This window comes from Choristoneura fumiferana, chromosome 4 (genome assembly GCF_025370935.1).
Source record: "Choristoneura fumiferana chromosome 4, NRCan_CFum_1, whole genome shotgun sequence".
Classification (NCBI taxonomy): Eukaryota; Metazoa; Arthropoda; class Insecta; order Lepidoptera; family Tortricidae; genus Choristoneura; species Choristoneura fumiferana.
In genome coordinates, this window is record NC_133475.1 from 9,273,162 (window position 1) to 9,756,535 (window position 483,374).

A 483,374-nucleotide genomic window follows, 5' to 3' on the forward strand; every position below is an offset into this window, starting at 1 on the left:
GACTTCGTCCATCCTCGTCTATTGTCCATCGTCCATCCTCGTCTATCGTCCATCCTCATCCATCGTTCTTCGTCTATCGTCTATCATCCATCCTTGTCCATCGGCCATCGTCCGTTGTCCATCGTCCATTGTCCATTCTAGTCCATCGTCCATGTTCAGAGCCCCACCCAACTCAGGTATAGGTAAATAGCATGGAAAGGTGGATACTTTATATATAGGAAACCAACTGGATAGTATTAGAAGAGCTTATTCTAAAAAAAAACATCAGATTAATGTAAAGCTGTATCCTAAATTATAGTTTGATCATCAAAATTCGATCACCAAAATAATATATCTGTCACATAATAAATAGATCAGTTCCTTAATTCGATGCTTCTACCTATTCTACCAAGGCAGGACTGGTTAGCTACGACGACGAGCGAAGCGAGGAGGAGTGTTAGGTAGAACTGTGACCCTCAGTGCGCGAGCCGAGCGAGCGAAGCGAGCGTGTCGCGCGCGGCAGCGGCCGGCGAAGTGCTAGAATCGAACATTTTTTTGCTAATACTTGTTGTATAATGAGTACAAATGTTTTAATAGGTACTTGAGTCTTGGATGTTTGTATGTATTTAAGTGTTTACGTATGTATGTCTAACCGTTGTTTAGCACCCATAGAACAAAATTTGCGCTTAGTTTGGGGCTGGGTCAATTGGTGTAATTGTGTCGCAGGGAAATGATAAAAAACAGGGATTTGACCAAATATCTCAGGGATATGATCAAGTCCCGGGAGATGATAAAAAAAACATCGCGTTACAACACGGAATTCAGTGATTTGATCAAGTCTCCGAGCCGTTTTAGGGCAATGATAGAATTATGGCAATGGCCGATGGATTTCATCATTTCTCTTAGCGATTTGATCAAATCCCTGAGCTGTGTTCTGTGTCGAGCACTCGGACGTTTACCTTAATAGGTAAAATTTCGGACGTTTAGCTTAAAAGGCAATATGTTTTGGCTGTTGATTATTTGAATATTTTGATTATTAAGTATTGTGTACGTGTATAACATGTACATGTTACCAAACTGATTACCAAATAAACATTTTGTATCTTTGTATGCTTATTGTTCGATTCTTGCCAAATAAGGGTAGATGATATTTTTTCCCACTAATTTGAGGGTACTTCCCACTGGAATGGCGATGCTATCTTACGCTGAAGAGGCTTCCGAGCGGACGTTCCGTTTATATGTAGACGACTTTTTGTCGGTCTTCTAACCTCTAAAGACAGTTGTGCTGTGTTTGTGTTGAGCTCGTAGTTCCTAAACCTTCAACAAAGTGCAAATCCCGAGGAGCCCTACGCCGTGTCAATCGCGAAGGAGACCCATTTGCTGGACTGGTGCTGGAACCTGAAGGTCAGTGGGAATTTTCATACGCTCGAATTTGGCAAGGGTTTGTACTACGTCACAAGGAAATTCACAGTTACTTTGATCTATTATTTTTTTATTTTAGCTTGCTTTTGCAACAGTTTTGTGGTCCTTCGAACCAAAGGTTTACTTATTTAAATACATTTCTAGCAACGTACTTAACGTTAAAAACTTGTCGTACAAGTTAAGTTAAAAATAAATACCGTTAAATTAATTTGCACAAGGTTATTTATTTATTATACTTCGTGTAGGTAGAATCTAAAATGCCTGCTAAGAAAGATCCAGAAAGATTAGCAACGTTAATTACACGCAAAGAAAGAATATTTCAACGTTTACAAAATATATTCGATTTGATTGGCTCTGTTTCCGATTCCGATACGAAAGAAATATTTTTATTACGCGCTTCTGAGGCTGAAGAGTTGAGAAACGCATTTGAAAAACATATATTTATGATTTTTGAGATCGAGTCTCAAGATGATCCCGAAACTAGTCTTAACAACAGTGCATTAAATTCATTTGACGAAATGTATTTTCGTATTAAATTATTGTCAGCGAAATTACAACCTAACGTCCATGAAGTTAAGGATCAATTAGCTTCGGTCGGCTCGGGCATACAGCCCCGCTTACCTAAGTTAGAATTGTTTACATTTGATGGGAACATCGAGGAATTTACAACATTTTATGAGACTTTTTGTTCGTTAGTGCACGATAAACCTCATATTTCAAAAATTGATAAATTTCATTATTTAATATCATGCACTAAGGGCTCAGTGTTAAATATAGTAAAAAGCCTTCCAATTACGGCTAGCAACTATGACCTAGTTTGGAAAAGCCTACTGGATAAATATCAAGATAACAGAATGTTGGTTGGTAGGTACTTGGACAAGATGTTAAATTTTACGCCGCTTACTAAGGAGTCTTCGACCCACTTAAATTCATTTATTGAAACATTTGAACATTCTTTTCGAGCGATTGAATCATTAAATATCCCGGACTTAAGCAGCTATGTTTTATGTCACATTGCACTAAGGGCCATCGACCCAATAAGTAGGAAAACGTTTGAACAAAGGCTCGATCAAACATCGATTCCGTCGTTTTCACAATTAATGATTTTCGTTCATAATCAAATAAAAGTGCTAGACCATTCAGCGTCGTTTTCTAATAATCAAAATTTGCAACAAAATAAAAAAGTGACAAATCATATCGAAAGTAAAAGCAATAAATACGAAAAGGCGAACTTTAAGAGTTTTACATCTCAAACAACTCGTAATAAGTTATCGTGTTTACATTGTGGTGACAATCACATGCTGTTTCGGTGTGATCAATTTCGTAAATTGAGCACTCAGCAGCGTCTCAACCGTGTTGAGACACTCAAACTATGCAAAAATTGTTTGAAACCTAATCATACGGATAGTCAATGCTCTAGTGCTTTTAAATGTTTTATCTGTCAGCTTCGTCATCACACATTGTTGCACGTAGATTCGTCCGTAAATTCGTCCGGCTCCGCGACACACATGCCAGCGCCACCTGCGCCTGCGCGTACTCCGCATGTCGAGCTTAACCACCATGCGTCCTCGGCAAGTAGCTGCACATACACGGTAGTGCTAGGAACAGCAGTAGTACATGTCACCGATGCTATAGGCAGTCAGCAACCGTGTCGCATTTTGATCGATTCCGGGGCGCAATCTAATTTTATTTCTGTAGATTGTTTGCAACGGTTAGGGTTGTCAACACGTAAATGTCCATATAATATTTATGGTTTAGCGGGTGAAAATGTAAAAACTTTCGGAATGACATCTTGCATTGTTTCACCGAGACATAATGAAAGCCCAAAGTTTTTTATTGACGCAATTATTTTACCAAAAATTACCTCTGATTTGCCTACTGCACACATTCCGGTAAATATCGTAGAAAATTATGACAATTTATTTTTAGCTGATCCAACATTTTACCAACGTTCTCCGATAGATATCATTTTATCTGGTGACATCTTTCCGCACATATACACTGGGAATAAGATATTTTTTAATTCTAACATGCCTACCGCTTTGAACAGCGTGTTCGGTTACGTCATAACCGGCCGACTGGCCGTGCCGGCGTCCAGTGATGGCGATGTTGTAGCGTCTACGACATCCCTAATGTCGTACACTTGCGATGAGAATATTCTCAATGAAACTCTTAAAACGTTTTGGGAGATAGAATCTTTGCCGTGCGAGATTCCTTTAGATCCGTTAGATCAATTAGCGGAAAAAATATATGAAAAAAATCATTACCGCGACGACACCGGTCGTTACGTGTCTCCGATTTTAATGAACCCTGAGCATGAGCCCCTGGGCGAGTCGCGCGCCGCCGCCGCGCGCCGCCTGCTGCAAGTGGAGCGCCGCCTGGCGCGCGCGCCGGCCCTGCGCGACCAGTACGCGCGCTTCATGCGGGAATACGAAGCGCTGGGACACATGGAGCTGTACGAAGGCGCTGAAGCGTCTCGTTACTTCGTGCCGCACCACTGCGTCTTGCGCCCTTCTAGTACTAGCACCCCCTTGCGAGTGGTCTTTGACGGCTCATCAAAAACTAGTACTAACGTATCATTAAACGATATTCTCCTGACAGGTAGAAAACTACATCAGGATATATTTAAAATTATTAGTAAGTTTCGCTTATACGACGTGTGCTTTTCTGCCGACGTATCAAAAATGTATCGGGCGGTACTTATACGACCCGAAGAGCGAATCTATCAGCATATTCTCTGGCGTGACTCACCATCTGAGCCCATGCGCACTTATGAACTAAAAACGAATACATACGGTTTGCGCAGCGCACCGTACGTTGCGGTGCGCACGATGCACCAGCTAGCGCGAGACGAGCAAGAGCGCTTCCCGGATGCTTGTCAAGTTCTCTTGCAAGGATTTTATGTAGATGATCTATTGTGGTCCTGCCAGTCAGAATTAGAAGCTTGTAAGCTACAAGATGAATTAATGACTCTTCTTGGAAGCGGCGGTTTTGATCTGAAGAAATGGGCGAGTAACTGTCCTAACCTGCTAACTCGTATGCAGTCAGATCAAGTTACTGCAATTAATTTTCAAGACGATACGTTATCGTGTTCAGTGAAAGTTCTAGGCTTAATCTGGTTACCGTCTTGCGATAGTTTTTCATTTAACTATAATTTAACGGATGATTATTTTACCAAGCGCTCGGTACTAAAGCTTCTGGCAAGCATATTTGACCCAGTCGGTTTTATATCACCATGCACATTTGTCGCAAAATGTATAATGCAAGATTTGTGGAAATTAAATCTCGACTGGGATGAATCGCTACCTGTCGAGTTGCATAACAAGTGGAGTAGGTTTATTACTGATTTGCCGGCGCTGTCTAAATTGCGAATTGAGCGTCACGTTTTAATTCCAAATTTTAAAACTGCCCAGTTAGTAGCATATTGCGATGCGTCAAGTCTTGGATACGCAAGTTGTGTTTATTTACGCAGTGTGGATAGCAAAGGCAACGTTAAAGTAAGATTATTGGCTAGTAAATCTAAAGTTGCACCAATAAAGCCTATTTCGATTCCCCGCTTGGAATTAATGTCTGCCGTGTTGCTGTCAAAACTTGTTAAATTTGTCGTACAAAATATTAACGATTTTGAATTATCTATTATCGCCCTTAGTGATTCAACCGTAGTACTGTCATGGCTTCAGACTCCGCCGCATAAATTAAAATTATTCGTGTCTAATCGGGTGAGTCAAATCACCGAAGTTGTCCCGCCTAGCTGCTGGCACCACGTGAGCAGCGAACACAACGCTGCCGACGTGTGCTCGCGAGGCGCGCTGCCCGCGCAGCTGGTCGACAAGTGCACGGAGTGGCTGCACGGCCCAGCGTGGCTGACTGACAGTCCTAACAATTGGCCTACTAATATTTTTTACGTTAAAACCACTGACGTTATTCCAGAAATGAAATCGAATACCGATACATTCTCTTTTAACTCATGTGATAAAGGCTTTAATAATGACCTTGAGGAAACATTTAACAAAATTTCATCGTTTATAAAATTACAACGCGTCATGGCATGGTGTTTTAGATTTCTAAATAATTGTAAATTAAAATTCCCGGAGAAGTATTTTGGCCCCTTAAAAACATTAGAGTTAAAGAAAAGTCATGATACTATCATTCGCGTCATCCAATCCAATCATTTTTCAGTGGAAATAAAATTATTGGAAAATAATAATTACGTACCTACTATGCGTAAATTAGCACCGTTCATTGATGCTCTTGGTTGCCTCAGGGTGGGGGGTCGGATCGCACACGCGAACCTCCCCTTTGATGCTAAGCATCCCATCCTGTTACCGAAAAAATGTCACGTGACTAAAACAATTATCAAGCATTATCACGAATTTTATATGCACACCGGCCCGCGCACGTTGCAAGGGATATTGTGCAAAAAATATTGGATCGTCGGAGCTCGATGCCTAATTAGATCGGTACTTTCGAAGTGCCTTAAATGCTTCAAGTGCCGACCGTTGAACCTTCAACCCGGCATGGGCACTTTGCCCGCATCTCGCGTGAACCCGGATAAGGTCTTCAACCACGTTGGTTGTGACATTGGCGGCCCATTCTACGTCAAGGAAAGCTCTCGTCGTAATGCAAAACAGTATAAGGCTTATCTAATTATATTCGTTTGTTTTTCTACAAAACTCGTTCACTGCGAAATTTTAACCGAATTGTCATGCGATGCGTTTTTAGCCTCATTTGATCGTTTTGTGTCTCGGCGTGGTTTATGCAGCTGTTTATATTCGGATTGCGGAAAAAACTTCATAGCCGCGGCTAAACATTTGAAGGACGTTCATGCCTTTTTAAAATCAAGAATCAGTCACGAGACTATAACTGATCAGTTGTCGCTTCGGAAAGTCGAGTGGCGGTTCAACCCGCCAAGCGCTCCCTCAATGGGAGGATTGTGGGAGGCCGGGATTAAATCCGCGAAATATCACTTGTATCGTGCTGTAGGTGATCGCGCTCTCACGTACGAGGAAATTACTACGGTTTTCGCAAAGATTGAGGCCGTTATGAACTCGCGGCCTCTTTGTACCCTCTCAGACGATCCTACTGAATTCGACATACTGACACCCGGTCACTTTGTTGTCGGACAAAGCTTACTGGCCGTTCCAGAATATAACTTCGAAGATGTTTCTCTGAATAGATTGTCACGTTGGCAATCCATCCAGAAGATTACGCAATCATTTTGGAGACGTTGGTCTGATGACTACCTGCACACTCTGCAACAGAGAGTAAAATGGTTTTCGTCACCAACAAATATTAAGGTCGGTGATCTAGTGCTTATCAAGTCGGAGCTGACTCGATCCTTAAATTGGCCACGTGGCCGAGTCGAGGCAGTTCATCCCGGTCGTGACAACGTTGTGCGTGTGGTTACCGTGCGAACTCAATCTGGAGTGTATAAGAGGCCAGTTAATAAACTATGCCCTTTGCCTTATGCAAATTAATTTATCAACTAGATAGGTTAGTTAGTTGTAGAACTAGATTAGGATACTCTTTCAATAGAAATAGGTAAATACTATTGATGGTACGTTGCCTAAATGTAGTAAACTTTGTTTTTTTTTTATTTTCTTTACCACAACTATTTTAGTGGAAATCATCACGTTGATTTCGGTGGGGGTATGTTCGATTCTTGCCAAATAAGGGTAGATGATATTTTTTCCCACTAATTTGAGGGTACTTCCCACTGGAATGGCGATGCTATCTTACGCTGAAGAGGCTTCCGAGCGGACGTTCCGTTTATATGTAGACGACTTTTTGTCGGTCTTCTAACCTCTAAAGACAGTTGTGCTGTGTTTGTGTTGAGCTCGTAGTTCCTAAACCTTCAACAAAGTGCAAATCCCGAGGAGCCCTACGCCGTGTCAATCGCGAAGGAGACCCATTTGCTGGATTGGTGCTGGAACCTGAAGGTCAGTGGGAATTTTCATACGCTCGAATTTGGCAAGGGTTTGTACTACGTCACAAGGAAATTCACAGTTACTTTGATCTATTATTTTTTTATTTTAGCTTGCTTTTGCAACACTTATTATTTCATGTGAATGTGAAATTATTATTTCATGTCACGTGATAGTTCATTCATAGGATATTTGATACTCTGTACTACGATATTTATATCATTCGATGTCACTTTTGTAGATAAATATATTTTCGATATATTGGACGTAGGTTATACCTATAGCTAACCATTCGACAATATAAACTTTCGTCATTTTAATTTTCGATATTTTGAACATCGAAATTTTACCCGTAGGTATTTTAACTTTCGATATTCAAATATGTAACCCTACGAAGACCTCAGTATTTGATATTAATTTCAGCTCGATACCTACCTCCACGCGTTCCTGAGAAAAAGGGTCTTGGCCTTGTCTTGGCAGACGGACTGTACAGTATTCCGCTAAGAGTAGGTCGGTAGAATATAAAAAACACCCAACCAACATAATATTAATATAACCTTGTCGTGGCGCGTCGTCGTTTCTGTGATTAAATATTCGCGACCCGAAAGTTATCGAACCAAAGTTATTAACATCTGACTTATCGCAACCTTAGGGAAATTAATTCAAAATCGAATAACTTAGGGACTTGAATATGGTTCCGTTGCTTATGAATAATAATACGTCTTACTCACACTGCCTTCTGGATGTAGCTGACGACGACTAGGGGCGGTTCATTGCAAATGCTAAGTAATCATGTTTAAACTGCAGTAGAGATTAAATTACGAGGGTAGGTACTAATTACTTTGTAAGTAGGTTGTTAAAACACTTATTGACCTTTTACAAACCTCATAGTCATAAAGCTATTAGACGACATTGTGAAAGTTGCGGAGTTGGAACCGGTGGATGCAATTTTTTTTTCTATTTCTTTTGTTTTTGTTGCCATGGACAAATGTTTCTTTCTCTCTGTCGTAAAGTAGCATTGGAGCTTTCTGTTATAGGTACTTTTGAGAGCACCTAGACATGTCCGAAGTTATGTTCGCGACTTTATTTAATGTGAGCCATGTAAATAAATTTAACCTACACAGCTTAAAACAGGAATCGATCAATCAGGTAAACTATTAACGGCACTCTAAACATAGAAAGTAGAGTTAAAATATGGTTACATGGAAACACGAAGGTAACCTACAAAGTCATTCCTCATTAGCTATGTCTGTCAGTTAAAACTAGCGCTTCTAACTTTTTGGAACTTTCTAGACGTACCGACCGTAGGGTCGAGTTGGTGTTAAATTACATTCGGCTATTTGTGTTTCTACTTAAATGTTATTTGTATCCTAAATGCTGATAGTCTGCTGAAGATGTTTCGGTCCAGTCTGTCCAAAATATTTAAACACAGGCACTCAGTAGGTAGGTATTAAGTAGATTTATAACACGTAAATCCATTTCAATAATTATCTATTTTAATAGTGGGAAGATAAGTCGCAAAGTACTAATAAAGGAAATTGCGACGGGTATATCTCTAGCAGGAGCGATGGCATTAGGAAACTTAGAAAAGACGATTCTTGAAGCATCTTATTTTACATTAAATTTGATCACACGCCGGCTCGGCCAGCTACCTACCGGTGTATCGACATCTATGTATAGACTGCATGTTCCTTACATCAAAACGGCGCACAAAATTTGTTCACAGCGCGGATTTGTGAACCTTTCACTATAGTTTGTTGACGTCCGTGACCGGGGTTGTGTCAAAGTATTATTGATGATTGGTGCGCCGCGCGTTTTGTTCCAAAGAGCCAGTCTAGTGCCGTAAGATACATAGATGTCAATGAACCATCAGCCAAATATGTGGTCTACCACCCTAAAGTTAATAATCGGTTGCATGTCACAAAACAATAATGCCAATTAATAGACGTGTTTGTGACCTTGAAAGTTCGACTTTAGCGACATAGACATTTGATAGAAACTTATTTAAAAAATTATGGTATCTATAACATTCGAATAAACCCCTTTTTTAATATTTTGAAATTTAAGCTAATGAAGGCATTATTCTTAAAGTTAACATTGATGAGTGATGACATTCATTGTGTACAGTCTGACACAACTAAGCGAGCATAAATATCTGATACGACTCTATTTCTAGGAAGGACCTGTAGGACGTGTCAGATATTTTTGAACGCTCCGCTGTGACAGATATTTATGCATGTGTCTGCAAAAATCTGGAAAATGTTAGATCGATTATACGCATTTACTCTGATTTCAAATTGAACAACTTTTCTTGACATTTAAATGGTGGTTTCACATTTTTTTTATATAAGAGGCGAAACGAGAATGCGGTTCACCTGATGGGAAGCAATCACCGCCGCCCATGGACACCTGCCAACACGAGGGGTATCACAGGTGCGTTGCCGGCCCTCTGAGAGACTGATAATTTTGCCCTCCCCAAATTACGCAGGAGAGCCTGAACGAGAACGGTCAGGGCGGATTCTCCTCACAGAACTTGGCAGTACCCCCTTGGGGTATAGTAGATCTATTAAATGTCGCTGTCATACTAAAAAAGGGAGGGAGGCTTCCGGCGCTCACAATCATCGGACGAAACACAGCAGCAGCTAGTGCAGCCGTTTCACACCGATATTCTGGGTGAGGGTGGCATTACACCGGGCAAGCCGGCCTTATTCATGCTGCAAAGCAGTCTGGCTCTACCACTCAATTAATAGTGTGTCACCCATTTGGCACCACCCAGAGGTCACGTGTAGGGTCTCGAGGGTAAACCTATGGACGCGGGTGAGTTTAAAAATTGGCTTGCCTGAACAGGTAGCAATGACAGTTTACAATATAGGTAATCATAATCGCGGTCTGCATCCCGTTACAAACAGGTATGTAAGTTTGCAATGTAATACCTTTCAGAGGTTAGGTAGTCAAAAACTTGATTATTATCGAAAAAAGGGTGATATTCTTTAACTCGGTCGAATTCATGTTTATTATGTGCGTTGCATAACACCCACTGTTAAACATAACATTATTTTTTATGAGGTTGTCGAGCGGCGGCCAAGATGTGTTGGCAGCTATCTGCTGTATTTTTTTCAAACTGTACAACTTTGTCAAAATCTGTAGAAGAAATTACTTTTCCTATATAAGTATTGTCAAGTAAGACAAGTGGACAAAAAGTACTTTAGTATTTGAGATAGTAGGTTATTGAGTGGCTGGTTTTACATTATATATACCTACATAATTCTGTAGTTGCATCTTAAATATTGTGTAGATCACAGATAGACTAAAAGTGAAAACTGTATTTTCCGGGATAAAAAGTAGCCTATGTCACACTCTCTGGCCCATAAACTATCTCTATGCCAATAATCACGTCGATCCGTCGCTGCGTTTCGACGTGAAAGACTGACAAACATACAAACACACACATTTTCGCATTTATAATTTAAGTATGGATATACATACGTCGTACATACCTACGTCAAAATTAATAGGTCGTAAGTCTGTCTCATAAAAATAATGCATTTGGCGCACTTCCTTGCTGCAATCGCTCATACTTCATATGTCTGGGCACGCCTTTACTAGGCGGCAGACGCCCAGGCGGTCTTTGAAGGAAATGGCCTGGCATACATCGTAGATGTTATGTTTATTGCTAGTGGTTGGAATTATTTTCTTGCGGTTCGCCTAAAGGTATCAATAGTTATTTACGTATAGCCATTCTTCTGTATCATCTGCGAAGATACAGGAAAGTTATCGATCATTTTTAATTAGACTTATTGTATAATCTTTGTTAATAAAATTGATCCCTCTCGTTCTGAGAGGAGGCCTGTGCCCAGCAGTGGGACGTATATAGGCAGGCTGGGATGGATAATCTTTGTTAATTGATAATTGTTATCTATCTATATATCTACCTATCTAATACCTTTAAACGAGCAATTCTTGTATGTGTATATATATATAAAATTTGGTATGCGGTGGTTTTCAGGATGGCAAATCGATCTAGCTTGGTCTTATCTCTGGGAAAACGCTTATTATATAGTTTTAGCCCGAGCAAAGCTCGGTCGCCCAGGTACTTTATAAATATATAGGCTGTAATTTATTGAGTCAGGCGTTACTTTGAGGAGGTCTATAAATATCAATGAACTTAACCAATTAAGTACTTGGCTCAGTGCTCACCCGCAAAGCAAAGTAATTTCTCGATGAGCAAAGTAATCGTTTTTAGTTCATTTATACAGGTTAAATTGAAATTCTTTCGGAATATTTTAGGAGGCTTATTTCACTGAACGCCCCGGTATCGGGTTCTTCATCTAAACTTTTGATTCTAAGTGTAGTCATTCCTTTGACGCAGTTGGCTTTGACATCGATCAAGGTATACACATGGAAACATTTTTTAATCAAAAACGTTTTACAAAGAGTGTCCGTCCAGCCACACTACCTAATCAGCAGTTGAAATATTCCGGAAGAATTCGAATTTTTAGGTATGCAAATTGCAACATATTTTTTCTAAAATATGTTTAATTACCAGTTATAAACTTACAACTCTGTTTGAAGCTGTCTTTTTTTCTTTGATTCCCTCATTCTACTTTTGCTCCGCTAATAGAAATATGAAATAGTTCTCCAAAACAGTACAGCTCAGGTAAATACTATCGAATTAAAAATTCGTGCAATTGACTGTATAATAGGTATTTATCAGAGTCTCAAAACAGCGAAACAGATACAGCATCAGTCGAGAGATAAACTTTCGATGTCGAGAAGGGTCAGTGACTGGTCTAAATACAAGCTTCGTGTGTAGAATACCTAATTTTTCGGATAAAATAATCCGATCACGAAAGCAACAGACACTTTCCGAAAACAATTGCCAACGCTCTAAAAGCTTTTTCGCAACAAAACCGAATTCGGGTAAACTTCACGCGTTTCAAAAAGATACAGCTAAAGTGATAGCAGTTTATTAAAAAAAATCGCAAGCCCTCTGGTTCTATGTCCTACCATACTTACTCAAATCGAGGTCTACCCCACTGGGTTTAAAGTCTGTTTTTGTGTATGCTAAGAAGTTCCCGTAGAACCTTGTAATTTTGTGTTTCAGTGTTTCAGGAGCGGCGCTTGCGCGGAAGAGCGCTGCGTTTGAGAATGGCGGGCCGATTCAGTCGAGGTTTTGGACGGAGCAATAACAGTTCGGGGCTGGACGTAACTGCCTGACGCACGCCGCGAGAACTTTGAAAAGCGCGACCATTTTCGCGAAAAAAATATATTAAGTATGAGGAACTTTTAGGGATTGGTCGTGTCGTTTACTTGAGATCTTAGTCTAGATGTTTTTAGTCTCGGAAGTTACGGGCACATTTGATTGAAACTTAAATGTAACTTTGTTTGGACTCGGCAATTGCTCATGGGGAACATGAAGATTGTTTTTATGTTGTGCGTTTTTTCTGCTGCAGATTATAATAATAAGTAGTATTATTTATAGTGACTGCAAGCTGAAGAAAATGCACGGAATTCTTATTTTTGCTGCGATACTTGGCGGCATCAGTGCTAAAGGTAATGTATTCGTTTAATTTTAAAATTAAAGTACTTATATAAATAGATAATTAAGAATTTGGCCTGTAGAAGATGTGTGGAAAACTACTTTAAAAAAATGTTTAATTAACATTTGACCCAGGAAATATGGAGTGGTTAAGTGTTAAACGTTTATTAAGAGATACATGTACGTGTGTGTATCCTCCTGATAGCATTAAACTTAAATAAGTTTAATTACACTATGTTCTAAATTAAGTTGTGCTTTGTGTTTTTAAATCCCTTTTTTATTGGGCCCAGTCAAAAAGTTACGATTGGAACAGGCACCAATTAAATATTTTAGCGAGGTTGCATACTATTTCGATAATTTATTAATGTCAATATAGTTTTCTTCTAAAAACGTCAAAGCGCTACAATTATGAGTGTAGAGTTAGAAATGAAGTAGAATTACTGAGTTAGCAAAACAGACGAATATCTTTTAAAATAATGAAGGTATTCAAAAATAAATGCAATCAACTAACTTAAAATGAAAAAATATTTTTTGGATATAATTTAATACAATTTGCACTAAAGATATTTTGGTAGCTAAATTTATTGAACAAAATTAGAAAGAGATAAACGGGACAATTTATGTAGGTACAGTCGAGCAAACTGCATTATATAGCAGATTGGAACCTTTAATAACCAATTTCACTAGGATTTCCTTGACAAAAATATGAGGTGTCATTGGTACATGATTCAGTTTGTTTGACAGTAAGTTAGAACATTGTATTGCTACGAAATGCCGTAGCGCCATAGTGCTACGTAATATTAAAGCTTTCGTAGCATTTCTATAAATAACTGCAATCTCTATTCAGCTCTCCGCTCGGAGCGGCTATTCATAAAGTAATTAATTTTCTCTCGCTTAATCACAATTTTATTAATGTTTGAAAAGCGCTTTTTTTATTCGACTGGATGGAAAACGAGTAAGTGGGTCTCCTGATGGTAAGAGATCATCACCGCCCATAAACATCTGCAACACCAGGGGTATTGCAGATGCGTTGCCAACCTAGAGGCCTAAGATGGGATACCTCAAGTGCCAGTAATTTCACCGGCTGTCTTACTCTCCACGCCGAAACACAACAGTGCAAGCACAGCTGCTTCACGGCAGGATTAGCGAGCAAGATGGTGGTAGCAATCCGGGCGGACCTTGCACAAGGTCCTACCACCAGCAAAAACATTACTTACATTCAATACGAAGTAATTAATTTCGGAAGGTGTTTAAAATATTAATTATTGAACTATAATTAATGTCAGAACAAAGCCATGGTAATAGGAGAATAAAATCATTAGGCGATTTATTGTAAAATGTAAGTTTTAGCCGAAATAACAAAACCGGTCCATTATTTTTTCATGCTCTCCGGCATACAATCAAGCCAGTAATTAACTAGCAATTTGCAGCACTTTCTACAGAAGTAGGAGCGTTTGCTCACTTTTTACTTTGGAGGTCAATGTCTTCGAATAGGTTGAGGCAGTTGTCTCACCGCCAGCGAGGAAACGATTGACTATCGACTATTTTCTCGCTCAAGAAACGAACAAAAGATATAAGATCCTGTGTGAGTAAAAGAGACACATATATTAATAGTTGATCGATGGCTGTTCACACTGTCGGCGAGAACTCGCTCTGACATCTTTTGTCGCAGCGACAAGAGCTATAAAACTCGCTGAGCTATGGATACTTGCTTAGCGATGTCAGCTTGGCGGCCGCCCCGCACGAGCGAGTCGAGTGGAGCGAGTAATCGCCCGTCGCACTCGAACACTCGCTTACAGCCAGCGACAAAACTACACTCGCTTCTCGCTGCTCATCCACTCGTTTCTAGTTACTCGCTCTACTCGCTTCTCGCTCATCGTCGGCGGTGGGACAAGTGCCTGAGTTTGGGCAGCAAAAAAAACACGTGTCCGTTATTTTCGACTACTCTCTACTCTAACATATATAAAAATAAAACAAATGGGAGCCGGACAGTTGGGTACCTTTCCTTGTTAGTAAAAATTTTATGTATAAATAATCTTAAGTACGAGTAAATATGCCAACTATTTCTTAACATCGGCGCCGGTCTTGGTTAAAAATAAATATGTGCCTACATCATGACTAGGTAAATGCTGTATATGTACACAGGCACCGACCTCAAAAGAATAGTTGCCACACGTTTACTTAAGATTTTTTAAGATAAATATTTTATTTCTACCTAGTTAAAGTTTTGAAGGCGTCTATATACACTAGACATATTTGTTGCGGGATGTAGGCAGTGAGTACTTTGTATTCTAATGCCTATAGTCAGTGATACTGCAATACCGCGTAACGTAACTAGCATTTTCCATAAGGTCTAATTTTCATTGTCAGAACAGTACAATGTTAGTACTGTTAGTACAGTGAAAATTATACCTTATGGAAAAAGCTAGTTACGCGGTATTGCAGTATCATCGACGCTTTTGTAACTTTAAACTCGACCCGTTTCGTAGAAAATAAAATAGTCTCGACGAACAGACGCACAACTATAAGTGGTCCTTCTACGAGTACAAAGCGTTCTTTTTCTTTCTTTCAGATACGAATGTTATTTTAATTTCTACGTGTATAAGATGGATTAGACAGTCTACGGTCATGGCCAACATTTGTACAAATGTCGGGCAAAGAAAATGTTGGAGCGATTTATAGTGCTGACTATGCACGATCAGCTGGGTCGACACTCTGGGGACGCAACATTAAGCTTAGTTCGCACGTTTGTATGCTCCGAGCCAGGTAATGTTTTTACCGCTCAGTTGATTGATTGTCGATTGACATTTGTTCCATGAAATGGATACGCTCTCTTTCATTTTTTCTCGCGCGCACGATTGGAATTTCTATTTATTCTGCTCAAACGGTTTTTCGTCCCTTATGTAGGTATGTATGTATGTATGTAAACTCTTTATTGTACAAAATAAGTAAACAAACACAATTGACAAACAATGAGATATATGTACAAAGGCGAACTTATCCCTTTAAGGGATCTCTGCCAGTCAACCTTTGAGTGAGTGGTGTATACCTTCCGCCGCCTAACTTTGCCTAAAAGTTCATTGCCCTAGTACCACAAAAACTTAAAGGTATAATTCCAATAATTGAATAGGCACTATACCGTTAAGCGATTCGAACACAATCCGGGAGAAACGTAAAGACGTCGCATAAAAAATGTATCTCAAAAATGCGTCAAAACTGAGTAGTAAGTAATGAACTTTTAGGCAGATTTATATGGCGCGTGGTATAGGTAGATAGGTACTCGGATTTGATCGATGTGTAATTTTGTAGATCATCCGCTACCTCTAATGTTAAAATTCTCGTGTCACAATGTTTGTGATCAAACTCCTCTTAAACGGCTTGACCGATTTTTAAGTTTTTTTTGTGTATATTCGGTAGGTCTAAGAATAAGATTAAGAATAGGATTTTTCGTACTTCTACGCGGACGGAGCTGTGAGCAACAGCTAGTAATAGATAAATATTAATACTTGATTCAATTTCCACTCGAAGAATTTCAATATCATTGTATCTCGCATTTAAATTAATCGTACTTGGAAATAACTCTTGTTCAAAATTATGTTGATTTCTTTACGTGTTCACTCAGTAAAGTACTTACTCACATTTCACGGAAGTAATAATCACTTCAGTATCTTTATTAAAGTATCAAGAAAGCGAGTCGCTATTTTTAATTAGTGAGAAAATGAGCACTCGCCGACTTGCAATTGCAATCGACGAGTGAATGAATTGAGTTTCTTGCTGTAGTTATGATTATGACACTACTTGCACGTGACGCCAGACGCAATTTCTGTCTCTGTCCAATCTTAAATATCAAACCTTTATTTAACTCTAGTCAAAATGCCATAAACGGGACTTATCACGCTATTTTGACACAAGTAATATTTACCTCGACTGTAACGTTGTTGAAACGTCGAGGTTAATATTACTTGTGTAAAAATAGCGTGATAAGTCCCGTTTATGGTATTTTGACTATGAGTGAGAATCACGAAAGTATAAAACGTTACTTTATTTAACTCTGTTTTATGTAGAGCTTTAATTTTGCTTTCACCTCAGCACCTCAAACAGGCAGGTTTTGCTATGAGAATCCAACTCCGTGAGACAAAGTAACTTTTTAATTATTATTTTTAAATTCTAGACAGTGCTGGGTCTACTCACTGAATTACTAATATTTAAACTTCACTATGATCTGGCATTTTCACTTCAACACGAAAAAAAAACACGAGAGATAGGATCAAATGTGTTGATTACAATCTTAATTTAAATTTATAGTAAATATTAAAAATATATTTACAATAAATTACATGAAAAAAAAATGTTTCCAAAATGTCATAATTGTCCCGCTCTTTTAATAAAGTATGCAACCTCGTTGCACGAAAGCCGCTGCTCTTTTTAGTAGCGTTCCGTACCTACCTCTTGGAGTTGGAATAAATATTAAATTAATCGGGACAGATGGCGTGCTCTCGTTTCGGAGGCCAAGACCCTCTTTTGGTCCCTGAGCCAAATTAGTTAGTTAAATTAATATCTATCAAATAAACCACTTCATGTCATTTCATATAACTCCTAATAAAATCATATTTCAAAAGGTTTAATAACGTTTACTAACTATACGTTTATTGTTCAACCTTTTTAATGACCCATAAAGATGAGCTTTTGTGGTATTTAAATATATGACATATTTTACAAGTTAGTAGTTTTAAGTTCGTAGTTAGTAGTTCAAATTACAATGCATGTTATGAGTACGAGATTTGTACCTACTGGACACTTTTTCGTTCCGAATTCAAAACCTCTCTACTTGCCGGACACTTTTGATCATTGTCTGGCATTCTTAACTTTTTGTTGACTTTTTAAAGATGTAATGGCGACTTTACGTATCATTTTTGAGTAAAGGTTTTAAATTTGATTATTATATTTGTTTCTCTTCTTGTTTCTTTTCTTTTAAAAAAAGCCGCGGTGGCCTAGTGGTTTGACCTATCGCCTCTCAAGCAGAGGGTCGTAGGTTCAAACCCCGGCTCGCACCTATGAGTTTTTCGAAATTCATGTGCGGAATTACACGAGCTTTGCGGTGAAGGAAAACATCGTGAGGAAACCTGCACAAACCTGCAAAGCAATTCAATGGTGCGTGTGAAGTTCACAATCCGCACTGGGCCCGCGTGGGAACTATGGCCCAAGCCCTCTTGTTCTGAGAGGAGGCCTGTGTAGTGGGACGTATATAGGCTGGGATGATGATGATGATTTGTTTCTCGGTAATCGAATTATTTATATATTTTTTATATTGTTTGTTTTGTAAATGGGTAAGTAGTATATGTGATTTTATTCTAACCTATGTTCTCGCTGCTGAGGTGAAAAGTTGTATGTGTCACACGAGACCAAAGTTTTTTTGCATCTCGTGTGTTTGAATCACTCGCTGCTCTCAGGATTCTAACCTTGAATCACTCGCTACGCTCGTGATTCAATTATAGAATCCGTCGCTTGCTCGTGGTTCAAATTCTACACTCGCACCAAAAAACGACTTTGCTCTCTTGTTGCACCAATCCGAAAAAAAATCCGTTTCCGTGAAATTTTCCGTTTGATTTAATAAAATGTTTAAGTAAGTAATGTCAAAGTTCCTTTTTAACTGAGAGAATTAAAAGTCTGCCTTAATATATTTTTGCCGTTAGTACAAAGTCTTTCCTATAAATTCACTTAATTACTTCGTCCAGAGTGACATAAAACCTCGTAGCTGAAAACTAGTTCATTTCTCATCTTAAATAGGTAGCCAATAGAAAAATATTGTTTCCAGCGCGAGGCGAATAAGTTCAGTAAGATAACAATAAAACAAAAGCTGTAGAATTTATAAACGTAGCATTTGGTTCTCTTTTTGTTGACATCGAGCTTCAATGCCGGCACAAACAAAGAGTTTTTTTCTTTCCACTATGTCTCATGAATTTTATGAGTACGAAATAAAAGAAAGGTGGTCGGTACTTGTAATTTAAGGCGCGCTTATAGAAGAATTTTCGGTATTTGAGGGGGTGAAGCAGACGACGCGGCGGAGGCGAATGCGGGGCGTCGAGCGCAACGCACCGCGCGTCTGTCACGCAGCCCGTTGACGGCCTTATTCTGTTCGTATCCGTATTCTGGTTAATGTGAGTTCCGGATTTTTCGTTAAAATTATAATTACACAATTTTCGGTTTAATTAAGAAATTCTTCGTTTAATGTAAATAGTCTTGGTAATAAAGAAATAATTTATGCCTCTTCATGCCCACAGTTTAATTTGTAATGTAGGTAATGGATAGACATTAAGACTGAATAGGTAGACAGACGAAATGAAAATACATAGGTAAATCAATACAAATTTAAAAAAAACAATTTTATTTTAATCTGAAAATCTCGATTACAAGCTAGGCAAATCTATACATATAATAAAACAGTAAAGAAAAAGTTGTCTGTTCACTTTTAACAAATCAAATCAAATCGTTTATTCAGTAAATAGGCCGCAATGGGCGCAATTTTTTAAACTACCAGCGCTTTCGGAAAGACCATCATTGCCAGGAAAAATGCGCAGCAAGAAACTTGGCAGAGAGTCACTTTTTCAAAATGTAATACTTTAAAACTACAGTATACAACCCTTACCCAAACCATACAGTCAAAAAAATGAATGTAGGAACCAGTTCTTAGTACTCATAACACAAGCTTTGCTAAGCTTACTTTGGGACTAGGTCAATAGGTGTGAAATTTCCCATAATATTTATTTTATTTTATTTATTTTATGTTCTAAGAAACATGTGCGAGCTGTAGCCAAAAATAAAAAATATGTCTTAGCGCACAGAACAACTTTGACAGATATAAAGATTATGAGTATGCGTAAAGTAGTTATTGCATCAATACAAAAATACAAGTCAGAACACCAGAAACCAGAAGCAATAAGAGGTTGCATGAAAAAACATGTTTTGCAACTCACACGTAGCTGTTTTCCACGACTTGGCCTCACTAATTCGCGGAGGAGCAAGACAGATATTCCATTTTTTTTTTTTTTTTTCAATAAGAGGTTTTAGAAACGCAGTTAAAAACTCCGAAGTTCAGAACTACATCAGAACTGCGTAAGAACTGCACTCCGATTGCCTAAAATGGCAGTCCTCTGACAGTCGGGTGCAGTGCTGATGCAGTTGCACTAACTGCGCAATAACTCCCATTTTGCAGCCGGATTCCAGTTGGAGTGCATGTTTTTGTCAATAATTTACTAGTGCAACCAAATGCGACCATCTTATTTTATTAAAATAATTTATGTTAAATAACTTGGCTGAATGCAAGATATTAACCTTTGCCTGCAATTAAATGAAAAATTGAAACTGTTGTGTCACTATCAGAAATGTCAGTGAATCTGACAAAGGGATCAAGCAAGGCTACTACGAAACTTGAAACTCGAAGTTCGTGTCGTGCGGTCCCTCTGACACTTATACTATTTAATACGAGAGCGAGAGGGACGGTACGATACGAACTTCGAGTTTCGTAGTAGCCGCAAGGTTCGCCGCATGTTCGCCGTGAGTAGTATAGGTTATACAACGTGCCTACAATTTGTACCTATGGCAGTCGCGGTAGAATCTGGACGAAGCCGTCCGCATCCGTGAGCGCCAACCAGCTTGCGGTCGTAGTACGAATGTGAAATCCGCTCAGCAGGGCTACTACGAAACTCGAAGTTCGTGGGTTGCGGTCCCTCTGATACTTATACTATTTACAGTGGCGTAGCTACCAAGGGGCTAGGCGGCGCAGTGCCCCGGGGCCCTCAAGCTCAGGGGGCCCTCGAAATTCTGCTTTATAGCTGATGATAAAGTTGCTTAGAAAGTATTTGTATATATAATGATTTTACTTCAAAAAACCTTACCAGTTTTGATAGCAGTGGGCCCCATTTTTTTATTTGCCCCAGGGCCCTAGGTTACTTAGCTACGCCACTGACTATTTAGTACGAGAGCGAGAGGGGACCGCACGGCACGAACTTTGAGTTTGGAGTTTCGTAGTAGCCCTGCTGACTCGGCCCGACTCCGGCCGGTCGATTAGTGTGTGGTAGGTACTTACCGTTTAGGTACTCTAATGCTTCTCATATGTGCTCTGAGTTCACTTATGCGTTTCCTCTTTCGCTTAACTTTTTTAATACTGCGATTACCCATATTATTTGCTCTCAAAAGTAGTACTAGCGCGTTAGAAAAATGTGCACAGGTCCGTCGTCGACTACGTACACGCGTGTACTGGCGACTGGGAAATACTTGGCTGCCGCCGCGCGCTAGAACCGTTTTATTTTGCCAAAGACGAAATAAATTGGTATGATTGATGTACTCAACCTATCGAAAATCTATGAAGCATAAATCTAAATCTGCTAAAAAACTATTTAATAAAGCAAATTTTGTGTTGATATTCATAATATTTTTCATAATATTTGGTTTAACGTGTAAATGAAGGCTCTTTTTCAAAAAAATAATCTATCGAGGTTTTTGTCAGCAATCGTGTTTTTGATGAAGTCAAAAACTAGCTAATAGACTGAAAATACACATATAAAAAAATTGCAGTTGTAAGTATTGTGTAAGTATATTTTAAATATTTTCTAAAATTGTAATTTTCACTACGTACAGCGCCTTGCTTCGGGTAAATAAGAATAAGCAATAAGTGGAAAAACATTACTTCACTCATTCTCATTCCTTTGCGTATCAAACGTCTTTATATTTTAATGTTTGTGTTAATGGAGAAAGAAAGGGATTTAATGTCTTAAACTTTCGTGATTTTCACTCATAGTCAAAATACGACGCACAGGACTTATCACGCTAATACACACGAGTAATATTTACCTCGACGTTTCGGCAACATTACAGTGGCCGTGGTCACGAGTAGACTGAAGTGTGTGGGGTGTCAAGTCTGGTGTGATGGGGTGACAAATAAAAATGACCAAGTGCGGGTAGTTCGTGATACGAGTGCCGGTACTATTTGTGATCAAGTGCGGGTAGTTCGAAGGACTCGCGCTGCTAGGCAGACTTAACACCCCACACTTCAGTCTACTCGTCCCCTCCCCTCTAAAATCTAAACCGGTGGGTGGAAAAATTTGAAAAAATCAGGATGGTAGTAAGTATATCAAACTTTCAAGGAAAACTATAACGGCTAAGTTTGCTTGAGAATTATTAGTAGTTCAAGAGGAAATAGCAGCCTAAGGTATAAAATATACCTAAACTTTGAAGATTCCGTATAAAATACTTAAATATCCTTAGAAAAATATTACTTAATTTTTTCGTAATGGCTACGGAACCCTATTTTGGGCGTGTCCGATACGCTCTTGGCCGGTTTTATTTTATTTGAAAGTAGGTTTTCTAGCGATGGTTCTTAGACATGTTTCATCAAAATCGGCTCAGCCGTTTTTGAGATATTGAACTCTGTTTAAGACTTATAAGAGTTATTATGATTTATTGAATACTAGAAGAACAGTTATAATAATATTTTTTACAAGAGTGTTGTTAACCTTCCAACTTGCATCAGTGCTCCCTGATGTAGGTAGTAAGTACTACGAAAAGAATGATGGAATAAAATAAACAGAATGGTGATGGTGGAATAAAATTAACTTAAACCAGATTGGAGTTCCGTAGTAAACACATTCGTAAAATTCCTTTTATTAAATACGGATAGATAGAGCGATCAGACAGAGATATTTGAAATTACTTCCGTTTAAATGCTATTCGAATCTTAGTTACAAAATTACGACTTGAATTCAGCACGATTTTACAGTTTCGATTTGTAATGCCCAGATGTGATTTCAGAATCGCAACCTCTGGTCTGCACGCAACGGTCACAAGTGAATACTTTGCTACAAAAAATAATTCTTTTATACACTTAAAATAGGATACTTTGAATTTTCACATCACTAATAATATAAGGTACCTATCTAATGACAAAAGGACTATACTAAAATTGTAAAATGAGAATTTCAGCCTACCTAACCTAACCTAACCTAACCGTATCACCATCCGTCAGCTTCGCACTTCAAATTCAAATCAATTTATTTCTTCAACATACTCGTAGGTACAATTAGGCGATAAACAAACAAAAGAGCAAACTATTTTACTTTGAAAAAGAAAAAAATAAAATAAAAGAAAAAGTATGTGTTCAATATTTTCAAATAATCCAATTGATGAACTATTGTTTTTGGAGGAAACTACTCAATTCACTAGCTTGGTGACGCATATCTGCTTGTAAACTCCATTTCAATAGAATTTGACAATCCTGTAGACGCTTCCAAGTACCGTACCCTAATATGAACACCGAGTTGCCTAGGACTTGGTCATGTGACTATTAATCTTTTATGATTCCTTTTAGATTACAATCACATCAACAGGGACATACCTACATAACTAAGTGTGCTCTCGTTAGGGTTTCTAAAATGTCTAGAAAATAGAAAAAAGATTATATGCTACGCTGCTTTATTGTGGGTACGAATAAAAACATTTCAGTGGGACGATCTAGATCAGTAGTTCCCAAACTTATTTATCTCGTGGACCACTTTCAAAATTTTACTGGTTTCGGTGGACCCCCTGCTGCTACATTTCTACCACATTCTTAAAGTCGCCAAAAAATAAAAATTGTGTCGCTTCTGAGTTCTGTCCAGTGGCTTGCCCTATTAAAATATTATCTGCTTAGTTAGGTACTTAAAACAATGTAGGTAGGCCCTTATAAAAACTATGCTTACATTTTGGCTCTTTACTATCAAAAACAGATAAATTTTCGTGGACCCCCCATTAGCATCTTATGGACCCCCATTTTTTGTTCACGCCTACGTAGACCCCCAGCAAGTCTCCCGTGTACCCCTGGGGGTCCACCTGGACCACTTTGGGAATCACTGATCTAGATGAATATTGATTGTCTAATACTGAGGTTGCAGCGGCCTGGACGCTTGTTTTTTGGATTTGCAAACTGGGATTTCGGTTAGATTTCGGACGGCTAGGACGTGCCTTTGTATCGTAATTAATTGAATAGTGGAAATGCGATTCAGTGCCTTTAGGTGAATTTCAAGCATGATTTAAATATGTATTAACTAGCTTTTACCCGCGGCTTCGCACGCGTAAACTATTCGGTGTGGTAGCTGCAATTGAAATTTTCGGGATTTTACAAAATTCCCCTGGAAATTTCCAATATTTATATCGTGGTCTTCATTGAGGTTGTGTTGTGAATTCAAGACTCTAAACCCAGTGCTGTAGTTTCAAAATTTTTCCCTATCCAAATTCAAATGCAAAATTCAAATTCAAATCATTTATTCAGTAAATAGGCCGCAATGGGTACTTTTACATCTCATTTTTTAAACTACCAGCGCTTTCGGAAAGACCATCATTGCCAAGAAGAATGCCCCGCAAGAAACTTGGCAGAAAGTAATTTTTTCAAAATAAAATAATTACAAATAAAATACTTAAAAAACAGTATACAATTAAAGAAAAAAATACAAAATAATAATAATAATAATACGGGGATGTATGGGGTCCCTTAGTTACAAAACTATCCCGTGGGAATATCGGGATAAAAGTAGCGTACTTATGTGTTATTACAGACATACGGCTACCTACATCCAAATTTCATGCCTCTAAGCCTAGCGGTTGTTATTTCGACATTTTATTCCTAGGTATCCCGTGGTAATATCGGGTCAAAAAGTCATCTATGTGTTTTTCTAGACATCCAGCTTCCTACATACCAAATTTCATGACTCTAAGCTCAGCGGTTAATATTTCAAGATTTTATCCCTATCCCGATGGAATATCGGGGTAAAAAATAGATTATTTGTTATTCCAGAGGTCCAGCTACCAACATACCAAAATTCATGGCTCTAAACCCAGTGGTTGTTATTTAGAGATTTTATCCCTAGGTATCCCGTAGGAATATCGAGTCAAAAAGTCCCTTACATGTTATTCCAGACGTCTAGTTACCTACATACCAAATTTCATGACTCTAAGCCCAGCGGTTATTATTTCAAGATTTTATCCCTATCCCGGGGGAATATCGGGATAAAAAGTAGCTTATGTGTTATTCCAGAGGTCCAGCTACCTACGTACTAAATTTCATGGCTCTAAGCCCTGCGGTTGTTTTTTCAAGATTTTATCCCTAGGTATGGTAGGTTGAAGGTTTTGTGTTGAGAACATCATCATCATCATCATCCCAGCCTATCCTAGTCCTGCTGGGCACTGTTGGGCACAGGCGTCCTCTCAGAATTAGAGGGCTTGGACCGTAGTTCCCACGCGGGCCCGATGCGGGATGGGAACTTCACACATACCATTGAATACCTTTGCAGGGTTGTGCAGGTTTCCTCACGAACAACTGTCCAAAATTTCAAGACTAAACCCAGCGTTTGAAATTTCAACATTTTATCCCGTGGGAATATCGGGATAGAAAGTAGACTACTTATGTGTTATTCCAGAAGTCCAGCTACCTACTTACCAGATTTCATGACTATAAACCCAGCGGTTGTTATTTCGTTGTTTCCAGATTTTATCCCTATCCCGTGGGAATATCGGAATAAAAAGTAGGCTATGTTTTATTCCATAATTTCCAGCTATCTACATACCAGATTTCAGGGCTCTAAGCCCAGCGGTTATTAGTTCAAGATTTTATCCCTATCCCGTAAAAAAAAACCCCCGACTTAAAAACGCCAGCAAAAATAAAAATAAAAACGCCCGAAAAAAACGCTGCTTGAAAAGACAATTAAAAAGTAAAAAATAATTATGCGCTACCTAGCTGTTGCCCGCGACTTCACCTGCGAAGAATTCGTTTATCTCTATCCCGCGGGGACTATGAACATGAAACTAAATATGTGTATTTTTTAAATTATTAACCTTAGCGGTCCCCCGACACCGACAACGCTTAGATAAAAAAATATTACTAGATACTTTATACTAAATTAACTTAGGCTAATTTTGCGGGCAATCAGCATAGTCCCCGCGGGATAGAGATAAACGAATTCTTCGCAGGTGAAGTCGCGGGCAACAGCTAGGTAGCGCATAATTATTTTTTACTTTTTAATTGTCTTTTCAAGCAGCGTTTTTTTCGGGCGTTTTTATTTTTATTTTTGCTGGCGTTTTTAAGTCGGGGGTTTTTTAAATTTAAAATTTAAGTTTTTATTTCATGTTTTTTAAACTTTGATATAAGTATAATATCTTTTTAAACTGTACTAGTGTGTTGGTTATCCTGGCTGCAGCATCAGCTCATCTTGTTGCCACCATTGCATTGTATGTAGAATCAAATACTGATCAAAAGGAATCAAACACGACATATCTGCTATTATTCTTTCAAGAGTATACTGGTGTGCTGGATATCCTGGCTGTAACATCAGCTCGTCGTATTGCCACCACTGCATTGTATGTAGAATCAATTACTGATCAAAACAAATCCAAACACGACATATCTGCTATTATTTTTTCAAGAGTATACTGGTGTGCTGGATATCCTGGCTGTAGCATCAGCTCGTCGTGTTGCCACTACTGCATTGTATGTAGAATCAATTACTGATCAAAACGAATCCAAACACGACATATCTGCTATTATTTTTTCAAGAGTATACTGGTGTGCTGAATATCCTGGCTGCAGCATCAGCTCGTCGTCGTGTTGCCACCACTGCATTGTATGTAGAATCATTTACTGATCAAAATGAATCCAAACACGACATATCTGCTATTATTTTTTCAAGAGTATACTGGTGTGCTGCATATCCTGGCTGTAGCATCAGCTCGTCGTGTTGCCACCACTGCATTGTATGTAGAATCAATTACTGATCAAAACGAATCCAAACACGACATATCTGCTATTATTTTTTCAAGAGTATACTGGTGTGCTGAATATCCTGGCTGCAGCATCAGCTCGTCGTGTTGCCACCACTGCATTGTGTGTAGAATCAATTACTGATCAAAACGAATCCAAACACGACATATCTGCTATTATTTTTTCAAGAGTATACTGGTGTGCTGGATATCCTGGCTGCAGCATCAGCTCGTCGTGTTGCCACCACTGCATTTCATGTAGAATCAATTACTGATCAAAACGAATCCAAACACGACATATCTGCTATTATTTTTTCAAGAGTATACTGGTGTGCTGGATATCCTGGCTGTAGCATCAGCTCGTCGTGTTGCCACTACTGCATTGTATGTAGAATCAATTACTGATCAAAACGAATCCAAACACGACATATCTGCTATTATTTTTTCAAGAGTATACTGGTGTGCTGAATATCCTGGCTGCAGCATCAGCTCGTCGTGTTGCCACCACTGCATTGTATGTAGAATCAATTACTGATCAAAATGAATCCAAACACGACATATCTGCTATTATTTTTTCAAGAGTATACTGGTGTGCTGGATATCCTGGCTGTAGCATCAGCTCGTCGTGTTGCCACCACTGCATTGTATGTAGAATCAATTACTGATCAAGACGAATCCAAACACGACATATCTGCTATTATTTTTTCAAGAGTATACTGGTGTGCTGGATATCCTGGCTGTAGCATCAGCTCGTCGTGTTGCCACTACTGCATTGTATGTAGAATCAATTACTGATCAAAACGAATCCAAACACGACATATCTGCTATTATTTTTTCAAGAGTATACTGGTGTGCTGGATATCCTGGCTGCAGCATCAGCTCGTCGTGTTGCCACCACTGCATTGCATGTAGAATCAATTACTGATCAAAACGAATCCAAACACGACATATCTGCTATTATTTTTTCAAGAGTATACTGGTGTGCTGGATATCCTGGCTGTAGCATCAGCTCGTCGTGTTGCCACCACTGAATTGTATGTAGAATCAATTACTGATCAAAACGAATCCAAACACGACATATGTGCTATTATTTTTTATAGAGTGTACTATTGTGCTGGATATCCTGGCTGCAGCATCAGCTCATCCTGTTGCCACCATTGAATTGTTTGTAGAATCAAATACTGATCAAAACGAACCCAAACACGATATATCTGCTATAGTTTTATTAAGAGTGTACCTACTAGTGTTCTGGATATCCTGGCTGCAGCATCAGGCCGAGATTCCATAATCTTGCGTAGCTATATAGCATACATGGGTGCTTCAAATTATAGGTCCCAAATATGTTTGAAAGTAAAGTAAATATCCATTATGCGTCTAAGGTCCTACCGCAGCGAACAAAAGATCTGATGATCTTGAAACGGCTGAACCGATTTTGATAAATCATGTCTAAGATCCATCGCTAGAAAACCAGCTTTCAAATAAAAAAAACCGCATTCAAATCGGTCCACCCGTTTAAGAGCTACGGTGCCACAGACAGACACACAGACACACAGACACACAGACATACAGACACACAGACACACAGACACACATAGCGGTCAAAATTATAACACCCCTCTTTTTCGTCGGGGGTTAAAAAGTAGCATATGTGTTATTTCAAACGTCCAGCTACCTACTTATCAAATTTCATGACTCTAAGCCCAGCGGTTGATATTTCGAGATTTTATCCCTATCCCGTGGGAATATCGGGATAAAAAGTAGCCTATGTTTTATTCCAGATGTTCAGCTATCACCATACCAAATTTCATCCAAATCCGTCCAGCCGTTTCAGCGTGAAAGAGTAACAAACATACTCACTCACTCACTCACTCACTCACAAACTTTCGCATTTATAATATTAGTAGGATTAATATAAATTATTAACTTTGGACTACAATAATTATCAAATCAGACGAATAGATTGATTGCCTGTTTTTTCCATGTTGGATACGAAAATGCAGGCTTAGGCTGCGTTTTAACCAGAGGTGAACGAGGATGTGTTGCGACTGCGAGGTATTTGTTTTAATAAACCAATAGAAAGGGTTCATTTACCTCGCCTCGCTCCGCTCAGCTGCTTCCACCAGAGCGGTGCTGTGCGAGGAGAGGTTAATGAAGCATTTTTATCTAGCTAATGGATACCACCTCGCAAATTTCGCATATCTCTGGTGGAAACTCAGCATTAAGCCTAGTATATTAGTAAATACACTCTAGTAACAAGCTATATGGAAAAGGAAATGTGTTGAGGGAGTCAAGTTACCGAATTCAATACATTTCAGGAAACATTTCGAAAGGGTATGAGGGATGAGTCGTTCTCGAGTGGTTCGACCGCTAGTCATTAAAGTAATTATCGAGAAGATGACGGTTCATTTTAAACAAGCTTTCGAGTACCGCTTCTGTCTATAGGATGAGGACATAGCTTTGCCTGTGACCTCGTTATACGTATGATTTTCAGATATTAGGTAGGTACATATATTGAATAGCCACTAGAATAGAATTTGTGATTATTAATAAATTTTGCCAAACATTTAGATAAAAAATACAGAGGATTTCTTTACTATTATATACAGGAAAACCTACAAGAAGTCTCAAATCTTAAAATAACACTTTAATTAGATCTTTCGATGCTGTGTGCACTTGCGGGATCGTCGATACGCAAGTCCTCCTCATACTTGGCAGGGTTTTTTTTATTAATTCTATTTTATTACCAGCCACGACTGCTGAAAATAGATATCTAGACCTCGCTCATGTCATGATGTTATTCGTGCTGTTATTAGCCTCTTTTTAAATGGTAGAAACTTTGGAAAGGTAGCACAGACAGACGTTTTCAAAAAGAAATCAGTAACTCTACTCCATTTTTCCCATTTCACACAATAACCCGTCAACTCTAGTTAGCTTTTTCGTTTTAAAATTGAAACGGCTCGGCTAGTCGCCTTTATGCTATACAATACTTGTCACTCGCCATCCAGCTGTTTGTTTAACCGCAAGTTAAAATTTTATAATATTTATGATATTCTTTTTCATCGTAATTTCCCTCGGGGCCAGACCGTCACCGTTCAGCGACACTTTTCGGTCGCCCCGTTTTGTGTGACCTTTTAATTCTTATGAACTTTTTTTAGTTTATTTTGTACTCAGTCAGTTACTCGTGATTGCGATTAACTTTGCCCTTCAGAAAAAGGAAGTTTGAATGAAATTTAAAGCGGTTAGTAACATAGTGCGGGCGCAAAATGTACAAATGGCAATGGATGCGTAAAGAATTTAAAAATAACGGTTTAAACTTATAATTGTAAGCCCGTAAAGAGCGGCTTGACAGTATTGAAATCGTTTTTACAATTTTTAGTTTTTAAAAATCATGCCACACTTAAATGCATCTAACCTTACAGTCAGGGAGTTAAAAATCTGCACTCATAAGTGCACTATATGTATTCACGTCATTAAGTAGTTGAAACATTTAGGCCAAAACTGATAGTTGAAATGTTCGTCTTAAATTTCCACACGCCCGTAGCCGAAAAGCCGGTTAGGATAACCATTAATATAATATCTAACCGTTGAAAATCGATCGAACCAGACAAATTGAAACTCAGATAATTTATTCCCCAAATAGGCTGCAGATGGGCCTTAACACTTTAGATTGATTACCTCGGGATATCTTGGAAATCATATGAAGAAAAACGTATTAATAGCTGACGGGAATATATCGTTTGGAAACTAGAACTTGGCAATAAGCTAAATATTACTTTTTTGATGTAAATGGTTATTTATTTCAAGCTAGTTTAGTTAGTGGCTAGGCTGGCTAGCGCGGCTACGAGGAAAGGAAGGGATGGATTGGATAAGTCAAACTGATGATGTCAATATTTTCTTGTGATATTTGTAAGATGCTTTCCTTTTTTTTCTGGTTGTAGGTACGTACTATAGCGATATTTTGATTCTTTGAATAGTTATTGTTACACAAACATTCTATCTTACTAATCTTATTGTTATTATAATATACTAGTACTAGCCGTTGCCTTTCGACTTCCTTTGCGACGAATTTGTGTATCGCGCGCCCTTGGGAACATCTAATTTTTTCGGGATAAAAGGTATCCTATTATTTAATATTCTGGTCTTCTAATTAGACGTATGCAAAATTTTAAGGCAATCGGTTCATTAGTTAAGACGTGAATGCGGAACAAACAAACAAACTCACTGTCTCGTTTAAAATTTATGAATATACATTTCCCATCTGGTTTCCACTCTTTACTGTCGTCGGTACTCTGCCGTGACAGCTGTGGTTACCCTATAGTGTTAAGACCTATGGTCACTCAATCAGAGGGTCGTGGGGTCGAACCCACGGACTCAACTTTGACTTTTCGTTTTTTTTTTGCTAAATTACATATAAGGTTTTTTTCATTTCTGGCACTGCCATGCAAATATATAAAACACACACTCTAATAAAAGCAATACCTTCTCCGTTCCATCGCGGGTAAAAGTCAACTGTTTCATTTTCTTGGTGATAATCAAGTGATATTAAACATATATGATTGTTCCACAGACGGACCGAAGTTCGTGGACTCTGGCAGCAACGTGACTGTCGTCGTTGGCCGGGACACCACACTCACGTGCAAAGTCGACAACTTAAACGATTACAAGGTAAAGTTACGTTAAAATCTGGCGGCACAAAGTTGTACTCCAGGGACTACGAGTAAGTTTTGTATGGACGACAAAAAATTACAATCTTTTATTACTTTACGTACAGTCAAGGGCAAAGATATCGACACGGCCAAAGTTACAAAAATATGTATACACGACTTGATGCTCTTAACATTAAGGCCGTGTATACATATTTTTGCAACTTTGGCCGTGTCGATATCTTTTCCCTTGACTGTACATAGGTAATGATTGACATAGTGAATGCGTTAAGGTACCAAAGTGATTAGGTACTTTCGATTTGACGCTGACCACTCCTAGTCTTTATAACTTAACCTTATACTCGGTAGCTCCAACTGTTATCTAATGTCCCGGAACAAATGTACTCCAACCTACCGTAGTCATTTCATTACACGGAGCTGAGTTGACGTAATTTGCGAATTACCTACACGTAGAGACAGTGGCTTGTATTACACGACCATTAGTGAGACGTATAGTTGCTATAACTCATTTCCTACCATAATGTGTTTCCATTCACAGCTTCTAACGTGCGCTTTCACTACGAGTAGCGGAGAAAATACCAGTAGGCTTTGCCATACTGGTTATACAATCTTAATCAAAATAATGACGACAGACACTGGATAAGTAGAGAACTTGGCTACGAAACTTGAGGTTCTAAGATTCGATCCCCGGTCAGGACAGATATATGTACCTATGAATAAAAAATATAAATACTACAAAAATATGACAAGGACACTTTCTCGAGTTTTGAAAACGCATCGATGTTCAAAGTGCATAAAATCGAAAATGAAATGAAAATCAAAGTGTTACGAACGTTCAAAGGCTTGTGACTTAAATCTTGAATCAAAATTATAAAAGTACAGTTATTAATAAAATAATAAGGGGACACCTTGAATCAGATTGACTAATCTAACCCCATCATCTGCTGCTGCTTGTGTCGTTGAAACTCAAAGAGACCTTTTATCGTGAATTGAAGACTTCATTTATGGCTTAATTTTACCTACTTCAAAGCATGGCCTTATTAGATTGAACTGTAAACAATTTGGACTCTTTTTCGCGGAAGAAACCTCTAGATGAATCCCGCTATTTATTTTACATTTACTACGAAATATAGATCAAACACATACTGTTAGCCTAATTTACCTTTCTTTCTTTGCTGTGTTTGCATTGTAGTATTATATTTATTTAATTTGCTACTCGTCTCATCATATCAACATTAGTTTTAATATGTAGGTTTGCTTTTACATAACTCATTTATTTTACCTATCATAGCATGTAGGCATCTAAAACACCTACCTAGTACGGGTTCTGATCGCTTGTTTACCTACGTCATCGAGTAGGTACCACATCGGTAAACAAGTCTTCCTTAGTTCCATTGGCAGGGTTGATAGGTATAGCGACCAGGGAAGTGTTTTGGATCAAAATAACTCGTGTGCCATAGAGTACCCAAACGGGAATGGTACCAGCAGTTGATCACTAGTCAATACATAGAGTTAAAAAATAATGAAGACTAGTTTTCGGCTAGCGCAGAGAGCTAATTGTTCCTTCTTTAAAACAACATAGCGACTTTCAATGTGTTAACTATGATTGCACATAACCATTAAGTACTCGGTGGCCTGCTGTCGTACCTTCACTTGTGCAACCAGAACTCTGGTTTCCCTTCAAACAGCCTCTCGTAAATATTAAGGTAAAGCGTCGGCACCACATTTGTGTCCTTCGGAAGAGCAATTATGAAGGCAAAGTTACACTATTTGGGGCAGCAGGCTCAAATGTCCTCGACAACAGAGTTTTAATTTGCTAGAGAGATTTTAATATACTCCAAATTGTGGATCGGAGCACCGCCCGCTGGTTTGTTTGTTTCTCGCTGAACAAAGCATTTTATTATTTAACTAAATGTCTTACTGGTATATATCATCAATATTATCATACAGATACATACATAAAAATTACACACTGCTTTATTCATTAGTGCTTAATTAACTTTTGCATTTAAAAGACATGTACCTATGTCATATTAACCTTTCAGTCGTAAGAAGTTATATTGTAGGTAGCTAATTGAAGTTTTCATGACCCGTTTCATCATCCTCTTATAAGTTCCAAGTGTTATGTGTGACAAATGTCTGTGATGCAGTCTTTTTGTATTTTTTCGAATAAACAGGGATAGCCTTATTTTCCCTTTAAAACATGAATACAATTTTAGCCCGTATTCCACTAAAAACGATAAATTTGGCAAGATATTGATAACATTGTCGCCGCGGTGACCTTCGCAGTAGTCCCGTATTCTACAAATTATGAATCGTTCCACCCGTAAAACATGAAACGGTTCATCCAAATGGAAGCAATTTGCACCGAACAAGTCACAGCCCTTTGTTGGCTGAATAATTGAATCGAATCGCGCCCATCCTGTCCTAATTGTGATACGTGAACTTCAAAGCTAATCGCTCAATGCTATTGATATCACGCATCGAAAATGGCCCCCGAAATTGGCTGTAATTAAGCGTTAGAAGCTCGAATGGAACCACCATCACGGAACTGTCTTCGAACTTTAGGAGCGGGTAGCATCAGCGAATAGGTCAAATTCTCGTACTTATCCCTTTACATTAAACCGATACCCTGCCTAATAACAGAAGGCTAATGCATGCTTGCTATGCTTAATCCTTTGTGGGTAGAAATTTCCACTGACTTAATGATCTAATGAATGGAGCATAATTGATAAGAACAGACCGCAAATTAAAACTTTTGAAAGAGCACTTCGTATAAAAAGTTTAAGCTCTTTCAGTGCTTTCCCGTCTGCCCTAACCAAATACGAAAATTTCATGTCTATTCAGATTTAATTTCGAATGTTTAACTCCCGCTTTATTATTAAAATGGTTCGCCAATAGGGTGAAGTTGCTAACCGGAATAATGGTAGGTACTTATTGTCCGACAAATGAAATAACGTTCCCCAAGGCACGATTTACGGTGGCAATATAGAGAAAGCTATGATTATTACAAAATTACACGTTAAAACAGTTATAATTGCAATATGCTCTTGGATTGGACTATCTTTCGAGTTTCCTTGGAAGTTTCAACAACTTTGAATCGTTAAGAAGATCGGAAGCATAACTGTCCACTTACGTTGATGCATTTGTTGATAAACATGTTGCAGAAGCAAGTTATACTTAGGACTAGTGATGTGCAAGGCCGCTAAAGATGTAGGTATCACCACGGATACGAATACGGATTATACCTAGGTACTATAGTGTCTAGATCCGTAGATACGGATACAAAAATATTCAACAATGTCAAATATTCTGTACGACTCATCCCAGCCCACATACGTCCCACTGCTGCTGCATTGAATTGCTTCGTAGGTTTGTGAGGAAACTCGCGATGTTTTACTTCACCGTAAAGCTCGTACTTAGTAAATTTCAAATGTAGGTAGGACTCATTACATACATTACAAGTAAATTACTTATATTATAAACTAGTATAACGAAATGATCTTCAGTACACCGCTTTATGCCTTTGTGAATGTGTAATATATAGTTTGTATTTAGGCACTTAATTTAGATGTAAGTACTAAGTTTATAAAAACTTTTTTTTATTTACCTACATTTTTTTACTCTTAGCGAATTTATGGTAAGTTTTATATCGTTTCTAAAACTTGAAACCGTACGCATATCAAAGAGTGATAATCTACTTTCGATATCCACTTTAAATTCACAATTCAATACTTCGGAACAAGTAAAGTGCTTAGAAGAATATGAAAATGTTCATACATTCTTGACAAGTAGCGGTATTGTTTCTACTACATTGTGCATTAATACACGTTTATGTTCTCGGACAGAATAATGTCGTACGCTATGAGTTCCATTTCAGTACTTAAATAAAACGAACACAAAACGCACATGGTACATACATAAGTAACAATAGATTGCTACCTACTCTTCTTCTTTGTCAGTGCGTCTACGCCCACCGTTGGGCATACGCCTCGCTAATCTCTCTCCATCCGATATAGTATTTAATGCAACAGTTGTATAACAGGGTTCAAAAGCGGTGAGTGGCGTGAGTTACGATGTGAGCTTTTGCGTACATCGTAAGAAAAAGACGCCACGAGATTTTTTTGACTTACTTATACAAACGTTGCATACAATAGGTGTACTTTTCTAAATTAGAGAAATAGTAAACATTAAACGTTTTCATACTTTAGTAAAAAGTATGGCAAACGCAAAGAGACAACAATAATAAACAAATGAGATATATGAAAATGTCATAGTTAAATTTTGTTTTTGATTAACGTATACTTGCCTGTGACGATGTTAAAAATACGACGCGTTACTTATGTTGGCAGGCTATGGATTATGTTCGGAAAGTTTTTATTCTGTATAAAAACCATATAAAATATGTAAGTGGCTGCACCTCAGTCTGTCCGAACGTACGAATTAAGAAAAAAAAGTAAGTGTTTGCAGTATTGTTTTAGCAACATTACGATACAGTGCTGTTATGGGTTTCAGCGTAAAAAATATATTTTTTGTGTTTTTTTTAAACTGTGGATTGAGCAAATTTATTCAAACCTTTTGTAAATTATTAAGTATACTTTGAACAGTATTCTGTAATTTTTTCATGCGGAAATATTAAAAAACAAGCCTGTGACAGAGCTTGCCCCAGAACGTCTTAGAAAAATAACAATTTGCGGTGTTCACTATATCTCGGTCGGAAATTATCAGAAATCAAAAACTATAAAAATTTATTCAAAGTATCATCCTCCCCCTAACGTTATATGATTATTTTTTTTCATGTCGTGATGACGTCTTTGACTCCCAAAATACGACGTCAATGCGACGAGATTGCGGCGTGTAGAGCTAAGGGTCCGAAATAGTCAGTAGGTTTATGGCATCTGTACTTCACGTATCACATCTAGACTGAGTATAGATAGTCACAGTCGATTGGATTGATTGGATAAATTCATTTTTTTGAGGTTGGGGCCCAGCCATCTTTATTAGTTAACAATTTACTTCCCAAAACACAAGATGTATTATTATCATCACATCACGTCAGCCGTAGGACGTCCACTGTTGGACATAGACCTACCCCATAGACCTCCAGTTGCTTCGATTGGAAGCGGCCGGCATCCACCGCAATCCCACGGCTTTAACCATCCAGGTTTGTGGACATCCTACGCTGTGCTTGCCGATCTGCGGTCTCCATTCGAGAACTTTTCGGCCCCAACGGCCATATGTTCTCCGTGGTCTTTTCATATATCCTTAGCTTTCCTTCCAGGTGGCATGGCTCCGCGTTGACACCCAAACAATCCTCACCATCGGTCCCCACGTGATAACAAAGAACCATCGCGTGGGTGTGGCGCGTGGGGACGCCCAGGTGTGGGCTCTGACGCTGCGGGACGTGCGACCGGCTGATGGCGGAGACTACATGTGCCAGATCAATACAGAGCCCATGATCACGCAGACGCATCATCTTCAGGTTGTCGGTCAGCACTAAACGATGCTAATTGATTTAGTTTGTAAACTATAATACCCAAAATAAAATAGGGGTCATGTGAACATCATTGGTATAACGAAAATACACATACATACATACATTCACGCCTTTATCCCTAAAAGGGGTAGGCAGAGCACGTGAAACTTGTGTTCCAGTACCACTTTTAGCATAAATGTGGGTATAAAAGATGGACAAAATGTGATATCGCAGTGACAGGTTGCTAGCCCATCGCCCACAACACACTTCAAACCTGTTCCCTTAGTCGACTCTTACGACACCCACAGGAAGAAAGGGGGTGGTGCTATTCTTACCCGGCACCACACGGGAATACCAATAAATATAGTTCTTTATAATTATAATTATAACGTCCCTTGTCTTAAAATGGTATTATTAATAATACAACTTAACGCAATACAAATACTTCTCATTCAATCAAATGTATTCAGATAAAAAAGCGTATTTGTCTTCGATTTCATTTTACTGTTGTAACTCAAATGACCCTTATTTTCTTTTGAGAAACTATTATTTCAGTACGTTGAAACTTGAGGCCGGTCCAGTCCCAGTAAGATTGCCAAGTCATGTATTAACTCAAATTTGCGTCAACGCCAACGGCACAAAACAGACTAGCTCTATTGTTAGAGGGCAGCTAGCACTATTGACACTTTTATAAGTTAATACCTACCTTATAAGAAATTGCAACATCACATTTATCCACATAGTGCTAAAGCAAATAAAAAATATTTCAATATTTCATTTCTAAAAGTTGCCTAACCCCTTGTACATGGTGTCCCGTGGATATTTTCACATTTCAAACATTTTTTAGTTTATAAATACAAAAAAATCCTAAATTATTGTTATTAAGTATAATGCCAGCTTTTTTTCTTGCCCGAGCTTGATAATATCTTAAACAATTTATATAATACTGCTCTAGTGACTTGAAGAAATTGTCTTTATTCATTTGTTTTGTTAAATATTCTCTTAAAGTTAGTGGATATCTCTACAGTGTGTTACCGGCAGCCAAGCCTTTTTTAAGTAATTAATAAACTAAACTTAGATGAATGATTGGTCTCGCGCGCTCGCTCGACTAGATACCGCCGGCGTACTTGTCAAATGCGGCAACAAATAGTACGCCGAATTCGGCGTACCCGAGCCCGAGGCGAGTCAGTCGCCTTGCAAACTGTGCGTAAGGTACATGTACCGAATTTTTGTTAAATTTTGGTCATAAGCCGAAGTAAAATGCCAGTTTTCGCAGTGAAACTGTTTAAAAATAATACTACAAGAAATAAGAAGGACACTGGGATCACATACCATCAGGAAATATCGTATAATTTCGAAATTACAAAATAAAATAACATGAACCCTAAACGCCATTCTGTGTTGTCGCGTACACAAGAATCAAATTCCCCGTAGTTGAGATTTTAATAAATTGAATTTTATTTTTATCATCATTAAATGATGATAAATTTTAATAACTTATTTTATTTAAGTATCCGGGTGAATATTCGGGCGTTTGTACCGCCGTCATTGTTCTCAACACTTTTTTTTATCAGATTTCTTAAGCAAAAAGGTACAACAAACATCAACATCCGACACATATTGATGAATACATGTTGACACATGTTACCATTTATTGTACCTATTTCTTGAAATCTGATAAAAAAGTGTTGAGAACAATGACGGCGGTACAAACGCCCGAATATTCACCCATCTAACGTAATTATTAAATATACATAACCTAGTTCTATATTATTTGATGTTTATCTTTGTGATATATACACTGAAAGTGTATAAATTGTTACCCGACACTATTTAATTAAGGGGTGAATGTGTCTTAAAATTAAAAATGTTTTTCGTCTTCCCATTCAAAAAGCCCAATCAGCTGATTTACTTAGGTATTACGGGAAAAGAAAAAAAAATTGTTAACTTTTTACCCGACTGCCCGAAGGAGGGTTATGTTTTTCAAGCGTATGTATGTAAGTATGTATGTATGCATGTATGTATGTATATTTTGTAAACAATTTTTTTTAAGTCTTAATTAACCTGTACATTATATTACGTTTAACTATAGGTGCAACGTGTTATCGTAAGTACGCAAAACTTCTTAGTTGGTAACTCAGTCCATGAATTTTTAGTCATCCCAGCCTATATACGTCCCACTGCTGGGCACAGGCCTCCTCTCAGAACAATGTAATTCCGCACATGAATTTCGAAAAACTCAGAGGTGCGAGCCGGGGTTCGAACCCATGACCCTCTGCTTGAGAGGCGATAGGTCAAACCACTAGGCCACCACGGCTAATTTTTAGTAATAATTTGTAAATATTGAATGTGAAATGAAAAATGAAAATGAAAAGTTTTTATTGATTAGAAACAGTGTAACTTAAAATACAGTGTCAGCGGGCTCCAAAAGTTGGTATTCCAAACATGTCCTTAAATATATATATTTTTTAATTAAAAGTGAGGCCTGATCATTGATATACCTACATCATACCTACCATTTTTTTTAAAGAAGAAACCTACGCCTAACCTAGACACAAACATATGAATACATTCACTCTTAATTACTTCTTAATTTCTAAGTATTTCCCAAGATACATTTTGTAACCAGTAACTTAATAGACTACAGAATAATTTATTTTCCCAATAATTCGGGTAACAGTGGATCAGCTGGCAACACAATTCGTCACGCACACTAGCATCCTTGCAAATTGTCTTACACCGTTCTTACGCACACTACAATATTGAGTTGCCGCATTCACGAACCTTTTGTTTTAGGTAGCGCGGTATCTAGTCGAGCGAGCGCGCGAGACCAATCATTCATCTAAGAAACTAAAATTCGGACTATTAACTTTCTAACAAAAATATAATTGCCAGCAATGTGCAGCAAAGTAAATTGACAAGTAATGTAAATGACAGCCGACGGATAGGTACTTGGATTATCTTGTCAATTTACTTTGCAGTACATTGCTGGCAATTATAATTTTGTTAGAAAGTTAATAGTCCGAATTTTAGTTTATTAATTAAAGTAATGTCATGATTAAGTTACAGAAATACGTTACTTTAACGTCCCTAAGCCTGGCTTCCGGTAACACACTGTATACAACGCACAACTATGGGACATTATTTATCCCGATATATATTTTTTGTTTTGCATGGAAAGAAAGAAAGAAGAAAGAAAGAAAATAATTTATTTAGCAGTAACACATTAAACAGGTTAGAAAAAATAATAATAAGAAGTGTTGCCGCTATAAAACGGCTCAAAAAAGGGTCAAGGGCTTACCCAGTAGACAAAAATAGGGTTTATACCTCTACCGCTAAATGTATGAGTGATTCCAGCCCCGGAGAATTCAGTTCAATTATTCTTGATACTGTTTTTCTTCGGATCCGCAGTAATTACTCCGTCAGTTGTTACACGAGTCCTGCGCGAGCCCACGACACGCTTTCATTCCCATAGATTGGATACCGTTACGCCGCGTTTCCGATAACCACTGAATTAATTGAAACCGGTATATTGTTGAGATTGTACGGGACTAATTCGCGTTTCGGCTGGTTATTTACTTCATATTGTGCCCGCTATTTGGTATTTTCGATCGGATTGTTAATTGAGCGCTGTTGTTTCTACCGATTAGAATTAAACGGACAGTGGTTTAAGGGTAGATGATTCGACGGTTGATTTGCTCTGATGTTGTTCTCAGCCAAAACATTTAACAAAGCATGACAACCTTCAACCTTCATCATATCATCAATTCGTAGGACGTCCACTGCCGTAGGACATCCATTGTTCGACATAGGCCTCCCCCATGCATAGGCGTCCCACACACATAATCTTCAACCTTGCTGAATAAATTTTCTACTACTTACAGGATTAATTGGGCCAATCAACTTTTTTACCCACACTAATCTGTCCGCGACATTTTTCAAACAATTGCAGATTTTTGTAAGTAAACATGTTTTTTCTGTAATTTAATATATTATGTCTTAGATTATATAGTACTGATGGTGTACATGAATACATGCCATCCTTTGTAAGTCCAACCTATTAAACCGTGAAATATCTTGTTGCAAGTACAATTTTTTGGTAACGCCAAAGTGTGGGTAAAATAGTTGATTGGCCCAATTAAAGCTGTAGGTTATTTTCAAGTACTCAGTTGTATTTATTTCAAGTTCAGCATAATTTGAAGCCACTTATAAATGGTATTCTTAATAGATGTGATTTCTTATATAATTTGTTTTTTGATAGCAGTACGTTTGCGCAATGTAATTTAAAACTTTATAAGAACGAATTTGAGTCCGACTCTTCTGGCTGCATAACCGCATGCACTTAGTGTGCTACTAACCCGCAACTACACCCAGGGTACGGTAGTATTATTAGTTATTCTGTGCCCAGGGTGAATATTCGAACACTTTGACCGCTCGGTTAAACGTTATTACTATTCCACATTTATTAGCACAATGGAAGGACAAGTCGCAAGAATTTTGATCTCGTTAAATTTGGCATCGATGCCTATTGTCTTTCTTTTTCTTCTTGCAGTGCCTCTTCAATCTTTTTATTGTCTTTTGTTTTCATTAAAATTTTACCCTGAGCATGAAAAATCTTTTTTATTATAATTAAATATATAAATAAATTATCTTTTCCCTGGACGATAACTGGACGGCGATGTTAGTAACTTGAAAAAGCCGCCCGTTTTTACAAACTTAATCTTCGTTTTCGTATTAAATAGTACCACCGGACATCGTGGACTCTGGCAGCAGCGGTGAAGTGATGGTGCGTGAAGGGGAGAATGTGTCCATACATTGCGCTGCTTTGGGCACGCCGCCACCCACCATTACATGGAGGAGGGAGGACTCGGGCGTCATGAAGATTGGCGCTGAGAGTGGTGAGTGAATATCATTATTTCATTTATTACTTTCTTTATTACTTATATTTTACTATTTTAAATTACGTTCCAATTCAAAAACTAGACAGGCACAGTGCACTTACTCCATAAAATATAAGTGCAATCCTGTTTTTTAACTCATTTCTTAATTCAAACTTCATTAAACTATTTCGAAACTGAGGTTGAAATTCCGTTTACTCAAGTTGCTCTTATATGAAACCTCTATTGCACCCTGTCAAATGCACCCCAGTGCACGTTTCATGAGACTGCACTTCACATGCTGGATTTTCATAAGTACACGTACTTATATATTTTAGTAAGTTCGAGACAAGTTCGTTTTGCATTTGCATAGGAAACCGTCTTACGTAATTGTAATGTTATTAGAATAAGGAAGTTCTATCGTTTGCCGCTCTCCTTTGCGCATATAGGATAATATAGTTTCCAATAAAAAAATCCCCAAAGTCAAAGGACAATAAAGGCCACTTCGATTTCGTCGGTAAAATTAAATAGATTACGTTTGAGTTTTTATTTGCGTTTATATTTAATTGAAAAAAAGATATTTGTAGGAATAGTGTTTTTGTATTAATAAAACCATTGTTCAAAAAAGGAATGATATAAAGGATTATATTTATAACAATATTATATTATTTTTAATTTCTATTGCTTTTCATGTTAGTACTAAGTATATGTATTTTTAAGTATTGTATGTAAATGTATATATCATTAATAATTTATTTTTAATCGACTTCAAAAAAGGAGGAGGTTATCAATTCGGTTGTATTTTTTTTGATATTAATGATTTTTGTTTGTGTGTTCTTGTTTTTTGTTTCTGTGTCCGCCACCTACGATTTTGACATAATCTTAAGATCTATGTACCCAAATACCCTGTTTAGCGTCATGTACGAGTATGCCTTGTATTTGTTCTATGTTTGTTTTTATTGCGTTAACTAAATGAATTTTCTTTCTTTCTTTCTTTTCTTTCTTTAAAATGGTTGTCTGGAAGAGATCGCTTTTAAGCGATAAGACCGCCTATTGTCTACCCTGAATGTATGTGCAATATATGGATTTTTCGTACTGATTTGTGGTGTGCAATAAAGAATATTTTGTATTGTATTGTATATTTATTATTAATACACGTTTTACAAATGAAACTCACGTGGCGCCTCTTTTCCTATAGGTAGTATAGGTAGTGCCACCAGAGTTGAGGTTACGGATACAAAAACATGTCATTTAATGACAGCGGGATTTTGCTATTCACTCATTCATTTAATTCATTCTCCTTCACATGAACTCTCGTGGCACTACCTGTATATAAATAGGTATAGTTTTAAAACTTTGGCAGGGTATATAGGTGTCTAAGTGTTTATATTATAAGTTTTTTGTACTGATTTATGGTGTGAGAGAGAGAGAGAGAGAGACATTTATTTACACATATTCGATACACAGAAAAAACACGTTAGGATGAAATAATAATTAAAAAAAAACATCGAATAGTATAAATTGGGACCCAATCAGCATAATGTTGCGGCAAGCCACAATGCTGTTTTTCAGTGGGACCCATAGTAGTGTGTGCAATAAAGAATATTTGTATTGTATTGTATAATCTACGAGTAAAAAAGTGCTTTTTTCTGTCGAATCGAAGCGTCACATTGCCAATATTGCCATCGTTTATTTGCTAAAACCATCTAGTTTTTGAAACTAAAACCTTGGTATTCTGTATTCCATCAAGTTTGTTCAAAATCCATTCAGACCGTAAATTGATGCAACATAAGTTACTTAAAACTGTGATCGAATTCAAAGTGATTTTTTTCACGTGATACAAATTTTGTGTTGCTAGATCAATCAATCAATGGTACCTATAGTATGGTATGCTAGACAATGTTAAAATTATATCGACTCGTTTATTTAAATTAATCCAGCAATCAGTTTGATTTCCAGGCTACCACAAAACCTTATTCCGTACGATCCTTTAAGATAAACATTTATCAATTTGCTGTTAATATATGCATAGATTGAAAATTACATTTAATCCGTATGAAAAATAGCAAATTAACACTGGACATGTTTTTGAAAAGTTGCAGAACAAAAATAGCTCAGTTATGCGAGTGGAATCAAACCTTGCATTTAAAGCCCCATGGTCTGAGGCACCCTGTAGATAAATAACAAGAAAATTTTGGTCATTATAAGGTGTCATATTGCCTACCAGGTATCAAATTGACTAGCTGTACGGTCAAGTGTAAGAATATGAACTTATTCAAAGTTTCGAAAATAAGTCACAGACTCTTATTCCGACGCAATAAGGTAACATATTTTTGAGTGGTTCGCATAGATACTTATTTTTGCACTTGGCTGTACATGGTTTGGCCAGGTAGGTAAGCAAGGGTATGTTACAGTGAACAAGTGGAGCGGAGTCTGGTTGAACCTGAGCTCCGTTGTCAGAGACATGAGCGGCGCTCTGCTCTGTATTGCGAGCAACGGAGTGCCGCCCTCTGTCAGCAAGCGGATACCGCTGCGGGTGTTATGTAAGTAACCAGGAGAGCTACTACGAAATTCGAAAATTGAAGTTCGTATCGTTCTGTTACTAAATTTGTTTGATGTTTTAAAATTAAGCCGGAATATTTCAGCTGGTGGTTAGGTTAGTTTGACTAGGTTTGACTAAACACCCCGTTCCCACGCGGACCCAGTGCGGATTTAGAACTTGACATGTGTGCCATTGAATTACTTCAAAGATAAGTGCAGGTTTCCTCACGATTTTTTCCTTCATCGTAAAGATCGTGGTAAATTTCACGAGTAATTTCGCACATGAATTTTGGAAAAGTCAGACATGGGAGCTCGGGTTTGAAACCACGATCCTCTGCTTGAGAGGCCAATGGGCATAAGCCACTGGACGACTTTGCTGTAGGTACTTGTGTACCTTCACAAAACAACAATGTCCATATTTTAAGCTAGAAGTTGTTGAATTGTAATCACTTCTAAGAAATAAATACAAGACTTTGTAATTCGTCTCTTATTCAAAATAATCTATTTAAACTTTCCGGGAAGCGGTTCTGCGGACTTTGTAACAATAAAACTTCTATTGTGTCTTGTCCTGTGTCCCGGAAAGTGTTAAACAATTTGAGTGCCTCAAAAGATTTACTTTTGTAGAAGGCAGGACATTTTATTATAAAGTTATTAAGAAATAACTCGGTTGTTTCACTAGGATTTTAAAACCATTTTATTTCAGCACAAATTTTGTAATGACCATTAAAACTTTGACGTTACACCTTTTGGTACAAGAGGGAGCTACAGTTCTTTATTAAATGCACCACGAAATACAAAATGCAGAAGAAAAAATAACAAAATTTCATCGTCAGTTTCTTGAAAGTGTCAACATTTTCAGCAAATAATGAAACTTTGAAACTTGTGGCGAATCGACTGACGTCTCGTTACTCAAATTCGCTCGGCTAACGCGGGAACAAATGGCACTATTAAAATCAAATCTTTGGTACAGCTGCTGGAAACCTAGAATGTATTTTATAACGAGATCTCTTACTTTCGAAGGTAAACCTTCGGTGGCGATGACTCAGAAAATGATCGGTGGCTATTTAGGGCAGTCTGTAACTTTGGTGTGCAGAATTGAAGCTTACCCGACGCCGGGCGTCCACTGGACGCATATTAACGTTAATAGAATACAGAACGGTAAGTAATTATAAATACGAGTATGTTTACAGTTAGTATACATTTGTTTTATTAAAGATTAATAAGTAAACACTCACCATTTTAGGTGTGATTTCGTGAACTTGGTGTTTCAGTTATCTTCTACTTACTTTTTCGGATACGATTCATGTAGAGCTTCCATAAACGGATAATATAAGTTCGTCGTTTTACATACAACTCAGTAACTGTCTAACGTGTTTTTTGATCTGTTAGTCTGTGCAGTTAGGGCTTTAAATAAATTTACAAATCGTACACGTGGATTTTGACCAAAGCTCTTTTAGTGGATGGATTGGTACGTTGTTCTCATGACTTTGCATGCAGTCTTTAAAACTTGTTCAAAATTTGTAAGACACAAAAAGACAAACACGCTCTAAAACTTCCGCACTGGTAATATTTAATACCAGTAAATCCGAGTTTAGACTTCTAAGAAAAATCGTGCACGTTGCATTACATGCGAGGCCGTAAAGCCAACGAGTTTGTAGTGGTCAATCGAGCGCCGCAATGAATTGCAACTTGCACGATTTTTCTTCCACGTCTAAACTCGGCTTTACTGATATTAAATATTACCAGTGCGGAAGTTTTTATGCGTGTTTGTCTTTTTGTGTCTAACAAATTTTGATGAAGTTTTCCACACAGATAATTTTCAGCACATAGTTTTTTATCCAAAAAATTTGCATTGCAAATAATTTCGTGCGACATGTGCATCAATAACGAGTCCAAAATTATTGTTTTATACGTTTTTGTCGTATTTTACAAATATCTTTTCATCGTTCTCAGGCACGAAGTACCAGGCTATCATAAAATCGAATGGTTACAAGCATACTGCTGCGCTTAAGATCAACGACGTGTCGAGAGATGACATCGGCGCGTACCAGTGCCATGCGGAAAACGTGCTTGGCTCTGCACAGGACGACATTACCTTGTACAGTAAGCAAAAATAACCGTATCTATAAAAGAGTAAAGTGACCGATTGACAGACAATGTCATCATGCCATGTTTTTTTTTTATCTATTGTTTAGCACTCTTAGTAAAAGCTTTATATTGTACGAGGCTAATTGAATTGGTGTAGCTTGTGCCAAGACATTTATTTTATTTGTGATAGCTAATATGTTTTAAAGTCATATTCGGTGACATTCTTATTAAAATAACGAACATAATAAAACTTACACATAACTAATAATTTAATACATTTTTCACTTCTCATGCCCACAAACTTCGTAGTGTTTCTGCTGAATATTGCTGAATTTACTCGCATTTACAGTGTATATAGAACGGTTTATAAAATAACGAATTTTATGCCCTTTTTGTACTTTCTACTATAGATGTGGTTAATTTTAATAATACCAAAAACAAATTGGATATGCAGATGCTCCTTTGTTTTAATGAAAATGGCGGAGCTCAAATATCGGCAAACATTAAATATTAATTCGCACTAAATAACTAATGAGGCAAATTTTGATCAAAGCCTTACGTACCTACTATTTGCTCGCTCGAATTGCTTTCACGCGCATATTGCCGTCATTAGATAAATAATGAAACTATTGGTATGTAAATAATGCTTGATAAAGTACCTACTTAACGTTTGTGCTGAAACTAGCCCCAAATGACACATACATCCTTCTTGTTAATATATACTATTGTTGTGTCTTGTGTTGTGAATAAATTTATTTTCTTTCATTCTTTCTTTCTTTTCAATATGCTCACAGCAAAGTGATCTCTTTTATAATCATTTCTAATTAGGTACTTAGTATAAAACTTTTGAAACAATTTTATTCTATGTTTAAAAACTTGCTACAAAAAGGAACTTGTAGGTACTCACAAAATCAAACAAAATAAATGTTTCGCAGCTATTTATGTGATAGATAATCTAGCACTTTTTTATTGGCCATTAAACATACAAGAAGTCACTTTCGTCACAAACTTTTTGTTCTTAGATAGTTCCATAAAAGCAGACTTAAAAAATAACTTTTTGCGAAAATACGTTATCCAGGATAAACAAGAGCGCTACTTAATGAATTTTACCAAATTAGCCGTCCAGCTTGTAGTCTAATACGGCAATCAATTGCGGCTGAACTAATTATTCGCTCGCTTTCCTCCTAATTAATGTATAAATTCGTCTTGTTCAAATTTTACGGTTCATTGAGATCTGTAATGTTATAAAGCATCTGAGAAAAGTTAAACAACGCTCCTCTAATGATATTTGACTGTCGGAGGTTGATTACCGCTCTGGATTAATAAATGGTTTTGTTAGCGTAGTAATGAGGCGTATAAATAGAATAGCGCGATACCGGATTGGCTTTTATCCGTGTTTGTGCTCCGAGTAGCAATCAGTTACTATTTTACTCCCGCGGTTTTGATGCCCCCGAAAAATTAAACTATTGCCTGGGTTACTGTCTTGTCGGAATCGGAACAGGGTAATGAAAAAACACAGACGCGTCTCTTGTAAAAAAATATTTTAAGTAGCTCTGAAACCATATAAATAAATAAAAAATATTTAGTTGCTTTAAAACAAATATGTACTTAATTGATGCAAAATCTATGAAAGAATCGTATTTTGCCAGCTCATAAAAGCAAAAACGCATTTTGAAATGTTGTCGATGATGCTGGATAATGAATATATTTTGTTTATTTCATAGACTTTTGATATTTCTTTAAAAAATATTAGCTTTTATTTGATAACCGTAGTGTTTTTTTTCTGGGACGCCATACTGAAATGATTATAATATACCTACCCTATATCACTCCAACTACTGTCTAATCGTTTGAATTATAATAAAATCACAAACCTCTATCGTTAGCAGCAACTTACAGCGATCGGTTATTATTTTTATTGTTCTAGCGCTCGCCACAACTACCATAACGACCACCTTGGTGACAACGACTAAGGCAACGACTGTCGTTACAGAACGTACGTCCTCCACACAACCATGTGAGTTTCTAAATAAAATGTTGACATTAGGTATTTTATACAAATGCTGTTAAAGTACATAATTGTTATTGACGGGATACAATCTAGAATACCAATCTTTGCCAAAGTACGATGTAAAACGATAGAAATTGTATGAGAAAGGAATTTAATTTTACGTATGAAATTGTAGCCGGTACAAGTGTTTTACGTCAAAAATGTGACATTTATGAAGAGAGTAACGTCCTCGTTTCATTTCTACCCTCTTGTGCTTCTCTTGTGTCATATTTTACACCGCAATAATTCAAAAATAAGAAGACAAAACACATAAAAATAGAGGCCATAGAGTTTATAATTACACCAGAGACAAAAGCATTAGGTAATGCCATCCCACCCCACTATTATTATAAGTGCTTAATTTTTTTTAAGTCTGTTTCTTTGTTACCCTTAACACGTCTAAATCGCCAACTCAATTTAGATGAAATCCTGTATACAGGTAGACTGAGTCCCGAGGAGGGAATTAGGATAGTTTTTATCCCTGAAAATTGCATAGTTCCCACGGGACAGCGATAAAATAATTCTACGCGGACGGAGTCACGGGCAACTTTTAATTCGAGCAGAGTGGTAGAAAGTTAAAATGCTCAACTAGTGGAAAAAATATTTAAGTTCTGTAACAATAACAACGCACAACTTTATATCACTTTCGAATGGCATTTTCGAAACCAAAAACGAATAGCTAAGGTACCAGAAAAAAGGTTTATAATAATAATAATCTTTATATATGTATTATATTTATCTTCAATAGATATGGAGCTCGAAACGACTCCTGATGAATACGAGAAGATTGTTCCCAACGAAGACACTTACGTGGTGGTGCTGAGTCAACATCAAATGCAGAATTTGGGTAAGCTTTTGTAACAAAACATAAGCGAAAAAAGATGGTAACTATTTGTAGCTAGAGACTAGTCTTGACAAGCAAACCTATCTTTTTAAAATGCTGAAAATTTTGACTATTAGGGTGACTATTAGGTACGTTATGCTATTGCCACGTGCAACTACGGTATAATGGGGGCAAAAGGGAGAAATGGGGGTGGTTGACGGAAACACGCACCAACTTGTGATCGTGCCGGTCCGCAGGAACACTGCTAAATGGTCTCATTTGTCACCATAAAACGTTGCAAGATCATTACAATTTATTAAGATTTCAAAACAAAAATAAATGCTGGCAATTTTTTATCCAATTTAGTTCGAAAACAAAATGGCTTCGTTCATGTACGCTGAACTCTGGCAACATGATTGACTGTTGTTTTTTTTTCAGAATTATCGCCAAGTTTGTGACCTGAGAAGAATTCAGACCACTGGTCTTTGTGGTCTGCCGCACCTAAGCTGTCGCCTTCTTTGGACATTCTATATATTGCTGTAATAACAATTGCCTGCTGAAAACAACGAATCAGATTCAGTGTTATACATATAAGCAAATTCTTTCACATTGTATATAGTTAGCAAGGAGCTTAATATAGAGTGTAGATTTATTTCATTATCTATCAAATAACTTATTTAGTTTTGGTCTTGTACTTATATTTAAAGTGAAAGACTACATTTTGTTTCCTGAGAGGTAATTTACATATTCAGCATGGTTTTAAGTGTAATTATTTAATTTTGATTGTACTAAATTCTTTAAAATAGGGTTAGATATTTTTAATAATGGGGAATGGATGAAAAATTTAGAAACGCTTGAAACTTTTTATATCAATAGGAATGACCTTTATAATTCACAGAAAAATATCAGATTTTTAAGTAGCATCAATAAATTAAAAAAAATGAAAGAGTTTTCTTTACCGCCAACTTACGACAGTCCGGTCGGTTACGGTTGTTCCACAGTCCAGAATAAAAACCAGTAAAAAAGAATGTACACGCCAATAGAAACTGACATGAGCTTCTATGGGTGTGTAGATGAAAAACAGGGTCGGTATTTCCATGTCGGTATTATCCGAGCCGGTAAAGAGTGTCACCTGTCAAGACGATGTAGTCAAATACACATAAATTCTTTTTTAATGTGTTTTTTATTCTGGACTATGGAACAACCCGTAACCGACCGGACTGTCGTAATTTGGCGGTAAAGAAAACTCTTTAATTTTTTTAAATTATTTGATGCTACTTAAAAATCTGTTTTTTTTCTGTTAATTAGAAAGGTTATTCCTAACGATAAAAAAAGTTTCCAGCGTTTCTAAAATTTTTCATCCATTCCCCATTTAGCTGTATTTCTGGGTTATGGCATTTTACTATACATTTATACATAAAAGCTTTTTTTCGTTAAATAAATAACATCAATATTACATAATTATATTTTAGTTCAAACGGTGCGAAGTGTAATTAAGGATATTTAAGGAAAGGAATATGGAAACTCTTCTAAAGTGATTGTATACGAACTGTTGAAAAAATGTATTGTGGCTGGTTTTGACAAGCAATGTTTTAAGTCATATTTATTTTAAATACAAGTAATAAAATATATTAGCTAGGTAGTTTCAATTATGAATTTTCTTAGAATTTATACGGTATCTGCCTTAGGCATTTTTCAGGCACAAATTACAACTAAAAGTAATTTTGTTACAATTTGGCAAGTTCGCAAAATTAACTATTATTTTCTGATTTACAAAACTGAATAAGTTACGCTGAAATCTTTTTTACAGGTTTTTTACGTTGTAATTTATGAAGCTAACAAAAGTTTCTTTGAAATAAATATTTCTAATTTGATTCATCAAAGTCATTGTCATTACTAGCTCTACTTTCTGAAGGTCTTTTGATTCGCAACCGAAACTTCTCGGAACCATCGTCAAAGGAAGCATTTGAGCCGAAATGTTATATTGTTAACATGTATTATAAGGACCTAAATAAATAGACTTACGTAAGTAATACTGTTATTGATCTGAAGCCCTCCATTTGAACTTATTGCTTGCTCAGTATACCGCCCTGCAGGGTTACTTTGGCCTGTCTTTGTGTCCTTATCATATATTCGAACTTATAAGTGTGTAAGACAATAACGCTGTTACATTTAAGGCTGAGCAAGTAAAGAATCTATCCTGAAGCCCTGATGGTTCATTCAATTTCATTTCCAGCCATCATTCTTTCAATTTCATTTCCAGCCATCATTCTTGTACGTCGGCGGTTTTTGTCAGTCCGTGTGAAGTTTAACATGAAGCGTGACGTCAAATGATTATTAAGACTTTGTTTTGATGAATAATTAATTCATTAATTTAAAACGGTATATTGTTAATTGCACATCAAATAAATAATTGCCTATCAATTTATTCTCATCATTTATATACCTTTGTACATCAATTAAATTATTTCAATACAAATAAACTAAATGTTTAGCAAAATTAGTACTGCAGATAATTCGAAAATATACATCAACACAAACTATACAAAAATACTACAATCACATCAAAAATACTGACTGCACATCAAAAATACTGACTCGGCAGCAAATTAACAAGAGCGTGCGTAGATGATACTCATTCTCATAGCAAAATAACTTTTACTGTCAATTTGGCACTGGAAAATTAGGTACGACGACGAGCAGAGCGAGAAGGAGCGTTAGGTACAATTGTGACCACAACGCGCAATCCGAGCGAGCAAAGCGAGCGCGCCGCGGCAGCGGCCGGCGAAGCGCCATAACCTTATTTATTTAGGAAATAATTTGGCCCCTACTAATGCTGGCTATGTAAAAAGTATATACATGCTGAAAATAAATTGATAGGTAATTATATATTTGATGTGCAAATATAGAAGCTATATTTAAAAAAAAAAGTTACAAGATATGATGTGCGTTAGTCATTATTAGCTGTGCAATAATAAAAATGCTTTGCTTTAAGACAAATAGCGGTACGCCACGAATATAATTTGCAGTTTATTACGTAATATTTTGAGTGGAGTATTTTGCTGTGTAATTTTGATGTGAATTCGGATTTTTTTTACTACCCAATTAAAACAGTCTTATGAAATACCTACCTATTCATAATTAATATGATTGGGTACTTTATTGAAAATGAAATCATGATTTTGACGTCAATTTAACAAACGCGGATACAGAAGTGTAGGTAATGGCCAATGGCACGAGAGTTGGAGTGAATGATTACACACAGCTACAAAAATAACTGATTGCACAAAAGGAGAGTGAATGAAATGAATGAGTAAATGTAAAAATCCCACTGTCATTACACGACATTTTGCAATTGTGTATGTAAAATCCCGAAATTCTTGTCTTGTAAATTTTTATCAGGACTTAATTATTTATTATAGGGCGGCTATTTCCTGGCAAATTACATTACCGGGGCTTAAAATGTCCGTCGTTGTTTCTTGATTATACAGTCATGTTAATAAAAGAAATACAACGCATTTTACCAAGTTATAATCTTTCCCTCACTATGTCCCAAGTCCCAGATTGAGTTACTTATTTTTTCTTAATGAATCATTATTAAGTATAATAAACATATTATACAAGTAGCTCTCACTACTCTTAGCGTATTTTGTAATGTTCTAATTTTGTAATTTAAGACATCCTTCTGGCACTCGCGATACAGACCCAGAGTCTAGTGCGAAGGCCGTAGAAAAGTCAAATGTATTGTTTTTTTATTCAACTGTGTTATTTTGTAATTTTTTGTGGACAATGTAAATTTATTACTAAATAAAATTATTCTTATTCTTATTCTTATAAGTTTGACCAATGCATAGTAAATACAGTGAATCTGCAAATGTATCATTATTTTGGAGTATAAAACTAAAAACTAATCCAAAAAATTATCATTTTCACGTGTCCCAAGAAAATAAGGCATTCCCTCACACTTCGATTGACAGTCAATTTATGAACACAGTGTCAATTAAAATTAGTTTGTTTTGGAGATCATTACGTAATTAAAATTAAGTATCATGAATACAACAAAATAAAAAGCTAAGGAGTCCTAGTTTAACTTTATTTTTATAATTTTATCATGACAAATTCCGTGATTTTCTGATAACTACCCACCTATCTCCTACGTGCTGGCTTTCTCTTTGTTGTTTAAGATCAAAACGGACTACATAAAACGAAAATATACTCCGTTAGTAATAAGTATCGCCATAGATACGTGGGAGTTAAAGAAACGTAGATACACGGGACTCTATCAAGATATGAATTTCTTAATATCCGGTGATGTTTCAAATATGTTACGCTTCATGGTGTCTGCTTCTTTTGTTGCTCGTCTCAGTTACTTTAATAAAGTTGTGTTGATCACGTGTTACTTGTTTGAAATGAAATATTGATAAGACTATGTAGCAGTGGGTTGGACTGGACATCTTTGTTAGGCAACCCGGAGAGTGAGAGTGTGTAACCTAACCCTTTTTTTAACCCGCGACGCAAAAAGAGGGGTGTTATAAGTTTGACCGCTATGTGTGTCTGTGTGTCTGTCTGTCTGTCTGTGGCACCGTAGCTCTTAAACGGATGAGCCGATTTGAATGCGTTTTTTTATTTATTTGAAAGCAGGTTTTCTAGCGATGGTTTGTAGACATGTTTCATCAAAATCGGTTCAGCCGTGAGGTATATAACTTTAAAGTGACAAAGTCGGGGGTTTTCCAGATTTTTGTTGTTACCTGTGGAAAATGCGCGTTGTGCATGCCCTGTGTTTGAGGCAACAGGGAGTCTTTGGAGCTCTCCCGCCCACAGCCTACCCAATAAAAACCACACGAGTGCCTTCTTGGCCATTGTGGGACGCCACCAGTAGCGGCGTTAGGGTAGGGCGCGGTGGGGCGACCGCCCAGGGCGCCGTACTTAAAGGGGCGCCTGAAGCCTATACCTTCTAGAAAATTCCCAAAAGTAGGGGGCGCCGTGGAAATCTCGCCCAGGGCGCTGGAAGTGCTAAAACCAACACAGGACGCCACGGGAGCATTAAGTGACACCGCGACGCCCACTGGCCGCCCCGGGATGGGTCCTCTCACTGCACCCCAAGATGATGGTTGAGTGCTGTGCCCTGGATGGTATGGGGCGCTTCTCAGAGACGGTACAATATCCACTCCAATGTTTCGATATAGGACAATCTACCTGCCCGACGCAGGTGTCCAAAAAACATTTTCATTCAATACTGATGCGAAATAAATACCCTTACAAAGCCCCTCCCATGCAAATTACATGAAATCGTTAGATTCGTTGGCAAGATCTCCAAAATAAATATATATGTATACAAGACTTGCTTGCTATAGGGGTATTTAATTCGTAACGTAAGCCGGTTACAATTTAAGACTTATTTTAATGCCTAGGGTCCAGGATCAATTTACATAACTAACCTATTACGTTTTATCGTAAAAAGTAAGGTTCTAATTTCGTAATAAAGTGCCAGTCAATATTATGAGCAATTTTTTATTTAAATTTACCAACTATAACTATTTGCTTGTATTTTATTATAACTACTTATGCAGAATAAGAAAAAAAAATCTTTCCAATGGACATAAAGTAAACGAATTGGAACTTATGAAAGTGTTTCCTTTAAATTACTTAGTTAAAACTTAGCCAGGTGCCGTGCAACGAGCACGAAAAATTACAAAATTACTTGAGCGAAAATGGCGTACTTGTGACCCATTTTAACTTTTACTACAGTTTACCGGAAACGGAGAAGGTCCTAATTCTATTTAGTTCAGGAGTTACGTTATGCGGAACCCGACATTGGCCCACTATTACCATATTTATAGAGTTCCGTAGAACCGAAACAATAAATTGCAGAAAGGGTGAATTAAATCAACCCGAGTCATTTGTGGCGAATGGCGGCTGGTTAATATACCGAATTAAGGCGCGTGATTAAAACAAACCTAGAACATTTTAGCGGCCAGCAAGTTTTTTTAACTATTAAACGCTCTAAATAGCATCAAGCATTGTCAAATAACCTAACTATTGTTTTTTTAATTACCATTGTATCATAAGCAAAATTACTAGGGGAATTTCGTCACATTATTGAAAATACTCGAGAGAATGTCAGACCCCGCAATATTACTGTTATGTAGTAGCTGGTATGAACATTTTATTTAAAGAATAAGCATGTATGTGAGCAAGTAACTGGGAAAGAGATACACTGTTTAACAACTCTGTGTCCGTATCGTACTTGCCCCTTATTCACAAAAAGTTTCAGACCTGCTATAAGAAAATATACTTTTTTGTCTGACCAAATGTCAAAAAGGACAAACGAATTAGGGTCATTACTAGAACGTTTTAACGGCCTCATTTACCTGCTCACATTTTTTTAAGAATGGTCTGTAGAATTTGATGACATTATCGATTATTCTTTAGACATCCTATTTAACCTAATTACATACAAGTATAATTGACTGATTGGTTGATTAGACATTCAATACCCACTGAAATGTAGTCTGTTTGAAACTACTCCATGGATTTTCTCCCAGCTTTAACACTGAATAGATTCATGAAGGAAGAGAAACACTCCCGAGTAACATGTAAATCTATACACCACTTCAAAGCTGAGCGGCCTCAAGGCTACTTAAATCAAACAATCACTTCAGAAAACGGTTTTCGCAGAAGAAAGATAGTATGGATTTCAACTTATTTCAGATATTTTTCTGTGACCTGCAGATAATTGCCGAGCCGACGATATGGGGTATATGACTGTATATAAAGTAGTAAGTGATTGACAGCAATCGTTGTCGCATATACAAAAAACTGTGGCTTGGATTGACGCTGTAAAATTCTTACTACGGATATAAGATTGTATGAAGATGATGGCGGCGTTGACAGTAGGTAACTTTTTCACTGCTCCATTTCGGCTTGATACCTCCTCGCGTTCTTGAGAAAACGGATCTTGACAGACGGACGGACAGACAGACGTTCCATTTTTGCCAACTGAGATACGAATCCCTAAAAATGGCACGGTCACCAAAAGGTTTACCATCCCTGGGCTAGCCGGTCAAAGACATCTGAACTCGCACTTACGCCATTGTACAGTCTTGTTCAGGTGTTTATGTGCACTAAGATAGCTCCGATGTTTACGATAGCAACTGTACATATTTTTGAAGAGTACTGCATTTTTGTACACTCAACCGTACAACTAAAATTATGTTATAATAACGTTTTCTTAATGGACCAAGAGCCCGCGACGGCGACGGCATCCTTCGGTATTGTATAAAGCTGAAACTTTTTTATACATGTTGCTAAAACAGGTATAAACGATCCCACATGTACATCGTATAGTTTGAGTAGTGGTGACTTTGGCAGGTAACAGGGATTTAGTTCCCCGTTAGACTCAGGCGGTTATTGTAAAGATTTGCTGTCCATAACTAGTCACATGAAGCTGATTTAATTGATAAGGGACTCGTCATTTTAGCTTAGACAAGCTCTAGAGATGCACAAAATTTCACTGCGCGGCAACCTTAGGTAAGTACGTAATTTTCACATTGCAACTAGCAATAGTCTGAATACTGCAAATAGCTTGACCTAGCATGTTAAAGAAGATTAGGTCTCTTTAAAGCAGACTTACTGTATTGTTGTCGCCGTACGATGCAGATATGGCGGCAAACCTCTAAAGGCCCAAAACGCGTTCCGCAGGATATTGAAATCGGCTAGTGCGGTCTAAACAACGCAATATCAGAGTATATTCCCGCTTAAATGAATTTCCCGCCCGGAATATCCTACTTCTGGGTACATATTTGGCGATGCTTAAGCCCGGAATATACTTTTTTGAGTGAAAGCTTGGGATGAAACGGTCTTTATTGGATTTTAAGAACGCAAAGAATACTCGTACAGCCCGCCTTGTTTCAACAAAGCGTTCATTCGTTATTAAAAGGGAGCATTCAGTAATTTCTGTACGGACAATCGTCGGGATTATTAATAATGATTGATCAATGACGATGGTAATTTTCAATTTAAACTTTACTTACCTATTCATTTTGGAACAAGTATTGCATTTTCACGCACTCTGAAGACCAATACAAAGAGTTACAAAAATAAACAAAAAATTAAAACTAAAAAGATATGGTCAACCATGGTAGGCTGTCAAGTCAGCCAACCTGATTTGGCATAGACACTTGTGCGCAAAACAGAATTTGTCAAATCACGTGTCGAAATCTCCGTAGTTACGAGTAATCCCCGTAGCACGCGTGGCCTCTACGCCGTAGAGGTAAACAGTGCTACGTTTTGTACCCCTTAATTTGCTTCTTAGAAAAGGAATAATAAAATAAACTACTTGTTTTACTTATTCCTTGTATATTTTGATTACTAGTTAGTAGATCAATCGTAATTTGACTAATGGATATTATGTCTTTAATGTCTGTGTACGACAGGTTGAATTTGAAGAAATACTCGTAGCGAAGTAAAATTTTAAGTGCTACACCAAGCCATAAACGTGGCTGCTTGAGAATAAGTGATGGATTAAGAGAATAAATGGTTATCAGTTACTTTTATATATATATACGATTACGACGAACGAACGATAAAGCACTTTAAATTTTAAGGGTATACCGTTTGAGTATTTGCACAAGTTCTATTGAGGTCACCGGGTCTCATCCAATTTCGCCTACTTTGTTATGAATGTATGTTTATGAAGGTCATCAACATAATGGGATCCCGGGTACCTTAACACGACTACACGAGACGGGTGGGGATCAAGCAAAAGCTTCGTTTGTTATATACATATTTTAAAAAAGGTAAACTACTAGAGCTATAAAGGGAGACATATACCCACAGTAAATAAATAAAAACATATATCATGGGACAATTGACACCAATTGACCTAGTCCCAAACTAAGCAAAGCTTGTAAAGGGTACTAAGCAACGGATAAACATACTTTTAAAGATAAATACATTATTGTATACATATTAAACACCCAAGACCCGAGAACAAACATTCATTATTATTCACACAGATATCTGGCCCGGCCGGGGATTGAACCCGGAACCTCAAGCTTCATAGTCAGCTTCTCTAACCACTTGGCTATCCGGTCGTCAAATAAAAAAGAGTTTTGTAAATTCCCGGATAAATTATTATGCGTCCAATGCATATACGTGATTAGTCAAAAAATCTCTCTTCCGCGTACGAATATACTTTTGGAAATGCACGTGATTTTATATTAAGGTCAAATATTGAAAATTGTATTTCTCTCACTTCTAGTGATTCGATTGAGTTGAAATTTAGTACAGTGACCCTGTTTCATCATCCATTGATTAAATTTATTTGACGGATAAATGTGATGCCGTCTCTGTTTGTTTTGTACGAATAGACGGAGACAGCATCACATTTATCCGTTAACTAAAACTAATCAATGGGTGGTGAATCAGCCTCTTAGAGTGGTTTGTATGACAATTGAAGCACACAAAAAATTCTTACATGTTTTTTACGAAACTTATTGTTTAAATTTGAGACCACTCTGGCTGCGCCTGTAAAAACTGTACCCTGTTCCTTTACAATCACTTTAAAATTTATAAACTCAAAAAGTTTCGTTTCCATAGATTCGATTATAACTTTAATGTAAACTGACTTTATTACCCACTTAAAGTTATAAAACGTATACGCGGTATGGGTAACAAGAAATTTGAAAGGCGCTTTCAGGAAAGGAAATGAAAATGAAAGTAGGGTACGAAAATTCGGGTGTTTCTATTTATACTTTGATCATGCCTTAGAGCCCCATTCTCCTCCTGGTTATTTGAAATTACGCTCCCAGAAAACCTATGTTGAAAAGCTGGAATTATTGTTTGCTGCTACAACTGTTCTCGGGAAAGTACTGTGATGCGATCTTCGAAGTACGGGAAAATATGAGTAGGTAAGTACATCTTGTTTAATGGCTATTTGCATTTTATATAACAAAGCGAAACATTTAGGTAGGTACGCGTACCTAATTCTACTAGTTACTATATCCTCGTAACGCACACGATATTTTTATAGCACAGGTAAAATAAGACTAAATAAGGCAGTTTGGCGGCAAAACATGTACAGCAATAAAACTTTGTTTTTAACTTTTATCTTGGCACTTGAAATTAACGAATTAATGTTTATAAACGGTTTTTAAAGAAAATAAAAGTCTATAACGAATAATTATTGGAGTAGACACATTAACTTATATATTGAGAAGTGTTCTATAAGACAACATTTTTAATTTTCATTCAATTTTTATGGAATAATCGAGAAAAACTAACAAAAATGCAACGTTGCCAACTCAGCAGGTATAAACGCTCTTAATAGCAATGACAAAGACTTATTTGGATACTATCGCGATAGGTTTAAAGACATTTATTTCCTCTTAAGAATTAACAATTCACATACAGAGAAAATACAAGATTTGTAATTGAATTTGATAGTGCGTAGGCTTAAATATATGGTATCATGCCAATAATCATGCAATAACATTAAAATAAAACATTGATTAACAAACAAGCTTCACACAATAATTCACAAAGGTGGGTAGATCTGCATCGTTCAAGTGCCGTATATAATATTTATAGGCGGTATGAATCAATTCACAGCATGTAATAATTATAATTATTATCGACGATAAATTGTACAATGGATAACTACTACGGGACAAGTCATTTACACATGTTACGATAATTAGTGAAAAATGGGTAGATTTATGTGTAGGTCTGTACGGCAAAGCTAATGCGCTCAGCTAACAATATTTTATTTTATGGTTGCGGTGCAAGGTGCATAAGTTGGAGCGGTTAGCGAAAATTACAACTATTACTACTTATACTTTGTTGTTATACTTTTACTGTTAATTTTAAAATTTATGACGGTGGAAGCATTCTACACTTCCACTGAACGTAGATATAGCTTAGATATAAGTAGGTAGTTAGTGTTTAGTATTGTAACTAAGCTTAACTATTGTAACCGAGCTTATAAAAATTTGGGCTTTGTGTTTCGTGTCTGCCGAGATTTCAGTGACATCAAGTGCGTCAAGACAGTATACTACGCCTATGTAAGAAGTTTACTGGAGTACGCCAGCTTCGTCTGGTCTCCTCATTTCACGAAGTACAAGGACCAAATCGAAAAAATACAGCGGCGTTTTTTGCGTCATTTGAATTACCGTACTAGAATAATTGATGCGTCCTACGAGTTGTCGTGCACACGGCACTCTATGTTAAGTCTCGAGAATCGGCGTATGCTGTTAGATATCTCTGTGCTGCACGATATTCTATCCGGGCGTACAGATAGCCCTACACTGCTCTCTGAAATAAAGTTTTTCACACCCACTTACCGAACTCGCCACACGCATCGCTTCCTGTTCAGTGTTCCCCTGGTTCACACGAGGTACGCCCAGAATGCACCTCTTATCCGTGTCCTTGGAGACTACAATAAACGTTTCCACAATATTGACCTCTTTGACTGTAGCAAGGCAACACTAAAAAATCGTATTCGAAAATTCCTAACGGAAAAATAGTAAGATTTTGTTATTATAAATACATAAATCGACTTTGGTTGGAGTACCTATAACAGACCGCACTCACACGCACACACACACACACACACACACACACACACACACACACACACACACACACACACACACACACATATATACACACACACACATCATACTAGAGATCATAGTCTTGTGGACTCACTAACAATACTTGTTGCTATTGCTGTTGATGCCCCAAATAAATAAAATAAAAATAAAAAATAAGGGACCCCATACATCCCTGTATTTTTATTATATTATTTTTTGTATTTTTTTTTCTTTAATTGTATAATATAGTTTTTAAATAGGTATTTTATTTGTAATTATATTATTATGAAAAAATGACTTTCTGCCAAGTTTCTTGCGGCGCATTCTTCTTGGCAATGATGGTCTTTCCGAAAGCGCTGGTAGTTTAAAAAATGACGTGTATAAGTGCCCATTGCGGCCTATTTGCTGTGCCTCATTGATTATTGAGTTTATTGTGTGCCCAAAATAAAACAAGACCGTGTCGTCAGCGTAAAGAGTGATGTTCCCTTTTAGTCCCAGATCTTGTATGTTATTTATAAAAACTAAAAATAATAAAGGTCCAAGAATATAGATCCTTGAGGGACGCCACACTTGATAAGTTTGGGTTCGCTTTGTTGCTCATTGATTCTGACAACTTGATATCTATTTTCAAGGTATGATTGAAACATTTGATATGTTGTACCCGTGACACCCCACCAGCCGTCTGAAGTTTCGATAGTAAGAGTTTGTGTCATACCATTTTCTTTCATTTGCCAAATGACACAAGATTACTGCAGGTAGAGTTGTCTCTATTGTGAATGCGATTAAAATGCGAAGTACGCGGCCTTGCCTAGATTTGCTATGTATTAATTATGTACCTAACGATATATCATTCGCAAGAACTACTTTTCAAATTATTTACGCTTTATCTTTTTATAAGGCATCTAATATTCATACGTAACACACATCTGCCATAGTGTGACAAATCTTTATATGAACGCGAAGATGATAAGGGTTGAACTGAATTATAAATGAGGTCTCACTTTTGAAAGGACCTTATTTCCATTCCTATATCATTTTTAATTTAGAATTCCTACGATAAACCAGGCGTGGGCGCCGCACTAGGTGGACCCACGGTAATTCTTACATGCCTATATAATAAAACAACTTAAATTGGTTTTAAATTATGCTGTCCTAAATAAAGCACAGGCGTTTTTAAAGATTTGGCGATCGGGTCAATTAGCTTTGCCAGGTCGCAAAGCTTGTTCCGATTTTCAGGCTTTTAAAACTCTTTGCAGCTTTTTTTTGGCGTACCGCTAGCTCTATCAATAAATACTTAAATACCGAAATCTCACTTGAGGCCAAACATGCTCCTGGGTAGCAGACCTAAGTATTTAATATAAATTTCAGCTCAATACCTCCACGCGTTCTTGTGAGAAAACGGGTCTTGACAGACGGCCAGACAAATAGACAGACGGTTAGACAAACGGACAGCAAAGGGGTTCTCTAAGGGTTCCGTTTTTGCCCACTTAGGTACGAAGCCCTAAAAACAAGCAAACGAAACTTCATTTCTTAGTAGTTCATATAAAAGATGAAGCAAAGCTTGCAGGTCGTGCCAATGACCAGAATATTAACAACACAAGTGTAGGTTTGCTTGCTATGTAACCGGAGAGTGCAGCAGGGCTACTACGAAACTCGAAGATCGAAGTTCGTATCGTACCGTCCCGCTGACGCTTATATTATTTAATACGAGAGTGAGAGGGACGGTAATTTTCCAATGTCGTAGTGTAGCCCTGGTGAGCTGACGCAACTATTATCATTAGCTCAAATAAGTATTTAGCTAATACGTAAACAAAGAAATGGTGGTAAGAAAAGATTCTCACAAACTCTGAACTTTTCAAAACACGAATAGCTGGATCTTTTTTTAAGTCTAAGTTTTATTTAACTTAATATAGTAGCATTTATTATTTGCCAAATAAGAAGTTACACAAAACAATAACGTTGAATAAAAAAAGTAGAAATTAAATAACTGAAATATGTTAATAAATAAAATAAATAAGCCTCTATTGCTGTTTACGTTTAACTTATTTATTTGACAATAATTAGTGGAAGTTGAAAAAGAGGCAAGAAAATAATTAAGTTATACTACGTAATACTAACTCTTCTTCTCGGCATTCGGTCTATGCTCCCCTCTTAACAGCTTGTCTTTCGACGAAGGCCTCCTCTAAGGCTTTCCAATTTCTTCAATCCTTTGGCTATTCTGGGCCAGCTATATTATTAAAATCGTCTTCCCATCTCAATCAATTAGGCACATTGATATGCCAATGATGAATAATGACTATATTGAGATATGGATAGAGATTCTTTTACAAATTTTATATATTATTAACATCTAAAGTTTTTTTTACCATTTCCTATTGCAGTGACACTAGGATAAATACTGAAATAATTAATGAAGATAACAAACTTCATTTCCTGTTATTTTTTTCATGTATAAACTTAAACTAAGTACCTAATCCAAAAAGTGGTTCTCTTTGATTTTATTACTTAGAGGAATTAAAAAAATAATGTAAACAAGTAACTTGCGTTTAATTTTTTTTCTGCCACCCCGGGGGGGAAGGGACTTTCGGGGGAGGTGTAGTATGGCAATTGGCCACTTTCAGTGTTTAGCAGTACCTAACACAATAGTTTACTGCTACATAAACGCATATTGCTTGTATCAGCGACAATCGTAATGTATATATTCTAAGGTTTACTTAATAAAATGGTTCTTGTTCTCTTTACGCACAACTACAGCTATCGTCTTATTGACCACCTCCCACATCCCCTTTATATTACAAAGTGATACATAAACTATACTTACGCATTTCTGACAGAAATTATTGACGCCATACGGTCGCGAATTACGAGACAGAATGTTATGAATATACTTAAATTGCTCTACCTGCTTAAGCGTGTCTCCAGCGAGTTTAATGTTAATCTGCGGATTGGCAAGTCAATATACGTAAATGGAAGTCGTAAATGTTTGCTCTATATTTTTGCTGCTACTTACCGTAGACGGTACGTTATAGTAAACACGTCTAGCTCATGATACGTCTATGTAAAAATTGTTACACTCCCGTTTGGAAACATACCAAAACAAAACTGTCACACAAATATAAAAATATTAACACAGCTAAACATTTCACCATGACCAATGTGGTGATTGTTAATAGTTTTGTTTTTTACTAGAACGGAAATCGCGCGTGCTTCAGCTGTAAGTGTCTTGTGGTCAATTGCAATGGATTCCTATTCATGCATGTCACTGTCTACACGTGTGTAAGGCACATTTGCTCACTGTAACAAGAGCCTAAGTTTCGTTTTCAATGGCATCAAATTGTGATCTACTACTGTTAACATAAGTCTTGAATTTGAAAATCAGTAGTGAATTCGGTGTTTGCTGCATCGAGATTAAACTGATGACAATATCTCGGAGACAGTCACGATAACATCAACCACCTTACGAATAGTAAATGGTTAACAACAAATTTACGGTACAGTATGTATGAACAGTCACCAACCAGATATCATTATCGGATAGTACAAAGCGAAGATACACTGCACTGGGATAAAAAGCAGTTAAATATCAAGACATCTGATACACTCAAATGACTACATAAATAGAGTTACGTTAGATTAGATACTTCTGAGTCGTTGGGCCCACTGTAGCGTATGAAAAGTGTATGTTGCAACTCGCAAAGTTTGGAGTGCAGAGGGACGGGGTGAATGCGATACTGTCCCTCAATAGCGTGCGTACTACAGTCGAGAGAGGTATGATGTCTGTAGCGGATTGGCTTCAAAGAAACCTGCTCTCATTGAACACAGAGAAAACAAAATATCTGTGCTTCCACAAAACTGCGGCGTCTGCTCCCCTTACTTTGGATGCGATAAAAAATCATAATTGTTCTGGGGCACTATCTTTATGTAACTGCGAGAAAATTAAGAGAAGTTCATCAATAAAATACCTAGGGGTGGTATTGGACGAAAAACTAACATTTATTGATCACATTATAGTCACTGCAAATCGAATAAGGAAATTAGTGTATATATTTAAAAAACTGCGGGATGTAATGACTAAAGAACTACTGAAAATGACATATTTCACCCTCGCACAGTCTGTTATATCATACTGCATCTCGGTGTGGGGAGGGGCTGCTAGCACACATATGATACTCCTTGATAGAGCACAACGGTCCCTTCGGAAGGTTATTCATTCAAGACAACGTAGATACCCAACTCAAACCTTGTATAAAAAAGTCAAGTTCTAAGTGTTCTAAAACTGTATATTCTAAGGTGTATCACTATCTAATTACAAGAAAGTACTACAAAAACGTACATTTAGTTATTCACTGCCAAAAGTTAGGTCATACTTTGCAAAAAGATTCGGTTTATACAGGAAATTATTCATACATAAGAAAGTAAATTCCACTTGCAATATTAAATATTGCTCACTACGAGAACTGAAAATTAAAAATCACAATTAAATTATATTGACACAGAAAAAATACTATCTAAGCAATGAACACTACACTACTCCCGCTCGTAGGGGGAAATTCATAAATACACACACACACACACACACACACACACACACACACACACACTAAATTCGCACTGTTACTTCCTACCGCCAAACTTAATTTCCAGTTTTGTGGTTTGTTTTTTGTTTGTTTATATACTTGTCTTTTTGTCTAAATTTTTGAGCAGTATACAACACCGTAGTTGATAAATATGTTTTCTGTAATTAGCTTAGTTTTATACTGTATAAATAAAATATTTTAATTTTGATTTTTGATTTTTTGAATGCTACAGAATTAAGGGGTATAAATTTTGAAGGAAGCTTTATAAGGATAAACTCGGTGAAATCACTCAATAAGTACTAGGTACTCTAGCGCCATTCTAGAGGGATCTGGTACTGTTATTTATTGCTTTTGTAACTTTTCCACGTAAGAGATTGTCATCCTTCCCACAATCCATACATATAGCAAAGTTTAGCTAGCTTGTCAAGAGAACTAACTAAGTACAACCTAACCAACTATCAAGGACTTGGTGATAATAAAGCTTCTGCCACATTATAACGCCACAATGTTGCGACAAAAGTCACTTAAATAATTTTAAAACTTTCTTCGCATTTTACCCAGGAACATGAGAAAACCAATCTTGAATAGATTGATATTTATAACGGGAAGGGCCGTTTCGCGAAATTAATTGTTATTAGTTTACTTAGCATAAGTAGAACCTAAACAGCGACGTGCTCTAACTATGAGTTACGAGAACGTTCAAATAAACGAGAATATACCTACCTTATACCCACAGGATAATTAACCTACGATGCAGGAAAATGGCAAAGGTCTTTTATAGAATACTTATTTACGAAGACTTCCAGAATATAGGATTATTTGTGTATTTTTAAACTAAGTAAGTAAAAAAACTTTTTTTTTTATATAAACAATGTTTACAATGCGGTAACACTGTTACTGTACAGTTAGGAAACTACTCTCGATGGTTTAGGCCAATCTTTCATACACTTGAATACACTTAGTATATAGGATTTACTGAACATATAATCTTTTTATTAGTCATTTTGGTGATTATTGTTACAAAGGAGTAGGCAACAGTAGGTATCCATACCTTATATTACTTTTCGGTCCTAAGTATAGGATATATTATAAAATGTAAGTACAGATATTGTCCATCAATACACCAGGTGTGGCCTGTAATACGAGCAAAAAATTAAAACATAGATCCTCCTCGTCGATTAATTTATTATACCTACAAAAGTGATAACTGGATGATAGTGATAACTGATAATGCAAATACTCGGTCAATCACCAATAAAACTTGTTACAAGTAATATTTAATATCATTGCGCACGGCCGGCAACTCATAACGTAGGCTTCAAGAATGCAGTTGAAATAATATATCATCCACGAGCACAGTTCTACCAGGTGCATTAGCATTATTCAAAAGTTTTGCGAGGAAATGCGATCGTTTGCAGCCGCCGGGGCCGTTTGAGTGCATTTTAACGATTCATCGAGTTGTCAAATATATTTTTTAGGGTTCCGGAGTCAAAATGGCAAAAACGGAACCCTTATAGTTTCGCCATGTCTGTCTGTCTGTCCGTCCGTGGCTTTGCTCAGGGACTATCAATGCTAGAAAGCTGTAATTTTGCACGGATATATATGTAAACTATGCCGACAAAATGGTACAATAAAACTTTAAAAAAAACTATTTTTAGGGTACCTCTCATAGACGTAAAGTGGGGGTGATTTTGTTTTTCTCATCCAACCCTATAGTGTGGGGTATCGTTGAATAGGTTTTTTAAAACCAAGGGGTTGCTAAGACCATTTTTCGATTCAGTGATTTGTTTGCGAAATATTCAACTTTAAAGTGCAAATTTTCATTAAAATCGAGCGTCTCCTCCCTCTAAAATCTAGACCGGTGGGTGAAAAAATTTGAAAAAATTCAGGATGGTAGTAAGTATATCAAACTTTCAAGGAAAACTATAACGGCTAAGTTTGCTTGACAATTATGTGTAGTTTAAGGTACAAAATATACCTAAACTTGGAAGATTCCGTATAAAATACGAAATCCTTAGAAAAATATTACTTAATTTTTTCGTAATGGCTACGGAACCCTATTTCGGGCGTGTCCGACACGCTCTTGGTCGGTTTTTATCGTTGAAAATATGTGCTCCGAGCATGTACCTAATAAATATTAAAAATGTCTCAAATTTAACATGTTTTATTTTGTGCACAAACTAGGCATGGAATACTGCGCGAAGTGATTTTTTTTTATTACGTGGATTAATAATGGATTGCTCGAAAATGGTGGCAGCGTTAATTATTAATCACTTAGGAACTTCGATACCTTCAAGCCTTGTAGTTTGTTCAATAACCTTTAAGCTTTGTAGTTTGTTCACTTAGAGGGGCTTAGGCTGTTTATGTAAACAAGATATCTCTTGTGGTGGCGGAGTAGTAAGGTTAGTTCCTTGATATATGGACCACCGCAAAGTAACTAGTAAGTACTCAATCAATCAATTATTTAATTCTTGTTTGTTTTTTGGAATAATTTTAAATAATAGATGCGATATTGACACTTATTAGAAGCTTAACATTTGTAGACATATTACAAATTTAGTTGCTATATGTATCATAATCGTCATGCTGATTCATTAAAAAGTAGCTTGGATTACACAATAATACGGTCGCTTGAAAAGTATTTTATCTACTCACATATCGTAAAATTCGAATTATAAAATTCAAAACGAGTTTATATTTACATACTTTTTAAATAGAATACCGAAATATATAAAAAAACACATTACAACACTTTTCTTCTAACAAAATAATTTTATAATACAATTTTTTTCACCATTACGATACAGGGCAAATCCAAAAAGTTTATATCACCAAGTTTTGATTCCAATTTTCACTTATCTGTGGCAGCGCCCGCTTTAGCGCATGCGCGCACATGCGCAGTGATGTACTGGGTACCATTCCATTCATACGTGTCGTTTTGTTGTACGAATTTTCGTGGAAAAGTTTTGTTCTTGCTTAAAAATGTCTGATATCAGGGAATGCAAAGAAAATTTTACTCCGCCCGATATTTTAGATGCAGCGAAGGAAATGACTCATAATTTATTACCAGCAAAGTGAAGGTCCTAGTTCTGGTTGCAATGCAGGTCATTCTCAATGGTTCTTGAACGCATGATAGAGGATTTAATATATGGATGTAGATAAAATATTGTATGAAACTGTACGTATTAAGGCCTTAAAACACTCATGTGACCCTTTTTATGAAACTCGGCTACGCCTCGTTTCATGAAACCACACTCGTGTTTTAAGGACCTCTATTACGATACAGTTGCATAAATAGCTATAAGTATTAGGCGCTTAAAATAAGTCGCTGATTTATTAATTTAGTAAACAAATTATTTAATTTGAAAGCAGAAATGACAGTTTAAGGAAGAACCCAAAATAAAACAAGTGACAAATAGACCTTCTAATATAGTCTTTAATTTTAATATGAAAACTTTATTCAAAGTTCTGCTAGAATGTATGAGATCAGTCAAAAATGCCGCATTCTGGTTGTCCCTCAACACTTCGGCATCGTCCGGGCAGTAGAGCAATATGTTGCTAACTGTACACGCTCGTTCGCAGCACTCGGTGGCGACTTGCCTGCGCACGCGATGCCATCGCTTCAGCCGCTCGCGCTTCATGTGTATGTGTAGCGCCCCGGGTACTAGCTTATCTGTAAAAAAATATACATAGAGTGCCGTGTCTGGAGGGCTACTACAAAATTCGAAAATCGAAGTTCGTATCGTACCGTCCCTCTCACTATCGGTTTAAATAATATAAGCGTAAGCGGAATGGCAAGATGCGAAGGCCTGGTTACCTATAGAGTAGGATGGATCTATCTCTTCCCATAAGTGTCGTGAAAGGCGAATAAGTGACCTATTATGAGAGTGGGCAGCAGTGCTTTTTATTGCCAACTACAATCTCCTGATTCCAGCGACGTGGAAGGTAATAAGAAACCAACGCACTATTTCCTCATGAAAGTCGTCATGATAAAGGTTCACCATGGTGCACTCATCCTCATCTGACACCACGTCCTCTCTGTTAAGTTCAATTATAAAATCGTCGTTAATCATTCGTCTTAGTTTATAAAACACAAAATTGAAAAGCATTTATTTGGTTGAAATAGAATAATAGTTTATTTGACATACCTACTGTGCAATTTTCTTAGAAATCGTCAACTTTATAAGATTGTTAACCTAACCCCCATCGGCCACGTACGTAACCGGAGTTTCGTAACCAGATGCGGAAGAAAACTTTTTCGGTCTTGTTCGAAATCGGTTGCGAACAAAAACTGTTTTGTTCTTATACGAAACCAGGCTAACCAGCTCCGCTTCGCTCCCGCCTTAGCCTTCGGATCCTAACCTATCCGAGTCGCTTCTGCTCCGAACCGTCTTTTCGCTCGCTTCGCTCGCATAAATCAAATCGCAATTCTTACCAAACGTAATCTTTGTGATTAAAATTTACCTAATTCAAAGGCTTGTTTGACGTATGGGATTTATTAGTATATAATACTCTATGGATTTGATGGATGGCATGATATTTTGGCATGTGATATTTTTTGAAACAATGAATTATTGAAATTAATATTAGGAAACAAAGATTCTGTCATTTGATTAATATGGTAAACAATGAGTAGTGAAAATGAATTTATAAGAAACAATATTATGACGGCTGAATATTATAGCACATGAAATTCGGGCAAATGAAATTCGGGCAAGTAAAGGTATACCGTACATAGTCTAGCAACTTTTTTTTTGTATTCGTATTTTGTGTTTCAATTACCTATGTAGATAATAGAAGAATTAGGAGTTTAGTGGTAGCACCCGAGGTTCTGGAATCCATGGAGTCACTACCTATTTGCTAAAATAATTTTCTGCAGCTAAGGTACATAATGATATGTTTGAGGCATTTATATTATTTATGGATAAGTCAATCCATTCCGCAAAATCATTTGTTCGAAATTGTGACGAGAACACCATATTTATTCAAATTTGTTAATCCTTTAAAGTCATCAGCACCAATATCTGACACAACAAAGCGTGCATAGATATCTGATGACTCACAACGGACAAGCGTGATACTGACGCACCTGACACAACAAAGCGATCTGATACGACTCTATTTCTAGGCCGGTAGGACGTGTCGGACATTTTTTCATGCTCCGCTGTGGCAGATACTTAATGCAGGGGACTGAAAAAAAAACAGCACCAATATTTGACACAACAAAGCGTGCATAAATATCTGATACGACTCTACTTCTAGGGCCGGTAGGACGTGTCGGACATTTTTTCATGCTCCGCTGTGGCAGATATTTAATGCAGGTGACTGTACAATGTTGTTGATCTTATACTCTTTGGGTAATTTGTTGTACAATTCGACTCTATATGGCAACTGCATAGTTCTAACTAAAAGCACGGCGGGCCACCAAACGTTCAAACCCTAGAATCATGAATATGCCTAGAATACCTACGAGTAAAATTTAATCGGCTTTCGCGGTCACGGAGCGATCATCTAAACCAGCGGTTCTTAACCTTTTAGTTAGCAGGGACCATTTTACAGGATTTCTGTCTTGCCATGGACCACCAACTGTTTGAAGGTAATATATGGTAAAAGTAAAATTGTAAATGAATGAACGGTGGCGACCGTTACTTGACTGTCGCGTCATTTTGCCAATTCGTTATTGATGGCTTCGCGGACCACTTCGAGTTATCCAGGGACCACCGGTTAAGAACCGGTTTAGATTCTAAACTGATAAAGATGTATGATATTATAAAGAGTCGCTTTTATTTCAATTTATGCATTTCCACGGGGACTTTTGCGGGGATAACCTTGGGTTTCCCATACACAGCGAACTATAAAGCATTAATATGGAATCACAGCAGAACTATATCTGCGAAACGTTTAATGAGCTCTATACCACTAATATAATAAATGCAAAAGTTTGTAAGTCTGTTCGTTTATTTTTTTGTTTATCTGTTTGTTTGTTTGTTACTTCATCACGCATAAACCGCTTAACAGATATAGATGAAATTTGGTATAGACATACTTTGCATCCCGGGGAAGGACATAAGATAGTTTTTATCCCAGAAAAATCCACATTTCCCACGGGATAGTAAAAACCGAATGCTATGCGGACGAAGTCGCGGGTAACGGCTAGTACAATATAAAGCTATTTACAGTATAATAATTAACCACTGGCTGCTTCAGATGTAAACAACGTGTACACGCCCCTACTTCCAAACAGTTCATAACGTAAGTAGTTCAAATATGAGTATCCGGAACCAATATGCAACGACTGGAAAAATAAACCGATACCGTAATACGAGAAGATAGTTTATATTTTGAACACAATACCAATCCAACGTTCAGCGTTAAAAAAAGAATACGGAGAGCTCTCCATTCTTTAGTTTGCACTTTTCGACCTTTTTCTGTCCGCAAAGTTTTGCCGATTGTGCACGACCCCTGAAATATAGACCAGGCAGTCAGCTAAACGCAAACCCATACGTTATCTTCAATTCTGCTGTATTTGTATAGGATTAAAGCTGACACGTTGCGTTAACTCTAAAGCAAACTCCTAAGTTTGAGTTAACGTTAGGTTATAGGTACTTCTGTACAAAATTATAGCTACTTAGAGACCCAAGTAAGTGTAGCTTGTACAGTTTATTTTGGGCTTAGTGCTCAAACTGCAACGACTCGGATGAATTTAAATAACTAATATTTTAACTTTTTTGGGTTGCGGAGCCAAAATGGCAAAAACGGAACCCTTATAGTTTCGCCATGTCTGTCTGTCTGTCTGTCCGTCCGCGACTTTCCTCAGGGACTATCAATGCTAGAAAGCTGTAATTTTGCACGAATATATATGTAAGCTATGCCAATAAAATAGTATAATTAACAACACAAAAAAAAAATTACAGTGAAAATTCAGGTTGGTAGTAAATATATTAAACTATACGGGCTAAGTTTGCTTAAGAATTATTAGTAGTTTAAAAGTAAATAGCAGCCAAAGGTATAAAATATACCTAAACTTGGAAGATTCCGTATAAAATACGAAATCCTTAGAAAAGTATCACTACTACGGGCTACGGAACCCTATTTTGGGCGTGTCCGACACGCTCTTGACCGGTTTTTAACTTAAATCGTCGCTTAGATTTTTATTATTAATAAAATATCATTTACAATCATACTACGGTATTAATTTGTGAATGGACTTTGTCCACTATATTGTCTTTTTGTAACAGTCTATAAAAATATTTCACCATTCCTCCCTCTATATACCTATCGCAATACTTAATTATGCTACGAAAATTATGACAGTTTCATTAACTTCAACATCAAAATAATTCATTGTTAATTATTCGTTAATGAATCTCTTAGGGACGTAGTTAATATAAAATATAAATCATAGTGATAGGCTGATAGGTAGGTAATTATTTTTTTTCGCAGAAACACGTTCATAGTAGCCGGTGTCCCACTTTGTTATTTGTAAGCACTTGTAATTCTGACGTAAAGAAAGAACTAAATAACTAGCTCAATCACTATTTAAAATGGATCTTACTAAATACTTCGTTGATCGGTACGAGATCCCTTTAGATAGTGGATAGATTCTCGCTTTTGTACATGTATCTTAAATATTATCTTAACGATTGCGTTGGTTTTTGCCCGCGACTTTCTCGCGTAATTTTTGGGTTCTACAGACAGACGTTGTTGTAGGCAGTGCAAATTTTCGAATTCAAAAACCAACCTTATGAAATCATATAAAATTTTGAAGCCCCGTTTCACCCCATCAAGGGTGGAATTTTAGAAAACGTTAAAATACGTGTTTCTTTATCTCCAATTGTTATCTTTAAAACAAAGGATTGAATTTAGGAAAATCCTTTCATACTCCTACTCCTTGTTTACGTCTTAAAATCAACACGTCTGTGAAAAAAACAGCTCTCTAGATTAAATGGTTTAGGCTGGGCATTGATGAGTGAGTGAATCAGATCTTCTCTTTTTAGGATTCTGGAGCCAAAATGGCAAAAACGGAACCCTAATAGTTTCGCCGTGTCTGTCTGTCTGTCCGTCCGTCCGCGGCTTTGCTCAGGGACTATCAATGCTAGAAAGATGTAATTTTGCACGGATATATACATATGTACCTAAACTACTTATGCCGACAAAATGGTACAAAAAACTAAAAAAAAGGGTGATTTCTTTTTTCATCCACACTACACTATACACTATAGTGTGGGGTATCATTGGATAGGTCTTTTATCATTAGGGGTTTGCTATGACGATTTTTCGATTCATTGATTTTTTTGCGAATTATTCAACTTTAAAGTGCAAATTTTCATTAAAATTGAGCGCCCCCCCCCCCTCTAAAATCTAAACCGGTGGGTGGAAAAATTTGAAAAAAAAAATCAGGACGGTAGTAAGTATCTCAAACTTTCAAGGAAAACTATAACGACTAAGTTTGCTTGAGAATTATTAGTAGTTTTACTCTTTAATAGCAGCCTAAGGTATAAAATACATATATCTAAACTTGAAAGATTCCGTATAAAATGCGAAATCCTTAGAAAAATATTACTTATTTTTTTCGTAATGGCTACGGAACCCTATTTTGGGCGTGTCCGACACGCTCTTGCCCGTTTTTATTAATATAAATATATAGAAAAAGGGTTTACTTATATTATTGCATGTAGATCTTCGTAAGTTAAAACGACGTTATCGTCACTCCTCCAGTTTACAGTTACATATGTAACTGATAATGATGATTTCAAGGTGACGCTATGGTAATACTCCGTCAGACCAACTAACACTACTGCCCCAGTTTGGTCAACTATAATGTACTAGTTATCCACATAAATGTTGTTAATATAAAATCAGACACGACTAATCTAAAGCCGAGTTTAGACTTGCAAGAAAAATCGCGCAAGTTGCATTACATTGCGAGGCCGTAAAGCCAAGGAGTTTGTAGGGGTCAATCGAGCGCCGCAATTTAATGGAGCTTGCACGATTTTTCTTGCAAGCCTAAACTCGGCTAAAGAGTTATTGAAATTACTAGAAAAAAAATCTTACCAATTATAACAGAAGTATCTCTCTTCACAACTTTGTGCACGTTATCGCAAAATTCTTGTATAACTTTCGACAAATTTGAACTGCATCTAAGTAATTTATCAGACAGTCTGAAAACATGTTTTTCTTCTTGCCCTAGCACTAATAAGTTGTTCAGTAAAATTATGATATAAAACTGAAACAAAAAAATTTTTTTTAATAAATTTCGCACGAAAAAAAATTACCAAAAATTATGGGTTTAGACTTAAGTTTCGACGCAGCAAATCACGATTAGAATAAATTCACGTGTACAAATGCAACTCAAATAATTTATTGATGTTATAAACTATTACTTGTTGCACCATACAAAACGAATCAATTACTTTAAAATTTGTCAACATACATAGCACAATAAATTCATTTTAGCTAATATCCCGCACACTTCTCTGCGCGGGCGTCTCTTCCCACAAACAACTGGTCAATGGACCTATCAACACCACGGGGGCTAAAAATAAGTTCCCGAAGGTCCAGAGTACGGAAATACTTAAAACTTGTTTACAAAATACTTTAAAGTGATAACAGACCCTTAAACAGCTTGTGATTTATCGATATTGTTTTAGGGCACTCGTCTGTTTATAGAATTGTAGATACTAGACAACTATAGACCCTAGATAGCAACTTAATAACCTAGAACTAAATCTATCTGCGACCACAGTCAAGCTATTTTAAATAATAATGTTTTCTTAACCTAAATATATTTCTGTAAAATATTGTTATTTTGTAAGTAATAATAATTGAAAAGGATAACTAATAATGTTAAGGTGAACCTCTGTACATGATGTGACACCTAAGTCGCAAAAATAAAAAGTTGGCTGTCTTATCAAATAAAATTTTCGAATGCTGAAACATAATATTTGTATGATTTACGTTGATTTAATCTTCTACACTGTCGCTTTCTAGGGCTTATAGTAAAATATACGCTCTAAGTGGTTATGATCCTCAGCCGTATGAAGAAAAAGTAAACAATCATGGAGTTGAGTAAAATTCAAATCTAAAAGTTGGATGGAACCAACTGGATTTACTGGAGGCACAGAATGACTGCACTGTTACGCGGTATGGATGGACTCATGGACATAGTGCAAGGAAAGTTAAGTAGACCTGAGAATCCAAGGGAAAGTGGTGGCAATGGAGATACTTCTGCTGAAGCGGCATTGGCTACTTATAACAAAAACTTAGGAGAGTACCTCCAGTTAGAAAGTACTGCACTACTGTTAATTACAAACAATATTACCGATGAAGCACTAGATAAGGCAATACGGTTCACAAATCCAAGAGATGTATGGGATGAACTACATAGGTTGTACGACGGTGTGTACGAAGACCGTCTGTACAATGCATGTAAGGAATTGTTTCAATTCAAGATGGACATCAATGATGACATGGCAACTCACATCTCAAAAGCGAAAATTTATGGAATAAACTGAATCAGGAGCTGATAAAAGCGGACAAAGGAAAAGAACTACCTGGGTTATTTTTGATCTACAAGATTTTGGATACAATGCCAGAAGAATATTTTTCTTTTAAGTCAAGTTGGGTAATGATGTCAAAGAAGGATAGAACTGTGGACAACTTGACCAGTCAGTTGTGTGCTCACTTCAAAAGAAGATGGATGCGTGTCAAGATCCTCTGGTGAAGCACTAACAGTTAACAGCACCAAGAAAGCAGTTAAGAAGAGAACCAAAGCTTTTAAATGTCATTGCTGTGGTGAAGTCGTACACTTCAAGAAGGATTGTCCTAAGAATAAGGAACGTAGTCAAAAACCTAGTATGACTAACATGATGGCTGTGCTAGTGAATGTTTCAGACTGCAATACAGATGGGGACGAGTGGTACGTCGATAACGGGGCCACACACCACGTCACGATGAGAAGCGACTTTTATCAAAGTTTTGAACGTTTCCTGGAACCACATACCGTAACTACTGCAGATGGAAAGGCAATTGAAGCATTAGGAAAGGGTTCGATTCTGATGAAGACAAAGAAAGGAACATTCTTGATGAATGATGTGTGGCACGTACCAAAGGTCACAAAGAATCTTTTTTCGGTGCTTTCAGCACAAGATATAAACTCGGAAAGTTTGTTTGAGTCACGAAGTACTACTTGTTCGTTCAGTATCAATGGAAAACTATGCGTGACCGGAAGACAGCAGAGTGTTGCGATATCAACAACAGAAGCTGAGATAGTCGCAGTAAGCGAAGCAGCAAGGGAAAGCATTTGGCTAACTCGGGAACACCCAAATACTCCGAAATATTTTACTCCGAATTTGCTAATTTTCGATTTTCAAAACTACGATTTTCACAATCCCTAAGACATATAATTCCGATTACTCAAAAACACGAAATTTATTTTTCCGAAATATCGATTTTTTTTATATCCGATTTTAAAACTCCGAAGAATGAAAAGCACGGAATGTTATTGGCCTGACCGAAGTACAGTATTCCGATTATCAATTTTCCGAAATGACATCGCTAATTCGGAAATATGACAGTCGGCAAAATAAACTTCGTGGTTTTATTAATCGGAATCTTGATTTCGAATCACGAATTAATATCAATCAATTTAGATAAATTGACCTGCATACTTAGGTAGGTTAGATTAGGTTAGAATTGCGACAAGGCGCAAAGCGCCACAACTGCGCGGAATAGGGCGGAGCTCCGTCAACCTTGTGTCACATTGTGTGTGTGTGTGTGTGTGTGTGTGTGTGTGTGTTCATAGAATAACAGTAGACACCTGGGCGACCGAAGTTCCTTTTGTTGTTACATCATGTTTTTTATATTCATACATTTAATAAATAACCTTTAAAAATAAGACGTAAACTGGATAAATATATAAATAAAATAAAAACTGAAAAAAAGTCACATCTAACCTAGTTATAAACACTAGACCTGTCTGCAAATACAGCATTTTACTAAATTAAAAAAAACTATCGAAATTGCCGGTCTTATTGCTCGTGAAATCATAATCGATCGCGTTACGACCTCGCAATAATAATTATATACCTAATATGACGTAATGCATGCAGCGTGTGAGATTTCTCTTGCAGTTTTAAACAAACTACATCTACGATGGTTATCCGTAAAAAAACTGTTGTCTAAAGTACCCAACTCTTCCCTCCCAACTAAAATTAAATGATTACCATGTCTAGCCGCTCATATCTCTGCGACCACGCGTCGTGCACATAGCAACAATCTAAGGTCAAGTGGCAGGAAACCGTCGACCCAATACTACTATATAGTACTATAGTTATTGTGAAGGGTCGTCCGCGGTTGACCCGTGATTTGTCAATTGTTATTCTGACACATATAAACAACATCAGGATGTTTATTATTAGAAAACACGGGTCGGTGCAAGCAGTGCACGATGTGATAAGAATTTTTGAGATAAAACGTGTACGTGTACTCGTACAAAGATGTTTAATGTAGGCTTACTATGTTTGTAAGTTCTTACATACAATGTGCTGTGAATCAGTCCATTCAAAAAATATTTGGACTCTTTCTGCCTTTGCGATTTCAACTAGATAGACTATTTCGACACTTTTTTTTTACTTAAATTATAATCTCCTCTTTCCTGTCTCTTATCATGGGTTTTGATTGACTAACTATGTAGTTATCTAATTTCAACTTCTTAGCTAAGAAAAATAATATCTCCCGTGCCTACACGGTGAGGGCGACTACACTCTTTATCAGGCACTTAATTATGTGTACCTACACTAATTAATTGTGCAATAATATATTTCTTATCGTCAATAAACAATTTTTGAATTTGTATTTGTACTCGAGATAAAAAATTCGGGTCACCCAACAAAATCATTATATTTCGAAAACGAATTCACCTAGCCCTATGAAATAAATTGGACCTTGTGGACAATTTAATAATCCATATTTTAAGCATTAAAACTTATCTATTGGTTGACATGAAGTAATGGCATATAAAAAAGATAATAGTATTATCTTTTCCTTTTGAGGTACAAAAGCCTTAAAAATATTAACATACTAAGTTTCTATAAACTAAAACCTTTTACCTCGCTACTCTGCTATTTCTGCTGTGGTTGCAAAATACCGTCAGCATCAAAAGTAGCTGGTTACTTTTGTACTTTGTCGTTTTACAGCCACGTACTTAGCGCCATACAAGATTGACAAATGTATTAATGTGACAGAGTAAAAAAGTAACCACCTACTTTTGATGCTGACCGTACTAAGGTAAAAGGTGTAGTTCAATGATATGAATGAATGTCCGTAAATAATAAATAAATAAATAATAAATTCATTTATTTCAGGCAACTTGGCCCATACAACCTTACAGACTAACGTACATATTTATAATAAAAAATAAAAAAGTGACGCCTGCATCAATCATAGTATACTTTTTACTAAGCCAATGTATACCTGAGGTGGGTAGCCACCCGAGCTTTAGCGAGGGTGTCTATTTATCCGAGGGTCTATATTGTTTTTTAGTCTCGAGGTGAAAACTCTATTTTTCACTTCGATTGTGAGAAAAATAGTCATTAATCGTTTATGATTTACGCTCTACAACAATTTGAAAGTTTTCACGGTAAGTATTTTTTCCAACCAGGCACAGATATAACAAAATCGCATCGGCGAAATGGTCCATACACAAACTAGAATAAATAGAATGGCGCCACCTTCTTTCTATACGGAAAAAACATAGAACTAAGACCACGTAGACTAAGAACGTAACATTTTCGTCATGAAAATGGACCACACACAATCTTATTTTATGCCACAAACTAAGCAAGGACCTACTGGCTGTTTGAGTTTATCTAAGTCACTCGAAGTAAATTAAAAAAATAATTACTTTTACTCCCTAGGGACTAAAGTACTCACTTTACTCCCGTCTCCTAAGGCTATATTGACCTACTTTTAGAGCATGAGAAGTGAAAAATATATTCAGTTGCCATGCCATGCCATGAGTAAGTGGGACTTGCCCCGGGGTAAAATGGATTGGACGTAAATAACTTGTTGTTGATAGTGACAAAATTAAATAACCAGTACGCTACTCAATAATACTGTCACAAAAGTGCTAATGGTAAATTATGTCAGACATTCACAACTATGAACGCCCTTCGGGTTGCCAATAAAAGAATCTTTCAAATAGAGGTCGTATGCTGCAGAGCGAACACTTCAAATAAGGTCGTTGTAATTCACACTCGTTCTCCACCATGTTAATTATGACGAGACGCGAACGCTTTGCTGCTTCCTGATTGGTTCAAATTAGTCCGTACCGTACCAAGCCAGTCAATACTATTACGAGTATCTTGTGTGTGATTCATTAAAATTATCCTAGTTATTTAATTACACAGACAATTAATTCGGACCATGTTTATTTTATTTCTGTGTTACTATTAGCATTTATTATCAAATAAGTTAAGTTATTGGAAAACGGTCTTATCCAATACGAGTACTTCATCATCATCATCATCATCTTCAGCCTATAGCAGTCCACTGCTGGACATAGGCCTCCCCCAAAGAGCGCCATTGCGCGCTGTCCTCGGCTAGACGCAACCAGCTTCTACCAGCAGCCTTTCGCAGAGCGTCACTCCACCTGGCCGGAGGGCGCCCTACACTACGTTTGCCAAGACGCCGTCTCCACTCAAGAACTCGAGAAATTAGTTTTTTGTGGAAGTTAGTTTTAAAATTTTCGTAAGTGATTTTGGCAATTTCCTAGTAAAGAACTTCTTAAAAATTATAACAAAAATTTGAACCGACTACAAAAAACCATGAAAATAATTTTCTACCCGTCTGAAGTCGGTGCCTCAGCACGAGCCAGCAGGAGTGGACCTATACTCGTGTACCTCACCTACGCAATAATTGGGCTTCAATCATCTGCTAGCTCGTGCTGAGACACCGACTTCAGCCTGGTAGAAAATTATTTTCATGGTTTTTTTTGTACTCGGATCAATTTTTTGCTATAAATGATTTTTTCGAGCTCTTTAGTGTAAATAACCTAAGATACAATAGTTTAATGTCAGACTGCTCTGCTTGTCACCTATTACGAAAGATAGCTTTTCCGATTCAGAGACGTTCATTATTGTGGAGCATAAATTGCTTAGCAATTGGTTAAAGTAGTTTGAAATTTAACCCGTGAAATACTTGTTATTGAGTAGTAACTCCCATGGTCAACTGTGGTCTTCAGCATCAGTTCCACTCCACTTCACCAAATGATGATTTTCAAGAGCAAATGCCTCATGCTTACTACTAAATATATCCAATTTACCATAGGTGACTGTCGCTACAACGAAGAGTTCCCTCAATTTCCTTAAGATCCAATCATCAGATGCTGATTTGGTGTTTATGGGACCTAATTGAAGGCATTCCTATACGGACGTAAAAAAAAACAAATCGGTTCAGCAGGGCGAAATACGAAAATACGAAAATCGAAGTTCGTGTCGTTCGGTCCCTCTGGCACTTATACTATTTAATGCGAGAGTGAGAGGGACGGTACGATACAAACTTCGCTTTTCGAACATCGGAGTAGACCCGCTGAGTCATTGGTAATGACGGAGTTTTGAGGTAAAGGTAACAAACATAAAAAATGCATATAATATAAATATAAAATAATCATAAAATGGATGATTTAGTGTATTTTCTGTACGCACTAGTTCATAATCATAACACATACACAGGTATTGTTAGATATAAGTATTTCAGGTGATCGTACACAGGGCATAATGAATTGTTATTAGCAGTCTCGAGTTCTCATTTCGCAGCACTAGCCTGATTAATGCGACGTCACCAGTCAAGGCGTCGGGGACGATTAACTTGACGAAGTCGTGACTAAACCTAGATAGGATGGCGCAAGTTAGAATACCATCTATATGTATGTAGACCTCACTCGTTCTAGCCCCGCATGGTTAAGGGCATAAAACTAATACAGAATATTTTAGAACGGTACGCATCTACTCTCATATAGGTAGAGTCATTCACGATGACGCGTGCCGTAGTTCCTATTACAATGTCATTAATGGCTAATTTTGTCAAAATCACGCGTCTTCGTGGATGGCACTAGGTATATGTACATGACAAATGAATGAATACATTATGAATTGCGACAAATATAAAGAGTCGATATGGATCAAAATTCAAGTTATTTGAAAATGTTATAAAACAAAAGTATCTGTTATAAATGTGAGTAAAATCAATCAGAGGCACCTTGTATAAAAACAGTTGTCCACCGCAATAAACAAAAGATTGTTTTGTTTAATCAGAGTGGCCCAATTAGCTTCTATAATGGGTCCATATTGTAATTGTTAAATCAATATGTATCGGATATGGCAGTGTTATCGCTGTCTCATGGTACAAGGACCAAATTTCCTTGGTACGGGGCCTTTAAGAAATAAGACACTTGACACCTGCTTAATTTAAACATTTATCAATTTGCTGTTAATTTAGCATTGTATTGACAGTTAAAAAAAATCGTTGGTATGAAAAAAAAATATTGAAAAAGATTCCAAAAAACCAATCTTAATATAATATAAGCATGTACTGTAAGTTGCAAAACAAAATTACCTCAGCTACGCGAGTAGTATCGAACCTCGCATTTCAAGCCCCATGGTCAGAGGTCCTAGAAATATATTGGACGATGTTCAAAGAGTACACCAAAGGGGTTATTTCAAATCCAATGAGAAACCTTCATTCAGTAAAACTAACCCAACATCCTCATGAAATATTCAGGATTAATTTTGAGACACCTTGTACCTAACGTTTTTATATTACGCAATAGGAAAAGTAAACTACGACTATAGAATCAAAGTGTCACGACTATGGAGTCATGTGTATTTTATTTTTTAAGCATGTCGTCGGTGTATACCTAAATAGAAGGGTGTACTGCTGTTTCGGCAAAATATTTTTCTGCAAAGTTCACTTCCCAAAAAACCTATTGCAGTAGTTTGATTTCCCAAATGAATCATTAGCATATTTACATTTTGCATTTTATTCATTTGGTCAAATTATCATTTAATTTGTCAAATTTTATTACGACAAAAGTTTATTAAGCAAACGTTTTATTTTGGCTAATATTGTATTCCAAAAAAAGTTTGTTCAAAATGACATTTCGCACAAACCAACTACAGAAACCGACTGCTACCAGAAAAGTAGGTTAGGTTAGGTTAGAACTGCGTCTTCCACAGAAAGGAACTGCTATCAGAAAATTAGATGAGGTTAGACTGCGTCCCCCACAGATACGAAGTGTTACCAGAAAAGTAGGTTAGGTTAGATTAGGTTAAAACTGCGTCCCCCGCAAAAACGAACTGCTATCAGAAAAGTAGGTTAGGTTAGGTTAGAACTGCGCCCCCACAAAAACGAACTGATCCCAGAAAAGTAAGTTATTATGTCATGCGATATTTTGGGAAGAGTACGTTATGCCAAACGATATATTTTACTAAATTATACTTGGTAATATGAAAAATGACTAAGTAATTATTATTTGTGAAACAATAATTTGCCAAAAAAAAAAATATTAACTGTAAAATTGCCATAAGTTTTTTGGCAAATGATTTTTTGCCAAATGATAAGTTGAGTAAAATATTTTGGGATGTGATACTTTGGGAAAAGTTTTTTGCCCATACATTAGTAATCCAAATAGAAGATCCGTGTTATTTTCGCCATTGCGAAACTGCGGACTATAGATGGACTGGACAAACATTGGACTCAGATCCAAACACTTAGACTCCGGTTAGATCACATTGATGCTTAAATTAATTAAATGCTCTAACTACTTTCTAAACTACAACGTTTGCAACTGGGTTTAGGAAGAGTAATTAACTATATTTACTTCAGAGAAGGGTCGCGAAGTAAGAGCAACTCGAAAATAAGCTAAAACATGAAAAATCTCGGGATAAATTTTAATCAGCCTCCTTAGTTCTAATTCTTAAACTCATCGTCAAAATATCGGCACTACGATTACTAAAATCCATAACCAAAAATTAATGGGCTTGCTAAATCAGCTCGCACTTTTGACAAAAGCGATATAAATTTCTAGCAATTACTTTCTGGTAATTATTAGTTTAAGGGACAAAGCATATTTATGCCACTAAAACACTCATTTGAAAGCTTAATCTGTTCGGCTTAAAAGTTTTATTAGTTTGGTACACCTAAATCCTAAAACGATTAGATACATTAACGGATTAGATAATTCTAGATTCCTCTTACTTAACGGGTCGGTTGTTATCAGAATTTTCCTTTACGCTAACATGATACATATTATCTAACATTAATAATATCGCTGGACTTTGTGAAAAACGTATTTTATTAAACCTTGCTCAAAAATTTTAATTCAAAACTTTCATCAGAGTTCAAAAGCTGGATAAACGAAACCGTCATCAACTTTTTCCAGGCATGACGATTATGACAAAAGGACTAATAATGTTGGAACATTACCTTATTCTACGTGCAATATTTTTACGCAGCCATTTCTCTTACTTTTTGATTATAATTATATGAGTACCTATTAGATGTAAAGTTAAGTCGTCAGACGTACAGGGCTTGATTTCATCATCATCATTAGCCGGAAGACGTCCACTGCTGAACAAAGGCCTCTCCCTTAGAACGCCACAATGAATGACAACTCGCCACTTGCATCCACCGGTTTCCCGCAACTCTCACGATTCCGTCAGTCCACCTGGTGGGAGGCCTGCCAACGCTTCGTCTTCCGGTTCGTGGTCGCCACACGAGGACTTTTCTCCCCCAACGGTTATCTGTTCTTCGAGCGATGTGGCCCGCCCATTGCCACTTCAACTTGCATATTTTTCCAGCTATGTCGGTGACTTTAGTTCTTGGACGAATTTCCAACGGATTCTATCGCGTAAAGGAACCTTGATCACAGAATATATAATAGTACTAACGTACAGAATGGCCACGCTCCGCCCCGCACCGGTTCGAGTTACCCCACCCCTCAAGCGCAGATTGTAGGATAGGAAAACCGCAGGAAAGCAGTCGGGTGCTCGACGCGATGTATGTCGGCCGCACGGCACTAAGTTCGGGAGCAATAATTTTGCAAAATCGTGACGGTACCCTACCTACTTCCTTTTTCTAAATAAATGTGATTTCTGAAATTAACGCGATTAATACATGAAATAACTACCCACCGAATAATTATTTTAAGTTTGTGGACCTATATCTATTGTAATTGAAAATAATAATGCTTAAAATACGAAGACAGACACATTTTAAGTAGGTTTAAATAAATTGAGGATATTCTGGCAGAACCGGATAAGTGCGCAATATTTATGTTTTTTATAAGTACGGTTTTGTTAGATAAATAAAGCAGAAAACATTGAGTATGCCTATGTATGTTACTTAAAAAAATTGCACTTATTCTATTTTGCCAGAATACCCTCGAAATAGGTAAGATTAACGATTACATTTATTTGCACATATCTAAGCCATACCTACATATGAGTACCTTTAAATGTCATTGGTAGCACTTATAGTATTATACGGTTTTGCAATAGTCAGCCCTGTGCAGCTTACGCACACATTGACGCGTGTACAGACGTCGTCGTGCGTATATAGATTCAAGAACGCGTATTTTGTATGGCGTGGCCGCCCTGTGCCTTGATTTACCCACAGGCTAATAAGGCTAGAGCCTAGGGCGCAAGGACCAAGAGGGCGGCTGGCTCGAAGCTGAGCTGAGACCACTTAAAACTTAATTTGAGTGAGAAAAAGAGAGGTCATGATATTAGTGAGGAATTATTGTTGCTGAGGAGGAGGGGGACATATTCACAGTTAGTCTAGGGCGCTTAGAAGCCTAAATCAGGCACTGCAGACGTAGATGTAAAAATAAAATCAATAATTAGGTGCAATGATTGTAGAAGTAGGTTACTAGAGTCTTATCTTATGGCGCTTGTTTATCGCTTTTATAATAAACAACAAATTGAAGGCGTTGCTAGCTCATAACTTAATAAATGTGCGAGGAAATCTCTGTGTGAGCAACAAACATAATAACGCAAACAATAGTTCAACTTGCTCATCGATTCCAACCCACACTGTATTAATGCTTACATCCTCAAGTTTCGTATATAATTTAAATACGTACGTGAGAGTAATAACAACGTTGAAACTTAACGTATTACACCTACACAATAGGTTATGGGATTCTAAGACGCAAGATAATAATAGGTGTGAATTGTCCTTGTTATGTAGATTGAAATTAAAATTCATCCCACATACTCACGTCATACATTTGCATATTTAAATAAGACATCTAAAGCTTATAAGCACAATATCAAGCCTCGGTTAATGCAGAACTTTATCGTCTCCGAGATAATATCCCGCAGTATCACCCTTAGCACATGTTCACATATAATATACCTACCAAAGAAAACTTGAAACTGTACCTTCTCTAACGACTTCAAATACCACATTGTTGTATTAAATGAAAGTTATTCCGGATAATATGTCTTATAAATCGAGTTTAACCCGACATTTTTCGGGCTAATTCGTAGCCCTTCCTCTAGGAGCAACTCGACTCGTCAGGTGCTGCAACACGCGCACTGCGCCCGAAACATGTCGAGCTAAACTCGATTTAAGACGTCAATTATCCTGAATAACTTTCATTTAATATGGGTGAGTCTCACGGTAGTTGTAAACCTAATTATTGTTCTTAATTTGGGAAAAAATAAGAAACAAGAAACGTTAATTGTTTATAACCGTGTACAATTGTATTAATATTTGTGCCTCGAGAAGTTTCAACAGTTTGCCTATTTCGGGCGTGCAATTCATTATTAATGTATTAGTTTACTACGTTAAGGTCATATCGGAAAAAATATTATTATAAATACTAGCTGTTGCTCGCGACTCCGTCCGCGAGAAGTATGAAAAATAGTTTTCACTTCTCATGCTCTTAAAATGTTACTTTAGTCTCTGCATATCGGGACTAAAGCTCCTTTTTATTCTCTAGGGATTAAAGCATTTTTTTTAAATACTTAGGAAACCGCTAAACACGGTGTTTGTTAATGGAGGATTTTTAGGCGTGGAAATAACCCCAAAATGACAACTGTGCAAAAATATTTAAAAAACACGATTTAATTTCGTGAAACACAATTAATGATTACGAATATGAATCTATTCAATTATATTAAGGATTAATTCATTTTATTATGCATAGTCCAATTAGTTTAAAATTTTTACATGATTGTGTTTGAATCTCTTACAGCTAACAATAAAATAAAATACATCAAATATATCCAAAACCACCCAAAACTATACTCTATCTATACATTTCACCAAATATTTCGGCAATACTGTAAAAACACCCTCTCAATAAAAATTGTTTTAACTTATCTTTAAAAATATTATATGGCACGATACCCTATAGCTCAACAGGAAGTTTATTAAACAACCTAACAGTCTGGTTCCTAGTACATTGTTTCCCTATTTGAGACCTCGGGCGAAACTTGATTATCATATTTTCTGGTGCGCGTTAGTAGGTACACGAATTTCTTGTTCTTCATATGTTAAAATAGTTTTTCATTTTTGAAACAGTTGGCTAAATATGCAAGCTTCACTTCATAAACAATAAAAGAAAAGAAAAACCACGCAACATTTTTTTTGCTATAAGAATTTTGAACGGATGGCCTGTCTATTAGTCGAGCCTACGTTTTTAAAAAGTAATATTGTAATTTTGAACAAAACATTGTTTTTTGTCGCATTCAAAGTGAAAGGTAGAGTGTTTAACACGAGACCAAACAACCATAATGCCACTCAAACAATAGCTAAGCATCTCGTGTCGTCATGGCTTGTTTTAGTCCCTTGTTGAACAATCTACTATCATGTCCTATTCTCAGAACAACCGAATACATATACCTACACAAAAAAAAAACATAAAAATCGATCCTTCCGTTTCGGAGGAGTTTGGTCACTAGCATTGTGACACGAGCATTTTATATATTAGAAGATACTTTAGCAAACTTACCTACAGCTTAAAATGTGAGATGAATTTGGACTAAATAAGTAGCACGATGATTGTTTCCAAACAAGTACCTACTTCAGGGAAGGTAATTCCAAAACATTAAAGTAAAACGATAATCGTAAAACCCACAGCACCACAGACTTTCGCACAGATACATGCCTAAATCAATAAAAATTCTAGATCCAAGATTATACAAACTCGTAGTCGTGATCGTGTCCCTCGCATAACTTGAAATGAGCGAAATCCCTGTAATATGGGTTTCAGGTAGGCCCACTTTTATGAAAGGCTCAAGGCTTTTTGACCTCCAATATGATTATTGGAAGCTGATTATCTACGTGTTCTCTCGAAGTCGCCTGAAAAAAATAGCAACCTTTTTCTTACAAAATATTCTTTAAAACAATTGCCTTTATAGATACAGTGTTAAGTGGTTTTTGATGAGATCTCTTAATGACTTACATAGCGTAACGAAGATTGGCTTTTCCGTCTAGAAAAAATATGCGGATCCTAACAATGACCTCTAAGAAAACAGTATGTGAAAGCGCTCGGACTAATATTTAGACAGTCGGGGTTTACGGGCTGCGGAGACCTTTAGAAAAATATTATTACAGAGGCCCGAAGCAAAATCCCTAGCAACCTTCCCGCCAGAACTTACCAAACTTGACCGCGTAAAGATTTCCTCATCTCATTTATATTACGAGCGATAAAGAAATAAGTAAAAACGGTCTGAATATTTTGTCCAAATTAGCAGTAAGTAGCCGTATTAGTTTTTGTATCTATACGAGTAGATCCCCAAGGTAACGGCAATAATTTGTTCAAAACACGTACAGGGATAACGAACATCATAGCTAGGAACCTCTTGTAGGTATTACTCGTAACAATCTCTTCATCACTTTCCATTGCCAGTCACGTTTTGCTTCAAATGAGAGAAAATCTAATCTTTTTTTCTGCCTTTCTGAAGTGATTGGGGGCGAAGTATAAATTCTGTCGGACGCAACGTTTGACTGCGGAGCGCGGGTGGCGGATTAGAACTGATTTTCATAATCACGCTGTGCATTGCTCCTTTATCCAACATCGACTAAATGATATCTAAGCTGAGAAAAAGCCATATTTTTAACCCTCTCTAACGCATAACGCGTAATTCGAAAGAATGAGATAAAGCATCCGGTTTCCAATCCGCTTTTAATGACATAAAAAGTGTCGAATACAGGCTCTGTATGAGCTTATCTATTCTTTTTTTGATCCAGATTGAAATGATCTGATTGAAGTAGAAGTGCTTTAATGAGGGATCTTCCAAAATGGCAATTCATCTCTAAACTTTCGAACGTTTGATTATTATGTAAGTAGTACCTAGTACCTGGGTAAAAGGATTTTCACTAAAGCAAATTCGGTCTACATTAGATATAATCTGAGACAAATGATTTTTATTACATGGCTAGTAGATTTTATCTGATCATTCCAGAATTTTACTAGAAATTATACAAAGGGGCTGTTTCACCATTCATTGATTAGCGTTAACCGACGGTTAAATGTGATACCGTCTTCGTCTATTCTAACAAAACAAATAGAGACGGCATCACACCTAACCGCCAGTTAACACTAATCAATGGATGGTGAAACAGCCCCTTAGTCTACATGTTACACACCTATTTATCTTTAAACGCATTTTACCGAGATAATTGACGAACCATTTTCTATATACTATAGGGTTACCAGGTGGTAAGAAATCTCCGCCACCGATGAATTTGTAGTTCATCGGAGTGGTGAATGTTGTAATTGTTAAGTATTGCTATTATTCTCGATCTCGAGTCATATTTGTCTATCTGGATCAGGCGTTTTCAATCTTTTTTTGGTTTTAACGGCACACGGCACACCAGTAAAAAAATAGCCAAGTGCAAGTCAGACTGGCGCATAGAGGGTTCCGTAGAGTATAGGTACCAATAATAATACATAAGAACGGAGGCTTATTAAATATTATTAATAGTCTAGTTGACACCTTTAGGTACGAAACCCCATATAGCTTTAAAATAGCCAAGTATTTATGATTTCAATGCAGCATACACTTGGCGGCAATCGCGGCACACTTGATAATATACGCGGCACAGCGGTTAAAAACGTCTGATCTGGATGATGTAAGCCTGGAAAACTGCATTGTCTTGTCTTCGAGTTGAATTCCCAGGCGTGCGTTGGGATTTGGAATCCGGAACTAATGGGAGCGATCGCGCCGCCGAGGATATTGGCAAAGTTTACCGCCCAAATAGTTGCGGATACAATTTCCGATTTGTCGCTAACAAAACTCGCTTTATTTACTCACCGAATCTTGGTGCTTGTTGGTTTTGGAGTCTATCGCTCAGTGGTTTGAATTGTTGAATCGGGTCGTGTACGTTATAGTTAATTAAAAATAGATTTGTGTACCTATTGCCTATATCTGTTTTTTGAATGTTGTGCTACCCGGCGGAATTTTCTGTTCTTGGGTCGGTTGCCGTATGCTTAAATCTGGTGCAAACGTAGGCAAACGTAGTGTAGAACGCCCTCCGGTCAGGTGGAGTGATGATCTTTAAAATTAATAAAATAAAATAAATTTAACTTACTTAAGTAGTATAGAAACCCTCAGCGCAATATTTCCATGACTCCACATAGCAACTGTGTCACATGAAATTAAAGGCTTAGTGTTAAAGTTACGGCAGAAATCAAGGCATGCGCAGCTGCGAGCTAAGTTGCACGTGGATTTGCATTAATTTTGGCAAACATGCAACAAACAAGGCACACCTGGGCTTATAATTATTACTGGCCAAGTGTTGGTGCGGTCTCGCTTATTTGAGTTTGTGAGGATGATTTTTAGGGTTCCGTACGCAAAGGATACCAACAGGAAAATACGTATTAATACCAAAATCACAAAACGAATCTGCTCTTTTCTTAAAGGGTCAACGCATCCATAATTCTAATTTAAAAGTCAATTTCAAAATATTATATATTTTTGTTTTTTTTTATACTGTATAGGCTTGCGCTTGGCCACAATCACGCCTGATGGAAAGCGAGGATGAGGCCTACGATGGAGCACGCTTGCCTAGTAAATGTTTGGATTTGAAAGCGGCCAAATTGTAGTGTTCAGGTAACACAGTCGCAGGCAGGGAATTCCACTCTTTTGCTGTGCGGTGTGGGTGATCTTTATACAGTTTAGACAATAACAAGCCCTTATGAATGGCAGAAGAATCTACCACTGGTTTGGAAAAAAGTGGGAGGACTTTGTTCAGCGGTGGACGTCTTCCGACTGGCGATGATGATGAACACGACCATGATACCGCAGAGAATGTCTAACTAATAAAACGAATTGTTCTAAAGCGGTCATTACTTAATTAGGGCTATCGCGTATGAATTCGCCGCTAGAGGCGCTAGTGCAGCGTGAGGTCTCCGACATGTCAAATCTCATAGTTTTTGGGGGAGCTACGCGGGTTTATTTATAATTAGAGTATTTTTTGTGAATATTTTACATTTCCTGAAATTAATTATGGCAATTATGCGTTAGGGGGCAATGAATGTCTGTGTTTGAGACAGTTTTGTCTTTCGGAAACTTTTGTCCTCCCTTTTTTCCGAACAAAACGGGACAACGCTACACTGTGGTTGCTCGATATTTTATGGTACGGTTTTAAGGTGTATTAAATATGATTTTATTCTAAACTTTGTTTTCACGCCCGTAATAACAGACTTTGAAAGCCACAATTAAAACCTAACGCAAAAGTGGCGCCATCTAGAAAGACAAAAAACGATAGCCCTCATTCAATCCATCTGGTTGATATTGGGTTCATGCAAACTAAAATTAAGTAAAATAGAAAATTACAAAGTAAATATTGTTTACTCCTAAGCTCCTTAAATTTTCTTCCGGAGTTATTTAATCCGCATTAGAATGAATATTAATGGGATTAAAGATAAGTTCCAGATAGCACCTGGATACTGCTGGATAATTTAAATAACCAATTTTGCCTCGGTATTCTGAATGATCGTTCAGTCAGAGGCCATTATTTTCTACCCTCGTCTTGTGCCGTGTGATAGAAGGAAATGGTAAAAAGGATTGTGATTCCAAGTGTGTTTGACAATAGGGAATCAGAACGCCACAATAGTAGAGCTACTTTACATCGTTGTTGATTAGATGTTATTTTAACCCTTTTCAAAACTAATAATATTTTTAACAAATTCAATTGATTGACCATATTGTATATTTAGTAAGGTCAAATATTTGTGTACATTTATGTGGTTGCTATATGCACTATTCCTGGAAAATGGTTATAAGAATGCAAGAAGCTCTCTTAGATACCTAAGTGCTCAAATTTAGAATCTCCAAAATGTATAATATTACTTAATTATTTGAAAAATGAGGCCCACGAAATATTGTCAATGAATAAAAATTTAAAAATATGTACTTTCAAACCAAATTTTTAGTGCTCAAATTGAAATGAGTGGGTAATCTCAACTTATCGATATACTGCCTCCTCTCAGAATGAGAGCGCTTAGGCTAGTTCCGACGCGGGCCCGATGCGGATTGGGAACTTCACACATACTAGACTATTGAATTGCTTCGCAGGTATGTGCAGGTTTTCTGAAGACTCAAATATCTTATACATATTACGGAGCTGTTTCACCACCTATTGTTTAATTTTAATTGACGGATAAATGTGATCCCGTCTCCGTCTATTCGAACAAAACAAAGAGAGACGGCATCACATTTATCCGTCACATAAATTTAATCAATGGATGGTGAAACAGGAGGTGCGTCTTGTACTATACCTACTTGAAGAAATCCTTTACCTTAAAGCTCATGGTAAATAAATAAATAATAAATAAATAAATATCATGGGACACTTCACACCAATTGACCTAGTCCCAAACTAAGCAAAGCTTGTACTATGGATACTATGCAACGGATATTGAACATCCAAGACCCGAGAACAAAGATTCGTATTATTCATACAAATATCTGCCCCGGCCGGGAATCGAACCCAGAACCTCAAGCTTCGTAGTCAGGTAAATTTAAATCAATTAAATATGATTTAAAATAAAATTCAATAAGTTCTAAAAAACTAAAAGAAACTCAGAGCAATCTACGATACTCTGCTCAAAAAGCCATAGGCTACCACGTTTTTTAGGTAATAACAAGATTGACAAGAAAATTACAATGTATTATTTCTTTAATCGTTAATTATAAAACGTGAGGACATTCATCGATAGAAAATAAATGGTAGCTACTTACTATTGACATTTGCCGTAAGGTAGGTACATAGAAGTCGATGCTACATACAGGCGTGATAAGTTGATAACATAATTATGATTGTATTCTCGAGTTGTTTAAGTAGATTTTTTTTTTGTAAAAACTATCTAAATAAGACCATCTTCACAAAGAGAAACAAAGGCTACTTAAAGTTTGTGCATGTTTATTATTATTGCATGCTTAGCATGAGTTCTTTGTATTAGTCAATGCATTAAGTTGAATTTATGTAACTTAGTACAATTCACGCTTCATATAAATTACTCATTTGTATCAAGCCATTTTCTACTTCTAACATAATTATATTATATCCATTACTTTAATCAAATATTACGATTCATTCTTCGCAAAAGAAAATTATATCATTTAACTTATTAGATGTCTACCCCAAATGAATACAAATGAGTTCTCTAATAGAATTTGTCGAAACTTTTGTTGGCTGCGTTAAGGTGGCCTTTAGGAAAAAATAAATTGTTGACGCGAATACGGTATTTGAAAACTCCTGAATTTACCATATCATTAGGTAAGAATTATGATATACCAATATGATAGTTAGAATATTTTACTCGTATATTGCAAATGTAATAGGTACGGTGGTTGTGATTTGCATGAGCATTTGCTGATTTGTGCAGGGGTGATTCCGATCCTCGTCCCCAGAAACAATCAGTCTGTAGCTACTACTATGTACGTAAGATTGATTTCATTTCGACGTTATGAGAGGAAAACTGCAGGTTCTAAATTCAAATTAAATTGACAGAATAGACACAATACCTACTTCTGTACTTCATTTCATTTAACATTAACATTTTAACGGATAACTCGCGCTTTCAATATTTTAATGTTGGAAGTGAAAAGTAGTCTAATTTTAAAATATAGAAGTTAACACAGTTTCAAGTAACATCTTTGTTTTAGTGTGTTATCACAAATGTTTTTCTTAGCAGCATTCCGACGCCAGCTTTTCATATTTGGAGGCTTTTTCATCAAACGTTTTTACACTTAACTGTACTAAGAACCATTAATCCCTACGGCTCACTGTACAAAAGTACTTTACATTATCTCCCAACAATGGCTTGGAAAGAGCACGGCACGCCTTCCCGACATGTTCATTACAATATTTAACCGTAGAACCGTTTTCATTCGCGGGCGCCGCTGCCGTTTATTTCCAAAACAATTATAATCCAATCATAACGTGAGAAGCTCCGACTCGCAAATGGAAATGTCAACGTAATTCCAACAAACGACCGCCGAAGCACCACTGTATCTGGATTGCTGGAGCCGGGAATCTCGGAACTACGAGTAACACTGACAGTGACAGTAATGCGAAATTCGACGGGCGAGTGCCATCCACTCGGACTAATGCTAACGCTCGACGCTTTCAACTGTCGTTTTCCTCGGCTCATTTATTTTTAACGAATAAGCAATCCTATTATGGAGATATCAGTAACTGAAGCCATCCAAGTTAGACAACCGCAACCTTCGTCACGATCGCACGCTTGCCGCTGACGCAGACGTCACTGAATATGCCTTAATCTTTAAATTTCACGACGATTTCATTTATTTTTGGGATATGAATATATTTTTAGGAAGTACATAGCCATACTAATATTATAAATGCGAAAGTGTGTGTGTTTGTATGTTTGTCCAACTTTCACGTCGAAATGGAGCGACGGATCGACGTGATTTTTGGCATAGGGATAGTTTATGGGCCAGAGAATGACATAGGCTACTTTTTACCCCGGAAAAATGCACATAACCGAACTCCACGCGGGCGAAGCCGCGGGCAAAAGCTAGTGATATTTATATGTACCACATAAATATAAGGTTTGTTGCCCCTCGACCTTATAATTAATTCGTAGCCCTCGGACTGTGCGTATATAAAATTTCTTTAGGTCAGCTTGCTTAATTGAGACAGGGAATTTTTCGTGTTGCAAATCATTTTCTCATTGGAAGCAACAGATTTCAGAAACATATTGTTTTGCTCTTGTTACGAATAAATATCTGTATAAAAAAAAAATTCAAATAATGAATACTTGTTTATATATTATATAACACTAAGGGGAAAACTATACACTAGGTAAAGGGCTTTACCGATTATCGAATAATGGTCGACGAAAACTTAGTAAATATTAAAATACTTGCCACATAGGTACACTAGCGCGTAGCCCGACACAATAAGACAATATTTCTTGTAACTATAAATAACATAATATTACTACTACAACCAGATCTGAAAAGAAAAATTGCTTTAAAATGGACTCAAAGTATTTTTGGGAAAGTACCTACATTAAATATTATAACTCGTTCAGCCATTTGACGTGATCCAAATTAAAACAGAGGCATTACTAAAATTAGTTCTTTGAATTCCGCAACAGCATTTCAATTTTAATTTACGCTTTCGGAAACATCCCACATCCATTTTCCAAGAAAATCAGAAATAACTCGAACAATCGTTAAACTAATGGTATTATTAGTCCAAAAGGCAATCGCTTTAAAAAAAACATAACGACTTTGACTTCTGAATTCAAAACGAGTTTTCAAAGTTGTAGCTTCGCCGAAAGTTACGCATACTTAGAAGTGTCAGGAAAATAATGATGAGCGGGAACAAATTAAAAATAATGATCTTGTCGAGGACCTATTCATTACTGCTTCTCTCGAGCGCGACTGTTTTAGAAATTTTGAGAACTGGGTGGATATTTTGGCACTTGTGATGCTTCCGGTGTGTTTTTTTTTAAAGGTACCTAGTACTTGAAGGATACTCGTGTATCGTGTACTCGAGTAGGTAGCTACTTTTAATCCGTTTTGTTCAGCGGTATGTCTGAGTTTACAGGTGTCATAAATTTAACATTAGCTACTTACGCATTTAACTTAACTCGTAAACTTTTCAGTACGTTTGTATAAATTTAAGATTTAACATTCTATCAGAAATGGGTACCCTTACAAGAAAACTTCATGCGTACCTTATTCTTAAATTCTTAATATTTATTTAATTTCCCATTCGTTGCGTCAGAAAATGCCTTTCAAATAAAACTTGTGCAAATGCATGTCAAAAATAAAGTTAAAATAATAAGGAAGAGTAACCGAAACGAATAAGTATAAAGATAATTCCAGTAATAAACAAAGTACATGAGTCTTATCTGTCTTATAGGTACTTAACGCTATGCAATTCACAAACAACGTATCTCATGTAATAAATAAAAATTAGCAATGACAATGATGATAAGCTGTGATTTTCAATGATAAGTAGGTACGTAACACTTGTCATTGTGGCTTCTTTAAAAATAAGATAGCTAATATATTATGTATTTATGTAAACTATTTATTGTACAAAATAAAATAAACAAAATAATATTGACAAACTTCGAGATACTTGTACAAAGGCGGACTTATCCCTATAAGGGACCTCTACCAGTCAACCTTTGAGTGATATATTATTTGCACTAGACTATTCCATTACATAAAGTATCTTTTCAAAAGATCTAACAACTTTGTCCGTGACTACTATGCACACTGAGGAAGTTATTTTTTATTACTTACTAAATTCTTGTAAAAAAGTCCTTTTTACGCATATCTAATCTACCTACTTTCTTTACACAAATAAATGTGGATTTTGATAATCATGAAATTTATGTCATCTAATCTAATAAGACAAATAAGATTACTGACTATAATAAGGATCTACGATAGCGATAGGTCAGAAATTGGTGACTTTAAACTAAAAGACTAAAAAAATATTCTTGCCTTAGAAAGTCATGTGTATAAAAGTTATACTCAGATACTCATAAGAAACAAAGTATTTATTTTCAATTTCAATGCTTTTGCGAACTTTTCAACAAAGACAAACTTCTTGAAGTCTTCGTAAGTGTCCCATGATATTTATTTATCAGATAAAAGACAGCCTGTAAGATTTTTTTTGCAACTCTACGCCGTCATTGGTTTCATATGTCTGTCTGACCCTATGAGTAGTTACGTACGTTTTAGTAATAGAAAATTTAAAATCCGTTTAGTACTTCCACAGACTACTAAGAAAACTTGGAGCAAAAATAGCACTTAGCGACAAAGGTTTCACAAAATTGATAGAAAATTAGCGCTGTTAATGCCATAGCTCGGCTTGGTCTGGTAGGAGCCAGGTTCGATTCCTGGAGCCCAGCTTTATTATTCTGATTTTTACAATGTTTTCTGGATGCCTGCACCTAGATTTTAAAATAAACCTAAAACAAACAAGGTTTACATTTTTATTGCATGTACAAGTAGATATAAGTAGATATAAGAACTGTATTGTTTATGTTGGGTTTATAAAAAAAAATCAGTAATAAAGAAAGTTTCAGACATTCTCGAAACGTTTTCTAAGTGTATTTCTAAGTGTGGTTGTAAGTAACGCCCATCGATTTCAGATAAAACTGAAAATATCCGTTATATAAATAAGTATGTAATTAGGTACGTAATAAATTATTCCATCGATGCTCTCGAATATGGCACCATGATTTATGAGGATCACTTAAACACCAAGGTTACAAATCTATGATGTCCATTAATAGCACCTCACTAATGAGTGACGCCAAACCGATAAAACCTGCCTATCGCGACTCGGCACATCTCTGATAACGTATCACCTCACCGCCTAATGCACACCATATTGTTTTACATACGTAACGCACGCGCGACTAACGCTCACTACGCGGCTTATTTATTCCCACTAGCAATATGGTGAAATAAAGTGAGTGAGACAAGCAAAATGAATTTGATTAGTACATGGGCGACTTTCTTTTGTTTATGTTTATTTGTCCTCGTGTGCACCGACTCCAAGGAAAGCGAAGGTAAATTAGATAATAAATATGGATTACGTTATTTTGCATATTTTTGCGACACAGCGACGTAACATGAATACAACGTGAATCCGTCATTGTGATTGGTCGGTCGGGTAACGGCGTCAATATCGGCCAATTGAGTGACAGTCGAGTAACCTCGTTACATTGTCATGTCTGCATTCACTAATACTCTGAATATCTGGAGTTAAATGCAGAACTGTGCGATTGAACGAATATTAAGCTTGGATTTGCTGACAACTTCTGAGTGTTGCCATAAAAAACGTTACAACATTTTTGTTATTTTCATCCTTTTTAGGATTTCAAACCCAAAGAGTAACAAACGGAACCGTATTAATACTACACTGTTCGTCAATCTATGTATCCATCGGTCTCTTACAGGGCTGCATCCCATTTACGATAATAGAAAGACAGCTGAAGTTCACAAACAATGTCTATATCTTTTCCTATTGCAACTACAACAAGTAATAAAAAAAATAAGGCAGCTCCCGCCAACAAACCAGTAATGATGAAATGGCCGCTCCCTGCTCGCATTTGCCTGCGGGTTTTACGTATTCTACTTGTTTTTGAGCGTACCTCAGTCATTTTGTATAAATAACACCTGTGCATGAACTCCATTTAGATAAAAGAAAGAGGTGACAGTAACAGATTTTAGCAAATAAATGTGTTGATTTTAGTACTTAAGTAAACATGATATTGCTTACTTGACAAATGAGTCACTTGTTTATTTGCAAAAACATTCAAAAGAATTAGAATCTCCTTTTTGCCAGTCTGTTAAAATACTCAATTCGATATTCAGAAGCAAACTCGCAACTCTAAAATTGACAGCCAGTGAAGTGGTCAGCAAAAGCATTCCTACTGACCCTTAATTTGGCAATTTTCACCACAATGAACATGATTCAAGACTATGTTTTTGTATTTTTCTTTAATGTAGGTTTTTTTGCACTATAAGGTAACGTAAAATTAATTTTGTCAAATAGTAGGTAGTTGTATGAATTTTGAAGAAGATAATATGTATTAATATCAGATGTATTCAAAATTAAAAAGCCGATTTTATTATTTTGTTTCATAGTCCAGCTTCCTTGATCAGTGTGACTTGTTACGTCGCATTCATGTGGTTATAATGTAAAAAAGTTAATCGTTATCAACTGATATAAAGTTATTTATATCTTGACTCCAGATTTATCTCAACAAAAGTCAATGTCAATGATTTCACTTTGTGATTATTTATTTCAGCTTGTTCACAGTTTTTCAATCGTAATACTCAACTCATTGTCATACTAATGATTAAACGCTAATCACAAATTACCATAATGATATTACTTACAATGCGTCATTTGCAAAGATTTACACGTAGGTATAGTTAGAAGTTCAAACACGTGCATTGCATACCTTAGAGTGAAACATTTTCACTGCAAAAGTCATGTTTACATACAACAGCCAAAGAAATTATCGTAAAATTGAAGGTGAAAATTTTCCATTCTTGCTCGCGATTCAGTTATCTCGAATGTACAATCATGCACCTGCATTAATATTTGCCTCAGCGGAGGGTGCAAAAGAATCTGACAGGTCTTACCTGACCTAGAAATAGTGTCATTAACAGAAATTTATGCACGCTTTTTAGGGTTTCGGAGCCAAAATGGCAAAAACGGAACCCTTATAGTTTCGCCATGTCTGTCTGTCTGTCCGTCCGTCCGCGGCTTTGTTCAGGGACTATCAATGCTAGAAAGTTGTTGTTTTGCACGAATATGTATGTAAACTATGCCGACAAAATGGTACAATAAAAAATTAAAAAAAAATTTTTTTTTTGTGTTCCTCCCATAGACGTGAAGTGGGGGTGATTTTTTTTCTCATCCAACCTTGTAGTGTGGGGTATCGTTGGATAGGTCTTTTAAAATCATTAACGGGTTGCTAAACGATTTTTCGATTCAGTAATTTGTTTGCAAAATATTCAACTTTAAAGTGTATTTTTTTATTAAAATCGAGCGCGATTATTTTTCCGTAATGGCTACGGAACCCTATTTTGGGCGTGTCCGACACGCTCTTGGCCGGTTTTTTATTTGTGTCAGAATTAGTGCTTGTGACTACCATCAGCCAAACACGTGGTCTACCAGTACCACCCCAAAGTAGATTATCGTTTGTCATAAAACAATAATGTCAATAAGACGTGCCTGAAAACTTGAAATCGAAAGTTCTATTTTAGCGTCATTATTCATTTGATAATCACTTATTTCGATAACCGTATATTTTCAGGAGGGTGCATGACATAATAACAAAAATATACAAAAAAAGCTAACTGAAACATAAACTTATTTCTCATATAGTTTAGAATTTATTATAAACAATACCGTAGTGTTCAATAACAGATCAACATTTTTTTTCTAGAAAAATGCACAGCCATCAATTGCATTGGCAGAGAATATGAATGCATAGGCGATAGATGCTACTGCGCAATTGGGTACGTGCCCAACCCACCACAGACCGCCTGCATAAGATGCCCAGGTAAGTAAAGACAATTATCTACATGCAGTTTAGTGTCTACATGTAATACTGACTTAGTTTTACAACATTTTGTTAAATAGTATGGGAAGAAACTCAACAAGGCATATTTTCTTCTAAACAGCCCTGCAATGTTCTTAAATTACATACGACATCTGTGAAGACTACATTATGTTTGCGACATAAATGTCAATCACCTGATTATATTTTCTATTTTTCACCGTATGGGTCAAACTTTGGAATCTAATTTGACCCACTTCCAGTCGTTGGACTTGAAATTTGGCATAGTTATGTAAATCTGGTCCAATAATCTATTTAGTGATATTCCAGCGGCCTAGCCACGGTCGTCTCCGTGAGAGGGTACTCCTCAATGGTCAATGGCATCTGGCAGGCTTTTTGACGTGACTTTAGGTCATAAGTTACTGTGAAGTAGAGCTTTGATTACTATTTTTAGGTTTAATGTGATTTAGAAATATAATATTGTACTAGCTTTTGCCGGCCACTTCGCCCGCGTGGAATTCGGTTATCACGTGCTGTTCCCTCGGGAAGTCACTCTCTGGCCCATAAATTATCTCTATGCCAAACATCACCTCGATTCGTCGCTCCGCTTCTACGTGAAAGACGGACAAACTTTCAAACATACAAATATACAAACACACACACTTTCGCATTTATAATTTTAGTATGGAAGTATCGATTATGGATATGAATGAATATTTTTTTCAACATTAAAAAAAGTTACGAGTATTTAGTAGGTAGATATTATTGCATGTCCTTCGATTTTTAAATCATGACGAACCCCTTGACCAGACCCAAGTCCAGTGGGTCCTCTGAATTGTTCCCATCATCAAGATCTGTACAAATTAATACTTTTTCGCATTCTTAGCGACAAGTGAGAAAGTAAAACACGCTTGCCCTTACTGGTGTTCAAAAGTTGCTACACTTGTTTATTGCTTATTGGACACCAACGCGTATATAATAGCCCACCTTTGTCATCATCATCATCACATCCTATATACTTACAGCTCACTGCAGGGCACAGGCCTCCTCTAAGAAGGAGAAGGCTTGGGAACGTAGATCCACCTTAGAGCTCCTACATTACGTCTAAGCAAGCCTGCTTTTAAATACAAATAGGAATTTAAATAATGGGCACTAAATTAATAAATTTAAATATTAAAAGGCACTGTTACCCCACCTCAGCGATAACATGAGCAATTAATCAGAAAGCTAGATTGAGCGTCAGTAAACAATTGATACCTAAATCGTTTTTGATTGCGGATATGAAATAGGTAACGTAATTAAATTGTTATCAATGTGGTTTATAAGAGTGCAGATAAAACAAACTGTCATATACTTATACATAAAAAAAACTAGTCAAGTGCCAGTCGCACCGAGGGTTCCGCACAGATTAACATAAAAATTGTCACCGAGGTTTCGATTCAAATGGTTTTCAGTAGATTTTATTCTTTGTTTGTGTCAACTTGGAAATATAATTTTATAACTGTAACAGGAGCCCTAACTAAAGTATTTATTTATTTATTTTAGGAAAACAAACAGCTTGAAATAATACAAAGTATAAAACACATAAAAATATTACATGACTATTACATGATTATTTCATGACTTCACCTTGATTCTTCTACCAGTTCCTGAGAAAACCGCTTAAATAGACTTACAACGACAACGACGGACAACGACGTCATCCTATAAAGCAGAAATAGCTCCCAGTGACTTCTGCGTTATAATCGAAAAAGGTCACCGCTCACAGCGCGTATCTACCGTTTTCGCCCAATTTTAGCCCCCGACGCAAAAAGAGGGGTGTTATAAGTTTGAATGCTATGTGTGTCTGTATGTCTGTGTATCTGTGTGTCTGTCTGTCTGTGGCACCGTAGCTCTTAAACGGGTGGACCGATTTGAATGCAATTTTTTTATTTGTAATCACGTTTTATAGCGATGTTTCATCCAAATCGGTTCAGCCATTTTGAGATATTGAGCTTTGAAGAGACAAAGTCGGGGTTTTTCCAACTTTTTGTTGGTTAGGTTATAAATTAAATATATAAAATAAAAATGGAATAGGCATCTAATTTACAGATCAAAGTATCATTACACTTAAAAATTGAAATAAAATTTATTTTAAATCGTTTTGTTTTCTTTTTGAAGTACGGAACTTTAAAAATGTGAAACATATGGAACATAAGTATGAGTCTTAAATTTATCTACTGCAAATAAGTAGCACTATTTGATTTGTTTTAGCAGTCTAAGCTCTTCAATAACATTATTTGTATGTGAATGACGACATCTCTTGACAAAGGATCTATTGTATCAAAATAATAACTAAACTATAATGTTTTCAAATTAAAATTATCATCGAATAGCGCACTGTTTATCAGTTTTAAATATACCAGAAATGCTCAAATATTACACGTAAAATTTAACAATTCTTTTTAATATCTTATATTTCTACTAGCTTCCGTACAAACTAGCTGAGGTCATATCTTATTTTAATGAATAAATTTATGTCCGACTAAATCGCACCCATATATCGTCATAATGGTTGTTACATGCAAACTCGTAATAAAGTAATAAGCGTAGGTATCGATGAATCGTTGCAGCCGTGTCCTCATCGAAAATTAAATTCCGATATTAAAGTGCTATATCTTCCAAAAGGGGCCACATTATAACGTGCCCTGTCCTTTACCTTCTGGATATTACTATTACTTGATAAAGAGTAATAGAACGTGTTGATTGGGTAGGGTATTTCTATTCTATTTATTTACAAAGCCATAGCATACTCAATATTAAGTAAGAATATTTACCTACATAATGTTAATGCAGACGTTTGAAAGTCAGAGACCTGGTGACTTGACACGCAGGGCCCTCCAGCAGAGGACAGAGTCTTTGTCTGGTGATTTTAATGGGACCGTTATTTGTAATAAGTACCTACTTAATGGTGGAGAATAACAATAAACGATTATATATATATTATTATAAACGATTAATACGAACGCCACAGTATAATAACGGCGCAATGCAGTGCAAGATTTGCCCATAAGCAAATTAAGCTTAGGCTATCACGCCTTGGGGGGCACCATAAACAGAATCAAAAATTTAACACCCGTAAAAGTCGCAAGTCACGTTTCAATAAAAAATACTTTAGTAAAAAATACTTTGATTTTTATTGTAGGTACCTTTATGTAATAAACTCCCCATATCTGTAACGTCTTTCATGAATATTCTAAGGTACAGTCAAGCCTATATATATATAGCCTATATATATAGCCTACGGCCTTATTGCGTCGGAATAAGAGTCAGCTGTGTTACTTATTTTTGAAACTTTAAATGTTCATATTTTACACTCGACTGTACATAATGATCTATCTATTTCGTTGTAATAAATACGTTATTTTTTTTAAAGATCGATACTGAAGGTTACTTATGGACGAGGGGGGGGGTACAGGCGTGGATTGATTACGGCATCAAATAATCTTAATCCGGCACTTGCGCAATGACGGATTTACGATTTAATTCGGGACATACCAATATTAATTTTATAATCAACAGTTTACGATATTAGAACATTACATTTCTAAGAAGGAACTCTGTTCAGGATTTTGGCCACTTTCCAGAGAAACAGACCTTGTACAGACACTAAGCAGTCAGACGACTAAAGCAAAGAAGAAGAATTAACGAGCGAAAATAATCCCTACAAATTCGTATAAAAAATTACTCGCTATTTTTGCTCGTGAGTGTATTTCCAAAAAGGCACATATGTAACGTAAAGGAATTACATATTAGCAGGTGTGAAGTCACCCGTATCCCTTCACTTGCCCGAATTTCACTTGCCATACCAACTTATGCCATAAGATATATGGAACCATGCTGTTTTCAGGATTTTTTAAATGTTATCTTATAGAATGCACAGTAGGTTAGGTTAGGGTAGTTTAATATCAACTCTGAAGAAAATACTATTTCAGAAATAATTATATATTACTTTATTAATTTTGTTTCAGGGCTAGGTGAAAAATGTATGGGGCCGTGCTGTAACCAATATGGCAATGGGTCGCTCCAGTGCTGGCAAGGCACCTGCCAGGCTTGCTACGATTCTCGCGGGAGCTGGGTCTGCCGGTAAGACAATAAGACTTTTTCACTTCTGATACTCGTAAAGATCTTATTTATCCTGGATGTAGGCGACATAGAACGAATTTTTATGCTCTAGTACAGCGATCGGCAACCTTTTGGCAAGTAAGGGCTACATACTGACTGACACAATGAAGAAAATTCATGCCGCACCAGTTATAACTTTTTACCGAACAACGACTAAACTGATAGTGTCTTTTCCAACCTCGACATTGGCGGAATCATCGATAGTATCGATGGAGCTATACTTGCAAGAATTGAATTTAATAACTTTCAATAAAAAACTTGAGTATTAAGGCTTTTATTCACAAAACCGTCGCAGGCTGCCGACCGCTGCTCTAGTTCAATAAGTAAATAAATACTTAAATAAAACTAGATAATTATAACAAGTTAATACTTAAGATAATAGCAGTGCACGGAAAGAAAAGGTCGTAAATGAACATTTATTTTCATTGATGCTGTTTAATTTCTTCACAATCGAAGTGAAAAGCAAAGTGTAGTGTAGGACCTTGTGTAAGGTCCGCCCGTGTTTCTACCGCCATCTTGCTGGCTAATCCTGCCGTGAAGCGGCAGTGCTTGCACTGTTGTGTTTCGGCGTGGAGAGTAAGACAGCCGGTGAAATTACTGGCACTTGAGGTATCCCATCTTAGGCCTCTAGGTTGGCAACGCATCTGCAATACCCCTGGTGTTGCAGATGTTTATGAGCAGTGGTGATCTCTAACCACCAGGAGACCCACTTGCTCGTTTGCCATCCAGTCGAATAATAAAAAAGTGTACGGCCCTAGAAATAGAGTCGTATCAGATATTTATGCACGCTTGTTGTGTCAGATATTGATGCTGGTGACTGTACCACGATAGAACCTTTGTGCTACTAATGTCATGTGGACATCCCATACATCTGCCAAAGAAATCGTGGTGAAATAGATTATGGAAAGGTCCGCTCTGGTACGCGGTTCAGTTTCCTTGACTGTTAGGTAGGTAGGTACATAATAGTACAACATTTACCGAAACCTAACTACTGCTCTTTGTTTCAGCGATTCGCTGGATCAGATTTTGCTGATATCCATAACGCAGGTCGTCATGGCAACGGCACTAGTACTTGGCATTATAGCCACGTTCGTGCTGCTCTACAAACTGTGTGCTGCGACCAACTTAAGGTGAATTTTATCATATTTATAGGAAAAACTGTCCATAAATATTGTTAGATTATAATTATACTCTTTATTAATCGGAACCGGGGCCTTTATTGCATAAAATTGAGTATTTGATACCATTAGCCAAAGTCAAGACATAGCTCTAAAAATAACAATAAAATTTTACCCCGGACAACTAGATCAATTTCCAGTTCACAGTAAAAAATTTTTTTAGATCCAGTATCATTGAAATAAATAAATTAGTTAGATATACTTTTTGCCCACTATAGTGACGTCACATTTCAGTATTATCATGCAAAATCTATGAGTGAATTGCGTTTTGGCTTTAGTGGCAAGGATAAATTAAAAATTGAATTTACTCGATCAATTACAACTTAATCATTGTACGCAATTGAAAGCTTTACCAACCTCAGTGCAGTGGCGTAGCTAAGGAAGGCGGCGGGGGCGGCCCGCCCCCGCCGCCTAAAACTGTGGCAGATTGCAAAACCACCACTAATAAATACGGTAGTATAATTTTGTAACAATAATGAGTTCCTACCTACTTAATATTTAGGGGCCTACTTGCATAGTAAGTTTTTTTTTATTCGAGTTTTGGGGTGACACCTACAATATCCGCCCCGGGTGCCACCCATGCTAGCTACGCCACTGCCTCAGTGAGCTCCTTAACTACCTAAACTACTCGTAATTTTATATAATTACTTAATGGCTTTACTTGTGTTACATTTCCAGGCCAATGGGCTCCAGCAACAGGAGTCGACTGTCTGTCGGAAGTTTACAAGTATATGTGGATGAAAGACTAAGAGATGCCCCTCCAAGGTACGATTAACATTAACATTTTACCCTAAATTTTTGCGTAAAAACATTCATATTTTCATCGCCGTTTCTTGGCCTATACACCGTGTCTACTTTCGACTAGTCTCTACCGAAATACCAATTAGAGTCCCTTTTCAGAATTGTGAAATATTTGATTGAATTAATATAAAAAACATATAAGTATATTTTACTATTTTATTATGTATCTACTATCTACCTATATACAAGCTGTTCCAAAGTATTAAATCATAAATCAGTAATTTCTGCATTAATACTGTGACATTTGGCTTTTTCCATAGGTTAGAAATACCTACTCTAATCAACACGTTCTATTCATCTTTGACCTGAGGGTAGAGACACGTTGTATACGTCCCATTGCTGGGCACAGGCCTCCAGAATCCCCTCGGAATCTCACGCGGGCTCATTCGATTGGGAGTTTCACTCCATTAAACGGCTTTGGAAATTTTAAAACTATTGCACAAGACACATTGTGTTCCTCACAACGTGGCTATGATCATGAGTAATTCTACTCAAACCCGTAAAGACCCGTTTTACCAATAATTAATGAGCACCTACCTATAGGTAGTCATTCACGATGACGCGTGCCGTGCTCCTTATTACAATGTCATTAATGTCTAATTTTGACAAAATCACGCGTTTTCGTTGATGGCACTAGGTATAGTAGGTATACCAAACTTCTAACTATTGTTACGAGTAGGTAGGGGTATTGTTAGGGATTGTTGGGTAGACTCCAAAAAAACAATCATAATTTGATTCCTTAGTAGCGACATCTCTTGTCTGGGTGAGCGATTAGTTCCGAAAGAGTGTGACGTCTCTCGAAAAAAACATAGATGTCGCTAGTGCTGCTTCTTAAGTGCATAGTAGAAATAAGCAACCTGGATAATCATGTATGCATAGGAAAAATTCGTGTCTATATTCCTGTCCAGCAGTGGTGTAGGGCAGCACACAGCACGGATTGCTGAGGACCTGGGTTCGATTCCCAGTGCTGGTCTCTTTTTCTGGTTTTTCTGTGCATCCATGTCTCGGTTTGTTTTTTTCGATATGGTTTCACGGAATACCCGTAAAAGTAACAAATTTGGAGTTGAAATAAAAAATACAAAATACTCCAAAAAACCAATCATAATTAGATTGCTTCGTAGCGACATCTCTTGTCTGGGTGAGCGGTTAGTTCCGAAAGAGTGTGACGTCTCTCGACAAAACATAGATGTCGCTAGTGCTGCTGCTTAAGTAGCATAGTAGAAATAAGCAACCTGAGATATGTATGCATAGGAAAAATTCGTGTCTAGATTCCTGTCCAGCAGTGGTGTAGGGGTTATAGGACGCAGCACGGATTGCTGAGGACCAGGGTTCGATTCCCAGTGCTGGTCTCTTTTTCTGGTTTTTCTGTGCATCCATGTCTCGGTTTGTATTTTTGTTAGGTAGGGCTTTAGTCATTGCTCCAAAAAGTAAAGCAATTTGCTAATTGCTTCTTAGGTTGTTGGAACCTTTTTAAAATCCACCCACAGCTTTTAAATAATTACTGATCCAAAAGGTAAGTTCCAAGGTTCCAGTAAAATTTATGATTTTTTTCTGGGTGCAAGAATTCTGTTTTTATTTCTCTCTTTTTTGGCTTTCCATTACTTATTGTCGGTAAGCCATGACAGCCCACATACATACATACATAAAATCACGTCCCACGTCCAAAAAAATGATGTCTGCGAAAAATCAGTTTATAACTATGCCGCCGGCACTACGAAATATTTCGGGATAAAACTTCCTTTGTCCTTTCCAATGTTTCAAACCACCTTCCATATCAAATTTCATCTGAATCGATTCACCGGTTTAAGTGTGAAAAGGTAACAGACAGACAGACAGACAAAGTAACTTACGCATTTATAACATTAAGTACGGATTTAACGGTGAAGAAAAACAGCGTGAGCAAAATGCACACACTTGCGAAGAAATTTAATGATCGAAGTCAAAGTCAAAGTAGTGTTACGGCGGTGGGTTAGGTAGTAAACTTTGATCGTGTTTTTCGACCCCTTGGAGGCGTTTTCAGCAGGCTGAAATACTGTTTCAAGTCGTTTCAGAGGATGCTCTATCACATATTAGTTTATCAAAATTTTACCCAAGTTGCAGTCGTTTTCAGGCACCTGAAACATGTTTTCAGTCCGTTTCAGGCCACCCTTCTCTCACTCTCAGGGTTGCCTAACGAAAATATTTATTTGGTACTAGTACTGGGATTTGGGTTTTAAAACCCAGCCCGACAAGGAGCCAAATGGCTCCGTCATTGAGTACCTACGTATTTCCGCGTTTCCTTATTTCCGTGACCACTGTCCAATACCTATTTCATGGTTTTTTCTTTAACATTCTAGGTACTCACGAACAGCACCAGCCGGAGCTTCAGTTTTTCCGGCTGTAGCATTTTTGAACGCAGGTTTTGTAAGTGCATCCAAAATAATACTCGCACCTCTAAAACAACAATGACATTATAGAATTTTTTTCCAAAAATTACTTAAAAGAGAACCGTCAAAAGTCGATCAGGTGGTCATGCAGGTGGTAGGACCTTGTGCAAGGTTCGCCCGGATTGCTACCACCATCTTACTCGCTTATCCTGCCAAGAAGCAGCAGTGCTTGCATTGTTGTGTTTCGGCGTGGAGAGTAAGACAGCCGGTAAAATTACTGGCACTTGAGGTATCCCATCTTAGGCCGCTAGGTTGGCAACGCGTCTGCAATACCCTTGGTATACCCTTGGTATTGCAGATGTTTATGGGCGGTGGTGATCTCTTACCATCAGGAGATCCACTTGCTCGTTTGCCATCCAGTCGAATAAAAAAAAATCGAAATGGTGAAAATTTGCATTTAAATACGTCAGTGTTGTACTAGAGGTGCGCTATAGGTATGTATAAAAACTAATCTTAAACTTTTCATTTCAATCAGGGACAGGGGAATCCAAGTCAGAGTCAAAATAAAAATATTTTATTCAATTTAGGATTAATTTAGGCTATAACAATACATTTATGATCGTAAAAAAACTACCACCGGTTTATAAAAACCTCTGTTGAGTAGAATCCGGCAGGAAACTTAACGAGGTATTTACATAATTTTATTCGTTCATTTCCGTCATTCTAGCATTCTTATGTGTGTTAAGTCAAGTTTAAGGCCTAAAACTGATCACAAAAACTTTGTTTCTGATAATGTAACTTTTTTCCTTTCAGATACACGATAGCAGTGTACCTCCTCCAGCATACACGCCAGAAAGGAAAGAAGATGAGACGCCAAACACTCAGTTGCATATATGAAGCAAATGTGATAGCTTAATTACCTACTACTTAAGTAAAACTACAATAAAAATAAAATACCGTCCAAAATTTTACGAGAATTGCTATCGCATACCCGAGCCTCTACATTATACAACAGAATCAAATCGTCATAAGTAATAAACGATGCTAAGGAAGGGCCTAAGGACTAGCTGACGCGGTTTGCGCGAAGCGGGTGGACGCCCATTCAGGGGGGGGACAGTCGCCTATACCGTACTAATTCATGTCGATAGCGCCGCCATCTCCTTTATCTAACCTAAAATAAAACAGATTGTTGTCGTTTGTTTCAGATAGATGTCACTGAAAGCTTGAGATCACAAAATTTTATTTATTAAAAAATATTTTGTCGTTGATAATTACCGCAAAAATGAACTTTATTTTCGAAATTGACAATCGTATTGTAATTTCTAATATAAAAGTCACATAATTGTATCCGCTCAGTCGTTACAAATATTTTTTGTGTAGCAACCCTCTATGTCAGGCCAGGCGTCTATTCGCGCTCAACAAGGAACAAGATGGCTACGTTACAATAGAAACTCAAGTGCTCAGACCACATAAAAAGTAAAGACAGTGCTGCAAACGGAAAATTGAGGCTGGTTTAAACTTAAGAAGACTGAATTCAAGCGGTCTCACTTCTCTTTGCAGCCCTGTTTTTAGTTTTTATGTGGTTTGAGCTGGGAAGCAAATCCAGTAAAGTAAAAGAATACCTGTGACTATTAATAGCTATACGTATGGATGGATATATACATCAATGGTACTAGTTAGGAAATGCAGACGGCGCTTCAAAACGGTCTGCATGAATGAGACGAGAGAGGGCTCTCTTTTCCCCGTATATTATACTACTCTTTGCGCCCATTGAAAAATAAATAGTATGAGCAGCGCTAACTGCACGCACGCGACGCGCGCTGCGGATACGCATAAAATCCTTTATCCGCATCCGCAGTCGTAGGCCCGCTCCGTGCACCCCCGCGAGCTAGCGTACAACTTTAATGGTGCTTAATTGTTTATGGCGACCTTTAAAAAAAACTCTTGCTCTCCTTACTTATTGGCAGTACCGGTGCTCCCAATAAGTAGAGCAAGAGCTGCGGTCGCTCTAGGCGGCAGATGGCAAGGGACACCAGTTTCCAGTGCAAAATAAAAATAGCATGATGATATGATGGTGCCTTTTGAGAGGGTGAATCGGTTCAGGAAGACCAGGGATTCCCAAAGTGGTCGATATCGACCCTCTGGGGTGCGAATCGGTTTCTCAGGGGTTGACATAAACAAAGACTGATTTTGTGAGTTTTTGAATTGGCAAGTACCTACGAGTATTTTGTTTCAATTTATAGGAAAAAGCTAGAAATAGGATTTTTAAAGTGATTTAGCGATGGAAGTCTGAGGAACAATTCATTTTGGAAAAGAGTTCTTTTGCCCAAAATAGATTGGGAATCCCTGGTGTAGATAATCCCGCTCTACCTTTACCAAGGGCAAGAGCCGGCGCTGCTTGTTGGAAGAGATTGCTGTCTGCGTCTGCCGCATGGAAATTCGAAAGAGATCACTGTGTAACTCCGGTAACATCGCTTGCAGCAACAGTAGCGCTATTACCAAATTCGAAAATCGAAGTTCATATGGCACCGTCCCTCTGACTCTCGTATGAAACAATATGAACGTCACCGGGACGGTACGATACAAACTTCGATTATCGAATTTCGTAGTACCTAACTAGTCCCATATACAAACGTTGTACGAGTATACGTATAAACGTAGTATCATTAGAACCACCAGTTAAATTTACATATTTTTGTAGACGACTTAGACAAGACAACTTTGACTATGCGCCGCTCCATCCAACAAAGCTACTTATACGTGCCAGTTCCTCAAAGCATGGCAGTACTTAACAGTAACTTACTAAACTGCACGCATGCCATTTACTGGTATTACTTAAATGTCAAAAGCTTTAACTATTTTATGGCAGCTACTTTATACTGTTCCTTGTGGAATCTATTTTAGAAATATTAAAATAGAAGTGTAAAGAATAAAAAAATCTTTTTAAAATGTGACCCGTCCTTTCTGTGTGTAAATATGTGTCCGCAAACCTTATCTATCGTTTTGTAATTGCTACAAAAGATGAAACTTTACAAACTAACAATAAAATAGATTACTTAAAAAAAAACTACCATATCTTATTAGCAGAAGAATGTACCCAGATGTGGGACGTAGAGTAAGTACGACAGTGTACCTATGTAAAAGAGAGAAGAGGAAATAATTTCAACCGCCTCATTTTCCTGGTCTTATTTTTTACGAATTGGCTGTAGATTTTGATGTCGTTTTTGATTATTTGCTAGAGTAAATGAGATACTATTATGTCGGGTAAATGAGCATATCAAGGCTAAAACAAACAAAGCTGTAAGTCTGCCATTGCCCAACACATTTTTGAATCTGGGACTAATCACTGGATGGAGCTCCACAAACCTCGAGTGTTATCTACAGAACGCCATTACATACCACGACTAATTTAGGGAAGCTATCGAAATTACGAAATACTGTTAAATATATAGGTATATTATACCTACTCAGCGGCACAAAATTTGGTCCACACTGCATACAAAGTTATCTATTCCTGCATACATTAGAGGGCCATATTTTTTGCCGCTAAGTATAGTTAAACCCAATCATGTTCGTGATTATACGGAAAAAGTGAGTGAAATTGTGTGTATTTTTCCGTGACTTTTAAATGAGTTCGACTTCCAGTAGTAGTGGGTAACTTGTTAGGAAGAGGGTAGATCGGTTACGTCCGATTTATTTTTCCGACTGACAATTATACCAGCATACCCTCAATTCTCCAGTCGTCTCGTGACGATCATGGCGCATGCAACTGTGCCGAAATATCGAACTTCGGTAAAATCAAGGTAATTCATGACATATCTACCAAATCGGAATGTCGGTTCGGTTACTATTACGTGAACGTTCCAACTGGCTGATATGTATTTATAGCAACTATCTTTTACGTGACAAATATAGTCTGCCTTAAATATTAATAGTCTTTAAAGTTTTAAAATCTTTAAATGATGAAGATTATTTCTTAGTCGAATGTCGAGCTCGATGTCTGCCAAGTCCGAATGTCTATTACTCTGTTACTACTACTATTAATTATTTTATTACGCTGGCAGCATTTTACACGGGCTCATTCAACGCGGTGAATATTCAAGAGATGGCACCACTACTACCTGACAGCTGACATTGACAGCGAACTCGTTTGGTTGCAGGGGGGGGACAGTCGCCTATACCGTACTAATTCATTTCGATAGCGCCGCCATCTCCTTTACCTAACCTAAAATAAAACAGATTGTTGTCGTTTGTTTCAGATAGATGTCACTGAAAGCTTGAGATCACAAAATTTTATTTATTAAAAAATATTTTGTCGTTGAGAATTACCGCAAAAATGAACTTTATTTTCGAAATTGACAATCGTATTGTAATTGCTAATATAAAAGTCACATAATTGTATCCGCTCAGTCGTTACAAATATTTTTTGTGTAGCAACCCTCTATGTCAGGCCAGGCGTCTATTCGCGCTCAACAAGGAACAAGATGGCTACGTTACAATCGAAACTCAAGTGCTCAGACCACATAAAAAGTAAAGACAGTGCTGCAAACGGAAAATTGAGGCTGGTTTAAACTTAAGAAGACTGAATTCAAGCGGTCTCACTTCTCTTTGCAGCCCTGTTTTTAGTTTTTATGTGGTTTGAGCTGGGAAGCAAATCCAGTAAAGTAAAAGAATACCTGTGACTATTAATAGCTATACGTATGGATGGATATATACATCAATGGTACTAGTTACGAAATGCAGACGGCGCTTCAAAACCGTCTGCATGAATGAGACGAGAGAGGGCTCTCTTTTCCCCGTATATTATACTACTCTTTGTTTGGTTGGTGGTTTTGGTACATAGGTGATTTTGATTTTTCTTCAACTGCATTGCATTTGCATTTGGCTTTGCATTTCATTTCAGCATAGCTATTATAAGCAAAAGCAAAATTATTCTGGATTGTACAGAATCAATGAAATTGACAATCTTCTATTAATATAGTTACTGTGATTAGTAACAGTTGTTTTGAAACAAATTTTTCACACCACAATGGCTGATGAAGAAATAAACGGAGATACAGACGATATTCAACACGACAAGGATAAGACTCAGAAAAAGACTGCAAAACATGACAGTGGAGTTGCAGATTTGGAAAAAGTCACAGATTACGCGGAAGAAAAAGAAATATCTTCACAAGACATATCTGGTGTAAGTCTAAAGATTATAAGAATTTTATTTTGAGGTTATGTCACTACATAGTGAAATCATGAGCGTTTCAGTTTTATGCCTTCCTTGTAGGTACTAAGTCTTAAATCTCACTTCCTTGATTTCGGCACTATTAGTACAAAATTATTTTATTCATGTTTTATTAGAGGACAACAATGCTGACAAAATTGACAGGATTGCTGATACCGCATTCAGAGAGATGACACCTGTGGGAGGTCTCTGTCATAGTAATGAAGATAAATATTCATGATTTACATTAAGTATTACTTTACTGAATATCTAATCTGTGAACTTAAATCATGAGCTTGCTACTTCACCACCAAATGCATGCCAGTTTACAGTTTTAGTTCATAAAATAAATCAATGAAGTACCAATGTACCTTGATCTTTAATTTACCAAGTTTCCCTCTTAACTCATCCCCTGTCTAATTGTTGAGTCATTTTCTTATAGACCCTATGTTAGAAGGTAAACAAAACTAGTAACATAAATTGGCAAATCATGAACAATGCACAACACGCTCCATAGATTGTGTTTGAGTTGATGAACTGATTAATTGATTAATTTTTCCCAAAAAGTGCTTTGACTTATCTATTCCTTTCTGTTATGTTCCAGGCACTCTCACTTATTGGCGACAGAAGAAACAAGGAAGCTGCTGAACGTCTTGAAAAAGAAAAAGAACTACAAAAAGTGTCAGTTAAAAAAGATGACATAGAATTAATTGTAAGTATTGATACTTAGGGCCTGCTTCACCACTCATTGATAAATTGCTATCATTTTATGTGAATATGTAGGAAGGTAGGTTCAGCATAAGTAATTTAGAAAGAAAGAAAGAAATACATTTTTACACAATACAACAATAGACAACACTACACAAGACACAAAAATATTATTAAGTACAATCAATAGTATAGATAGGTAGTAAGACAGTATGTGTCATTGTGGTTGTAAATTGGACACTAGCTCAGCATAATGCTGAGATGTTAAGAATGACCCAGCGCTGATTTTGAGCCAGCACTGTTGGTGATCCTCTGACTGCTATAAATATATATTACACACTATTAACTATATAAAAACTACATGAATAGATTATTTGTAAACTACGAAACATAATGTAAAACCATAACTGGTATAAAAATACTGGTAGATATTAAAGGGGTACATACTGGTATTTTTACCGGCATCTGGAAGGGCTTTAACCTACTACCAATAATACCAGTAGATGGTCCTTGCCAGTTCTAAAGGCTTTTGATGCTCTGGTTGTACATGGTATACTTCGTTTTTTTTAGCATTAGAAAGAAGGTAAGCGATCTTGACATGCCTTTTTATTGAAAAACACAATATAACAATAAGCAAGGACATATGATGATATGATGCTTTTGGTATCATAAGTAACAATTACTGTTTTCTTAAAAACGTTTTTTAATAAAAAGACTCATCAAGATTGTTTACCCTTTTTCGAATGCTAAAAAAACGAAGTATAGATAATGGAGAAAAATGTAAACATTGCAGTTCATTGGTATGGCCCTCCACAAAGTAACAGCTAATTTAGTTAATAAATTTAATTCAAATTTAGGAAAGAATGGCATCTACATCTACCTTATTACTTTAAAACAGCCTTGGGACGAATATCCAATACAAAAAAGTTATTTATCTGATTTTCTTTGTTACAGGTAAAAGAAATGGAAATTTCCCGAACACTGGCTGAGAGAACTTTGCGGGAGCACCGTGGTGATGTGGTTGCAGCGCTAACAACACTCACCAACTAACGCAGACAACACTGGCTAATGTATCAAAATACCAAAACAGTCATTTACAATGTTCAATAGTTACTATTGAAAGAAAATAGACTTTTCTATCTTGCTGTTTGTTTTTCTATTTCATTGCACTATAGTTATTGCTCAGTAAGTGTTGGTATTATTTTTCTTGTTTTTCTGTGCATCTATATTTCAGTTTGTATATTCAATCTAGGTTTTACGGGATGACTGTAAAAGTAAAAATTTGGAATTGAAATAAAAAATACAAAAAGATTCCAAAAAACCAATCTTAAAAAATATGAGCCAGTTTCATCACTCATTGATAAATTTAATGTGAAAGATAAATGTGATGCCACATCTCTTTATTTATTTTTTGATCTAGTATTTTAACGAGGCTTTATTACACCAAATGTCAGCCTCATGGGGAGTCTTACTTATATACACCACACTACAGATATGACTTTCTCCCTTGCACTGAAATCTCTTTATTTAACAAACCAAACAATAGATGGCAATTTTGAACATGAAACTACCGTGAGACTCACTCATATTAAATGATATTATAACGGATAAATCACGTCTTAAACCGAGTTTAGCTCGACATGTTTCGAGCACGCGACTCGGCGGCTGCCGCAACACGCACACACGTGTGCGAGTCGCGTGCTCCTGAGAGGAAGGGCTACGAAATAGCCCGAAACATGTCCAGCTAAACTCGGTTTAAGACGTGAGTTATACGTTATAATATCATTTAATACAATAGTTGGCACCACAGATATCTGACACCTTACTAAAAAAACTACTTAAAGTACTTTAAAGTACTTTTTTATTTGATCTGAGTCTGACACACAGAGTACCTTTTTTATATACTGAGGTATGACACATCAAAGTAATCAATGAGTAGTGAAACTAGAAAAAAAAATAAAGAGTGGGTATGGGACAAAATAAGGTTGAGAACATGTGCTTCAGACCATAAAACTTACTTAGGTACCATAAAATTACTGAATTTCTGGCAATAACTTTGATTGAACATGAACACGCAAGATATAGAGCATCTTTTGACTAAGATACGCCCATTTATCCCCAAGCAATGCTGACCATTCAGTAAAAATTAATAAATAATCTGAAAAACAAAGCGAAACTTTCCACGCATGACTAAAATATGGAACCAGCTTCCTGGGACAGCGTTTCCGGAGCGGCACAGCTCCCTAGATCCCTAGATCTTTAAAAAACGAGCCTATCAGCCTCTCAAAGGGCTAGCAACGCACCTGTGATACCCCTCGTGTTGGCAGGTGTCCATAGGCGGCGGTGATTGCTTCTTATCAGGTGATCCGCATGCTCGTTTTTCCCCTCTTATAAAAAAATATATATTCGCTACCCTCGAAAAATTGTCGTCAAATTCTTCCGAAATGTCTATTTCAGGAGGATATTGAGTTACGAGTAGTTCAATTAAACTCCTGGATTTTTAAAAATAGATCAATGTATGGAAACATTTGTAAACCGCAATTAAAAAAATCCGAAAAATGTTTACAGGGGTGTTGAGTTGAGCCAAACTAACTTAACCAATATTCTGCTGAAATATGGGTAACCATGGGTTTCATGCTTCCTTTAGTCTCGTCCCCCTACCCTCGTAACGTAACGTGAAGTGGATTTCAACTAATCGATGTTGCACATTTTCACTGCTGTTACATCACTGATATTTATTTATCTAATAGTGGAGAACTGAGCAGAGCGACACGAGGTAAATGAAGCGTTTCTATTGGATCATGAAAAACATCCTCTCGACCATCTCTGGTGGAAACGGAGCCATAATAAATAAATAAATAAATAACAGCGTTTGAACTTTTGAGTTGAGTGAGACGTTAGTAGCGACATCTACCGAATCGTAAAACATTTACGCCACTAGTCAGCCGGCATGGTTTGTTTGCTCGGGACTATCTAGAGAGCGCTGTATTATTAAAATTCTATGGTATTTTAATGTGCATGCATGTGTATTTGATAATTTCATGTTCAGTAAATATTTCAGTTTTTTTTTGCTATAATAACATATTAAATTAAAATAGGGTATATCTTGTGGGTATGTCTCCAAAAAAGTTTTCTACTTTGTCTGCGATTTAAAAAAGGTGACGAATTTTTATCTAGTCTATGCTTATCATAAAGGTGTGCTTGCGCTTTTGTCGTTTGACTTTTGTTTTTATTTATTTATTTTATGATCGAAACCTTTCAATTTCATAGTTTTTTTGTAATTTTACTAAGTGCCAAATGTTTGAAATCTGTGGCCTGTTGGATGACACTGTAATACGTAAGTAAAAATTGCATATTTTTTGAATGTCAGATCTAGATTGTGTTACGAATTTCGTCCTTGACGTATGTATGGTTGTCTTTACAGCAAACAATGTACAAATGTACAATAGATTCAATTAATTGACGGTATGTTAATTTCCAAAGTGATTGATTTGTTTTCCTGTGATACAAAGCAATATCCTGAGTTGTCAGTTTCATGTCAGCTGGTTCATTTCCAATTTACGAATATGTATTTTTTAGGTATCTGGAAGTCATATGGGACTTAAATGTTATGTCTATTACTTGCCACCTTGCATGTGGCCGCTCAGTGCCTTTGCATGCTTGCCTTGCCTTTCTACATGATAATTAAACGACTGTTAAGACTACTTAGTTACAATAGATTTTGACAAATGGTTTTCATTCCATAGTCCTTACACTTACCTGAGCTTGTCATTATTTTCAGAAAAACTTTGGCTTGTCCTTTAACTATTATTAAACCCTTAGAAATGATATTTATTGCATTCAGAAAGGAAATACCTAAACCTTGCTTTGTATGGTGTGCACAAAGAACATTAAACATTTCATGACTTCAAATTACCATACACACAGGTTAGATGGTTTCAATAAAAAAAAGTGTTTCATGGAATAATTTTGAGTTCTTGTCTTGATGATATGATATGTAGTATGTGTATTAGACTACACATTTTATTACTCTATATTATAGGTTATGATTCAAGCAGAGCACAAAGAAGATTCTTCACAAGATTGATAATAGAATCAAATGATATGATTTATGATGAAAATATTTGTTTTAATATCAATTTACAGGAAGCTAAAAAAAATTAGTTTGAAACTAATCAAATCCATTGGTGTATCTAGGATTATTTTTCAGGGGGGGCCTGGCCTGGATTTTAGTGTGAAGATAGAATTTTGAATCGGTAGCCCAACATCCTGGGGTGGGCACTAGACCATACTGGGGTGGGCACAGACCACCCGGCCCCCCCCCTCTATATATGCCTATGATCAAATCGAGTTTAAGCTTTCCACTTGTAGGTATCTTCTTAGCATACCTTTCAAATAATAATTACGCAAGTTTATGTCTGCTTAAATTATCACATCATACATATACATCACATAGGTACCATCAGCCAAAGATGTGGTCTACCACCCTAAAGTTGATAATCGTTTGCATGACACAAAACAATAATGCCGATAGTCATGTCTGTCAACTTGAAAGTTTGACTTTAGCTACATACTCATTTGATAGGAACTTGTTTAAAAATTGATAGACCACTTATTTGGCTGATGGTACCTGACTGAAATCATTTTCGGCTAATTAATTCATGATTAATCTATTGAAAATCATACCTATTGATTATTCATTATTTACTATCAAAGATCTAACTATGCATACTATGCATTTCTATCTCGCTTGTTAGTGTCATATTTAACATTATAAGTATGTATAAGGGTCAATCAACTTTTTCTTGTCACTTGTTGCTATAGTTACAGTCTCCTGAGTCACTCTTTGAACTGTGAGTTTATAGGATTAAAATTCCCCAAACATGCATTTTTGTGGTAGTTTTCTTCTATAATAAAATTGGTCATCTAATAAGCATGTAAGTATAATGTGACACTTGTATTTTATTTTCAATTTTATTATTATCAGAAGGACTTTGTGTGGTATTTTGATTTGGTAAAATAATATTATTTCATTATTTCTTGCTCCAGTGCTGTAATATCTTCGTTAGGCCTCGCTTATATATAACAAATTGATCAACAAAACGCAAAGGGGCACATTTAACATTTTGTTAAACTCTAGAAAATTAAAGTTTTTTTTTTTACTTAACAAAATAAATAAAGTAAAAATATTCTTGCAACATAGTATAGGCATCGGCATAACTGACAAATGTGCCTTTTCATTTTAACATTTTAGACAAGTGGATACAATGTTAGGAAAATAGCCATGTTTTCTATTATTTCCATCCAAATGTTAGGAAAAATAGGCAAGTTTTCTATTATTTATAATAAAATACTTATTGACTATGTTAGTAAGTTATACAAAACAAAACAAAATATTTATGCCTTTCCATTTTAATATTCAAGATCATTTAAATTAAAAAATATATATATTTAGCCTATATCTTTAAATAAAAATGAAGAAAGCGGCCACACTGCTGCTTAAAAAACGACGACGGTACGGAATCGCAGTGATGCATCGTTCGTATGCGCACCGTTTTTATCGGATGCCCTCCACACCGCTGCTTAAAATACGCAGACGGTGCGGAATCGCAGTCACGTGCCGCAAACGTCACGACTTTTGGTAGGGAGCATGCGGTAAAGTCCTGACGTTTACGGCACGTCACTGCGATTCCGCACCGTTTACGTATTTTAAGCAGCGGTGTGGAAAGCATGCAAAAAAACGGTGCGCATACAATGCGTCACTGCAATTCCGTACCGTAACCGTTTTTTAAGCAGCGGTATGGCCGCTCCTGAAATAAGCCTTTTTAACTAAGCAACACTTTAAAAAAAACAATAAAATTATAGGGCATGTGTACTTGAAAAGTTTTGCAAAAGTTTTATTTAACCGTAGTCAAATATGCCTCTTTGCTTTAATATATTTGAATATCTTGGGCAGCTGTGCCCTATAGGGTTACAGTATCTCCGAAAGTTATTTACGAAAAATATACAAACAATTAGAGAGATGCACCTTTTTTTCCTGATTCTGAGTATAATTTAACTCTTTTTCACAAAGAATGTTAGTTGTGCCCCTTTTCGTTATTACAGCAAAATTATAATCACCGAATGTCCCACATGAACATACCCCGGGACTTTCGGGGCACAAATGATTCAAATGATTGACATTAGCCAAAGAGTAGGTATCGAATTAAAAAACAGAGTGCACTCTAGCTGGTTTCTACCTAATGAATAATTAATCAATTAGAAAAAAAAGTACATGATATTTAAAACACAAAAAATATCAAATTTTCGTAAGATGAAATAGTTTCAATCTTAATCAAATAAAGTTTGAATTTTTTTTTTTAATAAGTATCTTGAAGTTGGTTTTAAATAAGAATTTTGGCTATTGCACACTATAAACATAATTAACGAACTGTTACAAGGCAATAAAGTAGAATTGCGATCGCAAACACATAGTGCAACAATTGATATCTTCAAGAAATTTAAATATGCACCTATAACAACTACCGACGTAGAAAAATCATTCAGTGGGTTAAAATGGATATTTACAGCAAAACGCCGCTGCTTAACTGTTCCGAATTTAGAAAAGATATTAATAATTTATTTCGAAAATCATATCAACTACTAAATTTACTGCAGGTAATTAATTAACGTTTTTTTTTATTATTATCTCATAACAAAAGTCTTGGTACTAAACCTAAAGTACTAGTATAGTTTACAATTCGCAGTGAGGTAATTATTAATTAGGCATAATATGATGTTTTGTCAGAATAACCTATCTATTAATGTCCAACTCTTTAGCAAATCCTTCGTGCCCCGAAAGTCCCGGAGTATGCACATGAATCACAAATTGTGCAATGACTAAATAATTTTAACTATGTTGAAATAACCCAAAATAAAAAACTATTAGCTCTTGCCTATGTCTTAAGTACTTACTTACTATTTCTGTTCTCAGAAGGTTAACAGAAACTCATTAAAGGTAGATGCCGTCTGCATCTGGTAGAAATTAAAAATATGTCTAATGTGTCTAACTAATTGAACACGAAACATTTAAAACTTAATGTCTCTCCCTTTCTTGGTAACATTTCATTAAATACTATTATAACATGCTTTTTCATTTGTACAAGACCAAAACAGCTAACAGAACAGATCATGTGTCGGGTCGGGTCTCTTATTACTTACTTAATTCATTCAGTGCCAGCAACGCCTATATGCGTTTTTATGTCTTTCGTCCTTGGTCGCTGTCATAATTTTATAGGCAGTTGGAATGCACATATGCGTTTATGGCACCCGAGTTAGTTTTGACAGCCTGCACCAAAAATGTTAAATATCAATATAGTCTACTGTTGTTTTTTTTTATTCACTTTTAGACTTTATTTATAGCCTGGACATTGCAATAATTGTGTCCTCATATTTAGAAATGCATGTTTTTTTAAAGTTCGTAAATTCTTAATTCCAGACAGTATTGAGCGATATTGTAACCTAACCACAGATAAGGGGGCGTCCATTAATTACGTGAGGTCTTTAAGGGGGGGAGGGGGTCAAGTAAAATCTTTCCAAATCTCACTTGGGGGAGAGGGGGGGGATTTAACAAATATCACGTAATTTTTTTCAACAGAAAACCGTGCAAAATTGCGTCAAGTAAAGTTTATTAATTTAAGTTGAAATATTTATTATTTATTTTTATCACAGTGATTTTAAACTACGGCAATATTCTTAAATCACAAATATAGTCTTTGGTAGTCGTAAATATTGATTTATTGATTTTTGATTTATTGATTTATTGAACATAATTAACATACATGTTTTAAAATAATTAGATCGTAAGCAGCTGCAGTAGTATGAACTGTGTCGCAGCTGTTTACGCCCACCTCGGGATTATGGAGCAGTTAAAATATAAAAAAAAAAAAAATTAATAGAACAAATATTTTTTTGTATTTTTCTTTTTTAAATCCAACGGGTTTACAGCCAAAACACATTTAAAAAAATCTCACGTGAGATTTGGGGAGGGGGGAGGGAGTTAAGGAAAATCTTACGAAATCTCACCAAAGAGGGCGGGGGAGTCAAAAAATCCTAAAAAATGTCTCACGTAATTTATGGACGCCCCCTAACTGATTGCGGTTACACATTACATGAAAAGACCACAGATAAGATCTACCTAGATAAGCCAAGTTCCTCAATCTGTATGAAAACCAACAGTGTCATTTTTTTCTATTCTGGTATCCGCAGTCAGTTGAAAGACTAATCGGATTGGATAAGGGTGGTGGTGGACTTTTTTTTTACAAGCTTTTATTTGCAATGTACCTATCTGTATATGTATGTACAGTCAAGGAAATTAATTTACGGCCCACAGTGGAACCTTTTCATTATCATTTTTGTCATGATTTCTTTTGCAGATGTACAGAATGTCAATATGACATTAGTAGCACAAATGTTCCACCCTGGGTAGTGATTTAATTTCCTTGACTGTACAGGTCGAATCTTGCAAGTTATATTTGACCCACTTTACCACCAGAGCAATTTTACCGGTCTACATGGCTACACTTGCTTCAGAAATTATTTTGTGTTTTGTTACATTTTTTTTCTAAAGCCATTTTAGTATTGATCAATTTAACAGATATCTACAAAAAAAAATTTTCTATATTCAGTTACGAAACCAAATAATTGATTAAATAATTATAATTATATAAATATATAAATAAATAATTATATAGCTAATCTAGTTAGTACCTTACCTACCTAGCTATAACTTATGATAGTTAACTACATGTAATCTTAATCTGTAATCAGATTTCAAAATGTAGTTAACTACGCCCTACACTGATTCCAGATAAACAAATTGTTATGTATTTTGTGGACCTTATTTGGTTAAAGTGGTGAAACCTAATATCAACCTGGCTACTTTTAACATCAATTAATTATTATCAAGTTTACTTTTAAATTTTTAATTATAATGTGTGGGTGGCATCACAACAAAGCATTATAATACTGGTGTAGTACGAAATAAAAAATACCGTGAATTCAATGTAAATGTAGCATGTGTGTCTTCAAAGGCAACCTTTTCTTATAAATCTTATAGTATAATAATGTCTGTTGTACATAGTTCATAATTAACTCACTAGATGGCGCCACTGCTACCAAATTTAGTGACAACTTATTGCTAGACATTCATTTAACACACTAAAAAAACTCTTCCTAAAATCTTACGAATACTTACATCGTTATGATTTTTAATTTACTCCCGTACTACGATTTTAAGTTATAGAAAATTTGGCATCAACAAATATATCTATGCCAACTTCGCGAAAATACCGCGCCGACCTTCGGGATGTTCTTTCAAGGTTATCGGGAAGTAGAAAAATACTCTGGAAGGCCAAACAAATAATTAGCAGTAAGATTTAATCGACATAACGTAAATATCAGTTACTGAACTGGTTTGATGACGTTTTCTTCACTGGTTAATGTTATCTTTTTTGCAATGCGAAAAACTAGGCAAAGTTGACCCGTACCTACCTGCGTAGGTACTTACTTATAAAGAAAATGTATTGACTGAAACCCAACCATATACACTTTTTTATTTTTTTGTATAACTAATCGTCTTACATTTCGTAAATAAATTGTAAATTCTATTTCAGTACACAGTCAGTATATAGGTATAGATAGAGCTTTTTAAAAGCTTGGGCTTCATTCTTTTAGTTCCAGTAATAAAAGGACCTCACGCTCACCATTCCTTTGCCCGTCTTGTATCAACTCACTTATACTTGGTTTGGATAGGTTTTTAACTAAATGTAAACAAAACGACGTCAATTGGTGTCTTAAATATTGAAATTCCCCCATTAAACTACCTAAACATTTACATTTCTGTATCGAAATGTACACTAGTCTAGTTTGTATTACAATGTAGATAAGAAATGTTTAAAATCCTTAAATAAACTAATTGTGGCAGCTGTTTTTTTTACATTTAGTTAATTACTTAAACGTTTCAAGTATAATCTCTTGTTTTTTAGGGTTCCGTACCCAATGGGTGCCAACGGAACTCTATTACTGAGACTCCGCTGTCTGTTTGTCTGTCCGTCCGTCTGTCAAAGGGCTCTATCTCTTGAGTCGTAATGGTTACACTTGAAATGTTTATGTATTACTGTGGCCGCTGTAACAACAAATACTAAAAACAAAATGAATAAACTGAACGGCACAAAATTTGGCCCACTCTACCCTCCTAACGCCCAAGACATATATGAACATCAAACTATATGTCATTTATGATAGACTTTAAAGTTCAAATTACAATAAGTCCTTTATAAAGGACTCTGGGCGTTAGGGGGCTATATACAAAATTACCTATTTTTGCATAGGTACGTCAGGGTCAGATTTTTTTGCCTCTCAGTATTTATAAGGGGGGCTCCCATACAACAAACGTGATTGTTTCGCCGTTTTTTTGCTTGATATTAATAACGGCAACTGGTAGACGCTTGAAATATTCACAGAATCTTTAATTGTATAATCGCTTTAAAAATAAATAATTACATTAAAATAAAATAAATGTTTAACCCTTTACCAGGCCCCTTAGAAGTAGCGTGTCTTCATACGTACTTTATATACTGTTACAACCGTATTTAACGCCTTGTAAAAAATGTATTTACGAAAGTCGGAATTGTTCCTTTAAACCAGAAATAAAAATGTGGGTTACGGTTATCCCATCGCCTGTCTAAGTAATTACCTGTCCTACTCGATTTTGTCTTATTATATTCTTGATCAGGCGAAGGGATATATTCCTCCCACATCTTATTCTTCAGGGAAACTCTTTAAAAGGAGATTTTACAGCTAGGTACATGAATTCGCTCTAGGTTGAACACAAAAACAGTTTTATTACTTACGCGAGTTTTTATGACACGACAAGACAATTTACCGGGCCATGGGAAGAATAGCTCCCACACATATTATGTATTACTGTGGCCGCTGTAACAACAAATACTAAAAACAAAATGAATAAACTGAACGGCACAAAATTTGGCCCACTCTACCCTCCTAACGCCCAAGACATATATGAACATCAAACTATATGTCATTTATGATAGACTTTAAAGTTCAAATTACAATAAGTCCTTTATAAAGGACTCTGGGCGTTAGGGGGCTATATACAAAATTACCTATTTTTGCATAGGTACGTCAGGGTCAGATTTTTTTGCCTCTCAGTATTTATAAGGGGGGCTCCCATACAACAAACGTGATTGTTTCGCCGTTTTTTTGCTTGATATTAATAACGGCAACTGGTAGACGCTTGAAATATTCACAGAATCTTTAATTGTATAATCGCTTTAAAAATAAATAATTACATTAAAATAAAATAAATGTTTAACCCTTTACCAGGCCCCTTAGAAGTAGCGTGTCTTCATACGTACTTTATATACTGTTACAACCGTATTTAACGCCTTGTAAAAAATGTATTTACGAAAGTCGGAATTGTTCCTTTAAACCAGAAATAAAAATGTGGGTTACGGTTATCCCATCGCCTGTCTAAGTAATTACCTGTCCTACTCGATTTTGTCTTATTATATTCTTGATCAGGCGAAGGGATATATTCCTCCCACATCTTATTCTTCAGGGAAACTCTTTAAAAGGAGATTTTACAGCTAGGTACATGAATTCGCTCTAGGTTGAACACAAAAACAGTTTTATTACTTACGCGAGTTTTTATGACACGACAAGACAATTTACCGGGCCATGGGAAGAATAGCTCCCACACAGTTAAACTCTAATAAGGCCATGGGATAATGTCAACCCACATCCTAATTTTGGTCATACACAAAAATGCATGAGATTTAGCAATGTTTAAGATTACATTACCTTTCAACACTCAAAAATCTATAAAATATCAAAAAATTATTCGATCTATGTACTTCTGTTTCATAGAAATTAAGGAAAGTGTTCCAATTTCTCCGTAGTTTACTGAAATTAGAGTTCAAGTGAATCTAAACGGCTGCCAAAGATATATTACGCGATTTAGAAGCGTGTTGTGAATGAAGATAATAAAATACTATTTTTAGGGATCGACAAAATATTTTGTAGGAGGTTTGGAGTTAAAACCTGACTACGGTAACCGATATAAGATGTGGGAGGAATATATCCCTTCGCCTAGTAAAGGGTTAAGTGGGTTCCCACTTCCCATACAACAAACTTGTTTTTTTTGCAATTTTTTTACTAATGTTGTATAGAGAATGGTACGCAACCATTTGTGCGCGAGTCCGACTCGCACTGACCGGTTTTTCTTTCACATAAAATTTGTCCCGATATTAATTTGTTTGTATTTGACAAACGTGACGAAATAATGACTATAATAGCGAAATAGTTGCAACTGTTGTAGTGATGCGCTACATGGGTACATTCGGCAATTGATTTTTATTTATATACTTATGCCTTATGCCCGCGACTTCGTAAACACTTCACTTACTGTACCTCATTTTCATCATCCCAGCCTATATACGTACCACTGCTGGGCACAGGCCTCCTCTTAGAAAAATTTACATAAAACACAAAAATAATACAATAAAAAACAACGAAACAAAAAGAATCTTCGTCTGCCAAGAATTCGTTTATCACCATACCACGGGAACTACGCAATTTTCAACCGACGAAAAAAAACGGAGGAGGTTCTCAAGTCGACGCGTATATACATTATACAAGGTGTTAAATAAATAACTGAAAACCAGAAAGTAGTTTGCTCAGAATCGACAGTAGAATCGATTACACTATGTTTTAAATTAGGTTGTGTTTGTGTTTTTAAATCCCTTTTTTATTGTGCCCAGTCTAAAAGTTACTACTGCAACAGGCGCCAGTTGAATATTTTAGCGAGTTTGCATACCATTTCGATAATTTAATACTGGCCGTTTTGCTGTCAATGTGTGATTATCTTATCTCATGGACGTACTACTTAAACGGGACTGAGCACTTGCAGCTCAAAAGCACGATGAACGAGATAGTTAGTACCGATGTCATTTGTCCCTTTCTAATAGGGTGACAATAGGATTATGTGAGACAAGTTCAATCTTGCAATCTTCCTGTTAATTGTTTATCATAAACACTGAAGGTTTTCATTAGCTATGGAAAATTTCTTAGGGATTACGAAATAAATAAAACAAATAGTACAAGGTATCGACTTATTAATGTGAAATAATAAGTGCAGCGACTAAAATTTTATTTGGCATCTACAAAGGAAAGTATTTTTTGTATGTAAGCAACGGCTTAATAAAATTGCTTCTATTGAATTATTATGCCATTCTTTACAATATCAACAAATTATGAAGAATCGTGCGCCAATTTCCATTCGTGAAGGTTTTTTTAAATCGATCTAATAAGTTATGGTTATGTCTATCTCGCGGGAACTTTGCGTTTTCTCCGGATAAAAGAAGCCCGTTTCAATTCAATCAGAGACAGTGTATGTAACGTACTTTCTATACAATTAATTTATTCCTGTCCCGCGATATGCATTGTTAAAAAAAGTATTACCGATACTTTAATGTAAACATTAAGATGCACTGTACTTTAATGTGAACATTAAGATGCACCCGCAGATACCAGGTTTCTTAATAAAGGCCATTTGATAGTCGTTTCTGTACATATAATAGGGAAGTTATGATATGCATGTAGATAAACATAAATTGTCTTCAACAAAACTTAATAAACTAGCAAGCAATGCCGCGTTAAACATACCTACCCCCCACCATGGACAAGTTGGCTCTTAACAAACGACGGGAATTACCAAAAATAAAAGCAGGAAGGTTCAAAGTGCCGACTGCATACGACTGAATTTTTGGTAATTTTTTGCTTCACGTGTACATTGCTGAGCCATTTTTGTCGCACTTCAAATTTTTCGGGAAACTGTAATACCTAATAGTACAACCGTAAAAGGACACTACAAGAATTCATGGTCAACATAGTTGTCAGATTTAAAATAATTTTATTTTTAGCTTACATGTGGAACGATATATTGCAACCACCTTATGATTCACTTGGACAAGTGTAAATGCAACACTTTTTTACCATTTTAATTGTTAGTATTCCTTATACAATTGTTATTAACAAAAGCGAGGAAGACATATTCAAATAATGCCGCTATGACATTACGCTTTAAAGGGTTACCATATTAGAAATAAAAAAGTAGACTAGACAAAAATATATCTTTTATTATTCTTTTAAGAATTTCTACAACGAAATTGATTAAAATTATAATACGATAACTTAAAACTGTTAAAATAACATTAAAATACAATTGTTTCCACTTGTTTTTTTTTTCGAGTAAAAATTTTTGATCAGAAGCATTTTTTTAGGCTGGCAAGATCAAAGAACCAGACTCAAGTCCTCCGTTATTGCTATCCCTCTCGCCGTAGATGAGCCTCTGTGTAAGGCGCAACAGAGAAAGATACTTTCTCACCGTGTAATACTTGGTCCCGTTTAGGTATTACGTTCATGGATTTTCTTCTAAAAACGTCAAAGCGCATCTGATAAATACAAATTATGAGGGTAGAGTTAGAAATAAAGTAGAATAACTGATGACACTCGAATATCTTTTAAAATAATGAAGGTATCAAAAATAAATGCTATCAACTAACTTAAAATTAAAAAATATTTTTGAGGTGTCTGAGATTTTCAGTTATTTAATTAACACCTTGTATATATTTTTTTTTATGTGTGACCACGCATCACTTTTCACAGAGTAGTCCGATTTTGATTATTCTTTTTTTATAGGAAAGCGTATACCCCGAGAGTGGTCCCATTTAAATTTGGAAAAATATTCTTACCCTAAGTGAAGGAAAACAGGGGATTGATTGTTCAGTCACTGATTGTACTGTATGACCAGGCATATCTTTTTACAGAGTACTCTGATTTTCATAATTCTTTTTTTATTGGATACCTCGAAGTTGATATTATATGAATTTAGAAAAAAAAAATACCCCAAGGGTGGACAAAAAGTATAAAATAAAAACTTTTTAACAAAAAAATTGAACCGCCAAAAAAACTGAAAATCAAAAATAATATCTTTTTTGTTTGACCTTAATTTAGGTACCAGTTTGAAGTCATGCCTCACCACGAGCCAGGAGGAGTGGACCTATAGTCGTCTACCTGATGGGCTTCTATCACTCCTCCTGGCTCGTGCTGAGGTACCGACTTCAAACTGGTACTAGATTAAGGTCAAACAAAAAAGGTATTATTTTTTGCTTTTCAGTTTTTTCGGCGGTAAAATTTTTTTGTTAAAAAGTTTTTTGTGGGATTAAAGATGTATCATGCATGCATGGCATGCAGGTATCCTGTCCCCCAGGATCCCAACTATCTCTATAGCAAATTTTATCCAAAGCGGTTCAGCGGTTTAAGCGGGAAGAGGTAACAGACAGACTAGAGTTACTTTCGCATTTATAATATGAAGTATGTATGGGTGGATACATATATAGATTCGAAATCGAACTATCTCGATTTCGAAAGTGTCTAGTTGCCTTTCTTATTGATGCCTACCCTATTAGATAATAAACATTTTTGTTAACAGGCAGTACGCATGTGGGTCCGACTTGAACTCTCGGTCCTCTGCTTGAGAGGAGGTAGGTAAAACTATTACCACTAGTATTTTAACCGACCTAAAAATGAGGTTGTTATTATTATTATTCTGTAAGCTCTTTGTAAATTTATCCCATATTCTAACTTGAGCGGTGTTAATAAAAATTAGTATTCTTTTCTTTGGCAGTTTAAACTGTTTTCCCATGAAACTAATACATATGCAAAGGGGAATATTATTAAATCTGTCGTCCAAGAGGGAAAAGTTGCTCAGGATCTCCCTTGAGACTTATAAAAAACTCCCTAACTCTTACAAGGTGCAGGAATAATTATTTTCAAGAATACTGATTAAATTGCGTTACTTTCTCCCATATCTCTAAATGTTAGCATTAATTTAAGATAATAATTCATTCTAACAGGTGTAAGAAATAAACATAATGTGGCCGAAGGCGATTCCTCCCTGTGTTAAGAGCGTTTATATCTGCTGAGCTGGCAACGTTGCATTTTTGTTAGTCTTTCTCGATTATTCCAATAAAATTAAATGAAAATTATTATTATAGACTTTTTTTTCTTTAAATACCGTTAGTAAACATTAATTCGTTTTTATAGAATATAAAAGTCTATCACGAATAATTACTGGAGTAGACACATTAACTTATATATTAAGATGAGTTCTATCAGACCACATTTTTAATTTCCATTAAATTTTTATGGAATAATTGAGAAAAACTAACAAAAATGCAACGTTGCCAGCTCAGAAGGTATTTATAAACGCTCTTAAGTTCCTGCATTCTTACGTGACAGGTATCTATTACGCCGTCTCTATATAACCTATTGGATTAAACAGAGACGGCATCACAGATATATGTACCGCATAAAAGAGCAGAAACTTAACAGTAGTGGCGTGGCGCCCTAATATCTCAATTCCCACCGTGTTGCCTTCAGTTTTAACGTGTTTACACGTTCCTATGGCGAAGCATGTGTACCTATATATCTACAATGTGTTGCATTGCAACCGAAACCATACTTAAGGACCGCGTCGGACGTTTTGCACTGTAACTGCAACTGTCGACTGCCCATACTTTTCAATCGCAGCTAGCGTGCAGTTTGCTGCGTGCAGATTTTCCGACTGCAATGGAAAACGTGTGGGCAGTCAGCAGTACGTTGCAGATGGAGTACGTCCATCGTAATGGCCGTAACTCGCTTTTCTCTCACTTACAAAAATGAAAACCACGCAACTGCTTAACAGAGAGGTGATACAGCCCCTTAATGTTATTAATATGTTGAATCCCCTGTATGTACTACCACTTGCTTGCCTCAATACACTTCACGAGTTTCCATAACTCATAAATACCTTACCTAACATTCTAACAATGACAATAGAAGCCCATTATTTAATTTTTGAACAAGGCCTCACGGATTACGAGGTGACCTCGATAAAGTTGACTCAATCATCGGATCGATCGTGGGGTCCGTGGAAGTGTAGCATTGAGGTCGATCCGACCTTGTGTTGTCAGGGTCCCGGGTTGAAGGATACTCCTGGGAGCCCTCGAGGCCTTGAATAATTTCGCCTCAAGGACATAGGGCCCATGATAAATTAAGCTCTTCAGTTTCTAGGCCGCATCGCTTTCCATTAGAGTTGCCCTGAATACGGAATTTTTGGAGCACAAGTAATTCGCAAGTTATTTTCATGTCTATCTTCGTAAGCTTCCTTGTGGAACAATTCCCTTTTTTTCGGGCTTAATAGAAGCTATGTACGGCTTTTTTTTATTTATTAGGTTTAAGCTTTTATCATTCTTAACCCCCGACGCAAAAAGAGGGGTGTTATAAGTTTGACCGCTATGCGTGTCTGTGTGTCTGTATGTCTGTGGCACCGTGAAAAAAAAAACAAACAATAAATGTTTTTCGGGTAATTAAGTAACGTAGTGACACCAGTGACCGACAAGAACCAATAACCGACGCTTTTTTTTATCCATGATAACATGAGTTGGGAACCGATTTCTTAATATGGCAACCCTATGCCATAACCAGCACACTTTTAACTGTCATCCATTTAAATTTTAGCGAAATCTGCCGTTTTGTTTGAAAATAGCGACGTGAGAACTGAGTGCGGGTTAGATCTGGTGAAAAGAACGGAATTTCTTAGAAAAAATGTTAAGGAAGTACTTTGTTAATTATCCTAATGTTATGTGATTTACTCGCATTAATTGTTTTGCACGGGTTATTATAAGAACTATAGGGATCAATTTCTCTTATAACGAAAGCTTAAGGTTATTTGGAAAGAAAATAGTAAGTAAATTGTTGGTGTCGATCACTGGTTTTGAAAAACGACTTGTCCAATAATCGACACGTCGATAACATTTTTTTTATTCTTTTTTCTAAACTTTGTTTCCAAATAAGTAGTGGTAGTGAATAATGTATTGCCATCGTATTTTGTCGGAAAGGTTCGTATTTATCTTGCTATATCAACTAACTTACTGAAGTTTACTGAAAAGCTAATTGAGAATGCAAGATAAAAACGAACTTATCCGACAAATTACGATGGTAAAGCATCGTTTACACTACTACATCTGTAATTTGATTACGAACTAAAATAGTGATTACGTATTTTATTTTATTTATGTAACTAATTAAGTAAGAATTACTTTTTAGTAAATGTTGCTGATTTTTGTAATTTTAACCTTTTGACAATTGAATACTTATTGAATGGTTAATTTTATTTAATTACCGACGAAAGGTATCATGGTGGTAATCTGGCAGATGCACATTACAGGTAATAAGTAGTCGATAACTGGGTGTTGATTACTGGAGAATCAGTTTCGATTATTGGGGAACGAAAAACTTTGCATGTTCACATGGGCGGTACTGGAATTACTTACGAACATATTGACTCATTAAAGCCGGTTTCGACTTCGGGCTTCTAATAGACTCTGGTTCGTAATTCCTTATTTACCGCCCTTAAGAAACAATCTAGTATTCAATCGTTATGGAAGTTGCTAAAGTACAGCCACCAGCATTAATATCTGCTGCCGCGGAGCGTGCAAAAATATCTGACACGTCCTGCCGGCCCTAGAGTCGTATAAGTTTATGCACGCTTTTTGTGTCAGATATCGGTGCTGGTGACTGTACACCACATAAATCGGAAGTATAATTTAAACATTGCAAAGGTTGTTATAAACAATAGATCGTCACTTATTTGAAAAAAGCTCGTATCTCAAAATTGATACTTTTCTAAGTGAACTTTATGAACATTATTTCAAAGGTCAATTTTGCTGTCGTACCTATTGATTTGAGATATGAGATTTTTTCAAAGTAGTGACGAGATGACTGTTTTGCCATCTTGGTACAGTCAACTACAAGATGATCGATCTTCTTTCTTGTACCGTATCGATACGGTTAAAGTTACAAAAATATGTATACGCAACTTTATTGACTTAACATTAAGGTCGTATATATATTTTTTTACTTTGGCCGTATCGGTATCTTTGTAGTTGACTGTACGGAGAGGCCCTTTAAATAAATCTAATGGAGTTCACGCTCGTTCATGGTTTTTATCCTTTATATGAAGTAACTGATCTTTTAACTGTAACATTGTTATTAATATTGCTTTAGGTACCTACTAAAAATATCGCAAAGGCATTATTGTTTCTTTCTTGTACAGTCGAGTTCATAAAGTTGTGAGCAAAATTTTGATCAAAAATATCTGAACACGACTTTATTGTTAATGGCGTAGAAGCGTGTTCAGATATTTTTGATCAAAATATTGCTCACAACTTTATGAACTCGACCCGAACTCGGCTTCACACGCGTAAACTATACGTTATGTTCAATCGAAATTCCGGGGTTTTATAAAATTCCCCTGGGAATTCCCGAAATGGTCTTCATTGAGATTGTGTTAAGAACAACTGTCCAAAGTTTCAAGACTCTAAACACAGCGGTTGAAAATTCAAGATTGTATCCCTATCCTGTGGTAATATCACGATAAAAGGCAGCGTATCTGTTATTCCAGATGTCCAGCTACCAACATACCAAATTTCATCCAAATCCGTCCAACCATTTTAGCGTGAAGGAGTACAACACACACACACATCACACACACAAACTTTCGCATTTATATTTATTAGTAGGATGTACAGACCGACTTATATGAAAGCCAATGATGTTCTTATAAATCCTCCCATTTAGGACAGAAGCGTTTATTACGATTGAGGACAAAGACTTGTATACAATTTGTTTACTACTTATATTAATTACAGTGAAATTCGTTAATTTTTAGCCTAGTATTTTACGTTACGCAAACAAAACTTTGCTAAAATTACTATTACAGTTGAAAATTTCTCAAATCATACGTAAACAATCAAGAGCACCGGTGCCACCTGTTACCGTGAGATTTACAATCACAATATGTGATGTCATTAGCATTAATATGTGAAATATAAATAAAGAAGTTACGGTTCATATTAGGCAACTTTTAAATAGTGTGTGTGTAATGTAATGTTGACCGTTCGGAATGGGACGGGTCTGTCTGTATCCCGTGCTCGTGGTAACTCGCGCGCGGGCCGTTGACCTCGGATTGCACTCGCCTGGACGCTTGCATTGTCGCACCGCACCCGGTGCAATGCTCCGAATTCAATCTCCACTATCTCTGCCTTTCGAGCTCTTATTTACAATACAATTAGGTAATAGACTAGCACGTACATGGCTTAATCCTTCTTACAACACGTCAAAAGTGTCTAGGGGTCAAGCATAACTTGTTTTGATTGAAAGACATTTTTGATTAGAGCAGCAATAGTTATATTATATAAAGAGATGAACGAACGGGTGCAGTTAGTAACAAATTTATTATTTATGAGTAACAATCCTTTATTCGCCCGCGGCTTCGCTCGAATGACGGTTGGTCAGTCAAATAAGTGGTCTATAATTTTTTAAACAAGTTCCTACGAAAAGAATATGTTGCTGTAGTGGACCTTTCAAGTTGACAGACACGTCTTATTGTTTTATGATATTTAGAAGATAGTAAACTGTAGGGTGGAAGACCACATAATTTTCCTGATGATGCATTGAAAACTAAATCGCGTGCAACGATGGAACCATTTTGCAATCAATTTCGCTGTAATTTGAATTTCGTTGGTATGTCTGAAATGGCAACATAACATTTGCAACGAAAAGGTTCCCGAAACAACGAAAGTTTAAAATAACCAACTTTACATGATTGGTTCCTTCCTCGCGGGTTCCAAGTTTGTCGGACTCCAAGTTCGTAGGATTTCAAACTCGTCGGATTCCAAGTTCATCAGACTCCAACCAAACTTATTTCATAGACAATTTAATTTCAGGTTTTTTTTATTTATTCTTAAAAAGTTTAGTAGATATTATAAAAAAACTCGGTTAAAAAAGCTACCGTGACGCGCTCGCTTCGCTCGCTCGGCTCGCGCGCTATTGGGTTGCAGTTATCCCTAACCCTCCTCGCTTCGCTCGTCGGCGTACGTACCTAACGGTGACAGCCTCAAGTTAGAATAAGTAGGTTGCTTAATAATTTAATAATTTGATTGCCACGAATCCGATGAGTTTGGAATCCGACTAGCTTGGAGTCCGTCGAGTTTGGAATCTGGCGAAGAAGGAACCAACGGACCACATATTTGGCTGATAGTACAAATAGGTTGTCGAATAAAAATTCCAGGCTCATAAACTCCCACGGGTAGGTATTCTAGAAAATAATGTGATGGATGGCTGTTGCAGTCAACGTTTTATTTGAGATAGATAAGGTGACCAACAATAGGTAAATTTTTGAATAAAAGTTATTCTAACTACCGAAGTAGCATAATTGTAAAGCTTATATTATTTCTTCTTTCAACGCATCAAAACGTTTTAAAGTCTGGCAGCTCGCACTTTTAAATCTAACTACGCTTTCACAATAATCGTTCATCGCAATTAGCATAGAAAGGAGCAGTAGTTAATTAGCCTATTACGAAAGCAGCTGATGACCAATGAAATAACAATTAAATTTGGACACCAATCTAGTAATTAGAGGCAGAAGAACGATGGACGGCGGACGACCTCTTGGGGAAATACACCGTGTTATTTTTGACTTCCGTTAACTTTAAGGGGACAATCATCATCATAATTATTAAGGGGTCAACAAATGAAATGTATTTCTCTAAGACACTAGTGGCCTGACCCTTAAGGTTTAAAAGATAATCAAGAGTTAAGATAATTAATTATGAGCAGTGAAACAGCGTAAAGGTCCTTAATTTAAGATGTTTTTTTTTTCAAAGTCCATTACTAATCCGTTTTTAATTCACACATATTTAACAAAATAAAGTTAAAATATGTGGTTTTTTATGTCTCTCTTACTTATATCAATTGTTAAGTTTACTTATTTAACTATGAACAATGACGGTGAAGCTATATGTTATATAGTTATATGCATAAAAAAGATTATACTCGGAAAAAAAAAATTTTTTTTGTCAATTTGACGAAAAAGTTAATTATCAGGTAGTTATACCAGTGAACTGAGCCGTCTGCCGATATTAACGGGGAAAAAACACTGTGTATATTGTAAATAATAAGGCGTATCTAGAATTTGGTTCATGTGTGATATCGCATGATTCATGATGATGACAAGTGGTGTTGTGCAAATCAGGTTATCGATTGGTGGTAGTGTAACAGCCACGCGGGCCGGCCGTCGACCCTTGTGCTTGTGGCGCTGGCCATTGGTTACCGTTCTGTGTCCGAGAAGATCCTTACCACAAATTAACGTTGGTCTGAAAAGGAAGATATATTAATGTTGATAAGCGTATGCAACGGTTATATTTTGAAAGCACTACTACCATGAATAAGATTCAATAGATTTGATAAACGTTTTTCTTCATTGTCCAACCCTTTTCCCAGTTTATCTTGACTCGGGTCTTTTGAGCCAAACAACTATGTTTTTAAGGTTATCTGCGGGTTATTACACGCTTTTATATTAGCTTCACTTCTAACTATGTAACTAATAAAATAATATGGTATCATCAAGCTGATCTGATGATGAAGACGGAAGTTGGAATTCAAGATAGAACAACATAACCCAGTCGTGTTAGGCCCTGTTAGAATAGTCTGTTAAATATGCCTTTACAGCAAATAAAACTAAAAAAATAAAAATAATACTGAAAATAAGAATACGGTATTTGACTATTTTGTATGTTTTATAAATTAAAAAATCACCATTCCTGTTATCGAATAGAGAAACAATTTTTAAGCTACCTTTACAAATAACAAAGTCATAATGGTTTGAAATTCAAGATTAGACAGAGAAAAAACATACTGGCATGTGACGTCACACGCCAGTACCGCCATACTTGCTGCATAGAGAAAAGCGTTTGAGGAAGAGACAGGTATACAGATTTTTCAAAAAATCAATATAAATCCAATTTTCAACCGATTTCAATTTTCTCTTCGCTAAACACTATCTGTATATCTATATTTTCAAAATAATATTAAGATATGGTAAATTAAGGAGTTGTCAAATACTGTATAGTATACATGATTTAATTAACGAAAAAATATATGTTATTGTGAAAAAAAGCGTGAGGTGCTTAGTACTATATTTATAAAGCAATCGTATCAATGTAATATTTTTAAATTACCATTAAAGCGTAGTTTTTAGTTTGTTAAACTATAATATTAGTTCTAAATATCTCGACCAGTTAGATCGGCACGTGAAACTGATGGGAATAAAGTTGTTATGTTTTAATACTTTTAAGAAATCCTATCTAAATATATAAAACTCAAAGGTGACTGACTGACATAGTGATCTATCAACGCACAGCCCAAACCACTGGACGGATCGGGCTGAAATTTGGCATGCAGGTAGATGTTATGACGTAGGCATCCGCTAAGAAAGGATTTTTCGAAATTCCCACGGGATAGGAAATAAATAGGATTTATATTTTCACTTTGAAATGTCCGTATTTCCGTAACTATAATTATAAGAAACTTCAAATTTGGCATGCAAGTAGGAAATACTAACAGCTAAAAACGACTTTCAGGATTTTACGAAATTCCTACGGGATAGTGAATAAAAAGGATTTGTATTTTCACTTTCAATTATTGACCCTTTTACCGTAACTATAATTATTAGAGAGTTCAAATTTGGTGAGCAAGTACTAACAGCTAAAAACAATTTTCAGGATTTATCAAAATTCCTATGGGATAGGGAATAAAATAGGATTTGTATTTTCGCTTCAAAGTGGCCAAAACTCCGTAATTATAAATATTAAAGACTTCAAATTTGGCATGCAGGTAGATAATACTAATAGGTAAAAACTGTTTCAAAGATTTTCCGAATATCCCACGGGATAAAACGGATAAAGAGAATTTTATATACCAACTGAATCAGAAAACGCATAAGCTAATCCAATAAAACTGGGGACTGGAGATTTGGCAAACTGATGTAAATCTGGTAACAATTATTTAGCAGTGACATCCTGCTCATCCTGGCGAGGATCGTCTCCGTAGAAGGGAACTCCTCAAAAGTTAATGGCACACGCAAAAGATTTTACATGATTGTTAAATTTCAATGACAATGCGTTTATGTTATATATACACCGCCTGATGCTGCAGCCAGGGTCGTCTGCTGATGACGGAACTCCTCAAGGGCTGATAGCATAGATACGAAATTTTACGTGTACGTTCAACGAGCTGACACAATTACTTTGCCCACTTACTTTTGTGCCCATGCAATGTGTGTTCATGCAGTTCCTCCACCTCCACACTGTAAGAACACACAAATCACACAAACCCATCTATCACCACCACCACTTTACACTGACGCGTTTCGAACTCAACCAGAGCTCATTTTCAGAGCAACACAACCGTTCAGCATGCTACGGTGTGAAATTTGGCATAGGTGGACCTAAAGTAATGCAGAGGTACACTAGGGTGCACTACTTTACAATTTCTCGGAATATAATCCTATATGGTGCATGAAATCGCGGGCAAAAGAAACGCGTAGTACTTTAACGTTTTCTAAAATTTTAACCCTGAATCAGCGAAGCAGGGTTTCAAAGCTGGTAAGAATCATAATTAATTACTTATGTAGGTTGATTTTTGTATTACAAAATTTGCACCATCTGTCTAAAAAAAAATCTGTCCGTATTTGTATTTCCATGTAATCCTCCGAAAATTAATCAAAACACGAAAAAAGGATCGTAGAAAGTAAATGTATGTTACTCCAAATTTAACGCGAGCGAAGCTGCGGGCAAAAGCTAGTTCAATGATAAAATCACCAGACTAATTGTATTATTAACTTGAGTGGAAATAAACCTTACTGGTTTATGAAGCGCAAGTAATTAAGTGCCTTAGTATGGTAAAATAATTCTTGGTAGACTACTTATTCTAGCCATTCACATATCGTTACATGCCCTTTTGAACGTGAAATATCTCGCTAACTACGGTGCATTGGGCGTTGTGCAAGTTTCAAATTATAAATTACAGCAGTAATAACAACTCGTAACCTCCAATATGGCAGCTCAGCAATTGCAATTTTGAGGTCGCGAGCACCATCCTCTCCGATTAGCTAGTTATCTTGGACCACAATCGAAACTCCACACCTTGGTGAATTGTTTCCGTAAAACTTGAAGGATTTACACTGCCAAATCATTTTGTAAAGGAAGCTCCAAGCAATTTAATTAAAATATACGCGCAAATACAAAAGTACCTGCAGAGCAAACCTTTAAAATGACGAGTTAGAGAGGCAGATTTTAAGAGGGGGCCTTGGGTCACGAAATTTACTGTGTGCCACGGTTGCTCTCGACCCCGCTCCGCTGAATGTGCCACGGATGTATGTAGGTTAACATCGGACGCGCTCGATACCGCTGTCGATGTCGACCTGATCTAGGTTACCTAACCTACATCAGGGAGCAGAGAGATCGTGTTATGAAATGTGGCGCATACTCATTTTGTAAATGATTCCTGTAATAATCGAATCGTTAACGTTATTGTAAAATCAATACAATGACTAACTTGTAAAATGATGTATAATGTGTGATAAATGATAATATTGATAATCATAAAGGTTATGGCCGTGTTCTTAATTGAATACTAAGCGAGATTGAATCGCGACTTCATGCCTGACGGTATTAAACTTCAAATTCTTGTTATTGATTCAGTTATTAATACAAAAAGACAAAAATGTCTTTTCATCTCTCATACTCGTACTCGTATAGTGAGGCGAATCATAATAAAAAAATAAAAATGGTAAAAATAAAAAAATAGCATTGGATGTCGATGGAACACATACGTATTCAGTCTATATGGCATATACATAAATATTAAGGTTTTTTTTCTTAATGAGTCATACTAAAAATTTTATAATGCAAGTCAAATATTATTAAATCATTTTCATTACTTTCTTATACGAAGACAATAAAACAAAAAAGTTAAAAAATTGTTAAGAAAAAGAAATGGGTAGGTTAATGACAATGGTACATGTCCACATAGCCTGTCTCTGTACAGCTCCTCGGTTCAATTTGATAATGATATCTTGCTAATTTTAAAAATAAATTGACTAAAATTCCTATTTAATCTACTGTTTGTCTCTAATCATTATTTTACGAGGGCTGTTTGAAAAGTACCCGGTTATGGAAAGAAAACACATTTTTTTTTGTATGTATGCATTTATTTTTCTACGTAGTCACCTTTTAACTCTATACATTTGTTCCATCTATACTCAAGCTTCATTAAACCATCCAAAAAGTATGATTTTGGAAAGTCATTAAAATAGGCCTCTGTGGCGGCAATGACTTCGTCATTTGATCCAAATCGCTTACCACCGAGCCATTTTTTTAGGTTGGGAAACAAAAAGAATCGCATGGGGCCAAATCTGGAGAATACAGGGGGGGTGAGGCAATAGTTCGTAGCGTAACTGTGCTAATTTAGCCGTCACAACTCTGGACGAATGAGCCGGGGCGTTGTCGTGATGAAACAGTACTTTTTCTTTTTTAAATGGGGTCGTTTGTCCTTCAACACGGAGTCAAATTCAGCCAATAAATTGGCATAGTACTGCCCTGTTATCGTTTTCCCCTTTTCTAAGTAGTCAATATGTATAGTACCCTGCGAATCACTGCTGCGAATCCTAAAAAACAGTCGCCATGACCTTTCCAGCCGATGGGACGGTTTTTGCTTTCTTTGAGCAGGTTCACCCGGTAAAATCCACTGCTTCGACTGCTCTTTCATTTCCGGGGTGTAGTGGTGAACCCACGTTTCGTCCACGGTCACGAAACGACGCAGAAACTCCTTCGAGTTACGTTTGAACACGACAAAACACTGCTCCGAAGTAGTCAGTCGGTTCCGTTTTCGCTCCTCCGTGAGTAAACGCAGCACCCACCTCGCCGATACTTTCTTCATACCCAATTTTTCTTCTAATATGTGTTGTACCCTCTCGATTGAAATGTTTACAGCATCAACAATTTCTCGAAGTTTAATTCGGCGGTCGGCTAAAACAATATTTTCAATTTTCTTAACCATATCGTCTGTAGTCACCTCAATTGGCCGGCCTGGGCGACCCTCATTAAAGACGGTTGTTCTCCCCCGCTTAAACTCGTTATACCAATATCTGACGGTTGTCATAGAAGGAGCACATTCATGGTAAACCGCTTGCATTCTTACTTTTTTTCATCACATGTTTTTCCTTCCAAAAACAAGAATCTAATTACAGACCGATACTGTTCTTTCTCCATTTTAATAATTTTAAGTTCACGCTTTCACTAAATCGCTGTCAAATGGGAAAAAGACAAAAGTAGCCATTTAAAAAAAAAAAAACCACTTTTGAAAAATGGCTTAAAAAGATGGTATACTTATTTTCGGCCAGTGATATTAATATATTTAGAAAACGGGTACTTATCAAACAGCCCTCGTATTTTGAGCATTTCAAATTTTGTTAAATAGTAATTTATTGCTTAACAATAAAGTCAATTATTTTTTTTAAAATGACCACATGGACATTTGACCTATTCCTAAAAAAGTAACATTGTCTTTTGTTAATTGTACAATTTTTTTTATTCGATACATTTTTTCTAATATACTTTCATACGAGGATGTATATTTTTTTACTTTCCTTGTAGTCGAAATGAAAAGCAGTGTTGAACTCGGGGTAAAAAACAAATATCGGCATCCCTCGCTATGCTCGGGTGCCAAGTTATCTCATGTGATATTGCTTCTTTTCCATCCTCGTTGAACAATCTACTATAGGTTAACAGAAACGGTAATTTAAAAATCCGCCTCCTGCCTACACTTTAAACTGTAATTGTAAACAATAACCGAACACACGTCTGGTAGGCATAAAGTTTCACCTCGATAAGAAATGCGATTCGGGTTTTGTGGTGCTGATAAAAATCATTGACTACTTATATATTTCTTCTTTCAGTTAAATGATATCGTACTGATAATTTAACATTCATAACAGGTTTCGCTTTTTATATTACGCTGTTTTCTTGTAGTAGTCATAAAATATCCTGATGTGCACAATCTCAAATTTTATTCCAATGCGAAAGCCATGTACCTACCTACCTACATATACTTACTATGCTGCTGTTACCAGCACCGTCAGCCAGAGAAACTTTGTGAAATCGTTTCGCCCATCTCTGATGCCCGATAAGTACTATCGAGCAAGCCCAGTTATAAAATTCTCCTCATTTGAAGTCCACTTGCAGAACTTCAAGTTAACATCAATCTTTAACCCTTTCTATTCCATAAGCTTTCTGAAATCTAGCCCCACGCTAGCCGCTAGCGTGTTATGTCATATACACTATGTGACTGTTGTACGAATTGCGACAGTCGACGCGGCCGGGTACCGATAATAATACATGTTATTCAATCACACACTGAAATACTTTTATGACATACATCAAAGAAGTATTTTTTTTACCGTATTGCATTAATTTATATTTTATTTGACGACCGGATGGCCAAGTGGTTACAGAACCAGACTACGAAGCTTGAGGTCCCGGGTTCTATTACCGGCCGGGGCAGATATTTGTATCAATAATACGAGTGTTTGTTTTCGGGTCTTGGATATTTATTTAAGTATGTATTTTTCTTTTCTATGTATGTTTATCCGTTGCCTTAGTATCCATAGTACAAGCTTTGCTTATTTTGGGACTAGCTCAGTTGGTGTCAACGTCAAGTGTCCCATGATATTTGTATTTATTTATTTATTTATATTAACTGAAATCGTAATTGGCAAAAACAACGCAGATTATCATGTCGTTAAACTTTTTCTTTTCAGCGATATCGCCAATACGAATAGATTTCTTTCTCTAGAAACTAGCGATTTCTTTTTACACTTTTTTTCCTTTTGACAATGACTAGACTAGACCTCTTTTTTATTGTTACCGTTATCTTGAGATACCCAACTGTCTTTCTTTTGTTAGCTATAAAATTGCTTATAAATTTAAAAACATTATAAGGCTCTAGGAACCGTCGAAGCTTTCTAAAGCATTTCACTACGGAAAGCTTGAACCGTTCCTTGAGTCGTGACACATGGCAGCGCCGGGTCATTTGAAGTCATAATATTTCGATCTTGTGCCGTCGCATAAAGTACTAATGTGCATAAGGTGGTAGCTACCAGTTGTTTCGGCACACATATTAGAAACGAAGGAATGCGTTCCGCCACCGTTCAGCAAGCTGAGTGCAGCTGGTTCGCTTCTGTCTCGATACGGCCAATTGTGCGCGCCGATTTCAAAACGAAAGTACCGCGCATCTAGGACGGTGAACGTATTTCTCGCCGCGATCTCTTGCAATTTACCAGCCAGTACTTTGTTGGAGAACGCGGTACGGCCAGATTGCTTCTTAGATATTCATAACTTGCAACAGCTAGTTTTGCAAGTTTCTAATGCCGTGGATTTGTTTATACCTTACTGGAGTCGCTTGATGCTTGTCCATTACGCTGGTAATTCAGATAATTGTAAGTTTGTTACAGCTGGGCCTGACGGTAAATGCTAAAAGTGCGATTAAACTGCACCCCAAAAAGACCAAAGTGTATTTGAATTGACGCCACCTGTACACTAGGAATATAATAAAGAGCGAAACATTTAATTTATTTGTATGTAAGAAGGAGTTGATCTCTAGAACTATTGAATCGATTCTGAAACATCATGACAGCAGTTAGTTAAAAGCTAACACTATTCCTGATTTCACATACAAGGCTGAGTTTTATTCCGCGGCCAACAGTAAATCTATAATAATAAACCGGCCAAGAGCGTGTCGTACACCGCCCAGGATAGGGTTCCGTAGCCATTACGAAAAAATCAAATAATATTTTTCTAAGGATTTCGTATTGATTTTAGACGACCAGATGGCCTAGTGGTTAGAGAACCTGACTACGAAGCTTGAGGTCCCGGGTTCGATTCCCGTGTCGGGGCAGATATTTGTATGAAAAATACACGAATGTTTGTTCTCGGCTCTTGGGTGTTTAATATGTATTCAAGTATGTATCTATCTATATAATTATATTTATCCGTTGCTTAGTACCCATAACACAAGCTTTGCTAAGCTTACTTTGGGACTAGGTCAATTGGTGTGAATTGTCCCTTGATATTTATTTATTTATATTTATCCGTTGCTTAGTACCCATAACACAAGCTTTGCTAAGCTTACTTTGGGACTAGGTCAATTGGTGTGAATTGTCCCGTGCTATTTATTTATTATTATTATTATTTATTGTGTACTGAATTTTCCAAGTTTAAGTATATTTTATACCTTAAGCTGCCATTTACTCTCAGGGGGGCACCATCCATTGATTAGTGTTAACTGAACTGACAGTTAAATGTGATGCTGTCTCTATTTGTTTTGTTCGAATAGACTGAGACGGCATCACATTTAACCGTCAGTTAACACTAATCAATGGATGGTGAAGCAGCCCCTTAAACTACTAATAATTCTCAAGCAATCTTAGCCGCTATAATTTTCCTTGTAAATTTGATATATTTACTACCATTCTGATTTTTTTCAATTTTTTCCATCCAACAGTTTAGATTTTAGAGGGGGAGGGGACGCTCGATTTCAATCAAAATTTACACTTTAAAATCTAATATTTCGCAAACAGATCACTAAATAAAAAAATTTCTTAGCAACTCCCCAATGGTGTTAAAAAACCTATCCAACGATACCCCACAATATAGTAAGTCGAAAAAAAAATCACCCCCACTTTACGTCTATGGGAGGTACCCTAAAAAAAATATTTTACTTTTTTTTATTGTACCACTTTGTCGGCGTGACTGATATGTATATTCATGTCAAATTACAGCTTTCTAGTACTAACGGTATCTGAGCTTACCCGCGGACAGACAGACAGACAGACGGACAGACATGGCGAAACTATAAGGGTTTCTAGTTGACTACGGAACCCTAATAATGAAGGGTTAAACTTTCTATGCACGTGTAATCCGGGACTAGTGAAATGATTTCAAAAATTAATTCAGTAATATACACTACACCACACTCCATACCAGATAACATCAGAGGTACAAAGGACCAGGCATCAGAGGTATTCCAGATTAACATAGTATTTTTATCCCGGGAAAATACAAAGTTCCCACGGGACGCAGACGAAGTCACGGACAACAGATAATCGTAAATAATTCATTAGAGGTTACATCATTTGCCTTAATTTCCAGAGCTCTCGTGTTGTTAGTGAAATGAGCCGTGAAATCGGTAGATTGCTGCAGAGCATTTTGTAAGTAGCATCTCTAGTATTGATGAAATGATGAAGTCACTTGTAGGGTGTCGGTGCAGGCTTAGGCGGCACAGGAGGCGCGGTCGGTTATATCACAAGATATCGTAACTTTGCTCACTATCTGTTCTGGTAGAAAGTTACTATCCGCCCGCTTTTCCGATTCTGTTTATTACCAAGGAAACTATCGAGCACCGCGATTAATTCAAACTTTCATTCGAGGCCTATTTTGTTTCCTGGTGCTTGCTTTGTGTTCCTTCTTGATTTACTTTTACTTCAAATACCTATTAGCTTATTATGAATGCAAATTAATGAATTGAATATTAGGGAGGCATGTATGAAAGCGACTACAGTAGGTATTCGGCATCTTTCCTCTCCCACTTACTAGAAACATTGCAAATGACTACCGATAAGATTACAATTTAAATTGCATCAAAAGGCACAAGGCCGCATCTTCATCTTTGCATTTATGATGACTCTATGTAATAGCTTGTGCGGCTTGTGCCACTTTCTATAGAATGGCACATTTTAATAAGAATGGACTCTATTGCCTAATCTATTCTCTACATTGTTCTCGGTTTAGCGGGGGTCAGCACGTACTGGGCCTAAATTCGATGCCTTCCAAGTGATTAGGTAGCGGCGAGCGAGCGAAATTTGTGTCTCACTCTCACACACAATGCGTGATGCTAATATAGAGGCAGATTCACAATGCAACTTATAGTCACGTACTATGCGATTCAATGAACACTACGATAGGATTTGGACGTAACTTTGCTTGCTGGTTTAACATTTTTGTAACTTCTTTAGTTTTTTTTTTACATATTGAACTTGTTTTTGACGTATGTTAAATTTGTAAAATAATATTTGCAAAAGGATGAGTAGAAGAATCTCTTCGATTTGACAGGTAATTAATGTGAAATTGGTAACAGTTAAAGTACTGCTATGTGAAAACATAATATAACAGTAACTTACCTATATATTATACTCAGCGGCAAAAAATTGGACTCACTCTCCATACAAAATTACCTATTTCTGCATACATTTGCTTGACAAGTGCATGTTGACAAAAGACGAATTAAGAATCTTCTATTTTTGAAGTTCAAAATTAGCATATTTTCATGATTTTTATTTCAGAAAACTTCACATTTTCGCAGCTGCAACCTATAAAATTGACATAGTGAGTGAAGTTGTCAGCAAATAGAATCTTTAAGAATCGTATCACGGCTCATTATACAAAAGGCATCCGCCTCCTAATCATTAGCCTATGTTGACCAGTTTTATATTGTTGATATTTTGTCAATTGACACTAAAGCTAGCTTCTTACACTGAATTTATATTAAATATATTTTGTATTCCAAACAAGCAAAGAATTTAGCTTACGAGAGACAGTTTCGAAAAAAGACTATAGGCTGTTCTAGGCTAAACCGTAACAACATTTTCAACACGATTTATTAGCACGCTGACATAACTTATTATACGTGCGAATATGCTTCAATATTGAGTATCACTCATCAAAGCCGATGAGTTAATGAATCTTTGTGATGTACGGATATTTATGCGCTCTCTCAGCCTACTTTGTAAATGTCGTGACGTTATGAAGAAATATAGACTCTATAAATATTTGCGTAAAGATTAAATCGTTGAAATATCACATGCGTATGCGTGCTTTTCAATCTTACAATTAGGACGCCTAAAAGTTGAACCACAGAGTATTATAAGCTCTGTCGCTAATAGATAGAGCACGTATTCACTTACGTATATTTATTAACAATGTCAAAATTGAGGATCTTCCCGCCTCGAAACCCCATTTTTTAGATGCTTGTTGCTCAATCAGTGCGACTGTGGACTGTCGAAATACGAAGTATTTTTGTTTTGTGTCGTAAGTAGGTAGGTAAACTAGTATAGTAGTAGCTGTAGTGCAGTACAGTCGAAGAAACTGAAACGCGTACTAGGGTGGATCCATTTGGCTGCAAAATTCCACATTTTCCAAATAAATTTTCTCAAAGGCCTTGGTTTTATATGGCTACATTGGTTTTAAGAACTATTTTTGTCTATTTTGTAAATTTATTTAATTCAAATTAAATAGTGCGTATTAAAAGGTACTATTACCACTCCCGGGGCTTAATCGCGTAATTAAATACTGATTAAATTATAACACCTGGGTGACCAGACATTGCTCAGGCTAAAACTCGAATTCACAAGTTTCCCTAGATATAATAATAAAGATAGATCGATTATACGTCCCAAAAAAATCGTTAGAGCCGTTTCCGAGACTCTTGAAATAAACAAATAAATCTACTTACAAAAATTGCTCGTTGAAATTTATTAGATATGTTAAATAAATTATCAAATGAAATAGAGCAATTCGTTCATCACAATATATTTTCAAGTGACAAGCAAAACATGTAAACAAACGTGTCCAGGTAACGACATGACAGCAATAGTCTATGACACACCTCCGCCGTGATTCCCAGGAATTCCTGGAGCCGGGAGTAGCTGGTCAAGGTGGCGTATCCAGGTGCGCCCATCGTCAATGGCAATCTCATAATGTAGGTTTCCGATACGACGGTTTACTGTACCGAACTCCCACTTCTTACCGGTTACTGAGTAGTTCCGTGCCTGGACGCGGCTTCCTAATGTGAACTCTCTGACCTTTGGCCTGGGTTGGGGTACAGGATCTGGTGGCGCTCGAATCTTCGCAGCTAGTCTTGTTCTCACGTCTCTTCCGAACATGAGCATATATGGCGAATCTCCGGAACTGACTGGTGTGGCCCGAAGCAGAGCTTTAACTGTACGAACCTTATCTAAAATGCCACCACTCTCCCCCTCCAATTTGTGTAGAGCTTTTTTAATAATTTGTACGAAGCGTTCAGCTTGTCCGTTAGTTGCCGGATGATATGGCGCAATGGTCTTGTGTACAATATTATTATTCTTTAAGAATATCTCAAACTCTTGTGATACAAATTGTCTAGCATTGTCAGAGACCAAGGTGTAAGGCAGGCCAAATGTATCAAATAATTCTTCTAATTTCTTAATGCAGAATGAGCTTGTGGTTGTCTTTGTTGGTATTATCTCAACCCACTTGGAAAAGGCATCCACAACAATCAGAAGTTGATAGCCCATTATAGGCCCTGCGAAATCTATGTGTATTCTTTGCCAAGGGCCTGCCGGGTTCTCCCAGTGATGCAGAGGAGCTTTTGATGGTTCATTCTGCTCTAATCGACATGTTCGACAAGATTTAACTTTGTCATCTATATCTTTATCGATATTTTTCCAAAACACAAAACTCCGTGCAAGTAGTTTCATCTTCAAAATTCCTATATGTCCAGAATGTAGTTCTTCTAAGATTTGTTGCCGTAATTTCTGAGGGATTATTACTCTGGAACCTTTTAGAATACAGTCATTTTGTATTGTTAATTCGTTATCCTTGAATCCTGATTCTCTGAGTGACGTGCCTGACCGGAGCGTTTCCAATAATTTTCGTAACTGTGGGTCTGTTCTTGTTTCTTCGGCAATTATTTCAGGCGAAATGTTTAGTATATTTATCTGTTGTAGTTGAAAAATGTAATGTTGATCAATCTTATTTTCGTTAATTTTCTCAACCGGAAAGCGTGACAGAAAGTCAGCGTTTGCATTCTTTGTAGAAGTTTTATATTCAATAGTGTAGTCGAATCCAGAGAGGAAGTGAGCGTAGTGAAACAATCTCATTGTGCTAATAGTTGGTAATGTCTGATGCGGGTGAAAGATTGACGTTAGGGGCTTGTGATCAGTTATAAGAGTGAATTTACGGCCATAGCAGTAGTGGAAGAATTTTTTTAATCCCCAGAAAATTGCTGTCGCTTCCTTGTCTATTTGGCTATATTTCTTTTCACTCTCGGTCAAGGATCTAGAAGCGAATGCTATGGGTCGTTCAGAGCCGTCTGGTAGTCTATGGCTCAGAATTGCACCAAGGCCTGTGGGTGAAGCATCTGTAGCTAATAATAGAGGTTTGTCTTGGTCGAAATGTATTAGGACCCTTTCACTGAGTATTTCTTTCTTTATTAAATTCATACTTTTTTCACATTTAGCAGTCCAAACAAATTTCGTATGTTTCTTCAAGAGTGCATTCAGAGGACTGGTGATAGATGCAAGATTTGGTATAAACTTATTGTAATAATTTGCCATGCCTAGGAAGGTTCTTAATTCATTGACGTTGGTAGGGCGTTGAGCATTTGAAATTGCCTTTATCTTGTCTGGGTTCTTATGCAGTCCATTTCTGTCTATCGTATGTCCTAGGTAATTGATACTTTGCTTAAAGAAGTGACACTTTTCTTTATTGACCCGAAGGTTGCTTTCTTTAAGTTTCTGCAGGACTTGTTTAAGCCGTGTAAGCAGCTGCTGTTCAGAAGATCCTTGGATTATAATGTCATCGAAGAAGCACTTGACTCCCTCAAGGCCCAGTAACAGTTGGTCCATAAATTTCTGCCAGAGGCTTGGGGCTACCTTGACCCCAAACATTAGTCGGTTTACTTTAAAAGTACCCTTGTGTGTACTCAAAGTCTGTAATAGGGCACTTTCTTCGTCCATCACCATATTTAAGTAAGCCTGAGTGATGTCCAAGGTGCAAAACAGTTGTCCTCCGTTCATTTCAGCAAGGATGTCTTCAATTATGGGAATTGGGTATTTTTCGTCCTTAATCACTTTATTCAAGGTAATTTTGTAGTCAGCGCATAACCTGATACTTCCATTTGGTTTTACTATCGGCACGACAGGTGTACCCCACTCGGAATGATCGATTTTGGTAATTATTCCTTGTTTCTCCAGTCTGTCAATTTCTTCATCGACTTTGGCTCGTAATGCATATGGAATTCTGCGTGGTTTGATAAAAATCGGTTGCGAATTATCCTTAAGAGTCAGGTGGCCTCGAACGTTAGGGATTTCCCCCAGGTTTGTATTAAAAACAGTGGAATCGTATTCCTCGAGCAATTTACTCAATTCCGGAATCTTTGTGCAGCTTTCGACACTTCTCATGTCGGCAAGTTTAATGTTGAACTCTTTCATCCAACTCCTACCCAAAATCGGTTCTACTTCTTTGTCGATTATGTATAATTGTCCATAGAATTTTTGGCGTTTATAATTACATTTGACGTATGCGACGCCTATGGGTTTGAAGATCTCACCGGTGTAGGTTCTTAGTGTCATGTTAGTATTGAATATCTTCTTATTTATGTGTAATTTCTCGTAGTCTCTAAGGGAAATTGTAGAAAGTGTTGCGCCCGTGTCAAACTCCATGTTGATTTTCTTGCCTTCAATAAGTATAGTAATAATGTATTTATCAGACTTTTCACTCTTAATGAGATTGATCTCTCCGACGCTGTCGGCGCTCAGACTGCTAGTGGAGTTGTTCAGTAAGTTCGTTTCATTACGTTCACGTCTCTGTAAACAAACTCGGGCTAAGTGACCCTCTTTTTGACACTTGCGACATATAGTTTTTATGGCACCGCACTCGTTTGCTTTGTGATCGTCTTTTCCGCAACGGTAGCATTTACCCTTTAAGTCTCTTATAGAAACGGGTGAACTAATCTTCGGTGAGTGCGGCGGCGGTTCATTTCGTACTCGAGCTATTTTATTAATGACGTCGGTTGTTGACTTACGAATAGAGGTAGACATCGTTGAATTTTCATTTTTCCCGATTTCCATTGAAGTCGCAGTATGTACTAATTTCGAAAATGGTGTTGTCTCGCTTTCCTGTAGTACTTTAGTTCGTATTTCTCCATCTTTAAGACCTCGTATAAATTGCAGTGATAGGAATGAATCAAGAGTAGGTTTCTTACAGTGTGGGCATTTGAATTCACAGTTTTGTGACAGTCTCTTCAGTTCTGACGCGTAGACGGCCACTGATTCATCGGCCTGCTGCAAGCGGGATATGAAAGTATGTTGAGAAGCCCATATGCTAGGTTTCGGATCAATGTAGTTGTCTAAAATGTTTGAAAGTTCTTCAAATGTCTTGTTCAACGGGTCGTCTGGAGAACATAGGTCGTAGATTCTTTCGTGTAATTCAGGGGTAACGTAGACAGTAGCATGTAAACCTTCGTTTTAGGGTCAGACACATGGTTAAGCATGAGAAATGTTGAGAGTCTTTTCACGAAGTTTTTAAAAGATTCCTTCTCGTGAAATGGCATGAAATTGAGTCTGGGTTGCGGTTCGCGTTGGGTAGTTAGATGTACTGAACTCTGTACCGGGGTGCCTTCGAAGCCCCTCGCGTGTTGCGCTGCAGTCAGGTAGGTAGATGGTGCTTCGGCAGCGGGAGTCGGGCGTAAGCCGTGTAATCTCAGCTTTAATTGTAAAATATTTTCTTCAGTTGTGTGCCGTTGTTCGATCTCGAATTCTAAATTATCAGTCTGAGCTTCGATATCGCTTTGAATATTATCGAATTTTTTCTCATAGTTTTCGAGATTTGACAATCTTTGACTTACTTCGAAATCCGATGTAATTTGTATTTGTTCCAATTGCGAGCATAGTTTCGTTAGTTGACCGCGTATTGCAGCCCGTAAACGAGTAAGGCGATTAATTTCTTCTTCCGCCATCGTCGCCAAAATGTTAAATAAATTATCAAATGAAATAGAGCAATTCGTTCATCACAATATATTTTCAAGTGACAAGCAAAACATGTAAACAAACGTGTCCAGGTAACGACATGACAGCAATAGTCTATGACAAGATACTTCGACGTTTCGGCCATATTACAACGGTTTTATTTGCATAAGATTCGAAAACAAACACATACTCCTATATTTACCTATCTGCGCCCCTACCGAGGATAAACTATGTAGGTATGTAATTTTTGGGAATTTCCTAAAATCTCCGAATTTCAATTTAACTGCTGGATCTAATGATTTACGCGTGGGAAGCCGCGGGTAAAGGCTAGCAATTGTAGATATAATTGATAGCTCTCTAGAATTATAATTGAATCACTTGTCTTTGATGAAGAAATAAACGTGGAAAAAAGTAAAAGGCGAAAGTTATGTAGAGCTCAATTAACGCGCAGAGACGAGCGTTGTCACAAGAAAGCAGGTATTTGTCGCATCTAGGTGTTGGCATTGTTGTTCCTTGTTTCATATGTAGTGTAGGTACTCAAAACAATACTTTTTTTTAAAGTTCCGCGTAACCCGCGTGTTGTAAAGTATTTATTAGATCGTTTAGGTTATTTCGATTAGTTAGATGATGGCGTCATTTGTTTAACGATTTTGTAAGAGATTGCGTCTGAATTAGTACTTTGTCATTCTTGTCTAGGGACTTAAAATTCTGCTGTGTACAAAATCGTACTCGTATTAAGAATTATCTATTTTAATTAGCAGTGATCGGCACCGAGGTTACAACACCGCGGGATTCCAAGCTGAAAGCTTAATATGGACATGAATATATATAGGTATATAAAAAATAGATATTGATATACTTTGAATCAGAAAAGTATTTTATTTGAGTAAAAATTATTAAATTTTAGTTACTTATTATTTTACACTTTGGCTTGTCAAAGTTCACTTTTCTATTGTTTACGTTTATGCCCAAACGCAAAGTTGAACCTGGCCCGAAAAAGACAGGAAGTAGTATATTCGTGTAATCAGTTAGTCCCATTATTTTCTGATTTAATAATACGAATTTCAACCACTTTCTAGCAGAAAAGATGTTTACTTAGATGAAGGGTGGAAAGTGACCCATTTCACCCGAGATATTTCTGGCGGTCGAACGAAGTGAGAGTGCCAATAATTCGAGGGGAAATGGGGAATTACACCCGAGTTAGACACTCTACTTTTCATTTCAACTGTGAGGAAAGTAAAATACTACAAAAAAATGAGAATAATAATAAATTGAATTTACTTATATCCGACCTCTACTTGTCTGTCACAGCAGACTAGAAAAAAAAACCAGTTGGTCACGACCAAGGAGCTAGCTTATATACAAAACTGGAGGTAGAACGCTGATCGAAGAAGTTTGACCTTTATTACTTATTTATATCTACCATTTCTTTCTTTCAAATTTCACGAATGTCTTCCATCTCTATCTTAACCTAACTAAAGAAAGAGAATATGTTCGTGACGTAATAAAGATGAAATTTCTTGTTTCGAACGGATGCTCGGCGTTCAACCTCCAGTGTTGTATATAAGCTCCTTGGTCATAGCTCGTAGACATGTATCTAGAAGGCCATGCAGAAACGTGAAAAAAAAGTGTCATTGACGTAACTCAATTATCTTCCACTCCGTGACTAATCGAAAAAGTTAAAAAAAAATACTTTTCACCCTAGAGATGAAAACGCAATTTTCCTCCCGGCTATCTACCCATGAAAATTTAACTTTCCGAACAGGAGATGAAAAATTATTTTACTATTCGTATTTCGATTTCTTAGCTTGTTTTTCGGAATGTTTAAATTATAGGTGCTTACTTACTAAAATCAGAAACACTGATTCCCTTTGTGCAACTGGAATCCCGGAATCTGGGGTATTATTAATAATTATTATTAGTACAATGATTGAAATCGTTGACTTACGTATTACAAAAATATATGGATCAAGTGGTCTGAAATAAAAAAATATATACTTTATTTTATTGATTATTATAGCTGCCGTCCTTGCCGATCACTGTTAATTAGCCTATGCTGATATCTAATTATATTAATTAAAAAAAATATAACAAAAAATTTAACCGACTACAGTCAAGAGCAAAGATATCGACACGGCCATAGCTACAAAAATATGTATACACGACCTTAATGTTAAGAGCATAAAGTCATACATATTTTTGTAACTTTGGCCGTGTCGATATCTTTGCCCTTGACTGTACAGAAAATCATGAAAATAATTTTCTACCAGTCTGAAGTCGGTGCCTCATCACGAGCCAGCAGGAGTGGACCTATAGTCGCCTACCTCACCTACGCATTACATATTGGGCTTCAATCACTCCTGCTGGCTCGTGCTGAGGCACCGACTTCAGACTGGTAGAAAATTATTTTCATGGTTTTTGTAGTCGGTTCAATTTTTTGTTATAATTTTTTTAACCCTTTTTAGTGTCAAATAATCTAAGATAGTCACCTTTTACAAAAGATTGCTTTTTCCGATGCAGAGACTTTCTTTATTGAGGAGTCCTGGTGCTTCACAACCCATTTCATTTCACCATATGCATTACGAGGAGCATAAATTGCTTAGCAACTGTGTTAAAGTATTTGAAATTCAACCCATGAAATACTTGTTATTGAGTAGTAACTCCGATGGTCAACTGTGGTCTTCATCATCAGTTCCACTTCACCAAGTGATATATCAAAATTACCATAGTTGTCCCTACAACATTTAAAGAGTTCCCTCGATTTCCATAGGATCCAATCATCTGATTTGATGCTTATGGGACCTAATTAAAAGCATTCCTAGACGAACGCAAAAAAAAATCAAATCGGTTCATAAATGACGGAGTTCTGAGGTAACAAACATTTTAAAAAAATACAACCGAATAGATAACCTCCTCCTTTTTTTGAAGTCTGTTAAAACGAGCAGTTTTTGTATATTACCGAGAACCCCCATAATACGTGACGTATTATGGGGTTCTCGGAAAAGGCTCTAACGAATTCGATAAAATTTGCAACGAGGGGGTTTTCGGGGGGAAAACAATTGATCTAAGTTGATCTCGTCTCTGGGAACCCGCATGTTATCGAGTTTTAGACCGAGCGAAGCCTGGTCGCCCAGGTACTGAAAAAATATAATAAGAAATAACAGATAGAGCTAAATTAGCATTTATTTAAGACGTTGATTAAATTATTCTGTGAAATTAAATTCTTTATTTTGTCTACTAAAATAGTGCATCGCCATGAAACTATTTACAATGAATTTCTTTGTGTGTTCGAGAAGGTTCGAGCGTATGTTTATAATAATAATTTTGTAATATGACAACAGTTTGTATAACTAACCTAACTACCGCCTTCACGAGAGTTGCCCTTTTGCTAGACTAAACAAATTTGGCTTCCGGTCACGTATTGCGAAAGATAATTGGCTTGTGTACATATTTATTTTATACCTTGGTGTTAACATTACGATTGTAACACATAAACATCATGTAGTGACACACGCATCCGTCGGCCTGTAAAAGCAAATAGTGTCAAGGTAGCTTATATTGATTTCAAGCTGGTAATGAGCGCGAATTCTACTACCTACTATTATTTTGGCATTAATTCTATATTTATTAACAACTCAGCAAATTGTAATAGTGTTACAATGTTTTAATATTAACGTGTTAAGGTCATAATTTGTTTTTAATTAGTGATTCATAATTTCCGTACAATGACGTAACCAGCAACGCTTGAAAAATTAGTCGCTCGAGAAATTTTATTTAGAAACTGAGTTGAGAACCCAACAAGAAGACAGCTTGCTAATGAATTGGAACTCGGCCTTTCTAAAGTTTCACTGTTAATGCATCGGCTGGTTGACCACATTCGCTTTGGCAGATTTGACTGGCATAAAAGTTTTAAATGGTTTGCCATTTTTTCAACTCTAAAGTTTTTTTTTTACCTAATTTATATTAGCATAACGCCCCGCGCAAATCACATGTTTGTAAATTTTAGTTCTAAAAGTTAATTTGCCACACAATACAAAACAACACACATTAATACAAAATAATTTAATTAATAAATAATATTGTTGCTTTAAAGCTACCTGGTATTATGCTTTATTTATTAAATTAAATTGTTACAGATAATTGAACTACTCGAGGACATATCACGGCTACTGTGGTGTAAGTGTAAAAATATTACCTATAAACATAATTCGATCTCATTTGAACACACGTACCTACTGCCTACTGCACAGGAACACGGGATGCAGTAAAGTTGACTGGCGTGTACTTAGTGCACGGTTGCGCAAGCGCTTGGTACTGTAATGTTGACTGCGTCATTGCTCAATCAGATGCATCTCGTTTCATGTTGCGTCGCGTGAGAGTCGAATTTCCCAACATCTAGCGGTGGAGAGCAGGCCAGCGAGTGCTTGACGGTTTCCCAATAGAAAGTCCTCCGATGCAGGAAGCGCAGCGGTGCAGCGCACGTGGAGCGGCGCCCGCGCCGGAGCCGATGCACTTTCGTGCCGGTGACGTCACACTCGGTACCTTTCGACAGCGTCACGCCGCCCGTAAGAGCTGTTATGCAATCGACGCGCTCAACTTTCCAATTTCGACAACGCGCTATTGTGTAGCGCTTTCAAATTTTACTATACCTTCGCCCGTTTGCTGGCGCTTTCTTACATTTCTCTCCCTCTCTCCGCGAGGCTGAAAAATGCTCTGAATGCGATGCGCAAGCGCAACAACCGCGATGCACTTTCACTGGAGCGTTCCACCTTTTGTCTCACAATATTAACTATTAAAAAAATATTATTATATTTTACATGCGCGTTATTTGCATGCATGAACATATGAATTTTTCCTTACGTTTTCTAGCTACAAATGATTAGCTCTGCCTACTTGATAAATCAGTGTATCTATAGTACTTTCACTAGTACTTCGTTGCCTGTAGGGAGTTATTGAAAGTTTGTGCTAGCTTGTAAAAGCGTGCGTGACGCAGGCGCCGTCGTATTTTCACCTGGGCTACGATAGGAGCTTTCTCACTGCGCGAGAGTCGAGAGTAACCAAGCCGGTACCAAAAAGAATACCCAAATTAATGTAGAAATACTCTCTAATTGAATAAGTTGCAAGTTTGGACACGCTTCTGTAAATTAAACTGTAACTGGTAGAGCTTTAAAACAACTTAATATATGCAGTGAGTGCTTTACCATGTTTATTATAGCTCCTTGCAGGAAAAAAAAAACAATGAGGCTGATTGTTACATTGACTTGTGAACCTGGGTGATATAGATATTTCACGGTCACGGTCGATTATCTTTAGGTACTTACTAAATTTTCAAAATTATTTATCTACACCAAGTATTTCATTTCGTTTCATTAAATATCATCAAGCAAGCTCCCAAAAAAAGTATTTTATGCTAGTTTATTTAATTTAATTTTAAAAAAGTTGCCTCAATAGTATTTTTATTTTATATGTATTTACAATTGCTTTGTATTCGGTAAGGGAGAAAGCTCATTTTTTTAAACTGAACATTAAGATATTAATTTAAACAACATTTTTGCAATGCTGTATCTACCTCAAAATTAAGATTTTGTAGGTGTTATAAATAAAACACATCAGTTAATAGAAATAAAAAACAACCGTAACAATTATTAATGGCTATTTTAAATTTGAAATCAACATTAAACACGCCACATCTGTCCAATCGCAAATCCAACACAATGAATGCTAATAACATAGTGTTATAGTATAACACTTGTAATCAATACGTTACATTGAAATTTCAATTGACCCTTATTTAAAGTAAGTGCCATGGAAAGGAAAGGTCAAATCTCATTGTGAATGAGAAAGTTAATCGTGGAAAGTGGGTGCGAGCGGATCTCTTGGTACATGTTGCCTTTTCTAAAAACTATCTCTGGGTCGTTTTTATAGAGGCTTGATGTCATAGTTCAATTCGATTACCACTCTACATTACATTGTCTTGAACGACAAAAATAATAATGATTTTCGCTCATATTACCTTTTGTGCACGTTACCGAGGCTGGTGAATTTTTTTATTACATACCTACGAATTTTACGTATTTACTTTACAAAAAAACATGGTTATGTCAGCTTTCTTTCTTTGGTGAGGACAGTTTTTTTGTTTACGAGATAACGAGTAGCCATTGTCTTTGTTGCGCTCTTTACTAGCTCTACAGAACTTTCTGTGGTTCCATTTTTATCCGATTTCAAAAAGAGGTTACAATTCGTATTTTATTTTTTATGGAGACAGGTACAGTCAACGTCCTAAATAACTGATCATTTATGTATTGTACCTTGCCGCTTTCAGTCGTTATACAATTTCGTATGGCTTTTCAAACATGACGGTAAAGTGACAAGGTACAAAAGTGATCACTTATTTATGACGTTGACTGTACGAGTATGTATGTATATCGAGTATTGTAGGTATGTGATTTCTTCATGATTTAATAAAGGAATCTGTGACAGTGCCGGAAATCCACAACCGAACCTGTCCCCATCGAATATTAGTTAGAATAACAAATAAAATAAATATGTTCTCAAATGTAAAAAAAAAACTATCTTTTTAGCAACAATAGGGTGATTTACCTCAAAATACGGAGTAGTGAAAATTAAACTTTAGTAACGTATAACCAGTGCCATCCACGAAGACGCGTGATTTTGTCAAAATAAGACATTAATGACATTGTAATAAGAACCACGGCACGCGTCATCGTAAATGACTCTACCTATACCAACATGAGCTCGAGCTCTATCGAGCTCGTGAGGGTTGTCAATCTAATTAAAACCGCAGGCTATGGAGCACTAATCAAGGTATTACAGCTAGTGCCTCTCTGCGGTTTGCTACATAATGCAACAATAACTCCTTTATGGATTGTGTTTTGTGTTATATAATAAAGGTAGACTTCCGAGTAGAACGGCTCCGGCGTCACTAACGCAGCGGCAGTAACGCGGCGATAGAGCGATAGTAATAAGCAGTACGGAAACGTATAAACTAACGTTCGAACGCAGCGTCATTGTCGCCGCGACAGTGGCGCCGCGTCAGTATCGCCGAGCGATAGCGGCCGTGCCATGTTTGCGCAAGCACTGCCGCAAACGCTGGGATCGCACGTGGTTTTGAGGTTATTTTGCATGGAATAACAACAAACTGACGCCGGAGTCGTGCTGCTCGGAAGCCAATCTGCGTCAGAGCCGCTCCTTCAGTGTCTGCGGCCGTTACGATAGAGCCGCTCTAGTCGGAAGTCTACCTTAAACCGATTCAACGCAGGAGAGGACTTCATATCTCACTGAATGAAAAAGACAGTTTTTTTTATTATTCGACTAGATGGAAAAAGAGCAAGTGGGTCTCCTGATGGTAAGAGATCACCACCGCCCATAAACATCTGCAACACCAGGGGTATTGCAGATCGGGTGTTGTCTGAAGTCTGAAGTACCTAAATATATGATATAAATATTCTGGCCTCAGTCTTGAGTTTTTCGTAATATTATTAAGTTTAGAGCCTACATCGTATTCATATATAAATAGGTTATTGATTAAATAAACGTCTTTAGCAACTACATATAACCATTACCATTCTACGAAAACTAGTAATTTTCCAAAATTACACCGACGTTTTAAATCAGAGATATTAATTACTTTACATTTACATAAAGCAAGGCACCCGTATTCTATGCTCTTTAAGTCTCTTTGAATACTTGATTTTGCTGTTCATAAGTTGTAACTTACTTTAGGATACCATTAAACAGAAACAAACTATTATGTTCATACTTAGGTATACGTTTTTAGATATGGTTGGTTCATCATCATCATCTTGGCCTATATACGTGCGGCTGCAGTGCAATGAGAGGGTTGGGGTCATAATTTCCACGCGGGCCCACTGCAGATTGGGAACTCGCACACCAGTGGCGATGGCGACTTATCAGCCGCCCGGGGCGGAAGAAAATTTTGCCGCCCTCTTATTTAGGGTACTCATTCTAATCGGTCGGAATTATCATCGTCATGCTAGCCTATACACGTCCCACTGCTGGGCACAGTCCTCTCAGAATGAGAATACTTGGGCCGTAGTTCCCTCACGGGCCCAGTGCGGATTGGGAAGTTCACACATACCTACCATTAAATTTTTATGGTATTTTGCCGCCACCTAAATGTTTGTAATTTTTGAATTGAATTTCTTTGCCAGTTTTTTTTTTATATATTATGCGCTTATAAGGTGCTTTATTACAGTACAATCTAGCCTATGTCTAGGCTAATAAGCAATGTATCTTTAACTTAAACTATCTAATCAGAATTTAATCTAAGAAAATGTTCATTGGCAGTTCTTAGCTCCTTAAGGAGAAGACACTATGTTCATGTGTTCTTTTGTGCACTGCAAACATTTTTATTCACTAGTCACTATTCTAGCACTACACTAATTCAAAAGGCTTAGTTCTTTTGAGTCATCTTTTTAAGTCCGTGTTGTCGAGAAGCTGGATTGCCTCGACATTCACATGTTGGTGAAGTCTTTTCTCGTGACTTTCTGCGTATTTCTGTATTACTTTAAAAACGAAATCCACTTTGAGGTCCCGATGGAGGTCGTCATTCTTAATATTCACAATATCCCTGAGTACTTTATTTTGGAATCGTTGTATAATTAGTATGTTACTTTGTTTGGTGCAGCCCCATAGCTGTATACCATACGACCATACCGGCACTAGGACTTGTTTGTACAGCAATAGCTTATTGTGTAACGATAGTGTGGAGTATCTTCGTAATAGCCAGTACATTTGCTTGTATCGTATTTCGAGTTCTTGCCTTTTTTTTTTTACGTAAACTTTCCAGCGTAGCTTCGTGTCTAATGTCATACCGAGGTACTTAGCTGTGTTTGCATATGGTACTTGTTGTTGATTTATGTATATGGGTTTATATGATAACATTCTGTTAGTGAAATCAATATGAATGGATTTTGACTCGTTCAGTTTGATTCGCCATGTTTTTGTCCAGTTATATACTTTATCTACTGCTGCTTGGACATTTCTCACTGCTTCCTCGTGATTGTGCAGGTTTCCACAATATGTTTTCCACTGCCGTAAAGCTATATATATATATATACGCATCGTAAGTTTTTACAAGACCCCCCCCCCCAATTGCGTTACGTAATACTTGAACGCTCCCTAAACGATCCCTACAAATATATTTTATCAAATTCAGTTTAAATTCAGACATTTTAATCCATTACTTCCGCCTAACTATTGTACTGATATCCAGTATTCATATCAATTAAAAATTAGGGACAGAGGAGTGTGCATGAAACAGGGTCGGTGGGGGTATACGGCCCAGTGCCCTTGCTGTTGCGACCCAGGTCACATGCGCCAGTCCTGATGACGCGGAGCCGCGCCCTGTACGTTAGTGTTAGAATAAACATCTTATGTAGAACCACTTGTGCCGTCCAAACACGCCATTCCCAATGTCCTCCAATAAACGGTGACAATTCGTAATTCCATTATCCGCCGTTATTTTTTTGCAATTTTTATTCCACGCTTTGAATTTAAAAATCATGATTTTTCAACATAAAAGAAATCGTTATTGAACACAGTTTTGAAACTAAAAGGGAAAAGTATCGAACGGTGACGGTTATTTATTGTTAAGTACTTTCTCATCTTTAAAAAAAAATGTGATTATTGCGTAAACACATTCGTAGCTTAGTCTCTAGAGTCTAGACTCTAGATATCATCTACCTATACAACGAGATAGATTGGTCTAACTCCCTCTGATTGTAAACTAAAATTGGTTTTTTGGAATCTTTTTGTATTTTTTATTTCAATTCCAAATTTTTACTTTTACGGTCATCCCGTAAAACCTAAATTGAAAATACAAAGTGAAATATAGATGCACAGAAAAACCAGAAAAATAAGACCATCACTGAGAATCGAACCCAGGTCCTCGGTATTTCGTACCGCGTGCTATACCGCTACACCACTGATGTAAACTAAGGTAATTTTGAACGTATAAAAATCGGTCAGACTTTTGTTTTATGTATTTAAACTTCAAAATGAAAACTGAACGTCGTGTTGTTTTGTTGTACTCGACTGCGTCTGAAAGAGGGTTATCTTTTTCGAGTGTATTTATTTTGAGTTCATATGTCAGTGAATCATGGCAGGCTTAAGTGCGTGTTTGATCTGGATTTTTTTCACAATCAACGACCGCATGATTGTCATCGTCATCGGGCTCCGGCTCGTATGACTAATAAATGCTACACTGCGTTCTATTTTTTCGGCTATCTCGTTACGCATGAAGCACAACAGGAATTGGTGCTTTAAATAAATTCATCTAAACCACGTTTTCGGAGATTTATTGTTTTATTCAGCGCATCGTTTTGTTGGTTTAGCGATTGGACAGTTTTCGTAACTCGATCATTTCGTTCCTGTATCGCGTATTCAAAATTAACATTTGTTTCAAGATTTTATTTATTGAAGGTCGTCAAATTTCTATTTTTACCGTACATCACGTGGTTTCAATAGCGTTTTATTATGCTTACACCACGATTCCCTGTAGAACAGAAACAAGAATAGATCTAACGTTGTGTCATGTCATTCAATCAAAGTTGTAAATAACCTCAGTTAAATCCCAACCGTGCTTGCGAGACCGGGACCCAGGTATACGTTTTCGTTTATAAAACAACAAGCACGATTCAGCAGGTAAAGGATGAGGATTCCAAGGCCGAAGGGCGTTTTCCCCACGAGAGGTTAACCCTGAAGGCTCGGACCAAGGTCGGCGAGTGCCCGAGACGTCGTCATTGCGAGGGAGACGACTCGATGACTTTGATGTACCCTCGCGGTCGCAGCCAATGCACGCATTATGACTGTGCAACGACTCGCTGGACGTTTCAACTTAACTAATGAATAAAGGGCCATGTTTATCCGTCCGTTCCATTGTTCAACTCGGCACAATAAAAACGGTAGCAAAACTTATTTGACTTTAAAATGTACTTGAATGTGTCGAAAAAATAAAACTAAGTAGAGATTATGTTCTGAATTTTTCGGTTTCGTGCACACCACACATGCATTCAATTCTATTTTTTTTATAATGCCCACGCTTAATCGTCGCCTACTTATATCTGTAATTATCTAAAATACTAATTATCTTATTACTTAATGTAGCTACACACACTAGCCTTGCAAAACAGTTACAGAGTGCTGTCAGCAAAATGCTTGCTCCAAAAATTATATTTTAACATAAATATTAAATAATAACTTGTCTGTATAGAACCTCTGCTGCTCAAGCGAATGCTTTTTTTTTGATTTAAGTGTATTATTTTTAATGTTAGCTTTTGAGCGAGTATGATATGTATTTTTACAATACAATTGTTTAAATTCCACGATAACTCATAAACAAAGTATTTTTAAACCTTTGTCAAGTGGCAGTTTACCGTCATTGAGTATGTTAGATGTGTATATTGTAGCCGACAGCGGTAAGCGAGGTTCGTTGAGTGGGGTGGCTCAAGGTTCTGCACGGGGGCAACAACTTCTCCCTTCGTGCACTGAACTAACTTGCTGCAACTGAACTCGATCCTTTGTATCAATACTATAATTATTAGTGGACACTCGCAGAATTATACTTCACATACAACTTTATTTAGCTTCTAAATGCTTGCACATAGGTATCAGTTTCATGGAATTAAATAATTATCCAAATAGTTACTTTCGGGCTTAAAATAATATTTAAACCTTTTTTCAAAACTCTCTCGCCGGTCCTTGAAGTTTTACAGACCTTGTTTTTCAGTTCAGGATAAAAATCTCTACTATTGTTCTGAAATCGGGTCAAGTTCGCACTAAACAGTAATTGTTTGTTGATCATAAACGTTTGAACGATCCCGCCTCGTGCCAGGGAGTTTACGGCTTTCGCTCTACATAACTTTCAATACGGGCGGGGGGACGAAATTATGAAAATCGGTGACAATGAAGATGGGAACGGAAAAAGGGTCCGTGTTGCGCAGCTGTCCCGCGGGCCGCGGGCGACGGTCGCGCTCCGCCCTCGCAGCGCAACCCCGAGCCTCCGCGGGCGCCGCTCGCCGCGGAGCCCTACCGCCTCCCCTAGCCGCGCCACTGCCGGCACGGCACGGCCCGCTCGCCGCCACTCGCCACGCCAGTCGCCCGTCAGCCGTCGAGCGCACCTCACATCTGTCACGCTGTAGCGCGCGACCAACCAACCATGTGGTGAAGTGAAACTGTCAAACGAGATACAACTCGCATATCGGTGATTTGTTCCGTTTTATATACAACAATTTTCTTAACTTTATACTGATTGACTTGTGGTGAATTGTGATCTCGAAGTGGTGCCAACGTTTTGAAAAATTGGATTATACGAACGAATAATGGCCTTAGCCAGGTGAGCTATTTTGGTTGGTGGAGTCAACGCGGAACTAGTTTATTTGACCATGTTCGTCGAAGGACTTCGTCTTTTCGGTTGCCATAACGTTTGATTCTGAACATTTGCAAATAGGTACGGATAACAAACAATATTTGTGGTTGCGCGTTGTGTTTGTTTGACACTAATATTTGCTTTATTTTGATTAATTTTGATGAATGAAAACTTTCCCGTATTATGGTGTGTTGAATTCATGTATCATTATATTACAATGGGCGAAAGTTTCTGTACCCGCACGCGTATTTAACTTTCCTTGTTGTGTAAGCTGAACGCCGAACGGCGGTAGAGGGAGCAGCTTAGAAATCGAGTCACTTTTACAATTACCTTTATCATGAACTCATTAGTTAGTGGAAGACGTGATTAACTGATTAATAGTTGTTTAGTTGTAATAAAAGTATACGTTAATGTGTTATTATATTATAGTATATTGATACCGAAAGTTGAAGTGACGCTCTCTCCCCTGACATTCGCCCTCATGTATTCGTAGTAGCGACATCGACGTTTTCTCTTTATTCTTTAGCACCCTCGTTCGTCAAGGTAGGTAACCCTAAATAGTTTACCCTACTGTTACTTCGCCCACTTACATCTGATGTCGATGTTGTGTTTATTTTGAAATGTTTGCTCATGCGTTTTACGCCCGCGGTAAGTTTAATGACTAACTATTAATTTTGTTTCCTATTATATTACTGTATCTTGTGTTGTGTATAATCTTCTATAATAAATTGATAATGACTAAGTACTATTATGATAATGCACGTGGATTCTGATAACTCCTTTTATAACTGTTTTATCTAAATGTCGACTTTAACAGCACATTTATGAGATTAATGAAAACATTAAGTCGCTCGCTCTCCTCTCCGATATGTGTAATAAAAAGTAAGGACTCGTCTCTGCGAGCAGGTAGCAGGTTTGCTCAGGCCGGAAAGCCCTCATGTTCAACGTTTTTTTGTTAATTTTATACCTAACCTTAAGGTTATTTCCTTTGTTGTATTTATAATCTTCTGAATTTGGAATTGACCGTCAACTTTATTTGCGATTGTAAAGTTGGTCGATTGATCCGATAAATCGGTAACGCTGTATCCCTTAGACGCATAGAGAATATCTTGGCAGCCTTCTTAGATGGGGATTCTCCCTACCGGGGTCATTCGCCCCGCACGGCGGAAAGTGCAAGAAATAATGTTAACTTTGCGGGGGCTTCCGCCTTGATGCTCCACCGCCTGCACTCTATAGATACGACACAAAAGTACTCGTTAGTCTTTATTTGGGGTAAAGCAGAGTGACAATAAACTGACGCGATTAGTCTCCTCGTCGTCTTGCTGGTTAGAAATGTGCAAAGGAGAGAAACGCTGCAATTTCATTCTGATCTCTCCGCTCCGCGACTCTCCCCGAGATGAGCTCTATCAACGGCTACTGACTGGCACACTCTACATTCTTTACAAAGCGATGAAATTTACTTAGGATAGCTCGTTTACGATTTACAACCAATTAAGAACACATTTTTGTTTGCTTTAAATACTTGTTATGAACAAGTAATTAATTTATTTTCCTCCTTTTATAATTATTGATAAGCGTGATCCCATTTCATCTGTCGCTTCTTCTTGTAAATAAGCGTTACAGAGTCACGCCCATATTGACTGACCTCAAAAACCTTAGCACGTATCTTTATAAAATAAAGATACAATGAGAGCACAGCCGTGAAACAAGTACCTTCCCGAGTAAGTACCTACTCATTAACTAGGTTAAGCGAGCAACCCCAAGCGCCTGGCGGCTTGTAAACCAAGTATGTTCTACGGGAGCGTTTCGTAAGAGTATTGAATTTATCTGAGGGCAGTGCGAGTTTACTGAGCGCGAGATGTCGGCCAGGCCCGCTGCGCCCGCTCGCTGCTCCTGTTTCGCGGACGGCGGAATGCGATAACTAAACTGGGCTTTGGCGGCGACATGGTATTCCGTGTAAGATAACGCCCGGTTAAACTTAAACAGGGCCGTCACACCCAAAGCTGAATAATGAAACGCAAATCGTAAAGAATGTAGTCATTGAATGATAAGCTTGTTTGGCTCCTGGCCATAATCCAAGTTCTAATTGTGTCATGAATGTGCTAATGTTTTGAAATGATTTAAGTGGGCACGTCAAAATTGGTTTTAATTTGGTTGCATTATTTACAATCTGTCATACTTAATTGAGTTTATTAACCGACATCAAAAAAGAAGTAATTAATTCGACACGTATGAAAGTATGTAATATGGTCAGAATTGCACAGTTTTTGGATACTTATGCTAGTTTATTATATACCAGCTCCGAAATATATGTGCCAAATTTCATAAATGTATGTATGTATGTGGGTACCTATATTTGTGTCTGTACTATGTTTATCTCAGCATATATATCAAAAACTATAGGTCGAAAACATTTATTTCTTTCTTTTTAGTTACAGTTTTAAAAGCTGGTTTAAATTGTTTCTAGTATTAAGCGAAATTTACCAAAGAAAATTTATAATGTTTATATAAATCCTTAACATAAATTCCTATAAACCCAAGGAGTTTTACAGGAAAAGAAACCGCGCAATCGATCAGGAAGTTAATTTATATCCCCATTAGGTACATTTTTACTTTACAAAATTTTTGTCGTGTGCGAATCGAAACACTCTCCCACTCTTGACTCCACGTGAGTTCAATATTAACTCTAAAAAATAGAACAGACTGACGGGACCCTCCTGTTCAATCTGCTAAAATATACTATACGTCGTTGGCATTGATTGGAAAGCCTGTCACACTTTTCTATTAAGGTGTTTAAAGTATCTGTAAAAATTAAATCAAACTCATTAATATATAGATACCGTATAGGTTAAGATACAATAAATATTTTCAAAATGAGTAAAAATTACTGTTGTAACAATTATTTCCAACTATGCCTTATTATCGTGTTGTATACCTATTCTCGCAAGGCCAAGGCTATTTAAAAACTCGTAGCTTCTTGTATGTTTAAGCCAGCTATACACTACGGGTACAGATTAAAAATGACGTAAACGGATATTTTTCATACGGGGCCGTTTATCACGCGTTCTCTGAAACACCATGCGTACCAACCTACTTAACCCCGATCTTATCGTGAGTAGGTATAAGCTACTCAAATAACAATTTGCGCACTGCACGTCACATTAGATATATTTTAATCTATGACAACTCTATGCCTAAAATCACAAGTAAAGCGAAACATATATTTTAACTCTATATCAGTTTATTTCACAGGCAACGTTATCTATATGCACTTGTCACGTTTTTAAATACTAATTAAACATGATTAGGTACGTAATCTTTACGGTCAACACTACATCTTTGTAATAAAGATATTTTTTATAACTGTCGTGATAATCCACGTAAAGCTGGAAAGTGCTTTTCTACTATTTCTTCGGCTCAGTGCGTCACACACAGCGCGATGGCTCTTTGTATTCTCTCGATTATAGTTTCACCAACATCCACTCGCCTTTGTACGCTTTCATTCCAATCACACCCAACGCCGCGTAGTTTATTCAGTAAATGCCATGGCTGCTCCAAGATACTTAAACACTTATTGTCATTCGAATGAACGGACTCCGATGAAACCACACATAAAGGCCAAGGCTTGATAATCAAGCGTTTGTTGTTGAAAATGCGCTTAAGTCTCTGTGTTCCGTTTCTTCCGCACAAGGTTTCTCTACGCTTTACGCAAAGAAACATCTGTAGGCCGCCACGCTCCTTTAAGCATCTACGTCCTCACTAGTTTGCTTTTTTACCTTAGCTTACGTTAAGATACCGAATGATTGCACCGAGATTCGATTTATAATTTTAAAATCCCTACAATATTCTGCTAACACACGAATTATAGAGACAAAGGTCTCTTATGTTCTCTTTAATTTTTAATTGCTCCAGTCCGCCATATTTTAACAAATTATTGTGGCTTAACACCGGCGATCCTCAGTGGAAAGGAGGTGAGGAGTGTCGCAACGCTGCGCCGCCCGGCCGTCATTACCGAGCTGAAAGTGGCCGGTGAAACTGTGACGAGACCCGGTCACGTACGTTCTCTCGATTCGCATACACGCCGTGGATGCAATATTTGGAACGCCTATTTGACAAAACCGCTTGCCAACCTGGGTAAATCTTGAAGACCTACACTTTACTTGGTAAACTTATGTAATTAAATTATTTCCGATGGTCTTGTCTGCGTTAAATCTTTAAATAATGTAGGTATAGTATCCATAACCATGTTGTGTCATGGTGGTGGTTACAAGTAATATTACCGTGAGGCGATAATTTGCCGAGGGAGCAATTCGGAACAGGGACATTGCGCGTACTCCAACGCTTCATCGGAGAGTCGACCGCGTTGACCCATTTTGTGCGTAACACGGTATGGTACGTCGAGGAATCGATGATATAGCAACCGAATCTCGAGGTCTCGGCGGCGCTTCGCTGATCTGTGTCAGGGTTCTCCCCCGCGCGGTCCCTACGCCCTTTGTGCGCCCCTCTCTGCCTCCCGCCGGCAGTCGCTCTCAGGATCGACTGACTCGTAAAACTTACTCCAGCACTAATGCCTAACATGCCCTGATCTCATTACACCGCATAGCTACTGTTGCCGCGCAATCATTAATGTGATATTGCTCAAATTGCCGGTTAACTTAGAATGTGGCGTATTTTCATGTTTTCTGACTTCATTTTTGTGCACAGGCAGACTTATGAACTAATTGCTTGACTTCAAACTTTTATCAAGCGAAAGTAGGGCGTAGTTTTGAAGTAGAATTTTGAAACAATTTTGATATATTGCTTTTATTTTTGTCACATAAAATTGAATGAGCTTTAACTATTATGACAGTGCCCCCACTTCTACAAAGAAAAGTTGTCCACGCTTGAGGCCGACTCATTCACATTCAGAAGTTTACTTTCAAGGGTTTTTTATTCAGGCCGATCTAATGATAGACTTTATTTACTATTCTTTGTGAATTTTGACGACTTTATTCTTTCTTCAAGGACACAACAAACGTGACAGAATTTCTCTCGTATGTCTTTCATTAGTATGATTTTAATCCTAAAGAAAATAACAGCATAACTTATGTGTGAAAGTTGACTTGCATTACATCAATGAAAACCCATTTCGTAACCGAGACCATCGGTTTCGCACGGGTAGTCGCGATAGTTGTAGCATAAGTCGTCATAAGTTCCGCTAACCATAACTTCCCATGAACCATTTAACGTTAGAAGGGTGGAGTGGTGTGGGCGAGTGATGATCGACCTCTCGGCTTTGTCACCTTCGCGACAGTCGGTGCCACTGGCAGTGTCGCCTCACCGCCAATAGGAAGCAAAGCGGCCACAGATTGCTATTGGGCTTAAGGCCACTTTCAATGCACCATCTTTTACCTTGTGCCCCTTACCGCACCGCACGGCATGACCCGAAACCGACGTCAGCGGCCGCGATACCAAGGAGCATACGCACGTGTGGCTTCACTGTTCACACCCACGAGCCTAAGCTAAGTCTTATTCATGAGGCTACACTCAAGTCTCAACATCATCTCAAACACTTAAAACCCACTTAACTTCGCGTCGCGCCGCTAATGAAATAATTTTCATCAATGACATAATTCATGCATGATTTGCTTTGTAGCATTGCATTCAAGGTTTAATTAATAAAAAGAGTCCACATGCTCTACTTTGCTCGAAATTATTTCGATTACACCCTATGAATCACTAGTACAGTGTGTAATACTTGGATACCCTGCGGTGTGTAGCGCTCCCCGACACAATGATTAACGCATTGTTAAGATTTAGGAAAGTAGAACGGGGGCGTCAAATCCAAGGTCTCGGACGTACGTAGCTGAACAAAGTTATTATGTACCAATTTCGAGCTATCTTCAAATACCTATTATAGTACTGAGTACCTACTACCTTGAAAGACATACATTATTATATGAATAACCTCGAAAATGACATGTTTTTAATCGGCTCGACTTATAGTTGCTAAACTAAATAAATGACGATGTACCTAAATATATTACATTTGTCTTATATTACTTTAAAAGCATAAATTAATTTAAAGTAAATCAATGCTGCACTAGTAGCTAATTTAGATTTTACTAGTAAATGTTTTGAAGATTTGAATTTATTACAATTAATTGTTGAATAATGATCCAGCGCTGTGCGTATAATTTGACGTTTGTACTTGCGTTAGCAACATTTATAAAATCGGCGTGGTTCGCCATGCGAAGACCGAAAGTATGCGTTCGCCTCGTTGTGTGCGGCCTCAACCGAGTTTTGTCGATGCTTTCCCGAGCGGCGAACCGGGTCGCGTTCTCGATGTCGCTGTTGAGTTGAGCTCGCTCGCTGGTGCCGAGTACAGACTGTCGACTGCCGCGACCGGCCGCCGCACGCCGCCGCGCTTCGCTCACACCGACACACACCAACAGGCTACAAACGATCGAGATGTGCCAGGGTCAACGAACAATCAATCTAACCGTCCAATAAATCGATTGTATATTAAATTTACTCTACAATAAATCATTAATAATCGATTGTCGTACTGCTTTAAAACAAATTGCACATTTATGGCATACCTTATTGAAACAGTTAATAAAATAAATTGCAAAAGGCCGTGAAACGACGGGTTACAATTACGAGAATATTTATTGAGTATTCATGTCCGTATTTTATTGCATTTAAATACTGAAAGGGCATACAAAATATTAAAACCATTATACGGAACTTTGCGTTGAACAATTCAGGCAATAACGCGGGGACATACATACATAACTGCATGATAAGCGTTACATTCCAATGTAAGTATAATGAAAAAAAAAAAAACTACTTGGCTATACGTGTATGACAAGATTCCAGTAGCTGTGCTTTAATCACTGCTCTGTTGTCTAAGTTGTAAATGAGAATGACCTTTACACAGTGACAATATTATTAAATATAATCGACAGTAACGACCCTCGCTAGTGCTCAGGGAAGTGGGGTCATGCTAATATATATTAGGCTGAAGTCAAGGCCTTACCAATCGTTTTAGTCGTCTACCTAGTTATTCATAGGGTAATAAAAGCTGAGGCCGAACAGATCCGGCCTTCTTCATTAACGAATAGTAACACTAACATCAGTCGTGAAGGATTCACAAACAGACGAAGACTTCACAGTCGTTCGCGGCTCAGTCAGCATCGTAAATTTGCACCGGGTTGATATCTGTTTGCATATTCATAGTAAAACAATGTAGAACACGGTGCACTAGGGCCGCGGTGGCACAGTTTCTTGTTTGAGTTATAAATCAATCCGTCCCAGTTAGATTAGCGTTTCCACGCGGCGTCACTTCGGCATCAATGTCTTTGCTTTCGAAAAGGTTATTGCTAAACGCGTGTCGTGTGCCCGAAGTAGTTGCGGATTGTGTGGTGTTGTGTGTCGGTTTCGGTTCCCCGCGCTCGCCCACCTTGCCATCACGTGCGTTTCGCTCAATGTTGCATAATCGTCTCGCGCACTCTTGCTGTCGCTGCTCATTGTATTTAAAACACGCAAATAGGGCCAGCAATTGTTTCAAAATTATATCACATCTATCTTACGCATGTAAGTGTTGGTAAGTAACAAAACTTTTTAGCAAAGTCGTTTTGACATATGTTTCGACATTTTAAAAATTGATCTGCCATGCTTGAGCACCAAATAAATACTTATTAACAGTCAACCCTAATTAATGACAATGCGTTCAAATTATTAGATTAGCTGCGCTCAATGCTTTTCTGTGTAGTATGACAGTTCAATTCAGGTGTTCGTTTCTGTTAACAAAATAATTCCATTTTGCCAAGGAAAAGTTGCAATGACGCTCCGAACTTTTGGTAGCAATGATGCTAATTTCAACAGGTATAAAATGCATTGATTGTTTTGACATTAAAGAAAAAAAAACCGTACACGCCCGAAATAGGGTTCCGTAGCCATTACGAAAAAAATAAGTAATATTTTTCAAAGGATTTCGTATTTTGTAAGGAATATTCCAAGTTTATGTATATTTTCTTTATTTATTTATTTTTATTTGACTGGATGGCAAACGAGCAAATGGGTCTCCTGATGGTAAGAGATCACCACCGCCCATAAACATCTGCAACACCAGGGGTATTGCAGACGCGTTGCCAACCTAGAGGCCTAAGATGGGATACCCCACGTGCCAGTAATTTCACCGGCTGTCTTACTCTCCACGCCGAAACACAACAGTGCAAGCACTGCTGCTTCACGGCAGGATTAGCGAGCAAGATGGTATATGTAAGATGGTAGATGGTTTTACACCTTAGGTAGGCTGCTATTTACTCTTAAACTACTAATAATTCTCAAGAAAACTTAACCGTTATAGTTTACCTTGTAAGTTTGATATACTTACTACCATTCTGTTTTTTTTTTAAATTCCGCCTACCGGTTTAGATTTTAGAGGGACGCTCGATTTTAATGAAAATTTGCACTTTAAAGTTGAATATTTTGCAAACAAATCACTGAATCGAAAAATCGTTTTAGCAACCCCCTAATGGTTTTAAAAGACCTATCCAACGATTACCCCACACTACAAGGTTGGATAAAAAAAAATTGTCGGCATAGTTTACATATGTATTCGTGCATAATTACAGCTTTCTAGCATTGATAGTCCCTGAGCAAAGCCGCGGACGGACAGACAGACAGACATGGCGAAAATATAAGGGTTCCGTTTTTGCCATTTTGGCTACGGAACCCTAAAAACAGCTGCTAAAACTGTATAAACAATGTGTAGGTGGCATATTTGAACGGCTCGGCGGACTGTTCTCTGTAGTGAATTGGTCCGTCCGTCCTCGGCCTCGCGTTCGCTTCCGCATGGCGGCTTATCCTCGCTCCGCAGTGCCCATGATAGTCTCGCTGAAACCTTGATCCTAGACCTTCCAGCAACCTTCCCGACCGATCGATCGACAACAGTCTTTTAATTGTACTTACAAATTAATTTTCACATGACGTGTGAAGTTCTGAAGTTTCAACGTTTGCCTTATCTTTCTAGGTATAATCAACAAACTGGACGCTCATCTTGGTTGAAGTACGTAAACGATTTTAGATTTTTTTAATAATATAATTTATTTATATATCATCGTATTGCCTTGGGCAATTTTAATTCGTTACAATATTTAATTTTAACGCCGCGTGCAAGCAAGAAATCATCCGACGTCACTGCAGGCAGCTGCAAATGGAAGGTCGGGACGTGACGTATCACTTGCGACGTTGCATGGCTCTCCGCTTCAGTACGTTTATTATCTTTTAAACACTATATTTTTCAGTGCTACGCCTTACTTTACCTACAAATTACCTTGAGCTTCCCGTCCACCTTTCCTTATGAAAGAAACCATACCAGCAATTATTTTGGATACACTACAATGCCATTCGCAATGAGTCATAAATATAAATAAGTGTCAGGAAACAAATTGACTACTAAGGGCGATCAGTTTAAACAATTGCTCGGCATTTTGATTGAATTTTATCGTTGGACTACCGAGGCCTTTGATTATTTCCTATTAATTATTGAATTAGTAGGTACGTGACATGAAACGTTAACCTAATATGGAAAACAATGGGGACCCCATTGGCGCGTTCCATTTTATAACAGTTTTGTATTAGCTTACGTTGACGCGATTTTGGACCTATGCCAAGAATCTAATAGATCTCAAAGTGATATCTGGAGTCCATATGTATACGCTTAAGTATACGAGTACAGTAGGTTCGTAGCATATAATAATTATCGATTATTAATGCCATACTTTATCTTATTTCTTTCAAATAATTATTTGTAAAATAAACATACTTCAGTCGAAATAAAAATTTATACCTGCTGATAATGATTACAATACGGTATTTGACTATTTTACATGTTTTATAAATTAAAACTTCATAATGCCTGTTATCGAATAGAGAAACGATTTTTAGGCTACCTTTACAAACAACAAAGTTATAAAGGTTTAATATTCAAGATTAGACAAGAGATATACATACTTGCATGAGACGTCACACGCAAGTAGCGCCATACTTGCTGCATAGAGAAATAGACAAGACAGTTATATCGATTTTTCAAAAACTCACTATAAATCCAATTTTCAATTTATTTGTTTTTCCTTCGCTAAACACTGTCTGCATATCTATATTTTCATAATAATATATAAGACATGGCAAATTCAGGAGTTGTCAAATACCGTATTGTTATATGTATATTGTATTCCGATCCAATTTATGACAAGCGTAAACAAAGACGCCATTAACCCTACCATAGACATTTAGTGATTTTTACATCAACCTATTGCAAAATAATTAATCTGTTCAGTAAATCTATTATTTATTAATTGAATAGATCAACGTATTTTTGTCTATTTTATTATTTACAATACTTGATTCAATTCCAAAGATTAAATAATTAAAGACTTTATTCAATTATAAAAGCAGTAACTATTTTTTAATTTTAAGGAAAGTAAATAAAAATCGCTTATTCATCCGCGCATTACTCGATTTAAAAAATGTCAAATTTTCCACCATCTCTACGCTAGTCTATGCTACTACAGATTTATACACATGTTTCAATCATGAAATAACGTCAGATTTTGACGAAGATTTTTCAAATGAAAAATAAATACTGAAATCAAGTGAGTTTTGGTGAAAAAATTTAAAGATTAGACATCTAGTTAAAAGACACGAATTATAGATAATGTGTTATTGATTCGATCCAATGGGTGTTTATACAAGAATTTTGATGAAATCGTTTTGTTTACACTTTTAATAAATTGGATAGGCATAACGTATATAGAATAGATAGGTACATATTTTTCTGCTGCCATTTTACCACTTTACCATACATTGATTATTTTTAATCTTTCAATGTCATATCGATAACAGTAGTAGGTATGGTATGTACCTCATTGTATATGCCTCGTACAGTCCTGACTGTGTACATCTTGTTTATCATTTTTCTTTATAAGTGAAACAAAAAAAAAAAACTTTATGGGCATACTAAATTTCCTGTTTTCGTATTAAAATTAATATTTCCCCGGTTATCCCGGTGGGCTTGAGTGAGTCTATGAATAAACGTTTATTGACAGTTAGTCTGTATTACTTCAATGTTACATCATTTTTTAGTTGTTGATGGTCAACTGCGCGTACCTATTGTATGCTAGCAACAACAAAAACACAGTTGTTTTGTAGTCATTGGGTTTTATAATTCATGTACTTACTTAAACACTTCCTCGTTCCATCTTTATAAATCAGTTTCCTATCTCATCTTCTCTTATCGAGTGCATAGCATGTTTAACATAACTTAGCAATTATGGTGTAATCTATTACAATTACTTGAGAATAAATTACTCGTAACGTTGGGTTCGTTTGTATTTGCACTAGGTAAGGTACTCGCATCTTGTAATAGAATTGTTAATTACAACAAGTAAGCTACCTAAGCTGTAAACGTGAACAAAGTGTTGATTGTAGCGCGGTCACCTTGCGCGTCCTCGCACATCTCGGACGAATAGAGGTGGCATTATTAGTTCCGCGTTCGCTTGCACGCGGCGAGCGCGCGGGTTCGCGGAATGTGTGTGAGCAGCCGCTAACTTGAGAGTGAAGGAGCGATCGTTCGATGCCCATAGGCAACTGGGCTACTGGTCTGTAATCATCATCATCCCAGCCTATATACGTCCCACTGCTAGGCACAGGCCTCCTCTCAGAATGTGAGGGTTTGGGCCGTAGTTCCCACACGGGCCCAGTTTGGATTGGAAAATTCACACACACCATTGTTTGTGCAGGTTTCCTTACGACGTTTTCCTTTACCGTAAAGCTCTTGGTAAATTTTACACATAAATTTCGAAAACCCAGAGATGCGGGCCCGGGTTTTAACTTACGATATACAACTATCTACTTGAGAGCCCATAGGTCAAACAAACACTAGGCCACCACGGCCAGACCAGGTTTCTGTAAGGCAGGAACTTGAAAGTTTTTTAAGCATTTTGTTCTCTCAGTGTCTTAACCGAACAGCGAATACATGTGCGTAAGATTTCCTCTTGTAACAAAGTAGAGCAAAATAACGTGGGTGTAAAGCGTTTGCGGCAGGCGACCACCCTCTATCGATGCGGCTGCACGGTGTTCCCGTCCCTCTCTGAGCCCGCCCAGTCCTGACAACATAACCGACATTAACATACCTATTATAGGAGCTTAAACTCAGAGCTTTACCTTCCCAACTCGTTTGCATATCTATGTTCCGAGGGCGAATCCTGCCTTGCGACCCGTCTTTGTTCACTTTAACGCATCGTATTGAACTTTAATCTACTAGGTCCACTTTGTTTGCCGTTCAATGTAAACTATGGTTATTGTTGGTTTCGGCATTGAGTACTTATTGTTACACATTACGGCGAACTATGTGACGATGACGATCGCCGCAGCCTTGGCGTATCGTATGTTTGATTAATTCTGCACGTCACTCCTACAATTTGCGCTCTTATTAGTAACATTCCAAGGGCTTTGCACTTCTTAACCAAGTTTACTTATTAAATAACTAAAATGTAGCGGAAATATCGTGTTGAATCTGCACACACTGCTGCATATAAGTAATATGTTTCTTTGTTTAATTTATATGCCGATAGATGTCGCTGTACGGAAAATTATACCATGCAGAATCGCGCTGGGGAGATTTTTCCTGACTAGTGTAAATAGGGTGTCAAATTGAAATGCATTGTCATTCGCCAAGCAACCGTTGTTTAATTCACATCAAGGACAGCGGTTGAACACCTGCTAAGAAATTCAATGGTGTGTGTGAAGATTCCAATCCCAATCCACACTGTAAGACTCTGTGAGTACCTGAAGACCACACCCTAGTAAGAACTACGGCCCTAGAACTATTGCTGCTATAACAATAAATAATAAAAGTAAAATTAAAATTAAAATTAAGAGAGGTCTTAAAAAACCAACATTACATGAATCCACACTAAGTACATTTTGCTTACAAGCAGAGATCACCTGGGAAGGAGGGAAATTTGTACAAAAACTACGATGCGCGTGTCCAACTCCTTTAAACATTGTGTAACTTATAAAACTAAAAAAGCGGCCAAGTGCGAGTCGGACTCGCCCATGAAGGGTTCCGTAGCAGCAAGTAACAATATAAAAGTTTCCTCTACTTTACGATGTATGAGTATGACGTATTAAAAAAAACTACTTACTATATTCTATATTCTATTTTCGGTAGAAGTTGGCATGGTAATGTACATCATATATTTTTTTTAGTTTTATCATTCTCTTATTTTAGAAGTTACAGGGGGGGGGGTACATTTTACCACTTTGGAAGTGTCTCTCGCGCAAACTATTCAGTTCAAAAAAATGATATTAGATATAGATACCCCACACGTGTGTATGGGTTTAATGAAAAATAAAATTTTGAGTTTCAGTCCTAAGTATGGGAAACCTCCAAATTTTATTGTTTTTTTTTTTTCTATTTTTGTGTGAAAATCTTAATGCGGTTCACAGAATACATCTACTTACCAAGTTTCAACAGTATAGTTCTTATAGTTTCGGAAAAAAGTGGCTGTGACATACGGCCGGACAGACAGACATGACGAATTCATAAAGATTCCGTTTTTTGCCATTTGGCTACGGAACCCTAAAAACGAACACTGTGTTTGTGTTACTTCTGCGTTACGATATTATATTACGACTTAGGAAATTAGGAATACTAACATGTGAAGTCTAATGTTAAATTAGGTTTAAACCGTCAAACGCAACCCCTTGTCCTTTTGTAAACAACTTTATTATAGCCACGTTTGGCGATATCTGAATTGTTCTTTTAATTTAATGAGAAATAACTTGTTAAACCGTCTAGATAAAGAATAACAAGCACAAGTCTTTAAAGTAACATTTTTATTCATGTTGATAGAGTTCATTTTAATTCCTAAAGCAATGCTTGCAATAGGTACGTGCTTAAAATGAATCACATCATTTATGTTAAGCAGGGCGTCATGAACCTTATAGTTTCATTTATTTAAACCAAAGCTAAAACATTCCTAAGAGGCTTATTCGTGCTGAGGACCCTATTCGTCGGGTCGTCCTCAGGGCATCTGAGTCACACGAGTCGTTGCCGTTAAGAGGGCATTGCTCACTTGCCTGCTCCCCTTGGCTCGCCCGCTGCCGCTGCACTGTTTCAAGAATAAAGTCATTCATGCACGCGTCGCAGGACGCTCATTGTTCTACAAAACCGTATTCTACATATATTGTCTTCAAGTGACCGCCATCTTGTTATTGATTGCAAATTAATCGCAATGCCATAATGCTCGACCCATTTCAGGTCCATGCTTTTATGGCAAGCCATAATGCAAGCATTGGCAAGTTTAATTGGATCCATAGTTGATAGTGATAGAGGCTTGCACCTAACACTAATGCTCCTGTAATGCTAAGAATCAAAGCAAAATATCAAACGGGAGTTTTCTGTCAATCCCAATGGATATGTAGTTAGAAGACGTTGAGTGGGTTTAAATTTAGAAGAGGATGGGAGCAGGTCGGATGACATCTATAATAAGATCACGAGAGACCGATGATACGTTCGTACCTACCTATAGCTGCGATTGCCCAAGCTTTCACGGGTTGTTGACTTTACCAAGCACATTCATCGCTTGAACCTGACTGAAATCATTAAAAAAATACGACAATAAACTGGAAAAATATGAAAGCCAAAAAAAAAACAGTATTAAAAGATTTCAATGTGTGTATACGTACTTATCTCGTTTTAAACCACCAATATTACCATTTAGGTAAATTATTTGTCTTTTTGAAACTACATTATGTTAGCGTTACAGTACTTACTGTAAAGACAATTTATGGAGGGCTTCCTTCATTAGCATACCTACCTAATTGAAAATATTCGTTTTCGTCACTGCTATCGTTTTGGGCCTTTTTTTGCTGCCATCGGGGTGGTCCCGCTAGTGGGTGGTCGACCACAAGAAAGGCTTACTTTCTGATCAATTGACTATTTCTTTCTACATATAGATTTACAAATACGATACGGCAATTTCTTAATTATAAAAGAGCTTTTATGAATCCTTTTTATATTGTTGTTAAGTTTTACAGTAACGATGGCACCTATTACCCTGATCAACATCTTGCACAATATCTTATTTCGCAATCATCACTGAAAAACAAACAAGCCTTATTCTGTTTCAGTACATTCAGATAACCGAGTCCAGATAACATCATTCCAAATCGTTTTGCAGTCATTCGCGTCGCGTATTACCTGTCGAATATGGTATCTATTGTCAGACGAACAAAGCCGAAGATGAGTGGCTATGATATTGTTAATCACATAATCACTATAGGTGCGGTTCTCTGTACCTAACCTCTGAAACGAATGTAGGTCGGGCCGCTCCATTTGCCACAGTGGCAAATTGTTGATCGTCCTCGGAATGTGCGCATGCAATATCTTATCTATCTGTGTAATCCGGCGCGGCGTGCCCCATCCGATATTGTCATCGAGGCAATTTGGGCCTCGCGGCCTCGCGAGCGTTACGATCTAGTTGCGGGAGGCACCGTAAGCCTCGTCTCTGAGCTCACTCAACAGTTTTTCGGGGTTAATGGGCCTCACGAAAGGACTGAAATTTGTCAGGTCACGGATAAGCGATTCCGCTGTTTTTAATCGGAAATCTTTTGTTTTATTTTATGCATGTGTTTACTACTGAGCGGCTTAATCAATACACACATAGCACACTCAATATACAGCACAGCCAATTTTACAACTGCATTTAATGTTATGATTCTGTAAAATATACTCAGCGGCACAAAATTTGGCCAACTCTACATACAAAATTACCTGTAACTGCATACATTTGAGAGCCAGATTTTTTGCCGCTCAGTATACAATTTACCTACGTAACAGTTACAAACAAACATAATGCCTGGAGGCAATCCATCCACACTGCAGCCTTGCTCTGGTTCTGGTTTATGCATCTCCATTAAGGTACCAGATGAGATAAGGTACATTTAGTATTTTTGAAGTGCATCAGTGAGCCAATGCATCATCCACGGTGTATCGCAACAGCGTCCACGGTTCGCTTGAGACTCGTCTCTCCATCGGCGCTGTCAGTTTCTGGGTCGCACCGATTAATTCACTTAGCCTACTTTTGTTCACTGCTGTAACACTTTTATATGTTTGACATAATTTTGCCGCTCCAATGTGTAGCTCGCTGAGTAATTGCATTTACTTTATGTATGATATATGTACTATAACAACAATGTCACCTCGGTAAGTATGTGCTATGCTGAAATAAATCAAGATGATAAAAATCAAGTTATAATCACAGGTGTATTTTAAAGTATTCAGACCATTATCATACCAGTATTTGTTGTTATCTTCATAATGTTATTGTATGTATTGAGTTGTAATGAGTTCTAGTTACTTGTTGTTGTTATTTTGAACGACGAGAAGCAAATAACGCTCAATTTGCTATCAGTAACCTCAATGTCAGATTGAAAAAGCAAGGACGGTATGTTTTTGGGCTACATCACTGTTCTCGAACCATGTAATCAATAAACGTACTAGTCGAACTCATTATTTTCCTAAAAAAGATGTCGCTATGCGATGTTATTGCCAACTCCGCGGTCAGTCGAATTAAGAGTAGGTTGATTACTTTTATGATTCTCGATATAGAACTTTAAATAGCAAAATTGAGACTCATATTGTCTGATATTGTAACCGGTTTATGTTTGTTTGATTCCTGTCATATAATGCAAGTTTCCATTTTATTATTCCATTTAATATTCCGTCATCCAGAGTAGGTGGACGTTATTTCGCGTACGTCTGAATGGAAGTAGGTAGCTGTAAGAGTATTCGCTTTCCTGTATCCTTTGTGAGCCGACCAAGATAAATCCTTTTCTTCGTGACAATGGGCACTGTACACTTGCGCAGTTGCAGGATGTGGTTGTGGGTCGCGTTGTCGTGTTCCTCCGGTGCGGCGGAGGCTGCCCATTGTGGCAAGAGCTCGCATCGCACACTCGCAGTGACAGTGGTGCGGGCCAAGAGCGGATGCGGTCCGTGCGGTGATGAAACTGACACAGATTCTAAAACGCGTATTTGGTAATCGAACTCCCAGCTCGTGAAAGTCGCGCAGGACGGCAGTGTCTCATGTATTGTACACGGCCTACTTCATATAGATTACACTCGCTACATTTTTGACGGCACGGAAACCCAAAAGCCAGGTCTTCTCTATACAGTCATTGTTAGCGTACGCCCGGTGCTTATACGTAAATGCGTTCGCGTCCCAGATTTGGACAGCGAAACTCGATCGTCGATTGGCTTATAACAAACGTTGCTACATTTTCGCCTTGCATTCAATTCCATGAGAAGTTGCAGGTATTGCCTTTCGGCCACTAGGTCATTTACGAACTAATAGTTGTTATTACCTTTATATGTGCGCCAAACACAAAGGCGATTTAATTTCCTTTGTGCGAAGGTAGGTCGCAGTTTGCGGAAAATGTCTTGATTCTGCATTGTCTATATTTATGTAGCGCATTGTAATCTCAATACCGATACCTTGACCAGCATCTTGCTCGCTAACAAATTATTGTTTTAACCTTATACCTACTGGCCGCCTAATCATAAATAGCTGCTAGGCAAAACAATAATACCTAATATGGGAATAAAGTGCAACAAAATTTCAATGCGCCATCATAATGTATCCTTGTGCCCTCCAAACTGCTATTTTTTTTTTATTTAACTTTTATTCACGTTAAAACATGATAGATTGATTTAAGTATATTTCAGCTAGAGGCATGGTGGAGCAATTTCAATACATAAAAAAAAACTTCACAAAGTTTGTAATAAAAACGTTGAGAAATAAAATTGTGAATAATATGTATGTATGTGTGTCTAAATGGAGTAAACAAAAGATGTTTGGAAAGTATTTGGTTGACGTCCGTAGGCTCCATAATCTGCAAAGAAGTTTCGCAACCACCGTTATTTCGATGACCATGTTTAAAAAGTTTAAAAAGAAACTTTACCAGGCTTCAGCGGCGATTTGGTTGCATTACAATCGAAACAGGTTACATCATAGCTTTGCACCCCATGATAAGACTATTAGCCCCGCCTCTGACAGTGAGATAGAGCTTGTCCCTAGTAGAACTTGAGATGACGATGGTAAATAATTGGAATGAAACCAAGATCCCGTTGCCACTTGTCGGGTATTGGATGTATTTTGACTCAAATCTAGGTTTTATACAAAAAAGTGTGAACGCCATCTTACATCCCGGGACTGAGTGATTCAAACATTACTTAATACATCTGAAAATTGAGAATGGGCGGACCCTTGCACCGATAACATCGCGTTTAAAGACTACAAATCCCGAAATTTTCGAGCCCTTTTCAAGTCTCTTGATAACGGTGGCAGACGGGTAGCTGATAACAGTACTGTATTGTCCTGTAATTGTTTCAGGCTCGGGTCGGGCAGCGAGTGCGGCGGCGGAGGGTCGGGCGGCGGCGCGCCCGCTCCGCAGTCGGCGCGCGTGTCCTCCAACGTCGCCGGCGGAATGGCGGTCAGCCGCGTGCCCAGCCCGCTACACGACGGCAACACGCCCGTCGCCGAGAACTGGTGCTTCACACAGGTAATGTATATATCACACGGTTTCATTCGTAATTAGGAACCCACTGTACATTTACGGCTGCCCAACAGAGAGGAATGGCAATAGGTACACTCGAAGAAACGAATTGCAAACCAGGGTGGAAACTTTGTGCTATTGATGTCATGTTACCGTCCCATACATTTGCCAAAGAAATCATAGTGAATTCGACTATGAAAAGGTTTCACCCTGGTAATCATTCAGATTCCTCGCCTGTATTGAAAGCCCATCTGAAAGAAAAGTTGCGCTAAGCGAGGCTAGGAAGATGTATTAGATTTCTAAACTAAATAAAATACACATCTTATCTCGCTTTGACGTAAAGCTTGAGCCCTTACGGCCTGTCAGGCCGACCGTGTTTGTATATGGTTAACTACAATCAATGCTGACCGAGGGAGCGCTTCACCACTTGCTACCTAACTTTATGGTTGTTTTAGTACTTGACTCTTCGGAATACTTACTTCTTGCTAGGTCTTGAGTGGTGTATTTGCGGAGCTGTTCGCTTAGTCAGTAAATAATATGCCATTAAGAAGTCGGCATGCAAAAACACAAGGATCTTATGGTGCTGCACATTTGCACAATAGTTTGCCCATAGGCACAGTAATTATTTAACACAAAAGCCAGCGAAAGCCGATGGAGTCAACACTACTTGCCAGTAGTTTGGCACCAGGCAAAGAATGTGCGATACTAAGTCTAGTCTTTAAAGACGATTGGATGTGTGCATTTCTTTCGTGGATGTCGTAAGAGGTGACAAAGGATATAGGTTAAGGTATACGCGTTGGCGACAGGCTAGCAACCTGTCACTATTGTACCGTTTTTGTCAAACTTAAAACCTAAAATTGCTGGCTCATCCATTTATTGAAATATTTTTCCGCCATAACCTCAGTTGCCAATAAGACAGTAAAAAAAGTTCAAGGCGCTATAGCTACCTACTTGACATGAATATTCATAAGTTTTATTCATCAATGTCATGAAGTTTCGGATAGCAGCAAGTACCTAGTTTATAAATACCTATATAAATAAGATATTAATTTTTTTTCATTATTCTCAGTAACGAATTAAATTTTACAATGCTGCTTGTCTGGGAGAAGTAGCTATATCAACTGGGGTAAGATGTTAGGCAAAGACAAACACATTACGAGATTGTAGACGAATCCCTGTTTATTTAACGTCATTGGCGAAGCACGAAAACCACACCACGTCGTATTCAATTGTATGCAAATGCATATATTAGCACTGTGTGGATACAAACACACTGTTTATGGCACGTAGCGATGACCATCACACCAAATTGAATAAATGGTATTGACCACGCTGGTGATTTAACTTTTTGCTAGCCGGTTATCTGTCTTGTAATAGCTTCTGATGTTGCATTTATACTCGTTACCTATGAAGTTGCAAGTAATTATGACATAAACATGGTCGACCTCTAACGACCGTCGAAATAGACTCCCAACGGACACATCAAGCAAAGTGGTCGTAAACCTTAGTCTACAAGTCTACACCCAATGCCGTAAATATACAGGCCGCGACGATTATAGTGTTGTTGCCACCCGTTATCTCTGAACTTGAAATGTTGCTGTTGAACACTGTTAATGTGTAAACCAACAAGGAAGTATAATAACACTTCCTCCTTCTCACAAGTACGCACGTTACGTGTCCAATATAATCAACTGGCGGTTGCGGTGATGACTCGTGCGTCACGTTGCGGTGCTAAACGACATCGCGCCGGCAACGTGACGATCGACACGATCTTGCAAAATTAAACCTTACAATATTGCGAAGTATAATTTTAGATTTATATGTATTTTATGTGCTTCATGAACGTGACCACTAACTGCTCATTTAACTTTTACGAAGCATAAATCAACAATAGATTCTTGTTTGGGAAGCCGAAGTAATAAGGAGGGCTCAAACTGGCCGACACCGAGACAGATTTTTCGGTCGCAAATATTTGTTCCGGCTCACATACGAGCGAGATGCTCTCAGGTCTCAGTTTGACTAGCTAGTGTTACGTCGTACCTCGCACGCGTCATAAATACGTAGGAAAGTCTAACTTGATTTTACTTGAGAATAAGAATAACATGCAAACGTCGCTGCGAAAGTATGCATGTAATGTAACGTACTGTTTCCAATATTCGGATCGATGCGGCTCCTGCCCACGGCTGGACTGTGACCATTGCTCGGAACAATTGGGACGACCGTTTACTTCGGTCGACATAGTCGCCGACCTGGTATTGCCTTTTTGATGCTTTTTGCCCAAAAATCTATTTGGTTCGCGAACGATAACGGTGTTTTCCGCATTATGCGCGACGAGGCGGCACGTACACTTATTAAGGTCTTCGCTCTGGCTCGGTTCAATTTCGGCCTGTTGATCATCATTTTGTTGACCGTTATTAACGGAATTAATTCTCATATATTTCGTATGATAGTACTTTAAATTATATCTTACTTATTTACACAGAATGTCGTTAGGTCGCTTTATCGCGGTCACGTGGTCACGTTTCTCTCATTCTAATATATCAAGTAAGCAATCTCAGAGATCTTCCACCATTCTTATATAGGTACACGTTTATTATTTCTTTACCGCTAACGAGGTTACAGCCATGGCTGACCGTTGAGACAATTATTAGATGATTCCCGGTACAATTCATCTCTTTATATCGTTTAATGGTTATCAATTTACGCGTTATTATCTGAGTAGCTGGCTATTATTGATCGCAGAAACAATGAGCGTTTCAGTGTATGACCCTGAAACGCAACCTTAGACCTGGTTCGCGTTGTCGGAAGGCTTTATGTAACCACAGACATATGTACACACATAATGGCTATTGACTGATGTCGGTACATAAGTGTCACCTTGGTGTATGACGACTATTTAAAAGCCAGATGTGGATATGAATGACTAGAAATTGCCATGAAATATGGTTCGTTACTCCACGTGACGTGACGCACTCAAGGAGAATATTTTTATCCAGGAAATGATAACACGTACTATCTAACTACATCAATCGATCGCTTCAACTAGGTAAACTAGTACAGGTGCCTTTGTCGTGAAGCCGACCTCCAATTTGCTATTCTAATTGATAAATTATGTAAGTTATTACGAAAGTCTGTGCCGTCACAGTAACAACACAATCACAACCAGATAACCGCCAGTTGACGCGCTAAATCGATTAACTACCTATCAATTAAAGAGAGAAAGGCGGAGACAAAATTTCTAATTTGGTCGCCGTAATTGTTGTCTAAGTTGGAAAGTTACCTACTCTACTGGCATAGGAATTTGTTGGCTCGCTTTTTCCAAATTAAATGTACTAGTTCCACTTTGACGATGAAAGCGTTTTCTCTTGAACTTAAACTAATGATAAATAAGTTTAAATAGTTTATGGTAGTGCCCACGGAGTCTATATAATCGCTGCAAGATACTCGGGTCTCTTGTTAGAATAGTAATCCGGCAATAAATCTGTCCACGTCCGCCGTATAAGGCTGGCCGGACGAGAAGGAATCTGCAAATGGGCGTTATCTGTATGTCTGCAAATGCGCGGGGATGATGCGGGCGGCCTTGGAACGGGTCGGCGACCGGCCGAAGACCCCAACAGCACCGCAAGCCCGCAAGCAAGCAACGGTCGAGGGCAACGACCACCGCCCGCCACAGCCCGCGACCAATTCTCACCTATTCCTCCTGACCTTCACCTTGCTCCAACACTACACCCGGAACCGACTGGGCCCCCCGCCCGATCGAAGCGTTGCTTGCTCAAACCGCAAACTTGCTAACATTTAAGTATACGAACCTTTATACTTGTCACTGTACAAATTTGATCAAAAATATCCGAACACGACTATTTTTAACAGCGTAGAAGCGTATTCAGTTATTTTTGTTAAAATTTTTGCTCACAAGTTTATGAGGTCGACTATACCTTACCTTCGATTAAATATACTTAATATTGGTAGGTATATGGGGTGCCTTGGGAAAAATAAACATCTATTCTGGAAAGGTATAAAAAAAGTTTGTAAGCACAATAATTTTTCTTTGTCTCTGGTTTTTTTAATACATTTCATGTCACTCGAAATCCCGACGTGTTGTGGAAATTTCGTGTAATTATTTCAAACTAAACGTTTAGTTGGCTGTTTATCAAACCGCGCAACACATGCGAAGCAAATTTTTGTTTACCAAAGTATATCTTCGTCCAATTTAATCATAATACGTTATAAAGCTTTTATTTACTTGATTGTATGTTTAAGAATAGTTTTTGAGACAAAATTACTAAATGTTAATCTGTATTTGTCTTTTCGCCATGTGTGGTGGGTACTAGCGGGTACAAAGTGGGTAGTTCAATCAAACAGAGCTTAGAACTTCGTCAACTAAACGCAAAACTACTAATTCAACCAATATATTATGCGTTCCGTTTGGAACAACTTTTTTTTCTATCAGTTTGTACGTTTGTTATTTTTTTATTTGACGGTATCTGTCATTAGCGATCGTAAATAATAATTATTTCAAATGATAATTTTTTTAGCTACTCCTTAAGTGACCCCACCAATGTTGAATCAAAAGAAATGGAAGCTATTGCTAGTGGATCAGGTTCTTTTAATTCCTCCGGCAGCCTTCATGTAAAATATCCTTAAAACTTGAATTTAAACAACTATTTTATAAACAATACCTATATACTAACCACCCATTTGTTTTTGTTGCAGGTCAAGGTGGTGAAATTTAGTTACATGTGGACAATAAACAATTTTAGTTTTTGTAGAGAAGAGATGGGTGAAGTGTTAAAATCATCGACATTCTCGGCTGGTGCTAGTGACAAATTAAAATGGTGTCTCCGTGTTAACCCTAAAGGACTCGACGAAGAGAGCAAAGACTACTTATCATTATATCTATTATTAGTGTCGTGTAATAAGTCAGAAGTTCGAGCGAAATTCAAGTTTTCAATATTAAACGCGAAAAGGGAAGAGACAAAGGCGATGGAATCACAGCGCGCATACAGATTCGTACAGGGCAAAGACTGGGGATTCAAAAAGTTCATTAGACGGTAAGTCTTCATTCTATATCTACATTTTAAAATGCTGCCACACCACAGTACAATCTTACACTACCTACATTTTCGCAGTTCACATCTCTGTCATCTACACTAAGCACGTTTTTCAGTTAATAACTATACTTAACGTTAATTTTGATAACCTATTACATTTGAAACCTAAAATAAACAAGATTATACAATTGTGTTTCATAGAAAAGACCACACGAGAAACGTGAACTTGTTGTTATCTATTTGAATGAGTGCAAAGTCAAAAATGCAAATCTAACCTGTAAAGTGATTATGATAAAAACTGTTTCACGCGTTGGAAAGTTCCACAAAAAAATATCTTTATCGTAACATATATAGTGTGTGATTTATCGAGTTGTTATATATCATCACATCAAGTCTCACGACTTAGCTCCAGTGTCACGGTAAGTTCCAAGTTGTGTTTGAGCTCGTTCGTAAAACGTGCGTGAAGTGCATTGACGCTGGCACTCGACGGAGCATCGCCGCATTAAACACTCACAGATATCACTTATCTAGCCGGTCCCATCCGTTTATTAGATGTTAGTTTTGTTGTGACTATAAAACTTATGCATTTATTATTATGATTAAGTCTGTAAACTCGGTTAATGCGCTTTGTGGGTAGATTCTATGTGCTTAATAGTAAATCGGGATTCCAGAGGAATCTTTATCGTTTTATCTTAACATATAAAGTGCGGCGATTTGTGTTAACTTCAAAACAAAATAGCAGTTTTTTCTCCCAGTTATTATTATTATTATTATTAAAGCTCTGAAAATTCCACGTACCTACATAATGTGTTTACTAAGTATAATTACCGTTTGAACAATAACATGTGCGTATAATATTATCGGCGCAATAAATATCTCACCCTATGCTCACCGCATAATTGCGTCAATAATGTGAGCATCGCGCCTGCTACTAATTATAAAGTGACTTACGAGTGTTAGTCACAGTCCTTAAAACCGGACAGTCGGGGGCGTTGACTTCGTAAGTCTTCCGGTTAACCTATCACTACGCGAGTACCTATGGACTATTCAATAGTAGTTCATTCCCGGTCTTCAAAAGAGTGAATTATAAAGGAAAAAATTATGCAATTACATTTAGCACCATATGTTACCATGAGTTACGGAGCTACAAATGCTTTGAAATTACTAAGTCATCTGAATCTCTGGAACTGTCTGCATTTCCCAACCGAAAAAGCAACACTGAGATCCTGTATCAAATTAGCTCTTGTCGCTAACATAAATCCATCTCCTTGGCAGACAGTATCTGGTCTAAAAAGGATATAATAATGCGCGACAGAATCTAATGTGTTACAATACCAAGTGATCATGGATTTAATCTTAAAAAGTGACCTGTCATCACCGTACTTATACGGCATCCATTGAAACTTGTACTATTCTCATTTCTAGAGATTTCCTGCTAGACGAGGCGAACGGGCTGCTACCCGAGGATAAGCTAACGATATTCTGTGAAGTCTCCGTCGTGGCGGACAGCATAAACATCAGCGGGCAGAGCAATGTGGTCCAGTTTAAAGTGCCGGAGTGCCGGCTCTCGGACGACCTCGGCGCGTTGTTCGACAACGAGAGGTTTTCCGACGTCACGCTCGCCGTCGGAGGCAGGGAGTTCCAAGCGCACAAAGCCATACTAGCAGGTATGTTGTACCCAAGCAAGCGTCAATATTCGATAACTTCACGTTCTACTTGAAGTTATCGAATATTGATGTGATGTTTTATTATTGCCTTAACGTCTTTCAGTTTAAAATTGGAAGTTTCTCATTTTCTATGTAGGCACAGTCGTGTCTCTGTATGTGGGCGAGTACGTTTGTATTTGCACGTTTTCCTTTCGTATCTTAGTGCTCTTGTACTAAGATACGAGTATTACCTGTTTAAAATAAACGATATAAAACTTTTTGTTTCAAAAATAATAGACACAAAGGCTAGATAATTATAGTTACATTATCGTGTGTATTTTTTTGCTTTCAAGTAGCGATTTGGTTTATTCTTTGATTCAGTTGATCAACGCCTACCAACACCGTTTAATCCATACTAATATTATAAATGCGAAAGTAACTCTGTCTGTCTGTCTGTCTGTTACGCTTTCACGCCTAAACCGCTGAATAAATAAATGATTTATGATTTATGAACCGATTTTGATGAAATTTGGTACAGAGATAGAATAGACCTTGGGAAAGAACATAGGCTATCTTTTATCGCGAAAAATAGGCTTTAAGGGGTTGAAATAAGGGATGAAAGTTTATAAGGTGGAAGTTCGTCGCTGTCGAAGATAAAACCATGAAACTTGGCATTTAGGCACTTAATACGAAATAAAGTGCAAAATAGGTATCCTAAATAAATTAAATACTTCCCAAAGTTACCTACTATTCCACGCGGACGAAGTCGCGGGCAAAAGCTAGTACCGTATAAATTCTAATTGTGTCATACCTACTCACATACACAAAGTATTTATGTCATTAGAACTGCGTTGTAATTAACCACAATTTTACAAAATATTGATAAAGTTTATTTAGCGAGGTCGAACTCGCTATTTATGTTTACATTTAACAGTCATAGACGCGGTTAGGAGTCGCCATTTCCTCTTAGATTTTCGATCCCATAATTCTAACAACAAATAAAAACACTGAGCATTGATTGTTACGTGACGCGTTCAACATATTTTTACTCGATTTATTTATCCATTGTTATCATTTATTTTAAACCGTTATATTGACCCATTTTTGTTTTAATGAGACCTGATTTTCACAGGATAAAATTGTTTCGAGCCAAACTCAGTTTACCGCAGAAACATTATATATTTAGTTGTTGGTTCCAGTTATTATTTAGTAATTTAACTTAATTTTACTACCATTTTGTAGGTCAACTACTGTAGGTCTACTTCAGTAAGTAGGTGAGGCGAGGCTATTGTCGCGTAACATATTAAGTAAGATCTGGTGAAAACATTAAATCAGGCCAGCTGCCTAGATTCCACCCACTAGGGCTTGTTCCCAAATTGGTGAACTAGAAAATTTGAAACGAGAGCACATACATTACAGCTGCACCCAAAAGAGCAGAAAAAATGTGGGCCGCAGCGCGCTATCTGTTACTCTCGCTGTCCACTTTACATTAAAATTGCCAAATGGAAACGTTTTAGAGTCACTTAAACGCTTCAAACTTTTCGAAACTCTTTGCATTATGATCATGATTCAAGAAAAATCGGCTTGGTAGTTAACAGCCGTTCCATTAAACCGCATTTTATTTAGTAATAATGCTATCGGAAATGAATTACACTAATGAAAAATATATTTGCCTAGTAGTTCCCGCTACGATGTAACGTACGAACTAAATAGTTAATTAATTACGTTGGGCATTACTATCTATTACCATTCCATTACACTACAGCACAGAAGTTAAATGTTACGTCATGTGTATATTCGCCGGCAGTAAATAGGTAACTTTAGAAGTTAGATCAAGATCACTCGCTACGTATAGATTTGAATCAGAAACATCTATGTCAATGCCAGTTGACTAGATTGACGAGCTTTCATGCTCACTCGCCTGATTTCTATGCATTCTTCTAGTACTTGTAAATACAGTTCTTCCGCTCAAATACCTAACGTGAGCGGCAGCCACAAATGGATAGGTACAGTAAAAATATATATATAAGGGTTTCCTTAGCCACCTGCACTTTTGCTTTATCTTGCTAGTTTTACTAACTTTGCCGTTTCACATTCCAGCCCGGAGTCCTGTGTTCGCTGCCATGTTCGAACACGAGATGGAGGAGCGCAAAAGAAACCGCGTGGACATCACCGACGTCGATCACGAAGTGTTGAGAGAGATGCTGCGCTTCATATACACGGGGCGAGCGCCCAATCTCGACAAGATGGCCGATGATTTACTAGCAGCCGCTGACAAGGTGACACATATGTCATAATAACAGTGATAATATCGCGGAAGTTAAATGCTCACTAATATTATAAATGCGAAAATGTACGAATATGTGTGAATTGGCTTGATAGATTTCAAGTTTGGTAGGTAGCAGGGTTTTTGGAATAAGACATTGGATAGGTTACTTATCATTTTGATACTTTTACACGGGGTGTCATTAAGATACTTTATGGCAAATAACTACCATAGGGGTATAAGGGAGGATTATGTCAAACAATGGACATACGTCCCATGGCAGAAATGATGATGGCGTCCTCGTTCCTACTATACTACTATAGTAACTCCTACTAGTTTAGTAGTTCCTACTATAGTAATAAGGCACATACAGCGTACAGTCTAACAAATTGAATCCTGACCCAGGGTGGAGCCTTTGTGCTACTAATGTCATGTTGACATCTCATACTTTTGTCAAGGAAATCATAGTGAAATTTATTATTAAAAGGTTCCACCCTGGGTCATGGTTCAATTTGTTCGACCGTACTTTATGTTATTTCCCTTTCGCGGGGTACGTTGAGCCAGGGGACGACAATAAATTGTACACCGTCCGTCAATCATTTGCTTACTTTTTATACTTTATCGATCTACCTGTAACTGTTATATTTATCGCATAATTCGTTTTTCATCACACTTGCTCGACTGCTCGTCAATTATGTTATTCCATGCCAGTAAACTAAAGGAGAATGGCCTAAATTGTTCCCGCGGGAGTAATAGATTTACGTATAATTTTGCTCCCCAGGAAGGAAGTTTAGTTTTAAAATTTGTAAACAAGTTATTGGTACGTCATGTCAGACTAAAGAGGTTTCAAGTCAGCCAACGTTTTATTTCTATCTTTAAACTTGCCCCAATTTTACACTTATCTATCTTTATGAAACTTCGTGATTTTTATATTTCAAATTTATATCAAATTGTTTTGCAATAATTTTATTTTTTTCTTCCTTTCTTTCTTTCTTCTAAATTCGGAAATCGAAGTTCGTATTATATCGCTGACGCTAATATTATTTAATACGAGATTGAGAGGGTCGGTCTGTATTGACGGGTAGCCATTATTTTATTCAGTTGTTTTCTTATATAACGTCTTTCTCTTGCCGAGCTGTGAAGTGTTTAGATTTAGACACAAAATACTTATATTTTTTTTGCATTTTTTTTCTCGCATTGTGATGAAAATCACTGTGTGTATCACGGGCAGTAAGGGGATTAGGTACAAACTCGAGTTATTAAAATAAAAACCTTCCGTATTCGACTCGTTGGTAATATCCTTCTTACAACCCTCAATGCACAATGTACTATAAGCAATCATACTGGTCCCAATGTATTTATTAAACGACTTCTCTGTTCCAGTACGCGTTGGAGCGGTTAAAAGTGATGTGCGAAGAAGCGCTCTGCCTCAGCCTTTCCGTCGAAACGGCGGCGGACACCCTCATCCTCGCAGACTTGCACTCCGCGGACCAACTGAAGGCGCAAACCATCGACTTCATAAACACGTTAGTACAGTGGTTCTCACACTATCAAACGCGGAACCCTTTTGAAAAACTTTAATTTTGTTTAATCATCTAATGGTTGGTTGTAGTCTGCGAACTCATAGTATCTTTTAAGGACCTCTTTTATTTTGATTATGTTTTAATGTTTATTTGGGCACAAACGGTACATGGTTCTTAAAAATAAACAATTTACGTAACCCAATAAAGCTGCCACCACTTACTGATTCATTTAAGTAAAAGTAAAATGAACGGGAAACAAAACTGAAAACAGGTTTGATGGCTAAACACAAATACGGTTAGCAGTTAATTGAACAAAATTAAATTAACTATTTAAAGATGAAACTGCAAAATTGTAAAATGAATGCTATTAATCCAAAAGGGACAGAATGCCACTTTTGGACTTAACTAAGGATAAATGAAATACATCTACTTGACAGAATTTAGTATTATGGGCTTTACAGGCTCTGTTAATATAAGAGTTAAATATTTTTTCCTTGTGAGGGGAACATGAAATAATTTATTGAAAGTTCGTGTGTTCAAACGGGAAGCTTTAAAACTTAATGTACTTAACAGATAGGGGGAGTATATATAGTTTCCTACGATTTTATACAAAAATATCTGATCTCTTAATGCGCGCCGGCACTCAAGCGAAACCATCTTGCTTGTAACAAATCCAGGTTTTTTATAATTTATGTGCTTAAGGAGCTTGGACTGAATTTTCTCTATTGAGTTAATAATGTTAATATAGATACTATAACATGGATTCCATACAGTTGATGCATATTCCAGAATTGGTTTAACCAAGGAGTTAAAAAGCGTGAGTAAAGTACTATGCCTATGGCCTATAGGATGTGCTTAAAGACATGGAAAAAATTATCGGTTTGTATCGATAAAAAAGCGCAAAATTATAATAAATTCGACAAAGAACAAGATGTTCTTTTAATTTAAACCATTTATGTGATGTGTTGAGATATTTAGCTGTGTCTGTATCGGGCAGTAACGGGCAGTCGCTAGTTCACTCATAAATGAGCATTTTCATTTTAAATGCACCGTTTACTTTTGTTCCAGAATTAATTAACTTTAGGTTCTTTTTACTCAGAATCATTAGCACTATTTGGATGAAGGAAATAAAGTTTCCCTATTTTTTTCTCGGTTTTGTGACTTATTCCATGCGGTTTATATGAGCTGTTACAAAATGGACACATAAAAATAGTATGGAAATTTGGGGACCTTTTTTTCTTCATCAAAATTCATTATTATGCGTAAGAAGAATCCAGAATTACCTATATCTGATAAAAAGTAAAAGGTACGCTCAAAATGCAAATGCCCAAATGCCAGAGTTTTTCAGTAACATGGTGTTTTATTTTCAGAAGCCACGCAACAGACGTTATGGACACAGCAGGCTGGAAGAACATGATATCGTCCCACCCGCACCTGATCGCCGAGGCGTTTCGCGCGCTCGCGACCCAGCAGCAGCAGATCCCGCCCATCGGGCCGCCGCGGAAGCGCGTCAAGCAGGCCTAGTGCCGCGACCCGCCGCGCCCCCACTATACCAAAGACACCCACGTGTTACACCGCCACCCATGACACGCGACCGAGTCCATACTCGAGCAGTGTCTGCTCCGCGGCCTCATGCTGCGCTACAACTGATGATGCAGACCGCACGGACACGCGCCTCACACGCCCCGACCCTGTCCAAAGCCATATCTAGTGTTAACGTGGCCACCATGGTCGGACCACAGTGACGAGTGCCAGTGGACGTGTTCGCATGTAGTCGTGGATCTACGGATTCATCCTTTGTTTACTATGATTGATCTCAAGACGATATTCGATCCTAATGTTTTGTCTCTCGCGGTCGGTTAGTGTACCGCTTGCTTTATAATGATTACTTTTAATGTGTAGGTTACGGAGATTCCCTGGACGCTTTTTGCGCGTTGACGTAGTAAGGATGTAGCGGAGGTTTTATCGTATGTGTTAAAGCTTTTGGAGTTATCTTTTGCATGCCGTTTCTGTGGAAGTTCTATTGCACTGTTGCAGTTATGTTTTGTGTAAATTATTGCTATGTATAAATGAATACGAAGCTCATGTAGTAAAAAAGAAATATCCAATATCCATGTCATTTAAATTTAATCCTATGATTACGCAAAAATTTATTGGCTAACAATTATTTTTTATTTATTGTATTAAATCAAATATTTAATGAAAAGTAGAAATTCCTCTGTGCTGATATAATTATAATTAAATTTGAATTTATTCAACAAGGTAATCTCATTCCCAAGCAAAATATCCAATTACATAAGATTTTTCAGTAGATGTTTAAAAGTAGAAACTTTTGAACATAACGGTTGAAGTAGAATGGTAATGGAACGCAATAAGCCTGTATAAAGCTCGCGTTGCGTAGTTGCGGCTCCGAGCGAATCGCCGCCGCGACGACGCTGTCTGTAGCATTTCTAGAAGTTTAGTGACTCGAGTGATTGTAATTAATCTATTGAAATCGTTGGTATTGTATATAGATGAGCTACGATCCCACCATTAAAATAATAATATTTGTAAGTAATATTTTAAGTGGTATCACAGGAGAAATCGTCATTTTTTTTAAACATTGTAACGATGATTATATTCCAATGAAATATTGTGATGTTTCTTAAAATTTCCATAGATATAACATACACACAGAAGCAAAAATTTTCATCCCTATTATTTATGTATGAATAATTTAAAATGAGTGAAGTGGTATGTATAAAAGTATTGTGTAGTTGTTTAGCTTCGTCGATTGTACATTGCGTCGCGTACGAGCTGGCCCCTGTTAATGCGTCAGCCTAATTCTTGCTCACTTGCATTGATAAAATGATTAGTTGATCCTAAATTACAATTATTAAGCTATAGGTATGTGCTCATATCTGAACACGACCTTATCGCCATTACGTAAGTGCGAATTCAGATTTTTTTTGAGCACCTAGATAGCTCTGATGTTTATAATGGCGACTGTACCATTGATACTGATGTAAAAAATCATTAAGGTTGGGAGGAATCCCTCATTAAGTTTAGCCAAACTTATTTGTTGATCTGGTTTGGCCAAGAGGTTATGTTTGTTTTTTAATTTTATAATTTGAATTTGTCTACTGTCTTAACTACTCACGAAGATTGTAACCTAATTTGTCCCATAACAGCAAATGTTTCCAATCTTAGTGTTACTTTAAGATCCTACCTCTTAATAATGGCACTAAACATACAACATATTACTTCTTAAAAGTCTTGAATAAACCACAAGAATACATAAGTGCAAGTTTTGCCACTCTAGTCTAGACATGAGGTGATATTTATGTTGGCCAAATCAGTTAAACTGTTAAAATAGGAAGTGAAACACTTAGTATCAAGGGCCAGTAGTGCTACTCTGTTTTAACTTAGTTTCAGTGCAAACAACAATATCAGATACACGACTGTTGGTATGACGTCTGTAGTACTTCAGCAGGTTTCAGAAATCTTGTGTGAAATTGATGTAACCAATTTTAGGTAACCTTGTATTGTTAAACATGTGGCCAATAAATAGTAATATGTAATGAACCTTTTGTACCCGTTTCCCATTTACATAGCTGATGGCTGCTGTGTTGTAATAAAACTAACTATTACATAACAGCTGTCAGAAATAATAACTGTGATTTTCAACATTGTCAATAAGTTGAGCAAATAAATTAAAAGTGATGTAAAAAAAATTGTTTTTATTGAATTTCTGCCATGACGATATGGGACTGGACCGGGCATGGCCGCCGGATGCACCCACAAAGATGATGGACGCACAAAGCAAACCGCATGACGGGCACCCCAGCAAGGCAGGAGGCTACACCTACGAACTTCGTATCGTACCGTCCCTCACTCTCGTAGTAAATAATTCGGAATAAAAACTATCCTATGTCCTCCAGGGTCTCAAACTATCGCTATATCAAATTTCATCTAATTTAATTCAGCCGAAGCCGGCCAAGACCCGAGTCGGACAAGCCCAAGATAGAGTTCCGTAGCCATTAAGAAAAAATCAAGTAATATTTCCCTCAATGGTTTTAAACTTAAACTCGGAACAGTTGTTTTTACTATCCAACGATCAAAGTAATGTATATGAGATACCTACACGATACACCCCACTATAGGATTAGTCGAGAAAAAAAATCATCCCCACTATTACGTATTTTAACACCTTTATCGGCGTGACTGATAAATATATGTATAATGCTTAGAGCAACGCGGGCTTCCTACGGAAGGGAGTAGCCATTCGCCGCGTTCCCCTCTGTCAAAGTAATTTTATAAATCAAGGTGCGGTCGGATTTCAAGCTAGACCGAATCGAGTCGCGCGAATGAACGCTGCAGTGCTATAAATACCGAATTGTTCAGTTTTCTGCTGTAAAAAGAGATCTGGGACATGCATTTGTGATGTTACTGTCAATGTGTGAGTTTGGAGTCATCTGTACACGAATTATTAGTGTATTGTTGGATTATTTATGTAGTTTGGTTTTTGCATGTAAGTGTGCGGAATTGCACTTTGTCACATTCTAATTGTGTCATACCCACCCCTAAAGCGCAGATTGCAGGAAAACCGCAGGAAAGCAGTCGGGTGCGCAACACAGTACTTTTATTGTGCGCAACGCGATGTATGTCGGCCGCACGGCACTAAGTTCGGGAGCAATAATTTTGCGAAATGGTAACGGTACCCTACCTACTTCCTTTTTCTAAATAAAAAATTATATCTGAAATTATCGCGATTAATCTACGAATAACGAATTAGCGATTAATACATGAAATAACTACCTACAGAATAATTCGTTTAAGTTTGTAGTCGTATGTCTATTGTAATTGAAAATAATAATGCTTAAATGCACAGACAGATTAAATTGATTTGCACTATCTAAGCCATACCTACATTATAAATACCTTTTCTCAAAAATATCCGTAAAAGTTGACATTATTCTTTACATATCAGAAGGTGAAGTGCATAGTTTATGGTCAGCGGAAAATTAAAAAGTTAAAAAGATTGCTGGCGCGCTAGCTCGACAAAAATGAATTAGCGCGCCTGCAATCAGTCACATTTTTTTTTAAAGTTAAAGCCGTGAAGCAGCAGTGCTTGCACTGTTGTGTTTCGGCGTGGAGAGTAAGACAGCCGGTGAAATTACTGGCACGTGAGGTATCCCATCTTAGGCCTCTAGGTTGGCAACGCGTCTGCAGTACCCCTGGTGTTGCAGATATTTATGGGCGGTGGTGATCTCTTACCATCAGGAGACCCATCAAAGTCAAATAAAAATAATAAAAAAGGCCAAGGAAATGTTGGCACAAGTCGTATACAGCCAAGTCTAATGGCCGTTATCAGATATTTTGTTGGAACTCCGGACTTTTTCTATTGGGTCTGAAATAGCTTCTGGTGTTTTCGGTGGAACAATACACCTGCAGTTTATTTTTAATGAAAAAAAGCGGGAAAGCATAAGAAAAATATTGGAATAAAAATAAACTTTATAATATATTTTGACAAAAAGTTTATTCTATATCAGAATTATTCACCATTTTTGAGAAAAGCTTTATATTAGTCTCGGCTGGAATAGCAATTGTTGGCTTCGTATTAGTTAAACGGACTCGCAATTGCCTACTTCCAGGCCACGACAATAATCTACTATTAAATGCCATTGGTAGACTTTGCGATAGTCAGCCCTGTGTATCTTACGCACACATTGACGCGTGTACAGACGTCGCCGTGCCTATGTAGCTTCAAGAACGCGTATTTTGTACGGCGTGGCCGCCGTGTGACTTTCCAGTAGGATGCCCGCGTTGCTCTAAGGTTTATAGGGAAAAGTAAAATGTCGGACGTAAAAATTAAGTATGGTGCACAAACCAATGTATAAATTTATGGCGTGTCATATCGCGCCGTAAAAAAATCGGACTGCAGGACAGTAAATTTCCTTGTCCTCCTTCCTTCAATCGCCCATACGAAAAAAAAATTAAATATCATTGTTACCGTCGCCACTGTCACACTACCTTCAAATAAATAAAATGAAGACTTGGCTATTAGACATGGGTAGGTAATCTCGACTCCGACAAGGGATCTGATTCACTAAATAAATCCAGCTCCGGTATCTAGTACTGGTTAGCATTTCCAGCGCCCTGGGCGAGATTTCCTCGGCGTCCCAAACTTTTGGGAATTTTGTAGAAGGTACAGGCTTTAAGTCCTGGGCGATCACCCCACCGCGCCCTACCATAAAGCCGCTACCTACTGCCGGTATCGGTACCGAAACCGCTTATTGACTCCGACTCCTTTATTGACTCCGGTTCTTTCATCAAGCGTTATTAGTTTGTCTATATGGCCGATCCGGCTCGGTTCGGTGCCGAGGTACTGAAGTACCGATTCGTCCTAATGACTTTTATTTAATCTGTGAGTCACTTTGGAAATACTTACTACTGACGAATCGGCTCCGGGGAGCAGCTCTGAAATTGGTATCATGCTATCCCTCTTCCTCTCGTTATAAATATTATAGTCGATAAGATTTAAAAGGAGTCAATAAGGGATTGGGATACGCTTAAGGATCTCTTTTGAATCTTCAGATCCTGATTTACCCATTTTTATTGGCTATATAGTGTTAAACCATTGCCTGCCTTTACTCTAAAGAAAATAATCATAAAATAAATAAACTTAATAAACACTCTTCCTTGCTTCTGCCATCTATGGGTGACACTATTTACCGCCACGGACAATACCGACATGGAAATACCAGCCCGATATTTAGTGTACACGCCCATACAAATGAGGGCTATCGCGAATGAATTCGCCACTAGAGGCGCTAGTGTAGCGTGAGGTCTCCGAAATGTCAAATCTCATAGTTTTTGAGTGAGCTACGCGGGTTTATTTATAATTAGAATAATTGTGTGAATATTTTGTAATATCTGAAATTAATTATGGCAAATATGCGTTCCGGGGCAATGAATGTCTGTGTTTTGAGACAGTTTTGTCTTTCGGAAACCTTTGTCCTCCCTTTTTTCCAAACAAAACGGGGACTATGCAACACTGCGGCATGCTCGACATTTTTATGGTACGGTTTTAAGGTGTATTAAATATGATTTTAATCTAAACTTTGTTTTCACGCCCGTAATAACAGACTTTGAAAGCCATACTTAAAAACCTCACGCAACAGTGCGCCATCTAGTGAGACAAAAAACGATAGCCCTCATTGGTGTCAAACTGACATTACTGATAAGTTTCTGTTTTTATGGGCGTGAACACGAAATATCACGCCGGTATTTCCATGTCAGTATTGTACAGCCGGGAAATAGTGTCACCCTAGCTAGCTACATATTAGTAATCTGTGGTGTCACCCCCATCCCCATCTGTCAAAATAAATATTGGCGGTTGGCGGTATGCATTCACAATCAAATCAATCCACAACAGGGTGCCTGCACCCTCCGCTGTTCTTAAATTTAAAAGAAAGGTAATTAATTTATAATTCTGGGGCCTTAGTGAAAAGGGGGTTAATTCTGCAGAAGTTGAACAGCTGATTTCGACTTCTCTTCTGCAGACTTAACCCCTTTTTCACTAGAATCCCAAAATTATAGGTAAGTAACGAATTTTGTCACATAGTTATAATGTACAGGTACATTACAACGTAACACGATAACCTTTATTTATTTTATATTCAGGCTTGCTTAACATTTTATACTTTTGTTTTAGATATTATTTTTAGTGGACTGAAAAATATTACTATTTTCAAACTTGGAAATGAGTGATACTCCAGATACACCGAGAAGGGCCGTGAGAAGAAGAAATAAACCAAAAAAATATGGAGATTTCTTAGAGACGACACCAACCAAACGTAACTTACGTAAGGAGCAAAGCTCTGACGACGAGGACGAGTATTTTGAAGAAGTGGTCACTAAGAAACCCACAGGTCAGTTTCATTTACACGTTTTTTCGCAATCTGAGCTAGATATAATAGCAAAGTACTAGTAAATATAAATAGCACAGGTAAAATAAGACTAAATAATACAGTTTGGCGGCAAAATATGTACATCAATAAAACTTTGTTTATAACTTTTATCTTGGCACTAGAAATGAGGGTCTGCCGAGATCTACGAAAAATTTAGGCGTCCTACTCTCTCCCAAGGGGTATGGGTGTTGCTATAAAAACCCTTCATATCTCGCAAAATACAGATCCTATAAACATTGGATATGATCTCATTCGATTCAGCCCAAAAAGTACATAGAAAATGACACCTTAGTAGCCTAGTTTGTAAAATCAATCAGTAATCACAATCACCCCCGCTCAAAGACTGCTGTATCAAATAATACAGATTTTTATTCAAAATTCAATTTCAAAGTTCAAAAATTTCTAAATGGGCTACAATTTAATTCAATTCAAATCATTTATTTCATGTAACAAAACACATAATATATTAGTAAATAAATTTAAGAAGGGGTTAGTAACTAAACATAAATACTTATAACTAAAAAAAAATGACAATTTTAGCTACCACTGTATTGAGCAGGCAGGGGAATGTAGTCCCGCACAGTGTAGCATTATAGGACAGTCGGGTTTGTCCGATATCATTTTTACAATGCACACTATTTTCTCACTTCTTCCTCAGTGTTTAACTTTTTCTCAACCTGTTACATCATAGGTGCCCATATTTAATAGTGTACTTTATAAAGAACAAACTATTAGTGGTTATCAAATGGCAATGACCTCATGCTTCTTAGTGGCGTGATTATTTTTTTATATGCTACATAAGTACCACATATTATTATGGTCATGAGCTTTAAATTTGAGATTATACCCATTTTGTCAAAAATTCCTTTGAATTGTCATACAAAATGACAGATATCCCAATGAGACAGAGGTCCCAAATTAAGATCGTGACTACAATAACTACACCCTAAAATCCCTAAACTTGTTCTCTGTCTGGTTATTTGAAAGCCTTGTGCATGAGCACTACTAGCACTAAAATTACTTGTTATATTTAACAGATTTAAGTTTAAGCTAAATTAAGTTAAGTGTTTTGTACCCGAATCCCGTTTGCCACGTGACAGGCTTTGCCTAGTGTGGGATCAACGGCAATGCAATTTGTAATGCGATACTTTTTCAATAAACTGTTTTTTTTTTACAGGTTGTACATCATTTCTATAACCACATTTTCTTATCAGGAACTGTAATTTTTCAGCTCTATTCAGCAGTGATGATGTCGAAGGGCAGGACATGTTCAAGTTCAAATCCCGCCACACCAAGCACGACTTGCAGAACAAAGTCAAAGATCTCCAGAGTCAGTCCCCAAAGATAGACTCTCCAATGAGAACTCCAAGGAGAAGAATTACTTCTGAATCTGTTAAAAAAATAAGTGAGGCTACACCTAAAAATATGAAGGACATTATAAAGAAAAGTAAGTTTACACTAACTAAAACTAAAATGGCATAAACAAGCCTAAAGCAAAGTCAACAAGACAAGATACCTAAATTATGTCATGAGACAGAGAGGGAGCGAAATAGTAATTATGATGTATCACACAAAGATGTAGTATATCTTGCCCCAGGTGCTAGTTTGTTAACACTTCAGCACTTCAGCAGTGGACCCTTTAATAATTATGAACAGCTCAAAAATCTAAATGAAAAGCAAAATGTAAAACTCGAGCATTAAACCCATTTTCCCCTCGTCGTGTCCAACCACCCTCGCCGTACCGGCCCGAGTGGCTATATGAGTGACTCGGGTAAAATGGCTTGTTTCATGCTCTCGTTATACAATCTACTATTTATTCATAATGGTTTTGTAATTGGTAGCATTAATTATGCAAGAAAACAAAACTCTTATGTTCTAGGAATAGTAAATGAAGTTGAGAGTGGAAGTGATGACGATGATTACTCGGGTAGCAGCAGTGATTTTGTACCTGAAGAAAGTGACAATGAGGTGAGTTAAGTACAAGTACTAAGCACTAAGAATAGGGTTGATGGCACCATGGTGAGATTTTAAATTTAAACTTTGTTTATATAAGAGCGCGCCAACAAGCTTGCGGGTCACCTGATGGGATGCAATCACCGCGTGCCAAAGCTCTCTTATTCTAAGGGGCGACCTGTGCCCATCAGTGGGACATATATGCTATAGGCTAAAGATTAGTAGTGTATGATGTTAATAAATGTCGTCGTCATTAACATCATACAGGTCATACACTAATAATGTTTTGTGAATAAATTGATATCTCTATGCATGTCATATGGCATAAGGATGTTTATGTCTTATTGATTTTCTATGTTCAGGCTACATCCGGGTCATCATCAGAAGCTTCAGACTCTGAAGAGGAGACTCCTCTGGAAAGCAAGCCAACCAGCAAAGCTCAGACAGGAAAAGGGAGAGCCAGCAAAACAAGGACTAAAGATTCCGAATACATTGTCACTCCAGACAACTATTTTATGATGAACTCTAGCAAAAAGGTAATTTACTGAAAACACTTAAGTATTGATTGACATTGATCCACTTTTGAAAGGAGCTTGTATTAATTAGCTAGTTTCTTTTCATGTCTACATTATGCACTCTTTAGTACAAAGAAATAAATCTCAGATACCTAGTTGGGTCATCTTTGTTCCTTAATATGTGATCCATAACATTTTATAAGTTTAGAAATAAATATGTATTGAAGAACTACGTACACATCATATTAAACTTCTAATTTCTAAAGGACAATGTGCCCAAGTGGCTTAAGTTTTTTTGCTGCAATGGATACCCTATGAAATGTTCTATTATTGTGTTATAATAATATCTATATAATTGATACTTCTACCAATTTTGACCAAATTGATTGGAATCATATATTTATTAGTGAATATTTATTTATTTTCTAAGGTTCGTTTTTTTTTTACAAAACTTACACTTTATGATTATTCCAGATTACAACATCAGATCACACTCTAGCAAGACTGAAGAACCTGAATTTACATGACAACATGGAACAAGACATCATACAGATTTCTAGTGAACACAAGAAAAAAATATCAGAACTTAATCAGTCATACGAGCAGCTATTTGACAAATGGGTGTATGTTTTGAGCGAAAACTTCAATATTATACTTTATGGGATTGGATCGAAGAGATCTGTGTTACAACAGTTCAAGAAGCAAAAACTATCAGACTTCCCATGCATTGTCGTTAATGGATTCTTTCCTAGTCTTACAATAAAGAGCATTTTAGAAACTATAGTTATGGACCTTTTAAAATGCAATAATGTTCCTTCGAATGTGGGTGATGTAGTGAAATTGATTGATACCAGATTAACAGAAGATGATATGGAGCTGTTTCTCATAATACATAATATTGATGGAACGATGCTCCGTAATGCTAAAGCACAGACCGTGCTAGCCAGTATTTCACAAATCAAGAATGTTCATACAATCGCAACCATTGATCACATTAATGCACCATTATGTGAGTACACTTTTTTTTGTTGCTATTAATGAATGTTAAAAGGATTGTTGAGATGAGAAGGCGTCTCATCTTGTATTGCTGCCCTAGAATCGTATGAACCCACGCACTTTTGCTGTAGTAACCAGCCAGCACTTTGTTGCATGATGAGAGTAATTTTTTTTGGTCAGTTTCATGAGTCATATCAAGAACTAGAAACATCGCTAATTGGTAAAAAGTTAAAAGTACTATAATTAATATTAGCAATGACGAGTAAAAGTCTCCATTACTTCGTGAACCTTTAGGAAAAAAGTTTTATTTAGTATTGTTTTCAGTGTGGGACCACTCCAAGCTAAGCAAATTCCAGTTTACGTGGTGGGACGTGACAACATTCCTTCCTTACACAGAGGAGACTTCGTACGAGAACTCTCTTATGACACACCGCAGCGGTGTATTGCAGCTGTCTTCGCTGAAAAGCGTGTATCAGTCTCTCACAACCAATGCTAAGGGCATTTTCAATATTATCATACAATACCAATTGGATAATCACAAGCAATCTCACTACCAAGGTATGTGATCTGTGATCTCTACAAGTCGTGAATTTGAACAATTTTTTCAGTATCATTAATAATAAAGCAAGTACAGTCAGAAATTAAATAAAAATGATCAAAAGTAGCAATACACTTTCGTACTTTGTCGTTTTACAGCCCCGTTACTAAATAACATGCAAGATTGCCAGTGGTCAATGCGACAAGAGTAAAAATTGATCCGCTATTTTTGATGCTGACTGTAGGTACCTATTGGTATTTTTCTTCGAATTTTTTAAATTGTTCTATGAAATTTAAGTCAAAAAAACACAAGATAACCTAAAATTTATAATTATTTATTTATTTATTCCAATAAAAAATTACAGCATTAGAGTTAGACACCAATGCGCTGTAAAATTCAAATTATACAAAACAAAAAGACAAAATACATAAAAAAAACTATGAATAGTTAGGGATTTTTGAACGTCGTCTTTGTCGCTACCCTAAAACGACGGAACACCACACCCTCCGGCCAGAAGTCGGAGCGCAGTAACATCTGCTAGTGCTTGGCAGGCACTTAGTTATGAAATCTCACCGAGATATTTTGGGTAAAATTGTCATAATTATGACGAACTTTTAAGAAAATTGTGATTCTTACTTTCCATATTTACATATATGTATATGAATCAAGAGTAATATTAATATTTTACATTATTCCTAAATTAACGATATCGTTCAGTAGACGCGTGTAAAATGGAGTCTAAATGAGCTGAAATTGTTAGCCCTTTGGGACTCGAGCGGGATGATGGACAGACAGCTCTAGCTGGGCTCCTTGTAACCGGCGGTATTATTCAATCAAACATTTTCTTTTCATGATACTGAATCACATCAAAAGTGTACTGAATACCTATATTTTTTTGTATAAGCAAGGAGCACATTCTTAAAATCAGATCTGTAAAAATAATCGTTTAACCATTTGAACACCACGGTCGGCCACAGACGACAATTAGGTTTGATTAATTTCGTCAATTACGCCATACACTGAAACTGAAAGACAGCAGGGCGGGCAGGGGCGCGACGAGAACATCACTTTTCATTACGCGTGCTGCCAGGGAACCAATGTGCGGCGAGCCGAGCGTTTGGGCCACACAAAGAACAGTAAACACGCTCACCCCTCCGCTACCGTCCAGGGGGGCTTAAATAATATAAGTTGCGAAGTTCGAATTTTGCACTGCGTAGTATAGGGTCAGTTAATTAAGTTTTGTGCCTGTTCCTTGTCAAATGTTTGTATTTTTATTTCAGGTTTACCTTTCAAGGAGCTATATTCCAAGTCTCGAGAACAATTCTTGGTTAGTTCGGATACAGCGCTGAGAGCACAACTTACAGAGTTTCTGGACCACAAACTTGCAAAAATAAAGCGGACTTACGACGGCAGCGAAAACCTGGTTATACCTATCGAGAACACACTACTTCAGCAATTTTTGGAGCAAAATAGCTGACGAGAAAACTTCCGTTTGTTTGCTCAGTCAAAAATCAACTTGTCATTGAGTTTTTACTTATTTATTAAAACAGTATTGCTTATATTTTGCGTATACTAATTTTTACCTATTGATGATATTATATTATTAATCAATTAAGTATTTAGTTGTACTTATAAAAAAACGCCAGATTAATGTTTAGTTTTTATTTTACAATCCCAGAAATAAAAATCTTAATAGGATTATACAATATATATCAACAGGCCAAGTTGTAAATTACTTAAACTTAATGACTTACATAATACAATAAAATTATTAACTAAAATTCTCTTCAACATATCTGGCACGTTTCCACGCTGCATCAACCAAACATCTCATATTATCATTGATATCCTTCAGTGCATTAGTTGCTCTTTTTACGACTTAAAAATGATTGTAGAAAAATACTCTCTGAACTCATTTGGATGTCAAAGATTTGATCTAGTTAATTGGATTAATTTAAGACGCCCTTTGGAATTCATATCTAGTTTTTTTGTTTGTTTGATAAACATTTCTCAGTTATCTTTAGTGAGATTACCAAAACAGTATAAAAAGATTCACATATACAAAGTAACAAAACTTAATATTAGACTTAAAGGCGAACTTCAGTAATTTTTCTGGTGTTACTACAGTTTATGTATGAAAATTTAAAATGGTGATTCATGTCATATTGGTCAATAGAATACTCGTATTATGTGAAGGAACTGTATCGAGATCCAGAGGACATGCGCATTTCGTATGTAACTCGAAAAGAACCATAGTACGAAACAGGACGTAAATATAAACCGATATGGCGGGACAATAATGGAATGGACAAGGAATTTAACACATTCAGTTATAGCATCGCATATTTGCGTTTTCGTTACTAACGCCCAGTGCCAGTCATGATATTGCAGGCTTTTGAACGCTCATGTGCGTTAGCGGCATCATGGGCCAGTCCGCAGCAAATGCGTTATAACGTAAGTAGTGTAACTCTGCTGCTAGTGCAAGACATCCGTACTAACATTAAAGGTGAAAATCACTGTCTGTTACCTCTTCGCCCTTAAACTGCTGAACCGATTCAGATGAAATTTGGTATAGAAATAGTTTGAGGCCCTGGGAAGGGCATAGGATAGTTTTCATCAATGGAAATTACATAGTTCCCGCGGGATCGCAACTAACTAATTATTCGCAGACGAAGTCGCGGGCAACATCAGGTTTACTATAAAGCAGAATCCGCAGCGCCAATATATCGATGATCAGATAACAGTAACAACATTAATTTTGTCGAAAGTTGAACGAAAAAAGATACTTATCAAACGCAATGCATTTCGACTCCTCTTCATCCACCGCACAAAACGCGGTTATGTTATCTTGCTCATCAAAATCTATTTTGTTTCCCCCAAGTTAATGCTACAAAATATTGCGCTACGGATTCTATACAAGCCACCTATGTGACCAAGAGATAATGGTCATAGTGTAGGTACAAAAATAAAAATAAAACATTCTCAGATAAATAAATATCTATTCATTACTCTGTTATATTAGTTTTGAACATCAGTGTACCCATTTTCAGATTTCATTATAATATTCAATGGAGTCGTCCTCGTCGTCGCTGTGCTGTGGACCTACTTAATGAGGGCTATCGCGTGTGAATTCGCCGCTAGAGGCGCCAGTGTAGCGTGAGGTCTCCGAAATGTCAAATTTCATAGTTTTTGGGTGAGCTATGCGGGTTTATTTATAATTAGAACAATTTTGAGAATATTTTGCATTACCTGAAATTAATTATGGCAATTATGCGATAAGGAGTAATGAATGTTTGTGTTTTGAGACAGTTTTGTCTTTCAAAACTTTTGTCCTTCCTTTTTTTCCGAAAAAAAAACGGGACTACGCAAGACTGTGGCTACTCGATATTTTTATTGTACGTTTTAAGATGTATTAAATATGATTTTAATCTAAACTTTGTTTTCGCGCCCGTAATAACAGACTTTGAAAGCCACACTTAAAAACCTCACACAACAGTGGCGCCATCTAGTAAGACAAAAAACGATAGCCCTCATTGCGTCATTCATTATCATTAACGCTGCCATTACTTTCGACATAATAGCTGCGGCTTGTTCCTAAAGACAACTCTGGTCTAAAAATTTCTTTTAGTTGCAACGAAATAGAAATAAGCCGCATAATGTCAAATTTTTTTTTTTACATTTATAACGATTCCAAGGGCATACAATTTTAAGTTTTCCTCCATTACCTTATATCTAATTTTAATATAATTGATACCAAAATGTCTGAGAGCTAATTTAACGCTAAATTCTTGCACTTTCATTTCAATGATTAGACTAAAATTAAGTATGTCAATAGAATAAAAAAATATTACTACATAAACAATTTTAATTGAAACATCAACTTTTCGGACAACAAACTACAGATTCCACACGCAAAAGACATCAACATTATAATGATAGAAAACATCTCCATTAAATTCATTCAGTGGCGTCGCGGGGACGCGTTAACACTAGGGTGAAAGCGGCGAGCTAGCCTGCGGGGGTCAATCTCACAAATGACAACTAGTCTAGGGATGGGATGGCTGCGACGTACCTCCGGTGGTTGTGATCAGGTTTATTGTCCGATGCTTCGGAGCGCTGTACACTTACGAGCTAGTAAGATAACTCCGCTTAAGGCAACACTCAGTTTTCGTCGTCGTCATGTTTCCGCTTTTTACCCCGAGTGCTCTCCTCAGGCTCGCCGTCGCCGTCCGCGTCCTCGCCTTCTGTACAGACAACAAATATTTACAATAACACACTAAAAAAAATACAGTTTTAAATCGGTCAACGGTAAGGGACAAACAGGTAGATATCTAACATAATATTAGGTAGGTAATAGGAAGATGGTGACACAAAATATTAGGTCATTTGTACCAGTATGGCGGTTCTTCAGGGGTCTAATTACGGAATGACAAAAAAGAAAATGATGCTCATAGCGCTGGTACCGGCAGCCCAATCGCGGAGGCCTTAATCGAAAGTGTCGGATAAATAACGAGTGTCGAACGATTTGTTCCACAAAAATGCTTGTATTTTCCGATAGTCGATAAAAAACGATGTAGGCGGTTGCGTAATGCCGTACTTCTCCGGTGTAACTTACAGCCCGCCATACCGACGCGAATACATTAATAAAAAAAAAAACAACCATTTGTACCAGGCTAATTTTTGCCCAGCTAATCATTGTCGAGTAGCCATTCACGGAAATCACCTTGCCATACTTTTTCGACGGTTCCCAATGGCCGCCATACCGCCAAGGAGTAAAAATTTTTTTTTGCGAAACAATTTGTACCAGCCTAAATTTTTTTAGTTATTTGTATGATCATAAATAGAAGTCTGATAATGCCAGTCTGACAATGCCACCTGTGGGAGGTAGCGAATGTGTACATTTTTTTTCAATATTCTAAGATTTGGCGTAAGTATGGCGCCACTTTTTCCCTCTACTAAAAGCATGGCAAATATAATAAGGGTCACATTGTATCATATCATTTCCAACAATCCAAATGCCATCCGCCCCATGGTTACAATATGGAATATTTTTTTTAGGTAGAATTACATCTAAACGAACAGAATACAATGATTCGATGATGTATAAAATGTTTTTACGTATTTTCAAAACGTGTCGAATAAATAAGTTTTCAAGTATGGCAGCACTTTTTCCCCCTACTAGAAGTATGGGAAATATAATATCGGTCACATTTTATCAAATACGTACAAATCGTTTGGCGAAAAAAAAAATTACTCCTTTCCGGTATGGCGGCCATTTGGAACCGCCAGAAAAGTATGGCATGGTGTATTTCGTGAACCGTCGCCTACTTCTTTTTTATCGACTATCGAAAAATACAAGCATTTTTGTGGAACAAATCGTTCGACACTCGTTATTTATCCGACACGTTCGATTAACGCCCACGCGATTGGGCCGCCGGTACCAGCGCTATGACCATCATTTTATTTTTTGTCATTCCGTAATTAGACCCCTGAAGAACCGCCATACTGGTACAAATGACCTGATATTTTGTGTCACCATCTCCCGGTCTATTAAGTATCTTACGTCACAAGACTAACATTGCGTTCTTAGTTTATAAAAATACATAGATATATCTTAGACTGAATTAAATACTGATATTTTTAAATGGATTATGTATGAGGAAAGTTCCGACTTTCTTTAAACCAGTGGTAATCACACAGGTGCACAGCAATATTTCTCAATTAATATCTCGCCCTGCTACCTTGTGTTAAATAAGCAGGCAAATGCCACATATGAATGACAAAATGGAGCAAACAATAGGTACCTGTGGTGACTGTTCAAATTGGGGCATTTTTAATAGTTTTGAAATTGGTTTTAATAGATTCAACTGTAGTAGACAAGATACATTATATAAAGACATCAACTAAGAGTAGTAAAAGCGACAAAAATTATCTTTACTAGCTATTGCCCGCGACTTCGTATGTGAAGAATTCGTTTATCGATCCCGCGGGAACTAAGCATTTTCGGGTATAAACACTATCCTATGTCCTTTTCAAGGTCTCCATCAAGAAAGTCTATATTCATAGCAAATTTCATCACAATTGGTTGAGTATTTCAAACATGAAAGCGTAACAAAATACTTTTGCATTTATAACATTAGTTAGGATTGTGTACTTGTGTAACAGTAGGTACATAGCAAAATGCTCATGACGAGCCTTCCCTTTGCGCCAATGAGGGTTTTCACAGAGGCGAAATATCGCTCGATGGCTTTACTATCCTGAGGTCAGTTTGACGTTTGTTCCTGATTGGTTAAATAAAACCAATCTTTCTGGTTTTTCTGTGCATCTATGTTTCAGTTTGTATTTTCAATTTAGGTTTTACGGGATGACCGTAAAAGTAAAAATTTGGAATTGAAATAAAAAATACAAAAAGATTCCAAAAAAAACAATCTTAATTTGATTGCTTAGTAACGATATCTCTTGTCCGGGTGAGCGGCTAGTTCCAATGGAGTGCCGAAAAAGTTTCTCGATGAGGGCTACGGCATAGATGTCGCTAGCGTCACTGCTTAAGTGGCTAAATAAGAAATAAACAAGCTGAGATATGAGGTGCATAGGGGAAATTCGTGTCGGTACCGTTGACCATCAGTGGTGTAGCGGTATACACCACTCACGCACGCGGTACGGATTACCGAGGACCTGGGTTCGATTCCCAGTGATGGTCTTATTTTTCTGGTTTTTCTGTGCATCTATCTTTCAGTTTCAGAAGCCGTGGTGGCTAGTGGTTTGACCTATCGCCTCTCAAACAGAGGGTCGTGGGTTCAAACCCCGGCTCACACCTCTGAGTTTTTCGAAATTCATGTGCGGAATTACATTTAAAATTTACCACGAGCTTTGCGGTGAAGGAAAACATCGTAAGGAAACCTGCACAAACCTGCGAAGCAATTCAATGGTGCGTGTGAAGTTCCCAATCCGCACTGGGCCCGCGTGGAAACTATGGCCCAAGCCCTCTTGCTCTGAGAGGAGGCCTGTGCCCAGCAGTGGGACGTATATAGGCTGGGATGATGATCTTTCAGTTTGTATTTTAAATAAAACCAAGTTTAGACATGCAAGACCAACCGACAACAACTGTTCAGACTAGCTCTAGATAAGGAAAATTTTAAAAAACTGACTGCCAACCTTCAGTAATGGGGAAGCACTTGAAGAAGAAAGCCAACGAGTATGTAGTGGTCAATCGAGCGCCGAAATGTAATGCAACTTGCACGATTTTTCTTGCAAGTCTAAACTCGGCTTAACTAAATTAGCCAATCGCAAGTAAACATCAAACGGACCTCATGATACTAACGCCATCTAGCGATATTTCGCCGCTGTGAAAGCCCTAATTGAAAGGACTATGCGTCAAAATGGACCAAAAAACAACAGAGCTGAGAGTAAGGTCATTAAAAAGGTCTGCTTATCTACTTTATTTCGTTCTATGGGCACAAAGTTGAATTCCATTGCATAACTGAGAATATACATATTTTAGTCAGAGTAAATATCTATGAGAAACTGTATTTCTTGGAGAATATCGGTTGATCACTTTATATAAAATCTGTCTTAATTACCCTTCAGGATTTTTAAAGCCATTAATTATAAGGAGAACTTTCCAGGTAAAACGCAGTTTCTCATAGATATTTACTATGAATAAAACTTGAATATCTCAGCTTTGCAATGGAATTGGGATGTCCCAATTTTTGACAACATATAATAAATCGAAAACCATTTGGAGAAATAAGCTTTGTGAAGCGTTTTCAGAAATCAGATTCCAAAAATGTGATAAACTGAATTAAATAAACAAAATGTAAGTAAGGACCCTTATTTGACCCCTGCAGTGTCTCGTCACAAAGGAAGTTATAAAGCGGGTCTACACTCTTAAGCAAATTGACAGTTTGAAATGTTCCTATCCTGCTTATAATAGCAAAGAGTGACAAAGATATAACTTTAATCACATGATGCGCACCCGGCCTTAAACAGTTGTCATTTATCGTAAAGTCCGAAATGTATACGAGTATTTCCAATATATTTTTACAAATTAAATTATTAAATTACTACGTTACAAGTAAACAAAATTATTTAAATATCAGATTTTAATAAAATAATATCTATTTACTATCACACCATTAAATAAACATAGGAATAATCGAAGCTAAAAGAAGAGAAATAAATAAAACTATTTGTCATGGTTCATTTAGGACCCTCAACCGTGCTTGAATTATTGTCAAATTGTAATGCCACAGATTACGTTATGTACGACCTGAATTTTTCCAGGCAATGGAATGTGGTTGTCTCACTGTGACGTCATCCAGCGTATTTCGTAAAAAAATATAAGTATAAAAAATTAAGTACTCATCCAAATTCAAAAACAATGAAAATCTTAAAATATCCTATTCTTTCCAAAAATAAAATAAAAACTATAGGTTATTTTTTTTGGTGCATCCCAATTGAACTTTGTGCCCATAGAATGAAATGAAGTACACGTAAAGACCTATTTAATGGTATAATTCTCAGCTCTGTTGGTTTTCGGTACACTTCCCATACAGTTGCCCATGGTCCTTTCAAGTTAAATGTGTGGCTGCCTACCTGCGGGTTTGGTCTTCTGGTCGGCATCGTTCTCTTCGTCGTCATCGTCGTCGTCATCCTCTTCTTCAGAGCCCTCGTAGAGGTCGCTGGCCGAGCTCTCCTCCTCTGTGACAAACATTTACATTCATAAATGAGAATTGTTTTATCAAAAAGCTTACTTTCATTACAAGTATTTATTTAATAGGAAATCATAAATAATAATAACCTTGGTTACACTTTAACTAAGAACTTAAACATACTGTAAGAGAAATTTTACAACAAGTACCTAGCATTCTGTGTTTTAGGCATAAAATCTAACATATATAAAACTAATTTTACTAACTAAATAAGGAAGAACCCTAATTATACCAAATTAAACAATTTTTTGATTGTGATTGTTAGTTTACTTAATACTAAACTAATTTTAGAAGTATGCGTTACATTATAATTAAATTCTTACACCCTTATTCATAAACGACAATCAAACCTATTTTAGTTAAAATGCCGCTAAAATTCGTTTGTCCTTATCTGTCACTTCGACATTTGTATTTGTTAGAAAGGGACAAAGCATTTGTTAGTTAACATAGGCTTGTTAAGTTTTATGAATAAGGGGGTTACTCTTTATGCATAAATATAATAAAACTCGATAATAATACTTCATATCTCTTTTAACTTTGTTATATTATTTATTATTTTATCAACCTCCATTCAGTCGTTTTAGCTTGATTTTACCATCCATCCATCATCAGGTGTCAGCTACATAATACTAAGTAATCCTCTTTCAGACTTTCAGAAAATCCTAAAAAGGATTTGGCTATTACGATTACCTACAGGCATGCTAAATTTAAAGTACCTTTTTTAATAATTATAGTTTCGTAGCTATAAGGGTAATTTGGAGCGAAAGTATAAATGAGTGCACCTCTAATGATCCTCAAGGGATATATCTACTGAACAACTGGAGTAGTATATATGTTGTTGATGTTGTATGTCAGTTTAGTCACCAGTGCCTTTACAACGAGCCTCTGACCCAACCTTGTATATGAGATTTTATGAAATTGGAATATCTAGTTTAGGATGTGTATCTAAAATGATTATTAGAATTTAGTAAAATTGTATATACGCGATAAAAGAGGTTGAGTCAGAGACCCGACGATTACTCGTTCAAAGGTTAACTGGAAGAGATCCCTTTAAGAGATAAGTTCGCCTTTGTACATCTTTCTCTTGTTAACTGTAATTTTCATGTTTAATGTACAACAAATTAAAGAGTTATAATTACTTGTTTTATACAATATTAATTATAAAAAAAAATGCAAAATACATACCAAGGTTCTCATTGTAGACTGCACTCAGGGAGATGTCTCCATCATCCTCATCGTCTTCCTCTTCATCCTCCAAGTCTGATTGACAAACAAAGAAACGTCACATAATAATAATACTAATTTAGAGCAACACATTTCGGAGCAAGATGATGTTTGCGTTTTTTAAATGACTGCTGGTAAGAGCCAAAAATAGTCAAGATTTGTTTTTAAAGGACCACTATATATCTAATTTTTTCGCAACATAGAGTTCACTGTAATTTTATATAGTCAAACAAACTAGAACCCTACCCTGACCAACTGTCTGACAAACATCGCGCATCCTAAATCAGTAGGGCTAATTAAGTTCCATTTTAAGTCTATCTAAGTATCTGGCAGTTGAGTCTTAAAGTTTGGCTACTGATAAAATAGAGCTTATTTAAAATAAAGCTACGATGATAGATTTTAAAATAAATTAATGGTTGACAAATTTAATTTGGTTGATTAATGGTTGGTTGGTGTTGATTCACAAATACTTATCTTAAACCATAAACATCAAACACCTACTTAAGTAAATGAAATTATCATTGCAGAATCGCTATAGATAAAATTTATGTAGAACCAAAAAGGAAGTAAGATGTATGTCTGTTCAAATAGAACAATAATTTTTTAATCTGATTATAAATGATGGAGATGGAGCTCCAAGATAACAAGGAATCTATTAGGAGGCTCTATTAATTACTGAGAAATGTGACAATCCAAACTATATAATATAAATGCGAAAATAACTCTTCTGTCACCTTTTCACATCTTAACTGCTGAACTGATTTCAATAAAATTTGGTATGTAGATAGTTTAAGACCCTGGGAAGAAAATGCAGCTTTTGTCCCTCAAAATTGAGTTCCTTCGAAATAGCGAATATTTGAAATTTTCGCAGACAGTGGCGGGCAAAATGTAATTTTATATAATGGAATCTTATTTTTTTTTCTGTAATGCTTTAAATAAGCAGCCAATGAAGACATGAGAAGCATCACTGACATAGACATGATGCTTACTTTTGGCAAGATAACCCATGTGATATAGTATGCCGTAGACTGTGTACAGTATTACGGGAAGAGAGGATCTGCTCTCCGGAGGCCTATCTGAAGGCTCATCATCATCAATCACCAATGGACCCAAATCTATATCCAAATCTGCAAGTCAGTATATAAGTTCAGATTTGTAATGTTTGTTGTATGCAAGTAGTTCACAGCATAACCTATTAATAATAATTAATGATATGAATAAATGACAATCAGAATATACTAAAAAGGTACTTAAATCATGAGGTTTACTAATTAAATTTCTTGTTTAAATTGTTTCTCTTTTAGAACTTTCTATAAAAGTTTGTTTTTTGTCTTGTGAAGTATTTTCAAATAGTTTAAATTTCAATTGAAACATAACCCATACATATCCTGTACACATTAATAGAGCAGGAGGTTTAGAATACTGTTAGGTCACAAATGGAAAGCTAAAACTTTTTTTCTAACCAAAAGATTTGCACAAAAGGAACTTCTCAATTCTCGAACTATTAAACACTGAATTCATGCTTAGCAGCACAGGGAACATGATGGGTTTGTTAAAGTATGAATGATATGAATTCACAAACCATCCTCCTCGCTGTCATTGTTTCCATTCATCTCATCTTCTTCTTCTACATCACTGTCTTCTGCTTCTCTGTCCTCTTTGTCCAACCTATAACAAAAATACACATGAACAGAAACTTTTCATAATCATAACATATTTGGTATTATCTTTAACCCTTGTCTTTAATTGCACAATGAACACCAGCCAAATGATACTTATTAATGCAGGGTTCCAATTGCCATTGCTAGGATCAATCAAAAACTTCCAAATACAACTAGGTGATATGGCAAGAGTCATTCATTGTGCTGCTCTAAGCCCTTTGTCCAAAAGTGGACATCTTCCAGCTCATGATGATGACTTACAATTTACATAGGTAAGTGTATGTTCAGCCATTGCCTAGTACCCACATAAAAACCTGCTTAGTTAGGGTACACTTAGAAACCCTTAATTAACTTACCCATCCAAATATTTCAAGGCGGGGTGTAAGGTGAACACCTGATTCCTGTAGTCATCAATGCTTGTGACTTCATTGTTGAAGAGGTCTAGGTTCTTTAGACTTTTAAATTCCTCCAAAGGTTTTAATGTTTCCAAATCCTTGATTTTGTTTCCAGAAAGATTCAGGTGTGACAGTTTCTTGCACCCGTTAAGGAAGTTAAGTCCATTAGATATTCGGTTATCAGAAAGTTCTAATTTTCTGAGCTTGGGAAGGGTTGGGAAACCTTTCAGTGTGGTTAATCCAACATTGTTGAGACTTAGTATTTCAAGATTGGTGTATTCATCAGTGAGACCTACCACATTGGTACTTCGGCAGTTATCAAGGTTCAATTCCTTGACCTGAAATTCAAAAAGTTTCATTTTAATTTCATTCCAGCGCCATCTAGAAGAGTAATGAAAATGGGAGCGGCACATTCGTCACATCAATGTTGAAATTGACCGTAAAGCACCTGCGTTGCGCCTCCAAATTGTTTGAAAGAATAAATAATAATAAATAAATAATTCATTCATTTAATTAACAACAGTTATTAGTTACCAAAGAGACGTTACTATTTAAAATTGCGGTTTGCGGTCAAATTTAATCTTATCAGGATAGGTACGTTTGTTATGATTGCTATCAAGGTTACTTTGGCCCGCATTCTATTATGAGTATGACCAAAAACGAAACCAGCTGAAAATTTACAAAATTATTTTAATCTAAAATTATTTTGGTATTTTTACAATCGCATACCCCTAATAACCAGATTTGTATGTAAAAAGATTCAATAACAAGTAATGCTACTGGCTTCTCTACAGCATATTGCGAAGCAAGCCAACCAAAACGTCAAAATGGTGTGAGTTGTCAACGCAATGGCACTTGCGTAGTTTGGAAAATGTAACAAACTAGTGATAAAACAGGGCTAACGTTTATTGTAACATGAAAGGGATGTGTTTTTAACGTAGTTTATGCTATAAAACGTAATCGGCGTGTTGCAAACGCGAGTAAAATTTAAAACGTTTTCTCTTGAAATGGCGGATGACACGAATCATCGCGACGCAATAAACATGGCCGCTGTATCGGTAAGGCGTGCGTCAATATGGAACTGCAGATGTAAAAAGTGTAAACGAAATGCATTTTAGAACTTATTACATCAGCTGCTACATGTATGAAAATTATTTCAATAATAAAACAAGTTACTTTCACTTGATTGTGGAAATAGAATTCATAATAGGTGAAAGGGCGCGAAATTGAGCAGAGTAGATTCAGGTGAACTAGTTCACAAAAAACTTTAATTACATACTATTACGACTTCCAAGGTTAAGAGAAACTAGTGCATCAAAAAATAAGCATCATTATTCCCATATAACTTAACTTTTGAGGGCAATATAATGAGTATACATCGGAAATAGCTTAACAATTATTGACAGGTCGTAATCAATTATATTATTGGGTTTAGTCGTAACAAATATACACATACACATGATAATATTATAAATCTATGCCAAAGAACCGTGTAATTCAAATATATTCATACATAAGAGGTCTTATAAATTAGTCTGCTAGTATTTTTTCGAACTTAACCTCAATATGGGATATTTACATCATGACCGTTTCTAGTGCTTACGTGCATGGAGAATAGGTGAATTAGATGGATTATCGATGTAAACAGGGAAAAGGATTATTCACCACGTGGAAATATACGTAAAAACACAATAATATCAGCAGTATGTGCGATACGTGCACATGAAACGTAACAATCGGTAATGGCCAATTCCTGTACACAATAACGCCATATCGTCTATTACGAAGTTGATTTATATTAACAATTACTGGAGATACAGTATACAGCGATAATAACCACAAATTTCTACCCCAAATTCTAATTTACACGTCTTACACATCAAGTACAGACGAAATACGTATCGACAAAACATTCCAATAGATTGAGAATTGAGATTCTATTTACCTGTGAAGGGATCCTGCCCCTTAACTCCAAGACGACTCTCTTTTCCATCGTAGCAAAATGTTAACAAGCAATTAAAACACCTTTAGACCACCTTAACAATTATTTTCAAGAACTAAATCACTAGGCTTGGGTTTCAAAACAGAAGGAAACTATAGATACACGAACGAGTGATGTTGAGCGCCGCCTGGTGGTGAAATAAAGCGACCGGATACAAGATTCACTTGAGCAACTTTTATTAATTTTATGTCATATATTTTGATGTATAACGATTTAAATCGATCTGTTAAAACAAAATAAAATATTATTTCACTGATTACATGTTTTTAAAGCAGTTTCTTTCTTTTTTTATCGGCGGAACAACGCTTTTTCTGTATTAGGTTGGTACTATTTGTAGGTTGTAAACTTGAGTGACAAATAGCGCGAGTTTTTGTAATGGCATAAGGTGAAAAAGAAAGCCGGCATAGTAAGAAATAACATAATAGAATCGATTAATAAAATATTATGTTTGTTATAATGTCTCATCGATCTATTATTATTTTTGTTAATGACATGAGTTACAAATAACAATACATAAATATTATTTAATAATTACACTTTTATTATTGTCGCTTAGCTTATTGTAATAAAAATATGCGTCGGCAAATTTACTAAAATAAATTACTCTGAATTTAAATGGAATTTTTAAGTATTGCATACAGCTTACGGAAATTTAATACTCATCTTGAACATGAAGCAAATGAACTAATCGAATGGCGGCCAGGGTTTTAATTTTCGTCGTCATCTAGGTACTAGGTACTTGTACATCGTGAGCTTGAGATTGTATGGAAAAACGTACGCAGTTTTATGGAATCTCACGATTGAGACAGATCTTGATGTTACGGCGATGGCTTTTTATCACCCCGGCACGGAGACGGTAAGACTGACGAAGCGCCTAGTATAAGTAAAACTAATCTCAATGGTGCAGATATGGCTTTTGGTGTTCATAACTTGAACAAAATTCGATGAAGTTTCGAATTTATCTGCGAAATTGCTTTTGAAATATCGTGAGGAAACCTGTTTCCATTTTGCACCGGGCCCTTATGGGAGTTTTAGCTGTAACCCAAGCCCTCTAATTTGAGAGGAGGCCTGTGTTCAGCTGTGAGATGAATATACTTAAGCTAAAGGCCAGAAAGCTAGAATGTTGCCCAATATAAAATAAAAAAATCTAAGGAATTCAATGAATTTCGGTTACACGGAACAACGAAGGAAAATGGAGGGCTTCATTTGCAACAAAGATGTTTCGCCGTCTTTAGCCTGCACCTTTATGCAATTACTGGGCAGTGCAGACATAATAAAAAGGCGTACAAGTCAATAAGTACTTATACTTACTTATTATTTTGATAATGTATATACTAGACTTTATTCGAGGTTGAAACTTCAGATTTTACTAAATTCTCGTGGAAATTCCCCAAATTACATCGTGGTCTTTGCATACCTAGATTTTTCGAGACTACCTATATATACCAAGCCTTTTATCAGGGTAGTATTGTAAACTTAATAAGCAAGTAGGTAGTGTAAATAAAATAAAGCACGCTCGTGCAAATGTCACCTACGTTCATTAAAATCTTTGTCGCACAATATACGTACCTACCTATTTCACCTATGTATCTATCAAGGAAAATATATATAAGGACATACCATCTCCACACTAAAAAACGTCCGTCGGAACCAAGTATCTATCTATGTACAGATAGGTAGGTATTTCTTGGAGAGGTTCAGAATCACGCAACGAGTTATGGAGAGAGCCATCCTCGGTGTCTGTTTGCGCCATAGTCACATTTCGCATTTGCACTTTGCTCGAAGAACAGATAACCGCTGGAGGAGAAAAAAAGGTTCTCGAGTGGCGTCCAAGTAAGTACCTACCGGAGGATGAAGCGTTGGCTGTCCTCCGACTCTAATTGTTATGGGCAGCCGGTGGTTGCAAGGGGCGAGTTGTCGTTCATTGTGACGTTCTAAGCGGGAGGCCATTCTTCAACAGTGGATTGCTTGCTTGAATTGCTCGTTTAAAGGTATTGGATGTGTTAATATAGAATAGAGATACCTACCTCGTCATCACCTCAGCCGGAAGACATCCATAGGTATATATATTATTATAATCAGAATTTCGCAAACGACTCCAACGATTTCAACGAAATTTGGTATGTACAGGTTTCGGCGATAATAAAAGATTTTGCTTGGTCTTATCTCTAGGAAAACGCTGGTTACCGAGTTTTAGCCCGAGCGGAGCTCGGTCGCCCAGGTGCTGTAAGTATAAACGGCGCAATCATTTTGCAACAGTACTTATCTTCCATGGACATTACCGTGGATGTATACATTTTTTAATATTTTGATAAAGTGCTAAATGTTATGATGTTCACAAATTATTGATAGATAATAACTTACGTGAATTCATTATAAGATTAATGATTTTTTTTTCTGAAATATAACAAAGAGTTATTTACATCCATGAAAGCTTAATGAAATCCATGGAAGTAAGTTGCAAAAAAATGAGAATCGCCCAAACTCGTTGGACCTAGAGGTAGGGCGACGTAGTAGGATCTTAATAAGGATCAACGATATAAAAATAAAACTAAATACAAGGTGTTAAAAATAGCCGAAAACCTCAGACACCCCAAAAATATTTTTTCATTTTAAGTTGGTTGATTGCATTTATTTTTGAATACCTTCATTATTTTAAAAGATATTCGTGTGTTTTGCTAAGCCAGTAATTCTACTTCATTTCTAACTCTACACTCATGTTTTGTATTTCTCAGTAGCGCTTTGACGTTTTTAGAAGAAAAGCGAAAAGCACACTGACAGCAAACCGGCCAGTATTAAATTATCGAAATAGTATGCAACCTCGCTAAAATATTTAATTGGCGCCTGTTGCAGTTGTAACTTTTAGACTGGGCACAATAAAAAAGGGAACACAAACACAACCTAATTTAAAACATAATGTAATCAATTCCACTCTCGATTCTGAGCAAACTTCTTTCTGGTTTTCAGTTACCTATTTAAATAATAAATAAAATAAAAAACATAAAACATTTATTTTAGACAATTAAATCCATAATTTGTTAGTAACAAGGTTGACTTATAATACTATGTTAGTTAATCATAATCAAATATTAATTTGAAATTATAATTAATTCATTTCCAATAATCATTAATAAAACTTGATTAAGACCTTAAATTGTATATATGAACGGGGACGTACCCGTATCTGAATATCGAAAATGAATATATGTAATGTTAAAAAGTCGACGGTCAAAATATCGAAAGGTTAGGTTATCTTGACCGTTGATATTTTAACTATCGATATTTCAATTTTCGATATTCAGATAGTACGTGCTCATGGACGCTATTTTCAAGAGAACAGCCGTGCAGAATTCTACCTAAATTGTATGCTAAATAGCTCCGTTAATAACCACGACAGTACCTATATAACAGTACTAGCATTTGCCCCGCGACTTCGTCCGCTTAGAATTCGGTTATCGCGCGGTTTCCTCGGGAATTGTGCATTTTCCCGGATAAAAAGTAGCCTATGTTACTCTCAGGCCCATAAACTATCTCTATGCCAAAAATCACCTCAATCCGTCGCTGTCGCCTCAGTTTAATTTACTTAATTATCTTCCTGAGTAGGAAAGTAGTGGGAATGAGGGCCAAAAGATAGGCGGAATATCGCTAGATGGCGTTAGTATCGTGAGGTTTTTTAGGGTTCCGTAGCCAAAATGTTAAAAACCGCGGCTTTACTCAGGGACTATCAACTATGCCGACAAAATGGTACAATAAAAAAAAACAAAAAATCTTAGTGTACCTCCCATAGACGTAAAGTGGGGGTGATTTTTTTTCTTATCCAACCTTGTAGTGTGGGGTATCGTTGGATAGGTCTTTTAAAACCATTACGGGGTTGCTAAAACGATTTTTCGATTCACTGATTTGTTTGCAAAATATTCAACTTTAAAGTGCAAATTTTCATGTTATCGAGCGTCCCCGTTCCCCCCTCTTAAATCTAAACCGGTGGGTGCAAAATTTTGAAAATATTCAGTATGGTAGTTAAGTATATCAAACCTACAAGGAAAACTATAACGGCTAAGTTTTCTTGAGAATTATTAGTAGTTTAGGAGTAAATAGCAGCCTAAGGTATAAAATATACCTAAACTTGGAATATTCCGTACAAAATACGAAATCCTTAGAAAAATATTACTTAATTTTTTCGTGATGGCTACGGAACCCTATTTCGGGCGTGTCCGACACACTCATGGCCGGTTTTTGACGTTACGGTCTTGCTTGTAAAGAGGGCTATCGCGTATGAATTCGCCACTAGAGGCGCTAGTGTAGCGTGAGGTCTCCGAAATGTTAAATCTCATAGTTTTGGGTGAGCTACGCTGGTTTATTTATAATTATAATAATTTTGTGAATATTTTGCAATGTCTGAAATTAATTATGGCAAATATGCATTCCGGGGCAAAGAATGTCTGTGTTTTGAGACAGTTTTGTCTTTCAGAAACCTTTGTCTTCCCTTTTTTCCGAACAAAACTGGGACTATGCAACACTGTGGCATGCTCGATATTTTTATGGTACGGTTTTAAGGTGTATTAAATACGATTTTAATCTAAACTTTGTTTTCACGCCCGTAATAACAGGCTTTGAAAGCCATACTTAAAAACCTCATGCAACAGTGCGCCATCTAGTGAGACAAAAATCGATAGCCCTAGCCAATGCTAATAAAATAACAAAATGAGCCAAACGCAAGCAAGACCGTAACGTCAATAAAACCTCACGATACTGACGCCATCTAGCGATATTTATTACCTAAGTAAATTAAAAATACGTGGCAAATGGGCATAAATATGTGTACGTTACCGAGACGTTAAAATTTTTATACTTACCACCTTTATTGTCACTAACCATAAGGTCGATTTATACATAGTATATTTGATTCTACGGTTGTAGATATTTATACCGTTGCTGTACCTATTTGAGGTATATTTAGGTTCTCTCTGATACATCGGAAAAGGTCACATCACATCTTTCTCTGAGGTTGCTGTGACGGTTCGAAGCTCCAAAGGAGAGCAGAACAGTCGGGTGCATACGTTAGTTTTGCTATTCGAAACTAGATGGCGCTAAGTGCCCATAGAGAAATGTTCCTTTATTTTATACTCATAATCCTCATGCTACCCTTACTATTTACATCTACTCATTAGAAATGCTTAAGTGAGTGTGTTTGCTTGTTACCTATGAAAATCTATCGAAAAAACTATCGCTATATCAGTTCAACAGTTTAAGCGTGGAAAGGTAACAGACAGATGGACAGTAATTAGTAATAGCTACCTAATGAAGAAGGTAATGACCAGGCCAATATCGCTTGAAGAACAGGAACTATTAAGGTCCTCGAATGGCGACCACGAACCGGAACATGAAGCGTTGGCAGGCCCCCCACCCGGTGGACTGTCGTCCAGGTGCACTGTAGTTCAACAGAGGACGTCTTTCGGCTGGTAATAATGATGATTGATGAGAAAGGAAGTAAGGGCTAATATTACTAAGTACTTTATTTGTTATGTTATTTTTTTTTTAGCAATATTAAGTAGTCAATTGATAACATGACAAATTATTTATTATTTGGTGGCTAAAAACTTGCCAAGTCGCATCAACTTTATCTTCGTGTCTGAGTAGGTACATCAGCCAAATAAGTGGTCTACCACCCTAAAGTTGATAATCGTTTGCATGTCATAAAACAATAATGCCAATAGACGTGTCTGTGAACTTGATAGTTCGACTTTAGCGACATATTTATTTGATAGGAAGGATAGGAACTTGATTGAAAATTGATAGACCACTTATTTGACTGATGGTACAATGTAGTCATTCTAGTATTGTCACTGGCGAAGATCTAGTCAAGCATTCGAAAAAGTGTGTCAGAGTTAAAGTACAAGTACCTACCTAAGTATGTATTGGTAGGTACTCTAAAGAAGTCATTATGCTTATACCTTCTTCCGATAAATCAAATCGAGAAAGAAAATTGAAAAAAAAAATTGTTTCATTTGTCTGTAATGTAAAAAATTGTATATTTCTTATTGAATTTGTGTGTCTTTTGTGAAAGAGAATAAAATAAATGTATTTTCTATCTATCTAGAAAAAGAGAAAAATTGCCAAGTCGCACTATTAAACGTACATAATTTTAATAAATTGGAAAACGTTCTAATATTAATAATAATATTATTTATTTCAACCAACATAGGATCATATATTGTTAGTAATACATAAAGCTTAAATCTAGTGTTAGTGACGCTACACCTTAGTCAATACATGAACCATACCATACTGCAATGATTCATGTACTGACAGTCGAACCTCTGCGAGAATGTAGTTAGGATGCTGTTGGTGCTGGCCCGTACTCTGCGCACCAGGGATGTGCAGCTCTTTCTCATGGTGGCATAAAAGCAGTCCACTCTAGCCTCCGCGAACATACCCGAAGCGCTGCAGAATCGAGGCAGCCCCATTAGCACCCTAAATGCATCGTTATATTGTACACCCAGGGTGCTATACTACCTGCGCGTGTAGGCCAGCCACAGGCTGCTCGTGTAAAAGTTGGTGCAATATGCTCTAAATAGGGACAGCTTCCCTCTCTAGAGCATCGAGCAAACCGTCTGGCTACCATGTTCGCTCTGACAGACAACGCCCTGCGTTCTCTCTCCATGTCTGCATCGTTCTTTAGGTCACAGGTCAATATGCGATCCAGGTATTTAAATTGGTTCACTACCTTCAATGGTGTCCCGTTCAGTTTTATGGCAGGAACAGTACACTGAGTTTTGCCTGTGACCCAGAAGACCATGCATTCACTTTTTTTAACATTATACTATGATAAGCCATGGCTGACAGCATATCTCTCACATACCCACAACAGTTTGACAAGACTAAACGGAGACACGCTCAGCAGCACCATGTCATCCGCGTAGCTGATGTTGTTGAAACAGGTGCCGTCGATACGACAGCCGACATGCATGCTGCTGAGCTCCTCCCCTAACGCATTGACATACAGATTCAAGAGCTTAGGTGATGTAAGTCCTCCTTGTCTCACACCGCACTCCAACCTGTATGGCCTCGAATATGCTCCCGACCAGCGCGCGACGTTGACCTGGTTGAGGTACCAAAATTTGAGCGTTCTAGTCAACTATGGAGGAACAGCAATGCTCTCCAGCTTCCGCCATAGGATGTCATAATTAACCAAGTCGAACGCCTTGGGCAAGCCGAGGAAGCATGCATAGACAGGCGTCCTCCGATCTGTGTACTTGATAGTTTGCTTAACAGACAAAATGGCCGTTTCTGTTGGTTGATTGTCCACGAATAAAACCAAATTGATTATCGTGTAACGCGATATATCTATCGAGTTGACTGTAAAGCAAACCATCAAAAACTTATGCCACAACTGTTGCTTGGCCTTTAGTTGACCTTGTCACAAATGTCACCAGTTTTGTTTTTAACAATAGGCACCACCACCGTCTTCATCAGCGCGTCAGGTAGGTAAGAATGTCCAAGGCACAGCTTAAAGAGTAATGCGAGCAGTCTAGGTATATGGGGGCCCGCGTACTTTAGATGCTCAATACTCATACCGTCATGACCAGGAGACTTCCCACGCGACATGTGCCTTATGATATCTGCAACGTCCTTGGCTGCAAATGCAGCTGTAATCGCCTGACCTGACTGCCCCTCCGCGCTGTGCGACCGCGGTGGGCCCAAGGGTGATTGTACCGTGAAGTGCTGTCTAAACAACTTTGATATATTGTAGTGATCACTAATACCATTCACTCTCACAGGGAGACTAGACTTGCTATTTAATTTATTGGTAGCCTTCCAAAAGTTCCGAAAGTCATGTTTTGAATGTAGCGACCTTAGATGAATGATTGGTCTCGCGGGCTCCAAGCGAGCTCGAGAGACCAATCATTCATCTAAGGTAGCGACGCTAATTTTTCTATCTTTAATTGTTCACAATTTTTCTGACACCACTTTAGACGCGACTTAAAATGTTACGGGAAATGTTAATTTCCTCATATATCGGGCCTGATTTTGGTTTTCCATACCACAACCACAGCTGAAATTTCAACCTAGCCTCCCAATGAGCATCACTAACATAATGTCTGTTCCAACACAGAACCGGTTTTTTCTTTTTAAGATTTCTTGCAATACAACTTTCAGAGGCGGCATTGCTAAGAGCATCAACGTTTGCGATATTTTGATATAATGTCTTTATACTTTTCAAGTGATCTTCGCTTTTACATATTTTATCACAACAAAAATCAAGCTTGTCAGGAACGTTAACCAATTTTAATTTTTCATTAGATAATTTACAGATGCATGACAGAAACTGATCTAAGGAGCTTTGAAAATACATAGTTTTCGATTAAATCCACATTTTTACATTACCGACATTGTTTACGAATTAGGCATTTTTTTAGATTTAGGTAAATACATTTTTGTTGGGTTAGGTTTTATATCATCTTCTCCAATCTCTTCTCTTTGGATTAATTTGTCAAGCACAAATAATCGTCCAATAAAACGTATTGGCTGTATTCCAAAGTTGTATTCTCTTTGATAATCGTGACAAATCATTGTCATTTACATTTTTGAAGTATTTTTGCAGCATTTTTTAAATATTTTTATTGATTATTTTAGATTATTATTTTAGACTCAGATATATTTTTTGAAGGTTTCATAACAGCTTAGTACACTCGCTGCTAAATCACTAGTTTAAAATTAAAAGAAAACATGCTACACAACCGTTTTAGGATCTTCATGACTATCAGGAATGTTCTGGTGGTTCTTGTATTTATCTTCATATTACATCTCCGTAGAATCAAATCATCTGGAAAAGAAGAGGTATTTAAATACATAGCTTCGACTGACATGGAACATTTATTTCATACGAGCAATGTAACTACTCAAAAAATTAATAAATCTGAAATAGAAAGTTTCATTGAAGCCAATAATAGAGAAGAGACGATATTGAATTACGAAATGTACGGCCCCATAAAGAAAAACACGGTGGTGCTTGTGATTTTTGTACGAGAGACTTCGTTGGCTCTGAGGTTCATGTTGCTATCTTTATCTCAAGTCAAAGGAATACAGGATGCGCTATTAATATTTTCCCATTTGTATTACGATGATCAAGCCCACGCTCTGATAAAAACAATTGATTTCTGTCGGGTGTTACAAATTTATTACCCATATTCGCTGCAGCTACATCCCGATAGTTTCCCAGGGTTTACGTCGGGCGATTGCCCGTACTACGTGAATGTAAAGTTAGCTGAATTTATAAACTGTACTGGTGTACAATCCTATGACATTCACGGTCGCTATCGTAACCCGCACCTCTCAGAAAAGAAACATTATTGGTGGTGGACTGCCAACCAGGTATTTGAGAACCTGACATGCACTGACGGCCACGACGGTACTTTCATATTTATTAATGATTACTACTTTTTTATAGAAGACTTAATTTACATTACACTTTTTATGAAAAACCTTTCGACTAATATATCTCGTTGCGAATTTTTGTCGCTGGCGTCAACACATTTGGTGGCTAAGAATAAGCACGAAGCAGTTGAAGTCACTACTTGGGATCCAATGAAACATTCTGGCGTGCTAGCATTCGATCTTTCTGTTTGGAATAACATCGTATCGCACTATGATCACTTTTGTTCTATTGATGACAATTCTTGGGCCCAGTCACTGTCGTACGTGTCGATGAATCGTAAGGACGGAGGGATGTATAGAGTCATGTCGAGTGTTTTTCCTCGGGCAATCAAACTAACATCCTGTGTGTCGTTTGAAAAATTAATGGATTGCACTAATGACAATTTGTTGAGTGTAGACCAAATATTAAAGTTGCAAAATCAGACAAAGAAATCGTTGTTCCCACCTAACCTCGAAATATCCATTGACATAGAACTGGCAGACGAATACATGAGCTTCGACTATGTGGCAAGCAATGGCGGCTGGAACGACCCGAGGGACCAGGGTCTTTGTAAAAATATGACTGTTAACAAAATCAAAAAGGAAATAATGGATATGGATTATCAGTTTGAGATGTTTGGCAGCAGTGTTGAAAAGTAAAGAAACATTTATTTTGATTATCTAGTTTCACTGATTGGTCTGTAGTCTGTCCCATAATTCGAGATACTAAAATGACGTTTCATGTGTTACCTGTTTTTTGCATCTCATAGGGGAGAGCAGGTAGGATTCGTACACTTTTTACTCTAGGCCTTGTAAAAATTAACCAGTACCTAATTTCAAAATAATTGAAACACTACCACATTGCCTATATATCTAGTTACCATAGTAGTATTCGTTAGAGTTGCCAAATAGCAACATTTCAAAGTTGTGACTGTTTCCCCAAAAAATGAGAAACGTACGAAAGCACCTCACGCTCGGGGTAGCTTCATACACGGTGGAAGGCACATTCGTACATAGTGGGGAGCCTCCGTACAGAGTCACAAAAAAGCTATTTATACAAACTACAAATATTTAATGAGGTCGAAAATAACACATAATCATATTATAATTCAGTCTTAATCAAAATAACAGTTTTCTTATTAATTGCTTAGTCCAAAATCCACCCCGTGATGTAGTTGTTCAAAGCATCCTCTTCATTAGTCGATGAACTTGATTCGATGCAAATTTCGAGCTAAACACACGCTTTGGGATTGTACCTATGTACCATCGTATTCAGCAACTGTTTTCTTGTGGAACTTTGTTAAGCGAGTTTAAGTGTTGTCGATTGATACCATAATTTTTGGCCAGCTTTTCTAATAGACAAGGTTTTGTCAAAGATCTCCTGTATAGCAGATTTCATTGTTTCTTCGTCTACCTGCCCTGTTCGAGTTCCCTTTTTAAGGTTCCGGACCCAAAGGGTACCAACGTAACCCTATTACTAAGACTCCGCAGTCTGTCTGTCTGTCTGTCCGTCCGTTTGTCACAGGGCTCTGTCTCTTTGAGTCGTAATAGTTGGACACTTAAAATTTTCACAAATTATAAATAAATAAATATCATGGGACACTTGACACCAATTGACCTAGACCCAAACTAAGCAAAACTGTGGCCACTATAACAATAAATACTAAAAACAGAATAAAATAAATACTTAGGGGTGCTCCCATGCAACAAACGCAATTACGTTTGTTTGTTTGTTTTACAGTTTTTTTGCTTGATATTAATAACGGCAACAGGTAGACGCTTGAAATATTCACAGATTTTTTAGTTTTATAATCCCTTTAAGAAAAAAAAAATTAAAATAAAATAAATATTTAGGTAAGGGGGGCTCCCATACAACACACTTGATTTTTTGCCGTTTTTTTCTAACGTCTAATGTTGTATAGATAATGGTACGGAACCCTTTGTGCGCGAGTCCGACTCGCACGTTGCCAGTTTTTTATTTACGTATATTCGAGGCAAGACTCTGAAACTATAAAAAAACCATAAATACTAACTCTGGGTACATTCGTACAGTACGAATCTACCCCACTCATCAATGCACGAAGGCACCCCAACACAAAAAAGCAAGAAATTAAATCAAAATAAAAATACCCGTTAAGATTATGTCAAAAATAACGTTAACACGAAAAACTAGAGCATTAACATATAACCCATGGATAATAACGTAAACGATTCGAGAAAAAGTTATTAGAGATAAACGCATTCAAAACTGAATCCAAAAATTACTTACGTGGAGCGAAAACACGTTTCGATCTGCCCTTACGAAGCTGGCCGCCGCAGTGCCGCCCCGCTCCGCGGTTAGCCTATGCGTATGAGTGGGAGTCACGCACACAAATACAATCGCGTCAATGTGTTTGGTAGTGGAGATATGACTACTGTACGAATGCTCCCTCTGTACGAAGCCTACCTGCTCTCCCCTAAATAGTGATGTGCCGCAACCGGTTATCACCGAAAGATTTTGTAGGTACCTATGTATGTATGTCGTAAAATATTAAGATATGAACGGAACCGTGATGTACTAAAATGTAGGGCATTTAGGACATTCTAGAAAAGGTAAAATAGGTCTAATAAAAATGCGACCGTTTTCGAGATATTTCGACTTTTTATAGATCTTGATGTTTAAGTTTCAATTTCATTCTAAGTAAGTTTTACATTAGCTGAATAATATGAGAATACGCTTATCTCATTTAATACGCGAGTGAAAGGGACGGTGCCATACGAACTTCGTTTTTCTAGTTTTGTAGTAGCCCCTCTATATTATTTTTTACGTTGGCACTAAGTGATGAACACTGTATTTTTACCTGTGCTTAGATTTTATCACTTAATCGTAAAAGTGCATTTATATTTTCAAAATGGAAAGTAGAATATTGAAGGCTATAATGTTATTTTTGCTATCGTAAAATATACATTTTATCGGTTATTTACGAAACCGAAATCATGGAGCAGCACTGTTCCTTTTATGCTGGCCACATTATTTTTACTTTTGACATTTCAGACTGTCATTTTAGTATCTTCATTTCAGAAATAGACCATAGGTATAATCACTATCTCAAGTGCGGAGGGTGTGCTGGTTACGTGCTAAGCTTAGCATGACAAAGTGTGACGAGGGTTAGATGTATGTAGGTTTGGTATGCCGTGAGACGGATCCGTCACAAGGCAGTCCGATGCTTTTACATGCGAGTGTGACGCGAGTGAAAGGGACGCATAACGGTCTCATTTGGCATACGGGTGAAGACCAAAGGTTAAAATCTGATGAATATAAGAGTGCCTTTGGAGGAAAATAAGCCTTTTATACGGTGTAATTGGTTTGATGATAATCTTCCTCGGGGTCTGAAAAGACATTGTAACATTGCTGCAGTGAGTTGTCTTTGTTATTACGGGCGTGAAAACTATAAAAATATCGAGCATGCCACAATGTTGTGGTCGGGACAATATATAACGGGAAAATATATAACCAAATTGATAACCTCCTCCTTTTTTTGAAGTCGGTTAAAAGGGGGGCAAAGGTTTCCGAAAGACAAAACTGTCTCAAAACACAGACATTCATTGCCCCTTAACGCATATTTGCCATTATTAATTTCAGGTATTGCCACGTATTACAAAATATGTTAATCCCTGGTGTTGTAGATGTTTATGGGCGGTGGTGATCTCTTACCATTAGGAGACCTACTTGCTCGTTTGCCATCCAGTCGAATAAAAAAAAAATCCATATATACTAATACTAGCTTTTGCCCGCGGCTCCGCCCGCGTGGAATTCGGTTATCGCGCGCTGTTCCCTCGGGAACTGTGCATTTTGTCGGGATAAAAAGTAGCTTATGTCACTCTCGGGCCCATAAACTATCTCTATGCCAAAAATCACGTCGGTCCGTCGCTCCGTTACAGACTTTTTTACTCAAACAATAACTTGATTTTGATTTTAAAAACAATTAAAAGTGTATTCAAAGGTTTTTGAACAAACCCTTGTCGGAACCAGGAAAAGCGATCGATCGATCGAGCGATCGAGTAATCGTTTGCGGAAAGTGCACTTTTAAGGGAAAGTGGGTCTTATGTGCCTAAGCCAACGTACTTAGTTTACGGTAGGTTGTGATAATTGGTGGCACGGTAAACATCTGATGCTGGCTTAAGAACGTACCTACCTACATTTATCTGTCGGCGGCCGATCGTAAAATCCACCATATCACGAAATTCCTAGGCACATCATGAAATTGCGCCATTTCATGATATGCCTAAAAGTTATGGCCAGGCATATCACGATGTGCCCCAGAAGCAATAGGGCAGATCGATGAGATCAACGCATTCGTCGATATTCGATTATAGCGGGCACATAGTGCTATGCCGAAAAAAAGAAAAATTTAGGTACGAGCGAAGCGAGGAGTGCTTAGTTTAATTGTGACCACAACGTACGAGCCGAGCGAGCGAAGCGAACGTGCCCCGGCAGCGGCCGGCGAAGTGTCAAAACCGATAAGGCGGCGTTTCATGATATGCCTAGGAATTTCATGATCTGCCTAAACTGGCCAAATCATGAAATGGCGGCGTTTCATGGTATACCTAGGAATTTCATGACCTGCCTAAACGTCACTAGGCAAATCTTTAAACGGCGAGTTTTGGACGTTATGGCGGATGTCCCTTAGCCTATTCGTGAAATGGCGCCATTTCACGATATGCCTAGGAATTTCGTGATCTGGCGGATTTTGCGATCGGCCGCCGGCCGACATATCTATTAGTAGTATTCATAAATAAAGCTTTGTATTGCACCTGGAATGCACGATGCGTAAGGCAATTTTAATTCTAGGGAATGATTCTTATTTGTACTGGGAAAGTAGAAAATATGCTTTTAATTATAACCCCGAGGCACAGAGTCTCATACTGTTCAACTAACCTAACCGTCGCTTTTTACCATTAAGAATAATGCGGGAAAAGTTTTCCGTTTCTGAACGAACCGACTTCAACTACACACCAAGTGGCGTTGAGAGCTGTGCCCGATAAAAGCTTTCCCCTTATTTTGACTGGCGGCGTTTATCTACAGCCACGGCTACTGTGCATATGGCGAGTCTGAAGAGCTGATTAGTTGACAGTGCACAATTAAGTCTTAGACAAAGAGGATGACAGTGCCGCGGCGTGGTTACCGCGGGGGGCGAAGAAAATGCGCGCGCACTCTCGCCCGGCCACAAGCAACAGTCTGCTCGCGTGAGCCTACCTCGCGACCCGCCAAACATCTCGCGCTACCATGGCCCATGGTAAGCACCAAACACCTTAAACCTCTCGGGCAACCCGCGAGCGGAAACCCGCGCCGCGCCTGACACTAAATAGCCCCCCAAATGCGATTTCGCGACACTTTTCAGTGATGATTCCGAACCTATTTTGATTATTTATTTACGCTGCGCTACGGATACGGAAAGGACTAATTCGACGTTAATACATGATTTAAACTCTTTGCCGGTTAATGATTACGGAAACGATTATCGTTTGACTTAAATATTCAATGGCCTAGAATATTTTCTGGCGTGTATTCGACGTTATCCACTTTGGGAAGAGTAACAATAAATTATTGAAAACGAAGGACTAATGGACTAACAGTGCACGTATTTCATAAAAGTCAAAACAATCAACTATGGATTTGAAAATCGGTACTTACCTTTCTGCAGGACGAAAATTTAATGGCAAACAAATGATTGGTAAGCACTTATAAGCCCTTTTTCTCTCAAACAACTATAATGCTTTTCTTGATTATGGTCTATGTAATGGTCAGAGTATAGCAAAGGGGGGCATGTATAGGGACGCGATATTTTTTTGTGAGCATGCATCATGACGCTCCGCTCGCTTCGTTCGCTCCGCTATAGTTCGTCATAAAACTAAACCTAACCTAACCTACTGCACCTAGATTTTCTTCCATGATTAGTCTTGATGCAACTTTTCATCAAAATTATTCTTAGTCCCAATACTGGCCCACCTTTCCTATACCCTAACCAATGTAATGATTACCGAGAAACCTTATACTAATAATCGAGTAATGCTTTTTTTTATTATAACTTACTATACCTTTGATCAAACCTTTTCCCGAAATTTAACTGACATCCTAACGTATCTATTCCCTAAAGCAATAAAATTATCCGCAACAGTTGTATGCTTATTTATATAAGGACCTCAAATAGACCGTTTCATTTGCACGTCGTCCGCCACACGGCAAGGAATAATGATTAATGATAATGGCTGTCTAGTGTTAATGAAAATGTACCGCTGAATCTAACGGACCTCAGCCTCAGCCTAGTTTATTTTCTAACAAAGCTTTTTCCGGTCAATTTGTATTAGTAGGTAGATAAGATACATGATGCCTTCGTATTTCGTTGTTTAGTTCAGGTAATTTGTTTACTAGATCCCATTTATGTTAATAGGTACTTTGGCAATTGTTTCAAAACTTGTATTTTAAGAAGTACCTCGAAGAAAACATTTTCAACGGTTTTGCAATTTTACTGTCCCAATGCAGAAAAACGTACTTCGAAATTTTGTCAAACGAAAACTTATTAAATTTTTAAAGGGTTGTTTGTAGATAGACCTATAAATATTGTAGGATTTTTTGATACTACGTCCCCCCCCCTCTAAAATCTAAACGGGTGGGTGGAAAAATTCGAAAAAAGGAAAACTATAACGGTTAATTTTTTTTGAGAATTATTAGCAGTTTAATAGTAAATAGCAGCCTAAGGTATAAAATATACCTAAACTTGGAATATTCCGTAAAAAATATAAAATCCTTAGAAAAATATTATTTACTTAATTTTTTCGTAATGTCTACGGAGCCCTATTTCGGGCGTGTCCGACACGCTCTTGGCCGGTTTTTTATTCTCTCAGCTCGATGGGAGTGATTGCTTATTCAAACAGAAGCGCTTTGCGCACATCTGTATCCAGCGAAATGAGATTTTCAGCGCAATGCGTTTGCTTTGCGGTGGAAGCGGTATTTTGTTTTTGCTAAAAAGCAATTAAAATAAGCAGTATAGTTATGGCATTGTACAGTCACTTGCATTAATATCTGCCACAGTGGAGTGTGCAAAAATATCTGACATGTCTTACAGGCCCTAGAAATTTATGCACGCTTTGGTGTGTCAGATACTGGTGCTGCTGGGTGACTGTACTCTCTCGTTCTAAATGTTTTAGGTGTGAAAGTTAAAGTTCAGAATAGAACAATTTACAGTCACATAACGAGAATTAAGGCACTTGCTACTCTTCATAATTTAGCACCTTATAGAGACATCAAAAATATTGTCATTAATAAACCCGATTAGCATTAATTATTTTGCAAAAATATCTTATTTGGAAAAAAGTTAGTTTATAACCTGGATTAAAACATAGAATACTTTTTATCCCGATATTCCCACGGGATAGGGATAAAATCTCTAAATAACATCCGCTGGACTTAGGGCCTGTTTCACCACTTGTTCACTAACTTTAAGTGACGGATATCAGTGATGCCGTCTCTGTTTGTTTTGTCCGAATAAACAAAAACGGCATTACTTTTATCTGACACTTAAAGTTAGTGGACAGGTGGTGAAACAGGCCCTTAGAGTCATGAAATTTGATATGTAGCTGGCCATCTGGAATAACACATAGGCTACTTTTTATCCCGATATTCCCACGGGATAGGGATAAAATCTCGTTATTTCGATAGGCTTAGAGTCATGAAATTTGCGAATGGTTGTTTTAATTTAACGTCAATGAAAACCACGATGTAATTTTAGGGTATTCCCATGAGAATTTAATAAAACCACGGAATTTCAATTCATCTGCTTTATCTAATGATTTACGCGTGTGAAGCCGCGAGTAAACACTAGTAAATAGTAAGAACAAAAAAAAAGTTTATAGAAAAAAAAAACAATCAAAAATAATACATTATTTCACTTTAAATTTGGACAAACGATAGAGAACTACATACCTATGTGGATGATAAAACCGCTTGTAGCTTCGTTTTAACTTAACAATTCACTCCACAGCTATTTTGATTCAGGTTAAAATAAATAATGTGACCTTTACTAAAATTATTCCAGGACGGGTGTAACTTTTACCTTTGTTATAACAAATCAACGAGTTGCTTCAAACGCAACTCAGTTTGGAATATCTGAAGCTATCCCTTTGTCCTTAAAACTATTTTATTAAGCTACGGAATATCGATTTAGCCTAATCGAAACTGAAACTCAGCGCCCCGGAACGATTAGCATCCAATTGATAAAGGCCACGCCAGCTTTGGCAACTGATGCGGTTGAAAATACATTTTGTTCGTTTTCTAAATATCTTTGAATTTTGTAGGTATACTTAAAGCGAACTATAGCTTTGAGTTTAAATAAAATCTGGCTGAAGTAATATTTAAATCAAATTGTTTCTTGTAAAATGTTTTTCTCCATTTGTAATTGTCTAAATCATGATGCTCGTGACAGTAAGTAAACCTTTCCTTTTTGACGTTTACTAGAGCTATTATTGGAAGTTTCGCGGGGATCATATATTAATGACTCTACCACAGTTTTGTTCCAATTTAGCATTTTTTACACACCTTTTTTCTTATTTTTTACTTTCAGCTTCAATTATTTTTTTTGCTACACTTCCGGTTAATCAACCAGAAATAATTTAACCGATTTTTCTTAGAAATGTAAGTAGGTACTTAGTAAATAAGCATTCTTACAACCTGATAAGAAAATGCTTACAAAGTATCTGATTGTCACTACTAATTATTCCTCCTGTCTACAGTTTCAAGAGCGAAGAAAGTCGTTTTTATCTCCAGTTGCGATCAGCTAAATGATGTCTGTCGCCCTAAGTACTTTTTAAATATAAAATAATCGCCTAAATTTCAACGTAAAGTATAGCGGCTTTGCCATGCCAATAAGCTAAGTAAAACTGTAATTTAACATGCCTAGCTGATGGTATTAATATTTAATTTATTACCTATTTAAAAAAATAAGAACTACATCTTAACATAATAGGCAAACTTTTACTAAGCTTTGATTAAGCTATCTTTCCATGCCTGAATCGCTTCTGAATGCCATGATATTTACCGTTAAACTTGTCTATTTTGTGGCGTGGGTTTTGGGCGTGGGAAAAACTGATTTTAATTTTTAGTCCTCAAGAATTTTTGAAAGGAGATTTTTGGAAGAGATGCATTCAAAGTAAGTTGATTTCTCACAACACTAATTATTTACTTTTGAAACATTAACTAGCCTGCTAGACATCCGAACGCAGGCTTAAATGTCCACGAAATGGATTTCGTGAAGCGGATAGCGACTGCGTGGTAGGCAGGTTGGGATCACGGGATGATCCGGACTTATTCCATAATTACTTGCCGGAAGACGTTCAGACAGTTCAGACTCGGGTGAAATAGACATTGACATAGAGAACTTTGTCCAGTTTGGGACTTTATTCCAGATCAACCAATTATGAAAACAGAACCAATAATAAGAGGAGAAATATTATCGTTTTTCTTTTTTGAGAAACCTTGTCGGCAATTTTTTGTATCTCTGTAAGCGTACACTTTTTTATGTGCTTTCATAGAATTTTCTAAATTAAGGCACTCACCAGTGAAATTTTATTCTTTATGAATCACAATTTCTACAATGACTCGTTTTTTGATCAATAAAATAATTCCAATATCAATTAGTACCTAAATTTTTAGTTGCAGAAATCTACTTAACTTACATACTTAGAAGTTAGATTTTCAGTGCTTCATTCAAGTGGCAGCAAACCTAAGTATTCAATATTAATTCTAGTTTTATACCTCCACGCGTTCACTTCCAACAAAGTAATCTTATAAAGGTTCCGTTTTTGTTTTGAGGTACAGAACGCTAAAAACTGCTTTTCAGTTGCATGACATGACGCGTCGCGCTTTTAGCTTGCGTGACGTTTACGAGTACAATTCCTGTTATAGGGTGGTAAATTTAGAAAACGAAATATGAGAGGTAATCGTGGATGAACGATAACAGCACGAATATATATTGCTCTTAATAAGTATTAGTTTTGCGAGCATAAACAAGTTAAGCTTTAATTTGTGTTTTCTTTGTTAATTAGAACAGGGAACGAAATAGAAATTGACGTATCCCCTTACTTAAGTCGTTCTTGTTTTATCGCGATAATTAACAACTAGCTATTGCTCAAATAAGCCAGCTTTGAAATCAGACCGAGCCTTAGATTATACGCCTGTAGGCGAAGCGTCCACCATTTTAATTTCTACCTTCAGCTTTCAATGGCCTGATCCTACTCCGTCCATTATTGACTTGAATTTAATTACGCTCAAAAATAGGGTTGATCCCTGAGCCGCCCTGAAGATTTTCGTAATAACTAATAACCTTTAATGTTTCGTTTCGCTGGTTTAAATTTTTTTTTAATCGATACTTGATGGCAAACGAGCAAGTGGGTCTCCTGATGGTAAGAGATCACCACCGCCCAACACCTGCAACACCAGGGGGATTGCAGATGCGTTCCCAACCTATAGGCTTAAGATGGGATACCTCAAGTGCCAGTAAAGTCGCCAGCTGTCTTAATATCTCCACGCCGAAACACAACAGTGCAAGCACTGCTCCTTCACGGCAGGATTAGCGAGCAAGAAAGTGGTACCAATCAGGGCGGACCTTGCACAAGGTCCTCTCTCTTCTTCCACTTAAGAGTTATCTTGTCGGTGGAGTAGGTATCTTCCACAAATCCTTCCTTTGAGCCATCTTTTTGACCTCTTGATACGACGCGACGCCGACTTTCTCCCTTATCTGATCGATGTAGCTGCGCCTAGGTCGACCTCTTCCTCTCGTCCCCTCGATCTTTCCTTCCAAAACTGTTTTGAAGAAGTCGTAGTGTCGTATCAAATGCCCGATCATATTTTATTCCCGCGTCTAGCATCTATAGTGTTCAGGATTGTTCTCCGTTCTTCAACCATTCTCAAGACTTCCTCATTGGTCTTCCTTTCCATCCAACTTATGCCTTTCATTCGCCTCCAGCACCACATCTCAAAGGCTTCCAGTCTTGCCCTATTATATCATTCTGTGTCAGTGTCCACGTTTCACATCCATAAAGAGCAATACTCCAGATGTACATATTAATCAGATGTTTCTTGCTTTTGCATGACAAGCTGCGTGATTTTAACAGTTGTTATTTATGGTTAAAAGCTGTTTTACCCGACTGCGAAGAAGGAGGGTTATGTTTTTGACGCGTATGTAAGTATGTATGTATGTCTATTTCTATGTCCTCTCGTAACTACTCAACGGCTGAACCGATTTTGATAAATGTACGTCATTGGATTCGTATTAATTAAATAACGCGAGTGACACTGGGTACATTAAACTCATGAAAAAACAAAATGGCGGATTTTTGGCGCCAAATTGTATGTTTACAAAAAATGTTTTTTTATTCAAACCTATCGAGTGGGTTATCAAATGAAAGCTAATAATTAGCCCATTCTAAAAATATATGGGTTATGACCGTTTTAATGGAGGTTTTAATATATCATTTTCACAGAAAAGTGTGAAATAAACAAATAAACCAAAAAACCCGACTACCTTAAAAATACGAAAAAGAAGAAAACAAGTCTAGTGGGCTAGAACTTTGTTAAGTAGCTAACTTAAAGTTCAACAGTCCATTTAAATAGTGACGCTCAAAAATTCTTAACTAATGGGTCCCGACTGTTGAACTTTAAGCTACTTAACAAAGTTCTAGCCCACTAGACTTGTTTTCTTCTTTTTCGTATTTTGTAAGGCAATCGGGTTTTTTGATTTTTTAATTTTTTTTTTGCCATATCAATATAGCAACATAGCAAGGTCCTACCACCTGCAAAATGCATTGTTGCAAATAAAGCATGTAAATACGATGGTTTATTGAAAACACATATTAAAGACCTTAAATAAAGAAAATATTAATCAAGATCTCACTTTTATACTGAAAAATACTTTATTATGCAAGGTCGACATTATAATACTTTTCAAGTTTTTATTAAATTAAAAATATTTTTTTCAATTCTTTTTTTTTTCTTGAAACGTTCGTATGTATATTTTAATCACTATATCCGATTGAGCTGAAATTTGGCTAAAGTACCTAATTTTTAGTGTCAAACAGTGCAGTCATCAAAAAAAGCTTGCACCATGATTTATTTTTTACAAAAACTTTTCCATTAAACCTTGTTCGTAAGCCGTTAATTCTCTATATTGGTGGGCAAGGCTATTATAAAACAATAAGTTATTCGTACTTTTCGTACTTATAAGTGTTTATTTGTACGATATTTAGCACTTGTAAGTTGTAAAATGAGTTCCGCACCTTTTGATATACCCAGGTGCTTTGCAATGTATGCATACGCTCTAGAGCTTCATAATTACTTTTGAGTTCATTGGTTGATGTGAATTCTTTAGAAATAGTGACTGACGTATACAACATTTACGACTAATATTTATCGGGACTTGATCACAAATTATGTATTGTTCCCAAGGAAGAATTTAAAAAAATGGTTAGTTCTCTATCTCTATCCCGAATCAATTACGAAAAATCTCTGAAGGAATATCTCTGCCAAATTTCAAATCTCAGTTTGTAACTCGATCAGTCACGACACGTTCCTCTTTTATAAGTTTAGTATAGATTATTACAAATCACATAATTGAAACAATTTCTAAAAATATCAATGTTCCAAGCAAAACTTGAAGATAAAACATTTCTTGAACAAAGTGGACCTGTTCGTGTTCAAATTAGTATTATCAACGGTGGTATTTGCGGGCGACGAAATCGTCGGTCTTATCTTGAGCTTTACTCGAGGGCGGCGCCGTTATCCAGTAAATAAACATAGAAATGGAAAGCCAAGTAAATATTATAACTGTATCATTCAAACGAGTTTCAATAAAAGCCATGCATAAGCTCTTTAAACGGTGCGTCAAATATCGTGTGAGTTTTGTTAAATTCCTTGGCATGGCTTATAGTTTAAATAATGTTAATCGCAGTGGAGTTGGATATCGGGCCAAAGAAAAAGTTAGGTTGGTAAAACTACGCCTTTTCCACGCACACACACGCAACCTAACCAGTTACCTAAGCTACGTTCACGTACCTACGCAGAGTTCACTTCTCTGTCGTTAGTACTTTTAATTTGGCCTTTAGAGTAGATATAAACGAAGGGTGTTTCAGATTAAATTGTTTGATTGATGTCAAAAGTTAACCACATAATCAAGATTGAAAAATCTAATTTTAAATTTAAGTATGTATTTATCTTTATAAGTATGTTTATCCGTTGCCTAGTATCTACGAGTATAGTACAAGCTTTGCTTAGTTTGGAACTAGGTCAATTCTGTCAAGTGTCCCATGATATTTATTTATTTCTTTTATTTAGATTGAAAAGATTTTACTCAGATTCCAATTTCTCATTTTCAAGTAGGTAATCACAAATCAATCTATGGTTAAAACCATAATAACGGTATTTTATAATATGAGCAAATAATTAAAACATAGATCATACTCGTCAAACTGAACAGCATTAGTTCAGCGACTTTTTAAAAATAGTTATTTTTTTATTTTTTATTACACTTTTAAGTTTATTCGAAGAAGCAATATAAAGCAAAATGCTTGATGTTTGTAGCGTGACAGGCGACGTCAGTTGGGTTCTAAGATGGCGTACATTGAATAGCAGTATTTAATTTGTATGAAAAAAGGAAGATTCAAAGACTCCATTATTTTTAAAAGTCGTTGAACTAATGTTGTTCAGTTTGACGAGGAAGATATATGTTTTAATTTTTGCTCGTATTACAGGCCCCACCCGGTAGATTCTGATGCTTCAAAACGTTCGCTTCAGTAACCGATAGATACAAAAAGTAGTACATAAGTAGTAGCTAAAGAAATAAATGGTATTTTCAAGCAAGCATACGGCTATCAGAAGCGAATCCACAAAACATTCAAGATTGCCATTTGCGCAGCCAATATAACAAAAAGCAAACGGCGGGACCGTCATAACATTACCAACATGAAAATAACAATGGAATACTTCCGACGAACCACTCGGGTGTGTTTCTCCGAGTAATCCGGTGGAAGGCAAATGCAATTCCATTAAACTAATGCGGAAATAACGTTTGTTTCCGGGTGGGTTGATTAGAAGATGCCACGTGGATGTCTTTAGATAGTAGCGGTGGGTTACATTGTTCAGTCGTTAAGTTATCTACTAATACGAGTATTATAGTTATCGAACCGCAAGTCAAGTCGTTGCTGCATAGGTAATATGATTGTAACAACGCTGTGCATGCAATAATATAAATGATGTAAATAGTAAGTAGATTGTGGGTGATCCTCCGGATCACTTCAAAGTCAATGTCAAAGTCAAAGTCAAAATATCTTTATTCAATTTAGGCTATAACAAGCACTTATGAATGTCAAAAAAAAATCTACCACCGGTTCGGAAAAACCTCTGCTGAGAAGAATCCGGCAAGAAACTCAACGAGGTATATATATATTTTTTTAAAACAGATTTACAATATTATTAAATGATATGTATACATCACAAGTATTTAACACAACTTTATTTTTAACACAGTAGGTTCGCTATTTGAAGGGATCGCTAATGCGGATCGGAATTATTTCCAAATATCCCTGTCCATGATATAATCATTAACTTTATAATACGCCTTTGATATTAATGTCTTCTTGACAATAGATCTGAATTTTGTATCCGTTTCATTTATAATATTTTTTGGAGTTTTATTATAAAAACGTATGCAATAACTTCTCTACTATTTAAAGATATCATTCGACCGCGACTGAGTCGCGCGACCCTTTGCTCATATATCAATTTAAATAGCCGTCGCCGTAGCAGTCGCCAACATCGAACTGCTGCCTTTACTCGCTACGAGTATATACTCCTGCTAAGCAGCGCTGCTGGCATGCTGTTGTTCCAAAGTGGAGTAAGACAGGCGGTAAACTTACAGGCACGTGAGGTATTCTGTTTTTTCCATTGGAGTGAGTCGAAATCCAAGACTCACGTTTCACCTTCACAATATTGTCATCGAAGATAAGCCGCGACAATTTATCGGCGGCGTCTGATGTATTAACGCCTAAACGGCCGTTAACTGCGTTAATTACTGAAATTAGTCCAGGGTCGCTCAGGAAGCTTGAAGCTTATAATTAAACGGATTCATTTACTCTCGTAACTTGATTACGTAAGGCTAGTTACTTACTTGGATCTTTTGAGTGTGATGTACAAGCCTGAATAATGTTATCCTTGATTCACCACGTTAAACAAGGAATTACATTAAACTCGAGAAGCCAGATGTTTTGAGCATGATGATTTATATTTGGTACTACTCGTAGTTTTAGCCAGAGAAGACTGAGAATCTACAGTGTAATTTTTTACGTGATTTGTTAAGTATTGGGAACTCTGTTCAATTATAAGGTACTTAAATAAGTATAATGTTTTATTCAATTTAGGTAGTTCCTGGGTAAATAAAAATTATTATATTTATTATTTTATTTTTTATTTTATGTCAGTTTTAAACTGTCATCGATTATTTTTATGCACATACATTTTTTTTAAATAGGTAGAAGCATCTTCAAATAGAAAACGGACAAACCAACAATAAATCATCCTGTCCGATGCGAAATAGGAAGCGCTAGACGCTGACAGTTATTCTATTTGAGGGTGGGCATTTTTGTAGTCTTGTTTGCTTGAAGATAAATCAATGTACTTACCGGTTATTGCCTGCAATAAAAACAAATTAAAACAAAGATGGTTATCTTTTATTGGTTAATATTTTAATTCGTTAAAAAGTTTTGTATGGAAGGTGAGTCACAGGAAGACTCCATACAAAACATTTTTTATTTTATTTTCAAATATCAATTTTTTTCACTTGTATCGTACCTATTAATAAGCCTTAATCTGGGTTAAATTATATTATAGTATAGGGTTTTTTTAACACCATGTATAAAAAGAAAATAATTCCAGTAGTACTTCTTTTTAAAAGTGTGATATTTTTAAGATTCCCACGTATTCCCGGGGGTATAAATTGGTGCTTACTAGTGGGAATAGTCCAAAAATAACACAAATACTTGCTGAGGGTCTCCTGAATCTTAGCCCACTGCATCTTCCCCGAGGGAACACAAACCCGCTTTAGTACCGAACCAAATGCGTTGTTGGGATTTTTATGGCCTCTTTCAGAGTACTTTTCAGGTGCTTGTATTTTAGAATGAAATTTTATAACGTAAATAAAAAGGTAGCGAGCGTAATCCTTGGTCTGAAACATTTTTTATTTTCTTTTGCTTCTGCGCATATACGAGAAAATTTGAGCTAGCGAAGGAGCTAGCAATACTTTTTAACCCCCGATGAAAAAGCGGAGTGTTATAAGTTTGATGTCAATGTCTGTCTGTTTGTGACACCGTAGCTCTAGAATGGAAACACCGTATTCGATACGGTTTTTTTACCTGAAAGCGTGGAGTTTCCTTGTGGTGGTTCTTAGCTTGTCAACTTTTTTAAGTTGGTTAGGTTAGGTACGGTCAAGTGCTTTAATCCCTGGCCTACCACGGAACCATTAAACGTCATAATGACATCGCATTTTTTAACAAGGAAAATCGTAATGACTTTTTCTTTGAAAAGGTTCCGTGGTGGGTCAGGGATTAAAATCCTTGACCGTAACTACTCAGCAGAATGTGGTGCCTCATCATCGCATTATCAATTATTCCTGTGTATAAGATATATAAGTCAACTAATCTAGTTGTAAGTAGACTAACTTTTCCCCTTATTATTATCTTGCCCAAAAACTTAGGAAAATTTATCTGCTTACTTGTTGCTTTCCTTAATTATTACGATGTTATTAACACGGTCTAGTCGCATCTATGACTCTATGTTATAGAACTGTCTGCTAATAACTGTAACAGATAGACAACTGAAATCTACGAGTACCTATATATAATCAGTATTACTACAGCAACAACAAGAAATATGTATTTTTTCTTGTTTTTAATATGGGGGCTTGCTTAGCACCTACATATCATAGCTCTACTGCGTTTTCCCTTTAAATCTTCATGTTCAGTTCGTGAGTGGGATACCCTTTGCATTTGTTCTGCTCTTTGTGCTTTAATTTAATACATATTTTTATTCAGTAAAAGTCCATGATTAAGTACCGTCCATGAGTACGTAATCATCACGGCAAAATAAAGCAAAAGGAAGCCACGCGAGACATATCATTTGCGTTTACGACCTCCCAGCGAGATACAAATATGATTAATACATATAAAATGCGTGATCACGAGTCACTTGTCTTTGTCACAAATCGCAAGGAATCTTGGAGAATCTATGTCGAGTGCTAAATACTCCTGTTTTTTCTCAAGCAATGGCGCCGAGCAGCCAACAGATTCACTGCTAACAAACCATGCTGGTTCAAAGCGAACGCTATTTTGAATACATCCCCCATAACGCAGCCTATTATATATTTATGAGATGTAGATTATACAGATTACAATGTACTGATCTATTTTTAATCATTATAAGGGTGGTTTTTACACGCCACGGATCCTATTCATTTTTGATTGATTGCATACGCTTTGTGCTTTAGACTAGAAGTATCATGTTATTTTGGAAAATAAATAATCTATAAATGTATCGCGTCATCTCGTCTATAATCAACAAACCTATCCTCAGAAAAGGAGAGCGGGCCGTAGTTCTCATGCGGGCTTAGTGTGAATTGGTTACTTTATACACTATCAGTGACGTGGCGCCGTAACGACACGATTCCCGGTTGTCTAAATTTTACACATGACATCAGTGATAACAAGTAAGGCATAGACAGTAAGTACTAGCTGCGAGGTGTTACATCTAAAGATAAATCAAATTCGCGTTTTTCTCACTTTCATCATCATCAGCCAGAAGACGTCCACTGTTGAACAAAGACTCCCCTCTTAGAACGCCACAGTGAACGACAACTCGCCACTTGCATCGCCGATTGCCCGCCACCATCACATGACGTCAGCTCACCTGGTGGTCGCCACTCGAGGACATTTCTCCCCCAACGGTTATCATAAGTCTCCGGGATACTCAACGTAAATAATCATCATCATCATCATGTCAGCCGTAGGACGTCCACTGTTGGATATAGGCCTCCATCATAGACTTCCACTTGCTTCGATTGGAAGCGGCCTGTATCTACTGTGAAACCGCGGCTTTAACCAGATCATGTGTCCATCTCATTGGTGGACGTCCTACGCTACGCTAAGCAAATATAGGCACACTCCACGTTATCGCACACCGTTAAACTGCTTCGTAAGTGTGTGTGCAGGTTATATTTAAAATTTACAATGAGCTTTTCAGTGAAGAAAAACATCGTAAATGTACCTTTTAAAATTTAAATGCTTGCATGTAATTTAATGTGAAGGAAAACATCGTGAGGAAACCTGCATAAACCTGCGAAGCGATTCAATCGTGCGTGCGAAGTTCCCAATCCGCACTGGGCCCGCGTGGTAACTATGGCCCAAGCCCTCTTGTTCTGAAAGGAGGCCTGTGCCCAGCAGTGGGACGTATATAGGCTGGGATCATGTAATTTAATATACAATTAACAAAACGAGCCGCCTAGACCAAAAGGCAAGGCTTTGGAAGGCATAATGATAAACCACTTTTAGGCCAAACTTACCTGCGTTACTTATTTATTTATTTTTTATTTATTTATTATTAAAGGTCAAAAATACAACAAGTTACATTACAGGTCTTAGTCCTAAAGAGTAACAGGTTGGCAAAACAAATATTTACACTTATAATTACAGAATAAGGATAAAGTATAAGTAATAAAAGTAACAAAAAAAGGTAACAATTTTAACAAATATAACAAAAATTACAAAATGCTGGTACTTACAGCTAACTTATATTTTCACATATACGCATACTCTTCCTTTCTATCACCGTCCATACATCAGCAAACACATCACACTCAAACTCTTTAATATTGAACATGTTCAGTACATGTAGAGCACGGCAGATGGGAGAGTAGCGGCGCGATACCGTAGTCATACTTGTTAGAGACAAAATGCTGCACTTCGTGAAGAAAGCAAGCCGCTTTGCACAGTGATAGTACAGACTAAACTGAGTGATTTGATTCGCAGCAGCGGAAGTTTCACCCCTTAGGAACAGAGATGGCGCCACTTCTTTAAAAAATATTTCAAAAAATTCTACAAGCTAAAGTAATAAACCGATTTCAATGTTTAATATCTCAAATTAAAGCTCATAACATTCATTATTTACAAAAACATATAAAAAAAATATTTACAATTTTTTTTTGTCAAAAAACGCCATCTTAAGTTTTTTTTTCTTACCTGATTTGTAGTTTTTACTTGATTGCTTAAAAAAACTGTATGCAACATGAATGGTTTAATGCATGTACATATTACTGAGTACATAACGAGTATTTAAAAAAAAAACCGACACCGATACCTATCATATTTAACGAAATATGACAGTTTAAATGTGAGCACAAATTTCTTTAAAAAATATTTCAAAAAATTCTACAAGCTAAAGTAATAGACCGATTTCAATGTTTAATATATCAAATTAAAGCTCATAACATTCATTATTTACAAAAAAATACAAAAAAATATTTACTGAAAACTTTTGGCAAAAAACACCATCTCAAGTTTTTTTTCTTACCTGATTGGTAGTTTTTATTTGATTGCTTAAAAAAACTGTATGCAACATGAATGGTTTAATGCATATACATATTACTGAGTACATAATAAGTATTTCAAAAAAAATTTCACGAAATATGAAAGTTTAAATGTGAGCACAAATTTCTTTAAAAAAATTCAATAAATTCCACAAGCTAAACTAATAAACTGATTTAAATGTTTAATATCCAAAATTAAAGCTCATAAAATTCATTATGTAGAAAAAAATATTAAAAAAATATTTACTGAAAACTTTTGGCAAAAAACGCCATCTTAAGTTTTTATTTCTTACGTGATTGGTAGTTTTTACTTGATTGCTTAAAAACATTGTATGTTGTATGCAACATGAATGGTTTAATGCATACTTATATATATATTTCTGAGTAAATAACAAGTATTATAAAAAAAAAACCGACACCGATACCCTTCATACTTCACGAAATATTTAAGTTTAATTGTGCACGCTTTTCTTACAAATAAATTTCAACGAAATCTTCAAGTGAAACTAGTACTCTGATAATAATGTTTAATGTTAAATGAAAAGAAGAACGAAAATACCTAATTTATTAAAAAAAAAGTTTTTTCCTGGTGTTACGAAAAAATATAATTACTTTAAAATTAGTAATTATTAAGACAATAAATAAAAACTATACCGTTTCCGGCATAGTTGGTTCTGAGATGTAATATATATTGCTTAGTAGTTGGCGAATTTATTTAAAAATTAGCTTTTTATGTGATAGGTAGGGCTACAGCTTATAGATATGTCACATTTGAAATAAAAGACTATGAACATCAATGTTCATCAAATATTTAAATTAAAACCTATAAGTCCTTTTCGGGTTCATCGGCAGATGTAGAACTGAAAAGGAAAAGTCGTTTTGAAGATCTTTTAGACACGGACTGTGTTGCTGTAATTACTGTTGAATTATTTTTGTGCCTAGTTGTTTACCATTAGATCTAAAATTTTGTGCCTACCTGTGGAAATCAGTGGTCAGCATACAAAATAACCCTGCATTGAATATTATATTAACTTACTTTTGATTTGTACAGCCACCTTTGCAGGATTTACACTGGGCAGTGCATGGTAAGCTGACCCGACGACACCCACAACGCATGTTATCGCAGCCAGATTTGCAGCCACAATACTTAATGGTCCAAGAGGCTTACTTTCTTTTGCCAACTCTCTTTTGCCTTAGTCCATCCCCAAGAAGATGGACATGGTACGGAAACTTCTGGTTTCAGAGCGTTTCTCCATATTTGGCCCGCTTGGTAAGCTTCACGCAATGTATGTTTATAGAGAGCATGTCCATACCATGTCCATCTTCTTGGGCGATTTGGCCGCAATTAAGCCTCTTGGACCATTGTGGCTGCAAATCTGGCTGCGATACCATGCGTTGTGGGTGTCGTCGGGTCAGCTTACCATGCACTGCCCAGTGTAAATCCTGCAAAGGTGGCTGTACAAATCAAAAGTAAGTTAATATAATATTCAATGCAGGGTTATTTTGTATGCTGACCACTGATTTCCACAGGTAGGCACAAAATTTTAGATCTAATGGTAATCAACTAGGCACAAATATAATTCAACAGTAATTACAGCAACACAGTCCGTGTCTAAAAGATCTGTGATTTTGTAGTATTGGAATAGCCCAAGTACTTCAAAACGACTTTTCCTTTTCAGTTCTACATCTGCCGATGAACCCGAAGAGGACTTATAGGTTTTAATTTAAATATTTGATGAACATTGATGTTAATAGTCTTTTATTTCAAATGTGACATATCTATAAGCTGTAGCCCTACCTATCACATAAAAAGCTAATTTTTAAATAAATTCGCCAAGTACTAAGCAATATATATTACATCTCAGAACCAACTATGCCGGAAACGGTATAGTTTTTATTTATTGTCTTAATAATTACTAATTTTAAAGTAATTATATTTTTTCGTAACACCAGGAAAAAACTTTTTTCTAATAAATTAGGTAATTTCGTTCTTCTTTTCATTTAACATTAAACATTATAATCAGAGTACTAGTTTCACTTGAAGATTTTGTTGAAATTTATTTGTAAGAAAAGCGTGCACAATTAAACTTAAATATTTCGTGAAGTATGAAGGGTATCGGTGTCGGTTTTTTTTTTATAATACTTGTTATTTACTCAGAAATATATATAAGTATGCATTAAACCATTCATGTTGCATACAACATACAATGTTTTTAAGCAATCAAGTAAAAACTACCAATCACGTAAGAAATAAAAACTTAAGATGGCGTTTTTTGCCAAAAGTTTTCAGTAAATATTTTTTTAATATTTTTTTCTACATAATGAATTTTATGAGCTTTAATTTGGGATATTAAACATTTAAATCAGTTTATTAGTTTAGCTTGTGGAATTTATTGAATTTTTTTAAAGAAATTTGTGCTCACATTTAAACTTTCATATTTCGTGAATTTTTTTTTGAAATACTTATTGTGTACTCAGTAATATGTATATGCATTAAACCATTCATGTTGCATACAGTTTTTTTAAGCAATCAAATAAAAACTACCAATCAGGTAAGAAAAAAAAACTTGAGATGGTGTTTTTTTGCCAAAAGTTTTCAGTAAATATTTTTTTGTATTTTTTTGTAAATAATGAATGTTATGAGCTTTAATTTGAGATATTAAACATTGAAATCGGTCTATTACTTTAGCTTGTAGAATTTTTTGAAATATTTTTTAAAGAAATTTGTGCTCACATTTAAACTGTCATATTTCGTTAAATATGATAGGTATCGGTGTCGGATTTTTTTTAAAATACTCGTTATGTACTCAGTAATATGTACATGCATTAAACCATTCATGTTGCATACAGTTTTTTTAAGCAATCAAGTAAAAACTACAAATCAGGTAAGAAAAAAAAACTTAAGATGGCGTTTTTTGACCAAAAAAAATTGTAAATTTTTTTTTTATATTTTTTTGTAAATAATGAATGTTATGAGCTTTAATTTGAGATATTAAACATTGAAATCGGTTTATTACTTTAGCTTGTAGAATTTTTGAAATATTTTTTTAAAGAAGTGGCGCCATCTCTGTTCCTAAGGGGTGAAACTTCCGCTGCTGCGAGTCAAATCACTCAGTTTAGTCTGTACTATCACTGTGCAAAGCGGCTTGCTTTCTTCACGAAGTGCAGCATCCGGCCAAAAAATGGCCTTAACAAGTATGACTAACCGTGCGCGCGGGCGGTGGCGCGAACAGGCGGCGGCAGTGGCCGCGCAGCCGGCCGTGCTGTTCGGGGACTGACAGATATGAATGACGACCACCTCCTATATTTTGTACCAGCGTAATGGAATTTTCAATTTTCTGAGCCTTTATCGCGCTTTGTTGCTAAGATCTACTTACCTCAAAATCAATTGTTTTCCCTTTTTATAATGAAATGACTTGGAGGTCGTAGACTTAATTTATCGTCACTTAAATTGTAGAAAGGACTTTTCTCTATGGGTAATAAAACAGGCTTTCCATGTATTGTTCAGTAAGATTTCACAGGACTTTGAACGATGAATTTATAAAATTGAAGCGTTGAGGTCGTTGGAAAAGTCATTAGCACAGCGACCTTGACAAGTTCGTATGTGACGCTCGGTAGAACCCTGTTACAGTCAGCATTTGCCACACTTATCAAAAACAATCTTGATAAAGGCAATAGATGCTCCTTGCGACAGGGTTTTCAGGGTGTCCTGTACGAACTTGATAAGGTATAATAGAGACTTACTCGTACATATCAAGGTCTTTAAAAAAACTCTTGAAAATTAGAAAACTTTAGCCTCCAATTATGTAATAGGTACGGTCTAATTGTCCTCGTAACTACAAAATACGAACGCGGCGTTAACTCCCCAGTCCCACTCCTACTACCCGCCATTTGTATACCAAAACGGCTTATGATCAAAGTTTTATCACCTAAACTGTAATGCAACCTTGTTTGGAATTGGAACTCGTTTTGTCCAGACGTATCCTTGCAGCGCCTTTATTTTTATAGAATCTGTTACGGGATATAAACTGTGATAATAATATAATATACAGTGTGACCTTTAATGAGCTCTCGATATGTCGACGCAGTTGCTTTTGTCATGATCGCGGGTCTGGGTTGAAATATCGGGAGATCAATATAGGTCTACATCCGGTAACAATCCAATATATACAGTGTAAAACAACCGTAAACCATTAAAAACTGTTTTTTTATTCGGCCACTGCATGTGACTTAATTATGCTGTGGACAAGTATATCCTAATCCTACTTAGTACCTATGTGAAAATGTGTTTGTTTTTTCCAGAAGTTTGTTCAAATATACAATCCCAATTCATGCCTGGAGTAGTTCCTGGTAGTGGACTGGACATAGGTATATTATATGTATGTATATATTTGTTACTGCTAAAATAACGAGATAGATTTTAATTATAATAATGATAATGATTTGAGAGATAATTTATGGACCGGACTACCTTATGTATTCCTTGAATCTTTAATTTCGAAGGATATTTATTACTTATTCTCATACGAAGTCGCGGGCAAAAGCTAGTATCTTTACAGTTGACAAAGCCGTATAATAGCATTATAAAAGGACGAAATGTATTCTTGATGGCATCAGGCTTGTAAGTTGTAAGATAATAATTTATTATAATGAGGGTCCCAATTATATGACGGACCACAGAAACGACGGACATTTTTGAGACTGAACCCGTTCCGTATCCAAGTTCCGGTGACCGGGAATACTGCTCTTTTATGTATCTTAGTCTACTCAAAATATAATAAAGTACTTTGAAATACACAAGAGCCATTATAAGCAATGTCTTTAATGTTATTTAATATTGTATGGAGTGGTTAAAATATATCTGCTTGATATAAACTTAAGTACCTATTATTAAATATTTTGTTTCGTTTGCAGGCCGAGGCTAAGTTAAAACTACTATTATATAGTACCCGTATTAGTGAGTTCTTTTTTAATGTTAAAACAAAAAGTATTAAATTATTTACTAAGTGAAATGTCACTCTGAAAATAAAGATGAGCGGATTTTACTTAAATATATGATTGTAAATAATCCAATATCAATTGCTGAGGGTGCAGGATTGGTCTAGGTACTCACGTCTCCTGAATCACTCAGTATAATTATCATCTATGTTAGGTACTGTTTGATAAACTTTTTCATTTTAATAAAAACTCTTTGCTGACTATACTTTTTGTTAACAGCACGTAGATTGTCAATTATCTTATATTGTACATACCAAATTTCAAGTCAATCCGACCACAAGTAGCTTATGTGCTCATAAACAACTAGAGAGTCAAATTTAATTTAGAATGCCACAGACACCAGGACGGCTGAAATTAAATGTAAGCTTGTATGAGACTAGTTGTATCATTTGTTATCACAAAAATAACTAGAATAGAAAACTTGAAATAAGAAGTCAATGAAGCCTACACAAAAATATTTACCACTAATGCTCGATGCAGGTAAATGTATAGATATTTTCCTGTTACAACAACAGCGAACAGTATGGAGTGAAAAGGGTGCGGTGGAATCGTAATTATCGCGTACAATTGGAGAGTTACATTGTTGAAGCAACATTCGAACATCGCGCTTAAAACCCGATTAAATTGGCCCACAATGTTGGTAACAACATTGTAAATGTGGCCGTTAATATAATAAAAAATATATAGATAATTGGTTTTGGCTGCAAAACCGCAACTATTTTATAACAATTCTAGTTTTTACCCGCGGCTTCGCTCGCGTGAGCCGTTAGATCTGGCTGTTGAATTGAAATTCTGGTAGGTACGTTACTGAATTCCCCAAAAACTTAATGTTCCTAAACTTTGCCGTTGAGAATTCGATCTGTGCGTAAATCCTGAGGCCTTAGTGTCAAACACACTTGGAATCACAATCATTTTCACCACTTCTTTCTGTCCCATGTATAAGGACGAGGGTAGAAAGAGATGGTAAATGCGATCACGAATGTCAGAGCGGTAGACAAAAGCTACTGTTACACATGCTCGTTACTAGCAGCATGCTCATGGACTGTTTACATTTGCTACCAATAAGCAAGCCAGTTTTTAGTTGTAGATAATATGCTCCTAAATAAGCATGCTCCAAACAAACACTCCGATACACATGCCTTTTGATAGCATGCTCTCTGCCAGTTCAAACAAAACCATGGAGAACCAAACAGCTATCCGCATGAAGCTAAAAAAAATATCCTTTTGTTGGCGATGCAATGCATTCAAAAACTTCTCTCATCCAGAAAGACGAATAAAAGGATACTATATGTATATTGAGTTTCTTTCACTCCTGCTGGCTCGTGCTGAGACACCGAATTCAAAGTACTAGAAAATTATTTTCATGGTTTTTGTAGTCGGTTTTTATTTTTACAAATTTTTAAGGCACACGGTTTTTTTAATTTCTTAAATTTATTGTTTTTTATCACTTTTTATTGATGTACTTGACAGTTACATTCACTTATTCATTTCATTCATTCTCTTTTTTTTGTAATCATACTTCAACTCTCGTGGCACTACCTACGGGCACTAGCAATACTAGCATGCTCAAGGAGGGCCTGCTATTAGAGACTATACCACTAAAAAGCATGCTCAATAGTAGCATGTCCTATATATATATATATATATATATATATATATATATATATATATATATATATATATATATATATATATATATTTATATATATATATATACATATATACACATGCTAGTAGGTAGTATTTGCTCATTAGTAGCATGCTTTCGTGCTAGTAACGAGCATGTGTAACGCAGTAGCTCTCTGTATGGTCTTTGAGGGCCTACACCGAAATTCGAAAATCGAAGTTCGTATGGTACCGTCCCTCTCACTCTCGTATTAAATAGTATAATTATGTGTCAGATGGACGGAACGCGACGAACTTCGAATTTAGAATTTCGTAGTAAGCCCGCTGATCCCACGGGAATAAATCTGAATTAAAAGTAGTTTATAAAAATGGTATTCCTTACTCTAGCAAGAGAGAGACAGGAACTTTGTCATAATATTAGTAAGTAGATAGTAATGTAACGAATTACCTCGTCATTTTTATAAAATTTTCATTTGCTTTGAGCAATTAAGTTAACCACGTCTCTAATCTAAATGTCGCCCACTTGATTAATGAGAAAATTTCGTGAAGCCACTTGGTTTTAGATAAAGATCACAAAATGGCGTAATACAAATAATTTACGTAATGATAATCAACCTCTGAAAATAATACTTTAAGAGTAAATTGCAGGTCATTCTTTTTTTGGTTGAAAAATAATGCTATTTATTTTGTAAAAGAATCGAGTCATTGTTGCTCGCAATCACGTTTTGCCGGAAACATTTGGGGGAAATGAAAAATATTCTCGACATCAAGGGCAACTCTTTAGGAGATTGTTATCAATCGTTTTTTAATTGAATTCTACGGTAATTTAATGATTAAACTGTTGAATGTAGGGGTATTAAAGAGATAAATCCAAACATTTTGAAATCAACTTATGCCAGTCTCAATAGGTACTAGACTACTCGTATAAGCAATTAAAAAAAAATGACAACCTTTTTATAATCCTATTTAATATTATTATGCGAGTAAGTTATTTGGTAAGTTATTTAAAATGCTATTTGGTGTGGAAATAGTTTAAGTGAAGACATTGTTTTTGTTTTTATTCGTGAAAATTGCGTAATTATCGCGGGATAGCAATAAAGGAATTCTTTGCACTCAAAGTCGTTTATCGCGCGCCCGCAGGAGTTAAGTATAGGTACTACTTCCGGGATAAAAAAAATCCCATATTCTTCTCTGAATATCAAACCATCTCCATACCAAATTATTCTCGTTCGGACGCGTACTTTAAGCGTGAAAGCGGAAAACAAATGAAATGAAATTAAACAAATTAAAGTTTTTACTGAAACTAATTTTGGGGGAGGCCTATGTCCAGCAGTGGACGTCTTTCGGCTGAATTGATGAGATGATGATTGAAACAAAACAAACATGCAAATTGGCCTACATAATATTTTAACATAATAATTAAACAGTAAGAAGTGCATTAAATTTTACTTCTAAAATTTACACATACTAACGCGTTAAGTTAAATAAAATTTATAATTCTAATGATTATGATGATGATGATAGAGAAGAAGGAATATGACAAGACTTAGTCCAGACCATTGCTTGTTAAAGAACCGTTTTAATAGTTAACTCCGATGTTAAATAATTGAGCAAGAAAAGAATCGAAGTCTTGTTGAATTCGTGTTCAAAGTGCGAAGCTTTTTAATTAAAAGTTGAAAAGAACTTTGATGTTTCGATTGCTTTTAAAACCGAGTGTCTAAAGCTTGTTATTAAGACATCGTCCTCCCTTGAGACTATTCCCAACATAAGGTCGTGCCGACTCTTAGTGTGAGGAGATATTCGTATTATATCTTGATTTTTTTAACACGCCGTCAGATGCGATTACTCCATCTTCCCAGTTCATTAGGGTAGTTGTTAAGATAAATATTACTTGAGATAGATGCAGTGTAGTTAACTAGATATATTATGTCGCAAGGCAGACCTGGGTAGAGTAGAGCTAGAAAAGTAGAGTTTTCCCGTCTGACGGTATAATAAAAATAAATATAACGGGATTATTCACACCAACTGACCTAGTTTCAAAGCAAAGTTTGTGTTGTGAGTACTAGGCAACGAATGATCATTCTTTAATAGATAAAAACATATTAACACCCAAAACTGGAGAACAAACATTCGTATTTTACACACAAAACAATCGAACCAGAGGCTGTATTGCCTAATGTTTCACTGAAAAAAAAAGGATGATTTGGCTACTAGTGTGGCTATTACTTGACGTTTAGCCAAAATGTACTAATTAGGAACCAAAATTATGCTAATATTACAAAAAATATTTTATAAGACATCACCTAACTTTTAGCTACTAGTAGACCTTAGTTTTGTAGTCAATCAAGTTATACAATAGAATACAATACAATGACTCTTTATTGTAAACCAGAAATAGTAAGCGATACAGAAAACAGATTCACAGAAAGAAAACTACAAGGCAAATAATAGGCCGTCTTATCGCTTAAGAGCGATCTTTTCCAGGCAATCTTTTTACAGAAAGAAGTAAGAAGTAGAAGAAGAAGAAGATGTTATTATATAGCAACATTTTCTTTTGTTACTGTTAGCAAATCTTTTTTTTTCAGTGTATACCGACGCTCGCGGTCGCAATCAAATGACAGATTTCGCATACAAAAACTGTCATTTGATTGCGATCGCGAGCGTCAGAAACGTTTGGCAATACGGCCTCTGGGACCTTATTGTCTAACGCAGGCAGAATCACGATCGTTTTCACCAGTTTTTTCTCTCACACTATATGAGATGGGGATAAAAGGAAATGGAGAATACGATCACGAGTGAGTGCCACAGCGTTACAATACGGCCACTCGACTATCCGGTGGATAGACCAACCACATAAGTCAACACAATCAAAAGATACAGTCATTAAAAAAAGATGTTTCCATACAAATTGCCATAACCGAACTACCTATGGAATAATTCCGGTTGTCCTAGAAACTTGTAATTTCGTATGAGCTCATATAATACAACTAATAGGAAATGTTCGAAAAACATAATTTGTTATGCCTGTTTTTACGAGTATGTGTCAGCACCCATCTTAAGTGACACCACACTGCGTACACTTTGCTTTGGATCGGGGCTCTGTTAACAATGGATATACATAGATACCTCTTTTCAACGAAACCCTCAATACGCGACTTTTTTTATTACAGTGAAACATTCCCCGTTGTAAAATTAGTCGAACCGCAAAAACTCAAGAATAGCTGAGCTAGTAATTTTCGTTCCATTACACCGTTTAGTACAATATTTAGCGGCGGAAGTAATATTCTGGCTGCAGCGCAGTCTGCCTTAGATTATACCGGGGGGAACGAAAGTCGTGAATTTATTAAAACTTTCCGCGATACTTCCTGAGCAAGAAAAGTTGTTTTATGTGGGGTCAGTCGGTTGTTAAACCAAGTTATTTTATTATTTATTTATTCACGGTGGTAAATGATCCAAGGAAAGCAGTGATTTGAAATTTGTTTTGATGATTTAGTAAAATAACCTAACCATACAAATTTCATTTTTAATACCGTAAACTGCTTCAACTTTGCCCTCTGGCCCCAATGTTCCCTGATTTGATTTAGAGTCGATAACTTAGCACTCTTATAGGTTTTAAACTTTTATCTACACGGGAATTATTATTACGAGCGGTAAAAACCGGCCAAATGGCAGTCGGACTCGCGCACCGAAGGTTTTGTTAAGCAGAGCGCCTAAGCAATCTACTAAGCAAAATGCACACAGTGAGTAGTGATTTTAGATGGTTGCTGACGTAGACAGACCAACATAAAAAAAACGGCCAAAGCGTGTCGGACACGCCCAAAATAGGGTTCCGTAGCCATTACGAAAAAATTAAGTAATATTTTTCTAAGGATTTCGAATTTTATACGGAATCTTCCAAGTTTTGGTATATTTTATACCTAAGGCTGCTATTTATTAAGAGTAAAACTACTAATAATTGTCAAGCAAACTTAGCCGTTATAGTTTTCCTTGAAAGTTTGATATACGCGCTCGATCTTAATGAAAATTTGCACTTTAAAGTTGAATATTTCGCAAAAAAATCAATGAATCGAAAAATTGTCTTAGCAAGCCCTAATGGTTTTAAAAGACCTATCCAACGATACCTCGCACTATAAGGTTGGATGAGAAAAAAAAAACACCCCTACTTTACGTCTATGGGAAGTACCCTAAAAAAAATTTTTTTTTGTTTTTTATTGTACCATTTTGTCGACATAATTTACATATATATCCGTGCAAAATTAAAGCTTTCTAGCATTGATAGTTCCTGAGCGAAGCCGCGGACGGACGGACAGACAGACAGACAGACAGACATGGCGAAACTATAAGGGTTCCGTTTTTGCCATTTAAGCTCCGGAATACTAAAATCATTTTTTTTATTACTTTTACCTACCTACTATAAGCTACTTTCATACTAAATTGAAATACCCTTTACTTATTTATGACGTTGACTGTACTCTGTCTGTATTTACTATGTCCAGTATGTATGTAGGTCTTAAGGCTGATGATATGATGCTGTATTTATTTGGGAGTCCGACTGACGCACGCAGTGTCTTACATATGAGCTGAATTAAGTCGAGCATGAAAGTTACGGACGTCCCGGGAGTGCGCGCATCCGTCCGATTTTCTTTCTTATTCGTTTCGATTTAGCTCCTTTCATCTTCGTGCGAAAACAAAATAAACAAACGCACCAACTCTCATTAAAGTAACTGGCTGTTAAATTGAGATTGCAGAAGTTTTTTTCGTTTGTTTGATTTGCTTTCGCTCCAGTATGTTTGGGGAGCCTTTTATTAATTAAGTTTTGTAATATTTTCTAATGATGAAATATAAATGAAAAATATTTTTAATAGCAAATCTGTCTGTATTTGTATTGTATTATTTTAGCTGCTAGGCACAAGCCTCCTATCAGAATGAAAGGGCTTGGGCCATAGTTCCCAAGCGGGTCCAGTGCAGATTGGGAACTTCACACACACCATTGAATTACTTCACAGGGTTGTTCAGGTTTCCTCACGATGTTTTCCTTCACCCTAAAGCTCGTGTTAATTTCAAATGTAATTTCGCACACGAATTTCGAAAAACTCAAGGTGCGAGCTGGGGTTTGAACCCACGATCCTCTGCTTGAGAGGACATAGGACAAACCACTAGGCCACCACGGCTTTTATTGATTAAGTTTTGTAATATTATTTGATACAGGAATATATTACTTTCGATGAAAAATATTTTTAATACAACATTTTTAGCTGACTGTATTTGTATTTATTATTTTATTTGTTTAATTTGTTTAAAAATGTCAAATTTTAAGTCCTTCCTGACTGACTGACTTCCTTACTAATAGAAGCGGGTGAAATAGGATTTTGAACATTTGCCCCAAACCAACATACTAAACAAACATGTTACGTTACTGTCGTTATTTTTACAATAAGATAAAAGCTTGACAAACAAGCGAAAAAAAAAGTTAAATACCTACTTGAAATCTGAGGTATTTAATTTTAATAAAATAATGTAATCTGTCTTGTAACGCTTTTTCTTAGTCATTATTTAGAAGCATATCGATAATCATTAATCAATCAAGCACACAAAAGAACTGACTTTCAAAATAAATAATTTCACTTACTAATGTTCCGTTAGGACGGTATTTCAGTGTCATTTTGATATTTTGCTATGATAATATTTAAGGTTTTGAACATGAAACTACCGTGAGACTCACTCATATTAAATATAATGACCCGGATAACTCACGACTTAAATCGAGTTTAGCTCGACATGTTTCGGGCTAATCCGTAGCCCTTCGTCTTCGGAGCAACGCGACTCAGCGGCTGCTGCAACACGCGCACAAACTCGATTTAAGACGTGAGTTATCCGGGTCATTATATTTAATAATATTTAAGGTATTGGGTAGTGGGCGTCTAGGAGGCCGGCACAAAGACGCGGGCTTGTGATATTCGACGCTCCATACCTTCTACTCGTATCATCAAATTAATCATGTAATTAGGTACGTCATATTATATCGTCATGGATGTAGCGACATATATGACATATACTCGTATAGGGATAAAATGTGACGCTTAAGTTACAAAATATTATGGACAATGTGGCTGACTGACTAACTGACGTTGGCTCTAGTGATGTGAAAGCTCTTTAAGATACTTCAATCAGCAGTAAATAATTATTTTGAATTTACTCATATTTCATTATTTAATGTTTTCCCTAAGTTTAATTTTTAAAAATGGCGAATCACGTATTCTCTTAGTCCTGTTCAAGAGTCATTCACAATGTTTCATGTCCCTTTAGACATTCACAAATGTTTAAATAGCATTTTCACGAAGTTTTAGAATTAGGTATATCTTCAAATATATATACCTAACGTTTTTCCATACAAACTTACACTCCCTTTATACCCCTTTAAGGGTAGAATTTTTAAAATGGTGCAACATGTATATCCACTTATATTTTTTTGACGTATATTTTCCCCAAGGTTTATGATGGAGTATTTTAGAATTGAAAGGGTCAGTTAAAATATGGATTAATTTAGAATGTTTTGCTGCTTAAGTAGCGTAGTAGAAAAAGGCAACCTGAGATATGTGTGCATAGGAGAAATTTGTATCTTGACTCCTGTCCAACGGTGGTGTAGGGGTTATAGTACGCAGTACGGATTGCTGAGGACCTAGGTTCGATTCCCAGCGCTGGTCTCTTTTTCTGGTTTTTCTGTGCATCCATGTCTCAGTTTGTATTTTCGATATAATTTAGAAGAGGCATTTTTAAATTTTACATAAGACAGGGAAATGAGAGTAGACACAGGGAGTGATTCAAAATGATTGTTTGGTCCAACAATGGACTCCACAGTAAATATGAAAGTACTAGTAAATAGAAATCTACATAATTTCTACTATAATACTATTTTATCGTCCAACTAGTGTTTACCCGGCTTTGCACACGTAAATCATTAGGTCCAAAACAGCTGAAATACCGGGATTTTTAAAAATTGCCGTGGGAATTCCGAAAATTAAATCGTTGTTTTCATTGACATTACATTAAAAAACAATCATGGTAAAATTTCATGACTCTAAGCCCAGCGGTTATTAGTTCGAAATTTTATCCCTATCTCGTGGGAATATCGAAATAAAAAGTAGGCTATGTTTTATTCCAGATGTCAAACTATCTATATACCAATTTCATGACAAAGCTGAGCGGTTGTTATTTCAAGATTTTATCCCTATCCCATGGGAATATCGGATAAAAGTATCCTATGTTATCTAACTTTTCGCCAAATTTCATCCAAATCCGTCCAGCCGTTTCAGCGTGAAGAAGTAACGAACATATTCACTCACTCACTCACAAACTTTCACATTTATAATATTAGTAGGATTAGTAGGATAGTAGGATAGGATTAGAAACCTTTATAAACCTTCATTAATAGTGTAACTTAACACAAATAATTAATATCTACGAATAAATTAATTTGCAGAGCCAGCCATAATTATCGGTAGGTAAGGTTGGTTCAGTCAAATAATTAATTTTGTTGGTACAGCACTAAATTTCCAGAGACTAGACCGACCATAGACCAACTTCGGTGAGGAAAAAATATCATGTCAATTTGACAAATATAACGGATTTTCGTCTTCCATTTAATTCTATAAAATAAACATATTTACACGATTATTTAATGATAAAATGATTGTTAAAAACAGTGCTGAGCTCATTGAGATGTGAATATGATCGGGATTGGCGTTCAAATGTAAGTAACTACGGAGTAATCGTGAAAAAATGCTTTGTTTACACAATTGATTTTTCCATTGAATAGTATTATACGTCATATTATATTCTCATGGATGTAGCGACATATATGACATATACTCGTATAGGGATAAAATGTGACGCTTAAGTTACAAAATATTATGGACAATGTGGCAATGACGAACTAATTTTGTGGCTTGTGTGTGTGGTTGTTGTTTTTTGACAAATATGAGTGTACTCGTAGAAGCTGCAGGAGTTACCTAAATCAGTATTTTATGAGTGCTACAGTGCAGTTAGATTTAGAGTCTGGCTAATGAAAGGTGAACCTGCAAACCCGCGGCAAATTCAAAAATAGGTATCACCATGGAATAAGTAATAGTACAAGTATAGAAGCTTCTCTGCCGTACAAAAGTGACGATTAGGCATAGGCATGGCTTCACTCCGGTGGCAAATCGAAAACGCCGTCTAAAGCGCAATCGCAATCAGCGTGGGACCGTTCCTGCAGCGTTGTCCTGTATCCAAGTACCAATGGTGGACATCTACCTGTCTCGGTTGGACAAGAAGACGACGCATGAGAAGGTGTTCGAGCACGTCCGCGAGGCAGTAAAGGCCCGGTTACAAGGAGCCCTGCTAGAGCTGTCCATCATCCCGCTCGAGTCTTAAAGGGCAAACAATTTCAGCTCATTTAGACTCCAAGTGCCTGCCATGCACCAGCAGATGTTCCTGCGCTCCGACTTCTGGCCGGAGGGTGTGGTGTTTCATCGTTGTAGGGTCGCGACGAAGACGGTTTAAAAAATCCCTAATTCGTTTTTTTGTATGTATTTTATGTCTTTTTGTTTTGCATAATTCGAATTTTACAGCGCATTGGTGTTTAACTGTAATGCTGTAATTTAATGTTGAAATAAATAAATAAGAATCGTGTCTACTTTATGCTTCTCTGTCTATCGCATGCCTATTGGAAAATAAGTAATTATTTAAATCATTTTTTTTAATTCGACTGGATGATAAGCAAATTCAAACATAAACAAGCAGAGAGGGAAGCCTTGTTCAAACAGAAAAAAGAGTGTTTAGTTGTAAAACTATTTTAACACACGAAGGTACTAAACTCGACAAGTCATAGAATAGATATTTGTACAAGCTCAAGTGTCTGTTATCTTATACTCTTTGGTCTGTTTGCCCATGAAATTTGAATAATGTTGCCACTCAAATAATAGCTGGGTTCATCTTGCATTAGCCAAACTATATTTGTACAGGTGCCATAAAAATTAAAATCGCATGATGAGACGCTACCGGGTCGCCACGCTCTAATTCGTTTATTTTACAATATAAGTAACATCAAGCAAAAATTAAAACGAAAATTAGCCATATATTTCGAAGAAAAGATGTTAAAAAAAGAGAGATTGTTTAAAAGTATTTGTCGCGACACTAGTCGCGAAATGTATATATTGTATGTAGCAACACTTAAAACTCTATGGTAAGTTTAGTTCTCTTTGCTTTTCTCATCTGTCATTTGTTTTCTACTTTAATGGCGCGCGTTATGTGAATCCTAACTAGTTAATATAAACTTTATAACAAATTATATCCAGTATACTAGAATCAGTGTAATCTTCCTAACTGTTGATCCACAATACGAGCAACGCTGCTACTAAAGCTAAGTACCATAATTTTGATGGTCTTTAGATGTCTTAGATTTCTCGTGAACATAGTTTAAACTGTTGTTGAATGACTTGTCCAATGGGGCAGAAACTTGAAGTCATATGGCCTATTTAATGTATATGTATGTATTGGCTAAAGCCTGGCGCGCCGAGACGTATGTCTCAGTTATTGTGATGTCCCATGATTGACACACTTCATCATGGTCCCTGTGGATATGAGGGGGGAACCGCTCGACAGACTGCTTCGGCAGTAAGAGCTCAATGGGTGACTTGCGAGAAACCCATCGACGTAAACAGCACGTGTTCCGAGCAGTGCACGTGAACGATAGCACTAAGTCACACTGTATAAGGCCCATCCTAATATAATTATATGCACTTGTGTTGTATACTGGCATGACAATTAACGCCAGCGTTATTAAGTGAACCTAAGACATCTATAGGGCTCCATACAGTAGGAGTCATGTTGTATTTACCTCTACAGGTGGTTAGAGTAGAAGATGCGAAGCAGATATACAAACACTACAGTCAGATCACAGGATAGAACCAACTGATGTATCTCGAGATATATTTATCATCAAATCATCATACAGGTATGAGTCACAACCTTTACTTACTTGTAATGAGAGAAATACTTAATGCATTGTTCGACAAGGGTAGTTGTCGCAGCCCAGCAGCAGGTAAAGACCTGAGTTACATTAATTAGTGACATTACAATATTCACATCAAAGTAAAAGAGACCGCGACATTTGGTGGAGCCAGCTGCTGGGATAAACATCTAGTGGAATTAAAATAAATAAAGTCGAATAATGCATTAACATAATTATAAGAAAAATTTAAGGTAATTTGTGATTTCTCATTGCAAGTTTGTGACTCATGGCGACATCTGTTGGTTACTTTCGAAACTAATAATATATTCTATCGAAATGTAATGCGATATTATATTGTTTAAAATAAGCAAATTCGTAAAGAAATAATTTCGTACAATAAGCTTTATAAGTATCTATATAAAGAAGCATATTCATAATGTAAACTATAAAACATGCAAATAATGACTTCATTTTAAAAACGTCATCTTGTAAGGCTGATTTGACTTGCTGGTTGGCTAACTTGATTAGGCTAGTAGCACATTTACTACGTCTGACTTCAAAATTCAGAAAGGTTAATCTTCAGAAATCTTTCAGAAATTCCAGATTGGAGATTTTAGTCTTACAACTAAATAAATGTAATAAACTCTTGAGATTGTTTTACTAATCCATATTTTACACTATCTGTTACTCGATTAATTTATCATTGTTACTTTGTTCCAACATTCCTGTCCGTCACAACGATCTGCTAAATCGGAACGTCAACGCATCCTTAGAAAGCTTTCTTGTCTGTTCCTGACTTTATGAAGTATGGAAATCGGAAATAAACATTGATCATTTTACATGTTAAAATAATTTTATTATAAATTTATACAATAGATAAATAAGAAATTGTTCTTTGTTACGTCATAATAAAATAAATAAGTAATTTTAACAATAATAACTAACTTCAACAATGGCAAAAATAATTCTAATTTCAAAATTCAAATCGCCCAGAACATCGCGGCTAGCGTCGGTCGCGCGGCCATACTTTTCTTTTTCACTAAGTACTCAAAGTAGCCCCGCCATGTCTGAACTTTTACGACAGTGAAAACTAATTATAATAATATATGAAGTGAAAACAATCAAACGAAAAATAAAGTTGTACCATTTGATACTCAAGTAAGTATAAAATGAATTCTATGATAAATAACCGAGTGTAAAGTTAGAATCATATATCTTTTAAGTGATTAAGTTTTGAATGGAAACCGTCTCGATTTTCTTTTGTTTTTTCTTTTAACGCTATTGCGCGATCATTTAAAACGATTCATAGTAATTAAATAATGATAATTTCATCTATATTTTGGGTATAATCATTGCACAGAATGATTAATTACTTGTTTGTTTACAATCGGTATAAATACTAACCGTACGTAACTTTCCTTTCAACAATGAAAGCAGCTATTTTTATGGAATAATGCATAGCTGCAAATTCGGGTTAAATTAAAAGGTGATGTTTGAGTTTATATACTTGTTTATAGGAAATATACATAACATTACAACGCCGCCAGCCGCCACTGCCAATCGTATAAGGGCAGGCCATTTATTCGGAATTTCAACAATATTTTACTGGAATGTATTTAAATAACGACGGGACAAGGGAAATTTAATCTTTCTACGCAAGCTAAGGTATGTTTTATGAGGAACATTAATCATATTATTGATTAGTATGTACCTATCATTTATTTGATTTATCTTTCGAAAGAATACTTATCCTTATGAAAATTTAACAATGATCTAGTGAAAGACAATTAACAGGTCTGCTCAACAAGTATGAATGCATAGATAGATTGATTTTAAATAAGGAAATTTTGTTTATCAATTTGTTTGAATACAACATTTGAATAGAAACTTTTTTTTTTTTTTTTTTTTTTTTTTTTTAATGGCTACGAGAACATTAGCCAATGACAAAGTTAGGGAAACAGTTGTTATATATGATAAGACGGTAATAGGATTACGGAAAAAGTTTAGGATCAGAAAGGATTGGAGTTAACGTGTAGGAGTATATATACGAAATAAAATTATAATTTGATATCATTTTTTTCTATGAATGATGCTAATATGGTTATATATCACTGGTATTAAGATACAATAAACAAATAATGGAGGTGGGAAAGGGAATTGGAATTGATTGGAGTTGAGAGAAAAGATCAGAGTGGTCGTAAAGCGAGCATGAGAAAAAGATGTGATTCAGGTCTCCATATTCTCCACAGGAGCATGTAGGGCTGTCAACTATTTTAAACTTGTGTAAGTGCGCTGGAGTACACACATGGCCCAAACGTATCCTGCAGAGAACAGAAGTGGTCCTTTTGCTTAAAATAGTTTGTGGAACCAAGGCTTATGTGGTAGAGACTCTTGAACAAGGCGATAATATTTCCCTTTAGATGAACTATCAATCCAGAGTCTATTCCATTCTTCATATAAAAATGATTTGGGTAGATTAGCCAGATCGTGACAGAAATTGACATATGGAAACGTATCTCCATCAACAATAGCCTCGTTTGCCAATTGGTCAGCTCTCTCATTTCCTAAAATTCCAACGTGACTAGGAATCCACGCAAAGACTACGCGGAGACCTTTTTTGGAGCATTTAAATAATCGATCTCTAATGTTGAAAACAATCTGGGACTGCTTGTGAGATTTAAACGGAAACTTTTCTAAAGACTGTAAAGAACTAGGGAATCACAAAAAATTACAGTGTTTTGCAACTTTGATAAAAGAATATATTCGACTGCTTTTAAGAGACCGTAACATTCTCCTGTGTATACAGAAGATTCTGGAGGTAGTTTAATTTTTTGTATAATTTTATTTTGTGGATGGTAAACTCCTACACCGACACAAGTTGTATTTGAATGTTTAGAAGCATCGGTGAAAATATAATGCCAATTGTCCCATTTTTCATTGACTATACTATTAAATTTTACATTTTGATAAAATGTATTTTTATGAATATCCAACTTATATTCTACTTGTGGAGTTGTAAGAAGTGAATTATAGCTATATTGATACAAAGGCAGCAAATGGCTTCGATGAGTAGGTGCTATGATGTTGTTGTATCTTTTAAAACTTTTAACAAGACATGGTGCGTCTTTATATTTCCAGTAGGGAGAAGAATCTACTTTCTGAGATAGACTACAAATTTTATGGTATAGAGGATGGTATTTTAACTGAAGACTTCGGAAGAAGAACCTATCACTTAAATATTGCTGTCTTAAACTAAATGGTGGTTCGCTACATTCAACCTGCAAACAGTTTATGGGACTGGATTTCATTGCACCAGTTATGAGTCTTAAAGCTTTTGCCTGAATGTTATCTATTTTTTTTAATGACTTGACATAACTAGGATGCAATAGAAATGTTCCATAATCTAATACACTTCGTATTATTGCGTTATATAAAAGCCTCATCGTGAAGGGATGGGCACCCCACCACACTCCTGAGAGACATCTAAGGATGTTTAAATTTTTTTCGCATCTCTGTGCGATATATTCAAAATGAGAGAGGCCAGTTAATTTTGCGTCTAGTATAACTCCTAGAAATTTTACCTCATCTTTTACAGGTAGTAATAAATCATTATACACAATATTAACAGTAGGAGGAGTTCGTTTACGAGAAATAGAACTACAGTGCTTTTGGATACTGATAGTTCCAGACCGTTTTCTCCCAACCAAATCTTAAAGTCATCTAATGCCGTACATAACGACCCATTCATGTCGTCTATAGATCGTCCAGACACATAAAAAAGAAGATCATCCGCATATTGCAGTATATTAACATGCCTGTTCACTAATGGTTCTAAATCATACGTGTATATGTTATATAAAAGAGGGCTCAAAACAGAACCTTGAGGCAGACCTTTCCAAATTGTTCTGGCTACGTATTTATTTGTGCTTGGATCTATACAAAACTTAACAAATCGTTCACATAGCATGTTGATAATAAAATTAATCAATAAGGTTGGAACATTCAGCTGAATCAACTTTTTTTTCAAAATTGAAATATTTACATTATCATATGCACCTTTTATATCTAGGAAAGCAGCTAATATGGAATGGTTATTAGAAAAAGCTAATCGAATATCTGTGGTAAAGATGCTAAGACTGTCAAAAGTGCATTTACCTTTCCTGAACCCAAATTGACTTTCTGATAGCAACTTATTATGTTCTAGAAACCATTCTAAGCGATTTTTAACCATATGTTCAGCTATTTTTGCTAAAACAGATGACAACGCTATGGGTCTGTAGGAAGACGGATCTGATTTAGGTTTGTTTGATTTCAGTAATAAGATTAAAATTTGTGTTCTCCAAGTCCGAGGAACAATCCCCGTTAGCATTACTTTATTGATCAGTGAGAGATAGTAAGTAAGAGTATTGTCATCAAGGTTTGACAAGAAAGAATATGGGATTCCATCTTCACCTGGTGCTGAATCTTTAATAGTTGAAAGAACCCCTTTTAATTCACACAATGTAAATGGAGAGTTCAGATTATGATCAGTAGGATTAATATTGCTATTTGTTGCAGGTGATAGTAAGGGAGGATGCAAGACAAATTGTTCAGGAGCGGAAGCTGGTGCCAAACAATCCATAATTTGTTCTGCTAAATTATTATTTATTTTTGGTTGTTGATTGTCATTAAAAGCGGATCTAAATTTTCTAATATTTTGCCATACAATAGAGGGTTTTGTACCAGGGCAAATAGACAAACAGAAACTACGCCATCCTTCAAATTTCTTTTTCCGTAGTAATTCCTTAGTGTCATTGGCTACCTTTAGGTAATTATCAAAATTATAGTCTGTCATAGACATACAATATTGTCTTTCAGCCTCCTTTCTTTGTTTAACTGCAAGGGTGCAATCTTTATCCCACCATGGTGGCGATGGTATTATGCTTTTCCACAACTTTTTAGGGGAAAAGTTTCGTCAGCAGCTTGTATCAGTGCCTTAGCTATGAATTCAGAGCAGTCTGAAGTATTAGTAGAATTTATTTCTGGAACATTACACATTGCCTGACTTACTTTTTCTCTGAATGTCATCCAATCAGCGTTTGTTAAATTATATTTTTGACGTGGTTGTCTTACCACCCTAATAGGTTTGTTATATGGGAAAGTGACCACCAATGGGTAATGGTCACTACCATATGTGGATTCCATAGGACACCAGGAAAGGAGTGATGCTAGATCAGGTGTACAAATAGATATATCTGGTGAGCTTGTTGATCTGGCAAGGCGAGTCGGGGCACCAGTATTTAATACACACAGATCATGAGAAGTTAGTAGATCTAGTAACTGTTCTCCATAATAATCAGTTGTGTTACAACCCCATAACTGATTGCGACAGTTGAAGTCGCCTAAAAGTATGAATGGTTTTGGAATAAAATTAATGATCTGATTGATTTCATGAAAAATTTGGTTACTTGGATGGAATAATATACAGATATGTAACAGATATTATTTACAGTCACAGCACAAATTGAAAGGTCATTACTGTGTAAAGGTAGGGTTACAGGAGTAAAAGAAAATAGATTGTTGATAAGTATGGCAACTCCACCATACCCATCAGGTCTATCCTCACGAACACAGGAGAAACCGGATTTTGAGAACAGAATCCGGTTTAAGCCATGTCTCTTGAAGACAGATAACAAAGGGATCAAGTTTGTTAATAATATAAATTAGGTCTTGTTTTTTAGGTATTAAGCTCCGGCAATTCCACTGAAGCGCTTTGGCTCTGTGGGCCATTATTATATTTTGATATATTGTATAGTGTGTCAATAATTGCTGCAGCGTTGGACGGTGATACGATGTTAGATTGTGATAATAATTGAATAATTAACTTAATGATGTCTGAGATTTGCATATTTTCCTTATTATTGTTTGCATTGTGAATGGGTTTATGTTCTGATATGACTGGATTTCTAACAATATTAGCATGGGCATGATAGTCATACCCCTTTGAAAGCTTTGGTGGTGCCTTCGTTTCAGAAAAACTGTTTTCTTGTATGACACATTTTGTGAATTTGGTAAGTTTTGTGAGCTTGAGGAGTTTTGTGTATCTCTAGATGTATTGGCAGTGGTGGGGAAGTGAGTAGGGCGTCTGCATATGATACCCTTGAAACTGGTGGGTGATTTTAAGTGCTTCTATGTAAGAGATGCAACTTTTACTCATTGTTTCTTTAATTGCCTTTTGTCTGTCATATTCCAGACATTTTTTATCAATATTTTACTGGCATCCCTTGCACAGAATACACCAAATAAATTTCCTCTTCCACATTGCAGTTGCTAAGGAGTGGCCTTGGCCGCACTTGTAGCATCTTGGAGTAGACCGATCATTGGTTTTTTACATTTCCAAATCTACAGCAATTATAACATGTATAACAATGATATATATAGCTCTACAGGAAACAGGTCTGCTCAACAAGTATGAATGCATAGATAGATTGATTTTAAATAAGGAAATTTTGTTTATCAATTTGTTTGAATACAACATTTGAATAGAAACTTCTTGTATGTGACAGCAAGCAAAAAGTGTTACCATACCAAATTAAAACATTTTGCTAATAAGATTTTAGTATGAGTTTCTGAAAATTTGTCTGTATGTTAAAATAATTCATTTGCCGTTATGTTATATGCATACCTAATTACCTCTAAATAAATATTGAAGTGTTTAAAAATTATGGACAGTTTCCTATTCATTCACTTCACCAATCAATAAGGAGTACAGTCAGATGCAATTTCTAATAGATTCAATTCTTTATTCTGATAATTTTTATTGCTTTAATTAAATAGGTATTAATAAAGACAGAAACTGGCCAGCAAGTCAATCAAATCATATTCAGCTGATAATAATTTATTGTTTTCATTGCATGTCATTATAGTGTTAATTTAATTTCAGATTAAAATTTATGAGTTACATTAATTAGTGACATTACAATATTCACATCAAAGTAAAAGAGACCGCAACAGTATTACCTACATTCATGTTAATGCATAATTATTTAATTTTCATTTTCGTTTTTTTATGCTTTCTAGGGCCAGTATGTATATTGAACCAACAACACGTATATATAATTTCATTATGTTTATAATTTAATTAATCGCAAATACAACTTATTGAATTTGGTTTAGAACTGATACAATGTAAAAGTAATCCGATCAAACAATCGGATATTAGGTATACGAGTACAGTGCCATCACGTCTCAAATTTCTTTTAATTAACATATAATTTCACTAAACAAGAAAGTATGTCTCAAACAGCTTTAAAGGAGATTCGTAATTAATTTGAGAAAATGCTGAGAACACTCGATGGAATTAATTACGTTACTTAAATCCGATGAAGAATATTGGCACTTAAGAATACTTAAATATTTTAGAAGGCTGTCTTCTAGCATTTTAGACACCGGGAAACATTTAACCCTACAAATCCTACAATGTTATTTTTACCTACCAATATTAGGTTTCATCTAAGATGTACGAGGAATTCGTTTCTCATGAACTAGTTTCAAGAGCGTTTATACCTGTTGAGCTAGCAACGTTGCATTTTTGTTTATATTCTCGATTATTCCATAAAAATTTAATGAAAATTAAAAATGTGGTCTGATAGAACTCTTCTTAATATATAAGTTAATGTGTCTACTCCAATAGTTATCGTGAAAGATTTTTATATTCTTTAAAAACAAATTAATGTTTATTAACGGTTTTTAAAGAAAATAAAATCAAAGGAGACCGGGACTACGTTTGAATGGAGAATGGAACGAAGAGACTTCTTTCAAGCAATTCTATTGGTTTATGACAAACACATTCCTTTGCAACTCATCCTCGCCATTCCTCACCCATCACTGGCGGAAATGCAGCCTAAATTAGAAACAAAACTGTTGGATTATTTAAACTGACATTGAATGGCCTGACGTTGATGGTGATGATTATTTTCAACTGACTTCAAAAAAGGAGGAGGTTCTCAATTCGTCTGTAAGTTTTTTATATTCGTAACCGTATTTTATTTGTTATTAAATGTAACAACACAATTTGACACGTCGTTCGATAAACTGTTGTGCAAACCATGTCACATTTACGAAATAAATTCAATGATACTCCTACGTGTATATTGTTATTTCTCATTAAATTCGTCTGTTAAAATGTGCTTACTAAAGAAAACTTCGCAGTAAAATCTTTTTAACCTAAAACGTCTTATTTACAAAAAAAGTACTGCATTTATTCATAAAGTCTTGTTCGTTAAGCCTGCACTTGAATATTATCTACGCTATTTGTCATCTGGACGTGATGAATGTGGCCAGCGTCTACGATGAAACGTGCCGGGACGGGACTTGTTAACTTTCAGTAGGTACCTACCTAAACTTGTTCAAAATTATGAGAATCTTTTTTATTAAAATCACGTGTGTGTGTGTGTGTGTGTGTGTGTGTGTGTGTGTGTGTGTGTGTGTGTGCGCGCGTGCGCGTGCGCGTGTGCGTGTGCGTGTGTGTGTGCGTGTTTCACTTAAAGTTAAAATGGCTGGTATTACTGCTGGTAAAATTTGTTGTATAATAGGAAGATTCTGTTCTATTCTAGCCTTTTCAGGAGATCAAAACGTAACTACTCGTGTATTTTTTTTAAATCTCAACCGCTGAGCTTAGAGATAAAAAAGTTCTATTCATGCAATGGTAATTAAGGCTATGAGGTATTTTTGCGATTCATTAAAACTTTGGGCTTGAAATTCCCTTGAAAAACCTAGGTACTACTACTACACTACTACTACTATTAGTACTACCCTTACTACCACACTAGTAGATACTACTAGTTTTAACTAGCCACGTATAAAACTGCTTAAATAGTATGAAAATACAATGAAACAACAGTATTTTCAACGCTTTAGTATTTAGCACAAGGCATAAGAAAAAAATCTGGCTGTCTCATAGGTTTTTCTCATCATACGATATAAGTACGGTTCAAAGCGGAGAATCAATCGACATGAGCATATTCACTACCGAACTTTGCTGAGAATGTTCTCGATTTTGGGATAATTCACAAGTTTATGGAATGGAACCGGTATTCTCGTTCCAGCTGTTTGACACGTGCATCCCTTTTTAACTGCCTTAGTGAAAAAGAGATACGAGAAGCGGCAACCACCAGCAGCTCCCGTAACTCGCCTTACTGTGTCATATTGCGCTGACTAGTCGATATTGGCTTTATCCACCCTCAGTATTTCAATTTGGCTGACTCCGGTAAGATACTTATCTCACACTTTATTTTATAAGGTTTTTCGCTTACGGCGCCCATTAAATAATAATAATTTATGGATCTTGTTCATTGAGATTGCGTATAAATGGGTATTAGATGGAAATGATCTGAGTAAGCGCCTATCGGTGGCTTAAGTCTTCTGAGGCTTTTTATACGTTGAATTTTAATTGGTATGAATTGGTACATCAAGGCTTCAGATCTTTGAAAATCTAGGTCATGGAGGTTTTTGTTTTGCGTGGGTCCCATTCTATATTAAATTTCAGTTTTCTAGACATTGTGGAAGTACTAGTTCTCTTTTGATGAGAACTTTGCAACTTTATAACTTTTAAACGAATGAAGAAAATGAATATTGAAATTATATGGTTCTTATAAGTACTTAAGTGGTAATTTACCATACGAACAACATTTCAACCTCTTACTGTATCCCAGTGCTGCAAGACAGAGGCGTGAAAATAGGTCAAAATGGTATGAGAAAGAATATTACGCCCAGTTTGCCTTGCGCTCGAGTCGGCGAGGTACTAACGTGCCCAAAATATCATTTAAGTCAAGAACGGAAATAAGGTCTTTCAAGGCCAAAACTAGAGGGACTGTTTCTTCTTTCAATCGTAAGTCGGGCCGTTTCATTTTTATTCAAAACTGAAAATTAGTTTAGGCTAATTTTGCAAACATATTGAAGCGAGCTTTTCGTTAAATGTTTGTTCAATTCCCAGTTACTCGTATCAGCCGCAGTATAGAACACGTAAAGCTCGTTAGTTCTCATCAAAATCTCGAATAATTCAAAATAGTCCAACTTAACCCTCTAACTTTGGTGAAATTAACCAGTTATCGACGTACCGTGTCTTGTATTATGGGTATCTAGTGTTCGGCCGGCCATGGTTCCGGCGAGCGTGGCCGAGTTAGCGAGAGGAAGAGATCTCCCGGGAATCTGAGCGTATTGTCACATGTTACTCCCCTACCGTGTGCTATTTTCTCGTGCCCGTAGCCGAGCTACGAGCTCGTAGGCTTGCTACGACGTAGACCTTGCTACGATCCGCTGTGTAAAGCGCTCATGAAACAACAACTAAAATTAGTGGAAACAAAATTTGGACAATAATAAAGATGTTTTCTCCAACTTGCTGTTTATTATTTTGCAGGTTTCTTACTTTTAATTTCATCCAAGACCGAAAATTCACCAAACAGCCAGCCAATTGTCCAATAGGTAGTCACGTACAAAAACGGAGATTAAAAAAAAACTTTGTTTTCTGCGTTTAGCTAATACCAATAATGATTCTGCCCAAATCATAATAAGGTGTATTTAGACTTATATAATTATCTTCTCGGACTGCTAAATACTTTGTTACAAAGGTATGTTTTTTTAATGTTGTGCATTTAAGAATTGCCACTTTAACTAAAAGTAAAAATTTATAATATTTATATTTACTAATCTTATAAGTTTTATTTTAATTTATTTTGATTACTATATTTTCTTCTTCTTCTTCTTTGTCGGATAATCTTGGCAGAGCAGTCGTGGTCACGTAGCACGGCGAACAATTCTACGCCAGTTCTCCCTGGCTGTCGCTTCTCTGGCGCAAGTGTTGAGAGGAGTATTTGTTAGGGCTTTTATCTGGTCAGTCCAGCGCATGGGAGAACGTCCTCTTGATCTTTTCCCATTTACCCTTCCCTGCACCACAAGTCGCTCTATAGAGTGCTCCCCACGTCGAGTTACATGTCCGAAATATCGGAGGATACGAGATCTCACTATGGATGATAGCCTCTCCTTCACCTGTAGTTCTTCCAGTATGGACAGGTTGGTGCGGTGCTGAGTCCATGACACTTGAAGCTCACGTCTCCAACACCACATCTCGAGAGCGTCAATTCTTTGCCTCTCGCGTTCCTTGACTGTCCACGTTTCGGCACCATAAAGAAATATGGGGAACACTAGAGATCTTACTAGTTGGACTTTGGTAGTTATAGTGATATTCCTGTCCCGCCATATCCTGGTCAACTTTTCCATCGTAGATCTTGTTATGGCAATTCGTCGCTTGATTCCGCCCCCTGCAGTAATATATTATTTCTCCAATATGCTCGGAAATGTCTGCCTATCTGTCGCAAACATAGTCCGCGAAGTTCTTCTTTATAGACTCCAATAAATTAAAAAAATATAAAATCACTTCCCGGCCGCCGTTGTTTGGACTTCCATTACTCGTTAGTTTTTTTACTTTTTATATTCACGTTTTGACTACAATAAGTCAATCTAAACAGCCAAATATTCCTGAAGATCAAATTCCTTCTACCTTTTTTTCTTTTTAAGTTCTAGTCTAAGTTTTAATTTAGGAAGAAACAGCGTCTTTAAAATGTCTCGAACATGCCACTGTTTTGTTTTATATTTCGAGTTCAAGCACAATTGAAACCGAAAAAAATGTAACATAAGAAAATGATTGAATTAACTAGAAAGCGTTCAGTAGCAGTTTAAACCGTAATTTAGTGACACAAAGCTTCATTCATTTGCATTTAATTTTATAGGTTTTTTTTTAGTTACAATATTATTTCTAATAAAATGGCTCGTTTGCCATCCAGTAGAATAAAAAAAATTAAGAGTTGTGTCGTGTATTTAAAAAAAACAAGTATCGCGGGAGAGTACAAGAGCAAAAATTTTAAAACCGTGCCCAAGCATTTAATTTAATATTTTAACAATTTTGCTTTATTTCCTCGCATAATTGGACAAAAGCACTATACATGCTTGAGCGGAAATGGCAATTCGTGGATTCATATTTAATGAACTCTACTCATCCACGAATTGCTTTTTTCCGGCCTCGGCAGTAATATACTGATTATTTATAACAATATTTTATTTCCGTTATGTACGCAGTGTTGGAGTACACAATACGATATTTTTAATTAATTTTGCTTTTTTTAATTTTTAGTTGAAGGATTCTATTATTGTGAGAAATATTGTTAGTTACACAAAAAATATTGAGTCATATGAGCTGCTAGGAAAAGTTCAAAATTTAGGTACCATCACAATTTTAAAGTAATTGAAAGCACTTTTAAATTCTGGCCTCAGACTGCTTTGGATCGGAATGGAGAACATGGGGGGAGGTCTTTGCCCAGCAGGGACACCAACCCAGGCTATATAATAAATGTGTAAAAATGTAGACTTTGTGATTAGTATTCTCAGCCTCTCATTTCATGAATAACTTATCAACTTTCCATTCCCGACTTAACCAAGAACCATCTTTTATGAACAGAAAAAATCTCTTTATCCTTTAAAAAGCCTGTGAACCTGTAAATCTACTTACTACCGACGCAAAAGCTCGTAGTTAGGGTACGGATACTGCCTTGATGCCTTTTACCTAGCAGACGAGCCAGCCTCTGTGTGAGATTTATGACTATTCCGATACAACTAGTGGATTATATACTGAGATATATTCATACTGTACGAAGACAGACACTTTTTAGGGTTCTATGAACTTCTGTGTCTCAATGGCAAACACGGAACGATTATTAAATAGGATCACTTTGTTGACCATCTGCAGGCATTGGGACGTATAAGTGTAAGTAGGCCGAGGTGCTGAATTAAATGGAAATGTTCATAAAAAATACGCTATCCGTTTCAAAGGGAGATTTTTGCTTTCTGAGATTCATTATACTTAAAAGTTGGTATAGCTTCGATTATAAGTCAATAATCAAGCACATCCGGTAAAAAAATTATCGAAGCCCGATTTTACTGGATAGTTATTTATTGCACTTAGCTTTACTTAGTCTGGGGTAAATTATGTGTTGATATTTGTTATTTAATGCGTCCTTTTGCCCTTCTCTGTTTCACTTATTTTTCAAAGATCATCGGATATTGTTTATCACCGAAATATGACCATGAAATACTTTTACGCCACTCCATGGTTTTATTACGTACGAATCATAACAACTGTTATTTGTTCACGTCTCGGAATGGAGCTGTTTACGTGATTCAGAAAGAATTGTGCTTTTATATGACAGAATAGGTGGCGTGATAGTTATGTTAGTTTAGTAGATAGATTATGTAATTCAGGTAGGTACAATCGAGGTCAAAGATATGCTTATACGAGTACTGTTTAGGTTAGCTTGAAAAGATCCCTTTTAGGGATAAGTTCGCCTTTGTACTCTTTTGTTTTGTTGTTTTCTTTTTGTGTTTTATGTACAATAAAGTATTTACATACATACATACATACTTTTACGTAATACTACCCTGTGGCTGTCACTTCGTGTTTGATTTTTTTTCTCAATTTTAGCTAAGCTTCCCATTTGATGCAAATTAAACTTAGGCTGCGTATTTAACCGAACAAGTGCGAGGAAAAAACCTTCAACTCAAACCTTCAAGGCATTGCTTTACTATTGGATTATGAATTTGTGAAAGTTTATCAATTGAATACTCGTAGTAGAATAGCTTTACACTATTTATCTAATCTCTGTTTATGACAAAAATATGCATGAAAGTGTCATGAATTCATTCACATATGTATTCTCCTACCAGTTTGATCTCTCCATATTTGAACAGTGTAGGTATAATAATTGTATTATGTTCCGAATATCTCCCCGTCCATAATCTCATAACCCACAGCTAGTTCGTAGTGAGCTTCTGAACAAAGCCTTGAGGTGCCCTTTGATTTCCTTCCATTTATATTCGGCTTGCAATTGTTTCCGTCCAATTTATTCTTGAGCGATTTCCATTCCTCAGCCTTAGGGACGTGAACTTATAATTATTTTAGCGTATTTATTATCAAATTTCCCTTTGGGTAACTTAAAGTCATGTTTTATAATTTACTAACCTGCAACTTTTCCCTTGTTCCCCGAGATAGATATTGTCTAAGTAAACCAGGAGCAGGTAATACAGGTTTCTATAATATATATATATATATATATATATATATATATATATATATATATATATATATATAAAATGGATTCCGTAGTTTTAGAACATTGTCCTTCATAATCGTAATACATGTGTAGAAGAAACACGAAGTTAGTACACATTTTTATTTTATGAATAGTTAGTAGTCACATAAAATATCAAAATCGTCGTTACCTAAGTGTAAACGCTAAATAACAGTGTTATTTTTACAAAAAAAATATTTCCAATTTATTACCAATCTAAATTCAATTTTATTTTTTAATACAGTAAGCAGAATATTCTATTTCTAATAAAACTTATAACCGAGTTACCCGAGTGAAGAAGAGGTGGGTCACCTTTAGACTAAGGGGGCACTTAAGCACCCCCTTAACTGGAAACAATCTTAGAAACCCACCGAACCGTTGATTTGTTAAATTTTAAATTCACATTCAACTTAAAAATAAAATCCCGTACTGGCTTTAAAAAAAATCGTAACTTTTAGATAATTTTAAGGTGTCATTAAAAACTTATTAAAGAATTTGTAAAGAACCCTCTCTAAGTTACTCCAACATTCATGAGGGGTCCTCGGAGAACAACTTGGTAACTTGAAAGTTTGACGCCAAATAAGCTAAATTGCCAGACTTTATACTATTTTTCTTTAACGTACTTTTTCAATTCACCATTTAAGGAAAATGTAAACGTATAATAAATAATTTCGATTTCTTTAGAAAGACATTGTAATATAATAATTCGTTACGGCATTTAGCAATCTAAAAGTTTACTTTATTCTCCTATTTTCGTCTTGTCCGTCAGTATTTCTTTAGAATTATGCGTATTTTACTTGAAAACAGTAATGGTTGCCTATGCAAATGAGTTTTTAAACATACCTAGGCACACGTTTTGTGCCCCGCATCCTGCTTATGAATCTATTAAAATCATCATCATCATATCAGCCATAGGACGTCCACTGTTGAACATAAGCCTTCCCCATAGACCTCCAGTTACCTCGGTTGGAAGCGGCTTGCATCCACCGTGAACCCGCGAGTTTAACCAGGTCATCCGTCCTTCTCGTTGTTGGACGTCCTACGCTGCGCTTGCCGATCCGCGGTCTCTACTCGAGAACCTTTCGGCCCCAGCGACCATCTGTTCTTCGTGCTATATGGCCTGCCCCATTAGAAGCAATTAAAATAAGAAAAAAAATCGATGGGATTTTTAAGCGTACGATTTAGTGGAAGCGTTATAGATAAAGTGCCTAATAACTTGAGGAAGAAACATATGAGCTCCTAAGAAGGTTGCAATAATTGCGTTTCCTCACTTAACTTTTGAAGTAGGTATGACATCAAAAAATATCTAGGTACTAAATCAAGGAGCGTAAAACTGGTTGATTAGTTTTACAGTTTCTGAGATAAAGTAAAAAAACTGCTATTTTATTATACTATAATATGTTATAATGTGCTTATAAAATAAACCTACGCTCATTTGTTTTTAATAACTTAGCGCAATCTTTATGGTAGCAACTACTTTATCTTCATTTTTACTACGAAACTATTCGTTATTATGTGATCTAACACGGATCTGGACAGTTTACTAATTCATTATTAAACACAGTACTAACACGGCAATTTTAGTCATGTGTAAAGCAAAGAAAACATAAATATATTCCTATTTGGTCACCACTAAACCCATATTACGCGACTAAAAGCAATCTCCTATAATAAAGTTACATTTCCAGTTCACCTTTAGAAGGTCACTCTTTTCGTCATTATAACACTTTGTATCGAAAAAGAGCAAATATTTAACCATTAGCCTCGTGTCACTTCACCAGTGAATACTTTATTATTTATTAGTGTGTCTTTATGCTTTTCCTGTATTATTTACTGCCATTTCGGTTACGCTACAAGTATTTCTTTGATTCTCAGCACTAACTACCTACTTCTAATCAATGTCAAAAGATACAAGTACTCAATTTTCGGATCACATTCTTTTTTTATTTACAATTTTTTCCATTATTGAGTAAACTCTAACATTTAGATCAATATTCATATTTTTTAAACAAGTGCTTAAGATGTCTAAGTTTTTCTCTATTTCTAATTCTTACAATTATCTATTGCACAGTTTTTTTAATAGCCTTTGTAGTGCAGTTCATCTTAGCAACAATAAAAAGCATATTCTCAAATGGAAACGTGTCAAAGACATGAAGTTTGAAAATAATAATGGAAAAATAGTAGATTAGTTTAGTTAGTTTAGTTTATTTATTCATTCAATACATCATTACATTATAATTTACATAAATTAGTCATTTGATGGAATATATTTTTAAACCCCGACGCAAAAAGAGGGGTGTTAGTTTGACTGCTATGTATGTCTGTCTGTCTGTCTGTGGCACCGTAGCTCTTAAACAGATGGACCAATTTGAATGAGTTTTTTTATTTAAAAGTAGGTTTTTCAGCGATGGTTCTTAGACATGTTTTATCAAAATCGGTTCAGCCGTTTTTGAGATATTGAACTTTGATGTGGTAAATCTGTTAAACAAACTGTTACGATTTTGATTTAGGTAAGGCTTGGCATAATTTACAACAATCCTTAAAAGTTTTCAATTTCTTAGCAAATGGCATTATATCAAATGATTTCTATTGCTATCCACTATGTAGGTACTTTTCAGAGCTTATGTAATTTGATATATATATCAAAGTGCTATTCCTTGTTTCTAACTGATATGATGATGGACAAATGGTATCCTAAATCTAAGCAAGAATAATAAATATATATCGAATGGCTCCCTTGACTCGACGTGGGTAAAGTTAAGATTCTAACCCTCGAATATTTTCTGAATACATGTAAGTACTTAATAGTGAGATCTTTATAGCTTCTATGTTAGAAGGAAGTGTGTCAGCTTCAACCATTGCCTTTATGGGTTGTTGGTTTTAGGGTTCCGTTGGTACCCTCACTTGTGAAAATATCTCTAAGATATTTTTTATACGAGTCTGTCACTTCACTACCCTTACCAAAAGCCCGGTTAAAAGTAAATATGAAACTATACGTAACAAATATTCAGTTTTGATAAGCCCTTAAAGAAATAAATTCTAAATGTATGTATGTAGAAACTGCCTATTATGACCTTCCAAACACGAATTACTTAACCGAATTAATGTTTTGGTTAAGTGATCAACGACAAATTACAGGTACTTTACTACAAGCTTTTATTTCATTTTCAGTGTTTTAATAGTTTGCAGTTAAATTTTACTCACTTCCAGTTGCGTTTGACTTGATATTTTTAAGCACATGTATATTGCATAATAATAATATATATAAACGTAAACTTGGTTTATACTTATTGACATATTTGTACCTGGACATTTCACAAATAAAAATATAACCGTACATTCTCCATTTCCTAATTTGTGCGCTACAAAAAAGGGTTACTCTCATTTCAACCCCGACCAATCATGTGGGGACATCCTTGTTGTGTTTATCTACTCATAATAACTTTTTTTAGAATAAAGACGTAACAGACGAGAAAAGCTTTTAAATCCGCGCGTGGGGCGGCGCAAGTGGTGCTTAATGTATCGACGTAACATCTGAGCCTCTTACACTGTGGAATTCAGATAAATATCTGTACCTTAGAATTGCGTCGAGATTTCACTTGTGCGTGGAAAATTTAGGGTTGTTCCTATTTTTATGAGTGGCGTTATGATGTACCAAGTTTTGATAGGTTAGGCTTTATGTGGTTTTATGCAGGTGGTAGGACCTTGTGCAAGGTCCGCCCGGATTGCTACCACCATCTTGCTCGCTAATCCTGCCGTGAAGCAGCAGTGCTTGCACTGTTGTGTTTCGGAGTGGAGGGTAAGACAGCCGGTGAAATTACTGGCACTTGAGGTATCCCATCTTAGGCTTCTAGGTTGGCAACGCATCTGCAATACCCCTGGACTTGTACACATATTGTCAGGAACAAAATTATCACAGCCAAATTTATGTATTGATCGAAATTAAATATTGAATATTTTCCGCATATTAAGAGAACCTGTTGTCTAATCTGTGTAACGTTATTAAGTAATATTATTTGTAATTATTAATTGTACAGAATATCTTTGTAGCAATATGATTTTTTCCAAGCTGTCTTTTCCAAGGAAAATCGATTATAGAACGTATTGCGTTTGTATAAAAATCGTGGGTATCCTAATAGTTTGACCTTTGGCCTTTCAAGCAGAGGGTCGTAGGTTCGAACCCGGGCTCGCACCTCTAAGTTTTTCAGAATTTATGAGTTACTTTACATTCCAAATTTTCCATGATCTTTACAGAGAAGAAAAACTACACTTATGAAGAAATTCAGACGTCTATGCGAAGTTCCCAGTCTGGACCGGGCCTGTGTGGGAACTATGAACCTAGGTCCTCTTATTCTAAGAGCTTGTGTCCTACATTGGGACGTAAATATTTAATACAGACCGAGATGACCGTGTATATTATTTAAAAATGTTTTGATCGATTTGCGCCGAAACGTTATCAAATTTGGCTATATTTCATATGTCAAGACATTCCATATCATTTATTTCCCCCAAGCACTAAGGGTCCTAACATAACAGTCTGTATCTATCTTCTCACTTTCCACAAAAGGTTCAAGTTTGTATGCCCAACAATGAAATATGTAATGTAATGCTAGTGACATAATAGTTATTTTCTGAAAGGCAGCAATCAATCAAAGCCCACTGGATATCGACAATCGGCATACGTAAAGAGTTTTTGTGCTTTTTGTGTTTCCACCCACGGACGCATTAATCCTCAACGGCTATCAATTTTATTGATTGTTCACTTTATTACCGAATTTATTATGTAAATTGATACTTGATTTTACAAATCATGTAGTTATAGAGGAAACACGAGTTGTATTCTTGACATGATACTTTGTCGTAGTTGATAAGGGCAAATCCCCTTATTCCTCGTTGTGCCACCACCAACTTGTTCCACCAATGGTATAAGTAATTGTGTTTCCTCGTGGTACCACTGAATATAAATTGTTGCTCTATTAGCAATAAAATAAAAACTGTAGATACCTATTTTATTTTGAATACCTACCATCATTAGTTTCCTCGCCATTTTCATAAATAGATAGAAATAGATATTGAAAAAAATCAGAAATTGGTTGTCTGTCTGTCTTTGTACTGCTTTTGGTGATCAATAAAGAATATTTGTATTGTATTGTATTGTATTGTATTGTATTGTAGATATTCTTATCCATTATCAGTCATTAATAGAGTATTACGTAATCCTACTAATAACTATTAAGTATAAATGGCATAATTTGAGGGAGTATTTGTTACTCTCATACGCTAAAACAGTTGGATGAATTCGGATGAAATTTAGTAATTGCATAGTTTAATTGCATAGATTTTGAGAATAAAACTAAGGGTTTCCTACCTAATTTTAATATAATAAATAAAAAAGAAATAAAAAAACTGAAATTTCAACCGCTAAGTCTATTGACGTGAAATTTTGCACGGGTTTTCTATTAATAACTACAAGGTACCTAAATGAAGATCACTATGTAATTTATGAGGATTCCTTTGTGAAATACAACGCCCAAAAATTAAATTCAACTGCTGTTAAGCCTGGTAAAAGAATTAATTGCAAAATATAGTTTTAAGCGTGACTAAAACATAAATATTAATTTTAATAAAAAATATTACTCACAATTACTGATTAGCTACAAAGTACAACTATGTGCTCTCTTTTTCTGCATAGGTAAGAAATACTACTAAGGAATCAAGTATCGGGCATAAAAGGCATAAAAGGCGCAAACCTTTCGCACTACCCGAAGAAAACTTCAATCTTATAAGTACGAATAGAAAGTAATCCGTTATAGTTTGCCTACATCAATAGCAGTAAATCTACGAAAGACAGCCTATACCCTTTATACGGGTCGTTGGGAGTAGGTGGTTCTTCTTTAATATTAAATGCAAATTGTAGAGTGGACAACATTTTGCTCGCATGTTGAATGACAAGGCGTATTTATGTTAGTGTTCACGTCTACAAAAAAATGTAGAGATAAAAACTTGTCTGCGGTCGAGATAAATGTATAGGTATTGTTTTTCGATCCAATTTATGAAAAGTGTAAACAAAGACGCCATTTATCCACAGACATTCAATGATGTGAAAACCTAGAACCTATTGCAAAATAATTTATCTGTTCAGTAAATCGATTAATTTATTAATTGAATATACTTGATTTCATTGCAAAGACTGTTTATTCAATGATTAAAGCAATAATTATTTTTTAATTTTAAGGAAATTAAATAAAAATCGCATATTCATCCGCGCATTAATCGATTATTAAAATGACAAATTTTCCAACATCTCTACGCTAGTCTATGCTACTACATATTATACACATGTTTCAATCAAGAAATAACGTCAGATTTTGACGAAGATTTATCAAATGAAAAATAAATATTGAAATAAAGTGAATTTTGGTGAAAAAAGTGATTAGACATCTAGTTAAAAGACACGAATTATAGATAAATGTGTTATTGATTCGATCCATACAAGAATTTTGATGAAGTCGGTTGGTTTACACTTTTAATAAATTGGATAGGCATAACGTATAGAACCATTGTAGTACCAATTTATTTTTGTTTTTAATTTGATGTCACTAGCAGAACACTGGCTGGTTGGTCAGATGATATGGATATCAGGTGGTCGACAAAAGGCTGTGGTCATGCAATATGTGTCAGAGGTGTGTGTTACAGGCTGGCGCTGGATCGGGTAAACGCTACGAACAAATAATATCTATTTGTTCGTAGGGTAAACGGCGTGAAAATTAAGCGGCACTATAGATCTAGTAGTGGGCGGACGTGGACTAATTCGATTGACTGATTAAACTTGACATCAATGTATTTCAAGACGCGCCAAATGTAATAGGTACATTAGCAGTTTAACTCACTAGACTAGACTGTTTTAAAATTAAACCCGAAACTTTTAGCAGGTAGTTGGGTTAGTTTGAATAATCTCGTAGGTAAATATTTTAAAGGATTGTTTGATTGTAGTTAATAAATGTTTGTATACAATATACAACGTAAGTCTATTTTATAATTAAAAAAATACAATGATCGGTCTATAAAGTGTCGGAAGCATGACTATATACCTAATTTGTACTAACTTAGATGAAAAACTAATATACAGGCGTTTAGTGAAAGTAACCCAATCATCTGGATTAATTTTTAAACTTCTTGTATTTAGACGACATCGTAGGTTTTCTTTATTAGAGTGGTTTCCCAATCTCCCAGCTACATGCCTATACTTTATAGTAAGTAGCCAATAAAAGAGACGAACATAACTTTTTTATGCTTGGATTAAATCGGAATCATAACGAGCCGATGAGACGGCTGTAAAGTAGATTATATGGATCATTTCCATCGGCAGTTACTCGTATACGCTTGTTAAACTATTGGACCGAGTTTCAGTCACGAATTCAAATTTCAGAGGTGAAGTTGCAAAGTTACTGCTTTATTGCTTGAAATTCGCATTTCATGAACTAAAATATCTATTCTAAGGATCAATAACCCAGTCGACAGTTGCTCTTCCTATAAAATAAGATAAATTAAGACACGAGGATAATGACCTCATCATCATCATCATCATCCCAGCCTATATACATCCCACTGCTGGGCACAGGATGAGAGGGCTTGGGTCTTAGTTCCCACGCGGGCCCAGTGCGGTAATGACTATACATTATAATATTACCTACTCATCATCAACACCATCTATCGTAATCTATCGTTATGTTTCACAAAAACCTATTGTATGGCGTTCTCAACCAATCCGCATATTAACAGTTTTACACATATCTTAGTATAGGTACTATAATCGCTGTTTGTACTTTGGTACTTAAGTTAGAACTTCTAGCATCAATGGCGGGAAACGAAATCTTGTGCAAAGTTTCCCGTAACGACTAATTAGTCTAGTCCCGCTCAATTACCGGTTCTCGGGGTTCCCGGGATCGCGGGCGGGGCTCGAAGGATATATTATTTATGTACTGAGGATTGGGATATTGTACGGACAATTCATTCTGCTATCTCTGTTTGAGTTTTCAGATTGGCTGTTCTTGTTTTTATTAATCCCTGACGCAAAAAGAGGGGTGTTATAAATTTGACCGCTATGTGTGTTTGTCTGTCTGTGTGTGTGTCTGTCTGTAGCACCGTAGCTTTTAAACGGGTTTTAGCTAGATCTAGCGATGGTTCTTAAACATGTTTTATCAAAATCGGTTCAGCCGTTTTAGAAATATTAAATTTTGAAGCGACAAAGTCAGGGGTCTTCCAACTTATTGTTCGCTAGGTTATTCAAATCTATCTAGCCATGGACTGAGACTGCTACTATACGTATTTATTTGAACAACTTGTTCGTTTGAGAACAATGGTACGTTTTTAAAAACCTTTGAACTATTTACTGGTTGTGTTTAACAATAATGGAGTGTAAATAAGTATATAATTTGCTCAATTTAGGTATTTGAAGAATAATGGTTCTATTAGCCGGGTAGGTACATGGTTCGAGTAGGAACAACGAAAACGATCGCAACGCTTGATGTGGCCAAAAGCAATAACTTGAAAGATGTTTCTGTGAAATGGCATACGTCTCAGTGTTTATTTTTATATTTTTTTTCAAAAAATAGGCGAATTTAAGACACCTATTTGAAGGATTTTGGTTTGAGATGGGTTTTAAATTTTTTAGCCCTAAATAAATAAATAAATATCACGGGACAATTCACACCAATTGACCTAGTCCCAAAGTAAGCTTAGCAAAGCTTGTGTTATGGGTCATACTAAGCAACGGATAAATATAATTGTATAGATAGATACATACTTAAATACATATTAAACATCCAAGACCCGAGATAAAACATTCGTATTTTTCATACAAATATCTGCCCCGACACGGGAATCGAACCCGGGACCTATAACACCCGGGATCCTATTCATTAGTTTCCGGAATTATAGCTTACCATAGTTGCCATGGCGTTAAAAACTGCGTTTATCTTTGCCCGTTACAATTATTTAAAAAAACGTGATGTCTTCTGTCACCTGGCAGTGTTAGGATTATGCGGTTTAGTTACATAACGTTTATTTACGATGAAAGTCAAACGTTGTTTTGCTAATATCCACACGATCATTAAGTATTTTCTAACCAAAATATTATAAATTGATTCAATAAACCTATTCCTCGAAATGGTTTTGGAATTAGACTTTAAAAGCGATTCATTATATATTATGTACGTATTTATACTAGTTAGTCTTATGCTACATAGGTACTTAATACAAAGTACTTAAGCGATCGAGCTTTGCTCGGGCTACAACTCAAAAACTCGTTTTCCCAGAGATAAGACAAAGTTAGATCGATTGTTCATCCCCAAAAACTCCAACATACTTACTGAAACAGGGTCCGTTGCCTTGTAGTAAAAGTGCAACTGTCAAACTCACGGTCAAACTGATAAAAGTTGGCAAAAAGTCCGATAACTTCCAAAGGACGTAGAGACAGACAGATAGCAAAAGGAATAAGGGTAGTATTTAAACGCACACCAAAAAAAGACCTTTTTTTATCCAAAAAAAAATCACATCAAAATTACTGATTGCATAGCAAAATAGGTACTCCACTCAGAATATTACGTAATAAACTGCAAATTATATTCGTGGCGTACCGCTATTTATCTTAAAGTAAAGCATTTTTATTATTGCACAGCTAATAATGACTAACGCACATCATGCCTTGTAACTCTTTTTAGGGTTCCGTAGCCAAAATCCCGTAGGCATAAAGTGGGGGTGATTTTTAGGGTTCCGTAGCCAAATGACAAAAAACGGAACCCTTATGGATTCGTCATGTCTGTCTGTCTGTCCGTCCGTATGTCACAGCCACTTTTTTCCGAAACCATAAGAACTATACTGTTGAAACTTTGTAAGTAGGTGTATTCTGTGAACCGCATTAAGATTTTCACAAAAAAATAGAAAAAAAAACAATAAATTTTGGGGGTTTCCCATACATAGAACTAAAACTCAAATTTTTTTTCATCAATCCCATACGTGTGGGGTATCTATGGATAGGTCTTCAAAAGTGATATTAAGATTTCTAATATTTTTTTTTTCTAAACTGAATAGTTTGCGCGAGAGACACTTCCAAAGTGGTAAAATGTGTGTCCCCTCCGCTGTAACTTCTAAAATAAGAGAATGATAAACTAAACAAAATATATGATGTACATTACCATTCAAACTTCCACAAAAAATTGGTTTGAACGAGATCTATTGACTAGTTTTTTTTAATACGTCATAAATCGTAAAGTAAAGGAAACTTTTATATTATGTTACTTGCTGCTACGGAACCCTTCATGGGCGAGTCCGACTTGCACTTGGCCGCTTTTTTTTCTCATCCAACCATGTAGTGTGGGGTATCGTTGGATAGGTCTTTGAAAACCATTAGGGGGTTCATTAAAATTGAGCGCCCCCCCCCCTCCAAAATCTAAACCGGTGGGTGGAAAACTATAACGGTTAAGGTTTCTTGAGAATTATTAGCAGTTTAAGAGTAAATAGCAACCTAAGGTATAAAATATACCTAAACTTGGAATATTCCGTACAAAATACGAAATCCTAGAAAAATGTTACTTAATTTTTTCGTAATGGGTACAGAACCCTATTTCGGGCGTGTCCGACACGCTCTCGGCCGGTTTTTTTTAAATATAGTATATATAGTAGGGGCCAAATTATTTTCTAAATAAATAAGGTTCTGGCGCTTCGATTTTTCTATGAGAATGAGTATCATCTACGCACGCTCTAGTTAATTTGCTATGGAGTCAGTATTTTTGCTGTGCAGTCAGTATTTTTGTATAGTTTGTGTTGTTGTATATTTTCGAATTATCTGCAGTACTAGTTTTGCTAAACATTTGGTTTGTTTGTATTGAAATAATTCAATTCATGCACAAAGGTTTATAAATGATGAGAATAAATTGATAGGAAATTATTTATTTGTTGTGCAATTAATAATATTCCAAGGAATAAGATGTAAATCGTTTATGTAATACTAGCTTTTAACCCGCGGCTTCGCCCGCGTGGAATTCGGTTATCGCGCGCTGTGCCCTCGGGAACTGTGCGTTTTTTCGTGATAAAAAGTAGCCTATGTCACTCTCTGGCCCGTAAACTATCTATATGCCAAAAATCACGTCGATCTGTCGCTCCATTTCGACGTGAAAGATGGACAAACATACAAACAAACAACAAACATATTTTTTTCTGTTACCTTTTGTTTTCCTTTTGTACAATAAAGAGTATAAATAAACAAACAAACATACAAAACCACAAACACACACTTTCGCATATATAATATATTAGTAAGGATTATACTTGTGCCTGTTTGCTACACCATATTGTTGAAATTGTATTGAGACTTATTTATATCTACAACATGCTTAGTACATGTATTTATGGCAAATAAAGAAACTGAACTGAACTAAAACTATAATGCGTGCATACAAAATTTGAGGGTTGCCCTCGATTTCCCTGAGATCCCGTCATCAGATCCTGATTTGGTGACAATGGAATCACCTTGGGAGTATACTCTGTCGAAAAATTTTTTTTTTTTAAATTGGTCCCCAATTGACCGACAAATCGGTGAACATACATAAAAAATATAAACAGTGGAATGCATGACCTTCTCCTTTTTTTGAAGTCGGTTGAAGAGCCCTTTGTGGCCTACTTACAATAGAAACTTTTGAATTTTTACATTTTAGCTTTCTACAACCAGTAAAACGCAAAATCCCGTTTTTTCCCGTTCCCGTAAGAATTTTCCGGAATGTTCTCTTAATGCTTCCCTACACTCTCCAAGGAAACCACTTGCCAAATTTCAGCTTTCTACGACCAGCAAAACGAAAAATCCCGTTTTTTCCCGTTCCCGTTGGAATTTTGGAAAGTTCTCTCTCAATGCTCCTTTACACTCCCCAAGCAACCTACGCGCCGAATTTCAGCTTTCCATGACCAGTATGACGAAAAATTGATCCCGTTGAACTGAATATAAATCCCGTTTCTTCCTTATCCCGTGGGAATTTCCAAAAATCCTTAAAACTAATTTTAACTATTATAATCAACTACTTCTATGCCAAATTTGAAGTCTCTGATAATTATAGTTACGGAAATTGGGTCATTATTTGAAAAAAATATATGAATCCCATTTATTCACTATCCCGTGGGAATTTCGAAAAATCCTGAAAACTGTTTTTAGCTGTTAGTATTATCTATTTGCATTCCAAATTTGAAGTGTCTAATAATTATAGTTACGGAGATAGGGTAATTTTGAAGTGAAAATATAAATCCCATTTATTCCCTATCCCGTGGGAGTTTCGAAAAATCCTTTCTTAGTGCGCGTCTACACCTATACAGCAATATATATTCCAAATTTCAAGTTTCTAGGCCTAGCGGTTTGGCCTGTGCGTGTTGAACTATGTCAGTCAGTCAGTCAGTCAGTCAGTCAGTTCTTCTTTTATATATATAGATGAAGAATTATGTCACCCTTAATAAGTATAGGGTTTTTTTCGGACCGGTGGTAAATTTATTGACATCCCTAAATAGCCTAAATAGAATAAAGATATTCTCATTTTGATTTTGAATTTGACTACATTTACTTACATTTACTCCATAGAAATACTTCTGATACTCCAAATGTATAAAGACCAAGTACCCTGAATAAACAGTATAAACACCAGCAAGGTGCTCAAATAACTAACTCGCGTACAAAGGTGTGTTAAGCCTGCAAGACCGCTGTCAAATACAGCTACGGAGCACCGAAATATTTAAATGTAATAACATTAAATGCTTTCAATGAGCGTCCAAATGATTTTTCGCAAAATTTTAAGACAAAATAATTACCAAAGCAACACAAACAAAAGACTCCGCTTCTGTACACACAAATAATTCCCGTTAGAAAAGAATCAACAAAAAATAACGTTACAAATGGATTTGTATTTTTGTCGTGCTTTTTAATATTAACCGAGTTGACGTCACATGTGACATCAAAAGAGAAAGTTCTATCGAAATCTGTTATGTGGGGAAATCGTTCGAACATCAAACGTTATTCGATAAAAAATAGACGTCCTGAGAGGGATGTTAGCTGTCTCTAAATTCCAGTAATCATCTCTCGTCCTTATCAATATTTTAATCTTAGTTAGTCGTTTCATCGTTACTTCTTATGTACTTAGACACAAAGAGGGAATAACGTCTTACCCTTAGATATTAATATTTGCTTAGGTAATATTTACTTCTGCAAACTGCTGAACGTTGTTTTCCTTTTGCTAAAAGCGTTTGCAGCAGCGCCCATATTTTGTGCAGGATGTAAATTCCACGCTCTCATCCGCCGTGTGTGCACCATGTGTCAGCTGTAACAGCACTTCCATTGTGCTGCAAGTAGCGACAGTAATTTCCATGCAAATGACATTTCACGAAATAACTTGGCCAGTGAGATGGCCTAGTGTTTGCAAATTGGATGAGACCGCACAAACATAAAACCTTCTGGGCGATACCTGCAATGCAGCAAACTTTGTACAGAGCTACGCATCCTGTTAAAATATTTCATAAGCCGGCTTTTGCCTGGAGTCTGCGTTTCAAACGGTTTTTATAAGCAAACCCTGCTTAGTAACGTCGTTAATTTGTGCTCGGGCGCGAAGGTTCTGTACCTATATTAATATCAGCATTGTGTTTTGCGATTTGTGACATCATTTACGACATTTTCATTAAAAGAGTGCCTATAACAAACGTGTATGTAATATACATATTTCTTTTTCAATTATGTATGATTAGAATAGCCTTAAACACGCAATTCTTGCACGTTCACTTCACACGTTTTTATTTTCAGCGATCTTTGACACTTCGAATTGGATTTAAATGAAATTTGCAATGTGAGGCAACACGCGTATCTTTAGACCGTGCAGAGCTCAGTCAAAGAGGGATTTAACATTTCATAAGAATCTAAGACTAGTATAATGAGGCAATATTTTCCCCAAAGAGTTTTTAGTGGAAGTAGGTAGTAAAATAAATTCGTCTCTGTATTGTTGATTCCGAACATTACGTCCCTGTTAGTGACATGGTCCCGTCACAACTCGTTTGCCACTGGGTTGGCTAAATTTTCACCATTCGCCACATCTCTTATTTGCACTTTTTTAACGCCGTCTTACTAGTTATATTCACATTTTCCTCTGTATGTATGTGGGCTTATTACGCACTTAGCTTCTTACATAATAGAACTTAATGCCATATTTCATGCATGATACAGCTTAAACCACTCTATTTCTCTTCGCCTTTATTCTTTTGCGCAAAATGGCCAGATAATCTTATACTCTCTGTTGTAATGTAAGTAGGTGGATATAGAATTTAAAACTTCAGGTCCTTTTTTTATCGCAAATTACGCTCACAATTTTAAGAAGGAAATTGTTTACATTGCATTCTTTATGGTTCAGACCATAAGCGAGTGTGATCTTAAAGACAAGGGATATTAGCTCTAATTTTGAATGAATTTAGCGTCAGTTATTTGAAAAATCTATGTTTAAATCTTGCACGCTCATTCTTTGTAAGTGCGTAATTTTGTCTGTTGACTCAAAAAGCAAAGGAAGTATACGAAAGTAGGTTACAATAAAAGGAGACGTCGATGTCCCTGTGGACGCTTCACTGGGTCATAGCTGGAAAACTGGAATTTAGAATTCCTAACGTTAGGACACGATAGTGTCAATTTAGGCAGTCTAAAGGGCGCAAATTTACTTAGAAAGGCTCAAAGTATTAACCCAGATACCCATACTCTAAGTTTAGCGATAGATGTTTATGTTTTGAAATGAGGCGGGCATCTGAAAGCAATTTGGTTTAAACTTTGCTGTCTTGTTAGGTAAATAATGTACCTTTTATTTTCATGTCTTGATTTTCGTTTTGTTTATAGAATATTAAACGAATTAACGTCAATTTAGTGTAAATACGATTGTTCCACTCTATTGATGTTGGAATCGTGTAGAGAAGGTGTAGGTAAGTAGTTTAACACAATGAATTATCTTCGAAACAAATACCCGAAAATAACCCCTTCGTATCAGCGCAACGGCAATTCGCTTGTTGACTTTAGAAATTAAACTTGTTTGTTTGCTAAACATATACCTTGATACCAATTTCCAGTCCGTATGTTAAATTATTCAAATGTTATTAAGCTCGGGACATATCGCGGCCTAGCATTCTGCTTCGCCTTGTATCATTTGGATCAGTAAGGATATAGTTATGCCGATTCAATTATACTGTCGGCTCTATGCTAGCGCGAGTGAATATTGTAATAGCACTGATACCTTTGATACCCTGGAATCAGCTGCGATTAGTTTAATGACTGTCATACTCGTGCACAAAGGGCGCCTAAAAGCATTCACATGTTAGCTTATTAGAAGCCAAATGTTTAGCTACTTAGGTAGGTGTGCAAAAGATTGATAGCTAGGGAGGTAGGTATTTAATTTCGTTGCATTATACTAGGTTATGATATTTCGGGTTATAGGATTGTGTACGGTTGTGTTGCTCTGAAGATGAGCTCTGGTTGAGTTCGAAACGCGTCAGTGTAGTGTGGTGGTGGTGATAGATGGGTTTGTGTGATTTGTGTGTGTTGAACTTACGTGTGGTGGTGGAGGAACTGCATGAACACGCATATCTTGCATAAACTTAGCTATTTATCATAAGGTCGCGGGTGAGCGAAGATTTTTTTTTTTAGTTCATTGGCTTACTTCTTGCCATATTACATGAATCCATATCATCAGGAAGTAAATACCCTCGTGTATCAAAACTTATAGTGTAACTTCCCGTTGCATTTTTGTATGAAAATCCGGTTGTATATTTTGATCGCATGAACATAGGATTTCGTTCTTTTCGAAAGAGACCATGTATAGTTTCCATCCTACACACGTCCTAACGAGGCCTTCTCTCAGATTGGAAGGGCTTGGGCATTAGTTTTTATGTGGATTCATTGCGTATTGGGAGCAATACTAAACATTGTCGCCATTCAATTGCTTCGCAGATATATATAGGTTTCCATGCACATAATGCACTTAGCTAGGATACTAATGTGCTTAACATGTCCATGATTGGCGCCGTCACCCTAGGCCGATAAATTGAGTGAAAACTCTTCCATTATGCAAATACATAAAATCCAAATTCTACTTACATATATCTCAGAAGACGAAAAACTAAATATTCATGTCAAATTACAGCTTTCTAGAACTAACGGTCTCTGAGCTTACCCGCGGACAGACAGACGGACAGACATGGCGAAACTATAAGGGTTCTTAGTTGACTGCGGAACCCTAAACAGGATAATCTCACATGAAACGCTAACCTTTAGGTACTCGACCAATTTGCTTAGAGTCGATCCAGAACACGACTTCAGAATCGTCCTGTCTGGAACTCTGGGTCACAAATACACAACAAAACTGTTACTTTAAATCATAATAAACAAGAAAGTAAATCATTTAACATATACCGTGTCACTTACACGTGATAAAGTGATAATGCTTGTATTATTGAATTTGGTTATCGCTAACCTTCTCGGATACGTTAAATCACGTTGAATTGCGCAAGTTAGTTACCATCTCTTCGCGGCAAACTTGGGAACACATGCTACAAAATCGATGGCTCCTACGTGTCCTAACCGAGAGTACAGCAACTTTGTAAGAGATACGGCTGTGTACAATGTACCCGTACGTTTATGAACGATAGACGGTACGGTACGCTCGCAAAAGCTTTATTGTTCTTTCAAGATGCTACGTAAATTGAGAATTAGTTTATTATGTTCACGTGATTTTTTAGGGTCTTTACCACAAAAGGAGAAAAGGGACTCTTAATTATAATATAATACAATACAACACAACGAAACATACAAAAACAGGTACATGGAGAAAATTTACAAGTCAAGTGCTAGGTTGTGCTTTATCGCTTCAGAGCGAACTCTGACAGACAACCTTTTACAACAGAAAGAAGAAAGGATAATCATCAATTATTAAGTCACTTCGTTGTCCGTCTGTCTGTTGAGACCCTTTTTCTCAGGAACACTTGCAATATTCTCTTCGCGTAAAAAATCTGATTCACGCAATTAAATCTTCGGAATGTTTATTTTCACACAAAAATGAATTATGATAATCGGCTTGAAGTAAAGGAAAAAATCAGGAATTCACTTAAAAGTGATATTTTACTTTTCAGAGAATTACTAGCTGTTGCCTGAGACTCCAACCGCGTAGAAGTATGAAAAATAGTTTACGTCCTATTCGCAGACCTACCGAATATACAAAAAAAAAACATAAAAATCTGTCAAACCGTTCCGGAGGTGTTTGGTTGGTTACAAACACTGGGACTGTGGCACGAGAGTTTAATATATTAGAAGAATAAAAAGTGTAATCTGTATATGTATTTTATGCAACCGTTGCATTGGTATGAGGTGTTTTCATCAAAAGAAGTTGTGAATATTAAAAATGAAATTCTTAAAAAAATATTTAGGTAATTCATTATTATTACAAACATCCTTGGAACGAAATGTTCCTGATATAAACATATAGCAAAGCTTTCACAACGCGATATCATAACGCTCGGAAAGATAACTCCGCCGGGTGTACCCGGTCCGGCAATAAAACCGGTCCCGTGCGATGCCGGTGACCGAGGATGGAATCGAATGCCACTTCATTATCCTCGCCATTTGAGCTGAGACTAGATAGCGGGATCTTACCCATAGATGAGTGTGTATACTGCTAACTTCACGTATATTTGTGGTCTTGACTAAAGCGGCACCAAGCGGTTGAGTCCGTGACTAAATGTCTTCTATATAGATGTATAGCTACGATAGCTGTCTATTACGTATATATATATTGATAGGTATAGGTAGGTGTGTAGTGTTAGTTAAAGGTAGGTATGTATAACACGACTAAGCTAAGTTTTCACCTCGCACTTAACAAAAACAGTAAAAAACAACAAATACCTAGGACACGAAAATTCGTAAGATGCGTATCGGCGACAATGAATGAAAGCTGTTAATGCTAAAATTTTCGTCTCCTATTTGTTGAATTATAAATTTTTGAACTGTTCTTGTTAAGCGCGAGGTGCAAACATAGCTTGGTCGTGTTACAGGAAAAAGGCGGCAGTCCTTTACACCGATTTCAAGTAAAAAGTGATAAAATTAAAAAAATGTTTTTTAGGGTACCTCCCATAGACATAAAGTGGGGGTGATTTTTTTCGCATCCAACCCTATAGTGTGGGGTATCGTTGGATAGATTTTTAAAACCATTAGGGGTTTGCTAAGACGATTTTTCGATTCATTGATTTTTTTGCGAAGTATTCAACTTTAAAGTGCAAATTTTCATTAAAATCGAGCGTCCCCCCTCCTCTCTAAAATCTAAACCGGTAGATGGATAAATTTTAAAAAATCAGGATGGTAGTAGGTAAGTATATCAAACTTTCAAGGAAAACTATAACGGCTAAGTTTGCTTCAGAATTATTAGTAGTTTTACTCTTAAATAGCAGCTTAAGGTATAAAATATACCTAAACTTGGAAGATTCCGTGTAAAATACGAAATCCTAAGAAAAATATTACTTAACTTTTTCGTAATGGCTACGGAATTTTGGGCGTGTCCGACACGCTCTTGGCCGGTATTTTATCTGTCAAGCGATATAAGGTAATGATAGAAAGAAATGGTGAATGCGAGTGAGACATGCCTCTTTTTATCTTCAGGTGTAGGGTGGCGAGCGGTAGCGGGCGACGCGCGATGATCGGCCTCATGCGCCGCCCGCGCGCTCACTATGCGACAGCCGTCGACCGAAGTGAGTACTTAGAGTGCTGCCCCTCTCACCATCCTTTTAAATACTATTAGCGTGAACGGAACGGCACGATACAAAGTTCGACAATCGAAATTCGCATTATAAGACCTGGGGGCTACACTATGAAATTCGAAAATAGAAGTTCGTATCGTACCATCCCTCTCACTCTCGTATTAAACAATATAAACGTCAGTGGGACGGCAAGATAGGAAGTTCGAATCGACACCCAGTGGCAATTAGATAATCAAGTCTTCTCCGAGTAAGTATTGGCAGCCGCCCGAGCTTAATATAGGGTACACCTATGTATTATCAATCAAAGTAGAAATATGTTTCTGAAATACTCGATTGCGCTTGTAACTTATAAAGGTCAGACAATTTTTCAATATTTCGGATGAAACGACCCCTGAGAAAAGGAATCCAAGAAACTTAAGGTATAATTTATTATTGCCAAACAAAACAAAACTTGGGCGTCAAATCTAAATAGCTCGTCTTTAGTTTTATTAGCTGACAAAAACACATGAGGTCAGGGCAAATGTGCAATTTGGTAAAAGCGTTGGTACGGAAGTCCATAAGTACCTACTGGAACAAGAATTTACCAACTTTTAATTGCTGTAGGCGAACTTGGAATACTTAGCACATACACATCATTAGATGTAGAGTTCCTTCTCAAGAGAGTTGCCAGACGAACTGCGCCAGACTTAAAGTTGGCGGTAATGGTCAATGTTGTTTGTGCACAAAGTTAGCTTTGTTTGTTTCAAGTAATTTATCATCACTAACGTCCGGGTGTGCATGTGCATCGTGCCATTGTATAACTTACACATTCACAACACTGTGGAAAAAGATAAACACGTTATAACCGACAGTGTTGATATTCGTAGCGATAAATTTTGTTGCAGGTTGTTCGTTGCCGTTAAAATAAGTTTTTTTTTCATTCGTGAGTTTTTTTGTTGAATTGATTTCGTTTCCATTTCTAGTAGAGTGATTGAATTGATTGCAAAGGTATGAATTGGATGATGGAAGAAAGAAACTGAATCGTGAACCAGGGTGGAACTTATTTACTATACTGATGTAATATTGATGTATACTGCCTAAGAAATCATAGTGAAATTGATAGTGAAAAGGTTTCAGTTTCCTCAACTGTATAATCGCCTGCATTAATATCACAGCGGATCATGCAAAAATATCTGACAGGTCCCTAAAAATGAAGCTGTATCAGATATTTATGCACGCTATATTGTGTCAGAGATTGGTACTGCTGACTGTACCTTCAGCCAAAAAAGTCAGTAAAAGAGCTTGATTTTTTTTCACTTGCTGTTGTACTGCGTGAATCGTTTAAATAATCAATTATGTATTGGACACTAATTAGCATACTCAGCGTGCAATTAGGAACCATAGAACATGGCCTAATGTTTGACGCGTAACGTTTCAGACGGTTGACAAAGCGGTGTGCACGGAGGAGTCGGGCGCGGCGCGGCTGGAGGCGGTGCTGGTCGCGCTGGTGGAGCGGAAGGCGCGCGCGCTGCACGCGGAGCAGGCCCGGCGGCGCCTGCGCCACCCGCTGCTGCTGCTGCTGCGGGACCATGTGCCGGAAGGTCAGTGCTAGTGACGTCACAGTTGCACGCGGGATGCGCGCGGTTGAAGGCGGTGCTGGTCGCGCTGGTGGAGCGGAAGGCGCGCGTGCTACTGCTTCTGCTGTGGACCATGTGCCGGATGGTAAGTGCTAGTGACGACATAGTTGCTGCATGCGAGAGATGGCAGGGCTGGTCGCACTGGTGGAGTACAGAGAGGATCTGGCAGCGCCTCGTCACCCGTTAGAATAAGGTTCGGATGATACTTATTCACTAATTTTCAAATACCCAATCTTATTTATATGTGTACCTATAGGTACTAACGTCAGATGACGGCAGACTAAGCAATTATTTAAGGTAGGTGTGGATACCGAAAGCCTATAGGTAAATCGAGAAACTAAAATCTCGAAGATTAAAATACCTATCGCACAAAATAACATCCTAAATATTTATAACACACGAGGTGTGTCCTTGCTTCCCTCGTTACACCTAATTTTCTTGAACCTTAAGTGACACTGAGAGCAACCAGTGGCAAAGAAAACTTAACGTTAGGACCTTAATTTCTCCTTCTTTATCGTTCCAGAGGAGGCGTCGATCGTGGGCAGTCCCGGCGAGGTGTTGCCTGCGCACTGGTGCGAACACGAGCACCGCCACAAGCATAAAAACCTTAAGCTGCACTTGCACCCCGAGTACGTAACTGTCTACATTTTATATGAGCACGTAAATAAATTAGCTGATCAACTCGTTGAAGTGGCAATAGGCAGGCCATATAGCACGGAGAACTGATGGCCCTCGGGACCGAAAAGTTCTCAAGTGGGATCACGGATCGGCAAGCGTAACGTAGGACGTCCACCAACGAGATGGACCGTACAGCCTGGTTAAAGTTCAGGAGGGATACAGTCCGCTTCCCATTCCACCCGGCCAAGGTCTATATCGAACAGTGGATGTTTTACGGTTGATAATGATGATAACGAAAATAAACCAAATAATTCTGTCTGAGGTGGCATTTCGTTTCGAGGTAACTTAAGAGTTCAGGTGAATTCACCGTACATTATCATGAAGTTATTTTTTTTCCAATGAGGAGACTTTGTGTAGATGTTGCTTGCTGGATTTCCATACAGAAAAAGTATGTCTCACGACCGGGATTCCTCTATTTGGGTTCGATGACCGATTTAGATAAGAACAATATTTGAATATACCGCTTGCCTTATACAGGAAACAGAAGAAGAAAATTAAGAATTTGAATGATTAAAGGAAGCTGTGGATAGTGCCATCTAGCGGGGGCTAGCTAGGTACGCCATAATTTCTGTATGGACATGGAGATTGAAAGTTAAATAACATCTATCTATAACATAAAAGTGAACCGCCAGAATGAGACAAAAAACGAGACAGAGCAAGATGGCGCTCTACAACACCATTTTGACACGTTTCTCCCAAACGATTACGCTGGGCTTAAAGTCATGAAATTTGGTATGTAGAGAGCTAGGTGTCTGAAATAACACATAGGCTACTTATATTCCAATATTCCCACGGGATAGTTGTTCTTAACACAACACCTTGATGAAGATTACGATATAAATTTAAGGATTTCCCACAAGAATTTTGTAAAATCCCAGAATTTCTATTGTAACTACCAGATCGAATAGTTCACGCGTGCAAGGCGCGGGTAAACTCTAGTTATAATTATACTGTGCTACAGTAACCTTTGTGTTCAAGTCCAACTCGCCCTTGGCCGGTTCTACTAGATAGCGACTGCCTAAAAGCAATAAGCCCCGACAAAAATCCTAATTAACACGGTATAAAACGGAACTAACGCGGCTACGAGTATCATGCGAAACCACTTTTTAGGTACCATGGATGGGAATGTTTGAACAAAAGCTTCTCAGCCAGTTAAGAATTCGGCTGAGAAGTCCTTAGAGAGGTTTTTCCCGAACCGATATTACGACTGACTTAATTTTATGCGTGGATTTTGACATTTATGTATACCCTCGACAGTGAGCTGGACAGTCCCGAAGCGCTGGAGTTGGAGAGGCGGCGGCGCAGGCGTCGGCGCAGGCAACGCGCTGCCGAGGCCGCCCAGCCGCGCAAGCATCGCACGCTGCTCGTCTCTGCCATCGACGAACAGGCCAAAGTTATACACGTAAGCATACAGTCGGTGTCCGATTCAAAGGGCTTAGAAAGTTAAGACTCTTAGCACAATATGCGACTGAGGTTCCGCGGCTAACTTTACGTCGGGTGTGTTTGGGTAATAATATGACACCTTATGTGTGGAAATTATACGACTGAAATTCGATGTGATTACTGATTACGCCTGCATGCTTTATCAATCGGTCGCGGAACTTCAATTGCCGCGACGTGCCGCGCGCGGTCGCTTTATTTCAACTAATTGACAAAATTTGATTTTGTCACTTAGTCGCCTCGCCTTTTATTGAGCTCGGTAAAAAATGCAGACTCGCCTTTTTGCACGCTTACTACAAACGTCATAAAACAGCAGAAAACAAATAATAAAACTATACACATACGATATTGTTGCCAAATTCGCTATTTTAAACAAAATTTTGACAGTTACGAAGAAAGTGGCGCCCTCATAGTAAGTAAGTAGCGACATACTTACTAAAGTTTTATTTACAAGCAAATAAGTAAGTTCAGTCTGAGGGCCTTGGAATCTTGGATTATCTTACTTTGATATTTTGTTGCCATCGCCATCTATTGAAAATGATTGAAAACTGTTTGTGAGGTTTTAACAGAACATTGTTTTGAAATTCCTTGGCCAGAGGGCGTTGATTATCATGAGTTCACCTAGCTCCAGAACCAGAAGTTTTTCATACGACTCGCTAGGTGTCATTGTGAGTTTGATAAAATACGTAAAACATTTTATCAAACCCTTTACAAAAAAAATAGAATACCTCTAATATCCGCGAGGTGCTTCATCGGAAGAGATATTTAACTCACGCTTCCCTCACTCTCCGACTGCCTTAGTAAAACATTGACTCCACGCCACTGCTACGCACTTTACTTTTATTGTAACTGTATGCAAATATTTTTATAAAAATACCTTAAAAATAATCTAGCACAAGATAGAAGAAAGAAGGATTCTTTAGTTTATATGATAATCGTTATTTATTTGGGCCATATTTAGATTACATAGCCATTTATGTAGGTTACCTGAAATAAAGTATTAAAGTATATACCTATTTACAGGTCAATAAAATTAAAAAATAACAAAACCGTCCTTATTTTAACGCAATAATTCCTTTAAATTGGCAAACAAGCAGGTAATAAAAACGGATCATACATTTAAGTGTACCAAAGTATATATTTTTTTACCTATAAATAAAAAAACACTGTGTCTTCACACGAACTAAGTACGCTAAGGGCATGGAGCACTTATTACGGGAGCAGTCATACGGCGCTTTACTTACTCTCGACCAAAGTACCATGTACCTACACGTCTAACGTCAGAAACGTCATCAACGCCATGTTTCGCATTTATCCGTCAATTTTGTTTTAGTGCGTGTGTTCAATAACAATTAGTAACAATTAGTTTTGTTTTAATTTGTGCAGTTTTTAAAGCTTTCAATATTTCTCGAAACAACTATTAGCGTCATGGTGATCACGGGTAGACTACAAAAACTGCGGGCGGATATTGTATAGTGTACCTACCCACTGTCTATCCTCTTTCTTATGCGCCCAATGCTTGAAATTTGTTTTGAATTTGTTTACTTGTGTGTGATTTAAAACTGTTTTTGATAAATATACATATGAAGGGACTTAGTGATTTTTGAAATTAGTGTTTGTGTAGTACGAAAACGTGTACCGTGTGATTGTACGTATTCATGTCGTCCCCCTTGAGAAATGGCTGACAACGTGCAATGCAAAGATAAGCCAACGGGAACTCCTGTCTTTACTGCTTTGTGGTAAAGGCAAAGTTTGGCCCATCCCGCTTTGTTGCTTGTAAAGTCCACGCAAACTTTTGAACATGGCGTTAATTTTGCTTTGTCTCGACGTGCATGAACATGTCAATATTATTTTGGAAAAGTTAGTAGGATAAGGGTAAAGGTGTTGTAACAGAAGTTTAGGTTCCCCTTGGTTGAAATCAAAAGCTTTCAAGTATCGTTGCTACACAGTTTGAGAGCGTCTGATATCGGACGTTTTTTGCAATACCGGTATTTTTTCGATAGGTACCGAAAATTCAAATACCGATATTCGTATTATTAAAGTAAAATGAATGAGTTTCCCACTTCCAAAACCTATCCAGTTCCGACAATCTTAAGTACGAGTAGGTAAGTACCTAAGATTATTACAAAGATGTCTAAAATTATTTCAAATTACAATGAACAAACACGTCGCACCTTTAAAATTAAACTGAAATAATTCGAAATTTTCTCATAGGCATCGTTCGTAATCTTTATAAAAAGTAGATTGTAATTTAATTTTCTCAAACATGCTCGGAAATGTATGCGTTAATGTCACGAAATGGAGACATGAAGTTTCTCATTTATGGCTCCCGACCACCTCCCTACATAACTTCTTGGCCTAGGCCATGAAGTATGTATGAAAATCCATTATTGTCCGCTGCTCTAACTTTTTAATTTTGCTTACTAACATTAAACTGATAAAGGAAAAATTACGAACAGCCATCCACCACTACTCTGTAAGCATTTGCGATACTGCGGTGCGATGCGATGCGATGCGATGTGATATATGGATGGATGGATGGATGGATGGATCGATGGATGGATGGACGGATGGACGGATGGACGGACGGACGGTACGGATGGATGGACGGACGGATGGATGGACGGACGGATGGATGGACGGACGGATGGATGGACGGACTGATGGATGGATGGATGGATGGATGGACGGACGGATGGACGGACGACGGACGGACGGACGGATGGATGGATGGGTGGACGGACGGACGGATGGACGGATGGACGGACGGACGGTACGGATGGATGGACGGACGGATGGATGGACGGACGGATGGATAGACGGACGGATGGATGGACGGACTGATGGATGGATGGATGGATGGACGGACGGATGGACGGACGGACGGACGGACGGACGGATGGATGGATGGATGGGTGGACGGACGGACGGACGGACAGACGGACGGATGGATGGATGGACGGATGGATGGATGGACGGATGGACGGACGGACGGATGGATGGACGGACGGATGGACGGACGGATGGATGGACGGACGGATAGGCGGACGGACGAATGGATGGACGGACGGATGGATGGACGGACGGACGGATGGATGGATGGATGGATGGACGGATGGACGGACGGATGGACGGACGGATGGACGGACGGATGGATGGACGGACGGATGGATGGACGGACGGATGGATGGATGGATGGATGGACGGACGGATGGATGGACGGACGGATGGATGGACGGACGGACGGATGGATGGACGGACGGATGGACGGATGGATGGACGGATGGATGGACGGATGGATGGACGGACGGATGGACGGACGGATGGATGGGCGGACGGACGAATGGATGGACGGACGGATGGATGGACGGACGGATGGATGGACGGACGGACGGATGGATGGATGGATGGTCGGATGGACGGATGGATGGACGGACGGATGGACGGACGGATGGACGGACGGATGGATGGACGGACTGATGGATGGACGGACGGACGGATGGATGGACGGACGGACGGACGGATGGATGGATGGATGAAATATTTCCTCACATTGTTTGAGAAAAGCACTATACAAACCTCGGCCAGAACAGGGATTGCTGGACTCGTTTTATCCGGCCTCGTCTACGACTCGGCCGTCTACCCCGAACTCGTCCATCAATCCCTTACTTCATGGCCTCTGCAGTAATGTACTATTATTGTAAATAATAATATTAATTAAATAAGTACTTATTAATGAATTTGTGACTTTTGCGACCTTTGAGAGTGTTGAGACTGTAATACTCTATTTGAAAACAAAATAATTGGTATTTAGAGATCATTATCAAAAACTATCGAAATACCGGTATTATACAATGTCATTACAGGTTTTGCCAATATCGGGATTTTACTCCGATATTCCGGTTTTTCGGTATTATCGAATACCGGTATTCTGCATGCTCTAAGTTTGATGCAATATACCGAAATTTCATGAAACTTAAATTTGATTTGAGTTCAATTTACACAGGGATTAGGTATGGTTTTAAGAGGCTATACTATGAATTCTGTAAAAGTCTACGTTTCAAGCGATATTTAATATTGAAAGCTGCTTATTGCGGGTTGCGGATACCACAATTACTGTTGTATGAGAACGATAAAATTAAGTTCGACTTTCCTTCGATTCTTTTAGATCTAAGAAGATGGTTTTTTAGGCCAGTAGATAGTGTTCAGAGTTGAATTTTCGGAATCACAGGTTTCATTTATTTAATTTAATTTTAAGTTCAGTTCAAGTTAATTACTCCAGCTGGTTAAAATTTTAATTCGAATTGTATTATTACAATACACAGTCATCATTATCATATCAGCCGTAGGACATTCACTATTGGACATAGGCCTCTCCCATATATCTCCAGTTGCTTCGGTTGGAAGCGGTCTGCATCCACCGTGAACCTGCTTTTTTAACCGCTCCGCTTGCCGAATTTGTAGTATTTATAGGTGTGTAAACTGCGAGAAAGTTTTATTTTTAGTACTTACAATGTGAAATGTGTACTATCCAGGTCCTAGACCCCGACGAGCTGCCTCGACGCGCGAGATACACCATCATGGTGACAGCCTGCCTCCTTCTCTTCCTCTGCCTGCTGCTAGTCGGGGTCACACTCAGGATGGCGCCGCTCATCGACGATATGGGTAAGTCTATCATCATTATCAACTGGAAGACGACTACTGTTAAACAAAAAGGAGAAATGTGGTGTTGCCCGTCCATTGCCGTTTTAACTTTCCGTGTTCCTGGTTCTATTACACAAAAAAACTCCGAGCATAGCTCTCTCCATAGCTCTTCGCGTGACTCCAAGAGGCCAACCGTCAAGGATAGGGGTAAGTTTATAATACTTATCAATTGACATTTAGAGGAAGGATCTAAAACGATCATAACTGGTGTGACGTAATTTATGTGCCAGAATTCTGTAATGCCGTAAATAAAATAAAGACCGACAGGGACGGCATCATAGATATACGGCACATAACATTTATTTCAATAGGAACAAAACTTAACAGAGTAGTGCAGGACGGAGTTAGTATTATAAAATGTACGTTTTATGTAAATATAAAGATTATTATGGTTTTCATTTGGTTCATTTATGTGCTAATACAATGCGCTAAGGAGACCAGCTTCAGATGAACGATTTCAATTCATATTGGATCTGCCTTGTTCTGTTCAAAAGAATATTACATCTGTAGCGAAAACGCTCTTTACGACTTGTAGTATGTTACAGACACTTTAACAGGTTCCTCGAGGCCTCGAACGTGACTGAGGAACCATGCGACGCGCAATTCTTTCGCGAATATCTAAAAAAATTATTAAAGTATGAAAATCTTTTATCATACATTTTTTTTTCAGTACAGTATAATGGAGAACTAAAAATAAAAAAAAGTGAATATTCTTTATAGTTTTGTGACTTCTAATTACCTACCTGCTGTCCTGTTAAAAGACAGAAATCACTTTGATATTTCTATCCAACTAAAACTTAGTGATAAAATTAGGACACGTTTATAAATGCTAAAATATGTATTCAAGTTTTTATAAAAAAGTAGGAGGTAAGTCACCTTAAAACGAAAGTGAAGCTGGAACCTTTTCGTGGCTCAAAATATCGAGAGAAAAATTAAACGCTTGAATATTTTTCCTCTCAAGTAAATTTTCTTGATTGTGTGCGGTCTTATACCAGATATAATAGGGATATTTAGGTCCTCTACTATTATATTTTTACGATATTACTTTTAGGAAAACATTAACGATGCCTATTCTTTGTTTTCAAATATAATATATTACGCGAGTACTGCCTTTTCGCAACGTAACGTTTGGCAACCTGTTTCATTTCGCAAACTCAAAAACTGTAAATATTTCAGGATTTATTTCAGGGCCATCGTGTAGAACCCTTTAGGTTAGGTTAGTTTTATAGAAATCCTGAAATATTTACAGTTTCAGAAATATTAAACAGTTGGGAAATTAAAAGTTGCGAAATGAAACAGGTTGCCAAACGTTATTCGCCGAAACATTAGTAAACCATATTTACGTGTTTAATATTTACTTACTGCATATAGATGGTATTTTTGTGTTCTTTAATGTAGAGTATTCAACTACCTATCTTAAAAACTGATTCATTGTTTTCAGTTATTTCTTTCAAATCCTTCACTTGTTTCGATGCATTACCTACATTGTTTGTACAAATATACCGTTCATGAACTTTGAGTCACAGACCCAGTTTACAAGAGTAGGTAGGTATCATTAGGTAAGGTACGAAATCTACAAATTCAGTACAAAATTTATTGTAAAATATGACTCCACAGGAACTTATATGATTTGAAATGGTTACCGGGGATCTATTTTTCAAATCACGTCACTTATTTTTCAGTCAAAGAATACTTGTAATAAATCATCCCACAGTCACAATTGACACTTTAATTTAATTATTTTTACTATATTGAATAATTTACCTCGGTTTAAAAATTAATAACGTAATATATTTAATTCATTTCAGCTTAAAAAATCTGTTTTACAATATAAGACAATGTTTTCATGCCAATATACCTATCTGGTTAGTATGTCAAGCTGTACAATTATTAGTACTTACTATTTATAAGACCAATTTTACCACATTTAAGGAGCGGCCATACCGCTGTTGAAAAAACGGTCATGGTACGGAATCGCAGTGACGCAGCGTATGCATGCTTTCCACACCGCTGCTTAAAATACGCAAACGGTGGGGAATCGCAGTGACGTGCCGTAAACGTCACGAGTTTTGTTCGGTAAAGTCCTGACGTTTACGGCACGTCGCTGAGATTCCGTATTTAAAGCAGCGGTGTGGAGAGCATGCGATAAAAACGGTGCGCATACAATGCGATACTGCGATTCAAAATAAACTATTTAAATTTCGATTGGTTTTTTGAAGTCTTGTATTTTTTATTTCAACTCCAAATTTGTTATTTGTGGTGGTGTAGGGGTTATAGCACGCAGCACGGAGTGCTGAGGACCTGGGTCCGATTCCCAGCGCTGGTCTCTTTTTCTGTTTTTTTTTTCTGTGCGTCCATGTTACAGTTTGTATCTTCGCTATTTAATTTCATTTCAACTTTTGCAACTTGAAGGACGATTTTTTTCCTAAATTTACTGAGCGGCAAAAAATCTGGCCCTCAAATGTATGCAATAATAGGTAATTTTGTATGGAGAGTGGGCCAAATTTTGTGCCGCTGAGAATAGTTTGCAATTAATACTTGAACAAAGATGACCGGACGAAGTTCGCATTTTTTTTAAATAGCGCAACATCCACTCTACAATCTGCCTGGTTTGACCTGCTATTAAAGACCAGTAACCTCATTTATACAACATCGCAATCAATGTCGAATCTCTTCACTTGTGCCATTTTCGATTCTATTCCAAATTTAGATCTCAATAGTCACCGTGAAAGTCCTTGGAGAAAAGAATTCTCAACTAATCTTTGGATTTCGAATAAATAGGATAAAAATGTGTTATGTATACGCGAGAGAGCGGCACTGTAAATGGATAAAAGTGTCATAATATTCAGTTGTCACCTTTACGTGGTTATGATTAAATGAAACCAAGATGAACAATTTAAACTACGATTTATTCAAGAGACCAAAAATTAATTGTATTAAATTTAAAACTATTATATCAATTAAATATTAAAATTTAGTGATTTAAAATTCTAGCGCCAGGTTCGATGCCCCTCTGGTTCCTTGCTTTAAGGATAAGAAAATTCCACAATAACGTCCCAACGATCAAAGAGGGTGACTGTTAAAGAACGTTTCAAAAATCCAAATTCGTAACTGCCAAAAGGTGCCCGCTACGAATACAACCGTTAACTAAATTACGTTAATTAGAGGGTATTTTTAAAGGACGTAAAAACTGTGGTTGTGGTTGCTTCTCCTTTCGCGCAGTACTCCCCTGATGCCGGCGACGCCCGTCGTGAAGAAGAGCACCGACGGTCGAGACGCGCCGACCCCCAGATCTTCCGTGGTACCGGTACCCCGAGCGTAGCCCCCGAATTCGGGAATAAGCACCGATTCTATACTAGGAAAACACCATCAGGTTCTTACAAGGACTAAGTAAATTTATTCTTAATTAAATTATTTATTTTGTCACGGAGACATGACAGACGTCGCCCCCGCTAGATGCGAGGGCGAGCGTGCTCCCGCTCTGAGTTCTAACAGTGAATGATCTGCTGACCGGCTGCGCCGGCGCTTATAACAATCCGCCGGCCTGAGCGCGCCGCGTGAACGAACGGATCGAGGTAAATTCATTCGATGACAAAGATGAAACCCAAAATAAGACTGTTACTTTAATGTCAAGTAACGACCAATAGGTAACTAACCTACGTACGTAACTTTGGGTCTAAAAGGGAAGGAAGTCGTTACCTGATTAATTATGTATCTAAGGACCCATTAATTTTAAGGGCGGATCTTTATTCGAAATAGAGAACCTCAATTATGGCGATTGTACTTTTATCATCGTCTTATTTATTACCGTTTTATGAACGTGAGCGAGTTTGCGGCATCGAGAGAAATATGCCTACCACGTTTTAACGTGGCGAGTAAAATGGTTTTTATAACGTTCTTATATTTATTTTATTCTAGTCTAAAAGTAAATCGTATCATGTAAGAACGTATTTAGCTAAGGATTTGTGAAATAACGAGGACGTATGCGCCATGCAATAAACGGGAATGGTAAAATAACTGTAAAAATGACAATAAATAGTTCATTGTTGTAGGGGCCGGAAAGGAAGCAATAGATGAACGAGTTAGTTCGATAATACGAGTTCATCTGTTGAGCTTTTGGCCGAGACTAAACACTGTACTTGTCACGACTACTGCGAGGAAATAAACATTTATCACAAAACAAAGAATAAGAATCCAAAATCTGCGTTGCTCCCGCTTGGCTCCCGCCAATTTTCATTCTGAAAAATATATTTTTGTGAGATGTGATGAGGCCAAAGGTGTATCTCACTGGTTCAGTAACAGCCTATTCACTCTAGCCTTGAAGAGTATTGAAATATCTTCGAAAAAGTCGTATCGTACTATGAAATATATAGATATGACCTGTTAGCGTAACGTGCTACATTGTTGTAGAGGATAGTTTTTAGGGTTCCGGAGCCAAAATGGCAAAAACGGAACCCTTATAGTTTCGCCATGTCTGTCTGTCTGTCCGTCCGTCCGCGGCTTTGCTCAGGGACTGTCAGTGCTAGAAAGCTGTAATTTTGCACGGATATTATGTAAACTATGCCGACAAAATGGAACAATAAAAAAAATAAAAATTTACTTTTTTTATTTTTTATAGACGTAAAGTGGGGGTGATTTTTTTTTCTCATCCAACCCTATAGTGTGGGGTATTGTTGGATAGGTCTTTTAAAACCATTAGGGGTTTGCTATGACGATTGTTCGATTCAGTGATATGTTTGCGAAATGTTCAACTTTAAAGTGCAAAATTTTCATTAAAATCTAGCACCCCTCCCCCCTCTAAAATCTAAATCGGTAGGTGGAAAAATTTGAAAAAAATCCAGTATGGTAGTAAGTATATCAAACTTACAAGGAAAACTATAACGACTAAGTTTGCTTTAGCATTATTAGTAGTTTAAGAGTAAATAGCAGCCTGAGGCATAAAATATACCTAAACTTGGAAGATTCCGTATAAAATACGAAATCCTTAGAAAAAAAATTACTTATTTTTACGTAATGGCTACGGAACCCTATTTTGGGCGTGTCCGACACGCTCTTGGGCGGTTTTTTTTGTGGTGTCGCCGTCATCGAAACTGATGAGGAGGACTACATATACATCGTTGACATGTTTTGCGAGCCATAAATGAGTCGGCTGATAAATGTACAAATATAAGTAATTTTGTTTACTGTGCATTTAGGGAAAAATGTTTAAACGTAATTAGTGTCGAACACTTCCGTCACTTATTTTATTTCAGACTCGTAAAGTAACCATCCAACTAAATTTGAGGGACTAAAAATTACTCAATAGGTAGAATTAAATTATCACACTTTTTAGGGTTCCGTAGCCAAATTTGCTAGAAAGCTGTAATTTTGTACGAATATAGAATATGTAAACTATGTCGACAAAATGGAACAATAAAAAATTAAAAAACAATTTTTTAGAGTACGACGAGACGAGACGAGAGATAGACGTAAATTGGGGGTGATTTTTTTTTCTCATCCAACCTTGTAGTGTGAGGTATTGTTGGTCTTTTAAAATCATTACGGGATTGCTAAAACGATTTTTCGATTCAGTGATTTGTTTGCAAAATATTCAACTTTAAAGTGCAAAAAAGAAATTTAAAAAATAAATTTATTATTTATTATTATTATTATAAAATATACCTAAACTTGGAATATTCCGTACCAAATACGAAATCCTTAGAATAATATAACCTAATTTTTTCGTTATGGCTACGGAACCTTATTTCGGGCGTGTCCGACACGCTCTTGGCCGGTTTTTTTAGATAGGTTCGTCGTATCGGCAAAGCATAGCAAAGATAGACGTTTGCTTTTGGAATTATTATTTTTGTAAGTTATAACTTTTTTTTAAATCTAGATTGCTACAAGTATTGCGTCTACGCTGGTTTAAATATTTCCATCCTGCATGGAAGATAATACATAGCTAACATGATTTTTTGTAGTGTTTGTTACACGATAGATGGATTTTTTTGTTCTTAGGAACAAAAGCACGTTGCTGCTTTGAAACGTGATCGTTACCTACCTGTAGGTATTTTTTTTTAAAACTAAAAAGGAATCAGAAAAGATTTTTAAGTTTTTTAAGATGACCATGATGACGATAGGAGCAGAGGCAGACCTAAGAGGAGATGGCGGGACGACCTGAGCGCTTTTCAGCTCGTTTGGCAGGTGCATGCCCAGGATAGGGAAGAGTGGCGAAGGAAAGGGGATGCCTTTGCCCAGTAATACAGCTAAATGTTTTTTTTCGCCTTATTAATAATTAGCTTAGGCATTTGAAACTATTAAACAGCATATTTTACACTATCCATAATGGGACAGGGGTTGAATACAAACCTCTGTACTGCACTTTGCTTCAAAGTTCTCTTAAATAAACAAGATAGGATAATAATTATTTATTTGTAAAAAAATAAAGGAATAATCAAATTACAAATAGGTACTACTAATCCACAACAAGTTTCGTCAGGCCACAACAAGTTTCATCGATCTCTTAAATAAATGTTTTATTTCTTTCTTGTAAGGAACGTCATCAAAACAAGCAAACGCAACGTGGCGTGGTTACCTACGTGGCAACACCTTAAAAAATACAGCTTCCATTTTTAAACGGCGCGAGGTGTTCCCAATACCTAACAGTCCACCTTGGAATCATTAATTACCTCACATTCCGTATATTAGCAGGAAAATATACGAGTTCCACAACTCCAGAAATACTTTAAATAGCAGCGAAATTTGTAACATTTTCCCTTTTTCGAGTGTCCCGGTTTAATAATACGAATTTTCAGCTTTCGCGTCATGGTTGATTTACTGTTCAACCGATTAGAAAGCTGTTGAACGAAATTAAGCATAATTGTACCCAGTATCTATCGGATCCAGATATTAAACGACTTTTTTACTGCTTTGTACGTCATTTCGCTATGTTGCATTTAATTTGAAGCTATGACATTTTTTGGTGGATGAAATATAGAACCTATTTTTTATAAATAAAACTCCATTGAAAATGATCAATGATTCTTGTCAAGGTTGAAAGTGACATTCGACCGACAGTTTCGATTAGCCGTTGTTCGATAGCTTAGGCTGGCGGTACTCGAATGAGTACAATATACCTCTCCTTGCAGTCGGGTAAAAAAGGGGATTTGTCTGAGTACCTACATAGGTAATTACTAGAAAACATTAACAACCGGATAGCGAGGGTTCCGTTTTGATTTTCACTGCTGCTTTCTGGACTGATTTTTAGGCTTGTTGCATACGTACCACAACCACACGACAACCATAGCGACACCACAACCACGCCACGTGGTCGGGCGCATATTTTTTTATTGAAAATGAATAGTGCAATTCACACGAACCACATTTTGCCATCATTATCGACCGCGTGTGTGATACAACCACATCGCAACTACAACGCAACCACATCGCAACCACATCGCAACGGCAACGCAACCACCGGAGGTACCGCAGCGGCCGGTCGGCCACATCGCAACCACGCGCCTGCGCTCTCTCCCCTTCATTCATTCCGACGTCTTCTTCTTACTAATTAAAGCCATAACAAGGATAGCAACACCAATGATTCCTGTTCGAATTCCATGAGTACGCTCAGTCAAGTCAAGGCGTGTTTCCTCTATGAAAGCCGGAGTATAACTGCGTCTGCACACGACAGAACCACATCACTGCGCAGCGACACTATTCACACGTAACCACATCGCAACTACTAGCGACAGCCACATTTTGTAGGCACCACAACGTAACTGCAAAATGCCGCAGCGATACTATTCACACGTATCCACATCGCAACTACTAGCGACAACCACATTTTGTAGGCACCACAACGCAACTGCAAAATGCCGCAGCGACACTATTCACACGTAACCATATCGCAACTACTAGCGACAACCACATTTTGTAGGCACCACAACGCAACTGCAAAATGCCGCAGCGACACTATTCCCACGTAACCACAGCTTTACCGCATTTTTACGCTGCGACGTGGTATGGTTGTGGTACGTGTGAAACAACCCTTAGGGTTTTGACAGAACGAGATTTGTTTTATAGTGCTACCGCCGAGACTAGCCGTCCTACTCTAACCACAAACGAGTCTCAACTTAATGAACTAAAATAATTTCTTTGCTTAAAATATTAAGGGGCTGTTTCACCATCCATTGATCGCCCTTTAGCTTGAGTAAAGGGTATGTTTTCAAGTAAAAATAAATCTTACGGCTCAGGCCTGAAATATCCGTTTTCCTAAAATGTATTTTTCGCAAAATGTCTGCTTTTCAGAATGTCAACACGTCTTTTGCATAATGTCAGCTTCTCAAAATGTCAGCTATTTAAAATTGCCTGTCTCCAAGAATGACAGTTTTTGTATAATGTTCGCTTTTCAGAAAAGTCTTATTCCCAAAATGTCTCCAATCAAGTTCTTCAAATTTCATCTAAACGTCATTATTCATTAAAGTGGTCTTGAATGCCAGTAATTTTATATTAGTTATAGATATTTATGTTATCAAAGAGTAATTATGCAAACAATAAACTTAAACCTTTACATTTAGAACACTGATTTGAAAATAAAGCCGACATTATGGGAAAACAAACATAACAAGACTATAATAGCTTATTTAAAAAAGTTAACATAACGGGAAAGCAGAAATTTTGGTAATGCTAATATTATAGGAATGTAAACATTATGAATAGACGACTTCCTGAGATTGTACACATTTTAAATAGCAGTAATTTTGAGAAAGTTGACAAAATAGAAGTGCTAAGATTGTGAAAAGGCAGACGTTTTGAGAATTGTACATTTTAGGAAAACAGACATTTCAGGCCTGAGCCAATCTTACTCCTAAATTCAATAGCTTAATTTCCACGTGAGTCGTCTCAATGTTAGCAGAAAACATGCTTGTTTTACGTTAAGCGAAGCAAAGTTAATGGGAAATTCATAATTCGTAAAACGTTAAAAGGTCGTAGTTAAGCATTCAACTTCAATTTATTATTGACAACGTTTGATAAAAATCATTTACCCACTCGTATCCGTACCACACTGTATTCATAAGGAAGTCAAATGAAAACCCACGTTAGATATCGTTCTCAAGTGAATTATTAATTCAAAATGTTTGTTTGAATGACTACACATATCAAAAAGTCTAGAGACACTCACCCGGATTATTCGACGTTTATGCCATTATTGTTTCTTGCGAGTCGCGTTTCTAATTAATTCCACACAACTCCATTTGATCACATTTGTTATTCTTCATAGTCATTATTTTTATACAATCCTGTTTTTTCCGAGTCGCGATTCTGCACAATATGAATTCCACACAACTTATTTGATCACATTGTATGTAATTCATATATGGTGCAGAATCGCGACTAGGAAGAAACAGTATTGTATAAAACTGCCCAGGAAACTTATTTGCATATTTAGGTGTTGGTATTCTGGCCAAAAGAATAGTGTCCGCTGGGGAAACGTCTTGTCCGACGAGTACGATCTGGAATGCGGGGTCAGACAGGGGGGCTAACCTCACCCCAGCTGTTTAACGTATACATAAACGCCCTGATAGATGAGCTCAGCAGTGCATATGTCGGATGCCACATCGACAGAGTCTGTCTAAACAATTTAAGCTACGCAGATGACATGGTACTGCTGAGCCCATCGGTCGGTGGTTTAAACCGATTGATTGGTATTTGTGAGAGATATGCAATTAAACATAGTCTGAAATATAACGTTACTATAAAAAAAATAAGCAGGAGTGGAACAATAGTCGTCTACCTCACCTAGTACTATGGGTTTCAATCCCTCCTGCTAGTTCGTGCTGGCTTAGTCACCGAATTCGAACTAGTACGTACCTAGAAAAATATTTTCAAGGGTTTTGTAGTCGGTTTAATTTTTTTTTTTTTTTTGGAGTCGGTTTTACTATTTTGTTAAAAATTTTCTTTATTTCTCACTTTTTAGTGATTCGTAGCCAAATTAGGGGAAGGTGGGCATGTGGGAGACATGTTTTGAAAGAGCCACTTAGATTTTTACCCAACCTTTTGAAATTATCATCATTTCAATTTTATTTTCGTGTGACAACATTGATAATCTGTGGCCCACAAAGATTTGATTAGTAGCCGAAGAGGTAGCCGAAGCATATTCGCGGAGCAGAACGCTATCGAAAAAAGTCGCATTGAAAAGTAACTTTTTATGCTGTTATTCTGAACGTTTTTATAGTACAATATTTTGATTGGACTCTGAAATTAACTAGGATGTGCATTTATTTAACCTGATAATTGTGATATTTATTGGATATGATTCGCGATTTTATCATATACTTTTAAGGTTATTGTATTTTATGGCTACTTGTTTTGAAAGAGCCTACCAAAAATGTCATGAAACAGCCGGCATTTTCATGCCCGGTTTTTCATAACAAACTGTTTTGGCCATTTGCTATTTTTTTTCATTTTGTAATAGACAACAAACAGCTAAATCCCAGAAAATACGCAGGTAGGCCTTGAATTGTCACCAAAATTACATTTCTGTACCAAATGCAACTTAATGCAACTAACCGTTGAGGAGTTTCTTCCTGCGGAGACGATCCAGGCTGGACCACCAGAATGTCGCTACCTGATTATTGTATCATCACCAAATTTACATAAGTATGCCAAATTTTAAGTCAATCCGACCACTGGAAGTGGGTCAAATTCAACTTGTAAGATTTGACCATTAAAACGGTGGTCGTCCTCGTCAAACTGAACAACATTAGTTCAGCGACATTTTAAAAATAATGGAGTCTGGATTTACCTTTTTTTCATACAAATTAAATACTGCTATCAATGTACGCTATCCTAGAACACAACTGACGTCGCCTGTCACGCTACAAACATCAAGCATTTTGCTTTACATTGCTTCTTCGAATAAACATAAAAGTGTAATAACAATTAGAAAACTAGTTATTTAAAAAAATTGCCGAACTAATGTTGTTCAGTTTGACGAGTATGATCTATGTTTTAATTATTTGCTCATATAACAGGCCACACCCGTATAATTGAAGGCTTCCCTAAAAATAACCAGTTACGGTTACGGTTGTATTTAGTTGTTTCTAAATTGAGCGGGTGAGTATTCCGACCACACCTGACGCCGGCCGCTAATCCGATCACCGGTTTCGATGACGTCGAAGAAAATCTTCAGAAATTTACTTTCAATCGCAAAATCACGGTAAAAATGTGGTAATGCGAGCCCGGGCGGGGCCGTTCAGACACGCAACAAGAACACCTTAATAATCCTTGAATTTTATAATTCAAATTTTTAACATAAAAGACTTGCGTGGTAAGTAAATTCATATTCGTGCTTGGTGACTGCGAGCCAGAATATTGCTGAAATGCTTGATGCTTGCTGAATATTTGCAACAGTTCCGAAAAATAGACGTATATAGTCGTTTTAATTTAAATCCAGTATTTGCCAAACATGATTTAATTGGGTTGAATGAAACTGTTATTGAACAACATAGTTAAGTAAAGACTCTGTCGACGTTTTGGTCGACCTGCTAAAGAAGCGATTTAAAGTCATTGCAGAAATGAAACGTCGTTATTTTATTTTTTTACTTTTCATGTTCCTAATCGTCCTATTCATTCAGGCTGTATATTTCTAATGCATAAAGTAAAATCTTCGTGTAAGACTGACAGGCAACCGAGGCTTTACAGCCGCGAACAACCAGGTTAAGAAAATAAGTTGTTTTTTAAAAAACTAGACAATTTCAATAAATTATTATAGAAATAGCAATGCTTGCAAAATAAAAAATAAACATTTATTAGCTGTGTTGCTGTGTAATTTCTTTGTCAGCTTGCGACTCAGGTAGATATAATAAAATAAACGTATCAGGTAAAGTATGCGTTTTATGTATGTACAATCTACTATTGTATTTGACAGATTTTTTTACTCGCGGAAGATAATATTATATTACCTAAATACTGAAATCTAAAGGGTGGTAAGCGTCTGCTCTACTAAGCTAGTTTTTAGGGTTCCGTAGCCAAAATGGCAAAAACGGAACCCTTATAGTTTCGCCATGTCTGTCTGTCTGTCTGTCCGTCCGCGGCTTTGCTCAGGGACGATCAATGCTAGAAAGCTGTAATTTTGCACGAATATATATATATAAACTGTGCCGACAAAATGGTACAATAAAAAATATAAATATTTTTTTATGGTATCTCCCATAGACATAAAGTGAGGATGTTTTTTTTCTCTCATTCAACCTTATAGTGTAGAAATAGCAGCCTAAGGTATAAAATATACCTAAACTTGGAAGATTCTGTATAAAATACGAAATCCTTAGAAAAATATTACTTAATTTTTTCGTAATGGCTACGGAACCTTGGGCGTGTCCAACAAGCTCTTGGCCGGTGTTTTAATAACAATTCAAAAAGGCTAGCTAATATTTTTCGCCTAAATACACTTTTATACTAAAAAATTCGCCCTGCCGTTGTGTTAATTTGATAGAGCATTCGCTCACTTATTTGGCCAGATACCCAGACTCTTATCGTGGCTCGTTGTGAAGTTCACTTTATTAAATTTTTAATCTTAGGCATTTCAACCAGAAATGTGCAACGATGTGTTGCGATGCGAGGTATGTGTTTTTCACGAACCAATGGGAACGCTTAATTTCCGTCGCCTAGCTCCGCTCAGCTGTTTCCACCAGAGCAGTGCTGTGCGAGGATGGGTAAATGAAGCATTTCTATTGGCTCATGAAATTCTTGAAACACATCCTCGCACAGCTCTGGTGGAAATGCAGCTTTACTGTTAGACTCAGTAAAAGACGCAAATATAGAGCTGTTGTTGTATACTTTGTTGTTTTGTTTGTGATTTCAAATCTTAGGGTCACAAGTTCGAGATTTGTGTTGAGATGGCTAATTAGTTTATGTCAAAGGATATTCACTACAATTATTGCTACTAGTTAACTCGTATAGTCGACCTAGTAAATGCTTTATTACATTTTATGAAAGAAAAAGAACATTGATTTGTAAGTTTGATATTTTGAACTCTACAAATAATATTGAACTTTTACCATACCGGTAATGGAATTTCTTGGTCAAATATAAGGTCAAATAGAATATTCTAGCTTAGTTAATAAAATATTGAATTTATATCGAAGCATTGTTTTTGTTTACTAAAAACGGTAAACACAATTTTGTCTCTACAAACTTAACTTTTAACATCCCTTTGTCGTTTTACCATAAAGCTAAATAAATGTATAGGCAAACCAATGCTTTCACAAAGTCTAGCATAAAATAAATGCTATCAATTTGGTTACTTATTGTTTACTCTATTGATAATACTAGCTGTAAACCTCTAGACGAACCCTTGTAATCACAAATCAAAATACCTTAATAATAACATTCACAACTGCCGCAGTTAGATTACAAGCTAAATAAGCCTTTATTCGAGTGAAAGTTCTATTTAAGTTGTATTTGAACGTTCTCAACTAGGCTCTATACCACAGAATAAGTAATAGTACAAGTGCCTATACTAAGAACAGCAAAATTCGAACTTCGTATCTTCCCGTCCTGCATACGCTTATATTATTTAACACGAGAGTGAGAGGAACGGTACGATACGAACTTCGATTTTCGAATTTCTTAGTAACACCCCAGTTTATTACAAGTTTGCGGCACTTAGTCAGTCAACAACAAGTACAATAAACCTGATATTAGAGATGACATTGTACAACAAAATGTGATATTAAAGCCACTATATAGTAGGGTTAATTGGTATCTTAAAGTTCGAGCAGGATTATTAAGGATTCCTCGATTATCCGCATCCGCATTCTGTATTTGAGGAATCTTCACATCTATAAATAAATAAAATAAATAAATATCATGGGACAGTTGACACCAATAGACCTAGTCCCAAACTAAGTAAAGCTTGTACTATGGACACTAGGCAACGGATAAACATACTGGTATAGATAATTACATACTTAAATACATTTATTAAACATCCAAGACCCGAGAACAACATTCGTATTATTCATACAAAATATCTGCCGCGGCCGGGAATCGAACCTGGGACCTCAAGCTTCGTAGTCAGGTTCTCTAACCACTTACTTCACCATCCGGTCGTTTATTAATGGCTTTCCACGGCGTTGCGGGTTGCGGAGGTGGAATCGAGTGTACAGTTAGCGGTGAATAAAAGGAGTGAGCGGCGGTGTCCAAATATTTCGAAATACGTTCGATTCGACACGTGTCGATTGCGATTGAGCGTAGTCCGATGTATTCGAGCACTTTAGCCGCTGTTTTTTTTTAAATTTAGAATCAGAAGTCTGTGAATAAATTATGATCTACCGAATTGAATAATTGTTTAGTTCCGCCTGTTGTGGACGTAATATAGTTTAATATGAAATACAATAACGTTACTTAATACGTTTTCATTTAATTGGTGACTTACACGGTGAGCTGCAGAGTAAAGATACTTGGGAGGGTAACCTTTCCTTTGTAGCTAATTGTACATATTCTTTTCAGTCAAGTAGAAAAATCTACTGCTACAAATATCGAACGCCAGAAGCATGTTTGTTGTATGAGCATATAGTTTTTAACAATAACTGTTTTGTGTTCGTTGTTTTTTCTTCCTTTTCCTGCTTTAGGTTCATTAAAAGTAGGTGGCGCCTAATCTTCTTTCTTTTTAATTGTTTTTTTTTTTTTAATTTTTATTATCTCTTTGCTTATTTATTTCGAATTTTCATTCCCTTGTGCTCGTCAAACTGCGCCTCAGTTGAACCTACACCCTGAGAGCTAGCCGGCAACGTCATCTCGTGTGGAAACCTCATAGCCACCCTCACACCCTTTACATTTGGGTATTTCAAAGCGAAAAGTCACTTTTATATTCAGTCGAGAATGGAGCATTGATACGATGGCTTTCAGTCTCCTCCGCATCTTCACAAATCGCCTGTAGATCTCTGTTTCCGCGTCTGCGTCCGCTCTAACCTCTGCGACAGCCCTGTGTAATCACGGCCTATTCAGCCTGCGGTTCGCTTTGACTGCTATCCTACTTATCATGCACAGGCGACTGCTATTTGATTTCCAAAGAAACGAGATGGAGATAATAGACCTGCGTTATTTACGATTAATATATTTATTTTTAATAATTTCAATACAAGCTTTACAAATTAAAATTTATCTAAATCATTTATTCAGTACAAGTAGGCCGCAGTGGGCTCTTTTACACGTAATTTTTTTAAACTTCCAACACATTCGGTATGTCCATCATTGGCAAGAAGAATGGACCGCAAGAAACTTGGAAGAAAGTAGTTTTTTAATGAAATAATTACAAATAAAATACTTTTAAAGTGCAGTATAAATTAAAAAAAAAAACATTTTTTTTATAATGCAGGGATATGTGGGGGGCCCTTAGTTAAAAAACAAAAACTAAACGTCACCACGTCACGTATCACGGTCAATTTTATGTAAAAAAAAACTTAACTATATCTACGTTCAGTGGAAGTGTAGTGTACTAATGAATACCAAATTTCAAGCCAATCCGACCACTGGGAGTGGGCCAAATTGGATTTTCCAGATTTTATGGATAAGTTCGTATCGTCCAAACCATAGTAAAAGAGAACAAGTAGGCTCACTACGAACCAAAGTACATCGCGCGGCTTAAATGTGTGCGCGCCGGTTGGCGCCGATACGCACACACCCGCCGCACGCACACACTGATAATTTAAGGAGGATCAAGTTTTCATTAGTCACAGCTTTAGTAAAGGCTGCGCTGGCGTTGGTGCCGTACGTGTCGATTTTAGCTCGCTAGTCTTGCGCTCGCTTCGCAAGATGATCAACTTTTACGTTCGCGTACTCGTACTTAGGTACGTATTTTTTGTATTAGGTATAGATGTAAATTAGTGGTATAAAGTGTACTGTAGTAGTTTTGTGCAAGGACTATAAACAATATAGTTATAATATTATGTGTAGGTAAACATGAGTAGTATGTATACAGTCGCCATCACCATTCCGCCGAATTTATAAATAATATTTTTAAATTTAGTATAATAATCATAATATAACGGCATAGAATCTGTCTGGTTTCTCTAGACACAGACATTAGACAATTTTAAGTTAACTTTCGTAGTCATACTAAAATTATTTGCCGGTAGGTAATTAATCTAGAATAGACGTCGACAACCCTAAGCGTCCGCGCCGGAGTAGGCAGTTAAGTCTCCTAAAGGGTCGGAGTGGACCTACTTGTTCTCTTTTACTATGGTTTAAACGGCAAATTAAATAAAAGCTTGTAAAAATAACAATATTAAAAGTATAATAATATTATTTTGTTGGCAACGTTTTATTGATCATTTGATCGCTTTTAGTTTAGGTAGTCTTAGACGGTAACAAACCGCGGTATCACGGTGGATGCAGGCCACTTCCAACCGAAGCAACTGGCGGTCTATGGGGGAGGCCTAATGTCCAGCAGTGGACGTCCTACTGCTGTACGATGATAATGATTATGGGACAGTAACATATAATGCTTCAACTAAGTACAAAACTTACTACTTTACGTCTAATTGGTGACCTTTAATCTTATTCTTCTCAATTATTTATTTTACGAAACAGCTGTTTCCTTCACTTTGATGGATTTGCCGTTAAGCTAGAGATTAACTAGTTCAACTGTTTAACAAACTTGGACGGAAACATTGCGAACAGAGCCTATTGTTTCGTATAAAATTTAGTATAAATATCGAACGTATTGTTCCAACAAAACAATATTTTTCTGATGGTTTCTTTAGAAATAAGTTTGATAAAAACATGGCTCATTATTACTTACTAAGATTCCGATATCTATCCATCCGTCCGTTTATCTCTTCGTCTATAACAGAGCTGTATTTTTGGAACTGTTTGCAGACACTTTGAAATTATGCTCGATCTTAATAATACCTAGTACAAACCACTTGGTGTGTGAATTCGACTCACACTTGGCCAGTTTTTAATACGTAAGCAGGTAGTCCGTGACGTCAGTACTTAATCTACTTATATCCTAATTACCTAAGTATGCGAAAGATACAGTTAGGACACCCTCTTCTTCTTATTTCAGAGTTACAGTCTTGTCGGTGTAGCTGATGAATGGCTCCCTTCTTCTTTCTACTCAAAGCTGCCTCCTTATCCTCCCTACTGCATGACGGCTATCTTCTTCTTTATTTGCTTTGTATACCTAGTCAATTTTCCTTTTAAGGAGACGTTTATGAAGTCATCATGTTGTATAAAATACAAGAGACCAATCCTATGGATACTCTTTAGAATAAAAATATTCACTAGTGTATGCGAAGTAGTGTATCTTAGATACTGCCAAATTCAATGTTATGTAGCAATATATATTTTACTAAGAGAATTGCGAATATAATTAGTCACGTTAGCTCCCGAGGGAATTAGAGAGGGTCGCTGGTTATATTTAATATACTACCAACAACCGTGATAATACTCGTACAGAAGCTATTACTTTAAAAGAAGAATATTCCTTAAAAACGATAGGGGCAAGAAAGGATTTCTCGAAATTCGCAAGGGATAGGAAAATTTTATTCTTCCATGGGAACACAAATTATAATATTTTGTTGATAAAGTGCCTTTATCAAAGAATACTATCACAATTTCTTAAATTGTTAATAAATTACTTTAAAAAAATGACTCAACCAACAGAGGACAATTTTACAAAGTGTAGAGTGTATTTTGCTGTTATTGGGTAAAAAACATACACATACTTACATACATAAAATCACGCCTCTTTCCCAACGGGGTAGGCAGAGACTACATCCTTCCACTTGCTACGATTCTGGCATACAACTCTCGCTTCCTCTACATTCATCAATCTTTTCATGCATGCACGTCGGTTTAGAGAACGAAATATCAGACTAGGGTAGAAAGTAGCCAAGGAAGGTTACCTTCATCTATTTGAGCTACAGTTTTATTACTAGTAATTATTATATTTTGTCCGAAATATTCTTGAGTTATGTTGGTTGTAAGCTTTACCTAGGAATATTTGCCCTTAAACTGTTGGTTTACCGAATTAAAGTCTCGCAGAGTATACGTTTTTTATAACTATATTATAACTGGTTTTTCGACTTAATAATTATCTAAATGAAACACTTATAAGTACTGTTCTAAGTAAAATAAATACTAACAGTAAATATTGCAGCCTTTTTATTTCAATGTTTCTTTCTAACTTTCCGTCAACGAAAGATTTTAATAGAACTTAAAACGCATTAATCTGCGTTAGTATTATGAAAATAAATTGTATAATACTGTCGTGTTATTGAAAATTAAAGTGGAATAAAATAGGATCCCGGCAACTTTTCCTAAGTAACGTAAGTCCTTCTAATCACCCCGTCAGTTACTTTGTAAGGGGAAATATTGAATTAAATATAATATCCGATATTATGAATGGTGAGTAAAGTAAACCTAACGCTTAAGAAATTGATAAGGGTGTTATAAAAATGTATGTCTCACCTTGATCTCGCATAAATCTTGAAATAGTATAATAATACCCTTGTAAACTCGGTTTTTTTGTATCGTTTAACTTTATATTACAATATAATTAATGGCTCTTTATTGAACACTACTTATAGATAACATCTTATTAATCGCAATGACGCATACTATCCTTCGCGTTGTCCATTTGTAGGTATTTAATAAAATTGTGAACATTTATGTACCTACATATTTTCTTTTCTTTTCAAACGAGCAACTTTTGTACTCTTATATTTACTACAGAACCCTAAAAAAAGAGGAAAAGCTCGCAGCAGATGGTGGAGTAATACATAGTATTTTAAAGCAATAGAAAATATATTAAACAGCTATAGCGTTTACCCGCAGCTTCGCACGCGTAAATCATTAGATACAGCATGCAGTTGAATTGAAATGCCGGGATTTTATTTAATTCTCGTGGGAATTCCCTAAAATTACATCGTGGTTTTCATTCACGTTATATTATAACAATCATGCCAAATTTCATGACTCTAAGCCCAGCGGTTATTAGTTCGAGATTTTATCCCTATCCCGTGTGAATATCGGGTTAAAAAGTAGCCTATATGTTATTGCAGACGTCCAGCACCCTACATACCAAATTTCATGACTCTAAGCCCAGCGGTTGTTATTTCAAGATTTTATCCCTATCCCGAGGGAATATCGGGATAAAAAGTATTTTATGTTTTAATCCAGGTTATAAACTAACTTTTCGCCAAATTTCATCTAAATCCGTCTAGCCGTTTTAGCGTGAAGAAGTAACAAACATACTCACTCACTCACAAACTTTCACGTTTATAATATTAGTAGGATTATACTAATTTACCTTGCTTCTTCGTTAAATTCGTGCATCACAGATACGTTTATGCGACATATTACCATCACTCAAGAACCTAAAACCAAGAACCAATTCAGGTAGTCAATTAGTCAGATTGTTAAAACACGAGTGATTTACCACATTCATTATTTGATCAGCGTATGACTGATATTTAATATTGTGACTTCTTAATTAGCGATCATACGACACTTAATTAAGCTACGAGGTAAAATCAACATTCATTCGCTCATTCTACACGCAATTCCTGGTGTCTTTTCATTAAATAAATCTTTCATCATTATCATCATCTCATCATTCATCATCATCTCGGCCAACATACGTCCCTTTGCTGGCCAGTACAGGCCTTCTCTCAGAATGAGAGAACGGGCAGCAGTTCTCGATCGGGCCTAATGTGGATTTGTTTGCATATGTGTGCAGGTTTGCTTACGACATTTTCCTTCACCGTTAACTTTCAAATATAATTTCGCACATAAATTTCGAAAAACTCAAAGGTGCGAGCCCGGGACATTTTTACTAAAATAAAAAAAGTTCATCAGTAGCAACTAGTTGTGAATTTCCTCAAAGCGATGAGGTTTATTATTAATGAAAAGGAAGATTAAGAAATGCCTAAGCACTAAAGGCACGAGCACGGAGATAATTTCAGGGCCGTTTTTATACTGCCAAAGAAAAGGCAAAAGCTCTAAGTACCGCATTCTTTATCTGCATGTTCTGTAAAGAACTTCTTGATATAACCAGGTTGTACTAAGGATGAGTGACGTTATCGGGCAGGCTGACTTGCAGGTCTCGACATGAACCATAATTTATCTACCTCACAAGATCTGTTTGGAGAGATTTTAATTACTCCAATTTTCGCAGCCTCCTTTTTCACTCTCGATTAAAAAGATGAGTGCTGTGCGTCCCTACTTTGTTCACGATTTACGATCTGAAACATTGTAACGGATTACCGCGTAAAATAATGGAGCAACTGTAAAGCCAACGGAGCTATTTAACAACAATTTTAATCCTAATTACCATAATGGACCTGAACAGACATTCAAATCTGAAATTAACGGCGTGGGCGCTATATAAATGGTACCTACACGATACAAAAATATTCCGCACTAAATCTAGAAAAGTTTAGTTAGAAGACAGTTAATCGTTATTGCTACATTTTTTGGTTTCCGTAGTCCTACATGGACTTTTAGTTTAGCCTTGTAAGTCCGTTCCGTCCGCGCCTGTGTTTAAAGACAAAAAGACAGATAGACAGACAGTGCTAGAAAGCTATGATATCATATCAAAATATTGTTAACCACACGGACGAAGTGAAAAATTAAATTTTGAATTATTTTTACCGAACCTCCCCTAGAGTCATGTGGGGTATTTATGAATGTGATTACGTACACTTACACACTGCGTACGTTTACCGCAAATGACTCTACTCGCGTACAGTAGAGATGAATTTTCTTATTCATCTATATCCATAGTGTGGGATATCATTCCAAAAAGATTGTAGGTTTGCTAATACCATTTTTTGATTAAGGGATCCATATTAGGCACTTATGTTTTTAAAGTTCAACCAAAGTTAGGTCCTTTACCGTAGATTCAAGAACCTAAATGATCAACTAGAAAAATATTAAGATTCCTATAAGAGTACTTCAATAAAGAAAGAAGTAAATACCTTTTAATAAAATTTTAACTATGTTCATTTGAAGACAAGCTGCTTGGTATGATAATCGGAGATTAATCAATGCCAGAAACAAAGACCGAGGTGTTCGCGATTGGCGAAACGGCATGGTGAATGGAACGCCTGTCTGAGACATCTGACATTTCTTGTTGTCGGCGATGCTCGACCATTATGATGCCGAGAGGTCTTTCATTGTCTATAGCAAAATACAGCATACAAACCATTTGCATTGTTCAATTCGCCACATACGACGTACGTATCAATTTTAATGTGATGCAACCACGCGACCGACAAACCTAACTACGTGTTGTAGTAATAGTAGTAGTATTAGTAGTAGCAGCAGTAGTAGTAGTAGCAGTAGTAGCAGTAGTAGTAGTAGTATTAGTAGTAGTAGATCGTTGCATAAATTGCGAATAATTCGTTTACCACGTGCCAGCGAGAACTATACTATTGTCCGTATATATGTATGTCGTAATAAATAGGTATATATATGTGCGGATGGCAGTCGAAAACAAACGAGTTCATCTTGTAAAATCTGTATTAAACTTAGGTAGCAAAAAGCATAGCTCTGACTTCTCACGATTGACTTCTTCTTTTTAAATCAAAAATAAGCAATGTTGCAAGTAAATCATTCCAATAAAACCTCCTATTCCCACATATATCTTTGACAGGGTCTCATTTTCATACCTAATTTTATCACGCTCAGTTAAGTGCTTTAAGTGTGAAAGCGTAACATGCAGACAAAATACTCACTTTCGCATTTATAGTGGTTTTTTTGGGTTGAGTTTAACGTAAGACGGCGTCGTCCAGACGAGAAAAATCCATACAATATGAGTTGGGATTAACACATCAACAAATCAATTTACCTAGTTAACTTAAACCTGGTTAATCACACCCAATCTGTTTGTCCTTCGCTATGGTACCAAACTAACACTGAGAATAGTTTTTTTTTTATCGAAGTAAAGGTACTATTTTTATCGAAGTAAGGCTACCTACACCATTCGACGTGACACAGTACGAAAAACTATTTGACACCATGTCGTCGCTTGGTTGTCGGCGTACAAAAGACGTTAGGAGTAAATACTGGATAATGTATCGCTAGGTACATACATAATTTTGTTTTATCCCGCCGGTATACGATGCTTTTACTGCTTTACTAGACTGCCCCGTGCGGACAAGGTGCGGACGAACGACTTAGTAATCGTAACATCGGTCGTTTTACAACGGGGTTGTATAACGGGGTTCTAAATTGAAAAGAAACGGCCTTATTCCGCCTTATTCCCTAGCGGGTAAGCAACTTAATGTATTATTGTATTATTTATAAAAGTATTATTGTAATTCAACTATTGCAATTGATTTGATCGGTCGGTGTCGGTGTTCATCGTTGTATGAGACTTGTTTGTTATTCTAACTAAATAAAAGGTGCTTTTAAAACTCAATACAACTTAAAGCATATTAAAATATATCCGTGAACTATACCGTCTGTTCTATAAGGGCACACGCCGACCAAACGGAGGCCCTAAATCGTTGGAACTTTATTAGTCTTTGTAGCCAATGACACTCACTTTAATACTCTTCAATGGGGCCCATATTATTTGACGCTTAAGGGCACATTAAGACGGCTCTATTGAGCGTGCCAGACACGTTCCGTGGCAGGAAAAAAAAACCTTCTATTGGGAGGGTGCGAAGTACTAAGTGGGGGTAATGAAATCTATCGCAGCGCTCATAGTGGCCAAAAGAAGAAATAATCTAGGCTCTGTCACCTGTCATACTCATATGAATCTGTCATTAATAAAGCAATTTGTATAGACTTTAACTACCTAATTATAGTAATAGATGTTTGTGTTATGATGCGAGCTTGAATTATTGAACACTGTTCCTGTTCTGTTCTTAATTCCTTTACATCTCGGACATGTCTAGTTCCTTATGAAACGGTTTGTGGTTGAAATTTTATATTGAGTGCGACTCACAAAACCGGTCTTCAAAAAAATACTCATTTTGATCTGAAAACGATATTTAATTTATTACTAGCGATATAAGAACAATTATTTAATTTTACTATTATTCAAAGAAACCAATAAGATAGCTTCATCTTTTCGTTTTACAGTAAAAGTACCACTAAATATTAAGTAAACAAACCCTGACATAACGAAAACAAAACACACTTTTCGAATAAATTTACTTACCTCATTGAATTTTAATGACCAAAAATGAATTCAGAACCTTTTATCGACCAAAATCACGGTATCACAATAATTTTGTATTATAAATTAATACGTTATAGGTTTGATTTCTGTCACAATGTCGCGATGAAATTTCAAAACGTCAGAGCATCAGAGCCAAAAAAGTTGCGGACGCTAGGTGGCGCTGATGTCGTGCACAGCGCCAATACAGTGTTTGATTACGTATTTATATCTATCGTTACACGGCCGCGCATACGCTGCAGACACCTAATATAATTAATATTATTTAGTCTGCCACGGCACGTGTCTGGCAACGGACCTTTACTTCTCAAGTAATCACAAAGAGCCACGAGATAAACTGCAGTAGCTTTTTATACAACCGCAAGCATTTGAATACGCCGTAACGTACACGTTAAAAAATATATTTCCCGCAATATAATTTTTCCAGACGCTCATTAATATTCGGGGCGCACGCACCGCCGTTTGTAACGGTGGCGGGCGCCGGCGCGGGCGCGTATCGTCGTCGGATGCTAACGAGGCGGCGCATCGGGCTATCATAATATGGACAATATTAAATTTTACTTTCTAATTTTCTGGACAACTATAACATACATACTATAACACGATGGAACTCTTCAACGGTTAATGGCATCGGCTTGAAATTAGGTATTCAGATGTAGTTTGGGTGACAATAAAGTATAGTCAACAAAAAGTTACAGATAGTTACAGTTACTAAAAAAAGCTTGTATTAAAAATGTTTTTTTTTTTACCAAAAAATATTAATTTAATGGTTTTACCAACCCTTTTTCAAAAATGTTACTGTGTATCGGTCATTTAACGTTCATATTTGTGTTCTTTTTTTGCTCTCGATGTGATCAATCAAGCCTAAGTATGTTAAAAACAGTGTACATACTACATAGTGAATTCACATACTTTATATGAAACTAAAAGAGCTCAGTAATACGTTAATACTAACGAGATTTTAATGAATGAGATACAAAAAGTGTAGCCGAACAAAAAGGGCTGGGATGGGTTGCAACAACTTCACAGCTCTAAGTCGCTAACCTCAGTGCTGTTAACCATTTGATCCTTATTTTTCCAACATGATTATCATCATCATCTCGGCTTGTGTGTATACATCCTTCTGCAGGGCACAGGCCTCCTCTCAGAATTAGAGGACTTGGACTGTAGTTCCCACGCGAGTCCAATGCGGATTGTGAACTTCAAACAAGATAAGCCTAGTTTATTGCATCATAATGTTTTTTCTTGACCACAAAACGGAATGAGAGGTTAAAAATACCTTTACAGTTTCCTTAGTACTCGTACCTTGCCACTCTACGCCTTCTGGCAGTTATCTATGTACACAAGTTCAAATAGAATGAAAGAAAGAACGAAAGATAGAAAGAAATACATTTATTCACCTGCCGAATACGAAGTTACAGCAACAAGGTAGTAAAGTTGACAAAACTGACCATTGTGTTGACAGTGTTTTAAATTCAGTTTCATGTTTATTAATAGCACTAGATAATTCTCGTTACATTGAATTGATGGCAACATCAAAGATGATGTACAAGGGTCGGCAACGCACCTGTAATCCCCCTCGTGTTGCGGGTGTCCATGGGCGACGGTGATCGCTCTCCATCAGGTGACCCGTCTGCTCGTTTTCCCCCTATTATATAAAAAAACAGAAACTAAATACTTATTAAATTGCCTTGTGGGAAAGCGCAATGACCGCTACTACAAACTACGTCGCTACGGCGTAGCGAGGTTCGTAGAGTCGTAGACGATGCTACGTGGGTTCTAAACATGTTTACCAATAATATTAAAACAAAATATAGCTTTGGATTTGCTAGTCAAATTACGTCCGTGCTTTGATTTTTATCGGGTGGATGTTGTTGTAAGGTAAATAATAAGGAATTGGTTTTCGAAAACAGCTTTTCTGAAAACAAAAGTCCGTTAACAAAATAAATTATACTTATACCTAAACAATAAAAAATACTTTTAAATTTATAGGTTCCAAAAAGTTGTGCGATCTTGCACAATTTTATTAGTTCTAAATTTATAATATATGACACGTACATAAAATTTGGATATGGGCAATATCCAAGCTCAAGGTCTGTCTAGAAAATTTGCTAGCCCAACGTCTTGGCCTCTGATTAATTACGTACAACATGCAAGGTTGTGGCGGTTGGCTAACCTAAATAAATATTAGAGCAGTCACTCGAATAGCATTTTTACTTTTTAATATCTTTCCCTTTTTACTCTCTTTTACCTTTACCGGGCTTGCAGGTTTTCTAGAGATGAATTCAATTTAGCGTTGAAAATATCAATTCTATGGACAAAAGAAACACTAGTGGAAACTTATTACATATTAATTTAGTACCTGCAAAACACTAACTTAAGTAAGAGTTTTGTGGTAGCACTGTTAAATTAGCTTTTTAGACCCTATATAATCTATGTATACATACTTAGAGTATACTGATTTTCTACCAATAACGTTAGAAAACTTAATTTAATTTTACACTGTAAGTCTTAAAACTAGTATCTTTGATTCTTGATTCTCCTCCAGATACCGTGTTTTTCCAAAACAAAGCTCACCTTTTCTGTTTTGCCGTAACAATCACACAATAAATTTGGAGTGAGTGTTTGATTTGTAAATCGGAAATAGAATCGTAAATCGTTTTTTTTTTTTATATTTTAAACGTATTTTTGCTTGAAAATGCATGAAAAAAGTATAAACCTTAAATATGTTTTTATTTGTGCACAATTAGTAGCATATTATTTGTAATTTAATCTAATTTAAATACAATCGGATGAATAGTCACGAGTCTGTGGCCCGTAATTTTAAGGTTTACCATTGTTTAAATGATAATCATGAATTTAGGTAATTGATTATGCACGTATAAAACAAACGTATAGAGGCTTAATTTATGACGTTTTTTTAATAAATCCATAACTAAACTGTTTTTAACTCCTACGTATTTAGTACCTACTAACCAATGTCAAGGTTTGAAAAGTGGGCGTCAAACGTCAAGTAACACCATTTTAACAATGACCATGTTTTTTTCGCTTTAGCTAAAAAGTCAATTCCCATGTCATCATCATCATCCCAGCCTATTTACGTCCCACTGCTGGGCACAGGCCTCCTCTCAGAATAAGACCACGCACCCACCCACGCGGGCCCAGTACGGATTGGAAACTTCACACATATCATTGAATTACTATGGTATATGGTATGGTATGTGCAGGTTTCCGCACGACGTTTCCCTTCACCGTAAATTCCCAAGTAGAAAAGTAAAATATAATTCAATATGATTGACAAAAAACTAGAAGTATTAAAAACATGCAAAGAAACAGACAGATTAGGCACAAATTAGAAACATAAATTCGACATTCATATGAGTACCGTTTTGTCACTATATTATTATTTAATATTCACGCATTATTCTTCATGATAACATTTTCGTTCATGAAAAATGGGAGCCAAATTTCTTGATGTGTTACATTAGCATACAATGTGTATATTATTCCGAACCTGTTAGGCTGCTGAAGGAATATCAAATAGTTCCTGGCAGGTTAGGCAGTTTATGTGATAACATGTGACTTACATGTTATCACATTATGTGATTTACATGTCATGTCCGTAAGAATAAGTTTTTTATAAAAAAATAGTTCAAGATTTTACTTGTACCTACAGTCACCAGCATTAATATCTGCCACAGCGGAGAGTGCAAAAATATCTGACACGTCCTTCCGAAGCTAGAAATAGAGTCGTATCATATATTTATGCACGCTTGTTGTGTCAGATATTGGTGCTGGTGACAGTACTACCACATACCTAGAGGCAAATAAAGTAACAACCCTAATATGAACACGAAACTACTGTGAGACTCACTCATATTGGTAATGATAATGATAATGATATTGTAACGGATAACTCACGTCTTAAACCGAGTTTAGCTCGACATGTTTCGGGCTATTTCGTCGCGCGAGCAGAGCGGTGGTGCGTAGTGCGTGTTGCGGCAGCCGCCGAGTCGCGTGCTCCTGAGGAGGGCTACGAAATAGCCCGAAACATGTCGAGCTAAACTCGGTTTAAGACGTGAGTTATCCGTTACAATATCATTTAACGCTAATATGTTTGTGATTTCTTATGAAAATGTGAATAATATGGATGAAAACTTAGATAACACTCTGCTCGAGTTAATTTGGGCTACGATGGTTATATTTTTCACAAACTAAACGCGCTGCACTTCGATACGGACCGCTCCACAGATTCATAAGCCTGGGGAACGTTGCAATTTCATAAAAGGCAGATTCAAGTTAGCAAAAATCATCTTACTAGCCGACAATGCGGTTTGTCCTTGCCGGAATATGATCGCTACTCGGTTGGACCATAAATAGCCTTCATCTCCGGCTCGACTTGCTGGCTATGTCCATTTACCTGGACATTCCATTACTCAACACTATGAAGATCGATATTGGAGGAACTTTGGTCCACATTCTAATCATTTTTGGTACGTATCTGTTTCAATGCCTATAATTTCAAAAAACATTTATCGGGGAAACAGGCTTGAAATATTTCTAAAGATTCTTACGGAAATATCGACGAAGCTGATAATTCAGAAAATTGTGATTATGGTTCATTTTATTATGGCTTCTTTTTGTGAGGTACTGACTTTACCTGTCTACTTTCATTTTATTTTGCGACTGAATGTAAACTACATTTTAATGCCTCGTAGTTTATTATACATATAAATTGGATTTACCGGAAATAATTTGTCAACATGTCACATATGAGCTTTTATTAAATTGAAAATGAAATTATAAAGATCTAAAGTCAATCTAATAGGTTGGATCTAACCATTTCAGTGCCATTTTATAGGTTGACACGTTACAGTTTTTCTTCTCTTCCTCTTCTTCTTCTTCTTCAAGTGCCACTCCATTACTGAAGGATGGCAGTCCGCCAAGACAGTTTTTCTACGTCTAATCAAAGAAAATGATTGGGAGCCGGATTTAGATTAACCTGTATTTACATATCAAACACACATGCAAAGCGTCTTAATATCCTGTGGCTCCTAAGGGCTAAATAATGAACAGGTTTCTTCATGAATAATACATTGATCGCTGTAATCTGTTAGTGTTTGTTGGTCTTTAGCACCGTGAGGACCTACAGAGGGTAAAGGGGCCTGTATGTCGCCAGACGGCAGCTGTGCACGCCCTCATGCATAATACATGGTCCCACGATCCACGAGGACCTGTTGAGAGTGCCTAAAGCCACTAACTTCCCGGAGTTGCCGTTTTTTAATGTTCGTGGCGCCTGAAATGAAACTATCTGGACTTTATACCCTACATGAAAGCTGAGTAATTTATTCAAACACTAAAATTTTGCGAACTGTTTATGTCCTTAAAGTATCTTTTATGTGTCTCATGTCATTTACAGATATAATAAAACAGTAGGTACATAGTCATTATATGATTTGATTTGATTACCTGATATTATATTAGTCAAAATATGCACACCATCCTTTGCCCGTGGATTCCCATTGCGTGTACCGTTGGAACTGAAAGTTAAATTGATATACCGGGATTAAAAAAAATACACTCATCATTTACGATGTAGGTACTTATGACGAACACTCGCGTCAAAAATTGGGATGCACCAAAAAAAATAACCTATAGTTTTTATTATATTTTTCGGAAGAATGGCATATTTTAAGATACTATTTTCATCGATTTAAAATTTGGATGAGTATTTAATTTTTTATATTTTTTTTTTTACGAAATACGCTGGATGACATCACAGTTCCATTGCCTAAAAAAATTCAGGTCGTACATAACATAATCTGTGGCATTACAATGTGACAATAATAAAGCACGGCTTGGGGTCCTAAATGAACCATGACAAATAGTTTTATTTATTTATCTTCTTTTAGCTTCGATTGTTCCTATGTGTGTTTAATGGTGTTATAGTAAATAGATGTTTTTTATTAAAACTTGATATTTAAATTCTTTTATATTTACTTGTAACGTAGTGATTTAATAATTTAATTTGTATAAATACATTGGAAATACTCGTATTTCGTACTTTACGATAATGACAACTGTTTAAAGCCAGGTGCGCATCATGTGATTAAAGTTCTATCTTTGTCACTCTTTGCTATATAAGCAGGATAGCAACATTTTAAACTGTCAATTTGCTTTAGAGTGTAGACCTCATTTATAACTGCCTTTGTGACTGCAGGGGTCAAATGAAGGTCATTACTTAAATTATGTTTATTTAATTCAGTTTGTCATATTTTTTGAATGTGATTTCTGAAAACGCTTCACAAAGTCTATTTCTCCAAATGATTTTCGATTTACTATACGTTATCAAAAATTGGGACATCCCAATTCATGTTTCTTGACTTAGCAGTTCAGATTCTGGGATACAATATGCGCACATATTCGTAATAAAAGTAGGTAGTCTATGTTTTATTTCAGAGATCTTCATATTAAATATTATCCATCATAATCCGTCCTGCCGAAGCGCGAAAGAGTAACAAACAAACACACACACAAACTTTCGCATTTCTATTAACTGTATAATAATTACCAGGTACCAAAACCCCGTCCATTGATAAATTATCTCTTTTGTTAGCCAATCTATGTTTTACTTACCCTGTAGGCAGTCGAACGAATCAACAGTGTTTTAAATTACCCGTCTCTTTTTCATACGGAGTTTGCGCTTTTTGCACATACAAACAGCACGGACAGCAATTTAACTTTCAGATGAAGTTCATCTAAACACGTTTCGGTATAGGTAAATATTTCCATGCAAGCGTGTGTACAGCGTGTGCCCAAGCAGGTGCTGATCAGCACATTTTAATAGGGAAGGACGAAATTGCAATCACAGCGGTGTTATGTGTTCTTAGTCCATGCCAACAAAATGAATAACCAGACAAGTGCGAGTCGAGCTCACGCACGAAGGGTTGCGTACCATCTACATATACAACATTCATTAGACATTATCACAAAACGGCAAAAAATCACGTTTGTTGTAATGGAGCCCCCCTTTTTTTCATTTATTTATACAAAAAATGAAATAAGAGTTCACAATAAGAGTAGCTTAGGAAGCGAACTTAAACCGATCACGGTTTATCTGTCGCTGCGTCGCTTAATACTAAACTGCATCTATACAAGTAAGTACCTTTTAGTAATTGTGTCATAAAAAAAACTAGAAATAGGTACACTACATTATTATTTTCCCTGCTGGTAAAAATGAAGTTTTTAGATTTTTTTTTACATCTATGGGGATTTTCACAAACGTTGTAATATATATTTTCAGGTAATTCATTCTGGAATTTTGGCAGTAAACATTCCCAGGTTCTTTTACCGTACACGTTGACAAACGAGGGTAGCGCATGTCTTGCTACGTACGATAGATTACGTAGATGTGCAGGTCGTGACCTTTTTTTAACCACTCACGTGCTTTGAGCATCAACCGTCTAACTATCACGGTTCATGATGAGATACAGCCTGGTGACGGACGGACGGACGGTCGGATGGACGGCGAAGTCTTAGTAATAGGGTTTCCGTTTTTACCCTTTGGGTACGGAACCCTAAAACGAACTACAACTTTTTTTTTGCGTTCCGTACCTCAGGCGACAAAAACGAAAGCCTTATAGGATCACTAATGTTGTCCGTAAGTCCGTCTATCAAGATCCTGTATCAAACTGAAATTGATATCAAATAAACCAAGGTCTGCTACTACTTGGAGCAGTGGAAAAAAATTAACGGCGTGTTAATACAATTACATATAATAATTGTTTTATTTTTGAGCTAAGCGGACAAACAAAAACCGTTTCAGAAAAGTTCTCTTCCTCGAGTATCATCAGAATGTTTTGTTATAATTCCGTTGTTTCCGCTAATAGATGTGCCGACTTTTAGGTTAGGTTCTGTTCCCAACAAACCGTTGTCTCGAGCCTATTAAGCTTTGTAGTTTTCGCGAAGCGTGTTTCTGGCACTCCGTTTAATTGGAGAGACGTCTCTATAGATATTCTCCATTCTGCCATGGAAAAATGTTCTCGCTTGTTTGCATTTCAAACTCCGGATAGCAAATATCGTGGTATTGTGCAAAATACAATAGTATTGAAGCACCTGCTCTGCATAATGTAATTTCAGTAGATTGCTGGTTGGTGGTTGCTTTATTGATACTTCTTGCTCGGACTTCGCGTTCTTTCTTATATTTGCAGTACTTACCTGTGACGTTGATGTTTATTTGTTTTACTATTTCCAGTAAGACAAAGACAGTTGAAACGTTGAACGAACTACAAAATGCAACATAGTAAATTTAAACTTTGAAACGCGACTTGTACCTACTTTTTGGTGCGGTTAAAGTATTTTATGTAATATAAATTACGAGCTTTTGAGAAAACTAAATATATCGCGAATTCTCTAAACTTTGACAAAACAATTGAACGCCGTGCGACCAGCAATTCCCATGAGGCTTTCGTCAAGTCTATGGTTCAGTGATTCTCACCACCTTATTTTTTGTTCAAGTCTCTTTTAAGGTAGTTTTACGAAATACGTGGTACCTACCATTCCCTTTGCCTGAACCATCAAAACTAAACCAGAACAACATATAGGTAAAATTTGGTAATTTCCGTGCTACAGTATTACAACTGTTTCTAGTGATGATAAAGGACCGGCAACGTCATTAAATATGAAAGTTGCTTTGTGTACAAACCTGTCTCTTGCATTTGTGATTTTGGTAATATTCAGAACTATAATCCTGTCAACTTGGTCGGACGGAAGTAAATTGTTATGAAATAAACAGTTACACATTTTTTTTTTAACTAAAATATAGCTTTTATAATATTTAATATAGTTTTATGGGTCCCACTGAAAAACACCGCAGTGGAGAAATTTATTAGTTTATTTATGTACGTCAATACTTCTGCGTATCAATCAATCACATCTGCTAATCACATAAGCATAAGGACATATGCATTCGCTACACGTTTCATTCCAAGATTTTGGAGTCATTATTACGCAAGGCATTAGAGATATTACATGGATATCAGATATTTTCCTAGGTATCGACCAAAAATGATAATAAATATTTAGTTATTGCGTGGGAGAGTATTTTTTTTAAGTATTAATTAAAATGGCTTTGTTTCTGGGACAAAGAAAAACTTATTCTAGTAAAAGTAGTATGAGAAGTGCCATTATCACTGTGATACACTTTTCAGTTGTATCCTTATGTATGCGTTACTCGAGGTTATAAATTGTTTGTCAAATTTCATCCAAATCCGACAAGTAAACAGAAAAAAACCGGCCAAGAGCGTATCGGACACGCCAAAAATAGGGTTCCGTAGCCAAGACGAAAAAAAAAAGTAATAGTTTTTCTAAGGATTTCGTATTTTATACGGAATCTTCCAAGTTTAGGTATATTTTATACCTTAGGATGCTATTTACTCTTAAACTACTAATAATTCTCAAGCAAACTTAGCCGTTATAGTTTTCCTTGAAAGTTTGATATACTTACTACCATTCTGAATTTTCCCAAATTTTTCCACCCACCGGTTTAGATTTTAGAGGGAGGGGGGAACGCTCGATTTTAATGAAAATTTGCAGTTTAAAGTTGAATACCCCACTTTACGTTTTCGTTATTTTTGAAACTTTTATTGTACCATTTTGTCGGCATAGTTTACATACATATTCGTGCAAAATAACAGCTTTCTGACATTGATAGTCCCTAAGCAAAGCCACGAACGGACAGACAGACAGACAGACATGGCGAAACTATAAAGGTTCAGTTTTTGCCATTTTGGCTCCGGAACCCTAAAAATATGAAAATGGAAATTTAATCGTAGCGTTTTCTAAAACGCTTTAAAAATACACATTCACATTTAAATGTGAATCATCATTTCATTTAATTTTCAAGATTTTAAGTAAGGTACTAAGTACTTACATCAAATGCTTTACAATTCAAAAATTAAATTCAAATTCATCTATTTATCAGATAGCATTTGATCCAGATTTAGTAACATTAAAGAGTAATAGCGTTTTTGCGCCGTTCCTTTCTTCAAAATTCAAAATTTGGTCAAAACTCTCGAATATTCACTCAAAAATAATTAATCACTATGTAAGTCTAGAGGATCATTCATAAAGTACCTATGTCACATATTTAGGGGGGGAGGGGTCAAGCGGTTTGTGACAGAGGAACGAAATAACTGCAATTTTGATGGCAATTCGTGTGACAGGGGGGTCTAAAAATGGTCAAAATAGGTGTGACGTAGGTACTTTATGGATGGCCCCTAGTAGATTATACAAAACAAAACAATTTACCACCTAGCGGTCATGACAGCCTCTTAGTGCCTCATAATAGAATGAATATCTAGAGCATGGGCCAAATTAACTGGTCCATACATACATAGTTTAACGTTTTGGGCTGCACAGAAAACCAGCATTGCTGCACATAACGTGTAGCACATGATGAGTTTTTGGGTGTCCTTTCGTTTCACCACTTAATATAGTTTTACTGTTAGTTTTATTACTGTGGTGGTACTGATTTTTTTTTCTTCAAAAGCCCAATAGGAAGTCGGCTAGTAGTTTGTCAAATAAACTTGAACAATTCTCCTTTTTGATATCATACAGTTAGTGTGAGGAATGAGAAAACATAACGTTTCATAACAGACATGCTACGTGACGTTTTTTGCACCAGTGTACTTATGACAAGAATAAATGGCTGTTTCTTTAGGCTGGTAAATGTTTGTTGATAGCTGTAAAAGAGCTTTATGTTGTATTACAGCTTAGTAGGAAGGTGCAGTAGAGAAACTGAAACGCGCAGGGTGGGACCTTGTCTCAATTAATTCCACGATATTTCTTAAGCAGATGTATAAAATGTCTAGATGATATTTACAGAGAAAAGGTTCCCCCTCGATTAGCGATTTTTTTTCATTGTACGTCAATGTTCTTACAATACCATGGAATGCAATAAAAAAAATCAAAATAATTTATTTTCGGATAACTGAGTAGATCCAAGTATTGTTAGTATATACAATATTCTTATGAGACTATAGTAGTAAACAGATAAGTATCATTACATTAAATCAAATTAAATGACTTTCCATGACATTCATGTACACTGCCTAATTAATTAACTTATGTTTCATTTCAAATAAACACATCACATCCAACTAAATGAAACTGTTTTGAATTATGATTTGTTATTTGGAGTATTTTTGTATTTTTTATTTCAACTCTAAATTGGTTAGTTTTACGGTCATCCCGTAAAACCATATCGAAGCAATCATAATTTGATTGCTTAGTAGCGACATCTCTTGTCTGGGTGAGCGGTTAGTTCCGAAAGTGATATATACCTATTAAATCCATAAAAATGTGCTTTATGATGTGCATTTCGTTTAACCAGAAAAAAACAAAGTATCAATAGGTTTTATTGCAATTCAAACGGGGCTACGAGTGCTACTCGGTATGCACGAAATTTTAGTTAAAGATTTGAATATAGCTGAGTAGTAAATAATGGGCTCACTTATTTTTTACCGATAAAAGTAAACTTAGCAGATTAAAGAGTAAAAGCGAGTTAAAGACTGCCGATGCTCGTATTATTGTCTATCGCAGAATGTAATAAATAATACTGCACGCACGCTGATCTGTGATTGAATGTAATAACTGTCCATACAATCCAATTGCGGGTTTGTTAGCAGTTGCATTGCAGTCGGAATGCATCCCGTTTATACCGACCCTTAAAGAAATACCGGTGGCCTATAACACGAGCAATTAGTTAAAACCTAGATCGTACTCTTCAAACTGAACGATATTAGTACAGCGACTTTTAAAAATTATGGAGTCTCTAGGTCTACACAAATTATATAATGTTAACAATGTACGCCATCCTAGACTCGCTACAAGAATCAAACATTTTGCTTTACATTGCTTCTTCGAATAAACTTTAATTGAAGTGTATATATAATGTATACAAAATATTTTTTTTTATTAGTCGCTGAACTAAAGTCGTTCAGTTTAACGAGTACATCATCATCATCATCATCATCATCATCATGTCAGCCGAAAGACGTCCACTGCTGGACATAGGCCTCCCCTAAACGAGTACGATTACGATTAATTAGTTCATCCATTGATTACGAATTAATTATTTGCTCATGTTAAATGCCACATCTGGTATATGTTGCGTTAGGTAAATACAAAAGAGAACGCCGCAGCCTAACGGAAAGTAACATTTGATCAAGATGAATTGGCCGTCCTTGTGTTCCCCGTTACACACAAATTGAAATCGCACCATAAAGTTAAAAGCTATTTGTGGTATTCTAGCTTAAGTGAGCAATGATTTAATGAAATATCTCGCCGCGCTGCCGTGTTTTATTGCGCTGGCAACTATCAGTTTTTCTTTACTAGGTACCTGTTGCCAGTATTGCTATATTTATTTAGTAAATGGAGTTTTTTTTGAGCTTTTTAGAAAGAAAGAAAGAAAGAAAGAAAATACATTTATTTAACGCCATAAAAAACAAACATAGGAACAAACATAGAACAAATAAAGACATACATGACGCTAAACAGGTCCCCACTCAGCGGCTTAATTACTCTGGCTGTTTTAGTAACAGAATAACGAACCATATTTCCAGTTCATAATAAAAATTGTATTTATCTTATGTATCCTTTCCTTACCGTAATGTTTTCGCGTTTATTAGATTTTGTTCGGTTTCAAAACTTAGACGACGATGATATTAATCGCCGGTCTGAGTCAAACCAAATGACGCATCTTAAATAAGATTGATTTAACGTTCTTAAACTTCAAGATTAGTAGAAATGTTTTATTCATACCGAGCCTTTTCCGATTACTTCAAATATTTTTAAGAGTTGAACGCATTCTTTACAATCCCCAAGTCTTAGATGGACATACTTTCACGTTTGAAACTTTTGAATCTTTGAAAAGCTTTTTGAAAAGAATTTCAGGCATTACAACCGTCAACCAAAAGAGTGATGAATGCGATCCTGGGGTACGTTATCTTAGTACCTATTTGGAGCAGTTTGCGGTTTTGGAACAACTGTGGTAGGACATTGTTAAAACGAATGTATAAAATTAAAAGTAAAGTTCAGCGCAATTAAAATTTGAAAAGTATTCAAAAGCAAGAATGTTTTGTACTAACTAGTTTGTGTAGGTACATTGTAGTTGTTTGAAAAAGTGTGTCATTAAGTCATTTACTTTTATAGTTATTTACCTACAATAAATTGCGAACTGAATTGAATGTCGCTCTCGTATTAAAACAGAACATGGATCTACCTTATTTTATTCATCACTTTAATTGTGGTCGCTTAGCCTGAGACATTAAATTTAACTAAGATATATTACACGAAGTAACGCCGGCGACTCCATGTAGGTATCGTAATTCTTTAGTTACAGGGGAGCGCCATAAGGTCAAATGAAAGTAAACGGGATCTCTTTATTGCGATTCAAAGTGACCGGTTTATGTAAAAAGAAACTGAGATTTATCCTTGTCGAAAAACTAACGTAAAAAGCTTTTAGGTCCTCACTACCTATATCGTACTTAGCACTTGATGTTTTTAATGTAATTTGTTTTATATTCAAAGTTCTAAACAGGGATATTAGCGTTCATCGTCTGTCCTATTTTAGCTTCCTGCGAATAAATTATTGTTATCCATGATTAATTAAGGCAGCTAAAAAGCCAAAAATAAATCTTGTTAAATAAAGTATTGTTTAACTTTTCTGAAATTGAAAATTGAAGCTAACCTTATGGCATCGTACTAATTGAAACATATAGATATGTAGATATTTTTAGATGACAGAGAGCGATATTTTATTAACATTTTAACGTCATTGAAACATGATGTTTTGAGAACTAGCTTAGTAATTAATTAAACATTATGTGATAACACCTACTGAAAGAAAACGACTTTTAAATAATGAATTAAGTCTCCTTGCACTGCTTAAAAAACTATTTTAAGACGACGAAGACAAACTTACGATTTATAAGTGCGATTTCGTACCGTCACTGTTTTTAGGGTTCCGGAGCCAAAATGGCAAAAACGGAACCCTTATAGTTTCGCCATGTCTGCCTGTCTGTCTGGCTGGCTGTCAATGCTAGAAAGCTGTTATTGTGCACGAATATGTTTGTAAGCTATGCTGACAAAATGGTACAATAAAAGTTTCAAAAAAAAACGTAAACGTAAAGTGGGGGTGTTTATTTTTTTCTCATCCAACCTTTTAGTGTGGGGTATCGTTGGATAGGTCTTTTAAAATCATTAGGGAGCTGCTAAATCGATTTTTCGATTCAGTGATTTGTTTGCAAAGAATTTAACTTTAAAGTGCAAATTTTCCCTCTAAAATCTAAACTGGTGGGTGGAAAAATTTGGGAAAATTCAGAATGGTAGTAAGTATAACAAACTTTCAAGGAAAACTATAACGGCTAAGTTTGCTTGACAATTATTAGTAGTTTAAGAGTAAATAGCAGCCTAAGGTATAAAATATACCTAAACTATGGAAGATTCCGTATAAAATACGAAATTCTTAGAAAAATATTACTTATTTTTTTCATTATTGCTACGGAACCCTATTTTTGGCGTGTCCGACACGCTCTTGGCCGGTTTTTTCCGTTATATTTTCTTTTGACATAAAACTGACCCGTGATTGACCCCTATCTCACCTGTGCCTGTGCCTGTGCAAAGTACAGATGAGGCCAAAGGTGTATCTCATTGGTTCAATAACAGTTTATTGTAGCGTTATTTTTTCATTTTAATTTATATTCACCTCGTTAACAGCCTACTTAAAAAAAAAAAGAATACTTGAAAGAACGAAACGCCTGGATAAAATTGAATCGCGCCACTTAGTACTGTGTTCACACAATCGAAATAAGGATCTAATCAGAGAAGGTAAACATTGACTCCGACTGCGATTGGACGAACTTGAAAGTATTTGCGGGAATGGGATTCGGAATAATGGCCCTTTTGTAGCCAATATTATTATATTATTATATCAATAGAAACTATTAATGTTTTCTTGGAAGGCAGAACTGGGATTGATTTAATCAGATTTTCGGATGAGTTGATCCTACTTGAAAACCTTTTTGAAGTGGTCTGAAGAAATCATAGTTGTAAGCATTTCATAAACATTAAGTACCTACTAAGTATCCAAATCCCCTATTATATTATTCCAAATTTCGTTTTGAAATGTATACCTCTTTGAAATGTTGTTGACTTTGTTCAAAGTTTACTTTCAGGATATAATTTGCCAAACAATTATTACACTTTGAATACCTTCCTGTGAGTTTTTCACTTAATATTATATTTACCGTAAAGTTATCCCAATTATATTCGTTCTTGATCTTCAAGAAATATATTCGGGTAATCCAATAATTCGTAATCTGTTGTCCATTATTATGAGTCGATGTTTAAGTGGGTCAGAAGACTTCTAGCTGTCTCTATGTACACCAAAAGGCGAGCAGGTGTAGGTTCATTTTTAGGGGTCACAATTTACATAATTGAATCCTGGAGGGCTTCCTCATAAAATCTGCGTTTTATCGCGCAATGCTCACAATAATTGCCATGCTTTGTATTAATTTCGTTTCATGCCAAAAGCATTTATTGGAATATCATGCTTTTGTGTAGGATTCAATTAGTTTTTTTTTTTGGGTACTTACAGAGAGATCAATCTGAAACAATAGAAAACGTATGAAAACATTTTATACATTATGTTGTGGCATAGAAACTGTCATAAAAAAGGTTAATTTCGGTACTAGAGTGTAGGTCTGCACACTGCATGTTGTATATTATGTTAATAAGATGAAATCAAAAGTTTTGTCTAATTAATTATAAAACTGCTTTCATAATTCCAATCACTCCATACAATAATTTTGGTCACTTTAGGTCCACATGTATAGTAAGTACTAGTAAGTATTATTGCTTAATAATTCAGATGTAGTTTCAATTACTACATAATTACATATTGACTGGAATGGTTGCATGAGATGCTTCGTAGGAAAATATTTATGTTGGTATAAAATCATTATCAGAAATATATTTTTACTCATCTTATAAGTGATATATAAAACAGATATTAATAGATTAATACTGCCTTATCACTTGACTTTTCAATCTTACTAAATAGAATACTAATCTTATTAGATACAAAATAGGCGTGGCCTTTTAATTGTCCGTTCAAAAAGCACAACCAGAAATTTGATTTTGCATAACGTCATTTCCATGTCTGACTTCATTTTAATCGAATCTATCCAATTTTCTCTTTCTGATTCCTGGAATGCCAACTACAAGGCCAGCTGTAATTGTAATAGAAGTCTGGCTTTATGCTCGAATTTATAAAAATTACCGAAATAAATAGCGCACATTAAATTTGAAAACGCTACGAATGATGCTCTCCAGATTACCGCCAGCGCTAGAGTTATAAATTTAAACGTAAACAACTTTCCTTATTATTTAAACAAACTTTTAGGGCGATAACACAATTGTACAACAATTTAAAAAACGTTTAGCTCTTTACATTGTTGTATAAGGTCCGTGTACAGAAGTTAGTGCAAGCTTTTTTTTACTTCAGTTTCTTTGTCGTTGAAACGTTGGTTTGGTCTTTTAATGTTTTTTTATAGTAGAAATGGAATGAATGTTCCTGACCTTATGCATTATTCAACCCGAAAGAATCCAATAAGTGTCACTGTTAGAACACTGGTTGTTGAATAAGGGCGGGCGCTTGGGTCATTGAAGGGAGGTAAATTTGTTTCGAGTGGAACTACCGTCATTAACTAGGGGATTGTGTGGCGAAAAACATAATATCCGACGCCACAGTGAGCCCTTTTTGGGGTCAACTCAACTGATTGTAGCTTTGATTTCATTTATTACTTTCAATGGTGCGAAAAGTCGCGTCATATATACGACTGGACCGGACTTAAAGAGAAATCGGTGGAATACTAATGCTGTTTTGTCAGGATTTTAAATTCACTCCAATGCAACACTAATTTTCCATTAGTATTTGTAAAAAAACAATAGAGCACAATAGCAACACGAGATGTATTGTTTAAATCAGACAAATAAAAAAAACATTATTTATAGGCACGTTGCATACTTTCACGACTGGATAATCCTGTGGTTAAAGAACCTCACTACGAATCTTGAGCTCCTGAGTTCGATCCCCGGTCGGTTCTGTTATTTGTGTGAAAATTACGAAAGTATTGTTCTGGAGCCTTATTGTCAGGTAGAGCAGATGACGCGTGCGTGCTGTAGTTCTTATTACAATTTCATTATGTCTAATTTTGACAAAATCACTCGTCTTCTTTGATGGCACCTTGATGGCACTGGGTATAGGTGCCTCATATCTATTTAAGTATATTTATCAATTGCCTAGTACTCATAACACTATCTTTACTTATTTTGGGACTAGGTCGGTTGGATTCTTCCGTGATATGTATTTATACTAACTCTTCGCTTAGTTGCCGTGTTGCTTCATTTTAACCAAGCGCACCTTAAACATCACGCAAATGACTCGAGTCTTATTTACGTCTCATCTAAACTTCAATCAAAACTCTCTCTTCCCATTGCAAAAGGCTTGAATGATTAAGTTGTTCATAACAAAGATTATGTTCCGTGTATTTATAATCCAGCTGGGATAAACCCGATTAGGGGAAGTCAGGCTTGATAATTTATAATTGCGTTCACAGACAAATCATACACGAAAATGTAAATGAGGAAATCCTGGCCCTATACCTACTACGGAGTGCAAAATACGAGCTTCGCATGTTGCCATGCTGATGTTAACATTATTTAATACGGAGAGGAGAGGAACAGTATGATACGAACTTCGATTTTGAACATGAAACTACCGTGAGACTCACTCATATTAAATATAATGACCCGGATAACTCACGTCTTAAATCGAGTTTAGCTCGACATGTTTCGGGCTAATCCGTAGCCCTTCGTCTTCGGAGCAACGCGACTCAGCGGCTGCTGCAACACGCGCACTGCGCGCCGCCGCTCTGCTCGCGCGAGCACGTATTAGCCCGAAACATGTCGAGCTAAACTCGATTTAAGACGTGAGTTATCCGGGTCATTATATTTAATACGAACTTCGATTTTCAAATTTCGTAGTAGCATAGCGAACGAGTTATAAGCGAGTGAACAAGCGCAGCAATGTAATACTGCTTAAATACTTTTTCTCGCGTCAAGACAAATTAGAGTAGGCATACTTTCTGACCGCTTGACGGGACGGTATTGAGGAAAAGGATATAGTACGATATCGCATTGCGTATTGTCAACAGTTATCATTTTATCGCGTGGGATTGGCTAAATAATATACTTAGGTAATATGATATTTATGATAGCAAATACCAATTATATCGATATGTTGTTATAATAATTGTTTTATGCATGGATAAATAATGTATAATTACATTGTAAGCAATTACGGAAGCTTTGATTGTTTTTGCTGATGGTATTAGCCAGTATATCATAACAGTAGTTATTTTACATCATTAATAAATAACAAATAAGTGAAAATTTATTTGCATGCAAGTCGGCATGCCGTAAATAAGATAAACTCAAATACATCAAAGTGGCAACTGACCACTTTAGTTAAACCCACTCTCAGTTTAAATTATCATATTATTTTTATCAGTCAAAACATCCGTATAAAATGTAATTGATCGCTTTGCGAGGTGGTTATCTAGCCTTGTACAGAACCAAAAGAATATACACGTCCACTACCCATACGATGGCTTTAATCCTAACACGTTACGACTGAAAACATTAGGAAAATAAATGACCCGTAAATCGAAAAGGCAGAGCTGTAAGTTGACAAGTTTTTCCCCATTATAACGTCAGTTTATTGGTAGAGTTATGTTATGTTCTATACGTCAAAGGTTTTGAGTGAAGCTTTGTATCTTATCTGTGGGTCCGATAGCGTGTCATTGTGTGCGGGGGTATTGTACGTCAGTCGCGTTTCAATCGCCGCCCGTCTGACGGGACATTGAATACTTAGGACCCGCTACATGACATCTTTCAGGGAGCCTTTAAGTTGAACTAGCGATACGAGTATCTATTTATGATATTGTATCGGCGAGATGTTATAATGCGTTGAAAATTTAGTTTTATTGATTATAAAATTATATTTCATTGTAAAACATAATACTATTTTGCACATCTACAATCCTTGTAGTTGGGTCAGTATAAGCATAGTGTATTCCACACTAGATCAGTTTTTGGCGACTAAGCTGAAAACAACTCGTAGGACCCGCCGCTCTCGATGCATATAAATTACGAATTTATCTGGTTATCCACCACAAGATTGTAATTTAGGCAGACTTAGTGCCGTAAGCACCCTCTTCACAACGCGTGGAAATAGCGCGCTAATCTTGCATTAACCAGACTTTTCACCCGATGAACTTTGCGAAGATAATCTACAATAGTTTAAACTCGAAACTCATGCTTCAGCGTAAACAACAAGTTTTTGGAAAATTTGCTATTGTTTAGCAAATTTCAAGTTGGGAATCGTTAATTGAAAATAATTAGGTTATTGGATTATGATTGATCCTTCCAGAAGAAACAAACATATTTTAGCGTCGATGGATGTAACTTTTCAAATGTTTGAACTAGGATTACAAGCTGATATGAAAAAAGGAGTAAAGGCGACTGTTATGGAGTTAAGCTCACAAGAGCAGTCAGATTCGCCCTCCCGTGTGCACAAGGCCCGAGCGGCGTGCAGCGCCGTATTGAATGGTGTCGATGCGGCGGCCTCACGGCAACTTCGCCACTATCTGTTTCGTTTTCCGACTCCGAGACAATTTAACTTGACAACGTGGAGTCTGCAACAAAGCGCGCCTCGCTCTATTTAACGCGCAGCTCCGCTCTCCACCAGCGCGGGGACTCCAGATATTAAACGCTCTTCTAACGATATTAAATGTTACATAATTTTCATTCCGCCACAGACCCCACCTTAATGCCTTTTTTACCCAAGATTGCACTAAGAGCAGGTGAAACTGGGTCACGAAGCCCCATGCTTGTTTACTCGATGTCGCACAGAAATAAAACTCTACGCTAAAGGGTAAAAGATTACATCCTCCTTCACATTTAGATTTGGTGAATCGCGTGATTGCACAAACATTTGCTCAGAGTTAGACGTTGAAGGAGTCCGAACTCGAAGGCGAACAAACATCTCCGGAATCGGCCACTTCCATTTCGAAACATCACTTTTCACGTTACCGTAGTGATGTATGGAAATATTTGCAAGCGTTCTTTGTAGGAACGGGAACGAGTGTAAACACGGTTGCGCGGCACAGGCGTCGGGCGTCGGGCACGGGATCGCGGCGCGGCCGGCGGGGAGTGCGTCACTCGGGCGGCCGCCGCCGCGCGCTCCGCCCGCACGATGTCCGTGCGCGTAGACCACCGGGACCGAGACAGATTCTCGAGGCACTCTTCGCGCGCTTCTGTAGATTTAGCGTTCCCGAGCAGCTCTGCGCGGGATCATTCGTTTCGCTCAGTGCATTCCGCCCGAGTTCCACGGGCCGCCAGCGATGACTTGATGGTGCCCGTGCGCACGCTGCGCTCGGCGTCATGCCGCGTGGCGCCCGGTGCGCCGCACCGGCTGCGTCGACACCACTCGTCGGCGGCGGAGTGCGACCGTGCGCGGCGCTCGCGCCGGCACACGCTGGAGCTGCCGGCCAGCCGTGGCCCGTCGGTGCGCAGCCGCTCGCCGGAGCCACCGCCGCTGCCACCGGAGCCCGAGGTGCCGCCTGAGGCTGCTGGCAAGGAGGCGCGCCGGCGGCGCGTGGTGGCCGCCGTCGCCGCGTCCTTCTTCGCGCTGGCGCTGGCTTCGGTCCTCGTGGTGGTGGTCACACTGACCCACAGCTCGGTGCTCCGCGCTCACAACCAAACGGCCAAGTACTACACGTTCTCCGTGCCGCCGCACCATCCTCTCAGTGAGCCCCGTTCATGTTGCCCCACCGTCGCCCCTCCCGCTTCGCATGCGACTGTCTCCGACCCTGAGTGCCAGGGGCTGCGAACGTCGCCGGGGCGCCCCGTCTGCGTCTCGCCGCCATCATTCGCGGTACAATATTTATGCAGTTCATACAATTTGTGCAGTTCATACACAAAGTAACAAGTCCGGCTCCAGACAAATGCTAAGCGTTTGCCTCGCTCTCGGTACCACCACGGTAGACTGACCCGGTTCGGTAATGCATTTGAAACGGGTTGAGGTTAAAGTTGGAAGCTCGCGAAAAGTTTAGGGGTCAGCGTTTACAGAGGACCGTAGATTAAAATTGGAGCGGTAACGCTCAGCCTTTGTCAAATTAAGCCTCAATTTACTGACTACACTACACATGTTACGCACGTTCGCAACCCCCCTTCTGCATGATTAGTTAATGTAGATGTCAAGTGTTTGTGATGGTAATTGTTAATTATAAGACTAACCACAGAAATATACGCACAATGCGTACTAGGACTTAATATTAATCTAGTGTCGTCGAATGTCGGCTCATTAATCTTCAGGGCGACGCTCGCTCCGATACAGACCATGCCACGATTACATAAATAATAAACAAAATATTGGTCTAAATACCACCAAAACTGTTATTACAAGGTTGAGTTAAGTATTTTCTTACTTCGGCATATGAACATGATCAACTTGTTTTAAGTTGTGTGAGGATCAGTAATTTGTGTTTTTACTCTGACGTTGATAAAATTGGGCGAGTAAACAAGATAGGCTATTTTACTTAACTTTGCAGTGGGATTATACACAAAAAAACATTTTGTTCCAGTTAAAAAAATCTTATTATTATTGACAACAACTTAACAACAATTTAAGGCATTTATTTTATTTAAGTAGCCATCCAATCGAAAAAAAAATCTACCAATTAAATACTTCGCGTATACAGATGATTTGCGTATAATTTTTACCCCAATGAATAAGCAACGGTTCTTAGAATATTACCATCCATTTTTATTTTTACGTACCTAAATTTCTTTGCATTAAATTACACTTGAAGTTATTTCAAAGAAATAAAAAGTTTAATGCTCACGAACGTAAGCAGAAGTACGTACACAATGTGCTCTATATATTTCCAACGACCAATTGAAAAACACTTTATTTCGCTTGCCCTTCTATCACACTCGCGTGAAGCTGCAACCATATACTGATGGTTAATAAAGAACCGTTCAAGCATATCCCCAGCAATAAAGATGGTAATTATACATGGGAAAAGACTGAATTTATGAAAGTATTCGAGATGGATAGTTCAAATAATTTAAAGATACTTAGATATAATACATAAATAACTTTGGAAAGAATCAGTGAATTATATTTATTTATTTAGCACATTAACTTAAGTTGTGACTGAACTACGCAATACTGAAATCAATTTATTAAGCTTCGTTCTTGAGAAGTAAATAGCTACCGGAAACTTTAACATGTGAGTGATTTAGTCATGACTAATGAAAATGTGCCCTTTAATTTTCACGAGATCTGTAAGAATAAGTCTAAAATGGGATTGTTTATATAACTTTTACGTCATTAAATGAGCGGAAGCGTGATTTGGACATCGAAAAATAGCGAAAAGCATTTTATTTTCCTTGATCCAGAGCCTTAATGGACATTTCCACGAAAAAATATCTCGAACGCAAACTTGATAGCACCTCTGTGTAACGCTGCGTATACTGACAATCGCTGACAATAACCTGTTCTTAGAGTAATTTGACATTTTAACGTCAACGCGTTTGAAAAGCTTGTTACGATAAAAAACACGCTTATTTTTTTCCAGTAGACGCTTTTATATTGCCATCGTTCATAGCAAAACCAATGACCACACAAAAAAGGAAAAATGTATGTAATCAATATCTGCTGTGTACCAAATTTCAAAAAAATTCGTTTTGTATTAAAATTTACCGAGTTACAAACAACCAAACATAAAACTTCTCATTTTAAGCAGGACTCTATTGTAAGTATTGTAACATCGTGCATCGATATAATGTGTCCTGCCACAACAATAAATAAAAATTCAAACATATTTGATCCAATCGTTTCAATAATATTTAGGAATTTGCTCACGGTCATCGTTCATCCACCATTGTCCATTACATACTTCTCAAATTTCGTTTTCTGGATTTTTTACCGTACTACGGCAAAACCCACTAAATAAATACTGGCAAAATTGTCCTCCGTTTAACTAACTCATAATATCTATAAACTTACCTAGCCGATAGATGCCTACTATATACATACATTAACCGCAAGTCAGTTCCGGCTGGCCGCTACCCCTCGATTATTTCTTGATCTGGTGCTAATTCCCGGATTGCGGTCCTACCCTCACAATCCCCGCTTCAGAATGGACGTAGATCTATAATATCTTGTTCTCGGCTTATATTGACCATTTCTGATAAGCCCGCTTAAGCTAAAAGGAAGCAGGTAAACGTTTTGGTAAAAATAAGAGTTGTAAACAAATATAAACAAACGCAGGCATACATATTTGTAGATGAAAAATGTAACTACAAATTTAGAATTAATGAATTCGAACCCCAACATCTGTTTCATTTTATAAATGATCTCCGGCAAACTATGTTTATCGGTCATTATCTTTCTATTCTAACGTTTACCGAATTATAAGTGAAAAACAAAACAAATGACTGTATGTTATGTAATAGTAGTGCCCTCAATTCATATTAAGTCATTTTTCGAATATGGAACGTCGACTTATCTATCGAATAAGTAACAACTACATACAACACGTCATTCATTCACTTGATTAAGTTTTTCATCGACTTATACTGACACTACACTGGCAAAGCCCTGTTTGCATCAACTGAAAATGTTCATTAAATCCACATTTTTGTGATTTATACTATCAACGCTCCTTTCAAAGGAGAAACCGCTTGAATCTTAGTCATCCGTTGGAATTCTTGTAACAGCGCGAAACTCGGTTTTGCTTTCACCTAGAATTAGATAAATTTTGGCCTACTGTTACGCTTTCCTTCGATAATGCTTTCGATAATGCCCTCCACTCCAAGAGATTTGACAAGGAACTGTCACGTCGTATTAAGTGTCCTATAATTTTTCCTCATGAGGTGTTAATATTTTTTTATCTCTAGTAATATTCTGCTTTCTTTGACCAACATCAAGTGACTACACTGCATTTAACAAGATATTAATATAACATACCGCTATTGAAGTGAATAAATATTATTTGTATTTTTTTTCACCTACTTACTCTAGAAATAAAGTTGACCTGGAAAAATAGAGTTACATATATGATGGTTGATGGTACGTTAAAACTCACTCTGATAGTTCTGGCCAGCTAATGCTAATTCCATGCACCCTCCGTCAACATCACATCTTGTAGGATTCTTTCTATATCACGTTCAATCAAAAATGTGTCACATCCGTGTAAAACAATTGCAAAAAATGGTTTACTATACCTACATTTCTTCAACTGTTCGTTATCTCAGCCGTAGGACGTCAACTGTTGGACATAGGCCTCCCCCATAGACCTCCAGTCACTTCGGTTGGCAGCGGCCTGCATCCACCGTGAACCCGCGGCTTTAACCAGCTTTATAAGGAAGTGCTTCTTGCTAATATAGGCTACTCTCGATAGCAATTGGGTACGAAACAGAAGTACGAAAAAATAAAGTACCTTTAGAAATATTTGCATTATTTCTATAAAATTCAATTAAGTTTAGATACAAAGTAGACCTTCAAATTTAGATAACTTTGATTTGAATTCTAACCACACACAACGTATCGATCACAGTACGATCAACCTTTTTAGCAATTATTGAAATGTAAATACTCTTGGAAATATTTCACAGCTTTCTGTTGAAAACAGAGAAAGGTACTTTACGTAGGTAGTTATTAAATGTATAACATTACTATTTTACTTTGATTTGATTGAAAAATCGACACTGATTTTACTTTCAAGTGAAAAAAACGCTGTGAGTCGTGACTGATTAATGGCAGGCTAATAAATTAAATTACATTGAGTGATATGTTGAGACTGAAAATGGTACGTATAATGACTTATTTCGTTTTATTTATAACACAAGCAGGGAAGCTTGGATTTTAGCTTCGTTATCTTAGCCGCTGATAGGGCTACGGAATATCCCGTTAACAAGCTATACGTAGTTAGTGATACGGTAGTCTCAATACAATACGAAATTTTAATTTTAAGTGCACTTAACTCGTAGGTACTTAGTCTCAATTAAAACTATCACCAGGAAAAAACCGGCCAAGTTGGATTTGTAACAAGGGTTCCATAAAATTTGTAGGTTCCTATGAATATCCAGTGTTAACAGACCGTATACTATACGAAGTGCAAAATTCGAACTTCGTAGCGTGCCGTAGCTAACGCTAAATAATTATACGAGAGTGAGACGGACGGTACAATACGAACTTCGACTTTCGAATTTTGGTAGTAGCCCCTCTGAGCCCTACGCAAGATGTACGCCGTGTAAGGTTATTGTAGATTGGTTACTGACATACACATACTTAAAAATTACCTAAGTTTTTCAAACTTTTCCTATTGACTGTGCTATAAAAGCTGCCTTCTCAATTTTTCTATCATTATGTAACTAGGGTACTTCACCATCCAGGTTTCTACTCTCCGCTAATCAGTATGGAGTCAATGCAATCAAAAGATACAGTCATATTTTTGAATTCTAATTTGACATTTTAAATTTATTTTATTTTTTATTCTCGTGACTATTTATTATACTTAATAAGATTTTTATTTTTGTATACATTTGACGATCTTTTGTGAATTTCTTGTAATTAATGACATGTGCTTATAATGTATTTTTGCAAAAGGTAATAAATAATCTAATCTAATCTAATCTATTAAGAAGTGTCCTTTTTTCAGTGCTCCAAGATGTAGCAGAACTGAGTCATCATCTTAGCTTAGTTGAACCCGTTTCCCACAGTGCTATGCTATGTGGACCAATGAATATGATTGGTGGATATCATCCATAGCAACGTAGCGTAACACATCTCTGGTGGAAAGGTACCCCAAGTGTTCCGTTTTAGCCAACTGAGGTACAGAAGCCTAAAATTAACAAGTCTTATTTTGGCTTCACCGTAGTCTGCTACACAACCCATTTCGACAAAAATACAATGCGTATTTCGCGATACAAAGAGTTGATCACACTTTATCAAAGTCTAACCTCAATAAGTAGCACGTTAAGGAAAATCGACTACCTTCCAAATCGCGGCCAACTCATTTGTCCTCTGGGGGAAAATGGGTCCAGAAGCTAATTCTCCATTATGATTAATGTTTTCCTTGGTGTTCATAGTTTAGTTGGTCATTTAGTGGACGGTAACTACGTTATTGTTAGTTTGAGTTTGTTACGTGTTGAAACATTTTGGAGATATCAATTCTTAATCGAGTTGTTGATTTCACTATATGAGTTTGAAACGTGTTAGCATCAGTACAGTACAATTAGAATGTTATTGTCGCTCGGCACTCGTTGGTTTCTTCGTTTTCCTGAAGATTCAAATGGGAAAGGAAAAAAAGATCTTTTGCTTCGAGTTTCGAACGGCATTACCCAACTAGTTTAAGTGTTGTGTGGCGTTTATGATGTTATTTATTAAATCATATTGCATTCATTTGTACGGAACCCTCGGTGCACGAGTCCAACTCGCACTTAGCCGGTTTTTTTTAATAAAAGGGGTTATTCTTCAGAGCACTCAGCGGGATAAGCATACATTGACAAAGTTTTAAGATGTAACTGTGAAATAGTGCAAACTAGGTCTAAAACCCAGTTTAGACTTGCAAGAAAAATTGTGCAAGTTGCATTGCGTTGCGCTGTCGTAAAGCCAACGAAATTGAAGTCATCACGATTGATGCTTGATAGCGCCGCAATGTAATATAACTTTCGCGATATTTCTTGCAGGTCTAAACTAGGCTTTATAATCGACAAATGTCTTTTCTAAGAGCCTAAATAAATTAACATAAATGCACACGTTCCACGTCAAAGTGCAATGTAATTAAAGGCGTTAGACGCAGGTGTTACCTCGGTGTAAGCCTCAACGTACAGTGCTAATCGTTTATGCCGTAGTGCTTCACATATCTTTATGAGAAGCAACTGTAAAATGTAGTGACATTTTAAAGTTGTTTCTCATTTGAATATTAATATAAAATGAAATCACTTCCCGCCATCTGTTCGCTTACAGCTATTAAACTAAGCAACTTTGAATGCGGTGTTCACTATCAGGGCGCTAAAAAAAAATTGCTTTTTTATTTTTCAAAATTGTACCTACCCAGCCGGGGCGGGTCGCTATAATATGTTATAATAAATTATATTCATAGTAGTTACGTTCAGTTTTCACTATAAAAGTGAAGCGAAACTATTGTAACCGCCGCCGCGCTGGTAGCTTTTACCCGCGGCTTCGCTCGCGTAAACCATAACGTCTGGTCTGGTCTGGTCGTTGAATTAAAATTGTGAGGTCTTTAATCCCGTTACATGAAGAACACCCTTTTAAAGAATCTGTTAATTAACCTAGGAACTACGTAGATAGATTCCAGAATCCAGAGATCTGCATCTGCATAACTGCATAACGTGTTTCATTCCAACCCGTCCCACTGTCAAATAGTAACAAACACACACGCACACGCACATGCTCACAAACTTTTGCATTTCTAATATTAGTACATACGATTAGCAAGATACTATCTATGAAAACACATTAGCTTTATTTCATCATTGATATTTAACGTGGATAGTAATAATAAAGACACAAAATGCTAAGCTGAGTAAATCATGAACTACCTACGGCTAGTAATTAAAGCGTTTATGTAGGTACTAGAAAGCGATAACTTGCCTGAGTAGGTGGCGTTCATCAATACCGGCCAATAACAGAGCACGCGTGAGTAGGTTACAATAAACTTTGTTCCATACCGTCCACCGACGTACACAAAACAAAAATATCTTTGCCGTCCAAAGAGTACGCCGCCAGCCAAATTATTAACACGCTCCCAACATAATGCGATGGCTGTCAGAGATATTTTTGCGTTCGAAAATCGACAGACACGGATGTGGTAAGCTTTATTATTTACGTACCCTATAAACATTCATACTGACGTAAGATCGTTTTCAATGTAAATGGAGTTCACAAATACCTTTCCTATTTCTTGGTCCAATGGCGGTCACCGAGGCCAGTCATTGTGAAAAGTTGCTCACGGTTTTAATAAAAGTTAATTTAGCTCGATAAATCATTGTGGAATCGATTCCAAAGACCAACACGTAGCTTGCGTAGCGTATCTTTTAAGTTATAATGGAGTTGGGGTCGTACTGAGCACGTAATTTATGCCCGTGTACAACTAAAGTAGGTATAGGATAAAAAGATTAATATGAATCTGGATATAAATCGACACAGATACATAAGCAGCCTTATGTCTTTTTTAATTATGAGAGCCTCTGCTGCTAATGAGCTAAGTATTTTTTTTATTTACCTATACAATACAATACAATGACTCTTTATTGTACACCAGACATAGTAAGCGATACAGAAAACAGGTAACACAAAGAAAATTACAAGGTAAACAGCAGGCGGCCTTATCGCTTAAAAGCGAGCTCTTCCAGGCAACCTTTTTACAGAGAGGAGTAAAAACTAGATTGCAGCAGGTGGTGGTGTTTATTTATTTTTTTATGTATCTCCATTCAAATCTATGAAGTTACAATCACAAATTATAGTCTCTTATAGGTCTTTAACGTTTCTTATGGTATCAAATATCTAGTGAATTTTCTTCCTTACTTAAAATCTTAATGCTTCTATGTGCAGTCAGCTGTGGAGAAAAAGTTACCACGGTGCTACCTGTCTTTGCAGCTCACCGTGCCATAAAATCAGTGTCGGTTGACATTATATAATTCCTCAAGTACGCAGTCCGATTAAATCAATTCAATTTAATTCAATTTAATTTCCATAACAATACATATTGTGTTGGATATTAAAAACTATTACATATAGCCTCTTTTTTAATCTCATAAACATAATATATATAAATGTGGCGAAGCGTCAGAAATGATAATACGTAGCAAGTAAATGAAGAGAGCTTATTGGTCGAAACTGATTTTTACCGTGCATAATTGAATAAAAGTGTTTTCGACAACTGACCAGATTATTAACACTGTGAGTTTTAATACAAACTCGTAGAAACAGATTTTATTAGTCAACGAAAATCCATTGATATCCTCTATAAAAAATAATAATAATTCAATCGTCCACTCCTCACTCCGTCCGCGTGGGAACTACGGCCCAAGCCCTCTCATTCAGAGAGGAGGCCTGTGCCCTGCAGTGGGACATAATTACATAGTACCTGGGCGACCGAGCTTCGTTCGGGCTAAAACTCGATAACAAGCGTTTTCCCAGAGATAAGACCAAGCTAGAACGATTTTTCATCCCCGAAAACCCCTAGGTACCAAATTTCATTGAAATCGTTGGAGCCGTTTCCAGGGTCCCCGGAATATAAAATCCAAGAAATTCTCGCTTAAAGATAATAGATAGACAGACTGAGATCTTATCTGAACTTCTATAGGTAATGTATTTCTATATAACTAAGCCACACACTCAAAACTCGGACAAAAGCAAGATTTAACTATCAGCGAAATATAGAAGTTCTTAAGGTTACAAATATCGTCAGGCGTTCCATACAGAGATTCCAATAATAACTGAAGTGGTTGAGCACTGTGAGTGCAACGATTTATGAGTACTCCGACCGCGGCCGCGCGTCATGCGTCCTAGGCAAATTGTCCACAAACATTCCCAGCGCTCTGACGTAGGTACTAGGTACTCACCTGAGACGGTGCATATTTAGAATTTAGCAGCACGACCCGCTTCAAACTTCATCTTTTACATGCATTGTTCTAAAATCAAACTGTAAGTCTACTTCGTGTAAGTTTCACGGTATTTAGCCAGTGTTGAATTTAATACATTCAATTGTTTCATTATAATAGGATCAAATAAAGCCGAATATGGGCAACCAGGGGAAAAAAGTCGTGTAGTTTTAAAAATTGTTACAGTTATACTTTGCAGTATCCAGATGAACATACTAAAAGTCCTCAAGGGTGGGGGTGTGCTGGCGGTGTAAGAGGGGATTGAAGGTACCTTTTTTAGGTTTTTGCTCATATCTCGAATATTTGTACAAATAGCATTATGATTACTTCGGACAAAAGTTTCTACATAAAATTTCCTACAAATTTGGTAATATTCATATTTTCTCTACAATTTATACTTTAGGAGCTACGGGTTGTGTAAGTTTTAACAGATTTAAAAAGTAGATGATTTAAGAATAACGAAATGAGTTTTAAATTTTTATTTAGAATAGTATAATTATTATCTTATTCATCGTCTTCTACATCAATATCTAAGTCTTCTACTTCTATGATATCTACATGTACCTACATCGTTTGTACATGAGCCTAAGCAGCGGAAGTATACTAGACTAGGATCAGGGGTGGTAATTGGCTCCTCGCTTCCAACCCCACATTTCGGGAGGCATTTCGTTACTCTTGTAGTTGGTGGAATACTCGTAATGCGTGATATTTTGCTGACCCTTTAGTAGGGAGGAGAGAGGAGAGATCAGCTTTGGACTTGGTGCTGAAGTTTACAAAAAGCGAGTATCGATGTTTGTTAAGATCAAGCTGAGTAGTGGGCACACGATATATTGTCAAAAACATCGTTTCTCTTGATTTTGCTATGGCTTCCGATGTTGATGTTACACACCCTGTAGCTCCTAAAGTATTGATCGTAGAGGAAAAATAAAGATGACCAAATTTGACGGAAATTTTATGTAGAAACTTTTGTCTGAAGTGATCATAATTCAATTCGAAAAAATATTCGAGATATGAGCTAAAACCTGAAAAAAGGTACCTTCAACCCCCCCTACACCCTCAGCACAACCCCCACCCTTGAGGACTTTTAGTATGTTCATCTGAATACTGCAAAGTATAACTGTACCAATTTTCAAAACTACATTTATTTTTTCCCAAGATTTTGTTGATTGTCTCACCCTATTAGTAGCGGCAGAACTTTAAGTGATTCTGCTTGCTTACATGTGTATGCTTTCAAATATAACAAACTTGTGAAATACACTCGTACAAACATCAAACAACAACAAAAATCAACATCAAACAAAACAAGGACATTTACGCACCAGATAAGTATATTTCTGATTGCTTTTATCAATCATTTAAATAAGAAATTCACAAAGCGGATTTATTTAAATACACAATCAGTAAGTTAGGTATTTAGAGAAAAACAATAATTTAATAAAAAAATTATTTATGCAAACAAAAACTGATTGCTTTGAAAATCAAAAGCAATATCTTATTGTAATGAAATCTGTTCCTAACTACATTGGAGCCTGAGACCTATTGTTCATCCTGCATTATAAAACATCGAAATACTTATTTGAAGTTGCGCAAATATTTCGGCAACTTGAACATTGTTGGCTCTTCTGAAAGCAGTTAGGTACTTTTTTGGATAAACTCATCTGCATTGTTCAAACTGAAAGGTAAGACGAAGTTTATGATTAAAGACACGATAATTACAGATTAACAAATTGTGTTCCACCGTTAATGAAGGCTTCGACTTTGAAGATACTGTTCTGATTGAAGAGTATCTAAGATTTTTTTGTTTATTTCACTTAGTTAAACATGGCGGCTATGACTAACTATAAAGTACCTACAGTAAAAGCCAACCAAACAAACAGTGAAACAAATTTGGATATCGCATAAAAAATATATATCTTATTTATAATTTATCAGAGTGAAATATTATTTCTTACAGTGTTCTTTTTTTGCAACAAATTAAGAATTATAGAATGTTCTAACAATAGTATTAACTTGTTGTAGAATGATGGTGATGACAAGCACACAATCATACAAAATCGTTAAAAACCACACAAAGCTAAATTTGGCAGACCTAAATCTAAAAGCATGTCTGATTTTCGATTCAGAATTAGGTCTGCTCTAAATTAAGCAACGTATTTTTAGAAATCCAAATATAACTTCATCTCAATTGCACATAAGTAGTCATTATACTTCAACTTTATCGAGTGTAGCATACTCGCATTTAACAAATGATCTGTTACATAATCAAAGTCTTCTCGTCATGAAACAAACAAGCTATTCAATATACACCGGGGATGTGGTGTTTTCGGTGCCGATTGTATTACAATGTTGTTATTACAACAACATTAAGTCACCTTGACATTAATGTCAACCGCGTTATATAATCAAAGATCTTCAATGAATACCTACTGCCCTATATACTTACAGAAATCTGTCATATGTGTGAGCATTAACAATGATAAGAACGTTACAAAAGAGTGGTTTCTAAAGAATGGCGTCTCGAATATTCCCCTTGCCTGCTTATAATACTTTGGAGATGAACGGTTTCCCTATTTTGGTCTCTTTATAAAATGCGAAGGCAAAGGACGAACTGGATTAAAATATCCATCCAATCGGATGGCCGTAGGCACGGCCTCCGAGATTAATTTTCTTCTTAAGTCGCTATGTTAAGAACTCCAAGTCATCTTTTAACCATTGAATTGAGAATCGGCGTATCAGACGGCAGACAGAATGAAACGTAATAATTTTGATGGTTGCCAAAGTTTATGACTAGACAGAAAGGATAAAGATGTCATTTTTACTTTCGTACAATTATCAAAATATTAAAAAAATACACTGTAACTGAACGAACACTCCTGTAATTTTTTTTCAGGATTTTTTAATTGTGATTGGTTAACGCGTCATACATTGATCGGTGTTGAAATTTTATGGCGTTAAAGGCTCACGAATATTCTTTAAATCAAAAATTTCTCTGATAAACCGTCGAAATGCTGTTCAGTCAAGCCAACCTAACCGTCTGCATAAATATTCCGTATTCTAATAAACCTTGTTTTTCAAGGTAACGAAACACGACACAAAGAGAAGAAGTTAGAGCAAAGCTGAATGAGATAAAAAGGATATATTGCGGATTTATTAGAGTTTTAGTTTCCTTGGACCGAGAAGAGATTAAGAGAAAGTTGTAAAAACTGGAGGATAATGTGACTAATGATTTAACTGCCACGGAATAACAACTCGTGAGCGGAGGGGCTAGAAATGCCTTGTTTATAGCGCGTAGGAAAAGTGGAATGATGTTACGGCGGTTTTAAATGACGCTCATTTTAAACCTAGTCCCACTATCCATTACGGGTAGCGGAGCAGAGAAAGGTCGCAGCGCTACTTGGATTTAACGACGCAGTAATGGAGAAAACCCACTGGACGTCTACGTAAACCTACATATGGGATTGCCAATAAACGCTAGCTTTTTGGCTGAAATGTCAAAGGACGTGTTGATCTTCACGTCTCCACCGTTTACCGATGTGCGATCTTTTTCATTTGAATATGTTTTATTATTTGTCTTGACAACTCAAGCCTGCATAGTTCTGAAATAGCCTCACGGGAAACACATGCCACGGAGAGCAGTCACTAGCGGCGAAAGGCGCTCGAGTGCTCATTGAAACACATAGAATATGAAACTTTTTTAATTTCACGCTTGATTCGAAACCCCGTCGTAGTGAGATCGGGAACATACCACGAACTCGCGTTGGCCCGTAGCTGCCAATTGAATGATGGATTATACAAGAAAAAAAATTGTTTACTTCTTTCACATGTTTGTTGGAATACCCCACGAAAGTTGATAAAATTCAGACTGATTCTGATTATGACTCAAGTGGTTGATTGCAGATTTAAGAAACCAACAATAAAAAATGTTTGTACACGTGAACGGCATATCCGTGTATCGAGCTTCGAGATTAAGGACATGTGTATGCCTGGAATTTTAAATCGTCATTGTCTATTTCACTCACGAGTCGCGACTTTCGCACATTGTAATAGTACATTGTATCTTACGGACGGTAAATAAGGAATTACGAACGAGAGTCTATTAGAAGCCCGAAGACTGAGGGCTTTAATGAGTCGATGTTCGTAATGGTAGTACCTACCGCCCGTGTGACATACAATGTTTTTCATCACATTTGCAAGTAAAATTGTTTATTTGTAAGGCAAAATATTATTTTTGCCTCATTGCCGATACCTTAGACTGCACTCTAGGGCAGCGCCAGCATGCTCCCCTGCTGTTGCGCGCCCGAGCTACGGACGGGGGGCGCGTGCAGCAGCGCCGCGCGGAGCACCAGCGCGCGCAGCAGTATCAGTACGGGCACTGACTCATTTACCGACCTTGGGCTTCATGACAAGAAAATTAGTACGGGCAATGACTCATTTACCGACCACGGGTTTCATAACAAGCACATTAAGGTCGAGGGTTTTATTTGGGGGGTTGCAAACAGGGTAGCCTGCATGTTACGACACTGTTTACGAGCAAGTGTGAAAAAAAGTATGTTCCTGAACATTTTGTAAGGTTAAATGAAAATTGATATAAAAAAGAACCTTACTCTCCCTCACCTAGGTGAAGAAGTAGGTGCTCATACTTATAGTTCGAAACTTTTGTAATGTGATAGTTATCTTATCCTATTTTCTTCTTTGAATTTGTATCTATATCTACTACAACTAAATAAAAAAAAAATAAGAGTATAAAACTTTTTACATTAAATGTGGTCTATCCTTTGGCGCATACGAAAGCGAGACATAAAATTCAAAGATAAAGTATTTCATTTTAGTCAGCCCGGTAATTACCTTCCACTATTTCTGGATTCAGGTTCCATCAAAAGACATTTCTGTGCAAGGAAACTGCGCAGTTTTATTTGTATAGCTACTTCCTTTAAAGTGAAATACATTCTTATCTTTGCTTACTGAAATGATAGATTACTTATGTCATGTTTATTTTAAAATATAAACTTATTTTGTTCTGATAGACTAATCCAATCAACATATTAATGCTATATAGAACGAATGGATTAAGATTGCAATCGCAATCAGCGTTTAATAATTCAATCATTCACAGACTATTTGTATTGGTTTACCTCATTACCTCCCTCCATATGTCTTTGATTTATACCTGTTACGTACATCGAAGTATCTAGTTGCAGCTTGTTATCTGCCTACCTTGGCTTACCACGATTACAGTAAGAGTTATAGCCAATTAACTATGACCAAAACATCGATCAGCAGTGCTTGTTTGCGTAACGATCATTTGCTATGCAGGGAATTATGACGGAAATGCATCCGCCCTGCCGTAACTCTACTTAATAGATTTAGTTCACAAAGGCTTGGCACTTGCCGGGGACCTACATAAAAGTTATGACGTCAATTAATGGACGTGCTCATAATTATTATGTTTGCATTAGCAGGTCCGCTGGTCGTGTCATCATCCATCTAGTTCTGCAGCCATTAGCACTTTGTATTGAGTGGGTATGGTCTTATTATCTTGATTACTTAGAGTATTTTTGGCACATTTTTAAACTTGTACTAACTGAAAACAATATTCTTTTCCTTTCATTGGGTTTTCTAGTTCTCATTGCAAGCAAATGCTTCTTACACCGCTCAGTATTGCTAGTACATATTTAGCAACCGCGCTTCGCTCGGGCTAAAATTCAGTAACGCCTTTTTGCATAGATAAGACCAAGCTAGATCGATTGTTTCCCAAAATAAATAATATACAAGAATTGCTCGTTTAAAGGTACCTATAAGATAGATAAGGGCTATATATAAGGTGCTAACAAATTAGTTACTAATATTGTTAGAGCTTATAGTACTCTATCGAAAATACAAACTACTAACAACAACACAAACAAAACTAACAGTAACAAATTTGGAGTTGAAATAAAAAATAAAAAAAGACTCCAAAAAACCAATCATAATTTGATTGCTTAGTAGCGACATCTCTTGTCTGGGTGAGCGGTTGGTTCCGAAAGAATGTGACGTCTCTCGATGAGAGCGGAACATAGATGTCGTTAGTGCTGCTGCATAAGTAGCGTAGTAGAAATAAGCAACCTGAGATATGTATGCATAGGAAAAAATCGTGTCTAGATTCCTGTCCAGTGGTGGTGTAGGGGTTATAGCACGCAGCACGGATTGCTGAGGACCTGGGTTCGATTCCCAGCGCTGGTCTCTTTTTCTGGTTTTTCTGTGCATCCATGTCTCAGTTTGTATTTTCGATATGGTTTCACGGGATACCCGTAAAAGTAAGAAATTTGGAGTTGAAATAAAAAATACAAAAAGACTCCAAAAAACCAATCATAACTTATAGTACTCGTCTCTAGTAGTAGATTTAAGTATAACATATTTTTAAGTTTATGTTATTTTTTGGAGATAAATAGAAAATCAACTTTGCTGCGTAAAAACACCTTGTTAATGAGTTGATTAATAATTAGCGATTAAAACTTCTTTGATTATCTTGACTGTCAAAAGTAACTCACCACTTCACTTTGATAAATAAATGTCAAAGTCACATACGAGCGTTTTTAAATTATCAGATCCCATATCGATATATAACGCCGATACGATATCGGGGCAAGTAAAATGTATGAAATATGTACCTGTCTTTAATATTGTCCGGCCCGATATCGGATATCGGAGCCGACAGCGATATGTTGGCGGCACCATCGGACGATAATGTTTGTATGTGTCCTATACGTGTTTCTAAATTGTCTCTGTGTGCGCTGAGCCCGATGCATGGCGGCCATGCGTATTGGAACAATTATGTCGGTAATGTATTTATATAGGACACCCGATAGCCAACACCATGTGCTGTTTTCTTTCACATATTTCCGACAACAGCGTTCCGATACGGCCGGCTCAAAATGGCCGCCACGCATCGGGCTCTGCGCACACAGAGACAATAAAGATTGACGCATAGCACTCATAAATGGTACCAAACGATCTGGGTGAGGTTCGTAAATGTGGGGTTTAGAGTAAGTTAGTTTTAATTTTTTTTTCTTTTGTTAAATTTTATTAATTTTGCATATTTTGTGTGTAAGTAGTTAAATAAGTGATTTTCCTTAAAAAAAAATATTTAGACGGATCTGATTGAACGTGATACGAAAAAATAGCATCGTAAAATCGAATGCGAAGAATAAGTTCTAGTAGTACGAGTAGGTTTTATGATACGAGTGTCAAGTGCGTGTCGGACCTTGCGCAGTTTAGGGTTCCATACCATTATGTAGCAAATATTCCATATTAAGTTTTGAAATAGGTAATCGTTAACTTGTAAAGCCTGCCCAGTTAGGATAATTTTTGTTTTAAATTGGTTAAAAAGTCACAATCACAACTATAAAATATCTACATACTATCATCATGAGTTGAAATATTACCTATTATTTGCAACATAGTATCCTTACTTAACTGAACTCATATTTGACGCTCTTTGAAGAATCTTGTTTTACTTCCAAACTCAGGAAAAGATTAGTTAGTTTGTTCATGAAACTATAAACTTTGAATATTTTTATCGACGTCGTTTTAATTTATTGATGTTCTTGATGGAAATTAAAAAAAAATAACATTTTATACTTTGATTATAAGTAAAAAATATTTATTTTTTACCTCGTCCCTGGTTGTATTATTATTAGCATTTTCAAAGTCCAAGGCCAAGTCCATCAATAAACGGTAACAGACGAACAATCGGACTAACAGCTGTGCCTTAGTAATGGGGTCCTGTTGGTACGCCTAACGTCCAAAAACAAACACTTTTAGCCTTATTAAACCGCAACCAAAAAAGTTTCCGTTAAAAAATTTTTTTTCCTTAGTACTGACTGTGCTTTTGTTGACTGTACTTGCATTGTCATTCAAACTACATTTCCGTATGATATTTCAAGTCGACGCCATTAACCGTTAAAGAGTTTCGTCCCGCGGAGACGATTCTAGTTGGAGCACCAGAATCTTACTACTAGATGATGTATTATCACCGGATTTACATAAGTATGCCAAATTTTACCTCAATCGGATTGCAGGAGGTGTTTGAAAAATAGTTTGCAAATATTGAAACCGCAATTTACAACTTACAAATAAATAAATTTACGAGTGCAGGTTAAATAAATGCTTGTAAAGTTATCAGAGCGTTCTTCGTCAATCATAAAGCTGGCTTAGCAGCAACAAATGCAATCGAACAGCGGAATAAACATCCAGATTAGTCGAAGCGACTATAATTAACTCGAGCTCTCCTTTTATTGCGAATTTCGAGGTTGCTAAAAAACATAAAAATCCCACGTGTACGTTAATCAAAAACGTTATTGCTTTGCAAACATACTCGGGGGACTTTAGTGATTCAAAGAGGGTATCTTTTATTAAATAACTTTTACACCTCTGCAACACTCGAAATTAATTTTGACTTTTCGCCCCATGTGACAGTTACGTCTTTGACATAGATACAAAGCTCGTAAAATGAATTTCATTCAGAATAACAGGTGAAAATTTAATTTGCCACAAGCATTTCGGGTAACGGTTACTTTGAGCGATAGTTACCAATTATTTCGATCATGGCTGCCTCAATACAATACTCTCTCGGGATTCAGAACTGATTCAATCACTCAATCCCCATTGTTCGTTGAGCAGTGTATTGGATTCCCACAGCGACATTTTCTCTACAATTTTACAGAATTGTATTAGAGGTACGCTATAGATACGTATGAAATCGAATCCAGTTAATTGACCGAGCGACCGAGCTATGATGATGATTTATGCGACGGTGTGCATCATTCGAAAATTACCAAAAAACTATAATAACAATATTTACTTGATTATTAATCTTCATTTTTCATTTTCTGCTAGGTAAATTGTTTGCCATAATGTTATCAGGATAACTGTCACTTAAACACGGCATTAGCTAACTTGTATAAATGGATTTCTAACTTTGTAACACGGCGGCAACTATTCTTAAGGTTCCAGATTTCTATATTATTTTACGAGGTTGCTGTAAACGTATTAAATTCCTTTATTTAATTTTGATTATCGGTTAGTAAAACTAATGAGCAATCAATTTTCACACTCGAACACCACTTGCATCTGTCATTTCTCTACCATTGCACTACCTAACTACATAATATAATGCTTACCAGGAAATCAAGTACTATTGCTGGTATAAATTCGTAACTATAACCTTTATTTTAAGGCCGCTCATGTGTGAAAACTTGGATTTAGTTGTCAATCACGATTTAAGATTTACTAGTTCCATGCATTTTGATAAATACTCTAACTGAGCTTAATATACTAAATCGAGATTCCTTTTTTTAGCAAGTGACCTTGAGGGAAACGGGACTTTTAAATGCTGGTTGCACGTACAGTTATCCAGAGATTACCCCTACAACCTCAAAAACTCACAAACTTTACCTCTTTATAATATTATTATATAAAATATATTTATTTAATCGTATGGCATACATTTGAAATAGGCTTATAATATATGTATAGGTGCTTATACATAAAGTTACAAAATACAAAAACAATAACGATACAACATGCTAAATGTCAACATTCAGGGTGAAATATAAAATATAAATATAAATAAATAATAGTATTTTTTATAAGCTAGGCTGCATCTTTCTAGTTTTCTCATTTGCTTACACTATATATTACACTTTAATATTCAACAAAAACGCGACTAACGCATTCCTCATACTTCCAGGAACGTGTTTTAGTTCTCAATGTTAAAGTTTTACGTCAAGTACGACATATTTTATTCAGAAAAACTACTGGTTAAACATTTCACAGTCTCTTAGAAATTCACCTCCTGTTTTTGTCGTTCACTGAATACTTGCTAAATGAGGGAGTACTATAGTTGTGTTGCATGTATACGAGGCTACGTTGAGTGGGTCGGGTTCCGCAACAAGTGTCCCCTTCAAGCGAGCAGCAATACCTACTGGCTATTCCGGCAGTGTTCGAGCAATATCGTCGAAAATATGACCATGCTCGCAAAATCTTTTCAACAGTGTTTCTCTTGCGTTCAGCTTACAAAAAACAGCAAACTCTTTAAAAAAATTATATCATAATAATATTATGACAGTGGCTTGCTGTTGCATTTTATTTATTGAATAGCAAGTTACATATTCTTGTATTCTTTACAAATTAAGAAAGGAATACGATAAACTGTATACATAAACATGGCGAAGGTCGGCGAACTAGAACTGAACTAGAAAGAATTGATCCAAAGATCAAAAATCTAAATGTTTGTTTCTTAAGAAGGCCGTAAGGTTGTTGTCAGTCTGACGGTCTGTCAAAACCCTTTTTCTCAGAAAAGCGTATACATATCAAACTGAAATTATTATCAAATAGGTACCAAGTCTTCAATTCTTTGAAGATGTTTCGAAAGGAATTTCATTGCTAAGACGAATGTGCTGCAATTTTTGTTTTCTAAAATCTAAACTAAAGCCAAAGAAAATAAATCAAAAATTTAAACAATATAGGTTTATGCAGGGTATGGACATTTAAGGATTAAATCGCGGAAGTCCTCAAAAAGGTAAAATCTACCCTTCGACGAGCACGGAGAAACGTAATGAGAACGTTCAACAAGAGGGCAGTGTCAAAATCGTAACCGCTAGGAAAAATAGTTCATTTCATAAGGGTATGCAAACTCAAAGAAAATGGAGTTCCCACCATATTAATATTTCTTTTAAGTATTTTAAACTACCGTTTTCAGTGAAATTATCTTACCTTTACTATTTACGTACTCTGGGGGCCTTAAAAACCCTAAACAAACAACCCTCTTCTTACGCCAAGTGTTAAAAGGATACACAATTAACGCAATCATTAAACTTGTTATTTTGCATCGCTGATTATTAAAAAGTACTTACGTTTCAAATAATTGATTGAAGGCGTTACTTTGCTGAGGTCCATTACAATAAACTTCCGTTCTTTTACATCCGTTAATGTATTGCATGAAGACACATTGACATTACTGTTGCAAGAAGATTGTTTTATTCAGTTTCGATCTTCTTGCGAAAACCTCAAACGTATTTATTCGTTACATAAAACGTGATTATTTTATGTACAGTTGAGTTCTTAGATGAATGACGACTAGCTAAACGTTCGTGAATGCTGCAACTCAATATTGTAGTGTGCGTAAGAACGGTGTCAGACAATTGCAAATTAACGAATTGTGTTGCAGCTGGTTACCCGAATTCTGGTTACGTATCTTAATACTAGGTTAGGCGTACATCAATGATCAGGTTCATTCAATATTTACAAATTATTACTGAAAATTCATTGAGTCACCAACTAAGAAGTTTTGCGTACTTAACACGTTTAGAATGTGGATACATAGGTACATGATACATGTTAGTCTAACATTTCGTAGAAATAATGGTAAATCAGCTGATGACTACATTTTTAATTTTAAGACACATTCTGTTCAGTGTATAATATCACACGTTAGGATGATGTTTGATTCTTGTGTGAATGGCTCATGTTGTAATTTCGAAATTATACGATATTTACGACCTTTTATTCTTGTAGTGCGAAAACTGGCATTTTACTTCGGTTTATGAAAAATTTACTAAGGTTGAGTTCATAAACTTGTGAGCAAAAATTCATTGCAGTTAGTCTGGAATACGTTATCTATAGGCATTATTTTGTGTACAGTCGAGTTCATAAACTTGAGAGCAAAAAATGTATCAAAAATATCTGAACACGACTCTATTGTTAACGGCGTAGAAGCGTGTTTAGATATTTTTGATAAATTTTTTGCTCACAAGTTTATGAACTCGACTGTACACGAATTGTATTGCGAAACAAATTTATGAAAAAAATAATGCCTATAGATAACGTATTCCAGACTAACTGCAATGAATTTAACAGTAGAGTTAAATGGTCTACTAAAGCTTTTTAAAATTTGTGAAATTAATAGTGACTCTTAAGTCGGTTAGGTTTTATATGACCACACCAAAAATGTAGAGGCAGCAAAATCAAACTATCAGAAAAATTAAAATGCAAGAAGAGAAATATGTTTTAGTTTGTCAATATTTCAATAGTTTGCTTTTTTAATAATGTTATGAGCAGATAAAATACGAGATATCTGACGTCAGAAATAAATGTGTTTTCATTCATTCGAAATGTACCGCAATATCGCAGGCTCGTTTTCTTCATTCAATTTCAATTTAAATGGAGTCACCTGAAGATGAATAAAGATACAAGACAAAAATAAATGGAAGAGCTTCTCAACCTTAGTACTATTGTATTCAAACTGGAAAATGGTTTTCATAATAATATTTGCTTTATGAAGTAACAATTGTAGGTACATTTCAATTTTCTTCATGAATCCGTTTTAAACGAAAGTTTAAGTAGAATTGTACCTAACGAAATAACTTCTTATTAATTGGCAACCAATACATTTTGGCATTAAATTTTTTACAATTATATTTTACTTTACAGACTTATAACGATTTTGTAAAAACGTTTTGATGTTTTTTATGCAGTCATACTAAGTAACTGTAACTCACATTAATAATAATAAGGCAGATATCAAAGGCAACTTGATATTTCTATCTCAATACTTTTTATTCATGTTCCTACGTATATTACTATTTGCTTGAATGACCTATTTACTTAGGTCTAACCCTTGGCAAAGGGCAAAAGCTCAAGGTGCCCAGAAAAATGTCCCCTTCATCAGAATCTCAAAGCTTGGTGCACCTTTCGTTGCCAATATCACTTATATTCTTCGGTCAAACAAAAAAACCTGGAGAAATTATAGAATGTTAAAACCAGATAAAACGCTCAAAACTAACATGACATCATTCATATTTATGTACATAGCTGTAAACCAAATGTAATCAAATTACGATGAATAACAAAAGAAATTAGTTTTATTCTGAATGTTTACTAATTTAAAAGTTTGAATATTTCCTTTTTATGATAAAATGGCTAAGCTAACGTCAAATATAATAGTTGTGGTAGTCTAGTAGTTTTACTAGTCAAGCAGTGCCCTTAGTGTAAGTTTTCGGTTACAAAATACGTCTCGATCGCGTTCGCGTTAAATCTCAATTTGTATGGAAACACGAACGTCGCAAACGTTCCGCTAGAGGCGCTGTTCGTGTTTGCATACAAATTGAGATTTTAACGCGAACGCGATCGAAACGTATTTTGTAACCGAAAACGGCACACTAAGGGCACAGAGGGTAGTGGGTTGGATTCGAGCCCGGGTACCTCTGAGTTTTTCGGAGTTCATGTGCGCAATTACATTTGAAATTGACTATTAACTTTAATTATATAAAAAATAAATATCATGGGACACTTGACGCCAATCGATCTAGTCCCAAAGTAATAATAATAATAATAGATTTATTTTTCGACCAACTTGGATCGAATTGCTAGTATTTAATAACATGTTACAGACTTAATAGCTAAGGTTAGGTTAACGAGCTAACAATTTAATTAAAACAAATAGTACCATTAGACAGCGCCTCGCACATGAAACTGACAACAGTGATTCATGTACAGACAGTCCAACCTATTCGCCACCACGCTCAGGATGCTGTTGGTACTAAGCAAAGCTGTGTACATACTTAAATACATATGAAACATCCAAGACTCGAGAACAAACATTCGTATTATTCATACAAATATCTGTCCCGGCCGGGAATCGAACCAGAGACCTCAAGCTTCGTAGTCAGGTTCTCTAACCACTTGGGCATCCGGTCGTCATCTTTGCGGTGAAGGAAACCTTCACACAATCTGCGAAGAGATTAAATGGTGTGTTTGAATTTCCCAATCCGCACTGGGCGTCTGAACCCCGGCGCAAGCCCTTTCGTTCTGAGACTCCTCTCAGTTGAGGCAGTTGTCATGCAGTGGGATGTTTATAAGCCGAGATGAACGTTAAATATGTTTTGCTTACGACGAAGAAACGATACCCACTTATCCCGAAAACTTATTGCCATTAGCTCACACCGATGCTCTTTTTTGCAGAAACTGTGAGTAAGTGTAATTAACCCTGATTTGGATTAAATAACTAGGTACTAACTGGCTCATCTGGATCTTAACTAGATACAAATTACTGGCACTTGAGGTATCCCATCTCTCTAGGTTGGTGTTGCAGGTGTCAATGGGCGGTGGTGATCTCTTACTATCAGGAGACCCACTTGCTCATTTGCCATCCAGTAGAATTAAAAAAAAACCGGCCAAGAGCTTGTCGGACACGCCCGAAATAGGGTTCCGTAGCCATTACGAAAAAAATAAGTAATATTTTTCTAAGGATTCCGTATTTTATACGGAATCTTCCAAGTTTAGGTATAGTATATTTCATACCTTAGGCTGTTATTTAAGAGTAAAACTACTAATAATTCTCAAGCAAACTTAGCAGTTATAGTATTCCTTAAAAATTTGATATACTTACTACGATCCTGATTTTTTTCAAATTTTTCCACCCACCGGTTTAAATTTTAGAGGGAGGGGACGCTCGATTTTAATGAAAATTTGCACTTTGAATTTGAATATTTCGAAAAAAAAACAATGAATCGAAAAATCGTCGTAGCAAAACCCTAATGGTTTTAAAAGACCTATCCAACGAAATCCCACACTATAGGGTTGGATGGGTTGGATGGGAGGTACACTAAAAAAAATTTTTTTTTAGGTTTTTGTTTTACCATTTTGTCGGCAAGTTTAACTACAGCTTTCTAGCATTGATAGTTCCTGAGCAAAGCCGCGGACGGACGGACAGACATACAGATAGACATGGCGAAACTATAAGGCTATCTTTACTTTTTTATTCCCTTTTTGCCATTTTGGCTCCGGAACCCTAAATAATATATTGTGTTATATTAAGTAAGTACTAAATTAGATTGTTTCTGTTAATTACCTATGCGGTCGACGGTGTCTTTCGGGAAAATGAGAAAAATAATGTGAAAAAAATTGTTTGAGAAAAATATCATCAGAATCTAAAACGAAGCAGGCACGCAAAACAGCTCGAGTGTTGAAGGCAGAAAATATAATTGTCCGTTTATACCGTTATAATTGAATTTTCCGTACAGTTACCGCTTCTAAGAGGCCTGGGTCTCCGAAAATGATTGCATTTGGTTTTGTTTTGTTCGTGTAAGTATTAATTACTATGAACTTTATAACACGCCTCAATAAGTAAGTTTAAGTTAAAAAAATATAATTAATACAAGCTTATTTGCTGACTGTACTTGCATTGTCATCCAACCTACAATTGTGTACCAAATTTCAAGTAAATCCGACCACTGGATCTGGGTCAAACAAAATGAACATGCAAGATTTGACCCAAAAAAAAAACAACTAGGTAACAGGGCAAATTAAACAAAAGCTCGTAAAAACGTCAATTTTTCTCCGAAAACTTGTCTAACTTCAGTGGAATCGTTAGTATAATTTTTTTCGCTAACGATCAAACAAAGATAATAACTAAATGTGATCTATGAATGAAAAATTCTGATCTTTTATCGTATCCTTATGAATACAAAAGCCAATGATTTATACCATTGGGGTATATGACACAAATGACCCAGATAACAAAAAGCTTTCCGAACCGAGAAATAATTATATTTGTTAGCTTGGGAAAGCTTCACTGCGACTCTGTATTACGTTACCGCTTACGTTTATTCATATAGACTTAGGTAACTGTACTAACTATATCCATTAGGTACCATGACTAAGGCTAGGTAGCCTCCAGTGTTTCTATGATAATATAATTAAGTACGTAGTTGTCTAGACCAGGAATTGATGCTATTTTTCTGTGTAATGTTATTTTCAATGTTATGGCTCAGTCGAACCACTTGAATTATGATGTAATCTCGAACGTCTTGACAAGCAAAGTAAAATATCATACAGGTCAAGCGTAAAACTTGTTCGTCAAATCATTCACGAAACAATTTTCATACGAATCAGGTATGATAATTGTAAGTGTCTAGAGGTGACAATAAAAAAAAATAACAAAAAATGGAACCGTCTGAAAAAAATGTTCTACTAGTTTGAAGTCGGTGCCTCAGCACGAGTCAGCAGGAGTGGAACTATAGTCGTCTACCTTACCTACATAATATGTATTTGGCTTTAATCACTCCTGCTGGCTCGTGCTGAGGCACCGACTTCAAACTAGTAGAAAATATTTTTCAAGGTTTTTGAAGTCGGTTGCATTTTTTGTTAAAAAAAAATCATACTTTTTAGTGATTTGTAGCCAAAGTGCATTTCAAAGATTCCATTAAGCTCAAACACGGCATAGTTATATTATTTTATAACAGAGTACCGACTACGGTCTTCATCATCAGGTCCAGTTCACCAAATGATACTTTCTGAAAGTAAATACTTCACTTGGTGTTAAAAATGCTAAAATCGCTATAGGTGTGCTTTAAAAATTCGAGGGTTGCCCTCAATTTCTCTAGGATTCTATCATCAGATCCTGACTTGGTGTCAATGGGACCACCACGGAAGTATGTCCTTTAAAAGTAAAAAAAAAATTGAAATTCGGCTTACAATTGACGGAGTTATCGTGTAACAAATATACAAAAAAAACATATACACCCGAATTGAAAACCTCCTTTTTTGAAGTCGGTTGAAAATAAAGAGGTCTGGGATCAAGTGTTGTAATCCAAATAACAGTTTTACCTTTGGATGCCATTGATATCTTAAAAAATAAAAACCGGAATGCAAAGAATTAAATGTTCGGTTACGAAGTTAATTGATGAATGCAGCAACAACTTGCAACGAGACTGAACTCAAGCGTTCTGATTTTTATTTTTTAAGATAACAATGATGTCCACAGGTACACCTCCCCCTGCACTGCAGCCCGCGAACATGCTCCGGGAATCAAAATTGGGTTTATCATTTTTATCAAACACAAACTAGGTACTACAGGAGGTCATGAGGAGAGAGCCCAGCAATGGAACACAAATAAAAGCTAAGAGAAAAAACAACTATCTACAGCTACTTTCGCTTACCTTTACCGTATTCACGTTATCGTTAGCTAGGTAGGCAGCTTACTAAATGTGCAGAATTTGAAATGGTATGCATTTAATAATCAACATTTCAGTAGCAGTGAAAATTTATCGCATTATTATTATGTAGTTATCTATGTATAGCTATGATAAAGCAAGTTCGTTCATAATGGGGTGCCATGCTCAACTAATTAGTCTCCGAACTAAAGCACCTCTGAGTCGCTTACGGCGATGACACTCCGTGCGGTGACATGACATCAGGAGACTATACAAATATACCTATATGAGTATGATAGGTATATAAGTATATATAATTTATTAATTTTCCTTGGTCACCTTAATCTGAGAACGACTTTACCGGTGCCATTCTTCTTTTTTTTAAGTTTTCTACTACTTTGTAGAAGGTTCTTAGGTACGGAAAAAAAAGTTGTGCAGAAACTTAAATAAAAACTAAACCGCTAGAATTAGAGACATGAAATTTGACACGGGTTTTTATGCAACGTTAGTGAAATTTATGATACAAATTCGCGAAATCCTGGAATTTCAATCCAATTGCCTATATTGATTTACGCGTGCGAAGCCGCCAGTAAGGGCTATTTATTATAATATCTACTTATTATATCTAGAACTAGCCTTCTCTATCTAGATATAATAGATATTGTTATATACTCGTAAAACAGGTTATGATCATAAAATCGTTGTTTTATGTACCGGAGCAAGCATAAAGTTTGTAGTCTTTTTCTACGCGACATAAGTTTTAGTTACGCGACATAAAACGTATTGTCATTTATGATCACTTTTTCCAGGAAACTGTCCAATAGATTCAAAGTCAAAGTCAAAATATCTTTATTCAATTTAGGCTATAATGTAACAAGCACTTATGAATGTCAAAAAAATCTACCACCGGTTCGGAAATACGTCTATTGAGAATAATCCGGCAAGAAACTCATCGAGGTATATTTGTTTTAAACAGATTTACAATATTATTAAATTATATCTATACATCACAAGTATTTAACACAACTTTATTTTTAACACAGTAGGTTCGCTATTTGAAGGGGTCGCTAATGCAGATCGGAATTATTTATTATCCCTGTCTATGATGTAATCATTAACTTTATAATACGCCTTAGATATTAATGTCTTCTTGACAATAGATCTGAATTTTGTATCCGTTTCATTTGTAATATTTTTTGGAAATCAGAAATCAGAATCGTTTATTTGCTAGAATACAGTATAAATGGTGTTACAGTCTTCTTGTCCATTGTATCCAACCTGCATGCAGGCGTGCAAATTATTAATTATTAATTATTGGAATATTATTATATAATTATACTTACTGCTAAATATTTATACGTAATGAGAAAGAGAAATAATGCATAGCTAGAATAGGTAGCTATGTATTGCAAGCATGGTCAGGTGACGTTAAAAGCCATTTTAATAAAGGTACAGTCGAACAAAATGAATCATGTACCAGGGTGGTACAATACAATACAATACAATACAATATTCTTTATTGCACACCATAAAGCTGTACAAAAAAACTTATAATATAAACACTTAGACTTACTGGTATTATTAAAAGGTTCGACTGTACTATTGGCCTCAAGTGGCTTCAAAATTAGTTATGGAAATTAACAAAAACAAACAAATACAAATATTTTATTCATATAACATTTTACACGGTTGTAACTTGCATAATATATTATGATATTCATAAAAAATACCTCGTACCGTAGCCTCCCTCCTACCGTCCTACTTTTAGCCACTAAAAATGTCCTCAGCCTGATTTCGTAGTCCGATTGTTAAATTTACCTTACACGTGATATAACCAGAGAGTAGATAAAGCTGTCTCCTAAAAATATCTTCCCGTAAAAGGTTTTGCATTACCTATCCCTCTTTACTTTCATCAAACATAATTCTCTGAAATCTGATCATATATTTTGAAAGCCATTACGCTAAAAAGTCAAGAGCTTATAAGAGCGTAATAAAGACAAATGCAAAGTTTTGTGTCAAATTATTTTCTAGGCGTTTCTGTAATCCGGTGTCTAATTTTATGGTAGTACTTTTTATACTTAAGTCACTTTCATGAACGCATCTTTTACCAAATTTTCCGCACATTAACCAATTACGCTAATGGAGACAAGACATTCTCTCATTATCCCATTCCAGCCGCGCGTTAGTTTCGCAATACTCAGCGTAATTTTGTCGCGATATTCATAGTTTCATTTTCGAACTTCTCACTTCGTGTTTCAAGACCACCAACAAATTAGTCATCTACTACCAGTAATTATACCTACTAAATGCTGAAATTACTAGATTTGAATAAATATAAATAATTTGTTGTTTTGCCATTAAGGCTCCGTTTACACAGAGGAATGTGTAAATGAAGCGTTTATTGGTTTATGAAAAACACATTCATCGCAACACATCCTTGCACATCTCTGGTGGAAACGCTGCCTTATAGCCAAATATTTTGCAAACTGATCTTACGGACGGACTTCTATCTATAAAGTTTAATAACTAGTAATATTATATTAGATACCTACTATCTAATTAATAGTATAATAATAATAAGATGACAAAGAAAACTTACCTAAGAAACCTTAACTAAATATGTATATGTTACTATAAAAATAAAAACTATAAAAATAACACCCCGTCCAAAAGATCTGCCTGTGGCAGAGTTCCCATGATGCTGGCCGCATTACCCCTTTGGACCGCAAGTGCGATTCGCTGGAATAAATACGTACCAGCTCTTGGGTCCCCAGAGGAGTCGATCAACCGGGAAGAAAGGGCCTTTATGAAACACTTCATATCGGCTGACCAAGGCCCTAGAGTCTCAACAGCAAGCGCTGCAACTCGTAATATTTTAATAAAGAGAGGAGTACTTGCGGCGCTTGAGGAGTTGGGCCTGATATTATTATTAAATTTAATTTAATTGTGATGAAAAAAAAAAGTAGTAATCTTTACTAATATTATAAAGAGGAAAGATTTGGATTTTTATATTTTTGGATGTTTGTTAAGAATTAACTCAAAAACTACTAGACCAATTTAAAAAATTCTTTCACTATTAGAATGCAACATTATTCCAAAGTGCCAGAGGCTATATTTATTACCAGAAAAATTAGGGTTCCGTACTAAAACTTCAATAATGTAACTCAAAGTGTGGAAAAGTTGCCATGAAACATCTTTCATCGCATGCACTGTATAAACTATTGATGATAGAACAAAAAAATGTTTACGATATTAAAGAATATATTAATATCTACATAATAAATTCGCGATACCATATGTCCAACTATTGTAGTTATGTCACTATACCCGTAACTACTTTTTTACATTTTAAAAGTTGACAGAAATGCCGACTAAAATCAGACCATGTTATCCATACCTTAATAATATAATCCTTATCCAAATAAATAGTTTTATATTCAAGACGGTTTCAATACCTATAGATTACTTTAAATTATTCAAATCGGACATTCTATTCAAAACATAAAATATTATGAAATTAAAAATATCAATCTAACAAAAAAATGCATAATTTACTCTACGTTGACGCGCCCCGGCTTCGCGCGGGTCGGGTTCAGGTGTAGTTTTTGGGAAATGGAGCTGAAAAATGTGTGTGAAGTGCCCTTGATTTGAGACCTTTTTAGAGTTCTGTGCCCAAAGGGTGATAAAAACGGGACCCTATTACTAACACTCCACTATCGGTCTGTCTGTCTGTCAATGTATCTCATGAACCGTGATAGTTAGACAGTTGAAGTTTTCACAGATGATGTATTTCTGTTGCCGCTATAACAACAAACACTAAAAACAGAATAAAATAAATATTTAAGGGGGCTCCCATACAACAAAAGTATTTTTATGCCGTTTTCGCTCGATATTAAAAACGAATTTTTATTTTTATATTCATTAACTTTAAGTGATTGACGAATGAGGACATTTGGGGTGCAAACACACCAACGACGGATGTTACCAGTGGAGTGAAGGTTGCATGTCGTATTTCACAACAATGAGAATAGTTTGTATTGTAAAACTCTTTATTGTACATAAAAACATGAAAATAACAGAACACAGGATAATAAGATGTACTAAGGCGAATAATCACTCTTACATTATATTTGTTTCAAATCCTTTCATTTCAACTCCTCCGTTAGACTTCGAGTTGCTTGTATATGTGAGGAATTTACCTATAACGTTATATTTCGTGGTGTTCACCTTTTTCGCGAAAAAAGCGAATAAATGATGGACATGTAATTTTTGTCTCTTCAAAGGCGCAATCTGCGGCACTTTTGATTTATTATTCTTTTATGAAATACTACGTGAGACTGAAGCGATGCGCGTTATGTTATGATTACTTACGTTAGCTGTCGATATTTTGCTTTATCTTCAAGCGAGTTTTTGCAGATTCTCTTATAGATTTTATGGTCAAATTAGTGCTGTCTACGCAAAGAAAAAAAACTTACCAGCAGTTATTTAATAAATATTACGAGACAATTAACACCAATTGACCTAATGCCAAAGTAAGCAAACCTTGTGCTATGATTACTAGGCAACAGATAATAGATATGTAGATAAATACTTAAATACAATAAACAAAACACATAATTGCAATTGCTTTGCAATAAACATAAATACATAATTATTAAACACCCACGATTCGAAAACAATCATGCGTATTTAGGTACGTTTTTCGCTAGTTTTTTAATAAATAACCATTTTTCCTGGGTAATTTCCTAGCCAAAAAAATTCCCACTAATATTACACATTCAAAAGTTTTTAAATCTGTTTATTTGTTAACTGCTTAACCGATTGAGATGAAATTCGGTGTACAGATTGTTTGAGTTGCGGGGAAGGACATAGAATAGTTTTTATTCCGGAAAATTACAATATAGTTCCCGCGAGCGAGTTCTACTCAGGCTGAACTACGCAAGTCAATATATATATAAAAGTAGGCAATCACGGTCAATATACCGGTAAAAATAACTCTCATTATGTAGAAGTTAAGCAGACCGATATTCTTATCAGTTTAAGTAATCGTTTAAAGTCAAAGTTATGTTATTTTATGTAGGCCATTATTGCTTCGCTATTGTTAACGACTGATGGCTCCAATTAAAAAAGACTCAAGTCTCAAGTCTAGTCAAATTATTTTTCTATTAAAACTTACCCCAGATAGCTATAAAGTAAACGTATACAAAGATATGGTTTGTCTTGTTCCTTAGGGAACCATCATGAGCATTTATGAAGCAAGAACTTAATTTTAATCAAATTGCCACGCAATTATGCTCCTTAATAAGCAATCACTAATTCTCATTAGCGGCTTCATTAAATCGTTAGCACGCTCAGATACAAGCTTAGTCCCCAAGTTACCTATGAATAACCTACTTTGCTTAATAAGGTTATTATATTATAGAAAATCGTAAATACGTTCGAACAGCTTAGTTATTAGAAAATCTAACTATTAAATTTGAGGCTCCGCATCTCCTCAACCTGACAATGACACGTAGGGCAAAACTCGATTTATCGGTGATACTCGTACGTGGTAAAATAATTCGGTGATACTGCTTTATAATCTGAGCTCGCAATAGTGAAATATGCAAACAATTAAGTCGCTGCCAATCCGATTGTAAGCATCATTAAACTGACAGCTGCCATCAAATTTATAGCTTGGATTTCTTCATATAAATAGTTAAGATCGGTGTTAGATAGTAACGTAGTATCACCGAATAACCAAGTATCATCAATAAGCCAATATTTGCCCTACATAAAAAAGGTTTACTCTCGAGTTATGGATTTTTAATATATATCTTTGTTATCTATGTTTGTATCTTATTTACATCGGACGCTCACAAAGTTTTTGGTCAAATAAAAAAAAAACGAAATTACCAATGACCATGGGGCTGGTGCATTTCTCGCTCAACGTACACTCTTCGGCAGGGACAAAACTCAACGGGCACTCTTCCGCAGTTAAGTTATTTTAAGGATAGTTTAGTATAAGTACTTCAATTGTACCTTTTCAATAATGCGTTTGTTTAAATAAAATATCTCATTAAACAAAGTCCCTTCCCATTGTCTTTTCCTCTCTACATGTATATACTTAAATAAGTGTAAGCTTAGATCATTTAATTTAAACTACGCAACAGATTTTAGTACGGTTGTTTTTCAATAGAAAGGTAGGTATTTAAGGCTCCCAGTGTAGTTTTGGGTAGAGAGAGTAGAAAAATGTGAAGTTGCAGTCTTTATTTTTTCCTCCTCTTTCGATATAACCCCCGACGCAAAAAGAGCAGTCGCGGGCAACACCTAGGTAAGGTAGTTCATAATTATTTTTTACTTGTTTGGCGGCGTTGAATTAGCGAAGCTGCGATTATTCCAGCCGTTGTGTCTTACACACATCTGCTGTTATTTCTTGTGTTTGCAAATACCACGTCATCTGCGTATTTTACTTCACCGGTATAATTTTTCACGGCAATACCCATCATGACTTAGAAGGTCTTCTAAACTCAATAATCAAGCCAAAATCTTGTCGCTAGTAATTGAAAGCGACTTGTCTAAAGGAACTTATAAACTTGTTTACGAACTTGAACGTATACTTTTGCTCCAAAACTGTCGGCTAAGTGGTCAAGAATTTTCAAACAATTTGGCTGTTCAAAGTTTGTGTTTATGAAAAATTACTTTAGATCTTCACTTACTCCTTGATCGCAAGCGTGATTATGTAAAACGGGATGGTTTACATTATTGTAATTGTTGCATTTGTTTATTTTAGGTATTAAATTTTGTTTATTGAGATTATACTCGTAAAAAAGTCACTAATAATCTGCTTCATTTCCTTTAATAGTATACTACTTATTTGAAAAGTAATTTCAAACTCAATTTACTCATTATACTCAAGATTTATGTTTTACTAAATTCACTTTTTACTCCTTGTTACGGAGCAGTAGTTTGTAGTTGCCTTTATTGGCCAGCGAATTTGAAAAAAAATGATATGATAAAATTACGTTAGAAAAGAAAACACAATAAACACACACGTCTGTTTACGTTCTTCGTACGTCGTCAACTGCCATAACATCTCATTTGTTCTTCACTCAAACTCAGTATTCATTCTTCGTTCAAATTCAAACGTACATCATCTCATCACGCTTCAATACACGCATACCACACTCCACATTTGTATACATCATTTGCTGTTTTTTCGCTCGCGGCGCGCGTGAAACAATCGCCAACACCTACTAAAACTTTATTACACTTGTTTTATTTCTGTCAAACACACAGAAACTATTACTGCAAAGAGGCGCAAAGTGTTGAACTCAGCTCGTCATCGAAACACTCCAACTGTAACACAAACCGTATCTCGGTTGCTTGGATTTGTGTGGAGCTTGTTTGATTCTTGTTTCAATCTTTGTTCAAATAGATTTGTACATCCAAATGAACTGAATACAAGTAGGGCAAACTTGGTGCGGCGATTTTAACCAACGTTAACGGGCCCCTTTTGTGAGCCGTTTCACATTTCCATTCTATTGAAAGCTGTGAATAAAGTGGCATGAGTTCTTTGGTGATGATATTGGGCTTGTGGCCCGCCGCCGGGGTCGTAGTAACGGTACGAGTATACACCTTTGCCCGCTTTTTGCGCCGCAGGTGATGAAGATAGGACCTGGATAAGACATTTATGGTACCCAAAATGGCGGCTTTTCTTAAACCCTGCGCTGAACTGCGCTCAGCAAAACAATATTATCAATTGTTTTCTAAAATAAACAAACGCATTTCAAAACGTTTTCGGATTCGATTTGTAGCATTCGAAGATGGCGGATGTAGACAATATCTAATTTTGCTCTTTCTGTTTCTTTGGCTAGTTGAAGTATAATTTTGATAGTGTTTTATGCGGCGATTAACCTTAACAATGAACAGTGATCCCAAAATTCTATATTGCTCTCGTGTCTAACATTTTTTAATGCGCAAGTGGTCTCCACGTGGTTTCTGGAATTTTACTATCAAGTTGCAGAAACTACAATTACCGTACAACGTCCCTCTCAAAGAGAGTTTACCTTGACTCTGGCGAAATTGTCCTATTAATTAGGACAGAAAAGCCATATTTTAAAAGAGAAGAAGAAGAGAAAACGTTTTCACGTAGTTCAATAAGCGTGCGTTTTCTGTGTAGTCTAGCAAGACACTTGCTTGTATAATGTTGCAAGTTCGAATTCACCTATCGTTAAGGTTTGAATTTTATAAAAGTTGTTCCGTGGTTCAGGTTTTGTTGTTCGTCGCCGAGGGAGCGCAATTTCCGGGAGTACTTCCTATGCTTGCATCGAGATACTGTTGGTAAAATGCAGACTCTTCTACTGTCTTTTTAAGACAGATCCTCTAAAAATAGCCTTCCGTCTCTTTCTCTATGGCTGACCTATCCACTCCCACCGGGACGTTTAGTCTACCAGGATTTATTTTATTTACCAGCACACCTCAAAGAACAACGAGACATTTTCAAAGCTTATACAATTTTTGCCTTCGTTGTCTAGCTATGGAAATATTCGTGTAGGAACAAGCTTAGTTTTAACACATCAAGTAAGTAGGTAGATCTGTGCGTTTATGAGGTTGTTTGTTTGTTTGTGCGCAGACGAATGTTCCTATTTAACTCCAGAATGGTTGGACCGATTTAGATGTGGTTTTCTGTAATGACTTTGTAATTTATCGACCATGGTTCATAGATAGGTGTTATGGTGTTTACCCGCCACTGACCATCGAATATTCCCATTCATCTTCAGAATGGTTTGCATACCTATAACACTTATCAATGCAGTTTCAAGCACTACGCTAAAACCGACGCAAACCGATTTTCTGTTTACAATAATAACAACTACCTATTCATCGATATTGTGTTGGCATGAGTTCGAGCCAACAAACAGTTTGTTTGCCGATACACCGAAGCACAGCTACGATCAGCTGTTTGCAGTTCTTGATCCGAGGAGTATCTTGGGCAGATCGTTAGTTTCAATATTACCATGATCTCGAACTGCTTCACGTCATGTTGTAGAGATTGTAACAACTATTCCGGATGAATGGCTAATAAATATGTTCAAAGACGGCACTGTTTATCGCCTATTGCACGCCCTCGCATTATTAACTGGAGAATTAGATGTGTTCTGAAGATCTGCTAGATGACTAGTGCCTTTGTATCCAAATGATTAAACTCTGTTGTATCTAACCTTCGTTTTACTTTATTATATTTGTACGTCTCTATTCTGCTACCCTCTAATCAATATGACAGAGTAATTATAATTTATTTAAACAAACGCGTTATTCTGATGGTACAATTGAAAAAGACTATCCTTAAAATAACTAAGTAATAAATACATAAATTACAGTATTTAGTGTGGTTTTTGCTGTTTTTTCGTGTCGAATATTATATTTTTTGGATTAAACATAATATGCATATTATGTTTTAACAAATATTCCAAAAATAAATATCCCTCCTAGTACGTTACTACTACGTTAATATCCTTACTAATATTATTATAAGTGAGAATGTGAGTACGTATATTCGTTCGCTTTCACGATCATTGTTGTTTGATACAATCAAAGAGCATTTTCAAATCTGTTTCAAACTACATGAAATTTTACAGCTTTACCTAATTTTTTTTTTTTTAAGAAAATAGCCTTTTTTACTATCATCATCATCATCAGCCTACAGCAGTCCACTGCTGGACATAGGCCTCTTCCATGGCGCGCCACAACACTCTGTCTTCAGCCCCTCGCATCCATCCGCCGCCAGCGATCCTCTTAAGGTCCGTCCACCGTGCCTCAGGACGCCCTACGCTACGTTTTCCCGTCCGTGGTCTCCATTCGAGGACTCGTCTGCTCCACCGTTCATCGGTCCTGCGACAGACGTGGCCAGCCCAACGCCACTTCAACGAACTAATTCTCTGAGCAATGTCAGTGACTTTCGTTCTTTGTCGAATAATGTTTAAATATATAAATAATTAAAATACTTGTTTACGCCAATTTTATGAAGAGAGCCACAATTCCTTTGGAATCACGTATCGCCATGATTTTTAATCATAAATACCTACTTAAAAGGTCTAATGACATAATCTCTATTTTACTCTGTGATGGTAACAGTGGAAATGCAATGACCATAATAAAACGTGCCAAGAATAAATTTGACATCGGTAAGTAACAAAAAGTAAATAAGCACTATAAAACGACGTTGTTCTAACGTCCCAATAAATTAAAGAAACAAAACACTTCCAACAGTCCTAGCTCTTTATTAGAAATCCACGAGGACCGCAAAGATAAACACAAACTTTGAAGTCTGCGCCTCAACGTGTCAATTTATTTATTTGGAGAAATCTGTAAAATAAAAGTTAAAACCTATTATGGCGTCAGCGTAAATCCTCAAAGAGCGACGGAAACTTATCAAAATAAAGAGAAGGAAGTTGGGTATTACCATAAATTAAATTTACCTACATATATCGATATAAAGCGGATAATGTAGGATATATCATGCTCTTGGAATATTTTTTTGTTATTGCAGTAGCGAAATATTAATCTTGCTTTCTTTTTACTTTTGAAAAATTATTTTATCTATTGGAATAACCTAAACCACAAAAACCGGCCAAGAGCGTGTCGCCCAAAATAGAGTTCCGTAGCCATTACGAAAAAATTAAGCAATATTTTTTAAGGATTTCGTATTTTATACGGAATCTTCCAAGTTTAGGTATATTTTATACCTTAGGCTGCTATTTACTCTTAAACTACCTACTAATAATTCTCAAGCAAACTTAGCTGTTACAGTTTTCCTTGAAAGTTTTATATACTTACTACCATTCTGAATTTATTTAAAATTTTCCATCCACCGGTTTAGATTTTAGAGGGGGGGGGCGCTCGATTTTAATGAAAACTTGCACTTTAAAGTTGAATATTTCGCAAAAAAATCACTGAATCGAAAAATAGTCTTAGCAAACCTCTAATTAAATAAACTGGTTTTAAAAGACCCATCCAACGATACCCCAAACTATAGGGTTCGATAAGAAAAAAAAAATCACACCCACTTTGCGTCTATGGGAGGTACCCTAAAAATATATTTTTTGATTTTTGATTGTACCATTTTGTCGGTATAATTATTATATATATCCGTGCAAAATTACAGCTTTCTAGCATTGATAGTCCCTGAGCAAAGCTGCGGTCGGACAGACGGACAGACAGACAGACAGACATGGCGAAACTATAAGGGTTCTGTTTTTGCCATTTTGGCTCCGGAACCCTAAAAAGCTGGAAAACGCTCGACTTTGTCACTTCAAACTTCAATATTTCAACAAAACGGCTAATTTTGATGGAACATGTCTTAGAACCATCGCTAGAAAACCTGATTTCAAATTAAAAAAAAAAACGCATTCAAATTGGTCCACCCGTTTAAGAGCTACGGTGCCACAGACAGACACACAGACACACATAGCGTTCAAACTTATATTACCCCTTTTTTGCGTCGGTGGTTAATAAGAGGGGCTATAAATACGAATATACTCGTAATATATTTCATTGATATAAAGGATTATTTTTTCGTTTTTTAGCGTTCGTACCTCCAATTAAGAAAACAGAATCCTATAAGAACACTTTATTGTTCATCTGTCTGTCAGACTGTGTAGACACTTTTTGAACACGTGGTGGTATAAAGCTAAAATTCATATGAAATACTCAAGTCTACTCTTTGAAGCAGCACAAAAACTAACTTCTACGTCAACGCAATCAAAATATACCGTGTTTCTATACAAATTGCCATAGCCGAAATACCTGTAGGATACTTCCGGTTGTCCTGGAATTTATTATATATATTTTTTTCATGAGTAAGTAGCACTTCATTAATTATAAACTTATAAGAAGTCTGAAAGTCTTAATTTTTCATGTCGGTATGTCTCTCATCCAAAGTCCCATCTGGCCTGATCCAGGCTGGGTCAGTAACCATCTAAAACGAACCCACTTGTTTGGTTTTTTTATTTGGTAACCATTTCTAATAAATAATGTAAATAGAGGCAGTAAAGCAGTAAATTCTTTTGTTTCTTGAGAATAAATGTGAACTGAATGCTTTCTGAGAAATCTTGAAAAAGTAAAACGAGCAACAGAGCGCTAATAGATCTCCCCTTGTATATTTAAAACAAGTGAATTTATTTAAAATTCCGGTAATAGTTCTAGCAGTGATAGCTCAACAGCGATAGCGATACAGCGAAATTAAAATGAACGAAAAATGCGAAGCTAGGTTCTTTGAAGTCCGAATAAAATTTACTGGCACTTTTTAGGTACCAACCCTTTCTAGTACTTACCTCAAAGGGTTCGTGAAACTCTTTGCGTCTTTATTACGAATATCTTGACGAAAAAACGTAGATAAATATTATAATCTTTCTTTGTCCTGCCTCTTTATGACCCAGAAGAATTCACATATAAGAAATATCTCAACTTCGCGAGCACTGGCATTCAGTAAATTCAAAACCGAACCGAACCTGATCGGCTGATTCAAATTTAGAACATGGTCTACCCACTCTTAATAGACGAACGCCGTTGCTTAACTAACTTGTATAATATAAGGGGTGATCCGGAACCGTAGGTACAATCCCTAAATTGTTCTGTTAAAACTTAATTTAGATTCTCATTCCCATACGAACGGTACTCGATGTTTTCCGGGAAACTACTCCGTCGTCAAGGTATAATAACCTTAGCAACCCTTGGCTGAGGGTACCTACTCAGCATGGCTTCTAACGTTTCCTTATATAATAGGAACGTTTTACGTTACGCGTAATTATATACCGCTATCGGTGGAAGCCTATAAGTGATATTTAATCTGATAATTAGGGGCGCCATCTTGTCAGTTCATAATTCAGTTCGTTATGTTAATAAAGTCTTTAAATTATGTTGATTAAAAACGTCAGCACATAAGTAATTAAACCTGAGGCTCATCGTTGTTTCTACCTGTTTCTACACAAATAAGCAGACATGTGGATGAAAGCCAGCAATTATTTCTCATTTTACTTTTATTTAACATCAGAATCCTCATTAAAATGTTAACATAAAGAAAACACCATCTACAAGGAATCAACATTAACGCGCTATGTACTATAATGTATAACTAAGCATCTAAGCATCCTTTTCATCATTTGTTACAAAACCGCTGTAAAATAAAATGATGAAAAGGTACGGTAAGCGTTTTTGAGAGTCCTGTCTCTAAGCTGCAAGTTGCAAGTCCACTTGGACCGCGGCCAAGCAATCACATACACTGGGATTGCCTAAACTTGAAACTGTTGACTAAGTTTTTACAGATTCTGCTTGAAGTTTGAAACTAACCAGAGTATAATTAACTGGCCTGGATATGCAAAATTAGTTTTGAACTTCGGATTAGTAATCTGAGTAAGCCGTTAAAAAAAATGTTTTAAAATGTTTTAGTTGGAACATTATGGTATGAAAAAAGGGTGATTGTCGCATATGCAGGTCCAGTATAAAAAAAATATATTTATATCTACCAACTTGCCTCTCAAGAAAAAAAAACAGTTTAATAATACAATTGAAATGCAGAGAAATATAAAACATGTTTTTCCCTTCGTCTAACCGCTTCGTATAATATGGTTGATCTCTTTATGGTTAGCCCTTGAGTACAGTCAACATGCGACCTCCAAGGAATTGAGCTATTTATATTGCTCATCCAATACAATGATGGCATACTCGAATTTACAAAAAAATAAGTTTTAAACTTTTAATAACGGTTTAATATCTTTAAATCACTTTCTTTTACAATTGTCAAAAATAATTTTACCTGCTAATATTCTGTTGAATGAACGATTAGACCTTATTAGGTACCTGCTATTCCTAAAGCATCATACTAAATCATGTTGATGAATCTGGAAATCCAAACATGCTTAATTGGTGGTTGGAGGGCGTGAACTGTTACCTACAATACATCACGTATACAAAAAAAAAACTCAAATATATTATTTACGAAGTTCCTTTCTTCCCTAGGGCGTGTGCGTCAAGGGTTAATGGGTCATTGTTGGAAAGTATCAGTTTCCACGTTAGCGGAAAACTCAGCCGCTGCAGCTTGCTCCATTTGCGTGCTATTCATAGAACCGCGCGAACATACCGCGACTTAAACTTTTTTACGTTTTGCTTTTTGTAATTTAGAAAGAAATGTTTTCAGCTCTGGGATTAATGCTTAAATGGAAGATAAATGTAGAGAGATACGGGTATGTTCCTATTGGGTGCTGAGATTTCGATTTGCTTGAAAAATGTAATACATCATCGCGTTTAACGGACTAAGGCACTTCGCGCACTAGACGGCCACGACCACGACCAGTGGTCGCAACGACCAGGTTAACCTAAAGAAACGCGAAACTGGCCGCCAAGTCCACGACTTTCATTATGATTTCTTTAGTTAATCTGGCCGTTGCGGCCACTGGTCGTATTCGTGGCTGTCTGTGTGCGAGGTACCTATATACCAAAGTAAATTTAATAATCAGTTCTAATGTTTCGAATCATTTAGTAAGTACAGTCGGCAGCGTTTTTGGCGCGCTTGTACTGCTTGTACTTCTGCTGCCACGACTGAAAATGGGAATACTATCTATATATATATATAAAACTCAAAGGTGACTGACTGACATAGTGATCTATCAACGCACAGCCCAAACCACTGGACGGATCGGGCTGAAATTTGGCATGCAGGTAGATGTTATGACGTAGGCATCCGCTAAGAAAGGATTTTTCGAAATTCTCACGGGATAGGGAATAAATGGGATTTATATTTTCACTTTGAAATGGCCCTATTTCCGTGACTATAATTATTAGAACCTTCAAATTTGGCATGCAAGTAGGTAAAAGGTACTAACAGCTAAAAACACTTTTCAGGATTTTACGAAATTCCCAAGGGATAGTGAATAAAAAGGATTTGTATTTTCACTTTCAATTATTGACCCTGTACGGTTCAATACCGAACAGCACTTTTTAGATTAGAATCGCGCCCTACTTTAGTTATACGTCGCAGCGCCGACAACAGCACTTTTACCTAAGATCGCACTAATATAAACTAATATTAACGCTTAATCTCACACTCTTAATACGAACGTAGAAGATACACGGTCTCGATATACTAGCTTGTTACTTTAACGTAGAAATATCAATAAACTACTAAAGAGTCATAACTTTAACTTATCTTCAACAACCTCAACAAGGCGCTCTACTAAAACTTAGTAGCGGCCCCCTACATATTTTGGTCCTTCGAACCGGATAAGAAAAGAAGGATATGCTTCGTCTTCAATTTCTCAACTTTAACGCGTTAGAGAGAGCGATTGAAAAGATTGACTTGAATAGCATGGACGAGAAGTGGGAGCTTGAAGATTGTCTCTCTATACTGAAGGCGAGATGGGACGCTATAGACAAAAATCACTGGGAACTGAACTTCATTCTAAACGGGTCTCTTGCTGCCTACGACAATGAATACTTCAAGTGGGAGAACAGATATGATGCTCTGAAGAAAAACATCGGTAAAAAGATATGGGCGAATGCACATTACCAAAAAACTACGCCGAAGATGGATATCCCTGAGTTCGATGGAAAATACAGCAGATGGGTGTCCTTTAGGGATTTATTCATAGAAACGGTGCATACCAACCCGCTTTTATCAAAATCCCAGAAAATGCAGCATCTAAAGTCAAAGCTTGTCGGGGATGCGGAAAAATTAGTACAGCATCTTACGATAAGTGCAGAAAACTACAACTCCTGCTGGGACATAATTCAACACAGATACGAGAACAAGAGGTTGTTATTTTCATCTTACGTTAATACAATGCTGAAGCTGCCAACTATGCAGCATCCGTCCGCTTTTAACGTGAGAAGGATGCACGATACAATCAAAGAATGTATTAACGGAATAATTAACCTGGGACTCGATGTATCGACATGGGACCCTATTATTGTTCACTTGTTGCTACCTAAGCTGGATGCGGCGACATACAACGAATATACCCAAACCGTAGAGAAGCCAAGAGACCTACCCAGTTTGCGAGAATTGACTGATTTCCTGGAAGCCAAAGCGTTTATATTATATATACACCGCCTGATGCTGCAGCCAGGGTCGTCTGCTGATTACGGAACTCCTCAAGGGCTGATAGCATAGATACGAAATTTTACATGTACGTTCAACGAGCTGACACAATTACTTTGCCCACCCGCGACCTTTATGATAGCTACTTTTGTGCCCATGCAATGTGTGTTCACGCAGTTCCTCCACCTCCACACTGTAAGAACACACAAATCACACAAATCCATCTATCACCACCACCACTTTACACTGACGCGTTTCGAACTCAACCAGAGCTCATTTTCAGAGCAACACAACCGTTCAGCATGCTACGGTGTGAAATTTGGCATAGATGGACCTAAAGTAATGCAGAGGTGCACTAGGGTGCACTACTTTACAATTCCTCGGGATATAGTCCTTGGTGTATGAAATCGCGGGCAAAATAAACGCGTAGTACTTTAACGTTTTCTAAAATTTCAACCCTGAATCAGCGAAGCAGGGTGTCAAGGTGGTAAGAATCATAATTAATTACGTATGTAGGTTGATTTTTGTATTACAAAATTTGCACCATCTGTCTAAAAGAAAATCTGTCCATATTTGTATTTCCAGGTAATCCTCCGAAAATTTATCAAAACACGAAAAAAGGATCGCAGAAAGTAAATGTATGTTACTCCAAATTTAACGCGAGCGAAGCTGCGAGCAAAAGCTAGTAATATAATATATATGGGAATGGGGTAACTCGGAACCGAGTAGGAATTCATCCGACTCCCTTAGTTGCGTTTTAATTTAACTGCAATTATTTAAAACGCAATTTTATGCTTCTGTTAGTTCATTTCCGTTATAAAATGGAATGTAAACAACAACAGACCACTATGTTAACATAGCAAAGTCTCAACACAACTAATCAACGGCTATAAGCCCGGCGGCAGTTTGTTTCTTCTCATTCACTCGTTTGTGACCCTTGCAATTTCATCTGTCTTTGTTTCTAGTGTGGGTAGATATGTTTTGGGCTATACGTAAAACAAGCTCTCGGGGCGATTTAGGCGGTTTTAGGTGGACGTCGTGTTTTTCTAACCGGCTACCAATTTCGGCGTAAAAGTAATGAGTTAGCTAGCTCTCGTTTGTACGTGAGGTTTGGATAGCTATTGTTAGGGTTATTGTATTATAGTTGGAGTACCTACTTGTAAAAAAAAAAATCTTAAATAATAGCAACAAAACAACAAGAACTAAACTAAGACTAAACTAAACCTATATGTGGCAATCTAAATATAAATAAAGAGAAGACCTAACTTGTAATTCTAGTTATATCCTCGTGAGTCCTTGAGTAAAGCACAAATCGTTCAGTGAATGAAAAATACCTATTGAAATAATATCCGAAATATGAAAATGTACTTTTCCATTAAGAAAAGTTGCGAGTTAGGAGGCTAAGGTAATACAATTTCCACGAAACTATGAACTGAATTTACTATTTGTGTAAAGCAACAGCTTATCGAAAAGAGCTTGGAGTGCCGCCAGAGTCGTTTGGAAAGTGAAATTCGCGCCCCCACATGCAGTGCACTCTAACTCGTTAAAATGACCGTGCCGTAATGCTTCTGAACACTGTTACTTACTGGCCTTAATTTAGCTCACTGACAGCGTTCGACCCTATGCCCACAATATTATGTACGTCCGTCGATATGGCTCTAAAGAGGGCCGAGATACAATTAACAAAACGTAGTAGACTTGCATGTGCAGATCGTAAATATACGCTCGAAAATCTAATCTGCGATTCCGTGGGGCCAACACGGTCCGTTCTAGTTCGTTAACTGTCTCTTATGGCGCGTGACACGTTTAGAGTGGCTACAACCTTTTGCGAGTAGTGCGAGTGATAAATTACATCGACGACGTGTTTGACCCGAGCCGAACGTGGTATTGACGCGTCCTATAAATCCCCAGCCGAGACAACACGGCTTCTTCATAAGGATATATTTCTAACCGCTAAATTAGAAACCGAGATCGGCTTTGTCGATTAGTGCTCGATAACCCGAGCGGGGTGTCGATCGCCGTTAGCCTTGGGGTCGTTAACAAGTTTCGACAACACTATCGCTGATCTGCTAAGTATCATCCCGGAACTGGGGTTGCTTACCTCGCAAAACCATTGACCATTGTTTTTTTATCGGCCAGCATTGAATATTAGTTGGTCTCGTGGAACCGTTTACGCTAAAAGCTTTCCGACCAAACCTATTGGGAAACGTTGTTCCGTAAATGTGGTTAAGGTAGGAAAATGTGTATTCCCTCTCTACATGTATCTGGTCGAATTATAACAAATTGAATTGAGTTTTCAATACGCAATCGTATACCCGGTGTCAATTAAACAGGTACATTTCAATAAATTACGTGACATTGTACCTTTTTTAAAAGCAGCTCAACGGTCCACATTTATAACCTGTGTTATGAAAAATGCCAATAAAAGGGAAATACGATAATGCTAAATATTCTTATACAAGTCAACCAATCGAAAGGGAAATTAAAATTTGAATGATTTTTCTTTTTCGTATTCTATAAAAGCTGAGTTTCGAACATTGGGCCAATACTGAATGGACTATATCGACAAATCGATTTGTGCATCTTCGTTCGTTATTCCTATGATATTCTAATGCCACGCCAAAGCCAGATAAGTTATTATATCATCAGAAATTTCACGTAGTAAAATCAATATTTAAATTGAACTCAAATCAAGCTTCCTTCATTCAATGCAATATATGTAGTTACATTAACTTCTAAAGAGGTACGCTATACTAAATATAAATCATTGTTTTTCTGAAGAATACCAATTTAGGTGAGCGAGTGTTTTCCCTTTACCAGGTAAATTGTGTTGAGAGCACTTTTTGTAGGAAATTTTCTAAAGAAAGTCATCAGCGGTTGCTAGTTTTGATTCAAATCTCTGACAATCCGCCGGATAAATAAAGGATTTCATTATCCCCGGGGAGATTTTTAGCGCCACAAAAGGTTTTATTTAATTTTTATTCATCGGATTATATTAAATGGAATCCACCAGCCATGAAATTGTATTCTTCTCATTCTCATTACAAAATATTAAGCTCATTCCAGTGTAAGAACAACATGCGAAAAAGGACATTGATCACTTATTTGCGAATGTAATAAAAAGGTCGAACACGAAATACAAAAAGCTGATTTAAAAATATCTTATTAATAGTTATTACGTAATGCCATGATGAAAGTGATGTTTTTGTTGTTTATCACATCATCAAGAAAACGAATTCAGGCTTTTCGAGACATTTACTCAACTTTAAGTCTCATTACGATAGAGCCAATTTTTGTCTATTGTTCGTGCTGTCATGTCACGAATAGCCTAGGATTGCCAAAAGAAAGCAAGTTAGTCATCTGAATAATTATTCCATAATTTTTATATTTTTAACTGTACCATAAAAGCTTTCAGACGAGCTAAAGCTGCAACTTAATGATTTTAATAATACTACTCCACTGAAACTGAATTTGTTAGCCGCTTGATCTATATACATACTCCTTTAATCTTTGCGAAATTTTGCTAGTGTTAGGTTTCCAATTTATTTTTCCACGTAACCCCTTTGACGCCATTTGCGCACTGTGCATAACTTTATTATATTTATTTATTTTTCAGCCCACATTTCGATGTGTGCTTTGACTTAATTAATTCTTTTAAAAATTTCAAAGTATTCGTTGGTTTTAAATACGTAATTAATTTTTGAGATCATTTGGTTTTATCATTCATCATCATCATCATCATTAGTAGACGAATCATGTTTTCAAAAACAAATATTTAAATAGGTTTATTGCTTATTTAAAAATATTTCGATTTAGACGAATTAATTTCATATTTTTGTTAAAAACTCGAAAGTAAGTATCAATGCGAAGTGCTATACGGAAATATTACGCCAAGAAAATAAATATAAGCATAGGTATTACTTATTTAAGGTTATCCGTTTCTTCACCACAACTGCTATCGGAGCTCAGTCTGGTGCAGAGCTATTTGCTGAACACACGAAGTATCCGTGACAATGAATTCAATCTCAATCTTTCGCAAATCTTTATGCACTCTACGTTATACCACAAGTTATACAATTCGATAAATCTTCACAGCAAATAAAGACTTTTCCTTCTGCAGAACAATTGGATAAAAAGGGTTCTTCCGTTTTTTCTTTTAGGTAGGACCATTCTCTATGCTGATTGAATTAAAGCTGCTAAAACAGTAACCAAAGTATTTTTAATTTCGTTAAGCGGCAACTGTCGCGGGGCTGTAACAAAGTTATCTCTAGGTCCCTATTCCACAGTTCTAGTGAACAGAAAAGTAGAAAATGTGGATGTTGTGTCTCACTCGGACGCTTCATGTATAGAATTTTCTTTTCGCTCTATTTCGATATCACTAGGGCGGGGTTGAATAGGGGTTCTGCCTAGTAGCCTCTCCCGCTCATTTCACTTTATTTGTTTAGGACAATTAATGTCGCTTTAGTGGGTGCCAGTGCCTTGGGCTACGGGCGACGCCTCTTTGTAATTGCACCACGTGTGGCCACTATGAGCGGGTGTTTACAATCGATATCTGGAAGCACTAACCCCTTGATCCGATCGAATGATACTGACAAACTAAATAATACGGAGAAAAATATCGGAACAAATATGACAACACCTGGAATTTGAAGACTTTAGACGATATCAAGATTTGTAAATACCATTATTGGTTGTTTAAATTGAATGTTTTTTTTAAACCAATTTTATTATTACTTATTACAATACGAGTATGTTTGGTATTCACTCACTTTTAATAATGACAAATTTACAATTATTTTAACGTAATGAAAGTTTAACGTACTTAAACATTAGAATTAGACGATACTGAGCATCGATATTTAGGGCTCCGTGGCCAAAATGGCAAAACGGAACCCTTATAGTTTCGCCATGTCTGTCTGTCAGTCTGTTTGCTCAAGGACTATCAATGCTAGAAAGCTGTAATTTTGCACGAATATATATGTAAACTACGCCGAAAAAAAAAATTAAAACAATTTTAGAGTACCATAGACGTAAAGTGGGGGTGATTTTTTTTTCTCATCCAACCTTGTAGTGCGGGGTATCGTTGAAGAGTTATTTTAAAACCATTAGGGGATTGCTAAAATTATTTTTCGGTTCAGTGATTTGTTTGCAAAATATTAATTAAAATCGGTGGATGAAAAATTTGAAAAAATTCAGGACGGTAGTAAGTATATCAAACTTACATGGAAAACTTTAACGGTTCAGTTTTCTTGATAATTATTAGTATTGAAGAGTAAATAGCAGCCTAAGGTATAAAACATACCTAAACTTTGAATATTCCGTACAAAATACGAAGTCCTTAGAAAAATATTAATACTTAATTTTTTCGTAATGGCTTCGGAACCCTATTTCAGGCGTGTCCGATACGCTCTTGGTCGGTTTTTTTAATTGCATTCGAATGTAAAAAGATGCTGACAGAAATATTACGACTTATGTATATAGATATAAAAGTACAGTTCAAATAAATTTTTGGCTAGTTGACAAAATTACTTGTTTTTTTTCATCTTGACTTGTATTTCTAATCAGGCAAAAAAAAAACACTTTGGAATAGTACTTTCGATGCCATTTAAAAAATCTATGACTGAAAAATACTTAATTGTACCTACTCATAAAATTAACATTGCGTATTGACTAATTGTTCCTACACTAATTTTAACGCTGGAATCTCATTAACGTACTCAACTATTAACTAATTATTGACATGACTAATTACCGTCCCACGTTATTAGGTTGTATCTACTGAATCCTTCCCTACACACTCAAATGTAAGTTTGGTATAACCTCATTCCAAATCATAGGTACCTTTACCTTAACCGAGCAGTCTCACCTTTGTAGACACCCGCAGAACGTATCCAGAGAACCTCTAGAATTCTAGAACGTAGGATGTGCCCACCTAGTCCCCTAGAGTGTGGCTCCCAGCAAAATCCATCCCCACCCTTCGCTAATTTACAACGGTTAAGCCTATGTATGTTTGTTCGCAGTACGCCAGGAGAACGAGCGCATGATGCACGACGTCCTCCAGGCGGGAGTCTTAAATCGCACCCAGTCGTCGGCGGGATTGCACTGACGCCGCGCTACTCGCCGCGCCCGCGGCTCGACAACGTGCGCCCCGCCGCCGCGCCCCCGGAGGACCCCGTCGACCCCGACGACGACCCCGACCCCGACGCCGAGGCCCACGCGGAGCCTCTCACCGGGACCAGCCTTAGCCCCCACACGAGTAGACAAGCCAACGCTTCGGTGAGCCAAGGCCTAGCGGGCCCCACGTGAGTCCCGACTCCTGAGGCCTGCTCCAGTCTGTTTTAGTGTCGTAATAACGAATTGTGAACGCACAAAACTGCCAGTGACAACCAAATTGCACAGAGCTGTGACACGTATGTGAACAGAGAGAAATTATAAGTAACCTACTCGACATAGATATATACTCATTAGTTACTCGTTCGTGAATTGAAAGTGGTGAAAGCCGTAGGTAGATAATGTGAAATTGTGAATAATTAGCAAAGAATGAAATGAATGTTGTTTGTTGAATCGTATCAATCAGGATAGGGTAAAAAAAGACAATGTCAATAATCTATGATAGTTTGAAACGCAGATCGTCTAATACATAGAACTTAGACCAGTTCGAGCCGCAGAAAGAAATTTAATTTAGGCTACAAATTCATACCCCTATAGTTATAGGTATGATGTATCTGAAAATTGAACAAAAACCAATAGGTACTTCCGTTAAGTGAACAATTTAACCCTCGTCAAATGTTTTAACTTTGCTGCGCGATGTTTTTGGAACAAAGGTTTTGTTACAATATTGATTGGAGAGGACTTTGTAGGCTGTCCTGGTTTGTCTGCAGGAGAGATCATTAACAAAGGTAAGGATCAATGGGATCAATTACTATTATTAAAAACATTACAGCGAATTGAATTTCTTTCTTAGGCTTAAACATATTTTACTGATAAAGATTACGATAAAAAAAATACCATGCAGGCGCCGTAATTATGTATAAAAACACGATTCCCATATATATTTATAAAACTGTTTGAATACAGCATATTTGTTACCCTGTTAAGAAAAGAGGGTAAGGCTAAATTTATTATAGAGAAATTGTTATTAAATTATGCAAATAATTCAAAAATTAATTCACTGTTGCAGCACCAGCTCAAAGTTTGTTTATTCGATGTCATCTTTGAAACAAAATATTTCTTTTGGATAAAAAACTGAACTGTATTCTGTAGCTGTTATTGACTATCTCAAATTGAGTTACAATGACAATAGTTAATGGGGAATTGACGTAGATTTTTAAAGATTGTTTTTTCGTTTATATCGGCTGCGTCAGGCTCTATTGTCTAAGCGGCTTCCACGAGCGTCTCCCGTCCGTCCGCTTTGGTTATGTACTGCCAACATCCTTCCTCGGGGAGATGTTTGTAAGCAAATGCTCCCTGCGATACTTTACGAGTCAAAGAACACAATCTTTAGGATAATGCGCCCTAGGAAGCTTGTATCGTGAGCTCATTAAGTTTTGTTGCAAACAGATTACGATACGATATCACTAAATGTTGTTTTTTAAATCGAAGCACGCTTTTTTTCTCTGCTAAAAAATGAAGTATGTAGTAGTGTACGTGTTTCACACTGTATGACATTTTTGTTTAGATATTATGACTCGATGTATTTGTTACAGAATGTAGACTGGTTACCATTAATGAGCTCTCAATATTCTGATGCAGTTGCACCATTATCCGTGTAATTTTTTTTATTCGACTGGATGGAAAACGAGCAAGTGGGTCTCCTGATGGTAAGAGATCACCACCGCCCATAAACATCTGCAACACCAGGGGTATTGCGTAGCGTTGCCAACCTAGAGGCCTAAGATGGGATACCTTAAGTGCCAGTAATTTCACCGGCTTTCTTACTCTCCAAGCCGAAACACAACAGTGCAAGCACTGCTGCTTCACGGCAGGATTAGCGAGCTAGATGGTCCATATCCATGAACAATTAAAAACTGCAATTGACATTACAAGTTTGTAGGAACGCAACAAATATTTTCTAGTACCTATCCTGCACGCTCTCCCGAAAACTACTAATAATCGTGAGAGCAAAAAATATAGTGCTAAATAGAAAAATCGGAATCGGGAAATTTCTCAATGTCTTTTCCTCCAAATAACCGCAGTGTTTGAAGTCAAAAGTCTTTGACCAGTGTGTGTTGCCAGTGATGATATAGGTACGGAACTGAGACGTGGGCGCTAACGATGGGCCTCATGAGGAAGCTCAAAGTCACTCAAAGGGTTATGAAGAGGTCTATGCTCGGGGTTTCTCTGCGGGATAGAATCAGAAATGATGATATCCGCAGTAGAACTAAGGTTACCGACATAGCTCGAAGAATTGCTAAACTGAAGTGGCAGTGGGCGGGGCACATTACTCGCTGGACTGATGGCCGATGGGTCAGAAGGTTCTTGAATGGCGTCCGCGGACCGGGAGACGAGCTGTCGGTAGGCCTCCAGCAAGATGGAGCGACGACCTGGTTAAGATCGCGGGATCGCGTTGGATGCGGAAAGCACAAGACCGGTCTGACTGGAGAGCCTTGAGGGAGGCCTATGTCCAGCAGTGGACATCTTTCGGCTGACATGATGATGATGAAATAGATTAAAGTTAAAAAAACTGCTTATGACCTTTTATGTACTAAAAGCAACAAATTCTAAACTGGATAGATAACACAATAGCTATCTCATACATTGCTTTAAACCAGAAATGCTTACCTTCAATTTTGATATATGATTCTATGTATTTATGCTAAAACTCTTAAGTGATGTTTCTAAAACCAATTCCCCGTTAACTGTTAATTATAACTAAAGTTTATATTATATATTTTTAGTAAGTAACTTATATCATAATAGTAATATGAATGCCCTATCGGATCTAGTCGGAACGAGCTTTCAACATTGCGCTTAAGCTGTTAAACATAAGAGCTTTTTTGTAAGAATACTACGATGTAGATGTTGTAGATAATTAATTAATGCAACGAGGATTTTCGAAATTCTATTACAGTAAAGAGAAAATGTTGAAAATCTTCAGCTCCATTGTACAATCACCAGCATCAATATCTGACACAACAAGCGTGCATAAATTTCTGATACGACTCTATTTCTAGGGCCGGAAGGGCGTGTCAGATATGTTTGCACGCTCCGCTGTGGCAGATATTAATGCTGGTGACTGTACGAGGCATTAATGTTACTGTTTTTAGTCAATAGTCTTTGAGGATTTTCACTTTACAGTAATGTTTCGAAAAGCAATCGCTTAAGTGAATTAAAAATTCAATATAGGAAACGTTCGCCATTCTTGAATGTGGTAGCAAAATCTCCGCGCACGGCCCAGTGGTTCCATCGGAATTGAACGTAGCTTGGATGCACTCGATGCGAAGCCTAATGCCATACCTATTATTATGTTGATTTCGTTATTGTATACGATCTTAACATTCCAGTAACCTATTCGTCATATTTGTCGTCGATGTTGCTTAAAATTTTCAAAAACATTATTCTGTTGAACTATTTCAATTACATGCATCAATAATACAGTGTATACTATAGGTACGATAATAATACATAATCACGCGTAGTTGTTCAGTAGATATTTTTTCTGATTATTTATTAAGAGTATATAGAGTGTATTCTAATAACTTGATTGACGTTCTAAAGCAGTCAGCAAGCGTAATTGATTTCGCTTCTACGGTGGTCTCCTGACGGTAGATCCAAAGCTGTCAACGTTAATTAAAGTAAACCAATCATTTGTAAAATTATTTGCGGCTTGTACGGAGTAGAAAAAATTGCCCAGGAGCCGCTTTAACTAAATTATCAATCAATGCAATTTAATAAGGCACTCCATATTGCGCCTGTATAGAGTATCGCAGGTAGGGGCATAATGTTTCAACTCTGTGGCTGCTTTCATAATGAGCGTGGTGAGGCACTCACCGCGGCCTCTTGTAACTTTACGTTTCCAGCTAGACACTGTGTTTTAACTTCAATATAATAGCCCCGTACAGTTTTTAGGGTTTCGTAGCCAAAATGGCAAAAACAGAACCCTTAAAAGTTCGCCATGTCGTCTGTCTGTCCGTCCGTCCGCGGCTTTGCTCAGGGACAATCAAGGCTAGAAAGCTGTAATTTTGCACGAATATATATTTAAGCTATGCCGACAAAATGGTACAATAAAAAAATTCAGAAAAAAAATTTTTTTAGAGTACCTCCCATAGACGTAAAGTGGGGGTATTTTTTTTTCATCCAACCTTGTAGTGTGGGGTATCGTTGGATAGGTCTTTTAAAACCATTAGGGGGTTGCAAAAACGATTTTTCGATTCAGTGATTTGTTTGCAAAATATTCAACTTGAGTGCAAATTTTCATTAAAATCGAGCGTCGGGGCCCTTCAAAATCAAAACCAGTGGGTGGATTTTTTTTTAAATCAGGATGGTAGTAAGTAGGTATATCAAACTTACAAGGAAAACTATAACAGTTAAGTTTTCTTGGTAATTATTAGTAGTTTGAGTTTGAGAGTATATAGCAGCCTAAGGTATAAAATATGCCTAAACTTGAAATATTCCGTAAAAAATACGAAATCCTTAGAAAAATATTATTACATTTTTTCCAAATGGCTACGGCACCCTATTTCGGGCGTGTCCGACATGCTCTTGGCCGGTTTTTTATGCTTGCAGTCATTTGGTGATATAGACCAACCAACAGAGTGGATAATACGGGCTTGGCTTCAAAACGTCTCGGCCTATCTATACGTACTTACATATACGTCCCACTGCACGGCACAGACTTCTTCTCAGATTGGTAGTTCCCACTCGGGACCAGTACAGTTTGACACATACACCATTGTTTTTTTGCATCTGCGCATCTGTGTGCAGGTTCTCTCGCAATGTTTTACTTCACCGTAACCATTAGATAAATCAGAAAAAATCAGAAATGCGAGCCCCCGATCAAAACCATGACCCTCTGCGTAAGATGTCATAGGTCAAACTGGGCTGCCACAACTTGCCCCATTGGCAAAAACTCTTTTATCTTTATTATCTTTACGTAAAATAAAGCCTCACTTTTTTAAACGAATACTTAAATTTTATTCACTATGGCACACGTTGGTTAAGCATTTAACTATCAATATCAAACTGTGCAGCAATCACTGCAATGTTTAGGCGATTTTTAGCGAAAACGATGCCAATATGATTCAAATTAACTATAAGAAATGTAATTATAATTATTTAAATACTACCATCCTAAACTGAAAGTACAGAAACAAGTTTAAAAAACTCAAACATATCTTAAAAAGAGTCCCCTCGGGCAAGGTTCCGAAGATGCTGGCAGCGTTCCCTCTTTGAATAGCTAAGCAAATTTTTGTCCGAAAAAGCTGCCAAATCTTCGGTCCCCTATGACGTTGACTAGTAACCTCTTTGCTATTTTGCTATAAAATCTCAAAGCACTTAACCCCACGGATCCTCGAAACGGGAAAAAACATGTTCGGTGGCAAGACCCCTGTATTCATGTAAATTTGTTTCATTAAAAGTTCATGACATTTCCACTGTATCTATTGGTTCATTACCTTAAGCTTGATAAATTGCATGTATGTCTGATAATATTGGGCATAGAGATGACACTACACCACACACATGTTAAAAGACGACAAATACGATGCTAAAGATTGCAATCGATGTTAATTCTTGACCGGAAGAAATCCATGCTGATTGTGATTTTTAAGGCTGTTTGTAACCAAATTAATAGTAAGTATAGCATTTAGAGCCCGTTCCCACTTGTCGGGTGTTGAGTCCGTTTCGTGTCGGATGTCGGTCATTTCTGTAGAAAATTGGTGTCGGACAAGGTAAATAGCTGCATATAAAATGTTCTGCAACTGGAATGTCCGATTAAAATCCGGGCCCGACATCTGACGAGTGGAAACCAGGACTTATAATGGACGGAAATCGTAACACTGGGCCACAGTTATTTTTTGAAGGAATGTTGCAAAGATATTGTAAGATTAGGTATAATTGTGACATTTATTCCATTTAAGTTAATTTAACACGTTCAAAACATTGTGACATTAGCTAGTCAATAATTTCCCAAATAATTCCCATAAGTACAATATAGTTGAAGGAACTACTAATCAAATATGTAAGAAAGGTGTACGTGAAGTTCAGTTTACGGGACACATTCCTTACATTCTGAGCACTAGTTCATCCCCTCCTAAATCTCGAGCACTGCATCTAGTAAAGCCCAATCATAAATTTCATGAAAGGCCTTTCCTGCGACTCTCAATGTGTCAGCATCGAAACAGAGTCTGGAATCCGAAGTTCAGTCATGAGCTACGTAACACGAATATTATGTATGTACTTACGTCTTTATTATATACAAGGTGTTAATTAAATAACTGAAAACCTCAGACTCCCTAAAAATTTTTTTTCATTTTTAGTTAGTTGATTGCTTTTATTTTTGAATCCCTTCATTATTTTATAAGATATTCGTGTGTTTTGCTAAGTCAGTAATTCTACTTCATTTCTAACTCTACACTCATTATTAGTATTTTTGTCGGTTGCGCTTTGACGTTTTTAGAAGAAAATCACACATTGACCAAAACAGCCAATATTAAATTATCGAAATAGTATGCTACCTCGCTAAAACATTTAATTGGCGCCTGTTGCCATCTTAACTTTTAGACTGAGCACAATAAAAAGGGGATTTAAAAACACAAACACAACCTTATTTAAAACATACTTAGTGTCTGTTCTACTCTCGCTTCTGAGTGAACAGACACCTTCTAGGCAAACGTGTGTCATCTTAGGCCTCATCATCGCCTTCCATCAAGCTTATAAAAAAAACTACTTTCTGGTTTTCAGTTATTTAATTAACACCTTGTATAGTTTTTTACAACTTGAATGATATTCTTGATAAGTAAGTATAGCCTCCTGAGTCCTAATTTGTTAACAGATGTTGTACTTGAGACCTAGACGTGGGCAACCAGCTTTGTTATTTTAGATACTATATCAACATACTTACAAAAAAAACCATTATCAATTTGTGCTGTATAAAGTACATTCGGCCGTTACTCTTAATGTTAATTTGTTCCTTATAACGTACGCGAGGACTCACGAGGATAGGCCAATTCAACAGGTCTTGTTTAATAAATTGTACTAAATAAAATTGTGAAAGTTGAGAAGAAATCGTTTACGGTTTATGACGGCGCCTACAATCACCTTCCACGTAAATATTGTTGCCTTGTCACTTCTAATTCTGTCAACGCCATAAAGCCGTTGAATACCTCCAATCGTCTTTTAATTGTTGCAAAATATATTAAAATCTACAATATCGTTTGTACTGCTACTGTACATATACGCGTAGCTAAGATTGTGGTAAGATGTGTTTATCCACCGAATGCCATTGGGAGCTTTGTTTTTTCTAAGATTTTAGAGGAAAATCTTGCTTGGAATGGGAATAGTGGATTTTACGCTCGTTGCGTTGTGGATATCGCTTTTATAGCGTAGTTGGTGGAAATACTCCTTAACGAACAAGCGCGGCCCGTGTTTGATTAGGTAAGTATAGTTAAAAAGTATGTTAAATGTGAGGGAAAGTAGGTATGTGTAAAATATAGTCGAAATGCGATTCGCATCCCCTCCCATCCTCGTGTGATACAATAAGTTCGTGTTCAAGTTGTTTGAAGAATGAAAAAAATCGCCCTTATGCGAACTGTCTACCATTGAGATCTTGTGTCTCAGGAATATGCTGGTTGTCGCCGATTGATAAGCAAATGATACCCTATTGCATGATACTTGCTTCACCTGCATATTCGTGAAACACATTGAGGTACTTATATATGTTTTTGTGTTTAATTTCAAATTAGCGATCAATTCCAAATAATTATATTAAACAGGACCTATTAATGTAATTAGTGTTAGAGGGAGAAAACAAAGAATTTTATAGTTGTTTGTTGTAAATGTCAGTTTTAATTAATCTATTTTACAAAAAAAAAATGTTTAATAAAATATCTTTATAAATATGCTGTGTGTATTTATTGTGGACCGATTGTAGGGTTTGGGAGGGTTCTGCGAAGGCGTGCAAGTGGGGGCACAAAAGCCCGTGCGGTGCTGGTTGGGTAGAAAAGGCTGGGCCTTTGAAAAGGTAGGCTGAGCCTCAGTCGCATTCCTTCCAAGGCGCGCTCTCAACTATGCTATGCGGGCTGCGATGCGCCGTGCCCGCGCCGACTCAACGGTTCACATTTACAATTTATGCTGAAACAACTTGACAGTAAATTAGTGCCCCATTGGTTGGGGGGCATTTATCATGGAAACTAGCTCCGTAATTACAAGTAGTTGCGACGCCCGCTCCGGCGCCGCCTGTAACTTGACAAACTGTTATTATTTTGCTTGAATGTTGGGCGCATATTAAGTATATTGTGCGTAATGGTTGGAACCGTGCTTATTGCGTAATTAGTCTAAAATAATGTCTTGTACAATTATTATGAACAAACAGTGTATTTACCTACATACCACAAAGGAAGGCCATTGGAAGAGTAGGTATTCTGATACTCTGATGTTATTATACATGGTTGATATCACGGACCCGATTATTTTTTTCAAATCACATGTGTATCGCTATTAAACTATCAATTAAAAACTTCAACTCTCCTCCCATTTCTAATCCGACACAGTTTTCCCACCTTCGAGTGGCATTTTCACAATCATGATTTCAAAAATGTGACCCAGGGTCCTTAATATTGGAAGCTTACAGAAATTATGAATTTCAATATGAATTTTGCGCGCATCTACTATCATAATTTTTGCAAACTTAGGATACAATCTGGATATGTGCTTGAAACATATTTTTACGAGCCATTTTTTGTTTGTCCTATTTAAAAGAAATACTAGCGTAGCTATGTAGTCGGATTTAAGTAATTGAGGTTTTATTAGTTAAACAAATTCAAACAAGCGTACGAAATTTAAGCCACTATTCTTGTTTGACAAGGAAATAATTGTAACTTGTATCTCGTAACTCCATCAAGTGGGCCAATGAGCGTAAAAAGTAAATGTTAAGCCGACCCAATGAATAAGGGATTAATAAAATGGTTCGGCTAAATCTTTATTACTTTGTGTTTGACCGTGTAATTAATAACAATTAAATCCCTCGGTATCCGTTTCTGTTGTCGCCTAAAGAATCCGGCGGGAACGGCACAAAGGTAAAGATGAAGGAATACCAGTACGTGCAATATATGTACAGATACGAAAGATGTGAATACAAGACAGGGAAAATGAAAATATTTAGCTCTTACATTTGAACTACAGATTCAGTATTTCAACATGTCTCCTAAAACAAGGAAATTTGTATTAAAACCAGTATTATTTGTATAAGAAAGTATCCAACAGGTAGTTAATGCGTAGTCTTGATCGTACATTTGTTTCATAAAACAATTAAAAAAGTTAATAGCAATTATTTTAATTGGGAGTAACGATTTACTTACATTAATTCAAAGAATTTAATTGCAGTGCAACTAAAAGTTTAATTGCAATTAATTTAAATATAATTGATTTAATTGAAATTACTTTTTTATAAATTATAAAGTTCATTGAAAAATTAATGATTAACGCCCAAACTGTCGAAAGGTCTTAACATCCTCAAACCCCGCGTACAAAATTTTGAACATATAAGTATTGTTTAACCAAATCTCAACTTTCATGATTGTCATATCATAAAGTCTCAAATTATTGTATTATAAATTTGACGTGAGGTCTCAGGAGGTTAAGAAGGGGAATCTTTTATTTATTAATTAAGGTCGGTTACAGGAGTGCCATGTAATAGGTAGGTAATTATGTTAGAGATAACAATAAACCAGAGCAATTTCGAATCTCCGATCTTTAAAAAAAAGCTTATAATAATAGTTGTAAGTATTCGTAATTTGTTTTTACCATTCCATCTGGTACCACTTATGGAACATTTTTTTTTTATTCGACTGGATGGTAAACGAGCAAGTGGGTCTCCTGATGGTCAGAGATCACCACCGCCCATAGACACCTGCAATACCAGGGGGATTACATTTGCGTTGCCAACCTAGAAGCCTAAGATGGGATACCTCAAGTGCCAGTAATTTCACCGGCTGCCTTACTCTCCACGCCGAAACACAACAGTGCAAGCACTGCTGCTTCACGGCAGGATTAGCGAGCAAGATGGTGGTAGCAATCCAGGCGGACCTTGCACAAGGTCCTACCACCTGCAAAAAATTGGTGGTACTACGAGCAAAAGGGATTTTTTCTAACCAATTTTGATAGCATAATCCAATTATGTACTGCCAACTAAACTTTTTGATAATTAACAGGAAATTGGGGGTCTTTCGCGTTAACCCTTATTAGTTTCTAATCGCGTTTAAAAGGCAAAACAAAATCTGACCTTTTTAATATGGTGACCATACGGTGGATCATTTCACTTTACATCTTTCTTTGCTTATTTTACATTGTCATCAGAACAAAGAATGTGTACCAACAGATCAATCTGGCACAGAAAATTTTGACCCAAAAAACAAAAAAAAACAGGACAAGTTTAATAAAATCTCAGAAAAAAAAAATGAGATACGAGTTTTTAACAATTATCAATGATCCACGAGACCTTTACAAATATGTCATATTATAGCTATCGTAGAATTGAACTTAAATAATTCATACGGTCATATAAAACAATGTTTAATCAAATCTGTCAATCCTTAACAACGTGTTTATAAATACCAACAAACCTCTCTCCTGACAGCGTTCTATAATATATACTCAATAATTAAAGTCCTTGACATACGCGAACCTTCACACGGTATCGACGTATGTTGATATCGAGGGTAGTTCACAGTCCACTGATAGATAAGTTCCGCTCCGCCGGCCACCCATTGTCGCCCGCTAATGAGCCGATCGGCCGTACCCCTTCATTACTCACTTAGCTTACCCGAATCGCGTCTGTTACAACTATTGTTGAACGTCAATGTATCCATTCAATACGGAAAAAATATTTTGAGATAAGAGGGAGCGTTCGTAAGTTACATATATGAGGCCTTAAAGCTTCCCCTCGAGACAAATCCCACTCAATCTCACGTAGAGGTTGGTGGGGTCTCGACAAATAAATTAATATCATAGGACAATTTACTGTAATTAACCTAGTATTAAACTAAGGAAAGCTTATTATATTATGGATACTTAGCATCTGATAAACTTCTTAATTATTTCGATATTTTAACGGGATCGGGATAAAATCTCGGAATCTCAACCTCAGCGTTAAGAGTGAGGAAATTTGGCACAATTGGTTTTAATAAATTAAAATCCATTTATTTCATGTTTCTTAGACACATAATGTTGTTAGTAGTTAAACATATGTATTAAACTAAATTAAATTAAATTAATGCAACGTCAATGAGAAGACCACGATGTAATGTCTGAGAACTCCCGTGAGATTTTTTTTGTTAGTCTTTCACGATAAAATGACTGGATGAAATTTGGTATGTAGCCGTCTGGAATACTTAATACATAGGCTACTTTTAATCTACATCAGGATCAAATCAGATACAGGGACAAGAACAGGATAAAATCTCAAAATTTTAGACCCTAGGATTCGAGTTGTGAAATGGCGTGCGTGTTTTATATGCAACTTTAATAAAATCTACGATTGTGGTGTAGTGACTTAATATTCTGTAATTCCGATGGATATTTTGTAAAATGCCGAAATTTTAACTCAACTACCGAATGTAATAATTTACACGTGCGAGCCGCAGGGTAAATATTAGTAAGTAAACAATATCTAAATCTTTCATGACTCAGGTACAAACCTTTGCATTCATCATACAGTCACAACACGATTAATTATTTTTTGACGTTTTCACTACTAATATGTATTACTCGTACTATCTAACTCGTACTACTATCCTAAATTACGACCGTTGGCAAGCGGATTGACATTCCCGTTCGGTGACTAAGTAAGTACACATTACAAATATGTATTTTGAAAAATCTGGTCAGATAAAGGGGGCGGTGTCGAGCCAAATCTCGCGAGATCATGCCAGGGGAGAAAATCGCCCTAAATCACCTCACTTAATTTCATGGAAGACCATTAAAATTCATTAACAAACACAGTAAATTTTAACAAAATACTTCTAGTTTTCTAAATAACCACAGTTTTCTCGACAAAACAAAAAGACAGATGATTATTTTTATTAATAACTAGCGGACCCGGCAGACGATCTCCTGCCTGAAAAAACACTAAGGGGCTGTTTCACCATCCATTGATTAGTGTTAACTGACGGTTAAAGGTGATGCCATCTCTGTCTATTCGACAGTCCGTCAGTGAACACTAATCAATGGATGGTGAAACAGCCCCTTAGTGCATTAAAATTATGATAACATTATTAACAACAGCGGTTGTTTCTTTAGTTTACACAAAATAAATTTCTGAACGCAAGCATAATAATATTTGTCAACCAATATATGTCAATCCTTTTTCATTACTGACATAATTCTACATTTTCAGGGTTTCGTAGTCAACTAGGAACCCTTATAGTTTCACCACGTCTGTCCGTCTATCTGTCTGTCTGTCCGCGGGTAAGCTCAGAGACCGTTAGTACTAGAAAACTGTAATTTGACATGAATATACATATCAATCACGCCGACAAAGTGGTACAATAAAAAAAAGTAAAAAAAATCTTTAGGGTACCTCCCATAGACGTAAAGTGGGGGTGTTTTTTTTTCGACTAATCCTATATTGTGGGGTATCGTTGGATAGCTTTTTAAAACCATTGGGGAGTTGCTAAGACAATTTTTCTATTCAGTGATCTGTTTGCGAAATATTACACTTAAAAGTGAAAATTTTCATTGAAATCGAGCGTCTCCCCCCTCTAAAATCTAAACTGTTGGGTGGAAAAATGTGAAAAAATTGAGAATGCTAGTAAATATATCAAATTTACAAGGAAAATTATAGCGGCTAAGATTGCTTGAGAATTACTAATAGTTTAAGAGTAAATAGCAGCCTAAGGTATAAAATATACCATGGAAGACTCGGTACACAATACGAAATCCTTAGAAAAATATTATTTTATTTTTTCGTAATGGCTACGGAACCCTGTCCTGGGCATGCACGACACGCTCTTGGCCGGTTTTTTAAAATCTAAAATACGCCATTATCCGAATATTGGGGATTCGAAACCTTTATGCTGCGTTCTTTAATTTGAGGGGAGAGTTTTCCGTATCGACGGGATGAACATTAAATGTTTGACAGTTGCGAAATCCATGAACATTTTGTATGTTTTTTTTTGCAAATGTTTTTTCTCTTATTTGATTTTCCAATGTTTTTAATACTTATTATCTATCCTATTCCTGAAGAAGACAAATCCAAAAACACAAAAATCAAAAAATTGTTCCAGCAGTTCTTGAGTTATAAGTGGGTTATACGGTATTTGACAAATCCTGATTTTGCCATATCTTAATATTAATATGAAAATATAGATATACAGATAGTGTTTAGCGAAGAGAAAATTTAAATCGGTTGAAAATTGGATTTATAGTGATTTTTTGAAAAATCTATATATCTGTCTCTTTTTCAAACGCTTTTCTCTATGCAGCAAGTATGGCGGTACTGGCATGTGACGTCACATGCCAGTATGTCTTTCTGTGTCTAATCTTGAATTTCAAACCTTTGTAACTTTGTTATTTGTAAGGTAGCTTAAAAAATGTTTTTCTATTCGATAACAGGCATTGTGTAGTTTTAATTTATAAAACATATACAAAATAGTCAAATACCGTATTAGGGTGACGGCACCAATCATGGACATGTTAAGCACAGTAGTACCTATCCAGTAATGGACGGCAGTTGTATATTTGACCGCCTTTCACGTCGAAATAACAGATCGACGGATTGCGTGATTTTTGTCATGGAGATGGTTTAGGGGCCAGAGAGTGACGTTGCCTACTTCTATCCCGGAAAGATGCACAGTTCCCGAGGGAACAGCGCGCGATAACCAAATTCCACGCGGGCGAAGCCGCGGGCAAAAGCTAGTAATACATAATATTAAATAGTAGGATATAGGCACGGAATCCTAAAACGCTCTGGGGGGCTACTACGAGATTCGAAAATCGAAGTTCGTATCGTACCCTTTCACTCTCGTATTAAATTATATTAACGTCAGCGGGACGGCAAGATACAAAATTCAAATTTTGCACTGCGTAGTAAAGGACCTGTGATCTCGTGTGCATGCGAATAAGACTTAAACTGTCCAGACAGGCAATAAAAACCTCTCACTTTTAATGCAACTTTATATGGATATTAATCTTTTATTTTGCTCGTCAGTGCAGTTAGTGGATTAAGATGCGGGTTTTGCCATCAACTACAGAATTTCTTGTGGATGAGCATAATAACACGAGTTTAACTGAGTAATATATTCGGTTAGGGCTGACGTGGTTAGCGCCCGGCTCTTCGCACGCGGATATGCAATTTCCATACAAATTGATGAGTTGATTGCTCCTTTGTTTGATTTGAATTTGCGTTGTGGTTATAATTTAAAAAAAAAGATAACACATCAATGCGGCTTGTATAGGGATGTTTTATAAAAAGCCCGTTATTTCCGCTCTGAAGGGTCTCATTTTTTGACAAACGCCTCTTACCCTGGTAGACCTCAGAACGGAATTATTAACACATTTCTAAAAGCCGCAAAGGCCAAAAAGGGGCTGTGTATAAAATCCGCCGAGCGCGACTTAGCCATAAAACAAATGAGTTCAGTTGTGACGCTAGGAAAAAAGTACAACTTGTTTTATTCTGTCTGTCCGAGCAAAACTTAGACGATACGAGTACAAGAATTGCACCTACTACTAGTACTACTATACATATGAATACCTCCTATACTATATACCTCCCATGCAGGGCACAGGCCTCCGCTTAGAATGCTTGGCTCGATGCGAATTGGGAACTTCACCCAAAAATACAAACTGTTTTGCTTGCTTTTAAATTGCTACAGAACCCTCTGTGTGCGAGTCCAGTTTACACTTGATTAATTTTTATACCTCACCCGCCGCTGATTTCGTTCTTTGTTTAGTATAAAGCTATCCGGAACGGTGCCTTTGACGTGCGAGCAATTTAACTTTCTTTATTATCACATGCAAATAACATGTCAATTTGAATAATAATTAAAATTTATCTTCCCACGTCACGCCGAGATTACGCCCCCTTCAATCATTTAAGGACGTGACAGACCTGAGCAACGAACAACGAACATTCGCCGAACATTAGTCATTGCTATGTATTCTATTCTGGTGCAATATAAACCATGACAAGAGTCATGATTTCGTTGTTTTAGGGTTCCGTAGCCAAAATGGCAAAAACGGAACTCTTATACTTTTGCCATGTCTGTCTGTCTGTCTGCGGCTTTTCTCAGGGACTATAACTGCTAGAAAGCTGCAATTTTGCACGAATACATATATGTAAACTATGCCGACAAAATGGTACAATTAAAGATACAAGAAAAATATTACACGTAAAGTGGGGGTGGTTTTTTTCCATCCAATCTTGTAGTGTGGGGTATCGTTGGATAGGTCTTTTAAAACCATTAGGGGTTTCCTAAAACGATTTTTCGATTAAGTGATCTGTTTGCACAATATTTAACTTTAAAGTGCAAATTTTAAATAAAATCCAGTATCCCCCCCCCCACCCTCTAAAATCTGAACCCGTGGGTGGATTTTTTTTTAATTCAGGATGGTAGTAAGTACTATATCAAACTTACAAGGAAAACTATAAAGGTTAAGTTTTCTTGAGAATTATTAGTAGCTTAAGAGTAAATAGCAGACTAAGGTATAAAATATACCTAAACTTGGAATATTCCGTACAATATACGAAATCCTTACAAAAATATTACTTAATTTTTTCGTAATGGCTACGGAACCCTATTTCGGGCGTGTCCGACGCGCTAGTGGCCGGTTTTTATTAATTTTGAATACGAAGAGAAAGGAATGTCATACTGTGTCCATTCGAGAACTTTTAAGCCACAACGGCCATCTATATTCTTCGTGCTATATGGCCTGCCCATTGCCACTTCAACGAGCTAATTAATCAGTTTGTCTATGTCGGTGATCTTAAAAACACATACCTATTATAATTTACAGTTCAACTACATGTTAATGTACTTTGCTCGGGACTCGCCGGTTTTCTTCGTTTTCCTGAAGATTTAAATGAGACAGAAAAAAAAGAATACTACCGATCTATTATTTCGAGTTCTAAAATTTGCAAACAGAGGCCGTATTCCCTAACGTTCCTGGCGCTTGAGATCGCAATCAAATGACAGTTTTTGTATGCAAAATCTGTCAATTGATTCCATCGCAAGCACCAGAAACGTTAGGCAATACGGCCTCTGGTTTAACATATTATTTGTTCTGTTGTGTATTGTTACCATCCATTTCATTTTATTTGTTCTTTTTTATAAACCGAGTAAGGAGGTACCTACCTAATCCACAAGCAATAGTGCTGTATTTGCGCTAAGACTTCGCACGCAATTCAGTGCATACATTTAAATCATCAACTGCGTGGTTATTCAGAGACATGCGTTGCAAGCATGCAGTCGGTGCAATGAGAGCTTCAAAGCAAATTAAGACGACGAATTGGGCATTTTGGTGAAAAACATCTAGTTTTATCTCAGCAATTACAAAACATATCAAAGTGATATTTGAAAACCTGATTCTTCATTTCAATGACTTTGTTTTCCAAGTTGCCGAAACACGATTCGTAAAATTTTATAGCACAGAAAAAAATATCAAAGATACCTCTTGTAAGACAGGGATTTGCTTGTTACAGGCAACCCAGATCAAATTAAGATTCCAAATTTTCATATTAAATTAGTTTTAACCCATACTTCAACCTTCAAGTTCGATTTTATTTTATTAAATTGTAATTTGTAGTTGAAACGACAAAAACCGTTTTGTCGCTTACGACATTTTAATATAAGCTAGCGCGCGCTCGTATTTTGTATGAAACCCTATGAAACCAGTCCCCTCTCAGCGCATGCCTCAGACCGCCGCCGGCGTTGTCAGCGACGGACCTATGCTAGTCGAACTGCCACGCGCCATCGATCGCATATAAAATAATACCGAGCAATAAATGGGAAAAAAATGTCGGATCTTCAAAAAGGAAAAAGAAAGGTTGTTTAATTCATAAATGTATGGTTATGATTAAGAAAAGGTGAGTAATCATTATATTTCTACAGTTCACTGGCACAAAACGTAAACAAATCGCCATGACAACGTCAGTTCTTAGTTTGTCGCCATGACGGTTCATGACGTATGACATACTAACAAAATAATATGATATTTACATCGAAAGTAACAGAGCTATATTTCCAAAAATTTTATTGATATAATGTGATATTTTGGTATCTTACGGACATTTAAAAGGCATTCGATTACGGTTTGTGCTAGTGCTGCATTCTGACGGCAGAACATTGCAGTAATATTCCCTATCTGCTTCTAGTTTTATACGAGTATAATAGGTAATACCTAAGTACTTACCTACTTTTTAGATAGGTAAGTAGGTAGGTAGGTAAGGTAATTAATAGTTAAAAATATTCTAAAGTATGTGTGTGAACCAATAGTGAACTGCAAGTACCTACCTAAGTACGCGAAAACATTAACTTCTAAACTTTAGAAATCTAAAGGTACTGTAGAAAATCGATTTTATTCCTTTAATTATTGCAATTCAGTGTTTGTACAAAAAGCCATTGACTATACTTACAAAACTATTCATATTTCAATAAGCAGTAACACAAATAATAAAAATACATTATTATCTTTCAGGAAGCAATCATTAGAACAAAGTTCTGAGAATAAAGTCATGGAGCCGTCTTCGAATTTAGGTGGAAATAAAACAATGTCAATCGATTTTATGCAAGGGCATGTAGTGGTATGTATCCATATTAATTTTAAAGATCTACTTACTTTGAATATCAACTCAAGTTAATATCGCTTCATTTTAATTTCGTTTCTTTAGAAAACGAGAAAATTCGCCAATGTATGCAGTTACAAAATGTATTAATCTCGTAAGATTTTAGTACCTACCTGGGCGTTTTCACAAAAAAGCGTATTCATTCTTTTTTTTCAATTTTGGAAAAATATAGTTTTTCCTTCTCAGAATCAAAAGTACAATCGATTCCGATGGTTTAAAAAAAAGTCCCTATCAAAAATGAGTTTTGTATGAGTTTTGTTTTTTTTTCATACACTCGGTATGGGCGTCACAAAACTGACTCATAAAGTTTATATGAAAAAATTAAATACATTTTGAAAGAAAAGGTACCTTTTTTTTGAAAACGCCTACCTACCTACATAGTAATTATAGTATAATTAATAACAAATTCAAGTTTATAAATAAAAAAAAATATTTAAGCACTGCAGATAAGAATAATAAGGACCTTCTTGAAGAAACTATGTAGGTCTACAGCTACAGTAAGTATTTCTTTTATTGCCAATTTTTACGTGAGCAGAATAAAGATCATATTTTTTGGTTTGAAACTTGTAAAAATGTTTTTTTTTTTCTATTATAGATAGAAATATAATGTGAGAAAAATAACTCATCTCTCAACATAGTATTAGAATGCGCATCTGAAGTATCAGTAAGTTTTGTATTAACTTAAAGCCAGTAAACGAATGTACTTATACTTTGGTGTACAATATAGAGTCGGAGTATTGTATTGTTTTGTACTTAGGTTCTAAAAAGGTTAATTTTAAAGATATAAGACAGCTTTTTTCTACTTTGCCTTTTTTTACTGTGATTTCACTGTATAGTCAGCAGCCAAAGTAGCGGATCATTTTTTTACTTTGTCGTATTAGGATATCGCCAAATTTGTATGGTGTAAGTACGTTGTTGTATAACGACAAAGTTTAAAAATACGCAGCTACTTTTGATGCTGACCGTACTGATCTGTGGTGTTACGAATATTTGTATTGTACTAAAAATAACACAGTTGAACCTTAAATAAAAAGTTGACCCTTACAATATCTAGAGTAAAATAAACGTTTGTTTCAGATTGAGACCGAAAATCAAGATTTGGGGCACCGAATAATTGATTTTAATCATTTTATAATGGAACTTGTAAAACTTTCTCAGCATAAGTGTTCGTTTGATTGCAGATTAGCTATAATGAAATTAGTTTCTGAAAATCAAGTACGAGTAGGCTTGCAATCTGAGTTTTCGGTGTGTAGCTAACGTTGACAACTCAAATTATGTTATGTCAGTTTCCGAATAATAAAGGTGTTAAATTTGGGTAATTCTGGGAAAATACAAACAAACATAGATGCACGGAAAAACCAGAAAAAGAGACCAGCGCTTTCCTGATTTTTCTGATCTATGTTTCAGTTTGTATTTTCGATGTGGATTTTACGGGATGATCGTAAAAGTAACAAAATTTGGAGTTGAAATAAAAAAAATACAAAAAGACTCCAAAAACCAATCTTAATTCTGGGAAGAATAAAATACAGATTAATTGTTTGGTGCCGACCATTGCCGGCGGTGATGGCGGAAAAAAGGCCTTTATTTCTAAGAGTTATCTCCTTATATACTAGTTTAACAACGCCCTCTTCGGGTTGTTTATAGAACTTATTGGTTAAATACAGCCATTGGCAGATCTTGTAGATCTAAATGAATAAATTTAACAAACGGCTATAAATGATTGTGTTGTCTTTTAATAATGTTTGTGTAAATAATATTTTTTAATATAAATAAGTAAAATGTAAAATATAAATACCTATGTAAATTAGTAAATAACTGTGTTAAGTGTAAATAAGTAAAATATTAATATTAAAAAAGATAAATATAAAAAAATACCTGTAAAACCGTATGTTTGTATTATTTACTTTTTGCTCTGCAGTACTTGCCTACATTTACGGCCCGAGATTTTTTATGTCTAATGGGTCTCAACCTACTTACTATCAAATGGACAATATATGGTGGCAGGCGAAATCTATAAATTTAATTTTTAATACAAGCTCTTGTCGACTGTGCTTTTTGTGGATTGTACTTGCACTGTCATCCACCCCACATAAGTACCTATGCCAAATTCCACGTCAATCAGTGAGTCAAAATTCACTTGCAAGATTTTACAAACAACAACACAACAACAACAACACACAATACAAATATTGCAAGTTAATAAATAAAATAATTTTGTAAAATAGTTCCATAAGAATAAAAAATTGAACCGACTACAAAAAACCATGAAAATAATTTTCTACCATTCAGAAATCGGTGCCTCAGCACGAGCCAGCAGGAGTGGACCTATATAGTCGTCTACCTCACCTACATACTATACGCGTATATTGGGCTTCAATTACTCCTGCTGGCTCGTGCTTCAGAATGATAGAAAATTATTTTCATGGTTTTTTGTAGTCAGTTCAATTTTTCGTTATATTTTTTTTTCACGCCTTTCAGTGTAAAAGATCTAAGATACAATAGTTTAATGTCAACTGCTCGTCACCTTTTACAAAAAATTGCTTTTTCCGATGCAGAGACTTTCATTATTGAGGAGTCCTGGTGCATCGTCACCCGTTCCATTTCACCATATGCATTACGATTAACTTAAATTGCTTAGCAACACTGTGTTAAAGTCATTGAAATTCAACCCGTGAGGTACTTGTTATCGAGTAGTAGCTCGGTTGGTCAAATTTGGTCTTCATCATCAGTTCCACTTCACGAAATGAAGATTTTCAAGAGCAAATGCACAAGTTACTACTCAAGATATCGAAATTACCATAGGTGTCCCTACAATATTTGAAGACTTCCCTCGATTTCCTTAGGATCCGATCATCAGATCCTGATTTGGTGCATATGGGACCTAATTGAAAGCATTACTAGACGAATGACGGAGTTCTGAGGTAACAAACATAAAAAAAGAAAATACAACCGAATTGATAACCTCTTCCTTTTTTTGAAGTCAGTTAAAAATACTCGTGATATCATTACGTACTCCTATTTGCAAAAAAACTAAAAAAAGTGGTAAGGGCAACTCTAAGACGTCTCTGTCTGTTTTAGCGCGCTGTCTAGGCGCTGTCAGTGTAACATACGGTCGACTGTGACACGCAAGCCCCGTAAAAAATAGAGGGGTGTGAGCGGGTTGCGGGGTACAAACGCTCTGTTTTCGATTAATTGTTTAGCGATGCGTCACCTTAATGCATCGTGAGAATGCAGTAAGTACGCTCTCCAGAAGAACATAATTATCTACATCATGGTAAGTAAACAATATCGTCAACTTACCTAGAATACAAGTCGTAGAAATGTAGAAAATAATTAATTAAATGAGTCATTTTCTGGAAGAACTTAAACCCGGCCTTATTTAAAAATCACGATGCTGAAAGGTGATTCTAAGGAAGAAACTATTCGTTCTAAGAAAATGCGCAAAAAGCATAAGTGAGCGTTTTCAAAAAAAAGTTTTTTTTTTAATTTTGAAGAAATATTGTTTTTCTTACTCAGAATCAAGAGCACAATCGATTTGATCGTTTTTTAAACGTCCCTATTTTTTCATACAAAATTTAATGAGTCAGTTTTGGATGAATTGCAAAAAAATTGTACATAGTTAAGGCTTTAGTTTAGAAAACTGCATTGATTCCTTTGTGCTTCGAAAGTTACCCATATTATAGTTTGTATGAGTAACTTTCGTAACATAAAAGAATCATTTAAGTTTTCCTAACTCAAGCTCTAACTATGTTCAATTTTATCGCAAAATTCACCCTTTTGTCACGCCCATTTTTTTAAACTATTGGAATCGATTGTGCGCTTGATTCTGAGTAGGAAAAAACATTCTTTTTTTAAATTCAAAATAAGGAAAGGGTAATTTTTTTTTTGAAAACTCACTTGTGCTTTTTGCGCATTTTCTTTGAACGAATAATTTCTTCCTTAGAATCAGCTTTCAGCGTCGACATTTTTTAAATAGGGACGGTTAGCTACCTATCTAGAAAGATGCTATCTTTCTATATAGTAGTATCTTTCTAGGTAGTTTCCAAAGACAATGCGAAAATTTTGCAAGAATTTTAAATTAATTAATCACAACGTTTACCTTGCTACTTCACGATAACACATGCAAGACAACTAGCGTTGCGTGAAAATATATGTCACACACAAAGACGTACCTGTCTTGGACATAATGTGGCCGCGAAGTATCACGATAAAAGGTTTCTCGTTTATTGTTATGGACTTCCGCAAAGTAACGTCTGGACCAATCAATAAAGGTTTTGTGACAGGTGGAATGTTGCTAGATGGCGTTAGTATCGTGAGGTCTGTTTAAGGTTAGCGATTGGCTCATCTATCTATATATATGTAATTCAAAGTCCTGACTGACTGACTTATAGATCAACGCACAGCCCAAACCGCTGAAGTTAAAGGCTTGAAATTTGGCATACATATACCTTAAGTGACATAAAGATACATTTAGAAAGGATTTTTAAAAATTCTAACGGAATAGGGAATAAATGGGATTTACATTTTCACTTTAAAATGGCTCTATTTCAGTAATTATTATTATTATAAGAGACTTCAAATTTGGCGTGCAAATAGGTAATACTAACAACTAAAAACTGTTATTCAGGATTTTTCGAAATTCTCACGGGATTGGGAATAAATGGGATTTACATTTTCACTTTAAAATGGCTCTATTTTAGTAACTATTATTATAAAAGACTTGAAATTTGGCATGCAAGTAGATAATACTAACAGTTAAAAATGATTTTTAAAATTTACCGAAATTCCCACGGGATAGGGAATAAAGCGTTTTTTTTTATACTAGCCAACTAGCTGATTTAGAGACTATTTGAAACATATATTTCTAAAGAGTCATAGAGCTAGGTACACTAAAAAGGGATTTTTCGAAATTCCCACGGGATAAGGAATAAATGGAATTTATATTTTCACTTCAAAGCGGCCTTAACTCCGTAATTATAAATATGTGACCTCAAATTTGGCATGCAGGTAGGTAACACTAAGAGGTAAAAATTCTTTCAAGATTTCCCAAAAATCCCACGGGATAAAACGTTTAAAGAGGATTTTATAAACTAACTGAATCAAAAAACGCACAAGCTAAACTAATAAACCTAAGGGCTGTAGATTTGACATACCTACTTATGTAAATCTGGTGACAATACAATAATCTGGCAGCGACATCCAGGTAATCCGGCCAGGATCATCTCTGCAGGAACGAACTCCTCAAAAGTTAATGGCACAGACAAGACACTTTGCAAGATTATTTATTTAATTTCTTTCAATGACAATTCCTTTATATGGTAGACACCACCTGATGCTATAGCCAAGGTCGTCTGCTCATGAGGGGACTCCTCGTAGGTCGGTAGGTCTGATACGTAATTTTACAGTCATGTACGTTCAGTTTTGATGATACACATGACTTAATGAAAGACCGAAACAGCTATAAAGATAAAAAAAGATTAAAAACAGTGTAGCTTTCTATAGTATTTACTAATTATCTCGCGGGAATTATCTAATTCAATTACTATCGTGTACGAAGTTGCGGTCAAAAGAAACACGTGGGCACTTTAACGTATTCGAAATTCTACTCCTAAAGTTGGTATGAATTACGATTATGTAGGTAGATTTTTTTAATTCGAAAATTTGCATCATCTGTCTGAAACGTCTGTCTGTTTGTATTTTTATGTAAGTAGATAATCCTCCGAAAAATCAATCGAAACACAAAAAAAAATCGAGCGAACAAATTTAACGCGAGCGAAGCCGCGGGCAAATGCTAGTTTAGTTATAAACGGATACCAAAATGTGACACAAATGTTAAAATTGTCAAATCCGTTTGACAACTTTAACTTCAGACTAACATTAGTGTCTCACGATACTAGCGCCAACTAGCCTCACATAAAATCCTCAATAGTTTAAAATGATTCACTGTCGCGTCAATTTTATTAACAAACTAGCTTTTGCCCGTGGCTTCGTCTGCGTGGAATTCGATTATCGTGCGCTGTTCCCTCGGGAACTGTGCATTTTTCCGGGATAAAATGTAGACTAATATATATGTCACTCTCTGACCCATAAACTATCTCTAAGCCAAAAATCACGTCAATCCGTCGCTCCGTTTCAACATAAAAGACGGACAAACATACTTACACATACACTTTCGCATTTATAATATTAGTATGGAAGTAAAAACTACGAGTATTGTCTGTCCTTCTCAGGGTTTCAAAATATCTCCATACCAAATTTCATCACAATAGGTTGACTTTTTTTAGTGTGAAAGCTGGTACTAACAAACAAACATACTCACTTTGCATTTATAAGAATAGACATTTTTTACGGAATAAATACCGCGATTACCTTTGAATAGTTCTGATTTTAGGAGCGCATACTGTACATACACTCATACACCTTACCTATATTCCATAGAAAATGTTACGATCTTGACATTGTACTACCTGGTCATTCTACAACCTGGGCACCTGGACATTTTACGACTTTGACGTAAAAAACGCCGGCGTAAAGACGCCGGAGGGAAATATTTGCAGCACGAAGCACGTGATTTTCTGTTCCCGGAAATGCTCTGATGTGTCACCCCCTTAAGCTATCAAACACGTCTTTAAGCCACTGTGCATATATTAATTTGTATTTATAATAAATTTATCGGAATTAGAATGGGTAGCAGAGCGAGGCAATCAACATCGAATTACTTCAATTTATTTTGCTCCTTGTATTTTCTTGTTTTATTGGAATTTGCCTATTTAGGTAATTGGGGGGCAATCCTTTCCCCAGGACAAGAAAGCGCTTCCTGAATTTCGCTAAAATGTTTAATTATTTCCTAAAGAGTGGCGAGGAATCAAGAATATCGTGAACATTTGTTTAAAGTATTGTATAGTATAACCCTTTATCCCACTAATAAGTATTATAAATGTGAAAGTTTGTGAGTGAGTGAGTATGTTTGTTACTTCTTGACGCTGAAACCTGGATTAAGACATAGGATACTTTTTATCTTGATATTCCCACAGGATAGGGATAAAATCTCGAACATATAACCGCTGGGCTTAGAGTCATGGAATTTGGCATGTGTGTTTTCATTTAACGTCAATTTAAGGTAATTCCCACGAGAATTTAATATAATCCCGGAATTTCAATTCAACTGCTGTATCTATAGACTTACGCGTGCGAAGCCGCGGGTAAACGCTAGTTTCACATAAAATGAATCACCATTACGTTGTTTACGAGAACGCGAATCGCAAAAGATTTTTTTATCGCAATAGCACGCATCATCATCGTCCCAGCCACTACGTACGGCTCACACCTGGCCACAGGCCTCCTCTTAAAATGAGAGGGCTTGGGCCGTATTTCCCCCGCGGGCCCATTGAGGATTGCGAACTTCACACACACCATTGAGTTGCTTCGCAGGTCTGTGCCGGTTTCCTCATGATGTTTTCCTTCACCGTTGTTCAGCACTGGCGTCACTTAGGTATTTGCCGACTCTATTGTTTATCTATTTATTTATTTCAAGTAAAAATTAATCTTTACTGTTAATTGAATACTAGTCTAGTTTTCAGGGCTCAAGTAAAGCTTCTAATCAGAATTAGGTACATCTTGGATTTATTGGTTACTAGCTGTTGCCCGCGGCTTCGCCCCCGTTGTATTTTTCTGTATTTTCTTCCATAAAAACCTTCTCCTGATAGTAACGAACACAACAAAAAAAGAATTAGCGAAATCGGACCAGTCGTTCCCGAGTTTTGCGCTTAGCAACACATATTATGATTCATTTTTATTAATATAGATAGAAAGATAACTAAATTCTCAGAGCCTTATCATTTAAACCTGCTAAAGGTAGGAGGTACACACTGTACATTTAAGAGTTGAAAAAACCAAGCTGGCAAATCTGAACAAAACAATGGCGCGCAAGGCTTTGTTGTATAAAAGCTACCCCCAGCAAGGAAAAATAAACAAATTCTCGGCACGTGCATTGTGCCCTTTATGACAGAGCAACGGACTGTAATCTCACCGCTAATTGTAGATGCGAGCTTTGTAAGTAACAGGTTCCTTTTCGATATGCAAAAAGGCTGATTATGTGTATTTATATTAGGGATCTTTCAAAAACGAGCCTTATTATCTCTCAAAGGGCCGGCATCGCCTGTTATTTTATATCTGCTCCGACCGGGAATCGAACCCGGGACCTCAAGCTTCGTATTCAGGTTGTCTAACGACTTGACTATTGGTCGTCAACACAATCCTTATGAGCGCTTACGAACATTGATATCTTACGAATGCAGTGCCCATTCTTTTAGTTTGATAAGAACTCGAAATAGCAGCACGTTTCATCACGTGATACATTATAAAGGCTAGTTTGAACATGTTTAAATTAGCATCTGTTTTCTACCTGCATGGAAAGCGAAGATTAACTCCCGGCATACACGGAAAATCCGGAAAATTCCGTAAAGTACGAACATCGGGGCGCGCGGCTTGCCTGCATGCCTACGGGCTCATAATATCATTCCATTGCATGCTGCAAACAATACGGCTTAACTTAAAGTAAGCGCCATTAGAATTAAGGTTATTTCGAGAGTATATTATACGTCGAATGTATTTTCTGATGAAATAACATTGTAACACACGGAAGATACAAACATCGTGATGTTTATATGTCTTCTGATTCTGCTGCACCAGTATAAAAAGACATGTAGGAGTAGCAATGTCTGCAAGAACCGCCCTTTTTGATTTATGCAAGCTTTTGTAGGTAGATATAACGCATCTGCAATCCCCCTGGTGTTGCAGGTGTCTATGGGCGGTGGTAATCTCTTTCCATCAGGAGACCCACTTGCTTGCCACTTCGTAAGTAAACATTCCTATACATAGGTAAGTTGCAAAACATTTTTCAATTACTTTGAGGTATCCAATTAAGCCGATAATTGGCTTACTCACGTACCTATGGTGACAGTACAATAATCTGATAGTGAAATCTCTACAGGACGGAACTCTTCAACGGTTAAGGTACTTGATACTTGGTACGGATATGTATTTTAATAACAATGAAAGTACAGTACAGTTAACAAAATCAGCTTATAAATAAATAAATAAATATAAATAATAGAGTTTGCTTAATATTTTTGTGTTGAGATATATTAGTATGAAAGAAGTAATATTTTTATATCTTCTATAGCTATGTATACTCGTATTTATACAACAGATAATAGTTTGTCACACGCGCTGTATTTACATGGAAGGTAGTCGCATATTTCATTGACCACTCATTGACCAAGTTGGTCTCGTCAGAAATGGCAGCGTAAGTAACATCAACATGACATTTCAATTCTTTTATAATAAGTAACACCATTCGTTTTAGGGCAAAATGTCAGAAAATTAGTCGTTGAAATGGATTTTCCCGTGTCACACTCGTCCCTTAGATTTGCATCAGTCGTGACGCGAAAAATGGGTAACGCCAAGTGAGCCTCGTCCGGGTAATTTATTCGTCCCATTAGATTATGTCACTCAAAATACTTTAACATAGCCTTTATGCTAGGGTGGCCATGCCACTGAATTTGTTCCGCACATGTCTGGACTTTTGGTTCTCCGATCGGAGCGGATTTACGCGGTCAAAAATTTAGCAGTCCGCCTATATTTTGCGTTTCATTTGCTCCACTCTCGCTCATCAAACGTGAGTTCTTGCTATCCTACGTTATAAGTGTATGTCACCCCTCTGTCTCCGCTTCAGTTACAAACCATACTCAAAATACATCATTCATTAGGATAATACTAAACAACGGCACCCTTAAGAGTGGAGTTTCGGTACTAATAGTAAAAACTGTACAACTGCTTTTCAGAGAATTCCCAAATATACATATTACATAGTTGTCTTCATTAACGTTGCATAAAAATATCCGTGCCTCATGCCCTTGAACCTACCGATTGAAGTTTTGAAATTTTATCCCGATATCGTAAATATATCGGAATAAAAGCCATTAGTAGCATACTCGAATACGGTAGTTCTGTCTAGTCCCCCCAGTACGTAATCCACGCGCAGCGACTTGAACGGATACAAAAGAAGTTCATCAATAACCTTAATTACAAAGGTCGCACACATTTCGACACATACGAGGAGGGTTGCAGATTTCATAAACTCACTCCCTTGAACCACCGGCGTACCGTGTCCGACATGATGCTGCTACACGACGTGGCGCGCGGCCGCCTCGACTGTCCCGCCTTGCTCGCGCAGCTGGGGCTCTGCGCGCCCGCTCGTCGGACACGCCACACCCCTCTGTTCAAGGTTCCTTTCCATCGTACCAATTATATGCAGAATTCTGGACTGACTAGGACTGTACGCTCTTATAATAAAAACTTTCAAGCCGTTGACCCCTTTGTTACCTCCAGAAACACATTTAAACTCTTACAGCCTTATTCATAAAAAATCCTTAATTGAGGTTTGATCGGTCTGTTACTTAGCAGACTGATTAAGCTTAATAGACGGTTGTCAAGAAGTATGATTCATAAACACTTGCTAGCAGTCTGCTAGTTGTTGAGCTGCTGATAGACGGATTAGACGCGTTATGTTGGCCACCTTGACAAATCAAAGACAAAAAATGGCCTAATCGATAATTAAAAAAAAAAAATTGACAGCAGTGACAGCAAATTACCAGGAAAAAAAATAAAAAGCGAGATGTTTGTTTTCCCGCCATTTCCGATCCGCATGTTTATGTTGTGCAAAAAGCCATAATTATGTTAATCATCCTTATTTTTTTTCATATTTATTGTTAATTTATTGTTGCTAATTTAGAGGATTTTTAAATACAAATTCCTGAAAATAAATTTTCCTGTTTTTTTTAATCTGCGTAGCCCTGCCTTCACTATAAATATCTTCGGTACCTATGGTTTTTTGCTCTAGTCAAAGTCAGCTGTTTAAACTTGTGGCGGCCATTTTGTCACTTAGCAGAGAGATAAAGGAGGGTCTACGGTCCTCTAACTTTAGCAGAGCCTTGATCGACTGATTAGCGCTAACAGACGTTTATGAATCATGTTTTTTAGCATCGGGCCTTCAAGGAGCCTTCAAGGAGGCTCTAACTTTTTATGAATAAGGCTGTTAGTCACAAAAGAACTATTAAGACATTAACAATACAAACCGGTTACCCTTGACTTACACACTCATATACGCACACGCACGCACACACATACACACACATACACACACACACACACACACACACACACACACACACACACACACACACACACACACAAAAACGCGCGCGCGCGCACGCTCGCACAAGTGAACTAAAAAATTTTTTTTCTTTTCTTGAATTAGGTTTTACATTATCAAGTTTATTAACAAGTTAATTTGCTCATTCGGGCGCATTTAGCCCAAGCTAAGAATTGAATAATATAGGGAGTAACTGTTATTGGCCTGACGTATCAGGTCCAAATTAGAATTAAGATGAATTGTAACGCTGTTGATCTCCTAAATAAATAAATAAAATAAATAAATAAAAATAAAAACTTCCCGAAACACTAAATGCACGTTTAGCGAAGGATTTTTTACGTAATAATTAAGTAATAATTAAATTTCTGAACAAAATCGTTTTTAAGATTCGTTATTTGGAATATATCTCTTCTATCTTTTTGTATTTTTTATTTCAATTCCAAATTTTTTGTTACTTTTACGGTCATCCCGTAAAACCTATATCGAAAATACAAACTGAAATATAGATGCACACAAAAACCAGATAAATAAGACCAGCGCTGGGAATCGAACCCAGGTCCTCGGCATTCCGTGCCGTGTGCTATCACGCTGGACACCACCGCTGGACAACGATACAGACACGAATTTCTCCTATGCACCTCATATCTCAGCTTGTGTTGTTTCTTTTTTTTTATCGTTTTTGTTAGGACTACAAAATTCCCAATTGACAACCCTACCTATAGCTGAACAATAAAGTCCATGAAACTAGGACAGTAGTGAATGGAGGTCGTAATGTTGTGAGATTTTTCCTACAAATGTAAACGTCGAGTTAGAATGATGGATTGAGTCCTCCGGACGGTAAAACATGGTAAATGTGGTTTATTCATATTGCTATTGTTTGGCAGGAAGTTGATGAAACTGGGCTACCATTATTTTTTTATTGCTCATGGGTCGGCAGACAGTCTGTCTGGCTTTTAACCCAATGTTTAGAAAACAGTTGAAACACCTTTTAAGTTTTATGCACACCTACATTTAACATATATTATATATATACGTTTGACGTTAACATTTCATTCATAACCTTATATTTATTAGGCAGTGGTTTAACCTGTGGCCTGTCAAGCAGGGGGTCGTGAGTTCGTGCCCTGGCTCGCACCTCTGATCTGGTGGAACAAGTTGGTGGTAATACGAGTAATACAGGGAGTTTTTCGAAAATCATGTGCGAAATTTGAACTTTACTTCCATGAGCTTTACGGTGAAGGAAAGCATCATGAGGGATTCTGCATATGCCTGTGAAGAGATTTAATGGCGTGCGTTAAGTTCTTAATCCGCACTGGGCCCGCGTGGAAACTATGGTCCAAGCCCTTTCATTCTGAGAGGAAGCCTGTGCCCTGTTGTGGGACGTATATAGGCCGTGATGATGATGAATTGTTTAAAATAAAACACCATTTGTTACAAGTTACGTGTGGTCTTTTTTTTAGTCAATTTGAAAACAATCTCTAAATCTTCAAAACCTAAAGTTACACCTCGTCATCTAAAATAATATTTCAAATTTGGAGCTCAACAAATAGATCTTATAATCACACCGGTACAGTCACGAACACACAACTAATCTGTAAACCTTGTCACAAAGGGAGAAGGTCCACGAATGCTCCGCAAAGTGACTGTACAAACAGAGCCTTAAGTCAGATTAATGATTCCGTCGGAGGACTCCGAAATGACAATTTACTGCGTTGAAAAGTTGAATTAAGTTTTATTTCCTTCAGTCAAATACTTTTCGAATCAAGTCTGCGACAGGAGTTGTAATTTACCAAAGCTTGTCATCTAGGACAGTAGTGATTCAATAATAAACACATGTTTTTTATTTTTGGTATTTTTCTTTCCGAATACAAGCATAAGTAGAAGCTATGTCTTCGACTTCGGGCTTCTAATAGACTCTCGTTCGTAATTCCTTGTTTACCGCCCTGAAGACACAATTTACTATTAAAATAAATGTATATCTGTAGGTAGGTAGGTATATAAACTCTTTGTGGCGCTTAATAACTTAAACTCGAATCGATTAGGTACTCAAAACCAAAACAAGTACCAAGTACTACAAACAACAAAAATTACAGTCAGCTAAAAATGCTTGAATTAATAATGACATTTTTAACAAATGCTTATTATAGTGTCTCCTGTAAAGTGTCGCATACTGTTGTGGAAGCTAAAGACCAGAACTAAAGCCACATTGTTTAACGCATTCGGAATCAGAGTCACTTTAACCACTTCTTTTCTATATAACGGTATACTCGTAGGATGCGGGTAAAAAAAGCGTTTGCAAATTCGAAAAATTAAGATTTTCAGACTTTTGTTAATGAGAGTGCTATAGGAGCTACCTTCATACCAAATTTTAACTTTCAAGGGCAAACTGGAAGTAGGTACCTCATAGGTTAGGGCTCCGTTTCCACCAAAGATGTGCGAAGATGTATTGTGAGGAATGTGTTTTTCATGAACCAATGGAAACGCTTCATTTATTTACCTATCCTCGCATAGCACATCTCTGGTGGAAACGGGTCTCCTTCGTAATCCATAATATATTTTGTCCTAATCCCTAATAAGTTTTGTACTAATATAGTAAGACATAAAACTTACGAGTAATAATATTAAAATCCATAGTATTAAATGCCATAACAGATCACTTTTTGGCAAACACCGACTTGCGAGCCAGAACAGTAGATTAGGTTAGAACTGCGACTCCTAGGTACAGAAACGAACCGCAGCCAGAAAATTAGATTAGGTTAGGTTATGTTAGAACTGCGACCCCTACAGAAACGAATCGCAGCTAGAAAAGTAGGTAAGGTTAGAATTGCGACTCAAAATAAGGATAAAAAATATTATGGCATTTACATTATGGCAAAAGATCTTTATGACAAAAGTTGTTATGGATTTTGAAATTAGTGCAAATAACCATTAGGATATTCAATATTAGGAGAAAAAATATTGTCATTTTCATTATGGCGAAAGATCATTATGACAAAAGTTGTTATGGATTTTGAAATTAGGACAAAAGACATTATGGATTCCAATATAGACCCGGTGGAAACAGTTGAGGGGAGCAAGGCGAGGTAAAATGAAGCGTTTCTATTGGTTTACGAAAAACACATACCTCGGAACACGTCCTCGCACATCTCTGGTGAAAACGGAGCCTTATTCCTTTTTTAATAAGTGTATCTTTTGCTTACGTTGACTTAGTAGTTTGTTAACTAATCTAAGGGATAGCAGACTTGAGGATTTGACATTAATTTCAGCTTGATGCCTACCATATGCCTACACAAGTTCCTGAGAAGATAGATCTTGACTGTTGGACGGGCAGATGGACGGATGAATGACAAAGTGATCTTATAAGGGGTTCATTTTAACCGGCTGAGGTACGAAACCCAAAGAAGGTAAGATAAACATTTATTTACATACAATTTATTCAAAAAAGTTCAATTATTAGCTGTAGGTGTCCACGACTCCGTCCGCGTATAATTCGTTTGTAGCTGTCACGCGGGAACAATGCAAAAGTAAATATACTTAACTAAAACTTAATTATTGTAACCCTAAATAAAAAGTTATGCGTGGTCATACATAAAAAAATATACGCGTCGACTTGAAAACCTCCGTTTTTTTCGTCGGTTAAAAACTATATTTACAAATATCGCTACTATTCGTCAGGGTGCCCATAAGGTTGGCTGCGTTTCCTCGTTATATGGCAATGCCAGTAGATTGACCGAGGAAAGAACCAGCCAGTTACTAGTCTAAGGTTGAATATGGCTACTTTACTACGGCCATATATAACTACCATTATTATAAGACTGTAACTAACATGATGTGTATGGTACTAGAGCAGGGATGGGGAAACTTTTTCCTTCGCGTGCCAATATGTACTAACGAAATGTATGGCGGGCAAGTTGTTGCATTTTTACTGAAATAAAAAATATTGATATATATTTTCTGAAACACTAAATTATTGTGCAATATTTTCGATTTGCGCTCATCCCGCTCGCGAAACAATGCGTGATTATTGTATGCAAGGCCATTGCCAATGAGAATGAAATTTCTAACAATACGAAATCTTCTCTAGATATTTGTTTGATGGTCGCGGGCCAGATTTCAAGCCTTCGCGGGCCGGAGATGGCCCGCGGGCCGCAGTTTCCCTATCTCTGGACTAGAGTAGAGCCTGAAATAAACGTTTGATTATTATTTTTAATAATATAGCACGGAGAACAGATGGCAGTTAAGGCCACGTGTTCACGGTGGATGCAAGCCGCTTCCAACCAAAGTAACTGGAGGTCCAAAGGGGAGGCCTATGTCCTACAGTGGACGTCGGGCTGGATGATTTATTGTTAGTTAAAACTAAACAGGCATTATACATTAACTGATCAAACCGCAACTTCATCTGATCCTTCGCAACTTCACAAAATTAACCATTACACATATCACCGGGCATTTGTAAACGTTTAACTCATAATAAACGTCCACATTGGGAAGGGCATAAATTTAAAATAGTATCACATAAAGTTGTTCGATGGGTCTCATACGGGAGCGGCTTCGACAGGAATATTTACGTGCCGTCTCTCCAGGGACTTCTGGTATATGCGAATCAAACGAGTCCGTAAGTTAAAAGAGCTAGAACTATTTATTGAATCAGGCTTTACTTTGCGGAGGTCCATATCAATGAATTAAAATAGTTAGGGTAAACCTTGGCTTATCGGTAATACTTGGTAATTCAGTGATAGCTTTATTATCTTAAACTGAGCTCATAATGGTTAAATGTATGCATCAAAGCTGACAGCTGCCATCGATTTTGTAGCTTGCATTTCCTCATAGTGAGATCTGTGTGAGATGATAACGTAGTGTATCACCGAATTTCTAAGTACTCGTATCATCGATAAGCCAAAGTTGGTCCTACTTTGCTCACCCGCGATCTTAATGATAGCTACGTCTTTACAACAAATGTGTGTTCATACAGCTCCTCCACCTCCACACTGTAATAACAAATACAAATCACACGAATCCAAATATCTCCATCACCACACTACACTGACGAGTTTCGAACTCAACCAGAGTTCATCTCCAATCAACACAACCGTTCACCATGCTGTGCTATGTTGAGTCTAACATCTGGTTGTGTGATTTGTGTGTATTCTTACAGTGGGAACACACATGTACACACATTTATTGCATAGACGTAGCTATCATAAGATCGCGGGTGAGTAAAGTGATTTTGTTTTAGTTAAGAATTAGAACATCTTAATATTATAAATGCGAATATCAGTATATTTGACTTTCATGCTCTCGGCCGACATACATTGAGACCCTGAAAAACACATAGGATACTTTTTATTAAAAAAAATGCAAGTTTCCGCGGCCGATAAATTCATTCTTCACAGACGCAATCACGTGACTTGCAATAGTTAGTTTTTATACAATCACTAACCACGGCTTCAGGTGAACCACTAAATAGAGTTGGACTGAAATTTCAAAATTTTACTATAGTTCCATGGGAATTTCTGAAATTTACATTGTTTGCATGAAGAACACCCGTGCTAAATGCACTGTACCGGCGGGTAAGTAATATAAGACATAAGAACTTATCATACTACAGTCATAATACGCTCACACCGGTACCGTCACTGGTCACCGGTTTCGGTTACAGGCAGAGTCCATAAAATGATTTATGAATAGTACGAAACTACTAGCTGTTACCCATGACTCCGTCCGCGTATGAAAAATAGTTTATACACAAAAAAAACATAAAAATCGGTCAAGCCGTTTCGGAGGAGTTTTTGGTCACAAACACTGTGACACGAAAATTTTATATATCAGAAAGATGTAATTATCTTTCTAATTCAAATTGGAGTACCAAACAAAATAAAATTGTTTACGACTGCCAGTAGTATATCAAAAAATTAGAAAACAAGTTACGAGTACTTCATGTAGGTACCTCAAATGATCGCTTACTCTCCCCACTTGGGCAACTCGAAACCAATAAGCGAGATGTCTAGTCACAAAACTGTGAGCCGCGTTACCTAATGCTCGTCTGACTGATGTATGCTTACCTGCTGCTTGTTAATAGCATTTCAATACGATAAAACAACTTAAATTATCCATAAACAAGCTGAAGAAACATCGTGAGGAAACCTGAACAAAACTGCGAAGCAATTCAACGGCGTGTGTGAAGTCTCCAATTCACACTGGGCCAGCGTAGGAACTACGGTCCAAGCGTCAATCTGAGAGGAGGCCTGTGCCCAACAGTGGGACGTATATAGGCTGGTATGATGATGATGATGAAGCTAAAGGAGAAAATCAAGATCAATACTTATAACAAAAAAATTAACTGACTACACAAAACTAAGAAAACGACAAAACCAAGAAGACCAGAAGTCGATGCTTTAGCACGAGCCAGCAGCAATTTGGCCTAATTTGAAAATAAAATCGTATTTAAAAATTAATATTGAGTTCAAAGTAGGTACCTAATTTTAAAAGCTAACGTAAAATAGAAATCAATTATACTTACTCTTCTAACCTTCTTTTGCTAAATCTGCATGAAAGATAAAAACTCTTTAGTAATGAACTTTAAAACTTTATAATTCCATGTCGAAATTTAAAAACTTAAAAAAATAAAAATTCTTAATCTTAATATATTAAGGACCTTTTACACTGTTTCACCGAGCAAAATAAATTATTTTCATCCTGGTTTTTTTTTCAAACATTAAGTTGTCTTAGAGAAGTTAACGACATTTAAACTGCAGATAAGTTAACACAAGTCAATAATAACACTGTGTGTATAAAGCATCCTGTTTCCTGGCAGCAGGTTTTGCATTATATACCGTGCCAATAAAGGCATAACTTCGCAACGAGCAGACAATTATTTAAAACGTTGCAAAAGTTGCAAACGTTGCTGTAAAGCATCATAAATTTTGAAAGGAATTCGTAACTTTTAATAATTTTAACAATTATCAAAGTATAATCTACTTAGACCTTTTCTAAGCTGTATTTACATTTTTCTTATCAAGTTTAATTAGACGGATCGTTGAATTAAGTATTTTTTACAAACTTAAATTAATTAAACCTATAATATATCCATCTATCTATACTTATACGCCTGCGCCGATCAGTGCGTTTTTCCGCCAGCTTTTCCCAGCCAAGATGATCAATATGTGTATTGGAGGGTCGCAAGTATTGCGATGAAGCCTGGCTCAAGGCACAAGAGACAGAAACGACATCAAGGCGGTTCTGCACCACCATCCACATACTTCTCTTGTCAGGTCCTGTGGCTCTCGCATCGGTCTAGTCAGCCACCAAAGACGTCGTGCACAGACAACACGCTAAAATTCGTCTGAATTAGACACGTAGGCGATAAGCTCGTGATAATCATCATCATCATCATCAGCCTACAGCAGTCCAATGCTGGACATAGGCCTCTTACATGGCGCGTCACAACACTGTCTTCAGCCCCTTAGAACTTAAATACAATATTCTTGACTTTTTGACACAATACACATTCGCTGCCGCATTCACTACGCGCTGCGATCGTAGCGCGTAGCAGCGTTTATCCGCTTTGTAGCGAAAACTGCTTACGAACAGAGAACGCGCCTAGCGGGTTCTTGGCACTGACTGTGTTAATCAGATCTGTTATTTAATACGCGACAGTCGGATCTACAATTTGGCCATTTTGGGATTATTACGTCAAAGTCAATACACTATTGGCTTTGACTTTGGCACAATAATTGCAGATCCGACTTTGTTAATAGTCACCGTCGAATTTTCAAATTCAAAATATTTTTTACCGCTTTTAATGATATTTTCTATATTTACTAAACAAAAAAACCGGCCAAGAGCGTGTCGTACACGCCCAGTAGGTACTTTTTCGTACTATTAGTACTTTTTCGAGCACTCCGTGTAGATATATCTACTATCCTACTATCTACTATCCTATTCTATCCTATCCTACTAATATTATAAATGAGAAAGTTTGTGAAGATGTTTGGGGAGGCTTGGATGTTTGGATGTTTATGTTTGTTACTGAATCACGCAACAACGGCTGAACGGATTTACACGAAACTTGGCGTACAGATAAACAAAGATCTGCATTGAGACATGGGATACCTGATATCCCGGTAATGCGTTCCCGTGGAATAATAATTTAAGTTTAAACAAGAATAGGGCACTGTCCAAGAATGGTGACATACCATACCTCGGCTTTCAAGATGACGTGTTAACGTTTGCGATCAATAGATGGCGTTGTGCAAGCGAACGTAACGTAACCTTTTTCAGGCCAAACTCGAAGACATTTATTTATTGCGTTTCCATGGTAACATAAGTAAACTGTTGTCGTTGTATATTCCAAAAATTGCACGGGCATAGGTAATATACAACATTTCAGTTAAGACGGCATACGCTAATTCTAATGCGGGCGAAGCCGCGGGTTAAGACTTATTTTATCGAATAATATGTACCTATACTAGAACAGAATACTCATTTCTCGCAAAAAACGATGTCGAGTTCCACGTGGAAACTAGATACGGTGCCGATTTCACATAAAGAATAAGTTTTTCATATTTCAGTTGTCAGCTTCTGATTGGTGAACAGTGCTCGGTATAGATGGCAGCACCCTCGTCACCTGATGCCATGTCATCGAAGTGGCCTGCCTTTGTGCCCGAAGCCATTATCGATACAAACTGTTTTTATAGAAATTGGTGAGAATTTGTTGGGCTCAAGTATACCTGATTGATGCAAGTGTGTCCATGTTCAGTCGTCTGAAATTATAAAGACTTAAAAATATTCAATACTTATTGAGCTTAATACTAAGTAAGTATAACACTGCTAAAATACTTTCACAAATTTTCTCAATCCTTACTGCCTTCCTTACATCCTGGCTAATATTAAAGGAAAGTAACTGTCTTTAGATAAAAAATAAGGAGATAGTTTACGATCTTGGGAAGCACATAGCATACCTAAGATAGTTTATACCCCGGATAATTGCATATTTCCTACGAGATAGCGATGATCGAATTATTGACAGACGAAGTCGCCGGCAAAAGCTAGTGAAATATATTACATTAATAGGATAAGATAGTATGGTAGCATGTTCGAAACAAATAAAACTGTCTAAGTTTTGTAGTAAATATAGGTAGTAGTAGCAGAAGCAGTAGTAAAACTCTTCATTGTACATGACAAAAAATTGTACCGACTACAAAAAACCATGAAAATAATTTTCTACCAGTCTGAAGTCGGTCGGTGCCTCAGTACGAGCCAGCAGGAGTGGACCTATAGTCATCTACCTGACCTACGCACTTTATATTGGGCTCCAACCACTCCTGCTGGCTCGTTCTTAGGCACCGACCGACTTCAGACTGGTAGAAAATTATTTTCATGGTTTTTTGTAGTCGGTTCAATTTAGTGTCTCTACAACTTTTGAAGAGTTCCCTCGATTTCCTTAAGATCCAATCATCAGATCCTGATTTGGTGCTTTTGGGACCTAATTGAAGACATTCCTAAACGAACGCAAAAAAAACTTTTCAAATCGGTTCATAAATGACGGAGTTCTGAGGTAACAAACATAAAAAATAAAAAAAATGCAACCGAATTGATAACCTCCTCCTAAGAGTACAAAGGAAGTTTAGTTATGTTATGTTCTTCGGGTATCAACCAACATCTGACACCATAGAACAACTTTAAATTCATGGATTCCAGGAATCCAACTTTTCTACATCGACGCCTTCATTAAAACCCAAGTTCAAAGCCTCCGCAAAAACTCCATCGCAATTTTCCTTTAGACTGCATCTAATATTGCAGTTCACTGGATTACAGTACAAGAACGCGAGGTTTTTCTTTCACGCGGAATTCCAATAAGCGTAGGTGTGAGGAGTCACATTTTTCCGTCGAAGTAACGCAATCTGACAGGTTATCAATGACAAAGGCGAAAGAGGATCCTGCGGCGGAGACTCTACCATCTGATTGATATATTACGGCCTGAGAGATGTGCTAACACGATACTCGACCTTTGTTGCCGAATTTGTACACTCGCATTTTTCACTGCCGACACTTTATTGATTTATAGCGCGAGGCTTTTGTTTTTGCGTTGGTGAGGCCTGATGTTAAGTTTGCCGTGCTCGTAGACGCTCATAAATCATAATACGGGAATTGACTATTTTTCACAATGCCTATTATTATCAAATAGAGAAACAATTTTTAAGCTATGTACCTTTACAAATGACAAAGTTATAAAAGTTTGAAAGTCAAGATTAGACAGAGAAAGATACTTGCATGTGACGTCACACGCAGTTAGCGCCATACTTGCTGCATTGTGACTTCTATAATATTTCTTTTTTGGGTTATAATTAACGCAGTTTCTTTAAACTGTCATTTTTGCCTTTAAATTTAGTTATTTGTTTTCTGAATTAATAAATCAGCGACTAATTTTAAGCGCCTAATAAATACTTTTCATGCGACTGAAAATTGTATAATCCAAGCTACGTTTTAATAAATCAGCATGACGATTATTATATAGCAACAAAATTTGTAATGTGCCTATTTGTAGTGTATCTATTGCATCTAGAAAAAAACAATTTTAACAGAGTCTAATTTAATATTGTCACCTCTATTTTTAACCCTCGACGCAAAAAGAGGGGTGTTATAAGTTTGACCGCTATGTGTGTCTGTGTGTCTGTATGTCTGTGTGTCTGTCTGGTGCACCGTAGCTCTTAAACGGGTGGACCGATTTGAATGCGGTTTTTTTTTATTTGAAAGCAGGTTTTCTAGCGATGGATCTTAGACATGTTTTATCAAAATCGGTTAAGCCGTTTCAATATTATCAGCTCTTTTGTTCGCTGCGGTAGGAATCTTTGACGCATAATGGTATTTACTTTACTTTCAAACACATGGGGGGACCTAAAATTTGAAACACCCATGTATGCTATATAACTATGCACGATTATGAAATTCTCGGCCTGATGCTGCAGCCAGGATATCCAGAGCACTAGTAGGTACACTCTTGATAAAACCATAGCAGATATATCGTGTTTGAATTCGTTTCGATCAGTATTTAATTCTACATACAATGCAATGGTGGCAACAGGATGAGCTGATGTTGCAGCCAGAATATCCAGCACACTATTACACTCTATAAAAAATAATAGCACATATGTCGTGTTTGGATTCGTTTTGATCAGTATTTGATTCTACATACAATGCAATGGTGGCAACAGGATGAACTGCTGCTGCAGCCAGGATATCGAGCACACTAGTACACTCTTTAAAAATAATAGCACATATGCTGTTGGCAATTCTCGCCCTGAGAACTGCCGGTGGGTGGATTTGATATGATGTGCGTGCGCACCCTGCTTCGCTTACGTTAATACTTAGACCAAACCGCTGGCCTCGCGGGTTCGATGTGCAGGCCGCGCCTTGGTCGTCGCTGATTGATGATGCCGATGTGAAGTCAGACCCTCTCCCGAGCCCCTGGGATCGGTCTGGACAGCTGCCGCCTCCTGTAGCCAGCTGCCGCCGGTGTCTTGTGAAGGGTTGAGGTTATGACGAAAAAATTAAACTGCTATTACGTTCACCACTATATTTCCGCGTTACTGACACCGTACAACTGTTTATATCTATAAATATGATTGAGATGACCTTAGATTACTTAATGACACGATTTGACATTGAGAGCTCCGCTCTGACCCCGAGACCGTTACGGACGTGCAACGTCCCTCAGTGATTTTGATTGACTGCCCGGTCGAATGACTGACCGGTCCATTGACATACATAGGCTGTCAAAAACAATAAAAATGATTTAAGGGTCCATCACACATTCCCGTAAAGTGACTTCTACACGACCCGACCTACGATGTTACGTTTTGCGTAAACATATGCCGTGTTTGGATTCGTTTTGATCAGTATTTATTTGATTCTACATACAATGCAATGGTGGCAACACGATGAGCTGATGCTGCAGCCAGGATATCCAACACACTAGTACACTTTTAAAAAAATAATATATCAAAATTTAAAAAACATGAAATAAAGTACTTAAATTAAAAATTGATTAAACCCCCGACACAAAATAACGCCAGCAAAAATAAAAATAAAAACACCCGAAAAAAAACGCCGCCAAAAACGACAACTAAAAAGTAAAAAATAATTATGCACTACCTAGCTGTTGCCCGCGACTTGATCTGCGAAGAATTCGTTTACCCCTATCCCGCGGGGACTAAGCTGATTTCCCGCAAAATTAGCGTAAGTTAATTTAGTATAAGTACCTAGTAATATTTTTTTTATCTAAGCGTCGTCGGTGTCGGAGGAACCGGGTAGGATTAGGCTCGCCGCTTTGACAATAAACGGTCCCTTAATAAGCGGAGTATTATGTAATTCGCTTAGCTACTAGGATTTAGAAGGTGTCTTCTAAAATAATGCGACGTGCTATTCGAAGAGTAATTCAGCCAGAACTTCCATGTATCAGAGAATCACCCAGTTAATAACAAATAACGGAACGGCCTACCGATCGATGCAATAATGAAAGGCATCTACAGTCGCAAAAACTGAATTAGCCGAGGTATGCCTGACATGTTTCGACCTAATCCATGGTTCGTCATGTGGGCATACGTAAATGACCTATATATCTATTTTATTAGTTGTATCTGTCTCGCGGTAGTTTTTTTAAGATTAGAATCTTTTCGCTGCAAATGTCAAGATGACTTTCCATACATTTACCAAATAAATTATCGTAAAATTGTGAAAAGTTTCCACCTTGTACGTAATTTAGTTTATTCGACAGTATATTAATCATTATCATCATCTTATACCGGGTGGGCCCTGTAACAGGAGCAAAAATCAAAACACAGGTTCTGCTACTGAAATGGAACTACTTTAGTTCTGCAACTTTCAAAAATTAAGTAATCATTATTTTTATTCCAAACAAATTAAATGGTATTTTCAATGTACGGCATTCAATAGCCTAAATGACATGTATTATTTTCAAAAGTTATAGAACTAAATTAGCTAAAGATGAAGAGTGGAAGCTGTGGTTTAATTTTTTGCTTATGTTACAGGGCCCACCTTGTATAGTATGTGCATTTTCATTCGGGAACTTTACTTACTTCTAAGTTGTTACATTCTTGACAGAGTGGACATGGTCGTCGGTTATAAATATTAGTTGCAAACTCATGACGACTTTCTCGGGAAAATAGTGGGCTGGTCTCCCTTGCATCATCATCATCATGTCAGCCGAAAGAAGTCCACTGCTGGACATAGGTCTACCTCAAGGGTCTCTTCTAGCAAGTATCTTCGTCAAATTTTCAAAGTAAAATGTCGTTTCGTTTCGAAGTATAGGTAAACAGGTTCCGGTAGAAACCATTGTCAATTAGATGATATTATTGCTTCTCTGCTGTCGTTATTAAGAAATACTGATTGTGAATTCATATTACTACCCAATGATGGCCTTATCAAGTCTTCATCCTTTCCATATTTTTTGCTGAATAAGCCTTTTATTGAGTTCTCGAGGGGCGCTGACGGCCATTTCCTTAGTCCGATAGACTCATTAATACAACGGGAAAATAAACACTTTATAGCCATTAGGAGTTCTTTTTATCTGAATGATAGAACGAATGAAGAAAGAAAATAGGTTTTTTACACGTGGCATGGAAGCGAATTAAAAAAATACTAAGATTGCACTTTATATTCAGTAGTCTAGTGTTCAGTCATTCATTGCTTTAAGAAATTCCATGCACCACATAAAGAAAAAAAACACAGGGCGTTTGACTTTCGGTGTCCACGAGATAAATCTCTATCATAAAATTAAATTAGAAATAGTGCGTGCTTCTATGCATTATCGCAGTCGAGATAGATCTGTAGAACTTTTTCATAATCAATAATCGCTATAATTTTTTGGGCAAAAGTATGGGATTATTAGTAGCCAGTCCACCCTGGTACGTGATTCAGTTTCCATGACCGTATCTCACTAGCCAGTGGCGTAGCTACCAGAGGGCTAGACGGGGTAGGTAGTGCCCCGGGACCCCCAAGCTCAGGGGGCCCTACTGACTCTGACTAGTGAAAATTCTCCCACATTTGGAATATTCGGAATACGGAACAAACGATTTTAAATAGTTCAGTTTGTGCCCTAGTTTATTTTTTGCCCCAGGGCCGTTGGTTTTGTAGCTACACCACTGTCACTAGCTTAGGAACCACGTGCTAGTAGACTTACGTTCAGGATGATCATAACAACTCCATGCCATTTGTATACGCTAGTATATTATGCTCGCTTAAAAAAACAGGAATAAATTTAAGTCAAAATGAATAATCATTTGTTGGTACTAACTTCGCTTTCACAATATATACAGAATATCTATTATAACTTTTAATTTGCTCTTAAATTTCAAGACCAAACACATACCTAATAAGTATAACAAAAAATCCTAAAGCTTTTATCACCACTTCACCTATCTTACCCGTAAACTTATTATGTTCTAATTATAAACGTAATGTAAAGTGCGCAACCAGGAGTGCGTAGATGTTTAATGTCACTTTAACTAATTGAAAAGCCTCATGTCGAAGTTGTAACAAAGGTGTATTCATACAAGGAAACTTATCTAGACGCATAACCGAATAGACATTGTTTACATAGCCTGGAGCTTCTAATCATAGACAAATTCTAATGAACATTGTTGACACAAAAAACGCATCGAACGCGTTAACATTTCACCGTTTATAAACAAATTTGCAGCGACTCTAGCGACACGTATGATGGACGACAACAAGCTATTTTCTAATAGTAATAGATTGAAACACATTCAGGGCATTCAAGAACTGTTAAATTAAAAAAAACATACAGTTGAAAAAATTAGATACACCGGACGATATTTCACCCGCATCTCTTGGCTATTGAAAAAGTCCTGACGGCTCAAGCAATTTTTATCAAACATAAAAAAATTAAATCCGCACGTAAGAAATCAGTCCATCCATGGAGAACTAACATGCTAAAGGCAGACAGATAGACATTGGCGTCAAACTTATAACACCCCTCTTTTTGATTCGGGGGTTAAAAACTTTGGAACCAGCATGAAATAATGTTTAAAGATAAACCTTTATGAAGAATTCAGTTGGATTCAATTAAACTATTTGAAGGGACAAAAATGCATTTAATTAAAAATTCAGACGATTCGGGTAAGTTTTATGCAGTTGGGTTTTATACTTTGGTAAGTTTTCCCACTGCTCTAGCGTGTGCAGTTATTTCTGAATAGGTACCATAACTATTATCTATAACCTACCTATAGGTCAATTCAATTCACAAGAGCTAGCGCGAAGGAATTTAATGAAGTAATGATAAAGCATGTATTTTTAGGGTTGTACCCAAAGAGTGCCAACGGAACCCTATTACTGGGACTCCGTTGTCTGTCTGTCTGTCTGTCCGTCCGTCTGTCACACGGCTCTATCTCTTAAGCCGTAATAGTTACTGTTGAAGTTTTCACAGATTATGTCGTATTACTGTGGGCACTATAATAACAAATACTAAAAACAGAATAAAATAAGTATTTAAGGGGGACTCCCATACAACAAACGTGATTGTTTTGCCGTTTTTTCGCTTGATATAAATAACGGCAAATACAGAATCATTAGTTGTATAATCACTTTAAAAATAAATGTAATTAAATTAAAATAAAATAAATATTCAAGGGGGCCCCCATGCAACAAGCTTGTTTTTTTTACCCTTTTATTTATGCTAATGTCTAATTTTGTATTCCTAGCTAATGGTACGGAACCCCTCGTGCGCAAGTCCGACTCGCAGTAGGCCGGTTTTTTTTAAAGTGTGCAAACAAAATATTACAAGACTTTTATAAAATAGCGACACACACAGGGACAAGTCACTTTATTTTCATTCAACTCATTCTTGCCATCTCTCGTGAATCGACTTATATCATTATTTTAATAACTTTAATGTAATTTTTTAGAGTTCAATATTTCGAAACGAAATTAGCGTAAAAGTCCACGTATATTGTATCTGTCACCATCAATTTGCCCAGAATCCACGAGGGCGGGGGGCGACTTCAGGATGTATTTTCTTTCATTTTATATCCTAAAACAATAAATAATGATATAAGCCTACTTTATACTTCTTCTACCTTTAGGAACCCGTCTAGTGTGTAAAAGTTTCTCAAGAAAATTATTCAACAAGTATGTGCGGGAAGAAATCTTCTTACACGAGTATCGTATCGCCATCTAACGGGAAAAGGTCACAACCTGAATGGAGAAAGTGTCGCATCGCAGCTTTTCATCTATTGTGGCGACATCTACTACACTTTAATATAACTACGAGGAAATTACGCCGGTATGTTTTGAGATGCATTTAGTTAGGTGATCGTAGCGGGAAGCTTTAGAAATAGTTTTGTTCGGGTTTACCCTAGGGAGCGCTGCTAACACTTTTGTATTTTTCATGGAGTAGGTAGATACTGAAACTGATAAAGCTTCAAAAATATATTTTCCGATATTTTGAAACCTTTTTTGTGCCGTCTGTGCAAAGTGTTGTAGTGCCGTATATTTTTAGGGTTACACCCTTTGGGTACAAAACTTTGGGCTCGTCCATCCCAGCCTATATACGTCCCACTGCTGGGCGCAGGCCTCCTCGCAGAACAAGAGGGCTTGGGCCATAGTTCCCACGCGGGCCCAGTGCGGATTGGGAACTTCACACGCACCCTTGAATTGCTTCGCAAGTTTGTGCAGGTTTCCTCATGATGTTTTCCTTCATCGTAAAGCTCGTGGTAAATTTCAAATGTAATTCCGCACATGAATTTCGATAAACTCAGAGGTGCGAGGCGGGGGTTTGAACCCCCTCTGCTTGAGAGGCAATAGGTCAAACCACTAGGCCACCACGGCTAGTTGGGGTCGTAGGTGCAATAATATTCTACAACATTAAATTGAAAACCTGAAAGTACTTAGTATTTTACAAATCAAGAGTATAATCGATTAAAGTAACTTTAAAGCAGGTTGTGTTTCCCATTTAAATCCCTTTTTCTCTGTGCTCAGTCTGAATCTACATATTCAAAAGATGCCAATAAATATCTTGACAAGGTAGCGTAATATTTAGATCATTTATAATTATTTAATACTAGCCATTTTTCGACAGTTTTGATTTTCTTCTATAAACGGCAAAGCACGACAAACAAGTTCGAATTTTGACAAAATAGATTCGAAAAGAATTACGAACTTAGCAAAACGTACGAATATATATTTTTTGACATAATGAGGGCTATCGTTTTTTGTCTCACTAGATGGCGTACTGTTGCGTGAGGTTTTTAAATATGGTTTTGAAAGTCTGTTATTACGGGCGTGAAAACAAAGTTTAGATTAAAATCATATTTAATACACCTTAAAACCGTACCATATAAATATCGAGCATGCCACAGTGTTGCATAGTCAATGTTTTGTTCGGAAAAAAGGGAGATCAAAGGTTTCCCAAAGACAAAACTGTCTCAAAACACAGACTTTCATTGCCCCGGAACGCATATTTGCCATAATTCATTTCAGATATTGCAAAATATTCACAAAATTATTCTAATTATAAATAAACCCGCGTAGCTCACCCAAAAACTATGAGATTTGACATTTCGAAGACCTCACGCTACACTAGCGCCTCTAGCGGCGAATTTATTCGCGATAGCCCTCATTATCCTACTAATATTATAAATGCGAAAGTTTGTGAGTGAGTGAGTGAGTGAGTGAGTGAGTGAGTGAGTGAGTGAGTATGTTTGTTACTCTTTCACGCTGAAACGGCTGGACGGATTTAGATGAAATTTGGTATGTAGATAGCTGAACATCTGGAATAAAACATAGGCTACTTTTTATCCCGATATTCCCACGGGATAGGGATATAATCTCGAAATATCAACCGCTGGGCTTAGAGTCATGAAATTTGATAAGTAGGTAGCTGGACGTTTGAAATAACACATAGGCTACTTTTTATCCCACGGGATAGGGATAAAATCTTGAACTAATAACCGCTGGGCTTAGAGCCCTGAAATTTGGTATGTAGATAGCTGAACATCTGGAATAAAACATAGGCTACTTTTTATCCCGATATTCACACGGGATAGGGATAAAATCTCGAAATAACAACCGCTGGGCTTAGTCATGAAATTTGATAAGTAGGTAGCTGGACGTTTGAAATAACTCATAGGCTACTTTTTATCCCGATATTCCCCCGGGATAGGGATAAAATCTTGAAATAATAACTGCTGGGCTTAGAGTCATGAAACTTGGTATGTAGGTAACTGGACGTCTGGAATAACACGTAAGGGACTTTTTGACTTTATATTCCCACGGGATAACTAGGGATAAAATCTCGAAATAACAACCACTGGGTTTAGAGCCATGAAATTTGGTATGTAGGTAGCTGGACTTCTGGAATAACACACAGGCTAATTTATTATCCCGATATTCCCACGGGATAGGGATAAAATCATAAAATAATAACCGCTGGGCTTAGAGTCATGAAACTTGGTATGTAGGTAACTAGACGTCTGGAATAACACGTAAGGGACTTTTTGACTTGATATTCCCACGGGATAACTAGGGATAAAATCTCGAAATAACAACCACTGGGCTTAGAGCCATGAAATTTGGTATGTAGGTAGCTGGACCTCTGGCATAACACATAATCTATTTTTTACCCCGATATTCCCACGGGATAGGGATAAAATCTTGAAATATTAACCGCTGAGCTTAGAGTCATGAAATTTGGTATGTAGGAAGCTGGATGTCTAGAAAAACACATAGACGACTTTTTGACCCGATATTACCACGGGATACCTAGGAATAAAATGTCGAAATAACAACCGCTAGGCTTCGAGGCATGAAATTTGGATGTAGGTAGCCGTATGTCTGGAATAATACATAAGTACGCTACTTTTTATCCCGATATTCCCACGGTATAGTTTTGTAACTAAGGGACCCCATACATCCCTGTATTATTATTATTTTGTATTTTTTTCTTTAATTGTATACTGTAGTTTTTAAGTATTTTATTTGTAATTATTTTATTTTGAAAAAATGACTTTCTGCCAAGTTTCTTGCGGCGCATTCTTCTTGGCAATGATGGTCTTTCCGAAAGCGCTGGTAGTATAAAAAATTACGTGTAAAAGTGCCCATTGCGGCCTATTTACTGAATAAATGATTTGAATTTGGATAGGGAAAAATTTTGAAACTTCAGCACTGGGTTTAGAGTCTTGAATTTTATACAGTTATTCACATCACGACCTCAATGAAACCCACGATATAAATTTTGGAAATTTCCAGGGGAATTTTGTAAAATCCCGAAAATTTAAACTGCAGCTACCACACCGAATAGTTTACGCGTGCGAAGCCGCGGGTAAAAGCTAGTTAAATATAATACATCCTACTAATATTATAAATGCGAAAGTTTGTGAGTGAGTGAGTATGTTTGTTACTCTTTCACGCTGAAACGGCTGGACGGATTTGGATGAAATTTGGTATGTAGATAGCTGAACATCTGGAATAAAACATAGGCTACTTTTATCCCGATATTCCCACGGGATAGGGATAAAATCTCGAAATTACAACCGCTGGGCTTAGAGTCATGAAATTTGATAAGTAGGTAGCTGGACGTTTGAAATAACACATAGGCTACTTTTTATCCCACGGGATAGGGATAAAATCTTAAACTAATAACCGCTGGGCTTAGAGCCCTGAAATTTGGTATGTAGATAGCTGGAAATTATGGAATAAAACATAGCCTACTTTTTATCCCGATATTCCCACGGGATAGGGATAAAATCTTGAAATAATAACCGATGGGCTTAGAGTCATGAAATTTGTTATGTAGGTAACTAGACGTCTGGAATAACACGTAAGGGACTTTTTGACTCCATATTCCCACGGGATACTTAGGGATAAAATCTCTAAATAACAACCACTGGGTTTAGAGCCATGAATTTCGGTATGTAGGTAGCTGGACCTCTGGAATAACACACAGGCTAATTTTTATCCCGATATTCCCACGGGATAGGGATAAAATCTTGAAATAATAACCACTGGGCTTAGAGGCATGAAATTTGGTATGTAGGTAGCTAGACGTCTGGAATAACACATAAGCGACTTTTTGACCCGATATTCCCACGGGATACCTAGGGATAAAATCTCGAAATAACAACCACTGGGCTTAGAGCCATGAAATTGGGTATGTAGGTAGCTGGATGTCTAGAAAAACACATAGATGACTTTTTGACCCGATATTACCACGGGATACCTAGGAATTTTTTTGACTTTGACTTTGACTTGAATAAAATGTCGAAATAACAACCGCTAGGCTTAGAGGCATGAAATTTGGATGTAGGTAGCCATATATCTGGAATAACACATAAGTACCCTACTTTTATCCCGATATTCCCACGGGATAGTTTTGAAACTAAGGGACCCCATACATCCGCGTATTATTATTATTATTATTTTGTATTTTTTTGCTTTAAGTGTATACTGTAGTTTTTAAGTATTTTATTTGTAATTATTTTATTTTGAAAAAATGACTTTCTGCCAAGTTTCTTGCGGCGCATTCTTCTTGGCAATGATGGTCTTTCCGAAAGCGCTGGTAGTTTAAAAAATGAGATGTAAAAGTGCCCATTGCGGCCTATTTACTGAATAAATGATTTGAATTTGAATTTTGCATTTGAATTTGGATAAGGAAAAATTTTGAAACTTCAGCACTGGGTTTAGAGTCTTGAATTTTGTACAGTTATTCACAACACAACCTCAATGAAGACCACGATATAAATCCCGAAAATTTCAGTTGCAGCTACCACACCGAATAGTTTACGCGTGCAAAGCCGCGGGTAAAAGCTAGTTAGACTATAACTTAAGGAGATATCCACGCGCCTAATAGATGCTACGGGTGACCAGCGGGCTGGCAGCTATTTCGGGCAAAGGATCATCCTCGCGATCCAACGTGGCAATGCTGCCAGCCTTCTGGGCACAATGAGCAACGACGGTGATATGGGGGGGGGGTTGTAAGTAGGTTAGTTTTAGTTTAATTTTATTTTTTGTATATAGTTATTTTTTTTAATTTTAATAATTTTAAGTTATTGTTAGAAAGTTATGTTTAATAAATAGGTAATGACACATAACTTAAAATAAAATAAAACTGTTATTTAACTAACACCTTGTATATGCATGAAGCGCTACAACTAACACAAAATCAAAGCAGAAAAAGAATGAACCTAATTATGACGAAATACCATATGAAGCCTATTATAGAACCTACAAACGTTGGGTTGTCTATTTTATCTTGAATGATAGGCATTTTCTGGAATAGATTATGTGTATTTTTACGACAGTACAGTCAGTAACACCTTTAGGTTTTAATATTGCGCTTTCGCTATCGTTAGTGGAAAAAACAATTTCTTGTTATTTTTTAATACATATTATGCCAAAATAGAGAAGACCAGGGTAGTATTTCGCGTGTTTATTATTAAACACAGGGAGCGCGAAGTCGCGCGTTCTTCGGCCCATCTCAGACCTTACCATGTCAGAGTTCAATTTTTATCGTGTCGCGGAACACCAATAGGTAATTCATGTTCCAAATTCAAAACACATTTCGGCTTTCTATGAAAGTCTGTTCGAGAAAAGATTCACACTTATTGGCGAACCAATCGTTAGTTTTCGCAATAGGTGGTATTAAAATAAACCAACATTGCCAGTTACGAGGGGTTTCATTTCATCTAAAAGCAGCTGGTCTAAGTAGTAACTGGTCTAAAAAGCAGCTGTTCTAAGAAGCAAGTGGTCTAAGAAGCAAGTGGTCCAAAAAGCAACTAGTCCTAACCTGTTTCTGTCGAAAACATGAAAAAAACATAGATATGTTAGGTAAGGTTAGAGTCAAGGCGAGAAATGCCACAACCACGCGGAATAGGAGCTCCGCATAGCGGAGTTCCGTCGAATCTGATCTGAGTCAATGAATTTTAGACCACTTTATACTTAGACAAGTTGCTACTTAGACCAGTTGCATCATAGACCACTTGCTACTTAGACTAATTACCTACTAATTTGCTTCGTAGACCGGCTGCTTTTTAACCCCCGACGCCAAAAGAGGGTTGTTATAAGTTTGACCGCTATGTGTGTCTGTCTGTGGCACTGTAGCTCTTAAAAGGGTGAACCGATTTGAATGCGGTTTTTTTTTATTTGAAAGCAGGTTTTCTAGCGATGGTTCTTAGACATTTTTTATCAAAATCGAATCAGCCATTTCAAGATCATCAGCTCTTTTGTTCGCTGCGGTAGGAATCATAGACGCATAATAGAAAGAAAGAGAAAGAAAGAAAATACATTTATTTAACGCCATAAAAACAAACATAGGAACAAACAGAACAAATAAAGACATACATGACGCTAAACAGGTCCCCACTCAGCATAATGCCACGGCAAGCCGTGGCGCTGATTTTCAGTGAGGACCTTATCTAAAAACTAACTTAAAATAAAAATTTAAAATAAAATAAAACAAATATTAAATTGTATGGCAACACCGGCTTAAACAGTTCAATCGTGTGCAGTTGAAATGTTTTAAGTCACCGCCAAAAGTATACTTTGCAAATATGAATAATGCATATTACTGTTAAAATGGTTATTTAAAAACAACATGCTACATACTTGACTCCTTAAAACAAAAACACAGGTATTTCTATTAAAAGTATCTTACTTGACTAAATAATACGCCAACCAACAGTGGATACATTTTTGAGATCGTAACGTAACGTAATAAACCGAACTCATTCAGTCTACCGCCAATTGGTAAAGCGAAATCGACGTTTCTAGCTTATTAATAAGGACAACAAACATTATGAGCGCCTAAAGTGAAAAAGAAAAATAAATAAAAAAAATCCAAGGTAAGATTGAGAGGTGCCTACTTATTCATTTTCTCAATTGTAAGTTTAAAAAATGGTTTTTACATTTAAATTTAAAACCAGTTGTTGATTTTAGCGCACGAATGGGTGGAGGAATGTTGTTCCAACATTTGGTGGCGGCGTAACGAAAACTACCACGAAATGCAGCTGATTTGTGTCGAGGATAAGTTAGCTGCAGGAACCTGCAGGACCTAACTTGGGGCGATCTTGCGTTACGTGCCCAGGCTAGCTTACTGTAAAGGTACGAGGGCGACTGTTGCTTCATAATGCCAAACATAAGGCAAGCTAAATGTAATTTTTGGCGGGAGTACATATTCAGAATCCTATTTTGATTTAAATATGGTGATACATGCGCACGTGGCGGTATATGGAAGCAAAAACGCGCGCAGGCGTTTTGAACCCTCTGAACCAGCCTATGGGTCCGTGCCAGAAGGCGAGGCCCGTACACAGTGTCACAATAATTTAGTTTAGAGAGCACAAGTGCCTCACATAACCGCACTCTAAGCTCAATATCAATAAAATCACGAATTCTGTAAAGGATTTTAAGCCTATAGAAGCAGTTACGAACTGTGCTAAGTATATAATCTTCAAACCGTAACTGCTCGTCCATTAAAATTCCCAAGTTTCGAGCTTTTTCTACGCGTTCAAGGCAATTATGATTTATGTGTACTGTGAAATTGCTTTTTGATAATTCATCTATTTGTTTTTTTGTGCCTAGTAATAAGTATTTAGATTTAGTAGGATTTAATGCAAGAGAATTTAAAAATGACCACCTAGAAATGTTTTCAAGATCCTCATTAAGTTTTTCAACCTCTGATTTTATGCTGTTTACATCACACGAAATATATAATTGCAAGTCATCTGCATAAATATGATATTGACAATGTTTAATGACTTGCGTGATATCACAACTGTACAGAATAAAAAGAATAGGACCCAAAATTGAGCCCTGTGGAACACCTCTGGGTACGGGATGGATATCCGACTTGCAACTCCCACCATTAGGTCCCTGGATTTCCACAAGCTGGCTTCGATTACCGAGATAGCTAGCAAACCATTTAACGGTGTTAGGCTCAAATCCATAATAAGTCATTTTTGACAGCAGTAAGGATATATTGATGGTATCGAACGCCCTCGAAAAATCCAACAGTGTGAGTATCGTACCACGGCCCCTGTCCTGAGCAGTTAAAATATTGTCTGTTACGTCGAGTAAGGCAGTTGCCGTGCTTCGGTGCTTACGAAAGCCCGATTGAACCACCGGTAGAATCTCAGTAAACTCCAAGTAGTCAGTTAACTGTTGACAAACTATTCTCTCAAGTACTTTAGAAAGGCAAGGTAATATACTAATCGGTCGTAGGTCTTTTACGTATACTGGATTAGGAATTTTAGGAATAGGACGTACCACAGAAACTTTCCAAGCATCTGGAAATGATTGGGTTTTTATCGATAAATTCATCATCGCAGTTATGACTCCTAGGGTACGAGGTAAAGTGAGGAGAATCATGTTCAAAGCTATTTCATCAACGCCCTGAGCATTAGACTTTAGGCTCTGAATAATTTTAAGAACTAGTTCCTCTGTGACTGACTTCAGTGTAAATGTGGAGGACCCAAAAGAGTTAAATTCGTAAAATGTAAGTTGACTGATTGAGATTTCATTGCTACTAGGTAGATTTAGAAAGTGTTCATTAATAGTATTAGGGTCATTAAAATGTTTAGGCAATTGCTTCTCATTACTAATAAAAACATCATTCTTAAGATTTTTCCACAGAACTTTAGAGTTATTAGCACAACGGTTTATCCTGTGTGAAAAATACGCACGCTTCTCATTAAATATAGCACAGGTAACCAAACGCTTTAAATCCTTATAGTACTCCTTGTGCACTTGAGAGTTTGTGCGTTTATACCTTGCGTGAGCATCATTGCGGAGACTAATCATTTTCTTTACCGTATGTGTAATCCAGGGGCTGTTACGGGGCTTGATATAGGTGGACCTAACCGGAGCGTGTACGTCGAACAAGGAGATAAGATTAGCGTTGAATGCGTCTACCATTTCACTCACGTTAGACAAACTAAGAATATTTTCCCACTCAATGTTGTTGAGATCACGGTTGAAGTCGGGCTCGTGGATGTCTTTTAATGGTCTGTGTGAAATAAGTCTTGGGACAGGTTTTTCTATCTTAATGTTAAGTTGGCAGGTAACGAATGCGTGAGAGCTAAGATCCGGTATGTAATTAACGTGAGTGCAGCACACAGGTGCGTCGGTACAAACCAGGTCCAAAAGCGTACTACTGTTATCAGTGAAGTGAGTAGGCTCATTTACACATTGTAAAAGGTCAAAACAGCGTAAGAAATTCGTAAGTTTTTGCGTACGTATATCACTAATATTTGTCATGTTAACATTAAAATCCCCAAGTAGAATAATGAAGTCGTACCTTGCAAATGAGCTGACAGAACCGGTTAATGCGTCAATAAAGGTATCTATTTCAAGCCAGGGCGGACGATATGCAGTACCAATAGCGACCCTCGCACCCCTGACACTAAGGCTAAGCCACATTTGCTCGACGAGCGGTGCAACAGGATGTTTACAAACGCGTGCATTAATACCGTGTTTAACAAAAAACCCTACCCCTCCACCCCTCGAGCGCACATCCAAAGGTCGCGGCACGTGTTTTAATGTAAATCCGGGAACGACTGGTGCGCGCGCATCCTCGCCCTCTCTCAGCCAAGTTTCGTTTATGGCCATAATGTCAACGGAATGAGTTTGCATTGCCACTATGAATTCCTCATGTTTTGTGCCCAATGAGCAGGGATTTAACAAACCAACTAATAGTTTGCTGCATTTATTTACCATGATGATAAGTTCGGAGTGATTAAATAGAATAAATACAAGTAACAAAGAATGGCAGATGGCGAAGAGAAATATTGACATAATTGTAGTAAATGTAGACAGTATAGGCATAAGCACAAGTAAATAATCGACGGAGTACACACGAAGTATGATAATTGTATGATAATATTGAAATAGGCTATATTGTTATCTCGGTTATGAACATAATTTTTTATTGCGATAAAGTGCGATTTTTCCTTTTTATAATGTTGATAAGAATTGTTTTTTTGCACAAAAGTAAACGTGACATATAAATGAGTATGGTTGAATAAATTCATCAAAAAGCACCCGTGGCAAAAACCTTCCCAATATCCGCCTCCGAGCGTATCCGACTGGCAGCAGAGTCCTTGTGACGACGAACATAAACCCGGCCGTCCTTCGTCCAGTGGAACCTCCACCCCAGGCGCACACACTCCTGCCGCGCAAGGTAAAAGAGCGACCTATTTAGTCTGGTGAGTCGCTCATTCACATAGAACCTGCTCGGATTACCCGGCAGGTCAAAGCCGGAGGTGTCCGCTCCCCGGCGCACACGCGCAGCGCGCAGCAGCTCACCTCGCGGCCCGCGGCGCGCGAGCCGCACGATCAGTGGGCGCGGGCGCGCGCTCATACCAGAAACTGCTTGTCCAGTGCCATCCACAGAGCTCTGCGTCAGCGGCGACATCGCGGACGGCATGGACTCGCCCGCAGGCAGCCGACGACGCGGACCCACTCGCTCAGCAAATACGATGTCGCGTTCATAATGGGTATTTACTTTACTTTCAAACATATGTGGGACCTAAAATTTGAAACACAAATGTATGCTATATAACTATGCAAGATTATGGAATTCTTGGCCTGATGCTGCAGCCAGGATATCCTGCACACCAGTATATTCTTGAAAAAATAATAGCAGATGTGTCGTGTTTGGATTCGTTTTTATCAGTATTTGATTCTACATACGATGCAGTGGTGGCAACAGGATGTGCTGATGCTGCAGCCAGGATATCCAGCACACTAGTACACTATAAAAAATAATAGCACATATGTCGTGTTTTACCAGTTTAAAAACATGAAATAAAAAAACTTAAATTTAAAATTTATAAAACCCCCGACACAAAGAAAACGCCAGCAAAAATATAAAAACGCCCGAAAAAAACGCCGCCAAAAAAGGCAACTAAAAAGTCAAAAATAATTACTACCTAGCTGTTGCCCGTGACTTCATCTGCGAAGAATTCTTTTATCCCTATCCCTCGGGGACTATGCTGATTTCCCGCAAAATTAGCCTATGTTAATTTAGTAGGTATAAGTAGGTACCTACCTAGTAATATATTTTTTCTCTAAGCGTCGTCGGTGTCGGGGGACCGCTAAGGTTAATATTTTAAAAAATACAACATATGTAGGTACTTTAGTTTCTGTTAACCTTAGCGGTCCCTCGACACCGACGAAGCTTAGATAAAAAAAATATTACTAGGTAGGTACTTATACTAAATTAACTAAGGCTAATTTTGCGAGAAATCAGCATAGTCCCCGAGGGATAGGGATAAACGAATTCTTCGCAGATGAAGTCGCGGGCAACAGCTAGGTAGTGCATAATTATTTTTTACTTTTTAGTTGCCGTTTTTAGCGGCGTTTTTTTTCGGTGTTTTTTATATTTTTGCTGGCATTTTTTTAGGTGCAATGATACGAACCCACTTCATCATCATCATCATCAGCCGGAAGACGTCCACTGCTGAACAAAGGCCGCCCCGTAGCAAAGGCCTCCCCCTGGACTGGGTTCGTCCTACCTACAATTATACTACAAAAAATTTAAATGAAAGCCAGGCTTCTTGGGCCAGTTTACAAAAAAAAACTTTTCAAAAATTACGATTACTGATGATGATCAATCAGTTAGGCCGGTCAGTCTAAGCTACGCAAAACTACAATTCTTCCCAATCCTATATAGGTACTAATATTACAAATGCGAAAGTTTGTGTGTGTGTGCGCGCGTGTGTGTCTATGTTTGTTATTCCTTCACGCTGAACGGCTGGACGGATTTTGATGAAATTTGGTATGTAGGTAGTTGTACGTCTGGTATTCCACACAGGCTACTTTTTATCCTGATGTTCCTACGGGATAAAATATTGAAATTTCAACCGCTGGGTTTAAAGTCTCGAAATTTTCGACAGTTATTGTTCTTAATCTTAACACGACTGCAATGAAGACCCGATTTAAATTTTGGGAATTCCCGGAATTTCAATTTTACCAGATCGAAAAGTTTACGCGTGCGAAGCCGCGGGTAAACTAATTAATTAATAACAAAAAAAACATTACAAGTGCAAAATACCAACCCCGTACTAAATATCCCTAAAACATTTAAGTACTTTATCTATTCAAACATTCCCTCTTAACCACTTACATTAAAACCCGAGATCGTTTACAATAAATCACGCAAATTGCCGACATAAATCAAACAATAACGGAGAGATATTCGATCCGATGCCCATCATGAGCTTTTAGAGACCCTTTGTGCGCCAAAGAGCTCTGACATAACGTGTTATCAAATAAAAGAAAGGTGTGAATTTTCACAGGCGGTTACTTAGGCCCCTCCTTCTTAAGATGGCGTTATCCCCCCTACTTATTAAGCGACCAGTAGCGTAACAGCATTCCGTGTTGTTAGTACCTACGGCCGCTTACTTGGCGCCACCTATTTTCTAAAGCAATTATCAGCTCTTGATGCGGAAGCGACAACAGAATCTTAGTTGGTACACTTTGCTTTGGCCAAGAGGACCTAGTTTCTCACTAAGGCGACAATTTATAAACGTTGGTAAAATTTAGTAACAATATAGCCAAAATACATATAGAAGCTGTAAATTTTGTATGTGACTATGGATCTCGACCACATTTCAAGCACGTGTGATGGCAGTTCAAAATTAAATCAAAACTATAGTGTTGTGTGTGATCCGCGTAAAACATCTATCGATGAATGTGAATCCGTAACGGATGATAGTGAAAACGAAACCATTGACGTAATTTGTGAAAACAGTGACCGCGGCCGGTGCAATGAAAAAATACAAAATCTGATTCCAATTCCGTTTATTAATGGAAACAGGGGACGGATTTATGAGCAGACACGAGTTATAATTCCTACCAAAATTAGAAGTGACAGTGTTATTAATGCGAAAAGTAAGACTTTCCTCATTGACAGTATATTAGGGAATGATAAAAATAGTGACGAGCAGTCGCCAATAGCAAGTGAACAGTTTGAGGAAACCGCAGATGAACATAATGGTGAATAACAATCGCTTAAATTTATTAAACCTTCTCTTTCATCAGGTTAAATATATATTTTAGTTTAACCAGTATTTTTAATACCTTCATATTTCATTTCGCTTGATCAGCAAAAAAATCGATAAACAGATAAATCTTGACGCGTTAATAATTTTTCTTTAAGTTTATCAACTTTTTGTCAGAAAGTTATGTATCGAAAATAGATACATTTAAATGAATAGCCGTCACATTTTCAGTATCTCCAAAAATTGCCCATATATATATATATATATTTTTTTTATGTTTTAAGACACAGTTTTATTGAATTATATTTTTTTACTAGCCTGTTACCTGCAACTCCGTCCTCGTAGAAATTGTTTATGCCTGTCCCACGGGAACTCAAACAATATGTATACCGAATTTCATCTAAATCGGTTCAGCGATTTAGACACAATGAGGTAACAAGCAAACAAGCAAAGAGTTGTGTTTTTCGAGCGTCTGTATGTATGTAAGTATGTATCCTATGTATGTATGTCCATTTCTTTGGTCCTCGCTGCAGCCTAAACGGCTGGACGAATTTTAACCTATGAGGTAGTAGATTCATCATTCATAACATTACTGACGGAGTGGCGTCCGCAAAAAAAAATGCCAGACAAAAAATATTTTTCACTTCTAATGCTCGTAAAGTTCGTGTTTATGCTATACAGCATACCTAGATACCTAGGCGACATAAAATGACTTTTTATGCTCTAGTGCATAAAATAAAATCTTCCTCTAATACCAACTCAAGACCAAGGTAATCAGGTGTCAACAGCCACAAACAAAAAAGTTTCTATATATTTTTTAAATATTTTTTAATTTATATATAACTAAAAATCAGTCAAATCAATCATAATAAATCAGTAAAATTAAAATAATGGAATTATTATAATAATGCATAAAAAATAAAAGGTACATAGAAAGTGAATCATTGTTTCCACTGTTGTTATTTCATTTCCTCGCCATCGAAGTGAAAAGCAGTGTAAAACTCGAGCATTAAACCTATTTTCCCCTCGACGTGTCTATCCAATCCACCCTCGCCGTACCGGCTCGGGGGGCTATATGAACGCCTCGGGTAAAATGGCCCGTTTTATGCTCTTGTTGTACAATCTACAAGGTATTGTTTTGTAACAATATGGGTATCAAATGAAAGCTAATAAATGAACTAAAAGAATTTCCTTGCTCACCCGCGACCATAAGATAGGTAAGCTTATGCAAAATATGCGTGTTCATGCAGTTCCTCCACCTCCACACTGTAAGAACACACACAAATCACACAAACATATCTATCACCACCACCACACTACACTGACGCGTTTCGAACTCAACCAGAGCTCATCTTCAGAGTGACACAACCGTACACCATGCTACCAGTTGTTAGACAGCTAAATAATTAACCCATTCTAAATATATGGGTTACTAGCTTTTACCCGCGGCTTTGCACGCGTAAACTATTCGGTCTGGTAGGTACTTGCAATTGAAATTTTCGGGATTTTACAAAATTCCCCTGGAAATTTCCAAAATTTATATCGTAGTCTTCATTGAGGTTGTGTTGTGAATAACTGTACACAAATTCAAGACTAAACCCAGTGCTGAAATTTCAAAATTTTTCCCTATCCAAATTCAAATTCAAATCATTTATTTCATTTAGTAAATAAGCCGCAATGGGCACTTTTACACGTCATTTTTTAAACTACCAGCGCTTTCGGAAAGACCATCATTGCCAAGAAGAATGCGCCGCAAGAAACTTGGCAGAAAGTCATTTTTTCAAAATAAAATAATTACAAATAAAATACTTTAAAACTACAGTTTAAAATTAAAGAAAAAAATACAAAATAATAATAATAATACAGGGATATGTGGGGTCCCTTAGTTATAAAACCGTGGGAATATCGGGATAAAAAGTATCCTATGTTTTAATCCAGGTTATAAACTAACTTTTCGCCAAATTTCATCCAAATCCATCCAGCCGTTTCAGCGTGAAGAAGGAACAATCATACTCACTCACTCACTCACTCACAAACTTTCACATTTATAATATCTCGTTGAACACGCGACGTTCACTCGTTGACCACGCGAGGTCCACTCGTTGTCAACGCGGCGTCCACCGAAAGTGGGATGCCGGGTCGGTGTAATGAGCTGTAACCTTTAGTCAGGGACTGCTTCTTTTCAAACACTTGTTGCCTTGAAAACATTAATATTCTGCAAAAAATGTAAGAAGAATGGACATGTCAATTTTTTTTTTGTATACCCCGTTTAAACTTTTAAAAACAGTCCATAGAAATGGCATTTCACGATTGCCGCCACCTAAAAATTGAAAATACGGAACCTTAAAAACAAAGACCCCACTGACTGTCTGGACAATGCAATAGAACCATCTTGTTCATTGACATGTACGTAGCCGCAAAATAAGATCTGTAATAATTGACTGCGTTTTCATGTCTAGTGTCATCAACCTCGTGCCCGGAGCTGAGCGCGTTGAGCGAGGGACTGCTCGCGGGACACGCATATGCACACTGGCTTGCGGCACACCAACCCTCCACTACATTCTTCGGTATGTACTAACTAACTGTCTCATCAAGTATCATGTCGTCACCGTCGTGCCCAGAACGTTACGCACTAAGCGTGAGACGTTACATCTGGAGGGGCACATGCAAATCTTAAGGGCGTACCGTGCGTATTACGCGGATGGCTAGACTCGTAACTGGAAATCGTTTTTACTCCTAACTCCTAATTTTGGTGGAGACCTTGAGTACACCAATAAGAATGAAGTGTCAAAAGTCTCCATTGATTGGGATCAATGTGTGCTAAAAATGTGGGGTCAAAGGTCAAAATTTTATGTTTTTTTTTTTTTCGAAATCAGTAAGTTTTATCAAAAAGAAGCCACGGCAAAAATTTTAGGCTCTTACATATTTTTTTTAAGAATCACCATTCTTGAGATGGTGGTGTTTTTTTGAAGAAGTCCTCGACAGTTTATAGCATCGACTTGAAATTTGGTACTGAAATGAAGTTTGGATGACAATGCAAGTACCTACACTCAACAAAAATTACAGTCAGCAAAAAAAAGCTTGTATTAAAAATTACTTTTAACGAGGAGCAAACACGCCTTTTGCGAAAGTCGCACGAGAATTGGTATAGGGGCAAAGCTGCAGGCGCACATCTAAAGTATTGTATTGTATTGTATTGTAAAACTCTTTATCCCTACTATCCCTACTTCCCTTCCCTACTTAATATTATAAATGCGAAAGTAACTCTGTCTGTCTGTCTGTCTGTCTGTCTGTCTGTCTGTTACCCTTTCACTGAACCGATTTTGATGAAATTTGGTATATATGTAGTTTAAACCCCAAGGATCAACATAGGATACCTTTTATTCCGGTAGAGGGCGCCACCGCGCGATAACCTAGATCCGCGCAGACGTAGTCGCGGGCATAAGCTAGTTGTACATAAAAACACATGAAAATTACAGAACACAGGATAACCTACCTAGGAACAAAGTATTATGTCCAGGGCAGGTAAAAAATGTAACTCGTTCCACGAGAGCGTCCCATGGAGAAAAATACCGTTTCGAGTCAACGCTAACAATAATTTGTGTGTGTAACATTTTTTGGCATAATCGCATAGTATTGTTTATAACTATTATCATATCACTAAAACTCATATCGCATTATCTTATTTCGCCTAACACCGGTGTAAGGGTGTAAGTTCTTTATGAGGTCACAGTTCTAACCTAACCTAACCTAACCTACTTTTCTGTTAGCAATTCGTTTCTGTGTAGGGTTTTTCTTGGAAAAATTGTGAGATGGTTTCGTCATACGACTCGTAGTACCTATGCGAAAAAACTTATGCGAAGTACATTTTATGCGATGTAATTATTCTACTAAATAAGTTTATGCTTTACGTGTTGTGCTATTTCGTTAAGTGAGTTTCGGGCAAACAAGATTAAGCCAGATGAGGAGTCCCATTTTCATTTTAAACGACTTCAAAAAAGGAGGAGGTTATATATTCCAATGTTTGTATTTTTTTTGGATTATACTTTTTTGTTACAAAAAATATTATATTCATACCATCATACGATTGATAATATTCAAGACTCGTCAATAATTGTAGGAGGTGCAATGATCATTGTCTATTTTCTCGCCTGTTCTGAAAACGTAGTACTTATGGTGAAATGTAATCAGGGGTATAAATAAGATGACGAACACAGTACCATATTAATCAACGATCAGCCCAAATCCAGGGAGGCGATTCTCCACACATCGTTTGCATCGCGTGCTAAGCCCCGGTGTGGCATTTCACACGGCGCCCGCACGCAACACTTCATTATTTGTTGCTCTCGTTTTATTAGGGATGAGTTCTAATGTTTAGTGTGATTTCGGTTTAGCTTGGATTATGCCCGGAATACACGGGGCTAGTTTAAGCCAGGATTGCAAGCTAGATAGCTTACTAGTAAGTTTGCAATACTGCCCTCACCATTGTGCCATTTGCACTTTAAAGTTGAATATTTCGCAAACATATCACTGAATCGAAAAATCGTCTTAGCAAACCCCTAATGGTTTTAAAAGACCTATCCAACGATACTACACACTACAAGGTTGGATGAGAAAAAAAACACCCCCCACTATAAATCTATGGGAGGTACTATAAATCTCTGTTATCGGCATAGTTTATATATATATTCGTGCGAAATAACAGCTTTCTAGCACTGATAGTCCCTGAGCAAAGCCGCAGACGGACAGACAGACAGACAGACATGGCGAAACTATAAGGGTTCCTGTTTTGCCATTTTGGCTATGGAACCCTAAAAACAATCCAGTAACCGAACGGATACTGGCTAGTACACAAGCCAGGATAGCGAAATATGTGGTGGGGGTGCCGCTAGCTTAAAAAATCGAACGGCAAGCTATTCAAAACTATCCTGGCTTCAGCAATAGCTTACCAGCCTAAAAGTAAGCTACATTTAAATACACGAAGATAGACGCACTAGCTTGCTAGCTTACTAGCACTGGCTCGCTATCCTGGCTTGAAAAATTAGTCTCGTGTATTCCGGGCATTCGTGTATTACAGAGCAATGAAAACTGGCCTCGTGTATTCCGGGCATTCGTGTATTACAAAGCAATGAAAACTAGCCTCGTGTATTCCGGGCATTCGTGTATTACAGAGCAATGAAAACTAGCCTCGTGTATTCCAGGCATTCGTGTATTACAGAGCAATAAAAACTAGCCTCGTGTATTCCGGGCATTCGTGTATTACAGAGCAATGAAAACTAGCCTCGTGTATTCCGGGCATTCGTGTATTACAGAGCAATGAAAACTAGCCTCGTGTATTCCGGGCATTCGTGTATTACAGAGCAATAAAAACTTATTTTAAATTTTTATTTTTCTTTCATGTCGTCACGAATAAATGTTCTCTTTCTTTCTTTATATATATTTAAATGAAAACTACTGTGAGGCAAAAACGTTATCATTATAAGATTGACTTAAAGAGATGGAATCACGTACCAGGGTGGAACATCTGTGCTACCTACTGTCAAGTCAACGTCCCATACATTTGTCAAAGAAATCATAGCAAAATTGATTATGAAAAGGTTCCACGCTGGTACTGTCAGCCAAATAAGCGGTCTATCAATTTTTAAACAAGTTCCTATTAAACGAATATGTCGCTAAAGTCGAACTTTCAAGTTGACAGACACGTCTTTTGGCATTATTGTTTTATGATATGCAAACGATTATCAACTTTAGGGTGGTAGACCACATATTTGGCAGATGGTACGTGGTTCAGTTTCCTCGACTGTACCTACATCAGCTGCATTAATAAATAGCTGCCCCAGCGCTGCGTGCAATAGTAGATTGATAACCAAGGGTGGACAGTGACCCATTTTACCCGATAGTACGAGGGGAAATGGGTAATTTCACCTGAGTTAGACACTCTACTTTTCATTTCGACTGTGAGGAAAGTAAAATACTACAAAAAAGAGAATAATAATAAATTTAATTTACTTATATCCAACCTCCAACGGTACCTTTTCGACTGGCCACTTGCCACGGCCGACTATAAAAACAAACGAGTTGGTCACGACCAAGGAGCTTATATACGAAACTGGAGGTTGAACGCCAAGCGAAGAAGTTTGACCTTTATTACTTATTATATATTCCATCTCTTTCTTTCACATTTCACAAATGACTTCCATCTCTTTCTTAACCTAACTAAAGAAAGAGATGCAATATGTTCGTGACGTGATAAAAATCAAATTTCTTGTTTCAAACGGATGCTCAGCGTTCAACCTTTAGAGTTGTATATTATTATAAGCTCCTTGGTCACGCACGACGTACATCTAGATGGCCATGCTGAAAAGTGTCATTGACGTAATTCAATTATATTCGACTCCGTTGCTAATCGAAAAATTAAAAAAAAATACTTTCCACCCTAGAGATGAAACGCAATTTTCCACCCGGCTATCTACCCATGAAAATTAATCTTTCCGAACAGGAGAGATGAAAAAATATATGCACGTCCTACCGGCCTTTGAAATAGAGTCGTATCTGTTAAAAAAAGGGGCTTGGGTGTGACGAGAAATAAAATGTTATGATTGCAGAATATTCGTTTTCATCTCTCCTGTTAGGAAATTTTGATTTTCATGGGTAGCCGGCTGTAAAATTGCCTTTTCATCTCTAGGGTGGAAAGTGTTTTTTTTTTTATTTTTTACGATCAGCCACGGAGTTGAAGATAATTAAGTTACGTCAATGAATTTTTTTACACGTTTCGGCATGGCCATCTAGATGCACGTCGTGACGTGACCAAGAAGCTTATATACAACACTGGAGGTTATTACGTCACGTTCTTTAGTTTAGTTAAGAAAGAGATGGAAGTCATTCGTGAAATGTGAAAGAAAGAGATGGAATATATAAATAAGTAATAAAGGTCAAACTTCTTCGTTCGGCGTTCAACCTCCAGTTTTGTATATAAGCTCCTTGGTCGTGATCAACTAGTTTTTTTTAAAGTCGGCCCTGGCAAGTGGCCAGTGCGAAAAGGTTGGAGGCTGGATATAAGTTAATTTAATTTATTATTATTTTCTTTTTAATAGTATTTTTCCTCACAGTCAAAATGAAAAGTAGAGTGTCTAACTCGGGTGAAATTACCCATTTCCCTTCGTACTATCGGGTAAAATGGGTCACTGTCCACCCTTGGTTATCAATCTACTATTTAATGTTTCGCCTTCAATGATCAACCCAATAATAATCAAAATTAAAAATGACTGCCTTTTATATTGATTGACTATAACGAATAAAAATATGAACACGGTTATCAAATAAATTGTTGATTATAACAAAAATTACCGTTAAAATCCCACTTCCCTTCCACTTCACTGTCGTTAATTCCACTTATATAATAAATGCGAAAGTTTGTAAGTCTGTCTGTTTGTTACTTCATCACATCTAAACCGCTGAATCGATTTAGATGAAATTCAGTATACAGATATTTAGAGTCCCGGGGAAGGACATAGGATAGTTTTTATCCCGGAAAATTGCGTAGTTTCCGCGGGATAGTGAAAACCGAACGCGGACGAAGTCGCAGGTAACGGCTAGTGATTAAATAAATAACAAAAAGATCTACTTTAATGGCGTTATTAGTGACGTAACTGGTGAGTAGCCGGGTCGTTGCTTGTAGAGAGAGAGAGAGAGAGAGAGAGAGAGATAGAGAGAAAACATTTATGTACACATATTCGATACAAATAAAAATACATTAGATGGAAAGAATAAAAAAAATAACATCGAATTGTATGAAGCGGGCCCCACTCAACATAATTGTAGACGTGGTTCAAATAGACCTACTACATCTATGCACGCTTTGTTGTGTCAGATATTGGTGCTGGTGACAGCACAGTTAGGTCAGCCACATACAAGCAGCAGAGGTATCCCTGATATGTTTCGAGTCAATCCGTTATGGCTCCTTCTCAAAGTGAGCTCGAATAAAAAACCAACCGTAAACTTATAAATTAAACTCGCGGGATCCAGTTCGGAGGACCAATCATCATCATCATCTCAGCCTATATACGTCCCACTGCTGGGCACAGGCCTCCTCTCAGAATGAGAGGGCTTCGGCCGTAGTTCCCAGTGCGGAATGGGAACTTCACATACACCATTGAATTGCTTCGCAGGTTTGTGCAGGTTTCCTCACGATGTTTTAAATACCAGGAGGAGGACCAATATTTAGGATTAAAATAATGATGTACCTACTGGTTTTCGGTAGTGAAAACAAAAGTGTAATCACAGATCATAGAAAATAAAAATACTTTAAAAACTAAAAGGCTCCAAAAAATTTTGTGCAATCTTGCACATTGCATCGACCCCTCTTATTAAGTCCAGTATACTTAGTAATGTCCAGCCGGCGTAAATAGGCAGAAGATGGAGCAATGGCTATTTATATAAGGCTCAGGAGCGTGTGCCAATTGGTGTGTGTAGCAGTAGAGTACTGCTAAGTAATGAATGAGGGTTTTCACGGAGGCGAAATATCGCTAGATGGCGTTAGTATCGTGAGGTCCGTTTGACGTTTGACGTTTCCTCGTGATTGGTTAAATAACTAAATGAGCCAATGAGGGCTATCGTTTTTTGTCTCACTAGATGGCGCACTGTTGCGTGAGGTTTTTAAGTATGGCTTTCAAGGTCTGTTATTACGGGCGTGAAAACAAAGTTTAGATTAAAATCATATTTAATACACCTTAAAACCGTACCGTAAAATATCGAGCATGCTATAGTGTTCCATAGTCCCCGTTTTGTTCGGAAGAAAGGGAGGACAAAGGTTTCCGAAAGACAAAACTGTCTCAAAACACAGACATTCATTGCCCCGGAACGCATATTTGCCATAATTAATTTCAGATAATGCAAAATATTCACAAAATTATTCTAATTATAAATAAACCCGCGTAGCTCACTCAAAAACTATGAGATTTGACATTTCGGAGACCTCACGCTACACTAGCGCCTCTAGTGGCGAATTCATACGCGATAGCCCTCATTGCAAGCAAACGTCAAACGTCAAACGGACCTCACGATACTAACGCCATCTAGCGATATTTGGCCTCCGTGAAAACCCTCATTAACTGGGTTTATCTACCATAGACATTTTCGTCACCCAAGAAACTGCATTTCAAACGCTTCTAAGCCAAATTCATCATCGTCATCACAGTCTATAATAAGTACATCACACTGCTGAGTACAGGCCTCCTCTCAGAATGAGAGGACTTGGGCCGTAGTTCACACGCAGGTCCAGAGCAGATTGGGAACTTTATACATACCATTTAATTGCTTCGCAGGTTTGTGCAGGTTTCCTCGCGTTGTTTTCCTTCACGATAAAGCTTGTGGTAAATTTCAAATGTAATTTCAGAGATGAATTTCAAAAAGCTCAAGGGAGCGAGCCCGGATTTGAAACCATGACGCTCTGCTCGTGAGGCCATAATTTAAACCGGTTTACTAATGCTTTGGCGAATAACGTTTGGCAAACTGTTTCATTTCGCAACTTTTCATTTCCCAGCTGTTTAATATTTCTGAAACTGTAAATATTTCAGGATTTTTATAACACTAACCTTACCTAACCTAAAGGGTTCTACACGATGGCCCTGAAATAAATCCTGAAATATTTAGAGTTTGCGAAATGAAACAGGTTGCCAAACGTTACGTTGCGAAAAGGCAGTACTCGATTTTAAACACTAACTAACTAGGGTACAAGGGGGGTATGGTAGGGGCTTAGCGCATTAAAAATATTTAAATAAGGTTGAAAACCGACTGTAAACATCACCCACGCACATGCTACTTAACAGGGCGTTTAAACGTGACCGGGTAGTTTGATTTACAACATTTTTAGTTCATTTATTGGTGACAAACACAAACTCGTTATTTGACTTGTCTTCTCACTTACGGACGCGGTGGCTATAAAATTTAGTGTGAACGGTACCTCCGGGAAAAGGTAATGGCATGAACTTTCTACACGTTGCTACGAAGTGTTTAAACAATTAGCTGGAGTTATCTTTGAGTTACAAATTCTTCGTTTAGGTACTAACGTAATGGCAATACTCGTAACAAAAAAAGAAAGAAAGATAATGAAAAACAATAAATTTAAAAAATCAAAACCCAGTCGGGTTTAAAAAATACTCAAAAGAAGAAAACAAGACGTGGACAGAGTGGTCTAGATCTCTGTTAAGTAGCTAACTTAAACTTCAACAGTCGGGACCCAATAGGTACTAAAAATATTTGAGCTGGTCGCGATTTGAATGGGTCCCGACTGTTGAAGTTTAAGTTAGCTACTTAACAGAGTTCTAGACCACTAAGTTCACGTCTTGTTTTCTTCTTTTTAGTATTTTTAACGCAGTTGGTTTTTGATTTTTTAAATTTATTGTTTTATTTTATACTTTTTTGATATTTCTGGGAAAACGGTAAATGAAAAAACCCATGAGTTGTGTATATTTTTGTAATCTGTTTAATTGGTTTAATAGGTTTGAGCAAAAAAATTTTTGAAGACACAATTTGGCGCCAAAAATCTGCCATATTTTTTTTTACAATTTCATGTACCCAGTGTCACTCGCGTCACTAAGTATCATTTGTATTGTATCATTTATCAAAATCGGTTCAGCCGTTGAGTAGTTACGAGAGGACATAGGAATAGACATACAAACATACTTACATACATACGCGTCAAACACATAACCCTCCTTCTTCGCAGTCGGGTAATAAAATGAAGAGGTTATACTATTTTATAACCCCTTTATTTTTTCCATGTGATTTTTTTTTTTCATTCATATGAGGAGTTGTAAATAATTATAGCAGTTTTATTTGTAAAAGTTAACAACTTTGTAAAAGTATATCAAAATTTGACAATTGTATTTTGTTTTCTTTTCCTTTGTAGAATAAAGAGTTTACATACATACTTAGTACAATTTGTTTAGTTTCGAAGCTAATGCGTAGCTCAGTCGTCCACAAACTTTACATGAATCGTACCTACCTTACGCCTGCCAAATAATATTTACAAAGTCTTAACTTTATTACTAGTGTAACTTCACACTAGCGGCTTTGTTCTTTAAAAAAAATTTAATTCGCAGCTCTCTATCACCTCGGAATATCAAAAAACCTCTTATTGCACCTCTCAAGAATAACTTGTGCCAAATTTCAAGTCTCTAGCTTTATTAGTTTATTTAGTCCATCAGTCAGTTACGGTTTACTAATGTTTCGGCGAATAACGTTTGGCAACCTGTTTCATTTCGCAACTTTTCATTTCTCAACTGTTTAATATTTCTGAAACTGTAAATATTTCAGGATTTTTATAAAACTAATCTAATCTAACCTAAAGAGTTCTACACGATGACCCTGAAATAAATCCTGAAATATTTACAGTTTTAGAGTTTGCGAAATGAAACAGGTTGCCAAACGTTACGTTGCGAAAAGGCAGTACTCGGTCAGTGACATTACATTTAAATATTTAACAGTAGCATGTAATGCTGGCCAATGTTTTTTCCCAAATAAACATTAAACCCCTTTATAGGTTTAAAATAATAATACGAAATAAATAAGAACCGTTTACTCCCCATTGGCATTCAAATTCAGTACACAATTATCTCACAACGCACTGTAATACGTGAAATATGTCCACCCGCTCTAATTCGTAAAACCAACATTCGTCTTCGGCCGTTGTCGTTCGACGAATTGTCGTCAGCCGTCGCTCGGTGGTCGAGACTTCGCACCGAGGTGTCTGTCAACAGCTGCCAACCGATAATTGCCAACAAAGCTCTGTATTTACAAACCACCTTAGCACTGTAGGACGAGATTAAAAAAGCACGGACATTTCAGCTTGCGAACGAATCAACAGTAAAAAAATCCCGTAGCGTTAAATTAATCAAATTGAACATGATTTCATTGAGATTTTTTGCATATTACATGAGGGGGAATTGCGTCTTAAATTATAAAGAAAAATGTTTGACGATATATTTTAAAATAGTCCACCAACTTACGTAAATGTTTAGTATACGGTTTAGCGCGTCATTCGCCATACAGCGCGGTGTTTGCGTTCGCCGTCAGCGCAGGCGCACGCAAACAACCTGATTGTGTTTATAGCCACTTAACGAGAGCCCGCGACAATTCCGATTAGTCGACAAAAAAACTTTACCGTGTATTGGTCTTTAGTGAGAGCTACTTTGTAAATGGCGGGCTTTTGCTAACGAGGTGGAGAGACGCTACATGTCTTAGGGTGTAGTGATCAATTGTTGTCTTCGATTGCTCGCTTTCTCCGAAGATATGTAACGTGTTTACATGTGTACACGAGCAATTAGACCGTTAGTAATAAAAAAACTGCACCAAAGGCCTCCGTATCTTGCAAAGCAAATCAATAAACCAGTCATCGGAGTATGTGATGTGGTTTTTCTCTATCAGTTAAATATGGAAGGTTTATATTTACATAATACCTACATACTCGTATATACAAGGCACTGCTTTAATTGGATAGTGTCACATACAAAAAAAAAATTCAGGAGACCCCAACAAAAAAGCACTTTGAAAGAGTTTTTTTTAAGGGCTCTCCTGTTTTTTTTTATTGTAACTATCTGGATAAAGCAGCGAAGGTGTCTACAAAATATTCCGGAATCTTCCAGCAGATGGTTGGGTTTGTTTAACTAAACAACTTTGAAACTATTTTATAGGATTAAGTACTTAATTGTCAAATGTTTCCATACATTGATCAATGTTGAAAGTGAACCAACCGCGTCAAAGGCGTGACTGCGATTTGAATAAAAAAATCTTTAAGTACTTTGAAATATTCTGGAATAATTAAAAACAACCTGTATCTATAATTAATATAATGAGCGACCGGTCTTGGCTTGGTATGAGTGTAATTAAGAAAAAGGAAAGTTTTTAAATATACTTTTTTTATTTCATACATGAACTAGAGCGGGCTGCTAGTTGTTAACAATCATCACATTGTATTTCATATTTTAACCCGTATATTTTGTTTACCAGATGACAAAAACAACCGACGACCGCGTCGAGCCGGACCGGAGCGAAAACCTCGTCAAGCTTACAGCGCCAAACAGCTAGAACGTCTCGAAGCCGAATTCAAACTAGACAAATATCTTAGCGTATCCAAAAGAATGGAACTGTCCAAAGCACTCGGCCTCACAGAAGTGCAGATCAAGACTTGGTTCCAAAACCGAAGGACGAAATGGAAAAAACAATTGACATCTCGCCTTAAAATCGCCCAAAGGCAAGGATTATTTCCTGGACAAATTTTCGGGCATACTTCTCAAGCGTATTCCCTTTTGAATCCGTATGCATACGCACCACTTAGTTGCGTCTTTACGCCTGTAACGTTACCCTCAAGTCCGCCGTAGATAACTATGTTTTAGAATTGTTTGAAATGAAAAATTATTTAAATTGAAGACTGAAATACGATGGTTACGAAAACTATGACAAATTTGCGATGCATACGTTCGTTTTCGGAAATACAAGGGCTCGATTGTAAATATTGCAATTAACGTAGTCATATCTAGCAAAATGTGTTGGGATTTACAATCATTATTCAAGCGGTGTTAGGAAGGGTGATAAGTGTACAATTAAAACCCATAAGAGAGTTCATGCCAAGATAAGAAATTGATACCTAATATGTTTGATGCATATATCATTGCTAGTTGTCTGATCTGACGTCAAAAATGTGCTTTCTTTTTTACGCGACTGCAAGGAGTGGTAATGTTTTTCCATGTTTTATTGAGCAACGCTCCAACTCAATAAAACACTGCGTTTAAACGTCTATTATTACGTTCAAATAAACACTGTTTATGCCATTCACGAGTTAGCTGTTCCATTTTCGTAACATTCATAGTGTGTTAACCATTTTAATTGCGGTGTGAAAAGTACACAATGATAGACTCGCTACTTTTGTCACATTTCGTAGCCTAAATCGAAGTTGTCAAATTTACTGGTGTTAGAGCAAATATAGAGACGTGTGGGCAACCAATGTGCGTGACTTGACGTTTGCTAGCTACCATTTTCTCCTGGACCAAATCAGTAAATTTAACTTTTCGATTACTAGATAAAAATAATGGATGATACGATACCTACATAATTGAATTGTACTGAGTGAGGAACGATTTTTGAAACCATGTCACTCGAAAACACCAGCAAGTGCTGAATAATTAAGCTGAATATGAAGCGTGAGCAGAGTAATAACAAATTACATTTTTGATTAATTGAGCTGTAGATTTGTAGCTAACACATCACCCACTTTCGATTTATTTTACTTATTTTTGTTTTTTTTTTTTTTTACTATTCTCCAGGGATATCATTTGAAAAACCGTCGTTCTCATAAGTACCATTAAGTACTCAGCTTTTTAAAGCTCATTCACAATGCTTCATAATTAAAGAGTGTAGAATCTAAGTCAAACCTTATTTTAAAATAAAGTTGGTAGAGTAGGTACTGAGTACAGTATAAGCTAATCGAAACACATGTTTTAAATTATTTTCCGCCTTGAGATACTTACTGTAATTAAAAATATAACAATAAGTGCAATTTTCACGATAAATGTAAATTATTTAAAATATTTAAGTTTAAAAAGTAGAAACCGTCTTAGCAATAAAATTTACTTACGCAAAAACCTGTGAATAAATAAGGCTCAGAATCTTACAAGTTTATTATGTTAAAAAATGGTAAAAATAAGTGCTAGAGAAAGTTTAATAAACATATCACAAGTATTCTCTTTTGTTTTATTTGTCAAAAACCGTTGCGTTGTAAAAATCGTACGGTCCTAAAAACGTGCTCGCATTTTGACAAGTATGTACCTAATCGGTCATTCATAATTACGTCACACATTTAGGAGAGGAGAGGTAAGGCGGTTTGTGAATTTTGTGATACAGGAACAAATAATTCCAAAATTTATAGCAATACGTGTGACAAGTGAAGGAAGCTAAAAATGGTTAAAATTAAACCATATACAGGTGATTCCGGGGTCATGAGCAAGAGTGAAAGGGGTGATGGGGAGATTCACACTGAGCAACTTTTACTATGGAACTAGTCCCCAAATCGCGAAATAAAAACCATGTAATCAAGAGATAATTGATCGCTAACTATCCGAAATGTATGGAACAGCAGATTTTTTTTTCGCGGTTTTGGGGCTGGTCCCATAGTAAAAGTTGCCCAGTGTGAATCTCCCCATCACCCCTATCACTCTTGCTCATGACCCCGGAATCACCTGTATATTTAAAAAAAAGTTAAAAATTATGGTAGTTATATACAGTGGGCGGGCGGATAGAGGTTGTCGCAGTCTGCGCCGCCCAGCCCCAGAGCCGCCGCCCTCAGCGCGCCCAGCGTCTTACCGTGCGTCCACGCCACTCCCGCGCTAGAACCAATCACACATCATCATCATCACAGATAGTCTTAGAACTTATTGTATGATAAATCGGATTTAGTGAGTAAATATTTGTGAATCGTATTTTTACAGAAACCACTCATATAGTAGTTATGTCGGGCCCATCCGACCGTCACTTTCCGGCTTTGCTTAGAGGCTTTAGTATTGTATCAACGTAATTTTTTTTACGCGGACTTAATGTTAAGTGCATAAAGTCGTATATACATATTTTTGTAACTTTGGCTGTGTCGATATCTTTGCCCTTGACTGTACCTACCTCCCCTCTCCTTAAAATGGGGATGATATTTTTATCGCCTATCCCATTGTGTGAGGTATGGTGGAATACTTTAAAAATATTACAGGTTTTCCCGTTCATAAAAACCGTCCAAGAAACGGACACGCCCAATAAATATGGAACCCTTCCATATTCGTTACGGAAAAATCAAGTAATATTTTTCTAAGAACTTTGCATTTTGTATAGAATCTTCCAAGTTTATTTTAAGTAAGTTATTTTATACCTTAGGCTGCTATTTATTCTTAAATTACTAATAATTCTCAAGAAAAGTTAACCGTTATAATTTTCCTTGCAAATTTGATATACTGACTACCATCATGAATTTTTAAAATTTTACAATCCAATAGTTTAGGTTTTAGAGCGGGGTGGACGGACGCTCGATTTTAATGTAAGTTTGCACTTTAAAGTTGAATAAATCCCGGAATTTCAATTCAACTGCTATATCTAATGATTTACGCGTGCGAAGTCGCGGGTATACACTAGTAAATATATAAATAGAGTGCTTAGCTTTCTACTTTCTGCCTTTGATAGTCGCCATGTTCTGAATAAACATGAATGAACGTTTGCTTGCACGTTCGAACGCACGTTTATATGAAACACGGCAACTGTCAAAGGTTTTAAAAACCGGCCAAGAGCGTGTCGGACACGCCCGAAATAGGGTTACGTAGCCATTACGAAAAAAATAAGTAATATTTTTCTAAGGATTTCGTATTTTATACGAAATCTTCCAAGTTTAGGTATATTTTATATTTTAGGCTGCTATTTACTCTTAAACTACTAATAATTACCAAGCAAACTTAGCCATTATAGTTTTCCTTGAAAGTTTGATATACTTACTACCATCCTGAATTTTTTCAAATTTTTCCACGCACTGGTTTAGATTTTAGAGGGGGGACGCACTATTTTAATGAAATTTGTACTTTAAAGTTGAATATTTCGCAAACAAATCACTGAATCGAAAAATCGTCTTAGCAAACAACGGTTAATGGTTTTAAAAGACGTATCCAATGATACCCCACACTATAGGGTTGGATGAGAAAAAAAAAACACCCCCACATTACGTCTATGGGAGGTACACTAAAAAAATGTTTTTAAAATGTTTTTGTTGTACCTTTTTGTCGTCATACTTTACATAATATATATCCGTGCAAAGTTACAGCTTGCCAAAATTGATAGTCCCTGAGCAAAGCCGCGGACGGACAGAGAGACAGACAGACATGGCGAAACTATAAGGATTCCGTTTTTGCCATTTTGGTTCCGGAACCCTTAAAACACTAGACTATCAACTCGTACTACTACTTTTCTATCAGAACTTACTGCCAAATCGGTAACCAGTACTTGTTCCCATCTTGTATATCCCTTGCTCTCTTATTCCCCAAGCACAGCACCCTGTACAAGCAGGGGGTGGACCTTGGCTTCAGCGCTATCAGAGCATATCTGGCTAAGGTGTTGACGGTCGACATTCTGGAACGTTCCGCATCGCGCTTGAAACGGAACACTTCATCGACGTTGACGGTGTCGCCGCTGTTATCGACCATCTGCATCACTTGGGTCTCTTGAGGGTGCTGGAAAAGATTCAATTCAAAGTCATTCATTATTAAATTGAGTCTAAAATATACTCGTACCTTAAGAAATGTATTGTATCAGGCGTTTTGCGGAGGTTGAATTCAATGAACTATAAACAATTAAGTACTTTGCTCACCCGCGACCTTACAGTAGCTCCGTCTATGCAACAAATGTGTGTTCATGTAGTAACTCCATATAAGAATACACATAAATCACACAAACTCAACTATCACCACCACCACACTACGCTGACAGTTGACACGCTTCGATGCGACTCGAGGTTAGGGAGTGCACTCACCGTAGTGATACACATGAGCACTTGCAGCACAAACATCCCGAAGGACAGGAAGGCGATCCCGGTGAGCGATATCTCGAAGAGTTCTGACAGTCCTAGGCCGTGGTTGTCCTTTTCCACATGGACATGCTCTTCGTGGACGTGTGCCGGCGGATGGTGGAGCGGCGGAGGGGGGAGGCGGCATCGAGTACTCATAGCCGCCGCCTGCAATGTGGGGACCTATCACAGAACTAATTAAAATCTATACCTATTATACTACTCCGTCCTCAGAACCTGGTACCATTCTTGATCAATGTACACTCTAACAAACTCAACACGGCTACGTTACGTTGCTTTATTTTGGGGTTCCAGAGCCTGGCTGCTTTATCACTTTATAATGGGTCTGAATCCTGGATAGGTACCATATTTGTTCAAAAGACACCCCAAGGCTTATTTTAAAAAGCCCAAGCACGGCTAGGTGAGGTTACATTATACTATCTTGGAGTAAAAGTCTCTATTTTCCAGCTCCATCATCAGATCAGCTCGATGGTACAGTATTATCGTATTATCATCTGAATTATGCGTAATTGGCAAGTTTCGCGTCAATACCACAATAAAACGTGGGAGAAAAGTCAAAGTTCAATTCAAGTTCAAAGATTCCGTTGCATACAAAGTGAAGCTAGTCCCACTTCCCACTGATATTATAAATGCAAAATTTTGCCAGTCTGTTTGCTGGTTTGTTACTTCATCACGTCTAAGCCACTGAACAGATTTGGATGAAATTCGGTATACAGATAGTTCGGTATACTATCTAGTTTGAGTCCCGGAAAAGGACATAGCATAGTTTTATTCCCGGAAAATTGCATAGTTTTCGCGGAGTAGCGATAAATTAATTCTACGCGGACGGAGTCGCGGGTAACGGCTAGTATCTAATAAGAGCATCGAATTGTCAATGAGCGTATCACACGCACCCTTTTGCTTTTGCCCGAGGCGCTTATGACCACCCGAGCAGGAGGCGAGGGTTGATAGTCGAGTCGAGGGTAAGGATTGCAATCCCGCAAAATGGGATCACGCATTCCCGCGGGATCCTGCTTCTTTATTTAATTTACTGGATCCCGCACCTTCAAAGCGCGGTTCCGCTGATCCCGCAAATTAATGGTAATAACATAGGTTGATAGGGTGAATAGCATCTAAAAAAAAGTTGTGATTTGATTATTAGTCATTTTATGAATAAGACTTAATTAAAAATATAAAACTTGTAAAAAATACTTTAATGCAAGAATTGTTTAATAAAAGTTGCTTTTGACACAAAAACTGTGGCTTCAATTTAATTTTATAACATAATTTCAAAAATGCATCCCGCGTGATCCCGCGCGGGATTAAGTAATTCCGCATATCAATTCCGCGGGATTGAATGAGCTGCGGAATTGCAATCCCTAGTCGAGAGTCACAGATACGGTGAAACTATAAAGTTTTCTGCTTCATGCTATAAATGTTCCTTATTAAGACCACAGAACCCGTTGACCTGATGAGAAGACCATCTCAATCAGTACCCAGTTATAATCACCCCAATCTTACTATATTTGGAGACGTCATGTGCCGGATGTTCAGGCTCAGCGTACGAAGTGACGTCACCGCCTTCATAGAACTCGTAGCCATCTCTGGTCTGCAACTGGACCGAGGAGTTGACGGGTGCAGCCGCGACTGGGACGGCAGAGCCCGTCGCTGCGTTATAATGGCGGTACACGTCGTTGAGAGCTGCTACCCTGGTATGAAACATGACGAAGTAAAGGTAAAAGCTCTCTTTGCCCTTACTTCGCAAAGCCATAAGCCAATTCGAGTGTAGTATTCCCAACTTTCAAGAGGGTGGGTAACTAAGAAATTGGTTTTCCCATGTGGAAAAACATGGGAAAATTACAGTAATCGTCAGCATACAGGTGGCCAGTGGTCGGAAGTGTAGATCGGTGTGGTGGAAAGTTTTATTGTGATACGCGCGTAACACGTTTAGAATTTTCCGCCGATTCAAAATGATTTAACACCCCGCCATTATTTGGTTGACTGACTGCACCAGCTATGTTGGGCGGGTGCGTTCGTCACGTTTCGGCGCCAATATGATGACATGACGCCAATAATGATAATGAGATTTATTTCCAAAGCTTTTTTTAAATAGCAAACTGGTTACATATAAATAGTTATAAGCGTGCATTGGATCAATTAAATGGTAGGCAGCTACTAGATTGCGCCGCGGCACCTTCTTCCCACACCAACGTGCTGCCTGCTCAATGCACGCAGAAGTTTGGTAAACCTTCAATGGGGCGTTTAATCAAGCAAACCAAACTATCTCCTGAAATATTCTTGACCAATTTTAAAACGCCTGGTAGATATTAACAGCTTATAGATAACCATACTTAGCCAGCCAGTCCTGGTAGTTAGCAGAGCCAACATCGAACAAGCCGTTGGCGCGAGGGTCCTGGGAGCGGCGGACAAGGCTGGTCCCTTCAGCGTTGTACGCCATCCCGAGGCGACTCTGCAGCACGGGTTTACCCATCTCTTCGAGTATTTGCTCGGCAAGGAAGTTGCGGCAGCGATATTCGTTCATCATTTTTCTAGGTAAAACACAAGAGTTTCTAATTTACAGAAAAAATCGGGTAAGTGCGAGTCGGACTCGCGCACCGAGGGTTCCGTACACATTTATAGGTATTAAGTAAATGGGAACCGTGCCCAAGATATTTCTCGCTTTTTCCGAGTTATTTAAAACGTCCAGTGTATGCCGAGCCCTACTCTTAAGCAAAATGTACGCAGTGTGGGGTCAGATTATATTGGTCAGTGATATGTATAGACAGACATAAAAAAACAAGATTTTCAGACTTTTCTAGTTGGTCGTGTTATAATAGCTACTTTCATAACAAATTTCAACATTCTGAGTTCACAGGAAGTAGGTACCCTGTAGGTTTTGATTCCCTTGCGAGTTTCGAAAATTTGCGGAAATTTGCAGCATAAACGGCTACATCTTTTGATTGCGTTGGCTTAGAAGTTTGATTTTTCACAGCTCCAAGGGCTGTCCCTAGACCTCAGTATTTGATATAAATTTCAGCTTGATACCTCCACCCGGTCCCGAGAAAAAGGGTCTTGACAGACAGACAGACAGACAGACAGACGGACGAACAATAAGTGATCCTATAAGGATTCCATTTTTTCCTTTTGTGATACGGAACCCTAAAAACAGAGCCAGTGCGATTTGGATTCGCACACCTCAGTGTGTGTGTGGCTCCGTACAAATTAGTAGATCATATGAGGAGAGCCGTGCTCTTGAGCAAAATGTGGGCAGTGTGGGCTCATTTTAGATCGGCTATTGACATAGACAGATTGTCTGTCTCTCTAATTGTGGTGTCTTCACTATACTAGGTACTTAATTTAAGGTACTTTCCCCGGCAGCTGTACCTATAGATTTTTTTTAATACCTAACTGTATCTTTTGTTTTGCGTTTAGTTTAAACTTTGATTTTTTCTACTGTTCAGTGGAGTAGCAGATCTGATTGTTTCATAGTAATTTCTTCTCTTATATCTCCACGAATTTCTGAGAAAAGGGGTCTTGACAGAGGGATAGACGGACAAATGGACAGACAACAAAGTAATCCTTTGTTCAACTGTGGACATCTTCCGACTGATGATAAGGACGAATTAAATGTACTTGCCTGTGATAATCCAGCGTAGAAAGCGCAGCGTCAATGGATCCATTCACAGAACCGGCAGTATCACTGACCAAACTAGAATTCCCACCATGTTCCACCATGAAGTAAGTGGGCATCAGATCAGTGCGTAAAAAATCATTGACGTTCAAATCACTTTCTAGGGACAAAACAGAACTCAAAAACAGGAGACCAACGGTTTTAAACATTTCGACGATAGTTATTTGCCTAATAATGTTGACTAAGCGAAAGATGCCGCGAGAGTGTCACAAATGTTGAAGCTGTAAGATATTATTCGGGGTACGGAGCGGAAAATTTGCTTGCAAGAGCGATCTAAATGTGTAACTGTTTGTAAAGAGTGCATTATGTTGCGCTAAAAATGGTAACGTTGATCTGAAAAAAACCCGCCAAGTCCAGAGCGTGTCGTACACGCCCAGCAGTACGCTTAGTGTATTTCCCCGTTCACAAAGTACGTCTCGATCGCGTTCGTGTTAAAATCTCAATTTGTATGGAAACACGGACAGCGCCTCTAGCGGAAAGTTTGCGCAAAAACTTTTGTGAGTGTAGGTTTGCTACGTAAACTATTTCGTCCGCGTATCGTAACGAAAACGGGTGACGACGCCGCACCGTGGACATGTGGCGGCTACGTATCGACGATCGGACGCTCGATTTACGTCTTCGAATAGTAAACGAATGAATTGTGATGAAAACGCCACACTAGAGGCACAGGGCTACTACGAAACTCGAAACTCGAAGTTCGTGTCGTGCGGTCCCTCTCGCTCTCGTATTAAATAATGTAAGTGTCAGAGGGACGGCACGACACGAACTTCGAGTTTCGAGTTTCGTAGTAGCCCAGCTGGATAGGGTTCCGTAGCAGTTACGATAAAATCAAGTGATTTATTTCTAAGAAGTTTGTATTTTGTAAGGATTTTCGAAAAAGGTATATTTTATAAGTTAGCATAGGTATATTTACTCTTAAACTACCTACTAATCATTCCCAAGCCAATTTAGCCGTATAGTTCTTGTTAATTTGATTATTTACTACCATCATGATTTTTTTATTTAATAATGCTTAATTGTAGTTTTAATTTTATTTTATTTACGGTATAAATTGTGTATTTTTGTACGTATGATCTGAAATAAAGATTAATTTATTTATTTATAGCCAGGTAAAGCTCCGCGCGACGTCACGTCGTGCGATAGTTTTTTGCACGGCGTGACGCCGCGGGACTCCCGGAATGTTACGCGCTTCATCTTAGTAGGTAACTTTTTGTTTGATTGACAAAAAAAAATTACCTATATTTTTTAATCATCTAAATGACGGACTAATTTGTATTTAAGGACATTAGCCCTTTTATTACTTATGCTTCAGTGATAAGCTTAAAAAGTTTTTTTAAGCACACCAGTTTTCTCTTTCTTCTTTCTTTTTTAGCCAGGAAACTAAGCATGCTACCATATGATATATAATAGCAAAGTACTACACATTAGTAAAATTACTACCTAGCAGTTCCCGCGACTCCGTCCGCGTCGAATTCGCTTATCCCTATCCCGCGGGAACTATGCATTTTTGGCGATAAAAACTATCCTATATCCTTCCCCGGGACTCAAAATATCTGTTTACCGAATTTCATCTAAATCGGTTACGCGGTTTAGACGTGACAAATAAACAAACTTACAAACTTTCGCATTTATAATATTAGTGGAAAGTGGAATAAGTATGACGCTACCCAGCAGGGCTACTACGAAACTCGAAACTCGAAGTTCGTGTCGTGCGGGCCCTCTGACAGTTATACTATTTAATACGAGAGCGAGAGGGACGGTACGATACGAACTTCGAGTTTCGAGTTTCTTAGTAGCCCTGCTGTTAATAAGTTCTAAAAGTTCCCCTTTCTTCATTGGTTAAGTGACGGTGGGGAAAGGATCCTTTGTTGTATTACAAATGTATGGATGTCACCCGCGCGACTTGACGTGTGAACAAACCAGTCTGCGAGAGGCATTAGGACCCTCTTAGAAAAATCTGCTGGTTTTGTAACATGAATCTTTACTAATACTTGTTATTCATAAATGTTCTACTAATATTATGAATGAGAAAGTATGTGGGTGTGTATTTTTGTTACTTCTTCACGCTAAAACGGCTGAACGGATTAAGATGAAATTTGGCATGTACCTAGATAGGTGAACGCCCGGAAACTGCTGAATGCCACTTTTTATCCCGAAATTCCGGCGGGATCGAAATAAACTCAAACTTATCAACGCTACGATAAGGCATGAAATTTGGCGCCAGGTGTTGCAACTTTATTGAAATCCACGATGTGAGTATTTTTTGAGGATTCCCATTGGGAATTTAGATAAATCCCAGAATCATAATCGAAGATGGATGTAAGATTAATGAGAGTAAAACTGCTGGTGACTCTGCCACAGCGGAGCGTGAAAAAATATCTGACACGTCCCTCCGGCCCTAGAAATAGAGTCGTGTCAGATATTTATGCACGCTTGTTGTGTCAGATATTGGTGCTGGTGACTGTACTATCCCATTAATATTATAAATGCGAAATTTTATAAGTGTTTGTTTGTTACTTCATCACGTCTAAACCGCTGAACCGATTTTGATAAAATTTGGTTTACAGATAGTTTGAGTCCCGGGGAAGGACATAGGATAGTATTTATCCTGGAAAATTGTATATAGTTCCCACGGGACAGCGATAACCGAATTCTACGCGGACAGAGTCGTGGGTAACCGTAAGTTTAACTTGTTCGAGTGAGTGTGTGTGTTTGTTATTCTTTGACGAGTAGATAGCCGGATATTTTTATTCTCATCTATCTCCACAAGATCGGGATAAAATCCCAAAATCTACGCTAACTCTTGAGCTCGGATGTTGCGAATATTCGTATCCACATCCGCAATCGTGGCACATCCGTATCGATTTAGAAATCGGCATTCGCATCCGCGATAATCAATACAGCAGGGCTACTACGAAACTCGAAACTCGAAGTTCGTGTCTTGCGGTCCCTCTGACACTTATACTATTTAATACGAGAGCGAGAGGGACCGCACGACGCGAACTACGAGTTTCGGGTTTCGTAGTAGCCCTGCAGATGTTCATGCGAATGGTGATGTTGTTGCAGTCGTGGACAAGAATGACGGGCGGGGCCAGCGACAGGCCAGTGCCATGCAGGGAGTATGGTTGTTCTATTGTTATAGAGGTGAAGAAATTAATCGATGAGAAGTCAAGATCCGATGCGTTATCTGTATGGTTTATTTCTCGTAAATAGCTCGTCAAATGTCTACCTTTGACGATTTCGACGAAAATCTAGGTAAGTATTGGAGTTTTTGAGTCTAGATATCAATCGACTTGGATTTATTGTTGCAAAAATTTACTTGAGAGCAAGTATGTAAATATTGTTTAGTTTTATTTGGTATCCTAATGATGCCATCTTTTGCCGAGTAGGTGCTTTATCGAATTCCAACCAGCCTACAATCCTGAACTCATAGCGCCCTCTTCTATCGAATAGGCGAATCACATTAGTCATTTCTCGACACCTTTAATTAAAAAAAAAAATTCAATCCAAAATTTTAAAGCACACAATTCTCGTATACGAGAAGTAATTGATTTTTCAGAAACTATCATAATTATTTAAATATAATTATACAAGTAAACAAAATTCTGACTTTAAAAGTTGATCTACTTAATTTATACAATAAAAAACATCTTTTCGATAGTTTAGCTCCACGGTAAACTCGAAAGATGCCGAATGATGCTGATCTTGTGTTACAAAAACTTTACTCAAATCAAATGTCTTAGATATGTTTAAGTGGCGTCATCTGCTGTAAAATTATACTTACACTGCCTCTGAGTAGTCTGTGCTGCCTACACAAGACACCAACAATCGTACCAACGTACCGAACTTGTAGTTACAGCTGGAAAAAAATATATCAAAGAGTATTGTAATGTATGGAATAAGAGTGGCAACTCTATGGTTCAAAAATGCATGTATGGAAAAACGGTGCTGGCCGCTTACGAGTGGTGAAAACTAAAGTGAGTATAGCAGAATACCTATAGGTATGTATGTAGTGGTGTATAAATACGCTATACCTACGCGTTATAGCAGCGTACATTGTAGTACGCGATCGAAGCTACAAATATCGTTCAACTTGTTGTCGATTTATTGACGAGTTAAAGATGAAAAATGCTCTCGGTTAAGAATATTTAATCGAAAGAGTTAATTAAGTATCTTTTTAGCACAATTAAATCATATCGATTGAAATATTCTATAAGCTAAGTACATTTCAAAAAACTTACACGTCAATGAAATCGGCACAAATTAGACGATATCTAGTTAATATTTGCGTAAGGATAAAAGAAATAATTTAATAAATTGATATTTATTAATAACAGCATAATGTAGCTTTGCTAGGATGTACGTACAACTGTCTCATATATAACGATTTTCATAAAATGTTTCATGATAAAAAGACATCAGTCGAGGACCTAAAAACAATTAGTTTACATAAGTTTTACAGAAATTCACCTTTTGAAGCCACAGTTGGCCACAGACGCAAAAAATATTCAGAGAATCGACCCACTAATGCCGACATGGCGCCTATGGCACGATTTTCAGCTGTCGCGTTTTCCGACCATGGCGCTCAAAGGATTAATTTACTATAAAATAGTTGTTTTTTAGTTCATATGATATGGACCATCCGCAAAGTAACGCCTCTTGTTTTTAAATTGATTTTAGTTCGGTATGAAAATAAACAGCTTTCCTCGAACTACGAATAAGTTAAACTCAAAGTCAAAATCAACATTTTTATTCAATTAAAGCTATAACAAGCAATATGAATGTAAAACTTAAATACCATGTTTCGAACTCCGTTGAGAAACCTACAAGAATTCAACGAGTAAATATTTTTTAAAATCAGATTTACACCGTTATTTCATGAAATTGACTACATCACGAGGTATTTAAACACAGTTACATTTTAACACTGTAGAATCGTATTTGAGTAGGTGATTGCCATGCGGATCAACAATTATTTCAAAATCCATGTCCGTAATAAAATCATTAATTTCATTATACCGCCTTGGATATATTTCGTAATATTGTTTCGAAATTTTGTTATATACACGTATGTAAT

General features: G+C 36.8%; 9 protein-coding genes, 1 long non-coding RNA gene and 2 pseudogenes across 28 annotated transcripts; 8 read left to right on the forward strand and 4 right to left on the reverse strand.

Annotated features, from left to right (window-relative positions):
• Window positions 1–1,099: 1,099 nt before the first annotated feature.
• LOC141427173 (uncharacterized) lies at window positions 1,100–6,878 on the forward strand. The gene has a single exon (XM_074086408.1). The coding sequence runs from the start codon at window positions 1,659–1,661 to the stop codon at window positions 6,876–6,878; it is 5,220 nt and encodes a 1,739-aa protein (XP_073942509.1). The 5' UTR covers window positions 1,100–1,658.
• A 5,638-nt stretch (window positions 6,879–12,516) lies between these two features.
• LOC141427423 (lachesin-like) lies at window positions 12,517–223,938 on the forward strand. 2 transcript variants are annotated; one of them, XR_012451322.1, is made up of 11 exons: window positions 12,517–12,878; window positions 31,214–31,311; window positions 36,592–36,799; window positions 41,529–41,684; window positions 44,078–44,206; window positions 45,225–45,362; window positions 46,158–46,307; window positions 48,220–48,309; window positions 49,091–49,189; window positions 49,604–51,894; window positions 223,916–223,938. XR_012451322.1 is itself a non-coding variant. In XM_074086823.1 (11 exons), exons 2-11 carry the CDS (start codon window positions 12,827–12,829, stop codon window positions 49,621–49,623), a joined length of 1,140 nt encoding a protein of 379 aa, XP_073942924.1. In that variant the 5' UTR covers window positions 12,517–12,598; window positions 12,808–12,826; the 3' UTR covers window positions 49,624–53,559. The 2 variants fall into 2 exon arrangements, 1 of the variants encoding a protein (XP_073942924.1); XM_074086823.1 differs by lacking the exon at window positions 223,916–223,938 and having other exon boundaries at window positions 12,517–12,598; window positions 12,808–12,878; window positions 49,604–53,559.
• On the reverse strand, window positions 66,504–74,878 carry LOC141427420 (uncharacterized). Its single transcript, XM_074086810.1, has 3 exons — window positions 74,770–74,878; window positions 74,391–74,562; window positions 66,504–69,009 (listed from the first exon to the last, which is right to left on the reverse strand). The coding sequence occupies exons 1-3, from the start codon at window positions 74,785–74,787 to the stop codon at window positions 68,690–68,692; spliced, it is 510 nt and encodes a 169-aa protein (XP_073942911.1). The 5' UTR covers window positions 74,788–74,878; the 3' UTR covers window positions 66,504–68,689.
• Window positions 97,229–109,407, forward strand: LOC141427047 (uncharacterized). The gene is made up of 7 exons (XM_074086281.1): window positions 97,229–97,422; window positions 99,817–99,933; window positions 103,941–104,055; window positions 105,102–105,224; window positions 105,951–106,037; window positions 108,410–108,476; window positions 109,253–109,407. Exons 1-7 carry the CDS (start codon window positions 97,341–97,343, stop codon window positions 109,334–109,336), a joined length of 675 nt encoding a protein of 224 aa, XP_073942382.1. The 5' UTR covers window positions 97,229–97,340; the 3' UTR covers window positions 109,337–109,407.
• LOC141427048 (huntingtin-interacting protein K) lies at window positions 112,816–115,507 on the forward strand. Its single transcript, XM_074086282.1, has 3 exons — window positions 112,816–113,627; window positions 114,259–114,366; window positions 115,317–115,507. The coding sequence occupies exons 1-3, from the start codon at window positions 113,469–113,471 to the stop codon at window positions 115,410–115,412; spliced, it is 363 nt and encodes a 120-aa protein (XP_073942383.1). The 5' UTR covers window positions 112,816–113,468; the 3' UTR covers window positions 115,413–115,507.
• Window positions 117,541–197,422, forward strand: rdx (BTB/POZ and MATH domain-containing protein rdx). Of its 8 annotated transcripts, XM_074086816.1 has the most exons (10): window positions 117,541–117,699; window positions 129,916–129,967; window positions 156,342–156,381; window positions 173,634–173,669; window positions 183,061–183,229; window positions 187,937–188,274; window positions 189,700–189,941; window positions 192,021–192,199; window positions 193,570–193,712; window positions 195,080–197,422. In XM_074086816.1, exons 5-10 carry the CDS (start codon window positions 183,155–183,157, stop codon window positions 195,231–195,233), a joined length of 1,131 nt encoding a protein of 376 aa, XP_073942917.1. In that variant the 5' UTR covers window positions 117,541–117,699; window positions 129,916–129,967; window positions 156,342–156,381; window positions 173,634–173,669; window positions 183,061–183,154; the 3' UTR covers window positions 195,234–197,422. The 8 variants fall into 8 exon arrangements, with proteins under 8 accessions (XP_073942917.1, XP_073942916.1, XP_073942915.1 ...); XM_074086815.1 differs by lacking the exon at window positions 173,634–173,669; XM_074086814.1 differs by lacking the exon at window positions 129,916–129,967.
• Orc2 (origin recognition complex subunit 2) lies at window positions 198,051–207,224 on the forward strand. Of its 3 annotated transcripts, none has more exons than XM_074086822.1 (8): window positions 198,051–198,147; window positions 201,406–201,622; window positions 202,893–203,108; window positions 203,541–203,629; window positions 203,977–204,150; window positions 204,604–205,138; window positions 205,450–205,683; window positions 206,944–207,224. In XM_074086822.1, the coding sequence occupies exons 2-8, from the start codon at window positions 201,454–201,456 to the stop codon at window positions 207,138–207,140; spliced, it is 1,614 nt and encodes a 537-aa protein (XP_073942923.1). In that variant the 5' UTR covers window positions 198,051–198,147; window positions 201,406–201,453; the 3' UTR covers window positions 207,141–207,224. The 3 variants fall into 3 exon arrangements, with proteins under 3 accessions (XP_073942923.1, XP_073942922.1, XP_073942921.1); XM_074086821.1 differs by lacking the exon at window positions 198,051–198,147 and adding an exon at window positions 198,159–198,219; XM_074086820.1 differs by lacking the exon at window positions 198,051–198,147 and adding an exon at window positions 200,942–201,166.
• Window positions 207,311–219,794, reverse strand: Mapmodulin (acidic leucine-rich nuclear phosphoprotein 32 mapmodulin). 2 transcript variants are annotated; one of them, XM_074086833.1, is made up of 6 exons: window positions 219,600–219,794; window positions 217,616–217,992; window positions 217,181–217,266; window positions 215,560–215,634; window positions 214,259–214,363; window positions 207,311–209,904 (listed from the first exon to the last, which is right to left on the reverse strand). In XM_074086833.1, the coding sequence occupies exons 1-6, from the start codon at window positions 219,645–219,647 to the stop codon at window positions 209,825–209,827; spliced, it is 771 nt and encodes a 256-aa protein (XP_073942934.1). In that variant the 5' UTR covers window positions 219,648–219,794; the 3' UTR covers window positions 207,311–209,824. The 2 variants fall into 2 exon arrangements, with proteins under 2 accessions (XP_073942934.1, XP_073942933.1); XM_074086832.1 differs by having other exon boundaries at window positions 207,311–209,907; window positions 219,600–219,792.
• A 1,981-nt stretch (window positions 223,939–225,919) lies between the features above and the next one.
• Window positions 225,920–228,009, reverse strand: LOC141427174 (uncharacterized; annotated as a pseudogene).
• Window positions 228,010–234,281: 6,272 nt separating this feature from the next.
• LOC141427426 (uncharacterized) lies at window positions 234,282–471,659 on the forward strand. 7 transcript variants are annotated; one of them, XM_074086835.1, is made up of 9 exons: window positions 266,282–266,501; window positions 266,861–267,008; window positions 298,200–298,288; window positions 299,715–299,877; window positions 300,437–300,542; window positions 301,849–301,993; window positions 306,567–306,696; window positions 459,485–459,592; window positions 470,034–471,659. In XM_074086835.1, exons 3-9 carry the CDS (start codon window positions 298,268–298,270, stop codon window positions 470,402–470,404), a joined length of 1,044 nt encoding a protein of 347 aa, XP_073942936.1. In that variant the 5' UTR covers window positions 266,282–266,501; window positions 266,861–267,008; window positions 298,200–298,267; the 3' UTR covers window positions 470,405–471,659. The 7 variants fall into 7 exon arrangements, with proteins under 7 accessions (XP_073942938.1, XP_073942935.1, XP_073942942.1 ...); XM_074086837.1 differs by lacking the exons at window positions 266,282–266,501; window positions 266,861–267,008 and adding an exon at window positions 234,282–234,346; XM_074086834.1 differs by lacking the exons at window positions 266,282–266,501; window positions 266,861–267,008 and adding an exon at window positions 234,302–234,784.
• LOC141427049 (uncharacterized) lies at window positions 415,434–418,323 on the forward strand. 2 transcript variants are annotated; one of them, XR_012451295.1, is made up of 3 exons: window positions 415,434–416,738; window positions 417,219–417,444; window positions 417,858–418,323. It is a non-coding gene; the product is annotated as an uncharacterized lncRNA (long non-coding RNA). The 2 variants fall into 2 exon arrangements; XR_012451296.1 differs by having other exon boundaries at window positions 417,219–417,277.
• A 634-nt stretch (window positions 471,660–472,293) lies between the features above and the next one.
• LOC141427176 (uncharacterized) lies at window positions 472,294–478,491 on the reverse strand (annotated as a pseudogene).
• Window positions 478,492–483,374: the final 4,883 nt, after the last annotated feature.

Excerpts from the sequence above, each read along its gene's own strand:
- LOC141427173 (XM_074086408.1), top strand. The coding sequence starts at position 1,659 with ATGCCTGCTAAGAAAGATCCAGAAAGATTAGCAACGTTAATTACACGC.
- LOC141427423 (XM_074086823.1), top strand. The coding sequence starts at position 12,827 with ATGCACGGAATTCTTATTTTTGCTGCGATACTTGGCGGCATCAGTGCT. Across the intron at positions 44,207-45,224 it reads GATACCGCTGCGGGTGTTAT|GTAAACCTTCGGTGGCGATG; the intron begins GTAAGTAACCAG and ends TTACTTTCGAAG. Across the intron at positions 48,310-49,090 it reads TACGTCCTCCACACAACCAT|ATATGGAGCTCGAAACGACT; the intron begins GTGAGTTTCTAA and ends TATCTTCAATAG.
- LOC141427420 (XM_074086810.1), bottom strand. Across the intron at positions 69,010-74,390 it reads AGATACTTCTGTTATAATTG|ATAAGCTAGTACCCGGGGCG; the intron begins GTAAGATTTTTT and ends ATTTTTTTACAG.
- LOC141427047 (XM_074086281.1), top strand. The coding sequence starts at position 97,341 with ATGAATTTGATTAGTACATGGGCGACTTTCTTTTGTTTATGTTTATTT. Across the intron at positions 99,934-103,940 it reads CGCCTGCATAAGATGCCCAG|GGCTAGGTGAAAAATGTATG; the intron begins GTAAGTAAAGAC and ends ATTTTGTTTCAG. Across the intron at positions 105,225-105,950 it reads TGTGCTGCGACCAACTTAAG|GCCAATGGGCTCCAGCAACA; the intron begins GTGAATTTTATC and ends TTACATTTCCAG.
- LOC141427048 (XM_074086282.1), top strand. The coding sequence starts at position 113,469 with ATGGCTGATGAAGAAATAAACGGAGATACAGACGATATTCAACACGAC. Across the intron at positions 113,628-114,258 it reads CTTCACAAGACATATCTGGT|GCACTCTCACTTATTGGCGA; the intron begins GTAAGTCTAAAG and ends GTTATGTTCCAG. Across the intron at positions 114,367-115,316 it reads AAGATGACATAGAATTAATT|GTAAAAGAAATGGAAATTTC; the intron begins GTAAGTATTGAT and ends TCTTTGTTACAG.
- rdx (XM_074086811.1), top strand. Across the intron at positions 173,670-183,060 it reads GGACGCTCATCTTGGTTGAA|GCTCGGGTCGGGCAGCGAGT; the intron begins GTACGTAAACGA and ends TAATTGTTTCAG. Across the intron at positions 192,200-193,569 it reads TACTAGCAGCCGCTGACAAG|TACGCGTTGGAGCGGTTAAA; the intron begins GTGACACATATG and ends TCTCTGTTCCAG.
- Orc2 (XM_074086822.1), top strand. The coding sequence starts at position 201,454 with ATGAGTGATACTCCAGATACACCGAGAAGGGCCGTGAGAAGAAGAAAT. Across the intron at positions 203,109-203,540 it reads GAAGGACATTATAAAGAAAA|GAATAGTAAATGAAGTTGAG; the intron begins GTAAGTTTACAC and ends CTTATGTTCTAG. Across the intron at positions 204,151-204,603 it reads TGATGAACTCTAGCAAAAAG|ATTACAACATCAGATCACAC; the intron begins GTAATTTACTGA and ends TGATTATTCCAG.
- Mapmodulin (XM_074086832.1), bottom strand. The coding sequence starts at position 219,647 with ATGGAAAAGAGAGTCGTCTTGGAGTTAAGGGGCAGGATCCCTTCACAG. Across the intron at positions 217,267-217,615 it reads GCCTTGAAATATTTGGATGG|GTTGGACAAAGAGGACAGAG; the intron begins GTAAGTTAATTA and ends TTTTTGTTATAG. Across the intron at positions 209,908-214,258 it reads CCAGAAGACCAAACCCGCAG|AAGGCGAGGACGCGGACGGC; the intron begins GTAGGCAGCCAC and ends TTGTCTGTACAG.
- LOC141427426 (XM_074086837.1), top strand. The coding sequence starts at position 298,268 with ATGCGACAGCCGTCGACCGAA. Across the intron at positions 300,543-301,848 it reads AAGCTGCACTTGCACCCCGA|TGAGCTGGACAGTCCCGAAG; the intron begins GTACGTAACTGT and ends TACCCTCGACAG. Across the intron at positions 301,994-306,566 it reads AACAGGCCAAAGTTATACAC|GTCCTAGACCCCGACGAGCT; the intron begins GTAAGCATACAG and ends TGTACTATCCAG.